The sequence below is a fragment of the Glycine soja genome, chromosome 11 (genome assembly GCF_004193775.1).
Source record: "Glycine soja cultivar W05 chromosome 11, ASM419377v2, whole genome shotgun sequence".
NCBI classification, from domain to species: domain Eukaryota; kingdom Viridiplantae; phylum Streptophyta; class Magnoliopsida; order Fabales; family Fabaceae; genus Glycine; species Glycine soja.
Window position 1 is genome coordinate 6,243,145 of NC_041012.1, and position 539,359 is coordinate 6,782,503.

Below are 539,359 nucleotides of genomic sequence, written 5' to 3' on the forward strand. Positions count from 1 at the left end.
ATTATTCTTCAAATATTATTATGTAAAATACGTCACCTGAAACAGAAGCAGACATTTTAAAAAAAAACTCAAAACCACAAATTACTTGCTTTTTTAGTAGAGACCGTCCACTTTTTTTTTTATAAATAGTTCTATTTGAATTAGATAGAATAATGATAAAAAAAATTATCCGAATATTTAACAAATTGAAACTTGAAATTACTAATTAGCAGTAAGTTTCAACAATCCTATGCTAATTTATTCACATGATGATACAAATTACTAATTTATTCGTTAACATTTTTTTCTTCAGTCCTCACATGGATGCTTATTTACGGACGGTGAAAATAAAAATAAAAAACAAACCATTACTCATAGTCCTTGGGATCAGATCCTAGGCATATTATTGAAGAATGGTTTGGATCCAGATTAACTCGTTTCAATTAATAACAAAAAAAAAAAAAAACCCCCACTGTTAACAAATTATTCAATATTTTGGTTAGGTGTTTACTAACAGCTAACAGTCTCACCAGATTTGCAAATTGCAATCTTTGCTTGGCCCTTGAGAACGCGCTAACTGCTAAGTTACGCGAGGGATGCGCAGTGCGCACCCTCTATCGTCTCTTCTTTTTTCTTCTTCTTCTTCTTCTTCTTCAGAGTTTAGCCAGTTGAATTGAACTAGTAGCTTTCTTTTAAAATTAAAATTAGAATCATTATCGTTTATCACACTCCAACAACGCCTTTCGCTCTTACCACCCTCGCGGGTCATTTTCTTGGGAAAACTCGTTTCCACCAAGAAAATCGATTTCCCTGGAAACAAACACTCGCGAATCTCCGATGCGACTCGTTTCACTTTAATTCGATGATGATCGCCACTATATGCCGCCCTGTGCGTTCCCCGTGGGAGGAACCAATGGATCGCTGCTTCCGATTTTTTCCATGCCTCGCCGATCCTGGTACGGAATTCTTCTTTCTTTTTTCTTTGATTTTTTTTTTTTGCTTAATATGTGCTTTATCCGAATTTAATTTCCTTTTTCTGATTTTTTTTTACCTCGTTGTAAATGTTGTTACCTGAATTTCAGGTCGAAGGTCTTCGTTGTGCTTGAAGTTGTGCTTAGTGACGATTCACCTGATTTATGCTGGCGTGCTCTTCTTGTTCGATGGGGATTTGATAGAAAGGACTAAGAAGGAGCCGTGGCGAGTGTTCCTTACCTTTATTATATCTTCTGTGACTTTAAATAAAGCTGCATTTTCTGCATTGTGTAATGTGTATTATACTATTATGCATGTCATGTATGTACAAGTTAGTGCTTCAAAGCAGTTTTGGATTATTGCTATAATTTTTCTGATTTTCTATTTTTTTCGCTTGCTTTTGTGTCAGGTACACTGCTTTATACTTGCTGCTGTTCGTTGTTACTTTGATACAATACTTTGCTACCTCTCTTTCTTCTCCAGGGTAATAAACCATTTGCTTACTTGTGATGAAATTAATACTGAATGTGACGAGGGACCGAGATATTTTTGCTTGTGTATCTACCTGATGTGGTTTATTTTTTGTTGCTGATTTTTTTTGTTTGCAGCTATGTACTTGAAGCCATGCTGACTGTTAACGAGAGAAGTGCAGCGAACAGAAAGGCACCAGAAACATCGAAGTAGGCAACCCTACTTTTCCTGTATAAATTTTGTTATTAGGAAAATGGATTTAGTAACATGTGAAGTAACCTTATGTTTCTGGCCTCAATCGGCTTTGAGCAGAAATGGGAGCTACGTAATTTCCACAGAGGGAAATCTGATTGCAAGAAATGGTTCAGGAAGCTATTCATCATCTTGGTCGAAGTTGGTGGCTGACTTGTATCCTTTCTCGATCAGGTAGATAGGACTGTCCCGTGGCTTCTCCAATTTCATGCCCTACTGGTTAAATTTTCAGAAGTTATTTATGGCTTTCTTCTCCTTGCAGAACATGGACATGCACCTACTGCAATATGGAGCAGGTACTATGAATGACATTCTACACTATGTATAAATGTTATGGCTATTGTATATGTCTTTTCATATTTTTTTGCTTCTTCAATGCATCTTTGGGTGATGATGTTGCATTCATTTGATGGTTTTAGGCCGATCAAAAAAAAAAAAATTGATGGTTTTAGTAGTCAACATTTCATTTTGTACAGCATCATAATAATTCACTGTAAGGATGTAAGAAACTATGTGTTAATGCTGCCATGTCTTGAAGTATCATCATTGAATAATTAAATACAATCATTATAATATTGTTAGCCTTTCACACATGCCACTCTACATCTTGTATCTGTAAAAGTATTGTTGGGTTTTGGTTTTAACATTTGTGATCTGAATTCTTGAATCAGCAAAAATACCTGAATCAATTTTTTCATTCTGGATTGGATGCTTGTATAAGATGCACGAGAAAGCAATATTTCCATGGATAATGAAAATATGGATTGAGCTACACTTCATAAACAGCCTTTTACCTGTGTTATATACATGACTGTTAGGTTTAAAGCACATTATGAAAACCAGAGACCTCTCTTTTGGTTTATAATAATTTAACTTCTTGATTTTGATGATAAATTATTTTGTTGGATGCCATTATGCAGCCTCCACGAGCAAAACATTGTCATGATTGTGACAAGTGTGTTCTTCAGTTTGATCATCATTGTGTTTGGCTTGGTAACTGCATTGGCCAGGGTAATCACTGTAAATTTTGGTGAGTTAATGTTGAGATGTGAAACTAAAAATTTGCATTTTGGCATCAAGATTTTCTATTGTAGACTTTATCTAAGCTATCTTTTTTTTAGATAAGAAATTTCACTTTGACCAATAATAAAATTTTTGCTCGATGATATTATTATTTCATTTGTAATTAGTCTTGATACTTAGATGAAGGATCAGTGGCCTGGAAATGCAATCACTGCTAATTAGCCGTAGAATGTCTTTTGTTTGTTTCATTATCTTGACATTTGTTCAAACACTTTTAGTTTCAATGTGCACTTAGTCTTCTTTTTTCAAATTTCAATATTAATTATAGGCCTGCAAGAAATGAGTGGATGGACTCAGAAACATATTTAGAAACTTAATTATGTTATCCTTACATTATTTATTTTTACTGCTCATGCACTTTTATTTTCCCATTGAGTTATATGTCCTACTAAGTACTGGATGTATTTAATGATTATAGATAATCTTAAGCAAATTGTTGATATAAACTCTTTTTCTCTCTATATATATGTAGATAAGGGGGGAGGGGGGCATTTCAAGAGAGAATTGTTCTCACTCAAGACAACAACAAATCTTGATCATACAATTGTACACAGATGGCTAAGACTAAGATTGGTTTTATTCAATTTTAATATTGACCATCTATATATAGTTGCATAACCAAGATTAGTTGTTCTCATGAGAACAATTCTCACTTGATATGCTTCCTCTATGTATGTGAAAGCATTGTAGTTTACTATGCTTGAACACTTGTGAAATTTATGAATGGGATTATTTTTATGGCTTATTAAGGAAATGCTATTTACCTTGTGAAGACTTTGGCTATGCTCTCCTTGTAATCAATAATATGTCAGCATTATACAAGGAAATAAGTTACTTATTTTATTAATTTCGTATATATCTTTGTCTAAATATATTTCTCTCACTATGATTTTTTCTTCCTTCCTGTCAAAATGCTTAGGTGGTACCTTTTTGAAGAGACAGCATTGTGCCTTTGGACTGGTGTCTTGTATATTTCATACCTGAAGGCTCACATTACAAGGGTTTGGTATGATATCTTCATTCTTTAGGATAAATATTTAAACTCCTAGTATTATTATTATTAATTTTTTTGGGGGGGCGGCTGTTACTGGCTTGTGTATGCAGCCAGATCCTCACAAGTAGGGGTGTCAATTTGGACCTGCAAACGGGGATCCCTGCGGGGATTCACCAGGAAAAGGAAAATAAGCCCATCCAAATTTATACGTTCAAAAGGGGCAACAACACACAGACTTGGAGTGATAACCCTAAACACCCTTTCTCTGATATGCGCGGCTAGATCTTGGAGAGGAGCTACGCTGTCGTTGTGTGTTTCTTTTTTTAAAAAAAAAATTTGGGGTCCCATAGGGACGAGGATGGGAAAAAAATCCCCTACAGCGGGGATCGGGGACGGAGGGTTAGTTGGGGGTGGGGAATGGGAGTTGGGGAGTACTCCCCGCCCCCGCCTTGCCCTGTTGACATCCCTACTCACAAGTGGAGAGAATATTTCTCTGATTAGATTACAGCCTTTCAAAGCCAATAACCTTACCTTTGTGCCAAGGCTCACCCTCTTTAGGTTAGGTGAGGCTTGACATAATGGCCCAGTTTTACATTTAAAATTTATCATGAGGTCTTCCGTAATCAGAAAGGAAGAAAGTCCTATTCTCCTTCTTTCTGTAATCTGAAATTGGATCATTACCTTTTTATGCTCTCAGGTGGCAGGATGCGATCATGATAATTCTCTTGATCACTCTGTTAGTTTGTCTCGTCTTTCTTCTCCTCCTACTGCTATTCCATAGGTAATTTTCGTAATACTATGTCCTGATTTTTGTATCTAGCGTAAGATTGCTTTTTATATAGGTCTTTCCTCTGTTCTTTGCTGTATTTTTTTTTATTTAGAAAACTGGGGGGGTGGGGTTCTATGCCAGAATTCTAACTTTGCCACTTATTTAATTTAATGTGTGTGAACTGTGAAATATTATTGTCCTATGTGCTGTACATACATTTTGGTTTTATAGCTTTGAATGTTTTCATTCCATCACCTTGATGCTCCAAAAAGTTGGAGTCAAGAAGCCATATATTTCGTCTATCTAAGGAAGACTAAATGGAGATATCTGGATGACAAAATATTTGCTTTAAGGAAGAGTAAAACTTAAATCTGACACTCCTGACCTCAGAACCCAATTTATGATATTTAGGAGGTTTTGAAAGACAGTCTACCCAGCTTGGCCTTTCACCGATTCAAAATAATACAAGTTAAGAATAAATGGCTACAAATAATGTGTGAAGTGCTTGAATAAAGAATGCATAGTGGAATGACTCATTGGTTTTTGAGTTGTTCAATGAGTTTGCTACTATTTTCATTTTCCATCTAATCTAATCTTAGCAGTTCTGTGTGACTGTTTTGCCAATATAACCATATGGATAATAAAATATTGAACTTGTTCTTTCTCTTTTACACTCTGGCCCTTTTTCTCCTTTATGTTGAATGTATGGTTGAGCATCCAGGTTTAACACAGAATATATGACAGCTGTTTTGTCTTTTCTGCAGTTATCTTATTTTAACAAATCAGACTACCTTTGAACTTGTAAGGAGAAGACGGATTCATTATCTAAGGTTAGATAAATTAGTCTCCTGATGTTTTTGTATTATTTCATATTTTTACCATAAATCATTAGATAAAACATTTTGCTAGAATGTGATTCTTTTTTTGGGTGTTGCATGGCTTTTAATTTATTAGCAAGATCTATGTTGATGTTAAATGGTTGATGTCTGGGTTTGGTATTTTTTTTTATCTGCCAACTATGTTTTTGGGTATCTATGATAAACGCATCTAACTAATCTGCAGGGGAATTCCGGAAAGAGTGCATCCATTCAGTAGAGGAGTTCGTAGAAATTTATACAATTTCTGCTGTACAAGGAGCACCATATACGGAGTCGAACCATTGCCTACCCCTGAAGAGATAGAGGAAAAATCAAGGCCGTACACATGCTTGGATGCTGTAACTTGTCGATGTTGTTGATGGTTTTTGTACAAGTAGAAGTCTTTCCGTCTAGTAGTTTAATCGTGAAAACTCAGAAGTATGTCGATGTACCCTTTTGCTTTAGATGGGTAGGTGTTATCTTTAGGCAATTTGCTTCATGACATCTTCTGTTCTTCATTTTTTCCCTAAATTTTGGAGGTAGAGTTCCAAGTTAGATGTACAGTTGCAGTGCTATTGTGTTGTTTTGTTTTTACTGTTTAGTCTGTAGACCTGGATATCCAGCTATTATCAAACCGACTACTGCCTGGAACGCTAGAGACAGAGAATTTATTTTAGTTAGTTGCATGCCATGGTGGGCGTTGGCCCCCCTCAACACTTATTACAGTCTCATGAATTCACTGTTATTTTACCCCCAGAACTTATCTAGCTCCACTCCTGGTGCTTGCAGTTGAAGTGGCAGCTTTGCACTCTTGCTTATATTATATTTGTAGGCATTTAAGTACTCGTGAGATTAAAATGGACCGTGACAAAAGAAAGACTTGACACTCTTGTGAATTAGCATTTCTTGAAATATTTCCGGTTGCTATTTCCGTTTCCAATTTTCCATACCTTGTAGCATGTTTGGGTACAATTTTTAGCTAGACATGTGAATTTTGTGAAGCAACTAGTATTGGCTTCTGCATCAAAATGAAAATTTGACGAGGAAATCAAACAATACGTGAGTCTACAACTCCATTCCGAGCACGCATTAAAGAGATGGCGATCAAATTGCGTTGGGCTTGCTACTATTTGATTGTAGAGTGATACAGCTCATCATAATGTCAATTTTGCCTTGAAAGAAAGGAAAAAGCCAAAATAGAGAAAATAGTTACCTATCTCGTATGTGTGTTAAGTTGTTTTTTAGCCTGTTTGCCTCAGTAAGGAGTTACACACTTACACGATTATCAAAGTGACGCGAGTAAATGTATTTTGTTTTTTCAATTTTACTGAAATTCCATTTGATACAAACAGGTCTTTGTTAAATGTCACTTATATAACAGCGTTATTTTAAGTTCTTCCGGTTATTGTGAAATCTAATTGAATAGTGATAGCTCGTCATTGATACAAACAGGTCTTCGGCCAGCTTGTGTAGTTGTGTATAGTGATAGCTCGTCATTGAATATTTGATACATCATGATAGCTCGTGTGGTATTCTTAAATGCATCAGTTTGTTAGGTTTCAAAGATATTTGAATGATATTAAATTATTTAACGGTTTAATAGTATATATTTTCACGTCTGAACACGTTGTCTGTGATACTAGTAGCCATCACCATCGCACTAGAAGTTAGAACATGGACCAACTGTGATGTTGCCCCTTTGAAGTACCCTCTTTTCAAATGTTGTATGGCATGTTTCAAAATTTGCTAATAACCCTTCATCGCCTTTGACAATGCCACTGTATTATTGGGGCTGCTTGAGCATGACATAAGGATAAGTATACAAGTACACATTAAGCCGCTGTATTTGGATTGACAGAATAAGTTAGCGAATACATTATGATTCTATTAATACAAGTTTATTTATCAAACTATTTTTTTGTATAAAAAAAGTAATAAATGAATTATTCCCGCCTTGGTGGTGTGTGATTAGTATAAGAGCAATGATTTTTTTTTCCCAGAAGAGCATTGATTTTTTAACATCCTAATTTTTTAAATACTTAATTAACATTTTTTTAATTTTTTTTTCTATCACGTCAAATCATCTTTCATATTTTTATGTCCATATTTTTTCTCTCCCTCTCACTAGGTGTTAAAAATGATAGAGTGTCCAAAAATATTTTTTGTTAGTATTAAGACTTTTGAGTGTGTCAATTATATAAATAATAATAGAGTAAATGGTAGAGAATCAATAACTATTGGGAGATAAATATTTATCTTATGTGTGTTTAAGATTTTCAACAAAGATTTGTTGCTGCTTTCGATGAAGATAACTTCATATCAATATTAAGATTATAAAAAAAATTCATGATTACCAAAAAAAGAGTGAGGTGTATAGAATATTATTTTGTTCTCAAGGTAATTTAGACATTAAATTTACTCAATTAAAAACTACAAATTATTTATTGAACTCTTATAGTTTTGAATTGCATAATCTCTAATTATTTTACGCAGCTTTCATTTGTTTTTTTAATATTAAACATAATGTATATAGTGGTTGAGTTTTTCTTCTCTTATGCCTTGTGAGCTTTTATTTTTCCTAATTTTAGTATAACATAACAGCTTCAAATGAATTATATTTTCAATTACGTGCTTTTGTTAATAAAAAACAATATTATCATATTCAATATTAACAGTGGATTGACAGGCGCAGGATAATATCATATTATATAATACATAGTATAGTATTTTATATTATGCAACAGAAAACATTGACTAAATATTATTAAATTTTATGCTTTCAATTTTTATACTATATCCGACTTCATCATATCATATATGGCAAATAAACTCTTTAAGTATTTTTCAATTTCCAGAACAAGAAAATTTATACAATCTTGATTTACCTTCCCCTCCCCTTATGTAGTTAGTGATATTTATAAAAATGTCACTAAGGGAAAATCAACCTAGAACTACAAAGTGAGGTTACGAATTAGAATTTCTCAACAAAAAAAAAAGAAAAAAAAAAGAAAGACAACCCTTAGTAAATCTCTTACTAATTAATTACCTCCCAACATCATTTTCCTAGTACTTCTTTTCACTCTGTATGTGAGACTACTGAGGATTGAAGAAGCTCACATTAACACCAGTATCAACGATAACATATAAACTAGCCGCAACCAATATGGCACTCAAAGCCACACCCAATGTCCCCAAGAACCAATTGAGCCACCACATGAGACTAAGCTTCTTTGGCTTCTTTGTCTTGAGCCACATGAAACATGGGTACGCGAATGTCACTGGCAAAGCCACTCCTCCAATCAAACCAGCCAATTGAGACAAAAACGGAACAGCCACTCCTATGAAGAAGCACAAGAACCCAAAGAACACCCGAATAAACGCGCGAAGCCACCAGGGGCATGGCTTCTTCATCCTTGCAGTGTAACCTGATTCCATGTCATCGAATGCTGGCATGCCATAGATTTGAAACGAGCACAAACCATTCACCACTACAAAAAAACTTGTTAATCCAAGCACGAATCTTGACACATCACGAGAATGGTATTGGTATAGGGCCGTGAGCATTCCTCCGTTTGCAGGAATCTGTAAATTTTGAATCATATAATAAATTAAATATATTATACCATATGGTATTTTTCCATAAGATAATTAAGGTCCTAATGTTAGGTTCATTTTTCAACTTTTAGAGTCATAAGATGCATACCAATTGGCCATAAGCCCAATAGCCTCCAATGGCCATGGGAAATAAGCATGCGGCAATGATTGTGTAAGAAACCTTGACCCCTTTCCACATGGGCACGTGTGATGGATGCTTCTCGCTTGAAGGCATAGTAGACTGCAAGGAAAGTATAAAAAGAAGACTAATTAATACAAACTACTTAAATTTTTCACCACTAAGCTTACTATAGTAGATTTGAAGTATTTTTTACATTGATCACATAACAAGAAATATTTTTTTACTTAGTTAATTTAATGTTTTCAATAAAGAAAGAGCCCTTCAAGAGATAGAGGAACAACTATAGCGACCGCGACTTGCTAACGCTCAAGTTAAACCCAATTAAATATCTAAAGCTCAGCTCAATCCATTGAAAAATTTGAGATTTGGATGGTAGTAATAACTCTGAAGTCACAACTCAACTAACCATTTGTCTTTATATTTAATGAAATTGATTATTACTCAGCACTTATCCTGAATTCATGATTTTTTTTCCTATGTTCCAAACGTCAATGTCGACTAATTAATTTAAAAAGGAAAGTCATCCGCTAACTTCAATACTGTATGCTTGACCCGGTCTCTCTCTATTTGAGTTTTTCAACAACTTTAATGTCAACTTAGAAACTTTGAAAGCAGTACTATATTAAACTAAGCAATGCACATATATTTCATCCCTACCAAGTCAAAAGATAAGGCAAAGAAACTTCAAATTCTTGCTGCTTATGTAACTCAGCCTGACTCTGATTAGTGACAAGTAACCAACAGTTGAATCGACCACAATTTATTATGTTCTTTGTTCTTATTATTCAACATTCAAATTTTCACTAATTTCATAAAATTCAACTGGGTAATAGGAAAATAAACACATAATATTATGTTCCCATACCTGAATTTCAAGGATGAGATTGTGGCCCCTGAAAGCAAAGGCAATGATACCCAATGCATTAAGCACTCCAAAGGCATTTTCAATACTGCTTCCAGTCCTTACAGGGTTATAGCTCACATCCTTTAGGGCACCCCGTGCCACAGAGGTTACCCAAATGGCAGTACAATACCCTACAGCTGTGACAGCTCCAATGAGTGACACCCCAGCAATGGAATTCAAGTTTGGCAACTGTGATAGCACCACAGCTACACAGGTGAACACCAAGTACCATTCCACAGTGGTCATGGGTTTGGCAGTGCATGTTTCACCACACACCACTTGGTAAAATGTCCTTGCTGTGGATCCTCCTATGATGATCAATGTGGTGCATGTCCCTGCTGATAGGTACAATATTGGGAACAAGGCTAGGATTTTCCCAAGTTTCTCCCCTGCAACACATCATGCCAACACTTTATTAGTTGGGAAATGATTTTGGCATTTCATTTTTTATTTTTCATCTTTGATTTAAACTTTTAAAAATTAATTTGCTGGATCAGAGATTTCGAATAACTCTCAATTTACTGCATGAGAGACTAATCTAATCATTCCATTCGCTGTACATGACTGCGTTGGTCTAAATTTTTTTGCACACAGGGAAAATCAAATTAAGATTTTTTCTCTAAACAGATCGTTCTTGCACATGCATATTAAGTAAATGTATTTTTATTTTATTTTACAATAAAAAGTTAGTTAAGAAAATTATTCAAATTTAGAATAATAGGATTAAATAATTGAAAAGAAAATATAGTGGGGAAACGTGGAGAAATTATACCAAAGGTAGCACCGCAGAGTTGAAGGTATCGACAGTAGCGTACACCTTGTTCTACCGACTCATGAAGGTTGACCAGCAGCCATAAGGTATAGAGTTGCCATATGAACGCCAGAGTCATACTTATGATTCCCCACGTCCTGCAATCCGCCAAAATATTGTTAGTTCAAAATTCAACAATTCCGTGTAAAGAAATCAGAACGTGGCCATATAATACAATACATGGGTTTTAATTTGTTATTTTATTTGAAATCAAATAATCGAGCTTAGAACATAAACATTCAATAATGACCCAAAAAGTAAAGAAAAGAAACGTCCAATTATAAGAGCCTATCATCACTTACTATTATAATTAAGTTTTATCATTTTATATTATACAAGTTGTTATTATGGTCGTTTTTAGTAATGATCACTACTTACTGTTAAAATAAAATTTTATCATTTTTATATCATACAAGTTGTTGTTATGGTTGTTTTTAATAATAATTCCAACCATCATTCTACCTGTTCAGTTGTAACCTGCAAGTATCCTAGCTGTAATTTTATAGTAAATTACAAATAGGCATACTTACAACAAGTCAACAACTATCAGAATTAGTAAGACTATATTTAGATTAAAGTTTAGAAAATAATTTAACGAATTCTAATACACAGTTGTAAATCCCAAACAATAAAAATGAAGGAGACAAAATTAATTTACTGCTGTAATTTAGATGTAAAACTATTTGAGCTTTCCCATTGAAATTCAATTATGAACTAAGTATGTGTTTGAATAGACGCTTACAAAATTAATTTTGGTAATTAAAAGTGATTTCGAAAAAAAGTTATTTATATTTGGATGTTTTTACCTTGAAAACAAGTTTAATGTAAAACTTGGAGTAAACTCTTCAACTCAACACAAAAGTTGTTGGGTTTTTTTTTTATCTATCATTTTTAGTTAAATTGAGTTTTGGAGACAGAATCAATTTACTCAGCAATAACCAAACATTCCTATTTTTACTAAGATCACGTTTGATGAAAAGCAAAATTGATTTTGATACTTTTTACCATGAAAACAAACACACTAATTGAGAAGCAATAAAGAGATAAAATTGACTAATATATACAAACACAGAAAGTGAATAAAAGAGATTGATGGGGAGGGTATACACACATAAAAAGATAACATAAGTAACATAGATGCATGTAATATTAATTTGAATATTTGAAGACTTACCAACCAAGAAAAGTGAAGGCCACAGGGAGAACAAGGGCCTGAATTCCAATCCCAGAACAAAGGGTATGAAAAGCAGCATAGTACTTGTTACCATTCCTTGACTCAGTGATTGGAAGCCAAGCATCCTGAGGATCAAGCTTGGTGAACCTCAGAGCTTTCCTCACAGGGCTCCCCAAAGGTGTGAGGAACTTTGGAGTCAAATTAGAGATTCTAAGTGGTGTTCTTGGGGTTCTTGGTGTTCTTGGTGTCTTTGGAGTCTTAGAAGTTTTATTAGGACGTGGTGCATCTCCATCCTCAGGGTGAAGGAGGGGTGACCTTGTTAGAGATGGAGAGTGAAGCTGAGAGGGTGGACATGACACAGGTGGAGATGCCACAACAGGTGTTCCAACCACTGAAGCTGTTCTAGGGGTTATTGGTGCAGACCATATTTCCTTAGCTTCACCCATTTTCTCACCCTATACTTGTAGTGTTTAATTTCTGTTTTTTTGCACCTTGTGTTGTGTTGTCTCCTCCTTGTGTGTGCTGTTCTTTCTCTCAAGCATTTGGATGTATATATATATAGTGGGTGTGGTACAACACAAAATTATGAAAAGATGGGGCACCATCAATAATTCAGCATTACTTTTTTTTGACTAATTTTCAACATATAAATTTGTCGTGTGTACAGTCTTGTGCATGTATATAAAACTAGTCCTTGTCTAGGATTTTAATTTAATTAATAATGACATGGTGGAAATAAAATCACTTTCGAGACATACATGGTCAATCTAATAAGCATGCCAATTATGGCTCAAATTAACCTTGTAGAAACGTGTGTGGAAAAGTGCATGATAGCATGCATTATTTTAGAAGGCTTTGTGTGACCGGCTTAAATTATATCAAAGTAGCCACCTAGGTTGGTGGGGGGAATTTTCAGTATTAATTAAGCAGCAAGCTAGTTGCTGGTGAGCTCAACTCTATTTTTCAACGCCGAGTTTGACCAATAAAAATTGGCTGCCAATTAATCTGTAATCAGTTGTGAAATACCATCTAATATAATATGAAATGATTATACAACTAGTTTAACGTGTGATGTTTATGTTATATAATTAAAATTTATAATGAATAAATAATTTTAGATATATATATTAGTTATATCATAATTAATATCATAATAAATAAATATTTTAAATATATAAATTATATTTTAAATGTATGATAAAGAAATTGTATTGTAGTTGTTTTCAATTATTTATAGTTTTTTAAATATTAAAATTTAATTTAAAAATAAAAATGAGAATGATAGATTGAAACAAATTAAACATTAAGAAGATTCTTTAAAAATGTTTTCGTTAAAGAAAAGAATTCTAAAAATACTATCATTAAAGAACAACTCTTAAAAATGTTCTCACACAAAATAGGTATTTCAATTTGAACTCTTTTTTTTTTTTTTGAGAGAAATCAATTTGAATTCTAATATTTGTTGCATACAATTTTAAAATTGATACTTTTCAAGCTATTGGTTTGAGAATTTTGGTAACGCATTGACATTAACATTACTAGCTACATGTTATTTTCTTTATCATAGCAAATGGCCCCGCCGTGCCTTATCCCACGTTTAGCACTAAAATATTCATTTTATGTAACAAATGAGTACTTGGTCAACAAATGCATCTGAAATATGACTTTCAACTCTCAACTACCGTGTGGTGGTGTGCTACCTTGTAAAACTGTTAGTACCTATATGTTCTTGTAGTGAATAACACGTCAGCATTATATAAGGAAGTTACAGTACTAAGATATATAATAATAATAATAATAATAATAATAATAATAATAATAATAATATATCTAGCACCAATAGATGAGCTGGCCACTTGTTTAATTTGGACAAACACTGGTATAAAAAACAACTGAGAAGTAGGAAAAGACTAGGAAATATATTTGTCAAACCGTTTTCGTTAAATTTTATTGGTGCTAGCTATTAATCAATTTCCGAACATATCTTAGTATAAACACATTTATCTTGCTATGGATTTTTCTTCGATTCCTTCTCGTCAAAATACTTCATATTTTTTATTTTTTATTTTTGGGAAAAAGACAAACATTGTGCCTAGACTGGCGTCATGTATAGTTCACATTGCAAAAAAGTTGGGTACGATATCTTGATTATTTAGGAGGAATTGAATGTCGAAACTCCCAAGCTTTTTAAAATGAAAATGATGTAAAATCTTCATTTGTCAAATCCTTTATGGAAAGTTGTACCATGTTTGGGATCATGTTTCTGCAATTACATGAGAGGATATGTAGTGGTATAACTTTTCAATAGCGTAGATAAGAGAATTTGTATAATAAGGTGGTCTGTGTCCTCTGTTGATATTTTGGAAATATATAAATTGAAAGTATTCTTTAATTAACTGTCGAAAGTTATTTTTTTTAATGCATGTATTGTAGTAGGCTTGTCTCTCCTATATAATAAAATCTTTTTCATACGTCTAGTTAGAATTTAAAGGCCTTTATCAACATACTTAATAAAGAGATTATGTTCCAACAAAAATACTTAATTAAGAGATTCAGTTCTCTATCAACTATTGATAGGACGACTTAATATTTTAAAAGCGTACCCAACGATTATAAATACAAGAATTTTTTGATTCAAATTAAGACCACTCTTTTATACAAATCTTAAATATAGGTTAGTCTTGGGACGAAGGTAAAAGTTATTGGCTTGACTTTGGTGGTCAATGTACACACATACGAGGACAGAAATATTGGCAGTTTTTAATTAACTTCTGATATGTTAGGGCTTCCATAAACAAAACGAAAATAGTCATTTTTTCTTCTTATTTGTATTTTTGTAACATGAAATTATATAGTAATTTTAACTTAGCGGTATACGTATGAGATTATGCTACTACCCTTGATCACTCTGTCTCTGTCAGATTCTCTCATCTTTCTACTCCTCTTAATTCTAATAATTCATAGGTAATATATAAGTAATTCTCACAATTATTTTTCTCTAGCTCTGCATCTTGCATATAATATAGCTAATATAATCTAAAGTTAATACCTACCCCTCTAAGCAAACGAATGCATCAAGCCATCAACATACTACTATGTTCTCACAATTAAATGATATCTTGACTTACAGCACTTGAGCACATGCATGGCCTTGACTTTTCCTATATATTCTCTTCAGAGGTAGGTTGTGGTTCCAAACTATATGTGCTACTCCAAACACAGCAGAATTTGTATACAATTCTACCAAATCCTTTGCTGAATGGATGCACGCTTTCTAGAATCGCCATGTACATTAAAGATATGTGCTTACTATAATACATATCCCAAAAACATTGTTGGCAAAAACAACACAGACATGCAGTTCAACAACAAAAAAGAAAAAGAATCAAATTCCGTAAAAAAATTCTTAAATGATTTAATGTAAAGTATGGAATATATAATAAAAATTTGCCTGAAATATCATACTACTACTATTAATTATTGTATGTGGTTCCGGTGTTCAACATATTATGTTCCATACAATATACATTTTTTGTTTGGTATTATACCTTTGAACATTTTCATTCCATCACATTGATGCTCCGACATATTGGAATCAAGGAAACCAGATATTTTGTCTTATAAAGACTGATGGGATCTATCTAGCCCATAAAATATGGGTGTTATTAGGTGCACCCAGCATTTTTAAAAAATACCAAAATTGTCTCTGTATTTTTTTCGTATTTGTGATGAGTGTGTGTGATGATGATTCATAAATCGTACGGATCAAGTTGATCCGTAAGCCTTTTACAGAACAATACGGATCAACTTGATCCATAAAAGTCTTACGGATCAACTTGATTCGTAAAAAACTTACGGATCAACTTGATCTGTAAGGCTTCTACGGATCAAGTTGATCCGTAAGACTTTTACGATCAACTTATATGACTTACGGATCAAGGATATTTTCGTTATTTCACCTTAAGTACTGGGTGCACCAACAATAATGCTGGGTGCACCTAGCAACACCTTAAAATATTTGCTTGAAGGAGATAAATTTAAATCCAATACCCCTGAAGAGACATTCTAGCCCAGGCTACCCTTTTACCTAGTTTAAAATTTCGAAGTCAAGAATAAATGGGTACAAATAATGTGCAGAGGGATTTAAAAATAAATGCCTAGTGGAATGACTTGTGAGATGCCTAATATGCTTCTGCCATTTCCATCTTGATTCTAATATAAGTCTTAGAAGTTCTGTTATGCTAAATTAACCATGTGTAAAATAAATGCCTACTCTCTGGTCCTCTGTCTCCATGACGTTGTTTGTATAGTCTGGTTCTACATAGCTAGATAGAACTGTTGTTTTGTCTTTTCTGTAGTTATCTTATTCTGGCAAACTAGAATACCTATGAACTTGTATGGAGAAGACGGATTCCTTATCAAGGTCAGATAAATTAGTCTCCTGATGTTTTTTATTATATATTTCATATTCTCACCTTAAATAATTAAAGATAAATTTGTGAAAGAATTTGATTCTCTTTTTTGGTTGTTGAAATACATATCTGTGTTTTTGTTGTATTTGTCAACTATGTTTTTGGGATATCTAACAATCATATTGTAAGCACATTTCGTTAGTCTACAGGGCGAATATTCAAGAAAGAGTGCATCCATTCAGTGAAGGAATTGGTAGAATTTTATACAACTTCTTTTGTGTATGGACTATGGTACGACGCATATAGTTTGGAACCATTACCTACCTCTGAAGAGATACAAGGAAAAGTAAAGGTCATACACGTGCTCAAATGCTGTAACTTGTCGACATGTTGCTGATGGTTTCTGGAGAAGTAAAGTTCTTTTCCTCATTCATCCCACAGTTTAGGTTATATTTGAATACAAAGTAATACACGTTTGAGAATTCTTATACAAGTTTGTGAAATCTAAGATATAAAATGAAGAAAGAAGAACTTGTTATTTTGAAAAAATAAAAATATTTTTAAGTTCCCCAATTGACATCCAAACATAGACTTAATTGTGGGAAAATAGAAGTATGTCGACGAATTTGTTTCCTTAGACTGCTAGATATTAACTTTAGCCTGTATTCTTGTATTTGCTATATGATTTTTCTTCCTCTGTTATTCATTTATTGCCTAATGTTTGGAGGTTGATGTTCTTTTGGTTGCTTTTACACTTGTTAGTTTGTAGAGCTAGATATTTAGGTATTATCAAACCGAGTGTCGATTTGGCAAACTTCTGAGATTAGTTCCTCCCATATTATAAGTACCCGTGCAAGACAGGTTTTTTATCTTTTAAGTAAACATGGATATATCATTAAAAAAATTAAAATATAATTTTTGTCTCTTTACTTTCAATATGTGAGTTTAATTTATTTATTTTTTAATTGAGACATTTTATTGTTTATTTTTTAAAAATTCATGATTTGTCTTTCTATTTTTAAATTGAGAAATTTCACCCCTCAATTATAAAAAAATTGTGATTTTAATGTTGATAATCAGTTTGAAACATTGATTGCTTACTTTTTTAATTTTTTATATAAATTAAACTTATCAGAAATTAAATAATATAAAAAAATCTATCACATGACTAATAAACAGATGTATGACCTTAACCAAGTATACATATTGACATTTGAAATGAGTTTAATCATGAATTTTTTAAAAGTGATATCTCAATTGAAAAATGAGAAATTAAAATTGTGAATTTTTTTAAAAATGAAGAAAGAAATGTCTTAATTAAAAAATATAAAGATTAAAATTTTGAATTTTGAAAAATAAGAGGATGGAAATTACATTTTAACTTAAAAAATAGTGAACGATTGAATGTAAAAATAGAAACCACATTTATTAGTTATAATAATTATTTTTGACAAATGAAAATGTAAAAGAAATAAAAGAAAGAATATAGATTAAATAGAAGAAAATCAGTGGCCAACACTCTCTGGACCACTAAAACATGTGGTCTTAAATAGATAACTTGATTTTATTTACTATCAAGGGTTGTTTTCTGGTTTTTTTTTATATATAAAAAGACAATGACTTTATTATATTAAGGAATTGAAAACCTAAATCAAGGTTGTCACCCGCTGTTGAAAAGGGTAGCAACCGCACACGGTGACAATCCTCTTTCCCTCCACTTTCATCTCTTAGCATTCCTCAAAGCAAGCTTTCCGTTTGTCCTCTGTCATCAGCAGTGGCTACCACCCATGGCTGACACAACGGTGGTGCACCACTTCTCATCACACCATCATGGTGGTGCGCTGCAATGATTATGCCACTACATGTTTTCCTTTCACCGTTGTGTAACTCTTGCTGCTTCTCTCATTCACCCATTCCACCCAATCTCCAAGTCTCCTTCCTTCTTAGGCAATAATTCATGCTCAGGTAGACTCAACAAAATACCCTTTCACTTTCCTTAAACGGATCTTGCATCAACATCCTCACAGATTACTCCACTATCAACCGATGCTGGCCTCTATTCAACGACATCATTTATGAGACACTGTATATAAACATATTTTTAGGTAGTGTAATTAATTAATTGATACGTAATAATTAAAAATATTTTAATTGCTAAAATTACAAAAGGGCAAATGAGTAAATTAATCTATCCCAATAAAAGTTTAATTATTTAATAATATTAAAAAAAACTATCTTAGTCGTCCAATATTATACTAATATATCCAGTGGAAAGTAATACGTAGTGTAAAATGGGCCAGATTTTTCACTGGTCCACCTTAGAATTGTTATTGTTATAAAATCTGGAGAGGTTGAGGAAGTAATTGTCAAAAGGAGGCTGTTGGGGCCCAACCCAAGTTATTCTTTGGCAGTCCCCCAAGGCCCAAACCCCAAGTTTCTTTGCTTGAGTAGAGGACGCTAATCTAAAGAAAAAGCGCAACGAAGACGAAATAATTAACCCATCAGAGAGAGAGAGGTAATAATGGGAGTGATAAAGGATGGCACAATCTCAGGGGTTCTACCGGAACCTCAAGGATTTATGGTGCACTATCCTGCTTATCCATCATCCATCTCTCGAGCTGTTGATACTCTTGGGGGAATTCAAGCCATCCAGAAGGTAAAGCCTAGCCAAATTTCATTTTATTCATTCATCTCATTGCCAATTATTACTTTTACAATGATTACAATTTCTGTTCATTTTTAGGTTCGCAGTTCCAAATCCAACAAATTAGAGCTTCGTTTCCGTCCTGAAGACCCCTATTCTCACCCTGCATTTGGGGAGCTTCGTCCCACCAACTCTCTGCTTCTCAAAATATCCAAGACAAAACCACCACCACCTGTTCATGATGCCGAAGCTTCTAGCAGCTCTACAAATGGGGAGCAAGACCAAGAGGGAAGTCTTTGTGCTGATATCGTCGCTCGTTTTCCCGAGGCTTATTTTTTTGATGGTTTGACACTTTAAATGAGTTTTTTTCTTTTGGTGTTTTGTGTATAAATTAATTAGCTTTATGCGGTTTCTTAAGCAAGTTACGTGGTTGCGTTTGTTTTGTGTTTCTAAATGATGAAGGGATGGCGGACTACCAACATGTGATTCCAGTTCATGCTGATGTTGCCCGGAGGAAGAAGCGGAACTGGTCAGAGCTAGAAGAACTGCATTTTGGTGAATATTTTGTTTCAATGTTTCTGTTACTTTAACTCCATGTTTCAGATGTGTTTAATGTCTGTTTTTTACAAAATTAGTGGCTTGTGTTGTGCTCTGTCATAGATAAAGGTGGTTTCATGGATCTGGATCACGAGGATGTTATGATTATAGTGCCTCCAATTTTCGCTCCAAAAGATGTGCCAGAAAATTTAGTGTAAGTTTCTGACATTTCTTGTTCAGTGATCATATACTCGTTTTTAAGAGAGAAGTCTGGAATCAGCAGACAATACCATATTTGTTCCACATTTGAAGAAAATTATGGCAGGGTCCTATATGACTGGCAATTGTTAACTCTACATTGAAGTGACTTGGTCATTTTCTTATTTCAGCTTAAGACCAGCTACCATGTCGAGTTCGAAAAAGAAACCAGAGGAAGTTGTACAACCCCATTTTGAGGTAAGGATAATTCAGATAAATTTTCTTAATAGGATATAATTTAATCCTTTTGGTATATTAAAACATATTAATAATCATTGATAAGTGTTGATGACTGATCCGCATCTCTTTGACTCTCAATCACAACACTTGTTTGCAGAATCATTAATATGAGTCTCTTCATTCAAGGTTTTTATTAATTTGTCTTACCCCATTTGTTGAATATACAATCTTCTATCATCCTGGAATTCCATACATCATAAACATGTAAATACCTTTTTGTGTAGGGTAGGAAAATAAACTACATTAATGAGAAAAGAGGCAAGATACAGCTAGAGAGAGGAGAATGAAATACCCTCCAAACTAAATATAACATTGGACAGGAAAAAATAAAAATAAAAACTCAAGAACACAACAAAGTTTAGTAGGTATAGAATGCTAGTGTGGGGTTTATAGGGAATGTTCTTGAGACTTGAGTCCAGTTTGTTTACTTCTAAATCCTTCTTTTAGGTTCTAATGCACTCTCTCAAGTCCTAGAAATTGAAGGTCTCTATTTCATTAACCCACTCCCTATAAACCCCACCCTAGCATTCTATACTTCCAATGTGGGACTCAAGTCTCATACCTTGTCAAGCTTCAAACAAAGGAATGACACAACATTGGTTAAAAAATTTGACATTTTTTTTCTATTTCTAGTTAAACATTGTTACTTAAATTGAATGACAGTTTATTTTTGAAGTTGATAAAAGTTAATTTGACATTTATTTTCAGCCAGTGATGAAAAATATCACATTCTGAAAATCTGTAGATACTAGGTGACATATACCTTAATAAGAATTAGAAGAATTCTTATTTTTTGTCTGGATGCCATTAGTCATGCAATATTTTTAGCAAAACTTTTCATGTGATGTGTGCAGATGGACATGGAGCCAGTTCTTGCAATTGATTTTGACATTAAAGATATCCTTTTCTCAAGTGGTAGAACCATCATATTTCAAGCGTATTTAAGTTGAAAGTTCTATGTGATTATATCATGCCTATTTTTATTGTTTTTGCTCCTGTGAATGTAATTCCCCCCCCCCCCCCCCCCCCCCTTAAATTTACTCTCAAAGTATACATCTAATTCCATACTTAAATATGTGGAGTTTTTTAAATTTAATTATAGCTTCGCCATTGATTTGCTGATTTCCTGGCAACATTATTTGAATTACTTGTATACAAAATAGATGTGCTCAAATATCATTTTTTGGCCAGCCTTAGTGATTATGCATGGGGATCACAGTTTCCCGTCAACCCTCTCCCAGGAGTCAGAAAATTTGTAGCTTTTGTCAGTGAAAAACTTATATTTAATGGGATGATTTATACATATTAATTTGTAATTAAATATAATATAGTAAATTAGTTGCATTCCTTCCTTAATTTGCTCTTTAATGTTCTATTTTCTTCTTCCTAAACAAGAGATAAAGAGATGGAATAAAACTGAAAGTTCTCTTCATGACTTCTAAGTTTTAATCTATTTTTATACAAGCTGTTTATTGCTACATTTGAATCATTACTATGATTACTTGATTAATTTTAACACATTGCTGACATATCAACACAGAGTTTGCAAATTAGTACTATTTTTTAGTAATTAGTATCACACTATGAATACCTGCTCATTCTATTTTTCCGTCGGGACCTATTAATTTTTTTTTTCACTTTGTATAAACATTATAGGTTTTCTTTGTGTTTACAATTTTTTCACTTTTTGAACATAGTCAAAGGTTTTGCAACGAAAAAAAAATCTTAAAACACATTGCAACCAAATTGCACTTTGTGGTTCTAGTATTACTTAGCTGTCCTACAGATTCCTAAGAAAGTGAATTGGGAGGAATACATACCCCAAGGCTCAGATCAGTGGGAGTTACAGATGGTTGTATCTAGAATGTTTGATGAGCGGCCTATATGGTCCAAAAATTCGCTTACCGAACTCTTGCTTGATAAGGGCTTAAGCTTTTCGCACAGCATGCTCAGAAGGTGACTGAAGTAAATTCTGCTGATTAGCTTTTTTAACTTGCAACAATTGAATTGCTAATGGTGCAGTGACCATCATTCTCTCTTGCAGGCTTCTATCTAGAATTTCTTACTACTTTTCTAGTGGACCATTTCTGAGGTTTTGGATCAAGAAAGGATATGATCCACGCAAAGATCCTAATTCTCGAATGTAAGTCATCTCCTAATTTCTAAATAATCTCGTGGATTTTTTAGTCATACATTTGCACTAAAAAAAGTGTTTGGTTCCTGTGATAATATATTTCTAATGTATTGTTCGGTTTGGAAATATTATTTAACTACCAGTATGTCATGGTATCATGTAATTCCTTTGTACCTTTCAATTTACAGTTAACACTGTAACAATAAAAGAGGTAGATCTAGAATGGGGATCATGATGATTTTAGAAGCCTGTCTAATTTTTTATCATTATCAACCATGAATCAGGGAGTTGATGACATATTTTGAACTTTGGAAACATCTGGCTTAAGTTTATCTGGGGTGAGGGATAGTTAGTTGTCTGCTGAAATTTCAGACTAGTTTATAAGATGGGGAATCAGTTTATTGAATCTTGATTAGAATATAGTTAGTGCAAATGGGTTCGCTGGACACTGGCTTAGAAAGAAATGGCTATTTTTTCTCACTGGTGGTCCATGCTTCTATGCAATTTGGTCAGCTATTTCATACAACATTCAATTTGTTCTCTAAGTAGCTTGAATCCATTGGTTGTTTTCATCCTAAACTAATGTCATTAAAAGAATGGGGCTCTTTAAATACTATTTTCATGTTTTTGTTTGTGAGGATGAGAATGCATCCCTGACTGTTATATGAATGCTATTGTTACTCCTCCCACGTTGATTGTGGTTCCTTGTGTTTCTATTTGGCATTTTCTATGAACTATAGTATTAGACACAACTGATTTGACCAACCAGTCAACCACCCATGAGCCTCCTACGATATTTGCATATAAAAATATTGAATCTTCACTCACCTGTAAATACAAAATAAACATGAACGATTTATACATTTTTACCGGGGTTCTAATAACCCAATCTTCATTCTGTCAATTATTTTAGTGAATTTTTATTGTTTGAAAAAACTGAATCTTCAATCTTGACTAAGCTTATATTTTTGGTTTAGCAGTTATCAAAGAATTGATTATCGAGTACCTGTTCCATTACGAAGTTACTGTGATGCTCATTCAGCCAATAAGTAAGTCTTTTTCTTCATTTTATCTCTTAACTGTGTTTAGAAAGCTGTTCGCTGTAATTTGGAAGCAGTTCCATTCAAGTGCATGCACAAGAAAGGGGAAATAGAAAATAACAATGCAGATTAATATATATATAGACAATCAAAAGTGAAGAGAAAAAAGAGATCACTGGAACTTATTACAATCTCAATTAAATTTATTTGCTGACCTCTAGCTTATATAACATATCTGGTTATTGTCACTATATATGATTATTATCTTGCCATTTTAGTTGTTTTCTCATTTGTTTTGGCTGTTGTTTCATGCAGATCAAAACATAGATGGAAGGATATATGTGCCTTTCGTGTTTTCCCTTACAAGTTCCAGACTTCTTTACAGTTTTTCGACCTTGTTGATGATTATATTCAATCAGAAATAAATAAGCCTCCTTTCCGACCAACTTGCACTGTACTTCTTTTATATGAATTTTTATTTAATATCTCATTTATTATGTTGACACACTTGATATTGCCCACACATTTAAAAGACAAACATGCTTTACTGTTTACTCTGCGTTTAACATATTTCATAGTTTTCCTATTCCCTAGCATTAAGGTCCCTTAATGGTTATCTAAGGGTGATGCAAAAATGCTCTTTTTTCCTTTTTGCTTGAACAATCAAGGATTAGCTGATTTATTCTATATAATCTTGTTTTATTCTGAAGTTTGTGCAGGTTAAAATTGTTGTGCAATTTTTGCCACAAAAGATAAAATATCAGAAAAATTGCTTGATTTTATCTTTCATGCTTGAACTTATAAGAAATTCCATTATCTAAGTTGCATCCAAAATGCTACTTTTGCAGTCTGGAACTGGGTGGTTCTCACAACACATGATCAATTGTATTAGACAACGTCTTATGGTGCGATATCTATCAGTATTCCCCAAGCCTGGTGCTGAGAATTTACTCAGAGCTGCCACTTTAAAGTTTGAAAAATTGAAGAGGGAGTGCTATAGGCATGCCATGAAGCTCGATGGAGAAGAATGCCAACAAGCTAATTTAGGTTGTCTCCCTTTTATTTTTTCCTTATCTTCCCGATTCTATATATTGATATTGTTTTAGTATAGTGATAGAGCCAACAAATTATTGCCAATGATATAAGAAGAATCATTAATTTCAAACCACTTTCAAACTTCTGTCTAGTTACTAGTCCCTTATTAGTTATTACTTATTACACTTCTATTTCTCAAGAGGTCCCTACATAATTTATTTCGAGTATTTTATTATTGAAACTTGTAAGGAAGAATTCTATTCAGATTACTTCCAAGTTCCGAGGCAAAGTTTTTTGTTTCCTCAAAAGGCTATTAGTAGCAGAATTCATTAACGAAGTTAGAATTAGAACACATTTTATTCAATTAATTTGTTATCTAATATGATTGCGAACCAATTGGAAGATTTGTTGTTGTTCTTGTTGTAAAATAAATTTAATATCTTTTCCAAGTAAAATTTACTATTTTCTGATCTGTTAAATAATATTTTAATCGAGTAATTATTGATAATTTTTTTTTATCTGGAACACAGGTTTGGAAGAGAATGAAGAACTTGATAATGGTGAAGATGAAGAGGAGGCAGCTGAGGGTAATGATAGTGATGAAGAATGGGAAGAAGAGCATGATTTGGTAATTCTTGCCTATACTTTCTGCTTTTATGTTTTTCTGTTTAGATTGTGTTAATAATGGCTTTTAAATTGGATATTTTTTAACTTATGTTGTTGACACATGCAGGCTGGAGATAATGAAATGCCTCTGCCATCTGATTCCTGTATCCTTTTCTATTCCAACTCTAAATTTAGTCATGTACTCTTTAAGTTTATAGAGATTGAAACATCATTATTTCATCACACAAATTTTTCTGACGAGACGATGGAACTAGGAAATTCATAACATAATTCACGTTTCCTCATTGCTGCTTTTTTATTATATTGTATGTAGTAGTTAAAAATGTTTCACATTGTTAAGCTATTAGATTAGACATACATTGAACTTATTTACTGGTCACATGGCAATGCATGGTTGAGTAGGTGTTAAGAGAACAAAGATGGATTTTTATCCTAAAAGTCAGGTTTCATCATTCATCAAGGCTTTTCAACTGGCACTTTTGAATTCCTTTATAATATTCAGACATCAACTTTGAGAATCTTTCAAGGACTCATTTACAGGATCTTTTTGTTAACTTCCCTCCTAATGAAATTGATTGTGACAATGTGCAAGCAAATGGCAGCGAAGAAGAATATCAAATATACGGGGAAGATAGTGAGGACAATTACTCTGATGAATGATTTCTGGCATTTGGAGTCATCAAATACACAGGAATGTCAATATTTGTAGAAGTTACATAGGAGGGTAGATATCATCTTTTAGATTTGCTGATTAAATATCATCATAGATCCTAGTATTCACTGTTACGTATAAGAACAAGTATCTCTAATTACATTAGAGAAACACGGGAGAAAAAAATAGTAGAAGTAGATGATGGAAAATAGAAGAGAAATGGACATGGTTGATTGAAGAAAACCGTTTTTCATTTTATTTTCTATTTTTAATTTTTATTTTGTTTTTCAAGATGTCTGCCCAGAAGGATGAAAATAATTATTAGTAAATATGAGAAAAAAAATTTAAAATGTATTTTGGTGTTGGAAACATGATTTGTGAAGGATTAGATTGAACATTGAACAATCCAAAGACTTGGCGCAAAGGGTTGACATAATAGTGTAAAATTTTGTTATGTTCATATGAGTGGAAATAATTTATTTAGTGGGATAATCTATGTTTGATTTCTTCCGTGTGTAAAATTTTCTGGGACTAACAATAATTATACACCATGAGTGAAGTGAAATTAGTCTCTAATCCAATGTGTTGGAGGATACTTATGGTCTTTGACTTGGAAAAAAAATGAATGTTGAACATTGTATTAAATTGAAATAAATTAGTATTCGGGTGATCAAAGTTTTATGATACTTGTGACAATTAAAAATAAAAGTGAGTCACATCTCACTAATGTTTGACAAAAAATTGTCGATATTTTTTTTATAAGATTAAATATATTTTTAGTTTTTAATGGTTTTTATAGAGTTATTTTAAATATAGTTTCTGTAAAATAAATTATTTTATTATGTTTTTTTTGTTTTAATCATTATAATATACTTTTTTTTTGTTTTTTCTTGTAACATGTGAATAATTTTTCTTTTAATCTCTACTACTTTTTTTTTTAAGGGTTAACTCAAAATGAACTAAATATTTTTTTATGAAATAAATAAAAAATATTATAAGGAATAAAATGAAAAACATATTAGAACTAAAAAAAGGAATAAAATAAAAAATACTTTAAAATAATTACAAGGACCAAAACTAAAAAGTGATATATCGTAAGAATTAAAAAATATTTAAATTTTGTTTTGTAATATTTAATGAATATTAATAATAGTTGTTTGAAGCTACATCAATTTGAATATGTAAAGTTCATTTTATTTTGTCATGCTCATCAATAGAAATTAGAGATTCAGGTAATGCATGATAGTTTTTAATACAAATATTTATTAGACAAATTATCAAGTAGAACTTGAATTTTAATCGAAGAAGGATATAAACAATATCTACAGAATTATATACTAGTTTTTGAATGGGTATTGTACAAATTGAGGCCCAATTGGGTCTTTTTGGATCAGTAACCATTAAAGAAACCCCCTCCTACCGAATTAAGCCTAGCGGTTGTAGAGATTAATCAGATGAAGTCTATCATAATAAAAATAACAGGGTATTCATTTACTTCTCTCTTCAGTTTATAAATATGATATAACGACGATATTCACCATTGACACGAGTATATCGTCTTAGTCATGCTTTGATATTAAATAAAAGCTGATTAATTGCGAGCAGATATTTGTGTGAAAATTTGTAATAAATGAGTATCAATGATTCAACGGAGATGTTTTTCTTCTTCTTTCTCACTAGTGATTACACGTAAAAAGATATTCTATACTCCTTATTTATTAAATGCACACAATTCCTTTCCCAACCCCTCCCCAACTTCACTATAATTTTCTAGTCACGCTCTTTCTAGTTGGTAGTTGAAGATACTGATTGTAGTTAACTGATGAGATGCATATTGGTATAGTCTTGTCACATTCATCCCTGCTAGTGCTTTTGCAGTTATTTGACACATGTTGATGTTGCTAAAACCATCATACTTTTCTGAGTGTGTGGTCAGGTAATTACTTTGTCACACTCTGATTTTATTCTTTAGTGCTTCTGTTCTAATAATTTTAGTTGCATAATGAGAAATCAGATAATATTTGGAATAATATTTGGAATAATATTAATTCAGTTCAATTTAATTATTCGTTCTAAGCCAAAAAACGACAATTAACTTTTTAATTTACATGCAAGTCTCCTTTTTAAGTGCTCAACTTATCCTTAATTATTCCAGTTAAAAAAATAGATTCAATGATTTACCATGCAGTTGTGCACAATTATAACTGCAATAATTATGTAGTTGATGGGACCAAGGGGTGATGGATGGATGATAGTCCATAAGTTGAATAATGACACTCTGAAAGTGACTGGAAAATGAAGTTTCCGGGGTTTGAGAGAAAGGAAATGGATGAGAGTATGAGAAGGAAGATTTTATTATAATGGATATGAAGTTTAGCTTGAAAGGTCCATATTCTTGCAAACACTAAGGGTGCATAAAAGCAGATACTACGGTGGCTTATCAAGTTATTTGTAGAAATTAAGAACTAGAGTAATATAATTAAGTCCTATTAGATAAAACTTCTCAGTAAGCTGAGGAAAAAAAAGAAAAAAAAATTAAGCATTTTTATAAACTAAAATTTTAGAAAAGTAAATAAGAGAATATCTTTAGCATAAAAACAGATACTACTGTGGATGATAGTCCTACTGTGTTTATTAATTAATGATTTGTATTCTTAGGTTTTTTCTTTTTCTCAATCTTTCCTTTTCTTTTTAATACCCTATTTGAAAATTTAATCTCATACAAATTTTCCAATTTTTTTTCACCACTTACCCAATCTCAGTGATTTCTTAAGTGTTTTTTGGGACTTGTTACAATGATTTCAATATATCATTTCTATATTAATTTCCATTCACTCTAACCATGTGGTATGTTAGTACCATGCTGATACGCTCTTCAGTTTATACATTCCACTTAATTCTGCAAAAAAAGTAATACCCACCAGTTACATTAATAGTTCCTGTTTCCTTGATTGCAAGCAAATGTGTTTGTTTTTTTCTTTTAAAACGGAAGATGATGAATATGCTGAAGAAAAATAAAGTAGGAAAGATAAAACAAAAATTCAATAAACAAAACCAAGTCCAAAGAAAAATGACCAATGTGTGCAGAGCTAATAAACAAGGAATAAGAAAGAAAAGAAAATGTACAATTGCATCAATTACAACTTTCTTTGGTTACTAGTACAAAATGTCAATAAGGTTAATTTGTTTGTATAGATCCTCTGACATTGTGACATCTACTTGTGTATCATCATATTCTACCTGAGGGAGAAACTATATTCAGAAAGGACACACGAGTATTAATAAGGTGCTTAAACAAGCAATCCAATCCATTTTCAAGCCCTTCAATGACTACCACCACAGCCTCAAGCTCTTTGTGTGCAAATTGAATATTCTCAGCCTCAAAATCCTTGGTTGCATTATCCATGACCATTCTACAAAGTGCTAGGTCCACCTTTTCAAGTTCATTCACATTCTCCTCTTGATTGTTGCATTGAAGCTGAAGCACCCCTTTCCGCATCACTTTTGACACAAATGTCCACTTATTATTAATCTTTGACCTCAAGATTGGTGAAGAAAGAAACGCCACTAGTGACTGAAAGATGGAGCTAGTGATCAAACTAGCTTCTCTTAGAACCCGCACAACTGCTGATAGGTGGTGATTAAGATCCAAAGGAGAAGAGGCCCCAAATGATGACCCTTCAGTACTGTGCTTCAACAAAACAAGAGATTTTGTGCATTGTTTCCTTGTGTTTCTTCTGAGACTCCAATATGAAGAAACATGGCTTTCAATCACCAAGTCTCCAACTTTTCTCCTTCTAAGTGCTGATTGAAGGTCTCTAACATTTCCCTTCATTAGCATGATTGCATCCCTTGTTTCTCCCAATATGTCCAAGAATCTCACTGGACAGTCTAGCAACTCATCGACCCATTTTTGGTTGTGGTGATGAGATAGTGCTTGTTGGGTGAGTGGCAACTTCAAAAGATCCTCCATGCACTCGTACAAGTTTGCAAGGCCTGAAAGACCAAAGAAAATTCTCTCCACCTCAGAGGAAGATGATGTTTCCCATGATTTGAGCTTGTTCAGCTCCTCTTCAATTGGAACTGTGCTTGGATGTGATCTAGTTGGCAAGCTTATGGATCGAATGGCATAGCCACGAGAATGTTTTGGAGAAAAGGTAGAAGCCATAGTTGCTCTTTTCATATCTTATAAGAGAAAGGGTGTTTAATTATAAGTTATATGGCACTGGTGAGTGCTTATATATATTCTCCTATTACCAATACCAAGGCATGTACGTGTGGTTTTCCCATATTGTGGGTTTTTAAAGTTATAATAATAATATTTTTGTGGTTTTTGGATGTTGTTGTCACGTCTTCTCATGTGTTTACATAAGGGTGTAAGGTGGACCTCCCAAATTGGCTCTGATGTCTTTTTGATCTCACCGTCCCTCATGCAGAGTCACTCAACTTCCATACAAAATCATGCACATGAAGGGCCCATGCTGGGGCGCAACACAGTTTAGTAATCCTCTAGTTAGGTGAGATTTCTGTGGGGAATGACTCAACATTATCTTGTCTTAAACTTTAATTTTTTTATTTTTAAGATGCATGAGAATTTGTGGCATTATATTACATGTTTGGTTTATTATCCAACTTGTGGATTAATTTTCTTATAATATTAGAATGTGAATTTATGCTTAATTAAACTCTAAGAATTAGATTAAGAGGTGAGAATTATCATTCACTTATATATTTTAACTTGACTTTATGTTTAGTCAATATAAAATTTAAATTTTTTCTAATAAATGAATGATGATAGATGTCTTTGCTAATCTCCTTTTACAGCCAACTTAAGTTTACAACGGTTATACAAACATATCTTAATTTTAGTGAAATTTAACTGATTATTTTTAATTAGATTTCATATTCTAATTATTATGTTTGTTTTTTTTTTTATTTACACTATTCAAATTTGAGAATTTGAAATATTCAAATGTAATCTCACTTATACTAATGACATATTCAATAAATAAAAATGTAAATAAAAAGAATTAAAAAATAAAACTAATTTAGCAACAAACAAAATCAGTTGCTAATTCAGTCAATCATTATTCACATCTTAATAAATAATCTGATTAGCATTTGATTTAATGACTGGTTAAATTTTAGTTAACAAATACTATAATGGTGGCTAAATTAGTAACCAAGAATCACTTGCAACCAATTATAACGACTAATATTTTTTGTTATGAACAACCAACTATTATCTGAAGCTAAATTACAATTTTTGCAACTGACAATCAAATCGATCGCTACAGTCATTAGCGATGGAGGATTGGGCAACGGCATCTAATTGGTCACCAATTTAATCACGAACTACTTGTGGCTGAAATTGTTTATATATTTAGCAACAAATTCATTCTATTGCTCTTTTACCTTTTCCTAGTAGCGGTAGTATTATAGTTAAAATACAAAAACAATAGCATAAAAGAGATATTTTTAAATAAAAAGATTTCACGTTTAATATACTTTAAGGTCCGCCTTGATTTCTGTTTTTACTAATGTTAGAATGATTAGATGTATAGTTTTTGCAACTTCGTCACAAACTTCCATGCCTATAATTATTTATAGTAATTAACTGTATTTATCAATTTAATAAACTCTTTTTTCTCAAAGAAAATGATTTAGATCACTTTCTTTCTCGTTTTCTCTAATTAATCTATCCCTCTCTTTTCTTTTTTTCTCTTCTCGTTGCGAGAAATTTTTTTATTTAAAGCTATTTGAAAGATCTCCAAGTTTTTATCGTCAATGTACTCATCAATCCCTGTTCATGATGCATGATACCTATGAATTGTCTTCGAAAGTTTATGGACTTGTATTGAGCTATATGATTGAAGATATATATGACAAATTCAGATTCAATATATTTCAGTACCTTTTTTTTTTTTCTGTCTTTCATGTTATTGAGTGGTGGCTATAAAGATTGACAAAAAAAATTAGTATACTTTTGTATTGCACGAGCGACGCTTCCATGCCGTTCCCTTTTAAGGATTGCAATAATCATCATTAGTTGTTACACCTAAAACGTGTTCACGTGTATATGTATCATTCGGAAGAGACATTGTTTTCGAAACGGTGACGGACACTAATGTGGATGTGTCTTCTAATGAAATTGGAACCTTAACTCATCACTTTATAAAGGGCCAATATCTTTTATTAAACATAGTTTTTGGTTCATTGCAATAAAATGATAAAATTAATGTATGTAAAGATTGGCGTGAGGACTGTTAACTTGCCAAAGCATAACCCTGGTTTAATACTGAAATATGCTACGTAACTAGAGCTGTATTATTCTCCAATGGTTCATATCTGCCTGCAACAAAATATTACTTCTCTTTCACTTGACCTTGAAATCTTTCTTAGACCACATATGGGGAATAATTAGGGAGTTTAGACATAACATCACCTTCGCATCAGTGTAGAAGCTCCGAAAAGCCAGCATGAATTGCTAATTATCACATCTATGCTTGTCACCTCGTAAGAAATTGTCCTTCGATGACATGCACAACTAGCAATCTATCCACACTTTACAAAACAGCAAAATAATTTGATTTTCTTTTGCCTAAATTACTAATTTAGTCTCTCTATTTATTTACTGTACTTAATTTGGTTCTTCTTTTAATGAAAAGTTTAATTTAATTCTTAATTTTTTAAATATGTTTGAATGTAACTTTTTCGTCCAATTGAGACTATATAATGTTGTGTTGAAGCATTTTTAAAAAAATAAAGAATTAAATTGAGTAAGGAAAGGATTATATTGAAACATTTTAAAAAATAAGATATTAAATTGAATCTTTTATTAAAAGATGAATCAAATTGAATAAAAATATATGGTCAAGGGACCAAAGTAATAATTTATTCTTCTTTTTTTTACCTTACAAGAAAAAATAATACAATTGATAATATTGAAAGAAATTGTCTTTGTACAGTATATTTGTATACAACAAAGAGAAAGACAATAAAAAGGAGATAAAATAGACGATGTGTGATACGTAAGAATAAAATAATATTCATAAAAATATTGTGTTTTGTGTTAATAATATAATTTTAATGTAAGTTATTGCTTCTTTTGATCGTTGTTCGAAATATTTATATTATTTTGGTATATTGCAGGGATCAATAGGGACTTGGTGTGTCAATCTAGTTTGATGCCATTTTTTTTTATTGGGATGCAATTATACCTTTGCTTGTGGAATTCTTTTTCTATTATGTCACTTTTCAATTTATAGGATGCATCAATAATGTGAAAACTATAGCCATAAGATCAATACAGGGCCTTTGTGATACACAAGTCCAATCCATAGATCATAGACTGAGTCACGATAATGGGCCGAAGGAGTTGGGGTTTATGTGAGGAGAAAAAGAATATGGGAACTACTATTCCCACTATTAACCCTTGCTATTCGCATTATTAACCTCGAGAAATTTCTCTTTTGCTAGCTCACTAAATTCCTACACTTCTTTCCTTCTTTTCGTAAATATTAGTTATTAGTTATTAATTTTTTTATTAGCAGGAAGGAAAAATCAAATCCATGACCATTCGTGTTAGAAGTTGATGCTATGTGACTTTTCTTTTTCTTTATTTTTCTAACTAGAAAAATGTCTTTTCAGACATATTTTAAACACTTTTTCATGAATTTCGGACATGAAAACTAAATTTAGAAGGAATTTTTTACCAAATATATTTTGTTTGAAAAAGCTTTGTCGCAAATTATATTTTAGACAGACAGATATTAAAGATTTGTGTTTAGTTCTGAACATATCTTTCAAGAAATAAAAAAATAATGTTTTTTTTTGGTAAAACTATCTATTTTGGGACAAATGTTAATCTAATTTATCAATATAAAATTTTCATTTTATGAAACTGATATGAATGATTAGAACAATGAAGTAACAACTCCTTTAAAAATAGGCAAAACATTGAAGAAATCAATTCCATTGCTAATTTCATCGTAATACACTTGCTAAATGGTCCAAAACAATTTTTCAATATAAGAAATTGATACCAAGACAGAGGTAAACAAAGTCAATTTAAAAAATCACACAAAAAATCATCTCACAACACACAGAAGCAATCCTTCTACAAAAGTTGCTCATAAGTGTTCAGCAGCCCTTAGGCTGCTCAGCAACCTGTTGCAGTGTCTTCCCTGCTTTGAAATTGTGTCCTCTTTCATTGGTATCCTTCTTTAATGTTTTTGGACTTCTATTAGTTTGAAAATCCCTCACATAATTATGGTGCTTGACTACTTTCTTCCCTTCAAACTCTTGCCTAAAGTATTAGTGAATTGATCGTTTTTCTAAGTTTCTCTTTATAATGCTGAAGACATTAATTATTCCACTTGCTTATTAGACATTATTCTTTAGCCAATATTAGTAACTATAGTGTCTAGGTAGAGAACATGATATAAGTAAATGTAAGGTCTTAAAAAGAAAAAAGGTGACTTAAAACGGAAGAAATCAAAATATAGTCTATGAACTCTTCGTTGTATTTGATTGTGTAACTATTGAATTGTATATATATACATGTACAAATTGATGAGTCAATTTTTGCATCCTCAGCAGAACCCTACAATTTGGATGCTTTGCAGGATTTGGAGACTAAATTAAAATTTAGCACTCTCTATTGAGTCATTATGTTCAAAAGGTTGGCTCTTGTTCTGACCAACCGCTTAAACATTCTCTCCAAACCATTTTCTAGGCTTTCAATGGCGTTTTCCAAAGCCTCCAATCTGTCACGCACACCCTGCAACTTGGAAACATTAGTACCTTCACTTAGAAGGGTGCTTAAAGATGCTTCAACACACTGCAACTCATTGACATTCTGAGATTCTTCATCACATGATATTACCCTCTTCTTATGCATCAATCTTGCCACCATCAACCATTTAGTTGCCTTTGACTTTGAAGCTGGCCAAGCCAAGTAAGACAAAAGGGATTGGAAGATGAGCATGTTCATTGTGATGACCTCCCTAAGAACTTTTATCACAGAAGCAAGGTCTTGATCTTGATTCAAAATTGGGGATACTCCAAATTTGCTTTCCATCTGTTTTAAAGATGCCATCAACTTCTTGGCATTCTTCTTCATCTTTTTTGTGAGGAAGTTATATTCGGCTACACTTTTTTCAATACTCGAATCACCCTTTCTCCTTCTAAGAGAAGAATGAAGGGCTTGAACATTTTCCTTAACTTGTGACATGGTGTTCCTTGTGATGCCACAGATATCCAAAATTCCCACAGAACCATCAAACAATTCTTCCATGCATTTCTCACCTTTATGGTTAGAAATCACTTTTTGCGTTGATGCCACGTTGAGAAGATCTTCCAAGCAAATATACAAATCTTCAAGTAAGGATAGGCCAGTGCCAATTGACTCAGATGTGGAAGTGGATGTGGCTTCCCATGTCTTCATTTTGCTTAGCTCCTCCTCTATTCTAATGGAGCAAGGATGAGATCCAGAAGGAAAACTATTTGAGCGAACATGGTACATGTTTGCCATGGTTACTTTCTCTTTTCTTGTTTGTTCTTTTTTTCTGAGAAAGTTCAATGTTTTTGTGCTCTTACCTAGCTAGGTCCTTCATCTCTTTATATATAGTGGCCAACTGGCCATTGATAATTCATTAATCATTCTAATATGCCAAAAAAAGGACAAGCTCATTAATCAATATGCAAAGAAAGCATGTGGTGCCCGCATGGATTCCCTTTGAATTAGGTAAGATTGTCACACCTCTGCCTAACATTGTGATATTACATGTGATATTCTGCAGGACATAATGATAGTAAAATGGGTTTTTGGTATATAACTGTGTCTTTCGAGTGTTGGTAATCAGAAAACCTTATTATTCATCAACAAGTTTGTTGTTTGCCTCCTCTGCTGCCACCTTACCCTCTTGATTTCAAAATATAAAATTGTTGCTGCTTGTTGGTTCAGAGATGTCCACTGAGTTGTCTCAATATGAAGGAGCTCGAACAGTAACATGAATTGAGTTGTTTTTGCAAGGTTGAGATCTTGATCTCATGAGATATACTAGTAAATGTGCAATAATTCAAGTGACAGATAAGTTGATTACAATTCAAAGGACAAAATGATGCACAAATTATAGCATTAGATTAGTTAGGTGTGTGCACGAGTGACATTTGCTCAAAACTTCAATAATTACATAATTAAAATTAATATCTTAAAAATATAAGTATCATTTTAAAATAACTAACAATTATATTTATCAAATAATTTTTTATTTAATAAAAATCACACTACTTCAACAAATTTATTAACTATAAACATGCAAAAATCAACTACATGTTAACATAAAAAATCCATAATAATAAAAAATAAAACTCAAATTTAAATAATTATATATTTATATTATTTTTAAACTTATATATTTTATATTGGTATTACATCACTATTATTACTTAAAGAAAAATATCATAAATTTGAGTAGGCATAACATCTCCATCAAGAGCAAGGATGAAAGTCAGCCTCAGTGATCCAACGGCCCCGAGTGAAAGGTTAAAACTATTCAAATATAAATATTATTAATCATTTTCTTCAACTTTAATGTAATTAATAATTATAATTAATATACTATTAAATATTTTATAAATTGATAATTTTATTCATATACATATATTTTAAAGATATAACCAAATATAAGTATATTTTTAAATAAATGTGAGAGATGATGCTGCTGGTTTGGAGCTATGTTATTGGCTGCTGCAGTCTTGGATGACATACTGTTGCTAGTATGCCTATTGTTTGGCATAGGCAACTAGTGTACATGAAAATTATGTAGTGTTCTTTACTTGGTGTTAACTTTTTGATAAGTATATCAATTCGCTCAAGTAATATTTTAAAACAGTAAGATTGAGTGTCGAGTCCACATGTACTTTGTCTACTCAGAGTTTGTATATGTTCAATTTTAAGCAATTAATGAATTAAATTCGATATTGGTCGAATAATGATACAAAATGTAAAATTCAACATAAATAAAGATAATTAAGTAGAGTACATTAAAGAGATAGAATATAAACACTTGAGGGGTGAGTTGTCGGTTGAAGCAGACTTACGGAACGTGTTGGGATTCAGCCTACTAAAACTACTCTTGACGCAACATTAAAGATTTTTTACTATTTAACTTATTCCGATAATTACCTTCATCCGCTAACCTACCCTAATCATGATCTCTCATGTGAAATAGCCTAAATTACCTAATTTCACTCATAATTCCTAGAATCATTACATTAAGAGTGATTGGTTGCTGAGCTCCCAACAATGGGTGATTTAGTCTCTCATTGTCATGAGAGACTTACTAATACAAAAAGGAAACAAGAGGTACGGAAGAGAACGAAAGAAAATGGAGGAAAGGATTCACAAGTGAGTGAGTTCTCCCTCTTCTCTCATGTCCTAGCTCCTTATTTGGTCTCAAAAAAACTTCCTTTTGATTTCTCCCCTTTTTAATGTAACACAGTTATATTTTTTGACATTGACGGTATGCTAAGCCTATGGGCACTGAGCGCACATGCAAAGTTCAATTGGCATAAGTGAGTGCGCGCTGAGCCGACAGATGTGGGCTAAGCTACCAGATGCGCACTAAGCCGTCATATGTATCCTAAGCCTAACCTCCCAGTTGGCTCTTCGTGTTGAGCGATTGTTGACGCGCTGAGCGTGCTGCTCCAATTCTTCAATCCTCTTGAGGCCTCCTACCATGTTATTCTGCAAAAATATACGATAAAAAACACTATAAATTAACTAACTTTAGCATCTATTAGATAAAAACTCAGAAGAAGCTAAATTCCTAATGTTTTAACACAAGAACAATAAAAGAGAGGAAAATTAGATAATTACTATATGATTTAAATATTCGAATTACGTATGCATAACAATTATCGCTTGGGAGACTGTCCTAAGGAAGAGATAGGCTATATCTGATGAATGGTTTTTCTGTTACAAAGTGTTGAGTAGAAGAAGTGTAGATGCAGGGGTTTTGCAAGTTAGAATTGCTCGAATGTTATCAATTATTGCTTTTTTCTTCTTCTGTAATCCTCTATATGGGAGTATTTATCAGATTCTGTAGTGTGTTTTGGAGGGTTTGTCAAGGGGCATTGCTTTTTTATTCCGCTTTTGAGGAAGATTTTGTAAAGAGGTTAGCTAGTTAGACACTATTCTCCAGCCAATTTTAGTAAATAGTAACTATAATGTTTGGCTGGAGAAACACGATAAATGCAAAGGAATATTCTAAAGGGCAAAGGTGACTTAAAAACAAAAATATATCTAAATATAGAGTATAAACATTTAATTGTATTTGATTGTATAACTATTGAATTGTATACATGTACAAATTGATAAGGAAATTTTTTTCAAACCTCAGCAGATCCCTAAAATTTGGATGCTTTGAAGGATTTGGAGAGAAAATCATGACTCTCTAATCTTATTGAGTCATGATGTTCAAAAGGGAGGCTCTTGTTTTAACCATGCGCCTAAAGACGATCTCCAAAGCATTTTCTATGCTTTCAATGGCATTCTCCAATTTTTCCAATCTTTCACGTGCAGCCTGCATCTTTTCAACATTAGTACCATCACTTAGAAGGGTGCTTAAAGATGCTTCCACACATTGCAACTCATTGGAATTCTCTTGTTTCTCTTCACATGCTATCACTCCCTTATGCATTAATTTTGCTACGAATAACCATTTGGTTGCCTTTGACTTTGAAGCAGGCGCGGCCAAGAAAGTTAACAAGGATTGGAAGATAGACATGTTCATTACAATGACTTCCCTAAGCACTCTAACCAAAGCAACAAGTTGTTGGTCTTGATTCAAGAGTGGGGATGCTACAAATTTGCTCTCCGTTTGCTTCAAAGTTGAGATCATTTTCTTGGCATTCTTCTTCATCTTCTTTGAGAAGAAATTGTATTCGGCTACAATTTTTTCAATGCTTGAATCCCCCTTTCTCCTTCTAAGAGCAGAATGAAGGGATTGGACATTTTCCTTAGTTTGTAAAATGGTGTCCCTTGTGATGCCACAGATATCCAAAATTCTCACTGATCCATCAAGTAGTTCTTCCATGCATTTCTCACCTTGATGGTTGGAAATCAGCTTTTGGGTTGATGCCATGTTGAGAAGATCTTCCAAGTCAATATGCAAGTCTTGAAGCAAGGACAAGCCAGTGCCAATTGACTTTGATGTGGATGTGGAAGTGGCTTCCCATGTTTTGAGCTTGCTCAGCTCTTCCTCTACTGTAATGGTGCTAGGATGAGATCCAGTGGGAAAACTATTTGAGCGAACATGGAACTTGTTTGCCATGGTTACTCTTTGTATTTTGTTCTTTTTCAAAGGAAGCTCAATGTTTTTGTTCTCTCATCAAGTCCTTAACTCTCTTTATATATAAGTGCAAACAACGGCATGTCATGATTCATTCTAATTGGTCAAGAAAATAGACAGCACAGCTATCCTTTCATAATGAACGTGGGCATGTGGTACCAGCATGTGTTTCCTATTAATTTGGTGAACTTGTCACATCTCTGCCAAACATTGTTAACTTTTAGTTGTGATATAATACATGCCAAAATGAATTTGAAATGGGTTTGATGTGTATTGCTGGCATGTCCTCCGAGTGTTGGCAATCAGAAACCCCTCATTAGTCATCAGCTAGTTTGCCTCCTTTGCTGCCACATTGCCTCTTGATTTCAAAATATAAAAATGCTGTTGTTTGAGCTTCAAGGCTATCCATTACCTGGCTTGTCTCAATGGTAAGGAGCTAGAACTGCAAATGGTGTAATAAATGGCCTTTTGGATTGCTGAGATCCGGATCTTGTGGGATGTGACAAATGGACAGCAATTTGAGTTTATACAATTTTGAGACCAAAATGATGAGTTATTTTGCGTGTGCACGAGTGGCATGCAACCCTTATGTCTCTGTTGATTTTCCCAACTCTCTCATTACTTCATTGTGTTTTAAACGGAAGACTCTCATTCCTATATATTCTTTTCTTTAGTAATCTCGTGGTACATATAAAGGACTAGTATTCTACGGTTCTACTGTCAAGGAACAAAAAACATCACAGATTTCCAATTCTCAAAATCAAACGTTAATAATGGTTTTGTCAGTTGATGCTATTTAGCAATTGACATCCACTTCCAGAACGTAGGTCTGATCCACACACGCATGAGTTATTAGGTTGCTGTTTATTTTTAACTTTTTACAGAATTAATTTTAATAAAATTATTTTTGAATTATTGTATGTAATTGAGAATTTGTACAAATTATTTTTTTCTGAAAACAAGAGTCGTTGAAAAGGTTGACTATTGTAATTGTAATTATTAGTGAAAATAGAAAATTGAAACAGAAAGGGAACATTTCCTTAGACCAAACAGGGCCTAAACATCTATATTCAAGCATCAACAAACACACAGATTAAGACCAAAGCACCATTACCTATAATATTTATTCTCATTGAATATGAACCATAGACAGAAACAAGGATTAACACCAAAATCAGACAGTTCTTTCACCAAAACTGCCCTTCTTTATATTTAATTACTGAAATAATGATAGACAGATTAAATATAAATTCATGCATAGTGTGTTCAAAATCTATAATATTGTATAAGGTTTATCAGCGTTCACCTACTAAAACTCTTTCACTGATACCCACAGATGACTAATTAGCATGTGGTCAACACTTCTATATTTTTAATTACTTGTCAAGGTATGATAAGAGTTTGGTAGTTTTGTAGCTTTTAACAAACTACTATAAATATGAATTTTTAAATGATAAGGATACTGACTTTACCCTATTGGATTCAACATTTTTTCTTTTCATGTATCTTATCCCCGGCCTTTTCTTTGTAGGGCACATTATTTCTTAATTTTGGGGTGTTAGCTCAGTTGTAGGATCATTATTTCTTATGATTCTGATGTGAAACATTTTTCCTAAGAACAAAGTCTGTAAAATCTAGTAGTATTAAAACAGGAGACAGAGAAAAAAGTAAAAGAATCTATTATCAGTAACATGTCTTTACTGTGTTCTGGACTAATTGAGGCTAATTCTGCACAATGGAAATTCTTCTCAAATCCATCATTAAAGGAAAAGGTCAACAATTAGAGCAGTCAGCTTTTCCATTATCTGTTGTTATTCTTTAGGTTATTAAGTAATTGAACATGTATTCCTCAATTTTTCTTTCTTGATTTTTGAGCATTTTTGTGTGGACTTTTACCAACATAATCTTCGACAACAATCTGTTTATTTGAAGAGAGACGTAGATAAATCACTTAGCTGGTGATTTATTAGTATTTAAACATCTCTTAAAAATATTCTGTACTGTAGACCTGAGAATTTTAAAAATGCTTTTTCATCCTATGGAGATGGTATAAAATGATGCGAATGCCATTTATTTGCTTAAAATAGGTGGCACCATAAAAATGTACAGAAACTCCCACAAGCTCGGTAGACTTGAAAGGTAGCTCAATCTGGCAGTGATCTAATAGAGAGAAATTCAATTGTTGACAAGTTAGGTTATGATATTGAAACATTTCTTCTTACTCTTCCCCAAAGGAAATTCTATTCAATTTTACAACAAGAATTGCATCTGATCTGATCATGAAAGCAAATCTTACTAAACTAAAAATTAGAGAATAATCTGGATTTTTATAAAATGGAGGAAAGTCCTGGCATCAAAGAATGCCTTGACCTGATCAGAGGAACATGCTAATTGCAATATCCTCACAAAATGCATTTGGCACGAGAATTTGTTGTTCTATGCACAACCATACTATTATCATTGATTCTAATATATTAAGAGCATTGATTACTTGATTAGAGGCTCTGTCACAGACTCGGACCTCAAGTCTATCAAATACATTACACACACAGGCAATTGTTCTCTCTGCTTTGATTGGTAATACTGTACCAAAAGGGCCAAAGTGAGACTAAAGAACTTCAAATTCAACCAGAGACACATCCTAACAAAGTTGAATGGTTAAGAGACACCCTTACTCCATTTGCTTCAACTGTTAAGGTGCGCAAACACACTAGCAGAATTACCATTTGCACCCTAAGATAGTTGGTATACAAACTATTAGTAATGTTGGAGTGGCAAGTGTAACTGAAGTGGTCTCACATTGAAAGAAATGGACAAGTTGGATTAACATACACATAAGAGAGACCCATAAACCTTGTGTAATTGGCTCGTGGACCGTTAACAGAGATCTCTTTTGAATTTACCAGGTATTCCCTAACAGGTAAGCTATAATGTTTACCAAATAGAAACTCGATAAATGTAAAGGAATATTCTCTCTAGTAAAAAGGTGACTTAAAACAATAATATATTGAAATATAGAGTATAAATATTTTGTTGTATTTGATTGTATAACTATTTGAATTGTATACATGTACAAATTGACGAGGCAAAATTTTTCAATCCTCAGCGGATCCCTAAAATTTGGATGCTCTGCAGGATTTGGATAGAAAATCATGACTCTCTAATCTTATTGAGTCATAATGTTCAAAAGGCAGGCTCTTGTTTTAACCATGCGCCTAAATACTCCCTCCAAACCATTTTCTATGCTTTCAATGGCATTCTCCAAAGCTTCCAATCTTTCATGTGCAGCCTGCATCTTTGCAACATTAGTACCTGCACTTACAAGGCTGCTTAAAGATGCCTCCACACACTGCAACTCGTTGATGTTCTTTTGGTTCTCTGCGCATGCTATTACTCCCTTGTGCATTAATTTTGCTACCATTAACCATTTGGTTGCCTTTGACTTTGAAGTGGGAAAGGCCAAGAAAGCTAGCAGGGATTGGAAGATAGACATGTTCATTACAATGACTTCTCTAAGCACTTTAATTAAAGAAGCGAGTTGTTGGTCTTGATTCAAGAGTGGGGATACTCCAAATTTACTCTCCACCATCTGCTTCAAAGATGTCATCAACTTCTTGACATTCTTCTTCATCTTCTTTGAGAAACAATTATATTCGGCTACAATTTTTTCAATGTTTGAATCCCCCTTTCTCCTTCTAAGAGCAGAATGAAGGGCTTGAACATTTTCCTTAGTTTGTAGCATGGTGTCCCTTGTGATGCCACAGATATCCAAAATTCTCACTGAACCATCAAGAAGCTCTTCTATGCATTCCTCGCCTTGATGGTTGGAAATCATCTTTTGGGTTGATGCCATGTTTAGAAGATCTTCTAAGCGAATATGCAAATCTTGAAGCAAGGACAAGCCAGTGAAAATTGACTTTGATGTGGATGTGGAAGTGGTTTCCCAAGTTTTGAGCTTGTTCAGCTGTTCTTCAACTGTAATGGTGCTAGGATGAGATCCAGTGGGAAAACTATTTGAGCGAACATGGAACTTGTTTGCCATGGTTACTCTTTGTATTCTGTTTTTGTTTTTTTATCAAGGGAAACTCAATGTTTTTGTGCACTCACCAAGTCCTTAACTCTCTATATATAGGTGCAAACAACTGCGAGTCATGATTCATTCCTATTGGTTAAGATTCAAGAAAGTAGACAGTACAGCTAACCTCTCATAATGAACGTGAGCATGTGGTACCAGCATGTGTTTCCTATTAATTTGGTGAACTTGTTACGTCTCTGCCAAACATTGTGCACTCTTATTTGTGATATAATACAGACCACGATGATGTTGAAATGGGTTTGATGTGTTTACTTGGCATGTCCTCCGAGTGTTGGCAATCAGAAAACCTCATTAGTCATCAGCAAGTTTGCCTCTTTTGCTGCCACATTGCCTCTTGAATTCAGAATATAAAAATGCTGTTGTTTGAGCTTCAAGGATATCCATTACCTGGCTTGTTTCAATGGTAAGTAGCCAGAACTGCAAAATGCTTTAATATATGGTTTTTTGGATTGATGAGATCCGGATCTGGTGGGATATGACAAATGGACAACAACTTGAGTTATATATAATTTTGATTACAATTTCGAGAACAAAATGATGGGTTATTTTACGAGTGCACGAGTAGCTTGTAAGCCTTTATGTCTCCCTTGTTGATTTTACCAACTCTTTCATTATTTCATTGTGTTATAAACCAACCAATGAAGAATCTCATTCCTTTATATGCTTTTCTTGAGAAATCTTGTGGTGCATATAAAGATTATCCTACGGTCCCATTGTTATTGTTAAGATCTTGGGAGAAACAAAAAACAATTACACAAACATCACACATTTTCAATCCTCAAAATCAAACGGTAATAAAGGTTTTGTGTGCACAAGGGATTTTGTGCATGCACACATCATTTCTGTCTGAATTGCAATGTTATTGCTGCGTACTCATAGACCTTAATTCAATGGCTGCTTGTTATCTTTTTCACTCGTTACTTTCTATAAAGACTAGCTAGTTCAGTAGACTTCCAACCACAAAAGTATACTTCATTCTTCCCAACCATATTCTTGATAGTTATACCCACGTAGGCAATGAATCTCTTCGTCAGTTCGCAGCTATTTGATCATTTTTACAAGACTTGAGAGAAGAATTCAACCAGAATACATCTCGGATTGCGTAACAATGAATAAGAAAAAGAATATACGATTTCTTTATGTGTTAGTACTATTTTTTATAGGTTGATTGCAAATAATCGTGATTTAAAGTACAACTTTATCAATTCATGCTATTTAGCATTCTCTTCTGGAACAGAGGTCTGAATATGATCTACACAACCTATTCATGCTATTAAGTGAAATTATTTTACATTATTGAATGTGATTATAATAAGTTTATACTTAATTTTTCTGAAATCAATAATGGCTAAAAAGGTGGAATATTTCAATTAGTTTCTCATATATAAGAGTTAATTACATAATTTATTCGGATTCAAAAAATTATTAATTTAATTTATAGAAATAAATTTATCTTAAATTTATACTTTTTTTTTACCACGTAGCCATTGTTATTAATACTTTTTTCTTCTAATTATTTGTTAAGAAGAAATATTAGTTGTGTAAAATTAATACTTTTTTACATTTAATTTTAATTTAAAAATAAATTTCTATTATTTTTTACTTAAATTTATTTTTAGTTGTTTGAATATAGTCGTATTTTACTTTTTATCTTAAAAAAATGTTTAACTTTTTTTTATCCTAAAATATTTTTCTTTTATTTTTCGTTCTCGTCATTGCAAGAATAAAGATAGGTAAAATTATTCTCCCACTTAATGAGAAACCTTCTAATACCGTCTCCGTGGTACACAGTAAACCATTGAATGTAGAAATTAAGATTTAAGATTTAAATCAGTTAATACTATATTTATGGACCAATACTTTAATAGTAAATACTTGAACTTAAACTAAATAAAATATATGTAACAAAAAAATGTTAAGTGTACCCAAAATAATATAGAAATTAATATCTGAAGAAAAAAAATAAGGACCAAAAGTCTAAAACCTAACATGGTTAAAATTAAATATATAAACTAACATTTTTTCAACTTGATAAAAATGTAGAACTTGGATTTAATGAAGGTCGGCAATGAGTTGACATTACGGATATTCAGCTTATTCCATTAACTCAATAGTTAAAAATTTGCTATACAAGTTAGTTGAAATGTTCTGTTTATTAAATTGTGAGCCAAACCTATATATAACAGATTGGTTTTGTGCCTAGTAACTAGTACTACTAACTTGAGTATATTTGAGAGCTATTTTGAGTTCGTTTTGAGCTATTTTTATTAGTTCAAAAACTTATTTAATTATGTTCGTAATATTTGATAGATAAATAAATTTAGTCATAATTTCTAGTATTTTTTAGACGCTATTTAACTAATATTTTAACTTCTTATTTTTATCTTCTTATTATATACTATTTCTTTTTTATCTCGAAGATATTTGTTAAATTTACTTTTTTACCATAATATTAATTTTTTATTGTTTTATTATAAAAATCAAAGATAAATACAAGACGATTTATAATAATTCATGTAATTTTGTTCAATTGATTGAATTAAACCTTTCAATTTTATTTTTTCTTTATATCCAGTCAGTTGGGATTATCTTTTGGATATTATCTAATTACATTATTTTTTAGAAGAATTTTTAATTACATTATTTATTTTATTTTTTTAATATTATATTTTAAGATATTAACAATGGGTTAGTATGACAATATATACTAATACGCAATAGTAAGTGTATACTACTTTTATTTTATTTTAAACATAGTTAATAATATTTTAAGATACAACATAAGATTAATAATAATATGCACAACATAAAAAACTAAATAATTGAAATTAAAAACATAATTAAAAAATTGATGTTTAAATAAAGATAGTAATTAAAAAAAAATTATAATTACCAAAATATATTTTTATTCGTAAAATAAAATAAAAGTTATATAAAATATCATATAATTATAGTATAGGTTTATATAAATTTTTTTAATATAAAAATATCATTAAACATACCCATTAACAGATCTTAATTTGTTAACAGATCTTAATTTTCAGCTAATAACTTTCAACTTCTAAATAATTATTTATTTTAATTTTTGCACGTTTAGTTAGAATTTTTTATTTTATTAATAATTATTAAAATAGAATTTTATTCACGTTTTATTTTTATTCCATGCATTAATTTGTACACAAAATAATAAACAGATAATAAAAATGAAAAAAAAACATTTTACAAGTTTTAATAAAAATAAATATTAAAAGCTAAATATATTTTTTTTAAAAATACCCTAGTAAATTACTATTTTTATTTATTGGGCCTTGGCTAAAGGAACTGGCATTTAAGTTTAATTAACTTACATTTCAAATTGTGAATGCTCTCTTGTGCTCAAACTTAATTGTTTTATTAATAAATAAAAAGTTAATTATTTTAGACTTAATTATTATTTTAATCCCTGAATTTGGGTTATGCGTTTTTTTATCTCTTGAAATTTAAAAATATTTTTTAGTTGAGTTTTTCAAACTGTTTATTTTAGTCCCTAACATAATAAATTAACATTTTATGAAAAAAATTTAGCACTTTTCGATAAAATTTTTTTAACAATTTATGAAAATTTTAAAACACAAATTCAAGAGGTTAAAAATAATTAATTTATGCCAACTAAAAATAATCACAAAGTGTTAATTTATTATACGAGAGAATAAAAAGAATAATTTATCAAAATTCATAGAAAAAAATACTTTTAAATTTTAGGGACTAAAAAAGTATATACCCTAAATTCAAAAACTAAAAAAGTAATTAATGTTTATTTAAAATTAGTTTTGATACTCAACACTAATTTTATACTTATTGTAAAAGTTGTTGAGACCAATTTGACAAGAAAATGGATTGATTTTTCAAATTAAATCATAAAACAACTTCATTTTGAATTTAGATTTTAAAACTATCACAAAATATTAAAAAAACGTCACAAAATATTAAAAACTGATAAAAAATGTCAATTTGTTATGTCAAGAGACTAAAAAATAATTTATCAAAATTCAGAACTAAAAAAATATTTTTAAATTTCAAGAATAAAAAAAAACATACCCCTAAATTCAGGGACTAAAACAGTAATTAAATCATTGTTTTATAATTTATATTTTTATACTAGCATTTAAGTTTCATTAACTTACATTTTAAATTTTATAGTTTATAATTTATATATATGCCTGTACGGTTGCTAGCATAATTAGGGATCACAAAAAAACTCATCATAAAATTTGCTACGATTTATAAATGAATAGCTAAATCCTTGTGAGTAATTTAAATAGGTTTTATTTTCTCTGTGTTTGTTATGAGACCAGTGTGGATATCACATTACCCGTGCCTTGCTCAATGTCTTTACATTTATAAATCATGAATATAAATGACCTAGAGAATGAAAGAATCAATATAGAAAACAAAATAACATAGAAACTTGAATATCTGAACAAATTGGTAGTTTTCCTCTATTGATGGTTTCTTGTTTATTACTAACAAATTTTCTCTATTGGTAGCCTTTAAAAACAAAAATTGGAAACTCAACAGATTAAATATAGTTTAATTAGTCAGATAAAATTTTGGCCAGCTGTTTTGCTTTCGACTTTGCTTCGAGGAAATATAGATGAATATCTCTTCTAAATTTTTTGCAGCCACACAGTGCTAAGGAAAATTTGTCTTTCTTCTATTAATTTCATTTGTTGAAACATTGTTATCTTTTTTTTCGATAAAGTGGAATATGGTTATCTTTGCTTTCAGACTACCTTTCTAAAAAAACAAAAAAAAAAACTCAAATTGTTGATATCAGTATTTCCTCTAGATCACCTGAAGAAAATCAATATCCCATACCTATCCTGATGGAAATACACCTTTAGATCATTGTTTCCTTAATTGGCAGAATAATTTTTTAGAAAAAATATGGTTAAAGTGATAATTTTTTATTTTTTAGGAAGCATTCATGAAAACTTGTAGATATAAAAAAAAAATCATAAGTAATTATATAAAAAAATTCATGAGTAACAAGACAAATACAAGTGAATTTTTTATTCGGCTATGCGGACAGCCGGTAGCTACTACTTATGTATCCACCTCACCCTATTATCATTCCTAAGCATAACCTACAAACCTTTACACCCTGAAGAGAACGGGCTTAATAAGATTTTTTTTTTATAATTTAAATAACGGAGTTAACTTAATAGGAATTATAAAATAAAAAAAAATAGCTCAACTAATTAATCATGATATATGATGTGTGAGTTATAAATTCTAAATTGCATATCTTCAATTCCTAAGATAATTTTTTTAATGGAAATTAAAATGTTGAGTTTTATTTCAATATAAAGTGGCACACTTGGATATAAAAAAAAGTTAATGTGTTTATTTGGATGAGATAAAAGTGGTGTGAAAGTATAAAAAAATATACGAGCCCCACACGACGTGACACACTTGTTGCAAAGATGGGAAAAAGAAGGAGAATGTTATTGACGGGGCAAAATAAGGGGTTGTAGTTTGATTTTTACAAAACCAAACTTTGTCTCGTGATACTCGTAAGAGTGGTCATGTGTCCCTTTATCTCACATTTTACTTTGTTGTTTGTAATAAGGGGTAAACTGTATATTTCCTCTGTTCATTTTTATAAGATTTTTTTAATTGATTTATATTTTTTTTAAAAAAAATAATTAATTTAATTAATCACGTTAAATTCATTAATAATTTGTAATGTTTTTCTCTCTCTAAATCACCCCTTTATTTCTTTAAAATTAATCATCTCTCTCTTTTCACCTGATTGTTTATCACTTAATTGTTATTTATCTTTCCCATCCTAATAAGAGAGAGAAAAAATTTCTCCCAGTAATTTCTATAATTTACTATTTCTTGGCTGATTTTTTAATTAATTAAGTGTACTTTAAGAAAATAAAATTAATGCAACAGACCATTAGAAATGTGTCTTATAAGAGACAAATAATTTTTTGGATAGAGTTTTATACAAATAATTTTCTTTTTTAATCAACCATTTTTTCATCTTTATATTTAAATTAAATTTCAATAATTTTGTTAAGAAAATCATCAATAATTAAAAATAATATTATATTAAAATATATATTGTTTATCACGAATTCAAGATATTATCTATATATTTTAAAAAAAATATTTATTATAAATTTTAATTATATAAAAATATTTATCCTATGCATTCTATATATCAAAATACTAGTTAAATTTACAATCACTTACTCACACTTATCATTGACACAGTCGTGATTAAACTCAAAGTGCAGGAAGTAGAAGAAAATAATTTGACACATTGGAAAGTTTCAAAGATGTGAATGTCACGGCCCCTTTTGTTAAACCAACTTAAGTATAACACGAGTGTATTGTTAATATTATTTTAAACTAATTATTATAAAAATTAATAAATTTATTATATTGCGCATTATAATTAGATGACGTTATAATTTTTTTTACCTTGTTGGTATATAACTTTTTTTTTCTCTTATAAAATTACCTGCAAATAATTTTAGAAAAAAAGAAAAAGGCAATGACATTAATATAAATGAAACAAATGCAGGAGTTCAATGGAATGCCAGAAATGTGTATTCAATAAATGCAGTTGATTCCAGAGATCGACATAAAAATATTTGTCACTTCCAGAAAATGGAAAGAAAATAATAAGACAAGAGAGCAAAGCAACTTAAGCAATGACAGGTCCATTTATAGGCAAAGTTCTTAAAAATAAATAATTTCCGAAAGAGAAATTGAAGTGTGATCAAAATTTGCAACCTATTGCTTTTCGTGTGGAATGCACACTCCCTTCAATTTATAATAAATGACACGCTTTTAAGTGTAGGATGCCATTAAGTTTGTTTCATTATTTTTCTAATACCACTAACCCGTGGAGTGCACACTCCATATTATACATATCTCTCTCTCAATTTTTCTCTTATTAATATTCTAAATCTGAGAGTCCTTCATTACTTAGACCAGCTAGGAGCTATACTGATAACACTTGTTGCATAATGTACCGTGATTTTTTGGCTTATATAAATCACTTCTATTGCTTATATGTTGAAATTTTGTGGAAATGACTCAAAATTAGAAAAGCAAAAGCAAAATCTACACTTTCAGGAAGTCTTCCTCTATATAATATATATACACTAAGTCCCATCCATTAAAATGAGTTAATCTAATGGTTAAAATCATTTCATTAAAAATTAAAATGAATCGGTCACGTGCTCTCTTGTTTCTTGTTTTACGGTGGCTGTTAACCTTCGAAACCGCTGTTCAATTGGAGTTTCATTTCGCTTTTCTGGATGTGTTTTTTCTACAATTTGACCAAGTGGTGAGCGTTCAAGGAGGGATAATTTTTTCAATTGGATCAGAGGGAGCAACAGGAACAAGAATAACTATAATTACTATGATTTTTGTGGTGGGTATATGGGAATTGGGAAAAGAAACATTTTCAATTGGCCGCAAATGCTGTGGAAAATGGGAGGTCTCGATTTGCTTTCTACAAGAGTTAGACACCATCTCCTTCGAAGAGATCGACACAATTAGGAGTATACGTTGCACTGTGAGAGGAATTCTTATCGATGTCAGAACGAAAACACTTCTATGAATGATGCTTTAGGGTATTGTGCGTTCCCACAAGAGGCTTATTTTGGGATAACGATTATGTATTCTCGTGGGGATGAGTATGAAATGTTGGAAATTGGGAAGAGTGGCAAATATGAGAAGACCAAGCTTTTGATTCAAGGTAACTGCGTAGGGTGTGATACGATGTTTCGGTGTTGCCAATGTCAAGAACTAACGGCGGGGGTGAGGATGAGAGATGAGCACGTGACCCACAAATTTTAATTTTAATGAAATTACTTTAGCCGTTACATTAACTCATTTTAATGGATGAAATTTGGTGTATATATATATATACCTGAAAGAATTCGGTAATGCACAAGCATATACCCACTCGTTAGTTATCAAAATATTATTTTCTTTTTTCAATCCCACATACATGGATAAAACTAAACTAAAAATTAGACTAGTTAATTCAACCATGTATATAATTAAAAATAAGATTAATCTAACCACATGAATGATATATTGATTAGATGATGAAAAATATGTGTAATGAATTCATGTATCTTATCCAAGAATTAAATTTAATTGATTAAAACAAGATACATAAATTATTATAAATTTTTTAACATAGTCTTTAATTTTTATCAATAAAAAAATTGAATCCATGTAATTTTTTTTTCTTGAGAATTTCTTAAATGCGAACCAAATTCATTAATAGTCCCACTTATAGCTAGTGCCATCCACACTACCTTCCTTTTTTTTTTTGTCATTTTCCAAGTCCATTTACACCGCATTACATTTGGTGATAACTCTATAAATACCCTTCATTTGAACATGTCTAAATCCACAAGCTCTAAGAATTTGTATTCTCTTTTTCTTCTTTTCCATCTTCTTGTATTTTCTACTTTATTTTACCAATATATTTAATTCATCCATTATGGCTTCCCTTGATGATGATTATAAAACTAATGAAATTTCCCTCAACCATGTTGAGATTCCTATCCATGCAATTGGTGAAGAGCCCAAACCATACCAAGAGGTTGAAGAGAGAAACAACATTGACTATTCTCAGAGAGCACAATGGCTTCGTGCAGCCGTATTAGGAGCCAACGATGGATTAGTCTCAGTTGCATCATTGATGATAGGTATTGGAGCAGTTAAGGAAAACATCACAGCCATGCTTCTTGCTGGCTTTGCAGGGCTAATTGCTGGAGCATGTAGCATGGCAATTGGAGAATTTGTTTCTGTGTACACTCAATATGACATAGAAATTGCTCAAATTAAAAGAGATAAAGAAAACAATAATATCGGTGGAGTAGGTGAAGAATTAGCTCAAAGGGAGAAGTTGCCAAATCCGTTTCAGGCTGCTCTAGCATCAGCACTAGCATTTTCTGTGGGTGCAGTGATACCACTACTAGCAGCTGCATTCATAAGGAACTATAAAATTAGGCTTGTTGTTGTTGCTGTTGTGGCTACCCTGACATTGTTGCTATTTGGTGGTGTTGGAGCAGTGCTTGGAAAAACTCTAGTGAGGAAGTCCTGTATCAGAGTGCTCATTGGAGGTTGGATGGCTATGAGTATAACTTTTGGCCTCACCAAGTTATTTGGCATTGCCGGGCTTTCAATGTGATTTACTTTGGTCGTTTTTCTTTTTTCTTTTTTTTTCCCCGATAATAGTCGTTATTCTTAATATATACTAAACTTTTTTTTCAACAATAATATTCATGTATTAAACTTTATTATAGAAAATGGTTCATCTTCTCCCATATGCCAATAGGCACTCCCTAGAGAGAAAGAGATTCAAGAAAGAAAGAAAAATATAAATATAAGAAAAAGTGATAAAGAGAAATAAAATGGTGTTAATTGGGTGTATGCATTGTACAAGTATTTAGCCGATAAAAAAAATTGTACAACTATTCATATATTATTTTTTTTATTAAGGAGAAATGTGTTTTTGGTTTATGTATTTTAGATCAAATTTAGCGTTAGTCCATTTACTTTCAAATTGAAAAAAATTAGTTTCTCAACTTTTAAAAATGCATGACTTTTCACTTTCTCCGTTAACTTTTAAAATTAGTGACAATGCTAACGGGTAATGACGGATTTATTAAGGTGTCTAGAGGGGATTCCCCCACCCCTCCCTCCTCTACTATTTTTTTTAAGAAAAATTAAAGGTGTTTGAGTGTAAAAATATCAATACGTAGATATTTTATTTCTTTTTTATGTTCTTTATTGTAAAGATAATTATCAATGACAATTTTTTTTTATATTTTAGACATATTTTATATCAACATCTTGATCGTGAATTTTAAATTTTAAGACACCCTAAAATATGCTCTAATTTTATTACTATTTTTAAAAATATTTTTATCATTTTTTGGTCTTACACAAATAACATAACACTCTTTTTTTCCCTATATCTTTTGGCAATTTAAAAGCAATTTTTTTCAATAGTAATTAGCTACTATTGTTATAAAAGATATCTCAATGACTAAAATAATTCATTCCAATTTAATAGATTCCTATAACATATAGTTAATAGGATTTTTTATTTTTTTGTAAAAATATGTGGTTAATCCGTATACAAATTTTAATTATATATTCATGAAAGTTTTTAAAGACACGTGAGATTGATGACTTGAATTTGTTGTCAACATAAAATATATTTTTGGATTATTTTATAAAAAAAATGTTATTATAAATATTTTATATAAAATTTAATTTGTACATGTTTGATGAATAAAGTTTTATTTTTATTGTTGTCCCCTTCTGAATTTGTAGTCTTTTTCATTTTATACAATTTCTTGCAGATTAAAATCACCAAAATTAGTTGTTTATACCCAACATTTCCTTACAGTTTTTTAGCATCACAAACTGTGCATAGTAAAACTTGGGTACCGCCCCCTTGCAACCAAATTAAACACCCAACCATCGCCCATAAAATTAAAAACCACCATAACTGAACCTCCACACCACCTATATATAGAGGACTTCCAAAACCCATACCACAAGCTATTATGCAACAAACATTTCACATCCACAAATTCATACACAGGAACATCTAGATTCTAGAATAAGAAAAGTACACTCTAATTCTTAGGGTATAGACTTTTGTAGAGTAGAAAGATAAATATAGATAAAGAGGTGCCAAAATGTAAGACTCATTTTAATTGAAAAAACTATAAAATCCAATTTCTGAAACTGCGAAAGAAGTTGCCTGGAAAATATTCAAAAATTAGTAAAATTAGTTCAAGTAAGTTTTATACTGAGCCGTCTAATCTTAAGATACTTTCCTAATGTTCTGCGTCATTTTCAGGTCTCGCACCAAGGAATATTTCCAATTGTTGGGCTCGCTGATTTTAACAAATTGAGTGCTAAGCTTATTTTTGGGGATGACGGTTAATAATAGAAACATATTCAGTGGTTACTTGTATGTAAAGATTTTTCCTTATCTGTACCTAATTGTTTATGATTGCATTTTGGTTACAAGAGAACAGGGTTACCACTGTGACATTTACTTCGGACTGGTTTATGCCACCTTTATAACCATGGTTAAAAAAACCTTGAATTGATCATTGTTCTGTTAAGTTTCTCTTCAAAGCCTAAAGATGAATTAATAACTCCACTTGTTAATTAGACATTATTCTCCAGCCAATTTTAGTAACTATAATGTTTAGCCAGTATAGCACGATAAATGTAAAGGAATGTTCTCTAGGAAGAAGGTGACTTAAAAACAAAAATATAATTTATCGAAATATAGAGTATAAACATTTCGTTGTATTTGATTGTATAACTATATACATGTACAAATTAATGAGGCAAAATTTTTCAATCCTCAGCAAATCCCTAAAATTTGGATGCTTTGAAGATTTGGAGAGAAAACCGTGACTCTCTAATCTCAAATCTTATTGAGTCATGATGCTCAAAAGGGAGGCTCTTGTTTTAAGCATGCGCCTAAATACGATCTCCAAAGCATTTTTATGCTTTCAATGGCATTCTCCAATGTTTCCAATCTTTCACGTGCAGCCTGCATCTTTGCAACATTAGTACCTTCACTTAGAAGGGTGCTTAAAGATGCTTCCACACATTGCAACTCATTGGAATTCTCTTGTTTCTCTTCACATGCTATCACTCCCTTGTGCATTAATTTTGCTACGAATAACCATTTGGTTGGCTTTGACTTTGAAGCTGGCACGGCCAAGAAAGTTAACAAGGATTGGAAGATAGACATGTTCATTACAATGACTTCCCTAAGCACTCTAACCAAAGGAACAAGTTGTTGGTCTTGATTTAAGAGTGGGGATACTCCAAATTTGCTCTCCATCTTCTTCAAAGATGTCATCATTTTTTTGGCATTCTTCTTCATCTTCTTTGAGAAGAAATTATATTCGGCAATAATTTTTTCAATGCTTGAATCCCCCTTTCTCCTTCTAAGAGTAGAATGAAGGGATTGGACATTTTCCTTAATTTGTAACATGGTGTCCCTTGTGATGCCACAGACATCCAAAATTCTCACTGAACCATCAAGAAGCTCTTCAATGCATTTCTCACCTTGATAGTTGGAAATCAGCTTTTGGGTTGATGCCACGATGAGAAGATCTTCCAAGCCAATATGCAAATCTTGAAGCAAGGACAAGCCAGTGAAAATTGACTTTGATGTGGATGTGGAAGTGGCTTCCCAAGTTTTGAGCTTGCTCAGCTCTTCCTCCACTCAAATGGTGCTAGGATGAGATCCAGTAGGAAAACTATTTGAGCGAACATGGAACTTGTTTGCCATAGTTACTCTTTTTGTATTCTGTTCTTTTACAAATGAAGCTCAATGTTTTTGTGCTCTCACCAAGTCTTTAACTCTCTCTCTCTCTATATATATATATATATGTGTGTGTGTGTGTGTGTGTATAGGCGCAAATCATGATTCATTGCTATTGGTGAAAAAAATAGGCAGCACAGCTAACCTCTCATAATGAACGTGAGCATGTGGTACCAGCATGTGCTTCCTATTAATTTGGTGAACTTGTTACATCTCTACCAAACAATGTGCACTATTATTTGTGATATAATATATGCCTCTATGAATTTGAAATGGATTTGAGATGCATAACTGGCATGTCCTGCGTGTGTTGGCAATCAGAAAACCTCATTAGTAATAAGCAAGTTTGCCTCCTTTGCTGCCACATTGCCTCTTGATTTCAGAATATAGAAATAGTGTTGTTTAAGCTATATTCACTCCCTGGCTTGTCTCTCAACGCCAAGGAGCTATAGAACTGCAAATAATGGTGTAATAAATGGCTCCTCCATCGATGAGATCCAGATCTTGTTGGATGTGACAAATGGACAACCATTTGAGTTATATATAACTTTGATTACAATTTCGAGAACAAAATGATGGGTTATTTGGTGGGTGCATGAATGGCTTGTAACCCTTATGTCTCCCTTGTTGATTTTACCAACTCACTCATTATTTCATTCTGTTTTAAACCGAACAAGAATCTCATTCCTATATTTGCTTTTGTTGAGAAATCTTGTGGTACATGTAATGGACGAGTATCCTACGGTCCCATTTAACGTTATGGCTTATAACGTTAAATGCTTGGGAGAAACCAAAAAAATACCAGACCAGTAGACCTCCTGTCACATAATTATACTCCTTTTTTCCAAACTTTTTTTTCGTTTTTCTTGATACCCATATAGACAATAATGTGGCCTCTCAGATATTTGAGCATTTTTAACCCCCAAGACTTGACAGAGGAATTCAATCATAGTACATATCGGACTCAACAATGAATAAGGAAAAAAAGATACAGAATGAATTTTCTTGAGTTAATACGATATAGAAAAGGATGAAACAGTTTAATTACAGAAAAATTCTCATGATTTAAAAGACAACTTTATCAAATCATGCTATTTACTATTTAGGATTCATTTCTGCAACCAAGGTCTTCAACTGTGTGCACGCGGATGAGTTATTAAGTTTCTGTTTATTTTATTTTTTTTATAATTAATTTTAATAAATTATTGAATCTAACTGCATTTGATAGTATTTAAAATTCTGTAGAATTTGGATAAAATTTTTGAATTGATGTCACAAATATTATCAATGACTAGGAAATTTGTGAGCAGTTTCGGATTAGGCTTTCCAAAAAGTTAAAAGGTATCGGAGGCAATTGGAGGTGCAGGAAGCAATTGATCTATGAATGTCATATAAGATGAAGGCTTAGTGGAATTCTCATGTACCAAAATCCCTTGTTGTCTTTGGATTTTGGGTTCTGATCCTCTTAAGGCCCACTCCAGACAGAAGTTCATCAAGGCCTCTTAATGCTTTTGGTTAAAATAGCATCAAGGCCAATGGATATGCTAATATGCTATAGTGGGATAGTGGGTTTAGGGAAACTGTACAATTTTTTTGCATAATTAATTTTTTTTATTTTGTGAACTCAGTATATTTTCTCAAAACTGAACACTCCTAAGAAACGTTTTTCCGTGCACACAAACTTGAAGCACCATATCAGTTTTGCATAATTAAAGGGGCAGGTAACAGGTATTTTCAAGATTACTTATTAATAACAGTAAAAAAAAAAAAACTTATTAATACACCAATGACATGCTTTAAATCAGTAAGAATCTAACACTCAAACAGAGGTCCATCTAGGGAATCATCTTCGGCTACACTATTCAACCGATTGAATCAATTTAAATTAGAAAAAAATTAAGAAGTATTATTGCACTTCAAAGTTTAATTAAAAATTAATTAACAAAAAAATAACTTAGAAATAAATATCATGTTACAATTATTATTGAACTTTCTTTTTATAAAAAAAACGTTTCATTTTACGAATTCACACTACGAAAACAGTAATACAGAGACACTGTCCGTCAAACAAGATATTTCTATGTAATTGTGTAATGTTATATTTTCTTACAATTTTTCCTATTATTTTATGAGGAAAATACTAGATAAAAAAAAAATATACTCCTATTAATATCTTCGAAAGTTTAAATACATACAATGCTTTCTTTATGGAGGATCAGCAAGAAGATTTTGTACAAAGATTTCAGTTAAATCTTGTCCTAAATAGAAGGCCACATTTTTTAGTAAGTTATATATTGAATCAGTTACTTATGTTTTACTGATATTTGTAAGCCATAGCTATTATTGATAGATTCCACCTTTGTGGAAGATGGCTGATTAACTGTTAAGTAGGTATAATGTTAGCCAAATTACTAAAATAAATAAATCTTGAGCACCAACGATAGTTCCGGTAGAAGGCCTTTCAATTATCAGTTTTAAAAATAATAATAATAAACTGGAATAGGGAAATGTTGAGAAGATATAGAATTCTGAACTAATCTTGATGCTGTTGTTCAAACATGTACTGATTTATGGAGATTTTACATTTACAGAGGATATGTATTTTTGCTCCATTCATTTAATGAGCCAGCATATTCAAAAACGACACTCTATTTTTGACTAAACATCTAAATATGCAATCTAATCCACCCTCAAGACCACCAATATTAACATTCAATGTCTCTAACACTGTTAGTGCCCTTTGAAATTCACCACTGGAATCACCGTTTTTCTCTCTTCTAAGGAGAGAGCACAGAACATTGTTGAGATCTGCAACCCCATTTGTGTTCTTCTGTTCTTTCAGGGAAGAAAACAAAACCGTTGGCTTCAACTTTGAGATCAGGGAAGACCCTTTTGTTCCAAATGTTGGCATGGACATAAATACTAATAGAGAATGTAATATAGAGATGGTGATGGTGCTTGCTTCTTTTATAACTCTAGCCAAAAACACTAGCTGTTGATCTTGATCCAATAAAGAAAAGGAATTAGCCTTATTCTTCATTCTCTTTAATTGTCCAAGTTGTTTAGCAATTGTCTTCTTTGCCTTCTTCTTGAAGCTTTCATAAGCAGAAATGATGCTTTCAATGTTTGAATCTCCCTTTCTTCTACGCACGGCTGAATGAAGGGTTTGCATGTGTTCCTTAAGAACCAATAACAAATCCCTTGCAGACTCACATGCGTCTAGCAATGTGACTGAGCCACGTAATGCTTCTTCTACTAGTTTTCCATCTTGGTAGCGTAGAAGAGTTTGTTTGGTTTGTGGAGAATGGAAAAGTTCTTCCATGCAGTTGTACAACTCAGCAAGCACAACTAAGTCGCTCTGAATTGTCTCAGCTTCTAAACAAGTAGTGATTGAGATAGGCTGAGAATGATGAGGTTTTAGGTGGTTTAGAAGTGCTTCAACTCTTTGAGAAACGGGGTGTACCCTAGGAGGGAAACTAATGGATCTTACAGGTTGATGTGAACAGGGAAATTTGGAAATGGTTTCCATCTTTTCTTTGTTGATTGCTTGACTCACAACTAGTCTTTGTTGAATCTATTTATAGGAACATGGTTTTGGAGAACCTAAACATGGTACCATGTTAGTGAACGTGGACTATTAGGGTGTGTGATGTGTACATGTGATGGCAATGTGGGTCATCCTGAGTTTCATATGACTTTTCTGACACTTTGGGTCAGCAATTCGGCAGCTATAGAGATTTTTTTAATCTCGTGGTCATGAGATGAGCAACGTAGTACTTTGTTTGAGAGAACTGTGGTAAACAAAATGAGAACCTAAAACAAAGGATACAGAAAATGAGAAAATTGCTGGTGTGTGCTCCCGTTAGGCATCAATAATTCAATCTCCAACAATTATTCAAATAATATAAGATATTTCCAAATTATCATGTGTATTATTGAACTTGTATTCTACTATCAGCTCATCTTGTCAATTCATGTCCTAATTCAAAAGATAAGTAATGGATAGATTTAAATAATCCTGCCTAGTGGCTAGCTCAAACAATGAAGTGGTTTGTAGCCTAATTAAAGTTTCCACCACAAGCCTGGAATCTAGGTTTTTTGGGGGGACATAGAGCAATGTTTTGTGCAAATTGCCATAATATTTTTTTTTCATGGCTATTAGGTGTTGTGATATGCAAGTGCATTTACTGTTACTACTGGGAGACAAAAGAGGGCAATCAACAAAGACAACTCTTCTACCTTGGAAATTGATGTGTTAGCATAATGAAAACATGACAGCATATACTATATAATTTCGGGTAGTTTGGTTTGGTGGATGGTTATATCAAGAATAGCCCAGAGAGAGGGGCACGTATAGGAATCACTAACCACACGTTGATTGGATGAAAGAGAAGGCGATTCTCTTTGTTGGGTTCTTCTGCTAGTATTTGCAGCTTAAACAACATTATGTTTCAAGAGCAATGTATCTAAGAATCATATTCTCTGGCAGATCGTTAAACTAGTTTAGGATTAAGGAACTTACTGATAGTTAAACTTACACCTCTTTTTCATCAAAATGTTGAATTAAATATTCATTTGCTCGTGTCACGTACATACAATACAACTGTAGTGAAAGTATCGTTTTAGTCTTTGAAATAAATATTTCTTTAGATTTTTAGACTTAATTTAATAAAACTTAACATATCTTTGAGTATTAAGTACAGCTATTCTTAAACCTTAGTACCAAAAATGCACTTAATGTTATTCCTTGTATATATTTCACATAACATTTTAATTAAAATTTTGCTTTTCACATATCTTGAATGTGTGTGCAGAACTACACTAGATAAGTAAAAGTAAACCAAGTGATCGATAAAACTTGCTTTAAAACTATAAAAAAATATATACATCATTCAAGGAAGGAAGGAAGAAGGGGTTAGAATGATATATTTTTAATTTGATCTTGTAAGTTAGTATTTTTTATTTTTGATACTTCTAAGTTTATTTTTTTAATTTTAATTTATAAAAGTTTGTATTTTTTTTAATTTTGATCTCTGCAAGATATTTTATTTATTTATAGTCTTTTTAAGTTTTAATTTTTTTTAATTTTGATTTATGTAAACATAAACTTATGAGAATTATAAATAAAAAAATTAAAATTTTAAAGAAATTAAAATTAAAAAATAAAAACTTACAAAGATTAAAGATAAACAAAAATTGAAAAAGTCCACTTATAATAACTAAAATTTTAAAAAAAATAAACTTAAAGACCAAAAATAATATAAAAAATGTTAATTTACCATGGAAAAAAAACATATATAAGCTTTTTTTTAATCAAGGGTGCACGTTATGGTTGTCAGCATTGAGTGAATACCATCTTCACTGATCAACATGTCAGAACTGATGGGCTTGGCTTTCTTTGTTAGCCAATAAAAAGATGTCGTATTCTATGTCTATAGTACTTCGTTCGTGAGCAATAATAGTTTGTTTTTTTTTTTGACAAAAAATATTATTTTGTTATTGCTCTATAATGCGTGCTGTTTTTCTGAAGGCTTGACGTTGTTCGATTCAAAAGGGTTAAAATGGAAACACAAGTGTGTCATTTCAAAATGAATATCAAGTTAATGCTTGCTACTTCATATCGATACAAAGTCTGACATTGGAGTGAATTAATGGCTTAGCTAGTTGGCCATGTAATGCATCCTAAGAGGCTTTTGAATATGTTTCCTGTTCTTCCTCTATCTATTGCACTGCATGTGTCTATTATATAATCTATATCTTTGGAAGAAAAAAAATTATGCTTGTATAATCCAACACATATCTCGAGTGATAAAAAGAAAAAAAATTATATAATAAGAGAGAGAGAAATATAAAAAAAAAATAAGTATAGAGAAATAGATATAATTTTGAAATATATAAGTGTTACTGTTCATTTTCTAAAGGTACCTTCTATTTTCAATTACTGATCTTGTAAAAATGGATAAAAATAAAATTTTACAGAACGAAAATTGTGTTAATTTTTTTTTTGGTACATAAAATTGTATTAATGTGAGTGTGACATAAATAATAGTAAATTATTTCCGTTAAAATATCTAAGCAGTCCAAAAGAATTTTGACATTTGAAGAATATTTAATAATAAGAAGAAGAATACAGCATAAGTTTTATTGCTTTCATGGTTGCACTTGCAACCATGAAAGCAATTTAGAGAGAGAGAGAGACTATACACATGGTGGAATCGGTGTCAACTTTCTGAACTAGCCAAGCAATCAAAATAAAAACAGCTGAGCTAGCTTTAGTTCATCAATCATTAATGATTTTAGTTAAAAATAAATAAAAGGAAAACAAAAAGACTCGAGCTCGCGTGACGTCGAGACAAATTTTCAACCGGCCTAGCCTTTTTTATTTCATAAGAAATTAAAATATTTTTTTTATGAAAAATATAGTTTAACATTTTTTTATTGCTGTAAAAATAATTTTTTGTGAATAAAATTGGAAATTACAGTATGATATTCTTGCAAATAATTAGTTGAAAATAATTTTTTTATGAATAAGATAAATATTAACTAATTACTTAAAGACACATCACAGTTAATTTTCCCACTTTTTATTTTTGATTTATTTTTAACCGAACAATAATTCATTCTTGCAAACGGAGTCAACCCTATACAAAATAAGACTATATGTAGACCCAAAATACAGACAAAAATGCAATAAACAAAGATATTGATAAATTTATCCCCCAAAATTAACGTAGACATAAAAATTTCTTTTATTCATATTTATCCTTCCCATCTATTTTCCTGAGATTAGCATAATCATAAAATAACTAAACTATGAATAACAAGAATTGTTATTGCAATTACAATGAGGCTTCAAGAATGACTATTGACTTTGACTAAAAAAATGAATGACTATTGACTGGTTCTTCGACTCAATTCTGGTGTTCAAAGCACACCACTATCCCCATGTGGATGGGGTCGCTTTCCATATGTTCTTATGTAAAACCATTGAGTCGCGCTGAGTGGTGAAGAACTCCATTTTGATGTGCATACTCGATATGACAATAAATCTGCACGCTTTCAGGTTTGCATGTGATGTAACCACCCCTCATTGATCAACAATCATCCAATGTATGCCCCCGTGGCCCGTGACTCACATGTGACTTGATTTGTATGAATGAATCATATCTTAATCAATCAAACCTATAACTTTAAACATCATTATCATTTTATATTCAAATATAGTAGCTAGTCACTTCTGCCGTCCTTATTTTATATTAGTTTATACTATGATGCACATTTGGTCAGCCGCCCCTTCAGTAAGACTCATGTGATTTGATGAATTAGGATATAAAAATTTAAATCTTAGTATTTCTTATCAGTCTTAGGAGAAAATATAACTGTTTACGTCCATTGACCAAAAATTTATAACAAGAACTGTGATTAAATGTTCCCAAGTTTCATTAATTCTTAACTACAACTTAAATTTCACAAAACCATTACCAAAGTGAATCTTATATCATTATGAACAATGTCATTAGTGTACATACAATCATTATTGATACAAAATTTCGGCCTTTTAGTGTACACTCACTCTTGCATTAAAATGGAAAGTTGGAAATATGGACAAGTTTAACATGGCAATGACAGAGAACGGGATTGTGTGGGAACAATCTCAACTTGATTCGTTATCATTCTCAGTTTCTGCAAGAGATGAAAGGGCAAGACAACTTGGATACTTGAAGGGGAGGGTTGTCAAGGGATTATCATCCGACAATAATCCCTGGCAGGCCAAACCAAATGTGTATCCCAATGCTAGAGCAACAGGAACAGCAACAGCATTTCCAACTTGTATGTACCTATATTATGGATAAAAGTATAGAATCATTGAGGGCCAAAAAGGGAAAATAATTTAGTATAGGACTGGAGTTATAACTTGTGGTAAGGAAGGTGACAGTAAAAGGGAGATAACGAGTATTAAATGATTTCACTGATAAACTAAAACAAAATAACTTGTGGGTTCACATACCTCTCTTTGACAGGCCCACAAAGTTTATAGCAATCAGGAAACCCTTGTAGTCTCGCATTCTCTCTAATGGTAAGTACTCGGTTTTGTGTAGGGTGGAGAATGGCCTGACAATAAAATAACATTTTGATTGAGACAATGCATTATAATACATGCAGAAAAACATGAGTTTAATAGAAAAATGCATGCATCAAAATCATTTTGTAGATAACAATATAACATTACTTGAAATGCAACATTAATTAAAAGAGTTTGTACTGAGATATTTGCATAAGTGCCATTTGTTTACCAAATCAAATAATGTACAAAGTGAAAATAATAACCTGGTTGTGAGGCTCGGCCCTTGTCACCACTGTTGACACAATTTCATCCCACCACAAACGACCAAATGGCCTGTGTTTTCCCCCCAGTAAGTTACATTAGGAATTTTGATAACAAACGACCAAAAACATAACGGAAATCACGTGATATGCATATACTTACTTGCTAGATGTCCCACGGACAAATGTCATAGCATAATCAGGAACCTATGCATGACCACAAAATAAAATAAATTAGAGATAAATTATGGCACTCAACAAAGGGGTTGTGTCAAAATAATGTCCCTAAGAAAAGGTGACAAAAGACTAGTACCAAAGGCTTCCCAGAGTCTAGCATCACTCTTTGAACCGATGGATCCCATTGAACTTTGTTGCCATTCACAAGTACACCAGGTAGATCTCTGAAGTTTGCACCCTAGAAAAGTAAGCAAGCACCATCTAAATTTAGAATAGAGTAAAATAAATTTCTGACAGCACATACGGTCAAGTTATGGAACCTACCTTCTTCTGGGGAATCTGGCAAACTCTTTCATAATCATCTTTGTTCAACTGCAGAGGACGATGATCATATAGTATTCTATCTGGTGCGCTTTGAGCACTAGCCATACTACCCACCATCTCTTCAAAACAGAGAACGTATAATGTCAATATCCATTCTGTACGGTAGTACTATGCACTTGTTGCATGAGAAGAAAGCGATGTGACAAATATTATTACCACATTAAACAACAGTCAACCACCAAAACAAAATTCTAGACATAGCAAAAGCAACGTAGAGCATGACAAAATATTCAACTACTACTATGTCTTAAAGAAGCTCAGAGAATTTAGTTTACCACACTGGCAAAGGCAAAGACCTTGATGCAAAGTATAAACAACATAAGCATGCTTTAAAACGCAAAATGGCAAAAGCAAATACAAAAGCTAACCGTTTTTCTTCAATCTAATATATTTTTGAAATTCAGTTTCAGAAGGAGCTTCATAGTTCCTTTCATCTTGGTTCTCATCATTTGTAACCTCATTAAGGGAAAATTGAAAAAGAGGTAAGAAATGGGATCAAAATCAAAATTTCATATCAAGCCAACAAACTTAATAAACAAATGCAGAGCAAAATAAACATACATGTGGTAGATCTGATATTGCATCCTCAAGTAAAAGAGCGCCAGCCAGATGACAGGTATCCTTTTTATCATAAGCTACTGTAATTTCCTGCATTATGACAACAACAATCAGATACCGGTGATTAAAATCAAAGACAATGCTTTTCGAGGAAAATGGAGAAAAATTGTCTTAGTCTATTAGTCCTTACTTCAAATTCAGTGGGAACGGAACCTCTTGACACCACCTCATGTGTTGGTAACGGATATGGAGGCAATTTCTATCCAACAAAGAAAAAAAATAGTTAAGTCATTTACCTTCCCATTTACAACATTAACGTTATCCCGCCAGTTGAAGATTTGAATAAGTGAGGAAATTTTCTCTCACTCTCTCTCATCTCATTAATTGCTTTTGAATGGCATATATATAGGGTACAAAGAGAAGAGAGAGACAGCTTACACATACTGACCTGACCTAACCCTGCTGTCTCCTCTGACAAGTAAGCTAGCTAAGTAACCATACATAGAATAAAACAAATATTCAACACTCTCCCTCAAGCTGGAACATATAAATCATATGCACCAAGCTTGGAACATATAGACAGAATCCTAGGTCCTCTTAAGGACTTAGTCAAAATATCTATTGGCTGATCATTAGAATTAATGAACTCAATGACAATCTCCTTGGACAATAGTTTCTCCCGAATGAAATGACAATCAATCTCGATGTGCTTAGTCCTCTCATGAAAGATTGGATTTGAAGCAATGTGGAGAGCAGTCTGATTATCACAGTATAACCTCATTTGCACAACTTCACAAAATCTCAATTCTTGGAGAAATTGTTTAATCCACATAAGCTCACATGTAACTATAGCTATAGATCGATATTCAGCTTCTGCACTGGACCGAGCAACAACAGTTTGCTTCTTGCTCTTCCAAGAGATAATATTCCCTCCAATGAAGACACAATAACCTAATGTGAATCTCCTATCCATAGGACAACCAGCCCAGTCTGCATCACAATACCCCGATAGTTGTGTATTACCCTTGTCCTCATACAACAATCCTTGTCCAGGAACTCTCTTAGCATATCTAAGAATACGCATGGCAGCATTCCAATGATCAACATGAGAATTTTGCATGAATTGGCTAATTAATCCAATAGCAAAGGAGATATTAGGTCTTGTAATGGTGAGATAAATGAGTTTTTTCACAAGTCTCTTATACCTCTCGAGGTCAAGATAGACATCTCTGATCTGCCATGAGCTTCAGATTTGGGTCCATAGGACTATCAATAAGTCTATAATTTTGCATGCCTGTTTCTTCCAGAATATCCAAAACATACTTCCTTTGAGAAATCACAACACCATCTCCTGATTGAGACACCTCAATACCAAGGAAATACTTCAGATATCCCAAGTCTTTGGTCTGGAAATGACTGAATAAGTGCTCTTTTAACTGGACAATCTTAGTAGCATCATTTCCTGTGATCACTATATCATCAACATAGACCATTAGATAAACACACTTTCTAGGGGATGTATGACAATAAAAAATAGAATGATCAGCTTCACTTTATTTCAACCCAAAAAGTTGAACAACATGACTAAATTTACCAAATCAAGCTCGAGGAGATTGCTTCAACCCATAGAGAGGAGCCTGGAAGAGGTTAATAGGAAACTGGACAAGTTTTATATGTTTCTCATCTTGAGGAGCCTACACTCAGACTTTGATCATGTGTGTGATCAAGTCCTTGCTGGAGATCAAGTTCCATCAATGGATTCCCTCATCACTAGATTTCTTCGCGTGCCTCATGTATTAAAGGATGAAACTCTTACTGATGCTGCAGAAACTTTAACTATGGTGGCACCTTGTGGGAGAGGAAGAGGCCGCAATAACAGAGGAGGCCGCAGTGGAAGAGATGGACGTCCTCATTGCACCTATTGCAAGAGGTCACACTAAGGAAAACTGTTATTCATTGCATGACTTTCCTGACAAAGTAGCACAGGTGTCTAAGTCAGAGAAATCGGAGTCTAGGTTCTCTGATGAAGAGTATCAGGAGTATTTAAAGCTCAAATCTGAGAAGCCCAACAACCAAGCACAATCTTCATCTGTACCAGGTTTTTCAACAACATGTATTTCTCAATCCATTGAAAATCCTAGTTCTTGGATACTTGACTCAGGTGCCTCTGATAATATCTCTGATAATAAGTCTTCATTTTCATCCATTTCTTTTCCAAAAATTCTGCACCTTGTTACTGTAGCTAATGGCTCCAAAGTTGCGTCTCAAGGAAGTGCTCAAGTTTCATTATCTCCCTCATTGAAATTGAATTATGTTTTATTTGTTCCTCAATGTCCATACAATCTAATCTCATTAAGTCAGTTGACTCGCTCATTAAATTACAACCTTTTGATAACGGCTAAATATGAGTTATTTTGATAATAAAAATATATTAAAAATATCTTTAAAAATGTTTATTTAGCAGTTATCTTTGGCTTAAATATTAAGATTTGATAATTTTCTTACTTATGACTTGCAAATATGAAAATGAGAGATTAAAAGAGAAAAAGATCAAGAAAATATCCAAAATATCAAGAAGTCTCAGGAAGATATGATTAAAAGCAAAATAAATCCAAAAAATATCAAAAAAAATATCACTGAGCAAGATTTTTAACATTGGGCCCAAGTCCATTCCATTCCAACAGTGAAACCAAGGAGGAGAAAGAGACCACAACACCCCCTCTCCTAGGGGTTTCATTTACTCTCTTTCTTTCACCCCTCTTATCTCATCTCAATTCTTATACCTCATTCATTGTAAAGCCTCCCTCAATGATCATGAATAGCTAAACGCCTAGTTAAGGCCTGGCAGGCCTAAAAGCCAAGCGATGTATGATGTACTCACTATTTATCAATGCAAAGGTGTTTTCTATTCTATTATCTTTTTGGTTTTTATCTTGCATTATTTATCTTTATATTCTATTAGGGATTAGACGCTCAAGAGCAACATAACTTCTAAATAAGATTTAAAGAAGATATGCATGCATTGGTTTTATAGATTAGACGCTCGAAAGAGTAACTACTAAAACAAAAACAAAGGATTTCATAGGAAAGTCATTCCTAGGAATGATAATTTTATGTCCATGCATTCTTGCAAACATCTAAAATTCATACATCATGCATTTTATTTGTTGGATCTTTGCAAAAGAATTTGAAAAATAGATAAATAAAATAGGCTTGTCATCGTGAGGAATCAAGGCAAGTAAACTCATACATCCTAGGCAAACAAGACAGGTCAAGTCCCAATTCTGATTTTATTTTATTTTTATCTTTTATTTTTATCTTTTACTTATCTTATCTTTTATCTCCTATTTTCTTTTATCTTTATCATATCTTAATTTAATTATTTTATTTTCGCTATCTTCTATTTTTATCTTTAAATCTTTTATCCTTTCTTTTAAATCTTTATCTTATCTCTTATATTTTCTTATCTTTATTTTAAATTATTTATCTATTGTTTTTAAATTGGATTTGCATTAATCTAAGTACAAACAAAATCCCTTTGAATTCGACACTCGGACTTCCGAGTACTTTACTACTTGTGACAAATTTGATACACTTGCCAACAAGTTAACACCTTTACTACTAAATCATTTATTATTCAAGAACATGGGATGGGTCGATTAATTGGAGAAGGACGTGAATCACGAAGATTTTACTACTTAGAATCCAGTTTTCCTGTGTCCTATTTTGCAACTTCAAAACCCAAACTTGTGCATGATTGTCTGGGTCATCCAAGTCTACCAAAACTGAAAATGACGGTTCCTAGTCTTAAGAATCTTAGAGTCTTAGAATGTAAGTCTTGTCAATTAGGAAAACGTGTTAGGTCATTATTTCCTCAAACTGTAAAAAGATGTAACTCGACTTTCTCTACCATTCATTTTGATTTTTGGGGACCAAGTCGTGTTACATCTTTTGATTTTCGATATTTTGTAACCTTTATTGATGAATTCTCCAGATGTACTTGAGTTTATTTAATGAAAGACAGATCTAAACTTTTGCCTATACTCATGTCATTCTATAATGAGATTGAGAATCAATTTGGCAAAACAATTAAGATTTTCAGAAGTGATAATGCTAAAGAGTATTTCTCTCATGATATCTCTTCCTTCTTATCTTCAAAAGGTATTCTGCATCAGTCCATGTGTCCTCAAACACCATAACAAAATGGTATAGCAAAAAGGAAGAATCATCATCTTCTTGAAATTGCACGTTTCCTAATGTTAAATTAAATTCCAATGTTCCTACACACCATTAGGGAGATGCAGTGCTTACTGTTTATTTCTTAATTAACAAAATGCCTTCTTCTCTTAAAAATCAAATTCCTCATTCAATTATTTTTCCTCATGACCCATTATTTCATATTTCTCCTAAAGTATTTGATTGTACTTGTTTTGTCCATGATCTTTCTCCTGGTTTAGACAAACTTTTTGCTAGATCAATCAAATGTGTCTTTTTGGGTTATTCTCATTTTCAAAAAGGTTACAAGTGCTACTCTCCAACCACAAAACAATATTACATATCTACGGATGTAACCTTCTTTAAAGACACACCCTTCTTCTCACCCTTCCATGGATCATTCCTCTTCTCTCCAGGTTGTACTTCGAATTCCTTCTCCTTGTCCTCTAGGTAACTCAGACCAAAATGTCAGGGTTGTTCCATCTTCTCCACCAAATTCACCTAAAGTTGTTCCTCCACCTCTCATTACATATCAACACAGGACAAGGCAAGTTGGATCTATAATGCCTGAAGCTTCTTCTCGTGATCCTCATCCGTCTTCAACCAATCCTCAACCTATAGATCCTTCTTCTCCTTCCACTTCTTCTCATCATTCTGACTCAGATTGGTCCATTGTCATCAAGAAAGATACTTGTTCTACTCGTAATCCTTATCTTATTTATAATTTCTTAAGCTATCATCATTTGTCTCCTTCATATGTTTCTTTTGTTTTCTCATTATCTTCCCTTACTATTCCTTCCAATGTCCATGAGGCACTTGATCATCTTGGCTGACAACAAGCTATGATTGATGAAATGCAGGCTCTTGAAAATAATGATACTTGGAAACTTGTTCCTCTTCCTCCTGGCAAAACACTTGTGGGTTATAGATGGGTCTATACTGTTAAAGTTGGGCCCAATGGTGAGGTTGATCGACTTAAGGATCGCTCGGTAGCTAAAGGCTACAAACAAATATATGGTCTTGATTATTGTGATACTTTTTCTCCTGTAGCTAAAATCACTATTGTTCGTCTGTTTCTTGCTATGATTGTCATGCATCATTGGTCTCTTCATCAGCTTTATATTAAAAATGTCTTCCTCCATAGTGATCTTGAGGAGGATATTTATATGAAGCAACCTCCTGGGTTTGTTGCTCAGGGGGAGTATGGTCTTGTGTGCAAGCTTCATCAATAAATGGGAGTAATGGTGAGATAAATGAATTACCCACAAGGAACCTTTTCAACTCTTTCACTGGAGCCCGAGCCTTACCTACATGTGCAATCATGTCATGGCTGGTTTGTTTAAGGGCTGAAACCTTCATGGTTGCATCAAACAAGCTTTGAATATCATTGGCAAAGATCTCTTGGGTCTTCTTCCAAAAAGAGCGACATGTTTTAAACGATCTAAGGATCCAAAATATCTGGCTCAACTGATTGCCATAACACAGCACACAATTGATACTCAAGCTTTTCTCATTCAGGTCGTTTATCATTTAGGACAACATCAACACCTTTCTCCAAGTGGTCATGGTACCCTTGGCCTAGAAACCAAAGCTCCACTGAAACAGACCAAAATAAATAATTCTTCCAGTTGAGCTTTGCAATTGTGATGGTTGGTGTTCCAGAGAAAGAGAAAACAAGTCCAAAGGAGGCTATTTCTGATCAAAAAACGAAAACCCTAACGAAAAAGAAGAGAAAAACACAAGGGCTAACACAAGGACTCACCAAAAACGAAAGACAAGGCCTGAAACTTGCTCAGGAGAGGACGGCGAGGCTGCCAGGACAAGTCCAGTAAGCTCCCGACGACTGGACAATGGCGCGTGGACTTCACACGCCAGAATTAGCGCGAGACGGTGGCGGCGCGACTTCCAGGAGAAAGTCGCGCTCTTCAAGGCACACCCAACCCTGGGTTCGCCGGAAGAAACAGTAGCCGAAGACGGTGGCGACCGGCGATGGAGGCAACGAACGTTAGCGGTAGCGAACGATGTCGGAGAACTCAGCTCTGATGCCAAGTTGAAGATTTGAATAAGTGAGGAAATTTTCTCACTCTCTCTCATCTCATTAATTGCTTTTGAATGGCATATATAAAGGGTACAAAGAGAAGTGAGAGACAACTTACACATACTGACCTAACTTAACCTTGCTGTCTCCTCTGAAAAGTAAGCTAGCTAAGTAACCATACATAGAATAAAACAAATATTCAACACCGCCAAAAGAATAGAATCTACATGCATAAATAAGCTTACCTCAGTAGGACGAGCTCCCCAAAGGAAAACACGCATACGAAATTGTGGAAGGCCATAAGACCCTGCTGCCATCATGCCCATTCTTGCTTGATAATTCATAGCTACAAGACGGCATATGGCATAACGCCCCAGATAACCACCGGAAAACCTCAAAATATCAACAACATTCTCCATGAGGACATATTTTGGCTTCAAAAAATCAATAATATCCATGTAAACAAGCAACTGCTTATTCTTTGTGTCCTCTAATGGAGCTGCTGCATTCCTGAAGCGGTTGAAACCGCTTACTCCTTGGCATGGGGGTCCACCGCAAATAAAGTTAGCATCACCCTACACAAGGGCTAAGTGTTACAAAATCAATTGACAAACCGCTCCAAGTGTAACCAGTACTAGCGTGTAAACCAGGACTTTAAGTTTATCCTAGAATGGAGAGACTCACAGGAAGAGGCAATAATCTTTTCTTGTAGCCTTTTGTCACAAAATCTTTCATAGCTTCCTTGCAATCACTGGCACAAAATAATAAGAGTCAGAATTTTGCACTTGGCCTAAAGTGCATAACAAACAAAAATTTCACAAAGCAAAGCTGGAGAGAATAATAATTTTGATGACAAGGGGTTTACCTCAATCCTTCTATTGGCTCCCACGTGTCATAGCTGGAAGCATAACCCAGCCAACGAACCTGAGTGATTTAATGGCAAAAATCAGAATGGATCAATAACTGGAATTTCATTGCACAGGAAGAAAAAAATGAGAGGCTAAATTAACACTTGGAAATCGAATAAGATCAAATCCAATTAAGTTGGGACATGCTGACAAAACCTAAAGTTACCTTCTTTGACAAACATTTGTTTTGAGTTTACTACTAAAGGTGTTCTTGGTACCTCAGCACAAAAGATAAGGAAGCCAATTAAAGTATCAAAGTTCAAGCACTTCATAGTTTAAAGTATCAAAATAGTTATTGCAAATTGTATTTCGTTAATTATGACTTCAAAAATGAGTACAAGACTACAAGCTATTGAGCGTTTTTAACATTAACACCAAACTATATTTTATTTTCTTTAAACATTTCGTCATATCCATGTAATTATGTACATATCTTATCACATCAAATACATTAAATTATAGTCATATATATATGCAGCAAATGTTGCACCATTTTAAGAACTGCTATCTACATTAATAATCCTCTTTGCCTGCCTTGATGAAATTAATAATTTAAATCACCAAATTCAAGATATGAAAAAACCAAAGCCATAAATATTAAGATGATTGCATTGGATGATGGTACGTGCGTGTTGTGTCATAACCTAAATTGATACTCACTCATACATGCATTTTTCCCCCAAAAATTAGACTCCTATTAAAACATAGGGCACGCAAAGAACTATAACGTAAATAAGTCAATCCTAATAACATTAACAACATTAAACTAAATATGCAAACCAATTAATGTATTATGAAGCTTGAAGGAAACATGCTTTAAAATATAGTCCTGGTTTTTTGACGTCGTTTGGATCACCATAGCACACAGCAAGTAATTTTTCTACTTCAAATTCCTCTGAATCAGATTGATTTCCTGACTCTTCTTTTCTCACAGCTTCATTCTCATCTTCATCCATGTCTGGATCAGAATCTAACCGTTCTGATCCTAATAATGCAAACTCTTCACAAAGCTTGGCCCAAGATTTTATTAGGTTTAAGAAGTCTTCAGCTGGTTCATTTCTAACCTGATTGTTATTTTGGGGAAGCAATATCAGTAGAAGATACAATAACAAGTGTCAATATCAATTACATGTTAACAAAACCTTACTTGAGTCTCAGGGTGGTTCAGCTTCAAACTTTCGCATGCATGTGCATTAATGTCCACAGCCCACCTCTTTGAAATAATAAAAAAAAAAATCATTATAAATTGTTCAAAATAACAGCTAAAAACTAAAATGCTCAAAAGAACAGCTCTACATACAGTGACAAGTTTTATTCCAGCCAAGGATGCACCAAAACAAAGCCCTGTGGACATGGCTCCACAACCAGAATACAAGTCTAGCAAAGTCCACTCCGAGGAACCAGAACTATTATTTTGAGTAGTCTTTCCATTAGCTAGATTAGCATTACTAACGCAACCATTGGATCCAGATTCACTAGAAATTGTGGAAGATGCATCACTCTCTGTTTTAACTGTTTCTGGATTGTGAGAGAAAAACACATAAAATGACAAAATTCAGCAAAGTGTCGTGCAAAAACAAAATAGACCATTCATTAGTCATCTATAAAAACCACATCATTCTTACCGTTGACGATGTTGGAAAAGGTTAGATACGGCACAGTGTACTTCATGTCATAATAGTAATCACAAGAAGGGAGTTTTCCCTTCTTTGAAGTCAAATCTACCTGTAGTATACAAATTTCAAACACTATTAACCACATAATAAAGTTACAGGACGTAAACAGCATAATTCTTATTTTATTTAATTCTTTTGAAAGGCAAGAGGAAAATAAATTCTTTAATAAAAAGTGACTATCCTTCAACACAAGATGAGTTAAAAGAAGCCACCTGCATGAGTACAAAACCATAGCATTGGTGTAATGAGCTCAAGAGAGTTTATCTTGACTAGATTATCCAAGAAATTTATAAGCAAGATCTAAAACTTATATAAAAGGATTCCAAGAGGGTTACAAGCATGGCTTGGTGGTTGAGAGGGGGGTCTAAGGGTTGAAAGGAGAAAGGAGGGAAACCTCGTGGGTTCAAATCTTCCACTAACATTCTAACAAGAAACTAACAACTAGCATTGGCTGATAAAAGATAGATATATATAAAAGGATTCCAAAAGCTTAAATAATCCTTAAATAAAATGATAAACTATCAAGCATTTGCACAAAACAAAGTGACTATGAAGCACTTACACTTGGACTTTTTTTGTAAATTTTGACTTTGGAAACAATACAGTCAAGGGGATTTACATCTTTCACATCAGATATAAAAATTCGCTTCTTGTCAACAAGGTCACCGTGATTTTTTATCACCTGCACTCATTCAAAACCCCAAAGCAAAATAAGCCATAAAACAGTTAAAAGATAATGAAAAATTATTAAAAAGACAAGTCAGTGAAAAAGTGAGACTCACAGTGTCCTCAGCCCTGTAGAACCACTGAGCCGTAAAACATTGTTCCTTATCAACAGTTTCAAACATCTCAACGATTCGTGCAATATAATCTGGTTTTCCATCTTCGGCCTAAAATAGTTCAACAAGAATGTTAATTTTTTTTTTTTCAACATGTTCTGTTTTTACCAAAGTGTAAAATTCCAAAGCAAGATCCAATACCTTGACATAAGCATCGTCATAGAGGTTATAAACAACCCCATCCACTTTAGCTTGACGATAATGACACCGTGCCGGCATAACTTCACTGTTTTCACTCGTAGCCCTACACAGTCACGTACATGTAAGTTGTAGCTGTCGAACAAGAAATGAAATAGACAAATATAAAATATGAAAGAAAATAAAAAGACTCACTCTTTTGAGTTTCTAGCTGAACCCTTCTTTTTCCCCTGATTATTTATATACAAGAAAAACAAAATGAGCAAAAATGGAGAGAACAATATAAAAAAAAAGATTTTGAACGGAGGAAGGTTGAGAAGAAAAAAAGAAGACCTCGGAGGGATATCGGTGGGGCCATTTGGCGAGGGCCTCGGCGGGCGGAATGGGCTTTCCGGCGAAGCAGGCGTTGGAGTTAGAGTTAGGATGCTTGGCCTTATTGCGTTGGGAAGGAAGCAGCGATACAGTGTCGTCTTGTGCATCGGAGGCGTCGGATGTTTTGCGTTTAGCCATGGTAGCGTATCGCTGAGCGAATGAAAAGAGATTGGGACAAAAAAGTGTCTGAGCGAATGAAAAGCAGATTTTTTTCAAAATGGCCACACGCGCGGGAACATTAGTTTCCAGTGAGAGGGAAGGGTCAACTTTTTTAGTAACAGTTGTGACTCTACCGTCTACACGCGTACGCTCCTTTCCTTCTTTTGGGGATTAAAAATTGAATATAAAGAACAGAGAAACAAATTTATGTAAAAATAAAGAGTCACATACAACTGCTGATGTTTCATTGTCAGATTAAATCTTTTTTTATTTGTTGAGTTTAATTTTATTTTCTAAATTTTAAAAAATATTTTAATTTATTCTCAAGTTTTTATTAAATTAGTTATTATATGATATTATCAAATTCATATTTCAAATTAATCTTATTTTTTAATATATTTATCATGTATTTTAATATGTTAATAATTTTAAATATTTATTTTATTTTTAACAACAATAACTTTAATAAAATTAAATATGTATTTTATTTTTTATCGAATTTTAAACCATAAATATCATAAAGCTAGTGTTATTTTATAAAATATATTATATATTTCAATCATAGTATTATTACAATTAAATATATATAATTATATTATATATTTAATTTTATAGCTTAATTACCTCTACGTCTGCGTGGATGAATAAAAAACAAAACAGAGAGAAACAAATTTAAGCAAGGTAAAAAATTATATATACTTATTTGATTTTTTTAAAATTTATATTTCTTTTATGTCCATACCAATGAATGAGTAAATGGATAAAAAGAAACACAGATCAATAAAGAAATAAAATATTTGTCTTGGGTAAACCAAAAAATACTATCTAGTGTGTTTCTACAATGAAATTTCACTCTTTTATTTGTTTTGGTAACGTGAGGTTGGGAAGAAAGAAAATAAATAAAAAATGAAACACTAGTATGCATGTACTTTTATCAGATTACTAGGTAAGAAAGTGTAATAAAAAGAGAAAGAAAATTTGAACTTAATAAACAAAAATATTAAGAAGATGATTACAGGATAAAAAATTTTGTTTCACATGTAAAAAAATCATCAGGAGAAAACACAAATTAAATAGGTTAGGATAAATCTCTAATTTTTATTATTAAAAAAATCATGGGACAATTTTGTTTCATACACAAAATATTAAAAATACATATTTATCCTCACTTTTATTTATTTAACAACTGAAAAAATAATAATTAACTTACATAATTATTTTTTTAAAAAAAATACTAGATTTTTATTTAAATTTTTCTCTCACTTTTATTTCGATGAACACATTAAATTTAATATAAATTATATTAAAAATAATGTCCAAGATAAAAAAAAAAAGTTTTTATAACTTGTGTCTTTGTAGAATATTAATTGTTTTTCATATCCTGTTGAGTACCATAATTTTAACTAGTCAAACTGACATTTAGAGATATTAACGAGTCAATTTGGATCAAATTAAAAGAAAAAAAATGAAACTCAAATTAATCAATTTTTACTAATTCAGATGTTTAAAAAAATTGCACAACTCGAAATTGAACCATTGATGTACAACATTAATGAAAGGCTAGAAAGTTGTAAAAAGAAAATAGAAGAAATAAAAATTAAATTAAAGAACTAAAAAATTAATTAATCCAAATTCATTATACCAAATAGTAAATAAATCATTTACACACCTACAAAAATTCAAAATCTTCAATAAAACTTTCTCACCCTTATATAAAACATTTCAAAGTTGCAAAAAGTACACCATTCACGGAGTCACATTTAGATACCTACAAAAATTCAAAATCTTCAAGAGGTGAAAAGATTAAGAAGTGACACTCTTTGCTGTATCAAACACCTAAAGAGACAATCTAATCCCGCCTCCAATTCTCTAACGCTTCCCTCTAGTTCCCCCAATTTCCTTTTCATAATTTGTAAATCAGTCTTTGTATCAATTTTCTTAAAACACCTGTGGAAGGTGCAAAGAACATTATCAATGTCCCCCATTTCACTTATGATCCTCTTTTGTTTGTCTGATCCAGTGGACACTATTCTAGTAAACAATGACCACCCACCAGTGTTTTTCTTCAACACTTGTGCACATATATAAAGTAGGAATTTCCTAAAAAATGAGATGGTGATTTTGCTTATTTCTCTTAGCACATTGATCACCATTAATAGATGGTGATCTAAATCTAAGAGAGGAAATGATGAATATGATTTAAAGCCATTTTCCATTGTCTTGAGTGCTTTGAGCTTTTTTGTGATGTCTTTTTTAGCCTTCTTCCGGAAACAAATGTAAGCACAAATCTGGCTATTAACACTTGAATCCACACCCTTTCTGCGCAATGCTGATTGAAGATCTAGCACATGTTCCTTCACCAATGACAACAATTCTCTTGCTGATCCACACATGTCAAGCAAACAAACTGACATGTCAAGTGGCTTCTCTACGTGTTTTCCTTCATGGCGTAGAAGAGCTTGTTGAGTAAGTGGACAACCAACAAGTTCCTCCACACAATTATACAACTCTGCGAGCCATGTTAACCCTGCTTTGATGTCCTCAGATTGTGAATGTGATGAGGCTAATTCCCATGTCTTCAGCCTCTTCAGCTCTTTTTCAATCTTGGGTAATGAAGGATGTAGCCTACAAGGCAAGCTAATGGATCTAACATGGTAGTGAAATTCCTTGGCTGTATGTGAGCCAGCCATTTTTTTTCTATGTTGCTAATTGTTCTGAATACTGAAATGGATAATTACTTAGGCTTGGAATAAGACATATATAGAGAGTATAAACATAGGATGAGACCACTATGGACCCTCTATATATGCTAAGTATTATGTTGTGTTCTTGTAGTACAAGTAAGTATCCCCTTACCAATATTGAAGACATTATTATCATTTCAGCCAACAATTTTCGGTTCCAAATGTTTTCTTTAGTCTCTTGGTCATTCCAGTGGCAACATATAGTGTATAACAAATTGTTAAGGCGCCTATAAGTGCAGACAGGTAGTAATTGGAAAAATAGCATTCCTTCTTGTCTCCCCAATAATTAGCAGTGGGATCTCCTCGAAAGATTCAATTGAACAATAGTGGCGTTTGTTCATGAAATCCACAAGCTGGCACTGCATGATTGTCTTATTTTTAATGAAGATAAAATATAACAGTGTACATGAAAGAGGAATAGAAAAGGTAAAACAAAAATGACAAAGAAAGCAGGATCTAACACGAAATATATAGACTGAGAATCTAGGTTTTGGTATGAGGAGGGATAGGGTTATAGCGTCAAACTTCAATAATGCAAATACATTTTTCGTGTTTTAAGTATTTAATTCTAAACTTGTATTGCATGTGCTGGAAGATTCCAGACAAATTATGTCCGTATCCCTATAGAATTAGAAGGTACGTACAACAAAATACTATGGTCAAACAAAATAGAGTAGCATTGTCATCACTTCAAATTCTTACAATAATTTTTTAAATAAGAGGTATCAAACATAGGTGGAAATTGTGAGATAAAATATTTTAAAATATATGGTGTGATAAAGGAAGATGAAAAAAATATATTACAAAAAGTATATTAAAACTTTTTAGAGAATAATATTACTCATAAAAATATATGTACTATTCATGGCAGGATAGATGGTTTAGATTATTGCCAGTACCGAATAAACCATGCATCTATATATTAGTATACAGGACTGTATTACAGCGGTTATTAGAAACTCAAAATGAATCTTATTTATTTTCTTCCTTTAATTAGAGAGAAACTCAATTTAAATATTTTATTCTTAGTCATTTGGGTTCCATTGTTTTTTCTTTGGATGGTGGTAAAAAAAATTAAAAAAAAAAACTTGTTTCCAGTATAAAAAAATACCATTATTTAATTATATATGCTGATGTATGAATATTGGAATTTGACTATAATAATAGAAGTGACAGAGTTTAAACAAACATTAAGCACTACTAAATTTTTCAGCGTCGAACACCAATAAATGATTCATAAGAAAACGTTTAAAATATTCACTTTAGAGCAAATTGCAAAGACTAGAGCATTTTTATTGCAATACTCTTACACGAGCTTAATTACATAGGCAAGTTTATTGAAGTCACACAGGGCAACAACATTCTTATTCTTATTACTAGGGAAAAGAGATAAGCAAAAAAAAATAAAAATATAGAAGTCAAATACTGTTAATGAAAAATGATAAAAAAAACTAATAATATAAAAGTAGTAAAAAAATAACGTAAATTAAAATAAAATTTTAAAATTTAAGAAATGATTTAAAAGTAAAATTGTCCAATGAAAATGAAGAATATATAATTAATGGGTATTTATCTAATTTTGATTAATTGGTCAGTTTTAATCTGTATAATTAAAAATGATTAATTATTATTACTATTTTAATATTACTAAGAATAAAAATGAAATAATTGAAAAAATGGGAAAACCAAAAATAATTACACAAAATTATATCTTTTTATTTATTGGTAAAGATATAGATTATTACTTGTTACTGTGGCAGTTACAACCAAAGTGCCCAACGTATTAACCAAATGGGCGCTGGTTTCTGCAATTCAAGTTGGGCCCAAAAATGTTACAGTACGTTTTATAAAAGTTGATCCTGGAGTTGGACCATTCCCACATTCAATCCCACCATTGATGATGTTGGTGATCACGTCGTGGCTTGAGGGCTTATTGTTACCTTGTGGTGTCATCCAAAACCATATAGCTGTTTTGAATGATATCACTGCATCCCACCCTACTAAGTCTGGATTGTTTACCAAGTCCACTCCTAAGGCTCTTCCAGCTTCATCATAGTTCTAGTTGCTATTCAAAAAATTCATCAATAACATTGTAGAGTCTCTAACTAATAGTATGACAAATAATTTCAATTAGAATATTGTTATGCATTCTCATAAATAAAATGTTCAATAAAAATAAGTGTATTTAATATTTTGAAAAATAAAACATTTAATATTTTTCATTTAATAATAGATTAAAAGTAATAATAAAAGGATGATAAAAAAAATTAAAAATTATTCCAATAAACATATAAAAAAAATTTAATTTTTTTATTCATAAAAATAAAAAATAAATTTATAATAACTCACACATATAAATCCTTTATTTAGAAAAGTTAGTTAAGTGTCCATATGCTGATTTATGGAGCAGAAAATGAGAACAGTAGTTACTGGGTCAACTGAATGGGTCCTCCTGGACCATAATATGATTTGCCTGGGGAACAGTAGTTACTGGATTTATGTTTTTCCTTGACAAAGCAATAACCCCAAGCATATGGCCCGTCTGGGGCATCATCGTTTCTTATAACTTATCCTACACAACACGGTAGTCACATTGGCAGTGTTCAGTGTTCACACTGCAAGCAATATTAAGGACGAATACTGAGCACTAACTGTCGTTGCATTATGATTCTACGGCTTATAGCGTGTATGGTACTGTGGTGGAGTCGTGATTTTTTACGTCAAGCAAAGAAGCAAATACATTAAGCTTTTATGTTTTGGAGGCCAAACGCACATTTAATAGCTTAGGTAGCCCACATGACACTCCCACTTTGTCACAAATTAAATATGCTACATCTGATCTAGCCATACATTTGCACACCACCCTTCACCAACTACAACCTTTTTTTCACTCTCTCTCTCTCTGTTTTCTGTATAAATCTTTGAAAACAAATAATAGATAGAAAATAAAGTGACAATTTTGTAATAAAAAGCAAAAACAAAAAAAATAAAAACTGCAAATAAACGACCCCTTAGTTACTTAAACATTGACTTTGTGTTGTAGTGTCCGACCGAACAAGTGAATAAATTCATGTTCATTGTTCAATTTTTACACTTTTTATTGTTTAATTACAATTTTGACATTAACTTTGTGTAACTTTTAGTTTCTTTAAAAATTTAATCAATTAATTTTTTTAAATAGTCCCTCCATTAATGTTTTGTGTAAATTCCTCATTTTTCATTTTCTATTCAAACATTTTTGGGATTTATGGTGAATTTGGAACACGAAACAATTTTAAGTTTAGAGAAATTCAGAATTTGTTTTTAAAAAGTTGAAGGATTTAATAATATGTGAGATTGGGTTTAAAGATATTTTTTTACTTTAAATTTGATGTTTTAATTAATAAGTTTTGAGTAAAAGATGTAAACTTTTATATTTGATCATCAAATAAGAACCTTGATAATTCATACTTTTCACAATAAAATGAATAGAAACTCTATTATTTCTCCATAATAAAGTTTGCTTCTTCAATTTTTTATTTTCTTTTCCAATGACAACAAAAAAAAATTCTATCCCTTTCCTTTCTCTTTCAATACTCTTCTTTCATGGTGGAAAATAGGCAGACGTAACTTTAATATAGCCAGAAATATATTTCTATAAAAAACAATACGTCCTTTAAGACTTTTTACCAAAATCATGTAGTCTCTTAATTTAAGTATTATATATATATATATAATATTCATTTGATTACCAACCCACATATATTTATCACACGCAGGATCAGATTAATGTAAAGTAGATATTATAGGTCCCATGTAATTCAATATATATGCTCTTCCATGTACTACTATATTAGGCTTCTTCCTAAGATGCATGACAGTGTGACACTTTGTCATTTTTAAAGAAATTTTATTTCTAGCTAACAATATCATTCGTACATGTGCACATGAGTTTGAAAGCAATAAATATTCAGAAACCTATTCATTGATGTATTAAGTTTTGTATTGTGTCAAATGATTTTATAATTATAAAGTTAAAATGAATTTTAAAAGTCATATATATGAATAAATTTAGAAAATTCAATAATTAATCTAAATCTAATCACAAAATTAATTGAATTAACTTTAAATTAAAATCAAATCCAAAACAAATCCAATACTTGTTTATATTTAATTCAAATCACTTTTGATGAACTGGGATTACCTCTAATTAATATATGCCTTTCGAGAGGGAGCTGGTATACGTCAGATGCCAATGATGAGACAAAATTAATTAAAATTAAAATTAGGAACATAATACGGATGAATTAAGTTAGTTAATGGAGCAGATGAATTTGCAGGCGACGAGTAATATTTGTGATATCAGAAGTGCTGATGCATGAATTCTCCATTAATAAAACTTTAATTTGCGTCTTTATCTGGAATTGTCTCACGCTTTCGACACGTTAGATTTAATTGCTTTAATTAATTAATAACAAAAGGCTTCTTTAGTGAACAGGGCAAAAAAAGTAATAATAAATATTAAATATCATTCTTGCAAAAACACTCTGACCTGGAATTCACGAAAACCCAATATATTTAGATCCATTGACGAAACGCGTTAACGTTACGATGAGTGAAGACTTGGTACCATTGTCACCGATCAGTTTCCTAGAAGGGGCAGCCACTAACTACGGTGATAAGATCTCCATCATCTACCATCATAATGTGAGATTTTCATGGAGACAAACCCATGAAAGATGCGTAAAGCTTGCTTCGGCTTTGGTTAACTTAGGGATTTCTCACAACGATATGGTAAGTTTATTTATTTACCTTTGAATTAATCTCCTTGCATATATTGCATGTTATTTAATATATATACATATATATATTGCATGTTTTGCTCTGGCTCTGCACTAAAATATCATGAAAACCATGAACAAATTAAAAAAATAATAATAATCATGAAACCCTTGTCCCTGAGTTTATGCGTTACAATGTTTACCTCACACACATATATATACATAACGAATTGCACGTATGGAATATAAATTTGAAAATACGATCGCAGCCTTGCTAGTTTCATAGAGTTTTCTTTATGCATAGTATTAGACTACTAGGGCTTGGGATAGAAATTGGTAATATATAGAATATCAAGTTCCATCTTGCAGAAATGTTTTCTGCAATTTTTATTCACGAACCATGGCATAACTTCCAAGTTTTTTCCCCATTATATATATATATATATATATATATATATATATATATATATTAAAACAATGATTTCATCTTTATAATTTTATCCATTTTCTTAGTTTTCTAGAATAGTCTATTATATACCTATATGATAGAATATATCATAAGATATTTTATCAGTATTGTTAGTCTAACTAATCAGTTTGTATTGATAGAATATATTATCAAAATATATGATAAGATATTTTATCGGTATTCTTAGTCTAGCTAATCAGTTTGTATTTGATAGAATATATTATCATAATATGAGATAAGATATTCTATCATTATCCTTAGTTTATCTTTAAGCTTGTAATCATTTATATAAGCTAATGATGCTTAACAAAAGGGGAGAGAAAAATATTATTTTCCTCATCCCTTGAGCTAACTTTTGGGATTGAGTTAGGCCCAAAATTCACATTCTGAGATGGTATCAGAGCCCTAGCGCCTTCCTTTGACTTTCGCACACAGACCCTAGCGTCGTTCAACCCTTTTCTTTTTCTTCTCCATCACCATGTCTCACTCAAACTCTATCTTTCACATTGCTCTTGTTGTCTCCAACATCAAGAATTATGTCCTAATCATTCTTAAGATGGAAAATGTCCAATACGTGACATAGGCTGAACTTTTCAAACCCCGGTGAGCATTTTTTCTCGTTGTCTCTCTCAAATCTCTTCTTTTACCTTATCTCTCTCAAATCACTTCCCTTACCTTACCTTCCCTTCATCTCTTATTTCTTCTTCTTATCACCGCCATGACGAACAATAAGAGTTCTTTCCATTCGTCTCTTGTGGTTTCCAATATAAGGAACCATATCTCCATCACTCTTGAAATGGAGAATGTCTGTCGAAGAGCTGTCTCGTCGTTCAACTTGTTTTGGGTCTCACAAGTGCATATCGAGGTGTAGGGACGTTAATTCAGCAGAGTGATCATCAACCTCCGTTTTATCAAGCTCAGTCGATGCTCACACTTGAGGAAGCCGGATCGACAATGGTGGCTGTCTCACAACCATTTATGACTCAAATTTCTCTCATTCAGACCAACAACAACGTGGGAAGCCGTTTGGATATCACAAGAATTATGAAGAAAAAAAATTAGTGTCGGTGGTCCTGGGTCCAGTTCGAGACAGTCTTAGTGTTCGTGTTCATCGACCTCTCGCTTCGAGTGTGGGGGTGTGATAGAATATATGATAAGATATTCTATTAGTATTGTTAGCCTAACTAATTAGTTTGTATTTGATAGAATATATTATCAAAATACATGATAAGATATTCTATCGGTATTCTTAGCTTAGCTAATCAGTTTGTATTTGATATAATATATTATCAGAATATAAGATAAGATATTTTATCATTATTCTTAGTTTATCTTTAAGCTTGTAATCCTTTATATAAGCTAATGATGCTTAACGAAAGGGGAGAGAAAAATATTCTTTCTATCATCCCTTGAGCTAACTTTTGGGGTTGAGTTAGGTTTCTCACATTATGCATTCTAAGATGGTATCAGAGCCCCCAAATCCACATTGACTAGAGATAGTGTCAAGATAGAATTTATAAGGTGAAGGCAACCCTCACCCTATGAGCTAGCTTTTGGGGTTGAGTTAGGCCCAAAAACTCACTTCCTAAGATGGTATCAGACCCAGTTTTGATCCTGGGACCACGCTTCCGTTAGTCATTGCTTTGTAGTGACAAACACATACCATTTGTTGTTCACGCCCCGAGCCCAGGAAGTGCTTGGCGTGAGGGGGTGTGTTGGAAATAATCCAAGTCTCACATCGACTAAAAGTAATCTCACATTATAATATATAAGTGAGGGATAACCCTCACCCCTTGAGCTAACTTTTGGGGTTGAGTTAGGCCTCTCACATTATTCATTCTAAGATGGTGTCAGAGCCTTAGCACCTTCCTTTGGCTTTCGCACACAAGCCCTAACACCGTTCAACCCCTTTCTTTTTCTTCTCCATCACCATGTCTCACTCAAACTCTATCTTTCACACTGCTGTTGCTGTCTCCAACATCTAGAATCATATCACAATCATTCTTGAGATGGAAAATGTCCAATACGTGACATGGGTTGAACTTTTCAAACCCCGGTGAGCATTTTCGCTCGCTGTCTCTCTCAAATCTCTTCTTTTACCTTATCTCTCTCAAATCACTTCCTTTACCTTACCTTCACTCCATCTCTTATTTCTTCTTCTTCTCACCGCCATGACGGAAAATAAGAGTTCTTTTCATTCGTCTCTTGCGATTTCCAATATAAGGAACCATATCTCCATCACTCTTGAAATGGAGAATGTCTGTCGAAGAGCTACCTCGTCATTCAACTTGTTTCAGGTCTCACAAGTGCATATCGAGGTGTAGCGACGTTAATTCAACAGAGTGATCATCAACCTCCATTTTATCAGGTTCAGTCGATGCTCACACCTGAGGAAGCCAGATCAGCAATGTTGGCTGCCTCACAATCCATTTATGGCTCAAATTTCTCTCATTCAGACCAACAACAACGTGGGAAGCCGTCTGGATATCACAAGAATTATGAGAAAAAAAAATTAGTGGCGATGGTCCTGGGTCCAATTCGAGACAATCTCAGTGTTCGTGTTTGTTGACCTCTCACTTCAACTGCGGGAGTGTGATAAAATATATGATAAGATATTCTATTAGTATTATGATAATATATTTTATCAAATACAAACTGATTAGTTAGGCTAACAATACTAATAAAATATCTTATCATATATTCTATCACTATATTAGGGAAATATTACTTTTTCAAAAAATGTTAGCGAAGTGAGGAGGACTCTTCCCGTCCTCCTCCCATTTTATTTTTTCAGATACATGGATGTTTAGATCGAATTTTAGACCACGAGCTTGCTTAAGAATTTTAATCTAACTTCTACAATTTAAAATCAGTTTAAAAAGTTGTTACGATTTTCCTATATTGTCAAATAATTTTACTGATTAAGTTTATTATTTAGAATAAAGTTATTGAACTTAATAAAAATCGTTTTGAGTTTTTTGAAATTAGTGTAAAAAAACTAATTTAAATTGAAAATTCTAAGGTAACTTTTAAATAATTTTAATGGGCATAGTATGGAATGTATTCGGATTTCGGCCATTTTCTTCAAAAAGGAAATTATTCTGTAGAAGGAATTGGGACTGCATGAATTTATTTAAACGCGTTTTCATGGAAAACTCGACCATATATACACGCTATGTTCATGTCTGTACTCTGTATATAATTTTGTAATTAATGTTTCGCTGTCCTTATTCTAAGACTTAATTAGCTTCATTGTCATTTTTTTCCATACCCAAATTTACGCCAATGAGCTAGGCACATTGTCAACGTGGACAGTCAATGGTCTTCTCCTATATATAGTCTTTGAAATACCCTATTTTTCAAAGGCATTTGAGTGTTGCTAGGCAATTATCTGAAATGTTTTCTTATACAGTAAGTGTGATGCAATTATTCCAACAAATAAAAATAAAACTAAAATTTGTTACACCAGAATTCCATAAAGTATTATATATAATGCATGTATTCATTATAATGTTTACTGTCTCATTTAAACACATTCTAAAATATGAATGTTTTACTTCAAGATAAATGAGTCATTATTTAAATAAACTAAATGCTAATAATAATACACCTGTTTAAAGGCGAGGTTAATTATTTGTACTTCTATTTATATTCATAAGAATTAATTAAAAAACATAATTATCAAAATTTAAATTATAAATATCAAAGCATAAAAACAAAATTTTGACTTATTAAAAACGCAATGAAATAATTAAATTTTCAATAATTTTAAAATATAATTAAATAAAAAAACCAATAAGCCTATCCTTTGCTTAATTCTTAAGAATAAAATTGTTCGATAACCTCGTGATCATACATACACTCATTTCCCAGTTTTCTTTTGCCCTCTGCACTGTACATGTAATGGTTTTTATTTAATTTTTTTATAAAACATTTATTTGCATTATATAAAATAATATTGGGTCAATAAAATAACTCTAAGTACACTTTATCCTTAGCCTCATGTCATTACATTACATAAGTTTATTAAGTTATAAAAGTTTTCTTAGAATTTTAGAATTTTTATTTTATATATATATATATATATATATATGGGACATATCAGATGTGACATGAGTGTTTTATTATGAGAGATAAAAAGATTAAATAAGAATCCTTATATCAAAATAAAAAGTTAAGATTTAATTGGTAATATTAAATGGACGTGTTATTCTACATGATAAAACTTTATTAAACTTTATAAAATGTTATTACATTTTTATACAAAACTGTATTTGTTCATTTTTAAAAAAGTCAAGTATACTTACTCTTTACTCATGAGTCATGTCATTAGAATACATTTCAACGAATGAGTTTAGGCCGATGTGATCCATTTTGTTATCACTAAACAATGTCATTACATTACATAAGTTTATTTTATTTAATAAATATTAAATTATAAAACATAAGTTTTGTTTTATATGTAAAAAATATTATATAAGTAGTGTTTTACAAAAAAAAAATGGTATTCTGTTCAATTTTAAAAAAGACGTTATGTACACTTTACTCTTTACACATGCCATCATATCACATAAGGTTGTATTGGAAGAAAATTTCACTAAACTTATATAGAATTATTGTTTTTTTTTTGTATAAAATGGTATTTGTTTAATTAAAAAAAGTCCATATTTTCTTCTGTACGCATCATCGCCATAAATGAGGTTGTTTTTTGCAATTAAAAATTATTAGACTTTACAAAACATTTATCGTGTTTTATATTACAGCATAGTATCTATTTAATCTAAAAAGTCAGGTATCTCTATATATAGTATTAAACTCTTCACATGTCATCATATAATGCATATATGCATAAGTTTTTCCTATGTCATAAAAATTTATAAATCATTTTAAAACATTTATTTCGTTTATTTTTAAATTATAATGTTCAGTTTAAAAAATTGAATTATAAGGTATTTATATTATTGACTTCTATATATACAAAAATAGTAATTATTTAATCCAAAACGTCAAATACACTTTAGTCTGTGCACATCTCGTCATATTACATTAGTTTGTCTTGTATAATAAAATTTTAGTAACCTTATTAAACATGTATTGCAATGATATAAAAAAAAATAGTAAAGATAGAATATGAAATGATTATACATGAGAAGATATTGGTGTAATATTAATTGAAAAAAATGAGAGAATATTGGTTAATGTGATTTGAACACATAATTAAATTAAAGAAGGTACAATGAAAATACTAGTAAAGATGGTAGATAATACGACTTTTAGTCCTGTAAATAAGGAGACAGAGAGAGAGAAACTAGTGAAGAAGAAAATTGAGAAGTTTTTATCAATTTCTTTTTTTTTTTTTTGAGAAAAGTTGTTACTTGTTAAGAAGAATCTTATGATAAATAATATATAAAAATTTAATTTTAAACCAAATTGAATGGTGTTGTATAATTTATTTAACCGGTCTCATCTAATAAATTAAATATAACTTTCGTCCTTGTGTTGTCCCATTAGTACTTGTTCATACCAAAAAACTATGTATGTTTTATATGTTATCCCATTACATAAGTTTGACGTGTATAATAGTTTTGAATAAATTTTAAAATATTTAATTGCGTTCCTGATAAAATAAAATAAAAAAGTATTCATTGAATTCAAAACAGGTACACTTTACCTTCTACATACAGTTATATTACAAAAATTTACTCTATTTAATAATTTTATTTTTTAAAAAAAAATTCAATAATCTTTTTAGTGAATGCATGTTATAAAACATTGGAAAAATATAACTGTGCAAGACAAACTCACCACCCGCTCGTATTACGGATTATTTATTTTAAAATTATTTTTTCAAAGAAATTTAAAAATTGTTGATTTTTATGTATTTTGAAAAGCAAAAAATAAATATTGTTGAAAAAAATGTTATTTTATAAATATACATTTTGAAATATACAGTAAAAAATGAAGATACACTTGTTCTCCCCGCATCTAAAGCAAATAAGTAATGGAGTAATATTTTATTTACATCCTAATCGTATAAATACCCCCATCGACATTCATGAAACTAGCTATTTAGTACGTGACAACTCACGAAAATGAAATAATTATTTGTTAAATCATGACCACATAATTAATCAAAGTGAAAATGCGATAAAAAAATGTTTCCAATAAAATATCTATTCGACAGAATTGTCATATTTTGTGTATAATATATTTTTTTACTATTTGTTTTTTATCATCTAATTAATTTATCACATTTATATATTTTTCTTTTTCTTTCTGATCATCTACTAATATGCGATGCCCATACATTATCTCCTTAAATAATGTAATCATGTAAAGCATGCACTTTGCACTGAGTCAATGAGGGGAAAAATAAATTAAAATGACAAACTAACCTTAGTTAGTAAGTGGACGTGCTATATGCGTACTTTCATTTTTGTCTTTTACATGTCATTGTGTTGTAATAAAAAAACATATACAGTAACATGACAGGTAAGATTGCACATGACAATTTCCTGTCGATCTAGTCAGGATTCACAATGATATTAACCTGTTCACACGGATTTATTCCTTCTTTGATAGATAACAAGAAATTAGTACAAAGAATGTATGAAAATAATTGAGTAAATTGCACGTAATCTTAGATTTATCTTTATTACATCTGATATATTTTTCGGTTGTTGAATCGTACAGAAAACTTGTTAATTTTTAAGAATTTTCTTGCCATCCTATTCTTAGGCGTAAATCCCTTATATCAACTCTCCTCTTTGATGTACAAAGAGTTACAACAACTCCCTTAGAAAATCTCAAAGTAATATATAAAAAAAAAATAGAAGGACATCATATGTAATAATAGCGAACCTATAGGGGAGTCTAGACAAAAATAATTTACTCAATTTTTTTTTCATAATTTACTTAAAATAATTTGGTGTAGTTAAAAGATGAAAAAAAGATCAAATATTTTTTAAAATGATGGGATTTATTGCATTATTTTTTTAATCTATTTTTATTCTTTTTAATCTCTCTTCAATTTTTTTTATTTTTTATTTATTTTTCACCTATTTGCATTCGTTTTTTAAATTATTATATCTCTCTATTTGTAGAAAAAGACTACCTACTAGGGTAGGGTTGGAAGAATAATAAGAGGTTTAAATGATTTTTTATGTTTTATAATCATTTTTATTACAGTACTTATTCTATCTTAATTATATTCCTTTCTCTTTTCTCTATATATACATTCTTACATCGTAAGAATTTATTAAAACGTATGCAAACTACCATTCTTCTTCAATGTGAATTGCCTGAAATTGGAGATAAAAGACAGCTAATTAAATCTCCACCTATAATTTTATTTTTCAACTTTTTACAAAATTAATAAAATATAAGAAAAAAAATTACAACCCTTAGAGGCTGCATGATGGCTGATTCCTTATGGACTGAGTGTAATGACATCAGTAACACGTTTCCAATTTTTAATCTCTATAATGCCAATTTTTTTAATTGTCTCTATATTATAACTGGTTTCCCATCCCTTATGACAGCACCACCTTATGTACCCCGTCCCTCCCCACTTTGAATATTACTAACATATTCTTTTGTCGGTACAAAATATTATAAACATAAACATTTGATAACAACATGTATTTTTAAAATTCATTTTGTCTAATGAATTGATATTTAAGTCTGGAGTCTCATCATCACATGAAATAATTTATCCTTGAAATTTAAAGAATTTTGACTTTATTCGGTCAAATACTTTTGCAGTTTAACATTAGCTTACAAATTTATTGGTTTATTTTCGACTTGAACTCGTACTTATTTTAGTTTAGAAGCAGATTAAACATGAAATTAACCATTTATACAAACAAAAAAAAATGTTATGCTCATCAGACTTCGATTTTCTTTGATAAATACAAACAGGTTACAGCATTGGCACCAAATATTCCAGCACTGTACGAGCTTCATTTTGGTGTTCCTATGGCAGGGGGTGTTCTTTCTGCTCTCAATACCCAATTGGATGTAACAACATTGGCTCTACTTTTGGAACAACTAGAGCCATGCAAAATCATGTTTGTGGATTACCAATTAATTGATTCTGCTCTCAAAGCATGTGAAATTCTCTCCCACAGAAAATGCAAGCCACCCATCATTGTCCTAATACCAAATTATGACCAAGAACAATCTTTCTTAGCGAAGAATATCCCACCAGGTACCTTAAACTACAATGAACTAATTGCAATTGGAAAAAAAGATTTTGAGGCTTTAAAACCAAACAATGAATGCAATCCCATATCAGTGAACTACACATCAGGCTCCACGGGGATTCTTCCAAAAGGGGTTGTTTATAGTCATAGAAGTGCTTATCTCAATTCACTAGCAGCAATTGCTCGTTTTGAGATGAAACAATTGCCAGTGTTCCTATGGACAGTTGACATGTTTCGTTGCAATGGATGGTGCTTCCCTTGGGCAATGTCTGCTATTGGTGGCACCAACATTTGCCTAAGGAATGTCTCAGCAAAAGGCATATATGATGCAATTTATCTTTATAAGGTGACACAGTTTTGTGGTGCACCTACCCTTCTGGACATGATTGCAAATGCATCACCTAGTGACCAGAGGCCTCTGCCTCATAGGGTGAATGTCACAGTTGCTGGTGTGTTACCACCTTTTCATGTTCTTAACAAGGTGTCACAACTTGGATTTGATGTGAACATTGGATATGGCATGACAGAGACTTTAGGTCCTGTGATTGTAAGACCATGGAACCCCAATTCGGATGGCGAACACACAAAGCTGAATTATGGTGTTTCGGAGTTTAGGCAAGATGTTGATGTGAAGGATCCTGAAACTGGTGAAAGTACTCCTCATGATGGGAAAACCATAGGTGAAATCATGTTCAAAGGGAATGCTTTGATGCTGGGGTACCTTAAGAATTCACAAGCAAATGATAAGGCTTTTAGGGGTGGATGGTATAGGACTGGAGACCTTGCTGTTAGAGAACCAAATGGTTCTATAACTATGAAGGATAGAGCAAAGGATGTTATATATTCTAAGGGAGAGGTTGTGAGTTCACTAGAGGTGGAAGCAGTGTTGTTGAATCATCCAAAGGTTTTGAAAGCTGCTGTTGTTGGGAGATGTGATGAATGCTTGGTGGAATCTCTATGTGCAATTGTCAAATTGAAAGATGGATGTAGTGCCACTGTTGAAGAAATTATCAAGTTCTGTGAAGATCATTTGGCTACTCACATGATTCCTAGTACCGTGGTATTTGGAGATTTACCTGTTAATTCAACTGGGAAGGTTCAGAAATTTCGCATCAGGGAGAAGATCAAAGGCAGTGAGTGGTATGACTCAAAGAATTAGGTTGTGCTTTGTAGGATTTTATAAATAAAGATGTGAATGAAAATTTGCAAATGTAATCATCTATTAATCTTGAACTCATTTGTTACTTTATTCTAAACGCATGACTTTCCCGAAGACATCTACCGTCAGTGTGTTTTGAACGTTGCATTTTCTTTTTAATAAGCGTTTAGGAGTGCAAAAATTGAGTGTTTCAAACGTAAGGAAAAGGGTTACAAAGTTTCATCCAGATCGTATACTCTAATTATAACTTTGAAGTGTGGCGATTTTAGCATGGTGGATCTGAATTTGTAGCAGGACAACAGATTTTTTCACTAGGTCTGTTAGATCTTACCCAAAAGGCATAACATCTAATTGGTCCTTCAATGTGACATTTTTACCATCAAAGTAATCCTTTTAAAGACATCAATTTTATCTTTAAAATACAAAACTGATGATATTCATTATCATTGAAGAACCAACTTCGTAGGACTCACGTGTTCAAGTATTGGTAGTAATACCTTAATATGGGAACAGACATTTGATTTTTATCATTATAATAAACACAAAGTGTGGTTATATCATTATGGACTAATCTTCTTCAAAAATCAAAACACGGAGATACAAATGCATTTGTCCTTAACTTGTATCTTGCTGCTCCCAGTCTTATTTTCTACGTTATCCTCCTCTGTCTCTCTCTCTCTGGGATAGAAGAATGTGATTTGTTTATTTTCTTTAATTCTTTCTCTCTTGAACAGAAATTATTTTCAAGTAAAAAGGAAGATTCTCTTCTAGTAATAACAATTCAGAGTATATTTTGCAACAGGTTAATCAGTTAACAAAGATATAATGCAGCAGGTTATCAAATACAATTTTTGCATAGAAAACACACAACATTAAGCCGAAACACATCTATTCCAAAGTTGTAACATCCGTTAAGATTTCTATTTTTTTAAATGAAGTTGTAAATTTTTTACTACTTTAGTTGATTTTTTTTTAATTTATGATTTCTAAGTTGTCATATTTTTTTTTACTTTATAGTTATAAAGGATTTTTTTTTTGTTTTTATGACTTTAAAGTTAGTTTTTTATTCTTTTTATTTAGAAGTCATATTTAGTTACGACTTCTAATTTTTTTTGTTTTACATAATTTTTTTAAAAAAATTGTAAATAATTTTTTAATTTAATTATTTAATAAATATATATATATATATATATATTTACTTTTTTAGTTTATTTAATATTTTATATATTTTGATAATATTATTGTCCATCATTACATATTCAAATCCATAACATGAGTCATGAGAATGAGAAAAAAGATGATGACAACAACAATACCAACAATAATCATATTCTTTAACAACAATAAACAATTATACGTGATCATTCTAGAAAAAAAGAAAAAGAAAGAAATCTTAAAACAAGAGAACAACAATCACTCACAAATAATAAGATGAGAGACATGTGACATATATTTAGAAGAATTTATTGTAGGATATCATCCCACTATTAATATTTTTGTTAAAAGAAGATGTAATTTTCATTTAAATTTAAGAATTTTGCATAATTTTTTTCATTTATAAAACAAATAAAATTCCTTAACATTACTAAAAAAAATATACAATATTAAATATACAAAATACAGTAAATAAAACAATATTAAAAATATATAAAATATTAAATAAAACCATATAAAAAGTATATACATAACTAAAAAATTAAAATATATATATTAAATAATTATATTTAAAAAAATTATTTACAAATTTTTAAAAAAATGAGGTAAAAAAAATTAGAAGGTATAAATAAATATACGACTTCTAAATGAAAAAAATAAAAAACTAACGACCTTAAAGTCGTAAAAAAAGACTTTTATGACTTAGAAGTCTTAATTAAAAATATTAACTGAGGTGATAATAAAAATTTACTACTTTAATTAAAAAAAGTAAAAATCATAATAAATATTATGACTTTTAACTCAAAAGTTGTAACCCTTATAATAAATACAATCTACTTCAACAGGAGTAATAATTCAAGAACAACCCCAATGCATAATTCCAAACAAAAATTGGCCCACACCTCTTATGTTACTTTGTGTAAACTTTATGGTACACCTTATTTTCAACATAATTTTCAATTTTTATGATTATTTTTAGTTCGATCAATAGTTAAATTTTATAATTTTGATGTAAGTCAATCTAATAAAATAAATTTCACATATCAAATCAGTGAAACAAGTTTCAAAATCATCCATAAAATAAAAAAAATATTTACCATTTTGAAAGGAAAACATATTATCGCAAATTTTAAAGATAAACGGCCAAATCTTTTAAACGATAAATGATTAAAACGGATTTTAACAGAAATATAAAGGAGAAAAGTGTATATATATATATATTAGTTAAAAATAAATAAAGAAGTGTGTACCCAAAAAAAATAAAGAAGTCGAGATTCATTTTTGTTATGTTACTACACAACATAACTCTCATTTCCAATGTTTTCAATAGCAAAAACACCATCTGAGGAAGAGAATGTAACAATGAAGGTAGTGAGTGGTAAGTGCTCAGGTTCAAGAACAGCCTCATCGTCGTCTAGTCACAGTTTTTGTCGGGCCAAAGAATGTGGGGAGGGACTTGAGCATGGCCAAGAGTTACAACCGCCGTCAGAAGGTTTGTGAGAGACATGCTAAGGCTCGTGTCGTTTTAGTTTCTAGCATTCGTCAGAGGTTCTGCCAACAATGTAGCTAGTATTTATCCTACTATACATTTTGTTTAATAATTACAGAGTCCAAGATTTTCATGTTTACTTCATTTTTTTTGTGTGAGATTGTAATTTATGGTGAGTTTTTCTTTGTTGCTGATGAATATTGGATTGGCTATTATAATGTTTTCCATGTTAGTGTCTAGTTCTCTGCAGGGGCTTAATGTTAATTAAAGCTGGGATAAAATCTTATTTTTTTTGGATTAAATGGCACGCAGGTTCCATGAACTTGTTGAGTTTGAAGACACCAAAAGAAGTTGCAGGAAAACATTGGCTGAGCATAATGAACGTAGAAGAAAAGCTCGTAGAAACATATCAGCATCAGTCACACCCATCTCAAGTGACTAACAGCTCGTTACCACTTCTAGAGTTGTTCTGATCGATACGAAGGGCTAATTTGACTATGGATACTAAAAAAGGTTGTTTAATTTGAAAGGATGCTGACTGACTGTGTATGAAGAAAAGCAAAAAAATGAATTTGTCTTCGTACTTCTCTAGAATTCTATAGCTCTTTGATTATATCCAACCACCATATGTGAGCTAGCTCCTCTAAAATTACATTTTACAATGTTTTGAGGCTTTAATTTCTTGGAAAACGTTTATGTTGTACTACTAATTTTAAACATTTATGTGTAATTGAATTAGAATATGCAAAACTTTAACTTCTGCATGCATGGGAGTTTATTAGGCTATGTTTGACACTCAAAAGGAAAAAGATAAAGATTCTAATAAATTTTTCAAGAACTTTATAAGAAAAAATATTATTTTTTCTATAAATTAAAATTGTTTATACACAAGTTAATTTATAGAAGATTTTTTCGTTTAGTTTTTTTTCAATAAATTATTTTAACTTGTGAGAAAAGGTTAATTTAATTATTTTATTATTTTTTCTATAAGTATTTATTGAGAACTTTTATCTAAATACGACCAAAATAGATTGTGATACTAGCTTCTATTGTTGATACCTCACTCTATTTGGTCCTAAAGTTGACCCCTGAAAAGGCTCATTCCTATATATGTGCATGTCTCTTTAATGTCATGACGAGGTTATGTTCCATCATACACGTGTTCAACTTTGTAATAAGACCATTATTCTAAAACATCGTTGAAGTCTTTAGAGGCATGCCTATTCGGCTAATAACCTCAAGTCACTTAATAGTTTTGCTACTACAAAATATATATATATATATATATATATATATATATATATATATATATATATATATTATCAGCATTGTCCGAAAATTGACACTGACTGATGAAAGTGATCGCTAAATAAGGTTTTAGTGTCAGCTATGACTAATGCAATTTACATAGAAGCAAAACTTTGCGTCAATCACCTTGTGGTAGACACTAAAATTAGTGGTTCTAAAGTTTACGTTCAATCATTTAAAAATATACGTGTATATAATATAACTAGCAGCAGCTGATTAAGTAATAGTCTTGTATCATTTAATTAAATAATATAGGATTTGAATCTTAATCTTCAATATGAAATAAATCATATTGAATCCAAAGATATATTTAAAGACCATGATTGCTGGAAAGAAAACTTTCTCTGTTTGATTTGCTAGTTTGGGTATTCTTGAATCTTGGTTGATTATAGATATATTGGTGCGAAAATGATTGGGTTGTGTTATAAATTTTTTGAATGAAATGGAAATTAATGGAATGTTGGTGAGTTTAATTCACGTGCGATTGTGAAATTTTTGTTTCTTTTCCTGTATTGGTCAGAGAGAGATGGAATTGGTTATGTTTTGTGCTTCAATTTGTGGTTGTTTTGTTGAAAAACTTCAAGGTAGGATTATGGGAACAATACGTGAATAGCCATGTTAATATTTTGAGTGAGAACGTGAAGCAAGCAAGGGACATCTCAGTGGGAAGAAGACAATGGATGAAGTTACTGTGCAATTTGAGGGTTGGGCCTTATTGGGCTAGCGAGTGAGAAAAAACAAACTGCAGTGAACCAAGCGTTTGGGCTGAAAATAAGAGAAAAAATCCACTAACTCAATTAACTGAAAAATAAAAATGAAGGCAAGAGCCTTCTTTTATATTTGGATTGTATCAAACTCAAATAATCTATAATTATTAATATTTTCTAAACAGTTTTATTTTCCATCAGTTTATTCTTTTTTTCAATAACTGTCTCACTAATTTTTAGTTAGTTATTTCCTTTCCTTACTTTTTTTTTTAACTTTTAAACCTTTTTCTTTATTTTATTTAAAATATATAGAGAGGCACGGATCCCCTAGAAATAATAATAATAATAATAATAAAAACAACAATTAATAATAATAATAACTACATTAATAAGCAACACAGATGAAGTCAACAGTTCAATCATACGTTAAAGATATTCAATATCCTTGAAGAGCCAATTTGATAGGACTCACATGTTCAAATCTTGGTAGAAATACCTTAATATAGCAACAGATATCAGATTTTTATCATTGCAAGAAAAACAAAAGGTGAGGGTATCTCAATATGGACCAAGCTTCTTCAAAAAATGGACATACAAAAGCATTTGCCCTTAGCTTTTATGTTGCTGCTCCTAGTCTTATTTTCTACATCGCCCTCCTCTGTTAGTGTCTCACTCTCCTCCCTCGGTATGGGATACTGGGATTAAAGAATGTGATTTGTTTATTTTCTTCACTTCCTTCTTTCTCTGTTGAACAATAATCATTTTCGAGTCCTGTTTGTATGCATGAACACATGAATTTGAACATCCTAGTTAAAAGGAATTTTCTCTTCTAGTAAAAACAATTCAGAGTATATATTTTGTAACAGATTAATCATGGTATGCTTGGAAAAAAGTTAGAAAATGCTAAACGTGGATCCCCTACGCTATTAAATAGTTGCTTTTGCATCACTTTTGATGTGATTTTGCTCTAAACATGGATCTCAGATGTGGAACCAAACACGCATTCAGTTAATTCCATATCCGAAAAAGAAGATATAATGCAGCTATCGTGTTATTTTTTTAATTGCATTTATATGGATGGTTGAACTCTTCACACAGGGAGGAAATTTTTTGTTTAAACGGGTAGTGGAAAGTATAATGCAGCAGGTTTATCACCTAGAATTTTTTGTTGAGAAAAGTATAACACGCATCACAACATCAAACAGAAACACACGTTTGGAACCATTTCTTGTCTAGGCTACTTGTTTGAATTACAAGCTGGAATATAAGACCCCAGAGTTGCATCCTGTATATTGAAATAAAGAATAGAATAAGGATAAAGGATTTTATAAAATAAGGATCAATTGAAACCACGTTTGGAACTTAAGAATGCATAGAAAAAAAAAATTGAAAACTATACACTGTCGTTGCAAATCAAGAGTGAACTAACCCAGGAACCATTGATCCATGCTAATTGATCTGCTCGCTCAATGATCACACTCCACATATATGTTTAAACATACATCACCTTGAAATTGTGATTAATATCATTTAAAAAATCATATTATGAAAAAAAAATTAAATTTGATTATATTTATAAAAGTTAACACATCATTAGTTGACATAAGATTATTTCAACTAGTGATATTGAGTTTGAATTTTAAATATATAATAGAAAAAGTTTTGAGTCAAGTAGGATTACATATTATTGAAGATACACATAGTTTCATAAAAAAAAATATAAAAAACTTAACCTTTCATAATGATAAAGATTTAAAATGTTTATTTTTTAAACATTAGTCTTGCAGGGCCCCAACAATTAAAAAAAAGTTATACGGTAAATTTAGTGGACCTTGAGGGTAAAAGGAAATAACCATGGGTAAACCGTATAGAAAGGAAATTGATCATATCTTTAGAATTAGGATGGCTCTGCTATATGCAAATGCAAGGTAGTATACAGTAATAGCATATATGGCTTGATGGCCTGGGCCATTTGTTGTGTGTATTGTTGGAGAAGGAGTAGTAGGTATAATCAGATAATGTGCCTCTTTAATGTCACTGTGTATTGTACTACACAATCTTTATCACACATTTCATTGGCCTCTGCCACTGATAAATCGAGGGAGAGGACATGCGTGTGTGCATGTGTGTATATATATATATATATAAAATTGAGTTATACTGTACGGGTGAGGCGATTTCAATTCTTCGCCCCCCCACAGCCATAATTGCTGAAAATCAAATAATATAATCTAGCTGATCAAATAATATAATCTGGCTATCAATATAGTTAAAATTGAATGTACTTCTTATATTTGTTGAAAGTGGATAAGCACATACTAATTGGAATGGTTGTATTGTATCATTTGTATGTATTGAATATCAGATATAAATAAATCTACTGCAGCCTCGTACGTAGTAACGTGATAGCCAGTTGATACGCTTAGAAAGCATGCGCAATATATATGGCACACAGATCAATTTATTTATGACAAATGCTAGCTAATAATCTTTGAAATATTGATCATGAAATTAAAAGAAAAAAATTTATTGAGATGTGTCAATATTTATTTTCATTTTAATTCTTTCATAAACATTCTAAGAATATTGAGAAGCAAGACTTTTATTTATATATGTACACAATACGTAGCTCAATTCCCTACTGATTCATTTTAATTCTCTAATAAACATTCTCGCGTAAGCATTTGAGATGAAACTATAGGTCTATTTCATTTGGTAAAAAGTATGGTATTGACTGTATAAATATATAACTGTTTCATGTTTAATTTAAAAATAAAAATAATCATAAATAATGCAGTACAAATCAAATAAAAGATGGACAGGACAATCTACCTGTGTCTACACTTTATATGCTTACATACAACTCAAAGTCAAACATTTTCACGTACCTATATTCAGAAACTCTAACTTGGAATCAAATAATTCAGTCATACCAACCTCCCATCAACTAATCTTAGTGAAGGAACTGTCTAATCTCATTGACGGTATTGCAATATGCAAACTGTTGGATCAGGTTGAAAACAGACACTAATCTAAGTGACTCCTTAAAATTAATTTAGCAAAGAAAGAAAATAAGAAAGAATCAAACTTTTCAACTAAAGAAAAGAGATCAGTTAGTAGTCCTTCAAAATTATAGATGAGATATTATTATTTATATTATTGATATGATCATTTGGGCATAACTGTATTTAAATTCATTAACTAAAGTCTTTTATTCAAGTCTTGTAGTGGATAAAAGAAATTTAATCAAGAAAAAAAAATCTATTGAAACTAGTCAATTAGATTTCTGGATAAATATGAGTTATTAATTAAGTTGATAAATATTTTATATTTATAACATAATAGAAAAAAAATGCGACCTTTACAAAAATTCATACATATATATAAGTCCTTCCATCTAATTTCTACTCACATTTTCTTTCTATTTAATTTTATTTTTCTTTCTTATTATCACATTTATCATTTAACTCAAGTCTTTGTTCCTTCACTCTCATCAACCACCAAATGGAGTGGACCTTTACATTTAACCTTATAAATAAATAAGGATCCACAGGAAGACAAGTGTGAGCTTTCAGCCAATATTTATGGAAGTTCAACAAACCAAATGCTCTAAACTACTAATATTTATTATTTATACCCAAGTGTAACTGATTTGGGTCGGGTAACATGCATGAATTAATTATAGATGTTTGTCCACCAGATTGCAGATCGATGGATCACTGTAGGTTGCTCTGAAGATTAGATCCAATGGTCACGCTTCAAACAGAAAAGATTCAGGACCCGAAAATGACAATTGCATCTTTAGAGCATGTTTGAATAAGTTTATCCAAAAATACTTTTAGGATAAAAACAAAATAAAATGAGTTTTTTTTGTTGTAAATTCAAATTAACTTTTCTATAATTTGTTTAATTTCTCTGCTGTTTTAAAGAAATTATGAGTGAACTCTATAAATTAACTTATGCATAAGTTAATTTCAACTCAAAAAAAATTAATTTCATTTTTTTCTTACTTGATTTTTTAAAAGTATTTTTGGACAAATTTATCCAAACACTCCTAGAGTCCTGTGGTGGTCCTCCAAGGTTCTTTGTCCGGTATTTTGGATTTAATCGAAATTTTATCCAATGATTGATTGACTGGTTTCACGACAATATTTTATCCAAACATTTTTGATTAATTCCTCTAGAAGTACTATTTCATTAGCAACATTTGGCGCTGAAGGCCACCCTTGTTGAAACACAGCGTGATCAGCCCCAACATTACCTGCAAGACATGACATTCATTTTTAGCAGGCATTCGTTAGATGCTTAACAACTGCCGTAAAAGCTGCCATTGATCGTGCAATACAAGTTCATTGGAGGAGTATCAGTCACTTGTTTCTAGCTAAGAATAGTGTGCGTCTCCTTATTACCGAATCCAGTAGCATTAATTCTCCAATATGATTGGTCAAATTTACTTAATTTAGTAGTTGGAATACATAATACTCGTCATTAAATAAAATTGGCAAGAAGACAAATGATAACTTTAGCGCTTTAGTGATGGAAGTTCAACAACCCAATTGTTTAGAATCTTCAGATTCAAGTTTTGCATTGCAAGTTGCAAATGTTGCTGCACCTCAGATTCAGAGTACGTTGAGCAGAAATGGAGATCCAACGGCCATTCATCACACAGCGCATAGAGAGTGAACGGTGGAGATCTAATCCGCAAGTAGATGGTACGGCATCCAACATTTCATTTCATGCATGCCCAATTAAGAACCGTACTGTCTCTGCTCGTCACCTTATTTTATGTTCCATGAGGAAAATGTTGATCACCTTATTTGAATGCATGGTACGGGTGAGAACAGAGATAGATGAAAAATAATAGAAGAGAGAGAATATAATATTCGATGTGACATATAACATGATAAAAAAAATTAAGAAAAAATATGAGATAAATAAATAAAAGATAGAGTAAATATTTAATTATAAGAACAAAAACACAATAAAACTTTTTATTCATATATTATTTTGTGACTAGATAATAATGTAAGATAATTTTGACTTGTTTATGTGTTTATGTAGTATGTAATTTTCATTAATAATGATAATCCTTTTGTAATAAATAATCCTTTGCATTAATTTTATATGAATTTAAATAAAGAAGTCTGAGATCATTTTATAAGTTACCGTTACTGGCTACACATACAACATAACTCTAATCTCCAATGGCAAAAACACCATCTGAAGAAGAGAGAGAAATGGATAATGGAAACGATGAGGAGGGTGGTGAAGGAGAAGTGGGAGCTAAAATGGTACAGAATATAAAAATAAAGTTAGTGTGTGGTAAGGATTCAGGTTCAAGAACAGCCTCGTCGTCTAGCCACAGTTTTTGTCAGGCCGATGAATGTGGTGTGAACTTGAGCATGGCCAAGAGTTACAACCGCCGTCACAAGGTTTGTGAGAGACATGCTAAGGCTCCTGTTGTTTTAGTTTCTAGCATTCGTCAGAGGTTCTGCCAGCAATGTAGTAAGTATGTATTTTGTTCGATCCATTTATAGATTAATTTTCATGTTCGATCGTTTCATTTTGTTTTTGTTAGATTGTAATTTATGGTGAGTGTTTATCTTTGTTGCTGATGAATTTGATTGGCTATTGATTAGTTGTTTGTGACTGAACATTTTTTAGTACATTGTGACCAGAAATTTTACTGGTACCTGACAATTAATTATGCCTAGCAAGATGTTGTTTTCCATGTTAGTGTGTGGTGTATGTCTCATTAACTCAATAATGTGAGATTTGGGGCCTGATGTTAAGCTGGGAATAAAGTTATTCTTGTTTTGGATTAAATGGCACGCAGGTTCCATGAACTTGCAGAGTTTGATGACACCAAAAGAAGTTGCAGGAAAACATTGGCAGGGCATAATGAGCGTAGAAGAAAAGCTCGCATAGACGTATCCTTAGGAGGTGGTGAACAGCATCAGTCACATTTCTAATTTCCTAGAGTTGTTCTGCTATGAAAAGATTGTTCAGTTTGAAGGATGCAAACTGTGTATGACAAAAAAGGAAAAGATTGAATTTTTCTCGGTACTTCTCTAGAATTCTCTAGCTCTTGGATTTAGACCAGACACCAGTGTTGCGCTAGCTCCTCTAAAATTACATTTACTAAGGTTTGGGGACTTCAATTTATCGGAAAGCGTTTACGTTGTAAATTTAAACATTTATGTGTGATTCAATTAGATCGTGCAAACTTTATTTTCTGCTGTCAAGTTCATTATAAGTTTGACATTCAAAGGGAAAACGATGAAGATTCTGTTAGGATAAATTTATTAATAAATAAGTTTTCTCATAAGTTAAAGTAGTATAAGCATAAATTAATTTATAAAAGTTTTTTTTTTATCTTTTTTCAAAAACTCATTTAAACTTTTTCATAAACGAATTGTAATTTATGAAGTTATTCAAAAAAAATGTTTTCTTTTTTATAAATACTTATTTTTTTTTATCAAAATAGGACCAAAATATATTGTGATACTAGCTTCTATTGTTTAGATTTTTAAAATGTGATGGAATGGAATTGAACGTGATTTTGTTTCAAACCATCTTAAACTCCTCATCCTTTCACTCTAATTTCACGCTAAAGTCAATGTCGACTAAAATTATATCAATTTATTCATAAAATTATATTGATTTCATTAGAATTGACTTTATTAAGATAAATGAATTAATACTTAATATTGTTAAATTTCATCAATAATTGCTTGAGTAACTACTCTATAGATGGATATATAATGGAGTTCAATAAAAACTTTTAATTTTTTAAAACATTTAATTTATAATGCACATTATTAAGATAGGTCTAAAGTATTCATATCTTATAAACTCGTGCATTGCACTTGCACATGTAAAAAGTAAAATTTTAGAACTTACAAAATTAAATTAAATTTAAAAAAAATGGTAAAACTACGAGGACCTATAATATATTTAGCATGTAATTTGCTCTAAATAATAAATAGCTTTGACAATTCGTAATAATAATACAAGAAACTTTGAAACTTAAAAGCATACATAAAATTCATGCTTAAAAAAGAATAGTAACAAACACCAGCTATCAAACTCTATAAATTCTTATCATATCGGTTTTTGTGTTGAATATTTAACATTATTATGGACCAAAAAAATGGCAATTTCGCAGATAAAGGGTGCAAAAATAATGTTGATAAAATTAGTTAGCCAAAAATACACGAGGCTGATTTCGTTTGGAAGATGAGAAAATAAATGAATCAGTCTAAAGCATCTATCACTGCATCAACAACCTCTTGGGTGGTGCTTGTCCCTCCAAGGTCCTTTGTCCGATATTTGCCTTCCAGAATCACTTTTTTAACGGCAGTTTCCAATCGGTCAGCAAATGCAGGAAACTGGAGATGTCTAAGCATCATGGCCGACGAGAGAAGGAGTGCCACTGGGTTCGCTTTCTGTTGTTCTACTACTTTATCATTGCCAACATTTCCTGCTGAAGCACCTTGTTCAAACACAGCGTGATCAGCCCCAACATTACCTGCAAAGGCATGGCATTCAGTTTTTTATATATTCAATCTTAACGTACGCAAGAATTAGAGTATGATTTTCTCAATAATAGGGAGGGCAAGGAAAGGGTGGGAGCTCTATCTGCTATTTTTGTTAAGAGTTAAGACTTCTCCATCCTTCAGCATCACTGCCACCACCATAGCCCTAATAGACTTTGCTAATGTTATTTTGGTTGTCACTACTCACTTACCATTTGACAACTCCATTGCCGTTGCCTCCATTACTGCAACCGGATGTTGTGGTAGACAAATAAATTTCCAGTTTGAATTTCTTATGACCTCTAAATGTTTCGTTTCAGTGAATATACAATTTCTAATTTAATTGTCATATTTTACTTGCAGAGTTTTCATCACCTAAAAATGTTTCCCAGAATGATCATCTGAAAGAACTAGACACTAGCTTTAAACCTAGACTCGACAGTTCTGAACATTAGTCACACACTTTTCATAATAGCAATGACGACATGGAGTAATTAGACAGTAGTTGTAAGAAAAATAGCAATGTAATCAAATTAAAATTCTAGAGCTTCAATATATTAGAAATAAGAACTATACCTCCCGGCATGACTCCAGTGCCTCCAGCAATACCTGCCGCTGTATTTGCAACAAGATTTCCATAAAGATTGGGGGTTACCTAGCAAATAGAAACAGTCCTCATGAACTTTTTTGGATTAAAAAAACAAAGGCAGTGCTTCCCACTAGAACAGTTGCACCAAACACAATAGGCAAAAATTACAGTACATCTACATACCCTTCAACTTCAAGGTCTAGTGCTACTCCATTCATTATTATTACAAATCCATTATTACTTCTTTTGAATGAGTAAATATTTCCAATTGCCAGAATATGGCTGTTTCAAAACCTCCAATTACATTTCAGTATTTCACCCAACAATACATAACTAATTTATCATAATAATCCTATAGTATAATTAGATTAAATGAGGGAACAATGTTAACAATTTAGGATAGGCTTAAAAATGAATTTAGTCCCAATAAGTTCACGCTTTTTCAGATTTAATCACTGGAAGTTTTTTCATTCATTTTCAGTCCTTTAAGTTTGTGCTTTTTAATTTTGGTTCCTGTAAATTTTTCTATTCATTTTTAGTCCCCATAAAGCGCAAACTTACAGGACTAAAAATGAAAAAAAAAAAAATTGGAATCTTAAAGGGCTAAAATTAAAAAAGCACAAACTTACATAAACTAAAAATGAACAAAAAAAATCTTACCGGAGACCAAAATTGAAAAAATGTGAACTTAAAAGGACTAAATTCACATTTAAGCCTTTAGGATATTATCATTGTGTCCAAGGCAATGTCCAAACAAATTGTTGTTTCTTCCCCTTTTTTCAATGCTTTTTTATGTGCCTTAAAAGATCCTTCGATTAACAGTGAAAAACCCTTGGCATTTTTGCAGTCATCATTTCTCAACTAATTTCTCTTGCACAAGTTAACAAAAAAAAGAAATGAAAACCCATAGCACTAATTCTCCAAAGAAATGAAAAGCAAATTTGAAAACACAAATGGGTCACAATTTAATAAAAGAGTACCTAATCTCTCACCAAGTGATAGTACTAAGTTAAAAAAATTGGAAGCAAACAAGCATTGATCCCCCATAATTACACCATGAATGTATTAATCAAAGCAGATAAATAATTGAGAATCGGGATCAAATAGTAAATTTACATACCATGACATCAAACTGCTCCGGTTTTGAAACAAGCTGCATGCAGCAGTTGTCTACAATAATTTCATTGTACTTGATTCCAGGATACCTTGTGGCAACCTCTCGACAAGATTCCAAGAATAAACCATCTGCAAGTTTCATAATGTTTGCTTTGTGCACAGCAGTCACCTTCTTTCTGTTATTTAGGTAAGCATACTCAAAAGCATATTTAGCAATGCGCTCTGAGCAGAACTTTGTTATTACCTAGCAAAAGATTAGTATGAGGTGCAAACATAAAACTCACAGTTCACAATGTCAAGGCGCTAACTTCATGAGATATATAATTGAAGATTAGATGAAAAAGTCTAGAGAAAGATTACAAGGAAAAATGACTCATCTATTAAAAGAACAGTCCCCTAGAAATCAGGAAATATCTAGATCGCATTATTAAGAAACAATCTTTAGGCTAAGAACTTGAAAGAACATTATCAGTGAGGTATCATGTACATAACTCATACCAATAACTAAAACAAATACACAAAATTAACAATTAATTCAATTACTGCACTATTTTTTCCTCTTTCTTAGCATTTTGTCAGGTGCTCTGTAGACGATTGGCAATTTCCATTAATATTAACTCATGATATATAAAAACTGTCATTGGAATGATTTTGTGCAACACAAATTTATTATTGAAGGAGCTATGCTAACATGTTCCATAGAAAAAGAAACTAAATAAACCTGTCTCAATCCACATCCCCAAATAGTATTCTCTAATATAGTTTTTGAGGTAATAATCATCGCTAAACTTGGCACCCAAAAACTTTTCAACCAATCCCAAAACATCTTAATTAATTTATAGACAAAAATTTCTCTATGAACTCTCACAAAACAAGTCAAAAAATTCCTCGCTCTCAAGCATATGCTGGGTTCTCGACCATCCACAAACCACAATTAAATCCCTAAGAACCTTCCCAACAAACTGCAAGCACCCTTATCAGTTCTTCCCATTTCACTCATTTAAAACCAAACAAATTACAAATAGTGACAAAATCCAAAAAGAAGCTGCAATTCCAAGAAAACCAGCAATAAAAAACAAAACGAAGCTGTAATTACAAGAAAACCAGCAATCCAACTATTTCAACACTCACAAGTCATAAATCACTCGCTACTCGATTCATTCAGCCATTCACAAATAGAAACTCCTCAGGTTTTCAATTTCTCACAATTCAACGCTCCAAACCACAAGCAGGCAAAAACCTCAATTCCATTTGTTTCATTCTCTTAATTTCATTTTATTAAGATCATAAAACCTAATTATTCAGCTGCTATTATTTAGCTTGAGCAGAAAGAAACCGTGAACGTGAGTGAGTACCTTGAGGCTTTCGACCACGCCGGGGACGACCTCGTGTTCGAGGCCGGAGTACTCGCCCTCGGTGTTCTCCCTGATGACGACGATGTCAACGTTGTCGTGGCGCGTGGGGAGGCCAGGGAGGTTGAAGCAGTTCACGAGCGAGGCGTAGAGATCGAGCTCCTTCCTCAGCTGCACGTTCAGCGAGTTCACTCCACCGCCCATGGGAGTGGCCAGTCCTCCCTTCAGACATACCTTGTTCTTCCTGATCGATTCCAGCACCTCCGCCGGCACCGCCTTCATGTCGCCGTGCACCTCGTACTTCTCGAAGTACAGCGGCGCGTGCATCGCCTCCATCACCTGCTCCACCGCGCCGGTTACTAGAGGCCCGATTCCGTCGCCCGGGATCAGCGTCACGCCGCGAGGGGTGCCGTCGCCGGGACGGGGCATGTACGTGACGGAGCGAGAAGGGTTGAGACGGGTGAGGAGGTGCTTGAGGAGCGGCGCGGATCGTGTCGTCGCCATGGACGGTGGCGTGCTAGGGTTTTGGAGGTTTCGGTGTGGTTTGGTTTGGCTGCTGCGAATGTGATGTGACTATGCGATTCCAGAAGCCATGGAAAAAAGCTAAAAAGCGCTGAAAAAAAACGCAGGAATAACGGAGCGAAATTGTAGTCAGATTATTATTTTATTTTTAAATTGTTAAATTGTTTTTTATTTTCAAGTTTTTGTCTTTTAATTTGGGGTTTTGTCAAAGTTTAACAGTTTTCAGAGAACTGTAAAAATCGCTTTAAAAAAAGAGAGAGCGGTGAAAATCGCTTCAAAAAAAAAAAGAGAGAGAGAGAACTCGGAAAATTAAATTATTTTAAAATTAATTATAATTGAAATCGATTTTTTTAGATAAATGTGTTTAAAAATTAATTTTAAGATTATTAATTTCATTTGTATAAAAAAATCACAAAGTCTTGAAACAAAATAAGACTATGATAATGGTCGCTGGAATACAAGTAACTGGATTTTTTTAATATTTTTCTCTATATTAAATTATTTTCACTTTTATCTTGTGGCATATGGCAAATATTAAAGTAATCCTAAATAAATAAATCATAACCTTAGAAAATAAAATAGGATTCTTTAAGGCCCAAAAACTTAAAGCAGTCATGAATTAAAGATCCTTTAAGACCCTGTGCAGAAAGTCGTGAATTAAAGTTTTTATTAATGAAATACTATTGAAATTTTGAAATGCATTAGATTATCACGTAATTCAACTCATCTCAAAAAAGAATTACATCTTGTGACTTTCATGTCATGGATACGAAATGGTGGTAAAATAAAAGGACAAGAGAGTCCTTGACCTTTGATTGGAACATTTACAATATAATTGATTATTCATTTTATGGAAAACATGGAAATTAGAAGAAAAAACAGGGTAACTTAATGTTATGACAGAAAAATAAAAGAAAAAAAAACAAACAACATGTCAACTATTTATTCTATTTCGGAATTTTGGTTGTTTAAGATTTTTGTGCAGAAATTAAGATATATTTAATTTATAGAAATTTAGACTAAATTATTCTTATTTATTATTTTTGTAATTTTTTATATTATTTTCAACTACTTCATTTTATATTCTTTTGAAACCGTTTTCTATTCCATTTTCATCAACAAGAAATAACATTTTTTCTTGCCCACATATATTTTCTATTAGAGGCAATTCAACTTAAATTAGATAAAATTATTATAAACCATAAAATTTTCTTACTAATTACTTAATACAAGACATATCCAATACTAGAATATGGTACTAATGTTTAAATTGGAACAACTTCATATTGGTTAATCCACGTATAGGTGTTTAAAATTGAACCAAAACAAGCCTAAAACCAAAAATCATAAAAAAATGATGATCATTGATTTGACTTTTTCTCGTATTGTAAATCACACAGTTTACTTTATAAATCATGAGATTCATATTACAAACACTCTTAGAAACTATTGTTAAAAAGATATTTACTTTCTAAGTTTTCATAATTGGAAACAAATATTATGAATGTTAAAAACTAAGCAATGCGTATTATTTTTACTTTTCAGCTGAATGATTTTTTATTATTTAAGTTGAATAGTTATTATTCAAGTACTATTTAAATTTAAAATAATTATCGTTTTACTTTAAGTTTAATGGTTGAAACTTTTTATTGTCTATTTATATTGTTGATTGTTGAACTAGTTATTATTCAAGTACTATTTAAATTTAAAATAATTATCGTTTTATTTTAAGTTTAATGGTTGAAACTTTTTATTGTCTATTTATATTGTTGATTGTTGAACTAGTTATTATTCAAGTTTTATTCAATTAATAATAAACTTTTAAGCAATTTTTTAATACTTATTAATAGAGTTTTTAAACTATAAAAACAAAATCAAAATTAAAAGATTAATTTAGTTTGGTTCAAATTTCATAAATAATTAATTTAAATCAAACCAGACTATAATATACTTAATTTTTTTTGTTTAATTTAAATTAATTTTAAGTCAAAACTGTATCACAAACACCCCTAAATCCCCGTGCATACTTGTGGAAGAAATATCATTTGTGTTCCATACTCTATAATAATCAAAGTTAATAATATTCCACGGAAAAAAAGTAGTAATTCCTCAATACATATGAGGGTATAATTGGAAAAGTTGCAGAAATATTCTTTCTCCATCTTAAATATAATAAAAAATTGCTTGTATATTTTTTAGAGGAAATAAAATTCATTGTATGTTAGTCTCAAATATAAGTGAATTTTAACTAAATTTATATCTTTTATAATAAAATTATTTTTAAAATACTCTTCTTTTAATTGAAATTCTATTTTTAATAAAAAATTATATCAAGCTCCATGGAACCATGAAGATAATTTAGGAGAAAAGATAATTTTTTAATGAAATTAGTATAATTAAATAATACACATTGCTTACTAATTTCTTAGTTAGGGTGAGCGAGTTTTTTATTATATATTGGAAACTTAAGGAAGTTAGTAATAACAATGGATTTTTTTTAACCTATAAAAAAAACATTGGATTGTGAACTCAAATCATGCTAATTACATTGTTACTATCGATGATCAAGTACATTATTAATTGAACCGTAAGATTGGTCTAAAAAGTTTAAATTAATATATCTTTTTAGTTTGCATTAATATGTACAAAGTAATTTTTGGTGTAGTGGTATAATTTGTCATTGTTTGATCCTTAATATGGCAATTTTTTGAGTTATTTTATAATTTCTTATGCCCTTTGAATTAATATAAGTAATTAAAAATAAATAATATACATATATACAAGGACAAACCTGAGGTGAGAAGGGAGTCAATCACAAAATAAAAACTTATCTAACAACTATATATCATTAATTTTATATAAAATATTATTTGATGTTTCAATACGTTAAATTATTACATTAATCATACAACAAAATGCATAATATCTTATCACAAAAAAAATTGCCTTTCTTATATGTCATGAAAATGACCAATAATTACTAATTTTTCAACAATTTTCTTTTATGTACGCTAACAAATATTCAATAAAAAATCATCTTTCATCTTATTACAAAGTGTAGTCTTTTTACTTATTAAATATAAAATATGAAAATTAAAAATATCTTTATTTCATGCTATGTGATGTCTTTCAGCTTTTGCTGATCTTGTCAATGTCAAAGTTCATTACTACAATAACTATTATTATGCATCTTAATTATAAAGTTATAATAATCTTTAATCAATCTAATAACACTTGTTTATATGAGATTTGAAGAACAAAGAACCCTTTCAATTGAGAGAAAATATAATTTAACCATTTGATATATTAACAAAGCCAAAAAAATTGATTATATAATAATTAAAATTTAATGAAATATAATATTTAGATAAAATTATTATTAATTTTATAATTTTAAAAAGTTAGACGATAAAAATTGATTACTAAAAACTAAATTTAACAATTAGATATTAACTTAGCAAAAATTTTAAAAATTATTATATAATAACTAAATTTTAATAAAATTTAGTATTGAGATATAATTTCTCAAAAAAAAAATTACCTGATAAAAACTAATTGCATAACAATTTAAATTAAAAAATATAATATTCAGTTTCAAATAAAAAAATGTTGAAGCAAAACATCTTTATAAAAGTCATGATATTAACCTGAAGTCATAGAGATCATCGAAATGAGTTATGGCTCTCCCAACGACTAAGAAATTAAACTCCAATCACATATTTAAGAAACTCAATTATCTATCAATTGTATTGGATCTTATTAATTTTTCAATTCAGATTTATTTACCTAATAAAAATCATATTTAAATAATATAAAATGAGAAAAAAAGTCATGGAACCAACCCGTCCTCTTAACCTTGGTCCGCAAGTATATATATATATATATTTGTATATTAGCATGCAAGTTTCACAACACATTTGCTAATGTATATATTTTATTTTAATACAAGTGTGTGTTAACAAGTTATACCATTATGTAATTTAAAACAATATCTAGTTATATAACTTTGTTAATTAATGCACTCATACTATAAGTGCCTATCCATTAACACCCCTATGTTATCATCCATATTATAACTTTTTTATTGCAAAACTAATTACCAAAATATATATTTTCCAAGCCAAATTATTTATCTCCATGGGTTTTGTCATTTAGGATATAAGACACATCACTCTTATATATTCCATTAATTAGGTATTTAGCATTGATTTGAGTGACACTAAATACATGTGAGAACAAACAAAAAATATAAGATGTTTCACTCAGAATTACGCCTTCTGCATCTTAGGTGATAAAAAAAATCACTCATAACATATAAATAATTTTGTAAAACATCCGGTTTAGAGGAATTAGCTTTGCTGAAATAACCTATTTTGGTAGTGAAAAAGACAGGATCTAGATCATATTATCATGGTTTCATATGTGGTGTAATGGTTCGGGGCATTGTTATTATAAGCTTGGATGTGCTTGGTTCAATTTCTAGAGCTAGCAACAATGCGGGATTTCGAGAGCGTAAGATAGAGAAAATGGAACAGGATGCAGGCATGAACCAAGCTCTAGATTTGTTACTGCCTTACTGGTACAGTGGTACTGCTCTCTTCACAAAAAATTCACCCACTGTGTTCAACAACGATGGAACCAGCAAGGCATAACCAAGCTCTGTAGCCTGTACTCCCTTTGGCTCTTGTTGTTTTTGTTGTATTTAGGTGAAGGAAGGGATAAATAATACATTTACAATATAATAAAGAAAGAAAAGTTCACGTTCCATCGGATACACTCCGATTCTGGTACGCAGTAAGAAAAAAAATACTCAAAATGATCGAATGGCATTCCTTTCCAATATTGTATTCCACGTACTCTTTAATTTTTAATCCAAATAATATACCTTAAATTCATTTTACTCCATCTTTTCATCAATCCAACCATACCCTTAATTAGTTCTTTAACTGTTAAGAGTGTCATGGAAGCTTTATGTTTTTGAACACACAGGGAGTGGTTTCCACATGTTTAACACGCCATTCTTCCAAAAAGAGAGAAAAAGAACCCTAGGGGATAGATAGAAGTACTATACTACAGACACGCACAAAGTTAATGCTACATATAATTGAGCTAGGCAAACTTTTTTATAGATATATGATCATAATGTAAGTGAGTGATGATGCATAAAAAGTCTTTCATTTTAATTAACCAAAAATAAATAAAAAAAATTCATTGGATGAACATCTCTCGCATGGGTGAAGACTCCGATCCTCACGTTCGTGATCCTATATATTTCGGTTTGTAACTATATACATGGTATCTGAAATTTTACTTGACATCTAAATAATATTTCTCTCATCAGATCAACTTTATTTTAAAGTAAAATTGTATTTTGCTATATGATTGAACACAAATTTTAAGTAAAAGGAGTAAGTATCGAATCACTTGTATGAATCTTTTTTAGTATTTTAGTGATCCTATAATGAATATTGTCAAAATCCCATTTTTAGTGATATAACTGATTATTCGATTCATAGTGGTAATCATGTTAGCTGCAAAGCTGGAACCTTGGCTTTAGTAGGGAATGTCTCTGGACGCGTACAAGACCACATACAACTAGTCATATTCATCTTTTTACTATATAATAAAGGGACAAAAGAACATAAGGTATCAAAAAGATCCAAAAGTTTTCATGGTTCATAGTCAACAAGATTTGCTTCAAATACATTATCAAATAAAAGTTGTAGAGGTGTGGAGAATTGGCGGTGGCTAGGCCACTACTTGAGGACAAGACAAGTTCATGTTGTTTAGATCTTATTAATTATTGGTTTGTCGAATATTAGTTTATTGTCCTCAATCATTCTGTGTTTTTGGCAAAGTCAGGTTGAACTGACTTTGTGCTTTTCTTGTCGTTTTTTTTAGGGTGAAGTATGAACCACATATTTGCTCTCTTTTTACATTTTGTTGGGTGCTCCAAGTATTTTCAACCGTAGATATTACTAAAAAAGCATAAACACCTTCTAAAACAAATTTGATAAATTAATATTTATTTAATTTTTTTTATCATTAATAGGTAAGTGCTTTTTATCACTTTAATAATTAGACTTTCAGTATTGAAACACATTATTTAAATTTTTAGGCATTCTGAAAGTGAAACGCCAATAGTCAGTTCATTGTTCATACAAAGCTTGAATTCGATACTTTTTACTGTGGCATGACGAAAAAAGTACGTAACATAATTATTTTTTTATATTTTGGAAATATATTCAATATTTCCTCAAAATATATTTGTTATTTAATAAAACTTTGTGTTAACTCCACTAATAAAAAGAGATTTTGAGACATTCGACAGAATCGGCACAAAATTTTACTAAGAATTTAAAATATTAAAAAATAAAAAAAATATATTTCTTACGTTATTTTTTATGATCAATAAAATCCCCTCATAATTTTTTTATATTATTTCTTATCACTTTTATTATCAAACTTTTTAATGCCATATTCATTCCGATTTGTTCTCACCTCTAATAATTAAAAGATAATCATATAAACTTTCTTCTTATTCTGCGATTGCAATCAAAGTACTAATAGTACACATGATCAAACCTTCTGTTAATCTGCTTCATATGTATGATCTATAACCTAACACTTATGATAATTAAATGTTTTTTAGTAACATTCAATAAATTATGTATTGTCAATTTCCTCTAGTTTGTTAGTTTTAAATCAATCTTATTAATATTTGGTTATATAAATTACATGTGTCTTTTATAAGAGACAATCCTAAACTCTAATATGAACACCAACATTATTTCTTCATATATTTAACAAAGTTATGACTCAAATTTGAGTCCATATCTTACTAACCATACATATTGCCTGTCTTTCTCACACGCGTTTATGAGAAAAGGGGGGAAAAGTCTTGAAGGATCAATCACTTTAACTGTAAAGTTTTGCTATTTCAATTCATCAGCATGTCTTATACTGTGGCAATTTACCCTTTTAATTATACATTGTACATATGGTTGTTCCCACCCAAAGTTAATATTCTTGTTTATGTCCCACTTGGGAAAAATCGCTGTTGGAAAATCAGCTAAAAGGGTAAGCTATGTTGAACCCTATCATACGCATGTTGTAGATCGATCGAGGCTATGCTTGGCTAGGAGATTCGCCACTTGGTTAGAAAATCAACACCCACTTGGTTCGTTATTTAGAATATATAAAAAAAAAAGTATGAAAGATATATAAAATGTAAGACTTAATTTAATGAAAGTTTTTTTTTCCTAAAGATTATACTCCCGTATGGGATGGAATGTTTAATCATCTCATCCCTAATTGACCTAATTAAGACAGTGCTTCGTGATATTTTGGGTTATTTTAATAAACAAAATATTAATAAGTATATTTGAAAATAATTTATTAGTATGAGATTCTTTTTACGGTATCATTAACCATTTAAAATTAATAGTTTAACTAATAGGCTTATAAAGAAACATAATATGTGATATGCTCTTTGACACATGTTATATTCTCTTTAAACTTATTAATCAAATATGTAATCTTGATCGAAGAACGGTTAAAAATAACTCATGCGATAAATTGTTTTGAAAAAAAACTTATGTTAAATATTTTATTTATAAAAATAAACCAAAATAATTGGTTCTTTGCACAAAATGCGCGTTGTCATTTGTCATTAATATCTCTCATCTTTGTGTTGTCAGCAGCCCTGTTGACATGATTTTTCCACTAGCCTTACTTGGTGCTTACCGGTTTCCACTAGACAAAGTTAGTCCTCTTTTCTAGTTGTGACAGACCTATTGCAACTTGCAAGCCCCCCTAATTTGCTAATTGATTTATAATTTTTTTTATCCATCAATATTAATTATTAATTTATCAATTTTTACTAATACAAATCATTTAAACCCATAATTTATCATTTTAATCATTAAATTAATCTTATAATTTGAATTCGTATTCATTTGGTGTTTGCTTTAGCATTTTAGTTTGAAAATTATGTGTTATTCTCCAAATACTACTAAATAGTAGTACATGATATATCAATATTCAACAGATCCCTGCTCCACATAATACTTTGAGTAATTTATTTGATAAATGGTGTTTAATAAATTTATTTTTGAACAAATTTAATTTAATTTGCATACATAAATTTTAATTTGTCATCATCATTTTTGTTAGAGTTACAATATTATTTATTGAAGTTAAAATACAGTAAAAATAAAAGAATTGAATTTGCCATAAATATTACAAAAAAAGTACAAATAATATTAGTGTTATTAAAAGTAAGAGTAGTAATGCAAAAAAGTTATATTTTATTTACTTATATTTATCAGCAAAATGATTAGATGAGAATTTTAATTTATTTTATTTTAAAATATTTAACTAATAGAATCAAAATTTATGTGTCATTCGAGTGTATTGTCAAATTTTAAGTAAAAGTGAGAGGAATGAAAGTGAAAAGCAACGAAAGAAGAAAGCATGTGTTTGTTATGAGTGAACCACGACTGAATTGTGATGATTTGTGATGGATCCTATAGGTACTTGTTTTCATTTCAAATTGAGATGAAACAAGCTGGAAAAAAAACAAAAGTGAGTCTCAATTATTCTAGAATAAGATTGTCATGAGACTTATTGTTTCTTTTAAGTGACTAAATGTGATTTTGATTTTTACAAAGATAATCGATAAGGTTGATTTGATAAGAGATCATTTTAGGACAACTTTATATAAATTAAATATTGATTGATCAAGTTAAACTTGAATCTATCAAAATAACCATTTGAATCGATTTAAGAAAACATAATTCTTTAGTCTTGAGTGGATAAGAATGAAGAATTTTAAAACCAATAAATTAATATAAGTGGGTCAATTTATATAAATAATTAGAAATAATAAAACCCTTTAGATTCGAGTGAATAAATACAAATAATCTTAAAACTAATAAATGGACCTATGATGGGTTAATCTATGAATGATTTGATGAGACAATTTTATACTTTTTTTCATATTAACCAATCAACCTTAGTTCTTATTCTTTTTTCATTGCTTATTTTCTCTTCTCTCTAATAAGCATAATGTTAATTACATTTTTAGAGAGCAAAGTGACTCCTTGATTCTTTTTGCACACAATGAGGCCTACAACCACAAGTGTAGGGACAGGGCGTAAGGCTACCTTAGCTTTTTCATTGATCGGTGGGAATTGTAAAGGTTACTCGGCATGTTGCAGAGGCACATTCTGAACCATTCATAATGCCACATTTATTTCAGGGTGTAGTCGCATTTTTGTCATCTCTCACCTCACCTCCCTTATCTTTCTCCGACTTCTTTAATCCATCTCAAAATGAATAAATACTCATACTATCCATTATTGTAAAATTTGTACAAAAAAAGCTCTTAACTCTTTTCTTAACAATAATAAATAGGAGTATCATAATTTAAATAAACAGATAAATGATTAGTTTAGAAACCTGGTAGGAGGTGCGAAACGCAGCTGCGCAATCCAAAGCACGAGGACCACTCTCTACTCAAACTCCACCATCTGTCATCTACGCCTTCGCCCCTCTCGTGTTTCCCACAACGGTTACTCCTTCTCCCTCTCCTATTTCAACCCATGCCATGGCTTGTCTGAGCCGCTACCACCACCACCACCACCCCCGCGGCGCCACCTGGCTCTCTTCCCCTGACGAAATGCTCCAACACTGCCCCCTCTCCGCCCACCACCGCCGTCTCCGCGATGACGACGCCGAACCTATCTACCTTCCCTCTCTCTCCTCCGCCTACCGCATCTTCCCCGTCTACGCCATGGGCGCCCCCGACCCGACACCAGAACCCGAATTAGACGGACCCGACCCGATTTGGAACGCTGTCAGGGACGAAGCCAAGCTCGAGGCACATCCCTCTTTCTTTCTTTTTTAATTGAGAATTGTTAATTGTTATTACTTTTTTTTTTTTAGGTACAATAGTTACTAAATGTGAACACCTCTTCTAACGGGAATTTGAACCTTGTTCACCACGTTGTAGTAGACTAGGCCCTTCTGTTAGACCCAATTCTCAATTGTTATTACTGATTGATGGTGTTATGTGCAGGCGGAGAAGGAGCCGATTCTGAGTAGCTTCTTGTACGCTAGCATTTTGGCGCATGATTGCTTGGAGCAAGCATTGGCGTTTGTCGCCGCTAATCGTCTCCAAAACCCTACTCTCTTGGCCACTCAGCTTATGGATATCTTCTGCAATGTCATTTTGCATGACAAAGCTATCCAGCGATCCATTCGCCTTGATGTTCAGGTCATTCTTATTTAAGCTTAATTCTGTTCTTACTTTGTCTGATTTCACAATTTTGATCTCAATACTAATTAGGTCATTTTTACTGCAATTTATTTAAGCTTAATTACATTTTTACCTCTTACTAAGCCTACTTGTAAATTATGGCCAATACCGGATATATAAACAGTAATTTCAAATCCTGAGGTTAAGCCTACTCTGTCAACTTTACTTAAAGCAAGAGTTTGGTTTTTTCTAGTGGAAAAGTTGACAGATAAGTCACCCTTACTGTCATTCTACAGAATCGTACACGAGATTTTCACTTCATATGACTCTTTATTCAATATTTTTTTGAAGTCATTGGATTTATTTCCCAGTGAGTTAGACAAAAAGAGAAAAAATACTTGGACAAAAAGAAACAAAGTGACTTGGACAAATCTTTTTTTGTCGATAACTTAAGACCAATCAATCTAATATTGATTAATATGGAATTGGTCTTGAAATTCAGGCAATTGCCAATGATATAACCAGTAAATATGTTCCGTCTCATGTGAATATATTTTATTGTTTAGGAGGAATTACACTTACTTGTTTTTCTCAATATCGTACTTGGTAATTTTGATCCCTTTACTAATTGGACTAAGTTTTCTTTTCTTTCACTTTAAATCATGTCTTTCCATCCTGCTTTCATCACATATTTGACTAAATTAGCAACAATCTGGACATGGTGTAACATTGAATTAATAATGTAATTTTGTTATTCAGTGTCATGTCATGTCCAGTTTTTATTATGAGAAAAATGTTATATATTGACAGGATAAAAAGGATTTCACATTCTTCCGGTCACAATCCACCATAGTTCATATATATTAAGTTTGTTGATCTTTAAAATAATTATTTTAAAGTAATTTTGGATAAAATTATCTGTACATAGACGTTAAATTCTTTTATTATTGTGGTTTAAATATTTTTTTTTAGTTAATTCATTGAAACTATTCAATGTCATGATATGCTCAATTTTTTTGTTAAATATTGAATGGAATCAACATGGATGGACCCAAGTGTAAATGGGCCATTGAGAAACTCAATTAGTACAGTCTTTAATTTTTTACGGTGGTGTCAGGTGTGTGTTCTGATGTTTGATTTTTTACGTTGGTGCCGTTTTCTGAATAGGCATTTAAAGATCGTGACCCTGCTTGTTTGTCGTATTGCTCCGCGCTTTTGTATATGAAGGTAAGTCTCTGTTTCTCTTCCAGTTTTCACTCCTTATACATTGCTGCATTCATAATGCACTATTTCTGTGACTGAGAGTTAATTCACGTAGTTAAACGTTAGAAGATGGGGTTTAATTGATATATCAGTCTCCTCGAAAATCATTATTATGAATGCATACTTTTTTGTGGTAGTAAGGTTTGACTGACTTCAAAAAATGTTTTCTGTTTTTTCTTCATAATTACAAAAATGCCAATTTGTTTTTAATTAATTTCCCGCCTTAATGTGTGTCACTTTTGTTATAGGACTCTTTTTGACGTTTAATGATGCTGTGCTATGTTCCACAGGGTTATCATGCTCTGCAAGTACATCGGGTAGCCCATGCATTATGGCACCAGGGGCGCAAAGTCTTGGCCCTAGCTTTGCAAAGTCGTGTTAGTGAGGTACTGTAGTTTTCTAGTTGGTTAACCTTGATAAGAATAAAAAATATAAGGGAGCTTCATTTTTTTGTTCCTGATAATCCAAGCCCTTATCTTTTACCACACAGGTTTTTGGTGTGGACATTCATCCAGGTATGCCGGTTTCATCTTTGCTTGCAATTGTATAATAAATTAAGAGGTGGACATAAGTTACATGTATGGGATAGTTTTGTTTTAGGAAAGCAAACTGAGATGCAATATATTGTGGCAATAGATTCATGTTGTTCCAGCCGACTTTTTTTTTTTGAATATGGAAAAATAGATTAATAAAGCAAAAGGTATTCTTGAGACTTCAGTCTTCAATTCTTGATGGCACTTAGACAATTGATTTCCTTACTTTTTATTTATAGTAAGACAACTGATAACTTGAGTTTTGTCTTGAAGGATGTTTGCCTCTCTGTTGAAGATATTGAAAGCTCTTTGGTCTTTGATTATTATTGAACTTTATGGTTTTATGGTTTTTTCATATAGCTGCGAAAATTGGGGAGGGGATTTTATTAGATCATGGGACAGGTGTGGTTATTGGTGAAACTGCTATTGTTGGAAACAGAGTTTCACTGATGCATGTGAGTTGTGATTCTTCATTAATTTCTTCTATGATTATTTTTGCTAGTTCTTTTACAAACTTTAATCATCTCAAATAAATTAGCTATTTATTATTTCCTATATGATTTCATTTTAACAAATTGGCTCTTGCATAAGAGAAAAATATTTATGAATTACTACTAATATATATCTTCTCAACAGCTTTGTATTTTTCTACACAATAAACTGACAACAAATTTTTTATGTTCTCATCTCTGTACAACCTTCCACTGATACAACAATCCTTGAGACAGTTTTTGAAAGCTAATTTGATTCTCTCTTTCAAATCTGCTTCTATTTTCTTTATTTCTAAGAGGGGAAAATATTTAAGAAATTGTTTTATAATACTTATTATTAATATTTCGGATTAAAACTATTTTTTAAACAGTGCTATTTTAATACAGACATTCATTATGCTCTTTGCATGATACATTTGATTTTTGACAGGGTGTAACATTAGGAGGCACGGGGAAGGAAATAGGTGATCGCCATCCCAAAGTAGGTGAAGGGGCACTAATTGGAGCTAGTGCAACTATACTTGGAAATATAAAGATTGGTGAAGGTGCCATGATTGCTGCGGGTTCCCTGGTGTTAAAAGATGTCCCTCCTCACTGGTACTAATGAATATATCTTTTACACAATACTTGCAGCTTCTACCTGGATTCCTTTCTGTAATAAAATGTGATGTTTCTTTTATTGTTTTATTTGCTCTGTTATCAAGCATTGCGGCAGGAATACCAGCTAAAGTCATTAGTGGTCTACAGGAGCATGACCCATCTTTAACCATGAAGCATGGTAAGCAACACTTGGAGCATGACTTATCGTTGAGAATTACTTGTTTCTCTTTCTCTTGTTAAAGATAAGGGGCCGAGGCCCCAAAATCTTCCATCTCTTTTGTCCTGTGATTCATTGGACCAGTATATTATGCCTATAACATTCCTATGTTACCTATGAAAATATATTTGAAATTATTTTTTAATTCATTTTATAAGAAATCCACCGATACAGAAACTTCTCTGAAACTTTAGTAGATATTGCATATCCTGCTCTGGTTTCCATGACACTCTTAACTTGTCTTCTATGCTCTAGTCTCTAACCAATGTTACCACAAAATTTCAGTGTACATGCTATCCTTATATCTCGAATTTTGTTCTTGGGATTCTGCAGATGCTACTAAAGATTTTTTCACACATGTAGCTACTAACTTCAGAGATGAAAAGCCCAATGGTTAGCTTTCTTCCTGTCTTTTTTTTTTTTAATCCTGTTTGAATATGAGGAAAAAAAATTCAGTAGGACTAAAGTTTCAATGCTTAAAATGATAAGTCCTCGCCTATACCCTTGGCATACTTGTTACGTTGTTCAAGTTGTTAACTACCAAGCTTTTTTCCCTCCTCTGTCTAAATATCTTAAAATGTTTCAGGAGCGCAGCATCCAGATAGAAATGAAGTGAACATTTGAGAGGTTCGGCAGCGTAGTCTCATTTGGCATGCATTGTCTTCAAAGGAGGCATGATGTTATAATTAATATTAGAATCAGGATCAGTTCCAAACGATAACGTGGATTTCGTATATCAATGGTATTTTATGGTTTACATAATAACAATTTATGCTGCTGAGTGCCTGCGGTTTTTGCACCAGTATAGCAAATTTCTGTAGACAAACTTAGAAGCAGATGCTACTTTATCTAAGCTTCTGCTTTTCAACTTCCCTTTTTGTCCTAGTAAAACAATGTGGGAGGAGGGAGGATATTCGATCTAGTATTTAGCTCTTCAAATATATAGTTAATTTTTCCTTCTGCCGTGTAGTTGAAAATTAATATGTTGAAAATTAATATATTTTTTTATCTGAATTTTCTGGTTCATCATAGAAAGATAGAGTTTTTCAAGACAGAGTTTAGTCGAAAAGTATGAAAAATTTGATTAAGAATTAATTTCGTCAATGATTGAATTTAGACAATATATAAACGATTTCACCTTAATTTGAATACATTAATTACTTTTGTCTTATCAACATTTTATCTATTAATTAATACAAAATATATTTATGTTTAATTTGTATTTTTCTCAGACAAACAAAGAAAAAAAAAACTCCTTTTTCGTGTAATACATGATGCGGCAATGAATTTGAATTATTTATTTTAATTTCAGTTAAAATTAATTTCATAAAAGGAATATAAATTATAAACTAAAATTATTTAAAATTAAGTTTCTAAATGTTTGTCCAAACAAAGGTAAAATAGTATAATTTTGATTGGAAACGACAAGCTTTGCCAGGTTTCCCCAAAATGGATTTTTTTTTTTACCGAAATTATATATCATGCTTTTAAAATTACTAAAGTATTGAAAAAAAAATCCGTGGTGTAAGTCAAATGCTAAAAAATTGAACATGAGGTCTAGTTTAGAAATGACAAATAATTCATAAGAGAAAGACAGAGTTTAGTCGAAAAGTATAAAAAATTTGACAAAGAATTATTTTCGTTAATGATTAAATTCAGATAATATATAAATGATTCCATCTCAACTTCAATACATTAATTACTTACGTTTTATTAATATTTTATCTATTAATTAATACAATATATTTATGTTTAATTTGTATTTTTCTCCGACAAACAAAGAAAGAAAACTCCTTTTTCGTGTAGTATATGATGCAGCAATGAATTTGAATTATTTATTTTAATTTCAGTTAAAATTAATTTCATAAAAGAAATATAAATTAAATTTATAAACTAAAATTAAGTTTCTAAATGTTTGTCCAAACAAAGGTAAAATAGTACAATTTTGATTGGAGACGACAAGCTTTGCCAGGTTTCCCCAAAATGGATTTTTTTTTTACCAAAATTATATATCATGCTTTTAAATTTACTAAAGTAGTATATATATATATATATATATATATATATATATATATATATATATATATATATATATATATATATATATATATATATATTGAAAAAAAACATCCGTGGTGTAAGTAAAATGCTAAAAAATTGATCATGAGGTCTAGTTTAGGAATGACAAATAACCCTTTACTCGCTAGCATCATCCCAACCCACTCACTTTTGACAAAGAATATATGGAATAAAAGTATTACTTGAATTTATAAAATGAAAATGAGAATGAATATCAAACTATAGTTGTATTCATACTGTCATCATTATATTTTTTTAATAATTTTTTTGTCACAATATACAGAGATTCACGCACACAAAAGTAATTGGGTTTTTTTTCTAAATAATTTGGTGTAGGTAGCTAAAATACCTACTATATATATATATATATATATATATATATATATATATATATTAAATATTTTATTGTTATAATTTAAAAAATATAAAATAATTAGTTTACCCGTAAGTATCTTCGAATTAGATAAAATTTGACGGAAATGGAGATGAATATTAAAATTTTAATCCTACCTCTTTTATATTTGAATTCTATCCATTTTCACCTTTGTGTAGATGACAATCAGGAGAGCCAAACTCATCCTCAACCCATCTAGTTCAATTGGTTCATCAAATATATAAGGGTTATTGTAAATTTGAGTTCGATTAATGTAAATAAAAAAATGCTACAAAGTTTACCAATAACAAAAAATGACAATTTTTTGTTAAAATAAAAGTTGCCTTCCAGAAGACTATTAAAAAAATTAACTTAGATCATATAGATTAGAAAGGTAAAAATTAATATCATTTTAGTAATTTAAAAAGTAAAATATAACATTTTGATAAAAACTTGTTTAATTACACTTTTGATTTCTCAAATATAAAGAATAATCTATTTTGAATATTTATTTAGTATTTTCTATTTTTAGGGATTATCACGACAATACCTCATAAATTCAAAGACGAAATAAGAATTTATTCATTTATTTTACAATAGCAAAAAAATTATATTATCAAAAAGTATTTTATTTTTGTCATTCAATAGCATAGGTGTTAAGGAAGAGCTACCGCAACTTTTTAGTAAAATTTTAGTCTCTCACAAACCTTTGTGTTATAGGGATGAAAATAGGTTAAATTATTTAAATAGAATTGATCCGTTTTAAAAATTTGAGAACAAAGTTTGACCTATTATTTATCAATTCTCATATTTTTATTTTAAGCTATTTAAAAATTTGACCAAACTTGTACATATATTTAAACGTATCTTTACAGTCGAAAGTGATAAAACTAATTTCAACATGTAGAGATGACTGAGTTTTATCTTTTTTTCAATAAAATATTTTTTATACATACTACTAGAGAATCAAATCTCTGTCATTTTCACTATTTAACGTTCTTTTTCCAAATATGTTTGATTTTCTCTTTAAATTTTTTCAGAAAAGTTGGAGCACGATTACTGAAATACCATCGTCAAATCAAAATATTACATCAGTAGTTCTGGATCCAAATCCTCTTTCGTAGTTCGTATTAGACAGTGTCTGGCACATTCGGAAACGGCAGCGTTTTCTACTCTCCTTCCGTGCACGCTGGCGTGAGATCCATTCTGCCACCGGCGATCTCACCTCCACCGGCGCTTCCCGCATTTAAATTGATTAACCGCCGTTTATTTGCTGAAATCTCTTCCACTTTCATTCTGCAGAACTGGTTCCCCACAATCAGGTACTTCCAATTATGGAACCATTGTTCTTGAATGTTTCTACCTATTCAATGATGCTACTGGGTTCGCGTTGAATTCAAATTCCATTAAATGTATCACAATGTTTTTGAGGAATAGAATCAAATGCCACCAAAATTGAGCTCTGTTTTGGATTCTCCCTAGCTGATTAAGTAACCTGTTTATTGCTTCTCGTGAAAAATCATTAGATTGATTCGGTTTTATGGATTCTCATGTGTGTAGCATTTTGAAGTTGAATTGAAAAATTTTAATGCTCGATTTGCCTTTGGAGTTGTTTGTGATTGATGTTTTTTACAAAAATATGTGTTGATGTTATCCACTTTAACATTTTAATCTTTAAGTTAAGATGCTAAGTAGCTTTATCGTAAATCAATGCCTGCTTGAAAATTTCTCTCTGTATCTCATATAACATAGTGGGCTCATGGCTATTGACTGTCCAATTGCAGCTTATGCTGGTAAGATTTGTGTTGCAAGAGGTTGATTGCATCAGGTGAAGGGGATACTGGTGGAATGATGGATACTCACGCAGAAGATTCTGCTAGACCTGAGGAGAATTTGCCTGATGTGACTCATCATAATGAAGATGGAAGCAACAGAAATCTTATATTGGAAAATGGTTTGTCTGATAGCGATCAAGGTCCTGCTGATACTCACGATCAGCTTTTACAAATGGTTATGGACCTCAGGTTTCAGAATGACTTCTTGAAGTCCCAGTTTGAGGGATTTAAAAATGTAGACAGTGTACCTAGTGACTCTAGTATACAGAAAGGAGTTGGTGGCTCTGAAGATGGGGAATCTGATATTGTGAAAGAATTAAAGGAAAAGATACAATTGTTAAATAAAGAATTTCTGGAAGAAAAACAAACAAGAATTGCATCAGAAGAGGCCTTGAAGCATCTTCAAACGGCTTACTCGGAGGCAGAAGCAAAGGCCCAAGAGCTCTCTGAAAAGCTTGCAGAAGGTTTGATTATGATTCTGTTGCCTATATGAAACAGTGAAAGTGATTCATCAATCATAAATGAACAAATTTGAGTTACATTAAATATTACCATTTGTATTATTACTTATTTACTTGTTTGGAAGCCAGCTCATCTCTAAAACCAATTCCTTCATCTACAGGTTGGATTATTTTTCCTCTTGGAGTTTAAGAATGATATAAATATAAACAGTATATTTAGTGGCTCCTGAAATCATACAGGCAAAAGATAATTAATATTGGTCTAAATGGCTTTATCTTCCTTAGAATGAATGCATTGGATTACTTTTTTGTGTGTAGCTCGAACGAAGTTAGACCAAGAAGTAAAAGAGCGTGAAGAGAAGTACTCTGAACTTGACTCCAAGTTTAATAGGCTTCACAAACGAGCAAAACAGCGCATTCAAGAAGTTCAAAAGGTGAATTTTTGCTATATCCTTTTCTTCTTTTTATTCTTTTATGCTGTTAAAGTCTCTCTGCCCCCCCGAAAAAAAAAAAAATTGTCCAGTGTAGCCACATTAGTAGTTTGTGTTATTCCTATCTCTTAGTGCTTCAACCCATTGAAACAATTTACTCTCTAGAGGCTCTTCACTGGATTATTTTATATGTTTTTATGTTGACATGAGTCTAATTTTTTGTTTGAGAAATTTCATTTGTAGGAAAAAGATGATCTTGAGGCCCGCTTCTCTGAGGTAAATGAAATTGCAGAGCGAGCATCATCCCAACAGTCAGCATTGCAACAAGAATTAGAGCGCACTAGGAAGCAAGCAAATGAGGCATTGAAAGCCATGGATAGTGATAGACAACAACTAAGAAGTGCAAACAACAAGTAAGCCCACTAATTTACTTTTCATCATGATGATTGATGGGTACATCCATTAATTGGAAGCTTGTGTATCTGTAGTTGTATGTCAGGAGAAGCTATGTTATCAATTATCTTGTATTGTAGGACTGATATGTATAATATTAATTTGTGATTGCAACGATCAAATCACAACAGCTTATACCACCCTTTATTTCTCCCCTTTCTTCTTTATCCATGCATGACTAGTTTACTTTTTATTTTAAATTTTAATTAAGAAATATGGAGAAACACATCTGCATGCATGGGAGGTAGTGCTTTTTGTCTTCTTATAGGTTGGCTTCAGTGTGCCTTATTGATTAGTTATTCACTAGGAATGTTTGTTATACATATACTATAATACTCCCTCTGGTCTCGAATATACACAAAAAAAAACCTGTCTTGGTCTCAAATATAAGCAAATTTTAACTAACTTTACCTAATTTAACAAGACCATTCCTAAAATACCCTTCATTTAATTGGGGCTTTGTTTTCAACCACACTATTTTATTCTTGACATCAAGTTCCAAGGAAGGGTAATTTAGGAAAAAAGGTTTATCTTTTAAATGAAATTGGTACAATTAAATGATTCTAACCAACTTTCTTAATAAGCGTAATTTAGTTTTTTTTTTGGCTTATATTCAAGACTGGAGGGAGTAGGTCATAACTATGGTAGCTGGCTGAGATTAGCCACTACTGTAGCCTATGTATATACTATAACCCCCGTTTGTTACTATTGATGTAAAAATCTATGTTTCCCAGTCTTCGAGATACCATTGAAGATTTAAGGCGTTCATTGCAACCTAAAGAGAATGCTATTGAGGCATTGCAACAGTCAATTGCAGAAAAGGAACAGGTACAAATGATTTGTTCATTTTTATTGTTGAAGTGTTTATTTGATTTGGATCTCTTATATGTTTATTTAATGTTTTTTCTTGCTGATGTCTAATTATAACTTTGCCTGGTGCAGATATTTGCATATACAACTTAACTACATACTCTATTTATGGCTGTAAACTAAATAATTGATGCTTTGCATTTGACTAGTTAATACATAGCAAAGTAGATTTTATACCCAACTTGTTTCTCAAACGCAGATTTACATTTAGGCCAAAATATATTAATATGTCTACTCCATTCCTTTAAATGGTGTTCTGCACTGAGTCCATTGGAATCCTCTAATGTGACAAGACAACATTTTAGAAATGAAATCTTTCTTTGTCAGACTTTAAGTGTTTGCTTTATGTGTTTTTGTCCTCTCTGATTCAAAACACCTTTTATTACTTCTCAGATATTTTAATGACTTTTTATGATATTTTAAAGGCCTATTGTTGTAACTTTTGTCTGCAGTAATATCTGTGTCATGAAACTTGTGTATTTCTGTTATTTGGAAGCACATCATTTAAAAGTTGTTATATATAACTATGTCCCTTGAACAAAATTTATAACTCAGATGTTGGAAGATATGAGAGGGTTGCTTCAGGCTGCTGAAGAAAAAAGGCAAGCTGCTCTAGCTGAGCTCTCAGCTAAACATCAAAAGGTACATGTGCTCTAGCATTTTTGGTTGACTTTTTCATAGTTTATCTTTTAGGAGGACACTATATCCTTGCTTATTTAATCCCTCTTCAAATTTCTTTTATTGAAATTGAATAAAAGGTTATGTTCTATAATCTGTACTGTGTATTTAGAATCTACTTGTGCTTTGGCTTCAACTCAATGTTTGTTTCTGCAGAATATCGAGAGTTTGGAGGCTCAAATTAATGATGCATTGTCCGACAGAAGTAAGGCAACTGAATCCATTTCTTCACTGCAGGTGAGTTCAATGATCGTGGGCTTTTTCCATACTTGATGTGGTTCAAGACGGGGGGAAAAGATGCTGCTGAGTTGGAAATTGTGTTCCATTAGGTTGTTAAAGGGGCATTGATAACCAGATCTTAATGATTATTATATATGGCTGTCTTTTTTAGTTTATGGTTAGCTCTTTTAGTGAGCAGCTCCACTTTTAAATAGAGGTCTGCCATGGCTAAGGTAACCAGACTATTTATAAATAGATTTGGGATCAGAAACCACCAACCAATCCAATGTTGAAAAGGTTCAGGCTTTACTTTCAAACTGTTATTTGGCCTTGAATTAATCTAATTGGAGACATTTGAGGATGAACTGCATCAGGTGATGAGTTTCTTATTCTTAGACATTTCATATAAATTTGTATTTTTGTGTACTGTGCAGCATGTTTTTGTCTTGAATAGTTGACTTAAATTTAAATTGAACATTTCATATAAAATTGTATGTGCATGTGTAGCACATATATAACTTAAATTTAATTATTTAAATTCTCTCTGAATATTAAGTTTGCAGTCAACGGACTAATTTTATGGGTAATAATTGAATGAACTGTTATAGAAGAATAAAAGTTTTTTTCAGGATATGTCAGACGTTTCCACTTTCCAGTCAGTTCATATATAATATAAGTAAATGTGGTCCTGAAATTGTCTGAAGTTTCCTGATGATGACCTGACCTTGCTTAATCCACTAATGCCTCCAGGTTCTAGTTGCAGAAAAAGAATCCAGAATTGCAGAGATGGAAGCAGCATCAACAGGAGAAGCCGCACGACTCAGAGCAGCTGTGGAAAGTGTGAAAGGGGAGCTTTCTCACATAAAAGAGGAGCATGTATGGTCCTGACTTCAGAATGTGTAAATTAGTGTTCCACTATGTGTTGGGTTTCTCTTCCTTTCTCCCTTTTCCTTAACCAAGAATGTTTGTTGTGATATTATGCGTACATCTGACCGTTCAACCGTTCAGAAAATCAGTTCAGTAATGCATAAATTCAATTTTAAAATCAATATAAAATAAAACAGGTAGAAAGTACATGATATGTGACTTGTTTTAGACAATGACACTATCTTGTTATGTGTAACGTCTTGTTAGGCAACTATTATGTCTGTGTCCCAAATCCCAATAGACAATTTGAATCTGCTCAATAACTGACTACAGAACTATTTGGGAATTTTTGTCACTTATTCTACTAATCAATTTTCGTGTCTTGTAAATGTGGAAGCATCTCGAATTGCAAATGATCCTGTTTATGCAAATTTAAATGATGCATTGACTTCTGCATTACATTTGTTGACATGGAAGAATGATTTCCTTAATAATTATTTGGGTTGAGTTTTCCCCTAAAATTATGCTTGTACAATCAAGAATGAAGTTGCCTATAATGCATTGGCTTCTCTGTAGTTAACAGAAACACTTGTTTTACATGTTGAAATCACTTAATAAAATTCCTCTATTATTTATCTTGCTGAGAATGGTTTTCAATTTTTTCATATGTTAATTTAATGTAATAATTGTCATCAATATTCTTTCCCTTTATACATGGAAGAAAATTGTGGTTTTAGCCCTTTGGGTGTCTTTTGCTGGAATTGGTTTTGGCATAGGCAACGAGGATATGAGTATTTAAAGAGAATTTGGAATGTATAGAAATTTTGAGATCTTATTGTTACTGAACTTAATACTGGATTGTTTTGTTATATGGTTACTTTAATCTTGAGCTGTGGTGTGTTTAGGAAAACGAAAGGGAAAGCTGGGAGACTGCAACTCAGGCACTTAAAGCAAAACTTGAAATTGCAGAGAGCAACTGCATACGTGCAGAAGTTGAAGTAGCAAAAATAAGAAGTACATATTAATCCTTTTGTAAGCTTTCTCATATTCATTTTAATATGCATATTTATGCTTTTGACAATGCTCAGGTCAGCTGGAATCAGAGGTATCCACACAAACAAGAATCCTCAATATGAGAGATGCTGAATTGTTGGCTGCCAAAGAAGAGGTTCTAATCAAACTTCCGTTACTAAATAGCTTGTAGAAAATTAAACTAATTAAATTGTGTTGATCTATAGCTTGTTCTCGTAGCTTAAAGAGTGCCAAACAGTTCTTGTGGAGCATCAGCATATTTTATTTAAATTAGAAAGTATGCTGTGTGATAATGTAATATCATATAGAATCCCTGTTCTAGGAGAGGACCCTGTTTCTGAGCTGTATCTGTTATTGTAATAGTAACTTGATACAGTTTAAAGTTTTTGTTGGTATGCTTTGACATAGTATAGGCACTACTAGGTTGACAAGATGGTTAGTACTTTAAAGAATCTGATATTTTTATCTCTTTATATTTCATAACAATACAGCCTATAATTAAAAAGTGTTTATGGAAATATAGCTTGTATTCAATCCCACATCCTTGAATGGTTGTTGATTAGTCTCTTGGCAACAAAACATTCAAAGACTAGACACATCATTTACAACACTACATGTCTGCTGTTTGACATTGGTTGTTGTACCACTGCAGATCAGCTCTCTTGAGAAGGAATTTTCTTCATACAAAGTTCGTGCACATGCACTTCTTCAAAAGAAGGATGCTGAACTGGCTGCTGCTAAAGATTCTGAACAACTCAAAGATCTAGAGGAAACTCTGAAAGTACATTTTATCAGTTTTTTGTAGAAGATGTTGTTTGAGTAGTGTATATAAATTAATCACCAATCGCATTCTTAATTTTCTTCAGGAGGTGGAAAATGAAGTATTATCAATAACAGAAGAAAGGGATAGAGTTCTTCAAGATCTTCAATCTGCTATGGCTAATCATGAGAAAGAGCTTGCAGAAAGGTGTCATATTTATTGACAAATCTATATGGGCTTGTCTGCCTGATTTTGAATACTAGATAATTATGAACATATGGAAGGAAAGATGAATCACAAGTAACTGATTTTGTGTTATGTTTGGGTAAAAAATTGGATACACTACAGTAATTGCATTTCTTGCTTTTGAGTGTGGAGCAGTCACAGCCTCTCATTCTATTAATTTCAGAGACACAGCCCTTGAAAATGTCAAGCAACAGATAAGGAGCTTAGAAATAAAGCTTGACTCAGCTAATGCTAAACACCTAAAAGAGAAAGAGGAATGGGGACTAAGTCTTCAAAATGTACAAGAAACATGGAGAAGTAATGCACTCTGCTACTTGGTTAAATAATTGCTTATATCTTATACTTCTTTGATTCTCCTATCTGTCTGAATTTGGTATAGATTTTAACTTCAATCAAACTTTGCAGTCAGATGCGAGGCAATGAAGGCTGAAAATGAAGCAACTGCTACAAAAGATATGCAAAAGGAATTGGAAGAGCTCAAACAGCGATGTAAAAAACTGAAGGTATTCTTCAAATCCTTAAACCTGTGCTTGGACTCCCTATTCCCCCCCACCCACCCACCTCAAATAGTGTTTTTCCCCGTCTCTTCTTGTGCTAATTGAATCTATAACTTCTAGGAAGAGCATGCTTCATTTCATGATCTTGCGGATAGAATGATTGAGGAGAAAGACTATGAAATATCCAGACTTTTAGATGAAAATAAGAATCTTCGTCAGTCTCTTCAATCAAGACCATCAGTATGTTTTTATCTGCTTTTTCAATATCACGAGAGTTAAGAGATTGGTCATATACTTATCATTTCCTTGGTCTGGCATATTTATCTGCTGGTTTCACAATGCTGTCAGGTCGATCAGAATGATAATTATACAACAGGTATTCATTTATTTATAGTATGACAGTTAGTTGTTCCACTTGTAAAGTTTCTTTTTAGTATCTCTTATCATATTGTTGCTAAATGCTTTCACAAGTAAAACATTTAGAGGTGGTAAGTGACATTTCTTTCTTCAACTGTTATGTAAAGCCTTGCATAAATTGGATGCAACAAATTTAAGCCCCTCCGAAGCAGAGCAGCAAATTCTGGTATAGCACTTTTTCATTTTCAATTTTCAGTTTAAATCATTTATCTCTGTATGTATTGTAGACATTTTTTTTTTCCTATTTTGAAAGTAGTGCATAGCAATACAATCAAGTTGTACAACTGTTTTAGTTGTGTCATCTCGATCTCACCATCTCGTTTTTTTTGGGAGGGGGGGGGGGGATGCTGTGGAAGTTGAGAGATTTTTTATTCAAAATATACAAAACTATTTCTTTCAGACTCCTGCATCTATTTAGTATCTTTTTGAGATTCCACCATTTATTTTATTTTTTATATTTTGTCATAATTTCAGATTTTGGCTAGACAACAAGCCCAAAGAGAGGAAGAGCTAGCACAGTCACAGCGCCATATTTTAGCTCTTCAAGTATGTCTTATATTTTTAGAATCTCTCTTATATACCCCATCAGGCCATCTCCCTTTCTTTTGTAATACTACATGATATAATCTAATATAATGTTGCTATTTTAGGAAGAAATTGAGGAGCTTGAACGTGAGAATCGTCTCCACAGCCAACAGGTACATACGTGTTAAAATTTTGTAATTGTATTTCTATCTGATAAAAAATGTCACAAGTGACTCACTCTGCAAGGTCAATGATTGTTTATTTAATTGCAGGACTAATTTTCTAGGTTTATTTAAAACTGAAATTTCTAATATGATTTTACGTTTGTATATAGATTCCCTTGACACAAAGGAAAAAGTTAAGACTTTTATTGTTGTTGTTGTTGTGTTTTTTTTTTTTTTTTGGCAAACCTAGGCTTATGAATTTCAAATATTCTAACTGTAGGAGGCAATGTTAAAGGATGAGCTTCGCAATATGGAAAGATCAAAGAAAAGGGAAGGTGTTGATATGACATATTTGAAAAATGTTATCTTAAAGCTGCTTGAGACTGGTATGAATTTTGAAAACAAAATGAAGAGGTTCTCTTTTGTTTATCTCCTTACATTTATTAGCTAGATTGAGAAGCTAGTTAATGTAAATATTTTCTTTGACCAGGTGAAGTTGAGGTATTGCTACCAGTTATTGGAATGCTGCTTCAGTTTAGTCCAGAAGAGGTAATTTTGTCATCTTCTACTTTGCATCCTCAAGACTTTATGGGGGAGGAATGAACTTGTGCAAAGTAAAGAGGTGCACTCTATACAATGCTATTACATCTCAAAAATTAAAATTAAGGGTTTTCATTAGAAATCACTTTGAAGTAATTTTGACTTCCAATAAAAGATTTGGCTAAGACTGAATATGCTCCACTGAGAGGCTCATCCATGAGTACAACTCTGAAGCAACCTTTGAAATTTTAAACATATTCTTCTTTTAAGAAAATTTCAAATATATGTTCAAGCATTTAATTAGATGGTCACTAAAGTAATTGCTCAAATCAGGATGTTTCATGCTCAAAAAGTTTTCGTGCTATGTAATTCTTTTGTTTCCCCATAATTTCCCTGATATAATCTTAAAAGGACATCTCTTAGAAAAGTCAAAAGCTATTTCCTAATTGTTTGTATGATACAGAAAATTCTTTTAGTGGCTAACAGAATATAAGTAAATTATTTTTAAACCAAAATGTTCTGTTTTTTTATGACTGAAAAGGAAATAATTCTCTGCAATTTAATCGTGAGTGCAGATACAGAAGTGTCAACAGGCATATCACAACTCAACAGATGTTCCACCAAATCCTGCAAGCGATACTTCAGGATCTGGCCTATCGCTTTTCTCAAGATTCACATTTTCTTAGTGGCATAAATGGGAGTGCTGGCGAATTTTGTTGTTTCTGTTAGAATGTCTGCTTCTGCCATCCAGCTCAAGGAGTATGTTTATTTAGTCACTGTTACTGAGAAAGCAGGTTTGTATCTGTAAATTAAAAAGGGGGGAGGGCGGGGGTGGGTCTTGGTTACAACAGTTATTGTTCCATGCAAGCGTTTGTAAGCTGACGAGCTGTAAAGAAACATCAAGGGTAATATACAACAAATATCACCACAGGGAGGGAGAATTCACGGGATATTCTGCCTGTATTTAGCCAACGATATAGTTCATTTTTTACCATTGAATATGTCGAGTCACAAAATATTGCTGGAAAATTGTATCACATCTTTATATGATTTTTCAATTTGCAATGCCAAAGGAATAAGAAGTGTCCTTTTGAGTTCATGCTTGCTAATAATCATAAGGCATTTTTGGTATCACTGAGTTTTCATGAAGATTCGCTTTTGCACTGAGTTTAAGAGTTTTCATAAAACTGTCAGAGACTAAAGCTGAATTTAGTTATAATTAAATGAAATTATACAAAGTATATAAGCATTGACTCAGGTAAAACTGTGTCACACACAAACTGAATGCTACCTGACAATAAGGACAAAAATGCTCAATCAAATAAAGGTATTTGTTTGTCCTTGGACATATCCCTGTGTGCAGGATTCGAATCCTCTGTTTTACAAAAATTCACAACCTTATGACCCAAATAAATAAAGGATTGAGTGGCCTCTTCAGAAAGAAAAGAAGAGGCATTTGCAACTAAAATGGGATCTCAGGGAGTTGAAGACGTGGAAAAGCTTACAAAGGAAAGGGAATTCAAACACTAGAGCGTAAATCTAGATTCTCATATTGTGACGACCTTTTGCCCATAAATTTTGTTCATCAATGACTTTACTGTATTTGATTTCATTGTGAATTCTATTTCTCCTATAAGTATATTTAGCATTGAATTTTATAATATTTAAATATAAGGTAAATCGTGAAACCAAATTTATAATAACATCACTCTAGATCCACTTAGATATAAACAATTATTAAGAGTAAACATCTAAATTGAAATGGTAAAAATCATACAGCCATCCGCATAATACCTAGGAATTTGGTATCCTGAGATAAAGTGAATTTTCCCTCTGTAATGCTAAGATTCTTAGCCTCAAATCTTGTATACTAATGCTCTTTACTAGGAGGGTTAATAGTGTTGTTTGATTAGACTTTTAGACACAAAATTTAACCGATCATAAAAATAAAGTAATTTAGTTTAGATCGATTTAAATATAGTATTAAATCCAATTAAATCGAATGCATTATAATATAAGAAAAAAAACTTATCTAAAATATTTAAAACATCTCATCATAAGTTATAATTAATATGGTCAAAATTATAGATTGTTGATTAAAATAATCTCACGTTTTCTAAAATTACAAATCCATATTCATAATTTATACACAGTAAAGTATCAGTTCTCTTACAGGCATAATTTTTCTTTTGGTGTACAATCACAACATACAACTAAAACCTAAGACGCCGCGCAATCTAACCCCCCCTCTACAAGGCCAAATGGCAAAGAAACTGGGAGACCAAACTTGACAGACAGTTAGCAGCAAAGCAAGTGAAGCAGCCCTGTCATTTTCTTATTTAATGAACAACTAGATTACTCACTACCTCATTTAATATTGCATGTGTCCTATCAAAATATCAGACAAGTAAATTTATTGAACACATCCTTGGCAGTTCTGCTGTATATTCACACATGATATGATAATAATGATAAGGCCATAGAAATCTCTGGTTAAGCTATTTTACCTGTTCCTTGGTTAAAAAGTGGTGTGTTGTTTTTCTTCTAAGGATCATGTGTGTGACTTATATAAAAATGATATCGTGTATTATCATTTTGTATTGTAATCTCAGAAGTAATGGTTGTTCTTTTCGAGAATACCATGTTAATAAACTTTAGATTGCAATGAAATATTACAATCTTTTCATATATCTAATCTGTTTTTGCACAAATCTAAGCAGATTCACCATGCCGATGAGTAAAAGTGCAAATTAAAAATAAGGCCAAGCTAATTGAGGCTAGCTTTACTTTGTGCTGCTAAAGTTTCATCAGATTTACTTATAACTACTGAAGGTGCACACGTTTTTTTTTTTTTTTACTAATACTTGAGTGGTTAAGTAAAACTATAACTGCCCAAAAAATGGAGAATCAAATATAATTGAATTTCATTATATTTTTATTAGATTTGTTGTTATGACTTCCATGTGTATGGATTGTGGCCTGCGGGGGGACTCAAGTTTGGAATTTGGGTACACCTAACAGAAAATATTGTGGTCATGCTCATTCATAATGGCTTTAATTATGCCACTCAAACAAAAAAGTAGGCGTTAAAAATTTCAGAAACTTCTGCACATTAAGTGCAGCCCTTCGAAATTCATGACACTAATATAAATCAAAATAATATTCATTGAATAAACAATATCAAGAACGCATTGTATAATTTTGATAACATAGTAATCAAACAAATGAACCAATATATTACAAAACAATTATTATTCAACCGAAAAATAAATTTCTATCATATAATATAATATATGTCTTTGCTTGTGTTTGTGGGTTTTTTTACAATAACTGCAACGAGGTTTGAAACTAAAATTTCATACAAACATGCCAAACTCTTCATCGACGATCCAAATGAGTTTTAGTTTTCAAGGGTTGGCAAAGGATTAAAACACATGGGACACACATGATTAATTTACAGCAACCGCACAAAACAAGGTTGAAGAAAGACATGATCACATGTCATTTAGGAGCATTCACAATTGATCAGATCCAATTCCTCCATGCATATAGGACACCACTCACTTTCTTCAATATCCGTACATTCCTCCATTGACGTATGGATGGCTTCCTCAGACGCCGGAATCGTTCCAAAACACGGCTTGGACTCTTCAATGACCGCAAGCAAGGCAGCATCAAAGATTGTCATTTCAAACCATAAAGGGATCTCTCCGTGTTGAAATTCCAAAGGAAGAGTAGAAGCAACATCATCAACTTGGAACAGTTCTTGAACACAAGAAATGACCCCTTCTGTTACTTCTTCAATAGAATCAATGAAGAAGTGTATGCGAGATAACATTGCCTTCAATAATTGACCCTCTTGCAAGAAGCTATGACAAGGTACGGTTTGAGAGGGAGAGTATAACAAGAGTGTTGGATCAGGTGTAGTGTTGAGACGAACCCTAATGGAAAATTTGAAAACATCACCAGGCAACAACGTGGTGCGTTGATTCATCTTAAGCCTCGACACGCGGAAGGAGTGGCGCGGTGGTTTGCTTCGTTCTGCGTATGCCATGCAAAAGAATACCGTAAATATGATTAATCAAATTATTTAACCTCAAAATAATACTCAACTTGTAAAGCTTATACCTGCATGCACGAAAACTGAAGCCATGACTAATACTTTGTGTTTGTGAGAAAGAAAGAGTAGAATGATCTCCTTTGAACACTCGTGCAAACATTGCATACCGATCAAACCTTTATATAGGAAAATAGATTAATTTTCGGATTGAAGATAGAGTGATGATTAATTTGATTATATCTATATCTTTTTTATTTTTGGAATGATGAATGAATATATGTTTTTGTTAAAAGATAACATTGATTTAATATTTGATCAATCAAGCGGGTTTATATTTATCTTTTTAGAAAGATTGATATAAATTACTTATCTTTTAAAGAAGATATGAAAGAGAATGAACCTCGGGAAGAGGGAGTTAAAAAGATACTACACCAAAATTAAAAAAAAAAAAACAATTAGGTCAAGTCATTCATAAATTTATGGATTTTATTAAATATTTTGTCTCCCCATAATTCTCCTGCTATATACTAATTCTTTTATTTAAGGGTCAATTTTTGAATATTAATTATAGCTTGTAAATTAGTATTTTTGCATCTGGTCAGAACTTTTTAGGTCAAGTCATTTATAATTTTAAATGTTTTATTAAATATTTTGTCTTCCATAATTCTTCTGATATAATCTTCTTACAAAGTTAATTGAAATTTAATTTATAGATAAAGATAAAAAAACTTCCATAAAAAAATAAAGATAAAAGATTTTGAATTAAAAGGAATAAACTTTTAAAAAGAGAACAAAGAAAACATAATGATGGTGCAGAGAAATCAAATTTGCATCTGTGAAACTATAACTGCACAAAAAATCAAGAATGTAAATTATGAGTTTCATTCTAATTATATTAGATTTGTTGATATATTATCATAATCTCGTCAGAATTGGTAATTCCGGAGGTTTTTTTTGCATATTAATGATAACCTTTTATAAAATTCATGACACGTACAGATACGAACCATAAACCCATTTTTATGAAAGAGATCGCTTTTCATGCATGATACATGTACCTTTTCATGAATAAACACACATTTTTCATTAAACAATACAATCTGTCATTCATTTTATTTGATAACAACTAGATTACCCCTTAAATTTCACACGTGTTCCCTCATAAAATATCAGACAATTTCTTATGTATTTTTTTAATTTACATTAATCCTCTACTTACCACGTTTCATTTATATTTATTAGATTTGTTGTTATGGTTTCCATGTGTATCATTCCATCATAATTAGTAATTGATTGTGGCCTGCGGGGCTCAAGTTTGGATACACCTACCAGAGAAAATATTGGTACAACCTTATGGAAAAATGTCTTCAGTCATCAAATTAGGCGAATTAATTTATAAGTGAGCAATTGTTTTGAACGTGTTTATATTTCAGAATGGCCTTAAAAGCTTAAACAACTGAAATAAAGTACGCATTAAAAGGAATAAGAATCATGACTTAATAACTGAAAATAAGAATTTAAGGATGGAAGAAAAAAGAAAAAAAAATCGGGAGTTCGAATATCCTATTATCATTCTAATAATAGCTAACAATTATTAATCGTGGTCCACCGCAGACCACTTGAAGCACTTACCCACGAAGGTGGCTTTTCTGCTATCTATCTTCAAGTTGTTTCTGTGTTATCCTTTGAAACTATGATTTTTAAAATTAAATTATAATTAAATATTAACACAACCACTATGCGTCATCATTTTTTTTTAATGAATAACACATGGATAGCTAAAAAAGGATGACAGAAAAATTAGATCCCTTACCCACGATAGCACTCATCATGTTTGTGTATACTTTTTAAAAAACTAAGGAGGATTAGTGTAGGGAATGCTAAAAAAGTAAGAAAATTATTGTAATTTTACAAAATTTTAAGAATAATTAGTGTAATTTAGTCTAAAATTTTAAATAAATTCAACACTTTAATTACAGCCTAACGAAATTCAAGTACACTAATGCAACCAAAATAATCCATTCAATGATTCAACCGAACAATCAACAATACATTGCGTAATTTTGATAACATAGTCACCAAACAAATGAACCATCTTGTTACAATGCAACATCAAATTCAATGCCCAAAGAACACCACAGATACATACATACACACATACAATAACTTTTCCTTCCCTCAACCTTGGTAGTGTTAAATCAGGTCCACAGCAGCTCAATATGTTTCATCCTCATTCAATTTATTGAGATTGAGAATATACTACATGTTACATCCAGTAAAATATCACATGAGACTCAATTCATACAAACTTATAGACTTGTAGTAGTAATAGTAGAGGGTATATCAAGAAATCAAAACTAAACTACTTCACTTGCGATCGACAAAGGTAAAGCGCAATGAAAACACTACCTGCCGACCCAAATTTGAATATCAAACATGGAACAAGAAAGTAAACAAAAAGAGACAGCAAAGATACCTAACTAAAGAAAGCAAAAAACTGACAAGAGATTGTGACCCTTTCTGAATACCAGACAAACACTTTATTAGCATAAAATCCTTTAGGCATTAGGTTTATGCAATGCAAGTATTTGTTTCAGATTGAGGTTACTCCTTTAGGCATGCCTTGCCTGAAAATCCTTCATGAAAGCCACCAACTTCTCAACCCCAGCCAAGGGCATGGCATTGTAAATAGAAGCCCTCATACCTCCCACTGATCTATGTCCCTTGAGCTGCACCATCTTCTCTTTAGCAGCCTCCTTGATAAACTCACCCTCCAGCTCTGATTTCTCCAAAGTGAAAGGCACATTCATCAAAGATCTCACAGACTTCTCAACAGGGCATTTATAGAACCCTTTGCTGCCATCAATTGCACTGTAGAGAATCTCAGCTTTCTTCTGATTCTTCCTCTCAACCTCCCCCAACCCACCTTGCTCCAACAAGTCCTCAAACACCAACCCACACATGTAAATCCCATAACAAGGAGGGGTATTGTAGAGTGAATTGTTTTCATCATGGATCTTGTAATCAAACATCACAGGCGTGAAACCCTGTGCATTCCCAATAAGGTCCTTTCTGATGATCACAATGGTGACACCAGAGGGCCCCACATTCTTCTGGGCCCCAGCATAGATAACCCCAAACCTTGACACATCCACAGGCTTGGAGCAGAAATTAGAGGACATATCAGCAACCAAGACACCACTCTTGGGAACAGGGTAGTCTTTATACTCCACCCCATGAATAGTCTCATTGGCACAGATATGAAGATACCCAGAATTCTCATTCTGCTCCAAATCGTGAAAAGATGGGATCTTTGTGTACTTTTCGGATTTCCCAGACCAGATCACGGTGGGCTTGGAGTACTTCTGCGCCTCCTTGGCGGCCTTGTCGCTCCAGGAGCCGGTGACGACGTAGTCGACGGCGGAGTCGGGGGAGGAGCAGAGGTTGAGGGGGACGGCGGCGAACTGGGAGGTGGCGCCGCCCTGGAGGAAGAGGACGGAGTATTCAGGGGGGATCTGGAGGAGGGCGCGGAGATCCGATTCGGCTTTTTGGATTATGGAGAGAAACTCCTTGCCGCGGTGGCTCATTTCCATGACGCTCATGCCGGATCCGCGCCAGTTGTAGAGCTCGGATTGGGCACGTAGGAGGACGTTTTCCGGGAGGGTGGCGGGGCCGGCGGCGAAGTTGAAGACGCGATCTTGGGAGTGGGTGAGGGGCGGGGCTTGGGTATGGAGTTGGGTGGCGCATTTGATGGATGTGGGTTTGAAGGAGGAGAGAGTGAAAGGGTTGGTGCGGTTTTGGAAGAGGGCGGTGTGAGGGGATGTTGTTGCCATTGACATGGTTATGGTGATCAAGAGTTTCGTTGAGTTTCTGGCAAAGATCTGAGGCCGAAGGAGGGAGTATTTATGTTGAGGCACATATGGGGAATAGGGATGTGTTCATGGAGTATTTCAGGGTTTTTTTATTTATTTATTAGAATTCTTTTAAATATTTAATAAAGTTATATATTCAATATTACTAATTAATTTGAAATAATACCATCTTAATTAATTCACATGTTTGACCGTTAATAATTTAGTAATATGGTATATTGAAAACTTTTTTTATTCTTTTTTATTTAATAATTAGAAAATTCAATTTCTAATCACTAATAATAAATATTAAAAATTATTGCAAACTAAAATTTTTAATATAATAATAAATCAGAAATATATTTTTTTAAGATAAATATTTACTATTTGAAAATAATTTAATATTTAATACATTATATTAAATACTTTGACCTGTATGTTTAAACACTAATTGAAAGGCTTAATAAAAGAATAACTTTTTTTTTGCAAAAATATTAGTGTTTCTTTTTCTTTTTCTTATGTAGTGAGAATTAAAAAAATTCTGAAAATAAAATTTATGGGTTACTATCTTTTTTAGTTTTAATTTTTTAAAAATTTTATTTATAGTCTTTTGAACTTCTTTTTATTAACTTTACTTCCTTGATTTTTTTTTACTTTAATTCTAGTCCATTGAAGGAAAAAAGGGACTAAAAAGTTAAAAAAAAATGTTACGGGACGTTGACCAGTAAAAAATCAGAGATTAGAAACACAAATCAATTTTAGAAACTAAAAACATAAAGTCTGATAAAAAAAAATCGTCATGCAAGACAAGTCATTTTATAATTGAAATAGTATTGAGCTTTTATTGATGCGTGAACATAGAACATAAACTACATTTTTTTTAATCTAATCAGTAAATTTTCAAAAAATATATAGTATCAAGCTTGTTAGGAAATAAAAAAAAAAGCATTACTTTTTATCTTAACTACTTAAAAATACCCTAAAAGCTAATTAAAATAATAAATTTTAAAACAGAAAATACTTATACTTTAGTTCAATAAGTAATTACATTTTTTTCTCATTGTGTGGTTTTAATTGTTATTTTCAAAACTAATGTTTTTTAGTTGGTGTACACGATAATATAACGTTTATCTAATGGAGAATTAATTTGAATTTATGAAAAAAAAATCATTTTTTCTTCGTAATTTTTCCCTATAAATACTTTTAGAAAAACTTATCAAAAGAGTAAAATACCCTAAGCTATGCATGATAGTTACCATAAAAATGTTACTCTGAGAGTGATATTTGATAAGGTTACTTTTTCCTTCAATAACTATTTACACATATTTCATTTTATCAATCGAATCGTTAAATTAAAAATTCTTATTGAATATATTAAACTTATAATTTTTTATAAAATCTTAAGACTATTTGATATTTAATTAAATAAAGTTAATTGAACGTATAATATATTTTAAAAATATAATTAAATATTAATTAGTTACATATTATATAACTATAAATGTCAAATTTATTTACATTTAATGTCCATAGGAATTAATATCAAAATATTTCATGATTAAATTTATAATATATGCAAAGAATTATTAGAGGAAAAATAACTTTGTTAACTTTATCACTTCTGCTATATATTTTTGTTTATGTAATTTAACATTTTTTTTATTGTTTTCATGAAAAACAATCGTTTTAATATTGGCAAAATATAATTGTTTTATTTTTATCTTTAAAGTGTTTTAAATATTATTTTGAATAATTAAAAAAATATTTTGAATAATAAAAAAATATTATCTAAAACACTTTAAGGATAAAAAGTAAAGTAATATTTTATAATGACTAAAATGAAAAAAATAAAGAAAAAAAATACAAAATTGTAGGAATACAAAATATTTAAGCTTAGATTCTTTTGTGAACTTACTTGGTGGCATTCAATTTCAATGTATGCGGTTTTCTGAATGCAACTTGTATGAACAAGGCTTGGGTGGGTAACATGAACCTTTATTTTCCTGCTCTAGTGCTCTAAATTTTAAATTTGTTTTTTAAGCATGGTTGATGTTGTGTTGGGTTGGACAATGTGGATGGGTTGTTCGTTCTTCTTACGTGGAGCACAAGGGTCAAGGAGACATTAAACAAAGCTTTTATTTTCAGGGCCACTTTGCACAGAGCACGATAATGAACGTTGGACTCCAGTGTCCAAGTGTGGTAAAAAAAATCACACTAAATATTGATTAAAAAAAATTGTATGTATTTAAATTTCACAATAAAATTTTCCAAATGAAAGAAGACGTGTCTTTTATTATGCTAAATTTCTATAGTAATGGAGAAGTTTAAATTAATGAAAGACATATCTTCTTGCAAAATTAAGAAAATTAATAATGGAACTTGTATATTGTCTATCCAGAAAAAAATATAATTAAACTCAAATTATAGTTATAGTAAATAGAAGACTCGGTTAGATGATATATGAACACCAATTAAAACTTTTCCAACGGGAAAACTCTATTAGAGTTAATTACACTTATTTGAAATTTGGTGGCCATATTGTCACGTCTGCTTACAAGAATTTCAGTTAAATTTTTCTTTAACGTTTACTTAAAAGAATTTCAGTCAAATTTTCTTTCAACGGTACATTAATTAAAATATGTCTTACTTGTGCACGGAAGAGTCATTTTCTTTTTCACCAACTTCTTTCATACTTTTCCATTTTTTTCTTTTTAATACAATGGAAAAGTAGATTGATTTGTATCATAACTCTTTAATTACTCTAAAAAAAATATTTTAATTTTTACTTTTTTTTTATGTCTCTATCACTCTCTTTGTAATCTATCTCCGCCTTGTATTTATTATTAGATTTGTTATATATTTTTTATCACAAATAGATTGAATATCATCTTTCCGTCAAAGGATTACTTATTATGTGAAATGGTCATACTATTGGTAACTTGTCCATATCTTCGATGTGTATGAGTCAAGAAAGAGGAGGAATACCTATACATTTTGATGCTCAAATAAGTCCAAAGTCACAAATGATGTGAGAGAAATATTCAAATAAATAGTGATTTTTACATGAGGGTTTTTCCCTTTATATGCTTACCTTATTGAGCCTTGGGTCTCTAGGCCTGCATGTACTGATTACCAATTAGGTAATATACTTCTTAACCTCATTTAGATGCCTCTAACCGGACAATTACCTTTAAGCGAATTTTTTAACTATAACCGACGTCAAATGATACTTGACACTCATACATGTTGAAGATTAAAACGTATTATAGAGAATATGTAAGCACATGGCCGAAAGGGTATTCGACTTTATAGGGTATGTTGCGTGCTAGGTATCCATATAAGCTTCTTATCATCCTATCCAAATACTTATCCGGTATATGATGCTTTCTCTCCACCAACCATTTCTTTCCGTCTAAACAATCTTAAAATCTCATGCTTGCAATGATCTCATTTTTTCTTTTTAATATAGTGGAAAAACATATCGATATGTACTATGACTCTTCGATTGCTCTAAAAAATTATTTTGATTTTCACTTTTTTCTATGTAGATCGCTCTCATTCTCTGCCTTGTGCTCGCTCAAATTCATGATGCTTTATCTCCACCAACCATTTCTTTTCGCCTAGACGATCTTAAGATCTTATGTCCGCAATGATCTCTAGCACAAATCAGGTTTGATCATCTGCATTTGAATCTTTTGGCATATCTATGACGAAAATCAGATCCAAGTCTTGACATTTGTATCTTCGGTGTAGATCGGATTCGAGCCTCAATCATCATCAAGCATGGAAGTAGTTAGCACTATGATTTATTTTAATTTCTTTTTTGGTAAGTTTAAAAAAATTGTGTTTGAGTTTGATTTTTGTTACGAAAGTTTGATTTAAATTGAGTTCTTAGACAATGATTTTGGGATAAGAATTACTAATTTCTCTCCTCGTTATCTAAGTTGGAAAAAAAATTCTTGAGAAATTGTTAAACAACGTGAACAATTATTATTGGAAAAGCGACATAGTGTCATTTGCTCCAACAAGACTCTCTTTCAAGCAACATACCTTAGAGTTAAGCAACACAATTAAGATACTTCTATAACCCGAATCACTTTCAAGAGTCAACACAAAACTTTTCAGTATGTTTTTCTTTTCATTTAGAGGCTTCCTTAAAAACTTTTCAAGAAGTCATTCCAAAATTGCTCTATTAGAGCATGTTTAATCATAAAGTTTTCAAGCGATGAGTTATCGAAAAGTAAATACATGTATAAATAACTCTAATTAATTCCTATAAGTTATAATCAAATGTGTCTCATTCTGGTGTTAATTCAATTCTTTCATGTGTTTCTAGGGCGAGTGATCACTCCTCACTCATTAGCACACAAGATGTTACAAGTGCATTAGAGATGCACTTAGCACATGCACTATCATACCTATTATTTCTAAAGTTTAATGGATACACAGTATATTTTTACAATGCACGCTATTAACTAATTAAAAATCATTTTTGGTGTGACGTTACACTGTGAGTGATATCGTATAACTCGTTAGGGTCAGCCTAGTGGTGAAAAATCGCATGGGAAACATGAGTTTTATTATCCATCCAGAACATTATATCTTGCATTTGTGGCATGTTCAAAACACTCTCCGAACAATTTTTTCAGCACGAAGGTCGGTTCTTCATGTGGTAAACATAAAAGCAAAAATCAAATCAAATCAAAACACTCTCCGAACAATTTTTTCAGCACGAAGGTCGGTTCTTCATGTGGTAAACATAAAAGCAAAAATCAAATCAAATCAAATACTTATTGAATGAATGAAATTGTTTCTATGCCATCGTTTCCAATGGGAACAAGAGAAATACAGACTCGAATGGACGAAGTATGTTCCTGTTCAGTTAGAACATAACAGAAAAGAAAAAGAAAGGGTGGAAAAAATAACAAAAGTAGAACAATAAATATTTAAGAAAAAAACCAACACAGCAGAGGATTTTCATAATCCTCTCTGAACAATATAAGTGCAACCCAAGTTGCTCAAATGTGCATGGAAAGTCATATTCATGATCATGATGTTGTTAGTGGCTGTACATGGCCCTGCTACAATGGGTTCTCCAGAAGAAAACGTGCTGGTTCACATTTTGCAGTATAGCTAAATTTAGATGAGCAGTACTTCCTATGTACCCCAGTTAGTTTTCCATTTCCAGCCTTCTGATGAAAAGCGGCCATTAATGTTGAGCACTCTCTGTAAGTCACAATATTAAACACACGTTATTATTTTAGCATAGCATGTCAAACTGGAACATGAAAAGCAGTGAACTCTATTCCCTTACAATAGCTGATCTTCTGAGTAATTTGAGTGCCATTCACATGTTTTGCTCCATTGTTTGAAACCATAAATTGTGCATTGGGCTGTGTAGACAGCAGCTGCTGCTAGCAAAGATGGAGGGAACTTCAGCATCTCATATTCCACAAGAGATAGCTCTACCAGGAAGAAAGCCAATAACTCAAGCTGGAACCATTTTGAGGAATAGAGCAAACAAGTTAGTACTTATGACATAGATGGTTTTGATTAAAAAAAAAAGGACTGAAATATTTGGCAGAAAAATTATTACTGACCTTTCTGTCTGCTTGAGCTGCCTTTAGGAACCTTTTCATAAAAACGTATGCTGTTGGCACAGACATGTTGAACTGCAATGTGTTCACCATCAACTTCTCCTGCAGGGTGGTTTACAATGAATCTCAGTTAGTTTAAGTTTTACAAACGCAAAAGTTAATGGTGTCACACAATGAGGCAAACCAAATGATACCATTTCCAGAACTTCCTTCCTTGTGTATGCTTTGTCTGATATGAGAATTAGATCCCCCACCACAGGTACAGAAACTTCTTCATACTTGCATGCCAAAAGCATGGCAACTAGACCAACCAACTGAAGCTTCTTTCTTGCCACTGTCTGCTTTGCCAAAAATCGATCTATAAGATTGACTGTGAGAAACAATGTCTCGTGCAAGAGGTCAAATTTGTCGTGCACCTGAAGGATCAAAACAAACATATGAATACTTAGGATTTTAAGATTGATTATATTTGATCCATAAGGACAACTATTAGCATTTTTTAAGCATAGTGACTCAAGAAGGATCATTTAATATACCTCAATAAGCCAGTCAATCATTTTTTAAGCATAGTGACTCAAGAAGGATCATTTAATATACCTCAATAAGCCAGTCAATCAGTATAGCCCTCATCCTTTCATTAATGTCAGATTGTTGTGCCATATAATCCGACGAGACACAGCTAGTACCCTGCAATGTAGCAAGCCCCATTAGTCATCAAAATTTCATAGCTTCCCATATAATTTTGATTCCCAAAATTAATAATGTGGAATGTGCCTTACAGGGTAAGAATTAACAAGAAATTGCAAATTCAATATAGCATTGCAAATTCAAACTGTCTGAATGAGAGATGCTTTACTAGAACTAGAAAATGCAACTTTTGAGAATAAGATGAGCATTGCCATCGATCTATATATAAAATTAGGACCAATGGGGCTGGGACTTCAGATGCAGTACTCTCACAACTTCAATTGACAAATTAGAATTCAGCCAGTATATCCCATTTAAAGTTAAAATGATTCCTTCCAGACAATCAGAAAAAAATGTACCAAATCCAACCTATTCTTTCAAAATGTACCTCCAATTTTCTGTAGTGGGCATAAAGATCTTCAATATAGTCCACGACTGCAAGAGGGTTGTTTGCATCACAGGTATCAATGTCCAAAACAGTCTCTTCTTCGATTATATCCTCCATCTCAACTTCCTCCTACCAGGCCAATTATTGCACCATCACCAACTAGATTTCCAAATGTATTTGCGGGACAAATAATAAACAAAATCAACATTAAAGAAATACCATCTGATCTGATTCACTATGCATTGGCTCTGTCTTCTCTAAAGACATTGGCACTGGCTGGTCATCCGTTGTTGACTTGTGTTCTTCATCGACAAATATGTGCTCTCCAAATCCATTCGAATTTGAATTCCCCAAGTTTGACTTCTTGGTTCCCTGTTTCAAATTGACCCCACCACTCAAAAATCTCAGTTTCATCTTTCAAATAGTCAAAGGATCTATGCAAAGCATCAAATTTCATCATAAAAGAGTCTACCTCCGCACGATTTTTCTGTGTGCTAGCAATTTGTGCAGCAAACCTCCTAAAAGCAAATCAACAAGATGAACAATCCGTTACATTGAAACTTGTAAAATAAAATTTCATTTTTCCATTTCCTCCATTCTAAGAAAAACAGTGGGCAATACAAAGTGAAATGCACTTTCACAATTTTAAAATTCAAATACTTAGTTTCACTTTTTTCACCAAATCAAACAAAAAGGGTGGCATCCTCTCACCTTGTGATGGGTCGATGCCCCGGATCCGCCTGCTTCTTCTCACAAACATTGTGTTTTCTGCACGCCCCCGAAAATCGAAAAACCACACCATCAACAACACAATCCACAAAATACTAGAAATTTCACAAGAAGAAAAAGAAGGGCATTTATGATCCAAGAGAAAAGAAAATTACTCTGCCAATGCCCTCTTGTTAACAACACAAGGGTAAGGTCTCCCTTCCGCCACCAGATCCTGATTGATCACGCTTAAAGCCCTTCTGTTCTGCCCCATCTTTCTGTTCCCCACGCATTCTATCCCTCCTATTACCAACAACCCATAAAAAAACAAAATAAAAATTAAATCTTGTTGTTATTATTATTAATAAATCTCGAATCTTGCTTCCCTAACATTGAAACCGAAACCGAAACCAAAACCTTCACACTTAATAATACCTTGAAAACTTGTAGGGTTGATTGGTTTAGAACTGTTCTCATCAGATATCTTCATTGTGTTGATGAAGGAACAAACAAACAATCAATCAATCAACCTCACACACACGCACACCCCAAAAGATCAGAACAAGAAGAAGGGCATGCAATGAAATGCAAGGTTATGTAATATAGGAAGGGGGTGGGAGAAGATAGGGTCCTCTAGGATACAATAACTAACAGTGACGCTGCAATCACTGCACTGAAGGACTGAAGGATGGGGTATTTGTCTGGTGAGACAACTTTTCAAAAACTTAACGGTTACTGATTAGTGACCGTTGGATCTTTGATCCGCTGGCAAAGATCATTATTTTATTTTTATTATTATTTTTTTTCTTCTACATTTGTTCCTATATCTATCCGAGGCATAATAACGGTAATAAGATGCATCCCATGTGAAGAGGCGTGTCGCCTTAGACAACTACTTAAACTCTTTTTTTTTTTTTTTTTTCAAACCACAACTACCATCTTTGGTTTAAGGTAAATAAGATAATATTATTCACATTAGAATTAACATTGATGATATAAAATAATACTTTCTTTGTAATATTTGATAGAATTAATCAACACCATTTGTGTTTATTCATTGCAAAATCTGCAAGGGAGTGTGTCAGGTGGGTCAAATATAATAGGACAGAATTTATGTACACAAATTGTATAAGGATACATGGATATTTTTAATAATTTTTTTCTCATTTTGAATTGTTTCTCATTTGAGAGAGGACATTGAATAACTTTCATTCGGAGAATATAGCTGGATTAGAAAAAATATTTTACTAATATTTGACTTATAAGGTTATTGATTAAAGAATATTCAATGTATTTTGATAAATGTTTTAATTATTTTGAAAAATATTAAATGTTTCTTATTGTTTTAATGTAATAAATTTTTGGATAAAAATATATTTTAAATCTCTTGAGATTTAATCAAAATTAATTTTAGTCCCTATATTTATAAAAATGATAATTTTGATGGATTTCATTCCTCTTTAAATCAAATTCAAAGTATTAAAGATGATATCAAATACATTCTAAAAATACTAAGATGAAAACTATCTAAAAATACTAAGATGAAAACTATCATTTTTAAAATGTAGAGATTAAAATTAATTTTGACTAAATTTTGAGAAACTTAAAACACATTAATAATTTTTGTTTTTGGCACAGAAACACATTGATAATTTTTAAAAAGATGATTTTGGTATGTATGATTTTATTTCTTCTATTTTTTTGAAATGTCATGAATTTCATATTTTATATTTGGTTAAGTCAAATTGAAGAGTAGGATTTAGAGATAAAATCTAATCCATTTTAAAAATACGAGGAACGAAATTATCATTTTTTAAAAGTAAGAATTGAAATTAAGTTTGAACTTTGCGTAACTTAAAACATATTTTATAGCATTTTTAGAGAAATGACCTTTGAGGTAGCACATAGGGATAATTTTTATTTTTTTATACATTAATATGTTATGTAAATTTATTAAAATAAAATTTATATATAAAATATAATACATTTGGATGCACACTTTTTATTTATGAAAGTAAGCAGAAAAGTTTACACATGATTCATTGGAATGGATTTTTTTACTAAGACTTTTGTCAAATCAAAATTAAAATTCTTCTTATCTAATTAATATGTATTTAATAACATAACAATAAATCAAATTAAATCACGATTTTGTGTCATACACAATGTCAAGGTTTTCAATTTGACATCAAAATATTTTTAATAGTAGTTTCAATTTATTCTTTTATTGATATTAATAAAGTTATATTCTTTTTTGGAATAGATCACAACTCACACGTGTATATTTCCATTTGAGACAAATTTTAAGTTGAATAGAATTATAGACAAAATAAAATATATTGTTAACACAATATCTATTTGTATTATATTTTTTTTAATTATATATAGTTACGTTACATTCTTAAGTTTTAGTCATATTTGAACGATCATGTTGACATGTTGCACAAATATTTTTCATATTAAATAATAATTTTGATGTTTTTATCAATATTATTTTTTTATATCTATAACTATTAATAATAAAAATGATCTCATTTCAGGATAATTTTACCCTTAAATCATTTCTTAAATTTCAAAATTTTCTTTTAACTTTCTATAATTATTGATAATGGAAATTATCTTATTTGGTGTACATATTTGAATGAATAATTTTATCGTTAAATTACTTATTTTTTTTTTTAACTTACATTAATTTTCCACTACTTTTATATTATTAATTTTTTTTATTCTGTCATTTTTTATTAATTGTATTTAACTTTTATTTTTTATTTTTTAAAAAATTTAGTTTTCCTAGTATATCCCAAAGACAATAGTTAATATATATATCATTACTGTTAATAACATTTTTTAATGTATTATTTTATTGCAAGTGTTACTCTATTACAATTTATTTGGGCATATTACTCCATTAGAGTCTCAGCACGTGATATCATTACTGTACCTTTTCGTTGAAATTTGTTCTTGATATTCACAACCGACTTCAGCGCTTGTAAATAAGTGAATCTGCTGAATAGTTGGTATATTTTTTTTCTTTCAAAAACTACTCGTTTTTCTGTGTGGAATACTAATACTTACTTTAAAAGAGAATGACTTATTTATGAAATAACGAACTATTTTTTATAAAAAAAAACAATGATAAAAAACACATTACTAACATTAATTTAATTTGATATGATATAAATGGTAAAATTACTTTAGAAGAAAGGAAGACAAAACTGAGTCTGAACCCAATGATTGGTTGTTGAAATTGGCATTTTTTGCTGCGGTTTTCCTTTTCTGAGTTTCTCAACGGTCACTCAAGTGCGCTCCTATCTGCGCTCTACCGCACTTGGTTACTCGAGTTTTTCTCTTGTTTTTATTTTATACTACTACTTGTAGCTTTTTTTTTCTTTCATTTTCGGAAGAAGATTCCCATGTGAACAAAAAATGCATTTATTAGCAATATCAGCTCAAACTAACTAAATCCACCATAGAAGTTAAATATGTTGTCTGTAGTAATAAATTAGAAATAACCTTAAGACATTGCAATGTCTGTACAAACAATAAAAAGATATTTCAACGTTTGAGTTTATTCAAATCTCGAAGCACACATTGGAATTGCCAAAATAGTTTGAACTTTCAACAACGTTAATGGCATTGTCGGCTCTCAAGATAAAATGTGTATTTGGATTTTTCGATTGCAGGAAGCCGTAATTGGATTACATTTTCTCTATATGCAGGAAAAAGTTAATGTCATTTTATTTTATTTTCTGAAATTACTTTTATTTTTTATTTTTTATATGATAACTAATATGCACGGTATTATTATATTCAATAAAACTAATTAAAAATTTACTCGTAATTAAAAGTTAAAAAATTAATTTATTAAATTATAAATATTCGATAAAATTAATTATTAAAATAACTTCAAATATAAAATGACAAAAAATAATATATTTATAATTTATTTTAAAAGAGTAATCAAGAAAGTAAATAAATATACAGAAGATAAAAAAAGAAAATATAAAAATTATAAACTAAAAATTAATGTTTTAAAAAAATGTTATATTATAACATTTTAAAAAATACATAATCTAGTCAAAATATCTTATCAAACATAATTTATATCTTAATAATAATTAAAATGACATTTGTTTCTCATAGTAATATTTTTTTATTAAATTATGTGAGTTTATTTTTTATTGATTTCACATTAAACTGACTAGATTATTGATGTGTATATTCAACTAAGCTAAATTAATATTATTTTATACCACCAAACACTTAATTCAAATGGATAGTTTGAATAGAGTAAGATAAAGTCTCATATAGTCATATCTAATATGTTATATGTTCGAGTTTTTCTTAAATTAATTGCTGTTAAATTATTTTAATTTAATTATTAATCTAGAGTTAGAGTTTTAATTTTGAATATACAACTGAAAAAACAAACAAGCTAATGTCAAACAATTTGGCTATCAAGAAATTAATTTTTTTATTAAGTATTAAATTTAAAAAAAAATCTGAAATTTAAGTTATGTAAATAAGATCTTAAATTTTAGATATTTGTGAATCTAAATGATGTAATACTCGGTTGAGTTCTTGTGTATTTTTAAATTTAATATCCGCACTTAGATTTGATCATAGTAACAACCATTTAATTATCCAAATCCAACGTTGAGTTAGTTATTTCTTGTCGTTTGAATTAAAAATGCATGTATTCAGAACCAGACTACCAAGGAGTAAAAGTCTATATAAATTATGCAATATACTAATTATAATTTATAAAATAAATGCATAATATTCAAAATAAAATAAAAATATTGTTATTTTGATAAGTCAACAAAATTGGTATCATAATTTGTCAGCAGTGCATTTAGGATTCATCAACGTCTTATCTTTCTCCGCTACAATGATGAGTAAGTTTTATTTCTTAATCACTTGGTAACCAATTCTCTTGTAAAATACAGGAAAGTGAATTGAATGCCATTGGTATCAGTAAGCAATTTTCAAGTAGCAATGATTACATGGAAAGAGGTAAAAAAAGGAAAATTTGATAAACCTGTTACCTTGACTCCCCAATTTGTGTTGCTCTTAAGGATGATTTTATGGACAATGACGCGAGAAATTTGGATAGTTTACAAGTTTTATTCCAAAAAAAGAGACGCAGACATAGAGGTCGTGTGGTTTAAAAGGATAGTATTATTCAAATCAGTAATAGTTCAAAAAGGATATTGTTACTCTTTACTAACTCAAATTAATTGAGATATTCACCAAAAGAAAACTCAAATTAATTGAGATCCTAAATGAATCCCAACACCTTACACGTACCAAAAAAAAAGCATAAGAATAAAAATGAAGTTGAAGGTTAAAAGCACTAAGGGATGGTTTGGTTGGGGTGAAATAAAGGAGAGGAGGAAAAAAAAGCAAAAAAGAGAGGAGAAATATACATGAAGTGGTGACTTAATTGGGAAGGGATGTGAAGAAATTTGTAAAAAAAGTGCTATAGGTTCCACGCTTAAAATCTTCCTCACAGAGGAGATTTGAGTGAAAATGAATCGAGGCTACCGTCCTTTATAGAAGTAGTATATTCACTTTCTCTAAATAATATCACATCCATGAAAATAATAATAATAAAATATTTCTTTCTTCTTTTTTTGTTTATTTATATAATAACTTTAATTCAAATATTTTTATCTTATTTCTCATCTATTTTTCTTCAATCAAATCATCTTTATTTCTATTATATTTTCTTCTTTTCTCTTCTCTCATATTCTCTTTCACTCCCTCCATTTTCTTTTTTTTACAATCAAGCACACCCTAAAAGCAGAAACAAAAGGATCTAACATAGAAATATAACTGTTATAATTGCAAATGACATATCTCGATATGAAACAAAAATAGAAAAAGATTAAAAAATAAAATAGAAACAAATCTTAAATACAATACCATAAATATTATTGAATTGTTCTTTAATCAAAATCAGTATTTCGTCTTGATAATGACTATTAAAACAAAATGTTGATTTTAATTAAAAGAACAGCACTAATAAAGATGGTCTCTAAAGCTCCCCAAAAAGTAAAGCTCATTGCGTTAACAAATAAGAGGGCATTTTACATTCATTAATATTTGTTTGCGCCAAAAAATTTTATCTTCAAAGTTAAATAGTTTATACCTAAATGCAAGTGCAAGTTTTCTCACTATTCAAGCCACCAAACTACATACCCAATGTGATATTCATTCGTCCTTGCAACGACTGATGATAGATTAATGCTCGTTGCGTTAACAAATAAGAGGGCATTTTACATTCACTAATATTTGTTTGCGCCAGAAATTTCTATAGGTTTATATCGTTTGGAATTAATTTACGTAATGAATCATGTGACCAACCATATAGCAGTTGTATTTCATACAATCATACAGATACCCAACAAAAAGCTCCCCTCGGTTCTTGTCAAAATAAATGATGGAGGGAAGGGAAATCTCCAAATGGAGACAATAATGACGTAGACCCAAGAGAGCCTTAAAAAATATAAGCATAAGATCAATCTGGAGGAACTGAATGCAATTTTAAACTGCTAAGTTTCAAGGGAAAAAGGGAAGTAGGAAGCTAAACTCTGTTTCTAGTGCTTCTTGTTTTGTCTCTGAACTATGATGGAGGAAATAAAACATCTGCTGCTACAAAAAATTGTTATCCGTCACTTGAATAGACTGGGAGTGAAGACTTACTTTGCTTGTTTTTTTTTTTCTTTTTGTGGTTGCTGTCTTTATTTCCCTTTAAACATTTCAACTAGTGATAAACCCTTTTTTTTCTTCATTAAGACTGACTCATTTGTTGTTTATGCATCCACGTCTATGTTGTTGTTAGCTACCACTTGATGACTCTCGGATACTGTAGATTGTGATCGCATGCAGGTGCTGTGTTCATCCGTTTTCATATGCCTAGCTTGGTGTAGAGAACTTTTATTGGCACTGGTGATTTTCTTCCTATCACTTATCAACCATTTTCTGTAATCATTTTTCATTTTGGGCAAAGAATCCTCTGTAGACAGATCAACCTTCTTGCTTAACTTAACTAGCTTCTGGTGCTCCTCTTTATTTTCCTTGTATTCAAATTTCTCATACAATTCTTGGTTCCCTGAGCTCATTTTCTTCTTTCATCTATTCTCAACCAATTTCCGTTTCTTGTTTTTTCCTTGCTGGTATTGATAAAAGTTGTCCTTCACCATTCATTGCCGCCACTTCATGGTTTACTACATCAGGAAGTTGCGATTGAGCAGTTTCTTTGGTGCCCTCAGTCTTAAGGTGACATTGTCCAGCTTCAGAATCCTCCCCATCCCCAACAGTTCCACTACTCATAGTTTCAAGAACAATTTTGCCCAAAACAAATGCAGAAAGGTGTCCCTTCCCAAGCATGTCATAATTTATTTTTGAATTTTTTCTTTTTTCAGTCTTGTAAAATTCAACATCACTGGCCAGCATTTTGAAAATCGCATAAGCAAGTTTCCCTGCTTTCTTGGGTACAAATACCTGAAATCCACAAAGATTCATTTGGATTGGAGCCTTGTGAATTACAACAGAATAAAGTCTTCAAATGGACATAATGATCGATTTAAAGAGAGGTAAAAGATGGCTCGATCAAACCTATGGAGACAACTTTATAATCAGGTTCTATACCAGTTTGGTAATAGGGCAGAAAATGATAATATCCCAGTAGAAATACAAAATTATCAACTACCATGTTCCAATTTCCAATAAGCTACATGATGTCCATTGACTGATGGCTGCTTACATTCAAATCTTGATTTCTTCATCAAAAGAAAAATGCATAGTGCTTTTTCTTTTCCCAAGCTACATTATTCATTAACAAGTCACTTAAGGAAATGCAAATAGAGTATAAATGTCATACACCATGAAACAAAGCTTTATTGGATAAAGTTTTCCCATTTTCTTACTTTACAATATCATTTGGAGATGAAACAGTGAAAAGATAAGGTACCAAATGAGTTTTCAATATGCAGGGGAAAATTTTTCTTCAAAGCTGAAATCCAGAGATCATCAGAAACACTACTGTATGAAACCAATTTCATTCCAAAGTTTCCATTCTTGGAGATATTATCAGAATTTTGTTTAGCCCATTCCTATCCCAGGGAAAGGGAACACTAACTCTATCCTTTTATGCCCAAAATAAAAATTCAATAATAAAAAAAAGAACACATGATTTTGATGCATGAGATGACAATTTGAGCAAAGAATGACCTAAAGGATTGACACATCTCAGCCTCTGATTAAAAATTATGATAGAATTACAATGCATATGGTACTTCATGCACTTCACCAGATTATCTGCGATTAAAAACAAGGCAACTGCCTAAAAATAAAACCTTTGAACTGAGGTCAGTATAAGTAGTGTGCTTTGGAGCACATAAGCTATCATATTTATGAATTATGTTCAGTCAATTATACCTCTCCATGTAATATTCATTTATTTAGTGACGTATGTAGTCATGTTTTATGATTAGCCACATAGGAATTGAATTTTCTATTATTGTTTCTTTACATGATATCAGAGCCACTTCAATTTCAGAGCCCAAAATAATTAACAGTGAACAAGGTATAACTAGAAACAAGGAAGTATCATAAACCCTAACTATGAAATGGTTGAATAAGACAATCAATTAGAACAGAACCTGATCCTGTTGCAACTTACCAAAATAGATTGACTTACCATGGCAGATTGTGGAAAAGATGGGTATCTAGACATGGATTGAAGAAGACTATTGTTCTCAATCTAGACATGATTTGTATATACTGGACATCCTTATTTCCGGTGCAAAATTAACAAACATTTTTGCATGTTCTTTGGCAAATTTAATACCCTTTTCCCACTCCCCATGATATAGAACAGAAGCAAATGCCCACACCACTAGAGCATCTTGAGGATTATTTACTAATGCCAGGTGAAATGCTTCCAGTCCTGTAACATATACAAATATACAATGGTATCACAAACACCTTTCACTTAGAGATTATAAATTCACAAACAACATCCATCCAAGCCAAGTTAAATCCAGCTACAAGAAAATAAGTTTCAATAAACCACTTATTCTCCCTCTCCACCTCCACCCACAAAAATCTGATTTAAAAAAGTCCGTCGTTATGCTGACTCCTTTCTTGGCTTACCTTGTTGGTTGTTTCTATTTGCCAGAGTTGATGGCACTTCTTAAAAGTACTTCTTGAAATGGGTCTGGTCAGGTGCCAAGTCAGCTCACGGATGACTAAAAATTGCATTAATTGTCTGTTACAGACAATTTCAAGAAACCTAAAACTGTCTAAAATATATGGTGTTAAACACCCAAAACTCAGTTACACAGCAAGAGCATCTGATGTTAGAAAATTAGATTAAATACTAATTCCTCAATTCTCTAAAGACTAGCGAGGAGAAAAAACATCATACAAGCTGCAAGCAAAGTTTCAGAATTTAGCTCTGCTTCTTTATACGTTCCATCTCCATCAGATATTTGTTCCCACTCAGACCTACATCCTAAAATTGTCCCTACAACCCTAGTTGAAGGAAAATTAATCCTAAAATCTTAGGATTAATTAGATTTCTTTTCTTTTTTCTTTTTATTTGCAGTTGGAAAGGGGATTCTTGTAACAAACAGAACTGACAATCACTCACCATAGAGTGCAATCACAAGGTCGATCGCATGCAACCAAATTATCAAGATGGAAGAATAATTTCTGCAAAAGTAACATAACAAAATAATAAGTGAAAGCAAAGAAGTTTGATACCAAATGTAAACTTGTAACTTGTTATGATATGGACCAAGGCCACACTTGTTTGAGTAGGTGGAAATGAGGAAGAAAAAAATTAAGTATTTGAGCACAATAAAAACCTCATATGTTGCCATTTTTTATATACTACTTTAATCTAAGACCTTATTGTGCCCATACATACCCAATTTTTTGCCCATTCACATAAGCATACCTAAGAATATGTGAGAATCTCTTCATAGTCATACTACATTTCTTAAGGTTAGATTAACATCATGTAACCTACTATCCAATTTATCTTTAGTTTTACAAAGAAAATTCTTCTCCAACGATCAGGAAAGTAGTAAGAATAATTAGAATATTCTTCTATGTCCTTAGGGTTCAAAGTTTTCAAGTGGCATTTCAGTTAGTTGTGTGCAAATAATTACAGGATTACTCAATCAAGTTCACTGATCAATTTTGAATGACAACAAATCTTTCATTGTTAATACCAATATTTGTCTATAAACATCAAAGCATACAAATGCTGATCCAGTTTACAGTGAGCCATCAACTTACTGTAACATATTCATTCAGCTTGTAATAACTTTAGCATTTGTATTCATACAATAAAAATAACATCATCAAAAGCTTGTTGAACAATTCTTTTGCAAATCTACTTACCATCAACATATTGGAAGCCAGAGCACATCTTCTTTGATCGCTTGTTCATCAAGATATGCTGCCTATAACCAATTAATGAGTACCAATTGTATTTGGCTGATAGGCATATTATTAAAAGACTAAAATCAGAAACTCAAATCCACTTACATGCACGGGAAGTAAAAATTCAAGCAATTTGAGTTTCCAAAGTAGACGCAGAGATGGTTCAGAAGCTCCATAAGACAGCATGTAGTTCAATTCAATCATAATTTTATTCTGAAATATATAAAGAACAGCAGCAAGATGAGTGATGAGACTAAAACTGCAATAAATTTGACATCCAAAAATAAAACCTCATGAGTATGTTGTGTAATGGACTGATTTACTTTTCCGATTGTCAATGACAAGAATACAAATGAAGTACAATAAAAAGGGAAGCATTGCTACACAACTCAAGGACAACAGATACGATAAGAAATACCATTAAAACTAAAAAATAGAAAATTTCTTATGCCAAAATCAGGCCGGTACACCAACATCATAAAATTCCAATTGAGGTACCTTGTCCAAGCTCTTAACAAGTGAAGAATATTTCCACATTGCAGCCTCAGTCTCCCTTGATAAATGATAAACCAAGCCGAGCTGCAATTTGGAAGCCACACAAAATTCTCCCTACATACAGATTTTACATGTGACTTCATTTTCATAGTGCATGCTAATCAATGTGGTTCAGAAAGCCTAATTTCAAAGATACGCTGAGAGTATGATGCTACCTACCAGGATCCTCTTTAAAGGACATCTGAGCAGGGATAACAGTTTCTAGCTGAATCCATATTAGCAACATAATTACATATTAGCATACTTACAAGTTACATTCATGCTTAGGGCTATAAAAATTCATTAACAAGTCATATAAAGAGTTACCTTTAATGACCTCAAATCAGCCATTCCATCAGTATAATGGTAGATTTTATTGGCAAAGGGGTCATAAAATAAACTGCTTCCATAATCAGAATTGGATTAATAAAGCAGAGCTACAAATTAAATATCAAGGGTAAAAACATTTACTTGCTACTGCAACTTCCTACCTTTGCAACATAATCCAAAACCCCATTTTAAAGAGAAAGTAAACGTTTAAAACAGAAACTACACACACACACACACACACAAAAAATACATTGCCTACAAGCTATAAAAAAAAATTAAAAAAACCTCAAACAATACCTATTAATTGTGAAGTCCCTGCGCAAGGAGTTTTTGCAGCGAAATAAGTCCTTTTTATTACTGCATTTGGGCAACAGAGAGTGTAAAAATTGTTCCTTCCTATTGGAAGTTCGTGCCACTGTCTCAAAACTGGTTACCTGATACGATATAAAATAAATAGGTTGATTATTGAAATAACATTAATCAAAGAAGAATCTCCAAAATGAAGTGCACATTGAATCATACATGCAATTTGTAGATTAAAAAAAACGCAATGGTAATCTTGTTTAACTACTCAATAGACAAACCTCAACTACAGAGCCTTTTATATGAACCAAGCATATTGGAAAACAACGTCCAACAACTTCGGCGCGGCTGAACCACAAAACCGCTTTCTCACCTGTTAGAAATCATTGGAGAGAAAAAAGTGTCTTAAAACTCAATACAAAAAGTATATAGTGCTTCTAATATAGTTGATAAATTGAATCATGGTCATAAAACCTCCATCAGCTTTGCTGTCGTGATAACATCAAAATCTTTTGGAGTTTTATTCAATAGTAGATCTCTCACACACCCACCTACTAAGTAGGACCAAATCCTGCAATTCATAAAAGATGAAAGAATGTAGATATTAAAGAAAATAGGGGTATAACAAAACAGAGAAAAGTTTAAAGAAAATAGGGGTATAACAAAACAGAGAAAAGTTTAAGGTAAATGAAATTTTGTACCAGAATATTTGTGTGTGTGTGTGTGTGTGTGTGTGTGTGTGTGTGATATCTTAGAATGCCTTTAGAATATATTATGGGATCAATTAGTTATCTAATTGAGGAAGCAATCTTAAGAGTTGTTTCCTATTTATTATGAGTCATGCTTTGTTCTCTTAAATAGGGTTAGTCTTCTTATTGCACTGATGGTTTGAGCTTTTACTAGCAGTACTATTATAGTAACTAATTACTAGCATAAATGAGACCATTAGGTCAGTATTTTCACTATTTTGTATATTGTTATTACATACCATGTCAATATAACTTGCTCATATTGATTATTTCATTTCTCTCTCGTCCTTTTTCTCTTCCAGTGCACTACATTTCAACAGAATTATCCTTTAACCTCGTTGACTAGCAATTCAACTGGCTCAAAGCTGAAACAATGGTTCATGACTCCAGGGTGTCTACATCGTTAGGAGTAACTACTGAGGGTACTCAGTTTCTAAGATTAAATATGTACCAAAAAAAAGTGCTAAAATCAGACTTTCAAAATCAAGGACAAAGAAAATAAACAGGCAAGAAAGGCAATGCTCATCTTGTATCATTATTCAGGAATAAGAGGAGGAGGAGGAAAACATTTTAAAGGCCTGTATACAATCTCACCTTTTCTCCGAAGAAGTTTCAGGACAAACTGAGATGGGTATGAAATCATAGAACTAGTTATACCAAGTTCCTTTGCATCCAAAGTCTTCCATTTTGAGACATCAATGCGGCCTGAATAACAGCTCAAAGTTGTAACCATTTCTCAAATGCACATGACCAAAGCCTTACTATAGGTTTCACATATGGGTCTGTTAAGATAAACTTCTCCATAAGCACTTATAGGAGAGGAAAAATTAAACAAGCTCCACCAGAAGCTAAAAGTAGCTTATGCATAGGCTAATTTGTAAAAACTCTCATAATAATGGGCAGGTTTAGATAAATTTTTCCATAAGCACTTATAGGAGAAGAAAAAATGAAATAAGTTTTTTCGTAAGCTAAAATTAGCTTGTGTATCAGTTACACTCAGAATCAGTTACAAACGTGTTTATGTGCATTCTGCCTGACAACATCAGTGGCTCGATAAGAAAAACAAATTCAGACAACATGAAAACGCAGGCAGAAGCAGAGTAAAACTCTTCCATCAGTGGTGAAGAGCTAAGCAAAATAAAAAATGCAGAAGCAGTAATTTTACCCCGGCAAATAGAGTAATCCAAGTCATTTTCTGTTGATGATTGATCTTGCTTTGGTCGTTTGGGCGCAGGGGAGTGGAAGCTCTGCATAAAAAAATTCACGGAAGAAAGAGTGGGTTTAGAAGAGATGTGAGAGGTCACAGTGTGTTTGAGAAATTGTATCAATCAAAGTAAAAGGGTGGTGTGGTGTTGGTGCACCTGAGAGTGAGAGTTGACGAGAATCTTCAAGCGAGCAAGCATGCCGCCTCGTTTGTTGTGGTTCATTCTGAGTGGAACCGCCATTGAAGAGCATGAAATGAAACAACCTCAACCTCTTCACCCCTTACTGAATCCTACCTTCCTTCCTTCATCTAATTGAGTTATAACTTATATATATATATATATATATATATATATATATATATATATATATATATATATATATATATATATAATCATAATTAAATTTTGTTATAAACAAATACTTTTAAATATATAATTTATATTTTATATTGTGATGTTATGATATTTTTAGTTGTCAATAATTTATTTTAAAATAAATATGAAAAACTAGTTTAAAAATAAATATGAAAACAATAGATTAAAAAATTACAGGAGCTTAACAAAAATTAAACTCACTCTCGTTGAAGAAAATCCATAAAAACCCTCTTGTTATAATTTTCTGGTCTTGGGTGCCAAACTACCAGTTCCTTCATGCATAATTTTGGACTCTGTCTTGTTGTTTTAATGCTTCTTTCATATCCTTGCAATTAAAAAAACATAACTATTTTTGCATCCAAATGTTGTCAAATTTTCCTACTCATGTCTATTACATTGTTAAACCCAAATAACTAAGACAAATCATGCAAATTTCAATTAAAGCCTCAAGAGTATGAATCACATGATTTTTCTATTGTTGGGTTGTTTTCTCATAATTTTTTCATGAACTAATTCAACAATCATGCAAAAAGACTTTATAAATCGGACATGTAGATTTATTAGTGCTCATTTAAACAATTTGTTTTGGATTCTTAAATGCGCTCAAAGTGACTCAGCCACCTTGAATTAATTTAGGTGATATTTGATTTAAGTATTTATTTTTTATTTTCATTTTACGAAAATCATTTTTATTTTCCAAATTCAAAAATTTATAAAACATATATAAAGAAGAAGAGAGTACTTTAAAATGTTAAGGTATGATGTTATTTTTATTTATAAATGGAAATAATTGAGTGTTGTCATACTTATGTTATGACTATTAGATGAAAAATTTAAATACATGCTTAATTATATTTTTAAGACTTTAGATTATGATTTTTTTAGTCTCAGTAAAAATTTATATTTTATATTCTCTTAAATTTGAAAAATGTACTTTTAGTCGTCTTGCCATAACTTGAAAGACTAAAAAAAAATATTTTTGTTGGAGTAAAAATACTAAAAATGACTAAAAAGCACAAAAATTTAGTTGATGGCTAAAAGTAACATATATCCTGTATACAAAAAATTTACCTAATCATTTAATCACATAATCAATCATATATGATAAATTTATTGATTTTTAAAATAATTATTTTGAAGTATTATCTTGAAGTGATTTAGACGGTAAGATGTGATTGATTGAATAATGATGTAAATTTATTGTACACATAAGTGTATAAACATTAAACTCAAAAATATAATAGAGCCTAAAATAAATACAAATAATAGTCATCGGAGAATAAGTAAGAATTGAGAGCCGCTACAACTACATTTCTTAACCCACTTAAGTAAGAAAATAAAAAAAATCTAAATATAAATATTTCAATCATAATAATATTATATTACGGAATTGTGTTGTAACACAGTTCCTTTTTAAACGTTACAGTGGTAGTTAAATAAATTAAGAGAAAAAATTATATATGGATAGTGTAAAAAATTTGAGATAACATAGAGGGTAAACTCATAAATAAATAAGAGCGCAAAGAGACGGTTGCCATCTTTGGTCACGCTCAGGTTGAGCACTTGCATCCAACTTTCTTGAAAAAGACCAACATCAATTCTTTTTTGGGCCTAGGTGGGTTTAAGAAGCGTGGCTCCTTCTCTCTTTCTCTCAGTTCTCTCATTTCTTGCCTTCTCTATTTATTTTAATTTTTAATTGTCCGATTTCACAGCCATAGCATAAGCCTAGCAACACAGTATTTTTTTTTTATTTTCTTAATTAATTTTCCGTCCGGATTCCTGTGTGTCATCTCTCAATTTTCCAGTTTTCAATTTCTCCCAAATTCTTTCAATTCTTCCTCAATCTTTCTAGGGTTAGGGTTTCAATTCCTTTCTCCCTCAATTTCAATTATCAAGGAGTGGTGAACATCAATCTCCTCCCCCGCCGTGCTTTGGACGGACAACATGGGAGGTGATGACGCTGCCGCTGAGAGTGCCACCACAGAGCGGAACGCCGCAAACGAAGTCAACATCAACATCCGCTGTTCCAATGGTTCCAAGTTTTCCGTTCAGATTGGCCTCGATTCCACCGTCAGATCCTTCAAGGAGGCGGTTGCTCACAATTGTGATATATCCTCTGATCAACAGCGCCTGATTTACAAGGGTCGGATCCTCAAGGATGATCAACCCCTCCAAAGCTACGGTATCCACCCATCTTATTTCTCTTTTGTATTGACTTTGATTTGATTTGTTCGCATCGATTTAACGATTTTGGCTCATGTTTAATATATAAATTAATTGAAAAATTATATATGATGTGTTTTTCCTATTGGTCTGCTGATTTTTTTTTTAATTTGTTATGGTTTTATAACTTTCATACTCTTCGGTCTCTTGTAATTTGTTTATTTTTCTTGGAGATTTTTGCGAGCGTGGAATTAAGTAATGAACCTCTTCTTTGCATTTGTATGGCTTAAAGATAACAATAATGTAGGATTAATTTGCTGAGGAATTTGTGGTATTTTCGACGAGTACTGCTTGTGTTAGGTGTTATAGGAAGATTAAATGTTGTGTGGCTTGTATTCCTCTTGGGTGAGAAGTGAGAACATAACATGAGAATTGGGAAATCGTTTCACTAGAAAACTGGTGTTTTGGAGTAGTTCTTTAATGAACGAATATGACTAACTTTTCAATTTGTATTTGTAGGTTTGGAGGCTGATCACACTGTCCATTTGGTTCGTGGTTTTTCTCCTTCTAACACCACTGGTGGGACTAATAGTGGTGGTGGCGGTGGTGGAAATACCACAACTGCCAACACGAGAGGTGCTGGTGCTAATGAGGGTGGGGGTTTAGGAGGGCCAGGATTTGGAGCTTCACCGTTTCCTGGACTTGGTGGTAACAACGGGATGGGGGGCGGTGGCCTCAATGGCTTATTTGGAGCGGGCTTTCCGGATCTTGAACAAATGCAGCAACCATTTTTGTCAAATCCCAATTTAATGAGAGATATAATGAACACACCTGCTATGCAGAATTTAATAAATAATCCAGACATAGTGCGGAATCTTATAATGAATAACCCGCAGATGCAAGAGCTAATGGATAGGAACCCTGAGCTGGCACACATACTTAATGATCCCAGCACTCTTCGTCAGACACTCGAAGCTACAAGGAACCCTGAGATCATGCGCGAAATGATGAGGAATACAGACAGAGCAATGAGCAACATTGAATCTTCTCCTGAGGGATTTAACATGCTGAGACGCATGTATGAAAATGTTCAAGAACCATTTTTGAATGCCACTACAATGGCTGGTAACACTGGAAATGATGCTGCAGCAGTCAGGAACCAATCCACTAATCCCTCAACTACTAATTCTGAAGCAACTTCCCCTGTACCCAATACGAACCCACTTCCTAATCCGTGGTCCTCAACTGGAAGTAAGTTTTCCTACCATAATTTTCTCCTCAAATACAGTGACTGAATGGCTCTTTTTCATCAGATGTTTTAAATTGTTTTTACTTCTGATTTTTTGGTCTATTCTCAAGCTGGTAGCTACATTGTCGACTGGCTTGCGATTAATACTGGGTTGATTGATGTTGAATATTGCAGCTGGAGGAGGAGGCCAAACTAACACCAGAAGGTCAACTACTACTGGTGGGGACGCCCGACAGCCGGCACCCACTGGCCTAGGAGGGCTTGGACTGCCAGATCTTGAAGGCATGATGGGTGGGATGCCAGATACTGCTATGTTGACCCAGTTAATGCAAAACCCAGCCATTTCACAAATGATGCAAAGTATCCTTTCCAATCCACAGACCATGAATCAGGTATTTACCTACTGTCTACCTATGATTTCATGTTTTGAACTGATGTCTCTAACATTTTTATTCACTTTTAGATTCTTGGGGTCAATAATGAGCAGCGTGGCATGCCTGATTTAAATTCTCTAAGGGAGGTGATGCAAAACCCAGAGTTTCTACGCCTGTTTTCCTCACCTGAGACACTGCAGGTAGACAGATTCAGAGTTCTGGATCTCTTAATATTCTCAATCATAGGGTTGCATACTCATCTTTGTGTGCATTAATAAGTACGTGGTCCAAATGTCCAATATTAAATCTTTTAGTCATGTTTATATACAGTGTATGAAGAATGGCAATAGTGAATGTTTCCACTTTTCTTTTTTGTTTTTTCTGTGATAAATTCTAATAACAAGCATCAGGTCTAACTGGAATGAGTGTTGCATAGATAAAGTGGTTGGATAATGGCCTCCTAGCTAAAGTTTTGGGGAAAAACTTTGACATTCCATGATCAAAGTGTTTTTTTATTTGTTGTGCATTGACAAATTAGTTTCTCTAAGATGTGATCTAATGAGGACGATGCTGTATTATTTTATTCTCTAAAATGGTAATGTGATCTAATTTGACACTTGTTTTTAAGTAATTTTCTCACAACTATGTGGTCCTATTTGCAATGGCAGCAACTCTTGTCTTTCCAGCAAACACTTCTGTCTCAGCTTGGTCAGCAACAATCAGCACAGTAAGAAATGGAACAATCTTTGCATTTCTATTTTCACATGCTTTTTCTTTTTTACTCCCCAAAAAGAAACAATAACATCGTTTTATTATGGCTAACTGGATTTGTACTATAATGTAGTTATTTGTTTGTTCCTAGTACTTCTGTTGCAACTAGGATTAGGCCTAGACATAATCTGACTTCCCTATATTTAGTTGGATGAACTTTTCTGTCAGACAGAGTTACACACACAATCTAGGTAATGTTATTTATAATTTTTCTGAATTAAACCAAATTATCAAAAAAGGTTTTAACAGATACCAGACAGCAAAAGAAGAACACAGGATAAGGTCCCCTCACAGAGAGTAACATTAGGGATAGTTTTTTGTGTTAAGGGGGGATAGTTTATATAATACAAGTTAGGCTGGTTGGGTACCTAGCAGATAGCCAGATCTTTGGCTTCCTAATTCAAGTTGGTTAGCATGTATTAGGTCACCGCAGTTATGCACCTTGCAAATGCTAGGATGTATATACAACAGTACTGCTTGTACTATTTTTAATGTTCTATATATATATATATATATATGCTTTTGCTGATAAAAAAAATAATACACAGGTTTCTCAATCACACCCAAAATACAATACTCAATGCAGAAACTGACACACCATATGCATAAGAGAGAGACATGCATAACTGTAGAAAAGTTACCAAACACAGCTGCCCTATAAATTACTAAACGCACTGATAACTGCCATACTGTTCACACAAGTGTCCTAACATTCAGGTGACAACCAGTCATTGTTGTTGCCTATTACAGTTATGGTACCAAAAGCAACAACAATGACTATGATGTGTTAGGAATCAGGAATTGGTAGGAAAGAAAGGGCCATGCAGGGCTTTGTGTTAGGAATCTGGAATTGGTTAATGAGTTTTCAGGGAAGTTGAGAAAAATAGTGAAACAATGGAAAATACTTTGATAATGTTTATTGAATTACAAAGAATCTAAGGAGAGAATTCTCCTTCCAAGTATTTCCTCTTTATAGAGTTTTCCTTTTCTTACAACAGACCTAATACTCAGTTCTCATATCATGAAACAGAATGAATCATCTTCTACTCTCCTATCTAAGCTTACCACCCCACTAATTATTCAACTATTCATCCCCTATCTTAACCAATTGCTTTATTTCCTTTAGATGCAACTATTCATACTAAGCCATCATTCATTTTTGCACTATAAATAATCTGCATACAACACAGCCAATGGGGGTTTGGCCCATCTGGTTGACCTTTTGTTCATAACAATTGCAAGACTTGGGTTTGAGTCTGGGGTTCCTCCATATGAAATTGGAATCCCACTGAAAATCATTGCTGAGGTTGCTGATTTGAATTGCAGAGAGCCTTCCTTCACCCTAAACTTTCTTCACTAATAACAAAAACAAAATCTGTGTACAACACAAGCCCCCTGAATGGGAATTTTTCCTGGTGGCAAAATAAGTAGTTATTGCTTGAATTTTACTTTGTTGTTTAATGTTTGTTGCTAGCTTAATCTTCTGTTTATCTGGATGCTTTTGCAGGGAACCAGGTCAAACAGGTGGAGGCACTGGTATGCAAGAGAACTCTGCTTTCTTTTTTTTCGTTTCTGTTTAGTACTAGAAACCATACTCAGTTAGTCTTGTTTGGAATATTTTTTGTGTCTATGGTTTTGCATTGGCAATTCAAATTGCTTTACTATCATGTAAGATCATCTGCTGGTACTTGATTTAATTTGAATTATAATTTTTGAATCTGTTGAACATTATAATGTGATTAGATTTCCCCTTGTACTTGTTCTTTGCATTTGTTTGGTGAAATCTGGATCAGCAGGGACTTTGTTTTTTCTCAGACTAAAAATGAAAATTTGTCTATTTTGTGGTGCGCTCTGAGATCTTTGTTCTGACTTTATATGTGGATCATGATTCATAAATCAGAGTGATATGGGTGTTTAAAAAATGTGACCTATGAGTAAAGGCTTTGCCTTAAATCCTTATAAACAAATTTAAAGCCCTTCTAGCTAAATCCATACAACTGATTTATACATGTGCAACCTCTTGGAGGGGCCCATGCATCTTTAGAGTAACAATGAACGGTCAAATATGAGGTTCTAAGGTGGCTGCTGCATGATGCAATTGCCATTTGATTGCATGCAGAACTTGTGCTCATTTTTGGTAATTGCTATTGAATGGTTTTATTGGTAGGACCATTGAACAACATGGGGCTGGAGATGTTATCAAGCATGTTTGGTGGACTTGGAGCTGGTAGCCTGGCTGTTCCTAACAGATCAAATGGTTAGCATAGTTTTGTAATTATCTAAATAGATTTTATACTACGATGTTGTCTTCTGTCCAAATAGTTTTTATACTGCCCTCCCTGACTGGCGTGACTTCATTGTTTTAATCAGAGCCACCGGAGCAATTGTATGCCACCCAACTTTCTCAGCTTCAAGAGATGGGGTTCTTTGACACGCAAGAGAACATAAGGGCTCTTATTGCTACATCAGGGAACGTACATGCAGCAGTTGAGCGGCTTTTGGGGAACCCCGGACAGTAGCAGGTAATGTTGGTTGATTTCCTTTCATGAAGGTCCTTCTGTGGATATTCTGAGTTTGGTCCCTTCAAACTCTGTTGTTTTCAAGCGCCTTTGGGTGTTTAAATAAAATCGGAAATCCGTCCAAATTATAATGGTCAGAACTCTGAACTTACATGGTGGCATGGTTATCAAACTCTCGAGTTAACTCGCTAACTTTTACGAGTTTACAAATTCACTTGTCCTCTGCGAGTCGACTCTTGAGTAAACTCGTAGACTCTAGGCAAATTCTATAAACTCTGAATAAACTCGGTAAACTCTCGAGTTTACCACCAAGTCAATGAATTAGCAAGTTAAAAAAATTAGACCAAAATGTAAGTCATTTTTTATTGTTTTCTTTTTGTATAGTATTCAACATACTTTCATTTAGTGTATTATTCTCAAATACAAAATTCTCACCTTTAATAATATCAAACCTTTATTCTCTAATAACAACAAACTCTCGATGAGAATGATCTACCACTACTATAACCTCTCCAAGTTATTATCTAATAGTGATGTATTATTACTAGGCTTGGTTAAATAAATATTTTGAACTTTATAATTTACTATTTTGCTTTATTATATTGTTGAAATGTTTAATTAATATATTATTTATAGATATTATCTTTATACGAAATAGACTCTTACGAGTTTACGAGTTGAGTCACGAGTCGAGTCTATGGAACTCTCATGAGTCTACATAAACTCTCAAGTTTGATAACTTTGCATGGTGGTGTAGGTTATACGTTGGACCAACTCTCTGATCAACCATTCTATCCTTGAGTTCTGATAGCATAGTTATTTTCTTAATGTACATATATCAAAACTAGCGTCAGACACGTGGCAGCACTTAAATTTCAACTTAATTTATTTCAATACTGTTAATGTACTAATATTCTTTTGGTTCTTATGTGTATCAATACTTTAATAACTTATAACTACTGATTTGGCAGGTGGTAGGGACACAAGACTAGCAATTAAATCCCAAACACTAGAATCTGGTGTGAGATATTTGTCCATTTAGCTTTGATTTTCGTCATGGAGTTATGTTCAAACAAATCTATTGATTTTTTTTTTCATTTTACATGATATCCAGAGTTTAGTATTATATCCAATGCTCAAATATGCAATGATTAATTATACCTTCAGCTACAAGAAAGTACAAAGCCTTTTGTACCATATACATGTAATTCTAACTTGCCTGTTTGCAAGGATTGGGTTCATAGATACATTCAAAAGAAGGGGTTATATTGGAACATGAATTTAGATATATAATTATGAACTTTTTGTTTGTCACTGTAGTTGTTAATCTTGTTGTAAATTCCGTAACAATATTAATGACTCGTGGCAAACAAATCTTTATAAATAAACTTTGGGTTAAACATATAATTTAGTCCAGCAGATTCTTAATAATTTGTTTACCCAATTAGCGGATTCCCAAACAATCATAATATTTTGCATGAGCAACTCTTTTCAAAAGGTGTCTCCATATATGCCCTTGGAGTTTTATAATTTATAGTTGTAATTTCTTCCTCTCTATTATGATAAAATTTGAAACGTCTTTCACTATCTGAACTTAACAGTAAATTGACGAGTTTTCGTTTAGGCCGAACTGTTCATCACTTATATTTGATGTTAGCTTTGTCTCTTGGACAGTATGGTTAGTTTGATACAAGGTTTTATACGTCAATAGTTATCTCTTTACTAAAATTAATTTGGTACGATCATAAACACTTATAATCATACCAATTAAAATGTGTTAATTTGATACATGGTGTTATAAGTCAAATATTAAATGATTCGAAATTATCTTTTCTAATTTTTAAACACTTAATTGATATATAATAAGTCTTTAAAGGATAAAATTTATATCAAGTATAAATGTTTAAGAAATCAATAATTGATCTGATATTTTAAAATAAAAAAACAATATTTTATTTTTGAAGAATGTAAAATTTAAATAATATTAACTTAATTCATACTGTAATGAATAAGACTTAGACAATAAAATCATAACAATCCCCATACGCCATTTGAATGCCTAATGGGAATTAATTAGTCAGTTTCTCACTCAGCTTTATCCTCCCCAACACCGCATGTCATCCCTCGACTCACACCTCGTCGACAGAGTGACCTACACCCACCTACGCCGCAATCCACCGTGATTTTGTCTGCCGCAACCCCGCCCACCCACTGTTCATCAGCGTTGTAGCCACTGGCGGCATCAAGCTGACTCTGACGACGGTCATGAATCGACTCAGGCGAAGGAGTGGAGAGCGTGCTTCTTCGATCTTCACCGCAGGAACCTAACTCCCAGATCTATTGCCAGGCGTCGCTGGTGGAGGAACGATGGTCGGCGCTGTGTCGTCTCCGGCAAAAACGTAAATCTTAATTTTTTTTAAAAAACAAATATGGATTTCCCATGTGCATTTTCGTTGTTGAAAGGTTGGTTTAAGTTTGATTTTGTTAGTGCCTCATTTGGGCGAGTATAAGAAATTGGAGTTTAAGTTTGCCTTGTGTTGCAGCAGAGGAGAGAATGGGGGTGCACTGATCTCCAGAAAATGAAAAAGAAAGGATATATATGGAAAAATAATTAGAAAGTTAGTGAAGGGGGTTTAAAAGAAAAATGGAACGTGCATTTAGTAAGATCCTTATTTGTAATTAAGAGTCAGACTATGAAAATAAGATTAAGATGGGTCATAATTAGGGGTGGAAATAGTTGGGCCTGATATAGTTTTCTTTAAATAGGTTTAGTCTTTTTAAAAAATTTAAGGTCTAAGTTTTGCATATTATATGTTATTTTTAAGCCTATAGTTTGTCTTTCTTGAAATTTTTTTTTTAAGCTTATTTTATTTTATATTAAATTTTTTATGTAGGTATGACACATCCTAAATAAGGATTGTTAATGATTAGAGATGATCACAAGTCTCAATTATTAGAATACTGATTTTTTTTATGTAGTTATGATACATCCCTAAATAATAACTTATGAATCCGAACTGAAAAATTCGGATTGACTCGATTCATTGGTTTGGATTAAAAAACTGAAAATCTGATAAATTTGGTTTGAGTATCTGATTTTGATTTAAAGGATTCAGACCGAACCAATCCATCGTATTAAATGATTTTTTTTATATTTTTGTTAACCTTTTAATTGTTTGTATTAAGAAATGACAATGTCTTAGCAATTTTAGTTTTGTTTTAGGCTTTTGATTGTCATTACTTATGACTGATTTGGTAATTAACAGTAATTTAGCATCAATTCTTTTATATATATAATTTATTATTTTAATAATAAATTTGATCACTTGATCTAAATCAAAATGAATATGATTGGATTGTAGGTTTCATTCGAAATGGAGACCCAAATAAAAAATTTAAACTAATTAAAATTGATCCATTCATATTAAAATGTCTCAATCCTATCTAGACTGACCTATGTCCAATTCTATTAGTAATATATTTTCTAACACACTCTTTTAAAGCATATATTATTGTGGTTAAAATTTATTTAAAGATAAGGATCAGGTTTCATTAAATGAAAAGTAAGATCACCCAAAATTGTTATTTTCAGTAAATTTTAGTCAATGGTAATTAAAGTGTTCAAAAAAATGTGCTACAAAGTATACTTCTATTATTTCTCATCCCTAAATAAATTAATTAGCCAATGAAAAAAATATTAGTCTAAACAAACTATAAATTATGAAAAATAAAATCACTAGTACTCAAGGGATAAGACAAGAATCAAGATACGCAAGTTAGACTCTATAAAAGTTTATTCTAATTTGTTTATATGATATAAAATTATTTTTAATGTGTAATATGACATTCTGATAATTTACTTACAAGATTATATTGCATAACAAGGCTTCTAAATAGGATAAAGTTTATCATTTAATAAACTTATAGACTTAATTTTTTTATGTATGTTAACATGTTTAATATTTAAAAAGATAAATAAATATAACTTGAACACATTATAAAATTAATATAATAATAAGACTAAAAAAATATTTATATTTACTAAATATGTCAATTTGTTAAATCTAAAAAGACTTTTTGAATGATTCAAAGTCTATCCTTTTTAACTAAAACTTTAGATCATATGTTTAGTAAAAAATGTAGGTGCACAAAGAGACACATGGACACACAAAGACAAACACACGTATAAAAATATATTAAAAATCTTAATAAATTGTAAAATATAATCTTAAGACTGGTACAAAACATGAGTTATTACACTACTCTCTATATCTATGGATTGGGCGGAACCATGTAGGAAGGAGGAGGGTTTGGCCTCCCTTATTTTTTTTTATAATTTTTTAAAAAACAGATTAGTATTTCATTTATATTTATTTATTTTAAAGAAATTTGATTTTTTATTAAGTAAATAAATATAATTTAAAACTGAATTTATATTTTTTAAATTTAAAAATTATTATGTAATTAGTTTTTATCTCTTAACATTATTATTTTTATAATATTGAAATCAATAGTAAACTCAATCAAAAAAGAAATCAATAGTAAACTTTTTTATGAAATCTTATCTTAATATATTTTATCAAATTTAGTTATTATATAATTAATTTTTGTCTCTTAACGTTTTCAAATTATAAAATTGTTGGTAATGTTATCTTTTTCAACAAACCTGGATTTAAATATTATATTTCATTAAATTTTAGTTATTATATAATTAATATTTAATTGTTTAACTTTATTTTAATTTTTTACAACTCGAGGAGTTCTTGTTTTTCAAATCTTAAATAAATAAGAAGTGATAAAAAAAATCTCATATAAACAAGTTGCATTAGATTGATGAAATATTGTTATAACTTCCAAACTATGTAAGCAAATAATGGTAATTGTTGTAGTTATGAGTTGTAACATTGATAATATCGACAAAGATCGAAAGGTGCACTGTATCAAAGAAAAATGTTTTTAATTTTTTCATATTTTATGTTTAATATTTTAGTAACAAGACTACGTAATAATAGAATGAAAGATAATTTTTTTTATCAATTGTTTGATAGTATAAATTGAAAAAAATTGTTGAAAAACTAATAATCATTTATTATTTTTGTGACATCGATCAGAAATATATTGTATGTTTTTTTATAAGACTTTTGTATTTTGATGGATTATTAATGTAATTTAATTTATTGGAACATCTATGAATATTTTTTTTATATAAGTAATGATATAATTTTTGGATGAATTTTAATTTTTTAATTGATCCCTTGTCTCAGGATCCGCTCCTATATATATATATATATAAATATATTATAATTATTTTGATATAAATATAAGTATAGTACAAAGTAACGCAGCATAAAGTTAAAGGAAGAAGTAACGCAGCATCATTTATATTTTTATTAAATATCCGTTTGGCTTGGAAAAATACAATATTTTCAGCCAGATGTCTTTGAGCGCGCATTTGAAATATGAATTTCACCAAAAAGAAATTTGAATATCACCAATGGTAAATACAAAACAAGTAAAACACATAGAAACAAATAATCTCTTAATTATTTAAAAGGGAAGAATAAATAATATTTAATTATGTCATTTAATACATATTTTTTATATATATAATATATTTATTGGCTAGCCATAAATAAGCATAGACAAGGAGGCCAAAACGATCTTCGTTTCATCTAAAAGGTAGAAATATAATTTAGTTTCTCGTTAAGAAAAAGCAAAATTTGGATTTCACAATCCGAATACTATTATCTCCCTCATATATTTGACTTGAGAGCGTATATATAGAAATTCATTTTAAGTAAATTTAACAAGCATTTTCCATTTTTATTTTGTGTCCCCCCGCCTAAAGAAAAAAAATGAAACGTGAAATGTTTTTCGTTCATACAAGCTTTGCCACCTAAACATTTGCCAACTTTCTACGTAGCCTATATAATGAACCTTGTCATGTGTCCGAAACCCTACCCTTAACATTCAGCTATCCATTCCTTTTGTTTCTCTGTGTTTTCCTTAGTCTAAAAGATCGGTTTCATTTTCAGTTCATTAACCATGAAGAACTCTGAGTCAGTGAAGATGGACGCCGCCGCCACCACCATGACCACTGCTTCTTCTCCCATTCAAGGGGGTGAAGGGTCCCATGGAGATGGAGAGAAGGCACTTAGCCTCTCACCACAGTTGGAAATTAAGAGTGGTGGTGATGATGCAGTGGCTCCTAAAGGGAATGACGAAGTGGGTCAGAAACCCACCTTGGTTGGGGTTAGTCACAAGAGAAAGGCTTCAACGGAAACCAATCCGTTTTGCGAATCCGATCCAAATAGCAGCAACGATTCTAAGCGTTTCAAATCGTCTTCCGTTTCAACCCCAAATGTTGAACAACAAAAAGTTGATGAGGAAATGCGGCCTCAAGGTAAATTAAAATTAACCCAACTATATATATATTTATACGAATTTCTAGATTGTCAACCATTTTTCATGACTGGGTTGGTTTGCCGAGAATCGCCAGTAATAACACACTCTTTGACATGCAACTTTGAACACTAGTTATTTTTTGCTGAAATTTATTAAAAAATATGATTTTTTTGGATCCCACTTGTTAATTATTTAATGAGACGCACTTGTGTTAGAAGTAGATGTTACAGATGTGGTGTGTTGTTAGCACCGTGCTAGTTTAATTTTATGTTTTTTAATTTGTTCACAAAGAAAACTTAGGGATGGATGGGAATTTATATATATACTTATGTGTTGTTGTTGTATATGCTGGGTGTTTAGAAGGTGGAGATGTTGAGAGTGAGAAAGTGGAAGGAGACAAGGGCGTGCCTGATGGAGGACTTGTGGAGATGGACTCGGACCAAAACAAAGGAGAAGGGTTAACAGTGAAATCACCCAACGACAATGTGGAGACTGAAGCAACTGAGAGCATGAATATGGAGCCTGAAGGTGACAATAAGGGCATAAACAAAGAAGGAACAGTGAACTCGCCCAGTAACGTCGAAGAAGAAAAAGTGGAGACTGAAGCCATTGAGAGCATGAATGTGGAGCCTGAAGGTGATGACAAGGGCATGCCTCATGGAGGAGTTTCGGAGTTGGACTCAAACCTCATCAAAGGAGAAGGAATAGTGATCTTGGACAACAATGTTGAAGAAGAAAAAGTGGAGATTGATGGTGCGGTAGAGAGCATGAATGTGGAGCCTGAAGGTGACAAGGGCACTTCTCATGGAGGACGTTTTGAATTGGACCTAAATCGAAGAGTTGACGAAATAGTGGACTCTCCCAGCAATGTTGAAACAGAAATGAAAGTGGAGAGTGACACTATAAAGAACATGGGTGTGGAATCTCAAGGAAACAATGACATGCCTCGTGCGGTGAGACTTTTGGGGATTGACCTAAATCTAGAAGCTGATCAAGAAATGGTGCTGCACTCCCCCAGTGATGCTGAAAGAGAAACTACAAGAGTGAAGCCTGTCGTTGGAGACAAGGGCATGCCTCATGAAGGATTTTCTTTGTTCGACCTTAACAAAGAAGTAGAAGAGATGGTGGAGCATGATGATTCTGTCGATCAGAACATTAAAGTTGTGCCTTATATTGCAGAAGAAAACACTGAAATGAATTGTGCAATAGACAAAATGGTCCAAATTGGAGGGGAGCTTCTTTGCGAGTTGAACAAAGAAGCAGAGCTTTCTTCTGATGAAAAGGAAGTTGAAGCCGAGCCTGCAGCAGCTAATGCGGAAGAGAAGAAGAAGAAGACTGAAGTGGAGTCTTCTGCTGCTGATAAAAAAGTTGAAGTTGAGCAATGTGCTGAAGAGAACAATGAAGAGGACGATGATGATGATGTTGTAGAGGTGGAGAAGAGAGAAGTGGTGCTTGCACTTCCTGCAATTGCTGAAAATTTAGAGGAGGATGATGATGTTGTAGAGGTGGAGAGCAGCCAAGTGGTGCTTGCACTTCCTGCTGTTGTTGAAATTGAAGAGGATGATGATGATGATGTTGTTGAGGTGGAGAAGAGAGAAGTGATGCTTGCACTTCCTGCTATTGTTGAGAATGATGAAGTGGAGACATCTCCTCCTCCAGGGAACTTTGTTATTGACCTCAACAAACCTCCTCCTGGATACAATAATGATGGAAACTAGTCCTGAGAAGCTATTAGCTATTATATTGCTGCTGGTGTACGTGATGATCGATCGGTTTTTGTATTTTAGTTCTTAAAAATTATTTTATAGAATAATTTTTAAAAACTAGTTCCTAGAGAGTGTGGGAGTGGGAGAAGAATATGAGACTTTAATTATATATAAGGAACAATAACTTAGAGATGCTTTTGTATTTTCATCAATTTTAAGAACTGAAGAGATAAATCTTGTTTTTAAAAGTGCTTCTTGTTTTGCTGATAGAATTACATAAATGAACCCTTTGTGTTTGTATTTGTGTTTTTTCTTTCGTTTTTATTTGTTTGGGAGATACAATGTTGCTTGGCGCAAGTTGTAATAATTCTTTTGGGTATTAATTAGTTGTAAATATCAATAGTTATCGGGATATGAATTATAAAATATGTCTTATTGAGATATTGAGATTGTTCTTGTAAACTCAAGCACAATTTAGTTAGTAATTTTTTCTAGTTTATTTTTAAATTAAAATATGTTTGAGAGGATGATGGAATCTCAAAATTCATAAAGGGTTGTTTTGGGAAGTTATTTTTAAAAAATGAATATGGAGTGATAGTAGAAGAAAAATGACGACCATAATACAAACTAATAGATATAAAATAGCATTATTGTGAGTAGTGATAGATCTAAAAATTTGATGTTTGCACAATTTAAATTTTGTAATGTATATAAGAGAGTCTCTACAAAAAATTAAGATGAGTGTTAAAATCTAGAAATAATAGATCTTGGTGCTGAGTGTGCTAAATTTGATATAGATATATTGCGTATAGTGTAGTAATATGAAAGATATAAATTTCTGTCCTCTCTATCTGTTTAGTCCAGCTATAAAGGAGAATGAATGTGGAATCAATTACACATATACGAAATGTAGATGTGAATTCTTTATCATTATTAAACTAGATATATTTACATCCTATCGAGGGATATAGGATTTTTACATCAGGTACAAACTGAAGTTTTATTAATTTGTGATTTTTTTAAAGGAGTTAATGTTTGATATATATTGCTCTCAAGTCTTAACTTCTTGATCATTTGATATTTACTCAACTAAATAAGAAAAATAATTGGGTGTGCATGCTATTTAAGTAAATGCTGCCTTTTTAAACAAAGAGCCTATGATTAGTTATTGAATCAAAGATATTTTTTTATGTAAATGACTTGTGATTAATTCTTGGATAAATTTTGGTGGGAATGACTATATTTATAGATCACTTTAATTAGGCTTAAATTAATTGAGATTTTAATTTACCAACGAATTCAAGACTCTAAGTTAATGGATGGAAATAATTAATTTGAAATAATAATAATAATAATAATTATTATTATTATTATTATTATTGTTAAGATAAAAACATAAACACTAAAATTATATTATAAAATTTTAATACATCTAATAAAATAAATTACATATCTTATAATTAAAAATACAAAAGTTGAAAAGCAGCGTGTGTTCCAGCGTATAAAAACAGACCAGGGGCATAATATAAACACACTTAATATTTACTTATAATTATAATTTGTCAAAGTGAGAGGGTGCATTTTGCACTCACTTACATATAGGTCCGCCAATAAATTTATGATTATTTTCACCCATAAAACAAGTTCAATGCCATTAAATTATTATTTTGTAGGAGTAAAGGGAAAGGCTGGAAACATTGTAGATTGTCCTAATTAATGTGTAATTGAAAAATGTTATTACTTTTGCAGTTTTTTTTATAAGCAAAATATATATTAAAAGGAGTATAAGAAGCACTCTATAATCTATTTACACATCAAGAGACTTGTCTTGCCCACTTCTAATTAGTACATTATATATACGTACAGATAACTAAAGCACCAGTCCACAAAAGAAAAAAGAGGCTTTCTGTAACTTAAGCTAATAACTATGACTAAGACTTGAATTAATCGATTCTAAAAGGTATAGTGTTTACGATCGAGCTAGCTGATATTTTAACATAATACTTTTCCTGAATAACATTAATCATAGAGACCAAAATAGAGTCACAAGACTTTCCAGACATATTTTAACTTCCCTTTACCAGTCCTAGCATGAACGTGATGTTTCACATTCAAGGGAAGCATAAACCAAGCCATGTGTAGAAATCTTTCAAAACCTAATATATATGACACTCTGCAAATTATAAGAGTACATGATTAGTATTAATTTCTTAATGGTTGTAATAGAAATCACACAAATTAACTTTTTTATTTTTTTGAGGAAGAGAAAAGATTTGTATTATTCTTTTGAATACAAAGGGTACTCAAAAGTATATATTGAACAAGAGAGAAATCTTTTTACATCTCCAAAACTCAACCCTTGTTTAAAATTCCTCACACCTTAACCATCAAAATAACTCAGTCTAAAACACATAATACATCCTCATTATTTATAAGTTACATGATATATGCTATTCCCCCAAAAAGAACAGAAACCAAACCAATTATTGCAGGCTAGTATTCTTCTATGTTTGTTGTCAAATGTCAAACGTGAAGTTCTTGGTGAAGCCATCTTAAAACCTGTAAAACATCAAGTCACTTGTTCAGGATGTGCAGCCTCCAAGTTTTTTATTTTCTGCTGTCCAGATAAGGCCTAAGGTTATCCCACAAATGTACTGCTCGATATGCTGCCTTGAAGCTGCTATGATTTGATGTTGTTAATTATGGTCATCATTTTATCTATATGGTTGTCATACGCAGGAAATTGCTTGATATAGGGTCTTGATATTGTGGTTTTAGAAGTAGTGATACTGGTTTAACTATGGTTGTACCACTTTCTTTTGTAATCCTTGATTATATTGCTCCTAAACTTTGGTATTCCTTGTGCTGAGTTTGGTGACAGGTTACTAATAATTTTATTTTTCATATAAAAAGACAAAGTGAACAACTAATTTGGTTCTTGAAAGTAGAAAACCCTCACACGTTGACCACTGAAATTAAGAAAATGTCAAATAAATTCTTGAAATATCAAATAAACCCCTAAACTTAATTACTGTTATTTATCCCTAAATATATATTCATATTATCATTTAAGTAACGTTTTTCTTAATTAATGTGATTCTCGATTTGCATTTTCAAGATTTTTTTTGATATTTTTTCATTTAGGGTCTAACATGACAACATCTTCCAATTCCAATTTTAGGAACTAAAATGATTGAATACTTAAAAAAAGCTTTATTGAAAATTTAAGAAAATTGTTGGATTTAATTAATGCTAGATATAGAAAGAATATATATTTAGACATTGATACTTCGGCTTTTATCCACGACCACTTGTCTAAATTTGATTAAATATAATATTTCCTTTAAAATCCACAAGCATCTAATTCTATTGTCTGATTCCTAGCAGACTAAATAGCTAAACTAGATTTTGGTATACCATATGATTTGCCACATGTCCCTTGTTTCTGAATCGCAGCATAGAAGTCCCAAGAATAGCAAGTAATCAGCAATACATTCATCAAATGTATATGTTATATTTGAGCATGATTGTTTAACTTAATTAATAATTTTAAATTTGAGTTCCAAATGTATTAAATAATTAAAGAAAGAACTTTAAGGTTGATAATAATTTTATCGATTCGAGCATGTATCTTATGAAAAATACCTATATATGATCTGTCTTTAAAAAAAATGTTGCACTTGAAAAATAGGTGAGATCTATATTTTTCTTGTCTTTGAACAACCTAACCATGGAGCATCTCACCTATTAGAAAAATGAGGCATCACTAGAATGTATGATCACTCTCCTATTGCCAAACTTAACTTTGAAGTTCAATTATATTGAGTACAACCACGAGATCAATGCATGCATGAGCCTTGAATGACGTGAGCTTATCTTCCAAATAGTATAAATGAAGGTTTCCTAACTGATGATGAGTTAATTACTTTGTATGCTAAATTCATCATATCACGTGCAGAATTGTTTGGATAAATGGCCGATGGTAAAATACAAAAATCATTATATGCTAACTGTTTTTGTATTTCATCACCCATCATTTGTCCAAACAATTCTTATGCGTGTGACCTCTAGTATATATGCTAACTGTTTTAATTTTGGTTATATATCACATATTATTGATGGTGAATAGTTTGGTTTGGTTCTTTCATCCTCTCACAATCCCAATGATCTAGTTTGGTTCTTTCAAATATTTTCCCAATTTCAGCTAACTTTTAAGCCTTTGGAGGAGTTGTGGCACCGAACAAACATGGACCAACTTTCTTGGCACCTGTTGTTGCACCAACTTCCAACTGGATTCAACGTTTTTCTTAGAAAGGTGATTATATTAACCTTCAATATGCTACTTGCAACATTGAATCGGAGTGCTCACAACATGTTTAGATTTCATAATTTGTAAAAATGCTGGTCAGATGTTGTTGTTGTTTGTTTTAATCGTCAAAAACAGATATATCAATAAAACGGCACAAGAAGTGCTTTAGAGTAACAAATTACATCAGAAAATCTGTATACAGAAAATGCAACATATTCAGCAATTAACACTCAAAGGTTGCAGCATATTCAGCGATTAACACTCAAATCAGAAATAATACAAGCTCTTAAATTAAAAGACCATTGCTGAAAAGAATAACAAAAATCACGCTCCAATCCTTTTAGCCACGACCAAGAATGTAACACCGAATCGTTGATGATGGCTGCTGTATCAAACACCGCTCCCTGGAAGATACATTTATTCCGGTGTTTCCAAATATTCCAGGTCCCCATATGTGTATCTGTAGAAATAGACGTGTGAGAAAAAAATATATAATAAGTTTCAAAAAATTAAACACAAATAGTTTATAGGTCAACAATGTAAAGTTGTTCTCAAATTAAAAAAGTACTTAAATTATTTTGTGTCCTAGATAGTATAAAAGATAAAGAAAACTTTAACTTTAAAAGCAATAAAATTTACACTATTAAAAAAACAAAATATTCAAAAGTGTTATACACGTAGAAAATATTAACTTCTTTAAGAATTTAATTAGATTGTACTGAACAAAATATTCAAAAGTTTTATATATACACGCACGGGCAGATCCCGGACCTAAGATAAGTGGGGACGGGAAAACTATTTTTTTTTTAAATATTAATATTATTTATTATTATACATATAATAATTTTAATAGTTGGATTAAAGCTTGTAAACTTAAGTTTGAGTTGTTAAATTTAATTTTTTAGGGATTTTTCGTATGATAAAGTGAAACCAAATTTTGAAGTAATATTTAGGGCTTACATTCAAGTGGTCTTTCAAAGGAATAGTGATTATTTAGACAATTTTGAATAAAAGATTAAGGTTTTGTAAAAATATTTTTTAATGGTTTGTGTTTGGATAATAAAAGAACAATGTAAAAATAAAAACATGTAATTAAAAAGAATAAATGAAGAAAAAATCAGTGTTTTTGTGAGAATGAGTGATTTGACTAGTCATGGTTGAACTTAGTTTTCCCCTTTTTAATGCGATAACCTCAATTAATCTAGTTATTTATGTAATTTTTTTTAATTCATAATTATATTCTAATTCTAATGTCTTAGGCGAAAGAATCTAAGTCATTTAGATTAATTTTCAATGTCTTGACAAACTAACCTAAATGACTAGCATTAACATTCAAGAATTAATAGAGTCTAATTGGTATTGACCTATGTCTAGCATTAATCCCAATCAGTAACTATTCTTAGTTTGAAAATTAAAAGAATGTTTATCGACTAAATTAAGATTAAGTAATAGGCAATCAAGTTAGAACAAGCATTAAGAGAAAAGGAAGAATAATAAACTGAATAACTATATTGAAAGAAGAGTATTACATGAAATTGAATTCAACCTTTCTAACCTTGATAGATAAGGAGATTAGCTGCTCATGCCTTGATTATAAATCCCAAAATCAAACATACAAAAACATAATGAAATCAAGCTAAAAGCCCTAAGAATGATGTTCTATCTCTCACAAAATGTGGTCTCAAAAGTGTTAGAATGTCCCCTTAATTAAACATTAGGTCTTTTATATTATGATATGAGCTTGGACTTGTGTGACTACCTCACTTAGTAATGTCTCCTTAAGTGAGACTTTCTAATTCCTTTCAAGACATCTTTTGACTCTCCTCACTTAAGCTTGAGTAACTTAAGTGATGCCTTATGACATTAAAAAAATTCAGCTTCTTCCTCTCCCTCCTTGCTTAAGCATACAACAAGTCACACTTAAGTGAGGGATTCCCAACTTCATTTCCTATAAAAAAAAAAAAAAGCTCCACAAAAACATTAAGAAATCCTAAAAACTAACAAAACAAAGATCCTAAATGATAATTTCTAATCTATCTTAATTTTGAGTCAAAACAAGGCTCAATGTATCAAAGTGCTAGGTAATCACCTCAAATTATATGTGAAATTAAAACATATTTAACGATTATCATTTGTAAAAGCATTTCAAGTCTTTTACAAAAGTGAATTTTGAAATAATATTTTCATATAAAAATGTATTTTTGGGGTAACCCAACATGTAACCAAAATCAATTTAAACTTATGTCTTACTACAACCAAATTGAGTTTTCCAACAAAATGTACTCTCTAAAATGAGTTTGGAGCACCCAATGCAAAATCAAACATAGCCTGTTATCTTCATCAATGATTTTGTTTATTTTAATGATATATAATAAATAATCTATTACTCTTAAAAGTGTGTAAGATAAATTAATATTAATTTTTGAAATACATAACTACAACACATGTAATCATTAATAGCCTGTTATTAAAAATGTTATTAAAAACTTTTGGAAACATTTAAAAAATGTTATCAAATATGAATAAATGTTACTACCATGTTTTGGTGTCATTTTATCGAATATTGTGTATTGTTCATGCCTCTAAAACATATTGTAACCTTTATTTATATTTGACAACATATTTTAAATGTTGCCAAAAGCTTTTAACAAAATTTTAATAAGTGTAGACAAAAAAGTATTACTAAAAATCACTTATGTAAAAATGCGTAAAGACACACTTTTAATAAAATTACTTTTCTGATAAAATTATTTTTATGCAATACGAATGAATATGTAACTGTAAATTATATTTATTAAAACTTATTTTAGTTTTGATTTAATATATTTTTTTATGTAATCATGTTAGTTTCTTAACATAGAAAACAAATAATTGCAATGAAAAAGAGAAAGAAATAGTAAAGAATGTTATACAGCTCACCTTAATTAGATGCACTGTAATGTAAATGGGTGGGCAGAATATTTTTTCCCAAAGGGAAGACTTTTATTAAGAGCAGTAGCTTGATTAATTTGTGTCTTGTGTGGCCATTGTTTTTCTACATAATTGTGCCTTGGGTGACCTTTAAATTTGAGTGTATAATTGAAAGTCCTAATAAATTAATTCCATTTTGCCTATAAAAAAAATCTATTTCATGAGAACTTTAAGTTTAATAGTTGCATTGATAAAATTCATTTTTGACAAAGAAATTATTGAAATGACTATATTACTTAGTTTTGCACTTGATATTTTTTTAATCACACCCTTATATGTGTGTTATAACCAAATAATAAAATGTGTCTAAATAAGTAAATACTGTAACATTTTTTTAAAATATTCATAATAGAACGTAAATGTTGAAGCATGAAAATAGTGTGCATGAATTTTTAAAATAACAATGAGAAAAGGATTAGTTGGGTCCTTATTGGATATCTATAAATTCATTTTCTGTAGAATGATAAAAAAAAGTGCTATAGATTAAAATGATAAAAAAAAAACTCATTTTCTATAGAATTATCTAAGTTTTTTTTTACTTATCATAAGTATCTTTTATGGGAGATAACCGTGTTCCAATCAAATAAGATGACAATGGATAATAAACTATTTTTTTTAATATTAAACATAATTGCATATCTAATACTTAAATTTGACGTTATTAATTAAATTACTCCCCATTGTTCTACATGCTTACTGATTTTCTAAATTAGTTTGAAGGAGAAGAATCTTACAAGCAGGACCACAAGCAGCGTTTCTTCAACATGTGATTATCAATGGATCCAAAAGACTTAATGAAGCTTGGAATGGTTTGATGGATATATTATTTTGTATACTGTTAGTATCAGGTTGAAGATATATATGGGTAGGATATACTTTTGATGGATGTAAGGAAGAGGATGGACATGTTACTGTTTCTCTTGGTCATTTTACTCATGTGCCTTTGCGGGAATGGTAACACTGGTACCTTCATCCTCTTTTTGCACTCTTTTAATATATATATATATATATATATATATATATATATATATATATATATATATATATATATATATATATATAATTGAATTAGTTGTTTCAAAATAAAAAACTTCCATTAAGTTAAAAAGATCAGTTTGTTTAAGTTTATTTTTAAAGATAAGTGTTTTTTTGAATAAATAAATAATTTTATGATTTTCTGATGTGTTTGTTTCAATTGATTTTACTTAAAATAAGCTTTTTTCAATAAGTAAATTTTATCTGTTTTTTTCTAAAAAAACATTGTTTTAGAAATTATTTTTTTAAGTTTCAATAAACAGGTCCAAAAGCTCTATTCAAGAATTAAGCATCTCGTACAAGTAATTTTAAGAGAATCTTTGATTATATCTTCTCCTTTTTTTCTCCAAATCATAGCAATTTTGATTAATAATACTTTTATGCGTACATGATTAATAATATTTTTAAAGCCTTTCAGTTTATTTTTTTTAAAATTAAACTTAACACCATTTAAAGGGAATTGTAATGTCAAGTATTAACACGCAATCATATATAAGAGGGAAATGTTTTTTTTATGAAATAATATTAATTAGTATTTTTTTTGACAAAATGTTAATTAGTTATGTTAATTAGTTTTATATATATATATATATATATATGAGCTTTAAATTTTTATAAAAAAAAGTTTAAATTTGATTAAAACATAATATGCTTGCATGCATCGTGGTAGTTTGCTAGTTTTGTATAAGTTAAGACTTGAACTTTTATACACTAATAGAGTAAATAACTTTTATACTATTAACTCATTAGAAAATTTTGCAAGTATAATGACTTTTAATGTAACTTTTATAAGAAAAATTAGTTTAGTATAAAATAATTTTTGATAATCATTTAATTATAATTCATCATATATGATAAATTTGTTTATTTTTATAATAAATAAATTTTACAATTAAATAATAATATAAAATGTATAACTATTAAACTATTTTTATAAAAATCAACAAGTTTTTTTTATGAAATAAAAATCAATAAGTTTATTATATATAAGAATTTAAAATTGAATAACAATATAAAAATTCTTTATACTTTCAATATATAAATTATTTTCTTATTATGTAATCAAACAATAATAGCTATCACTTATTGTTTAAAAATCATTTGCGTGAAATTTGAAAGCCTGAGACTCTGTCACTTTAGTTATTGAAAGTAATAGCTATAAGTTAACGTTGTATGATTCAATTTGAAATTGTGAGGCTCTGCCACTTATAGACTTTGAAAGTGTAATTGTCATTCACTATAGTCTAAAATGTAAAAAGTTATATGATTAATTAATTGATAATATTAACATATTTAATTTCAAATACTGAAATGACAGTATGTATTCATGTTTATGAACAAAAGTGAACAAAAAAACTTATTTTAAATTTTATTATTTTTACATATATAATAACGTGTGTCATACTTTCAAAGATCAATTTAGATATTCACCATCATACGTTAGGATAAAATGGGCCAATAAAGTATCATCAAATGACTTTTTTTATTATGAAATTTCGTAAACTTGATTAATCTATTTTATTGAGAAATTTAAAAGTGTGTATGGATTTTTAAAACAATGATAAATCAAGGATGAGTTGGGTGCTAATTGTGGTGTCCACCTCATTTTTCTTAGATTTTTCTAAGTTAGATTGTGTTTGGTTTGATGGTGGGAAACTCTAAACTCATTTTGCAAAATAAACTCATTTTAGTGACATGTTTGGTTATCGAGTCCCAAAAGTATGCATGCTTGCACATGAAAATTTTGTTTGTCTAAAAACTCAGTTTTATCAAAATAAGACTTGAATTATTTTTGCAAACTTAAGTTTATAAGCTTTAATTCAAAAATACATTAATTTGATGGAATCTGGAAGGGTAAACAAAAGTGTCAAGTAAATATTTACACTAATCTGCAGTTAAATGTGTAACTAAATTAAGCTTTAAATGATTCCATTAAAAATGGCATTGACTTTAGTTTTTTAAAATTTAATACAAAATAGTTATTAAATGTTATTTATTTAATTATTTAATTTAATTATTAAATAATTAAGGTCATTAAAAACGGTATTGACTGTAATATTTTGAAATTATATAGTTTAATCAATTAAATGTTTTTCATTTAATTTATTTATTAAATATTTAATGTCATTAATAATGATTTTGACTTGGATGTTTTAGAATTTAATATTATTGATTTATTTATTCATTATATTTATTTATTTAATGTAATTTTATTATTTAAACATTAAATAATTAATATCTATTATCAGTTACTTAAATGATTTTTTATCTCATACATTTATTGCATTTTCATTTATAAAATATAAAACCAAAGAATGTTGACTTACCCAATTATTTTTAATACCTAATATGACCTTCACGATAACTTGTTTAAAAACTTTTTTTTGTAAAAATGCCACTTAGCCAAGCATAAATTTATCTTTCAATAAGTTTATAGATTTGACTTTTTATGCATGTAAACATACGAAATATTTGAAAAAAAATAAAAATATGATTTTAAAGCATTATAACAAATTTAATATATATAATAACAATACCACACAAAATATCATTATTTATATTTACTTAAATAGTTCAGCTTGTTTGGTCTAAAAGAATTTTTAAATAGTCCAACCAAATAGGTTTTTATAAAAGTTTAGGACTAATTTATTTCTTAATAAATAAGCTTGACCAAGCCTGAGCTTAAGCTAGATTAGAAATCTTTCGCGGGCAATCTACTTTTATTTCTAATTTTAGGTTTGAATTAAGAACTATTCTATTTGCACCTTTTCTTCTCACCACACCCTCATTTTTTATCCACTAAAAATAACTGAAAGTATGAGAATAATGAGAGGCTAAAGGTGTGAGGGTGAGTCTCATCTAGAATTTACAAGCTAGGAGACGGGTGTGATTTTGTTTTACCATTTTGTCTTAACTTAATTAAGAAAAAAGTGGGGGCAAAAAGGTAAAAGACAAATAAATGAATGTATGATAATAACAAAAAGAGTTAAAAATAAGTATTTAATATTAATAGTTAATCGTATTTACTTTTTAGATTTCTTAGAGGGTATGTACTTTTAGTTAAAATTAATATTGTTAACTGAACTAATATAATAAAATTTTGGCGATTAATTAAAATTATTATTTATAGTACCCTTCATTGTTTAATTAATTTAAGAGTTAGTCGTATGATATTGTGACAGAAAAGGAAGAGAAGAATAAAGAAGAAAAAATAATGAGATAGAAGTGAGATGAAAGAAAAAAAAATAAATGTATGAATAATAGTATTTTCCTTAATTTAATGCCTTTTTAAGCAGACTGGCACATACAGACACATACATTCTCAGCAGCATCTTCCTTCCTCAAGAGTCATAAATTTGCACAGTCTCATCGTTTCGCAAGTGGGTGCGTTCTCAGCATCCAAAACATTGCATATATATGAACCATCATAAATACTCTTCTCATCGTCACAATCTCTTCAATTCCTTTCTCACACTTGCCATTTTCATCATTCTTGGGTTTTCATTTTCAGCCACAGGCATGCAGAACCAGAACCCTTCTGAGGATGATTCCACCAATAAGGCTCCCTCTGATGACACACCCCATCCAACCAACAATGACAATAACAATCCGCCGGGTGAAAGCCTTATCATGAAAACCGTTAGGCAAGTGTTGGAGGAACTTGGTGGCAGTCGTGATGACAGTGATGGTGGTGTTGGTGATGGGACCCCTGTGGCTGTGGCTCTGGAAGTAGGTGGTGGGGGTGATGGAAGTGGCGGTGACGGTGGCGGTGTTGGTGGTGGACCTCCCGTGGCTATGGAAGCGAGTGATGGTGGTGATGAGGACAATGATAATGAGCATAGTGATAGTATTGGTGATAGTGTCCCTGTGGCTGTGGCTGTTAAGGTGGGTGGCCGTGGGGGTGACAATAGTGGTGGTGGGGCCACTGTGACTGTGTCAGTGGCATTGAGTGATGGTGATTATGGTGGCAGTAACGGTAGCGGTGGTAGCCCTGTGGCTGTTGCTGTGGCTGTGGGTGGTGGTTCAACGGTGATGGAGAGTGTGGTTGTGGGTACTGAGGGAGTGCAGGGGAGAAAGAGAAAAACTCCTCTAGTGAGAGACCCTCCCACTGGGAGACCTACTTGTCCTCTTTGCCAAAAAGAGTTTCAAACCTGGAAGGGCGCGTTTGGCCACATGCGTGCACACCCTGACCGTGATTATCGCGGTTTCTTCAAGCCTCCTGTGTTTGGATCCCCATCCTCAACCCAAGATCAACCACCTAGTGATGGCAAGGGTAACAACTAACTGACCCAGGCCATGTTTGAATAAGATTCACCATAAGCACTCACAGTAGAAGAAAAAATTAAAAAAGATTTTTCCTGTGTTTCATTTGTTTCTTCTTATTATGTTTCTTCTATAAGTGTTTTTGGAGAAACTTATCCATACAGGCCCTAACAATGACTCTGTGTGCTTAAGTTTTTGATGGTTTTGATGTGTCTTGATTATGTGGTTATTAAGTGGCAGGTGATGATAGTGCAAAGAAGAGTACTGGTGAGGATAACACTGCAGAGAAAGGTTCAGCATCATTGCCTGTTCGAGTGCCGATGTTTGATCTGAATGAACTAATAGAGGAAGATGGATCCTCTCATGCTGCTGAGCCTGCTGAAGACATGAGTACCGGGGAGGGAAAGGGTTCGGGATTTGACTTGAATGAGATGCCCTCAGCTGAAGATTAATTATGAGGGATGAAGAAAGACAATGTTGGAAATATTTCAATAATATAATGATATTTGTTTTGGTTGATTAAGTAATGGATTAATGCTGCAGCAGGTTAATAATGTTTCATTCGTTGCTTTCATTATTGTTAATTTTATGGTTTTACATAATATTGCCGCTGAAAACAAGTATGCCCTAAGATGTTGTTGGGATATATATATTTACATGTATGTGGTTGCTGCTGGCTTCTTATATTTGCAAGCCCTGTATGTACTGTGTAGTATATATATATATATATATGAAATAATTGCTGGTTAATTAGTGCAGCTGTTTCATTTCTTTCTTTTGGGATCAATTAAAATATATTGATGTATATCACTGGAGTGCCAAATTTCATCAATGAAGAATCCAAATACATCTATCTGCAAACCCCAATTACATGAAGATAATTACGTGAGAGTATAAATTAAGATGATAAACATCAAATTGGTTTTGTCCACCAGCTTCCAACCTTTGCCATTTCCATCACCTCAATTGATCATTTGTGAAAAATCTGTTTCATTTGTTTCTTTCACTTATTATGTATGGGTTTTCTAATGAGTGAATATTTTTTTTATAGACTTAATTAAAACTTATTATAATATCTCTGACACTCCTCTTCACCCCTTTTTCGTCCATGTTTCTCGAATCTATTCCTGTGTTTTGTTGGGCACGAATGATGTGTATGTGTTCTTTTAAAGTTAAAATAACATTAATAATAAGAGTATAAAGGAGTGGTGAGTACTCTATAAAATTAACATAGAGGAAAAATTAGAAGAATAAATGCAAAAATAATAAAAAAAATCATTGCCCAATTATTACAACACATTTTCGGCGTGAAATGGATGAATTTGAGCACATCAACTCCACACTACCCTCTTTGCCCCTATGTTTTGAACGTTATATGTTATATACTTATATGTAAGAGAAAAAAAAAAAGCAAATGACAAAAGGTTCTTATTATTGTTGGACAACCGTACACACAAAACAAAAGCTTGAAGGAGTAACTAGTCCTATACCCTGAACCAGCCACTGAACGAAGGCAATATAAATTGAAAAAAAAAGGTCAGTACTGTTGAAAGTTTAAACTCAGCAATTTTACCTTGATTTTAAGGCTTCTGAAATGGTCCTACGTCTCATCAAGCAACAATACTGCTTATGGTTGATTGCATGCCTATTGCTAATTTTGTGGCATTTTTTATTTGTCACGGTAAGATACATTATCTCAACAGTTGGCAATTTGTATATTTTGTCATTCCAATTATGAATATTCTCAACGTGTATTTTCCACATGCAATTTTTCCTCACAAGTGTGGCCATCTATATCTACAAATGATTTGGTTTTCAAGTTGTCCTTCCTCCTTATTTGTTCTAAGCATTATTTCTTGCATCACAATGGATTAATAATAGAAAAACTTATAGCATTTTATGTGGTTTGTTGATTTATGATTTGTTTAGTTACCTCGTAAATAATATAAAGTAATTATATATAAACACTCATTTCTTTACCACCCAACATTAACAAACATCTATAATTTCTCTCTATATCTCTACTCTCTTCTAATTATATTATAATACTTATAATACCTATATTTTTTTTCTCTTCCTGCCTAGTTGTTTAATGGTACATTGAGGGTCTATGAATACTATTCCAAAATGATATACTAATATTCAAGCAGAAGAATTTTGGTTTGGGTATACGTTGTGTTATTGAGTACTTCATTAAAAGAAGATCTTGGTCTTGATTTTCTTCTCACTTAGATCGAGTTATATAATATAGAGCTGGGCTATATATGTTTTAATTGGTGTATCTGTCCATCAGAAATGTTTTATCAGTTTCAAGTAGTTTATAATGAATTCTAGTTAAGTAAAAAAGTTTATTATTCTTCTGTTGATATTCTAATAGATTTTCCTTTAATACAATTTATGTTTCGTACATGACCATGGTCATATATATAATGTGCTTGAGAAGGCTTAGGGCTACCTAACCGTGCTTGAGAACTTGCCAACAACTATTGATGAATGGCGTCTAACATTTTTTTCTCAGTCTAACCGATGATTTGCTAGCAAGAGTTGCCACTCTCAAGAGTCTGTTGCCTTGATTAATTGTTGAGTTGAGGCAGAGAGTGGCACATGCAAGAGATCGAGCATATGGTGAAGCTCATGTGAGTGATGATGACACAAAAATCAACGGATCTTGTAAAGTTTAGCATTACTATATAACCTCATTCTCACCAACACACCAGAGAGGAGAATGAATCTACGTATCATTTTTTGGATAAACGCAATGAGGATTATATATTTATCTTAGGATTTTTTTTATGCTTTTGGTATTGTATTTAACATTACTTATTTTCTTATTATTTAACAATTAATATAATTAAATTGATTATAATTAATATCGATATATTAATATAATTAGAATAATGAATTATGTAATATTAAAATAATATTCAAAAGTAATTTTCTTTCCCAATAGAATGATTTTTTTAATGAATTTCCATCGGAAACTATTAGCGAAATTACTTACAACTTAACCCTTGCTAACTAACTATGTATTTTAGCTATTGGTAACTAGATAATTAACATACTAATTACTGATAGATAATCCCTCGTTAATTACCGTTATTTATTTTTATTTCTTTTAACTGTCAAGAAACATTACTAACACGTTTCATTCTGAAACGATGGAACGAGAACGACCCACTAATATTGCTATAAGACCACTATAAAACATATCAAATGTTTTTGTTTTAATTTTAAAATCTTGACTAATTTGTTTTTTGAAAAAATGAGTATCTTAAAAAAAAAAATAGTTTGTAACACTTGAGGTGTACCCATAAACAAATACAAATAGATATGAAAGGAAAATAGAAAATACAGATACTCACTACTAGTCCCTGGGTTGATCATGTGATGATTAAACACCCAAAACATCTACTATGTAAAGATCCTCCGGGGATTCTCTGAGAGCTAGCTAGGGAACATATAAGGAGCGGGGCATAGTACGAATCGCTTCCTCAATATCTTTTTCTGTAATTTCTCTTCCACCTCTGTCTGGTGATGCCAACCCAAAGAAACTAAAAGGAAGTCTGAATTCTTGAATCATTTGTCCCTCCGGCGATGACGAGGTACCTGTAGCAGCTGATGCATAGGTGAAGACGATACCTCCCGTCTGTCTATTTCCTCTCACAGTGAGGTCCTCGAAACAATGTCCATTACGGACTGCGTGAACAGATTCTAGTCTAAAGAGGATTCCTCGCGGAATAAAACCTTCAGCCATTTGCTCCTGCGACAACAATCATTGCACACTCATTACAACAGCTAAAAATAACTTTTTAGATTGATTGTACGGACGTCACGTTCTGGTACTCTCGTACATAAAACAAACAATGTAAGGCTAAGTTATCAAAAATACAACATTCATAATTTAACAATTCGTGGTAATATTTTACTGCCATCACATATAGCATTAAAGAAAATAATATTCAATTAATACATAATGAATATCATTTGCTCATTAAAAAAAATTGATTTAGAAAATCCAACTGTAATTTCCAAAAGTATGCATTAATATATGAATGCAATCATCCTCTCTGGAGATAATCACCGAGGAACCAACCACACATATACTGATCCTGATCAGTGGATGAAACTAGTGGCATCGTTGGGATAAACATACGTGAGTAATGACTCACCGCAGCTTAAGATTTGCGTTAATCTTGGTTTTGTGTGGAATACCTGTGTGTACGTACATATCCCTAAGGTCGAAGGTTCTCCTCAAAGTAACAGTTATCGACTTATAATGGTTGCTCAGATGCATGTATGTGTATGTGCCATTATCACCATATCAAATACGAATGTCAATCACCTCAATTTCAATAACAATTTCCCCATATAACAAATTTTTCACATGGTCAGTTCACCAATAAATTCACCATCTTGAAGCTTTTGAAGAAATCTAAACAAATCTTATTTTCTTGCAATAATTCATTTAATTTAAAGTTATAATTTTTTTTCAATTGATTAAATACCCTTAATTTCAATTAGTTTAAAAACCTTTAACATTTTAAATAAAATCATTACTTACAGGTAACTTGTTGAAGTTAAGGTTATTAAAATTTTAAAGAGTTAATTAAAAATCTTAGGTTCTCTAGAAAATTTCTTAATTCTTTTAGTTTTAGTTTGTAAAATTTATATTAAACAAAAATACTAATTTAATTATAGAGATTCAGAAAATCCATTTATTTTATTATAATACATGTACTACAGTATTATATGTAATATAGATTTTTTTTTAAAGTAAACAAGTTCTTAAAACATGAAAAATATAAAAGAAAAAAAACTATAAAAAAAGTATTTGAAAACATCACAGTAAGTTATCCTATTTAAGATAAGTTTTCTCATAAAAGTTTCGATAGTAAACGATTTTTACAAATCACAAACAACCACTTATTTAATTTAAAGCATAGGATGTATATTTTTCAAATCATCTTTTAAATTTACTTTATTCATTTAAAAATTAATCCGTAGAAAATCATATCTAAACAAAATAAGACTTTTTTTTTTTACCACAATGGAGTACTACACTAAATGTATTTTCTTGTTTGCCAAAGTACACTTCAAAACTTGAAGTATTAAAACTATGGCAATTTTTCTCCCAAGACAGATTCATAGGCAACATTCTATAACTCAGGCAGTGAGTGTACTCCAGTTTTGAGAAAATATTTAAAATAGTAAATGATATCACAAAATAAAATTGGTATGCCATATTAAATCTTGAAATGCCAATTTTATGACCGTTCAAAAAGTTTCATAAAAACTCAAACCCAAAATTCCATAAACACAAAAACATCAACACTGTACAATTACCTTTTCAAACAAAGCAGTTTCAACTATGTATAACTTTCTCGTTTCTTAACCTTTCAGGATGATTCTTGAGACAAAATTCAAAAACCCTTAGTGTCTAGTTTCATTGAAAGAAAAAAAATAAAAAAAATATTATGTGTAGCTTTAGATATTGTAAAAACATCAATTACGTGTTCTAAGCAAAAACTCAAAATATATACCAAAACAATATACAATACCAAGCTTAAATTTTGATAAATTATTTTTTTAGTTTCTGACATAATAAATTGATATTTTATGATCATTTTTAATATTTTATAGTAATTTTAAAATATAAATTTTAGCGATTTAAAGAAAAAATTAATTTATGAATATAAAAAATTATCACAAAATATTAATTTATTATGCTAAAGACTAAAAAGATTTATCAAAAATCAAGAAAAAACAATTTTAAATTTTGGAGACTAAAAAAAACAAACATCCCAAATTCAAAGACTAAAACATTAATTAAGTCAATGAATTTAATATCAAAATCACTCATAAACAAAAACATATATACAACATGCAAAAGAATAGATTTTCTTACCGTTCAATCCAAATCAACAGCAAGTGAGAAAGCCTTGATCTTTGCACTCCTTTGTGAACTCCTTTGTAGATTCAAGCCAAGACCAACATGACCAACATTTTTTCAACCAAAACATAGGTTAAGGTCAGATTCAAGAACAAGAGATGAAGAAGAATAAAAGAGTGTAAGGAATAATGATAAGAAAATGGAAAAAGACAGAGAATACTGGAATAAGAAGAAAAAAACTCACCTAGAGGATTTCACCTCTAAACTTCTAATACCACCACACTTAACCAGAAAAATGAGAAATTGAGAGGCTAAAGGTGTGAGGGAGAGTCTCATATATATAGAATTTACAAGGAGAGGGGTGTGATTTTGTTTTACCATTTTGTCCTAACGTTATTAAAAAAAGTGGGGGCAAAGAGGTAAAAGACAAAACGGTCAACTTAGCCATTAATGTGTTTATAAAAAAGAAATATTGGAACGGTTTCTCCTAGAAGCCTATTATGGTCTGTCCAGAGAGAGAGAGAGAGAAAACAAGGGGAAAAGAAAATAAATATAGGTGATTATGGTGAAATGTAAGAAAAATAATTATGGCAAAATACCACAATTATTAGAATAACATTTTAAATGAAATGAGCTGATTTTCAAAACAAACTTGGTCTCATAATCTTGTAGGACTTGGGCGTGTCATATAGAGAGCAGAGAAATCCTCAGATTTGTATCTAGACACAATTAAATGACATTGGTAGATTTTGGGATTTTCCTATAATTTTTTTTAAAAAAAATTCAACAAAATTTGAATCAAATAAATTTTATCATAAAAAAAATTAGTCTTGAATGTGAGGGTGAGGATATTAGAGATAATTGTAGATGTGAGGGTGAGGATTTATCCTAATTTGATTGGATGGGATAAAAAATAATTTTTTTATTAAAGTAGTATATATACACGTGTAAAATCAAGAAAAAGAATAATTTATAAATTATAATTCCATACATTACTTTGAAAAATCACTATATATGATTTATTGGGATAAACTTAAAATTTTTTATTAAATATTTCCTTTTCGATTAAGCAAGCTAGCTTGTAAACTAGTAAAACAAACTGTAAGCTAATTAATTAGATAACTTGCAAAATATACTCAAACAACTTATTTATATAAAGTAAAATTCTTTTTTTAGTTATAAACAAAAGGAATTTCTTTTAAAATGTAGTTCCAATATATTATAATTACAATTTTCTTTAAAGCTATTCAAAATAATTTCACAAATCAATGATTTTTTTTAAGTTCAAATACTAGTCATTAATTTACTAATCTCTTTCTCTTATCCTTTTATTTTAACCATGACGTGGATTTTATAACTTTTTCAAATCAATGGAGGTTGGATATGATTGAAGAGATTAGTTCTTTATCACATGATAAACTAAAGATTGAATTTCTAATGAGAAATAGTGTCCGATTGTATGTCGTACATATATAGCTATCTTCGAGATACTCGAAAAAAAAGTAACTTCTCAAACTAATTAATAATTTAATTTTATTAAATTTAATAAAAATATAATAAATATTACATTTAATAAATATAGCATTTAACTATATTATTTAATTTAATTTATATCATATTTAATGAATGCAATATAAATTTAATGATTTTATGTAATTAATTTTATTATTTAATGCTACTAATAATAAATGTTTTATTTAATGTTTTTATAGGATTTTAGTATTCTTTAATATTTTAAGTGTCAAATCTCCTGTATTTACAAACATATTATCATTGGTCCATGATATACTAGATCAAAATTTCTTAATTAAAGTCTTAAATTCAAGTTGTGTGATAATAAAAAAAGTACTTAAGAAGGGAAATCCATTATAAATTGTTAGTTCAATTCTTCTATGAATATTAATTAATGGTTAATCCTATGGATACTATGCACATGTTAGTCACGCTGAAAAAAAAAACTTTTGTATTTAATTTTTATTATTAATTTAATGCTTTTATGTAATTAATTTTATTATTTAATGCTACTAATAATAAATGTTTTATTTAATGCTTTTAGATTTCAGTAATCGCTAATATTTTAAGTGTCACAAATATATTATCATTGATCCATGATACACTAGACCAAAATTTCTTAATTAAAGTTTAGAATTCAAGTCGTGTGAGAATAAAAAATATACTTTAAGAAAATAAATTCATTATAAATTGTTTGTCAAATTCTTCTATGAATATTAATTAATGCTTAATCCTATGGATATTACGCACATGTTAGTCACACTGAAAAAAATCTTTTGCATTTAATTTTTATTATTAATGTATTTTTAAAATTTTACTATACATTATGTTTTACATTTTACATGTATCCACTAAACTAATAAGCATAATTTTAAATTCCCATTCTTAAAAATAAAATCCTTATGGATACTTTATTTTTCTTCATATAATTATGTAATTTTTTTAATCCGCTAACATGTATTTTATGTGTTTATATGTGACATCAAATTAATATTTTTAAATTAACTATTTAATAAAATATTTTTAAAATTATTTTCATTATTATAATTCATATCAAATACTATCAAACATGTTAATCAGTAGGAGATTTTTTAATTTTAATCACTTGAAGGGTGGTCTGTATTCGAAAAGTAGACTCTTTTGTTAATCAATTTTATAAATATAACGAGTCATTTCTAAATTATTATTAAAATAATATTTAATTATTAACTAATGAAAAAATTAGTAACTAAATAATTCCACACTTTATTAATAAGTTGTTGGTTAAAATAATACTATTTAAGTAAACTATTTAATTTCTTTTTTAAGATAAAATAAAGTATTTAGTTCGACCCTTGACCATTAATATAACCAATAAATACTCAATGTCAATAATGTGGTACATTATAATTTATTCATATTTATATAACTAATTAAAAATAAATTAAATTATTCACTTGATTCTTATAATTTCATAATTTTTATCTTTTTAATTTTTATAATTTGAAAGTGGTCTTTTTATTTTTTATAATTTACATTTTAATTTTATTTTAGTTCATGTAATTTAAAAGTATTTTTTTAGTTTTTATAGTTTACATTTTAATTTTCTTTTAATCCTTATAATTTAAAAATTATAAAAATTACAAAAAGTAAAAATGAGAATTAAAATGTAAATTATAAGGATTAAAAAGATTTTAAAAACTAAAAAAGTAAGAATTATGAAACTCAAAGCAAATGAATAATTTAACCTAAAAGTAAATTTTACTAATGATTTTTTTTTAAATAAAATAATTAAAGCCCCAGTATTTCTGAACTCATTAGAAAAAAGAATGCCATATTTGTTAACTGTTTCATAGCTTTCATTTGACTGTTTGAGAGTCAAGTAATAAGTATTGAGATCGAACGGCGCTGATGATCTCATAGCCGTACATGCATTGCTCGTCCATTGATCTCGTCATAGGGTTATCCATGGTAGTAGGCTACGGTCTCACAGACCTCTAATCAACCTCCACGTGTACGGAGAACACACTTCCCTCGGCACCATTTCCGCGGAACCGGTCCAAGTTTCAGTCCTAAAGCCGCATTTGGACACACGAACCCAAGCACGGATTTTGCCCATCGCAATCCTCCCCCTTTCCGAAGCTTCCAAACACGCCGTTAGCTTTAAAAAGGCAAAAAAGGAATATAGCACGTTGGAGCATCATTCCTTTTTCGTTGCAGTCCCTCGCTTCACGTATTAAGAAGAGCCCAAAGCGAATTCGAAGTTGGATCTTAATCTTCACGTCGTTCTTCGATCTCGCGAACCAGGTACACTTATTCCTCATTCCCTTCTTCGTTTTTTTCGCCGAGAAAGCGCGAGAAGAATTCCTCAAAGCAAATTCACCTTTTATAACTCTTTTAGCGGGAAGTTGTTTTTTCGATTTAGTTTAGATCAAACTCAACTAGTTCTCAGTTCTGAGTGATTTGAGCGTAGTTTTCTTGCTTCTATTGATCGTGAAGCCGTAAGAATATCAAATGAGAAATAAATTGAGATTTGAATCGTTGATAATTGATGATTCCTCGTGAATGTAGTAGTTAATTGCTTATTCGAATGATTTGAGCATAACTTTCTCCTTCGGATTGATCCGTGAAACCGTAGGAAGCTCAAATGATAAATTCAGATTTGAATTGTTGTTGATTTGTTAATGTAGTAGTTTATTGCTTATTTGAATGATGAGTATGTGTTGTTTTCAGTGAGCTGGAGTTTCAACAATGATGGAGAAGGAAGACTCTGTGCAGAAGCTGTACACGCGTATGCGACTCTGGGAATTTCCGGATCAGTATGTGATTGAGCCAACGGATGGATCTTCTGGTTCTTCTTTGTCTGTTAGTCGTGTCGATGGATCCATGAAGCTCATTGGTTAGTTCTTTTCATCACTTCTCTTCATATATGTAGTGCTCTTTGGTATTGTTTTTGTGATATTCAGTAATTCATTTCCTGATCAATGCTTATTATTTTCTTTTATGTGTTCTGCTTTTCTGTTGTGTTGCTTTGACAGATAAGGTTCCAGAATGCAGCACGCTTCGAGTTCCTAAGATTTATACGATTTTCGGTGTTGTTGGGATGTTGAAGCTCTTGGCTGGTCAGCAATCACTTTGCCATCGTGATTTGATGATTGATATTGTAGATTTAAGTGATTATTGTATATTGCCTTAAGTTTTTTATTTTCTGTGTGTGGGAAGGATTTTTTGTTGTTGGTGGTGTTAATCCTTTTTTATTTGATTGTGCAATAATATGAAGTAATTAGCTAAGGGGGTGTTTTTTTGGGGAGATTGATTATACCTGGGAATTGGGATATTCAACTAATGGATTTATGATGATTGGTTTTAGAACATAAGTGAAAACAAAATTTGAATAAAATACCAATGGTTTATGCATTTTTTTTCATTTATTTCTTGTTTTAACAAAAAGCGGTGGGTTTAAGGATCATGGTATCTTTACAGTTTTCCACTTGTGTAAATTCCTTTTAGTTCATTTAGCATTGTGGCTTATGCAACAAACAATTCCCTACTCCCTGCTACCCTTTTTTTTTAATTACTTGTACTTGTGAGTTGTGACTTTAATTACTTGTTCAATGGTAGATTTCAATTTGAGCAATCATTTTGTTGCTAAAATTCACTACTCCCCTAGGATCATATCTGCTGGTTATAACTGAGCGTGAATCTGTTGGATCTTACTCGGGGCATCCAATTTTCAAAATTTCTAAATTGAAGGTTTTTCCATGCGACAATTCTCTTAAAAATACCCCTCCTGAAAAGGTGTGTTTGCTACAGCTCCACTTATTTCCTATATCATTCTATGTCTACTACCAGTTTAGAACTCATAATTTCTGTACCATATTTGGCAGAAGAAAATAGAGATGGAATTTTCAGGTCTGCTTAATGTTGCTGAGAAAACTTCTGGCCTGTTCTTCTCATATGAAACTAATTTAACTCTGAGGTGAACTTCTTTGAACATTTTTAGCAGTCTTATGTTCATATTTATGACTGAAATATGATATGGTTTATGTTGATTCTAATATTTGCTGCCTTACATGTGTGCATATATAATACCAACAGAGAGGAAACTACCCATACATTCTTCCTTTGATTAGTAACTGCCACCATGCAACCTGCAAACCTATAGAAAATGCAGTCTACCCCACCCCTTTTTCATATGAAGTATGTAAAACTTTTCGCATGGCATTTAGAATGGCATTGTATCATTCTTACAATTAGTGACCAAAATATTAGTTTGCACATGTTCAAGAGCTTCTGCTTGCATAATGGCATTCATACTGCAATTTGAAAGGTATCATGACACCGGAAGCGTGGATATAAAATGTTTTAATAAACATATCCTAGTAAAAAAAATTGGACTACATTATTCTATCTATATATATAGTCAAAATAAATTGTGAAACTCTATTATATTATGTTCTGCAGTGCACAACGGTTGAATGACCTGGGTGATGAGTCTAGATTGCTTCCTCTTTGGAGACAGGTACTTATTTCCTTTTGTTTTGCCACAAGCCTGCTAGTATTAGAGATATTTTATTTTATTTTTAGAAAATGGTGCTGATGCCATGGTAGAATCCCCCTACTTACTTTATTCTCAATACTATTCCTAATCCTAAGTGATACTCCTGATGGCTATGCAAATGTCATCTCCGAATTGATTTTTTCTGCAGTTTTTGGTTTGCCCTACTGTTCTGCTTATGCTACTAAATTATTGATCACAGGCAGAGCCTCGATTCCTATGGAACAATTATATGTTAGAAGTGCTTATAGATAACAAGGTAGGTTTGTGGCAATTTTATTTTTACCTGTTCAATATCTTTAGTTCTTATGCATTTTTATATTACTAACCAATAAGTACGGAATCCTGTGCTTTCCAGCTTGAACCATACTTGCTCCCTGTAGTTCAAGGCAGTATCCTTATCTGAATAACTATGTGCAATGTTATTGTGCAATCACATAACTGTTTCTTTTCAAGGTTATCCTTGACAAGTAAATAGGCTTTCATCACTTTCAAGCAGCCATTGGGAAAGATATTATTGATGTCAGTTTGATTGCCAGGAGATGCACAAGAAGAAATGGTATTTAAAGCTTTCGGATAAATTTCTATTTATTTCCATTCACCAAAAAAGAAAAATCTATTGTTTCCAGCTTGACTGCACTTATAAATATCGTATGTATTTATGTTCCTTACCATTTATAGAATCAAAATTTCTGATGCTGTGAAATTAGTTAATGGTTAATTTGGTGGTGATAGTGAAGAAATCATGAGAATTGTTTGCAGTTGCACTAAAAATGTAGATCTAGGTTGCACCAAAAATGTAAAAATGGATGTTAGAGGTTAGAGAATATGTTTTAGTTACTAACAGTTTAGGCTAGGGAACTTGTGAATGAGGACCATTCCCAATAACATGACATCTATTTTGATATTTGACCATAGAGATAGATACAACGGAAAGATGCCCCTACATAAGCAAACTAGATTAACTTGAGCTGTGAAAGCAATGTTTTAGCGGGTACCAGTTAGAAACAATGGAGATCAAATAGCATATTTATCAATTAGTTAAAATTACTATCAATGAAACAACAGGTCTCATGCTTTGGATGAACCAATAAAAAGATTATAAATTACAATTATTGAGGAGAGAAATAAAAACATTTCATTCTAGATGAAGATCCTTATGAATATTATTTGTTAAACATGTTAATACTTTTGATTTATTATGAGATTTAAAATTATCTGTACCATCTTGACATCTACAATTTGAAAAGTTTTTGTATGAGAAAACATAGGATTGTCATTGGTGGTTGCTTTAACTCTTTAAGAAGGCCGTCATCATCTTTTATTGGGTGGTTGACTGATGGTACAAATATGGTTTCATTTCTTGAAAGGAACTCGGATGTGGAGAAGAGGAGCTGATCCTGATGGCTATGTTGCCAATTTTGTGGAAACAGAACAAATTATGCAGTTTAATGGGTATACTGCTTCATTTGTTCAGGTATTGCTTTCTATGAGTATGACGTGAACCAGTTATATATGGTTGTGATAGTTGGAATGTTGGATGTAAACTAGTATTAGCAGGTTTTTCATCGAGATCACTGCAACTATCTTAGATTATAGAATGGGTGACTTGTGCCATTGTATGATCCAGAAGTACATGACTGTTTGATAAAAGCTAAGCCAAAGGAGCTAGGATGCTTGCTTTAGTTTTGTCTGATAAATGCTAGCTGTATATGTACCACCCAATATTGTGTTAATTAAACATGTATTTCATTTCATATCACAGTCATCTTGGTTGAGCTTTTGCAGGTCCGTGGTTCTATCCCACTCCTCTGGCAGCAAATTGTTGACTTAACTTATAAACCAAAGTTTGAGTTATTGAAACTTGAGGAAGCTGTAAGTGGTTGTTGATGGTTGTAATTTTTAGATCTATGTATAATGTTCTATGTGTATTTCACTTACATTTCTTTGCTTGAGATGCAGCCACGAGTCCTAGAGAGGCATTTCTTAGATTTAAGGAAAAAATATGGGGCAGTATTGGCTGTTGATCTTGTTAACAAGGTAAATATTCTTCAATGCAGAATGAGTTGAGAATACTCATACGATGGTTGATGGTTTTACCTGATGGTGTATGTAATTGCATTGTAATTTTGTATACAACCATAAAGAATGTGTGCAACCTATGTGCACCAACCAAAATGCTATAAATATATGTTGTATACATGTCCCTGAGAGTGTGATAACGTGCATGGAACTGTTATGTATCGGCGTGCATACATTTGAGTCCTCTTCATTTTCCTTGGTATTTTTCAGCATGGCGGAGAAGGGCGACTGTGTGAAAAATTTGGTGATGCATCGCAGCATGTGGCTGGTAATGATGTAAGGTAGAAGTCTCTTTCAGTTAATTTTTAGGTTGATATACATACATTCTTTTGGCTTTTTGGGTCACCCATGCGTATTTGACTTTTTTTGTAGATATCTGCACTTTGATTTTCACCATGTCTGTGGGCATGTTCATTTTGATCGTCTCTCAATCCTGTATGATCAAATTTCAGATTTCCTTGAGAGAAATGGGTATGGAATTTTTTATTAGTTTAGCTATTAGATATTTCCTTTCTTTAGGATTAGTTAATAATTTGATTCATGCTTACGTTTATTGGTTTCACGCAGGGAGCTTTTTATGAACTGCTAATCTTTGAACAAATACCAATAATTTATATTACTATGTTTGTAATGTTGCTTGATTTGGAACCATCTGCTATAATAACTTGGACACTTTTCAAGCATAATGTTATGAGATGTCTAAAAAATATATGAAGTTCTTTTTCCCTGGAAAATTACCTTAACCCATTAAATCTATTTTATAATAAATTTTTGTATTTAAATCTAATTGAGACATTTAAAAATAAAAATCTGACCCCTGGGTTGCATTTCTGTTTTGGAATTATAGATATCTTCTGTTGAATGAAAAAGGAGAGAAAATGAAGGAGCAACTTGGAGTTGTTAGGACCAATTGTATTGATTGTTTAGACCGTACAAATGTAACTCAGGTTGGTTGATTCACTTAGCTATGTGTGTGTTACTGTTTGTGACGTCATTTTCCTGCTACTTATGTTGAAATATTTATGCAGAGCATGATAGGCCGAAATATGTTGGAATATCAGCTTAGAAGGCTTGGTGTCTTTGGTGCTGAAGAAACCATTAGTTCACATCCAAATCTGGATGAAAACTTTAAGATCTGTAAGTGATAATTAATTTCATGATTATGTGCTTTGAAATATAGATATATTTTTTAGTTATCTTCATTTAATATATTCAATTTTCATAGTTACATAGCACTTGAAACAGAGATTTCTGACTGATTCTCTGTGGTCAGTGTGGGCTAATCATGGGGATGATATAAGTATTCAATACTCAGGAACTCCTGCTCTTAAAGGAGACTTTGTCAGGTATTTGTTGATAAATCTTTCCAAAGCTTTTAGTGTACCTCACATATAAAGAAGATCGAGAAATTATGAGCCCATAAAGGTTCTTCTATGTTGAAATTACATTGGCAGGGAATAATTTTAAACCATCATTTCTAATGTCTTGTATTATATACTGCTGCCTATTATTGTATTGTCTAAAGCAGTAGTAGTGTATAAGTATGACTCTTGTAACTAATAATAGGGTAGGAATTTTAATTATGGCTTCATGGTTTTATCATTTTACCATTTTGGGAATTGTGCATAATGTTTTTTCCATGTTAGTCTGTGCTCTTTTTCTATTCCTGTTTAATTTCATCAACTGTTATATTCAACTAGAATCACAAAAACTTACCAATAACAACAAACATTATTATCAAATTGTTTTATACTGAGGTTTAATAAATGTCTGATAAGAGTCATCATTGTCTAGTGGTTTAAATATGTTGCTGTTATGATTTTGAATTTACCTCTTTGTCTTCCCAAATTACTTTTTTTTGGGTGGGATTCAGATTTGGGCACCGCACAATTCAAGGGATACTACAAGATGGTGTCAATGCTCTTCTACGATATTATTTCAATAATTTTGTTGATGGAACGAAGCAGGTTTGTGTAGCTCATTTATCATTATGTATGGGTACTCTAGCAGTCTAGCTATTGTGTTGAATCTTTAGGCGTCCAGTGTCCACTAGGGGATCATAACTCATTATCTTATCTAGGTTTTGTCCTTATATATTTGATTTCTACCTTCTGCATCCTAATTCAGAGTTGTTTTTAGATTTGTTGTTGCTGTGTAACTGTCAGTAATTATGCTTTAGGAGATACTGAGTTTTCATGTACATATTTTACCGTGGATCATAATCTTAAGATAGTTTGTGCAATATATCCTTTACCGCCAGCTGAATAGATCTCGAGTAAACTAATATTTTTAAAGGTTAATTTAAAAAATTTATTAGTAATTGATATATGCTGTTCATGTTTTTTATCATGTGAAGGATGCAATTGATCTCTTGCAAGGACATTATATAGTTTCTGTTGGCCGAGATACAGCTGCCACTTCTCAGAAAGGAGGCCTTGAAGCTATAGCTGTGAGTACAATTTAGATGGAAGTGTGCTCCTGAATGAAGCTTGAGGCTTCTATTTTAGTTTAAGATCAGCTTTTCGAAAGTTCACTATTTATAAATATATTTTAACTTGTATGATGTCTGGTTAAATGCATGTACTTAATTAAAATCTAATTTATGTGGATATGACCTATGTCTCATAAGGAAAAAAAATAATTAAATGAGTACTTAATTTTTTTCTCTTTTTTATTTTATTTTATTGAATGTTTGGTGAGACATGTTTTCCTTTCAAGGCTTACAGAACACTGGTCCTAACCCTACAGAAAAGTGGTGGGTTGCAATGGGCCATAGGTTTTAAATACAGGAAACCTAATCATTTGCGCTTTATTTATTAACTCAAAAACTGCCTTTGATATTCAAATAAGCAACCAGACTACTCAGTCAAGGAAATGTTTAAGTGATTATGTTGCTGGATTTGAAATATTAATATGATTTTTTAATTTTTTTTTGCATTGCTTATTTTGCTGGTATGCAGTTCATCAATATAAAATGCTTTGAGGAAGTCATTCAATTGATATTAATATTACTCCATTTATTTTTGCAGTCATTTCCTCTGGCTTTGGGTCTGGTTTTGACTGGTTTCCTCTTTGCAACCATGTCACTGAGGCAAGGTGAGTTGACTTTTGTTTGTATAACTTCGGATACAAATTTACATGAAGGCTAAACTAAGAATTTGGGGGTGGGGGGTAGAGAGAAATAGAATACAGGAGAGAGAAGAGAGCGAAAATAGGAGGAATAACCACTCAATTGAAGCAGAGAACTGAGGTACACAGGAATCTTTAAACAGGCTAATAACTTATTGGTTAGTACGACGAGAATCCTCGAATAGGCTAATAACTTTATTAGTTAATACAATGAAAATGGGAAAGCGTTACCTGACACCCATTGTCCTGTTTTAATTAGAAACAATAATCCCATCAACCTCATTGCTGACATGCATGTACTGTAAAAAGAATGACATATGCCTGTACTTATTACATTATTTTTAAGGTGTTCTGAAATTTGATCCGCATCTAAGCAAGTTTTGTCTGTTGTCTTGGTTAATTGGATACCTAATGCTCTACGCAGAGTTTGCTAGCCTAGGTTTAGGGCAACGAATGAGTCTCTAAATTGCTGGATTGATAAAACTATGTATTCATATGGTGTGAAATCTTTTGTTCATTGTTCCAACAGTTCAATATGATTTCCGGCACATCTTCTTTTCGCTAATGTGGGCGGGCATTAGCATCGGCATAGCAGCATTTGTGAGGGCCAATGGCCGTGTTTTCTGCAACAGGCCTCGCCTACACAACCCCCGGTGATAACTTCTATTCAGACCAGTTTGGGCAATTTATGTGAAGTGTCCAGCTTCTGCAGCAGCAGTCACCGGCAGAGGCCTTAGTTCTACATCTAGATCACTTTAACGATCAATATTTACATGAGGCTCCTTCTTGAAGCTTATTATATTTATTCTTTCTTACTAATTTGTAATCACTGTAGCTTCCAGATTTATATTCATATCATCATAGTCCTACCGAATCCCATTTGAGTGATTGCTACTTTACTGGTGTTTCTGACACACCGTATCCTCCCTGTATATCTGAGTTTTTATTTGTGGCGTCTTTAAAAGATTATGGAAAAATTTGAAGGTTCTTAGGAAACACATTGATTTGATTATCTTCTATTCTTTTAAGTAAAAAATTTCTTGATTCAGAAATCAAGGTTATTGCATGATTCTCGTAGTCAATTTATGCAACTCGACTTCGCTTTTTATTAATGAAGTTTTTTTTTTACGTAGTTATTAATGTAGTTATAATTTATAAATTGACAAAAAAGATGTATCGTTAAATTTCATGCATTGTTAGTGTAAAGATTTTCATACAGTTAATCAACTAAAAATAAACTATAAATATCATTTTAAAAGAAATATTATAGAAATTAATAATCCTATCATACATAATAACCTATTATTAGATGGCAGTGTATTTTTTTTTATACATTATCAGTATATTTTAATTAAATTTTTATATTACTATTATTAGTATAATATATAAATAAAATGAAAACGAATGAAATTGGCGGCATTTTATTCCATTATATAATAACCATTTGTTTTCTTTCTTTTTTCCTTCCAAAATTGGAGATATAGGTAATATGTAAATAACAAATTTATAATATTCTTGACATTTCATTCATTCTCACTAGAAAATTTACATTCTTGAATGGAAACTTTCTTCAATATTATCATTAAATGTTAAAACATTCCCGTGAGAATTTTATTTCGATCAGAAAAAAGCTGCATAATTATGCTAATGTTTATTCTATACATCATGGGAAAAAAAAGTGCAGACTGCATAAGGTCAACTTTGATCTCTTAGATTGTGATATGAAGTAGTTTTCAAAATTTGTGTATTATAACTAGTTTGTGATATTGATAGGTTGAACATCGTCAACATAAAGGGTATTGCGTTTGAATTTTGATTTTCCTGTTTATTTGTAGGTATATCTCGGTCCGCATCACCTAATTAAACTTTTCTTTATACAATGAATCTTGTAACATGTCTTCTTGACTCTTGGCCATAAAATAAGGTAATCTTTCTATCACTCTTGGTCTCTCTTTTGGGAGACACTTGTAGTATTTTGGATTACCCCGTGCATTTATAAAAGGAATAAAAAATTATTTTAGAAAAAAGGCTTACGTAAATTTGTCAAACTATAGAAGTGTAAATTAATAGTAGACGTCTATTTATATTTTAAATAACATATCAAATGTTAAAATAAGATTGTACCGTATTTCAATTAATTTTTAAATTATATGAAATATTAAGAAATTTACTATTTATAATTAAAATCTTTCTGAAGATATAATTTTATAAAGTTTAGCACTTGTGAAATTCGTGGTTTTTTTTGTGATTAAATTCGCGGTGATCAAGTATGATTATAGACGGGAATTATGATCACAATAAAATATATTACCTCGATTTTATATGATCAAATATGCTGAGATTTATTTTTGCATAAAAACAATTTTTTTCACCCAATAGAACAATGCTGTGAAGTCTAAAAACATTGCAAGTTTAAGCGCTGGTCAATTAATGTTAATAAATTGATTGCTCTCAATTTGAACCTAATAGTCTGCTTTCCTGTCTCATTCACAATTTTATGAAGGATCACATTTATCTCTGCTTTTGCCCACATGGCTACATTAATTGTAGTTCTATATATCCTTGTTTCTATTGTCATTATTACTAGGATAATCAATACTATCGTTGATAGGTGTATACTTTTTATTGTTCAGTGATATATACCAATGGGAGCACCCGATCATATATATCTTAATTCTCACAAATGGTAATTCAAACGCCATGGTACATAAAGTTACCGGTAACTATAATCAAGGCTAACAAGTCACAATTAAAACATGAACCATAAAGTATGGATATTGATATTAACTCGTTGTTTCAGAAACTGCACCAAGGCACAGCCTTGTAATACATGATTATCCAACTAAGAACATATAGAGTTCTAATATATTAATACTACAAAATAAAGGAAGGAACAGACAAGCAATGCAAATCAATCCTTTCCCACGTGAATCTACAGCACACAAAGGAACACATTACATGCATGTTATGACGTGCAAGAAAGTCACACCGAAAAAAGAAAGAAAAAAATACAACAACAAACCTTAACTCATTAATAAGGCTGGTTACGTAAATCACAAGACATCATTCAGCACCAGTTAAAAAAAATTAAGAAAGAAAAAAAAAAAAGATGATCCATTGCAATTAGGGTACGGTGTTTGTTTTTCTTTAAGAGGCTTGGGGTGGATATGGAGGCCAGTAAAGATGAAATCCAATCTTGTAGACAACTGAAGGACCCTTTAGATCTATAGGGAAAGAGGTAATGTAGCCATGCACAAACAAGAAATCTTCAGTCCCTCCAACAACTGGATGATCCGAACGCTTCATGTTATTAGTGCCTCCAACAATGGAAATAGAGCCCTTGTGATCCTTCAGACGCAGAGTTAGCTTTGCGACCGAAATGCTGCTAAGCCCGTCAAGTCCAGAGGTGATGGAGGTTCCTTCTGCGGTCCCAAGTTGTTTTGAGGATCTGTTTGCTTTGGCAGTCAAAGGATCCTGAAACACAAAAAGGGTTCCAAAAGGGCTTGTGCTTTCACTGATTCCTCCCCCTCCTTCTATACCACTCACTATGGCATATCCCGTTTTGTTTATGGTTTCATGTTGGAACAGTGTGAAGTGAAGGGATTTGTGGCGGTGACGGAGACGGTTGCGGTTGTGGTGGTGGTGGTGATGGGAGGCACAAGTGCCCTCAAATGGGAGTATGGCCAAAATTAAAAGCAAAGTAGCAAGAGCATAGTTGTGCAAAGCAAAGGCCATTGTTAGCTGTTTTGCTCACAAAAGAGGGTTATGTTATGTCTCAGTATATGCTTGACACAAGTGTACTAGGTTTATACTATATATAGTGTGAAAATTTAGTTTGTACTAATGGCATCAATATGAAAACGATGCTCAAGTCATTGGTGGTGGTTTTGGTCTTTTATATTTCGTTTTCCTTCATCAGATGTATACACGGTAAAAAGTTGTGTGAATTTATCCAAGACCTTTTTAGTTGTAGCTTGAGTTTATATGACTAGAAACAATGTAGAAAGAGTCAAATTACTTGATCGGCTTCATTTTGATGTTCCCTTTGTTTGCGCAATTAAGAGCATATGATCGATTATCTGTCTAACTGTCTTTATTTGCCTTTTTATTAAGTGAACTTAGGTAGGATGCGTCTTTCAAAATAGAGCAGCCACGTAATTAGTTGAGTGGTGAGTGCAACACGCCACTCTATTTTAATTGTGTAATTCAAATTTCATTATCAACAAAACACGGAAAATTCAGTTCAATATATTTTAATAATTCTCTTGTCATAGAATAGGACAAATTGATTCTACGTACTGAGTTGTAAATTCCTTTGGAACCGAAATTGAATTCTCGAAAAGTATTTTGCATTTCAACATTGAAGTTTTAAAGATTACACGAAAAAATCTTATATAACTAATTCCAAATTATATAAAAAGTGACATTGACTAGGAAAAAAAGAGATAATACAAAAAACATTCCGAACAATAATTTTGTTTTTTTTAAGTCAGTGGTTCTAGAAAGCCCAAGGGCCAAGTGTCTGTCGAGGATTGAGAAATTACTAAAGTTGGACCTGTATATGGACTATAGTGTACTTATATTTCCAACAATAATAAAATTTATAAATTATATAATTAGAGAACATAAAATTTAAAACTTTTATAAAATAGTATATGTTTGGGTTAGTCCAGATTTCATGTTCCCAAATTTAATATCCAAATTGATATAATCGAATTTACAATTTGATTTGAGTTCAAATAAATTAAAATTGATGGTCTAAACCATCCCAAATTTTCTCCTTCAATTTAGTTTAGATTTATTTTCATAAGCCAATTTAGTTCATATTGATTGGGTCTATACTCACCCCTAGTCTTACCCTTACTTTTGCAAAATGCTATATATAATTTCGGTTAACTCTTTCTGCAAATATCTAATTTACAATACAGAATGTTTTCCCACTTCTCAAATTTTCCCGACTAACCAAATAACTTTGGAAAAATACAAGTGACCACAAAGACCATATATCTCAAAGAACAAGAGAGGAATTCAAGTAACTCATTTTATTGAATTAAATGAAAAGATGATGATACAAGTAGGAGCTACACATTTTTATTGACAAGGGAACAAAGCTAGAATGAGAGAGGTACGACTACTCAAATACAGCCACAAACACACTCATGCAGTAACAGGTCTAACTACCTATAATAACTGTAAGCCAAGTTAGTTAGTAGTTACACTGAACTTGAACTGTGACTAGTATGCTAGCTACAGCCTACACATGTTGGAGCTCCTTGTCATATTCAACACATAAGGATGATAAATTGGCTATTGGAAATTGCACATAGTTGCAAACTTAGTACAATGTTTCTTGGATTACTTCGTTCTGTCCTTGATAGCTTCGATGTGTTCCAATGTGTCAAGAACATCTTTCATGTGAGGACGTTTCTTACGGTCACATTGAAGGCATTTTAGAATAAGATGTGCTGATTTTAATGCTGCCTTGGTTGAATACTGACCCTCTATCCTCTCATCCATGATGCTTTTCAACTTTCTTTTATCAGAGAGAGAAGGCTTAGCCCATTCAATCAGATTCTGCTGCTCTATGGGGCGGTTTTTGTCAAGTGCCCTTAACCCTGTCAGCATTTCAAGCAGCACTACACCAAAACCATAAACATCACTCTTTACATAAAGGTGACCTGTTGAATCATGACACAATCCACAGCCATGTTAGAAACAATAAGATCAAACTGTTTCTTGTGTTCCAAGTTTCAATGAGTAGTATCTTTGAAAAGCATCCATTTATATGCATGTGAAGATAAGATTATCACCTGTTGCAATGTATTCTGGAGCAGCATAGCCATATGTTCCCATGATCCTGGTACTCACGTGTGAATCTTCCCCAGAAGGGCCTAATTTTGCCAAGCCAAAATCTGAAATTTTTGCATTATAATCCTGCAAAAGATAAACAATTAATTGGTTACCAGTGAGATTTGTGGAGTTACTGTTAGTATATAATTACTCTAATTTGCATTTTTCAGCTAACACTCTAGCAAAAGTTTGGGAAGATATAAAGTGCGTTAGATGGTTAAGAAAGAACCAAAAAGGAAAGAGGTCACAGGATCGATTCCTGTGGCAACAAAACTAAAATTCAAACAAACTCTTTGTCGATAAAAAAAAAATCTAGCAAAAGTTTGGTTTATAATTAAACACAAATGGGGGGTCCAAATTCATAAACTCATCAAATATAACAGAGAGGAAGTAAGGAAAATAACAGACCTCATCAAGTAGTATATTGGAGGCTTTGAAATCTCTGTATATGATTTGCTTTTCTGAGGTGTGTAAGAAAGCCAAGCCCCGTGCAGCACCAATAGCTATTTTGATTCGGGTGTCCCAAGAGAGTGGTTCACTGTTAGTATTTCCTAATTGGAAGCAAAAACAAAGAACATGAGCAAAACTCAAATCAAATAAAGGGCCAACATTTTTTTATTCATATATATATATATATATATATATATATTAATCGTCTTAATTAAATTCGTACTTCTAAAGAGATGATTCTCCAAGCTTCCCTTTGGCATGAACTCGTACACAAGGAGAAATTCGATATCGTCACAACAGTAACCCAATAGCTTGACCAGGTTTGGGTGAGAAATCCTTCCTAAGAAATTGATTTCTGACTGCATTATCATATTAAACATAGCAAGATATTACTAAGTCAGATAGCTAGCTGGGTTGGAATTTGTTCTAACTCAACTTTTTTTAAAAAAAAAATAATTAGTTACTTTTGTCAAGTACTTTAGAATTCTTTCGAAAATAAGAGATTATTAATTTAATCAAACATACATGGCATCTCTCATATTATTTTCTTGTATTTTTCTTATTTACTTAATTAAAAATTTAAAATAAGATCGAAAATGTTATTATTTTTTAAAAGATTATAGAGGTATTAATTTTTAATTAAGGAACATATATGAACCTTGGATAAAGATTATTAACAATTTTGCTAAGAGAAATGTTACTTACCCAATAATGAACTTCTATAATAATTTTTACGCACTCACATTTTTTTTTCTTTGTATATGTATACATTATTTATCTAAGGAGGTTAATTTTTATGAAAGAGAAAAAGGGAAAGTAGTTTACAAAAACTAACTGAAGTAACTTTGAAAATATAAGGCACAAACTATATATAACCTTCTTTCTCTCATCCTAAATAACTTCAATTTTATTTTTAAAACTCTGATTTTTGACCTTTTAATTTTAAAGTAGTTTTTAATTCAAAGAAAAGTTATCTGTATGAAATTCTAAAATTCTTTACACAAAATTATAAATAAAAAATAAGAACAATAATACGAATCATATGAAGAAGTTCAAAATAATTTTAAAATAAATAAATGTTGTAATGTCATCATTTAATATGTATTATCTTTCTAATTAAGTATACAGACTAAAAAAAAAGAGAAAAAATTATTTTGTATTCTTTAACCATTATCCGACAAAAAGTAAAAAAAAAAATTGTTTTCAATAATTAAAAAGCATTTAGTATGATATGCATGTTTAATGTTTATTAATCAATACCTCGAGAATATTAAGAGCAACTCCATACAAGATTCTTATCTTGCTTTTTCTTATTAAACGTACACTGTGTCTCAATAAGAACTCAAAATTGGATGTGGTTCTTGGAAAGCAGCGAATGTTTTATGTTTATATAAGCACTAGTAGCTTACCCCAATTTTTGGACCATGTTTCAGCTTTTATATGTGTTTAAAAAAAGTTGTTGATGTTTATCCCAACAGTAAGGGTATTATAAGATCATTTATAGGGTCACTTTAGTAAAGTTTTTAAGGTTGTTGGATTAAAGATGTAAGATTATTAAATTAGAAATTAAAAAATAGATACGGATGGTCGATATATATGTGTAGTGTTGGGAATAATTTAAAGTTTTGCTGTCAAGCATTACTGATATCAACCCTATATAATTTGTTACTAATAAATTACTATTTTTTGCTGTCAAACATTACTGATCAGGTGTGGCTCCATTATATATCCATAATCCCAATTATACTATTAATTAACACTTAATATATACTTGAGGCTAGCTGTATATATATTAATTAATAATAGTTGTAACTTTGTTTATGAAACACAGTCTGCAACTAATAACAAATTAAAAAAAGCAATGAGAACGCAGCACCACGTGGGAAATTATCAGAGTGGAAATTAAACAAACCTGCCACTCACGAAAGCCCTGCAAACTTTCTGAGTTCAACTTCTTAACAGCAACCACCATTCCAGATCCAGCTTTGGTGGGTGTCAGTGTCTTCTCATGCAACCATCCTTTGTAAACTTTGCCAAAACCTCCTTCACCAAGCAATGCATCCGACTTGAAACTCTTGGTTGCTGCTTTCAGATCCGCGAAATTGAACTGCTTCAAGTTCCGCGTTTCCACACTCGGAAACACCATGTTATTGCTATTAATGCTACTGCTTCCTCCATTAACACTAGTGCTTTCAGTAATTCCCATCTCACGCGCTGAACCTGCATGCCAACAAATTACATTAAGATTATTGATTCTCCCCACTCTTGTTCTAGCATAGACACGATTCAATGTAAAAAACAAAAACTCCATTAGAATCGATAGCCAATAAATACTTTGCAGCAATAACATAATATAAAAAAAAAATGATCCTTTTTATGACTTGCCTGAATAGTGAGGGGAATTATTGGAGGGTGTTTGGTGGGTAGCGAGGGAAGCAAAGCAAAGACCCATGTTTAGTGTTTAGTGTTAATTAACTTAATTAACCAATTTCGAGAAAATGAATTCTACAAGAATGGCTGCTGCGTAAGGTTGAGGATGAGGAATGAGAAAAGACACAACACAAGTGCTAGCTACATAACATGGGTCGTTTTCGGAGTGTTAATATGTTTGACTGCTGGTATTTATAATGACGTTTGCCGTGTTCTCCTCGCGTTTCACTTGTCTTGTACAGTGTAATCCATTTTTTTAAACACACAAACTTTTTCAACCACGTTGTTTGGAAAGTCTGCGCGTTCAAAAGCAATAGGGAAACAAAATTATAATATATAATAAATGTACAGCTTTTTAAATTAGTCCCAACAAATTAATTAAATGTACTGACAAATTGTTTGGTTTTTGCAATATGATCGAATGAATGTCCTGTTTGATTCGGTCCTTGTATAATAACTATCATATTAGTTTTGTCCCCTATATCTCATGAGCACGGACGAGTTCAGTGAGTTCTTGACTTGGAGTATTCAGAATGGAACTAATTAGAGAGTGTGGTTAGCTGCAAGTAACAAGAGGAGGTAGGTATCACATGGCAGCGTAAAGATATAGGGCTTAGGAAAAAAAGGGAGAAGATCATTGAAAAAAAGGTTGAGACAACAAGATATATGGAAAAAACGAAAAGGCTAAAGATAGAAACAAACAATGATAAAAAATTATTAATTTTTTTAGAATGTGAGTATAAATTTAACTTAATTTTAAAAGTTAACTCAAGAGGTAAATATTATTTCTCATTTATATATTATAATTTAATTTTATCTTTAATCGATATGAAACTTAAATTTTTTTAATATTTCTTGAACTTTGTGCTTGAATAATATAATGGATGACTCTTTTAAATTAATCTTAAATATGTTCTAATACATCTTAGATTTTTTAACATATAAATTTAAGTCTAACTTAACCCATAAACTAGTTCAAATGATGAGAATTATTTTATCTTTAATCGATGTAACATTTGAATTTTTTCCAATAAAAATACAATTCCTAAAATGGAGATCCGTCTTAGCTTAGCTTGTTTGGATGCAGATCGATCTTCCTCTAATTTCATGCTGAAAAAAAATAGCGTTAACTTTTTAGGATTATGCTTGATAAATAGTATATAACAATCAGTATTCTAAAAACATTGGTTAAATAAATAAAAGTATAAAATTTTTATTAAAAAATAAAATATTTATCGTATAAAAATAATTTAACTTTTTTTAGAGACTACATATATTATGTATTGGAGGGCAAAAGTTTTATATTTAAGTATTCAATGTAACAGCATGAAATGATGAAACTTTTTTTGGAAAGAAAATGATACTTTTCAGTAGTGCAAAATGTATTTTAGCATCCATAATTAATACTTTTAAACCACATTCTATGTATTTCTATCTTTCATACGTACAAGGTGACGTTAATATCTATAAATTATTAAGGACTTTGCACGTATATATTTTCGGTTATATGTACATTATACGAAACAGCGATCGTGTTTTTTTTAACCAAAATTGTATAGAACCTACAAAAAAATTATTGTATAGAAAACAACTACAATTGACGCGTATACCTGTGTCAGAGTACCATTTGTATTCTTATTAAGAAATAATGCTATACAATTAATTATAATAGAGAAGAAGGTTCGACGTTAGGTCGGGAGTTTCACCCACTCTTTAGTCTAGATTAACTTTGCATGCTTGCTTCCAACGAGGGAAATTGAAAAACAATAACTTTTTATCAAGGAACTAATTATCTTATTGCAGGCTGATCAATAGTTAGTGGTACCCAAAAAGAACAAAATAATCACAAATTTTTAGAATGAATTCTTTATCTGGTCTCATTTTTAAATGTTTCATGTGTCTGGTCTTTTATTGTTCTTAATGCAGGTATTCACTGTAAGATCCACACAAAAAAGATCAATTGAGTTATGCATTTTTTTTCCCCTTAAGGGACAACATTTTGGAGGAAAAGAGGAGGCAGAGAAATGAGAAAGAAATAAATGTATATTACGACAAACTAAATAAGTTTTTTTAATTCTTTCTAGTGAGACTAAAGCAAGGGTTTAGGTTACTTCAAGTTTGAGTTAACCTTGTACGAGATTAAAAATTAGTTAACAATTACATAATTAGTTAAAAAAAGTCATTAATTATATACTTATCTTTTAATTTTTAATCATTTAAATATGATCTAACATTCATATTATTTTTGTTTTTTACGCTAACAAGAATTCTCATTTGATATGTTGTGCCTACATCTCTCTCTATATATATAAAAGCATGTCAAATAAGAATTTTTCTAAATGTCATAAATGAAAACTATACATTTCGATCATATAACCATATATGAATTGTCAATATTAAAAGTTAACTAGTTCTTACATTATCACTTAAAAAAAGTTATGTACATTTTTTTAATCTTATCATTTAAGTATAATTTAATTATCTATAATTATATAGTTATTATTTCTCGATCACAATAATATATATATATATATATATATATATATATATATATATATATATAACTTTTTAAGTGAAAAATGGATGAAAATAGGTTGGACTAGATTTTATGCTGTGAGTTGTCCTTGATTAAAAGAATAACACTTGAGTTTGATCTCTTTTTATCTGTCATAATTTTTTTTAAAGATATAACTTAGTCTACATAGACGACTAATCTAACTTACAGATTTATTTTAAGACTTAATTTTTTGTTAATCAGTAAAAATTAAACTCATATAAAAAGATTTTAAAATAATTCATGCATACTATTTCATTGAAGACTCCTTTAGTATGTAAGAACTTTTGTGATAATTTAAAACCAACTATTTAAACGAGTTGTTGGATAATACACAGAAAATATAAAAATATCAAAAAAGTCGTTCAAGCACAAAGATTAGGATGATTTTTAATCTTATATTTAAGTAATATTGACAAGTCAACTAAGATTGCGTATCATTTTTTACTAGGCATATATTAAAGCATATTTAATAAATATAAAATATTATTTATTTAAATTAAAATACTCTTACTTAATGTATCATTAATTATAATAAATTGTTATAATAATAATAGTTAAATAGGAATATAGATAATAAAAAAACTAATAATATTTTAGATTTACAAAAAAATCAATAAATTAACACCGACAAATATAAACTGGGAAAAAACAATTCCCTACGAGAAGAGTTTTGAATAGTTTGCATAATATTTTACATGCTAACTTTATTCATTGTAAAAAAAAATTGGAGAATAACAATATAATGATCTTACCAAACTTTCCCTAAATATATGGTCGGGAGGAGTTTGGATAACTTTGTGTACAAGCATCTAACCTCATTACCCTTGCACAACCCCCCCAATAATGTGACTATATTCAACCAAAGTAGGAAAAAAGAATTACAGAGCTGTATCAAAATTTCCCCTGCAACTAACAAAATAACTTTGAAAAAAAATGATATATTATCTGGTGCCTCGTGTTACAATAATGCAAAGTAATTTACCAAGCATTAGGTGCTGAACATAAGGATGATAAATTTGGCTATTGTACATTGTTGGTAGTTGCAAACTTAGAACAACGTTTTTTGCCTTCCTTCCTCGTAACCTTGATAGCTTTTATGCATTCCAATGTCTCGAGAACATCTTTCATATGAGGACGTTTTTTAAGGTCACGTTCAAGGCATTTTAGAGTAAGCTGTGTTGCTTTCAATGCTGCCTTGGTTGAATACTGACCCTCTATCCTTTCATCCATAATGCTTTTAAACTTGCTTTTATCAGAGAGAGAAGGCTTGGCCCATTCAACTAGATTCTGCTGCTCTATGGGGCGGTTTCTATCAATTGCCCTCATCCCTGTCAGCATTTCAAGCAGCACCACACCAAAACCATAAACATCACTCTTCACGTAAAGGTGTCCTGTTGAATCATAAAACAATTAGTTTCAACTTCAACTAGCATATTCACAAACCATCTCTCTATTTATGTGTTTAGATAAGATGAGATGATCACCTGTTGCAACGTATTCTGGAGCAGCATAGCCATATGTTCCCATGATCCTCGTACTCACGTGTGAATCTCCACCCGAAGGCCCTAATTTCGCCAAGCCAAAATCTGAAATTTTTGCGTTGTAATCCTGCAAAACATTAGTTTGATTTGTGGGTTTAGTATTAGTATATAATCTCTGTAGTTCTTTTTCGAGTAAGTAGTAACTCTAATTTGGGTGAAATTTCTGTGGTTGGAAGCTTTAGCTTGTGAAATAATCTTTTAAATGAGTCTTTGTTAGCAGTCTCAACAATAACATGTTTGGACCTTACCTACTATTATTGGAGATGCCTCCTTATTCTACCACTTTTTTAAACTAGTGTATGTTTAGTTTATTGTTCACACAAATTACTTGAGTCATTAAGTTCAAATAGCATTTAAAAATTTTCATGTTAAACCAATTACACCCCTAGTCAGGGGAACCTAGTATTATTCAGCAAGAAATTATTAGGTAATCACCTAGTCTAGTTCTGATCAATCTCAACATGATACTTAAGTATTATTAATTATTTTCTTAAATTAAAAAAAATTTAAATATGTGTCACATAAAGATTAATTGAGGTCATAAACAAATGATGGTCTAAAACTACTTAATTTTTCCGAGGGTTTAGTTGGGTCCGAATACTCTAGGCTCTAGCAAAAGTTTGCTTAATGAAACAAATATGGGTACACAATTTATTTTGGCCTCCATTTCTCATGATAAGGGAAAAGGTAGAATATATAAGACAAACATAAAGAGAAGAAGTAGGCAAAAATAATAGACCTCATCAAGTAGTATGTTGGAGGCTTTGAAATCTCTGTATATGATTTGCTTTTCTGAGGTGTGCAAGTAAGCCAAGCCCCGAGCAGCACCAATAGCTATTTTGATTCGAGTGTCCCAAGAGAGCGGTTCTGTGTTTGTATTTCCTAATTGGAAACAAAAAACAAAGAAAATGAACTAAAGCCACCAACAAATTTCTATTATTAATATATTTTAATTGTCTCAAGTTCATACTCCAAAATAGATGATTCTCCAAGCTTCCCTTTGGCATGAATTCGTACACAAGAAGAAATTCGACATCGTCACAACAGTAACCCAAAAGCTTGACCAGGTTTGGGTGCGAAATCATTCCTAGAAAGTCGATTTCTGACTGCATTGTCATATAAACGGAGCAAGATATTACAAGTTAAAGTCAGATGCCTGGGTTGGAAAATAATCACTTATTTTTCTTCATTGAAAATAATCAAACATTACAAAAGTTTGACTCAACTTATTATTAAGACTTTGACTCAACTTATTTTTGTCAATTATTTTAGAAAGCTTTTAAAAAAGGAGTGATCATTTCATTGAAAAAAATAATTCCAAAGTTCCTATCAAGCATATATACATTAAATCTCTCAAACCATTTTCTTGTATTTTTCTTATTTACGTAATTAAAAATAGAAAATGTTATCATTTTTTAAAATATTATATATGTAATAGTTTTTAATTATATATGTATATGTGTGTGTGTGTGTGAATTTTGGATAAAAACTATTAACAATTTTGTTAAGAGAAAATTCACTGATGAATAAACTTGTATAATTATTTATATACGCTCAATTTTTTTATATCTCTCTATCACAGTATCCGTATTGCACACTTCTTTCTGGTCAATCTATCCCTCTCGATAAAGTCGTTGGAATAGAAGGAGGTGACTTTTGGCTATGATATGAGTATCATCAGGACAATAAGAGTGAAGGGAGAGCAACGTCGGTTGCATTATGTCTACACTCACTCCAAAAATCAACCTCATCCACAGCTCCAGTGGTCCAGAGGAATTAATTTCCCCTTTTCTCACGCCAAGACAAGACCAGTTTTTTCTTCTTCTTCGCTAGGAAACTAGATTTGGCCTCACAATTTCCTTTCGCTTTTTTTTTATTATTATTATTATTCAGTCAAGGATTTTTTTCCCCTCTTCTATGATATATTTGGATAAGATCATGAAAAAATTAGATTGTTGAGAAACCACCACCTCATGTAGATCATATGCTATCTAATGGAAGTCTCTACCCTCGATCCCCATTTACGAATAATTTGTTTTCATAGGACTTTCTCCCTTCTCTTTCCCAAAAAAAAAAAACAGAAAGAAAAAGACAAAGAAACTAATAATAACAATATATTTTATTTAATTAAAGAGAAAATAAAAATAAAACTTTGAATTTTTCTCTCATTCTAATTTTTCTCTCCTTTCCGTTACCAGAGTTAATTAATAGCACAAAGCGTGAGTCAATACCCCCAACTCCACTCTTTTGAATAAGCATAAGCATTTTCCACTGTGCCTATGATCGGGAGCAATTTAGTTTTGGAAATCTTACGATTATAATATTCTTTCCTTTTTTCTGTATGAGTATTTTTTATTTCTGTTTACCTATCTATTTAAAAGTCAAACAAATTATTATCCATCTAGTCTTATAAATTAGACCATTCAAACCAATTTATAAGTATTTATTTAATTTGGTTGATAATATTAAATTTTTCAATAATTTATATAATCTGTTTGTCAAAATTACTTTTATAATTATTGACAATCCATTCTTTTAATCTGTTTCTATCTAATTAATTATATATGTCTCTTATAAAAAAATTAATATAACTCCACTTAAATAATGATTTTCTTTTTGCATTCTATAAGAAGAGGCAAAGTGAATGATAGTTTGATATATCTAATGATCTTTTCCAATCTTCACAATAAAAAGTCTAAAAGAAATAAATTATTGCGTTTATTGACAAAAAAAAAATGATGAGAAATTAAGGTCATTTTATGATAATAAAAAAAAAAGCACCACGAAGTCACAAACTTCTCAAAAGATTTCTATAAGAAAGGACGACCAAAATGAGTAATTACTATCTTTCACACACCAATCATGAATGTAGGAGAAATAAGAATAGAAATGATATAAAAAGAAAAAAATAATTTAAACAAAGATGTCAATTGCATTCCCTAATATGTGATATTCGTTAATCATTATGCAAAAATAATTAAAAATATTTACTCAAGAGTATTGTTTCTAAGACTTTGTATTTTTTGGTGTCAAAGTATACTGCAACCATGGAAGAAGAAGAGGTGTGTCTCCATAATGTTAACTACTAAGGTTCTATATATTCAAAATATATACATACACGAGGGCTGTATATAGTAATAAATAATGGTTAAGTGTAAGTTTGTTTACGAATCTTAGTCTAAAATTAAATAATGAAAAAACAATAAGCAGTTGGAAGTGAGTGAATGAAGAAATCAGTAATTACTAACCTGCCACTCTCGAAGGCCCTGCATACTTTCGGGATTCAATTTCTTAATAGCAACCATGATTCCAGAACCAGCTTTGGTCGGTGCCAGTGTCTTCTCATCCAACCATCCTTTGTATACTTTTCCGAAACCTCCTTCTCCAAGCAATGCATCCGATTTGAAACTCTTGGTGGCTGCTTTCAGATTCGCAAAACTGAACTCCTTCAGGTTCCGCACTTCCACGCTAGGAAACACAATGTTCTTGCTGCTATGACTACTACAGCTTCCTCCATTAACACTACTAGTGCTTTCAGTAATCCCCATATTCTCATCCTTGCTCCCCAAGGACTCACGCCCTGAACCTGCTGCATACCAATAAATTAATTACATCAAATTATTAATCCCCTCACTCTCCTAGCATGCATAAACATGATTTCATATAAATAAAAAAAAACAGTTAGGTCGTGTTTTTTCAAATAAAACTTTAACTAATTTATTATGACTTGCCTGCGTAGGGAATGGATTTAGAGGGTGTTTGGTGGCGAGCGAGCGAAGCAAAGCAGACACCCATGTTTAGTACTGTTTAGTATTGACCAACAAGAATTAATGGGTGTTAATTAGCAGCTAGCAAACTAGCGATGATGTTGTTTTAATTTGAGTTGAGGTGCTAATTACTTAGAGACTTGAGGTTGAGGATGAGGATGAGTACTAGTGGCAGCTACATAGCAATAACATGAACATGGGATTGTTTTTGTTATGTGTGTGACTACCTTTTATGATGTCGTTCGCCGTGTTCGATGGCATCGCGTTCTCATTTTTTGACGTGGGTCATTTTGTACACACGACAGCTGTGGACAGAAAAGTCTGCGTGTTGAAAAGCAAGTACAGCCCCAGTAGGGAACATGACAAACGTACACACTATTTTTTAAGGGACGGAACCCTCTTACATGACTTTTTATTATTATTATATTCTGATAATAAAAAATTTCAAACCTTTCATCAACAACTTTCTTTTTTTTTTTTTAATCTCTTTTTTCTTGTAACATTATATTATCAATCAAATTAATCATTTACTTTTTTTATCAAGTTATAAACAATTCAAGATTGTTAAAAAATATTTTTCTTTTTAAATGATTTGACTTTTTAAAATGAGAACATATATATTATTATGATTATTCAATAATATTGTTATTTATTACATTTTTTAAACAAGGAAATTTTAGTTGAGTTAGATATCATATTATTTATCAACAAAATTTTCATATTAGATATCATATGAGTTTATTTTTTTATCAACTAAATCATTTGTTGTCTATTATATATATTGTTGAATATTTATTGTACAACTTAAATATTAATAACCTATAAAATTATACATTTAATTTTAATGTAATAATGTTTTAATACTAGTATTATGCATGTGTGATGCAGGTGATTCTACAATTGTATATAAGTGTTACCTTCGTCTCTATATATATACTACACTTTTATTTTATTGCCAAGTGCATGAATTGATTGTCATTGGATTTAAAAGAAGATTGTTGTTGTCCATATAAGTCTTACTTAGTTCAAACACGATTTTGTCACGTGTGATTTCTAGAAAGAAATATCATTTACTATTATTATTATTATATGATATTGTATAAAGGATTTGCCTGTTTGTATATTTAAATTAAATTGTATTTTAATTTCTTCTTATCTCTTCTCAAATATGTGTAGGCGTTGGTGTTAATTAAAAAAGTCTTTGAAAAGAAGGTGCCAACGTTAAAAGTGTGGATTCATAGAGCCACACTCATAGTTAGTTTCTTCCTCTACTTTAAGTTCCACACTTCCACTTCTCTTAGACTTGTTTTCTTTAATTTCTTGGTTTTTTCCTTTAATTTCCCTCGGTTTCAATTTGTACACACAAAAAAAAAAAAAACTAAAAAGATACATATCATATTCTATTTCTATATATTATCTGTTTGAAAAATACTAACCAGTTTTCTGAAAACATTGATTAAAAAACAAAAAGCAAAAAAATATTAATTTTTTTACTGTATAAAAACATAAAAATGACATTTAAATAATTAGATTTTCAATAAAATATATTTATCCTCCTATTATCTTTAATGATATGTACACATTGAGGTGGGTTAATATTTTACATGTATATAGATGATATAAGTATAATTTAAGGACTCTGTACATATATAATTTCGTATTATTATGTACATTCTAGGAAAGAACCATCTTTATTTTTTTTAACAGACTTGCACCATTCACGTGTCTCCCAGTGTCTGATTACAACTTGTATTCTTAATGCTACAAATAATTAATTGTACTGTAACTAATAGAGATTAGAAAAGGTTCGTGGTTCATGCACGCTGCAAAGTCAGCGACGTACCGTGGTCCAGGTTCCAACCCTTATTTCCTTAATTATATATGCAAGTTGCATCAGCATTGCATATGCATGCATGCTTCCAACGAGGGAAATAGTCACTGGGGCCAAAAAACAACACAACCACATCTTTTTAAGACGAGACAACTTCATTATCCCATTATCTGGTTTCATTTTTACCGTTCTTATAGTCTAGGTATTTGACAGTGGAATCCACTAAGATCAACTGGTCGAGTAATGCTTCTTTTATTTTATTTTCTTGAGGCAGACTCATTTGGGGAGGAAAAAAGGAGATAGAGAATTACGACAAGTTAAACGGAATGCATACTCTATATCTAACTGAACGGGTTGAAAAAGACTAATTAAATTGTGCTCTGTTTTTCATCTTGTTTAGAATATGTTTCTTCCCAATTAGTGAATTCCCTGTATATATGACTCCTAATTATCTAGAAGTTTATCAAAAGAGTTTATATTAAAAAAAACTCGTTCATTGTTAATTTCAATTATTAAATAATAAATGGATGATTTTATATTAAAATTTATTTTTATATTACCATACAATAGATTATTATTATTATTAATTTCTAATCAACAATATTAACGTAATAATTGCCTAGATCCATCATAACTATATGTGGTATTAATTTCATTCGTTAGGAATGTTAGCAAAACGTATTGTCTAATACATCTTTTAATATACGACTTTTTATTAATAACCGAAATTTATAGAAAAATTATAAGATTTCGTGAGTCGCATTTTTATTTAATACAATTTAGTAATTTCTATAAAAAAATAGTAATAAAAAGTTTTTTAGATTAGAATGAGTATATTAGAGAGTGAAAATTAACTGATCCTCTCTAGTGAAAAAAAAAAAACATTTTCAAGGGTTATGATATTTTTTTAGCATGTTATAGTTACAAGTATTTACCAACTTAATTTGTCAATGAGTCAACCTATTTTTACTCCTAATTATACTAGTCAAATTGTATAACAATGAACAATAGATTTTATACTAGCGTACGTGTTAAGATGTTTTATTAATAATTATAAAATATCACTTTATTTTCATCTTAATATTTATTTTAAAAAAATTGTGTCAAAATAGTAACAGCATTATATAAATCCCTAAAAATGAGAAATATAGTAAAATTAAAATGGTCTTTTCTAGCTACCAATAAAAATAAAGAATAAAAATATCTTTATATAAAAAAACATATTTTTTGCCTTTTCATAGGAGGCGACAGTTACATGCTGAATGATAAAATGAAGGTGGGTCTCCTAGCAGGAATCAAAGTTCAAACTGTGCAAAAAGAAAAGATCGAATAAAAAACATTGAGCCGCAATTCCACACTAGAAGCAGAACAAACAATGAACACCGCAAAACGTTTGCATGACATCAGTAGATTTTTTATTTTATTTTTCTAAAGTAGGAAGGAAATTTACTAGCAACGTGTTGTGTTGCTCTATATTTCTTTATACGACGAACCAAGTCACCGCCAAGGAAACAAGTGCTGCATTTCAACCCAAAACACATCAAATATAAGTTAGTGGACAAAGACACGTCAGTGTCATAATCCATAACTTTGAATTTAACCAATAAAAGTGACCATCATTTTTTGACTTTCTTGGAAAAAAAGGTGAAATGGCATTTAAGCGCACGTACATATGACAAAGCTTTGAGGAAAGAGTATCTTTATTTTTATTTTTTTTGTAAACCATATATATATATATATATATATATATATATATATATATATATATATTCCTTTAACACAATCTTATCTTACGAATAAAATCACCATCATAAATGATAAAATTCTCCCTACATAACCAAAATTTAAACTGAAACCTTTGGTTAAATTGGTCCGAATCATTTGTTATTCATGTATTAGACCCGACTCAATGGAATATTCTAAAAGCCTTTTTCTCTTGCAGGGAAGGATTGGTCATTTGGAAGTCCTTCCAACCCAAAACTACCCTTTATTAGTTGCTTGTTTTCCCAAACCGCTTAATTGTGATTCACGTTGTATCAACATGAAATCGTTTCGGGGTCAATATTTAGAGTCGTAAATCTCCACATGGTACAATTTAGAACTCTAGAAGCTATGATTAGGAGAACAATAACAAGAACAAAAATAAAAAAGAACAAGAACAAAATTGAGCATTTTAGACGCTATAATTAAGTTGCCTTTAGATATTGCAATCCATATATAAGTCAAAAGTAAATCTATGAAGATCAAGATGACCAATCAAAAGAGGTGTGTATAGGTTTTTTCATTCCATGTCCATTCTACAACTTGCAAACTATTTTTTTTTTGTTGCTCTTTAAAAAAAGGTGCTATGTGCTGGATACTGTAGAATTGTGTTTTTCAACAGCTCTAGCTCTGTGTCTTCTCTTGAAAACATCTTGCCTGAATCTCTTGGTCTCAATTTTTATGTCCATGAAGGGTTTCTTCTCTATGTTTTCCTTTTCACTCTCCAACATCCTTTGCCTCTTTGCCACGGCCATAGCTGCTTCCCTGTCCTCCAATTCTTGGTTCTTTGCCTCTTCCTGCATGTGTCCCACTTCTTGTAAATTAGTCAACGTTGGCCAAACAGATACTATTTTTTTTGTGCGTGTACGAGGATTTCAAGTTTGAAAATGACAGATTATAAGGTTGTCAAAAAATATAATTTTTTTACTCAGAATCCACTTTAAGCTTGGTAAAAGGGAAACATAGAAGTAAATACAGCAAGTGGCAAAGATTTTATAGATCATATTGGAAAAACTTATGAATAAACATCCGAATTTAAAATTAAGCATTGATGTCAAATTTCACCTATCTACGGAATTTTAACTGAATTTTAAAAAGAGAGAACTCAAGACATTGAATCTATCATGTTTGACCAAAACATTAACAAGATAATGCAGAATAATGCTTCAAAGTGCACTTCATGCTTTCCGTTTCACCCACTCCATGCTTCAAAGAACTTTTAAATTATCATGGACTGTACCTTAAGTATTCAATCATGTCGGCTACAAATAAGCCACCACGCATTCCCTCGTTATATTTCAAATAATAATATTTGTTCAAAAGGTAGGTTGCATGCACTTCAACACAATTACGCTGATGTTCAAATAAATAAATTTTAGTTGAAGTAGCTGTAAATGGATAGCAAACTTCTTGAAATTTGTACACATAAATCTCAATACAGAGAGTGTTAAAGTCATCATAATAAAAAATGTGAAGTGAGAAGGACCTGAAGATCATGAATGAGACTGTCAAGTGATTTGATCTTCCTATGAGGCCAGCGGGGAATACCAAATTCTCTGCACTTTCTCTTTAGAACAGTAAGCCCAACATTTAGATTTCTTGATGCTTCTACAATTGGCATACCAAAGTACTTCACCAAATCTGATAAAGAAATTTTTGCTACAAGATCACTGGGTGCCCTCTTTTTCTTCACTAGAAAACCTGCAAATCCTCACCTCATCTGTTAGATTAAGATATGAATATTTATGCATATGACACACAACATTAGTAAGCTTCACACATGGGGTTTGAGAATTTATGTACAGGATCACAAAAAAAATTTAATAAATAAATTGTATACTGCTAAGACTGAACTGCTGGGATAAAAAGGATAATAATTGACAACATTCAAAATTGAGAGCAACATGGTATACAGGATTGAAGTTAATAACAACAATCCTTTAAAAAAGAGGGAATCGTCAGAAGTTTTAAAACGTAAAAAAGAAGTTCCATTTTTATGTCAGTCATAAAGAGGATTCCTGTATTTGATTAGCATTTGAGAACTTTTCTACATTCAGAACCGTAGAATTAAGTTACAACAAATATGGTCATGACAGTCAAAACTTGGAGATATTGTAACAGATAGGTTTCACCAAAAGATTGAATATGTCCATGTAGTAACAAAGCTGCAGAACAAACTTGCTAAATAGGTTATGTCTGTTAGATAACTGAGAGCATTGACTCTGAACCTGGTGAGCTTTCAACATCTGTCTCATTGTCCGGTGACTCAGACTCATAGTCTTCATAAGGAAGAAAATTGAGATCCTGATCAAGAACGGGAAAGACTTTTCGTGATGGTTGGAAATTGTTGCTGTGTCCTTGCCTTTCTTCTCCTGTAGAGTCTTGGGCTATATCTCTGTCTTCCTCCTTCCGGTTCAACTTGTATATCATGTGGAGATCATCAAGCAAGTTTGGAATCATCTTAAGCTTTGGGTTTCTGAAAATTAAAAAAGAATAATAAGAGGGAGTTAGATCTATGATAAGTTACTTTGTAGAAGTAATCGGAAACAAAATGGAGAAGCTCAGAAGATTTAAAACTTGTAGAAGTGGTGGAGCAGTCTTGTAGCGAGATATTTTTGAGTCAAACAGTAGTAATGGTTTTATGAAACAGTGAAATAGTGATATCAAGACAAGGCTATTAAGAATATAGGCATGTCATATCAAACATAATGATGTTCAAATACATAATTATGCAATTTGGAGATAATGTCATTCCTGCCAAAAGAGAGTAGGACTGGAAATTCAATGAAATCCAGAACTACCCACAAGCTTTCACTCCACTATGGACAGGAAGAAAGTGAAAAAAATGAGGTTTAAAACCCTGAAAGGACAAAAATAATGAACAGGATAAAATATAAATATTTGAAAATTCATAGAAAAAAAATAGGGGATGAGTTTTAGGGAATTTTAGGGAGAAAGAGAGAAGGTAGGGAAAGTTAAAATAAGAAGTTATATGCTTTCCAAGCCTTTCCAGAAATTAAAGGCACTAAGGTAGGCATGCCTTCCCCTTAAATGGATATTAATAAGAAAATTATGCAGAATACCTTCTGTTTGTTGAAGAAACATATAGTATATGTTTTAATATCACCTTGTTCCCCTTTAATTAGGAAGGGGGGGAAAATCAACTTTTTATGAGGGGAATGGAGATTGGAGAAGAATTGGTCTACTCTATTCCGTTCCTTTTCTTTAAAATTTAAATAAAATGCAAAGCATATATTCAAGTATTTCAGCTTCATACATGAAGAATCAACTTTATTCTTGATTCCCTCTCCTCCTCAAAGTGTAAACAAGGTAGTATCAATTGTTCCTTTTTGTCTTGGTAAACCAGTCATATAAATATAAGACTATTACATGAAAGATAAATCTGAATGCCATATTAGAAAATGGTTAAGTGAACATATTGCATTGTCTCTGCACTGGAAGACAACAAAATGTTACTGATTGAGGGGATAAAATTCTACATGAATATCTCTGAATACATCTCCCAATTTTTGGGTGTTTTGGGGAAGGGTCATCCATAGTTTTCACCTTAAGAAACATCTGATATATTTTTTTCAGTAAAACCAAACATAAATTGCTTCAACCATTGATGCTATCACTTACTAACCTTTGCTTATATCCCAGGACTAACGGGAAGACCAAAAACATATTCTGGTCAGACAGCTTAGCTTTGTTCTGTTATGAATCCTACTAGTAAAATAGCACTAATGCTATTCCCACTTAAAATTTCCACTACACTTTTTTCCTATATATCTCTCTCTACCACATCACTGGTTAAGTCTCACTTTTCTCTCTTGTTTTCTTATATCACTCTTTGCTGTGAGAATTTTAAGTGAGAATAATATTACTCTTAAAATAGGGACTATAAAAAATTATAGAGGGATATATTTTCTAAATTTAATTTAATATCATTCCATGGTCACTCCACTTCCTGCTATTTCAACTTTTCTGTACAAAGAACTCATAACCATAAGTATGCTCTGGAGACTGGAGTCATAAGTGACTAATCGCCATATACATAAAGATTTTTTGGGACACCAGTAAAGTCCTCTACTCCAATAAACATGACGAATTGTGATCTTTCTATTAGAGGGTTATGTCATGAGATGGAAAGAAACTGTTTATTACTTGTGCAGAGGTCTGCCAGTTCTATGCCAAAGCGTTTAACACTTCAATATCTTTCATTCCCACAAGAGAAGAGAACTCTCTCATGTTCTCCAGGGAAAAAAGAGAATCCACATCCCTTATCTGTTATAAACTATAAATTTACAACTCAAATTTAGCTTTTGGTTAAAATGTACACATATCAACCCAATTTGCACACATTACAAAATTTTGCTTCTCTATTTTTAAATGCGATTCATTCAAGGTGGGGAAATCTTGGTGGGAACAAAGAGCTAACTACATAATCATATAACGAAAAGGGATCGATTCCAATTCAGTATATGTTATGGACTAATGTGAAAGGCAAATGTAGGGCTAAGCAGATATACCTTGTAACCAACAAAAGCCGTGGAATGCGGCAAAATTGAGGAGTGTGATCGGCATGAAACGCAAAGACACAAAGCCACACTCCATTCCGGTGCCCTTCACACACTTCAGAAACACGAGATTTCACCAATCCAGGAATTGGGGTAGCCTGCATTTCCACATAGGAGCCACTCTCTGAAAACACAAACTCTCTCTCAACTTCCCTTTTCTCTCCACCCCCTCGGCGGTACACATGCACGCTCCTCATCAACTCTGTAATCCACAAACCCACAAAGGAAATAAACAAACAAAAAACGAAATTCCACCACCCCACAAAAAAAAAAAATCACATTTTTCAACGAAAAACGAAACTTGGAATGAAAATGACAAGGGAAACAGAATCTGGGTCAAGAGAGAGATGCATGGTGACATACATACCTGGTTGGAGGGTGTTGTTGAAGACTAGTAGGTTGGTGAGCAAAGTGGTGTTGGTGTGCGAGGAATCCATGAAGGGGTCATGAGAAAGAGAAAGAGACAGGAAGCAATAGCATGAAGCGTGGACTTAATAGAAGGAAGAGAATGAGGCAAAAACCAGCTTTTAAGTGCAAGTTTGCATGATCTTCCGCTTTTTTTTGTTGGCTTCGGATCAGTTTAGAATCATTCCCAGCTAAAATAAGGTACTTTTGCTCCTTAGTCTTTTTCTTTTGTCACCTCCTTACTCTCCTTTTACCTTCATTTATTTTTCTTCACCTTTTTTGGTTCGATGTAAATTTATTGTGCAGCCGTTTAATTACTCCATATCGATACGTTTCCTTGTGAATCGAAGTGATTTTCTTATAACAAGCTGGTGCAGCTTACATGAATAGACTATCTGAATGTTATAAATTGTTAATATCAGTGTTTAATTTTTACAAATAAAAAATGATTTTTTATGTGGTTGTTGAATTAGAGGAATCTAAGCGAATAGCTTGCTTTTTCAAGTACATCATATATCAAGATTTAACTTTTAAAATTAAAATATTTGGGATAAAATTGTGTTTTAAATCTTTCGATTCTCACTTAAAATTAATCTTAATCTTTATGTGTGTGTTTTGGGTTCTGACAAAAAAAAAATAGAAGAAAAAGTGTGTGTTTCGGGTGATGATACATTTTTATGGTGTGAATGAAGCTATGGTTATATTGCTTCTAGATTTTTATTTTTACGTGATTAAGGACAATCACCATCAAACTAAACATAACGTAAAAAAATGATTTTGTTTCTTGTATTTTTTTCCTATAATTAGTGAATTTCATTCTTTTTATAGAACTTAAGAAATTATGATATAAGAGACCAAATTCTATTTAAAAAAATTATAAGAGACTAATTTTATTAATTATTAAAATTAAGAGGACCAAAATTATCATTTTTAGAGTATATAAATTGACATAAATTTTGAACGAAAATTGATTGACTACATATTTTACGTTTGTTTTAATGATAGTATTATTTTAAAAGGAAATAACACACCGAAAATTAATAAATATAATGACATAAAATAACGTAGAAAGAGTTGTCTCGATTGAAAGCATCAAACCGGGTTTTCGCGGAGGCATTTACTAACCGCTTGTTTGTTTTCAGGTTTTTTTTTTATGTCTGCAAATGCTTCTTTCACGTGTCTTGAAATACATTTTACGATTTTATTTTTTTTGTGGTGAAACGACCAATTATAAATGCCTTAAACGTAAAAGAGATGATGAACTGCTATGATGCGTTTGATTATTATGAAACATTTCATTTACTACTTAAAATTATTATTGATAAAAAATTCATTTTGATTTTAAATCTTATAATTAAAATTTTTCTTTTATTACAGCAAATAAAAATAAAAAATATTAAAATTTTAGTCTTAGATATTTTTTCTATAATTACTAAATTAATCCCTACTATTTTTGTTTTTTTCCTGAAGTAAAGATTATTTCTTAGTAATTTTAAAATTATAAGAATGAAAAATCAAATTTATAAAGTATAAGGATTAAGACAAAGAAAAACATGTTGTGAAAAAAATTAAAAACATATTTATTTTAATTAAGACAGTGCAATTATTATATTATAAGTTTCTTATTCATAATTAAAATCATCGGTTGTCCATAATTTATTATCCAAATCAAGGTTGGCTACACGGCTAAAGATAAAGTCTAATAAAGTTAGTTTGTTTTTCTAAACAAAGTTTTTTTATACACAAAGTCAAAATTTGAAATAAATAATGTTTTAAAAAAATTGTTATTATTGATATATTTTATCTTAGGTTTAATTGCTTTTGGGGGTTCTTTAGTTTCAATTATATGCAATTTCCGTCCTTCTAAATTTTTTTAAGCCAATTAAGTCAATTTATTTTTAAAATTAAATAAAATTAGTCCATATTTTTTTATAAATCCTTCAAATTCTCATTTTCTACTAAATTTTTTACAACTAAAATGATTATATTGCTTTCTCTAGTTTCAACTTACTAACTAAAACATCAAATCTCACCTAGAATTAATAAATAAAAAATATTATTTTATACATATAATAATAATAATAATGTGAGAGTTTTAAATTTAAAAATTTAAGCAGTAAAAAAATAGAAAAATTTAACTGTGAGATCAATATTATCTTTTGAAAGTAAAAAGACCTAATTTATTTAAAAATTTAAAAATAATTAAAATTAAGGAAACCAAAATTAGAATTAAACATTTATCTTATATGACAACTTGCATTTATAAAAACATATTGTTATACATTTTTTTTTACATACTATATATCACTGTCACATTTTTTTTATTTAGATTATATTAAAAATAAATGTAACCTAAAAGAATACTAATAAGTTCAATAGTTATATCAAATAAATGAGTCTAATAAAAGCCATTAACTAGAGTAAAAAAAAAATACAAGAAAGACTAATTAATTGATTAAGGCATGTTATAAAATCACATCAGTTACCTGAACAACTACTAATACATAAATAAGAATCAATTCAGTTCCTTTGAAAATAAAATAAAAAATAAAAAAGAATCAATTTAGTTTCATGTCAGAATTGAGACATATCTTTCCGCTTACTTGTATAGTTGCACATTCGTGGTTGAAATATTTATTTGCATTAATTACTTTTCTGAGTCATCGTTAATATAATATTTTTTTTTCACCGAACAGTAAAAAAATTATTATATAGAAAATTTGCTAATATATATATATATATATATATATAACAATTGTTAAAGTGTTGAAATGTAAATTATTATTTTTTATTTTATTAATATATTAAAATTATTTATTTTATTTTTATTCACTTTAAAAGATAAAATATTATATAATTATAGGCAACATAATTGAATATTTTAATTTAAACTAAATTATAATTTTATTTGTCTTTTAATTTTAAATTTATAATTTTAATCTATTTTTTATGTGATTTTGGTCTATCTAATTTTTTTTAAAAAAAGCATACCTTTGGTCTCATCTTTAATTTTTATATGTTTTATTTCTTTTATTTTTGACCAATTAAACTCAAGACCTACCATGTTAATTTAACGTAACATAAAAAATTAATTAAAATAAAAAATAACTTATGAAAAATTGAATATTTAACGAAAAATATGGATTTAAAAAAATGGAAAACCAAAAAACAAAGATCAAAACAACGAATCAGAAATTAAAAAGAGACATAAATTATAATTTAACCTTCAAGAGTAACATGTTTTTTTAAGAACAAATCTCATTGATAAGCCATCAAGCAGTGATCAAACTAAAAGCAAAAACAATAATTTATGAGTAATATGTAATAATTCATTTTATTAATTGGCCGGTCACGGTGGTGCTTTGATTATGTGTTTATCAGCTCTAAAATTCAACACAAACTTTCTTTTTTTTTTTCTATCAATAGTTTAAATCTTCTTGATGAAATCTTCTAAGTGAATATCTATTAAATATTATTAATAATATCATGATATCTTTGACGTTGTCATGTAGTATTTGGTTGGGAATGTTTATTCATTTTACTATTTCACTAAAAAAATGTTGCAAATTCACTTATTCTTATTCAATAAGCATGCCATTACTCATAAAAAAATAAGCATGTCATATTGAATATTTATTACTTAGGAATTGAAATCAGGATTTTTTATTGATAAAGATAATAAACCACTAATACATTCATTTCATTTACTTAACTATGTTAAAATCATATTTTTTTATATATCATTAGTTAAAAGTTATTATTTTTTTTCAAATTATCAAAATTTATAAATTAAAAAATAACTCTTGATTAATGATATATAAAAACAAGTGTCTTAATGATTTATTATTTTTTTCTATAAATATCTTCAAAATATCTCCATTTTAATAGGAACAATGATAGTATTTCAATGATTAAAAAAATAGTATTTCAAATATCTTCTCATTTTATAAGTAATAATAAAATAATTTCAGAAACAAGAAGACTCTAATTTAGAGACACAACTTCGAAGAGATTTTTTTTTTTTGAATGGGAGTATTTTTTTAATGTACATGAATCTCACTTTAATGCGAAAGAATCATAATGTTTTTTAATAGTAATTTTTTCATACATGAATTTTCCATTATGACAATTAGATTAGATTAAAGGACTTAACTACAAATAAATATAAGTTCAAATATTTAATTAAAAATCAGAAATCTAATTAAAAATTATCAAAATAATTTAAAAACCTACGAATTTAACCTAATTAATATGAGTTCTTAACTATGTTGGTAAAAATAATTAAGCTCAACAAAAAAAATTACTAAAACACACACGCGTACACAACCAAATCACGCATTCAAACTTGATGACGGTGTAATTGGAATGATCCGGCGGCACGCAGCGTTTGACCCAGAAGTGGCAAGCAAAGTGTGCGGTACTGTGATTGAACCATTTTTGCTGTCACTGGCAAAGACTTCAAACCTCGTAACTCTGAGACACTGCAACCAAATCCACGCTAAGCTCATAGCCTCCCAATGCATTTCACAAACCCACTTAACCAACAACCTCTTGAGCCTGTACGCCAAATTTGGCCACTTTCGCCATGCCCACCTCCTGTTCGACCAAATGCCTCAGAGGAACGTTTTCACCTGGACAACCTTAATTTCCTCGCATTTCCGAACCGGGTCACTTCCAAAAGCCTTTGAGATGTTTAATCACATTTGTGCATTGAATGAGAGACCCAATGAGTACACCTTCTCTGTTCTGCTTCGAGCTTGTGCCACTCCTTCATTGTGGAATGTGGGTTTGCAGATTCATGGCCTGCTGGTTCGGTCTGGGCTTGAGAGGAACAAGTTTTCTGGGAGCTCTATTGTGTATATGTACTTTAACAGTGGTAGTAATCTTGGGGATGCATGTTGCGCCTTTCATGACTTGTTGGAGAGAGACCTTGTTGCATGGAATGTTATGATTTCTGGGTTTGCTCGTGTTGGTGACTTTAGCATGGTTCATAGGTTGTTTTCTGAAATGTGGGGAGTGGAAGGCTTGAAACCTGATGATTGTACCTTTGTTAGCTTACTCAAGTGCTGTTCTTCATTGAAAGAGTTAAAGCAAATTCATGGGCTTGCATCTAAGTTTGGTGCTGAAGTTGATGTTGTGGTGGGCAATGCTCTGGTTGACTTGTATGGCAAACATGGGGATGTCAGTTCTTGCAGGAAAGTCTTTGACTCCAAGAAGGAGAAGTATAATTTTGTTTGGAGTTTAATCATTTCAGGCTATTCCATGAACAAAGGGTGAGGAAGCTGTGCATTTCTTCAAGGACATGTGTAGACAAAGGGTGAGACCGGATACTTTGAAAGCCTGTGTTGAATTAGAGGACTTGAACACAGGAGTTCAAGTGCATGGCCAAATGATAAAATATGGGCATCAAAGCCATTTTTTGTAGCAAGTGTGTTGTTCACTCTCTGTGCCAGTGTTGGAGAACTTGTGGATGTGGAAAAGTTGTTCAGAAGAATTGATGATAAAGATATTGTAACATGGAATTCAATGATCTTGGCTCATGCTCGGTTGACGCAGGGATCTGGTTCCTCTATGAAACTATTACAAGAACTTCATGGAACAACCTCTTTGCAAATTCAAGGTGCCTCCTTGGTTGCTGTTTTAAAGTTTTGTGAGAATAAGTCAGATTTACCAGGTAGGCAAATTCATTCACTTGTAGTGAAATCAAGTGTAAGTCATCATACTTTTGTTGGCAATGCATTAGTCCACATGTACTCTGAGTGTGGACAAATTGGTGATGCATTTAAAGCTTTTGTTGACATTGGAAAGATGATGGTTCTTGGAGTTCTATTATTGGAAATTATAGACAAAATGGGATGGAACCAAAAGCTTTAGAGCTATGTAAAAACATGTTCGCTGATGGAATTACTTTTACGGGTTATAGCCTTCCCCTGTCTATTTCAGCTTGCTCACAACTTTCAGCTATACATGTGGGTAAACAGCTCCATGTTTTTGCTATCAAGTCTGGTTACAACCATGATGTGTATGTTGGAAGTTCCATTATAGCTATGTACGCTAAATGTGGAATCATGGAGGAGTCAGAGAGCTGTCCAAAAAAAAATGGAGGAGTCAGAGAAAGTTTTTGATGAACAAGTAGAGCCAAATGAAGTAATTTATAATGCCATGATCTGTGGATATGCTCACATGGAAAAGCACAAGCCATAGAAGTATTCAGTAAGTTAGAGAAGAATGGTTTGACCCCCAATTATGTAACTTTCTTATCTGTACTATCAGCTTGTAGCCATTCGGGTTATGTAGAAGATACGATGCATTTCTTTACATTGATTCTTAACAAATACAAGATTAAGCCAGAATCTGAGCATTATTCGTGCTTAGTTGATGCCTATGGTCGGGCAGGAAGGCTAGAGGAAGCTTACCAAACAGTGCAAAAAGATGGAAATGAATCAGCATGGAGAACATTACTAAGTGCTTGTAGGAATCATAATAACAAAGAAATTGGAGAAAAATGTGCAATGAAGATGATAGAATTGAATTCTAGTGATCATGCTGGGTATATTCTTCTTTCCGGCATTTACATTGGAGAGGGAAAATGGGAAGAAGCTCTTAAATGTAGGGAGAGAATGGCTAAGATTCATGTGAAGAAAGATCCAGGTAGTAGTTGGTTGATCTGAGGATCAGAGACCGAGATGGGCATGTGTTTTATACTAATGATGACTCGCCATTATTGGAGTGCAATTTTCAAAAAAATACAAAATAAAATTCTGATATTTCCTTCTATGTTTATACGTTTCGGCTGGTATGGCTAGTGTTTTGCACTACTGTAAAGTCTGATTGATCGACGCATTCTGGCCATACAACTTACTGAGTAGCTGAGAAGAAATGCCCTGGGATACACTAACCATAAACCTTCATTTTCCACTATATTGGAATGAGTAATGACTCACCCACCCACCCATTGTCGTATTTATCTGTAGCTTGAGCAAGCACCACAAGGACAGATACAACATCAGATGTGTACAATAACCATAATTTTATTTCCATATAGATGCAGACACTGCTGCATGCTATTTTCTGACCCCTTGGGCCTTTAGAAAGAAAGATAGAAAAAAAAAAACTAAATAGATAGGTGATATAGTGTTATTAGAAAGAGAGAAAAAAAAAAGTGTCAAAATGGAATATTTGGTCCTTTTTATAAGTTATCAACTAATCTATTAATAATGATTTTCCAATTCTATCCTTTATACTATTATTAGGGAAGAGAAATATTGAAATTGAAGGTTGAATATTAATAATAACATGAAAGAGAAAGAATATGAGATGATAATTTAGGTTAAATATTTATTTAATTATTAATAAAATTAGTTGGATGTGTAATTATGTTAGAGTATAATTAAAAATTTATTTTATTTTTAAACATATTTAATGACTTAACTTTCCTTGATCATGATGATTAAGTTTAAAGTGAGGGGAGGGAGTATTTTTTTTTGGTTGGAAAGCACAACCATGATATTATTTGCTCTAAACGGGCCACACCTTTTTCCGACGGTAGAACTACTTGTCCCCTTCCCCTATCTTTTGATTCATTCTGTACTAAGACGAAGTCAAGTTTTTCCAAAATTAAATGCGCTCGAACAACCAACAATGTTTATGTGTTTGTTAATGTTGCAACAAATCCAAACAAATACGTCCTAAATTCATACAATATTATACAATCAAATCGTTTTCAAAATACAAATCGCAGATGAAGAAGATACAAGAACTAAGTGTTGTACTTCGGCCCCGTGAAACTTCCACTATTCGCCAATCTTAAAACAAGTCGCAACTTTGTCCAACAAACGCTCATAAGTGGATACACAGCACCAAATCCGTATGTGTATGCTTGACAAAAAAAATCAGAATCAGTAACTTCTACTTCCCTGCCTTGAGGACCTTTTTTCGCTTCTGTTCACCTATAAATTAGGAACTGTAACGTTTTACCTCCATAATTAACAATTTTAACCCACATCTTCGACTCTTCCGGGTGCAAACATATCTTTCACAACTTCCTTTCTCCTGCAGTTCTGACATGAAATGCTCAGCCAGTTTGGCCTTGTTTAGCTATCCAGAGTTAACCCATTATCATCCTCATCTGTTGGATCTTCAGGTGATGTTGACTTTGGAAAGAATTCTTCATCGGGGTACATCTGATTAAATAGCTGCGATAGTACCACCACCAAACTAGTAAGCATCAGTTACAGGGCTAATAATTATTAGTCAAGGATTGTAATTTTTTTCTTCTTTATACAGTCATCCTGCCAAAGCAAATACACAAGTGCACAAATATTTTCCCAGTTTGTTTCCTTACTTTTCATTAACAAAAATGATAAGTCCAGAAATAAGGTTTCTAGCTATTTCGGTAACAAGAAGACAGAAATACTGAGAAAATTTATATTTCAAAATGAAGAATAATAAAGACAAACCTTCCTGGTGGCATCTAAAAGGTCATCGTAGTTCAGATTTCCATCAGGTGTAGGAGTGGAGCTGATAAATTCAAGTTTACACTGAAAAGGAGATCAAAGTATATCCATAGTCAAAAAATGATGACCATGTCAACGCTATACAGGTTTGAATTTTGAATCACATTTATCATGACAAAACAGTGGTTGTGTTCTTTGAAAAATGTAAGATATGTAGTCCTTAGGGGCCCTAATACTTTCTTAATCTAAAAAATATTTAACCAAAAATAGAGAGGAATCATGAGTGATGAAGTAAAGGAAAAAAGTTCGCATGCAATATGCAGGTAAAAATAAACATAGTGAAAGGAATAAATCTGTGAACAAGTCCAGGATTAGAAACACACCATAATTAATTTCTGAATATAAAATGCACTCCAGAGCACAATGGGTTTTATATCTTCACTATCACTTTGAACACTTGGAATACTTTCAGAGTTTCCAGATACAGGCAGTGTAAGAAGAGCATTCATGGCTGCTTTTAGTAGCTTCTTTCCTTCATCGGCATCATTGCACATAGTGGAAAAGTATAAAATAAAGCTGAGAAAGAAGAGGCAAATATGGTCAGTTTAAGTTCACATAGGGGAAATATAAATGTTAACAACTAGGAGTTGAATATGAATATACATGAAACAGAACTCTAAAGGTAAATCATGGGAGTAATTGTCACTATCCTGAAGCCTGCAATCAATATAGAAGACATATAACAATGAAAAGAATCCTACGAATTAGCGGCAAAATCCCAAACACAAATTTCTGAATGGTAGCAATTAAATTACAAAAATATTTTTAGATACAATAGTAACTTCTCACTCCCAACCAAAAACAAAATAAAATGATTCTCTTTTTCTTTATATTTTAATGTTCCTAAGCTCCATCAATATGAAGAATAGGCACAATCGGAAAACCCAGCCAGTAGAAATGAGAAGCCTGCTGCTAGTTTCTTGGGTCCTTCATTTTATTTTTTTTGCAAAATGCATTATCCTCTTTCAAGTCTTGGATGCATCCTTTTGATAAAATAAAATGCAAGTTGCTTGCAAAGGAATTTTTCAAAAATTACAACAGAAATTTTGTTATAGAGTTTCACAGCAATATTGCGTTTACCTCCTTTGTTTAAGCAGAGCTTTGGAGGCTCATTCACGGATGTAAAATATTTTGAGTGAATATATAAATCAGAGGCATTATATTATGCTAAATATGCTGTTTGAGCCACTACATAATACTTTATGCTTAATTAGTTTCAAACTACACAACGTGATAGAACAAAGAAACGGAAGATCAAGACAAGCAGAGAAAATAAATTTAAAGGAAAAATGAGCATTCCAATGTTTATTTAGTAAAAAACTTACGTTCCTGCAGGACAAACAGCAAGATTTGATCCTATCTGAAGAGCTTTGATTGATGTCAACTGTTCAGGATACAAAGCTAGAGGGAACAGAGAAAAAGTTAATTTCTTTCCCATGTTTTAATATGCCTCTAATTACAAATGCAGTGTTTAAATCTCTCTTACATCTAGGAGGATACACCACCGAGCAATTTGATACATCTGGCTTTATTGAGCTCCTTGTGATGCATATTCCCCTAGCCACCATTCCTTTAATATCTCTCTGACCCAACATTTGGAGCTTTTCACTGGGAAAATCTCTTGGAGACGAAGACAATGGTGATGGAATCATGAAGGATGGGTCCAGGATTAGTTGGTGGCTATATAAATCCTGACCTGAAGCTAATCTAACACCTTTATAAGACCCCGTAACCTGGAATGTTGGTTTAAAAATGACAAAGATGAAATTCCTTTTGCACTTGACTTCAACCTCGTCTCTTCTCACAAAAAAAGTACTAGAAAACACAGATCAAAGATATATATATATCAGCACCTTATCCATAAGCAGAGAAACAACCGACATTCTTAGAACCTGAATCACAAAAGTATAAGATGTAAATAAGCATATATGGTTAACAAAATAAACAAAAATATTTTGAAGAACATATAAGCAGAAAAATAGTTAACGTCATTTAGTTTATCAACAAAATATCAAGGAAATGCCAAGCATTAAGCACCAGTGTAAAATTGGAAGAAAGAGATACAAACAATAAGCATTTAATATATAGAATTGATGTATAAAACAATGTTCTTATTTTCTGTTTTGATAGAAAGGCATTGAAAGTTTTTAAACAAAAATATGCCAGCTTTAAAGAAGGCACGGAAACTAGAAAATTTCCCTAAGAGTATCATATATCCATTGAAACTTACATAAATGCAACCTTTGACAGCAGCACGGCGACAAAAGGCTTGTGGTAGTTCTCCCTCACCATAAATAGGATAAAGCAAAGCCCCAGGAGCATTGGGAAACCTGAGTAAAACAAGATAAGTATCTAGTAAAGAAAATTAACGGGATCCCTTAAATTAAAAATTAAAAATAAAAAATCAAGGCAAATGTAATACATGGAACAATAAGAATAGGAAAATACCTTCCGACAGATGAGCTGTATAGAGCTAAAGAATCGATTCCGTCTTTTGTTTTAAGTAACTCTATACAAACCTCGTTATTGTCTTGGTCATAATCTAGCATGGCTATAGCATACAAAAGAATCCTGGAGAAGACAAAAAGGCATTACCTTAGTGTACTGAATCATGTCAACAGGTTATGCTTCAATTATATATGGTTTGAGTTTACATTATGCAAAAAAGTGCCAATGAAATATGAAAGAAACAGTTCTCTTCATCACACAAGAAGATGATCAACTTCACTTCTTCAAAAAAAAAACTACAATGCCCCGTCAGACTGTTTAAGCATCCAAATCCAAATCAAGCAAACTAAGCCACTATCAAGCACTTCAAAACACTAATCAAACATCACTGCACCAATTGCTGGGGGGAAATATCAAAAGTGTATAAGTGAAACTCTCACATTACTCTGTCAGTGTGTAAGCCTCCCCCGTTTTGTGATTTGATTTTGATTTTAAAAGCACAACACATAAAATTCTAGCATTCTACTAATATGAAGACCTTTCATTTTGGCATAAACATGTTTACATTATCTTTAACAAAAAACAAAATTAATGATTACAACATAACTTGAAAGTGTTCAGAATCAGACAGGGCAAATGAAACCCTAAGTAAATCCCCTATGCTGAAGTAAGATTATGCTGTGCAGTAAGGAAACTTAAAATAAATCAATTCTCACTAGGAAATGGAAATGGTGAATACGATTTTATCTTAGGCGGCAACTTCATCTTCTCCAAGAAACTAACAAACGCAATCTCCAAATCCTCCTCGGGAATCTTCTCCTCCTGAGTATCATCCAGGTGCTGCTGAACCAGCTTGAAGAACCTCATCAATTGGTTCTTCTCTTTCAGTGAAAGCTTCTTGTCTCTGAAAATCGATCCTCGAGAATCCGGCACGTTCGCCAAACCCGCGTTAGCTTCGTAGACGAAGCTCTCGTCGATTCCTTTGAACTCCAAATACTGCGCCGCGCCTGATTTCATCAACAGATCGATCGTCTTGTCCGCGCAGAACAGCGCCTTTGGACCTCCCAAATCGATGCTGAATTTTCGCGAATTTTCGCTGAGAAACGCGGATTCATCGTAGGTCGCGATTTCTGCGTCGGAGCAGAGGGGTTGTTGGACGAAGTCGATGACAACGACGTCGTCGGAGTCAGTGGTTGTGGCGGCGGCGGAGGGGAGGGAGTGCGGGGAAGAGAGGTAGGAAGTGAGGTCGTGGAGGGAGAGAGAAGCGAAGTGGCTGCCGTAGAAGGAGTTGGGGTCGAGGTGGAGGATGGTTTTGCCGACGGCGGAGGCGGCAGCGGCGATGACGGATTCCGATAGGGCGGTGCCGACGATGATGAGATCGAAGTTGACTGGGTCAATGGGAGGGTAAGAGAAGGGATCTTGGGGTTGGGTCATAGCGACGACGACGGCGCGTGCAGGTTAGTTGCCGTCTGTGTCGTGCAGGTTTGTCCTAGTATTGGATTGGGTTACCTAAGGCTAAGGAACAATATTTTTATTTGGTTTAATTAGGAGTTGATCCTATAGTTTTATCATTTATAATTTTAAAGTTTTATATTTTACATTTTAATTTTTTTCCTGTAATTTAAAGGTGATTTTTTTTGGTTTTTGATTTATATTTTAATTTTTTTTAATTTCTATCATTTATAAGTAATATTTTTAGTACATGTATCTTATATTTTAATTTTTTTTAGTTATGATTATTAAAATATGAGTAATATTATCGATTACAAATATTTCGTAACTAATTTATTACAAGATAATTTATAATAAAAAATAATTAATAATTTATAATTAATTTGTAACTAATTATTTTTATATATTTTTTTAATAAAAACTAAAAGGTTATTACAATATAAATTATATAGACTAGAAAAGATCTTTTTAAAATTAAGAGAGAATTAAAATATAACTAAAAAATTATTTTTAAATATAAAAATTAAAAAATAATTAAAATATAAATAATAAAGACTAAAAGAATCATTAATTTATAAATAATAAAAAATATGAATCTTGAGATTAAATAGATCTTTTTATTTTAATTTCTGATTTTTTTAAATATCTTTTTAATCCATCCCGTTCTTAAAGATGTATAGTACGGTCACATTAATCATGGAAAATAAGAAAATTAAGAAGAAGAAAAAAGTTTACTTTTAATGTAATATGTGAATATATTAGTTCCAAATGACCAAAAATTCGCATGAGTTGAATAATAATATTAACAAATATTTAAGGAGTAAGCAGATAAGTTTAAGAATCAATTTTGAATTTTCTTAGTTTAAAGACACTTTAAAACTTTCAACAACCAAAATGATATTTTATCCTTTTAATTTCTACAAATTACAGATATTCAGTTTTAATTTCATGAAACAATTTCAATTACTCTTCGTCTTCCATTATCATTTTTCATACTTATACGGTTTTACCATATGGAATGACATAGTAGTCTACTTATGTGACATGACAACTACATAGCTGTCACATAGCAGTAACATGGTAATTAAGTGTTGTTTGTGCTGTTTTAAAAAAATATTATTGTCTCAAGAAAATTATTAAATTTCGATTTTAATCCTCATTAAATATAAGAGATTCTAATCAGTTACACACTCGGTGTTGGTTACCTTTTACCATCCTCCAACTTGTTGAAGGTAACAAAACATGAAATACAGTCGTATTGTATTGCCTGCAATTTGATTACGGGAAAATAAGGAATTGATGCATTGAAGATTGGGTTTAAACTTTGTCTATATTTATATTACAAAACAAATTGAAATACTTACAAGCTAGTTACAACTGAATCAATGATCAACCAGATTGAGAAGAAAAAAAAATACAAGAACAAATTTCTTACAATTCTAACAGATGTATTAAGCACAAACACCTCCATTCTACTTCAAAACCAAGATTTGAAGCATATTAATTTTCACGATGAAAATCGTTATCATTTATTTATTATTTGCTATAAGCTCGACGGACAAATCTGCAAACCCTAGCAGATACTAGTAACCAAGATATTATCCCAATCTGCAATGATAAAAAGACAATGAAAAACAATTATAAATTCAAAAAAAATAAAATGGAATGCTACAGACAATTCCAAGAATTTACCAACTTATTCCTCAAGATTATTTATTTAGAACATCCACGATGAAAGTTGTTTAATTGATTACTTATAAAATAAATATTACTAATAAATTGTTTAATTCACAGATATTTTCTTTCTCTCTTCTATATCAAATGACAAACGAATTCAGCCAAAAGTATTTAACTTTTAAGTCAATTCTTATGTTACTTTCGTACAATACTCTCCCAGACGTTTAAATAAGTATTTATGTGATATGATAAACTCAAATAAGTAATTCTTAATAGGTCTTTCTAAATGTAATTCGAGTAATAATGAAGACAAAAGGTATATCATTTTAACCATCAAACTAATTTCTTTCAATTGTAATGGTAGCCAGACAAGGCCTCAAAAATGATGGCAACAATACGCAATAAGAGACCTAATTACCAAGGTAATGTACGAGCAATTACTTACCGCGATACTGTTATTTTGAACTCCTCTGGTCTTCCAAGATAACAAGCAACCTGCAAAGAGTATAAAATATGTTCAGAAGTCAAAGCAAAAGCTTATAATTTCTTATTTCTCTAATAACAAGGGGCAATTAGACATGCAATTTATCTGTTAGGCCTTCATTTGGAAAGAATAGAAATCCAAAAAATAAAAACAAATGGCTGGTTTTTGTAATGCATGATAAAAAATTTTGGCAAGTCTTGGTCAGACAAGTCACAGGGTTTTTTATGCATCCTAGTAAATTTAAAGTATATTATATATTCTTAATTGCATTACCAAATGGTTGCACAAGTTGCAGAGATATGCTAGCCACAGGAACACGCCAAAACCAGATAAGCAGCACTCCATATGTTAAATACTACATGGCACAACAAAAAAGAAAAAGTATCTTAATTATAAACCTCTACAAAGAAATTCTGTTAAAAGAAAAATAAAAGAAGTATGCCTGAAGATACCTTTAAGATGAGAAGCACTTTTGTATATGAAGCATTATCATCTTTGTGAGATGAATTTTGGTCTGCATAATAATTTAAACTATACTTTTAACAAACACGAGGGTAAGAAAAATAATTTTAATTAAACAACCAATAGAAAATAAAGGACATGAAAATGAAGATAAAAACTATATTCATGAAGGGGAAAATGTCATGGAGAAATATTGTTTGAATAATATTTTTAGCACAAACAATGTATAATTAAGAATGAGAATCAGGTTGCCTGAAACAGAGAAACTTATGCCACAACTTGTAAAAAACTTGCAACAAAAATGAAACTCACACTTTGAAAGTTCCCTCTCCTTGGCAACTGCCAGCCTTTTGAGTTTTGCTGCCTGTGCAAAGGTTGATGGCCTGAGAAGATAAAGACAGACACGCAGGCATAAATTTTGCAATCATATCTTACAGTCATGTTAGTTCTTTTTCTTCCTCCTGTCCACCTGGGTTTACCATTTGAATTCCTTTGCAGTTTTATATACCTGGCAAGGCCTTTGCTTCTTTGTTCTACTAGTCTAAACATTACCAAATATTTCTTATTAATTTCTTTTGTTTAAAACTGAAATTAACTTTGATGTTCTAGTGAATACTGATATGTCTCTTTGCAGATCACTTCAAATTTTCTCATTCCTGATACCCTTTTGTTAGCATGTAGTTTTACTGCCAAAAAACTGTATCACTTGTCATGTGGACTTAAGACAAAATTGTGGACTTACCCTTTAATTTCCAATTATCAACCACACACACACACGTAACATAGCAAAATGCCTTGACCAATGAAAAGGGGTTCCAAAAGAGGACCCCCTTTTCTTTTACCAGAGGGATTATTGGCTAAAGCATTACTTACTGCGACATTGAACTTGCCTCCTTCAAAAGTTGTTTTATTTCTGCACGCAACTGAATTTCTTTTTCACTATCGGATCCACTCTGTAGAAAAATCATACGGGTAAATGTTAACGTTACATGGTTTTCTTTTTCTTTTTTTCATTAATAAATATATGTTGAAAATTTCTTATTTGATAAAGGAATGAATTTAATTTCATTATCAATCCTTTGATTAGTTTGTCAAGAGAATTTTAGATTATCTCACATTTGAATCTATAAGCTTTATCGTGACAATATCGTGACAATGGGTAACATTCATTAATTTTGTTTCAATTAATTAATAATTAGAATGGAGAAAAAATGACGATACCTTCTTCTTAGCGTGATCTAGACAATAGTATGCAAATTTAAAAACAGCAACAATCAGAAATATGAGAGGAGCTGCTAACGACCTTTCACGTTCTTGGCTTATTTCGTCTTCCATAATTCACTTTCCTCCCCTCCCTGATTCAATGCACGTGTTTTGTGTTAGTTTCTTTTTTCTAATATCTGATTTACTTTACCGGGGGAAAAAATAGAAAATTTCTCCAACTTAGAATTAGAATTGTTATTTAAAACGAGTTTTAAAATAATTAGCTAATGAATATTAGTATCAGTAAAATTGATAAAATATCTTGAGTAAGAAAAAAAAATAGATATGAATCAACAAAAAAAGTTATACAGTTAATTGATTATAATTTTAAAAATAATTATTACAAAATTAATAATATTTTCATTCATGAAGTTGCATTTTAATTAGAATAGACGCAGAAACAGGAATGGCTTCCGGTGAGTAAACCCTAATCATACCAAAGCATTCTGTGGGAAAAACTAGTCTTATTATGAGAGTGTTGGAGTCCCTCAAACTCAATGCCTCTCTCAAGCTTCCTCTTCCTTTCTCACATATAAAAAGCATTCATTACTGCAAAATGGTTGGTTGGTTTTGAGGGTCGACGGTGGCACTGCCCCACTTGCTTCCCTCGACATTTCAACGTACATTTTCTTTAGCCCCACGCCATAAACATCCCATTTTTTAGTACTCAGGACCCATTATTTGGTAACTTTTATTTCTTAGTAAGAGTTTTTCGTGTAATAGTAAATTCTGTCCAGTATTTGTTACTACTCTGCCTGTTTGATTAAATGGTGTCTCATCTGATGGCATTGGCTTTGACTATGGCTGCCCTGAGTCTCTCAGATGGCCTAACGTTGGCAAGTATAAAGTCGATGTTGCTTCCTTCGAGTCACTAGCACTGCTCGAGTTACAGGTCTGCTCACGTTCTTTAATATGTTTTCTCTATGCGTTTTTTTTCTAAATTGAGTTGGAGTTTGGAATTGGATTATTACATTTCCAACTATATCACGATCCTTGCATGCATTTCAATTCATCTTCCAAATGTGGTATGAATATGATACTCTGCAACTGTTCCCCTGCATTTTATAGCTGCAATTTATTTTCTGAATGTAGATTTGCCATTGAGGATGTTGAAAGTATTATTTGTCATAGTCCTTGAGCTTTTATGATACTTTCAATGAATAGGTTAGAGAAGACACCGATCTCTTCATCATTGACGAAGTTGGTAAGATGGAGTTATTCAGTTCCTCATTCTTCCCTGCAGTTCTAAGAGTTTTTGGAGTCAAATATCCCAGTTTTGGCTTCCATTCCAGTTCCAAAGTTTGGCAGAGACATACCAGAAGGTAAATTTTTTTTCCATAGTTTCACATCGTAGGAACACATTTCCTTTACTTGATTCTTTGTATAAACAAGATAGGACTAAATCCTTGAGGATTTTGGAGAAACTCTCTTGCTGATTGCTTTGCTGAACTTGTTGTGAATGGCTAATGACTAATGTTGTCAATTTCTGCAGTAGCAAGGTTGCGGAATCATGCAGGGGCAACTTGTTTTACATTGAGCGTTAGTAACAGAGATGCTGTTAGAGAAAAGATACGCTCACAATTGGAAGATCTGCTGACAAAACACTAGTCATGTTTGTGGTCTGAACTCATACCTTATATAATAAATTATGATGGGGTAATACTATTTAGTGGGAAAAGAAGTGCAAATCTTAATTGAGCTTGAATAACCAAGGAATGGGAGACGGATTTTGTGTTGAGCTTGCTAGTAGTATACATGACTTATCTTCATGCATGATAGTCCTTTTGTAATGACATATCTGTATGTATCTGTATTATGGGCAATATCTTCCACTGGTATAAAGATTTCATTTAAACACAGTATCAATTCCAAAACTAAAATATTCAGACAGCATAGTCTATGCCGCTGTCAGTGTAAAACGAAGTGTGAGTTCAACATAATTGTGAACAAACTGACGTATAAAAATATTAAAAAGAATATATGTGCAATTTAAAAATAAAATAATCGTGACCTAAGTATAATAAATTAACTAATTGGGTTTTATCAACTTCGTCTATCCTGCTCAGTAGTTCGCAGCACTTGTTTGGCCAATGATGAAAATGATTTTGCTATATCTTGCATCTCTGTGGCACGAAGGTTGGTACCCTGCTAAGTTAAAAGATATGTAAACAAATAAGTTCTCTATTTATTTTTTCAATTCTTCTTGTGTACATTGGCATAGGATAGTGAAATTTGAACTGTTTTTTGTCAAGATACCTGCAATTTCCTTATGTTTTCATGCAGTTTGACTTGTGCCCGATTTGCCACGGCTGATTCCTGTAGCACCAGATTCATGATTGATTAATGTTTGCACTCATATTTCAGCATAAAAAAATGAAGGTTCCAATATACTGAATCTGTCTAATTATACAATGATCAAAATTACATCATTTACATGTATCGTGGTATCTTTTTTTTTGGTTAAATTAGTTTTTTCATCCTTTAATTTATATTTTAGATTCAATTTGGTCCTCTTGTTTCTTTTTTGTTCAATTTAATCCTTTAATTTTTTAAATCAATTCAATTTAGTCCTTTAATCTAAGTTGTAAGAAATCATATTTTGTAACGATTCAAAATTTAGTCCTTTAATCACAAAGTGTAAATTTCCTAAAAAAAATGAATTGGTTTAAAAAATTAGATGACCAAATTGAACCAAAAAAAAATTAAAGGACCAAATTGAATTTATTTTAAAAATTAAAGAACTAAATTGAAAAAAAAATAGAGGATCAAATTAAACTAAAAAAAATTAGAGGATCCAATTGAACCTAAATAATAAATTAGAGAACAAAAGAACTAATTCAAACAAAGGTATGATAGAAGAATTGTTTGAAAAGTTATCTCTTTTTGTACTGCCTCATTCAAAATTAACTAAAGACTATTTTGAAATTTGTACAACGTTTAGCATGCTAGAGTATAAAAGTGAAAGGAACGAATTAAATCAAGTGCTACTTTCTTCGCAGAAGAATAAAAAGAACACTGGCACAAAGTACAACCGATTAAAACCTCTAATGGGTAGGTAATAAATCGTAGATTAGAGATACTTGGTAATGATCAATCTCGATTGTCAAACTATGTTTGCATTAACAAATACACTTGACAACTCCAAAATAGAAATTAGCACTATGGCCTAGGCAACACCTTTCGCTTGTAAATAAGCACATAAAATGCCATGCTTGTGAATTGTTATGTGGTAGAAAAGTCAAGCATGATGAGAATGCATGTGATAGATATATTCATACATTGGAGGAAGAAGAAAACCCATATTTCTTCTTAATTTGATCAAGCGCACCATCTTTTTGATCCTGTTGCCCTTCCTTAACTGATGTTTTTTGGTTGTTTCCCTTCATCTCTTTCAATCTTCCTGTATATTGGATGCTCAATTAAATTAGATAGCAATTAGGAAAAGCTGTAATTATAATGCACCTGTAAATTCAACAGATCCAATTTTAGTTGACAGTTTCTTAGTTATAGAAAGGTAGTGTTCATAAAGAAAAATGGGAATACAAATTAGTATAGTAGAAAAGTAGCAAGATGGGAGACTACTACTCTATGAATAGTGTTTCCCTGAGACGAAGTCTTGCATTTTATGCTCCTCCCCTCAGTTTATCTTCTACTTTTGGTTAAAATATCCTCTACTTAAATTGGTATTCTTCCAAAAAAAGTATAAAACATATGCTAGAACTATATTAGCATATCTTACTTGACAGATTATAGCATATTGAGGTATTAATTTTTCACCTTTTCATTATGGATATAGGCCAAAGCATCGATATCTCATTAAGCATTATCTCTGTACTTTACGCAACAAAGTTTGTTCTAGCATGACCTATTTATTTTGCAACGAACCAAATGACAAGCGATCATGAGATTCTGACTTCTATAAATCCCCTAGAGTAGCTCATGTTTCATCCCATTCACAGTAGTTTAAGTGCTTATTTCTTAGGTCAAATGATGAAACATAAGGAAAATCAATTTGCATAAAATTTAACTCATTGTCACAACAAACCTTTCAGAGATTGAAATGTGCCAGCCAATTTCTTCTTATTAAGAGCTCCCAATATGCTTTGTTCTTTGCGTTTTTCTACATGATCCTCTAGGTCAATATCATCTATATGGGAGGAAAAGAGAACACCTCAAATTGGTTACCTCAAATTCAAGAATCCGTATGTTAGAAAATATACTATAGAAATCTCCTTAGGAAGCAAATTAATCTATCACTGTAATTTAGTCCTGTTTATATAACATATGTGCTTTCTGACTAGCAGAGTCAAGGTCACCAATAAAAACAGACAAAATGAATTCATTGACACAAATGACAAATTTCATCTTTCTTGGCCAAAAGTTTTAAGCAAATGTTCAGTTGGCAGTAGCAGTGTAGCACATGTCTGAGGCATTGTTTTACCTATGTTTAATTCAAGCTGATTTTCATCCATTGTTGGCTTATCAACATTATCATTACATGCAAAGTTTGCATTTGAGAATATTGCTGAGAGTTCCCGTATACTTTCTTTGGGATCTTTCTTTTCCAAGAGGGGTGCATGCTTTTCTTTACTGCTAGTAAAATCTTTGATAACAGAGCTGAATATACCCTGGAATGCCAGAACACAGTACCGAATACCTTCAGTCATAAGCATAGTGGATATAGTTGTATAAGTTATTAAAATGTTACTGTTTACCCTTTTCTTTTCCTTATGGATGACAGGGCCAGGAACAAGCTCTTCTTGTGATGGCATCCTTTCCTTCCTGTAGATGCAGCTAACAGAGTCCAAAAGCCTAAAACAAAATCAAGTATTATGTACAATGAGACTAACATTTTACCAGTTTTAAACAAAAATAGTATAGAAGATAAAAGGTTGTAAATTGTAAATATCTCTCCCTGTGGGAAATATTTTCCTACAGCCAGGCAGAAATTTTTTATGTGGTAAAGATTGATACAAGATTCCCTATACCATTCTCTAGGCTTATATACCTGAAAATATTCCTCTGGGCCAACAATGAGACCACAAAAATTTCCTGGTCACCATTCACCTGTACACCGACATTGAGTTAATTTGATGTCATAAATTTATTTCAAACATTGTACAAGTGAAAGATGCAGTCATACCAAAACAAGATCTCCTTTGGATGAACAACATATCTGGCTATCAGAAAATGACTTCAATTTTGGAGGTGAATAAGTGAAACCTCTAACTGAAGTCTCCACTATTAGAGTTAACTCTGGGAAAGACCTAACATTGTTACATATGTATTGTTAAATCATTAAATGAAAAAAAGAATGTTTCATAAAGTTGACACGATGGGACACTAGTAAGAAGGCTCAAGAATACTTGATTCAAGATTCAGCATAAAACGTGCTGAAATCCATAAAGCCAAAAGCACTAAGTGGGGGAATAAGGATTGGCTATAGCATTTTTCTTATCAAAAAAGTAAACCTCAAAATGGGGATTGAATTGTAACACCGGTTGGTAAATCTTTTCCCATGTTATATACTCATTAATTCTTCTTCTAAAAAGCATGTACGGACTTAAGAAAAAATCACCACCTTAATTCTACTTTTCCACTGGCGAAAAGGAGTATAAGACGAATATCAGAGAGGCTGTTAATTGTTGATGCCCAGCAACAGGAAGAGGAATGAAACTTCTTTTTGTAAAGCACCTTTTTAACACCCTGAAACATATGAGAATGAGTAACCGCGAGCATCAGCTAATATTCTAGTCATTCATGACTCACGAGTAAGGACAGAAGTAAAGAACACATTACCTGTACAGCATGTGCAAAAGAATAGACATACAAAGCCTTCTCAGAACACAGCAGAATGTACAACTGCTTTGCTGTTGCATCTTCAATATGAATCCCTTCTTTCAACTCTAAGCCATCTTTTGTAACTGATCCTGCGGTTTGTTCTCCTTGTCCATCTGTATAACATAATATAAAGTCTAACACTTTTCAATCAGATCCTTCACTGCTATAAAAAAATAGCATTGGAATTTGAATTCTAAACATAATAAGCATTTAGATCATTGCTAGCTTAATGTATTTCGGAAACTGGCTATTGTTTCTACTATGCAAACTCTTACCCAACACCTGCATAAATATAGCTTTAGAGGGCTTCTTAGGATGAATAGTTCCAATGCTCAATGTGTTTCCAGTTTCACCATCTAGTGTTAGAACAGACGAGTCCTTTGTTCCAACTGCTAAAATGTTTTTCTCAAAACCATGCAAACTGCAGGTTTTGAACTGCAGGGAGATGATACCGGTGGAAATTTCACTTGCAATATGTTTCCGATATAACAAAGATGGTCCATCTATGTTGATAACTGAAACCTGTAACAAAATGGTACATTATCAAATTAGCACCAACTATGCACTCAAATCAAAAGGGCCTAAAAAAAAGAAATTATCTGATAATATTCAAGCAACAATATGATTAGTAATTATCACCCAAATATATGATCAGCATCAGAGATAGAATGGAAATCCTGGGCTTCCCAAGTATTAAATAAATCCACCAGCTAGTTGCTTAAATCTGTTAATGTGTTCAATGGATCCTTGGTGACTCGATGGATATTAAAGTTATAAGTTAGTTTAGTCACACATTAATCGATGCATCCCAAATAATTAAAGGTGTGCTTGAATCACTGTTTCGTCGTGTTGAACATCAATCCATTGTGAGAGGAGGATTGACATTGAACATGCATTGAAAAGTGGGATTTGGCTAAAACAAGCTCTAAACTTGCACATTAAACTTTTTCTGTGCAACAGTGTGCTAACAACACATTTCCAAATTTAAAAACAAAGAAAAAGCTAGAAAAAATATCTCACATTTCCTTGGTCAGAACCAACAGCAAGATGCCTTGAGCTGTGATCTATGTTCATACAAATTACAGTACCACTAGTCTTTATAAGTTTCATACTGTGGATTACGTGATCGGTCCCTTTCTTTGTACCTCCTGCAAAAGAGGAATGAAAATATGAAAATCACTACCAACTAAAATGTGAAGTCTGATGCTTGTTTAATAACTAAGGAACTAGCAGTAAACACAGTAACACGCTACACAATACCTGTAAGGGACATGAAGCTATTCGAGGCATATGGTTCAGGTTTGAATCTATAGATACGAACCTGCAGATCATGTTTATATCATACATACTATAAAATAAGCATGGGTGATTAGAATAGAAAAAGGAAAATATCACATTTCACAAAATTCATAATTGAATGGAACTCACCATTCCACTTTGGTCACCAGAAAAAAGGAGTGGAGAGTTGCTATCAAAATATAATTCCGTCAAGGGTATACCACTTAAAGAAAAATCATTTTCACTCTGCATTAAGATGAAGGAAAGAAATAAATATGTTTCCTACAGTTGTTAAATACATAAGAAAGAAAATAACTGCCTTCAATGCTCCTAGAAATGAACTTAAAAACTGATAATGGCTTAAGACTACAACATATTGGAGTATTCAAAAAGTCGAATACTATCTTGCTTTATGTAGGTACTTCTAAGCATATTTATAAATATTCTTATCAATCTATTACTATTTTCAATACGACTTCAATAAATCAGATTGCTTTGGTTAGCTAGTACAATCAAGATTATTTCATCATCTAGGCATATGAGTTGACTAGTATGCTTACACGTGAAAGCAGATTCCTTTCTGAAACTGAAAATATACTCTTACTGGAATATAATATTGTTAATGTTTGGGCACAAAGCAATATTGTCTTACCGCTCGAAGTAATAAAGCTAATATTTGACACAAGCTAATAGCTTCGGATAAAATTATTACCTGTTGCTTTAATTGCAAAATTGGGGTGAAAAAGGGACATGTTGCATCCCAAAAATTTATGGCTCCATTGCTGTGTCCAGTTATGTACATGTTTCTAATGTTTGAAAATCCAGTGAAATTGGAAGAACTGAAGTTAATCCCATCTTTGAGATTTGTTTCAATGGGAACAAGTGGTGGATAATTCTTTACCAGCTGATTGTAATACTGTAACCAAAAAGGGAAAAAATATAAATTCAATAGAATTATATAGAAGAATTAGATTGTCAAAATAATAAAAGTGGTACAGTAAAAGAACAGTTTCACAATTCCATCACCTCATCTTCAGAACTAAAAAAATTGGAATTGTTGGAGATGAATTTTGCTGTTGTGATGTTTGAATCTGCCAGTGGTAACTTCACAACCACTTCCTTTGGCAGTGAAGGACTGGACTTAGACTGGCTTTGCAGTAGATACCTTTCAATCAAATTATCATCATATAGATATACGTGGCCTGATTTCCCAAGCAAAATGAAATAATTTTGTCTATGCTTGCTTGAGGTTGATATGATCTCCATGTCAATACAACCTTCTGGCAAATGAAGCCCCATCTTAATTGTGCGAGATTCTGTATGCTCATTCAACAACACTACCTGCTTCATATAATACAAATTGGTAGTAGTTATTTAAATTTCCAAATTAAACCTAGTTCAAGTTCATTGAACCAATTCAGTACAAAGTAAACCATCCAAAAATCTCAAATTCATTTAAGTTGTAAATTTGCAATAGGTCATAGGTGAACTTGAATTCAGGCTTTCTTTCCCCGAAAAAGAAAAACTATCAAAGAAAAATATAGATACAGAAATATTCAACCAAGAACAAGTCAGCATATATCTTTTTTAATGATTTAAGCAAAGTATTCAAATACCTGCAACAAGTTTGAAGGGGCATAATCAGAACCTCCCATAACATATAGTCGACTAGCCTTTCCTTCAGCATAAATCCATTTTACTGATCCTATAGAAGTTTTGTCTGATTTATATCCTAAATTAAATTTGAACATAGGAGTGTTTTGACTATTATAATCAGTTGCTAAACTATTTCCTGTGTTTAGAGAAGGGATGCTCCAAATGAAGAGCTCTCCATTGTTGTACCCTACAACCACCTTACTTCCAAAAGGACACACCCAACAAGCAGAAGACACCTTCCTTGTTTCATTATATCTTGTCTGCAATATTTTCCCACCAGTTCTGAAAATTGATCTGATTTCTCGAATATCCCATAATATTATTTGGCCATTTCTAAAGATTATGAGAACTCTGCATTGAACACATAAGAAAACATAAGTTTGAAATTTTTCACATAAAAAAATTGATCAAGTAAAAGGAAATTAATTATATAGAAATGTGCTAATGGAAGGCTGGTTTTGTGCATATCACCTCTGACTCTCGGCTGCTGGTTGAGGCAGTACGTGTGTCACCACTGTATCGTCAGATTCTTCAGTTGAATTTCCTGAAGAAATTGATAAGATACTTATAATGACAAGAAGCTATATCTTGTAAGGTGTAGTCATTTAATTATTGTTCTAATCAAACTGCTGGTTTAGAAAATCTCACCATAAGAAGCTGAAAGGGGTATGGTGTATTTCATACGTACCACATGCCATGGTTCTTGATCAAGCATCAAAACTGAAATATTGCCATTAGAAAATCCAATATACCTGCCAATGCACATACATGCTCATAACTTTAGGTGTTTCTTCAAAATTTCTTGATAGCTTATTTCGAAGCAAACTGAAAAACTTACATAAAGAGGCTATGTTTAATGACTGAGAAACAAGTGATTTCTTCCTTAACAATGTACACATCAGACAACAGTTTCTTGTCTATGTCCCAAACCTAAAAGTGAAATATCTTTAAGGTAATGAATTTTCTGAATAACCTGTGCTTGAACATGATTTGAATAAAATATTGACATGGTGAATCTTAATAGTGGAACACTACCTATACTACCTAGTAATGAAATGCAGAGGCAACCTGAAATATAAAAAATATAAGCAAGTCCATAGACACACTTGCCTCAATATGGTTATTGAAAGTGACATTTATAAGGATGCCTTGGTTCTGAATGAACTGCATACATATATTAAGCACATAGTATTGTTAATTTAATAGAAAACTAACATCTTTCACGACATCAAGGATGAGCAAAATTGGTTAGGAAAAAAGAAAGAAAATATAACCAGTAAAAACTTGCTAGGCACAGGCTCTTTAGATTCAAGTAGGACTTGGGCATTATCCTCTCCAAATAGTTTAATCCGTCCATCCCTTAAAAAAAATCTCAACAAAATCAGTTTCAAGCATAAATTCAAGAAAATACTTAAGTTGTAACATTTTTTTTCTGTGAATTAGATGTCAGAAAGGATAGTGTACATCGCAAAATTGACAAAGGATGAACATACTTGGTAGATAGGGCCAGTATCTTCTGAATATTGTCATAGGCAAACTTGGCACCACCAGATGGTACCCCTTGATGAAATACCAAACGTGGATCTACATCACTACCTTTTAACCCATCCAATGAATTTCCAAGAGGCTGCAACGCAAATTTACAACTGGGATTTTTAGTTTTCTAGTTGCAAGTCATACTCATAGATGAAGTTCACCGATTTTTCTTTCTGCATGTCTTTGTTGGTACAAATTTGTTTGACTAATATTTATATTAACATCTATGATAGTTTGGGCTTAGAAATGTAAAATTAAAATTAATCACGTAAGTGAATTTTATGTGAACGCGCAAGAAAAAAAAATGGTGCGTCTTTGGTTCTTAGATAAGTTTGAACTTTATGAAAATTTTATTTAGATTAGAGAAATTTTTTTATTCGTTTTACCAAAGAGCTTTGCAGAGGGATCTTACAACTGTTGTAAGAATTATTGTATAAATAACATTTCCCATAAAGTAATATGAAAGATTCAAAATGAAATTATTTCGTAAAAATCAATGAGCAAGCATTAAATTAGCTCAGGCAAAACTTGCTTTGCATGTTCCCACATGCGCAGTGCCACACTGCCACGATTGTTCTGAGGTTCCCTCTACCCTCGGGCCATGGATTCTTGCAGGCTACCCTAAACGAGCATAACGGTCTGCAACATTGTATCATTTGTATGGGTTCACAGAAACACCTTTGTCATTAAAATTGAACCAATTAAAAAGCTAATTATTATTTAGAACGAACTTATGATTATTTATTGAAATTATTATCCCTTTCATGGTTTGGCCTACGCTAAAGTGATACTTTTTCCTTAAAACCATTAAGTGTCTGAATCACATTATTACCTACAGACATACCCTTAAACTGCCTATCGATGAAAAAGAAATTGACTTCGCTATAATTGAAATTGGTAAAATTCTTTGTTTGAAAAAAAAAAAGAATATTCCATTTCAAGCAACATTTTGTCTTGGGTTGGTAAACAGGACAATATCGTAAACTATCTATACTTGCAAAATTGTATTAATGAAAAGATTCGATGAATGATGCGCAATAAAAAGATACAGATTATTATTGAAAACCAGAAGTGTAATAGCATTCGGAATTAAAAGGAAAATATCAACAAGACAAAAAGAAAACTTAAAAATGATAACCATATATATACGTTATAACATGAATACATGTATGAAATTAGCAAAAGGAATTTGAGTCACAATAAGATATAAAAAAATATGCACTATTAACGTAAAGTGTTCTTACAGTGCCATCTAATTATAAATGAATTGTGGTGTGATAAATTTGCTGATATTAATTATAGTTATCTTAAAAATCGTATAAAATGTGATTTCTAATTTCTAATTACAGTATAAAAACTTTTATACTAATAGTGCATGTTAACTCAAAAAATAATCCAAATACGTTCATGATATCCATTTATTTCCATTTCTGTCATATTCTTTCCCTTAAAAAAAAAAAAGCATAGCAACTATGAAGTAAAACATACCGATTGTGAATTTCAATCATTCTCGAAATGTAAAATCAAATGTATCTAAAATCATGTTTGGTTCCTCATTTGAAATCTTAATCTGTACAATTGGACAAAACTTTGATTCTTATCATCATTTTGTTCAAGCGACTGTTCCGATCATTTTAAATGAGAAACCAATCCATAAGAAAAGTAGGAAAACAAAGGTCTCATCGGAAACTAAAAAAATAAAAGTGATGATCGCATGGGAGGATGCAAAGTAGTATATAGAAATAGAGTTACCATCTTTATGGATGCTTTCTCCACGAGCTTCTTTATGAACATGATTAATTGAAGGATCGGAAGTGAGAGTAGAACGGATGAAGAAAAGAGAAGAGAGAAAGTGAGTGAGTGATGTCAAATGTGCTTTGTGATAACCGAAAACAGAGAGAGTTGTTGTTGTTGTTGTTGTTCAGTGCTTGAGCAGTTTGTTTATTCCACTTTCTCTTTCTCTTATAGGATATTGGACGAAACCAAAAAAACTTACCACAAGACAATAAATTCTCGTACGACAGAATAACCAACGGTTAGGATCTTACTGTGATTGATATAGGAAAATATTTGACTTGGTCCCTCTAACCCTTTCCATCAAACAAAAGCCAAAGAGACTCCAAATAAACAAATGTTTGCGAGCAGCACGGTTAAAACTAGGGAACAAAGAATAATGTTGTTCGGAAAGGTTACCGTTTTCCTCAGACATGTTTTCCTAACACGTGGCAGAAGATGATTTCTATGTGGGTCCTGGGTATTATTTAAAAGGTACGTGGCACCACTCAAACGAGTTTGCTTCTTCTCTTTTGCATTTTCATTTTTTCTATGTTTGAAAGGAAATGAATAATTCGTCCTATTACACGACGGGCCACGTCACATGCCTAATTCTAACTTACTGAAATGCCAACAAATAAAAACCTTTTTGTCTATTCTTATCTATTATTTATTATTATTGCTAAACTATTACGATGTTAGTTTTGTTGCTGAATATAAAAGCATATTAGATATGTTATATCCTTAATCACACGTCACGTATTGAAATTTAAGTTATTCCACTTTAAGTGAAACACTTTTGCAAGAAATCTCAATTACTTTATTAGTAGTAATTAGTAAAAAAATTGAAAGAAATATTATCGGTGGGCAACAGTCAATACCACGATGACGTCATGGCCAAAAAGAAAATCCTATTGAAATGTCTTCTGCTTACAGTTTGTGGATAATGAATACATTAGGATTTCCTTAATCGATGTTTTTAGAACATTAGTTAAAAAATTAAAAAAATAAAATATTTATTCTGAAAATGATAAGAGAACATAATTATAAATAAAATAAGTTTGTGCTTTCTAATAAAAAAAATCTTTTAATTTCTTAATTAATATCTTCAAACACTAATTAACATTTATTAATGGATTATTATACATATTAGAAGCAGTGCACCTTCCCACCAACCCTGCTGAGATAGGAAGGGGATTTTGATATTAAATAGAAATTAAAACATGTCCATAATAAGGTGGCAGCAGATCATATCTGCCATCTAATAAAAACAAGACAAACGTTTCCTCCCCTCAAAAAAAATAAAAGAAAAGATAAACGGTTTCGGCTATGTGCATAGGTGTCATATCACATTTGTACACACCAATTAAGTCCTATGATTTAGTGTAATTGATCTCATCCAATGGAATATAGCTTTTGTTATTTGTTGTATACATAGTGAATTAGCGATAGGATATTAGGATGTACTCACTGAGTGTGTAAGAATTAAAAAAATACATCGGGCATAGGCGATTATTTTTTTAATAAAAAAAGTTATATGTGAATATGATATAATTGATGGATAATTGTTTTTTAAGTATATAGTCAATGATTTGATCTCTAGGCTTATATATATGAAAAAATATATTTAAATTGAGAGAGATTAATTTCTTAAATTAATCTCTCTAACTCGAAGAATTAGTCTCCAACTATGGATTAGAGAATATTTTTTTAAAAAGAAACTAGAGAATACCTGACACTTAAAAATAAATGGGGGTGTATGGTTCTAGTATCATCCTTGGGCTCCAATTCCAACAACAAAGAATGATCAAACTCTATTTTGGTGTAAAAAGAATGGGCTTGGTAACAAAAAGCTGAAACCGGCAAAAAGCCCAATTAATTATACTTATAGTAGTTGGGCATAGAGGCCAAGTTTATACAAGTCAAATTGGACAAAATTTGGCAAAGTGAAATTAGAAGCAAGCAGCATAATAATGAAGGAATATTGATGGACCTACAAATGGGCCAGGGGAAGCACCCAAAGCAGCACTGATAACAATTAGCAACTGCAGGTATGTTCATTGGAAAGACCCCAAAACATAAGAAAAAGGGTATGCCCCAGTTAAGAGGAAAAAGTAGAGTGGAGCTGTTATGGAACCACGTGGGAGTGGTTAAAGTTGGCTATATAGAATAAATCCTATGGTCCCCAATTGAAAGCCAAATAATGATTCATGGTGATGGACTCATCACAACTTTATTTAGGGTTCTCACTCTCATGCACATGAGCGACGCTCTCAACATAATTACGATAAAAAGAGACCCTTTACAACCTAGGTCCTATTGGCGCCATTATCCTCTCTGAGTTGTAACAAATTGGGCTCCCTTTTCTTTTGCCTTTTTCATGGGGAATCCCTCCCATGGAACCATGTTCCTCCCTTTAGCATCTAAGCTTTATTTTAACATAGAATTTACCCATTTTTTTGCCACATGTGGCCCTTGCCCATCGAGCTTTTTTCCTTGAAAATATTTTTGCTTTCGCAATTAAACTATTTTTTTAGGAAAATAAAATAAAATTAAAAATTGTTAACTTAACTTCCTCTTCCTCTATTTCTAATTATCCAAAGTCTTTTGCTTATCCATGCAAACTTGTAGTGGGACATTATCTCTCGTGCAATAGTTTTTTTTGGGGGAATAAAACTGAAGTTCGGTATTGTAAGTATTTTTAGAACTTTTTTTAATTAAACTTAGAGTTTAACTTTGATAAAGTGTTCAATTTTTAATGTTGGCCTTTATTGTGAGTTACTAAAGTGAAACTCTAGTTTGAGTTTAAAAACACTAAAAAAAACATTTAAGGTGCTACTCTTAAGTTTTATACAAAAAAAAAAAAGAATAGATTTTGGCATAAATACAAAACAATACTAAGTTTATAAATTTTAAATAGACAAAAAGTAGTTAATCCATCTAACTGTGAAACCATAAGTATATATTAATAAAACATAGGTAGATAGAAAAATGGATAATTCATTTACTATTAAATAAGTGTAGTAAATTTCATAACGTGTACGTCTTCTGTAAGCTTCCATCTGAATAGAGTGTATTAAATACAAATGTTTAATTCCTTATCATGCGCCGCTTGTTAATGAAGTTGCAGAAGTAATAATTGAGATACCTCCTCTTGATTTCTTCATCTGTCATATTCAAGTGATATATATAAGCATATTTTGACTCTAGGATATTATATCTAATATTGATAGTGTTTGTACACATTTTTATTACATTATTTTATATATTATTTCTTTTTAATAATGAAATTTAAAAATATGGCTTAGCACTTTTATTCTTAAAAAAATGTAAAAAATAAAATAAAGTGTTGTTTTTTGCTGAGTAATAGACTAATACTATTATTCTAATATATACAATGATAGCCTAACCTAATGAAATTCTAATACTTTATATTCCATACAACAAAAAAAGGCTTTGTATATGGCCCCCCTTGTGACTTGGGAGAACAAGGAGTGGTAGCCAACTTTTTAGGCTTCGACTTTGTCTGAAAAGATCTCTTAGCACGTTAAAAACGACATAAAGTTGTCTTTCTATTATTTATTAATAATTAGCAAAATAAAATAATACTATCATTTAAAAATATTTATTCATTACAATTTATATATTTTAAAAGGTACATAAATCAATTCATGCATCACACTCCAAAAAAAAATCTAAACCGTTGAAATTCGGGAAAGTATATAAACCCTCATTTACGTAATGTATATTCAACTTCTAAAAACGTGTATGCATTTTCTTTAATTATTTTTTTGCTGATTATTTTCTTTAATTATTAAGCGTGTATATCTGCATGTGGAGGGATTTTTCTTTTTTTAATTTGAACAATGCATGTGGAGGGATTATGCACATAATTTACGCGGAAGGTATTAGGTGATTTTTTTTTTTTGGTAACAAATTTGTGTGTAATTTTCATTTTATTCTTTTCAATTAACTATAAGCCATGTTTACTTTTATCTCAAAGATTTCGAGCAAATCCATCCTTCTACTTCCAAAAAGCATGTGGTTTGTTCCTTTTCCTTTTATTTCTAAATTAAATAAAATAGCAAGTTTAGTCATTTCAGTTTATTTCTATGTTGAGAAAATGACAAGTAATATGAGTAATCACATCAGAGAAGGAATTAATTTTTTATACCTTTTGATGGAATTTCCGTTTGCCATGAACTGCAACTTAAACAAATAGAAGTTGAAACTGAGAAGAAACAAATGCAGAGGAAAAACATTGCTGTAAATTTTTAGTGAACAATTATATTATTTGGATTAATAAAATTACGCAGATGATTAAGGAAGTAAAAAAGAAACAAAAATTATTGACATGCAAAAAAATACATTCTCCAATGATTTTAAAATGCATTTTGATATGATTTCTTGTAAAAAGATTTTTTTTTTTTTAATTTCTTAATCAATAGTGCCCTTGGCCATACCCATAAAATTTAAGCAAAATTGGAGGGTACATGTTTAAGTTAAAGTAGTTTTGACTCTTTACTTTAGGTAAATCCATAAACGAACAGTAAGATGAGTTAAGATCCAAAAATAGTAATATGGTTAATAAGTGACTTTCATTCCAGATGGGATATAAGAGTTGTTTAAGGGAAAACAACTAAACTTTGAGTTTTAGCCTTACTATCAATTATTATTAGCTTTTTAAAAGTAAAAAAGATCACAAATATTTACTAAAAGATTTCACATATCATTTCAGTTTAAAAAAAAAAAATCTCAATCTTTAATTTAGGTCTCACTTTTTCAACCTTAATGGGATAGTGAGGGATTAGAGACGGAAGGGGATAAGAAAAAATGAAGGGGAAAATAGTGTTCCTAAAATGTTACTACTACTTCAAATTTAACTTGTTCACCATTAATGTCCATGTCAATGGATAGATATAGTAAAAAGAATGTTTTAGTTAGCGTGATGATGCATATTCCAGTATTAATTGAAATCTCAAATTTACTAAAGACTTACTGTATATTGATAATTTTGATGATGCATTTATGATATCGTTGTTGTTATTAATGCCTTAAATTTATCGACTACTAGTATTGGAGTATCTCAGAGTCAAAGCAATGCAAAGATCTAATTCATGGCATAGTCAATTGATCAATGTATTTGTGATATTTCTAGGTTTTTTGACGCTTAATTAAATCATTGGAAGCTGTATCAAAGTTATTACCAATAAATTACCAAAAAAAAAAGTTACTATTACAAATAACTAAATCATCCATTAAATAACCTAAACACTACGCATGTTACTAGTACACCTCTGTGAAACAGATAGTACTATATTTTGAATATTTATTTTTTCAAATTATAATGGATAGATTGAAAACAATCCATTAACTCAATTATGGTGCTTTAAAACTTCATTAAAAAATTTAATGCCCATTACTCAATTAATGAAATCCAGAAAATCTATTAACATTCTTTTACGGATAAATATTCAATCCGTCCATAAAAGTATTTTTAAAAAAAAAATTAAAATAATTTCTCTCATTTATTCACATAAATATTTTTTAAAAATAATTATTTATAAATTTTTAAAATTCACTTTAAAGAAATGATTATTTGTTTTATTGATATTTTAAGATAATTTCAAAAGTCTTTACAAAAAAAGATAGTTCAAAAAACAAATAGTTATTTTCAAATTTTAAACTATTTAATTTAAGTAAGTCATAAAATTAATATATAAGAACCTACCTAATAAATTAAAAAAATGTTCAATTGATTTTGATCCATAAAATGTTAATTAGATGATGCATTGGATTTGAGAATTAAATAGATGGATTATCTTTCATCTATTTGATTATATAATTCATTCAATCTAATTTAAGTGTCTTTTTTTTAAAACAACTTAATGAATTGGATTGAGTGTTACATAAAATGGTCTAAATGAATCAAGGGAGCATTACATATATGAAGTAATTAACAAATTATTATTCCTTAATTAACAATTCTTCAGTTTCAGTCCATTGCAAGTTGTGGCGGAGCTATTCAGGAGCGGGGGAGTCACAGTCCCCCAATTTTATTTAATTTTTTCCAAACTTGTATAGGTATAGGTAATTGGCCCCTCATGAATGATATATTTTAACATGTGGTTTTAAAAAAACGAATGGGACTTTCTTAAGGATTGGTATTGTTTTTGAGAGACAACAACTTAAACTTGAAAGGCAAAACACAGTAAAAATAGTTTTATATAATTTATAAAGACAAATCCTCATTCTTAATCAATTATGGAAATTAAAATAAATAATGTGGAGAATCTTTGAGGTTATTATGTCACCCATTTTAAAGGGTTTTAAATAGAAAAGGATTGGATTTAACTTTAATAAATTTTTCTTTTGGTTTTATTTATCATACTTGTGCAGAAGTAACAGAACTTCTCATATCATATTATTATTTTAGGATTTAGTTACTCATTTAATCATTGTAACTACACAAATTTTACTTTAACTTATATACTTAAAGATTATGTATTTTGAAGTTGTAATTGTTACACATTATTATTTTATATCATTGTTTAATTGTCTCTTATTTTAATTAGTTGAAATAACTTTTATCTATTGAATTAATTTAATATGTGTTGATTTTTTTTATCACTTTCTTATTTTTTTATTAACAAGTATTAATTATTAATTGTTAGTTTTTTTATGAGTGAGGGAATTGAACCCAATCTTTTTGTCTCTTCCTTATTCTTTTATTACCCATCAACCTTATAACTTCTAAATCACTTTCTTATTGTTTTGTATTTTGAGTTATAGAATTACGTTTTCACCCAATTTTTTATATACAATTATGTTATTTTAATTTTTTTAATATATGAATATTTTTTATTATTTTGTCCTCCCAAAAATTATGTTCAAGCTCCGCTAGTGATTGCAAAAATGTACTTTTCATTTATGTTTAAAGCAAAAGTTTCAGTCCATGTGATTGAAGTATGGCTCGAACAATTGAACAAATGATGCCAAAACTTTTTTACAACAATAATAACATAATGCGTGTTACCTTCTGACCATCTCAAGATTCAATAGTTTGAAACCTATTGACAGCATTAACAGTATTATTAACGCAATCATGTCATTTTCGTAGTAAAAAAAGTAAGAAAGAAAAGTCTCAACTTGAGATTCGTCATACAAATTTCCCAAGGAAATGAAGCATGCAGAAGAAAAGGGTCACACTTGCACATGCAGGACGGAGGTTCGAAGAAAATGATGGAAATATTGAAACAAACAAAAAATCATAGGTAAAAATTATACAATACTATTATTCTATTAATTTAAGGTGTAAAATCATTGTTATAATTTATGTGCGGAGAATTCGGAGTAGAGTGGAGATGAGAAAATGCGCGTGATAGTGAGAAAAGAAAAGGACAAATAAATGAATCCTAAATACAGAGAGAATGAAATTGGTAAAGTGGTTTGGTTTGGTTTTCTCTGCAAAAAGCCTCTCTATCTCTGTCATCTCTGAGCTGTTCTGTTACTTGCGTTGCGTGCACTAACTAATCGCATCAATAATTAATTTGTACTATGTCAGTTAATCTATTGTTGTTTAATGTCAATATTCATTCTGTCCTTTCACGTACTAATGCAACTCTTTTTTCTTTCTTTCTTTTTCTTACGTGCATGCGTCTTATAAATACGTTAAAAATAAAACAAATATATTTCATTAATTGTTTTTATTGAAAAAAATCATATTTCATGTAGTTATTTACATAAATATATACTACATTATTCAAAATAAAAATTATTATAAAATTTATAATTTGGTCCGGTAAGGTGTCACAAGTAAAATTTGGTCCTAACATTTAAATGAATAGTCTTTAACTAATTTCTCAAGCATATATTTTTTTGTACTTATTTCTCAAGCATTTTTTTTATCAATATTTCTCAAGCATATATATTTATTATAAACTTTGTGTTTCCGACATGACAAGATGTGACATCTTATTAATGGAGAAACTATGAGAATTATTTTCTTGCTATCTTTCAACTTCTAAATGGTAATAGTAAAAAGTTAAAAATTGAAAATAAAAGGAAAGACTCTTATAAGTTACAACCTTTTTTGTCCGTGAAAATTAACAATTTGGTATTCGTTTGTCAATAATATGAAATTGCTTCTTTTTTTTTTATTGTGACACATATTTCAATATAAAATGTGTGTTTGAAATTAATTTAAATATCCATTTTTGACTACCCTCAATATTTTAAATATTTTTTAAAATTATTTCTATTTAATTTTGAAATATAAACGGATCCTTTATTTATCTGGTGAATCTTAATTTAATGTGCTAGTGTGTTAGTGCAATAGAGTATGAAATTAACATTCTTGTTAAACACTAAATATCATTTAAAGTAAGAAATAAACTAAAATTAAATAATAATAAGAAAATCAAAAGTACAAATAAGCCTATTTTTTTAAAAAAACATTATGTAGTTACTATCTAATTTTTAATGCTTTTAGGAAATCTAAATTTTAATCTTAAATCATATATAATTGAAAAAATGTACCTCATTTTTTTAAATGAAAACCATCCTCATAATATGCCTCCCTTTAACTGTATTAATGGGGCACCTCTATCTCAAAGATAATATATATATATATATATATATATATATATATATATATATATATATATATATATATATATATATATAAACAAAGCCTATGCCCTATGGGGCTATGTGTAGTACACTTATACTAGTAGCTATGATTCTTATGAAGAAGAATTATCAATTAAGAAAAACAAATAAAAGAATAACATGATTAGCGAGTCAAAAAAAAAAAAAAAAGCAGAGAGAGAAACTGTGGTTTGGCTCACTTATTATTGAATTTCCGGCAATGAACCTCGGAGCCTTTTCCTTCTGTCATAATCATTCTTCTTATTATTCACTAAACTTTTAATCTCTCGCTCTCTTCTTCACTCACTACACACCATTCATCTCTCGCTTTCAATTTTTCTACCTTTTTCCTTCCACCCATTTCAATCTTTTCACCAAGTTTGAAACTTTCATGCTTTTCAACCACACTCATCTTCTCCTTTTCATTGATTCACACTTGATGCTTTGCCTCTTCATACCTTCTTTGCTCTGAATCTTCTCACCATTCACCGGTATATTGATTTGTTCTGTGTTTTTCTCATCTGTGCGTTGATGTGTTTGTGTTACTTGGAAAAGGTTGGAAATTGAGGCAGTGAATCATTTGTTTAGCACAGCAATGTTTATTGATCAGAGTGGTGGGACTTGTTGGGTTCATGCATTTTCTCAAAACCTTCTATTGGGTTTCTCTGATTGGCTTTTTATGAGTGAATTGTGAAGATGAGACTGTTTTGAGTTATTGGGGATGTTTGTACCACCTGAATGTTTCTCTCTCTTTTGGTACCAAAAAAAAACAGTTTGCTGACTTGACCTTTTCATACGAATCTTCGAACAATTCATTGTTTTCTGCAACGCTGGAAGATATTGGTCTTCATGCTTTCCCCAATACTAAATTGTTTTTATTGATTGGTTTTCACTTTTCATGCTAATTTTGCTCTACATAGGATACAATTACTATCTAATAGGCATGAAGGTAGCCGATTAGTCATCCATCATTCTAAATGCAAAAGTGCAGACGTTGAATGTGTGTGCTCATAGCATCTGAATTGGCATGGAGGCTTACATATTCTGATGTGAATCAAGATTGGTTGTTTGGTTTTCAACATTCTGAATCCTCATTAGTATACATCTGCCTTTTTCTTTTCCATATATAGATTTGTTTCTATTTCATATGTCTTTTTCCTTTTTTGGCTTAAAACACAATTCATACCAGGCTTAAGTTTATTTTTTGTTAAATTTTAAGATTCTGTGATCTTTGATGTTTGTGCTGTAGACTTCTGAATTTTCCTTAACTGATACCTGATGATGACGTGGCATTGTAGGGAGCAAACTACACAGGGATATTATCATACCAAACGAAAGACAAAACCAGTGGAAGTTTAATGGAATGAGACATCGAAGATGAAATTGAGGACATGAGAGTCTTTTAGTAGACCTTCTGTCTGTATGGGAGGCTTATTACACTTTTTTGAATTCAATCAAGGGAGGATGGCCAAGAAAGTCCTTGCTCGTAAGAGACATCATGGTGGTGGGTGTTGTTTTATATATTTAAGAAAAACTTCACTTATGCTACAAAAAACCTTCTTAGGTATATGTCCCGGCATATTCTGCCGAGGGAAGACACATTATTTGGAAGATTAATTGTTCACTAATTTCTTATGGTTCATTCCTGCAAGTGGAAGACTGCCAATAGCTAATTTGCCTGCCAAATTTGTATTTTTCAATATTAGAAAGGTTATTGATATGATGAAATCTAGAAAGTTCCATATCGCTTGCCTCAATTCCTAACATACAGGTTATATGTCTGTTGGGTGATTTCGCTTGATGCCAATTGGTTTTTAGATGGAATCTAACATGATATCAAAGCTTGAAGCCTATCTTGTATATCGCCTATTTTGATAGGCATTGTATGTTCTTGGCAGTCTTGGGGTGCATCTTAAGATGAAATCTAAAAGAAACAATCTAATTGAATAGGCTGATTACTTAGTTATAAATTTGGAGATATCTTGCTGAAATTCAGGGGTTTCCCCCCATTTTTCTCACTATTCATGAAGTCTTTAATGTTCTGTCTTTATTTTAGAATGTTGTGGCTGATTTTGTTATTAAATTGTGTCATGTAGGCCTGGAAGCTCCTCGTAATAGTCTAGATCTGCAAGTACAAACACCTCAGAACTACTGTCCAGAAGGAGAATTACCAGTATGTTTCTCTTTTCATTTCTTGTTAAGGGTCTAAAACACCATCATATTTTCTGCCTCTATTCCTGTGTTCTTGTTAACAATGACCTTTACAATTTTGAATTTTGAGAATGACCCCCGAAAGTTGTGGGAGAGTGAAGCTCATGCATAGTGTTCAGTCATGGCTGGAGTTTTGGTTTAAAGTTAAAACTGCTTTAATTGTAGTTTAGTGGATAACTATCAAGCCTTTGTGAGTTGTGTCATTCATCTCTTCAAATAAGCATAAACATTTTGTCATTTCCACAATTGATATTTTCATGGATTTGATTGATTTTCCCTTTGTTTAAATTCACTGATTGCAAAATGTCGAGCACAGTTCTGATTTTGTTATACTACTCTTCTCATGTTTTCATCATACTTTTTAATCAAATGTGTTGACAGTAAACTCATAATGTTGCTTTTTCCACTCCTATCTATAGCTGCAAAATTGGCTTTATTTATTTAATATCTCACAATCTCTCTTCTCATTCTTGACTTGTACTCTGGTTTGAATTTTCAGTACAATTATCAAGTAAAAGAAGAGGGAAGGTCTGAGAAAAACCGCTATTCAAATGTGGGTTCAATGAAAAAACTGATCAATGAGGAACTATCCAAACAATCAAGCACCAGACAAAATGCGCCAAGCCTTGTAGCAAGGTTGATGGGGATAGATACGATGCCATTAGACACTAAATATGTTGTTCCATCAGACAGAAAAATAAGTGAAAACATGGGGAAGAGGTCTTCAGTCAAAGGAGTGAATCGAAGGGGTTCAGTTAGTTGGGGTTCTTCCAACTTTAATTCTTCTAGTCAGATGGATTTTGATTCATTATATAAAGACATAGGTGATGATGATGATGGATGGAACCAGAGTTTTGGAGAACTAAGGCCACGGGAACATCCTCAGGAAGAGGAACTCCAAAAATTCAAGAAAGAGTTTGAAGCATACCAAGCAGCAAGGTTTCTGGAGTGTTCAAAGGTTGCTGAAATTGGCAGTGCTCCTAGACAATTGCTTGCTCAAGAAAACCTGAACAAGGAAAAGATGATGCATAACGATTCAGTTTTACACAGAGCGGCAGCAGGGAAGCTTGCAGATCTTGACAGGCATGCATTCAAAACGCCACCTGAAAGTTATGGTTCAGAATATCATGGTAAAGTGATGGAGTTAATCCCAGCTATGCAAAGGAAAACCATTCCTCCAAGGAGCAGAACACTAAGTAGAGACTTTGAGGAGTCCTTAATGATGAAATCTTGCAACAAATTAGACACGTCTTCTTCTCCCACTAGGATAGTTATCTTGAAGCCTGGTCCTGATAGCATTTGCAACCATGAAGAAAATTTGACCATATCATCAGGAACTATACAAGGGAGAAATAGTATAGAAGATTTTCTTGAAGAGGTGAAAGAGCGTTTGAAATGTGAACTGCAAGGGAAAATTGTCAAAAAAGGTTCTGTGGTTCGAGGGAATGGAATTGAGACACCTTACAATGAAAAGCCATCTGATCCTAAACTAATAGCCCGTCACATAGTAAAGCAAGTCAGAGAAAGTGTGAGTAGAGATACTGGCACAAATTTACTCCACTCAGAATCAATAGGATCATACAAAAGTGAAATGGAGTTCAATGGACCAAGCTCCCCAGAATTTATCAGCAGAGATACCAGGAGGTTCTTGTCAGAGAGGCTAAGAAATGTTGGGAGAAGTGAAGCACATGCTGACATTCCTGAGGGAAAATCAAGTTCACTTTCACTAGACAACCATAAAGCTAGACTAAAGCAAGTGGGGGATGCAAATAACTGGGAAATTTCCAAAGAGGACACAGCAATACAAACAGGATCTTTCAGGCATGAACTCGATGAGAATATATTTCTCCACAAGGAGTTATCACCAAGAAACCTTGTAAGATCCTTGTCTGCTCCTGTATCACGTTCAGGAACATCATTTGGTAAGCTTCTTCTAGAGGACCGCCACATTTTAACTGGTGCTCAGATTCGGAGGAAGCTTGAAGCTGTTGAAACTATGTCTGTTGATGTCAAGAAACGGAAAAAGGATAGATTTAATATTAAAGAAAGAGTCTCCAATTTTAGATATAACCTTGCTTTAAGAGGGAGGCTTTTTGGCAGAAGGGTTCAATCAATGGTAGAATCACATGGCAATGAATTTGGTCCCTTTGTGAGAGATGTCACAAGTGGACCAACAGTTCTCATGAACTGTGGTGTGAGGCATGTAAGTTTGTCATATATTTTTTTACCGTTCTCAATGATGACCTTTGTTTTTTATTATATTTCATATATAGTTGTTATCTAATCACCAGATTTCTGTCATGTGCTCTTTAGGAGAACTCCACTGAGGTACCTCCTAGTCCTGCTTCTGTGTGCAGCAGTGTTCACGAAGACTTTTGGAGGCAAACTGAATATTTAAGTCCAATATCAACTCCTGATGTGTCTTCAAGAGACGATAATGTTGTGCCCCAGGTTTTCAGGGATATCAGCTCTGGTTTGAGTGGTATGTTATAATTCTAACTTCCATGCATTGAGCAATGATATCATAGACTTGATTCATGAAAAGGTAGTTTCTTATGGTTTTACTGCATGTGCAATATGAAGTTATATCAATGAACAACCTTTTTATTCTTTTCTTCAAATGGATAGTGTACTAGCTTGCAAGATCAGAGGTTGGCTTTTAAGTTAAATTCACTTCAGAATTCCATACTGGGATAAATGGCTTCAAGGGCGATGTAATTTCTGTTATTGCAACCATGTATATCTAACTTGGCTTCTTTTTATTTCCGAATTTTTCTTTCATTCTCCACCTTTTACATGAGTTGCTATATCTACATCCTTTTGATACATCTTATAATACTCAAATTTTTGAAAAGTGGGTATGTGTTAAGTTGGTAACTTGGTATAATTACAAAAAGATATGCCATCAATTAGCTCAGTCAAAGACTTAGTTAATGTTATGGGATTTGATTTGAATATTGTGGATATTATAGACAAATTCAAATTTCAGAGGGATCAACCGCTGTTTTGATTTTATTTGATTTTGTGTTGCTGTTTAGAATGTATGAGAGGTCAGAAAAGTGTTCCATGCATGAAATGATGGTGACAAAAAAAGGATAATTTTGCTAATAGATCTCTTTGATTGTTGATGTGACAGAGCTAAGGAGACAACTCAATCAACTTGAATCTGATGGTCCTGAGGATTTGACTATGAAACAGGAGCCTGCTGAGTCTGAATTAGACCAATTAGAGGATCCAGCAGAATCTTACGTAAGAGATCTACTTGTTTCTTCTGGTCTGTACTTTGGTTCATGGGATAAATCTTTATTAAGAGGGGACACATTTGCAAAACCTATTGGCAACTCTGTTTATGAAGAAGTGGAAGAATCTCACAAGAAATTGGTCAAGGAAAATGATGAAATCTGTATCAAGGATCAGAATGAGAGTAAGCTAGACCACAAAGTTTTGCTTGATTTGTTAAATGAGGCACTTTCAGTTGTTCTTGGACCTCCTTTGACATTGTCTAGGTTCAGGAGGAAATTACGCAACTCTTCCATTTTGCCACCTTCTGGAAAGGAACTGTTGAGCTTAGTGTGGGACGTTATCCGTGTTTCTTTATATCCTCCATCTGACATATCTACTTATTCACTTGATACTTTGGTGGCTCAACACCTAGGATCCATCCCTTGGTCTGGATTAATAAATGATGAGATCAATATTTTGGAAAGAGATATAGAATGTCTAATAACTGATGATCTGGTTGAAGAACTCACAAAGGATATGTTCTAAGAAGTACCATTTTACACGATCATTGTGACAATAAAGAACTCTGCACATGGAGCAAGGCTTATACATGATTACTGAAATTGGAAGATAACCACCTAATTGATATTGCTGTGTATATATATATATATAGTAGTTAGTGTGAGTGTTTGCTATATAGGGGGTATTGAGTTGCGGTAATACATACTGTACATGAGTGGCATGAGTTTCTAGGTTTATTTTTTTGCAAACCAGAAAATTGATTGATGATTGTAGTTATAAAGTTGCGGTAATATTTTTTTGTAACTTTGGGAAATGTGTTAAAGTTGTTATTCGTACGAAAGTCAAATAAAGAAATTATGTGAGAGGCATCTACCTCTACCATGTATCATGAGTGAAAGTCAAATTTGATTCAGTTTTTGATAAAAGATGGTAACAATTCTTTGACTTTGCTAAAAAAATGTAATGATCCCATATTTGTGTGCTGGATAATAACGTGCTGCATTGAAATGGACTTATCTGGATATTCAGATTTGAAAATGTATAACACGCCACTTTGTATGTTCATGTGGCAGGCCTTCCATATGTGGAAATCCATGGAGTGGATTTGCATAATGGACCGAAAATTCCCTATTTTGCGGATGATTTCATGTTCTAGTGCACGTGACATAATCGTCAAGATATCTTATAGAATAAGGCTAGTGTGAGACCAAACAGACACAAATGAGAAGGGGTAATATACTAACAGACAACAGTTTAATGGCTATACACCTTGATTATAAAAACTCTTACAATATTAAATAATTAAAAATTATATTAATATGAGTATATGACTTTTAAGATAATTATTATAAAAAATCATTAAGTTTTTCATACATGATATTATCATAGTATATAATATATGATTGAATGATCGTTCAAAACTTTTATATATTTTTTATACACAATCTATTAATCTATTTTCCCATATACTAATATTTGGTTTTTCATATAATAATTTAATAATGGGTGTGTCAAGCATAACATTAACTCTCAAACACAACTCTGCATTAACATCAGTGCAGATTCCATCATAGAAGGTTCAATCAGCCTCGTTAGAATTCTTAGTTTATACTAGTAATTGAACTTCATAATTATAAAATTATGTATTTAGAACAGAGAAGTTAGACTCCTTTTGAACCAAGTAAGGCTAATAATGAAAAGTATGAGACAAATGAGTTAAAATTGTCTTTTATTCTGTATTTTCCAAAACTAAAATGAAATGATGTCTCTATTGATTCTCTAGCTGTCTTACAATATGAGGGAGACAAATGAAGTGTCGCGGGGCCTTACATTTTTGGCCGTTGGGAAAGGCGGCGCACATGTCCAGTACAATCAATTGAGAGGTTGGCTGATGGATACCCTTCGCTGCACAGCACAAGCACATGTAAGCTTTTCTAAATGGATTTGGTTACTTTAAATACTTTCAATGGTTAATGAGGATATAAATGATTAATTTTCTACTAATATTATTCATAATTTATCATACATTTGCATGTTTTTTTTTGTTTTTACATTTATTCTCTTTTTAAGATAATTCTTTTTGAGATAAATTTCTCATTAAATTCAAAGTTCTGAACATCTTTTTTAAAGAAATTCAAACCTTGATTTATTGAGGGATTAGTCCCTTTTATTAGATTAAGTATATCAAATATTTTATATAAGACAAGCTACATGAGGTAGAAAGCAACTTTTAATATTGTTTTTATTCAAGATTAAAGACTCAAATTTATAAAGTTTAATTTTAATATAAGAAACATTTATATTATTATTACATTAAAACTCTTTTTAACATAGGATATATTGGTGATATTACTTTTTTATTAAATCATTTTTTAATTTATATATTTCATATTTTTTATATTTAAAAACACTGGTGTAATAATACTTACAAGTATTTTAAAAAAACATTGGTAACTTAATCTTCATTTAGTAATTTTTATTAATTAATAAATATGATAACTGCAAGACAGAAAAAAATATATTATTAAACATATGGGCCGTGTTTCTCGCTACAGCCACATCGAAATACTGTTGTAGAAAGCTTTGTGTTGTATTGTGGCTGAGCCACCACAATTCTGATTCCTTTCTCTTCTCGGCAGTTTGCTTCCTCCGTAGCAGATCGTAAGGTAAGTCTCGCGCTTTGTCCTCAGCCTGTGTTCTTCTCAACTTGTTTACTATTTTTGTTCTCTGAATATTTTCGGTTGTGTTTCAAGTATGGAATAGCAATAGGGTGTTTATATTAAATTCTTTCAATTTCACTTCTTCTCTGTTCTGTTTTTAATTGAGGATTTGGGTAAATTTTATTAAGTATTATATCCTTGTTTGCTATTTTAATTGAGGACATTGTCAATGTGTTAAACTCAGCACTGCTAATAGGAGGTGGCAATGAAGATTGATTTGCCACACATAATTTGATATATTTTTTTTGAGCTTGAATTGTCTTTGATGGTTTTTAGAGTTAGTGTTACTCATAGGGAAATGAGTTATCTGACCCATGCTATTTTTCACCATTATATTGCAGGAACTTTTGCCTTGTAAGTGTAACTATTGGTACCATGGTGTAAACCTAAAGCATTGGAAGAACTGAAACATTGCCTTATGAAGACTGTGGGAGTAGGCTCTAGTAAAGTGACATTGTCTCTAAGATAAAATTCTCAACTCAGAAAGTAAGAGTGCATCCTCTCTGTTCTCTGTCTAATTGACCCACAGATCTTTTTTTATTTTTGTCTTCTAAGTTTTAATGAGTTTTGATCTCTTCACCGTTCTTTATGTTTTTGATTCCTTGACTTTTGTTCTTGTCCACTTGTGTGCGCTTAGCTTGAAACTATGACTTTTGACTATTAATCATAAATATGTCGCTGATAAAAAAATAATCATAAATATGTCTTTAATTTTGGATTTTTTTTAATTTATATTTTTACCGTTTATATGTGTGTAGTATTAATTATTTACCTTGCACTTATAATCTTCAATGTAGTTTTTGCCAACTGTTATAGGCAACACAGATTTTTTGTATCAAGGGTCTCAATGTTGTTAAATGGTGGCAACACGGATTTTTTGCCAACTGTTATAGGCAATTTATGAAGGGAGGCCTGCTATGGCGGTACCACAGGCCGCAATGGCATGTCTATATGATAGAAGTTTGGGCTTCTGCCGTTGATAACACTGTTTGGGGCTGGCTGTTCCTCGTGGCTGTTTGGAATTAATAACTATGGGTGCAAGTATAAGAAAAATGTTGGTTTTTTTCTCTTTCTTTTCAGGATGGTCATATTCTCAATAAGTAATGCCAGATATACTTATGTGCATGATCAGAAATATCCCTCTAAAGATGTTGACATACACCATATAGTTTCAAGGAGGAGTAATGCTAAATATCTCGTGTATGCCACAGCACTTCTTGTATTAGCATGTGCCTTGTATCTGTATGTTCTTAAGGTATGTCTTCCAACTTTTTTATTTTCCAATGACTCAAGGATTTTGAAGATTTTGTGGCTTTTACCTTCTTCCTATTTTACTGATTATATCTCTTCTATTAACAGGGAAAATCAATTAGTTTTGTGTATTACAGCTTGCTTTTTGACATATTTCTTGTCAAGTTGTTACTTGGGAAGCCTGTTAAGAAAGGTGAGGACCTGCCTAGCAGGGTTTGGTGTTCTGAAATATTAACTGTTGCTTTTATTGTAACCAGGAACGGGAAATATATTCATTTGATGCATGTTTTAATTTTAAAACCTCATTTTGTCATTTTCACAATGTAGTTTTGCTTGCAGAGTCTGTTGTGATTATGCCAGCTTTTGGAGTACAGCTTGAGACTCATTATGTGAGGTAATGCTTTTTGTTGATTGATTATTCTGTCAACATTCAACATTTGTTAAGAGCTCGTGTAAAGCCTAATGTGGGAATATACATTTTGATTTGTAAAGGATTGTGTGCTCTGTAATTATTTTCTTTTGAAGAAAAGATTGGGAAATTGGAATGCATGTGCTAGTTTAGGGCTCTTTTGGCTGTTTTTACTTGAGAAACAAATTATTATGTACTCTCTTTGCTTGTTTCATACCTGTCATTGATATTTGAACTACATAAATGGGTTTGTGATGAAAATATCTTACTTCAAAGTCTTGTTTTTGGCTGCCAGGTTATATCTAACTTGTTTTCAGCTCATTTAACTAGTAACTTGCTTGTCCTTCATACTGACACTCATAACTCAGCATGGTTTTTCCATATTTGATACTATTAAATACTTATTTTGTCTTTGGATACTTTGCTGCAGTGGAAAAGTCATCCGATACTTTGTTCCCATTGACAATATTCTGAAACCTGTTCTAATAGAATGTGTGACTCCAGTGACTTGCTATTGGACTCTATCGTTGATTATTCGTGGTGAATCAGAAATGGTGTTAGTTTTCAAGGTAAAGTTACTTTACATCTAATTAGTTTTCAGTTTCCCCATTTTTTCACTATTAAAGATGGAAACACTGTTTGCCAGATTTTTGAAAGCTAAAAATGTGAGAAGAATTAATAGCCTAAGAAGGCATTTATTTAACATCCTGGCTGGTTGTTTAAGGTCTTTTAGTCACTAAAGTAGAATCTCTAAATCTGTTTTGCTAGAACTTACGCCCACCAGTGAAAATGTTGGTCCATGTCTGGAAGGCCCTGTGTGCTGCAACTGATAGTAAAGAAGAGACCTGTACTCATGCAGAATGAATAATTGACAGTTATGGCTTATGTACTGTTTCTGTACTGGTGTGTACTCCCCATCATTTTACGCTGTTCTGTCACATTGAACACCAATCCTATGTAAGAGTAGGATTGGATTTCAACATACATTGGAAAGTGAATTTTTTGATAAACCACACTCTTCTCCAGTTGATAGTTTGGGACGTGCGTTCACTATCAGCACTCCAAGGCATTGAATTTAGAGGCCAATTGGCTCTACCTTTTGAAACTGCATACTAAGTAGCTTATTTATAACTAGGTAGAAATTTTGTATCATGACCTAGGACTGATAGAACTAGTATGTTTCCGTGAGTCTTTTGTAACTAAAATAGAGCACAGGTTCATAATTTTTTGCTCCCTCAATGCTGCTGATAGAACTAGTATGTATCATGACATAGGACCTAAAAAAGGTATTTCTGATCAATTAAACTCTATAATTTAATCAAAATATCAATTATAAACTTGTTTTTGTGCCAATTTAACAATGGAGTAAAACAACTTGTTTTTGTTGGGTTTCTTGGTTTTTATGTAAAGTATTATCTCATTACGATGTATAGAATGTCTCCGCAACAAATAATTGTGAAAGTCTCCTTCACAATTGATGTCGATGATAGTAATTTATGGTTAATAGATAATATTTTTTTAGAAGAGATAATATAATTTTTTTATATAACATAAAGCATTATATATATATATATATATATATATATATATATATATATATATATATATTATTTTATATAAAATCAAGTAAAAATAATTAGTGAAACTATCAAATTTTCTTTTTCCAATGTTTTTTACTCATTTTATAAAACATGGGGAAACGCCATCCTCAAAATTAAAATGAATCTTTTGAAAAATAAAGAAATAAATGACTAATCGTATATTTTGATTGCAGTAAAGAAAAATAGTTTTTAGCCAAAAAAAGTAAAATATTGTTGCTGATTCTAGCCACGCTCATAACATAGTCTATGACTAATTGACTATGGGTCTACAATTACTTAATTACCCTCCTCAAACTCAAAAGTCAGAACCTCCAAAGTTAAGTTAGGGTTTTTGGGGGTGAAGTTGCGCTTCCGGCACTTCCACTTCCACTTCTTCATCACCATGAGCAGGTCAGGCCAACCACCGGATTTGAAGAAGTAAGTCTTTCTCTTCATTTCTTTTTCTTTTCTTAAAAAAATTCCAAGTTTTGATACACTCCGTCGGTATTAATATGCAATTGTCTGTTCTTTTTGGGAATGCGGCAGGTACATGGACAAGAAGCTTCAGAGTAAGTCTGCTTTGCATTTTTTTTTTTTTTTTGCTTCTCTTATTCTCTATTTTTACATGTTCGTTCGTGTCTTCCTTTTGTTTTTGTTTTTGTTTTTGTTTTTTTTTACATCATACGAGTTTTTTCAAGCTGGAGTTTGTTTGTTTATAATTTTTTTTGGATCTAGGGATGCATTAAGTCTTTTTTTTTTTAATTTGGTTTTTGTCTTGTATCTCGTTCTTATCTTTGCACAATGTTTATTCATTATTTACGAATTCTGCTTGTGTTTTGATTGCTCATTATGTTTATACATGAACATATGGGTTAAACAGAAAAACTTGAACCTATAGATTCGTAGATCTTTATATTTGAAAAAATGTCTTGCAATCAGGGGCGAGAAACTATACTATACTGAAATGATTGGTATTTATGTCCCCTTGCAGTTAAACTGAATGGAAATCGCATGATTGTTGGCACTCTCCGTGGCTTTGACCAGTTTATGAATTTAGTTGTTGACAACACTGTGGAAGTGAATGGCAATGAGAAAAATGACATAGGGATGGTGGTGAGTCCTCTTCTCATTTTCTTTGTGGTCAAGGTATAGCAGTGAGCATGGATTTTAAATTGATAATTTTACCCTTTTACTGCAGGTAATCAGAGGAAATAGTGTGGTCACTGTTGAGGCGCTTGAACCCGTGAACAGGGCCTGATTACTATTTCTTGTAAACATTTATAAGTAGATTTTCTGGTTTCTGTGTTTGAACAACGTAGCTATTGAGAGTAACATGTAATTGTGAATCTTAAGAGTGTCATGTTGGCTGCTAATTTGGGGTTCTTTTTCAGGCTAAATTGTCAAGGCGGGATGCCTTCTATTGTTTTAGTGTGTTGCCTGTGTGACTTGACTCAATTGAATATATCCCTTTTAGCTGATTTCTCCTTATTGCATCTAACGTGAAAATTTCTCTGTGCTCTTAAGTATAAACCAGGGTTTTTTTTTGGTGAATCAACCTAGGGTTGTTGATGGAGCTGTTGGAGTTTATACAGTATATGTGTTTGTCTAAGGAATCTTTATTTGCTGTTTATTTGCTGTTACCAGCATAATTTTGGTTAATTTTAATTTATAAAAAAGTTTTTTTTTCATTTTTTTCTTCTACAAGTGTTTATTTAGAAGTTAATCTAAATGGGAACTTAGGTTATGTTTGGATTGTCATTTGAGGCAACTGAAACGGACCTTCTGCATTCCGAGTGAGAGCATAGAAGCAAAACTACCGTGTCATTGGGTATAATGTACAAAAAAACTGGTTTCTGAATACACTTGGTGCATGATTGATTTGTAGTTGAAATTATTGTGACATACCTTTCAATGCAGATCTAACTGATGAAAGCAAAAACAAGGGTCTTGATCCTTTGGTAGAATTCCTTTCGCATCAAAAGTAATTTTGCATCAAATTTCCAAACATGTATTTAATCTCTCAAGTTTGGGATGGACGTCCACTATTAGAAGTTAGCACCGCAAGGTGGGGTGGGCATGGTCGGTTCGGATCATATTCATGGCATATTTTTATCCGCACTGATTAATTTCAATTGATTTGATTTGGATTTTTTCTAGGTCGAAGTGTGGACTAAGTGCGTGACTATGAAAGATGGAAAAAATTAAAGGGGCTTGGCTAAAACCCTAAACTCTAGAGGTTAATAAAAATATTAAAAAAAAGATTATGCAATTGGGTAGATCGGTTTGAGTCCCCAAAATCAAAATCCAATACCCGCATCGAATTATGTGAAGATAATTTACTTGAACTGATTTTTATAGTGTTACGCATACTCAGTGCATTTAATGGGAAGAAGAAAAAAAAGTCAAGTAATTCACTTTTCCTCTGCGCTCAAATTCAATCTATTATCTATTATTATTGTAAAACTTTATCAAATTCAAACAGAAACATAAGATTCGCTGGAAATGGTGTTATCCAGTATTTCTCCATATAAGCACTGAAGCACAGTTGCTTCATTATTTTTTACTCCCTCAATGTTTTCTGTACACTCAGTTACAAAAGAATGATTTTGCAGTGAACTATGAATTCTGTCAAACTAATCTCCCCACTGGTAGTAACAACTAACTTCGTCCAAAGACTCAAATTCCTCTAGCAGAATTTAAACGCTGTGCTGCACGTTCAACGCGTACTGTATGTCTACGTAATCCATGGCACTCGTCACTTGAACACTCATTCATCAGTCGAAGCTTGGCTATCTGATTATGCAGTGCCTCCAAGTTGACTAGAGGAACAGTTGCTGGTCGCCCATGAGCACACTGCACAGAAAATTCCCATTTTGTGAAAAAATGCTTCCTTTCCTCTCAATAGATCCACAAACATGAAAACGTATATCTTACTTGGAAACAAAGCGATGTATGTTTTAGCTCTTCAACTATAAAGGAGCATTCTGATGGTAGCAATGAGTCCCCAAACATAATTGCACCTTCAGTAAAAGAGCATTATGATCAAATTAAAGGAATATTACCGATGACTGCAATATGCCCTCCCAAAATAAGGAAATCTGACAGGATCGGATTGCCAACAGATAGGGGTTTCATACGTAGTATTGAGGTAAAACAAAGGTAATATCATACGTTTCTGAAAATAAGGAGACATTTCCCACGAATAATTCAAGTCCATGGGATTGTTATCAATACAGCTTTGCACACAATTATGTATCTTGTTGAGGTTAATACAATTAGGCACATACCTCTGCATGCTTTCAAATTTAGCACTCGTAAGACAGATGGTGGCATTGTTGATGATCCATCAGTGTCAGCAACCTGGAAGGTAATGATAAATTGGAAGTTAAAAAGACATAAAACATCCAATTTCTAAAGGGAGATAACTTAGAAAGGGATCTTATTATGATGTTTATAACCTGCTGAAGAAATTCTAAAAGATCAACATCATTTAATTTGACCCCTAAAATACACGGTACGTATAAGTAGTTGTAATTAAAATCAGTAATATGGAAAACATGCAAGGCACGTGGCACGGATTTAAAGTTAAGTTGACAAAAATAAATCCAAAAAATTAATGTTTTCAGCTACTGAAGAAAAATTGAAGGGCGGAAAAAGAAAGTAGTGTTGACTGCAATAAGTGTGACGACCATTTGTGGTCTGTTGAGGATATCCAAATTCCTGCAAAGGCAAACAAAATTATAAATTAAAAGAATTCAGAATAACAAATTGATAGAGTTTTGACATAGTGAATTATTCTATTATTTAATTTGAGCCCAAATATATGGTTTAATTGGAAGATAGAAATTTTTAGGTAGAAATCTTACGTGATCTGAGATGCATGCCAGGAACAAATAAATAACAGATATCACATAACTATGTAATGCTTAACATAAATTATCTTCTGACAACCTTGGTCAAGGTAAATATGCAAACTCTGCAAGGAAGCCAGAGAGGTATACCTTCCAAAGGATTCAGAATTTTGAGCATGAATGGTGCAGATTCAGCCCCAGTCTTTAATCTTTTCACTATAACTATGAAGTAGTTGATAACCAATCTCCGGCAATACCTGTATCATCACTATTATGCATCTTACAAGCAGCGTAAGAATTTTAAGACTCAGAAAACATGTCATAATCGGCATTCACATTAAATTCTCTAATTCATAGATGCATACCAGTTCCTGTTCAGCACCTAGATAGGTTATTGCTTTTGCTTCTCCTGACAATACCTAAGTATTTGACTAGTTTCATAAGTAATACTGGAAAATATTTCTCACATAATCAATATGAAGAAGTTTACCTTTTGACACAATTCTTCCAGTCTGATTCTTTCATCTGCAGCATGCTGTAAAAAGAGTACTACTATCATTGTTAACCAACTTTCCAGCAGCGCGTTTATCATATCTGTTAGCAGTTAGAAGGCATTTCTGGAGCTTTATTTATTTATTATTTACTGTAATGCAATTGAGAAAGGCGGAGAAATGGGTATGTATGGAAGAGGTAAAGGATGTGTAAGGACTGAGGAAAGATGCTGTTTGAAAGGATAGAGTTTTGATAAATAGTTGTGGTTTACAAGCTTTGAGCGACGCGAGGGAGTTGACTAGTAATAGACTGGTCTGACATAAAGGTTTAACCAGAGGGGACTTAGCTCAATGTGTTACTCGAATCAATTTATATGCAAATAACTGTTATGCTTTGTAGTTTATGCAAAATTTATGTGTCATACATAATTGTTATTATTGAGGGTATAAGGTCCTCCAATCTTTGGGCTTAAAAATGATGAAATTGTCTATAATGGTGGCACGTAGAGGCACAATTTCTATCCCTACCCTCCCTTAAGTTGGGTCTTCCTCGTGGCTCACCAAACCATCACCCTTCTTTACACCCCCAAGGCAAAATGCAGATAAAACAAACATGCAGGATGTGCTGCAAATAAAATACAGGAACACTGATTTTTTCCATGTGTAAAGATGCAATTGCATGCATCTAGGGCAATATAATTAAAGTGTTCCTGAGTAAAAGTATATATGCAAGCAGATTGATAGGCAGTCAAACATTAAGATACAAGGAATTGTATAATTTCTAAGAGTTTCTGGTCATGGACATTTCCATTCAGCAAGAGTTTCTGCTATAATGTACAATAGACAGACCTGATCAATAACAGCAAGGGTTCTGCCAGCCACAACTAGAATGAACTTTTTATCCACCTGATGCAGAACTTTAGCATCCTCAAGGCATTTCTTACTGATAGTTTCAGGAATCAATGAGTCTCCAGCAAGATGCAAGAATCCAGAAGAAATGTCAAGAATATTGTTTTGACTTTGAATGTTAGCCAGTTTATCATTCTTCTGTGCAAAGGTCATACTAATTGTCAGATCAAACAGTCATCCTCCATACTAATGAATGTCTTCTATGAAAACATAATAGGCCACTAAATATTGACAACGTAACTGTAATTTTGGGTGAGCAGTTCCTCCATTTAGTCCCATAATCTAGGGAATCTTGCACACCCCTAGAGATCAATTCTGAAATACCAGATAGTATGGGTTTAATAGCAAATTAACAGTTGAAAGATAAGATGAACCTTTTAAAAATATTCTACTATTGATCATATAAACATGAAATAAATTGTATTCATAACCCAAAATAGAATAACAACTAACTTTTTCAATGTACAAGATGGTGTAAATTACAAAACTTCCACATTTGTTGGTCTTCATTTTTGGCAGAAAATGCTAAACAACAAAGAAACACCCAGCTTTACACAGCATAAAGAAATTAATTGTAAAGAAACTTATTATTTTAGAAATAAATTAGTAGCCCAAAATTATCTGTAAAGATAAGCCAGCTACTAAGCAATAGATTTTCCCCTCACTGCAAATTCTAGGCTGGGCAATTTGATCATGGCTCTGAGCAAAGACTAATGTATTTTAAATGAGCTCATCTTGTCGGACCAGACTACAGTTTTACCCACACGTTGAACTTACCCCCAAATGGAGCACTGTTTTGAATGTTGAAACTTTCAAATCCATCAATATCTGTAATGTCGTTAACCTGCATATCTCCCAGAACCTCTGAAGTTCGTTTCACATTAATTCTATGATCAGGGCAAAACCACAAGGGTCAGTAAGAATTTATTGCCAACATTTAAGCAGCTCTTATGGGTCAATAAGATTATCCTACTTGAATTCTTGCAATAAGAATTCTTCAGTGCTATGGTGAAGACCAACCGGAGACTGTTGAGGATATTTAAAATTACTAGCTTCTGCAGATTCAAAAGCATCAATTCAATTTGTGCTATTTGGAAATGTTACTACATAACGAAAAGGGAGCAAAGGAGAAAAAACAAAGGAAGAAAATGAAAAACCTTGATGATTGAAAGCAGGGTTGGACACTCGGCCAATCTGTCTGTTGCCTATCATTTCTGAAGGATGATTTAAAGAGAAAAACTTCCTTTTGTATGATGGATCCTTTTATAGTATCTAGATATTTCTCCTAGGTCATCTTCAATATCAGTTGTATGACAAACACCCAATGCAGATGCTTGAGATGAGGGTTTTTGGTAGTCAGGATGCCATTCAAAATTTAACAACTGATCATCTGACCCAGAGCTTCCTATTTGTAATGCTGAATAGCATAAATCTGGAGGGAGACAATTTTCTTCAGACAATGCTCTAACGAGGAAATCAGAATCTTTAGACATCTTTAACTTTTTTGTGACTTCTGGACAGGGATGGGCATATAAATCCTTACCACTTCTATAATCCTCCTCTGCATTCTGCTTGCTCCAAAAGCTATCAGTTTGGAGTTCATATTCATCATTTACAAACAAAGCCTTCTCATGCAGGATACTTCCTAGCGTAGAGCATCTCTTTAGAAAAGGTTGTTGCAAATCCTCATTAATCTTTACATCATAACCATACCCACTGCAGCTATTATAAAGCAAATCATCTTCAAATGATTCATTGATCACATCAGCTTCTACTTTATGGAATCTTCTTCCATGTGAAGAACTCGGTGCATCAAAAGGTACATCAATGTTGAAACTTTCTACAGCAGGAATTTCACCATCAAAAAAGTTATCACCTTCCAATAAGCTATTGCTATTATGCATCAACAAACTATTATGCTTTCTCATCACAGTGGACGTGCACTTGGCATAAGAACCATCCAATAAGTTGCCAGAATAACCAGTCTGAAGAAGAAAGTCTCCCTTACTTTGTTTCTCTTTGAAAATTGTGACCCCTAAGTAATCAACATCTTCCCTGTTGGATTGATGACAGTCACCTTCAATTAGATTGTCTTAAGTAGAAAAAAAGAGATCTAGGCAATCCTTACGATTGTGGTTTCTAAACTTTGACATATCTGCATCAAAGATATGACAACAATCTACAAATGTTTAAAAGAGAAAGCAAACCACTGTAGCCTATAAATCATTTAAGCAATTTTTTTCTGTAAAATAAGGACCACATTTTAATCTTAAATATATGCAATGAAGAAAGGCGAAACCGCAAAAGTAAATGGTCAAAATTAATCAGACAAATTTATTGCAACTGCAAAGGAAACTATTTGATAAACAAAGGTATAAACTTCACCTGATACTGCTAAAATGATGTTGATCTTCTACCATGTATGTGGCTCCATTGGAGGGATCTACGGTAAGAATAGATAATAGAAGCATAAAAACCAGTAATTCATTGTACTATATATCAATATGATGCAGTGGGAGGATATACCACAAGCTACGTTTTCCTCCCAGAATTGTTTGATGGCCTTCACAATGAAGTTTAGTATAGGAGCCCAATCCTTAAAATGTGAGGGAAAAACAGACAATCAGATTTATGTAGTGTGCATGGTTATGATAAAATAATTCATAGTGAAATTCCAATATGGGAAACAAAATCTCTGATCATTATTGCTTCTTGGAGTTAATTTACACCACCCAGAGTACATGAAGTATAACATAAAAGCCTGAATCTAGACCAAAACCCTACAAGAATTGTTTGATGGCCTTCTCAATGAAGTTTAGTATAGGAGTCCAATCCTTAAAATGTGAGGGAAAAACAGACAATCAGATTTATGTTGTGTGCATGGTTATGATAATATAATCCATAGTGAAATTCCAATATGGGAAACAAAATCTCTGATCATTATTGCTTCTTGGAGTTAATTTAAATTTACACCACCCAGAGTACGTGATGTATAACATAAAAGCCTGAATCTAGACCAAAACCCTACAAAAATCATTTATGGAAACAAGAATGCAGTCTCGCCTCATTGATGTACTGAAAAGATAAAATAAGTCATGAAAAGGGAAGCCAAGAAAAGCTATACCTTAAATTTAACAGTTTTTGATGGCTCAAAGGCCAAATCATACAAAGATCGGGGGCAACTCAAATTCAAGAGATAAGCTGGACATGGTTGACACCTGGTTCTCTTCTTGTTTTGGAACTCTTCATCAGTATTCCATGAGTTCAGATGCTCAAACCTATTAGCCAGTTGACGCATAAGCTTGTGAACTGGGCCCTTGCAAACAAATTGTGAGTTGGCATCTAACCATGTTAAGGTCAACAGTACACATGTTTAAGGTTTTTTATTCTTTTCAAACATCAACATGTCTATTGTCCACTCTACAAATAATACACTATTTAAAGTAGTAGTCACATGGATACAGACATACTGCAAGGCCTGCAAAAATGCACCAAAAGTTAGGGGAGGGCACCCAGAAAGAATCTACATGTAAGCAAGGGTAAGATGAGATAAACAACTGACTTTTTAAATTAGAAATATGAGTCACCTTCGTATCCACAGTATTGCAAGGACCAGATATATATCCAGAAAGCTTTATGATATCATTCTCAACTTCTAAATTGTGAAGAGAGCTTGTGACTTCTACTCCAAAGCCACTGGTTACAAGTGACAGAGGAGAAGAAGCAGAATGGGTGCAAAAGAGCTCATCCTCTCTATATATGTAAGGTATAAAAGAATGTTAATAAACCAAGAAAAAGAAGATTCAACTTGCTTTGAAGTGATGCAATATACCTTTCAATATCAACAACTTTGAAGGAAATATTTGGGCACACGAGTGCAAGCCACACTACACAGTTCTTGATTGATTGCAGTACCTTATTGGGACTTCCAATTCAGAGATGGAACTCACTAGTCAATCCAAAAAGTTGAAACATAGCCATAGTTTTCATACAAGGTAACTATGACTTCAGAATACATATGACTTGTATGGTGGAACAAGAGAAAAAGAACCTGGATTGCATGTATTTTCTCTGAACTGGTTGGTTGTAAAATAAATCACGGATAACAACTGACAGAAACAAGGTCTTAATTAGCAATCAAGCCATCATGCTAAAAGAATGAGAAAAAAATGTCATCATCTAGAAAGGAATTTCTATCCGGACAAATGTAATGAATATGGGCAGATATTGAAGATTGCTCAGTGAGGAAGAGAAATTATAAGAGCAAATAATTTAATTGCAACCAAAAGGAAAGATTTATTTTCAAATGGGGGAAGGAAGCCAAATTAAAAATGGTCTAATCTAGCTATAAATCAAGTAAAAGATTGCCCTATAATGGCAATCAATGGTCCCAATTAAACAGCCATTCCATTTACTAGATGAGATTTAACAAATAAAACTGCAATTCATAGCGAAAATTAAGTTGCTCTAAGAATCTAGCATTATAAATAAATAGTAATATTTAAGGAAGGAATGCTATCAGGAAATATTATTTCCACAAAATCAGCTTCCAAAATTTTCCCTCTGGTTCCTTGAAAAAAAAATGAAAATAGTAAAATTACAAATCGCTTATTTTTCTAAAGCTCTCTTAGATAACTCAGAAAATAAGTTATTATTTCTTTCTCAAAACAACTTGAACCAAACATGCATTACTAATTTTGATCATTAATTTAGACCATTTGTTATGTACTTATGTTGTCCACATTAACTTCATTTGAGTTTCTCGTGTGTGCATGTTTGTATATGTAGTGTCCTGGTGTCCCATATTTTGGACATTAACCATGTTGGAGTGTCTGTGTCCCGGTTGTATCTAGAGTCCATGTCAGAGTCTATATATACTTCATAATTAGTACCAATACCAACATGTCAAAATATGTGTTATGATACCAACCAGCTACAAAATACGTGATAAACAATTGATTATAAAATTTAGCAGCTCAGAATTCAGATGGCAACTATCTTTTGTGAAAGAAAAGAGGAAGAGAAGGAAGATTGAAGAATCCCATAAACCCTAGCTAAATAAAAACCAGATAATTAGTAGAAATGTAGAGCTAAAGGAAGAATAACAAATTCAATCCACAAATAAAATTAAGTAAAACTAATATTCCTCTACTAATTAACCAAGAAAAGCAGCAGATTTATGGAAATATGAATGGCATCTAAGCATTATTAAGTGTCATTTTCAGCATACAGGGAAAAAAAAGTAACTGTCAGATTCACCTAAAGTATTACCTGTGGTGCCCATTTCCTTTCTATCATCATCAATACCAAGATATAAGCACTTGCACCCCTGCAGACAATATAGAAACACAAACCTTGCATCAATAGCAACAATGATACGAATAATGTCTCCCTGAATAAAGCATAGGAAGTTATCCCCACCTTCAATACTTTTCGATATCCATTTGGCCTTCCATATGTTTTCGTCACAATTTCCAGCAAAGAGACTTCAGATATGGAAGCTAAAACTTCCCCGCGAAAACCGAAGTTCTCACTCGAGGCATTCAGGTCAACCAAATTAAGAAATTTTGATGTTGCTGCTTGTTCAATATACATACATAATAACATTATCAAAGGCGGCAAGGAAACTGAAATTCATGGAAGAACTAATTAAAAAAAAAAAAAAAAAGGCTCCCTTCTTTTCTTACATTTTATGCAATATAGGCTAATAAAAAGCCACTCATGTAGCTTCTTGGATGTTGAGTTTGAAACATTGCAACAGACTGCAATGGTCTGATCACTTTAGTTACCTTTATTAACTAACTTTTAGAATCAAGGAACGACAAACTCCTTTTAATACAATTTTCCAAACACTGACCCCAAGGACAGCTGCATATACGAACTAAAAGTATTGTAACTGAGAAATTTAACAAACTATAATCACCTCCACAAAAGAAATTTGAGAATACAATAGGCAAGGTCACTCAGTCATCTGGCTTACTACATAAAGATAATTTTATCGCGTAACAAAGGACTGTTACAAAGTAGGAAAACCTTAAAACAATAAAAAAAAATCTATTTTAGGCGCTCTAATCACAACATACCTTTCGTTTCTTTTAATGAACATAGCTTGAACACTGCTGTGTTCAGGAAACGACCACCAAAAAAATGGAGCATGCAGGCACAACAAATGCACCAACTAGTCGCAAGTTAACATGGTAGAAAAAAGAAAGAAACAACAACAATGAAATGCACACCATATCTTTCTCCCACCATTTCCATCCCATCTCGAGGGATTCCACTTCCTACAAACACATATATTGATCAAAATCATAAAGAGGCCAAAACCTAAATGTGCCATGTAGCTCCAAATTTTGAGCACAAAAAGATAAACAGAGATCCATTTCTACAAAAAGAACTATTAAAATTTTACCATCATCAACAACTTTCAAATAGCAGCTCCCAGTACTAACAAACACCGATACCTGAAACAGAAATAATAGACAGACAGCTCAATTGGTATAACCCAAATTCTCAAAGCTAATGAACTTTTAACTTCTCTGTCTCTCCCTTTGTGGCACGAGCATCGAGGCTATTGAAAACTAGTTCCTCGACGACACGCGTGAAGTCGACGAGGAAAATGCCCGAACGCAGTGAGCTACGCACAGCCTCCGACAATAACTTTATGCTCGCCATTAAGCCCCCGCCGCCGCTGCGATTAGGATGAACATGCCCGATAGGTTCCTCGCCTCGCCGGCTCCTAGGGTTTCTGATCGGACGGTATCATTTGATCGGAGAAAACCTCGCGGAGAGAGCTCAGCGTGTTGCTATTTTCGAATTCTGCACAGAAATGGCGGTTTCTGCATGCGAAACTGAAACAATTGTATGGTATTTCAGTGATATATTTATTGGATGAAATCTTAATTATTAAAACTATTTAACTTATTTTATTAAAAATACTATAAAATTAATATTTTAAAAAAATAGACACTTTTATGTTGAAATTCAATAGAAAGAATATCTTTTCTATGGCTAGAGTTCTCTGCATCATTGTAATCCTAGGTAGTGCAAATTGTGATTATTATTTATTAATTGGTCCCTATTTTGACTTTTACATAAATACAAAAAGGTTTTGTAAGTAATAAAAATTATTATCTTTGTCCGCTTCTATTTCTTAGAGAAAGAAGATATCATAATTGTTTCCTTCATATTTCTAAACTAGAAAGTTGAAAACAGAAATTAGCTACTTAATTATTTATCTATATAAAATATAAATATACTCACTTTCACATCCGTCTTTTAGATATAATGTTTTTATTTTTTTGTGAACTATAAATAATATTTTATGTTTTCATTAAGTTAATTTATTTATACTGCAGAAAAAAAATATTTATTTCGTACTCATTTGAAATATTTTAGGTATAACTTTTATCTTTAGTTTATTTTAGGATAATATTTTGTTGACTCCTCACAATCTTTGAGTTATGAGAAATTCTCATTATGATGTTGCCTTAGTCAATGTTAATACTAATTTTTGGAGGCTACTTCAACTAAAGTACTCCTATATGGTCAATATGATATATTGACTTTATTATGTCTAGAATTGATTTAATTTTTTTAAAATCGTGCTATTTTCTATTAAAAGTAAAAAACTTATGTTGTTAACTTTTAATTTTTACATTGATTACACACATTTTTGTCATATAAATGCAAAACCAAACACATCCATGTCATTGCACCAAAATCTTGAAGCATGACACATGAAATGCTTAATACATGTCAATAAATTTCCAAAAATTAGAGAACCCACAATTTGTTGGTACTAGTTGCGACGATTTTAACTTTCTTAAGCTGTCTACTATTTTGTAATCAAAGCACATTCATCATCCCATATTATATCTATATTTATGCAACTTATATTGACCTCCAACTATACAAAAAGACGATTGGTTTTATTCACAAACACACAAAAAATATAAACTTTTCAACCAAACTACCACGTACATAATAGTAAAATGAAGACCTAATATAAACGACATTCCAATAAGTAGTTAACATTGGTTTGTCAATGTGAGTCAGTAACTAAGTTGAGTTTTATGGTTACCTAAATTTTAATGTGATTAACAATTCTGTTTCCTTCATATTAATTTGTCACTCCTTAACTATCTAACATTGTTTATTTTGGGTATCATCATCTGAGATAATGTAGACATGTTTGCATAAGATATTTTTTTATCCTTATTAAATTTCATTTCATCCTAGATCCGTACATATAAGAAAGTGTGTGCTTAATGAGCGTTAAAAAATTTGATTATGAATAAAATTGATTTTGGTTTATAATTTATTTTGAAGTTATGTGATTTATGCATGTTTGGGTGATTTTGGTTATAATTTATTTTGAAGTAAAATTTAATATATTTTTTTTATCTAATGTAGAAGTTACATAAAATTACTTCAATTCAAAATTAATTCCAAACTCATAATCAATTATGAAATCATCTCCAATATAAACCCAAATGTATAAAAAATTATCTAAAACCAATTATGACTCCAAATCAGTTTTGCAATATGAACATACACTCGAAGTATATTAAGTATATTTCAGCATGAAGTAAATTGGTAGCATGCGTATTACTCTTAAACAAACATAAACTCTCTCGCAGGGGTAATGTGCCTTGTGACATCAACCTCAAATTATAATAATAATAATAATAATAATAATAAAACCATCGTTAATAGTGTGATACACACATTTATTACATTTAACTTTATTTGTAAATCTTTTTGCTGAGCGCTAGAATGTCATTACATATGACCTAAACCATCACCACCAAGCCCAGTTGTGTTTTGAGGAGGAAACCACTGTAAGAATATCTCAGATCTTAGTCAAAATCAAAGTCAAACATCTCGTACCAATTTATAAAACAAGCTTGTGCCTATGTGGTTTTTCATCATTTTCCTTACTTTTAATTAAAAACTGTTCTACAAAAATAAATTCAAGATATATAAATTATACTTTTTAATATCCAACTAAACACACGCTGTTACAATAATTAATTTTTGTCTTGTATGATATTTAGGTTGTGCAGTTTAAAATATTAACTCTTCTTCCTCTATGTCAACTTTTATATAAACTATATATACTCCCTAGCTAATTAGAATAGAATAGAATAGAGTATGAGTGAATCGCACATTCTGTTGTTAAAAAATAAAATAGAATAGAATAGAACCTAAAATTTAAAGAATATTTTAATTTCATAAATATTAAAATAAAACAGATTAATTTCATAAATTTAAAGTGTTGCAGTAAACATTACTGTTGAGTTTGTACAAAATTTTATTTCTGTTGAGTGGTGTTGACAGAAATATCTCAAATATGTAATTATTATTCTTTTTGAATTCGAATGATCACATCATGACATCATCCTAAAGTTTGGTCAAAATGAATATCAAAACAACAGCAGTTAAAATAAATGATAAAAATACTAAATAGTAAACATTATAAAATAAATTTTGTTAATAACTACCAATTTATAAAAGTAATTTCAGAATAATTTACAAAACATGATTTTTCTTCTAACAAATGTATTCAAAGTTCAAACAATTCTGACAGTAAAAAAGCAGAATTATGGTGCTTTGAAATTTGTAAGAAGGTTGAAAAAATTACTACAGTAGTTGAAAAATGGAGGCAACGGCACAACACAAGAACGTTACAATGGCCGATCTGACCTAGTTTGACAGAAATCAGAAAAGTGAGTGATTGGCGTGTGTTCAGTTGCGTGCGTGTTTGCGGAAACAGAACTAATCCAAATTCCTTTCACTTTCTGACATCTCTCGTAAAACATAAAATAAAATATAAAAAAAATACAAAACTAAAAGTAGAAATAAAATAAAAAGAGAAAATTCTTTGATTTTATATTTTTCCTCACTCACGCACGCCCTGGATTTTCTTCCCCTACGCCTTCACCTTCACCTTCACCACCACCACCTATTTCTTATTTTCTCTCTTCTCGAAAACCCTAATTCATACGTCGCCGTTTTGTCTTTCTCTCTGAGTTCTCCACAGGATCAGGTACTCGTGGACCTCCTTCTCTGTCCATGCTTCCAAATTCGATCCTCAATTTCGTTCAATTCTGATTGATTCTCCTTAATTCCGTTGAATCCAGATTCAATTCCTGATCCATTCCCTTTCTGAATTTAATTGAAAACGTATCGAAATAAGAGTGTGTTTTTTTTTTTAACGAACACGAAGCTCTGTTATGCATGACTTTGCTGCTTTGGATACATAATAACTCTCTGAATTCAAAATTGCTCGTGTTGTTTGCTGAATTATGCATCCACGTGCACGCTCTTTTTTGGTTTCCTGAAGATTAGTGCTTTCTGTTTTGTTGTTCTGTTTTTTGTTTTCGTAATTGAGATAAATTGAATTGATTGTGCTAGATTTTGATTTTGCTTTGGCTCCTCTTTTTTTTTTTTTTTTTTCTGGTTAGGAACCGAAGCGTTGGAATGGGAGAATATGATGATAATGGCGATGAATCGAATTTCCATTTCCTGATGTGAGGAACAAAGCATCAACACCTTGGCTAGGTTCTTGTAGGGTTTGTTGAGAATCTTATAGTTTTTTTTTTTCTTTCTCGAATTCTTCTTCGCTTGATCGGGAATTGGAATTGTGAGTTAGATCAGGAAATAAGAGAGAGACATTTGATTGTGAATGGATTAGGAATTTAAATTGTCTGAAGATTTATTAATTGTTTTGTGAGAAGCAAGCATTGAATTGGATTTTACTTGAGGAGTAGTAGTATTATGGAGAACGTGTGTGATGTTAATCACTTGGATGCTGATGTTCTTTTGCCTCCTCGGAAGCGTCTTCTTGCTGGATTGAAAAAACAGAGTTCAGACGGTGATGCTGCTGCATCCCCACCTATGGTTGTTGCTTCTTGTGTTACAACAGTTTCTGAGGTTGCTTCCTCTTCCTATTCCAGTGAGTTTGAAGCCAGGCTTAAGAATTTGTTGGGTTCTCATTCTGATAACCCTAACCTTACCCCTGAGGAGGTTGTGGAGGCTTCAAAAGCTGCAGCAGTGGCTGCATCTAAAGCTGCAAAGGCTGCAAGAGCTGCGGCCAAGGAGAAGGCCGAGACTGCAGCAAAGGCAGTTGCAGCTGCCAAGAGGGCTTTGGATTTAGTTTCCTCCTTCTCTGAAGAGGCAGTGAGCAGCAAGGAGAGGAACCTAAAGAAGAACAAGCTCAAGAAGCACCTCCCAGTTCATCTCTTGTACAAAAAATACCAGCCCATTGAAAATTGTGGGACTGATGAAGAATTGGCCAGGAAGTTACATCGCGCCATGAACAGTTCTCCTAGGATCTCAAAGAATTCTCCCAATTCAGACTCAAAAGGGAGTAAACACAAGAAGCCCAAGAACTCTTCGAGTTTTGAAATGACTGAGGTTTCTGATGCCCGCATGGCACTTGGGCAGGATTGCTTATCTTTGAACAATGGGCATGCAGTGATGAGTAAGGTTGATTCTGAAGGCTCCATTCAAGAAGTGTGCTCAAACAAGGAAGATAAGAAGAGTCAAATGGAGATAACAGATAATGGGGAAGCAGAGTCAAGCCAGTCAAAGGAGAAAAACACAGAAGATTTGTCTTCTGTAGGTAGGAAGAGAGGGAGGGTGAAGCTAAAGAAGTTGCCCTTAAGCATTTGCACCTCCAAAGATAGGGCACAGCCAAAGGAAGGTGTGAGAGCTAGAAGTGCTCCATTGACTGAGATGAACACTGGTGGCAATCATCATCCTGTTGGTAACATCCCTTTGTTTCCAATGGAACCATCGACTGAAAGAGTGATTCCAATTGAGGCTACAACAACATGCAAATGCCAGGAGTTCAAGGCACCGGCTTGTATCAAACAGAATAAAGCTGTGCAATCATAATATTCAGATTCAGATTTAAATTGAGATGACTGGGGGCTAGAGAACTACCATTACAGAAGTTGATAGCTGAGGTAGAAATCATCAAGTTTTTTTTTTTTTTACATATATGGTCTTCTTTTTTTGCTATCATCTTTGGTTCTGTAATGAATTTGAACTGACTAAATGTAAATTTAGATTTTTAGTTGCTTGCATTACTTCTTTCGGTTCAAAAGTTGTGCTTCAGGTTAATTGATGGCCAAGCTTGAGTTTAGATAGGAAGATGCCATGAATTGAACAGCTTTTCCATTTGTGCTGCTTATAAGCTTTTTATTCCATCTCGCATTTGTATTGAGAATAAAATGAGAAAACTTGTTAGTCTTCTATTCATGCTTTTACCTTATTGTTGATTTTTCCTTATGCTCAAATGTCAGCTGCTGGTGTTTTTCATTTGTTGAGTTATTAATATATTTATATATTTATCCCTGTACATTTTAAAAAGTTCATTTTTTTAAAATATTTTTGATTTATTTGTCAATTTATAAGTTTAAGATGATATAGCATTTGCTATTTTATTAACTTTACTTTTATCGTTATTTTTAAATTATTTTACTCATTTATAAAGGAAATTAAAGAGAAAAAAAATGAAAATAATAGAAAAATAAATAATTTTTAAAAACATTGATTATATTTCTTAATTCTCACACAATAATTAATAATTTATGAAACGGATTCATTGATCAGAGATTTAGAAGTTGCTCAAAATATTCTAGTTGATAAATAAAGTGTTCTATGATTATCCAATGAAAAGAAACGTAACTACTTTCCGGCATTAAATAGGTGAGTTATGAAACCTTTATTGTGACAACTTTTGGAGAGATTTGTTCAGTAGTAGTACATTTTTTTACGCGGTCAGTCACTTGTAGTAAGTGTTACTCACTTGATTGTAGTACTAGTATTTAATAAAATTTTAAATATATTTGGGGCGAATACAAAGCAGCACCCTTAGAACATAAATTAATTGAAATGAGAATTTTTTATTAAAATGTGTAAAAACTCATATTTTTTTATGTTCTCACATGAACTTTACACTAAATAATTTTTCATTTTAATTTCTTAATCAATATCCTTAAAACATTCTTAGAAAAACTATTTTATTAAAATCAACCAACAACTGATATTGACTATTGCATGAGGGTATCGCAATACAACCTCCATTCTTCTGACAGCTATTAATAGAGTAGTTAGTGGCATTGATGATAAAGCCTTGGTATTTTGATTACTTGATTCGAAGGGATGTTTATATTATATGCTTGTCTAAAAGTAAAGAATGGGTTCATTTTCACTGTTTTGCTTTTAGCACAGTAGTATTTTTTTTTTTTTCTGGTACCAATCTTTTGCTTTTTGAGATGACTATTCCCTGGAGATGCTGAAATTAGTATCGCTAATATAAACTAGGCCTAACATTTGGATTTGCCCTTTTTTTTTTCAAAAAATGACTTGATGTTTTTTTTTAGATAGACTTGAAATTGAGGATATAAAACTTTGATTTTAGTATTTAAGGCTGAGATCGACGGAAAATGATTTTCTTTGGAACATGAGAGAAAATTACTTTATTTTCCATACTTTCGTATATTTTTAACCTCGTTTTATAAGAAGTATTTGAAAAATTCAGATATAGCTTCATGGCGTTTTTGTCACATGAATGAATAGATAAATGCATTCATTTATTATAAAATGCTGACACAATAAAGATGTGGCTTGACACTTCTTTGCAGAGCATTAAATCCATGTATACTAATAAGCTTACAAGCAAGTATTTAATATTACTATTAAATGCAAAGAATTTATGATAACATATTTATTTACATTGTTGTAAAAATATCAAAAGAAATACTTAATGATAAAATATATATAAGGTAAAAATATTAATTAAAAATAATAATGTATGAGAAAATTGAAATTATTTTTTTAATAAAATATGTATTCCATGTGTTTGATTTATTTCAAAATAATAAATAACTATAGAATATTTCTAGTATAAAATATAAATAACTTCCCCTTATTTATTGACCATAAATTATTACAAACACATAGAAGAGAATAATTTTTTTTTTATAATTTTCATTAAACAAAAATTATACGACTAGTTAATACTAGTAGTTATGATTTGTGAACGTGGGAAAGCCCTAAACACATAAAGACTAGAAAGTAGAAACTGTTTGTCACTTTCCTGCAGGCACTGCACAGGTAAAGAAAGAACTAGCTAGATTCATGTCAAAAGTAAAATGGCAATGAGTAAGAGTAACAAGTTGGTTGCAGTGACTTGAGTAAATAAAACAAGTGTCTAACCATTGCTGAAATTTACTGACGTGGAAAGAGGTGCTGCGTTTCTTACTACTTCTTCCGTCGAGTCACTGAATCTTTGGATAAGCACATACACCAACCCCAACCATAGACAGTGATATCAGAATTATCCTCCAACAATCAATATATACGTATTTTTTTATTTTATAAAAAGCTTGAAAAATTAACATTTTCCTTTTCCTTTATATATCATAATGAAGCTTATGATTGAAGTAGTAGTATTTTTACCGTTTGAATGATATTGTTAAAACAACATACATAAAACCTCTATTGTTTTATAAGTTATTAGTATTCGAAGGTTATGAATTGAGTTTTCATGATAGTTGTTAAAAACTTGAAGCTGAGCTTTCGAAATGGTTAGACATGTTCTTATTTTCTGTAATGAGGTCCATGGTAACGGGTAAGTACCAAGCAGAGGTGTAAACGCTACAAAAAAAAAATCATAAAGAGTACACAATTTTCAAACGTTAGGACTATTTCCATATAGTTATTGTTAAATAAAATTTAAAATATTTTATTCAGATATTGTGATTTTACACTAATACTATGATATATTATATTAATCAACATTAGATATGCATGTATTGTGTTAATCATTTACTGGAGACTCAAAACATGTATAATGATGAAATAAAATTACATCATTTTTGTTAAATATAAGAATTAAAAATGAATAACATTGTTATAGGAACTCAAACAAAAAACCTTGAGCTTATCATGAACTAAAAATTTATCTTTCAAACATTTTTTTTTATGATTGACTAAATTTATTGGGAAATCCAAAATCCTATCCAAACACATTGAATCATTGTGCAACTTAATTATTTTAAATCTATACTACTTAAATAGTTTATTAATCACTCCAATGCTTAATGGAAGTATTTTATATCTTTGTAAAGAAATATAAAAATATTTAATAATACTAAAATAAATAGCTATTATTATGATATAATATAATTTTATTACTTACCTAGCCACTTTAATTTAATTGTTTATGTTATGTTCAGATAACTTTAATTTTCTTTATTAACTCAAAAGTTTATTGACTATTTGTTTGATAAGTTTTTTTAAATAGTTTTTAATATTCTTTCAAACATTATTTGAAGTAATATTTTTTAAAATGCTAGTTTCTATTTTTCTATATTTTATTCTCTTTTTATTCATAAAATATTTATTCAATTTTTTTATTATCCTTTTTAAATATATCATTTATATCATTTTATATTTTTTAGTTACTTTAATAATTATTTTTATCAAACACTTATAATTTAATAAATTAACTTACAAACTTTCTACTTAACTTTTCAGTTAGTCTTATCAAACATATCTTAATCTCTTTTTAACTCTCTTTCATCTATATCAAACAATCCCACTTTTCAATCTCTTTCATCTCTTTTCACCCCTCACAGTTGGATTCCTTTTCATCCATCTCTCCCAAACATAATCTCTCTCAAAACAGCTAGAATGAAAAAAATTGGAAAATGGCCGTTGGATTTTCTTGGGCCCATTCCATCACTGTTCTTAGGCTCCTAGCTGTGCTAGCATCATTTCAATCCAGCTCCATTTAAGCTTTAAAGCTTAAACCGACAAAAAAAAAAACAGAAAGAGTAAAAAAGGGTTGAATGTAGCTTTTATCCAAACGAAAGACAGTTACGTTGAATGTAGCTTTTATCCAAACACACCCTAGTAACCATCTTCAAAAGTGTTGAGTCTTGCTTAACACTGACACATATAACATGGTTGTTGACAAGATGCTAAAACTAAAAAATTAAAAGGATAGAAAGTCCTCACATTAGAATCAACAAATTCATTTCTCCTATCCTGTGTTTTATACTATGAGTCCTGACTTCAATGGTGAAAAAGGGAAACACAAGAATGAACGTCATGCCATGACTTACAAGTTACAACATGTGAACAATATACACGCAAATTCTGCTGTCAGATATCTCTGAAGGAACAAAATTCTTTACTGATTTACATCTTTGTAGTTAATAATCCAATAGAAAGAATCTTATTAAAGTTTAACATAAAAAGGAAAAAAAAATCACAATCAATAGTGGTTCATGTGGAAGGAGGGGCGTAAAGATGTGACTTAGATTTTGACTCTGTCAAAACACAGTTCACCCCTTCACTTTCCCACCCTGATTTTAAGTTTGCTCATCACAACATCTACCTTTTCCACAGCAGATTCATTTCTCATTTCATTTGGAGGAGATTCCATGCAGTTCAGCCATGGGTGTTGCAGGCACTGTCGCGCGGTTGGTCGCTTCTCTGGCGCAAAATCAAAGAGTGGTAGAAGAAATTCTGAAAACTCTTGAGCATCATTCACTGAAAATTTATATTTATCAGTCAACAATTTGTCAAGTGGACAAAATTTTAGCCTTCGAATCCTTTTTAGATCCCCATGCCTGTCAAAGAAATCCTTGGATTGAGCTCCAGCAGTAGCGATCTGCAACCGACAAGAATTAGATATGTCTAGAATAGGAATAGATCTTCAAGAAATAATATAAGCATACAGTGGGAGTGTACTCTCACCTTCCGCGGCATCTTTCCAAGGAGTTCCATCATTAGGGCAAGGTGATCCTGAAAAATCAACACAATGCAGAGTTTATTATTCTGGTATAAAACAATCTGAAGGGTAGAAACTTGTGTTCAACAACTTTAGACAATCACAAGTCTACTACATTAATGATCATTAGTGATATTTTTTGGAATAAATCAAAGCGTAGTTCTGACTCCAGCAATTGCAGTTAAAATTTTATGTTAATAGCATGGAACTCATGATGCAAACAACTAATCTAGACCCTTTTCTTTTCAACAAGATCACCCAAGAATAAAAAAGCTTTAATGGTGGAAACCACAATTTGATAGTTTTCTTACTTTGGCTATTTCAAGAGTTATTAATCACAGATCACTCCGGTGAAACTTTGAATTTCATCCTTTGATTATACAAACTCGTTTTCAGAAATATAAACACAACCAGAAATGGTTCAGAACCAGAAAACATATTTTTAGTTCCACTCACAACAGGGCTGCAGCCTGTAAAAGGATCATAAGTAGATAGAAACAATGAAGACTTTTAGATAAATTGTCACATTAGATCGTTTCCAATAAAACATATGATCTGGCAAAAGAAGAAAATAAAAAAAATATAATCCAGGCACTTGAGACCGTATTATACAGTTACTATCAAAACTATTTTATCACGACAAATGCAAAAAATGCTCAAGTGGTGTAGAAAATTTGTCAACCTGACATCTGATGTACTGGTTTAACAAGGTGATTCACTGAATTTTGTTCTTCTTATATATCTTGTTATCTTTAACATATCCCACAATAAAAGCAATATAAGTGTATTTATATGTATTAATGACAAAAGATAGCATGATTCTACCATTTTTTCATATCGTTTCAGAAATCAGATAGTCATGCCACACTAAACAGATCACGTGCTTTGCACCAAATTGAAGCCAAAGGAACCACCATAAAAAAGAGTTATGTTCCAACCAAATGCGCCAGCATAAGTTGCATGTTGCCAAAACTAATAATCAAGAATTAGTTATAGCACCTATTCCACACCCAAACCTCCTCTCGAAAACTTATTCATCAAATTATCGAATGAAGTATAAATATTTTTATCTTTCAATAATGGCAAAGAAATCTAAGCTAGACAGTCTGTGCTAGAACATTTATCATAAATACAAGCATAAGATGAAGAAAGCAATTAAACCATTATAGTTTATTAGTGAAATTATCATACCTCATCCTCACTAAAACCTTGTCCGCCCTTGGGTGTAAACAACATATCTCCAGTGGCAAGTTCAAAAGCAATGCAAGCTAAAGACCACATGTCAACGGAGAAGGAATAGCCAGCCTTTAGTATAACTTCAGGTGCTCTATACTGCCTTGTCTGTATTTCTTCTGCAAACTGCTTATCAGCCCAACAAGCATTTCCAAAATCTACTATCTTGCATCTCACATCAATCCCATCGATATTTCTACCAGTCTTTGCAACATCTCCTGTTCCTCCCATTGATGCTCTTCTTCCAGATATCTTAGCAATTGCTGTCCTTGCTCTCCTTTTCAACCTTTTCTCAATAAGACTTGTAACTCCACCATTCGTGTTTCCCTCAAGCCGCTCTAGAATTGGGGAGAGTCCAGATCTTGAAGGGTCTTTGGCAGGATCAATGGTTGAACATAGAAGAATGTTTTCAGGTTTTAGATCAGTGTGGATCATACCAAGATCAGTATGTAAGTAATCCAAACCAATCAACACACACTTGCAAATCTCTCTAACTTTATTCAATGGAAGACCTTTATAACGGTTATATCTGATCAGGCGAAGCAAGCTATCGCCAAGAAACTCAAGAACCATGCAAAGATGCTGTCCATTTGGACCAGTGTGCTTAAAGTGGTCAATCAATTGAATAACAAATTTGGAATTTGACGGATCACGGTCAGCAATGGATGAAAGAAGATTGATCTCATGAAGGGCAGCCTGAGCAAACTGGGCCGAACTTTTCTGGATCTTGAGAGCAACATATGACTGAAAACGACAATCTTAAAATTAGATAAGATATGAAGAAAAAAAATACACTGGTGCACAAAAATAATAACAAGAAATTATCATTGGATGGGGCAAAAGGTAAACTCTGAGAAAACATGCACACCCATACATACATGCTTCACCTTCATAGAAGGTTTTTGAATTAAACATAAATACATGAACAAAGGATGAACTTGGGCATGGTTCTTGTAATCAATGCCAGGAAGACTATCGTTTCTATGTGGAACCACCCCACATGTATCAATGGAGAGTGTCATTGTGCATATGCTGTAAAACTTAATCATAATTTATTCTTTCTTTTGGTTTGCCCCCTTTTTGCTTTCTAAATTCAAGCTATAGCAAGATCCTACAAGTTAAGTGACTTACGGTAGCACAAGCCTTGGATCCATAAAGATGGCAGTTATACACATAAAAGACTCGTCAGTTTTAACACTCACCGAATCAAAATCTAACTTCAAAACGACAATCAGTTATTACCATTCCATATACACGTTCAACTAAGTTAAATACATATCTATTTTTTTTAGAAGAAATACATATCTATTAAACACAGAAAACAATTTAATATCACGGTTACCAAGGTGCTTAATCCACAAAAAGCACCAAACAGAATCAACGGCTCAAACAAGTGCAGCAGGGGCACATTTATTGCACCTTTGCATACAGACAAATCTATCAGCCATGTAAAACCATTCGCCATTTTCCGCTACTCCAGCATGCATAGATTTCATTTTGTGACACATGTTGAGCAAAATAAGGAATCATAGATTCATAGAGCCATAGTGGCAATCAATATCAAGAAGCCAAATAATCTCAAAACAGAAAACGACATCATAAATATGTCAGGAGGAAGTAAACAAAAACCGAAGATCTCGGAACCTCCGCAACATAAGCAAATTCCAACCAACAAAACACGCACAACAAGTAACACACACCGAAATCTTCAAACCCAGAATCCAAAACAAAAATGGGTGGTCTCAAAACGACACCTTTTGAAGAAAACAATTTAAAAAAAAAAAAGACAAAACAAAAAGAAAAAAAGAGAAGGGTATGAAACATACCTCAGTTTTAGTATCGTAAGCGAGCCACACGGTGGAAAACTGACCCCAACCCAACTTTCTCTGCGCTATGTACCTGCCGGCGGCGAACTGATCGGCGACTCTGACGGCGTGGTAGCCTCCTTTCCGGTAAGAGTCGAATCCCTCATCGTCTTCCTCCGACCCAGATGACGACGAACACGACATCACCTTCTGATCTATTCAGATTCAGCAAAAAAATAAAAAATAAAATCTGATTTTGGTTTCAAAGTTTGCCCCTTTTGATAATATTTGTTTTGTTTTGTTATCACTCAGAAATTGCTTGGACGCGAAGTCTTTGTTTTGGAAGATGGAGTGTTATTGTATTTGCGGTGTGTGTGGCCTTTGCGAGATGCAAGCAATTCCACTTTTTTCTCAGTGTTTTCTTTCTTCAAGTGATCATATTCATGTGTTAGCTGTGAAATGTGGGTCTTGTATTTTTCGCACTCTCCGTCTAAATTTTCATAGCCCACCCTCTTTTATTACGCTTATGCCCTTCGTTTTCCGCGGTTGGTTTACCTCTGACACTGACTATTTTCGGGATTCAATAAAATTGCAACTGTTTCCAAGTGAGGTGGAGTAATCATCCTTTTCCAACAGGTTTGTGGGTTCCTGTCATTTCCAACATCATGCACCTCTTTTTTCTTTTTTCTTTTTTCTTTTTTTTTTATGTGTGGCTTTTTTGTTTTTTTAGCGTTCACAGGTAGTAATTAGCTAGATAATTATCGATAATTTGAAGAGTTAAAACTAGGAAGTTTTAGTTAATTTATTTGGTTTGAAATCTTGTGGATTTGATTTGACTGATTGGTCTAGTGTGCCATCAATAATGTTGAACTAAAATTTCACGTATTTAATCACTTGATTTTTTAGTGGTAGTAATTAGGAAGTATCTCGTGCGTATTATTCTTTTCATAATTGAATGCCTGGTTGATCATTTTCAAGGTCAGTCTCTTTCTAACCACTCACTTGATGAATACAAACATCTTTCGAACTACTTAATTTATTTAATGTCTAACTACAACTAATATATAACCGATAAACTACCATTACTCTGTAATTTATAAAGTACATCATCAAAAAGGAAAAAAATATCAGGTGGATCCCATTAACAGTAGTTTCTCCCTCTGGCACATGGCATGACAGTCACAAAAAAATGATTTATAAGTGTTTCATTAATTTATCCATTTTAATCGTTGTTGTATTTGTTACTGGAATTATTAATGAATATGTTATATGGTAAGCTTTTAAATTTTACTATCAATCATTCCTTTTCCTTTAAAAGATTTTTAATACACCGTATGAAGCTAACAATTAATAAGACTGTAAAAAGTAGTGGAGTAAATTGGAATAGGGATTCTATTCTAATTGCATAGATTTGTATAATTAGAAATAAAATCACGTGGAAAGTGATTTTTAATTTTGGAAATAGAATGGACGCCAGAAGTTGGAAAATGGTATGAAAGCCTACGTAATAATATTATGATCAACGAAAATTTTACTAAAAATTTCAATCAGATTTTATGACGGATCATGTTGTAAAAAATATATATTATGATGAGGGAAGAGAAACATAATATTTTATAAATTATCAAAGGACAACTTGTATAAAAAATATATTTTATAATGATGACGGATCCTACGTAATTTAGTTAATAATATACTATGAAGGAAAAAATTAATAAGAAATCCTATTCCTCAAAAATATCATTCAAACTCATTTCTTTTACAAATAAAATTGCATGACTTGTGAAATGAAATTCAAAATAGGTGGATGGATGAAAACACATAAGACTTTTCTAGTCTAAAAATTAACTTATATTTATAAAATAAGATATAATGTTGATGTAATAGTTAAAGGATGATGAAAGAAGAAAACACCAAAGAGATCGCGAGTTTAAATTTTTTTAACTAATATTTTTAATAAAATTAATATTTGTTGATAAAAGAAAATATATATATGTCTGAAATAAAATAAGTTTATTTCCATAAAAAAAAGATATAACATATATAAACAGTTACTATACATGTTATATTTTACTGATTTTTTTTACGAAAGTTATATTTTTATTGATGAATTAATTGTTGCATTTGTATTTCCATTAGAAAATAGGTAGAAAAAAAAAACTATGATCGGTAAAAATAATAAATCTATAGACCAACACCTAAATCTAGTCTTATGCAATAATTTTTCCTTCCCAGTAAGTCAACTTAAATGGGGGTATGGTATTAATTTTTTTCCGTCTTTTAATCCTGTTGTTAATCAGAGGAGAAAAACTTTGAGTGATTCAGAGTTTAATTGAAAGATAAGTAATTTAATAAGAAATTATTTTTATCAATGATCGTATTAACTATTTGATGATGAATAAATTGAGATTTCTGTGAAGGTTAGTATTCCTTCTAAAACATTTTTTTGCCGTTTATAAAATATTTGGATTTGCTTGGTAAAAAAGAAAAAAAAAATTAAACTTTTTTTTGTTTAATTATTTAAAAAGCAATTAATATTATATATATATATATATATATATATATATATATATATATATATATATATATATATATATATATATATATATATATATATATATCTTTTTACGCAATTAAGTAAGACAAAAGAAAAGTTTTAACTCTTTCTTTTTTCTTACCAAACAACATATGAAATTTATTTTGTTTTTCAATTTCCACTCTTTTTTTTCTTAATACTTTTATTTTCTGAAACCAAACATACCATTAGACATTGCAATTTGCACTTTAATAACTCCATGTATAATGGTCCGCTGCCTCTAACCCACACACTTAAGTGTTATTTACTTGATTAAATTATTGAATATAAGTTCTGTTTAAATAATTTTAAAAAAAAAGTATTTAATCGTTAAGAACAAAAAAAACCTAAAACATCCCTTGTCTAATAACTAATGCGATGAGGACACGCGGTAGTGATGAACTATTAGTGTAGTTATAAAAATCATATTAGGTCGTGAGTTTTTTTTTTATATTGATGGAAAAAGAAAGAGACAGAAAGAGACCAAGGTCTCAGATTGTGAGTTAACTACTCATATTATTTGTTGAGTGTGACATGTTAAAATTATCTTATTATAAATTTTTGATAAATGATTTTACTACTTAAAAAGTTGAAAAAGTAAAATAACAATTAACGAATTAATTTAAATTGGATGTCAAACATAAAAAACTGTTCAAATGTAATTTTTTCTTTCTTTTTTCTCCAACGCCTTTTGATTGCTTTGACATGAAATAGGAAAACTTGGTGGGAGCAGTAAAATGATAAACTTGGTGACTTTATACACTAAAATAGAGAGGTTACTAACTCCAAGATAGAGCTAAGCTAGGAATTTAACTTGGGTGAATTGACAACGGCTAACTAGAGGTTATTTTTTAAAAAAAATAATACTATAGTATACATAAACCAAAATTAATGAAGCAATCAGTTAATAAAAAATAGAGTCTTGTTATGATAAAATTGAGAGAGTTTCACCAAATATATATATTTTTAATTTTTTCATATGAAATTTATTCTCAAATTATTTCTAAAAATGAGATAAGTTATAACATCTGTTAGGACTCATAAGTTACAAGAATCTTTTAAGACTTATTATTATTATTATAACTGAAGTTGTAAAATTATTTATGATTTTAATTTAATTTTTTTTATTTATGATTTTAAAGTTGTTAGTATTTTTTTTTTATTTTACGACTTTGAAGTCATAATTTTTTTACATGTTTTAGGCTTTATTAATTACTTGTATTTTATTTTATTTTGTTTTAAATTTTATAAAAATTATAAATAACTTTATTTATTTAATTATTAAATAAATATTTTTAATTTTACTTGTTATTAGCTTTATTTAATATCTTGTATATTTTTATTTAATATGTTATATATTTTTTAATATGATTTTATTTAATATGTTATATATTTGTTAATATTGTTTTATTTAAAATATTTTACATTTTTTAATATTTTTTATTTGACATATTTTGTATATTTAAAATTTAGATAATCTTTTAATAATGTTATTGAATTTGATTTATTTTGTAAATGAAATAAAAAAGTAACTTAATGATATTTAATATATTTTTTTAATATCTGATTTATTTTAAATATTAAAATTTTAATGCAAATACTAAAATGAACAATTGGATGTGATTTGATGCATGGTGGAATGAAAGGTGTTTTTGGTCCCACGACTTCATGAAGTTGTGAAGAATGGCATGACTTCACTATTTGGTTTTTAAATATTATATTGTATTTTTTTTAAAAAAATATATGTTATAATATTATAAGTGTTAAGTATTTTAATAAATTATAAGTGTTAAGTTAATATTAATTTAGGGCTTTAAAAATTTAAATAAATTATTAGATAATAATATTTTAAAGTTTAGTCTTTAAATAAGCTATAAGTTTTAAGTTATTATTATTTTAGGGTTTAGTCTTTTAATAAATTATAAGTTTTAAGTTATTATTATTTTAGCGTTTTAGAAATTTAAATAAGTTATTAGGTAATAATATTTTAGGGTTGTTGACCAAGTATACAAGTTGGAAAACATTTTTAAAGTTTATCAACATCACTTTCGTTTTCTTAGAAGTGAAGACAAATGAGTTCAAAATTTAGGTTTATATTTTATGTTTGATCATTCGAAACGACGACAAACATTGAAAAAAGATCAACCACTACTCATATATATAATGAGATAAACGAATTAATTCCAAATAGACATAAGAAATGCTCATTGTATAGAAGTGAATGACATAGTCGTAATAACTGCTCATTCAAACAAATAGATGACTGATATAATTTTTATTTTTTATGTTTCTCTTTAATTTGTATTGTTCATTTTATATTAATGTATTATGTTATTTTTAACTTAACAACTACTTTTATTACTAAATTATTAAATATTGTTAATAGTAAATTCCTTTACAAAAAATAATTAATATTATTTCATAAATTATAAGTTAATATTAGTAACAAAATATTTTAATATTTGGTTTAAAATTTTAGTTTTTAAAATAAAATAAATATTAAAAAAATATATTAAATATCATTAAGTTACTTTTTTTATTTCATTTACAAAACAAATCAAATTCAATAACATTATTACAAGATTATCTAAATTTTAAATATACAAAATATTTAAATAAAAAAATATATAAAATACTTTAAATAAAATAATATAAAAAGTATATAACATATTAAATAAAATCATAAAAATTATACAAGATATTAAATAAAACTAACAAAAATTAAAATAAAAAATATTTATTTAATAATTAAATAAATAAAATTATTTATAATTTTTTAAAAATTAAAGACAAAAGAAAATAAAATACAAGTAATTAATAAAGCCTAAAATACGTAAAAAAAAAATTATGACTTTAAAGTCATAAAATATAAACAAAAACTTACAACTTGAAAGTCATAAAATAAAAAAAATACTAACAATTTTAAAGTCATAAATAAAAAAATTGAAATTAAAATTATAAATAATTTTATCAATAATAATAATTCATAACAAATGTTATTAAGACTTGTGACTTAAAAATCGTAACACATGTTATTTTATGACTTGTTTTATTTTTTTAAAAATAATTTAAAATTAATGACCTATAGGAAAAAATACCCCTATTTAATAAAACTCCCAAACATTAACTGGCACAAAAATTACGGAAGATTGAAATTTCAAATATGAAAAACACAAATTCAACAATAGAATATTTACAATAGTGGAATTGTCTTTTTCTTTCATTGCTCAATAAAGCCGAGTTTCTTTTTTGACAGAACTTTAGAGGGAGGAAACAGTGTTTCAATTGAAGACTGAAAAAGTTTTCAGACTTAAAAAAAAAAAAACCTGCAAGGCTGCAACCTATTAGTATATGTTTGAGTTGCCGTTGTGAGTCTTTAGAACGGCGTTTATAAAAAGATTAGAAGTGCGTCTTTTGCATTCGTTCATTGGATCAATCTGGAGACACGTCACTGCACAAATGAGTCACAACTCAAACATACCCTTAGATGTTAGAGTATCTTACTCTATTCACCAACTTGTTGATATTCAACTAAACCAAATTTAAGAATATATAAGGAACAAATTGTTATTTTTAAATTGTCTTGAATAACAAGGATTCTGTTGAAATTATGAAATGGTTCATGAGTTGTTGTGTTTCATTTTTTGCCCACGTTACATATTGGGCCAAGTTTCTTTCTCTCCAATGGCTGGCATCATGTTTAAAAATAAAACAATAATTACGTGATTTAGAAGGTATACTGTAAAAATGTAACAAACATAGTTGATAGTTGTTTCTCCAACCAGCAAAATCATCTTAATATAAAATTAATTATGCAAAATCTAGTTCAAACATAATTATTTTTATTGGAAAATATTTTCTTATAATTTAAAATAAATACATTTTCCTTTTTTTCAATCAGATTTTCTTAAAGATAAAAAATTATCCCCTATCTCTTTATTCCATTTTTTCAGAAATTATGTTTGAAAGTCTTTAGTCTGTATATCCGTTGAAAGATTTTTGTACCGATAAAATTTGTTATTATGTCTGTATATTTGATGGTTATTTGTTGCTTATAAATAGTTTCCTCTTGCAGAAAAATCAGAACTAGAGGCACACATTTATAGTAAAATGCTTATTTTTTCTTTTTATAAAATTATATTATATTATTATAATTATATGTTTTGAAACATGATGTTATTTGGTTTGAGATTCTTTTGCTGTAGTTGATTGGATCAACGGATTAACATATCTTGAAAGAATACATGCATGTTAATTCATTTTCCACATTTCTATTATTAAATTTTATGCTTCGTATTAATTTATTATTATAATTATAAACATTATTTGTGTTTTGATTCTATGTGAAATTATAGCACTGCCATGTCTGCTATTTTAGGGCTTCCTAATATTTTTTCAAACAATTTTGGATCTCAAATTCGGGTTTTGCAAGAAACCAGCCTAAATTTAGGCCAACCATGAATCAGAAACAATAAATGAAATATGCTTTCAAAACAAAGCATGAAACCAATTAAAAGTTCTGAGAGTCTCTCGTTGGTCCATAGAAGCAAAAGTATTGAAGCAGAAAATTTCAAACAGCTAACCAATGGAATAATTCTCAAACTTTATCATAATAGGTCCATATGTTACATTTTTTGACAAAAAAGAAAGAACAGCATACAACAGCAAAAAAGAATAATAGGCAGAGCTTTATTCTAGACGAATTCAGCAAACTGAACACTTGATTCAGGTAAGCATCAAATCCAACAAAAAGAATTCCTCCCAGCTCAATCAGCATCTGGAAGCAAGAATCTCCATCAAGGACAAACCAAGCTTACACCAAAAACATGTAAAGCATGGTTGCTGCATCAATAAACCAGAGTTTCTCCAATTGTAACATGTTTGGATTACCATTACACTCTATTCCAAAGTACCTACAGAATAACAGATACAAAGGTTATGTTTGTTTTACCGTTTCATTCCGTGGACACACGTTTCCAAGCACCATTTTGTGAGAAGCAACAAATTGTTACTACTTCTCCTTGAAGGTCCGTTTGAGGGGGGTGTTGAACCGAAAAACAAACACACACAAAAGAGTATCTTTCTCCAAAAGTACATTCAGCATCCAAAATGGTTATCCAAACATGTATTAACAAGGTTTTTTTTTTTTTTTTTTTGTGCTGAATCATGCTGTAGGGGTAGGCCAAAGAATCTCCATCACAGAAGTGAAGGTCCCAGTAACAGCAATAACAAACCCAAAAACCACAATAGCCCCATCCCAGAGAACACACCTCCACCCCAACTCCTCCTTAAAAACCAAACAATGAAACATCGCAGGCAGCACAAAACTCAGAACAACACAAACACTGCTTCCCACAAGGGACAGAAAATCCGCAAAATTGGGAACCAAAAGCGCCACCAAGCTTATGATCAAGACCATCATCCACCTCAGCCACAAGCAGTACCTGGACCCGAAGAACCGTCTCTCCATCACCTCATTCACCGGGTTCATCATAATCGGAAAAGTGAAAAACAGATTAACACAAAGCCCCAACTGAACCAACACACTAATCACCCCAGGCCCCAAATTAGTGGTAATAATATCCTTAGTTTCTTCCCCAAAAGCCAAGTACCCTAAACCCCCAAATAAACCAAACAACACCGAAATCGAACCCATCCCCAAAGCCAAAACCCTACCGAACCTCTGCTTATCCTTCGCCTCAGTTTCCAAAGGCAAAACCATTCCAATTCCTTCGAAAGCATACACCGCCACACCTATGCCGTAGAAAAACACCGACAAACCCCCGAATACTTTCAAATCGGGCTTGTTCTTAACAAAAACAAAAACATCCTCGACCATCACGATACTCTTGGCGGCGAGATCGACGACGTCAGCGAAGATACTCAAGGGAGCCAAATGAGTCAAGGTGCGAACGGAAATTAACCCTAATTGAAAAGGGAAGCAAGCCCAGAGAAAGAGAACCTTGGGAGTGAAGCCTAGAAAAAGCGGAGTGGTATCGTTGTTGGTGAGGAAAGCGAGGGTGGTGGAAATGAAGATGAGGTAGCTGACGCAGAAGCCGGACTGGGAGAGGACGATCATGGAGTCGACGGCGAAGCGGCCAGAAGGGCCGCAGATGGAGAAGCCGAGGTCGCCGAAGGAGGAGATTTTGGAGAAGGGGGAAAGGGAATCGAGCTTGCGGCGGGTGAGGACGAGGAGCATCATGCAGTGGTAGGTGAGGAAGGCGACGGCGAAGAGCATGAGGAGGCCCATGAGCCAGCCCGTTCGCTTGAAGCTGTAGGGAAGGCCCAAGACGCCGGCCCCGACGATGGAGATGAAGATGTTGGCGAAGGTCTTTAGGTTCGAAGAGAGAGGCGGGGACTTGCCCAGGAAAGGAGTGTCCTCTCTTGGGTACGCTGTGAGTGAGTAGGATGAACACCCTGCTTCGCCTTCCTTTGCGAACACCATTGCTGATTGCTTCTTGCTTCTTTCTTTCTCTTTGTGTTTTGCGTTGACACTACTTGCTTTGCTAGATTGGGACGCCACTCCTCCTCCTAACTTATATAATTAATTAATGGACTTTTTCAATTTTTCATTCCTAATTTTTTAATTTTAATTTATTCAATATTTATCATTAGTGACATAAGTGTTAAAACTTAATCTATTAAGTAAAGTCATTTTAATTTAAAATATAATAATTTTAAGTTTTATTAAATATTTTTAAACATCAAAATATGCGAGGGAGGTGATAAGTATTAGTTGGAAGACACGTTTTTTTTTTTAATCGGTTTATATTTAATATTTAAGTAATTTTTTTTTCTCAATTGTCGGCTGCCTATTTTAAAATAAAATGATAGGTGAGGTGCGAACAACTTGTATCAATAATCTTTTGATAGATGGATGAAATATTGGGACTTTATAAATGAGAGAACCCGGTTAAGTAGCTAAATATGTGGCGGCTAAGGTTTGTATATTTGGTTTGGAGGACCAAATTTTAGTTTTGGTCTCATGTGTGTGTACGTGTCTTTCATTTATTTTTCCATTTATGAAAAGACAACTTTGTGGGCTCGATATAATCTTCTAATATTCTTAAAAAAAATGGTGATATGTCGTTATTTGTTTCAATTTTTTAATAAAATAAAAGCAATCTAATATCACCTATTGGATGGGTCAAATTAACCTTTTTTTAAAGGAAAAAAAAATTAACGTTTGTTATTCTATGTTTTCCACTTAATACATTGATAATGATAACGTGTATAGCCATTACATATATTTTTTCTGGCACGGCCATGAAATAATCTATTGTAACGTTTAAATATTTTTTTTGTATAAATAATTTTGTGTGAACGAAACATAACTTTATATCACTGTGTTAATATTATTGATTTTTTTTTTCATTAGTTTAATAAATGTGTATTTTAAATATATAGCATTTGTATTTTATAGTTAATCAAACTTTTTTATAATTTTAAATTTGTTTACTGCATAATTTTTAAATTAATTATTATAAATTAGTAAATTTATAACATATAACAATTTGTGATTTAATTATAATAAATACTTTATTATGTTAGCAATCCCGTGTTTTTTATTAAAAAAATACACGTGTTATATTTAATTAAAGTTAATATTATTAATTAATGTTATTATACGCGTCACATTTGTCATCTTGCCAATATAATGATCAACCTAACATCTTTAACAAAAAAAAATATATATTTTTAGTCCCTTACTTCAGCTTCAATTTCATATTTGGTTCATCAATAATTTACTTTACAAATTTGATCCTCTGTTTTATAAAATTATGTAATGTTGGTCTTGGATGCCTCAATTGAACATTGATCTTTAAGCAATGACATTGACGATTACGTGTCACATTTTTATTGGATAATAATTAATACATGTATTGAATGTTAATTCCATAAAAGATGACATGCTTGTTTTCATTGATTAATCAAAATATAACATGTGACAGTTATTATCCAATAAGAAGGTGACACGTGATAGTCAACGTCATTGTTTAAGCGTCAACGTCCTTGAGGGACCAACATTGCACGATTTGATTTTATAAGATAGGAGGATAAAATTCATGAATTAAATTATTGGGAGACTAAATATAAAATTAGAGATAAATTGAGAGACCAAAAATGTAATTTTGCTAAAAAAAAAAAAACATCAACCTAAGGGAGTTAGCGGCTGCTACTACAAAAATCGCAAGCTCCAACAAATAAATAGAAAGAGAGAAAATTAACAAAAATAGAAAAACAGGAAAGTTTACAATTAAAAAATGAAAAAGCTCTTACTTTGTTTATGATTAGGGAGCTATTTTAATTATTTTTTAGTTTTTTTATTAAGTTAAAAATCCACTTAACTTTTTGATAAATATTTTTTTAATAATTTTTAGTAATTTTTAATATTTTTAACATATTACTACTTGAAGTAATATTTTTAAAAATATTAATTTTTAATTTTTTTATATTTTCTTTTATTTATCTTTAATATATATATCAAATATTATTTTATCCTTTTAAGTAAATAATTATTTTATTATTTTTTAGTTATTTTATATTTTTTTAGTTATCTTAATAATTAATTTCATCAAATACTTATAATTTAATAAATTAATTTTTAACTTAATGGTTGAAGTAACTAAAAAATATAAATGACATATTTAAAAAATAATAAGAAAATTAAATAAATAAATTAAGGATAAAAATATAATAAAATATAAAGAATTAAAAATTAAAACCTAACATTAATAAAAAAATTATTTATCTAACCATCAAACAAACTTCAAGTCGTTCTTTTATTTATAATTATAATACATCTTAATGGATTTTTTCTCGGATGGGTACTCTGTTTTAAACTTTAAAGTTGATAAAATAAAAAATAAAAATATTATATTTATTAACAAAATAAAACTAAAAAATAATTTTATTTTAATTTAATTCAATTTTTATTATTTAAAAGTCACACTCTTGATATATTTATATTATTTTTCTTATTATTATTTTTATATAAAATCTAGTTCTTTCTTTGATTGGAACTACAACCTTAGGAAGTATAATTTTTTAAAGATTGATCGAAACTCAGGTAGTTATTAAATTTTGCATTATGTCAATTTATTTTGTTAGTGATTAAATTAAACATAATTTTAAGAGTCACATAAAAATAAATCAAACCAAATGGGTAACATCCTTAATTCGTAATGCGCGAAAGTCATTGTTAAAGTTTCACGTATCATATGCATCGGATTGAAAAATGAAGATCAAACTATTTATTTTGTTCTTAACGTTGTTTTTATTTAAAATTTTAGTCCTTGTCTACAAAAAATATAACGTTAAAAAATCATAAATTTGTTCGTATAATTAGCAGAAAAATTAGTTTAAAGTTAAAAAATTTATTGGAAGCTGAAAACTAAAAAGATAACAGATTAAATTATAAGTATTCACTAACGGTTAAAATATTTAAAAAATATAAAATAAAAACAATAAAATCATAATTTATTTAAAAATAAAAATAAAAAATTTAATAATTATATTGAAGATAAAAATGAAAAAAAATATAAAAAATGAGAAGTTAGTATTTTAAAAAAACGTTACTTTAAGAAATATTTTAAAAAATATTATGAACTATCAAAGAAAATTATTTAGTTACTTGTCAACCAAACTTTAAAAGTTAAAAATTAGTAAAAACACTTTTAAGGCATTATAAAGCCACTAAAATAAAGTATAGTGGTAGCAAACCGCTACAATTTTTTTTAGCAATGATAAATTGCTACAAAAATCCTATCATGAACTAAAACTTAAAATTTTATCATATATAAACTAAAACTCAAAATGAATACAATTATAGAAATCAAATAAACAATTTTAAAAAAAATCCTAAAAAAATACTTAGCAAGGAGAAAAAGAAGCTAATAAAACTATTAAAAAACAATTCGACTCGTATAATAAACTAGAGTTGTTAACTTCGAATTAATATATTTTAAAGAATTATCCTCATATTTGTTAAACTTATGTCACATTTGCTGTATTGTGTGTTTATTTATTTTTCATTTGTTTTAAATATTACTTTTTTAAATTTAATTTTAATTATTATTAAACATGTGGATGAACTGATACAATATTTTAATTTAATTATAGATTTTAAATTTAAATCTTAAATCTTATCTGACTCGAATATAATTATCTTTAGTGAAAAATATTTGTGGTCTAAAAAAAATAATTTTGATTTTAATTTCAAATTTACATATATAGTTTTTATTTTAAATAAAATAAGTCTTAAAATTATTATAATCATAGTAAATATTTATTTTAATATTTAAAATTTGTCATATCATATTAATAAATATGATGTGTTTTAAATTTAATATTTTTATATAATTTCATAATCAATTTTAAAAGTCTTATTTTTTTTAATTAATTTGTATTTAATGAAATAAAACGTTCATTATTAATAATAAAAAAATTTAGTATTATTTTTATTTATAATTTTATATAAATTTAAAAATATCCGTGTATACTATGCACTTGCTAGCTATATAAAATTTAATATCTTACCATAAACAGTAAATAAGGGAAATAATTTTTTAATTTGATAATAGTAGTAGTGTTTATTCATAAAAGACCAAGGCATTTCTGGTTACCCTAAAAAGAGAAAAACCACCACTTCTGTATTTCTCCTTTTAATTTAATCATCTTTGAACAGACGTCTGAAAGTTTTGTACAAAAAATCATTTACAGTGTGATAGGGAAGGGAGTGAAGATAATTTATTTGATCATTGTTTATCTGACAGTGACAAGCTAACCCATCTCCAACCAATTGGTCATGTGTCGGTGTACCCATTCATAAATTTGGTGCGTCCCAGCTGATTATTTCTTGTCGTTTAACAAAAAGAAAACGTGATGTACTTTGCAAGCCACACAGAAGGACTATTAAGCAACTTTAGTCTTCAGAAAAATATTTAATTTAATAAATAATTAAATAAAATATTTAAATATCAGATTTATGTGAGATTTTAAAAAAATTGTTTAAGATCCTGAAATGAAATTTACTATTAAAGAAAAAAATGGAATGGATAATTCACCAAATTATGAGATCACCAAAAAAAATCTAAAATCTTAATTTACAATCTACCACCAAAAAAACTCTTATTCAGCTAACATCTCTAAGTAAATTATGAGTTTCATCCGTAAATTGAGAACCAAGAGAAATTTACTCCACACTCCACACTTCAGTTAAGGTATATGGAGACCCATAACGATTGAGATGAGGTTTGTAGGAATCAACTAGGAGCAAACCACCAATTTCATTCTTGAACTATTATTTTCTCTCGAGTAGTTCTTAAAATAAAAATAAAATATATTAGTCAAGTAGTTTTAAAAGTATTAAAAAAATATATTAAATAGTCCCCCAATTATTAAAAAGACTATTTAATTAGTTCCTAAACTTTATTGAAATATATAAAAATATTCAATATTTAAAAAATTAGTTAAACAATATTATTACCTTACAAATAACTTAAGAGAGAAAGTGTTACTCGGAGACAAAATTACTTGGTGTTAGATTTAAAAACAATTGATTGAAGTCTACACCAATTTCCTTTTTCCTCCAAATAAACAATACCCGAAACCCTGAATACTTTTTAACAAGTGAGAGAGTATTAAGAGTGTGAAGCTAAGAAATTGATTATGGGGCAGAGTTTGCACAATCCACCCGAGGAGTACTAGAGTATGTCATCTATGTTGAGCATATTCTTACTGCAATGTCTTTCTTGGCTCAGACTAAGTAGCATTGAATTCCAAATAAATTGGTCAGGAAGGATGCCCTTGTCTACCATTTCCATAAAGACCTGCATGGCTTTCTGAAGGTCCCCATTCCTACATAGGACATCAATCAAGGGACTGTAAGTTTCTGTGTTGGGTACACGACCTCTTGCAGTGATGTCTCCCACCAACTTCAAGGCACTCTCAACTTTTCCTTGTCTGTAAAAACCACTGATGACACCATTGAATGTAGATGGAATGGGAAAACGGTTATTAGCAATCATTTCATTCATCAGCTCAACTGCCTCTCGGACGCTACCTTGTTGGGAAAATCCATGTACAAGGCAGTTATAAACTAGAATACTTGGAATTCCACCTTCATCAATCATCTGATCACACACCCTCTCTGCATCCTAAATAGGCCCCTTCTTGCAGTGCTCTAAAATCATCAAGCTTCTGTCAACAAGTTCCCCATCTTTGTTAGAAACTCAGCTGCCTCATCAAATCAATTTTGCTTTAACAGGCCGTATATTATGCTATTATAAGGACTGATGTGCCCTCTAGAGCCTTCTTTGCTTTCCTCCATTAACTCCAAAGTAGAAAAGCCATCTTCAATTCTTCCTTCTGAACACAAACCTATGATTATTGTGTAAAATGTAACAAAGTTCCATTTGATCCCATCTGTTTTCATATCATTAAAAAGATCAAGAACCAAATCCAACATCTTCGACTCACAAAAACCAGATATCAGTACATTATAGGTATCCACATTTGGAAGACAGCCTTTGCTCTCCATCTGCTTCAAAAAATGAAGCCCAACCATCACCTTCCCTGCTCCACAAAACCCCTTTATCAAGGTGTTGTAAGCCACAACATCTAGCAAACCTCCCATGCTCTCAACTCTCTCTAAAACCTCAGCAGCCTCCGTGGCGTGGCCAGCATTGCTCAGAATCTCCAGCACCTTAGTGACACTTACAACATCAGGCACAAACCCCATGCTAAAACTCTTCTCCAGAAGGACAAGAGCCTGAACTGAATTCCCTTCCTTATAATACCCAGATATCAAAATATTAAAGGTAACATCATTGGGATCCTTCATCTCATTCATCAAATTCCTAGCTCTCCCAAACTTCCCATTCCTACAAAGTGCATGAAGCAAAGTGTTGTAAACCACAGTGTTTGGGGCAACCCCTCTGGACTTAATAAGCTGCAAGAGCTTAAAACCTTAAGCTATCCTATTAGTGAGGGACAACCCTTTCATCAAAATTCCAAAAGTGTAATCATCCCCCTCAACCCCACTTGCCATCATGCTCTTCCTATGAAACTCCCTAGCCATGTCAATGTCCTCCTTCTCAAGAACATCCAAAATTGAGTTGACAATCTTGAGGGAGGGGCTGCCATGAAACTTGTACGCCAAGTCAAGCACTTTGATGACAGTTCAAGTCATCCGGGCATGGCCAAGGCCGCGGATGATGGTGATGAAGATGTCATCCACAGGTGGCACGCCGAGTGAGTGGGGCATTTCGTCGAGCAGTTGCTTGACCGTGTCGAAACGGCGGAAAGTGCAGACTTGTGGATCAAGGCGCGGTATGTGGATCGAGAATGGACGAAGTTGGGGTTGGTGGAGGCCCATCTGAAGCACTCCACCGCCTCGGAAGCAGATTTCTAGTCCAGTATCAGCTGCGAAACATGCTCCTGGCTTGGTGCAGAAGATGAATGCGTTTGGAATTGGAAACGACTCAGAAAAGGGATTGAAGAGGATGTAGGATATACCAATGCTTTCCAAAGTTTACGCATCTCATCAATCAAGTAGCAGCAGCTACTCTACTCTTTCCCTCGCCAAAATCGCCCTACTCAATTGACACAGTTGTTTTAGTTTACTCAATAATGTCGAACTTAAATATAAGGCACTATAACTGTATTAAATAGTCAGATTCAGAATTTTGCCATGGCACAATAACCTTTCTCTGCTTAAACAAGATCGTCTGAATAAAAATACCTGTGACCTTGGAACCTCGTAATACACACACCCCTGGCTGTAACACTAAATGTAAATGCTTTTCCCATTAAAAAATTTGAGTTATGATTTACTATTTTATTCAGCTAGATATCGTTTCCATTTATGTGAATGCAGTGAAATTTTATACCACTGCACTAACTCTTTGAGTTAAGAGATCTAACATATTGTAATTCTTAAGAATCTTATCAATTTTAAAGTATAAAGCATCTTAACAACTTTCCCAGCCCAAAGATTAAGAGATCTTACATATTGTAATTCTTAAGAATCACCTGTAGACTTTTACTGGTCCAATATGCGATTTACTTTTGAATGTTTATGGTTTTCTTGAATATGTTATTTATTTAACGCAATCAATCCTTCCTGATTTAATATGATTTGTCTTTTTAACATATTCATTTCAATTGTGAATTGTTGTACAACCGAGTGGATGTTATATTATAAGTGGTTATCTGTGCTTCCTTTCATTTCCGAAATGTGTAGAGGCAAAAAAAGGTCAACAACAACAATCAGAAAACAAAGTGAATGTTCCTAACAAATTTACAATGACTTGAGAGTGTTGTAAAAGATAAACTAAGGGAAAAAGAAAGAAAGAAAAAAAAACATTTTACTTCATAACTCTTTTCATTGGAAAATATAAATTTGCTGTTGTATTGTGTATTTGTATCACTTCCCGCCATTGAAAATGGGAAGACTAGCGCTGAAGGATTCTCAAAAATTGGACTTCAAGAAGCTTGTGACCAGAAGTATGTGTGAACCTTGCCGGGTGATCATAGTTCTTGTATAGTATAAGTAAAGAAGGCCTGAGTCTGATTGGTACAAGTTGTGTAACATTATTATTGGCATTGACATTTAAGCAAACAACAATGTTCAAGGGCAGCAGGGGTAGCAGTTAGTCAGAAAAATCCCCACTGAAGAACACCCTACTCAATAATCTGTACAAATCAATCAGTAACAAGTTTTATTTATTCATCTACCATTCAAGACACCCTTGAGAAGATCAAGGCCCTCAGCAGAAATACTCCTCCTCCTATATGATCTAGGAATTTCAATTTTAGAAGGTGGATCTTTGGAGAAACACACCACCACAACTGTCAGATTGTCGCAGGTGTTGCGTTGGAGGGCTTCAGCAACAAGTACTTTTGCACATGTGGTGGGATCATTGTGCTGCATGAGCTCCCTCCTCACCATTGTAACAGCACACTGGCTACTCATCACATCCCATAATCCATCGCATCCCATTATCAAAAACTCATCTTCTTCTGTCAGCACAATCTCCTCTAGTTCAGGTTCAGAACTTAAGGGGCTCTTGGAACCTTTAGAACCTTTGATGTGCCAATCTCCAAGAGCACGTGCCACCGATAGTTGGCCATAGAGGTATCCATCATAGATGACACCACCCAGTTTCTCAATTCTTAATCTTTCAGATGTGCAATTTGGTTTATGGTCTTTGGAAAGTTCAATGGCTCTGCCTCGTTTGCCCAATACAGCACGAGAATCTCCTGCATTGGCAATAAGCATGGAACTGCAAAATAGAGTAGTAGTAGTAGTAGTAGTACAACTATTAATGTACTAGCATACATGAAAATCTACGTGCAAGTACCAACAATGCTTAGATCTGAATTGATAATTATATGGTTCTCAGTCCTTACCTTCCCAACATAAGGGCTATTAGAGCAGTGGTGCCTGATGAACTATCAAGAGCACTAGCATCTCTAAATGCAAGATCAGCCTTCACAAATGCACACTTAACTGCTTTCTTAATTCCACATGGGAAGTGAGCATCTTCAACAATAAACTTGAGAATGTTCTTTCTGGCAAATGATGCTGCATCAACACCTCCATGTCCATCAAATACCTGTATATCAATCTCCATGAGTATTTAATCTAAAAGGCATTTAAATAAATGGCAACCAAATTGGAATATTAATCAATACATGCTTTCAACTAAGTAATTTATATCCTGTATATATCTTTGTAAATCTTTTAGGCCTTTGTGGTTAATCAGTGATGGGAAATTCATTCATGTCTCGGAGATTGCACCTCTTATAAAGAGATTTGGCCCATTTCATTAGGTAAATAATGGGATCGATCTAACTCAAAACGAAGAAACATACCCCATAAAATGCTGCAGGAGAAGGAAGGTCTTCCCCTAGATCGACACATTCACTAAGAATATCAGCACATATGAACTCATCCTCCATGTACTGCTTTGGTCCTTTATCAGAACAGCTTCCAGATCGCATTACAAGTGAAAAGTTCGATTTTTCTTCTGTGCTTGATTTAAGTCCAACAATATTCATATTTGATTCCTAGACAAAAGAAGAAAGGTCATAATTACTAGCTAAGGCTATATCAAAATACATGGGTTGCCCCAACTTGAACAAATAAGCAATCCATTTTTTTTCCATGGAACTCAAACTGCATTTCTCTTTCTATGCATTCATGGACAGAGACAGACACTCGAAACAAACTGGCTATAACAAGGACACAAACCAAGAAACGCAGGAAGTTACTCAAAAGTTTAATACTAAAATGTCATTTTACCAACTTTCAAGGAAAAGTATCCAAAGGTTGCAGCTTTTGTCTAAATCATCAATAAATAAATCACCAGAAAGTTTATTGACCATTTTACAATTAGCTGCAGATTCGGTAAGATCCAAGTGCATGTTTGAAAACTCGTTGGGAAATAAAAAAAAAATCAAGTTTAGGATGCGGAAGCTATAACTACTCTAGCTTCTCAATAAACAAGAAAAACCACATCTAGGACGTGGAACCAAACACGCTACAAGCCTCTTTTGTAATACAACAATTAATAAGAGTCCTAGGATAATATCAAAACAATAAATGAGGAAACAATATGTTCCAAGCTTTCCTAAATCCTAGAATTGTACCAAATTTTTTTTTCACAGCCATCAAAGAATGCAAAGCTATTATTGAATCTTGATGACATCCAATCCACATGAACAAAAACATAGGATTTCAATTTCATGATATATATACTAACCGTTTCAGCAGACCAAGAAGAGCTGATGCAATGGCGCATAACCGAATGGTCCCTTGGAGGTTTGGCAGCATTCTGATTCAAATTCCCCACTGTATCGCCATTCAGATCCTCTATGGAACACTCACTATTGCCCCTGGGGCAGGGGCACCCACCACCAACACCACTCATTGTAGCTGCCTCACACGTGAAACCTGTCCTTGTCCCATAACACCAACCACAACCAAAACCAAACAAAAAGCTTAAAGATTTATTTTATTTGTCCCTTATGCCAGAAGCTTCTATAAAACTGTTCAAACCACCCCAGAAGATCACTCAGCAAGAAACAGCTATTCGGCTATTCCAAATGTGGTTTACACTTGATCCAAGAAAAAAGAAAAAAAAAAAAAAAACTCTACTCAAGGAAACCGTGAGAAACACAACACAGATCAGAAAAAAGAGATGAAAAAAAAATAGGGTGGTGATATATCTGTTAGCTGGTAGGTAGCGTGCACAGAAAGAAACAAATGGTGTGAACAAATGGTGTGATGCCAAAGGGAGAAAGATTAAGAGCAGAAAAACGAAGACCAAAATAGAGATAGAGAGAAGGGGGAACCGTTGAGAAGAGTATGTATAAAGTGATTGGCAATTGCAAGTTTTGCGCTCGCCATTGTAGCGCTTCAAAGGAACTCACATGTGGCTTCTTATGCTGCCATTTGTGTTACTAGTTGACCACATGCCCTTGTGGTAACAAAACCTCTTCTATTAAAATCTATGTATGATCAATATTCTATTATAATATTAATGTAAATTATTCTGTATATGCATTTCATTTTTATTATTGCTTAATTTGTATGCCTTACCTGATGTTTGTTTTAATTCTTTTTGTCAGCCGAATAGCCCCTCGAATAGCTAATATTTCAGGTAACTTTTTTTTTATTATTATTATTTATCAAAATTCATACCTAGAAAAAACTTTTCTAGCCGCTGCCATAACTAGTTACCATGATCTTGCCAAATAATATCAACACTAACACATTGTCTTACTCTAACAAATCACATCAATATTTATTTTCATAACTCCTTAAACACTATATTACATGCATGTAGCGATGTATATTAAATAAATACAGATAGAATGTGTTAAAATATTAACCACTGAGATTACTTGCTTTATTCTCTAATAAAGTTAGATAGAAGAGCAAAATCTATATAACAAAAAATATGCGTTCTCAAGAATGAGCAACCCACTTTAAAAAGTAAAGTAAGCAATGTGTATCCTTGAGGAAAAAATTAACGATTAATATTACATGCATATCCAAAATAAAATGTGGATGTGTTTGAATGTAATTACTTATAAAGTGGGTGGCTCAATTTAAAGGAATCAAATCTTATATAAAATTACCTTGAGTTGTATTTATATCGTTATTAATTATTAATTATAAAATTATTTTAAGTGGAAAATAATCAATAAACTATTAACATTATATCGTAATCCTACAAAAACAACATAGTATCGTAATAGTAATTCTGTTTAAGACTTAATTAAAAAGAAAAAAATATAATTAATTTTGAGTTATAAATATTTGTAGATAAAAATAAAGAATAAAAAACATTTTCTATATATATATATATATATATATATATATATATATATAATTGCCTTGATTTTTTCCTTTAAATTATGTGTATAAAGTTAAGAAGAACATTTACATATTGTCTCAAATACTCAAACAAAGAAAACAAAAATTGAGTCCTTTAACATGCCAAACAAATAATATAAATTTACTATATTTTAATATGAGTATCATAAGTATGTGTTGGTTATTTATTTTTATATTATTTTTCTAAATAAAGAATTTCTTTCAAATATTTTAGGGTTGAAATAATTCTTAAGTTAATGTGTGTGTATAACAACTGAATTGCCACTAATATTATTTTGGTTTGGGTAAGAGATATAAAATTAGTTGGATAGTTAAAAATGAAAAAAAAGCCATGAATTTGATCTTTCTTGTTAATAAAAACTAACAAACTATCAATTAACATTTGTTAATAAAATAACATTATGTTGTTATGTGTGAATCTTTTAAACAACAACATGTTCATATAGGATAATAGGTTGCTATTTTTTCTTATAAAGTTTGAGTTGGATATATATAGAGCTGGTAAAACTTTTCATTTTGTTATTCTTTTTATTTCCTTGCCTTATTGATAGGTGGCTCTTAGACTTTATTTGGTTAGAGAAGAAAAAAAGGAAATGAAGGAAAAATTTTAAGAAATTATGTGAATCTCACTTTTTTTTTCTCTACTTCAATTTAATTTTTTTTGTTTCTCTTCTCTATCATTCTCTTCCACTCTATCAAACCAATCCTTATTGATTTTAGGCTCTCTGTGTCGTTGAACTTCGATTAATTCACCTAAAAAATTAAAAATCCCCTATCACATTTTTTTTTCTTTTTTCTTTTTCATTTGGGTTGACCTTCTGATCCAACTTCCAAGTGGCTCATCATTCTTCGGAACATGCTAGTCCAAGATTATCTGTTAGTTTTGTCGTCTTGTGAGTTCTCCTACCATTATGAAGATTGAAGTGGTTATACTCGATATAGGATAAATAAATTTCAATGAACGATTTTTTTTACGTATGTTGACTTTTGGTACTCCCTTTAAAATTGAGCAAGGTATTGGTATTGCTTTTTTACTTTTAATAAAAATAAAAATGATATTATGTTGACTTTTGTACGATCATGTAAAAAAAAAAATCAAACTTTACGCCTTTCTAATAGGAAATAAGAGCCACGAAAAAAAAGAGTAACGGGGAGACAAAAAGGTTGTAAAATTAAAAAAAAAAAAGTATGAAGTTAACTATTGTAAAATCTAACCTACCTATCCTTGTCTCAACTCCCAAGTAATATTGAGTAATAGTAGTTTTAGTTTTTTCATAAATATTATTTATTTTACATAAAGTTTTGTTATTTTCATGAGTCCGTTAGTCATTTAGCCTATTAGCTTTTATATATATGTGTAAAACTTTAACATGAAATATGTCTTTAAAGTTAACTAACGGATAAAACTAAACTTGCACATTAAACCTAAAAAAACCTATAAAAAGAAATGTTAAATGTTAAAGTGAAAAAATATTTATGTTTTAATACTCATAAGACGATCTGTTATAATATTTAAATAGTACATTTAAAACTTTTATTAATATTTTATATCTGAGATTTTTTTATGTAGAAAATATTCTCCTACAATCTATCTAAGTCTTATAAAAAATAAATAAAATCTATAATCTAGAAGGTATGAATTCTCATCAAAAAATGTACTTTATTGTTGTTGACTTACTATAATGAAAAAAGTGATTAAGTATAAGACAAGTTTTCCTATTAGCATAAACTTTACATAAAGAAGAGACGTGCATTTAATACAAGCATTATTCAATCGTTGTGAGATAATCAATACTTGAAGATAAAAGATTATATATAAAAGAAGTTTTGAAGAAACAAGATACAACGAATAATTCACGTGAATTATTCTTTCTTCTAAATTTTTTTGTATATTCTTGTAAAGATATTAAGCTATCAAAATACCTTGTATACCTTAAGAGAAAATGACTAAAAATGTTGAATGATATATTCGTTTGTTAAATCATACTTTAGTAAGTGAGCAAACTTCAACAAATTTTGTTGATTTATTTAGAATAAACAGTGATTTAGTAGGCTAAATAATACTAAATTTAAGTGAAGATGAGATAGAACTTGTCGGTGTAAGAATGAGAAGTGACATTAAATAATATTTGTAACTTTGATAAGTTAGTAGAAATTTAATGATTATCAAGAACTAAATATAATCTTGAGATTGAAATGAATCAATATAAATTATTTTTGTGTTTTTTTTGCTATTTAAGTGACAAAGAATTTTGAATTTATTTTTAAATTTTATCTTTTTTTTTGTTTTTCAAATAAAACTGTTTTTCTGTCTGATGCAATATGTATTAAAATCTTTTAAAGTGTTTTAGGTTTATATTCATTAGACGATAAATATATTTTTCACTCTTAATAAAGGTTTTATATGTCTAAAGACATAATTTAACCTTCCTTCTTGTATTATTTACTTTTACACCAAACTTGATTCTTAATTTTTATTTAAATATATCAAACCTTATTCAATTAATATTTCTACTCCTATTCAAATTTACGTGATCATGATTTCGGTAATACACAATTTGAAAATATAAGAACTAATGTAGAATAATTAAAAATTAAGATGATGAAAATCTTTAAACACTGTATTACAAAGTAAATAAAAAATGTAATTTTTTGGGTGATCCAATAAAAAAATGTAATTAAACGTATGTAAATGACACCGTTTCATTTTTTAAAAAAATGTATGATTATTTTTATTTAAAATCATTTGTATTTTTAAGATGGGGCATGATTTGATTGATTTTTTTATCAAATCAACTTGGTTAAGGTTTTCTGACAGTGAGCTGATTTCCCGACGGAAACACTTTGTCCGTACGTAGTTATAAGAAGTGTAATTTCATTTTTTTTCAATTAAAATTACTTTTCGAAGAACAATTAAAAGTATTTAGACATCTTTTTTTAAAAAAGCAAGTCTAGAATTGAAATCCTTATCCCATAACAATAAATTATTATTAATAAAAAAAACAAAATTAAGTGAGATCTTTATTCTTTAAGATGTGTCTGATTTAGAGGAAAATAATTTAATAAAAGAAAAATAAAATAAAATAATTTAAATTGAAATAAAGTATAAATTATCTGAATCCCGCAATAAATACAATATTTTTTTTTCTTCCTAATAGACACTAAATCCCTCTCCCTTTTTTCATTTAATTTTCCGTCCTGAACGTCACGTCGCACTGTATTTAGAATGATAATGAATTGATAATGCGCTTTGTAGTGCGTGGTGAGGTGAATACAACGCATGCATGAACTGTTGCTTTCCACCCAATACACTTTCATGTTTCAAGGGAAGCATATATACTTAGTTTATTATCTGAAAAGCTTTTACAGTAAATACTAAAGATATGTTTTTAAGCTCTGAGTTTGGTTTTATTGTGAAATCATGTCAGGAACATATCACTCATATTACAAATTTCTCTGAGTTTAGTCTAGAGACAAACTAATCAAATAGTTGGTTATCTCTTAAAGGTGTCTAAATGATTTGTTAGTCCGCATATTTGTCATGTCATACCTAAATATATTAATACTCTGATTATTAATGAAATGATATAAGCATATTTTATTAAAAAAACAGAGATAGAAAAAAATACAATGATATGTATTTTTTATTTTGTTGAGGACTTGAGGGAAAGTGAAAAAAGTATAAATATTGTTTTTTAATAATAATTATTTATTTTTATTTTAATTTATTTTTTCTCTTTTACTGTCTCTCTACTGTACAGCTTACAGTGAAGTTTAATAGGCATGTCCTGTTAATGCAAATATTTTTTCATCATTAGTTAATAAAAAAAAATTGTTAATATAATCTTTAAAACAATTATTAAAAAAGAAAAAAAAAAACTTACAACATGTAATACACCAATAATATAACACTTACAACCAATGATGTCGTCAATTATTTCTCATGAAAAGTCAAACATGTTGTTATTATTTTATGTCAAAATATACCAATTCACATCGTGTTAATTATTCTTTTGTTCTACACAACGCAAAGTCGTCTTCCTTCTTCATATATATAAATAGCAACTAAAGAAAAACGTGGAAATGTTATATTCCATCCATGAAATTTCCACGTCATTGACACCGATTTGAACACAACCAATCCAATGATGTGTGAATGTATGTCCTGTTCAAGAATCCGACCCACCACTCCTGTGTGAGAGGACAGTCCTCAGAGTTCACATGACGTTGTTGTTGCCTTGTGCTGTTGTGTACAACGACAATTATCTTGAAGGCAATTTCACACACACGGTTCAAGTCAATGCCCAAGCTATTGATGCCAAGGGTCACTATTTCCCATCATCTTACAAATACAAACAAAAAAACAAGGAGGACAACAATGATGTTTGCTCAGTGGCATTAATTTTTATGGACTATATCTCTCAGCACCAACCTTAGCATTAAGTATCCTTTTTGCCAATTTTCTCCACTTTTCTTCAGTGCCCAGATTCTCCATATTCCATTATTCTTTTGATGGTCTTGCTCCCTTACTTTTGGTTCCCTCTTCCTGTGCAGCTATTGGCCACTGGTTAAAGTTTGTCTTTTTGGTACTATGTATTTGATGCCACCTCCTTTTATCTGAATCTACCAGGCATGTATAACCCTTTTGAGTAAAGTTCTATTTTTTACATTTTGCTGTATGTCTTGCAATCATATACTTGTTTGCTTTAGTAGTATGCACTTAAGTGCTTTTTTCTTTCCCATCTTGATTGTGTGTTTAAGTTTTGCTTTTTATCTGTTTTGTGTTTAAGATTTGCCTTTTGAATTTTTGAGCTATAACATCCTTGGTTTTGGGGTTGTTACTACCTCTTTCTAAGATCTTAATTTAGTACTTGTACTTGTACTTTATTTTTTAGAAAGAAAAAAAAAAATTGGGGATATGAGGCTGATCATTAATTAGTGGCTATTGTTCTATAGGCACCTCGTCCAACGATGATTTTAGCTTGGCTCTTGGTTTTAATGGCTCTCTCCAATGGGTTCTTTTCAAATGGGGACGGCATGCATAATTCCACAATACCAGATTTTGTAAATATTGGGGCTCTCTTCTCTTTCAATACTAGTGTTGGCAGGAGTATAAAAATTGCTATAAAAGCTGCGATTGAAGATATAAACTCTGATCCTACTATTCTTGGTAAAACCAAGCTGAACCTCTCACTGCAAGAAGATTCTAAGTATAGAGGTTTCCTGAGCATTTCTGAGGGTATGTCTTTCATAGTATCACCCTTGTTATGTGTTAAAGCTTAAAAATAATCTTTCTCAGCCACAGATGAAGTTACTTCAACTCTGTCAGATTTTAGTTGTGTGTGATTACAGTTTTGCAGGTCATGGCAAGACGCACGGTGGCAATAATAGGCCCCCATAGTTCTGTAACAGCTCATGTCATAACTCACATTGCAAATGAGCTCCAAGTTCCTCTGCTGTCATTTTCAGCTTTGGACCCTACCCTTTCTTCACTTCAATTCCCATTCTTCATTAGAACCTGTCACAGTGATCTTTATCAAATGACTGCAATAGCAGACATTGTAAACTACCATGATTGGAAAGATGTTATTGCTGTCTACCTTGATGATGATAATGGGAGAAATGGAATTGGTGCATTAGGCGATAAGCTTGCTGAGAGGCGTTGCAGGATATCATATAAAGCACCTTTGAGCCCGGACGCATCTATGGAAGAGATTTCTAATGTGCTTGTTCAGGTGGCTCTGGCAGAATCACGGGTAATAGTTGTTCATGCAAATACTCAATTTGGCCCCAAGTTGTTTAGTGTTGCAAAGAATCTTGGGATGATGGGAACTGGGTATGTCTGGATAGCCACTGCTTTCCTCTCTGCTCTGCTTGATATCAACAGTCCCCTCTCTTCAGATTCATTGGATGACATTCAAGGAGTTCTTACACCGCGTATGTACACGCCGGATTCACAGCTCCAAAGGAGGTTTGCTTCTAGGTGGAAAAACTTGACTAGTGGGAATACTGCTAATGCCCACCTTGGATTGAGCTTTTTACCTATATACGCATATGACACTGTTTATGTGCTTGCTCATGCACTTGATGCATTTTTCAAACAAGGTAACCAAATTACATTCTCAACTGATTCAAAGCTATCTAGCATACATGGAGATAACTTGAATCTTGAAGCCTTGAAAATCTTCAATGAAGGAAATTTGTTACGCAGTAACATCTATGAGGTTAACATGACTGGTGTATCAGGTCCATTCAAGTACACATCTGATAGAAACCTTGTTAATCCTGCATATGAAATCATTAATGTCATTGGAACTGGAACTCGGAGGATCGGTTATTGGTCTAATTACTCTGGACTATCAGTTGTTCCTCCGGAAACTCTTTATTCCAAACCAGCCAATCTTTCCAGGGAAAATCAAAAGTTGTTCGCTCCAATTTGGCCTGGAAACACTGGTGAGAGACCTCGTGGTTGGGTTTTTCCAAACAATGGAAGGCTCTTAAAGATTGGCGTACCAAAAGGTGTTAGTTACAAAGAATTTGTCTCACAAATAGAAGGTACTGATACGTTTGAAGGATTCTGCATTGATGTATTTCTTGCTGCAGTGAGCCTGTTGTCTTATGCTGTCCCCTATAAGTTTGTCCCATACGGGGAAGGTAAGAACAATCCTAGTATGACTGAGCTTGTCCGTCTGATCACAACTGGTGTGAGTATCATGGATAACTTTTTTGTGGAGTTTGAAAGTTTTATGGTAATCTTCTGAGACCATTTTTTTGCTTCTCGTGCAGGAATTTGATGGTGCAGTAGGTGACATTGCAATTACTACAGAAAGAACAAGGATGGTGGATTTTACTCAGCCATATATTGAGTCTGGTCTAGTGGTAGTAGCACCGGTTAGGAAGGAAGAATCCAATGCTTTGGCCTTTTTGGCCCCTTTTACCCCAAAGATGTGGTGTGTCACAGCTATCTTTTTCATATTAGTGGGAGCTGTTGTTTGGATTTTGGAGCATAGGGTGAATGATGAATTTAGAGGACCACCCAAAAAACAAGTAGTTACTGTTTTATGGTAAGGAAATCTGGTATCTTTCCTCTTTTCCAAGGCTCATCACATTGAATCTTTTTACGACATGACCTATGTTTATGATACATGCAATAATTATAAAGAGGTTTTAATTTTCCTATTATATTTATTTGTATATATAGCTTTGGTTATTATGTTTGTAACTTGTTTGTGTTGCATCTGGCAGGTTTAGTTTTTCAACAATGTTCTTTTCCCACAGTAAGTACCAGTTCTTTGTCTTTTGTGCCATCTATGGTCAAAGTGGTAGCTTCCCTTCGATTAATCAAGTTGCTTTTGTTTATACCATGCAGGGGAAAATACAGTGAGCGCACTTGGTCGCTTTGTGTTGATTATATGGTTATTTGTAGTTCTTATAATTAACTCGAGTTACACGGCAAGTCTAACATCAATCCTCACAGTGCAACAGCTTTATTCGCCCATTAAAGGCATTGAAAGTTTAGTAATTGGCAAAGAGCCTATTGGGTACACACAGGGTTCTTTTGCTAGAAATTATTTAGTTCATGAAATTGGTATTAATGAGTCCAGGCTTGTTCCTCTAACAACAACAGAAGAAGCTGCTAAAGCACTGAGAAAGGGTCCCGAAAATGGGGGTGTTGCTGCTTACATTGATGAGCGTGCCTACACTGACATCTTCCTTTCCAGCCGTTGTGATTTAACTGTTGTAGGTCAAGAGTTCACCAGAAACGGTTGGGGATTTGTAAGTATCTCTAACATGTTCTTTACAATTTACATGGGTTTTTTTTCTATAAGTATGTGTAACTACATGTTTTCCTCTCAAATATTCTGGTCTGTGTGCATTGCTTTTCACCTCATGTTGATGGACTTTATTCTTGGGAAAACAGGGATAGGTGATTACAATCTCTAACATAAACATAACTTACCTGCCAAATTCAGACCAACTGTCTATATAATAAGGGTTTTGTTAACGTGTGGCTTAGGAGTTAGGACACATTAAAGAATGAAAATAGCATTATTACTCATTTTAAACAGGAAAATATGAAGTATTTTTTGAATGTTTGAGATATTAGATATTTATACTCTGCATCAAATAGTTTCTAAGGCAGAGGTTACCAAAACCCATAAAATATTTGCATGCAATAGAAATGTCACCATAGCTGTTTCAAATCTTGGAATTCTTCAATTCTTCCTGCCATACATGGTAATATGTCAACTTGTCCCTGGAATCTAGTTCAAGATTGCTGGTTACCATATTTGAAGTTTCCAGCTTATGGTAATGTCATGTTATCCTTGATTTTTTCTTCAGGCCTTTCCACGGGACTCGCCATTAGCAGTTGACCTGTCAACTGCCATATTGCAAATGATAGATAATGGAGATTTACAAAGGATCCATGACAAATGGCTTTTGAGTAGCGCTTGCTTATCACAAGGTGCAAAGCTTGAAGTGGAAAGACTCCAACTTAAAAGCTTTTGGGGCCTCTATGTGATCTGCGGGCTTGCCTGCTTGCTTGCACTCTTGGTATATCTTATACAGATTTGGAGGCAATACCACAAGCACTACGTCTCTGAAGAACTTGATTCTTCTGACGGCCAAAGCTTAGGATCAAAATCTTCACGTCTTAAGACTTTTCTTTCGTTTGCAGACGAAAAAGAAGAGACCGTTAAGAGCCGGTCCAAGAGAAGAAAAATGGAGAGGATCTCATACAGAAGCAGTGAAGGAAGCTCATCCATCAGCTCTAATAAGGGATATGCTCCACGCAGAAGTGAATGTGCTAGCGAAGTATGACCAATATTTCTACATGATTTTCTAGCTACTAGTACTTCCTTCTTTTCAAGTAAATATATATGTTGGATATGTTACAACTTTTGGTAGCTATATGTAACACTTATTTTTAACACAAACTCTTTATACAAAAAAGATAAAGTTTTTAATTCAGTTTATATATGTAAAATCATTTTTCATTTTCAATTCACTCTCTTGATAATTGCAATCACGATAACAGTGTCATTTGTTTGTCCCGTGTGGCCAATAGATGGATTGTAACATAACATCAGTTTATGTTTGACTAAGGGTTTGTAATTAATTTTTTAGTCTATTTTTAGTTACATAAAATTGTTTACTCCTTGTCATGAAAACGAAAATTTCTAAAGCTTTCTACTCATTTTGGTAGTTGAAAGATGAAAGTAAAAAAAAAAAATACATAAGCAATAAGTTAAATGAAAAAAACTCTAATAATAGCCTTAGCATAACAACGAGCTTTCACTGGAAACAAATTGAGATGACAAAGCCCTCCCACAATTTCCATGCGCTGTAATAACACTTTCCTGGTTGACACCATAGTTAGTTGCTAAAGCATGTTACTGCTATATCGTGTAGAAGAACACTATCTTCCTCCTAGTACGGCTCCTCCATCTTCTTAATTTTTACATACATCTAATGTTGCATTTCAAATTGTGGAGAGGTTTCTAACGATTGCAATTTTTCTCAAGCTACTTTGTTTCCTAGCCAGTGTGATCACATTGAGCATAGGGAAAACTACAGTCCCAAACAGTAAACCATGAATGATCCAAGTTGAGGCAAATTTTTTGCTTCTTTTTTATGGCGAAGAAGAGAAAAGGAGGAAAAGAATTGAACTAGTGTGCACTTCATCATTTATCACTACTTCAGACAACCAATTTACAATTTTTTGAGTAAGGACCCATTATAGATGAGGTCCTGCATAAAGCCAGAAACATATCTGATACAAACAAACACCATATATGATGTCACACAAGAGAATAAATGGAGTTATCATAAATGTAGAATGAGTTAACCGAACAATTTTCATAAAATATTTTATTTCCATATTTTGCAAGGAACTAAAATAAAAAATAAATAAATCCGAGACCAAAAATTAAATTTAACCTATATATGATGTCAATTTGGAACTGCACGTGATATAAGATTTTCAACTTCCACTTCTCCTATTAGATTTTAGTAGAATACACAATAATATAGAGCGAAATCAGATGAAAAATTCAAGCACGGGATCTTTGAGATGTCATAATAATCATTTATTTTGGTTCCATGAACTAACTGCCTGCTCCTAATTCCTGTCTGTATAGACTTTTGAAACATTTAAAGTTTTTACAATTCTTAATTTCTATATGACTTAAGTAAAAAGGTAATCATTCAAGAATCCCCTCCCACCCTCCTCAAAGCCATGTAAAATATATTAATGTACATTTAGCTGAATCCTCTGAACACTAGGGTCTAGGGACGATACAGATGGTGTCCCATTGTGTAACTTTGGGGTAGATTAATCAGTGGCGAATGGCAACATATGTACATTATATTACATTACAAGTCTACTGCTCCATTCTGTAAATGTAAACAGATTTTGCTCCATGCTGCAACCAACCATTCTTTTCCTACTGATAAACTGTCAAGCCATCCAAGCAAGACCAAGACACTAGTTAATGTTTCTAAAATATCTTTGAAAGCATTCATCGTCCTTGCAACTTTTGTATATAACTTTGTACACTTCAATCAAGAGTCTTGGAAATCGACTTGCAAAGTAGTCATTGAATCCTTCCGGAACAGGTCCTATCAGTTCCTGATAAGCAAAAAGAAATAAATTAGAAGCCACACACATGTAAAGATGACCAAATCATTCCTGGGTTATCAGCATTGATTAATATGCATTATGATGAATTTACCTCCACAGGTTACATTCCCTGAAGTTTAATGAAATTACACTCAAGAGCCTCTCATTTTTTAACATTACACTGGCCTCCCTCAATTCATAAAGAAATCAGAAAAGTTGATATCAAAGAATCATAAAAATAGGCAAAGAAAAAAATACATTATGCTGGAAATGGGTAGAAATACTCCATCCTTCCTGAAAATTGCATTTGTATATTTCAGCTTAAGAAAATGGAGGTTGGTTCATTCTCCTACTAATGATGACCTTCAACCCTACCCATGCAATCCATAAATGATAAATCCAATCCAGTAACTACCCAATCATGAAAAACAAGGGAGATATGAAATAAAAAGCAATAAAAGGAAATGCACTTGGAAATCGTCTCATGTGATAAAACATCAGAGTTCAGATATGGTTTTAGTTGAAAATAAATTTTGAAGGACGTGAGTTTAGATATTGGGGGAATGTTGCAAGAGATGATTGTGAAAAAGGAAAATATTGTGGATATTGCAAGGCAAAATTATTATTAAAGTGAACAATTACTAAAACACATCCATAAAATATTCAGAGTTCACTTGGTGTAACTGGTATTAGGGATGAATTTGAAAAATGAAGTTTACCACAACATTTAGAGCTAATTTTGATCAAGAGCTACATTTTTTTCACTAATGCTAATTGCAACATTTGTTAAAGCAACATTGGATTATTTAATACAATTCTAGATAATGAGACTTTGAAAGTGAAGTAGTTTCATGGGTTTCACCAAGAGAAAAATAATTATCATGGGAAAATGTTAGTCCAAGAAAAAACCTGAATTTCTTGAGGCAATTCCCTGTAATGATTTAGCTTATTTCTCATGACCCTCAACAAGTCTCGAACACTGTCATATTTATATCTTCGGTAACGACCAATGTTAGTTATGAAATCAGGATCTAGCTTCTCATCCCATTTTGCACCTAAAGCCAGTGGAGCAATGCTTTCTAGTGCCTTCAAAAGATCAGAATCAATTTCTCTATCTTCAAGTTCCACCCTGTCACTTACATCACGAAGAAATGAAAGTCTCATCTCAGAGCTCCAAAAAAGAGGATGGTGCAATACTTCAATCGCCGTTAGCCTGACAATAAATGAAATAACTTCTTCAATGAATCACTTACTTGTGACAAGACAAACACACAAAAATATATAATTCCAGTCTCTCTACTCATTGAAAGTTCTCAGACAATCCCTCTGAATCTTATCATAATTTATGCAATTATATCTCATGTTAATTTGGCAATTGCATGCAACATAATCCCTTTGAAAACCTCCTACGGATAATTATTTTGCTCCAACCATACATCTGCATGCATGTGCAAGGCAATCACCTTTCCTCACAATTTGCATTAATTATACAGTAAACAAGGATAAAGTGAATAAGGAAACAAAGAAATATAACTATAAAATCAAAATACAAATCAGAATAATGTAGATCCTAAATAGGTAATATTTTCACCAAATAAGAGATTCAATTTTCCAATAAGCTTCTTGCTCTGGAATTCATTCATGGCCCAAAAGCACCATAATGAGTATCCATACATTTAAAGCAATGTCCAAACTGCTATTGGAATTATTAAAAAGCCAGTTGAAGGTGCACCGGCAGCACCATTAAATACAGATGTTTCAATAACTTTCATTAGAGAACCATAACAAATGTGTCATTAGGTCCATAACAACCTGAATGACTGTTTTTTGCATTATATTCAAGATGAATACCTCCATGTGACCATGTTAAATCACATCATTTTCATTTAACCCATTCTGACCAATTTTTGGCTCAACTTAAAAGAAGTCTGATTAACATCAGCATATATTCAACAACTCATAATACTGATTATTACAGATTTATCAAAATAGAGTATCGCTCTTCCATTTTATTATTTATATTGGTCAATTAAACTTTGAATACTAGAGAAAAATCTCAATTGACATTTCATACATGGACAACATCTAGCAAAATCAAAAGCTGGATTTTCAGAGGTAATAACAAATAAACATTTCATAAGTAATTCATAACAAGATGCAAATTATTAATATATATGAGAAGGTATAACTATTATCCTAAAACTGACATTGAATGAGAATGATATACCTGAGATCAGGGTTAGGGTTTAACAAACAAGAAATAAGATCATCAGCTTCAGGAATAAACTCCACTAAGAAAAGATCCTTTTGATTTTTCACAATATTGACATCACGCTCAAGACGTTCTCCAAATGGATGTCTTCCTGCAGTCATGCAGAAAAAGAGAACACAACCTAAACTAAATAAATCCACAGCTCGTGTTTGACGTCCTTGAACAAGTTGTTCCGGTGCTTGCCACCCTGAACTTCCACAGCCTACATGCAATTAAGACATTGATTGAACCTTATTGTAAGATTAAGAATAAGAACAAAGAATTGATTAAGAGCTAAGACCTGTAAATCAATGCTTCTACTCACCAGTAACAGTGTGACCCAAAGAAGACATATCCTCAAGAAGGCGTTTACTAATTCCCATATCAGAAAGCTTTGCACATAATGATTTTTCTTTTATTATCAAAACATTTTGGGGTTTCAAATCTCGATGTATTATTCCTAGTTCATGCAAATGAACAAGTCCAGAAACTACATCCCTGTGTTTCAAAATAAAAGTGAAAGTCAAGACGCTGACAACAGAAAATAAACAAATAAGTTAAAACAATAATGTAATAATTGAACCCTCATGTTTGAGCTCTACTAAATAGAAACACCTAACAACCTCCAATGACAGAATGACTTGACTCAACAAGAGTCCTAAATGGAAATTAAACAACACCAACCTACATATTCTTAACTTTTTTTGGTCACTTCTACCCTTTCTACCAATCTTTTACTATTTTATCTTTTTACCTCCATATGCCGTACTTGTGTCTTTCACATCCTACTGGATTCTCCTATTACAAGGTAATGCCCAAATTATTACTATCTCACCTTTTCTTTATGGGAGCTGCCAACCTACCACCTTAGATCTAGCTCCACATTTATGATAGATCCTTTTCTTTTCTCTCCAATTATAGAAATGCTACTCCACATCACCTTAACTAGGTAGATTTTTTTAGCCTAAAACTCAACTACCATATGAAACTTTAGCTTCTATAGCTTATTAAAAAAATGGTTTCTATAGTTCTATTTCTAATAGAAAAACATTAGGTGCATGTCAATAACAGAAGTTGCTACCCAAGTTGGCTACTACAGCACTCATCCATGGATAAGGTATCTCCCTTGTCTGCAAATTCAGGTAGTTCTAACAACTTTCACTCACCATTTTTACTAATTAGATGAGTGAAATATTACAACCTTTTTTCCAGCCTAAAAATGTGATACATCACATCCAGTGATAGTTGACTGAATCAGCAAACAAAGTGTTCAATATTTTCACTAACCTCATCAATTTCAGTAACAGAGATGATGGAAATCCATTTGCTTTCCAAAGATATTGCATATCATTCCTCAACTCCATTCGAGCATTTTTTAAAAAATTAGAATATTGATCCTCGCTAATTGTTGGGTTCTCTGATGTATCAGAGTACATATGAATCAAATCATCCAAGTTGCATGTACAATGTTCTAGAGCAAGATAAACAAAATCATGATCACATTCCACCCCATACCATCGAACAATGTTTGGATGTCTGTCAGATGCAATGAGATTTTGGATTTCTTTATGGGCTACATCATGATGAGCTTGGACAAGACGTTTGACAGCAACAACTCGGCCTTCATATGTCCCCTCAAAAACAATGGTACCATTGCTTCCCTTAGCAATTTCTTTGTTTGATACAAACAGTTTACCAATTCTGCGTCCATCAACTTGCATCTGTGTATATGTATCAGTGTTTGTCTCCATATGTGTTAGTATATCCTCCTCAGCCGATGACATAGGTTTATCCTGTCTGTTGTCAACGGTGATATTGTTCTTTACTGACTTGCGTGCTTTCTTCTTCTTAGGAGGAAAACTTTTTGAATTTAACTCCCTGTTTTGGTCTTTATTTGTAACCACCAAATAGTGGTAGAAAATAAAAAAGCCAAGAAAGATGGTAAATAACACAAGGGGTAATGTTGTTGACCATTCAATCACCTTTTTTGGATCAACTTCCTCTTGTGTAGTAATCTCCATAAGAGGCCGAGGAAGCATAGCTACATTATCATTGCTCTCATAGAAGTCGATTTTTTGTTGCAAAGAGGGCAAAGAATTTGATACGGGCAAAGGCAGCATCATATTACCACCCTGGCCAAGGATAAATCCATCAATTTCAGGTTGTGATGGAAGCATCAGCTCTGAAGTATGGAATGGGAGCATACCATTCTCTTGATAAATACCAGCAGCCGGATGTAACAGAAAATTCTTGCGTTGGCGGTAGACTTCATTTAGTTTCATGTCCCAACATGCATACGGCATAGCAAAATCTAAGCCACGGTCTACAACATACCCATCCTCTGGATAAAATGAATCCCTTCCAGAAGGATATTCATTATGTTGGCAAATTAATCTAGCCTTAAATTCAGCCACGTTCATAGTCCACAAAACTATTCCTGCTTTACCAAGAGATTTCAAAACATAATCGGTCCTAGTTATCTTGAGCAAGAACTCAGGTGGGTCCAGCTGTGCAGGATCAACAAGCTCATTATTCTTTGTAGCTGTAGCACGCTGCCGCCGATCATCATCACTCAACACCACATTAGAAGCATGATCAAGATCATAGTGCGTTCGAACAAGCACTCCAGTTTTCGCATCCACTTCAAACATAGTGTTTTTTTTGGATCCAAATATGGATGCTCCCTCCTTTGTTTCGGTAGGGGTTAAAGCAACATAATTTGCAATTGATTCAGAGAGTCTCTGCAGGCATGAAAAAAGTTTTAAACGCAACTTCTAGTTGAATAAACGGTGCATAATCAATCAAGAGTCATCAATTCCAATTACATAAAGGAGATAATAAATCAGAAACCTAATGTTTCTTAGTAACATCACAGGACCATAGAATATAAAAAAGCATTGACATATGACATATTTGATGTGTTATACACTACCGTTTTACCAAAGTGAGCGTCATGGAGGATTAATTCCCAGTCATCTCCGCATTCAATGAGACCGGTAACGTTGGGATCATTGATGGAAACACGATAGGAGTGGTGGTAGATTGGAGATCCAGTTGAAAAAGACCAAATGACCCTCGCAGAAACACTGTCCACCAAATACATAGTGCCATCGAGGGCAGCAACAAGTGCCGTGGCCGGTTTAACCGAGGAGGGGGGTAGAGAGGGAAGAGAGAGTTGTTGGGATTCTGAGGCGAAAAAAAAGAGACGAATTAGGGATAAGAGAAAGATTGAAACACGACAACACTTCATTTGCCTTGTTTGGTAACATCAAAACACTTCCATTCGCTGTGTTTTATGCAATGCCATGTTCTGTTGGGATCGCCCACCCCTCGTTTTCCGTCAAACTCTATACAGTTCCATTTATTTCAAGGTCCAATATATAATAATGTCAGTGTGATCATTTTAAATTAGAAAATGATCACAAACCTAAGAATAAAGGGCATGAAGCCCTTATTTCACAAGACTGAAAATAATGCAACGAAATAACCAAATACTTATACAACACATAGAACTAGAGAATGACAATTCCGTTCCTTATCATTTAATAATTTATCTTCCTTTTCAATTTCTCATAAAAAAATAGTGAAAGTTAAAAACATTATGAATAGCTAGCACAAACGAATAGAGAAAACAATGATACTAATAAAGGAAAACCGTTAATAAAAAACGTGTTAAAAATTGAAAAAGTAAGCAAGAAATTATCTTAAACAACGGTTTAGAATTTTTCTGTTTTTGGGTGAGCTTGGTCTTGATTGAATAATTTGAGATAAATATGTGGGATTCCACCATCCAAGGGTGCCCTATATACAATCTTGTCATCGATTCAGATCGTCTTCAATAAAAAATAACCGGAGAATTTTTAATTAATAAATTTTTAATCATTAGATTAAATTAGGGACTGAGATTTAATCACGTTTTTAACTTAATTTTTTTTAAAACATTAGAAATATCTTCAATTCTACCTAAGACAACATTAAAAAAAATTTGGAAACAATTTTTTTCACTAAAACAGTAAATTTTGAAGAAGGTCTTATATGACGAGATCCACTTTAAGTCGTCGAGTTAACTCGTTATCCAAAAAGAAAAACAGGAGAAAAAGCTAAAAACACAATATGATTGGATTAACACATTAGAAAAATCATGAGCCATTTTCATAATTTTATGTAAATTCTATTGCATTTTCTTCTAAATATCTCCTTAAGAATGAAATTTTTTAATTTCATTCACTTTTTTTTTGTGCACAACCGTAGATTAAAAATTTCATTCTTTTTTTTTTGTGCACAATGGTAGATTCAAACCTAAAACTTCATGTATATTATCCATTTACCCCAAACCCCTTGACCTAGTGGTTCTCATTGAATATAAAATGTTATTAAACAATATAAATTCGGTAAGACTAGTTTCTGAAATACAAGAAGAATTGAACTAAAAAATGAATAAAAATACAAAGAATCAAAATGGGAAAATGGCTATAAGTAAACCCTTTTTGTTTTGTTTCCAATGGAGAACTACATAAAACACAAACTTTTTTCAGTACCTAAAATACAATTTGTCCCTGTAGAAGGTTGCCGAAAAGGAAGACATGGGTGGAATTGCTAGATACTTAATTTCTGAATGGCAGTGTCTTGTGTTGTAGGGGAAGAGAAAGCCAATCACTTCAGTCTCCTAACTTCTATGTTGTGTGGCATGGGTTATATGTGACCTTGACTAGAACAAAAGTGGTGAAAGAAAATTGTTGTATAACATTGTCAGTCACACAGCCATTATATGTGTTTCTGTATAAAAGTGTTTAGGCAGTGAAATCAGGAATGAAGACGCCTTAAGATAGTAGCCACAAGAGGAATGTTGACCAGGCAGTGAGTGCTATGGCTGCAGCACTATATGTCCACAAGAGGATAACTGAACACTCTTCATTTCCTACTTCAAACAGCTGAGCCATTGTACCTGCATAATAATTAATATCATTGAATTTTGACAATAAGGAATCTATGGCTAATGAAAGATCAAGTGAATGTACTTCAATTAAAAGCACACATGGAAATATGGAATGAACTGTATCACTTACTAATATTCATAGCTGGTGGCATCGCATACTGCATCACCAGCACATATTGAAATAAAGGATCAACAGGGAGTAAGTCAAAATTTGCGGCTGCTCTTACAATAAACAATCCAATAATAGGTAGTAACAAAAGTCGAGCTATGATGATGCTAATGAGGGTCAAAGGTTTGACACTTGATGATTTCAAGCCTGCAATTTCATGACAAAGTAAGCTAAGCCCATGAAATTGATATAAAATAAAATAAAATAAAAAGCCGCTAGGATTTTTGATACCTTGAGCGAGGTTACCACCAAGCAAAAGGGTAATGCAAGGAATGGTCCCATTCCTGCAAAGCAATGAATTCAATCAGATCGATAACTGTGGTTGGAAAAGAAATGACACTGGAGAACGAATTTGGTTTCATGAGCAAAGATGCATACCCAAGTAATTGAAGAGAGTCTTGGATGACACGAAGTGGAGCATCGTCTCCTATTATTATGTTCCTTAGCCATGCAACCGCACCAAAGAGGAAACCAAAAAACTGATCATGGAATATGAAAGTAGATGAATGTCAAATTGCATTGATGTAGTACAAACTAGAGACTGAAAACCAAGAAACAAATCTAGCAAAGCAAGCAGAAAAAAAAAAAGGGAACTCACTGTTGCAATTGCAGGTGGTGACATTAGTTCTGCCAGAAGATGGCTCATAACTTCTACCATTCTATGCCAAGATGATTCTCTCTTCTTTGATACATTGGACTGATCTTGGTCTACAATCTGAAAATTCACATCCTGTTTAGTAACTAGTTGTAGTTGAGAATGTTTGATATATTATGGTCTATATGCATGCTTAATGGGATAGGATTATACTAATTATTGTTAATTTGTTACTAGGTTAGCTGTGAATAATCACTTTCATATAGATAAAATTTGATGGGGTGAAGAGTAAATGAGCTGCATTCATTAGACTGACACACCAACACCGAGTAAATGCATACTGATTTTAATTTTGAAAACCTTCGTACAGAAACAAGTAATATCCGTAGTGTAGTGCATGGGTTGTTAAGGTCTTACAATTTGGTTTTCAGTGTCACCTATATAAGTCGATGTTGGCACTTGTATTGTTGTGTCTTCACTGTCATTATCCTTGAGAAGGTGAGTTTCTGCATTAGCATCAAAATCTTTGTTGGGAACCTTTACAATCTCAGCAGCTTCCAGTGCCTTAAATTTCAAAGATCTGCTTTTTACCGTCTGGTATGTGTAGGTCCAAATGAAGATGCCACCAAGCTACAATTAACAAAACAAGCGAGTTAATAAGATACTCTACACAATAGTATGCTATAAGCAAATATTTTAAATGTAAATAGGATGTCTTACCGCCATAGAGAAAGATGCATAAGAGAGTGCATTATTGCGGCAAATATCACGTGCACCAAATGGGCCTCCTTTCTCATCACAGATAGCAGGGATGATTACAATAGGAAGGTTACCCATATTTCCTGATCAAAGTAGCATTCATGAAATAAGTACATTTTAGATGAAGGTTTTCTAATAAAATTAAGACACAGCTAGGAAGGAGTGAAAAATGAAGAAGGATTGGATGGGGATGGTGGCATAAATTTTACAATGTATTAAGACATGCATGATGCATCCATTTCTTCAAATTTTACCCTTGCTCAGCATACTATAACTTTTTCTATATGATACCTGATGAACATGCAGCAATAATAAGACCTTCCACTTTCAAATTGGGCTTCAGTAATTTTACAAGTATCCATCCTATAATCCCTCCAATTAAGAAGGTAAGTCCAACATTAACGGGCATAAACCACCTGCATAGATGGGTCAACATGATATGGTTTAGCAAAATCCATTAATACAAAAGAACCTCCAACTTGCATTCATAATCCATCAGTACTAACAGTGACAAAATGTATCAAAGTCAAAGTCTGTGCATTGTGTGTGATAATTAATGACGCTTATAACTATGTATTCTGCAGTGCCCACGAGGGAGATTTCTTAATTCCTCTCCTGTCCCCTAATTAAAAAGCTTAAAGTTCATTCTTAATTCTTCCTCAATAAGAATGCTCTTGTACATGTATTGATTGACATTATAGTTGATCGGTAACCTTTTATTTTTTTCATTTAGTTTTTTAGGCTTTTTATGAAGAAAAACAGTTCAAGAAATACATATTAAAAACAAAGATGTTATACGTAAGAAACCTTCTTGCGCCTAGCGAATACGAAATCCACGTGTTTATGTGTTAGTGGACAATGGAAACAAAAGTGATTGGCTTTATATGCAAACTTCGTGGACATGATTTGGCACTATTAGCTCTACGTTTGACACGTATCCTTTGTGGATACTGGATAGATGCCGAATCGAACAAGTTATAAGTACTTTTCTATTCAATAAGACTAGCAGAGGCAAAATAAACGAATGCATCAACACAAACACGGCCACATAAAATGAGTGAGATGTTTAGGACAAAGTTGGTCATTATAGTTTATTGAAAATGAGATTCACTGTTACTTCAGTCCTTAGATTTAATGATTTTTTTATTTATAAAAAAAGTCTTTAAAACAGTAATTTGTTTCATCAAGTCCTTATATGTATCCCAAAAAAAGTCCTTAAATGTAATCATTTATTTTAGGACTAAAGCAAGTGACAAATTACAATTTCGAAAACTTTTTTAGGATTTTGTTAATTCTAAATATTAAAGTCACAACAAATCATAATTTTAGAGACTAAAACTAAATATTTAACATAAATAAGTTTTGATGGAAAACGTATAGTTCTTGCTTGTTTGGTGAAAATTATTTCGTCGTAATTAGCATTTTTATAAAAATGACACAAAATCATGCCAAAAAAATTTAGAGTGGAAAACAAATCCATGCGTACCATGATATCATATCATCAAGTGAAACACTCTTGGCGAAACTGGAAAACACAAGTGAAGGTGTGAATATAACGAAAACAATCTGCAAAACAGGCAAACGAAAACACAACAAAAAAATGTTAAAATATACATGTTTGATTAGAACCATGCAGAGCTTGTGCTGCATTTGTTGTCTATTCAAAGGAATAAATGGGGAAGCATTGAGCAGGTGTTTATTCATTAATTAATCATTATACATGTTTAATATAACATTCATCTCTTACCTTGTTCAAGGCTTTCCGAATGTCTGGTGAAAGAATATTATCGAAAAACTGAGTTGCCATCAAAGCTCCCAATGCACTGATAAGTAGGACTTGAATAACTGGCATAGAAGCCACCTCCAATAGTTCCAGAAAACCCATCTTCCTTTGCTTTTCTTGTGCTGATCTATGTCTTCTGTTTGCCGCTTATTATTACTTCTGGACTCTGATTTTTGCTTTTATATTTTTTTTTCCTATAGGATGAGTTAACATGAAAGAACAGAGATGAATCATTAGAATCCAAAACCAGAAAAAAAAAAAATGTGAAGTGGGACAGTGACCAATAACTAACAAGTGTTGTTAAGTAGGGACGGATAGTAAGTTCAAGTCCAATCACTGAGTGCCAATTCAGTATATAACTTGTTGATTAACAATTTAACATGGTATGTGTGTATTTTTCGGGCAAAGCCAAACACAGACCAACACATTGAACTCATCAGCATGCCTGCGTTACTATATGTAATGTCATTGCTTAGCTGCAACACTCCCTTTATGACTATGTAGATTGCAGAGTAGGTGCTGGTTGAAACTTTGATTCCTAATTCAGCAAGATCTCTGAAATCAAATGAATCTTGTACGTAGAGACAGAGACATGTGTCCGTCTCCAACTTGAATAATTATTTTCAATTCTTAATTAAGCTTCACAGAAAGAACTGCAAATTGCACTTCACCTGACAGTGACATTAAGAATTTCTATAAGTCGCAGATTCTTAATTACTGAAAGTATTAGCCTACGTCCGCTTGCACAAAATTGTTCAATTGACTGTTTGATAATCAAGTATGAGAGTTTTTTTTTTTATTTGTGATCATGGATGTATGCATTAGACGTTGGATCAAAGATTAATTTTATTTGTAATAGGTAATTATGTTAGTCCATAAAATTTTACACGTAATAAGAAATCAAACATAAATTTTTTTATTAAATAAATCATTTTCGCATACATGTGAAACGTATTATAATCTTATATTATTTTTCAACACTTTGATTAATCAATTAAGAGATATTATTCCTTCATATCTATTCTCAAGGAACTAGAGAAATTTTAAATTTTCAAATTAATATAAATCAATATGATAATTTTAGCAAGTAAATATACTTTTAAAAAAAAATGTTTATGATTAACGGAAACTGTTTTTTTTTTGCGCTTCAATTATTGACAACCGAACAAACATATATATCGTTTAGATTTGTCATCAAAGCTGGAAAAGATGATAAGCGTTATGCAAGAGACAACTGTTGTCTAGCGTGATTCATTGCTTGAAAGTAGAAACTGAAGATAATTCTAGAGTTTCAACCGAGTTCAACGTTTTGTGTACTTGCACCTTAATAATTTCGAAACTTTTCCCCACGTTAATTGTAACGTCCGTCTCAGATCCCGCCTCCCCCGAGTAAGGTTTATTCCATGTTTATGCCTTCAACACCCACTGTCGGTTGACTGTTGTGTCGTTTTGTTAGAATTTTGTTCCAATAAGTGAATGATTGATGGCAACACAAGAAAGAACCAAGCACGAAGCCAGGAATTTATTTGCAAATAATTTTTTGCGAAGTTAATCTAAATTGTTGTTTTAAATGGTTTCATCGGATTTATAATTCATTTGTTTTTAATTGTTTTTTTAATCAATTGGTACAATAAACTTATGTACTTAATTTTTGGAATATATAGATGAAAGAAAAAGAGAAATAGAGAAAAAAAAAAGTAAACGATAAATATAATAAATGATACGGAGTATAATGAAAAATAAAAATAAAGTAAAATAAATAAATGAATAAATATAATAATAACTATTCCCGAAAAAGGCCAAAATAGTAGATACCACCCGGCCCTCCACCCCAAAAAAGGCAAGCAGTACATTGATTATGAACAATGCTAGCTGTGCATTATTAAAGTGATGAGTTTTTATTTTATTTTGATTTTGTGTAAGAGACTCACACATTTATGTTTCTAGCTAGTGTGGTATAAAACCTAATTTGGATAAAATAATAACATTACCGTATATTTAGGATGATGGCACTACGCTAATTAATACCCAAAATGATATGAAAGGGGTGACAAAACTGCAAAGTCATTAATTAAATGGATTATTTATGAAGTAAATCTTGTCGCCCCCCCCCCCCCCCCCAAAAAAAATATATATATGTGTGGTGCAAAATACATCTAAAAACAACAAATTCAATAATTTAGAAACAACGGACGAAACTTGTTTGAACGAACATTTTTATTTATTTTTAAGAAGCTCATGACTATTCACGTATCTGCAAAGTTGTCGTTGTAAAGTTGTACTATAATTGTATTATTATAAGAGGAGGTTTCGTAAATATTCTGACTTTTTGGCTGCTATGAATCAGAATAAAAAAATATATATTTAACTGCTAGCATGTTGTATTATCGTATTCATATTGACAATCTCCTTTCCATAATCAGATTCAAAATTCAAATCTTAATTAACTTTTAGATATAAAATAAATCATGCTAAAAAAATATTTGTTCTGTGTGTATTCATATTCATGATCCCTAACAAATATTAGTTAAAAAAAAAACCTCCATTCCATATCAATTTGTGGCCTCCAAGCTCCAGGTTTTTAAGTAAAATTTCGATTTCGATTAGTGGAGTATTAATTCAGACCGTGAATTATTTGGAGTAATAATGTGCATATCCTTTTCACTTATATAATTAAAATTTAATTTTTCAAATTTATTTAATTAAATTATATTTTGAATATATATAATAATATTTTATTGAAAATTAATTATTATTTAAACTAAACTAGCATTTTATTTTAAAATAATATTTTATTAAATAGAAAACATTAATAATTGTTTTTCTTAATTATGAAAGTTATATATTTATAGACTAACCCAAATGGAATAATTTAATTTTTATCATTTCAATTCTAACATCATGTCAATAGTTATATATACCTATTAAAGAAAAGTCTAACCCAATTGATTATGCATGGTGTAGATGTTATAAACCTCTTCATCATTAATGTCATTCATAAATCAGCCTCCTAAAGACTAGTAAAGATTTTAAGATATAATTAATTTTTTTATCTCCTTTTTTTATTTTACTCCCTAGTAAATATAACTCATGATAAGACAGGGATACAAAAAAATATAGAGTAAACATATATAAGATAAAATAAAAATTAAATATATAGATACAAATTTTAATAGATATTTTTTCTTTTTATTTATGAATCAAGTTCAACGAATCGAAATTATGTTTAAGTTGGTCTAGTTTATTTTCGGTCCTACTTTTTTTTCATTTGTATGTAGATATGTAATTGACATAGGTATATCCGTATATGGGTAACAAGCATGCCCCCAGTGAAAATGCTTGCCCCATAAAATTGACAAAATGCAAACACGAAAGCTAGCTGAAGCACATTCTAAGTGGATCGAAATTAAGAATATCTCAGCAGCCGACATATATATAAATGAAACGAATCATCTTTTATATATGATCATATAAATTATCTGGAAAGAAAAAACGTAGAAGCTAGCCTCGCCGGTGGGCAGCCAATCAATCAGAAATTGAAAAAGTAATTGATTACTGATTAGGCCACCAATAACTAATAACTAATACCAATACGTGCATTTGAAATGAAAATGATAGCTTTCTGAATCGAAGATGCACTATATATAAATGAAAGATGAGAGGGAAGAGATATAGTATATATAATGGTAGTGCTCATGTATATATGTGAAAGAGAGGGCGACGTATAAAACCTGGGAATCAGAGGCTGAGTTCAGAAATCTTGAGCAAAAGAACCACTGAGTTTGTAAGGAGAGAATTAAGGGACGAAACAAGATATATATTCGCCTCAGAGGATTGAGTTTATACGTGGCTTGTCTTCCATATATATATATATTGACAGAGAGATTGTTCTTTCTCTCCTTCAACTTTGACCAAAGCCAACTAGTCAATTGGTAAGCACAATAAGCAAATAGGACCAAGTTCAATTTCATACTACTATGTATGTTCATGCTCTCCCGTTAATTATTTTGGAGGATATGTATACATCATCTTCTCATCTACACGATGGTTCCTGGCTATATACACGATGGTTTCTATGATACATGCCAAGTAATAATTAATATTTTAATTTTAATTAAATGTTGGTATGAGTAATTAATATTTTTAATTAAATAATTTTTTTTATAGAGTTTAATATTTATACATTGACTGAGTATAACAATTTTACATTATTATTTTATCATAAATTATCCAAAAATTATTAAACTTAACATATAAATAAGTTGTGATTAAATGATTATATCTTTTACGTCATAAATATGTATAACTGTTTGCACTGTATAATTAATATTTTAGTTAAATGGTTTTATGAGTAATACTTATGAACTTAATTGAAGGTTACCTCAAATTTAACTCGGTCAAATATGTTTAAGATGGTCATGTACGCATAACTAATTATTAAGTTCAATAGGCTCAAAAATACTTGCTAAAGAATAATTAACACATGGGAAAGAAAAGGAAGAAGGTCCTATAATAACCTAGAGATAATTTAAATATCTCCAAACGTTCTCACCTATCATAATAACCACTATATCTCATAGAAGTTTATGATTATATTTTACAAGGCATTTTAGTCAACTTTTAAGGATATATTTCACAAAACTAACTTAAAAAAATTAGCTTAAAATTGAAAAAAATTAAATGGAAATTGAAAAACTAACCTATTAAATTAAAAGTGTTTGATAAAATTAGTTGTTGAAATAACTGAAAAGTATAAAATGACTAAAAAAATAATAAAACTATGATTTATTTAAAAATGGTAAGCAAAAAATTTGATAAACATATTAAGATTAAATAGGAAAGAAAATATAAAAAAAAAAACTAGTGACTAAAAGTTAGCGTTTTAAAAAATATTACTTTAAATAACGTTTCAAAAAAATGCTAGAAGCTATTAAGAAGTCATTAAAAAAAACTTGTTTATCAAACAATCAAATGAGTTTTTAAGTTAGTAAAAAAAAGTCATAAACTAATTAAAATATCTTATCGAACATAATTTAACTATTTTTACTAGTTGAAAAACTTATTTGATTGTTTAATAAATAATTTTTTGAAGAAGTTTCTAGCATTTTTTAAAATACTATTTGAAATAGTATTTTTTAAAATCCTAACTTCCAGCTTCTAACTTTTTATATTTGATTCCTTTTTTATCTTTAAAATATTTATTTAATTTTCCTATTATCCTTTTTAAATATGTCATTTATGTTATTTTATATTGTATCACTACTTTAACAACTAATTTTATCGAATACTTATAATTTAATAAATCAATTTTTCATTTAGCAACTAATTTTCTCAAAAATAACCTATATACTATCTTATCAAATCAACCCATTAATTAGAAAGTAACTTATAAAGGCTTGTGAAAGAAGTAACTTATAAAGGCTTGTGAAAGAAGTAACTTATAAAGGCTTGTGAAAGACACTTACTATTGCTACATACCTAACTTGAAAAAAAGGAACAAAGTATAAATTTATTAATTATATTCATGTAAATGACAATGCCATTTCATTTATAATTCATAATTTATGTATTTTATGATTTGATATTGTTCTTATTAAGTTTAGTATCTCCTAACTTGATTTGATCTCTCTCCTCCTCCTTTCTAATTAAATATATGAGCTCCTTTCCTGATGGTGGGGTGAGTGTTTGAAAAGGGAAACTCAAGTTAATTCGTGAGTTAAGAGCATAATAGAGATAAAATGTTATTTACTTGCTTCCTCTGATGTCTCCTCCTGCATAAGTACTTTAGTCAATCTCAAAAGTGATAACCATCAACGATGTCCACTAAGAACAATATCAGGTCATGAAGATCACTTACTACCATGACCGAACTCTCGTGGGCCCGGTGGGATACAGACATGATTTCTTTTTTCTGACAGAAATCATCATCAAAATAAAACAGTTATATAAATTCCTTAAACATTGTCCTCTTTTTTTTTTTTCTTACAGTCGCTTTAACATTGTCCTGGAGACAAATGATATTGAATATATTATCAGACCTTTTCCAGCAATTTGACAGCAGGATATACTTTGAACAGCGAATCTTATGTTGCATTAATTTCCCTTGTAGATAAACTTGCACAAATGACTCTGATCGGAGCTGTTTGGGTGGAATACCACTCACTAGCTTCCCTACTTGACGTAACGTAACTGTTTAAGAAATACAGTACAACTTCTTAACCAAAAAAAATAATACAACTGGGAAGCGCAACTTCAGGTGAGAATCACAAGTCACAACATTAATCAGCTGGCATTATATTAAATCTCTGTCAGCCACCAAACTTAATCAAGCTCATCATCACATTAATCACGACACCTAGGACTACTTGTACATTGGAGGGGATAGATAGATTGAATTTATTTTGAGGAGAATAGTTATTTAATCTAAATTTATCTTTTTTCTTATTTTATTATCTAATCGATATTTATTTATTTTTAATTCAAAGTCGCCAATTCAATTAAGATCTAAAAAAATGGCCAATCCAATTCAGTTTTCAGTTTTTTATTTAATCTTTTAAGAATCACCAAATAAGCCTTGTAATACATATATAATAAGTATTAAATATCTCGCCTGATTAGTAAATTGTTGCAACTTGCAAGCCTAAAAGTAATATATACCCAGTGCATGACTTTAATTAATATATATTAATGTCAAGCAATTGCTTTCAATTAGTACTATTAATTTGAAATTTAATTTTTAAGGAAACCTTTTCTAGAATGGTAAAATTTATTTTAATTTGTTGCAAATGACAAATATTTTGTCCGTATATTTCTAATTCAAAATCTAATTGGAAAATTCAACAAAATCAAACAAGATAAATAAACCATTTTTAGATTATTTTTTTTAGTCCTTTTTTATTTTAATTTCTTTGTTAATTAATTCTCTTAATATTAAAATAAAAAAAATAGTTTTACTGTTAATTTATTTCTACTCAAAAATCTCAAATTTTCAATTTTATATTTATGTTCACAGGTCTTGGTTAAATTATTTTAAACCATATTCTATTTAAACATCAACAACTAAAACATCAAATTTCACTTTTAAAAAAACTTATTCAAACTTTAATATCACTATTTCGCATATTACGAAATCTTTTATCTCAAAATTCATTATAAAATCTCAAATATTTTTATTGAAACTAATAAATTTAAAATATTAGGTAGAAGAAAGTTGAGTTTATTAGTACTTGATATTAAAAATAAAAGAATTTAATTTACTAAAAAAAGTAGAAAGCGACAATTAAGAGTATAGGCACACCGACGAAAAGTATAATTAAACTTTTGCATTATAGAATTCCAACTCAAATTGACAAGTAACAACGTATGCGAACAAGAAAGAATTCATGAGTTCTGCATTCAATGAATTAGAGTGTATATTAACTAACGCGTACTTAATGAAAAATTGAAAAAAGACAACTGCTGGGAAGTTTTTCTAGTCAAAACATTTTATTTGAGAAATTAATCTTACAATAATAATATCCCAAGAAATGCTCTGGTCAAAGATAACAATAATAAATATTTTGTTATCAATAAATGTTAATTTCTTTTTAACCGATAAATATTAATTATTCGTTTGTTGTCATATTTAATAATGATTAAAGAAATTTAAGCATTGAGTAAATATAGTTTAAATAGTTGGTTTATTAGAAGAAAATTGATATTGATTTCATTTTATTCAATCATGTTAATTTGTAAATAAACGAGTTGGGTAGAATTAGTCTTCGAAGTAAATAGACATAGACTTATGAAATACTAATTCTTACAATGACATGCGGTTGATAGGTCATAGGTTAGCCCTTTTTTCTAAATTAAATAGATTATTATTTAATTATTTTAAAGAAATCTGATTTTTTAATGAATAAATTTTTTTAATTGAAACTGAATAATATATTTATTTAAATTTAAATTAATGTATAATTATTTTTATCCCATAACTTTTTTAATTATAAAATCAATAGTAATATATTTTTTTAAAATTTCAATGTTACATTTTATCAAATTTTAGTTATTATATAATAATTTTTATCTACTAACTTTTTAAAATTATAAAATAAATACTAATTTTATTTAAATATTATATTTCATTAAAATTTAGTTATTATATAATTTTTATTTTTAATTAATAGTAATTTAAGAAAAAAATTTATTCAGCTTTGTTAGTATATAATTATTAAACTCTATTTTCTTGTACGAAAAGAGTTTTTATTTTTCAAATCTCATATAAATAAGTGTTGTCATTGAATTTATTATTATGAAAAAACTCAAGTCTTACATCAACTAAAGATAAAATATATAAATGAGACAACTCTCATCCTACAAGTTAACTTTTAGAATTAAGTTAGGTCAAAATTTATATTTTAAGATGATATCATAGACTATCGTAAATATCTATTAAACAGATCATCTATCATGTCATTCACGTCTCGAGTCCAAAAGTGTTAGATATAAGAATGTGTATTGAAAAAAATCTAAATCCTACATTGACTAGAAATAAGATCAAGATTAAGTTAGGTTACAATAATAATATTTATAATGACAAGGTGTAAGACAAATATATTTATTTAATGTTTTAGTGACATGATTACACTTCAACATTTCATAATCAGATGAAAAATATTTTTTTATTGACAATTTGTTGGTATACATTGAAATTAATTTTGTTAAAAAATAATATAAATTCAATTATTAATTATTTTTGTGACATATAAGAAAAACTTTGTATGTTTTGATAGATTATTAATGTAATTTAACATATTAAAATATCTAATTATAAATATTTTGTACAAAATTGATGATATAAAGTCGTATAGATAATTTTATTTTGTGTGGTTAGTTCCCTGATATTTTAGTTTAGGTTCGTCCCTGCTGCTCATGGGCCTAAATAAAAAATATTCAAAATCTTAAAAAGCTACAAATATAATATTCAAAAAAATATTAAAATCTTAAAAGATTAATATATATATATATATATATATATATATATATATATATTAAACAGTAGTAAATAAATTTTACAACAATAAAAGAGAAAAGAAAGTGAAATATGAGATGGTGATTAATATTGCAATAATAATTCCTAAAAAACCATAATAATAATAATAAAACATAAGTTCTTTAATATTAATCTTTAATTAAATAAGAAAATAAATGTATTAAAATACGTCTAAATTGGTAGCGATGTCACGTCACCTTGATAATCAAAAGGGAGTAAAATCATGAAGCAATGTCAACGGCCACCAATATTTACCCAAAATAATTATAGAAAAGAAAGGCCAATCGCAAAACATCCTCATTTCTTGAGTCTTGTTGTCTATTGGTTTGGAGATGGTGACAACAAGATCATGGATGTCTTATGTTTCTCATTCCTGACTTGATTGTAATCTTAAATCGTGGCAAAATTTCCTTCCTATATGCTTGCTTTGCACGTGCTGCTAACATGTCTATTTATATTCTTTATTTTAAGTGTTTCCAAAAATAAAAGGGAAAATCGTTTTAAGTTTTTATTTATACACCTTGTCTAATATTTTAATAATAATAATAACAACAATAATAAAACATATTAACCATTATAGTAACATAATCAGATTGACAAAATATATTTATAATATGTCAAAGAAACAAACACTATATTTAACATATCTATTACAAAAATCAAATTTAACATGAATTAATTACTGAAAGTAACTTAAGTAATAAAACAAAGCAAAATGCAAACATAAGAAAAAGTGAAGATCATTATTTTTTTTTTCCGAAGAGAAGTGAAGATCATTAAAATATATATATATATATATATATATATATATATATATATATAATTTGTTTTACGTATTTTATTTATTATAAAATAATAATAATTTTTTAATTATATCTCTCAGTTTTAGTATTTTGCGTATAACATATGAAGTATGACAAGTAAAATTAAATAATTATATTACTTTGGATTAAGGTCAAAAATGGAAAGTTGAGTAAAAAAATAATATGCATTATACATGCTAAAATACTAGTTTTGATTATAAAATAACACTAAAAAGCATTATTTTTTAAGGGAAATATTTTTTTAGGGTTCATTCATTATTTTTCATTGCAGCATAAATTTCCCATATATAATAATTTCACATAAATATTTTTTTTAGTTACCATGTTATTGATATAAAGTTATCATTAATTTTTATCAACGATTAATCTTTATCATAAAACTTGACTAATATTTTTAATAAAGTGTATTTAACTAACTACAACTACATTCTTTTTTTATTCACGTGACTCTAAGTATACCTAAACCAATAACATACTGGTACAATTTGATTCACCTTGTTACCTCTATTTACAGGATCCCGTTGAATTATTTAATTTATTTTTTTATAAAAAAAGCTATAAAATCATGTTTACAAGTTTTGAATCGATATGATAAATTCACATCTCTCATGTTAAATTTTACTGAAGATCATTCTCCCTATTTATGATAATTAGTAGGCAAGATGTATACAAATTTAAATAATTGGGGTTGCATATAAATATTAAAAAAATTAGCATGTATCTGCCCTCAATATTACTAATTATATGAGATAAAGATGGACTGTAAATTAAATGAATTATCGGTATAACTTGTCAGTGTCACATTGTCTATTTAATGGAGACTTATTCAGGAACAGAACATAAAATGTAAATTTCAGATCTAGCTTATGCCCCCATTCATTATATATGTTTGCTGGAACCAACGTGTGACAAGTACATACATTAATAGATTAGATGATGCAAAAGCAATTTGTGACATCAACTTGGAGTAAATGACAAACAGTTTTTTATTTGTCGACTTTGATTTCAATTTCATGGCTGATTGGCGCTGTCATTATTTGAGAAGCAAAAACAAGTGAGAACTCTTGTTTATTGTAATAAATGGGAATTGTAAATTAAGACCATATAATTCTACATAAATCGATAAAGATTAAAAGGGATGATAATTTTGTGAGAAAAAGAAAACTTATTTAAGTGATCAAGATTCATGTGATTACTAACTTACTTTTAATCTTGATCAAAATTCAAATTTATAGTTCTTATTTCTCACAATAAACCAGTATTCTCACTAGATATACCATATGTAAACAACGAACCATTATAAAAAGAAATAGTTAAATGTCATAAGCAAACTTAACTCCTAAAACTTTAATCCAATAACCAAAGTTAGTATTTTCTTAACTACGAAAAAAAGATGATAATCTGTGCTTAGACATCGTAAATTGCTTTAATTATATGGAAGCTTCAATTTCCTCTGAGTTCAGGGCAATTTCATTTGAGTCTTCATCTGGCCGCAACTGTGCAGAAACACCATCTATGGCAGAGTTCAACTGTGCTATTTTCTCAGTTAGCACCTTGCGAGTCCTCTGTTTTCATCACAGCAGAAGATAACATGAATTTCATCAAATTAATTTGTATGACAAGCTCATATCCACAGTGAATAAAAAAACTACACTTACTCATGGCTAGTGAAAAAAACATAAATTCCAAATTCAAAACAAAAATCCCTCAAAATCAAATGCAACATTTTACTTCCTGCATAATACAGTTTTCTCTGTGTACAATGACGGCAATGAGAACCAAATCTAAGTCCTCATGCATCTACTCCAACTCCCCACCACTAGGCTGACCCTAGTGAATTAGATTTTACTTAACAATCTAGTTACATTAACAATGAATTTAGCTTCTTATATTGTACTTTTTATATGTAATTGTGATCGTTTTGCAAATATTTACTTATGTGTAAGTAATGTAAATTTTCTGAATTCACTACTCATATTTTGGGTCATTGACTTCAATTGTTGGACAAACTCATTAAGTTATACCAGGCACCAATTTTTGGTTATGTTTTCTTTTGTCTTTTTCTATGAGGAAGGAGGGGGGAGGGGGTGAATTTCACATACTAAACATAAGCAGAAGTTCTTCCTCTTTCACAAACATTCAGACACACTCCATGAGCATGGTTTCAACTTTCAAGTAAATAGTAACTGTGGGAAAATTTCCTGACCTCTAGAGCTTTTTCTTCATCATACATGAATTTTGGAAGTTTCCTCATTAAGTCTTTACTGTCAGCTCCAGCTAGTGCCCTGCTTATCTGCAAAGTAATAACATAGAAGTCAAAGATAATCTATTTTCTGACCTTTAAACTCATTAAACAATCTTTCAAGTCAAAACAACATATAAAAAACAGTTCCATCTTCAAAAAATTGTCGTTCATAAACTTGAAAGAAAAAGGTTTAAAAACTAGTAAATCCATCCATGCATTCTTTCTTTTCAAGCATGTGAAAACAAACCTAACACAACAATTGTTGAAAAACAACATAGATGCATGATTCCAAAGAGAGCCAACTTAAATAGAACCAAATCAGTGCAGATGTGCCAATAAAAATGAAGAAATCATATTGAAATTTGATGCATATGTACATAATGAGGGGAATTATCTCTCAACTTTATAAGAGTAAGGTGATGGAAACGAATTAAGATTAGATTCACATCAGATTTAAGCAAAACTAAAGTTGGACCAAAGTGAAGTAAAGTATATTCTTCACAAGTAGAGACAATATTCCACAATATGGGTAATGAGACACCTGTAAATGATAATAAATTGAAGAAACAAGACACCTTCTGCCCAGCCACAAGAAAAGGAAAATGTTGACATACCTGAGGTGCATATAGACAACCCAATGCTCCAACAATTAGTCCTCCCAATACAAAACCACCAACAAAACCACTTCCACTACTTGGTCTTCCACCATCACCACTGTTCTAGCAGAAAGATTAGAAACACTATAAAGTTAACATAATCCCAAAAGGTATACTAACCTGTTAAAATTATGGTCGTGCCAATATTTTAGACAAGCAAAAGAGTTAAATGTAAGATACAATCGACAATCACAACAATATTTAATTAGAAACACAAAATGAAACAAGAACAAGAATAGCTGGAGGGTTATAATATATGTTGTAGCCAAACCATATTCTAGGCTTATATACTAAACAGTCATGTACCCCCCCCCCCCCCCCAAAAAAAAAAGAAAAACAAGATGCACCAGAAAGTTCTGTCCTCCTACCCTGCTCGAATAACAAGTGGCTGGTTACGTGTTGCTTTAGTCTTTAAAGAGGAACCTGGAAAGTGTTCACTGGAGCTGATTTTCAAGAAGCATTTGTCCATCGTCAATGAGGAACCTGACAATAATTTGAATATAAGAATTGCAGGAAAATCACTAGATAGGAGGTGTTTGATATGTATAGCTTTAGTAAGATACCATTCACAATTACAGTAGCAAGGATCAAACACCATGCTTTATTCCCATGAATTTAGCACAAAGATGTAAGTTATTTGCCACTTGCCAGTAGTACAGATATAAAAATCCCAAATACCTGGAAAGAGAAAAAGGCCCACTCAAATACCTTGCCCAAGACTACATCTCCTGGCATCAGGATTGTGTGGCTCCAAAATTAGATTTACATGCATACTAACTTCAACTCATATCCACAAAAACCTAAATAAACCAGAGCAAATATATAATTTAATTCTTCAAAGATGTTACATTACTCGTATTTTTTTTGTCTTTGAAGATTTTCGTCTATCCAAATAGGTCATAAAAGTGTTAGCTTGCTAACAAGTTCACTCTACCAATGTAAAATAAACTTGCTAACAAGTTCATCTCTTTGGGAATCAATTTGCATAGACAGAAACTTTTGGAGACAAAAAAAAAAAAAAAAAACAACTACGGGAAACGTAACATCTTTTGGGGCCCAAATTCTATACTTTTCTCTAAATCAAAACACAGAAAAAGACGGCAGCAAGTATGTATGAAGAATCAAGTATCACATCCTCCTCAAAATGAAACAAAGAGAAATATATGTTGGGTATGATATAGTTGGTTGGAGTAAAAATGGCAATGCATATAGGCATACACGACAATCAAGTTTAGCTCAAATTCTCATCTTCCACCAGTTCATTTCCACCCCAACCAAACATAGCCTAAGGGAAGTGGCTTATTCTCTTAACGCAATTCAACCACATGTCAGTCTAATCAAGCTTCCGCATTATCTAGGAACCAAACACCAAAGAGACACACAACTAAAACAATTCCATATTTTTTCAATTTTCATTTGGCCCCCCAAAAAAGGGATTTTTAGAATATCCGAGAATTACAAATACACAAGCACGAAAAAAAAAATGATGCAAACTTGATATACGGAACGACAACAGAACGGAAAATACAGTGTAAGGAACAGCAATGAATGGTGCAAAAAAATTGAAAGAAAAAAGGGAACAGTTATTCACTTTAGAGTGGTGCCCTTTCGGGAAATGACAATGATGATAGTGATGGAAGTAATCACCTGAGAGAAAGTGGGTATTGGGATTCTTCGGCGTAGCGATGAAGCTTGATAGAGTAGCCATTTCTAAAAAGTGTAGCTGATACTGAAATTGAAACTGTGTAATTTTCTTTCTTCCTCTGTTATTGTTATTTTCCTTCCTCGTAGAAAACGAAAAAGAACAAAAACAACAGATCCTGCTACTCGTTTTGCGCTTCGATAATATCGCTAGATCTCGTTTTAGTTTCGTTATTAACAAGACCAGTATGGTGCATTCACTTGAAGTTGGGCTCGTTTCTTTTTGCCACGGCCCATTAACTTATGGGCTACAACATATACAAAGCATTTATCACGAAAATACTTATATTATCAAATAAGAAAATACTCAAACAATATACAAAGCATTTATCAAGTTATTATCAAATATGTTGTATATTCTTTAAAAAAAAGATGTTTTATATTAATCGCTATTAGGAATTGAATGCAAATGCAGAAAGTCCTCTGTTTCTTTTTAGTTGTCATAATAATCTAACATTGATAACTCACAAAATAAAAAAACAGAAGTAATTGCCAGTTGAAAAAATATTTGATTTTATCGTTATTTAAAAAAAAAGGGGGGGGGGGGGGGGGGGGGAAATATTTCAATATGCTACAAACCAAATGTACGTTCTTGATTGCATTAACGTTGGCATTAGTTATTAAAAAAACGTTGGTATTAGTTTTGAAAATACCATTCAGACCTGATTATGTATTCGTTTTGTTTACAGGGTGATGTAACACAATCAAAAGAAGAGGAAAAAAATGCTTGCCATACATCTTGTCATATTTGTTGATTGGTGTCATTAAAACTGTACCAAGTGGTGTTGAAAGTGACATCAAGCATTTTTTTTTTTCAATTTATACTATGCTAAATATGACAGAAAGGGCAAAATACTACCCAATGTCATTGACAAGATGATTTAATAATAATTGAACTCAATTAGGTCCGTCAAATACTAATCTTAATCATCCCCTTACCATCTTGCTTTCTCGTACACTTGGTGCTCCAAAATGATTCTCGAAGTTTTAATAACACAATTGATTCTTCTTTTTGGTTTAATTCTCATAGTTTCTATATAGATTGCTTTGACGAATCTAAACATGTAATATTTTAAGTAATCAGCGAGAGTTAGTTTAATTCTCATCATTTTCAAGTGTTATGATAATCACGTTTTCCTTGTCTTTGTCCAGATCATTAGATTATAGTCTCATTTGGAATCCCGAGGATCCGACATCACATTTATGGCAGCACTTGGGCTTAACTAATTTCAGGGAAAAGGAGGAATGGTGCATGTTGTATCATTTGGCTTGCGGTGGGTTGGTCACAATGGCTATACCGAAATGATATTGTTTTTAACCAAGCAAATGTGGTGGACCTAATTAATAAAGGTGAAAAGGAAAAGTGATAGCTTCAATTCTTCATTTTATAATTGGCTTTGTTGGGTAAAAGGGGTGGGGGACAAAACGTGGTATAAACGGCAAAACTTTATAGGGTATTAGAGGTCTGATAGCTGTAATATTCTCAGATTGTCTGCTTGTGTTTTCTTCTTTCGAATTCTACTGCTACTTTTTTTCTTGGGTATTTCTGGTACCCTTTTATAAAATCTTTTTCTTAGCTCATAAAAAAATTAATTCGAATCCTGTTGTAGAATCTATTCATCGCACGAAATGTAAAATTTGACAGAGAGTGGCTCTATCAATTTTTTATTTACAACAGATGTGAAATTTTGTCCATTTTAATTTATTATCAATTAAAAAATTATGATTTCAAGATACACTTTAATAACTATGTATTTTCTTGTAATATATATAATCAATTTTCTATCTTAATTTTTCTTTTTAAATTTTATTTTAAGAGAATAAATTTCATACTACAAACTTTTATGTAAATTTATGTTATGGAATACTAATTATAAAGTAATCGATAATTATACACTGTATCCGCTAATAATCTTTTTTTTTTCTGAATGCCAACAATATTCCTTCATTTCAATTTTAAAATATGTTGTATGTTATCTGTAAACTTATTTTTGAGATAAAAAATTTCAAATACGAATGATTTCATTTTAACTTAATTTTACAAAATCAAAATCACCCCATGTCAAAATATACAAATGCTTACCCGAGTATACACTGTATGTGTTTCCCTTCTGGACATTCACGCTGACAGCAACGTGGGAGAAGAAGCATATGCTACGAGCAACTTTAATCCCAGCAACAATGGTTAATGGTTATTGATAATGATGGTTGTTGATTTATATATATTAACACCCATGGTTGTCAGAATATGTAATAGATATACATTTTTTAATTTATTTTTCTACAAAATAGGAAAAATATTTATTTTTAATACTATAAAATTTCAAATCTAATGTGCGTGCTAAATAATTAAATCTGCAAATTTCAATATAAATCTGACTTTCTAATTAAGATCGATTCTGGCTGTGGCAAAGAGTTAGTATTTTGAAACTAGTTTTTTTTTTTTTATCAAAGTGCATATTCTCTCTCTTGATTTTTTCCATAATACACATATTAAAAAATTATTTCCCAAATTACACTACTTGCACACACTACTGGTAGGAAGTTAGGTTTGGCCACCCTGCTTCAGATTTTTTTTAATTTAAAGTATTCAAAAAATATAAATATTATATTATATAAATATATTTTTAATTGGTTTTAAAAATATTTTTTTATTAAATTAATTTTTTTTGAATTTTTTAAGGAGAAAATACAGATAAAGAAAAATAAAAAATTTAGATAAAATCATAATATAATTTTTTAATTACGTTGTATGTAATTTTTTAGTTAAATTTATGTGTCGTTGATGGTTTTTTTGTTATGTTTGTTAATTAAAAAATAAGAAAATTAATTAGTAGTATTAAAATAAATTAAAAAACACTGAAAAAATAATGGATACATTTGTCTTATATAACAGACATAAAATTTAAAAGTGTGGTAACTGAGATTATGGCCGAGAATAATAAAACAAATTAAAAATATACAATTGTAACGCAAATATGAAAAAACTAATTGATAATTTGAAATATGTTGTGCAGGATACATGTTTTCTTCTATTTCGGTTACTGGTTTGTTAGAAATAGCCAAAATTTCTATTAGACAGAATCGTTTGCAATCGTTGAATTGTGCGTCTTCATTTTTTCAATTCTGTTATTTCATATTCAATTAAATTTTCTGAATACTTAGCATGACTTGGTTGTCGAAAGAACAATCGTCTGACCACCAATTGTGATTCGTGAATTCCATAAGGGGGAACTCACATAGGTGCAACTTGCATGATTAAATTCTTGAGTTTGTCCATGTTGCATCCGGAAGGAATACGAAATCTTATTGAATTAGTTCCAATGAAGGAGTAACCCAAAAACCCACCTTGGCATGGTATGTTTCACTTCCTATTGTAATACATAATGACATCAAGAGTATGAGTGACAGTGGATTGAAGCAGGTTGAGTATAGCATCCAATGTTCTATTGATGGTATATAATAATTCTATAGGGTCAACACACGAGTATTGTTCATTGCACATTAACATTGTGTAAACATCATCATCATTTTTCAATTGTAGAGATTGAAAAAAATATTGTTGACCTGTATCTATGAATGGTTGTCGGTAGTAGATTTCATCCACTAATTGATCGTTGGTGAGTTGAATGGTGTTGTGCATTCTATGTGTATCAAAAGAACAATCATTAGGAACTCGTATTGGTGTTAGAGTGGGACTTTGAAAATAAACACCACTTTGACGAGTGATTGATCCATTTGGAAAAATGAAAATTAATCTCGAGTTAGCAATGGTCTGGCTGCTTATTCCTCCCAAAAATGACATAGTAATAAGATTAAATTTGGTTTATGAAGGTATGTTGTGTGAAATCTCATAAGGTTAGAGTTGTGGTCCTCCTAAAGGGTTTTCTAAAATCCAATGTTTTTTTTTCCTTTGTAACTGATATAGCAGACGTCCATTATAATTTTAGAGTGAAAGAAGAGATTCTGAATTATCCATTTCATGTTAATTTTGCTGGTGAGACATTTAATTTTCAGATACTAGTGCAAATTGCAGAGTGTTGTCAATTTGAACTGTGATTTTTCTCGTGTAATTAATCCAGCAGACGTCCATGGTAATTTACAGAGTGAAAAAAGAGATTATGAATTGTCCATTTCATGTCAGTTTTGTTGGCAAGACATTTAATTTTTTAAAGACGTGTGCACATTGTAGAATGATGTCAATTCAGACTGTGTTTTTTTTTTTTTCTTATAATAAAGACTCAATCCCCACTTCAAACACCTAGACCACCTAGAATGTTTAGAGTAATGTTACAATCCCAAAAAATGTGATTGTGGTGAATATCAGACTAAACACTTGTGTATTCTCACGTCATGGCTGCCTAATCAAATGCGATGGAACGGAAAAGTAGAACAAAATATGGGATTTAGCGACAACATGACCATAACAAAAACAATTGTCTTAACATATTTTCATCTTAAGATTTTCCTAATCAAATGTGATTGTTTAAGTATTTTATTGATAATGTAGTATAATGTTATTCTATGAACAAATTGTTAAACAAAAAGTATTATCATTTTTAATTAAATATAATGACATAAACAAACAAATTATATTTAGTAAAATAATAATATTAAAAATTTTAATTTTTTTAATAAAATAAATATATTATTAAACAAAATTCAGATTTTTAAAAAATATTCACCTAAGAAATATTTTAAGTAAATTAAATAATATAACAAAAATAATTATATTTAATAATATCATTTTCTTATTAAAAAAGTAATTTAATTAGCTATTAAAAAAATTAATTTAATAAAAATTATTTTTAAAATCAATTAAAAATATATTTATATAATATAATATTTATATTTTTTAATCATTTAAATTTAAAAAAAAACCTCAACGGAAGTCGTGATGGTCAAACCCGAGTTCCTCCTTGTAGTGTACAAGTGTAATTTGGGAAATAATTTTTGAATAGATATATTGTGGGAAAAATCAAGAAGGTGCACTTTGGTAAAAAAAACATTTGAAAATGCATGTAGACATCACTTGATGGTTGTTTACTTTAGACTTAAATATGTTAAAAATTTCCGAAATATTAAAATATATTCAAATTTCGTAATGAATTCCTAAAAAAATTTATTTTTGGTTGAGTCTCTAAAATTTCAAAAGTTCCATGAGAGATGCATGTAATTGGTTGAATCTCTAAAATTTCAAAAGTTTCGTAATGGATTTTTTTTTAATATTTAATTTAATTTAGTAAAACATTTTATTAAAAATTAAAATAAAGTCCTTCGTCCCTCATCCGTGCTCTGCTCGCTCCAGTCTCCACTCGTCTTAGTAGATGGAAGAAAAAAAACACAACCACATCTTTGGTAGATAGAAGAAAAAAAGAATTTCAAGGCACAACCTGTATACTAATTAGAATATTAAAGTCATGGTCAATCCAAAAAAACAAGTCAATTTACTCTTAAACAGATGACTGACTAATTGACTATATCTCGGGGATGAGGAGTAAGGAAAATGAATGGATGATTGCATTTGCATGATAAGGACCTATTGTCTTCTACAACTACATTCAAGCTCAATAGATCAAATTTCCATAAATATCAAGACCAGTTGATGATCACGGTTAATTGCAGCTAATCAAATCCTGGAAATATATTGTTCCCATGCCAAGATGGGTGGAAGTACGTCAAAGCTTTATGATTCAGTTTATTTAACATCTAATCTGGTCTAATTTATTCAGTAAATAGATCAAATTTAATTTTTTTTAAAAATATATTTGATTAAATAAGTCAGGTGATAAACCTTAAAAAAAAGTTTTTTAATCATGATGAACTGGTCCGATTAATAATAATATGTTATAATAAAAATATTATTATTAATATGATATATTATAATTATTTTATAAAATTATTTTAGTAGTTTGACAATTTGATTCATTTTAGTTAATATTTAAAATTTATTAATTCGTATAAGTATACACGGATGATAAAAATATAAATCATTTTCTTTTTATGAGATTTAAAAAACTCTGATAATATGTCATATATAATATTTGTAAATAAATTTTATTCATATTTTATCATTTAGTATTTTTTAATATGAAACATACTTTTCAATAAACGGACAATCTGATAGACTTTCTATTCTATTTCTATGCGTCAAAAGCAGGAATTAAAGGACCCCTACTTTTGGACTATAGGAACTTAATTGTCTTTTCTTTATTACGGGTTTGAAATGTGGAACATATGCGTGAAATCACTAATATCAGATAAGTTTAACACCCTAGATGTTTAGGGTCTCTTTCCTTATAAATAGTTAAATACACACTGATATACATTTTATTTATTTATTTTGTCTCTTAAAGTAGTATTTTTCTTTGTCTCTTCTTTAATGAAATTTATTATTTCATACTAGTTGACAGAGACACTTCATACTTCTATCCCCTATTTTTAAAATAAAAAATAAAAAACAGTTGAGGAAAATAGTAACATTAATTATATTTAAAGGTTCATAAAGAAAATAAAAATAGTTATATATATTGAAGGATAATTTAAGAATAAGAAATATATATACAAAAGAAATAATTTTTTATTATTAATATTTATAGACAAGTAAGCTTTAGAAGAAAAGTTGTTAACAAAAAGTAATTGTTTTCTTTGATAAAAGGTCATTAAACATAAATTAATGAAATTTGAGACGTGTTATTAAATTTTCATTTCTTTGTTGTTGACTGTAAATTTTACATTTATTTAAAAAGGAAAAATTCTTTCTTTAGAAGTCATGTATCTTCTTGATAAATCATTTATTATTGGTCAATATTTATTCAATCCAAAATATATGATAGTAAGTATAATCGAACAAATTAATAATATGTATTAAATAAAAAAAAAGTCATAGAAAAGAGAAAGAGACGTCAAAATGAAAAGGTGTTATGGGAAGAAAAAAAATATCATTAAAAAAAAGAAATCGAAACAATTTACTTTACTAAAGAAAAAAAATGCAGGTTAATTAAAATTTCATACCTAATCTTAATTACATTTTTTTTTAATAGCAATAGGTATATTATTAAGATATATAAGGGGTATTCAGATCCAACTACGATAAATGCAGTTTCAACAGTGTTAACAACTTCGATTGATGCAAGATATTGGATCCATACACCGACAAGAATATAGTATAAATTCAAAAGCATTCGATTTCAAAGACAACCAATTCCATGAGTGAGTCTTTGAATATAAGTTCCATAAATTTATCCATATATACGCAACCAACTAAGATATCATTGAGTTCTTCATGACTTAACATGTTTGAAACAGCTTTGTCAACGTACATATCAATGTTTTTCAAGTCAAAATGAAAAATAAGGAAAATGTTACTCCTAATACTAATTGTGTGTCGAACTTGAATTACATCCCATCGATGGATAATGTAATTCCAAACACACACAAGATAAACCAAGTAACAAATATGATGAATTGATGGAAAAAGAATAAATCACCAATTTGGCAATTTGGTCTTTGAAGTATTATATTTTTTTCCCTAAATAGTCTTTAAAGTATTAAAATTATATAAGTATTCTTAAAATATTAACAATTATGTTACATAATCCCTCAACTTCAAGTATTGAAAAATTCTTTAAATTAATCTCTCAATGTCAATAAAATATATCAACTCAAGAATTAAGTTGATGGATATTGAATACTGTAGGTACTTATATAATTTTGTTAATTTAAGAACTATTTAAGAGAGAGGGTGACACTTCACAAAGTAAATTGATACTTTATCTGATGAAATAATATCTATTAAATTTGATTCCTAACTGAATTTAGGCTTAACATAAAAATTGACCATGAAGTATCAATTTAGTTTGTTAAGTATCACCTTAGGTTAGCTAGAAAATTTTTGGCCTGCGATTACATTGTTCCAATTTAACCTAAGCTGATATTTTGTTTATTAACAATCGGTTGCCTTGAGCGCCCCAACTTGAATTGACACCACTGCCATTAGATATTTTTTTTTTTGGTATGACCCACCACTACCATTAGATTTTTATTTTTTTTTTGGTATGACCATTAGATTTTTTTTTTGGTATGACCACCATTAACGATTAATTAAGTCAACCATTTACAACTTCTAATAAGTAATAACGGTAAGATTCTTGATGAATTTTTGTTAATAAATAATAATATCAGCAACAACCAATGGGCTATAGTGTCTAAGCAATTCACAACTTCCTTCCTTCGTTCTAAGCAACACTCTCAATTCGTATATAATAAAACCTCTTTCTTTATATTCTCTTCACGAGGAACACCGACACATAATTCCTACATAAAACTAAAACCTGTTTCTAAGTTCTAGTCTTTTTTTTTCCATGTATAGCTCAAAGTTCAGAAACCTGTTTTGTTCCGTGTTGTTTTCATGGCTCTGTTTTGGAGGTTTGGCCATGGCAGCTGGTGGGAGTAGAAGCGGTTCCAGAGACCTCGACCAGACACCAACATGGGCCGTTGCTGCTGTCTGCACTGTTTTCATCTTGATATCCATAGCACTCGAAAAGAGCCTCCACAAAGTTGGGACGGTGTGTATGCAATTAATGAAACTCTGAACCTCTGTTTCTGTAGTTATTATTGTTTTCATTAACTCTCTGTTTGTGCGTTTCCCATTTAATTCAACTGTCTTTTCTACATCTCTTCCATTCATTTCAGAAAAATACGTTAGTTGCTGCTCTCAATTTATGTCCCCTTTAATTTAATTTGGAATATCTTATTTTTATTTTTTTTCCTTGCTGAATTTTGGTCATTGGACCTACAGAGATGACTAATTTACTGTTAGCTGTGACATTACGTGCCTTATCTTGTGTTTGTGGTTCTATTAAATTGCCTTTGTGAGAATTTTTTAAAGCACCAATTTAAATTGAAAATTTGTTTTCTTCCTTAAAGTTGAATTGATTCATTCAATTTAAAGAATAGTTTTTTCTTTCGTTCAAATTAAGAGTTGTATTATTCAATTATAATAATTCATGCAAGTTAGTCATAACAATTTAAAATTGAAGTTTTTATTGCTGTTTTTTTTCTTCCATAAGAGTGAGTTTTTTCCTTACCATTTTTCCGTTTTCCCTTGTTTAGAACTCCCGAGGAAGATTTGGAGAGTCAGTAGTATTTTATTAGAGTATCCTTTTGTTTTTTATTGAAATTCAGGCACAGAATTTGAAGTGTTAGTGTTAGAAATATAGGAGTATAAAGTTGAGGGATTGTTGTGATCATGATGGGTGTTTATTGGAATTCTCTTGTGCATGTACTCTTTCCCTCACCCGTTGAAATTTTCTTCAGTGGCTTGTACAAAAGCACAAGACGGCTTTGCTCGAAGCTCTGGAAAAGGTCAAGGCTGGTAAGAATTTTAATAAGTCAAAGGCTCTTTTGGATCTTTATTTGCAATAAATAACCATTTCATTTGTCATATTTTAGTACTAGTATATTTTATTCATTCATTTTTTTTTCTTGCAGAGTTGATGATTTTAGGTTTCATTTCACTGCTTTTAACTTTCGGGCAGAGTTACATTGTCAGAATATGTATTCCTGAAAAGCTCGCAGACATTATGTTACCATGTCCGTATAAGGAAGCCAAAAAGGCATCAGATAGTGAAGAGGAACATCGTAGGAAACTTTTGTCCTATGAGCGTAGATATTTAGCTGCTGATACTGCCTCGTTCAAATGCAGCAGGGAGGTATAATATAACTGTGTTGACCTTTATTCAGTTGTTCTTTTTCATCTATTCTATATTCTTTTTTGGAAACAGAATAGTTCCTTGAAGAATTTTTCTCACAGCTAAACTTATAAGTATAGGTAGTTGGTGTACTTTAATAGATTAGCAAATTGAAAACAGTTGCTTATCAGGTTAGTTCTTTTATCAATTGCTGTAGAGAATAATAATCATTTTCATTTTTACAGAGATTTACAATCTTTATTCACAGTTTTTTCTTATGCAGATCCTTTATAGTTACCACCTCTTCTGTATATTAATAATGATATTTTGATTTATTCTATTTATTTATATAAGCACAATATAAACGATTTCTTTTCCACTGCCTGACTTTATTAACAATTTTATCTCCTAAGAATAGTTGCTTATATAATTGTTGGCGGTTACAGGGACATGAGCCACTTTTATCTGTCAATGGATTGCACCAGTTACACATCCTCATATTCTTCTTAGCAGTCATTCATGTGTTTTACAGTGCTATCACAATGATGCTTGGAAGACTAAAGGTCTGTTTTTTCTTCTATATTTTTGTAGACTAGATCATAGTGCTAGCAACACACACTTTACTATTAGTCAAATTTTATTAAAAATTACAAAATTTGGACAGAGATTCATTAAATGAGATGTGAATTTCAGTGAATAATAAAGAGTGTGCTGAAAAGAGTATGTTAGAAAGCGTGCTACTAACATTTATTAACCTGTTTTTCATATCTGTGCAACTGCATATTAAGGATACACAACCTTATGCCTTTTTTTTTGTCTTGCTCTGGAAACGTTAGTCTAGAAGTACATTTTTGGTTGTGGTTAGATCTTTAGGCAATGTGTCTTAAATTGATTTAATTTTGATGAAACTAAATTCCGTTATAGTTCCAAACCTCAGAGTTTTACTTTTTCTGCAGATACGTGGATGGAAGGCATGGGAGGCGGAGACTTCAACTCATAATTATGAGTTCGCCAATGGTATGGGTTCAAACAATGTATATTTTCTTCTTCTAGCGTAAAATTGCTATTTCTTCGGTTTTACTTGCAAGTTTAATCTTGGAAATACTATTAGTATTACATGAAACCTCATGCGTATATTTGTCACTTACTATTTATGTGTGCATGCAGCTGCTTCAAGATTTAGGTTTACTCACGAAACATCATTCGTGAGAGCCCATACCAGCTTTTTGACAAGGATTCCCATCTTCTTCTACATTGTAAGACCCACCTCGCTAATATCTAGTCTAATTTTGCTAACAAGATAGAGGCACCATGGTAGTCGGTAGACATGTAATGTTTAGTAAAAAGAAACAAAAAGATGGTACTTTACTGGCATTAATTTGAGTTATAAATTAAACACTGATTAAAAAAATCAAATTGGCCAACTTAAGCAAATTTTTTATGTCAAAACTCAAATGTTCCATACCTTCTATTTCTCATGCTTATTTTTAAAAGTGATGATGTAACAACTTTTTTTTTTCAATTTCAGCGCTGCTTCTTTAGGCAGTTTTATAGGTCTGTAAATAAGACTGACTACTTGACTTTGCGCAATGGGTTTATCACTGTGAGTCAACACTTCTTATAGAACAATATGTTCTTTTCTTAGTGGATTTACCTTTCTTCTATATTGACTGTGAATTATGTGTATATATAGGTCCACCTGGCTCCTGGAAGTAAATATAATTTCCAAAAGTTTATCAAAAGATCATTAGAAGATGACTTCAAGGTGGTTGTGGGAGTCAGGTAACACTAGTAACAACAGTAAAATGTATACGCAACATTATATTTGTATTATGTAAGGTTTTTCCTTCTATATTTGAAATGTGTGCTAACTATGTTATTGACAGTCCTATCCTCTGGGCATCAGTTGTAGTTTACCTTCTCATCAATATTAATGGTAAGAGGCAACTATGTTGTCTGGGGTGTCCTATGGAATTTGTTAATTTTGTAGTTGAAAATTCAACTAAATTCAATAAATATAATTTTGCAGGATGGCGTACCACAATTTGGGCAGCCTTAATTCCTGTTGTCGTAAGCATTCTGTTCTCTGTATATATGAAATTCTCAAATTGGATCTCGAATTGTAAGCCATTTGATTGGTTGCAGTTAATTTTGGCTGTTGGAACAAAACTTCAAGCTATATTGGCAAAGATGGCTCTTGAAATCACCGAAAGACATGCAGTTGTCCAAGGAATGCCTCTTGTCCAGGGCTCAGACAAATACTTTTGGTTTGGTCAACCACAGTTAGTTCTTCATGTTATTCATTTTGCTTTGTTCCAGGTATTCAGTGGGTTTTCTTTTAGTAAAAACTAGTCAAATTACAAATGTTTTTGATACGGAATAGACAATTTATTAGTTATTACATCTGAGATTTGTAGTTGAATGCAGCTTTACCATGTCGCAAATGAACTTTTCTGATGCATAACACTAATTATCTATAATGCTGAAAATAACTTGTCTGTCTGTTCAGGCAAATCATATTCTTTTTTGATAAACATTAAACAGCTTAAAAGCAATGATCTTTTCATGTGGTTTGGATTTGCAAAATTTATATCATTATGCAATTTGAGATAGTTTGGTGGATCTTCTACAAAAATATCTGAAGGATTTTTTTATTTTTATTTAAGGTTAGCAACTAACTGATTTTCTTACACTCGCAGAACGCATTCCAAATAACATATATCTTGTGGATATGGGTAATGAAGTTTATAACACTATCTTTCTTGGCTATAGGCCAATGTGTTTTTATTGTCTATATTCCTGAATAATAAAAGAACAATTTCTTATTTGCAGTATTCTTTTGGGGTGAGAAACTGTTTCCGTACTGACTACAAGCTTGCAGCATTAAAAGTAGCTATAGGGTAAACCTTCCTTCTGAAATTCCCTTGCTTGCCTAAGAATACATTTGGCATTTTAATAGGTGTCTTATGTTGTTTGTTGAGTCTATCCCCTTTGCTTTTGAAAACAATAGTTAAAACTTAAGAGGGAGTCTTATAGACGCATCCAACATTAGAATGATCGACGTCTCTGATAATATCATAAATTAATTTGATTAATTCTCACGGGGCTTTGCAGGATTTCGATGCTATGCCTCTGCAGCTATATCACCCTTCCATTATATGCTCTTGTAACTCAGGTATACCTTCACGTTTTTCTTTCCCTAGCTTTCTGCTGAGACATTCTTGCAAGGTTTGATGATTTCATCAAATCATATATAATATCTTGGGCTGGCATGAACTTAACCGAGACATATCACACACGAGTGTAGAGTGTTGTTTACCCGAAACAGAGGGGTACACAGAAGAAATGACAGAACTCCAATATAATTACCAATGCCACTAACCCTCCTTATGTTTTTTAAGCTATTTTAACCAAACCATTCAAATGAAATCTTGGTAAAAATTTAATTGTGATGTTATTTCCAATATGTGATATGTCTTTAGTCTTTACTACCCCTTTTTTTTCCTGTCTATTTTGAAAGATAACATATAAATCAGAAAATGTATTTTATTAAATGTTTTTAATATATAGCAAAGGGTGATATATGATTATATGTTAGAGTAAAGTTTGTGGAACTGTAGAGATCAAATGACTAGAAGTTTGGACCAAATAATAGTCAATCTGTCAATGTTCTATTAAATGTTTTTGATATATAGTAGCTTATTTTTTAAACATAATGTTATACGATTTATATTTGCAAGTTATAAACGTTTGAATTGGTCTAATTGGCGACTATGTATCACTGCAAACACACACATACACGCAGATGGGTTCAAGGATGAAAACAGCAGTATTTGAAGAGCAAACAAACAAGGCTCTGAAGAAATGGCACATGGATGCGAAGAAGAAGAAGAAGAAGCATGTAGGAACAGTGACACTAGGAAAGTCGAGTGCACGAATCATGGATGGAAGCCCCATTGGTAATTCTTCAACAGTGCACTCCTCCTCTGTTCCCACACTACACCGTTTCAAAACTACCGGCCACTCAACAACGTACGAGGATCAAGATCATGATCATGATCATGAATATGAATCCGATGATGTTGAGTTGTTTCCTGTGTCGTCGCAAACAACTAGCTTCATTGTAAGAGTGGACCGTGGCGACCAACAACAACAAGCAGAAGAAGAACATAGACAACATAGTGAGGGAGAAACCAACAGTAGCAGTGAAGGTGAATTCTCATTTGCAAAACCTGACCCCGTAGAAATTAGAACCACCACATAGCAGCATATATTCACCTCTATTCTTTTGCAATATCTTCACATAAAAAAGAAGAAAAAAACATTTTCTAGATCATGGGGTATCTTGAAACTTAGAGATGAATTTTTACATTCTTGATCAGCATAATTCACTTGCTCCTAATGGAAGCATTGCCCTCACATTATATCCATGCTTTTAACGTCGATACTTTTCATCCATGCTTGAGAATTAAAAGGCTCCGACGGTGCAAAATCAGGAATCAATTTTTAAATACAGGTGAATTATTAAAAAATTACAAGAGTAAATTATGTTTTTTTGTCTCCTAGCAAATACTTAAATTGCACTCTATTTGTCTCTTGTTTTAATATATATACTTTCCTTTCTTGAAAGATGAATATAAGTTGCATTTGACTCCATCTTAATATAAATAAGTTTTTAGTGATTGTTTTCTCTTGAAGTGATTCTTGGCATGATTGACAACTAGTATTGAATATCTATTATCAATTTTTTTATCTTTAAAAAAAGAAAATGAAATATTTTAGATGTTTTAAAGCTGTTGTCCAAAATTATTGCTATTGTGACTATTTGCTATTAGACAAAGGCATATACTTAAAAAATTTAAAATATCATCTCAAAAGAATTGTTGGCAACATTAAAGATTGTGGATGATTAAAATAAAATGTAAGTCAAGAAAATATAAAGAAAGGAAAAAAGAAAGAAAGAAGATTCTACAGGAATGAAAATAAACCAAAGCAATTCAATTATGAATGTCTTAGGTATTTGGTTTCACTTATGCGATCAGTTACGTGTAACACTATAACTCATATTTTCTTAATTGTTAACCCTTTGTTTTAAATTTATTAATACCCAATAATCATCCAATGTCAATATTCTTTTTATTTTTTCCAAATTATTGTTCTCAATGTCAAAAGCATGAAATCTCGATAGATTTGTTATTTTATTAACTGACATGATCATGAATGTAGAAGATTGTAATTGATTCTCCATCCTCCAACCAATTTATTTTGTAGTCCCATTAATTAACTGCAGTTCAGTCGTAGATCAAGAAATTAAGTAAGATTGTATCAAGAGTGATCAATTTCCAACTCATTGTTCAAAGAACAATTTTCTTTTTAAGAAACACAAGTTTATGGCTTTTCATTACTAATGTATGAGCTGCATGATTGAGTTGCCGCCTTACAAAACTTACCTTAAGTTTGGAATGAAATTTAAAAGCAAATGTAGACATTTTTTAATGATAGTTTGGAAGACAGTCTTCGGTCTTGGCCTCTTGTTGAATTTGTCTGCTAGGATCTTAGAGTCCACTTCAAAAATAACATTGGAGAGGTGCGTTGAGAAGATAACTGGACAGCTTGGAAGAGGCCCCAAGCTTCAGCAAGAACAAATCTAATAAGAAAAGTAAACACAAGTTATATTTAAACTGGCAATCAAATAGTTTAACACGTAAAAAAGGAAGGTTCAGACTTTACTGATGATTCGTAAACACAATTTTTTTTATATAATGATTGCACTAAGATTAAAATTTATTATTTCATGGATATTATCCAAATCTACACATTCCATTATATTTGACATTATTTTAAAAAATTGAACTTTGATTAAAAATAAAGGGAAGTATTTTTATTAAACAAAACAAGAAAAAGGAAAGGAAAATTGATTTGATATGAATCTCAAATGATGACATACATGACAAACACGAGAAAAATCACATAGTTAGGTGAGGAGAGTACACAGATATTCTTATTCCATGTAAATAAAGTCCGATACGGCTAATAAATAGCAAGGTCTTTTAAACAAGTTGAAAGTTCAATTTCTAATTTTGTATATAAAAATTATTGTTGGAAGAAATATAATCCACTTCGATGATATTTATACTTTAAAAATAATTAGATTTTAAATGTTAGTTGAAAAGTTAAAATATCTTTAATATGCACACTCAAGTAAAATAAACATTCAAATTGAGTGGAAGTAGGTATATATGTATAATGAAGATATACGCAACTTAATTTCATAAACTATTAATGTAATTATCCAATTTTATGTTCACAACTAACTGATTTAATAGATTTGGTTGTATTTATAGTTATATAAAAGGACAAATATATTGAATATAATATGGTAGTTCATTAAGTACTAACATAAAAAATTTCTATGCTAGCACTGAATCAAAATTAAATGTATAAAAAATAGTCCGACCCTTAATTAATTCATTCATATATACTAATGTTTTATGTGAGGTTTCGGTTAATAAACAGTGCAGTAAATCATATATATAGGGCGACTTACAAACGGTCTGTATATACAACATGAGATAGCTAGCACATCAAAATGCTTATAATGTTGTTAGATTTTATTTTAAAATTAATTGACGCTAAATGAAATTGTTTAACAAATATATAAGTTAGACATCAAAAGTACATTTAATGTTGAACTCGACAGTAAGTGGAGCACTGGACAACAATATTTGATAAACTGATGTGTAATGGACCTGTAATAATCACTTAAATATCTTCTGCATTTGTGCGATCGATGGCAGTGCAGTGATTGTTATCGCTACACAAAAATCAGTGAGTGAACTGAGAATGAAATACGTCATGAAAATGACCATCTCAGCGTGCGTTGAATTTCAAAACAAAATCCAGTGAACAATCACATTAGATGTTTCTATATATACCAAGAAATAAGAATATATACCACGATGCTACGGGTTGTTAGTTCTGGTAAGTAAATGTCTGATTCTCTTCTACAAATATCCTAGATATAAATCTTTTCTATACATGTATAATTCTGTTTAAAAAAATCAAGTTGTGATATTAAAAATTATTATTATTATTATTAGACAAAGTTATCTATTAATATATATGATCTTTACAAAATATCAAGTGACCTTACCTAATGGTAAATCTTTTCTAGCCATATGCTATAAAGCCACCTAATAAGGCATGTGCAACTTTTGGTTGATATGCACTTGGTGTAAATGCTAAGGAAAACGTTATTCCTATGATATCATGATATATTTATTACCTTCACGAATCACGATCACGTGGTTACCCTTCAGGTTCGTGTGATTATCACTACCCCATGGATAAATCATCATCATCATAAAGTTACATCTACATCCACACTGTTATATATATGCACCTCGTAAAGGTTCCAAGTTGCAAATTTTAGTCAAAGAAACACAGCGCGCGGGAGGTGTAATGTACAGTCAGGGCAATGCATTTTGATGTGAGGTTTCTTTATATAAAATTTTTTAAAAATATCTATAGTGATAATCCCCTATATCCCTTCCAGATTTTTTTATATTAATCATTAGTAATACTTCTTGAGCGAAGTAGAATCATAATAAAATTCTTATTTCAAATATTTAATGTGTTAAAAGATTTAAACATAAAAAATTTAAGTAAATTAAAACAATTTCATATTAATTGATTGGTACTTTCAATGATTTATCTTAGAAAATGTTTGAGTCATGATGCATTTGTAATCTTTAACTTGTCATAATTATAAATTCTAGTTAAAATCATTTTGGACATAGTACTTGTTTGTTCATTGTGGGAATTACGCACCTTTATTTTTTTCATTTGAGAATACATACGAGGATATGGAAGTGAAACACTCTTAAGCTTAAAAAAATCAATATATTTTTTTTATTCATTTATTTCATAATTCAAATTCTGAATCACTCGATTAAAGATGCAGGCCACTATCACTCGGTTCGTGAAAAAAGATAACTTTGCTTATTGTTGAATATATTTCCCTTTTATTATCAGTTGTATATTGGTTGCTTTTTTTTTTTTTACACGAATAAGTTTAGCAGGGAAAGTTCATTAATTATATTAAATATTTTACCCAAAACTTACTATTCATGCATTAATTTAAGTGTTGTTTTATTATCTGTAAGGACTTTTTCCAAGAGTTGATTTTTTTTTAATTGTTTTTTGGTTTCAAGAGTTGAATTTCGGTATTTACCAAATCGGTATCAATTTAAATTTTTATCCGAAACCTAATCATCCATTAATGGAGTGTTATTTTATTCTTTTTGGAAGAATTGTCTATTTGTCTTCTATATTAGTTTTAGTATCGTCTGTATGGACTTTTTCCTAGAGTTGAATTTAGATATTTCGCAAAGTGGTGTCAACTTTTAATTAGATTCTAACTGTCATCACTATTCAGTACTTTTGTTATTTTAAAAACAATAAATAATATTTTTAATTATAAAGGTTCTCTTATGATAAATAAAGATTGTAGAAGTAGTGTATATAAAGAATTTTTTTTCTTTCTAAAAGATTACTTCTTCTTGACTTAATTATGATTGATGATGACTAAATATGAGTTATTTTTTATAACAAAAATATAATAAAAATAACTTTAAAAATATTTATTTAGCAATTATTTTACTTAATTGTTAAGAATTAATATTTTTCTTATTTATGACTTGCAGATATAAAAAAGGAGGGATTAAAAGTAAAAAAGATGTAAAAAATAGCAAAAATATGAAATAAGAAGATTTCGGCATCTGGCCTAGCCCAAGACGCGCTCAACACGAAAATATGCATTAACGCGCTAAGCGAGAAGAGGCGTGCTAAGCACGAATAGAGACACACACGCTAAGCGAGCATCACAAGCTTAATGCGAATACAGACACCTGTGCTAAGTGAATCGCGCAGGCCCAAGTCCACTCCAACAATTATAAAAAGATGGTCAAGCCGCCAAAGAGAAAAAAAGACACACTGAGTACTCTAATACACACCTAAAGCCTGAGATCTCTCCCTTAGGAAATTATTTCTTCTCTTTCATTATTTTCTATTTCCTTTTTTCACCCCTTCTCCTCCATCAGTTTCTATACCCCTTTTCAAGTGTAAGACCTTTTATGGCTATGAGAGGCTAAACCTTTAGTTACGATTTGACAGGTCTAAAAGTCAAAAGATGTATTGTATGCTTCATATTTATCAATGCAAATAGATGTTTTCTTTCCTATTATCCTTTCTTATTTTAATTTCATGTATCATTCATCCTTGTATCATCTTTAGGGGTTAGGTACTCGACATATATTTTTTAATAGAAATACAAGAAAGGTCTTATATGCATCAGTTTTAGGGATTAGTCGCTCGACAAAGGATAATTTCTAATAGAATTAAAAGGAAGGGGTATCATAATAAAATCATTGCTAGACATAGAGTGATTGCATTATGCTCATGCTTCAAAATAAATATCTAGAATTAAAATTTGATGCATTTTATCTATTGAATCTTAGTAAAGACATTTGAGAAATAAATATGTAAGATATGTTTGTCAGAATGAGACATGAGGGGCAAGTATTCTAATTGATGTGGATAAATTTTTTTTACCTAATTGATAGAGAAAAATCTAAAATAATACATCTTAGACAAATAAGACATGCTAGGTCATAGCATTCTCATCTCATTGAATTTCCTATTATATCTTTTGTCTCTTATTTATATCTATTATTTTAGTTATTGTTTCTTTTAGTTCATCTTTTACCTCATTTCATTTTTTCCTCTTATAAAAAAGAAATTATCCAACGCAAGTACAAAATAAAGTCTTGTAGAAATTGACACTCGGACTTTCGAATATTACTATTTGAATATTTTGGTACACTTACACTTGTCAAACATTCAACAATGATCAACAATTTTTTTGGTAGAGTACTTGTTCTCTCATGATAAATATAGATTATTAAAGTAGTGTATATAAAAAAATATTTTCTAAAAGGGTACTCCTTCTCGAATTAATTATAAGCAACAAAAAAATGTTTGATGAACTCAACAAGATTTAACTACTTTCAGATTATTTAATGATATTATTTCAAAAAGATCTTTCAATTAATTGGAATTTTATTTTATATAATGAATTTTTATATTAAATTTCAATTAAGAACATTTTAGGAAAAATATTTTTAAATGTAATTAATAAAATTAAATGATATTAAATAATTTTTTTAACTATTGCAATAATTAGTTAATTTTTTTTTATATTTGAGGGAGGAAGTATTTTTTCGAATATCACAAATAAATTAGTGTATATTTGGATTTCAGTTATGAGAGCTCAAAAACTTTTTTACTTTCCGAACGATAATTTTTCTTCTTCTTTTATGTTATGCATTGAAATTCGCTATAATGCATTAAAATTTAGGTAAGTATTCTTCTAATTTCAATTCAAACATAGCTTCAATGAATTAGAATAGACACCCCTGCTTGGGAATGTGGCGTTGTTTCTCGTTAAAGGATAAGCCTTTGTGGCCTCCTTAAAGGATAAGCCATTATCACACCTGGTTAAGGATTTTGATCACCTCCTTTATTGTCTGTCCTTCCTGACCATAATACTCTTGCGTGTTCGTTTATGCATGTTTGTTATCTGTGACTATTCGACAGAAAGTGTGTAGCCTTTTCCTACAAATTAGTTGGCTCCATAATGCAAACGAACTAATCACCCCAACAAACAAAAAATTATAAATAGACACTACATATCTAGTTAGCTACATGCATGGTCTTTTGGGATATAGCAATAGCAATAATAAACAAATAAATGTTGTGATCTTTTTTCTTCTTATTGTTGTATTTTGCTGCCAAGGACACATGCTGAAAGGGGAAGAGACGATGCTTCTTCTTCTTTTTTCGGCAATGTCACGCATCCACTGCCGAATTGAGAATGAAATGGGTGTCACGTTGGCTTTAATCTCCGTCAATCATTGATTTGGAAATTGCAACATTATATATACAACAAATGTTATGTTATAAATTGAACTGAAAAGTAGCTCAGACTTTACCCCACGGTGCCAGACACTAGCACATGTTTAACGAGCCTTAGTGGCTCACTCATCAAAGTAGCTAGGAGGAAAAAAAAAAGCCTATAAAATTCAAAAGACGACGCATTCTCTTCTTTGGGTGCCTTCAATCCTCTCCCTCTTGCCCACTTTCTTTCTGTCACTGCTCATAGATTTTGTTAGTATTTTGTAGGGTATTATGATATATGATATATAATCATACGTCTCATAACTTGCTAAACATATAGAACCCATTATGGGGACATTTTTATGTGCAATCAATTCCCAGCCATCGCTAAAGTTTTTTTTTTTCTTTTTTTCCTTTTTTTCTCCTAACAAAAGGGAAAAAAAATAAAATTCCTTGTATGAGAAACCGAATTTAGCTGAAGAGATGGGCTGGATTAATCTTTAGATTAGACATATCTCTCTACTACTTGCAAAAAAAAAAAAAAAACCTGTAGTTTGAGGTGAGATTTACATCAACTTTTCATAAAGGCCAATACTTTCCACCTGTAATCAAGAATCTCTGATTTCGAATGACGGCAACTTATATCTCACATTTAAAAAACAAATCACGAAAGGGAGCTTTATTTCGTGCTATCAATTTAGAGAATTTAAAGACAGCATTATATTTTTCAGTACGTATCATATTTGTTCTTAATAATATATATATATATATATATATATATATATATATATATATATATATATATATGTCCCGCCTTTACTATCATCTTTCTGCAAATTTAATTCTCTTATTGTTTTAGTTCATATATTAATTTGACATCCGATAATTAACAAAAGGATACTTATGTAAAAGTGTAATAGAGTGTCAATAAAGTGTTGCGTTGATAATGTTGTTAAATATTGAATGTAAGTTAATGAATAAACTAAAATCATATAAAAATAAAATAACAAGATCCTTGAAAACACATGGAGTCCCATATTCGAAAAATTAGAATCTCGAAAATAAATAAAGTCACGACACAAAGACCAAAGCTTAAGGAATAAGGAATACGTACGTAAATATGTCTTTCCGTTCTTCGTATGTACATGCAGCGTAAATGTGCAGTATCATGTGGCCAAAAACCATAGATGCTGGACAATAGTACTCAGTTGCTCATGTTTTCTTCCAAGAAACACGAAAAAAGAGTGAGAGGGCCACTTGCTACTATTTTATTTTTGGTTATTTTAAATTATCAGCCTTTCTTTTAAAAACTGTAAACAAATGTAAACTTGGGGTTGTGGTTTTGAAGGCACGCCCAAAAGTTGATGACACAATCAGGCTAGCAAGATACAGCAGAAAATTAACATGAAACTTTAAATTTAGTGCCACAATTGGCTGCAAATATTTCGTATTTCTTCTCGATAATTGGTACACTTTCCCAGTTAGAATTTAAAACGCCCCAATTCCAGATTCACATTTATTTCATGGACGGTTTTAAAATTGAGTTCTTGGTTCAGTTTTGTTTTTTTGTCATTAAATGTATTTTTAATTCTTCACGTCTTTTAGCTCAAAATATTAAACATGTCATCATCTAGTAGTATCCTCTAGAAATTACGGTTTTTTCATTTGCTTTGATAAGGGATGGATTCACAATTATCTGCTACAGTTCATAAAATCAAACCAATGGATAAGAAAAAGGAATAGAAACATAGTATTATACATGGAAAATCAACAAAAGCATTATTCATTATTATTGTTGGTAATTAATATCTAAGAACATAGTAGTAAGGCTCAAGAGATAAGGTAAGAAGCATAACAAGTTTGGGCAAGGGTGGAGTTATGTCCACTTTTGTCCCTTACCTCCCCACCCACTTGGCGTAGCAAGGGTCCACTTTATTGTACCTACCAAACAACACAAACAAAGAACTCTCTCTTGTTTCTAGTCATGATCTTGACTCAAGTCTTCTCGCAACCCTTAATCCCTTATCTTCAACCGCACTAACCTCTCTGTCAACTCAAACTATTAATACCTACCCCAATTATTTAAGCCCTCAATTCCACTCCAAAACCCAAACACACCATACACCAAACCAAAACCCTCTCTCTCACTTTCTTTTCAGTTTTCACCTTCTCCTTTCCAACCACACTTTCTTCGTTTCTTACTCGCTTCCGTCTTCATTATAACAAATAACAATATATATTTCTCAGACAGATGACGCGCGCGTTCAGAATTCTAAACTCCGCGGACAACGCCACCGCGGTAGCCGCGGCGGCGCCTCCGCCGGAGGCGGTAGCGCTGGAGTCCGACTTCGTGGTGATTCTCGCGGCGCTCCTCTGCGCGCTCATCTGCGTGGTGGGGCTGGTGGCGGTGGCGCGGTGCGCGTGGCTCCGGCGAGGCTCGGGTGCCGGAAACTCTCCTCGGCAAGCCTTGGCGAACAAGGGCCTGAAGAAGAAGGTGCTGCAGTCGCTTCCGAAGTTCGCGTACGTGGACAGCAACCCGAGCAAGTGGTTAGCGACGTCGGAATGCGCGATCTGCCTCGCCGAGTTCGCCGCCGGCGACGAGATCCGCGTGCTGCCGCAGTGCGGCCACGGCTTCCACGTGCCCTGCATCGACACGTGGCTTGGGTCCCACTCCTCTTGCCCTTCTTGTCGACAGGTTTTGGCGGTGGCCAGGTGTCAGAAGTGTGGGCGATTTCCGGCCACCGGTGCCGGAGCTTCCAGAACGCCGGCGACCGAACCCGAATTGAAGTCCAGAGAAGACAACAATGCCGCGAGTTACAGCAATAATAATATTAATAACAACAGCGACAGGGGTGGCAGTAACAGTAATAGTAATTGTAACATGGAACATCATCATCACAGCCACCATGTGAATAGTGGGTTCTTGCCCTGAAAATAGTAGTTATTGTATTTATTTATTATAGCTTTTTTCTTTTCTTTTTTTTAACTTTGTACCTTTTTATCTCTTCAAGTTGATCAAGGAGATCGGAAATTGGGCAATTTTTTTCTCTCTTTCTAGATTTTTGTTTATCCTGCAAAGATTACTGAGTGCGTATCATATAATGATGTATAAAAGTTGTAACTAATCGAAATGTATAAAGTTTAAAAGTGTAAAAAGACTGTTTTCTAAAACTTATTTTAAAGGAGGTACTTTTATTTTACCACAAAAATGATTGTGTAAGAATGAAAAGTGAAAACCTCAAGCTTTTTTATATTGTTGAAATGATTAGAGTTTTCCTTTTTAATAATTTCAGAGGAACAGGATTTTAAAAATATGTAGGGAAAAAGACAGCTTTGCTTGTTGTCGAGTAGTTTTTTCTTTTATTGATTAGTGTTTTTGTTACTTTCTTTTTGACGCGGATAAGTTTAGTAGGGAAAAGTTCGTTTTATTAAAGATTTTATCCAAAACTTACTTTTGATGCATTAATTTAGTGTTGTTTTATTCTTTTAGGGAGAATTATCTTCTATAAAATTTATGAAAGTTATAATTATCGTTTGTAAGGACATTTTCGAAGAGTTTAGTTTAGATATTTAGTCAATTGGTATCAATTTAGATTTTTATCAAAAACTTACTATTAGTGTTGTTTTATTCTCTTTGGGAGAAATACCTTCTATGAATAATTTAAGTTATAATATTCATTTGTAAGCACTTTTTTTTTCTAAAAGTTGAGTTTAGATATTTACCAAACTTGTATCAATGTACATTCTATCCAAAACTTACTATTCATGCATTAATTCAGTGTTGTTTTATTCTTTTGGAAGAATTATCGTCTATAAAATCATTTAAGTTTAATTACCATTTGTAGGGACTTTTCAGCAAGAGTGGACTTAAGATATTTACCTAATTGGTCATGCATTATTTTAGTGTTACTTTATTCTTTCTGGAATACTTAACTTCTATAAATGCATTATAAATTATCATCCATAAGGACCTTTTCCAAGAGTTGAATTTAGACATTTAGCAAAGTTGTAAAATCTTTTAATTAAAATTGTTACAGCCATGACTACTGTGTTGCAATGGTGCGCACGGTAACGCGGAGTCGGAGCATTGATTTTTGTCGTTTTGTCCTCAGATCATTTTTAACTATTTTTGAATTATTTTAAAGTTGTTGTATTAAGGATCAGGTAGATGTCATATCAATTAAATAAATAATATATTTTTATTAATGTACAATGAAAAATAATGAAACTAAAACTTTAGATTTTATACAAATAAATTATTTAAAATTTTACATATTACACTGGTTTTAAAAGTTAATTAAAATTCTTAAAAAAAGTTGTTAAGTAAATAATGTTGTATTTTATTAATAATAATTCTTATAAATTTATGAAAATTGGCATTATAATTGCAGCTTAAAATATAATGAAGTTTGATTGTAGGTCTTAATTCTGAATTTATATTTCTTAGAAATAAAAGGAAAAATAATTGTGTTAGTAGTTAAGAAAAAAATGTCATTAAAAAGAGTGCCACATATTAGCACAATCATAATTCTAATACTTTGAATAGGTTAAAAAAATAGAAATAAACTTTCAAAAACCTCTGAAAAAAATCATTTTCATCTAAAAAAACTAATTATTTCTGATGTTATAGAAAAATATGTTTCTATTATGATGTTTAAGATTGATATTTTTCATACTTGAATTTACAATAAAGTTTAAGTAAAATAAATACAAAATATGGAATAAATTATTTATAATTAAGTAATATAAAAAATATAGTTACTTAATTGTGATTAACTTTATTCATACATGTGATATGTGCATATATGTATCCTTGTTTTCATTGTCAAACTTTCAACATGATTATTTATTAAAATGAAATATGATATAATCACAAAAAAAATCAAGAAGTTTGATATTTCTGGTCGAATTTTCGATCTTCTTATTTGTAATTTAGGTTTGATTCTAAAATTATTTTTGTTTTTAAAAAAATACGGGTTTTTTTTTCTTTATTCAAACTTTATTGTAACAAAATAATATAGTAAAAAAATGAAAAATGATATTTTGGCTGTTGATAAGTCACGTCAATGTCATTTGAAGCAATCACGTCTTTAAGAGTAATTACAATGCTTAGTCACGAACTTGACAAACAAAGTTATGAAAAGGAAAGCATACATGTTTTGTCAGCCAACCAACCTTAACCAGCAGCATTTCCACACCGCAGTGGTTTTTCCAACTTCCTCTCTTCGATGATCCCATTGTTTGTGTTGTGTCAATGTGTCCTCCCTCTGTTTTGTTACATACACACACACACACTTTCCCCTTTTTGTTGGTACCAACCATTACTACCTAGTAAGTAGTAATCAAAGTACTCGTAGCATTTATGCCCATCGGTCATAAAACAAGAATTGCATTAATCAATTTTTTCGTTAGTCAAAGGGAATCAAATAGTAACATGCATTATTCACCCCAAGTGAGCCAACACTGGCACGCAACCATCTCTACTTGTACATCAAGCTTGATTATTTTCACTATCCCTAGATCCTCTTCATTTTCCATACCAAAAGGAAATGCATACTTTGATGGAGGCAAAATCAAATCAAATATATATAAAGTGAAGATAAGACAAAAGAGTGACATAAAGTTAGCACAAGTATGTGTGTGAGTGTGTGTTGTTTTTTTTTCTATGGGGTTGAAAAAAAATAAAGTTTGAGATGCCCTTTGGCAACATGGTCCTCTTCCGCATCTATCCCAATTCGCATGTATTGAAAGGTCCCTCTAATGAGGGACTATAAGAGTCCGGACACACCATTGATGCCTATAGAAAGATGATAATTGACGGCATCTTCTACTTTTCTTTTCTTTTTTATTTTTTATTTTTGGTGGGACTTGTGTGACTCGTTATTAGGCCCCACACACCATTTAATCTTTCCTAGGTTATCTTCTGTTCTCTTCTCCTGCACTGGCCCATTGTTAAGTGCGAACAACTCAGCCCAAAAATTGAAAGCTAATAAAACTCGCAAAAAGCAATATCTCCCCTTAATCCTTAGGATATATACGTGATTTGAGAGCACGCACAAAGGTTTGCAAGATATTAAATTGTTCCCACTTGTCACTCTTAATTACTACTACCCCCCACTCTCTAGTACATTGTTTTCAATTTTCAATTTAGTAGTGATGAGGACTCGTTAACTTGCTACAATTTGCCTTTGTCTACTTTATGCAAAACTTTAATTTTTGTATTTGAATGTGACTTATCAGAACGTGACATCTCCGCGGGCAACTTGTTCGCTTTGCATTGCATGCTACCTACCTTTTCTTTCTCCTGCGGCTGCCTAAACAAATGGGTCAAAATTTCAAACTGCCTTATCCGTTTTGAAGTATCTAACGTGACTGGTACCTAAATTGGCGATGGCAGAGTAGTGGCAGTGCCATTGTATCACGCCTTCCTCGATCTTAATTAAGAAACACACATCCAAGCATGATGCATATAGAAAAAGGTTGATTTTATCACTACCCAGCTAGCTACAAGAAATTAAAACTTTAAGAGATACTCAGAGCACTTCATTTAATTAAGGGAAAACCGGAAATTAAAACAACTTATCAATAAGGACTAATTTACATGAATCAGCGGAACTAGATGATAAAACTTCATAGTCCAAATCATATATACTAAGATTCTTCTAGAGACAACTCCGAAAGAAAAAGAAAAAAACTAGCGCTTTCCACATCATTGAGAAAAGCGTGGTCCAAAGAAGAAGAAAAAACAAATGGAAGAAAATGACCTTTCTCGGGTAACTTCGGTTCACTAATTATTCTATCATTAGATTTTAATATCATTCCAGGTCACACATGAGCGGAAAGTGCACCGTATATAGAGCCATCAACTCCTTGTGAATCATCATCTGCACAAAAGGCTTCCAGCAGTAGTTTTTTTCACTCGGTGATGCAATCGAATAAAAAGTTATGTATCATGACTACGACTCATTATTAATATAAAACAACGTTTGTCAAACAAAAAATCTGATCGCAATGTGCAGTAGGAGCCTAAGCTAATATGTAAACATTATTTTGCATAGCAGTATAGCTAGCTATTTTAAAAATATTATGTTTAATTTGTGGAAAATTTTATTTATTTCTTTAAAATATTGCTGCATAAGCTTATCCAAAGAGGTTTTAACCGGTGGACAGCTCATTGCAACTGCTATGGAAGGTTTACATTTTTAAAAATTGACATTGGAAGCACAAGTCTCCATGAACTCGATGTTGTGCTTAGTGCACCATTATAGGTGTGTTTTATTTTCAATAGGATTACTCTCCAAAAGTATATTTGAGGGTAAAAATAGTTTGGAATTATATTTGATTACTCTCTAAAAATATGCTTGAGAGTAAAATTTTCTTAGAAACTGAGTTTTGGATAAGTAAAACTTGTGATACTTTCCAAACATGCACTATATTCCAAGCAGGACCTTAATTATTCTGATGTTCCGTGATGGTTCTTCATCCCTCAATAAACTAGTTCCTTCAGATTCGGATATTCCATACTCAGTGAACGACTCTGAATAAGAATTGACAGCAGAATCGTTTTCTGTGTTTATATTAATATGAAGTGGATAACCTGGAATCAGGTCCACTTTGTTTAGGATACATATCATGGAATTGAGTCCACTTTGTTTCCGATGCAAAATAATATAAGTCTCGAATATCAGTGTATGATACGCAATCTTGAACTGCAGTTAGGGAAGACAGGTGCACATATGTAATAAGAAAAAATAAAGTCATTTCATGAAAAATGTCACTTCAAAATTCAAATGCATAATTCTGCACATAATTATCTTTCCTCATGATGGATTAAATCGTTAACACTTAACTGTTGAAGAATCCTGGAATAGAGAGCAATCCTGGAATCAAATAATATATACTGGAAGATAACACCCAAAGTGAATTAACATGAGCATCGATCAACGCATTACGCTTGCTTAAAATCCAAAATAGAAGGCTAAAATACTCACATCATCTCTTAACTTTTAGGTTAGTAATTTGATTCTTTATTTATTCAAAGTTATACAATTATCCCTTAAATAATTATTTTATAACACGCTTGAACCATTATTAGAGATATAACTATTTAAAAATTACTGAAAAAATTGAAAAATCTTTTAAAATCAACCAAAATATTACTCTTTATAACTTATAGCTAGGCTGTTAATTTTTCTATTCCTTTTTATTTTTACTAATTTACTTGAAATTTCTTTGCCAGTTTATATTTATTAACTAACTTACTAAGTTTGGTAAAAAAAAAAAACTAACTTACTAATTAAATTACTAATTTATTGAACATCACATTTATACATTGTGTTGGTGAGAAGGCAATTCTTCTTCAAAGGTAACCGTATAATACCATCCAAACCAATTGGTAGCTCCGAAAATATGAGAAAGAAACAGAAATACCTTGCTTGTGGTAGTTTTCAACGTCAATGGTAATTGCGTGAGGTGCGTGTAATCTGGAACGAGAAATATGGCAAGGGAAGACACGTGCGAGCCTACGGAGAAAGCGCGTTGCGGGATTGCCACAATCGCGTTTCCACCACTAGGCTCAAAAACAGGTCAGGGCCCAAAACTTCCTCAAACTAGGCCCAGCTTTTTCAGATCAGGCCAAGACTTTTGTAAAATTTATTTAGTTTTAAAAGGTAACCTGGGAACACAAGTTATTAATTTTAATTTATTTTTACATGCACGTGTCTTCCTGATCAATATTAAATAATTGCCTTGCTTTCAGGTTCTTGTTGTGTTTGTATTTTTTGTATGCACTGCTTAATTTGTTATGAAAAAATTTGCAGTAACTGATTAACATTTACACTGTTTGGAGTCAGGAACAAAAGATTTCATGAGAATTATGGATAAACAAAGTGAGATTGGGTGTAGGAGACGAACTGCTGCGTTCGGTGATCACAACCCAGTGACAATGTGATAGGATTGACTGTAGGTCCAAAATAAAATGGTTAAATGATTATATAAGATGGAGTTATGTCAGCTACATCAGTGTGTTTCACTTCACTAAATCAATTATAATCAATAGCTGGACTAATTCAAACCAAATTGGTTTGATTTGAATTATCAAGTTTTATCAAATAAATTCATGAACATCCTATTAAAATTTATAAATAACTTATATTCATATTAATAAAAACATATTCAATAAGCTCATCCTTCATTGTAGATTGTTAAGAGCTACACTTTTTCTTTTGTCTTATTTAATTTATTTTTAAATGAATATGCAATAAAATTTTAATATTCAGTAAAAATTTATTTAGTTTAACAGGTTAGATTTTAGACAAAAGAAGATTTGGGGGAACATGTTATGTCTTCCTACAACATTTCCTAAAAAAAAACTCTTGTTATTTTTTAAAGTAAATACTAAAGGAAAAATAAATATATTAATATCTAAAATATATATAAAAAGTATTTTGGTAAAAAAAAAAGAGTCAAATTTCAAAGAAAAATCATTTCCGGCCCATTTCTGTCTTGTGGTGTGTGTAATTTGAACTTAACATTTCTGTTGGTTTATTTATGCCCTTTTCTACTAAGTAAATACTAATTGTCTCTATTAAAAATGAATTTGACCTACCATTTTCATGTCATCTAATCTTTTTTATTAATTTTTATGCATTGTTAGCGAAAAAACTGTTATAGAATCAATTAATTAAAAATTATTATTAAAATAATTTTTAAAGTGATTACTATAAAATTCAAGAAACTTATCAAAAGATAGGTTGTGATTAAATTAAAGTATAAAACTAGTTTACATTATTAATAGATAACCTATTTTCTCTTAAACTAATTCGGTTCAATATTACATGCTATTATATTAATAATTTATTATTATATTCAATCAATTATGAATAGGCTAAAACTTTATATTCTCCTCTTAAGTTTCACTAAATTTTTAATTTAGTCTCCGAATGTATTTTTTTATTCAATTTCATCATAAATTTTTTTATTACTCTTTTTTTCCTTCAATATTATTCATATTTTTAACATCAATTTTTACAAATGGCAATTGATGAGAATCTTATGCTACACTTACATTGATAATCTCTATTATTCAAGAAACACGTTACATTTTGTGTTTTTGTAAGAAAATATAGCAAAGATATCATATAAATAAATAAAAAATCACAGATAGGGGTATCAATGTAATTGCTTAGTATTATATATTCTATTTTTGTCCCTAGAACTTGAGCAAAGTTTCAAATTATCTCAAGTAATTTTATGTTCCGGTCCACTTGGCTTTCAACATTATGATGAATGCACTTTAAGTGCCCGACTGACTTTGATTGTAACTTATTTGAATTACGGATAATGTAGAGACACGCATAAGGGAAAGGGACATCAGAACTAACTCATGTGATCAACAGCTTACAAGATGATAAAAAAGAGTCAATGATGTTGTCTGTCTCAATGAAAGGTTCAATAATTTACAAACTACAACCATGGATGCATGCCTCTTTGTGAGATGGTGTCTCGTGGAGATTTTGGTGATGAATACTTAGATTTAAAGAGTTTGTGCTGGTTAAGTTCGTGGGTTGCCAACAATGATATTTTAATGGGATAATGACTTTACTTTGCTTGACCTACTGGATGCAATGCTTAAGGGTTGGTGTATTTGATATCTGATTTAGTTGATCTTGGAGTCCGGAATAGAGGTTGATAATAGAGGATGTGTTTTTCTTTTCATTTGTCTCTTAAGTGACTCTTGAGGTAGGTGAGGAAATTTACGATGGTAGTTGTGATTTGTCAGGATTTCATATATGATTCCTGTTTGTACACGATAGTGATAGTGATGCATACAATTTTAAATAGGCTACAAACTCCATTTTTCTTCCCTAAAGTTGGTCCTAAGTTTCAATTTTATACATGTTCGGTATTACATAACATTAAAATTGCAACTTTTGCAAGCTTAAGTGTAGATATATCATATATATGGATCTTTTTTTAATCTTAGGTATGATCAGACCGATACTATAGAAAGCACAACCAGCATAGTGATGACCATTTCAGACCTCAAATATCACTAGGGCACATCACCTGTTTCAAAGCATGGTGAAAAATCAAACGGCAAATGCTAAGGAATGAAAATATAAAAGAATACAAGGAATATCCTAAACATTAGTCATAATGAGTATAAATAAATTACTAGATTATACTCATTTTCTCCTAAAAGCACAAAAGGGGAAGTCGCTGCATGCTGACATATGTCCCAAGGCCAAATAGTTTCAATTTTCCATACTTCTCAACTCATTTTAGGAGGAATCAGAACCTACTGAATTTATAAACTTATCAGTATTCACTAAGGTATCAACCTTTGATTCCCAATGCGGCAGGATCAGTACCAGGCTTTGCACCAATAGCAAAGAATTCAATAATAACTTCTAAAGGCATGCCTTTTGTTTCAGGAACTTTCAAGTAGACAAATATCCATGAAATGATGCAGCCAACAACAAATAATCCAAAGACACCAGTGAGACCGAGAAGCTGGAGCAAGTAGGGGAATATCAAAGTGACAATCAAGGTGCAACCCCAATATGTAAGAGAAGTCAGAGAAATGCAGATTCCACGAACACTTGTTGGGAAGATTTCAGCACATATGATGTTGGGAATAACGCCTAAGCCCATGCAGAAGACGCTTTCATAAACCACAACACTAATAGCAGTGATTGCTGCATCGACGACAGAATTGATTTGAAAGAACTGCTTGATCACTAGTATCAGGAGACAAACTATCAAAATGGGTACAGTGTACAGCATGATTGACCTGCCATTAGAAAATACATAATGTCATTGTCACTAATTGCTGCATTTTTTATTTGAAGTTTTGCCTTTTAAAAAAAAAAACTAATTGCTGCATTTCAATCCAATTTTTTTTTTATGAGATAGCTAGCTATGCATAGACCAGCAATTAAGAAAATCTTGCACTAATAGGGCACTATCTATATTACAAAAAGCGATCCTACCAAATGTCAATGACAATAATATCACAATGTAGCAAAAGACAAGGATGAAACAATTGTGGCTGTAGAAATTGAACAATGTTGTTGTAAATATAATGCTGTAATATGGCTACGGTTCCATACGTGAAACAGAAACAAGGGCAATATGAAATTTAGGCCAAGTCATAGTTTAAACATACCTCCTGCCAGAAATATCCATGAGTCTTACTGCGAGAGCTATACAAGGAAGCATACAGAATGTTGTAATGATATTTACAAGAAAAGAGGCAGATGCTGAACTAAGGCCCAAATTTGATAAAAGAGCCCCTACTCCTGCCTGCTCAAGAATCTGGGGAGCATAGTATAGAAACCCATTTATGCCAGCAGCCTGCAATACATATTACATTTTCAGACTCACAGAAGAAGAAGCGAGAGTGTATGTGCAAGTCTCCATCGTGAATATCCTTAGCTTCAGCTAATTTTAAATTGCGAGGAATATAACACCTAGAAGCATATGTACTTAGCATATGTCCAATAATTTTGTCAAAATTGTTAGAAAGATGAGATGAAGAAAAGGAAAGGAGAGATTACTAACAGTGCAAACAACCAAAGGCTTGTTTTGTTTGAGAAAACATTTTCTATTTCTATTTCCTGCTTTCAATAATAATTAACAAAAATTCTATGGCAATTTCATTTTGTTATATGTTTTCAAAAGATTTGCACAGCAAATGATTGTAATCATTAGTAACAACAGAAAATGAAAACTGGAAACTTTTTCTTAAACCAAAGAACTCCTAAAATCATCTAAGGCATCATTTTGTACAGTACTAAAGCAACTGCAAGGTAAGTGTATATGTATATAAACGGATAGGATAAGATACACCGCACAACCTAGTAATTTTGAAGAAGACTTGTAATTGTGGAATGATCAAATCAACACCCTAATACTAAACTGGTCATTAATTATCTTCATGATTATTAATCCTCTACCTCTATGAATTTGAGACTGATAAAATCTATGACAAAGTACAACAGAGAGAAAAGAACAACTTCCTCATAGGTTACTGGTCTTCATGACATAATTCTAAAACCTCAATAACCATTCAATTTTAAGATGAATGCATGGGATATCAATCATAGCAGAACACAATATAATCTAATACTACTAAAATGCCAACTAATAGTACCTGTTGAAGTATTTGAAGTCCTACTCCAACAATTAATGCGCGCTTGACTCCTGGCTCTAGCAGAGCTCTCCATTTTGGTCCTTGTGCAGCAACTTCTGGCAGATGCAACATATCATGAGTACCTAGAACTGACTGGCTGACAAGAGCAGCAGCTTGATACGCTTCACCACCATCTATCGGTATGTCATAGCCAGAAGTTGAAACAAATGAAACATGTTGAGAGTGAGACACTGCCGCAGTTTCTGCGTGCAAATAAACCCTTTGGAGTCCTTCTCTTTTCCCACCACCAGCACCATCAGCTGATTTATAAACCAACTGCCAACCTCCACCAATGTTGGTATTTTTAGGAGCGTCAACAGCATTCCCATGAACCAAACTACTATTACTTCTCAGGCTGCTATTGCTCCTCATACCTAACATGTCCTTGGACCCATAAGCCCTATCCTTCTCCCCAGCACCCCCTTGAAGTGGCATTAGTAGCGCGTGCAGGTTGTCGTTGGTACCAAAGGGACTGGCCGTCTCTCCAATGCTAAAGATACTGTTGGCATTATGAAGTAGCATACTGTGTGAACCTCCACTCTCCGGGAGAGTATTCTCATGCAAACTTCCAAAGAGAGTGACAATAGGATCCTTAAGACCACCACCAGTCAGAGTTCCAAAGCTTCCTTGCTGAGACAACATACTACGGGATATCATGCTACCCTGTCCATTCACTGGTTGAGCAACCATTGTAACTCCCTCATCATTGGGACCATACAACTTTATATAATCTTTCCCTGCTTCCTGGTTAACAAGAAGCTCACTAGCTGGGGCAACCACATACTCTTCTATGGAAGTGGCTTCACCCCCAGGGCTGAGACCCTCCACCAGCAACGCCAATTCCCCTACTCATCAAAGTTATAACTTCTAATCAATACAAAAGGATGATTCAACTCAACAAATTTAAAACCAACAATAATTGCAAATCCAGTGTCACCTGAAACATCTTCAGTGCCGCGAAGCCTTTTCAGAACTATTTCAGCCTCAAGTAACCGGCCTTTGCTCACAAGCCACCTAGGAGACTCAGGCAGGTAAAACACAGCCAGTAAAAAATAAGCAATGGCAGGAATAAAAATAACCCCAAGCATGAGTCTCCAACTTGGCGAATCTGACAAGGACATTGAGAACACCAGGATGTAAGCAAAGAACATTCCACCAGAACAAGCAAACTGAGTAAGAGTGTTCAATTGGCCCCTGATATCGGCCGGCGCTACCTCGGATATGTAGAGAGGAGTAAGAGTAACAGCAAGAGCAATGGCAACCCCATCAATTATCCTCGCTAACAGAACAATAACAACATTAGGTGCCCACAACATTACCAAACCGCTAAGGAAGAACATAATAGAAGATGTTATCAGCATAGGGCGTCTTCCAACCAAATCAGAAACTGTCCCTGAGAATAATGTCACAATGGTGCCGGTTATAAACGACATGGACACGATTAGCCCTTCAAGTGTGGCATCCAAGACAAATTCCTTCTTGATGTAGGTCATACCCGCTGCAAGAGTGTACAAACATGTTTGTTCAATTTCATCTAACACACCCCTTTTTGCAATTCCTATTCTAACTATTTGAGAATTGGGGTAATAATCATTTTAGCTTCAAGTTCCCAAATCATAAAACAGTATATGAGAGAACAAATGATTGCATAGAAATAGAATTATGATCATACATGACATTGAGATTTTCAAAACACACACACACATAACTGAAAAAGCACTAGCACAGCATAATTAGATGAGAAAATACCAACCTGCAATAGTTGAACTATCCCATCCCATCAGAAGATTCCCAAGTGTAGCAGCAATTGCAACAATCACAACCTCCATCATTTTTTTTCTCTCTCTCTTTAATATCCTTGTCTGAGAAAGAAAAAAAAAAAGAAGCAAAATCCAAACTCAAACACTTGAACTCAATTTGAAAGCTTTATAAGTAACTCTTCTCAGATCTTCATAAGCAGCAATGTGAAAATTCATAGCATATCTAACTCAGACTTAGCTGTACGAGGTAATTGTTGTTTTTATTATCATTATTATTATTTCTTTATCTTGTCATGATAAACCAACTATTAATTAATTAAAAAGTCAAAATAATGCTGCCACCCCAAATCTTATTATACTATTGTTGCGTTTCGTGACAGGCACGTGGAAATTGAATTGTCTCTGCGATTTCTTTCTGCCATTGTGGAGTCGCCACGATTGCACCTTACACGACAGTCATTACCGTTTTAATTGATAAATAAATATGGTATGCGGCCAAAATTGATAAATATGGTATGTGGCAGAATACATTAAGTTATTAGCACTTTTTTTTTTTTTGAAGAAGTTATTAACACTTCCTAATGCACTTCAGCACTTTGTTTGTCACATAAATATATTTATGTTTTTTAAGCAAAAATATATTTATGTTATATCATCAGAAGAATATATTTATGTTGGTCTATTAAAATTTGAACATAATATTATTTTATTTTTTACTATCTAATAAAAAAACTTGATTTTTCCTATTTTTTAAGAAACAAAATTTGATTTATTTCTATTTAATAAAAGATTTGAATACCAGACAGTCATATGCGTTAAACACTGTTTCACTCCCACGTCTTTGTATAGACAGATCAATTGATGATTTGATGTGTTTTGTTTAAATTATTAGGTGACCATCAAATGAAAGGATTTGATTTGGATTTTTTTAAAGAAAAAGACAACTCCAAAATGGAAGATATTTTATTACTTGTTATTATCACATAAATAATTGTCGAGGAGAGTAATTCGGTTGAAGATCGATGTTGTTATAAATCTTCCGACGATATCTTTAATTTTCACATATAAAAAAAATGGCATCAGTTCAAATTTAAAGGATCAGTTGAGATAGTTATCTTATCCGGTCACGTGTTTCACAATAAAAAAATCAGTTAAGTGCATTTCTTACAGAAATTTCAAAGTTGTCAAATTCAAGAAGAAAAGAAAAATAAAACAATGTCCATTTTGTTTTATTTTCCTATTCAAGCATTGTTTTGATGTAATGATATGCACGTTTGAGATTATGTTTTATACGGGTGTGGATTTTCACTTCCCATTTGGCATTTAAGTATTTGGTGCATTGATATTCTAAAAAAATATTTTCAAATCTTTTAAATTTTTAGGATATAAATTTATTAAAATTCAAATTATAAAATCTCAATCAGAATTTTTTTTTGGAAAAAAATATAATAAATCATAACCCTCCTACACAATCTTTTAAAATTTCTAAGATTTTTTTATACTAAAATATTCTTTCAAAATCTTAATCAATACTTTCTCCCCTCCTTAGTATATTATATTTTCATCAAATTTCATATCTATTGTAATTTAGTTGGAAATTCAATAATAATAAGGTTAAATATTATTTGGTCCTCCAAAAATATATACCCTTAAATAAGATCTTGAAGTTTTTTTTATATATATAAACAAAATATTTCATTCAAGAAAAAGAGTTTGGATTTAATAAGATTTACCAAACTCAAAATAGGTAAGATGTTAAATTTAATTCTTATGAATAAAAAAAATTATAATTGGGAGGAATAATTTCACTAACACAAAGATATGCTCTTTTTTTTTTTATCACAAAGATATGATTGCTTCAATCAACTTAAAAGTTATTTTTAAGTTAAAAAACCTTTTACAAAAATTGAAGTTGTTTGTCGATTTTTTAAAATTTTAGTTTCATTACACCTTTTAAATTAAAAGTTATTAGTTATCTTGTCCGATAAAAAAAAATATTGAAATAAGCCTCTCCCTCCCTCCCCAGACCAATTTGAACATATAGATGAGATTCTTTCGGATATTACAAATTTACAATGATTCTTATCTTCAAAACAAATTAAATATAAATTCTAAGTTTATGTTTAATAAAATTAATTGAAAAGTTAATTGATGGTCGAAAATTAAAAGGTGATAGCTAAAAATTGTTAAGTTGATTTATCAAATCATAAATATTCAATAAAATTATATGTTAAAGTTGAAAAAAATGTAAAATGATAAAAATGAATATATTTATATGATATTTTTATATAAACTTCAATTTTAGTTTATGAATAAAAATATATTTTGAGGTATTATAATTTTATTTTTTAATAAATTTTAAACTCTTATATTTTTTATTTATAGATAAATTATTTTCATTACAATAGTTAAAATAAATTGTCTAATATAAAATTATTCAAATAAAAAAAATAACATTTATCATAGTCAATTTCATGAACTATATTGTTAAAATGATAAATTAGATTTTATAAATAGTACAATGATTCAAATAAATAATAAGTTTTTTATTTATTTAAAATAGATAATAAAAAAACCTAATAAATATTGTAAGGATAAAAATGAAATAAAATATTAAAAAATATAAGTTAAAAATTAATATTTTAAAAAATATTGCAATTTAAAATCCACTGAAATCTACTCGAAAACGTTTTGGATCTTTGTAAACGACAACTCACACTTCTGTTAGAAACTCGTCATTGAATTTAGTTGGGAGACAATACAATCAAATTGCTCACATCTTAGCTAGGACATCCTGATCTTTTTCTTGTCCTCGTGTTTTTAAGCTTATTTCGACATATATTAATTATGTTATTGATGATAAAATGAGATAAGTGTTTGAAGTAAAAAAAGAAAAAAAAATATTTATCAAAGTTAAACAAGTTTTTTGACTAATAAAAAAATAAAAAAATAACTAAAATGATTTTCTAAAGGTAACCTTATTACGAAATATGTTCTCAAAGAATTTACGCCATAAAAATACATAATCTTGATCTTCCTGTCCATTCAAAACTGATTTCCACAGGGAAAGGTAAATGTTGTCCACTAATCCATACATAATCAGAGACTACCCAATAATGAATAACCCATGCAACAATGTTTCAACTCTGCTTGGCAGGAATAATACCCGAGATCCAGTTACTCTTTGGTATATACTGACTGAAGGCGTAAAATTGAATGCGGAAAATACAAAGCAAAATCTTTAGTTCTTGCCCTTTGACGACGACAATCTCATCTAAGATGATTATTGTTTTATGATACGGTATCAATAATCAATAATCATCTTAGAATAAGAAAGAATAATTTTAACCGTTATATTAAAATAAAAGATCAAAATTAAAATATTTTAAATTTAAATTTAAATTTTATTTAATTATAAGATTTTTAAAAAATTTATCAAACAAAAAATCAAATATTTTAAAATTTTAATTTATGTCATTTTAAAATATCTTAAGCTTATCATCACTATAATCATTATTATTATTATAACTATTTTCGTTATCATAATCACCATCATCATGATTATTGTTATAATCAATGATGGCAAGGACAATAATAAAAATCATATTAATGGCGACAAGGATAGTCATGACGATAACCTAAATTAAAAAAAATCAATAAATGACATAAATTAAATTTTAAAAATATTTATATTTAGTAAATTTTGTAGAAATTTTATAATTAAATGAAACTTTAATTTAAATTTAAAATATTTATATATATACACACACGCCCTTGAAACACAAACCGCAATCACCAATTCTTGCAGTCTGATGACATTGAAAATTTATATAGGATTTAAAGTCACCCCAAAAAATTATAACAAGAAATAGAAAAATAATATAAATAAGACAAATATTAGACAAAGAGTGAATGTTGTCATAAGGCTTTGACCAATCCAAAGCATAAATTTATACGAAAGGTCAGGGAGCAAAACAGAGGTTGCACATATGCATTTAGGGAAGAAAAAAAAACGTGAGATAGGATACTATGGGAATATTTAGAATTATTTATATTTATAGACATAAACAGAAGACATGGCCACATTCAAAATTATTGTATAATAACCATAACCATTATCCAATGCAAGAGTGAAAACACTCTTCTTCTTCAATGGACCCTGGAAGGCGCTCAATATATACTGCGATAGGAGTTCCATCAACGTTATTTTCACTTGACCATTCTAAACGTCCAAAACCAAAACCAGTCGAGGGTGGTGGACCTGATAGTGTAAATGTGACGGTATATGACTTGCTCTCATTTTGGTTGAAGCTCAACTATGATTTTGACAGCAGATGGAACATCCAAAGTAACTGATACCTTGTATGTTCCTGCGGCCCCAACATTAGTAAGAGTCCGAGTGTGTTTAACAACAAGCGTTGCATTGTTGTTTGTTGTTTTATACACCAGTCTAATACACTGTGTGCAGCAGCATCACCGCACTTGTACTTTCTCCTGTCCACGCCGTCAAATCATAGACAAGTCCTGGATTAAGCGCGGAAACAGGCTTGGCATGTCCAGCACCAATATCAAACGGTGTTGCTGATTTAGCAATTTTTTACCATTAGTGCAGATCGAATTGCGATGCAATAAGAAGAAACTTGCACCTCTTGTTATTTATTAAGGGCTGAAGAGATAAATTATTAAATAACAAGACCTGCAAGTTTCTTCTTATTTTCTTTTTCTTTTTAAGTTAATCTATAACTCTATTGCAATTTAAATTAAACAAGTTAGTAAATAAAGAAGTATGTAATAAGTTTCAATTGAGAAGAAATAATTTCACGAACACAAATATATGCTTTTTTTTCTTTCTTTTATCACGAAGATATGCTTGTTTTAATCTATTCAAAGGTTATTTTTAAGTTAAAAAACCTTTACTGTAAAAAAAAGGGTTAAAAACCTTTAACAAAAACCGAAGTTGTTTGTCGATTTTTTAAAATTTTAGTTTGACAACACCTTTTTTTTATTAAAGGTTACTAGTTATATTGTCCAAAAAAAAATTAAAAAATTATAATTTTGCTATAAAATTAATTTAATTTACATAATATTATTCTAATGATAATAAAAATAGATAAAAATATTAAAATATAATTTTTAAGAAAATAATTTTAATGAATCAATACAATTTCATTTTGATAATAATTTACAAATTACATATGTATATGCGGTATACTACTGAGGGGATGACACTGAAGGATAATTTTGTAATAATCTTTTTTTTAATGAAAACTAACGAAATTTTAAAATAAGTAAAGTGACATATAATTTGTCAAGAGTGAGGAGTGTAAATATATTAAATTTTTCAAAACATGATTTTTATGCCATCCAAAAAAATATTCTTCTAAATTTACTTATATATCACGCGAGCATTAAATTAAATTTATATATATATATATATATATATATATATATATATATATATATATATATATAAAAATAAATAAGAATACTTAATTCTTTAGATTATGTCACATGACAATTCCAAAATCATTCACTCATATATTATTTATTATATTATAAAAAATATTAGTATATAAAAATTAGAATAAGACTATTGTTAAAAATACCTCGATTGAATATTAAAGAGTAAATCAATAAATCTTCTTAGTTTTATATATTTCAATCATGTATCCTTAATTTTTTTTTTACGATTCTCCTCTAACTTAGGGTTTTTTTGTCACTGCTCAAATGTCTTTCCCACCACGTGTGTGAGTACACACTGGCATCTCTGAAGGCTGCTCCCGCCATATGAAGAACAATGGAAGAGAAGGGTTTGAGGAAGAAAGAGAGAGGGAAGCCATCAAAATTTGATCTCATCATCATAGTCGAAAACAAAGACGCAAGGGTCCGTTTTAACGAATCACCAATATTTCCTTTTGTTTCTTTCGCTTGTTTGCTCGCAACTATTCTTTTCAATTTCAAATTCCCACGTCCTTTGGTTGCGAGTTAGTAAAAAACTACCAACCTTCATCAAATTTCACTCATTGTTAAGATAATTGCTGTGCAATAGGTTTGCAGTGAAGTTGGCCAAAGTTAAACGATGAAGATGAGGGTATTTTGGGTAAAAAATTTCAATAAAAATCATGTGTTGATCACATGACAGGTCCCATGCATATCCTCAGCCCCTTCCTCTTTCCCCTTATGCGGGGTCCTTGGTGTGTGTTTGTTTGGCTGTCTTATGAAGAGGCTATTGTGTTTGGCTTAATTAATGGCCTTTAAAAGTTGTCAGCACACGAAGAACGCGCTTAATTAATAAGGATTGCAATAGACCTTAGAACTCGTGGATGTGTCATTTTCTGATAATAATTGTAGTAGTATTTATAATGACAAGGAATATTGCTTCATCCTGTGGTTTCCTTGCAGAAATCATTAGACCACATTGGGAAGCCACCGATTTTTGTAGTGTATGTGTATCCAATATAGACACTGCCTCCCTTAATTCCTACACTTCCCCTGTCTTCTCTACGTCATTCTCGATCCTTTCAGACTATCTTAATTTAGGACTGGAAAAAATCAACTCAAAAATCTTTTATAGAAAAGTTAGTTTATTACACTTTTTTTTAAATAAAATTAAAAAAAAAAATACTCTAACTGCGACCTGTCTGCAGTATTCAATTTTAATGTTTGAAAAAAAAATTAAATAATCTATTGTAAAATGATTTTATACTATTATTTAATTATAAACTATTATATATGTTAAATTTATTAATTTTTATAATAATTATACTAAAAAGGTTATGTCTGTCATTATTTCTAAAAAGTTATACTGTATATAGTAAGATTTAAGCTCTATTTTTCTGTCATAACATTTTATTTTCATAACATACTATCTTACTCTATTTGAGTAAATTGCCTAATATCGTTTTCCTTCATGGGTTTCAAGGTATATTCATAATTAATTTCATCTATTATACATCTTAATTATAAAACAAACTTTTGAGAATGATTTTTCTCCTTTAAGTGCATTTAAACAAGAATTTATTTTCTAATCTAAGTTTACAAAGTCAACAATTCCAGACTATAATGTTTGAGTAGCTTAAGGTATTTTTTTAACTCCAAAAATATCTTTTCAGAATAGGTAGGTATATATTATTATAGGGCATTTCCAGAAGAGAAAAGTGGTTCTAAGGTACAGTGTACTTCTATAACGAACCTGGGTATAATGGGTAATTAAAATATAACAAGGGGAGATGGGAGTGTACTTAGAAAAATTGGAGTTGTAAATAACAGCTTCCTAAATATTATCTGTATTTAAATACTCTTCGGCCTTTTTAGTTGGGCCTTAGCCCTATTTCTTGCCGCAAATAACGTTTCATGGGCTTTAAAAGTTCCGGGAGTAGTTGTAAACAAACTGAAGCCAGAATGTGAATGATTACGGAAGTAGACGGTAGCCATCATCGTGGAAGTAATTATACCTTTGGCACGTTCAAGTTATAACTTAGTCTTATATATGTAATAGTGTAATACTATTTTTTTTTTTGTTTTTGGAAGGATAGTGTAATAATACTTAATTCTTCTAAGTTGTTTTTTTTTATATTTAAAATTATTAAATTTGATTTCATCATCGATTTTTATTTTACTTAAACACATTGCAATAATATTTTTCTATTATAAGATCCAGAGGTTTATGATGATATTGAGATGTGAAATAGTTTTTAAAATAATCTATTTAATTTATAAAAAAAATAAAAAAATACTTATAATTTTAAAAGTTTCAATAGAGTGAAATGAAAAAGAGGATCAAGTTTGACCAAAATTTAAAATTTAAAATTATAAAACTAAACATACAATCATAATTAAAATGAAAAAAATATTGTTGCAAGTGAAACTAAACATACAATGGCAATTAGACAGAGTCTCAAGTTTAAATATTGTAATATCATTAGTAATTAATTATAAATAAAATTAATAAATATTTCACACTAATAATATAATTAAAAAATGACAGGACCAGAAAAACCAAAGCTGTGGGGAGGTGTCTCAAACATTTTTTTTTCTAAAAATGTTTCTGGTCTATGGATGGTAAAAAATATATTCCATGTTTTCTCTTATATTTATGCATTCGTAAAAAAAATGTATTTATGAAAAAAAAGCAACTTTCATACTCTCCATATCATATATTTCTTAGAAAAAAATTTCTTAAAAAAAGAATTTAAATTTTTCCATGTTTATATTATTATTATATTGTAATTAAGGATTAAATATGATTTTAATTATGGGACGGAGGGAGTAAGAATTTTAATCATAATTATTAATTACTCAATAACCAAGTTTACTAAGAATTTATATTTATTTTTTCTTAAAAAAATAATTTAAATTTGTTCATGTTTATATTATGAAACTATAATTACGGATAAATATGATTTTTTTTTTTTTTTTGTAAAATCCCTATTTTGCGGGTAATTGCCTAACTAGAGTAGCTTCTTCGCAAAGGCCGAGAAAAAGTTCCAACAATACAGGGTGTGAGGTTTATATTGGGTTTTGCATTTCAATAGAATCAGATTCAAACTGCTGCGTGTCGCTCTGACAACCTTAAATTTTGCTTCTTTCTCTGCCAGAAACGCATGAAGGATCAAAATGGCTGCCGTTTTTCGCTTTATTGGTTGGTAAACAAAAACATGTGAGAGTGGAAGAATATATGGAGTTGGGGTGTGGGTTTTACACTAAAGTTAACAACTTTCGTCGTTTTGGGGGGCTTTGAGAGAGTGCCATGGTCATGGAGGGAAGAATCTGCGAGGAATTAACGCCCAGGTATTATGCTCTTTGTGCCATTGGAGGAATGCTCAGTGCTGGCACCACCCATCTTGCCATCACTCCCTTTGATGTCTTGAAAGTTAACATGCAGGTGCTTCTCAATTCATTGTGTCAATTTAACTCGCTTGCTCCACAAATCATATTTTACTATGTTTTATCACGAGGAGTTACAATATAAGGTGGGCTGGATGGTTAAGGGAGAAGGGAAGGGGAAAGGTCGCAGATTCGATTTCCTCTGCCAACAAAACTAAGATTCTAACAACTAACATTTGCCTATAAAAAAAAACTGTTTTATCAGGGGATGGAAATTAGGGAAGTGATTAGTCCCTTATGTTTTACTATGGTTTATGTTGGGATAGTTCAGCTCCCTTAAATCGATCTTTGTGTCTTGAGAAATTAGTTTCTGACTCTAGGCTAGATACTTCAGGCACACAAAAGAAATGGGGGAAGTGAAAAAAAAACTTGAAGTGGGAATCACTTTACCCTTTTGCAAGTTAACAAATTGTAACACTTTTGTTATGTCATAGCAAAAATATTGAAAGATTAAATTTTCCTAATTAGTAGAAATAATAGTTGTTGATCTGATCCTATTTGTTGATGGGGGAGTGATGTTGTTACATGTAGGTGCACCCAATTAAGTATTACAGTATTTCCTCTTGCTTTACTACCTTACTAAGGGAACAAGGGCCATCTGTTCTTTGGAAAGGTTGGACCGGCAAGTTCTTTGGCTATGGTGCTCAAGGAGGATGCAGATTTGGTCTCTACGAGTATTTTAAAGAGGTTTATTCCAACGTGTTGGTAGACCAGAACAGGAGTTTTGTTTTCTTTCTTAGTAGTGCGTCTGCTGAAGTGTTTGCCAATGTAGCTCTATGTCCATTTGAAGCTGTTAAAGTGAGGGTTCAAGCACAAACCTGTTTTGCTAAGGGATTGTATGATGGCTTTCCAAAGTTATATGCATCAGAAGGCACACGAGGGTAAAGAAAAATTCAATACTTCGTTTTTACTTGGTGTGGATCCGTATTTAGGAGATGATTATGATTATTTATCTTCTATTCCATCTACTACTTGCAGATTCTACCGTGGACTAATTCCACTTTTGGGTCGAAACATTCCATGTAATCTTCATAATCTCTTGAAGCTTTGTTTAGTTTTATGCCAGTTAGGGTAATATAACAATAATTAGAAATTAAAGAGACATAAGTAGTATTTCCACATTGATATTCTGGATGTCATCCTGTCTTGTGTAGTCTTCTAGCGAATAGCTATCCGCCATAAAATTACTGAAATTTTAACATGCTTTTCTCTGTGCCTGTGGTGGTATATGTTCCTCTTATCGTTCCTGCTCTAGTCCCAGAAAATTGTAAAATCATTATTATATTATGTACTTTGAGGTTCAAGTAACTATTTGATTGATCTGGTTAGAGTCATTATGATGGGTAACCCCCATAGTTAGTTAAATAATTAGAGAGTTAGGTCGTTAGTTGGGGGCTAGGTTACTTAGAGAAATCAGGCATGTTACCTATAAATAAGAGGGTAGGGAAGAGAGAGATCATCTTGCCATCTGTGAGAGAATTGAGGCCTTTGGGCATTGGGAGGTGCAAACCCTCAAAGTTTTGCAAGTTAGGCACTGTATCAAGGGGAGAAATCCCTTATCTTTCTGATAAGATACCAGGTTTCAATCACATTAGTTGCCTGTTGATTAATAATATACGAGATGTTGAGTAATAAAATAACAATTGACTTCTTTCAAGCTAACCATGCTGAGTATTCAAATATACAATTATACATTGGGCCATTCTGAGTAGCATGACATTGAAATATTTGGTTTCAGTGACTGAGCTTTAACTCTTCACAAACGAAGTGAATATTAAGTATTGTCCTTATTTTTTTAGCAGTTTCCATGGTTATGTTCTCAACATTTGAGCATTCCGTTGATTTTTTGTATCGGAATGTGGTCAAAAGAAAAAAGGAGGACTGTTCAATAGGTCAACAACTTGGTGTAACATGTTTAGCTGGATATGCAGCTGGATCTGTTGGTAGCTTCATTTCTAATCCGGCTGACAATATTGTATCTTCTCTTTATAACAGAAAGGCTGATAGTCTTGCACTGGTATTTGTTTCTTTACAATTTTGTTTATGATACTTCCTTGAGAGATAGGAGAGATCACACTAAATGTGCTCCACTTATTCTGTGTGCAGGCTATCAGAAATATTGGGCTAGCCAATCTATTTACCAGGAGCCTTCCTATTAGAATGTTGCTAGTTGGTCCTTCTATAACTTTGCAATGGTTTTTTTATGACACCATCAAAATTTTAGGTGGAATGTAAGTGTATTACTCCCTAAACTTTTAAGCGATATTCAATAGTCTGCTCTGTAGTTTCTTCTGTTTTATAATATTATTATCTAGTATCTACTAATTTTGAATCTTCCATTTTATATTTTAAGTCATGATTATATGTTATGATGTACTTTCTCACTCTCTTTAGTCAAAAAGCAAAGGAAGAGAGCAAAACTGGAGAAAGATACAGATAATTAATAATTTAGTGAATGCAATTTTTTTTACTAAAAAAATTAATGTATTACGATTACTCAATGAAGCAGAATTTGGTCTTAAATATCTATCAATGTTTTCTGTTCACAAAGTTCAAATTTCAGATGTCAATTCTTTTGTTCAAGATAATCACAATATAAGAAAGCCTTAATAAATTTGGATCTTGATATGGTTATACAATCATTTGCTTTTCTTGCACCTGGTATATGAGGCTGCTTTGGTAGGAGGGGAGGCTGGGAGTTGGTCATATGTGAATATTTAGTTGTCAATATGGAAAATGTTCTCGTTTGATGTTGTGTGAGGAATCATATTAATGCTTATGCATGCATTATGTATTGCATGATCTACATCTATATTTGTATCACCTATGTTAAAGGTCTTCTGTGCTTTTGTGTCTTGACTTAACCTCATGGTCGTGCTATTTTTAAAGAGTGATCGAGTCATTGCATAATGCTTTGCTTCGGAGAGAAGTTAACATTATCTTTTGACACCCGTTGATAAATGGGGAGAAATGCCTAAATGTAGTGCAAAAAACACAAAAAGAAAAAATTATAAAAGCAATACCATCAAGAGATAACGTTATTTGCTTGGGGGCTGAGTAAACTGTAAAGAAATGAGCATGCCAGGTCATGAAAGTGGTTTTTGTTGGTTAAGAATACAAAATATGATACTATCTGATGACAAATTTATAAGAATACAAAAGAAGATTGTAACCACTGGCTATGGTCTTTGGCTTTAATGGAACATTGAACTGCCTTTACTACAAAGTAGGGAGTGAATGAGTGTGTTTGGCTCACCTGATCTGTTTATGACTTATGTTGTTAAATGGAAGTGCCATGGCTGATTTTTTGCCAATTGGCATAAGCAATTTGTGAAGGGAGGCCCACCATGGTAGCGTTGTAGGCCGCAACGGCATGTTTATATGGTGGAATTTTGGCCTTCCACCATCCGCCATTGATAATAACATTGGTATGACTTACCATTTAGCATGCCAAAAAATGTATAAAGGCTCTATTGTAGTTAAGCAGGTGTTGATGTGCTAGAGTTGCTGTAGTAGCAATGTTTATGGAATGGAATACCATGGCTTGCAAACTTCTGTGCTGGCCACTGGCTGGTACTGCTTTTGATCACAGAGTATGCTATATGATGATAAATTTGCGAAATCTTCAACTGCTATGCTTTAATATAATAGAGATTATCTATGTTAATCTATCTATTTTTATGCCATCTAACATTGGTTTTTCTATTGTTCTATTTCATAAGCTCAGAACCAACCCTAACATTTAGGCCTTTTGTGGCCTACATTTATGTTATTGCATCTCAAGTCTGAAAGTAAATGATGTGGTAAACTAACATAAGCTTTAATTCTCTATTTTCTGAAATTTGTTTTTGTTTTGAAACTTTGCAGGTCAACTAGTGGTGGAGTTAGAACTGACATGAGAGGAAATGGGGCAGGCTAGATTCAGAAAAATGGAAATCTGCAGTTACATTTTTCAGGCTGACTTGTGTATTGCAAGTCATTTTATACTATATACAGGGTTAGTTTTGTGGTGGCTTTTGCTTTCTGCTACCATTTAGTCCTTTTGAATTTGTCATTATAGGCTTTCATTGATGCCTTTGAAATTTGCTTTCCAAAAAGAACGAGGAGCCCATTTATATTCTCACGTGTACTAGCATATTAGGTGTTGCACATAACAAAAGAAAATACAAATTTACTTGCAATGCTTGTGCTGGCAATTTACCAGTTAAGGTTTTATCCATGCCTCATGGCGCGCCACACTCGATTTTACATGACCTTGATTTCTTCTAATCCTACTTCTATTATCTACTTGTCAACATTTTTTTGTTAGCAGTTTTCAAACTTTTCATATATTATTCGGTGTACTTCGAGGAGAATATTATCTTATGTGAGAACATAAAATAACTAATAATAACTATCAAATTAAAATTAAAAATAATAAACGATTGAGATTAAAATATTTAAAATTTTAAATTAAAATTTAATATTTCATCAAATTGTTAAATGATTAACCAAACAATAACAAATAAATTTATAAAAATCTTAATTATTACTACTTAAAATATCTCAAGTAATTAATCACCATGATCATTATAACTGTCGTTGTCATCACCATCATTATCAATCGCCGTCACTATTGTCATCAATTGTCACCATTTCTGTTGTTATGACCTTCACCTTCGTTGCTGCCATGATTGTTGTCGTCATCATCATTGTCATCAACTGTCATCGTTAACGGTGGCGACAACGATGGTAATAGTAATGGTGGTGATAACAACGACAGTGATAATGATTATGTTAGTGAAGGTGTTGACAGTTATAGTGATGACGATGAATTAATGATAATTGAGATATTTTAGGATGTGATTTGTTTGATGAATCTTTTAAAAATTTAAAGGTTATATTACCTTTTAATTTTAATTTTTAAATATTTTAATTCCAACTGTCTATTATTTTTAATCATAATCTAATGATTCTTAGTTGTTCTCATATTTTTTTGTAAGAAAGTATTCTCAAAGAAGTCATATTTTATAACTAAAATAGTATATATAAATGAGATGCAACTTTCATTTGATGTGTTAACTTTTAAGATTGAGTTATGTCAAAAACCTAAATTATAAGATAGTATCGTAGTTTATCCTAATCATTGTTGTTAGCTTATTGAATCACACATTATTTCATGCGTAGATGTCTAAACTTCACACTCGATCCGTCTAGTCGTTAACATGAAGCGGGTACGTTACAAATCCACATTGATTATCTAGTCGTTAACATGAAGCGGGTATGTTAGAAATCCACATTGATTAATAATATGACTAAAATAGCAAACATAAATAGAAGACAACACTTGTTCCATGAGCCAAGTTTCCAGGTCAAATCAGAGCCAAAACTCAAATTATAAGATTTTGGGAAGGTCTTTTCAAGTTTTAACGTACATCGAAGGAAAGGAGCCTTTCATCGCTTAAACTGTTACTGAGAGCAGCAGAATCATCCATCACAGCAGTCTTTTAATACAACTGTCGTTTTTGTCTGTCAACTATAAGCAAATGAATCACAAAGGACACTATTATTGAATTGAAGGAAACTGCAAGCTCACGAGCAGAATAAGCAGTGGCATGGAAACTGCAATCACACATTGTACTGTCACCATTCACCAGATGTCCTTAAAATCTCAGCGTGACATGGTTTGTTATTGAAGGGGCAGTGGCACTATCTTAGCTATGTGAAAATGTACTCTCACCATTATGTCACTATCAGATACACTTTCAAGAACACGTTGTGTTGGCCCCTCTTATCTACCGTCCTATTTAACTGAAGATTCATGATCATGTCCTGCCATGTTGTGGCCAGAAAATCGGGTGATGGGTCCAACACTATCGCTTTCAAAACCCTTATAGACAATGACAAATAACTGAATGATGAATACCAAATTGGGAAGTCCACTGCACAAACTTTATGTTTATATCCCACTGAAGAAAAAAACAGTAGTAGCATACAAGATTCCGAAGTTAAACTGTTAAAGTAAAATCGTTAGTGTTGCATGAATGAACAAGTAGATGATTTCGTGCTAGCTTGATTTACCATTAAGAGACCTCCAAATAACCGTTGAATTTAAAATTCTGAATTCTTACTTCTCACAAAAACGTGTATGAAGATGTATGCACGTTCAACCTAACCTTAAACCAAACACAAACTTAGTGATGATAACAACAAACAAAAATTTGAGGATAGTTCAAATAACAAGCAAGATAGTAGCATCCTGTGAGCTTCAACGTGTGCACTTACAAAAATATCCATTTTTTCTACTTTGGTTTTCAGTTAAATTCGTGAGTTTTTTTCTTTTCAAGGTAAAGAAGTGATTTAGGTGTGCACTCAAGGAAGCATTCACGGGATTCATGGTGAAGTTGTTTCTGTTTACTTTGTTTTAATATCTATTTTCCTGAAACTTCTACGATAGAATAGTTATGAATATGAATAAAGGTGTGGTTCTTGAACCACGGTGACGAAAGTAGACAGCCGCACATATTAGTGTAAATCATAATATTTTTATATGGAGTCTTATTTTTTTGTTACATTATGTGGAGTCTTATTAACAAGTGTTCCAAAAGGATTGGTTAAAAATTTATTAAGCAGATAATTTTGGAATTAAACATGTCTTTAGTTCTCTAAAAATAGAATAATATTCATTTTTAGTCTCTAATATATAAATTATATAATTTATTTAATCTCATTTATTAAAAAAAGTGTCATATATATGCGGTTTTTTTTTGGTGAATTTGGAATTTTTCTTGATTGAGAATTAATGATTAATCTCTTGAATGTGATTTTTATTTCCATAAATGAGAGATCATGGGCAATTTTTTTATGAAAGACAAAACTACATTTGATATTTTTGTTGATGAGGGATAAAAAAGAAACAATTTATTTGAGAAACCAAAAACAAATTGTCTTAATTTTAAAGAGTAAAATCATATTTAACTCTAAATTTCATTAAAAAAAATATAATAGAACTATATTGGAAATCACGATACAAGTGTATCAATAATATTTTCCCCATAATTCTTTTTTAATTTGTTAATTAATGTCAGAAAAGTGCTCGTTAGTTATAGAAAAAAAAAGTACTAGTTAGTATTCTCCTTTTATACACTAAATTAGCATATTGTACAAAGTTCTTTCAAGAAAAAAAAAAAAAAAGAAGCATATTGTGCAAAGTGATTCAGTGACAGGGAATAAAAAAGTCATTAACAGTTAAACATTTGCATATACTCTACTGGCAACCAACTGGGCAGATATATCTTCTAGAGGTGCACAAGAATCCACCTGGAACTTAATTAATTAAGACATAAGCAGACCTAATGTTCCAAGTTCAAACTAATTTTATCCGCAAGCTTTTAGATCTCAGTGTTTCCTATTAGACATAAAAAAAAAAGTATTTTCTCTTGACGATCTTTTTTTTCGGTCTTCATCATCTTCTTTTTTTTTACCATTAAAAAAATGTTGACTTGGTACTGCACATATTAAATTAGTGTGATGTATAAAAAAAAAATAGTGTGGGGATCGAATCCCCACCTAAGTTATTATTTTTATAAAAAATAATGTTTTTGGTATGAACCATTTCATTAAACTCATTAAAATGATCATTGACTAGAGGAAGGGTTGTTAGAAGTCTGTTCTCTATTTCATGCCCATCAGTAAAGCAATAATGCTAATGCCCCTTGCTTCAAATAAATACTGCATTAATAAAAAAAAGAATCTAATCCCCGCAGAAATGTATGGATAAGCGCTAAACAGATCTGGTTCAAAAGATTATTTCTCTCTCTCTCTCTCTGTGGAACAAAGGAAAAGTTAATCCGTCATTAACAGCAATAATATTTTAACCGGCCAGTTAACATTTGCATGCGTCATTGTTAGGCATCTTCAATGAAGATTTTACTTGAACAGTCTTAGCAACTCAAGTTAGAAACTTGCACAGTGCAGAGAAATGAAAAACTTACGTATTGAGAGAACAGAGAAATAAATATATAAATAGATTCTCTATCAACACTTTTCATCTGTCTAAAAGTACTAAAGTTGAGTATTTAAAATCCTAAAATATGACTTAGCGTGGATTTTTATTAGATATTAACCTTAATCAAATTCTTGATTACTTAAACAAATGATAATAAGAACGTAGTGAATTAAAATATACCTTTAGTCCTTTATCTTTTTCACTTTAAGATTTATTTTAATTTTTTATCTCTTAAAGATTTGTTTTAGTTCTTTAACTTCTTTTTTTTCAAAGAAAGTTCTTTAACTTTTAAATATTATATATATATATATATATATATATATATATATATATATATATATATATATATATATATATATATATAATTTGACAATTATGCTCCCATGTAGTGTAGTTATTTATTTTATAACTTGAAGAACCTTGATGTCTTTTTTGTAAAATTGTTCTCTTCGTGTGATATATATCCACGTTATTTCATATTATCTCTTTTAAGTAAACATTATTCTAAAATGAAATTATTTTTAACGTAATAGAATTTTAATGATGAAATTCAATATGTTTTTTCACATATTTGACATTGCTTTTCAGTTTATTTTGCTGGCTATGATTTTTTTTTAAGTGAAAGTTATCTCATGATGGTCGAGTGGTCTACATTAATTGCAGAGGAGACTTTCACAGTTAATTGTGGAAGAAATTCTTATACCATCATAATGGGATTAAATTTTAGACTGAAATTTAGGGGTGCTTGATTTGGTTGCTTTTTATTTTTATTTTTATTAAAAATAGAAAATGGTGATGAAAATGTGTTTGATTAGATTTCTGTTTTCATTTTCAGTTAAAATATTTTTCCAAACGAACTAAAAACTGAAAATAATAGAATCTTGTTTTCAATTGAAAACCAGAAACCTCGTTTTGGATCAAATGAAAATGCGGTGACAAGAAATATAATTTTAAACAAATCTAAGAATACATTTTCAAAAAGAAATGTATTTTCATTGTTTTTATTCTTTAAAAACAGAAAACAAGTAGTCAAATTAAACATGTTTTCAGAACTCAAATCTTTTGAAAATGAAAATAGTTTTAAAACAAAAAATAAAAATGCAAACCAAACACACCCTTATTATTTTCATTTTCATCTTTTAACTTTAAAATTTGTTCTATTTCAATCATAAGTGTGTTTTATAACTTGTCATGAAGTTATTTTTTGAAAGAATCAAAATGAGTCATATTTAAAAGTCCGAGGACCAAAAAAGATCTTAAAAAATAAAATAAAATATCAAAATATATTTTAGCCATTGAAATATAAGTCAAGAAAAAGAAAAAAAATAGAAAACATGTAGAAAGATAGAGTAAAAATAGAATCCAAGAGTGCAAGTAAAGAAGCATGAAGCTCCAAATAACTTGTTAATTCAACAATTGATTAAAAATAATGCCAAAACGTTTGATTTATCTTAGTTTCATTTTTTTATTATCAAATATTAGTTGTTAGTTTTTAGAAGAAATGTGAACTCACAACCTCTTCTTTCTTTTTCTTTATCTAATTACATATCAATCTTATAACTCCTTTAATTAATCATAGTACTTGTTGTTCTTTCAATTAATTATATAGTTATATGGAGAGTGACCAATTCCAAGCATATCATGCAAAGTAACAAGATAAATCCAATAACAAGAAAACACAAAATTACTGTAAAATTCGGAAACAAACAGTTCAACATATAATTTAGTTACAATAATAAAAAAGATTTTCAGAACAAAACTAATATCCCGAAAGAATCCATAATGAATGAAAGAAATTAAAGAAAAAGAAAGCTACTCCTTTCACAAGATAAATTTGGCAATAAGCACTCAAATGTGCACGTTTAAATTTATTAGTGTTGCATGACCCTACTTTTGCTTGTGCTTGTTTTCACATTGAATCTCACATCTTTTTATTAGATTGGGTTGCTAAGAATGGTTGTGTACTTGTGTGCAAGTTTTCACAATCATACATATTGTCCAATATATCAAATTTAATTTTTTTATTTTCCCATAATTTTATTGACTTCTTTTTATTAAGTGTTAACATTAACACTCAATCTCATCAAATCCACAATAATGAAAGAAAAAAATGATGAAATTTTCAATTCAAGCTCAAGAATATGAACTGAATTTTTCGTAACTAAACAGATAGAATGTTAGCTTATCAATTCGCTTATCTAAACTGTGGGTGATTTACACTTTAAATGTTTTATCTTTCCTCTTGTTTTTCTTGCCCACTAAGCATATTTCTCAGCAAATAACTGAAGAAGGTGGAACCTCTCCTAAAAAAGCCTCCCCTGGAAAAGCTTTTTATTCCAAAAATAATTGAGCAAACTTTTGGATGCATAATATTACATTATTCAGCACTGGGGAACTATAAAATTTTGTCCATAATTTACTTTTAGTGCTTAAATACGTCAACTTCTATAATTTTGGCATCTAGGGTCCATAGAGAACCCGTACTAGCTAGCATGTATGATCCTGGATTTACATGTAACTTCACTCATTATCACGTAATTAAACATGTTTGACAACAACACTTGAATATCTAATTGTGCCACGCCATTGCAAGCAATGTTTTAACACTTAATTTTGACATTTTAGTAAAAAAACCCAAGTTGAATCTAATGGTCTACCCCACCAGTGTTTGGCATATTTCGGGTTGAAAGAAAGAATTAGGGGCTGCCATCCCCATCCCATATGCTAGGGTTGAAAAAGCTGTCTTGAATCTTTAATATACTTTCCTAGGGAGAGGGATCGATTACATTAACTTGTGAATGTGGACCCTTTTAATAAACTCAGAGGTAGACGAAACTTTGAGACTAAGATATTATGTTTAAGATTTATGTGATGATGTGAATACATACTAACGAAACTTGACACAATTCACAAATAGTCGCTTCTCTTAAATATGTTAATTAGGTGATCTCTAAATATGTGTACTATATGAAAAGGATTTTGTTAAAAGACATACAGTTTATTTTGATGATTTTTAATACTTAAAAGAGATTAATATCTTTAATTATTGGTTGAGAAATATTCTTGGTAAAAAAAGAAAAATATGTAAATATTAAATACAATTTCTTATTGTTATTAAAAGGTTAAATTAATTTTTTAATCCTCTAATTTATTTTTTAGATTCAATTTAATTCTCTAGTTTTTTTTTTCAATTTAATCCTCTAATTCTTAAAATCAATTCAATTTAATTATTCACTCTAAATTATAATAAATCACACTTTCTATCGATTTAAAATTAGAACTAAGTGGTGTTATATTGTCACAAATGCATATTTTTTTAAAAAAAAAAATAAATCGATTTTAAAAGTCAAAAGATCAAATTGAACAAAAAAAAAATTAGAAGATTAAATTGAATCGATTTTATAAGTTAGAGAATCAAATTGAAAAAAAAATTTAGAAGAACAAATTGAACCTAAATAATAAATTAGAGAAAAAAAATTAATTTATCCTTATTAAAATTGTGATTAATGGCATGACAAGTGATCAACCTTTCAGCAAGTAACAACGATCAAGCATAGGAGGCTATTAAAAATAAAAGCATAGGAGGCCATTACAGGCAGTCTGTATTTGCCAAACTATATTCCATAAAGCCAAAATTTCAAATAGGCCATTCTAAGAGATTGGATGGCAATCAAGGTGGCAAAATTATTAAGAAAAAAAATATTTTTCTTTATATTATCTTCTTATGATTACTTCAATTTTTCTTTAACATATATGTTCCCTTTTCAGGTTATATGAGTATGTATTCTTTTAAGCAAATGTTAAGGATCTGAAAAAAAAAGTATGATTTTTTTTAAAAAAATATTATACTAAAATATTATACTCTGTTCCTAAAAAAACTCATTAGTATGACCGATTCTTGTTATTCAGAATTTTGCTTCTAATTTTTCCATTCACGAATATCTAGAAGCCGAGGTGTCATGCTGTCTACTGTCTACGGAATCCATCCAAAATAATACATTCCAGAACAAAAGTCTAGTTAGCATTAGCCTACTACAACTGGCCAAAGATCTAAAACTTTGCCCATTTCATTCTTTATTATTGACTTGATTCTCTCATTTTTTTCCCCTCATTAAGTTATCTCTTTGAAAGGCTATTTACGAAACATGTATCAGCAGTCTCCAGCTGCCCACGTGATTAAATGAACCATGATGGCTGCTACGTGATTAACTAATAGAAGATGAAGATAATGGTTAATGTATTTACCTCATTTTCATTGTTATTATTAGTCCTTCCATTATTTCCAATTTATTCTCGTTAAAAAGTTCTAGCAAAGTAAATTTCATTTAACAAAGCTAATGAAATGACAAAATCCACACAAAGAGGACATTCTCTGGAAGTGGTACAAAGGGTAAACTGTAATTCGTTTAACAATAGAGTGAAGTTACAATTGTACATACATAATAACCATAGTACATTAATCATCTTCGGTTTCTCCCCCACTGTCCGTCGTCTCTGTTTGCCTGTTGGATTGTGTACACTTCTTTCTACTTTCAAAGCAACAGAAATACAAATGAAATAAATAGAAAATTCAAATTATACAGGGAAAAAAAATCAGAAAATACTGAACAAGAAATCTACAATTTGTGCCGCCAAGTCAAAGCAAATTATAACAGCCTACAAAGGCTGTCAAATCATTCTTGCACGATCCATATCTCTGCATATTATTGACCGCACACTAAGAGATGTATTTGTCTCTATTTTTAAATGCATATCCCTGTCACATAGGAAAATAGTAAACATCAGCAGCCATTTCCTTCCCTCTTTGCTATCATTCTATCTATAGAAATCCAACCGTGCAACAAGTAGTGAGCACTGAGCAGGGTGTTTGGAAGACCCTCCGTGAATCTAATTCGATCTTTATGAAAATAAGTTTATATCACTCTCTCTATAAGCTCTTTTTAGCTTATTTTAATTAACTTCTTGGTTAAACTTACTAAAATAAGTTATTTTCAGTTTATTTCAATAAGTTTCATGGTTAAATTTTTTACTTGAGCTCTCACACGATGTGAACAGATTGAATAAATGCTTAATTAAGTTGTTTTTACCCAAATGCACCCTAAAATAATCCTCTGGGATAAACACTTATAAGTTAAGCCTAGAACAACTATTTCATGATTAATACCCAAATACCAATTTTGCAGTAGATGTATAGACCTAGAAAACTTACACACGGAATCTGTTGCTTGCCAATAATGGTGTCAATGAATGAAATCAGGTTTTCACATAATCAACCCCGTCACGCTTTCTTTTGTTAGACTTTGAAAAGAAGCAGATCTGAGCCCAACTCTTTTTCTGCTTTAGTGGCTGTGCTTTAACATCCTTCTTTTCCCTCTTCTCAACAAGCTCAGCCATGTACTGGACAACAGCCTAGGATGCACCAACACACGAAAATTGAGATTAAGGAAACAGAAAGGTCTTCATTAAAATATCAAAGGAACAAGATTAAACAAGAAAACTAAAAAAGGAAAAAGTTACCTGAGCTCCCTTATCAGCTATTTCTCTTGGTGGGACTTCAAGAGGATTCTCTTCTGCTCGCAGGATGCGTAGTTGAGTGAGCATCCTAAACGATTCAGGAAGCACACGTATCTGATTATTGCTGATATCCAATTCCTCAAGCAATTCAAGGTTCCCAATGGATCTCGGTAAGGATCTCATGTCAGCAAAATTGTTTCCTATGTTCATCTTGACAAGAGAGGTGGCAAAACACAAGCTCTCAGGCACCGACTCAAGCTCATTGAAACTCACATTAAGTTCCTTGAGGTTTGTTAGGGATGACATTGTTGTAGGTAGTTGTTTGATGTTATTGTACCGCACAGACAAAATCTCCAGGCTCTGAATCTTTCCAACAGCTTCGGGAAGGGCCTTAAGCCGGTTATAGTCAATGCGAAGCTCCCTAAGGGAAGAACAACTACCAACAGAATGTGGAAGTTCCTCTATATCATTTGTTTCCACATTCAATATTTTAAGCCTAACAAGCGACCCTATAGTATCAGGAAGTGCTGAAAGCTGATTTGAACTCAAATCAAGCTCCTCTAGACGCACCAACCTGCTAAAAGAAGCAGGCAATAGTGTTAACTGATTTCCCCTCAGATCAAGATAAACCAGACTAAGGAGATTTCCAACAGAATCAGGAAGCTCCGTGATTCTATTGGAATGCAAGTCCAATCTGGTCAACGACGAAAGCCCTCCAATGGTAGCAGGTAGGGCCACAATCCGATTCTCAGACAAATCGAGAGTCACCAAGCTGGACAACTTCCCTATTGAGTCAGGTAGCCAATCAACCTGATCCATCAACTTGTTCTGCAGTTTGAGATCACGAGTCCCTTTCTTCGCAGACACTTCAATTAAGCTAGCAAGCTTGATCAAACTCAACTTATCCCCATCTTGACCTGGCAACAAAACAACATTCACAAGATTTCTTAACACTTAAAGTTCCAATACAAGTAACTAAATAACTAACAACAACGACAAAGCCTCGTTCTACAAGGTAAGGTCGGCTACATGGATAACAAAGTATCAGACTCGGTAACTAAATAACAAAACCAACAAAGAAACAAATAAATAAATAAACTGAATTGAATGTTGAGTGGCATGTTATATATGGATACCTGCAGTGGTTGTAGGTTTTAATGACGAATCCAAAATACTTGATTTTGATGGGATAGTGGGTTCAATTCCATATCCATTAGAGTAAAACGAGGACTTGGACTTCTTCACATAACTGTCATCTCGAGTGACCAACTCAGAACGTTCTTTCTCTGCGTGGAACTTTCTAGAAGTAGTAGCAGCAGGGGCAAGTGGCGGCTTATCAAAACCGCCCACAGAAACCGAATTCTTGGACAAGCTGGTAGAAACCGAGGAAGCAGAGCCGTTAGCGTTAGAGTAACTTGTTTTGGAAGAGGGAGAAGCAACACACTTGGAAGCTCTCTGAATCAATTCATCGAACAGGGAATGGACGTTATCGAGATCGAGGAGTTTGACGGCCTCTCTTATCTGGTCCTTGCTCTGGTGATAAAGGAAGTTCCTCTGCATCTCCTGGAGCACCATGAAGAGCTCTTGGGGCACATGAACGCCCTTGCTCTGCCGCGCTATGGCTTGGAGCCTCGCCTGGTCTTCTTTTTCAACATTCCCGATCAAACCTCTAGCCACTTCGACTTCGTCTATCCCTGGCCGGGCTGGAAGGGATCTGTGAATCCTCATTATCTCCTCCACCACCTCCTCCACCGAATTCAAACACTCCATATTTTTACAAACCTGAATCACATCACATATCACACCTCTGAGAGATCTGAAACTGAAAGAAGAGGAAGAGTGGAGAATTTATTTATTTATTTATTCTTTTGTTATTCTGTTAGAGGGCGCGAGAATGGATTGTGACAGATGAGTTGTATCGACAATAACATCTGCTATTGCTCACTTCCTTCCTCTACTTCTTCTTCTTCTTCTACTACTCCTTCTTTGTTTTGTCTTTTGCGCCACTTTTCTTGTTTCCTTATTTGCCCTTCTCCCTTTCCTTAAATAACAGCACGCCTCTCGTTAACTTTGGTTTCCCCCCGCCCGCGGTTTTATTAATTAACGGCTTCATCAAACCACTCCCAACTCTCCCACTCCATTATTATTTTTCTTTTTCATGCATATGCATGTTTATAGGCAACAAAAAATATCATCTTCAAATTAATAACATCATCATCCCAAAATCATTTACAAACACGTCACACATGGATCAATTGACTTAAAATTATTTCAATTCCATAAGTTTTAAGTTCAAGTTTTAATGTTTAGAAAAAACACTTTTTTTTTATCATGATTTCACTCCATTCTTGTAGAAACATCCCCATTCATGAAAAATGTGCGTAATATTTTCTAATAAGAATCTTAACTTTGTAAAGAAATTTATTTTAATTGATTCATTACATAATTTTGGAAAGATGTGTATATTATTATTGAACATGTGGATTAACTAACACTGGTTTGTTTGATCGTATTTCAATAATTTGAAGTTATAATGGAAGCAAAGATGTCTTCCATAATGAACAAGTAGGGAAAAAGAGAGGAGGAAAGATGTGTATATTAATATTGATTGTCCTAAACATAAGTGTGTAGTTTCTAGAAAAATATTGGGGGGAAGATTAATAAATGCGAATGAAACGGGGGACACGTCCAAAGGTGTATCCAGCTGGCATTGTCACAACTCAGGCCAATGTCATAACCCTTTTCTGCGACGGAAACGGTAGATACAACAGTGGATTTATGGACTGGGTTACTTTTTTCCCCTCTTATAGTTTTTTGTTAGCAAACTCAATAATAATAATTTAGTGTGAATGATCGCATTCAGGGTCACGTGCTGTGGCACTAGCTGTCCCCTGAAGCCCATGTACATGTTACCCTCCTGCTCCTACACCTATTTAGTATGTATATAACCAACCAACCACCATCATGCATCATCCTCTAGCTCCTCTTTGTGTGTTGTCTCTTGCCTTGCGTAATATTATCTTTGGGATGGAAATTTAGAAACTTCATTCAAGAATGAGACTTGTTAGGCAACCCGAGCAAAACTAGGGTGCACCTTTCAACTCTCTTCCTTGCCCCCTCATCATTCATGCAATCATATGCATATGTTTATTTTTAATTTCACTATAATATATTTTTAAATTATTGAGGGACGAGAATCGATAAGCGGTTCACCATTAAAACACCTTCCTATTAATTAATGTTTGTATGTTGATTAGAAATGTATAATTCTTTTTTATTATTAAATTTCGTACTCATGCTTTATTCTCAGGAAAGACATAGCTAATTAATTAAGATTTTTGCTCCATTTCTTTGATAAACATAAATAAATTTTTCGACTTGTTGAAGACCATGAAAAGTATTTTTCTTTTCTTAAACATCAGTCACAATTTCTTGAAAATTAAACGGCGGGTTTCCTATTCTTGAGACTGATGCATGAAGTTTTTTTTTTTTTTTAAGGGATGCATGAAGTTTAAGATATGAATTGAATTTTTAGGATTAATTAACCTGTAAATAAAATAAACTGGTGAGATTATGCGATTAATAATTTCTCGCTCTTTGAGACACTTAAAACTAGTAACTCTAGGCCTCTGGGATGTCACGTGCACGAATAATGGAATACATTCATTAAAAACATATATATTATTATTTATAACACTCAAATTTAAAATGGTATTTATTCTTTTTATAAGACTTAATTTATAATATTTATTTATTAATTATTTTTAGATTAAAAACATTTCTTATTAAAAGAAAAAATAAAATATATTGACAAACCAAAATCATTAAAAAAGTAAGAAATATTAATAGCAAAGATAATTTTAAAAAATATAAATTTAAAACAAATTTATTATTATCAATTAAATTAATTTTTTTAATTTTAATAAATTAGATAATTAAATCTTATATATAAGAATAGAGGAAGTATTGTTAAGAGAAAGACACGAATTGTGATAATTACCTTTTCTTTAAAATAAAAAAAAGTGTGCTATATTGTCGTAATTAATTAGCTAAACAGTATTAAACTTCTAGTAAATTATTTGTAAGCGTGTTCCTGTGGCCTAATCTCGATTAGATGTATTAAACGCGCATTACATTGTTGGTGAAAGGGACATGCTTTAATAAGTTCAATTTATTCTGAGTAAACATGGAATCTTCAACGAACACACGCACACTTTATAGTCAAGCTTAAGCATTGTTAGCATATTTTTAGATATGTGAAAGTGAACCATTGATTCATTATGGGTTCATCCAATTTACTCATTTTTTTTAATAACTAAAAAATACACAGTTAGACTCAATCTGGTAGGGATTAACGGGTTAAATACTACAAACTGATATACCTAATTATAAAAAATTAAAAAATGTAAAAACTACAATAAGAACATAGGAAAAAAATCATAAATAAAAAATCCAACAACATAATATCAAACTAAAACAATAAGCAAATGAAATAAAAAAAAAAGTCTGAAGGAAATTTATAACAAAAGAAAAATAAACATTTTTTAAAAGAAAAAAATGATCCAGTCGTTCTATCTCATTCCATAGGTGAATAAGATATATTAAATTAACCAACCAAAAAGTAAGCAAATATTTTTATAACTTTTTTAATTAGTGAGTTGAGTTGAGTCGAGTTAACTCGTAATTTAATACTTTTTTTGATATTTCTAATTTGATAATTTTTAAATGCCCTTCCTTTTCCATTTATAAGTCTTTAAAAAAATCTCCAAAAATGTCATTTTTTTGAAAATGAGTTTTTCTAATACTCTTTTCATTAAGAAAAATATGTTATTACTAGCATTGACAATCAAATTAAAACTTTCTTTTTTTTTTTATCAAAAGATCATTAATTGAAAATGCCAAACGACACTTACAAAATGAAAAGATGCTAAAGAAAAAGAGCACTATTGCAGTGCACAACACATAAACAACAATCAAATAAGCACATGTCCTCGAAGCCTTTTAGCTAAACTTATTAGCAATTGTGACCCAAACCAACACATCCTCCTATAACAAGGAGACGTTGATAGAGTCTTGAGCTTTTTCTTCCTTTTCTTTTGTAGTTTCTTCAGGATAAACACTAGTCAAACAACTCAAACCAGAAAGATACCAAGCAATCCACAACAAATTTGAGTATAACAGCGTTGTGTAAAGGAACTCACATAAAGCAACAAAACTAAGACAAAGCTTCCTAAAGACACATGTTGGTTTGCGTATAATTGCTAATGATGACTCTAACAAGTTTGGTTGGAAGAAAAAAAGGGAGAAATAGAGAAGAAAGTGGTATAAGCAAAGCACAAAAGCTTTTTATGTCAACCAGTTTGTAATTTTAAATTTGTGGATGGACCAAATTAAAAAGATGCCAACTTCCATCTGAATTTGCAGCACATGAACAAGCCACAAGAAAAAGTACATGGAGGGCCAAAATAACGGGTATTTACACTTCCTTTTCTCTTCACACCCCTAGTTTTCATTGGACATTTTGAAATACTCAAAATGCCCTCCCATCACCACCCCTCTTGGGTTTTTTCACCTCCTTCTTTTTTTTATTAACAAATGTTATTTGTTAGTTTATTAGTTTTTTGTTAGTTAAACTTTGACATATTTGCTACAATAAGCCTTAAAGTTTGAAATTGACACAAAGTACAACACCTTTGTCTTCCCTTCCACCACACCACCACCCTCCATCTCATGACCTGCCACCTCCACGAAGCTCAAGCTTGCCTAACGTTTATAGAAAAAGTAAAACTACAAAAACTAGTTTCTGGTTGTCCTTCCCCCGCATCTTCTTCCCTTTTCTCTTCTTTTCTCACATTTTTATTTCTCTTCTATATCTTTCCCCACTACATACCACAATCCCTTTGCTTTTCTCATTCTCGTTTTTCTCTTTCTCCCTCTCAATCATTCTCTCCTAGTCACTCTTCCTCCATCACCAGTGCAATCATAGATGGCCTTTTGTGGTGGTTGCACCCCAAACAAAAATTAGTTTCCGTGATGTAATTTCTTTTTAGGCAACAAGAAAATTTTGTAATGGAAATTTTTACGTTAAGGAACTAATTTTTGTAATGTATTAGAACATAACTATATTATGGAAACTAGTTTCTATAAAATCTGCTGAAAAAGTGGGGATGTGAAGGTGAAAGAAAATAAGAGTATTTTAGGAATTTTTTGTTCGCTGCAAGTGTATTTTAGGAATATAATTTTTTTTAGGTATTTTAGTAATATAAAAACAAGTGGAGTATGTGAATAGAAAAGAAAGAAAAAAGGAGGTGCAAAATTGCAAATAAAATGGGCCAAATTAAAACGATGATCAGAAGGCCCATTCGCCGTGCCAGATTGTGCAGGTGTTTATTAGCAGAATTCCGTAAACATTCTTTGAAATATCTCAAACTCATCGAGATTGACATCATAACTACTAACTACATGGAATTCTTCCTCCACATCGATCATCCACATGTTGAAGAACTTAAATCCAATCATATTATGAGGCAACGATGAAACAAAACAACCTTAACATTACCAGGCAACAATGAAAAACCTATTATACTATGAAGATATTTGTCCTTTTTATTTATTATGAAATGGAAGTCTAAATGTCATATAGCGTAACATTTTTGGGCAATAATGAAATAAGCCATAAACATATGATATGAATTAATATATGATTCCCCTTCAATTCTTGATCTGGTGACATCGATCACCAGAAGGCGTTACATATATATATATATATATATATATATATATATATATATTTGTTTGATTATTGAGCTCCTTCAACGTAGCCTTATAGATCTGATCCACTACGTCTGCCATACGTTCAGCCTGGTCCTCGAATAGGAACAATGGAACCTCCTCATCATTTTCCGTCGGGTACTCTTCACTTGCCATGTTGTGTGTATCATGCTTACTCGTTGTGCTAACAAACACCTGCATTAAGGTTTCATATAACCCATACAAATTTAAATTTCTATGAAATTAATGTGATTAATTTGTTACAACATGGGCTTTCAAACAAAACAATGTTCTTCATGTCAGATTGACAGATGTCTATGTTCATTTCTTCAGTTAAATAAAAAGTAAAATCCAAATAAAAACACTCAAACGTACATGACCCGTGCATAGTAAAAAAACTAGTAGTCTTAATTAATCATTAGCATATTAACCTTTTTTAGACGTTCTCCTTAGCTCTTCAACAGTAACCATAGAAGAAAATATGTTTGTAAAAACTATAAGGAGGATTAAGAGCTAAATAAAACCCTAATAGATGATTTAGCAATTAAGCTTCTCACAGGTCCTCCTCGAATCAGACCATCAGATCCAGCCACCAAAACAGTCACCTGGCTCATACTGTTATCGTGATAGTTTCATGGCCAAACAATATTACCCTCGATCGCTGAAATCTCGAAATTTCCCTGCATTAGTCAAACCCAACGTGCATGCTGTTATAGAAAGAAAGATAGAATGACTTCTTTTTACAACCAGATATAAAATTAAAATTACCTCTGAACATTGGACAAGAGGCTATTTTTTTAAATTAAAATTGAACAAGAAACTATTTTTTAATTAAAAACTCATATATTTTTTTATGAGTGTTTATATTATTATTTTAATATAAAATCTACTTTTACTTGGAGTTGGATGCCATGCCACTTACCTTATGTACGATAACGAGAAAGAATTTTAAAATTTAAATTCAATGGAAAAAAACACATCAATTTCTGTTTCTAATCAACAATTATTTTTCCTTTTCTTTTTAATTTAGTTCAATTAAATAAAAATAATAATTCTTGGTAAATAAAATATTCATTTTCATAAAATATAATATAGAAAGCTAAGAATAAGAATAGTTATATCTAAGACTAGATGAAAACAAAAAATAATGTAAAGGTGAAGACAAACTTGTAAAACAATGTTTGCTACAGAAGCTTCTTGTGGATTGACAAGTTCAACTTATGATACTTCACCATTAACTCCCAAGATGAAAATCTCACTCTTTGCAGCATATGATATTAATTTCTCTAAAATATCCTGAAATAAATAAAGACATTATATAATTGGTGGTGAGATTTTGAAGTTTTGTCCTTCTACATTCACACGAGTGTGAAATTTCCAAGTTAGGGGTTTGACCAAAAAATTGTAAACATCATCATGTTATAGAGATGGTGGATGGATTGATACTAAAATGTGAACTTTTACGCTTACATGATTTAGTGACTTGTGTATAATATGAAACTAATTAATCTAGCCGTTGAATTAAAAGTTTTTATAAAATAGATTAGCTTGTTTGAATTAAAAAGTAGTTGAGAAAATAAATATTACATGCGAGAATATGATAGAATTGGAAAATATTGTTGTTGAGTAAAAAAAATAGTTATTCATCCATCTTATAAAATAATTTTTTAAGAGAAACACTAATAGAGTTGCTCATGAATTAGGAAAAATGATTTTATTATTCCTTAACTTTTTCTCTATTCATCATGTAGTTTTTTTTATTGAAATTTTAATTTATAATGAAATGAGATAAATACTATTTAATAAAAATGATTTTTTATCATCAAAGTGGGCGATCTAACCTGATCTAACAACCCAAAGTTTTAAAATGTGCTGAGTTAGTTAGGGTTGATTTTTATATGGATCATTGATTTGCTAGTTCGATCAGCTTAGTTTCTCTGGTTAGGTGAAATTATTCTTTTTTTCTTGTTCTCTTTTTTCATTAATATATATATATATATATATATATATATATATATATATATATATATATAAGTAAAAAATATTAGAACAAATAAGTTTGAGTTTTTGGATCCACACTTTACCGGTCTGATGGTCCAAACTAAATTTGCTCGATTTTTTTCCAAAGCCTCAAATTAAAGAGCACAGGTCACAATTATCATATGGGTTAATAAGGATATGTAGCAAGGCTATAGTAAAAAATTGAAGATTCATGATCATTAAAAGAAGTAATATATATATATATATATATATATATATATATATATATATATATATATTAACACTCTTTGAGCATTTTAACATAAAGAAATATAGAAGAAATGAAAACATACATACATATTGGATGTCAAATAATTAACAAAGTGACATATAAGTATATAACTGATATAAGGTTCAAGACAAATTAAACAAGGATAGAAAGGAAAACAGGCAGGCACAGGGCCAAAAAGAGTGGCTGTCTACTGTACAATTTCAGCAAAACAAAAATTTAATTGCTGAGAAGGAAAGAAGAACATGAATGAAGAACGAGCTGCTGAAAAGGATAGAAATTAGGTTATGGGTCATTGAGGGTTCAATCCCATTTAAGTAGTCTCTGAAATCGAATCGTCAGATACTAACCACCCATTGTACGTAGTAAAAACAAGGAAAAGTAATCACCTCTACTAGGACCACTAATGCCCCATAGGAATTCTCTGATCCTTCAAAAGTAACATTAATTTTTCATCATCCAACGATAATTAAATGCAGTCAACATGCATTGTAGGTACTTCTTTTCATTTATTAAATTAACGAACGATTTTCTTTTTGTTCACATATAAGTCAGCCCGATGGAATATTTTTATGAGTTTAAAAAAGTGATTTGTTAAAAAATATTATTATTTTCCAACTCACTTCCGCTAAAAAAAGTCAACTAGGCTTGTTGCGCTTAAAACAGGTTAAAAATGAAACAAGTTGGTCGATCCTTACATTTGATAGAAGAAATTTATGGAATTGAACAAGTACAAAATAATTAATAGGAAAAATATTTTTCAATAAACCGATAAGTAATAAAAATTAATACATTTATTTGTTTTATTTTTCTCATTTATTATTTTTTTTGTGTTTTAAACTATACTAACAAAACATACACTTATTGGAATAATATAAATATTTAACATTTACATGTTTAAAAGATGAGGTTCAACTTCAAGTAGTAAAAAATTTGGACAAGTTAATAATAAGTACGTTTTAATATCTCTCTATATATTTTAATAAAATATGAAACTTCTATCAAATGAACACTTTCAAAATTATAAAAGAAAAATGAGAAGCAAGAAAACAACATGCATGAATGCACGCCACTTACTCTCTTCCAAATCCTTCGTCTGCAAATCATCATTGATTCCCATAGCTGCCGGAATGAGTGAATTGCTGCCCTTGGCGGTTGAAGTGAACGGCGGAGGAACCTCATCACTCGGCTGTCTCATGTTACCATTCATTCTTTCTCTATGAAACCTGAATCTATACTTTCACTGCCTGTGAGTTTATGAGAAGGACTCTACGGTTGCTCTTTTTTTTTTTTTTTTTTTATAGAAACAGCAAATCAACCTCCTTTTCTGTTATTATTTTATGTTTTATCTCTTTGATTAAAAATATATATCTCAAAAAGGGAAAATTATTATTCAAAGATATATTACTATTTAGAAGGAATATTTTTCTTTTTAAAAAATTTCATTAAATCAATTAAAGGTGTAATAATTAAATGAATAAAAGTAATTAATTTAAATTTTTCTTAATTTAATTATGTATCAGGTAAAGAAAATATTAAATATTTTCACATTTCAAGAAGTTAAATGTATTCATTTTTCTATTTTATACTATTTTATAAAACATTAAAATTAATAAAATATTTTTTTCTAAAATAATAATGTAATATTTAACATTTTTTGTAATATTTATTATTGCTTTTAATAAAAACCCATACATAGTTAATTTTATAAAATTAACTAATGCAAATAAAAAAAATTGAAAATTAAAAGAGAGACAGAGAGATAATTTTTTTAAAAAGGTCTACTTATAAAATTAAAATACATTGTTAAAACATGTTTAGATAAAATATTAAAAGATGGTGATAATTGTTTAACATTTTGTAATATATATAATTTTCTAAAAGCAGCTAAATTTAATTATTGGTTACAAATGTAAAGATTCCTAAATCTATATGTTAAGAGGCTAATCGTTTTGGTTATTTGGTACATACATTAAAAGCTTTAATTCAATACTCAAGGTCAAAATTTGTATTCAACTTATCAAATTAAAAAAATTATAAATATAATGTAAATATAGAAAAATTATAAATATAAGAAATGTTTAGGATTTTGTAATATTAATCATTAAAGGCTAGTTTTTTTTTGGCACATATTTCACTGAATCTGAAATTTGGAGGAGTCGGAATGAAGAAAAACTATTCAGACATTCATATTTAAACAATAATAAAATTTAAATTTAATGGCAAAAGAGAAACTGTACACTGCTATCAAATTAAAAATACATTATCAACATGTCATTATCAGAAGACTTGGAAGCACCACATTTAGAAGATTAATCGCAATCAACATCATATATTGCATTACAATGCCTAAAAGCTTAATCGAATATATACGCGTTATTTGTTCGATTACCAAGTTTTTTTTTACTGCATTCGATTACCAAGTAAGTTATTACTAAAGGTTAATTCGGAAGAAATATAGTCATGAATTTCTTAATTTCATTTGAGGAAACCAAAGAAAATATCTGTCGAGGGGAGCGAACTTACTGTTTTTTTTTTGGTTTTTTTATAAGAGGGAGGGATTTACATGCATCATTTACATGTTGGTAACCTTTCTTACATAACACATTTAGCAGAAACTCAAAAGCTTTGAGAAGATACCACCAGGAGGAAATTACTGCAACCTTGGGCTCCAAAAGATTTCAGACGTCGAAACTTGAACTTGGGCAGCATGGAGAATATTGTAAAACCTTCTGTCAATACCTGACTAAATTTTAGCCCTAGCAAAAAATTTGAAAATCCACATGATCAACCTGTAAGGCTGCGTACAACATCCCTCCCCCATACCTTCGCATAGCTAAGAGTCTCTGGACAATGGGGTACGAAGTTTTTTTTTTCTATAGATCCACATGATCAACCTGAACAAAATTTTGCATTAAGTATCCCAGCCCCTCAAAAAAAAAAACAAAAAGGATTGCTGTGTGCTTATCCCCATCCAAGGTTACGTTGGAGATCTAACATCCTAATATCTTCGTTCGTAGCCTCTTTCTCAACCGCTTTAACGCTGGAAATTCGATATCCTTGGTATTCAGTAATTTCTCATCTGTAAGTAGAAGGTATAGCAAGAATTAGAAATGAAAACAAAGCTGTGTTACTCTCTGAAATCAGACAGAAGATCATACAGTGCAACTTATCATAAAGATTGCAAAAAGAAGGTTGTAAAAGTATCAAACTAAATATGTAGCTTGTCATCATAGTATAAATAGTCTAATACATATCCTTATACAGCCAATTAAGTAGATGTTAATGACAAAGTGATGTCACTTTATAGTTTACACTGTGCCGATCGTCAATTGAAGGAACGTGAAGACGGCAACAAAAAGCTCATGAAAAATACGATTGCTCACATAAACTGCCGTAGATTAACATAGAGCATTAAGTTTAACAAAATATATTATCTTTATTAAATTTGTTTCATTTCATTTGTTGAATGAATTTAATTAGCTTAAATAACCTTTTGGTCTCTATAAATATTTTTTTTTTGTTTAGTCCTCTATAAATATGTCCCTAAACCCTATTCGATTCCATCTTCAATTGGGGGAAATAACCATCAACATTGAAAATGTGTCATCTCTTCCCCACCTACCAATAACTGGGAGTCCATGTTTCGACCAACTGTTGTTTGTCAATATGAGCTTTTTGTTTGTATTTTTGGATGAGTGGGTCAGCTTGCAACCCATATCGGACTACTATAAGAAAATAAACTAAGTTTTTTTGTCATTTCGGACGAGTGGGTGTTGCTTGCACCCAAATTTGGCCATTCTCAATCCCAAATAATCCTAAAGGTATGAAAAATATTCATGCATAATTAATTACACTAAATTATAGTTTTAGTCTCCATTTAATTTCTTTTTTTTTTTTTCGATCAAAGGGAAACGAAACAAAAACTACACCACTGCACTCCGGGGTAAGGGCAAGGCTAACCAGAGAAATCATACCACAGCAACGAAATGCAAGGATAGGAGGTTGAGCTCCAAGCTTCCTTTAATTTCTATTCCACAATTTAAGCCTCTCCTCATTTTAAAAGATTAGTTTACATAGTCTTTGCAATTTAGCATTTCTTTCTTTCCGTCCTTAAAAAAAATATTTTAGTTTGTTTTTTTACCTTAAAGCAGAGAGTAGTTTCTTTATTGTTCAAACCCTTATTTAAACCGTTTTAAGGACAAAATACTTAACAAAATTTACAAGAACTAAAATAAATAAAAAATATAAGGACAAAAAATAAAAAATGTAAAATTACAAGGACTAATAAAATATTTAAGCCTAAAAAACTTACAAAATTCTCAATTTTGCATACATATTCATTTAAGGTACCATAAAAAACAAATAAATTTAATCATATCCATTATTTAACCCATTATTATATAAAATAATATTATTATAAAACTATAAATACTCTAATTTTAAAAAATATTTTTTTATTTATTATTATAATTATATAATATACAATTAATATAGCATAGGTTTATTAGTTATCAATTATCACCATACTAAGTTGAATATATATAAAAGACATATCATATGAGAAGTTATTTTATATGAGAGTAAGAAGATTAAATTTAAACTGTATAACTAAACATTGACAAATGGAAAAGGTGTTGGGTTCACTTCTTTTCTGTTAACAAAAAAATTAACAATTAGTAATTAACATTTTCTGATTAAAAAAAAGATATAATTGGTAACAAAAATAAAAACGAATGGAGGTGTAAATAGAAAGGGCCGTGAAATTTTAAGGTTTCTCTTGTTATAGGCCCAATACTATCACAGTGTTATACCCACGTACTGATGTTAAATTGAATTGCTCAATTTGCAATTCACTGATTTAGTTAACGTCAAATGTCATGCTTAATTGCAAGAAACTTTAAAATGAAACCCCGTATTGCAAGTATTAAAATCTTAACCTACGTCTGCACTTGCGAATTGCAATTACTTCAGATATAAATGTCGTATGACACACAATCCATTGTTACAGCAGAGACGCTTGCCCTTTGATCGTCCTCATATAGGACAAAGAGGTATTTGCAATCTTTGCTGCAAGTGGTTCTGCAGTTATATATGCATTATTTTGAGCAATAACCCTGAAGGTTTTATTCTGAATTCCCATATTGAAAAAATGGAAGATTCTGTCTCTGTGGAATGTTGTTAATTACCTGTTGGTGTACTTGGAGGCAACGAAACAACTGTACGTGTGTTATTCTCCTTTATTTATTTATTTATTTTTTAAGTTAGCTACCAATCAAGAGAGATACGATTCATTCCTACGAAGTGCTACTACTGAGGGAAATTAATATTTCAATGTACGTTCATAGGGTGTGAGGGGGGTTAACTTATTAAGATAGAATGCTTAACACAACTAATTTAGTTTTGTTTGAATGTATGAAGTCTTAGAAATGGTAGAAAGTTGTATCCCATAGTCAACGTACGCATTGAGAACCACACGCCACAACATCGTTTTTTCTTCTATATTCCTTTGGGACAGATAATTGCCTAACCAGTCACCCTACCTACTTTTAATTGTTGTTATATTATATGCTCGTCCCTCACTTCTTAGCTAAACAAAATACGATATATATATAAAAACTAGTATCTGTTCATGAAGCCATGCCTTACGTTATGTTGATTAATTAGTAATTTCGAAGTCACATTTCCAAAATTGATCCACACACCAATCACCGACGTGTAATATTTAATAGGATTAAATATATTTCTAGTCCATAATTTAATTTTAATATCCAAACTTTAACTTTAATCCCTCAACTTTATAAAATAATAATTTTTGTCCCTCTTTGCAAACAATTTTTGTCCTTGTATAATATGGTTGCTAGCATTAAAGAATATATATATATATATATATAGTCATCTGGATTAAATTTCAACTTATCTCCCTAGTATACTAGTGTCACCCAACTTAATAGGATTAGGAGCAGCATATATATCGTGTCATTTCTTCCATCTTGGTAACACTATATATGATGTGTTAGGAGTAAATTAATGTTGACTCACCGGTGATGTTTATCAAAAACCAGAAGACAGCAATATGATCGATGACATTAAATGTGTCTAGCTCAGAATTATGAATATACACCCAGAACCAAAATAAGCTGGCACTTGCTGTTAGCTATTAGGATCGTATACATTGATGAGCTAGCTAGCTAGAGAGCATGGAAAAACCGTTTAGAAGAAAACGAGTACAGAAGTGCTGAGCCAATCAATCTTCTTTCGTGTTTCTGCTGGAAGAATCTATTAGATTTGTAACTACGTAAGAGAATTGGAAGTACACTAATTAATTTGAGAAATCTTTGACAAATATTAATTAATAAGAACTGGGAAGGAACTCAATCGCAAACGTTCATGAGGAAAATCAATTTCAAGCAAAAGTAAATTCCGCTGTCCATAGTATTCAGATCCATAAGCATATACATCACGTTGTTTAAGACCAACAACACCTTTTACTTACCTTGATTTTTTAAAAGAGTAACGTCCACGTGTAGATATCATTACTTAATAATGATTAAAGAAGCAACGTTGCATAGTTAAAAATTTGGTTTTCACTATTCCTTTTTACAGGGTCTATACTGAAAGAGAAAAGTTATGGTTCCACAGTTAAACATGCGTGCTGTAAATCTTGGAAGTTCATTCTCACAATCATTTAGGGCTTAGGCTATGTTTAGATGAAACTTAGAAAAGTATTTTTGTGAATTCTAATGTATAATTTCAACTTGTAATGCTCAAAATGAAAAAGGAATAAATTGTTGTTTGGGGAGTAAAAAAGTTCTGCTAACTTAAATACAAACATATGCACTTAGTATTCTTATTCTTAAAACATCATTTTTTTTTCTTGAGAATGTGAATTGTAATTTTCAAAAATACAATCTCAACTAATTTTATTCAAACATATTCTAAATTGGAATGAAAATTTATGAGTACGTGTATGATTTTTTTTTTATGCTTTTATATATTGTTCATTTTATTATTTCACTCTTGTTTCATAGAAATTACATATCTTTCATTATTGTTAATTCTATTGAGTTAGATAAAATTATTATAATTAACAAAAAATTTCTTTTAAATATTTAATATAATTACACGTTCAAGACTTCAACTCAAAACAATTTATTAAATTAGAACAACTTGATATCAATTAATTCACCGATTAATTTTGCTGCCTAAATATTTCATTTTGTTTTCAAAAGGTCACTACAGTTAAACCATATTTAGAGTACAAAAAATGCGTCGAGCCAGCATCACTCAATATTAGTCTCCCAACTATAGCGAAGTTACTTTCACTAGTAAGACTTAAATTGGAATTATAACAGAATTACAGACTAGCCATTTATTTCTGATTGGATTGGTAGAAATTCACCATACATCGACTTGACATGGAGCAAGTCAACAGAAAAAGCAAAGAGGATTTAGGATATTTGATTGAGCATAGTTTGTTATAAATTCTTTACCATTTGTGTTTAGTTTATAAGGATAAAAAAAATTATAATTTTTTCAAAAGAATTTTTTATTCAAGTAAAATGAAGCAATTACAAATTTTGAAATAAAGGTGTGAGCCTAAAGCTACACATCAGATGTGAATGAGAAAAAATTAAGTATCATATAAATAAGAAGAAAATTCATAATTTTAAGGTTTTGAGTTAAAGTGTAATGTTATGTTCACTTGTATGATTTCTCATAACCCATGGTATTTACCTTCTTTACTTTCCCAACAATTGATATTAGAGTTGATGATCACTTATGTTCTTAAGGCCAAACAATGGTAGATGAATTAGGGTTTGGTTTAACTTGTGTTATAAAGGTAGTAAATTGATACTTGTTAGTTATGAATATATTTTGGGCTTAAATTATAGAGGAATTTGTATTTTTTTCTTCTAATTTTTCTTTTTTGAGCAAATAATTATTAAATTAATATTATTTAAGTTTTTTTGCCAAGAATATTAAAAGTGATGGATTTATAAAGTTTAGTGAGTAAAATAAAATCCAAAAAAGAAGTGCTAATTAAGGAAAAGAGACTAATTAAGGAAAATATGAAAGCAGAATAATTAAGGAAATAATGACTAATTAAAAAAATCAAACTAATTCAAAAACTTAAAAGAAGAAGAGAGAAAAAGGAGAAGACACAAAGAACTTCCAACCTAATACAATTTTTTATAGAAGACAAAAGCTAGAAGAAGAAGCAAGCAATAATAGTCTTTCCTTTGCTTTATTCCCTTTCTTATCTTTTCCTCATTTACTAAATATTTTCCTCTTGCAATTAATCTACAATTATTTTTAAGAAAACACTTTACTTTTAAATGTTGATATCAATGATAGTTAAACAAGTTCAATGACTTTCTTTATCAAATTAGAAATAATTTATTTATTGATTATGTTCATTTCTAAATTAATTTATATTAAAAAATAATTCATAATATTAGTAATTAAGTGTCTATAGTATTACATTAAATAATAATATTAATATAAATATATTTACACATGATAACAGTGTTTTCATATCATTCTTTTATTTATTTCATAATTTCAACAAAATTTCTAAATTATGATGATATATGATCTAACTACAAAATATTTAATTTTTCACAAAATTAAATAGGGGCTGAATGGTGAGGAAAAGCAAGCGGTCTATATATCTCAAAATTTAAAAATCTATTTTAACATTTGCGACAGATTTACAGGGGGAAATAATCTTCACAACAGGACAAGGAATTTGCGAGGAAATATTTCCTTTTTATTCCCTTATTATGTTAAATCCTCTTTTCTCATTGTATTTAGTAACGGATTGGAGACAAATATTTCATTTGCAACGCAATGAGGGAAATATGTCCTGACTAAGTATAAATTTTGTGTTTATTATTTTAAAACGACTTTAGCGAGGGTCTATTTCCTTCTCGCTATATTATACGAGGCAAGGGATCGAATTAGATATCTATATAAAAATGCACTTGGAATCCATATTTTTAATTTTAGATGGATATCGGAGCATTATAAAAACTTTGTAGCATAACTAGCACACAAGCAATTCAACATCAGAATTTTGTAGATTCTTGATTTTCAACTTTCTCCATAGCTATTTAAAGAACTCAATGCCCTCACTCTAAGGTAAAATGATGTTGACATCATATCGTCATGACTAATTGTTCTTTTTTCACATTAAAAATTTGCAAATCGTTTCTTTGAGTTGTCCTAACTCTAAATTAACTACTGCATACAACTAATAAAATATTAAATAAAATAACGACATGTTCCAAGATCGGCATAGGTTAAGTGCGATTGATGAAATATGGTAAGCCTGTCTTTAGTTAATTTCTTTAGTTTGAGTGGAACCTAATCGATGTTTAATATGTATTTTTTATATAAAAAAAATATTACCGCAAAAGCTAAGATTTGTAATTCATAGAAATCGTGATTTTTATCTATTGAAAAAAAAAATCCCTTACCAAATGCACGTTTTCTTAAAGCTTAAGTTTGACTCGTGTAAAAAGATGGGTTTTTTAAACTTGCGTCATTTCTTTAAGTGATTTTTTTTTTTTTTACATGGGAGAAAACAAAAACAAAAAGTGAAATGAAATAAGATTAATATACAGGAAAAAAGAGACCCCTGCACATGAGCCAAAAAGAGATCCCTTATAGCAGCAGGAGGATCATGCATGCAAGACCACAAGCTCAATTTCGCAATAAAGTCCGCATAGTAGTTTACTTCTCTCAGAATATGGTAGATGCAGGACAAATCTAGAAATCTATTAAAGGAAAGAATAAATTTTCTTCCTTTGAAATTGTTTAAATGTTTAACTTTTATTATAATAATTTTTGAAAATATTTATTATTTTTACACATAAAACTGAAATTAATTTTATATAATTTTATTTTAGTTATCACCTTAACTATTACAATAATAATAATAATAAATACAACAAATTTTACAATAATTAATCTTAATGATTGTTATAATTATTATAATAACAACAATAATAATATAATTTACATGAATTAATTTAAAAATATACATGAAAAATGCTAAGAAAAACGGGAGACTCGAGTCTCTTCATTCGTGTCTGGCCGGATGGTAAAACGTCGACATACTACTACTACTGCTCGGATTTGTCAATAACTCTTAGAATAGTAAAAACAAAAACAATAATTTTTTTCTAATTACTGTGTGAACTTTTAAAATAAGTAATAACATGAAAATAGAAAATATTTTCTAAAATCTATTGAGTATATGCACCGTTGAATCCGAAAATTTCCAATTCTAGACTAGGTGGATTTGCCATCTGATCAATTATCATATCTGATATGAGTTATGAGTCTATGCATGCATGGCCCAGGCAATATTAGGCTGGACAAATACGTCACAGCATTTTGGATTTCCAAGTTACTTTTTTTTTTTTTGGATACTTGGTTTTATAAGGCTGTTCAAAAGAAAGAACTTGATTTTGTAAGACACTTCAAATTTTAAAAGATACTTCAATTATTTCTTCTAAAAAGCACTGAAGGTAATAATTAATATTAAGTAAATAAACCCGATGCTTGTGCTCAAATTGCCATGGCCATGCTTTGAAGCAATCAGACCAAATCTCATGTAAGTCTTTTGCATCCAAATCACATGTTTTTGTTTTTTTATTATTTAATTGGTTCTCTCTCTCTTTCTTTTAATTAAAGCCAAGATTTTTATATCTAAATCTCATATTTTTCTTTTTTATTATTTAATTTTTCTTTCTTACTTTTAATTAAAACTACTTAAGATTTACATCCAAATTTAATGTTTTTATTTTTTCTCTATCTTACTTTTAATTAAAAGCAAGGATTTCACGTGACAAAAATGTTAACAAGAGAATCCAAATCCGACAATAAGATTATATTTTTACTATTATTTCACTTTTATTTTTCTTATTATATTTATTACTTATTTTTTTCATTTTTTTTCTCTGTCTACCTTAATGCATTCCAAAATACGGCAAACGTTTATCACAACTTGGATAAACATCCCTTTCCTTTCGGGCGATTCAAAGAATATGTTACATCACATTCACACTAGAGAAGTAACATGTACATGAGTACAAGTGATTGGTAGTTGGTTGCTTTTAGACAAGATGTGGGTTTTACTTAAAATTTATATAATGATAAGAAGTATATAAAAAAAGATAAAATATAAAATAACGTAAATAATGTAACATATATACAGAAATAAGAAAAAAATATTATAATAAAATATATATATAAATTTTGAGCGAAAATACTATTATTATTTTTTCTCTTCACAGAAAAACAATTATTAATTTTTATTATTAAAGCGGTAACAATAATAGGAAATTGATTATATATATATATATATAGGAAGGATAGGAAAGTGTTTTTCATCACGATTCGGTGGATATATATGAAATCCAACATAAATGCAACCGTTTTGATTTCTGTTAAATCTTCCATTTTTTTATCTTTTAATTGAATACTTCTTTTAATGTAATTTAATACTATTTGTCTAATATCGTATAAATGTATGATCTTATACACTTTCGTAAAAAAAAAAAAAAGAAGATATTGTAGTCCTAATAAATTTATTAAATATGTTAAAAAAATAAATACTACTAGGAAGGAAAACAATTTTGGCAGCATAAAAAGAGAAGCAGAGGGAGGTAGAAGCGCGGCAAGCTGAGTCTCCCTTTCTATAAAAAGGCTTCCAAGACTCGGCATTTTGTTTTAACCATTCAGTCCCATCCAACACTTGTCTGTTTTCCCTTCTTTCCGTTTCCGGGATTTCGGTTTCTCTCCCTATTTTATCCCCAGAAAATGGAAGTTCGCCGGCGAGTCCTCCGTCCCGCTCCCGCCGGCGAACCTTTGAAGCCCAAACAGGACCCTAACTCCCAACAGCAGCAGCAGCCACAGCAATCGTACCTCACCAACGCCGTGTTCTTCGGGCTGTTCTTCTCGGTGGCGTACTTCCTCCTCCACCGATGGCGCGAGAAGATCCGCACCTCCACTCCCCTTCACGTCGTCACGCTCTCCGAGATGGCCGCCATCGTCTCCCTCATCGCCTCCGTCGTCTACCTCATGGCCTTCTTCGGCATTACCTTCATCCTCCACCCATTCCTTAATTCCCGTTCTTCTCCTGACGATGACATCGACCTCGACATTCCCAAATTACCTGTCCCCACTCCCTGCCCCGCTGCCCTTCCTCCAAAACTCCCTCCTCCCCCACTCCCTCACCACGACGAGGACATCGTCCTCGCCGTCGTGTCCGGCTCCATCCCCTCCTACTCGCTGGAATCGCGGCTCGGCGATTCCCACCGAGCCGCGTCAATTCGGCGCGAGGCGGTGGAGCGTATCACCGGGAGGTCTATCCAAGGCCTCCCCGTGGAAGGCTTTGATTATGACTCCATTCTAGGGCAGTGCTGTGAGATGCCGATTGGGTTCGTGCAGATCCCGGTCGGCGTCGCGGGTCCCTTGCTTCTCGACGGAAAGGAGTACACTGTTCCAATGGCCACCACGGAAGGTTGCTTGGTCGCTAGCACCAACAGAGGCTGCAAGGCCATTCATGTTTCTGGCGGAGCTTCCTCCATGCTCCTCCGTGATGCCATGACCAGAGCCCCCGTGGTTAGGTTCAACTCTGCAAAACGTGCTTCTCAGCTTAAGTTCTACCTCGAAGACCCTCTTAATTTCGATTCCCTTGCCGTCGTTTTCAACAAGTAAGTTTGTTTTCACTTTAAGAAAGTATGTTCTTTTTTTAAGGAAAAAAATATGATCAAAGTTTTTTTTTTTTTTATATATATATTGATAGATTTAGTTTTCGTCTACTTTAAAATATATGCCGAATTTTTAGGGACAAAAAAACTAAATTTATATATTTTTCAAAATTTTAAAAACCAAATTTGTTGATAAAAAAAATAAAGAAATTAAAGACTTTTTCTTTTCTTTTCTTAACTGCATAATAACTTGAACATTTGTTGGTTTTATTATTGTGCAGGTCAAGCAGGTTTGCGAGATTGCAAGATATTAAGGCTGCAATAGCAGGGAAGAATTTGTACATTAGATTCAGTTGCACTACCGGGGATGCCATGGGGATGAACATGGTCTCCAAAGGAGTCCAAAACGTGCTTACTTTTCTCCAGAGTGATTTTCCAGATATGGATGTTATTGGGATATCTGGTAATTAATTAAATTAAATTAAACATGGCATGACATCACCCTTCTTTGCTTTATTCATTAAGGTCAAAGTTGATGTCACGATGAATTAAGAATTGGAACATATTTATGTAACAGGGAATTTCTGTTCGGATAAGAAGGCTGCGGCGGTGAACTGGATTGAGGGGAGAGGGAAATCGGTGGTGTGCGAGGCTGTAATTAAGGAGGAGGTGGTTAAGAAAGTGTTGAAGACCAGCGTGGAGGCTTTGGTTGAGCTTAACATGTTGAAAAACCTTACTGGGTCTGCTATGGCTGGTGCTCTTGGTGGCTTCAATGCTCATGCTAGTAACATTGTTTCTGCTGTTTACTTGGCCACTGGACAGGACCCTGCTCAGAATGTGGAGAGTTCTCACTGCATAACTATGATGGAAGCTGTGAATGATGGCAAGGACCTTCACATCTCTGTTACTATGCCTTCCATTGAGGTATGCCCAATTAACTAATTACTTATTTTGGTCTTAAATTCTTGTTATGTTTTAATGCTCTTTAATATGTTAGGGGTGACTTTTTAGTATAGTAAATAGAGTAGACGCCACTTGTAGCAAGTAGCAACCTTGAGATGGGTTTGGTTGGTTGGTTGGTTGGTACTGATAAAATGAAGAAAGACGTAAAAAGTTTAAATTAAAAATGGAAAGAAAAATAATTAAATTTCTGGCTTAAGAAATTCGGTAAGGTAAATACATCCATGAATAAGAATTCAGTAATTACCACTTACGATTTTTTATAATATTTTTTGGTAGTTTTTAAAATTCTTTTACCGTATTATTTATCTTATTATTTTATATTGAGAATTGTAATAAAAAATACTAAAAAAAGCAGTCCGTACTTTGAATGAGAATGAGAAAAATAAGGATGCCCAATCACATCAATGCAGAAAAAAATAATGAAAAAATCAATTTTAAATGCAAATGAAAAATAACGAAAAAAAATTCATCAAAGAACTAACACCTCGTGTATATAATGAATAAGACTTATTTGCGGATAGATGAAAAAAAAAAGAAAAAAGAAAACAGATACTCCTAATAAGATATTTTTCCTTTATTCCATTTTAGAACAACTAAAAAAATCATATCATAATTTTCAATATAAATCTTAAATTTTTCTCTCCTGTGCTGGTATTTTTTCTTCTCCACTTTTCGAAACTAAACCAAACACACCATTATTATTTGGCACTTTACCTCCGTATCGTGTATGAATCCGTCCATCCTATAGTAAAAAAGATGATATCATCAAAATCCGTGTCTACAAGACAATCTAAGATTTAGTGCCCCAAGTGTTTGTTTATCCCATATTTCTTTTTATATCTGAATTTACCCTGCAATTTTAATTTCAGTCGGACGCTGTTTCTTTTTTCTTTGTCGGCAATTGCATTCGCCAGGTGTAGAGAGAGGCATATATCGTGGGCAATCTCAGTGCATGTTTGATGACAATTGCTTTCAGAAAATAACAATTTTTTGAAGTATCTTACCTAAATTGATAAAAACTAAGTAATACTTTTACTAATCATATCTTGACAACGGCAACAATTTAGTGTATGCTAGGTTTTCCATTGTAAAATTACATTTGACTCAAAAGTCTTTTGCCAACATATCATAATCTTTATTTTTGTGTTTATTTTACTTTTATTCGTTAGATTTTTATTGGAACACATATTACAATAATTTAAATTACAAATCAAACATGGATGCACTTATTAATTATGATTTATATGTAGTGTTAGCAACTTAATAGTAACATGCTAAATTTAACGATGAAAAGAACTCCTAGTCATTCCTTCTTGACTTAATTAATTAGGATTTAGAAGTCTCGTCCACTGACTCGTCCATGTTAATGTTAGTTTATTAATTTGTTTTAGTAGTCAAGAACTGGTCGTGTACTAGGTTATGATCCCTGAGAATAATAATGCCAATGCATGCCACCTTTCAATGTGATATACGTCATGGTTTAATGGTGCAGGTGGGTACAGTTGGAGGGGGCACACAACTTGCGTCTCAGTCAGCATGCCTTAATTTATTAGGAGTAAAGGGTGCGAGCAAAGAGTCCCCAGGTGCAAATTCTAGGTTACTAGCAACCATAGTAGCAGGTTCAGTCCTAGCAGGGGAACTCTCACTCATGTCTGCAATTGCAGCAGGCCAACTTGTTAATAGCCACATGAAATACAACAGATCTAGCAAGGATATCACCAAAATTGCCTCCTAGCTGGACAAGAACTTCAAATTTGTATCGTCAATAGTAAAAGCAAAGGATGCAATGCAATTGTATAATTATTAGCTTCAGAAGGACAATTAATTCGTGTTGGTGGGAGATAAACCTGCATTTACAGTACTTCATTAATAATGTCTGTTTCTGATGTGTACAGAACATGAATAAGACTTAGTTTTGTTACTCTTTTTTTTTTTTTTTGGTCTTTTGTTGAAAAACTTGTTTTCATCACATGTATGTGATGTGTGTCGGTCTCATCATCTAAAGCAAATGTATCAAGGATGTGATATTTTAGTCTCTTGTCTGTTTTCTTTGTAATTAGTTATGTTCTATTCTCCATTATTTTGTTGTCATTATTAATTTGTCATTTTAAGAAGAAGCCAGACGTGTCACTTGATGGGTGATTTCGAAAACAAAGGAATTATATTAAAGTGAAACAGTACGAACCTTAATTTTGCTGCTTGCACGTGTTGAAGGAAAAAAAGAAGTGTATATACATGAGAAAGAGAGTGAGTTTGGTTCAATTCATTTATAATAACATGGTGTTAAAACGATTTATAGAACCTATGGGAAATTTCATCTATGTATTATAATATAAGGCAAATGCTAAAGTAGAAAAAGTTTTTTTAGGACCCATAAAATAATACTCAGTGTGGCTGTGTAATTTTCCACCGGCGCTCCCAAATAATGCATCAACAGTTTCGTTGTTTTTAACCTTTTGCGGTTATTTCCTGACAGCATCTTGCAGCAATCTCGTCTCCTATCTCAGGAACCGAATTGGCACATGGATCGCCATCTGATCATGTGAATCTCTGGCATTTGTGTTTCTTTTTTACATTATAAAACTTTCCATAAAAAAAAATTCTGAAAAGAAATACTACGAGACATAGTATATATTCATTCCATTTACCGGTAGGATAAAAATATAGAATTCAATTATAAAAAGAAAATATAGAATTCACATTTTAGAAATAACTTCCCTTCGTAAATATTTTTTGTGTGCAACTTCAAACTTGCATGCATATTATAGAAGTTGATTGATCAATTGAGCTTCTGACATCATATCGTAATCACGTGTATTTTGTAGTTGAGGTTTAATTTATCAAATTTTAGAGTAGATCTAAAATTTAATATATAAAAAAATGCATCGAAGAAAACGGTTTAGATCATAACATTAAATAAATGGAGGGAAGTTTTTGACTTTGTTGTTTCTGCTAAAATCCAAAAAAGAAAGTGGGACATGTGGAACTATGGATGTATTGGACAAATTCAGGAGTCCACTCGAGAAAAAAACGTCCATAGGTTAATGCACCATCCTAATGATAATTAAAAATCAATCAATACTGTGTGATCTAATTGACATATAACTATGTTATGGGACCAAAAATTTAATTCCAAACTTATTAAATAAAAAATACCTTAAAATATCAATAGAGAGAAATCAACTTATTAAATAAATTTTCATACTTCAAAAATTAATCTTTAGTTCTCGACTAAAAATACCTAAAAATCAACCCAAAAAATATGAAAGATGAGCTGAAGATGATGTGTGTCGATTTATTGACTTCTTACAATATAATAAATACTTTCTACATTAGCATATAAATTCTGTAAATGAAAGGATGAATAGGTTTTCCTTTAGCTTTCGAATTCAAGAGATTGGGTAAACCGAGCTTTGGGATAATTTTGCTAGAAGACCTTCAGTTGCAAAACAAAGTTTGACTTTCTTAATGGAATAACATACATCTATTTCAGTTTAATGATGATATACTATTAATGTAAAAAGATTCATAGTATTAATTAATCAAAAGTCATTATTAATTCCTCTTAAAAAAGTAAATTATTAATATAATTTTTAAAATAATTATTATAAGATTCAATAAATTTATCATATGTAGAAATTTTTAATTAGATGTTAATTTAAAATTATTTTATATTATCAATACCTATTTTTACTAACTGTTTACTTATAACATGTCTTGTATTTTGGAAGGCTTTACAAACACGTACACTTAATTAAGATCATGTTTTTGCATTCAATCAAAATAATACATAAAAACTATAGAGGGAAGTATTGGGTTGAAAATGGATCAAATTTTGTGGAACGTATAACCAAAAACATATGCTTTGTGATGACATGTTTTTTGTGTCCAATTGAAAGATTTAAAGAGTATTTTTTTAGGGACTACAATTATTTTTTATAGGAAACAATTCTTGCTCGAGTTATGGATAGAATTATATTGCTATAGTCTATAGAGGATAATGTTCTCTTTTTAGAATTTAACATAATTGTATTCAAACTTAAAATTATTAGTAAAATTAGAACAGCTTCAATTTATCTGCGTGCTCTGTATATTCGCATCTCTACACTATGGTTGGATATTATGCATGCATGGCACTGTCAACATTCATACCTTTGAATGTTAACTTTTTTATTCAACAGTTGTTCTAATAATGGATGAGTGTAAGAAGATAGAGATATTGCTGTGCACATGGAACGAGCCATTTACATAATACACAATATCAATCATTCAGGGGAAAAAAATCAACTGCAATAGAGTTTAACTTGTATTGAAAAAATTGTTACTTACGAAGGAAAGGGAGCTACTCCACTAAAATTGAACCCATCTTTTTTATTCTTTTGGGTAAAAAAATTATACCGATCTTTAACTCAACTGTGAGGGTGCTTAATTACCAGCATAAATGAAGCATACAGTCGCCATTATCAGAATTCAGAAGCCAACATCACCTCTGTTAATGAATTCGGTTTTGGCTTGCTTTGTGTTCTTTGTTTCTCTATTTGTAGATGTGAATATATATAACCATAGCATTCGCAATGTGGTACAATTACTTTGTTTATTTCAAGATTAACAGGATTGTTCCTAACATTTTTCTTTTCTTTTCATATAATTATCAATCAGAAATCTGTTGGGATCGAAGGAAGTTTATCATACGATCTCAATCTATCGATATTCGATAACATAATAGAATTTATAAGTTTCCTTACTAATTTAACATGAGTACTAAATACTGAAAAAACAAGAAAAAAAAAGGAGATAACAACAAAATAAAAAACCTTTCATGTAAGAAATAAAAAACATGGGACTTAATTTAGAAAATTAATCTCTATTATAAAATAAAGATAATAATATATACAAATTTCTCTTTCAAATCATACTTACTGTGTGATGTATTTTCGTTTTTCTTCTTTCTCTTTAAAAAATTACAACCATTTCTCCCTTTTTAATTTTAAATGACTTGTCGATCGCTTTTCTCAAACTTTTGATCCTTTTATTCATAAAAGTGACGAGTGATCAGATTTACATATTCTGATACCCTTGCTCTAAGGTAAAATATCTTTTCTTGAATATTTTTAAAGCCACCCCTGGTTACTAGAAGAGTTATTATTATCCTATATTTTTTATAATCTTATTTTTCTCATTTTTATTATATCATTGATATATATTTTCTATCTCTCGTTTTTTCTATACATACACCCTAAAAAACGAGGTGTACGTCCATATTTTTCCTAACAGTATTTGTCGATGATATTCAATTCAAGACTTTCAGCTGTTTCTTTCCAGCAACACTAGCTAGTTAGCAACGACGAAAAAACAGGTCAATATAGCAATAACAATTCATTAATTGTTTTCTAGCTAAACCATATATGTCTAAATTCCAAGATGAGGGGGCAATATAGCAATAACAATTCATTACTAAATCAGAGTCACATCAACGAAGTTTGGTGAGAATATCTGATATCTAGTTAGAAATTAATGAATGGATAGATAATCTATAGGCTTAATATAGACGCATAAGGAAAAAAAGAGGAAGAGAAAGGATAAAAATATTGATATAGTAGATCATATAATATTATAACGTGATGGAAAAAGGAAAATCAATAAATATTAACAAAGTACTTGAAGTTATAAAGTATTCATCTATTCTTATTCTATCTAGTTTGTAAGAAGTGGGAAAATTCCTCCCTGGTTGTTGTCCAACAAATCATACAAAAATAAATGCATTTGGTTTCAAGAAAATTGCACATATAATTTTTTTTTTCTTTCTTATCTTACACTTGATCTGAGTTCTGAACAAAGCACTGAAAGGTGAGTTTTGGCATGGTCTGTGGCAGGCAATAAGAGTTATTTACCGAATTTTACTTCAATACTACTGAACAACGACGAAAACCACCCGACAGCTGGTAGCACTTTATGAATGCACCTCAGTAAGCCAAGTTTACCAAAATGCAAGCAAATAAAATAATATTGCATTAATTATCATATCCATTGGCCAATTACATGCAAATAAATCATAGGAATACCCAATACGATCACCAGAAGTTGAAATTGAAAAACCAACTGCACCACGAATACAAGAATTGGGGAGAAATTAGTACTACAAACAGAAAGAAAAAAAACCAAATTTGCACTGATTTCTTGAAAACTTAAGGATAAAATTGAATCTTTTAAAATAATTTATGGATCAAATTTGATAGTTTAATTTATTAATTTTTGTTAATGAAAGGAATTCCAACCCACAATTTATTCCTCTTTTTTTTTTCTTCAACCACCAAGCCAACATTATAACTACTTTAACTCTATATGCAAGCCTAACTTCATAATCAAATTATGAATAACAACTCACAAATACATATTACAGCAGGTTCAGAGAAAGAATTTTTTCGATTCTTCTATACAAGTTAACCATTGCTTCTTATAGTTATAACTATCGCACTGATGGAAGAATTGGTCTTAATTTCTGAACTCCACACACTCCTTAATAAGTCAATACTTAAAGCTATAACTACTAGTTGTTATAGAGCGTTTGATTTCACATCCTTGGCCAGTTGACGTGAAAGCTTATAAAGGGAGTGTTGAAATTCAATTCCCAACCTTTGAAGTTCAATAACATATAAAAAAGAATAATATTATACTCTTCTATTCTTCTCCTACAAATTATATACTATCTTATAAAGCTAATATTAAATATAGAACACATGCAATACTTGCATACCAAGAGAGAATGCTACAAGAAGATTTAAAATTATTTTAAAAATAAACACGCAGATTTTTTATTTATTTATTTTGTGTTGGGCAAACAGACGTGCAGATAAACTGAAAAATCAGGTCCCAAATAAAGTTGGACCAAATTAATACGCACTAACTCTAGTGTAAATCAATCCTTTCTGGTAGCCATTTGCACCCGAGTAAAGGGAATATACTTAAAGCCACTCGTTGACCATATCAAGATGCTCCATTTACAGTACTTTATTGCTAGTAGGACTAGCTAACAATATTTGTAGTTTTTTTTATGCTTTAACATTTTGTTGGTTTAACAAGTATTTCATGGTATGTTTTCTTTCGGAAAGAAAAGAAAAGGAAGAAAAAAGAGAGTAGGAAATTAAATAGTATTTTAGGTTGTTTGGTAAAAGAAAAAAAAATCACTTGTTTGCTTGTGTAAAAAATGAAAAGAAAATAGATATATAAATAAAATGACATAAATGCCTTAAATAAATAATAAAGAGATATGTAAATAAGGATATTTTTTGTCATTCTATAAAAGAAGACACCCTTTTTTCTTCATATGCTATCCACAAATAAACAGAACTTAAAATTATAATGGATCGCACTTGCAAAATCCTTTCTTTCCTCTTTCCCCTCCACATAACAAAGAAATAACTCATTTTTTAAACTTTTTCTTCCCTCCTAAATCTACCCCCATAATGAAGTGTTAATGTGTGTTGTAATATAAATGCTTATTTTTATATAACCAGACTTTATGATAAACAAATATTTTTAAATATGTAGATTACATTTTGAACTTATGATAAATAATTTATATTGTGATACAAATTACAAGGTTATTTTAAATTATTGATAATTTATTTTAAGAAATTGTTGAAATTCAATAGAAATAAAGATAATCAAAATAATAAATTGAAAGAGAAAAGTTGGTTAGAAAATAAAGTATATGGATAGAGAAAATAGAAGAAAAGTGGTTGATCAATTGTTGGAAAACAAAAATGCTATGCAGATTATTTGAAACAAAATTTGTATCGAGCTCAAAAAAGAATGAAAGAACAAGGTGATGAGCAGCATCATAGGGAACTTGAATTTATAGGTCTACTTAAAAGGCTCCCTATCATGTGAAATCCTTTGGATGACAACACAAGGCAAATCAGAAATTATTTCCACGTTTCTATGGACCTTTCAAGGTGATTGGCATAGTCGAAGTTGAGACCTACATGTTGGTTCTACCAGCTTATTCCTAGATTTACCCATTGTCCATGTATCTCAGCTGAAAAATGCTATCAATCCTAATGTTATCAGAGGAGACTGAGCCGCAGGTTCAGCCAGCAGTAGTTCTAGCAATAACAGATAACACGGATGTTGGATCATGGATGGCACTAGAGAGGTTCTCATATGCTGTGAAAATTTCTATCCTCTGGTTTTCTTCCTTATTTTGTTTACTATCCTACAATTTTCCTACTGTTTCTCAACAGTTAATTCTAAGTTGGGAAGGAGTTTAACTTCTCTAATTCTAACCTCAATGCTACCATTCTACAACAAAGAAAAAGTGTCTTCAGTGTCCTTCTTTAAATGTGTCCTAACCATCATAACTGATTTTCTATCTTGTCAATATGTGTCACGCTAATGTCTCCTCAGTCCTCATATACAATCATCCCATGTCCAGCAAAGAAAAAGGCCAAAAAAAAAACTTTGTTAACATTAATTATCCTTCAATCAGGCCATCTCCAGGTAGAAATGGAATAGAAAGGGCCATCCAAACCATTACATTTCAACATCCAACATCATATACAACAACAAGTGGACCTTATAGATGAATCAATAATCATTTTAATACCTCATAGGTTTCACTTCACTGTAGTACATTTACACTCTCCCTAAAACCGATCCTGCCTCATTTAAGAAAGAAACTCGGCAAACTTGGTCTGCCAGTCAGTCAAATAACTTGGTTTAATAAGGTGACTTAGTACTTGTTTGGCAAACTATCAAAATCAAATTTTCTAACTGTGACACAATCTAATATAAAATCTATGACCGATATTAGTTTAGGCACATCCCAATTACATTATTCAATGGCTCAAATCAGTCTTACCGAACTTTAAAAGAAACAGGAGCAGGCTCTCAGTTAAATATCTGATTGAGTAAAAGATTAGGATAATAAGCATCCAAATTCATACCTTTGTGAGCAGGATTAGGCCTCAGCAACATGAACCCACAAAATTGACATCATTTTGCGTGAATGATCAGAAACATTTTCCACAAACCAAAAACCAATGACCTAATTTGGTTATGCCAGAACGAAACAACGGTACAGGGAATGAAAATGGTTCAGATCATTGCACGCAAAATGATGAACATTTAATGGGTCGCAGAAAGGAGGAAGCCTTTGTGCTCCGATTTCAGAGTAATTAAGGCAAATAAAATTGAATTTTGGGCAAAATCAACGCGGAAGAAGGATATATAGGTCTCAAATTGAGAGAAACCCTAAACGCAGGCCGAATAAGTTCTTTTGGTGGGTTAATGGGTTATTCAGATACCAAGTGTAAGTTTTGGGTTTCTCTTCAGATAGGCCCAATACTATCACAATTTTAGACCCAAGTTAACAGGGTTGATTTGTTGATTGAATTGATTGGTGAATCACCGGTTTAGTTAACTTAACGTCAAGTGTCATGCTTAATTTGCAAGAAACTTTAATATCAAACCCCTTATTACAAGTATAAATATCTTAACTTAACCTATGTCTGCACTTATTAGTTATTACACAACTCGTGGTGAAGATTCAAAACTCGTATGCAAACAATCCATTGTCAAATTCTTTTTTTTTTTCTATTTTATTTTTTAATTAAGGTACCAGTGTTACTGATGTTACTGAAGGAAATTAATCTGGATGTACACTCCAAAAGACCAATCGTGATCCTGATCGTGATTGTGATATATATATATATATAGAGAGAGAGAGAGAGAGATTTGAAATGGTATAAAGTCGTATCCCATAATCAACATTCAGAACCACACGACACAACATCGTTTTCTTATTTTCTTTTGGGACAGATTTTTTCTATTTAATTTGTTTATTGACCATTTGATTAGCCACTTCCCCCCTATATACCTACTTTATATGCTCATCCCTAACTTCTTGGCTAATTAAACCAAAATTTTGTTCATGAAAGCATACGTTACGTCAATGGTTGTTTAAGTGCTATGCTTGCATCTTTGGTGGCGTGGAGTAATTATTCTCTGCAATTTGATTGTTATGGATGCAATGTAATGCAGATTTGAAGGTACTTTTTTGTAGTTTTGATCACATCTTGCGGTTAAACTACTTAATAATAAATTTTTGTGCCGTTTAAAAAATATCCAGAATTGATCCAGACATGAGACATGAAGATGTAAGCGATCACCCACTATGTGGGTTGATGGACGCATTAATTAATGCATTTTTATCTAATTAAATATCCAACCTTGACGAAAGCTACGCTTATTTGAACATTCAAAGGATGGTTATATCTTGACAAAAGTTAACCAAGGGGTATTGTAGTTTTTTTTTTTAATCTGTTTCTTTTTCATAATTTTGGGTGTTATGAGTATTTTATTGTAAGAAAATTTAATACCATGCAATTTTGGGCAGGAGCGGACATGGAAGCCATGAGAGAGAAAGGAACAAACGAATACATTCCAGAGAATTTAGTTCCGGAAAATAATTTTCGATAACGGGGTATTCTTGGAATAAAAGAGGTATGTTAGTAGTTAAGAAAGGAGAATTTACCAATTGCCAAATAAAGTTTGAAAGAAAAAAAAAACTATATAAATTGAGTTGATGGACTTTTAAAATTTTCCAATCTAAAAACAGTAGTTTCAGTTACCCTACCTGAAGAGCAAATCGTTTTTTTTTTAAAAAAAAAATGGACTGGATTGGATAGCCCATAGCAGTGTGACGTAGCAACTAGCAATTCCCGTCTATGAATGCATGAGTTACACCGTGCGAGCAAATATCTCTGCATTGTCACAATAATGCACGTAAAATGCGGCCAATAAATAATATTCTTAATACATGTACTGGTGCACGTGAGCATCACTGCTTAAAAAATAATGCAAATCTGTGTCTGCAATAAAAATATGAATGTAGCAACCCACAAATGGAGATTCTAGTAGGATGCAGACTGATTTCTCTATTCTTCTATAGGAATTAAACATTGCTTCTGATTAAGCATTTTCTGATCTCCGGACACACCCAAGCTAGTCAATCACTCTTATCTTGTTGTAAACCAACATTTTGCAGGTAATGTTCTGCATCCAAAGCAGCCATGCATCCTGCACCAATAACACGACTTGCATTATCCTTTGAAGAAAAAAATGTTTATGAAGCATACACTTACAATTGTGGAAATTATAAATACAATGGCTAATAATAACTAACAAGGCCAAAGACAGCACAGTGCATACCTTATTTACATTGGTCTAAATTACTTGCCGTTTAAATATAATTAACAAGTATGACAACAAAGTAGCGATTCCCGATTCTTACAGTTTAAACTCTTACAACAACGAACATATATTCTCATTGATATCACTCCAATAACAAAAACAAATCAGCTTGAAAATGTCTAACACTCTACATACACAGTTAAACAAGGATTTGATGATTTGAAACACGTAATATCTTCTATATCAATATTTCTAAAGGAAGAAGTTCCATCAAAGTAACTAAAGGTCATTGGCAGATCAGGAACAATCACGTATTTAGTATCTTTCTATACAATTCACACTATAAAATAGTGTAAATTTAAGCCCTATGTTCAGACTTCTAGAACAGATGAAATAAGAGAAACTTGCCTGAAACAATAATCAAACAAGGTCATAAGGCTGCTATTGCAAACATAAATAACAGCATACCAGAGGCATTATATGCACAACATACACACAACCAAAAAAAAAAAAAAAAGAAATCCCAATACAAGACACAGATAATATAGTTCATGATGAATATTGATATGAATATGATATAAGCCCAAAAATCAGGTTTACTCCAGTGGAATCAAGGGGAGGAGGGTTGGGCTGAAGGGTGATGAGTAGATCATACTCAGGAGTCTGGACACACATGGGGAATTATTAGGTGTGAATGAGGAGGGAATTAAAAAGAATTAGGAGAGGAAAAGGGTTTTGTCAGGGAGTCTGTGCTGGAAGATTTCTGGGTGGAAGAGAAGTGTCTTCACTTTGTATACTATCCTACTATTTTCTTATTGTATCTAAGAGTTAATTAACAGCTAGTAAGCTGTTTAACTTCTCTGTTCATAAATAAAGTTCAGTGTTCCTTTCATCTATCTCCCCATGTTCTGCTGCTCTTCTGAATTTTAAGTTGCCTCTGGAGCTCCCAAATCACATTAGTACTGGTAATAGGGACATGTTTGGGGATCTAGGTACCTAGAGGGTATGGAGATGGGGATTAAAGTTGTCATCCATATGGGTATAGAGATCGGTACGAGTAATTTTTAAAAATATGGAAAAGATAATGGGTACCAGAGTGCCTTACTCAAGACAATACCCATTGCTGTCTCTAATTCCATGAGAAGAATTTTGGTTTAACACCTCCCACAAATCAGTGTCAGCATTGGGATGATCCCTTTTAAGGCTTTGTAAGGGAGAGGTCCTCCAGTATAATTCATTTCAAAAGGGGCCCAGAACTTAGAAAGGATGGCGGGAGAGAGGAAGGGGGCTTTTGGCAGGAGTCTGACTTGTTGCAGGATTGCAGGTTGAAGAAGGTCTCTGACTCTCCACTCTCCAGAGTATCCTCCAGTTGTCTTCTTCATTTTGTCTAACTATATAACTATTATCCTACTGTTTCTCAGAGTTAATTCTCTGCTTGGAAGGAGTTTAACTGCTTTGATCAAATTATATAGAGTTCAGTGTTCCTTTCACCTCCCCATTTTCTGCTCTTCAGTGCTCTGGATTTTATCAGATATAATGCAACAAGTCAAACAAATCACAAGTCCAAAAAATAACATGTGAAACTTGCTCGGTTCTGGTATGAACTAACAGACTTCAGTATGAAAATGGGACATGCTTAATTCCCCACCTTTGACCAAGGTTTGAAGTATTGATTAAGTAGCAGGAAATAATCAATCAAGTTTGCAGCTAAACATGTGAGAGAATAATCCAATTTGAGCTTCAAATGTTAGAAGCTGATACCTTAGGACATTAACTCTTTCTCTTATTTATTTTATCTCTGTAATCCATCCAATTGAAGGACTAATTCTGTGTTTGGTACTGGATATTCAACACATGTTTAGGTTAAAAAAAAAAAGCACGTCCAAATTCAAAAAGGACACAGAAGCAAGAGTAAAATGCTTCAGAGGGACGTGTGTCAAGTGTTGATGATGCCCAACCAAACATGCAGTAACTCCCAAATCAGGAACAACAAACAGGAGAACAAATTAATATGCTCTAAGAGTTCTGAAAGAACCTATACTAGATAGAAAATTTGTTGTACACCAACACTATTTTACAAACCTATACTACATTGAAGGTGAGTTCACTTCACTGTTGTACACCTAAAGTGTCTCTTGAACCGACCTTACCTCACTTAAGTAGAAAATCTGCAAACTTAGTTTACCAGTCAGTCAAATAACGGGCACTCAGCAACTTAGTACATGTTTGGCAAGCTACCAAAATCAAGTCCTCTCACTGTGATACACATTCTAAGAGTATAAAATCTATGACCGAGATTAACTTAGGCACATATCCCAATTACATTATTCAAGTGCTCAAAATCAGTTCTACCCTACTTTAAAACAAACAGGCTCTTAGTTAAATTAAATGATAATCTATGAAGCACGGACACCCCAGCCCCTTGTCGTGTTCGGTGTCCGACAAGCGTCTGTGTTAGTGTCCGACACCGACACGACACCCGTACTACGTTCTATATTTTGGACATTACAGGTGTCCACATGTCCGTGTCGTGTCCGGTGTCCGTGTCGGTGCTTCATAGATGATAATCAATCAACAATAGGAACCCTGCCAAACAACAGCAAAATACACTACCAAAATGGACAAAACATAACTACGCTTCAAAACCAGGGATCATATACACACATACAGCAATGTCCAATAAAAACTCTACGCATCTTAGATAAATCTACAACGTACCAGTGCCAGCAGCAGTAATAGCTTGCCTATACTTCTTGTCCTGAACATCCCCAGCAGCAAACACTCCCTCCACACTGGTCTTCGTCGTCCCCGGCTTCGTCACAATATATCCATCAGAATCCAATTCAAGCTGCCCGTCCAAGAACTTGGTCGCGGGCTCGTGCCCAATTGCGAAAAACAACCCAGAAACCTTCAATTCAGACACCTCTTGAGTCACCACATTCTTCACCTTCAATCCCCCAAGCACCCTCTTGTTATCTCCGCCCCCAAAAGCCTCAACCACCACCGAATTCCAAATCACCTTAATCTTACTATTATTCATCACCTTGCTCTGCATAATCTTCGAAGCCCTGAACGTATCCCTACGGTGAATTATGTAAACTTCGGAACCGTACTTGGTGAGGAAGGTGGCTTCCTCCATGGCGGAGTCTCCGCCGCCGATCACTGCCAGCGGCTTGTTCCGGAAGATCGGGGCGGCGCCGTCGCAGACGGCGCACGCGGAGATTCCACGGTTCCAGTAGCCTTCGGGGCCGTCGCCGGAGCCGGGGAAGGGGAGGCGCTTGGCGACGGCACCGGTGGCGACGATGACGGATTCGGCCTCGACGGTTCGGGAATCGGTGAAAACCCTGAAAGGACGGTTCGAGAAATCGACCTTGGAGACGGTCTCGGTGTGGATCTCGGTGCCGAAGCGGAGCGACTGGCTCCGGCAGCGTTCCATGAGCTCGCCGCCGAGGATGCCGTCGGGGAACCCGGGGAAGTTCTCGACGTCGGTGGTGGTGGTGAGCTGGCCGCCGGGGGCGATGTCGTTGGCCATCCAGCCCTCGAAGAGGATCGGCTTCAGCTCGGCTCGAGCGGCGTAGACGGCGGCTGTGTGGGCGGAGGGACCGCTTCCGATGATGCAGAGTTTGGTCTTGTGGATCTGAACGTCACCCATGGCGTTGGCGGCGGCGGAGGAGGAGGAGGAAGCGCGTCCAACACTGATCAAGTTTCGCACTTTCGTGAAGAGGTTCTTCCAGTTATGATGATTAGGGCAGATTCTAAATTTCATTTCCCTCCTTGCTCTTCGTCCTTTTTAATCTTAAATTATTTTTAAACTGTTCTGCTTTTTTTAAAAAAAAAATACGTGTAAAAATTCAAATTGGCTTTGTGAAATGAGAGATCCATGCTTCGATCCATAACTACTATCATGATTTATCTCTCTCTATAAAACCTTTTAGGCTTTTTCTAAGAGTTAGTTAATATTTTAACTTTAATTAAAAATAACGCTAAAAATACTAACAAGAGAAAATTCATGTTTCTACCCAAATCATCAAGTGAAAAGCTATATGCAATATCTTTCCCTTTTTCTTGTTTTTTATTCACGTTATTGGATTTTAACATAAAACCAAGCATACATTTTTTTAAAAAAAATTAACACTTATTTTATTAAAATTCAAAAGAAATTACAAATTTTAATGAGTCTTATTTTTTTATTCAAGGACTCTCTTTTAATTTTGTAAACAATAATAGTATAAAAACTGATAAACCGTTGTCACGTATTAACTTGTTAGTTTTTTAAAGTTTTTTTTATTTACTTTTACTCTTATTTTTAGTTTTATTTTTTACCATACAATTTTTATGAGTCTTAATGAAATTCTCTTCTAATTTTATAATTTCTAAGAAAATTTAGCCTATAATAATGCGTATCAAAAGATATATTAAATAGTGCGTTATTAATACTTTTCTTCATTTTATTGGGTAAATATTAAAATATTTTGCAGTTATATTTTTCCTGCATTAAATCCTAACCCTTCAAAAGATTTACTTATATAAATAAAGGTTAGTTTAGTTCAACTAACAAACACTATACCCACATTTGACAAGTATATATGTGTGACTTCAAGTAGTAATTTGTCCATCAGCTTTGAGGCCTCCCTCAACACTAGTAAACTCGCAGAGATTCAATCCATCTATATTTTTATACATAGAACAATAATTAGTATTAAATTTGATATTCTTGTAGCTGTAGAGCTTTCATCACCGTCAGATATAGAATTACACCTCATGCAGTTGAATTATCAGCTGCAGGAATCTAAATACTATAATATATTCTTTGTATGTAGATGGGAACATTAGAATGAAAGCACATTCATGGAACGAATCAACGTGGAAGTGGGATTTTTAAGAGGGTGATGTCGTTTATGGGGTTCTTGAGGAAGACAACAGGAGGAACAAACAATGTGGGTTGTTACTTGTTGGTTTTGTTTAGCTGGCCGATAGAATCTAACCAGAGCAATCTGTCGTTGGTTATCGGGTATTCCTAATTGTTCTATGTTTTCGGTTTTTTTTTTTTGTCTTTCTACGTAGGTTGTTGGGTGTTCCATGTTCATTGTTCGTGTACACAAAGGAAAGGATAACACTAACTGAGTGCTTAATTATAACTTATTGATATGCCAATAGGAATAAACTTTGTGCATCTCCTATTGTGCTAGCGTCTTTTCGAATGTGAAAGGGATCAATTGCGTGTCACACTTGCCAATGGAAATAACCTTCTAGACCTTATAGTTTGGAGGGAAATGATTAATATAACTGTTAATTTACATGACTTGCGTGTGAAACTAAACAATAAGTGGGAAAGGAAAAGTAAAGTCAATTGATTAACTCTAGTTCTCTGTTTATATTATTTTTGTCCGTTCATGCCTCTGTTTATATTATTAATAATTAATAAACCAAAACTCAGTCTTTCCCCCCTTTTTGGAAAAATAAAATAAAATAAAAACAACTTAGTCTTCTCTTTTGTTAATTAAACATACCATTCCCCCTTCTTCAGTCAATCCAGTCAAAGTATTTCCTTCATAAATTGGACCAACAAAGTGAGTTTTGTAACATCCAAAAAATAATGATAATATTGATTATAATATATATATATATATATATATATATATATATATATATATATGATAGAAGATGTATGTATAATTTAGATAAGATAAAACTAAAATATTTATTTTATTTTTTAATTTTTGAACATATTAGATTTATTTTATATTTATATATAAGATAAGATGCAATCAATAATAGATAATTAAATTGTTAAAAATTAATATAAATAAATATTAGAAGAATCAAGGGACATCAACTAGAAAGAGACATAGAAATAAAGGAGAAAGTGAGGTAAAAATAATTGAAAAGGCAGGAACGCATAGAAAGGGGACGTCTTATGACTATAGGATACATTGCATAAATAAGAATATCTAGTCAAGACCTTCAAGAGGTGAGAAAAATATACTCTTAAAACTTCCATGGTATAATTGTTTTGAGAATGTATATTTATGTTTGCACTTTTGATATAAAGGGATTGGAATTTATCAATATTCTTAAGAATATGGTTGGATTGTATTTGAAACCTTAAATATATCGAGTATGATGTTAAAATGAGTTTTTATGATGGTAATTATGTTCTAATATCGTGACAATCCCTTCTATTTGTCTTTGGCATGAAATTATTGTTCTGGTGGAAATTTGATGTTTTGATTGCCTTTGGTGGTGTAAGCATAAGTCAAGAATTTTCGCGTGATTACAATACTCTTAAATTGGCAAACAGCTTTGCAATTATATAAAATCCTTGTGTATTAGAGTTTGCTTTTAATTAGAACCATGAGGTGACAGGATCCTTGTAGAATAATAATACACGAGTGATATGCACATTTGGCTTCATTGAAGTTTCCCAAAGCATATGATTATGGCTTAATTAATAATAATAAATTTAAAAGTAGTTTGAGTGGTTATAGTTATAGTTTAGTTGATTTCGAACAAAAAGCTTTGTAATGATTATATATATATATATATTAATCTATTAATTGATGTTTATAATTTATAATTATAAAATTAATTGAGATGAACCGTGGTTGTGTGGTGTGTGTATTTATAATCGACTGAATTATGATAGGTTTTTGGTTGATTTAATTAATCAGGATATGTTTGACACCATGTTTCGATTACATGATTGTTTGGTAGTAGGAGATTGAGCTAGTGCTCTACATTACAAGAAATTGAGGTAACTTCTGTGAGAAAGAAGTATATCTCCACATGAAATTGAGTTAGTGTTTCACATTATAAGAGATTGAGGTAACTTAGTTGAGAGAAAAAGTATATATATACATGAGATTGAGTTGGTGCTCCATATTATTGAAATTGAGGTAACTTCTTTGAAAAAGGAGTATATATATCTTCACATGAGATTGAACTATTATTTTACATTATTATTATTGAGGTAACTCCTTTAAGGAAGAAGTATATCTCCACATAGTACTTGGATGTCATATAATTTGATTAATTCAATGTGTGCAAATTGATTGTGATATTTTTAATGATTGATTGTTGTTATGCGAAAGACATGTGTGATGCTGTTATAATATCTTTGAGAAAACTACTATTTTTAGATATTTATTACTAGTATTATTTTAAAAGAATGTAGATATTATGGTTAATTTTTCTAGTTGCGATGTCGGCCGAGAACAAGTACTATTTGCAAAATATTATATATTGTGTATTTTATTCACTGAAATTATATATCTCATTAGTTAATGTTGTTTTCAGAGCATGAAGACAAGATCAGTGAGACTAAAGAGACTTGAATAATTACTCTTTGATTTATTTAATTTGATTTTAGACTTATTAGTATTCATTAGAATAAAGGATCATTTGTGACTAAATAGATTTTATTGTTTCTTATTTAGGATTGTCAGTAGTTGTTTGAGTATTGGATTTCATAATTCAATTTATACACAAACGGATTATATTGGATATTTTCTTGAAGTGTGATTTAAGACCTTTTTGGTTTTAGAAATTTAATCTTTAACAAATTTATATATGATTTATTATTATAGCGAAGCACATTACAACTTTCACATCTGAAGCCTAACAACTAATTTTTGCAGCCAAATGAAAGGTTATGAAAGAAGTTAGGGTTTACTTATGATGCATTCTATGGTGGACAAGCTATTAAGTTGTCCAACAGCGGACAACCTTTTTTAATTGTTAGATATAATATAAAAAAATCAATTTACCAAATTTATTTATAAACACTATAATAATTAATCCTGGTCAAATATTGCATTTAATAAATTGACCGTGTACAAAATTCTCTGGACGTGATTAATATTTGACCCGAGGTGAGGGATACTCGTAGCCTGAGTCAGAACCAAAAACTTGTTGTCCTGTAACATTACATGTTATATTTATTAAATATAATATTTTTTTAATATTTCATTATAATTTTAAATATTTATTAAAGTATATAATTAAAATAAATAATTTTAATATTCATAAAAAATTTTAAACATTATATTTATTAAATACAATATATAATCAAATCAAACAATATGATTAGACATTATACTATTCTTTAAATATAATATATTTATCCTGTCAAAAAATATATTCATTACTTTTTTATGTAACAATTAAATAGAGAAGTTGAATAGAGATAATAATAATAATTAATACGAATATAAACTAAAATTAAGATTAAATTTCACATTTAGTATATGTGGATAATGAATTATCACCTCATTGTCGGTCACATGTCATTTTCATCTAGTGTGGCCAAATATTGTCACTTATATGTTTCAAATGGACTAAGTTGAACTTTTATATATTTAGAGAAACTAGAGCATTACAATTTATCTTTCTTTTTTTTTTTAATCAAAGAATAGGAGATAAGGTAGTTGAAACTTGCCTCTAGTATCTAAGATATCTATAAAAGAAAGATGAAAAAAGGTTTATTTTAAGATTAAAAAGAATTTGAAATTCTTTTTATCAAGGAGTGAAGAAATTTCAATGAATCAGTGTTTCGTCTAAAATAATGGTCAATTGAGAAAAATAATATGTGGACTAAGACATGGATCCAAAAGCGAACACTTCTTCGTTTAATTTAATTAAGAGATTAAAATATATTTTACTCGTAAAAGAATTTAAAGTTGTTAATACGAAAAATAATTTGAAAAAACATTATTACAATAAGTTATAAATAACTTTTATGAGTGTACTGCAGAAAAAAGATTTTTTTTAAAAAAAATTAAACATCAATAATTAGCCAGTTGAATCATTTTATTTTCTCTTTTAACAAACATTTTATATATGGATGGCAATATAACATACAATTACCGTGGAAAACTACGAAGATAACAAATGCTCTATGAAACTTTTAATCCAATCATAATTGAAAGAACTTGATAATGACCATAATTAGTTGAATTTTTTTATAATATTATTATAAGAATCCATAATACATATTTTACTGCTACACCAACAACAAAACAAAAAAGAATCTGTCGTCATAGCATCTAAATCAAACGATATTGTGGAAGAATGGTCGGTATTAGAATTTGAAATCCCATATTATTTTGGACAGGGTCGGTAAGTAGAGCCAACCTGTAAGCCAATTTAGATACAACATGGCCTTGTCATAGCAGCCACGGTATGGCCCACAAACAAAACCCTAGTTTATTAGCTCAAAAGCTAAACATTAGTGGATATCTAATCAACATCAATCGTAATATGGAAACAAAGTTTCCTCATTTTATTATGGGTAAGAAAGGAACTCATGTCTATTAAATTATAAACAACAAATTAAATTACTTTAAAATTCAGGGATATGATTGCAACCCTTTTTTCTAATGTCAACAATAACCTTCTCTTTAGACTTACTGTAGGTTTAGATTAGTCAAAAACACGATTTTAGTGTTCGGTGGTAATACGGTAATAACAGTTTGAGAATCTTCAAATGAACCAAGAAGAACGAACCATTCAGCCACCGCAACGTGCCATCCACAAGGAAAAATCTATGAACATTAGACTATAATTTTTTATACAAAATTTAGAATTTGGTCCTATACCAAGAAGTAGTTAAAAGAAGAAACTCTATTGAAAAAAAGGAAAAATCTACACTTCTCCATAATGTTGAATGAAATTTCTCACTAGAAGGAAGAATATTTTACAAGTTTTATGACAATTTTCACACTTGTTTACAGAAAATAACTCAACCGATGCAAAACTTGAGAGGAAATTAATATATACACAGATTAAGGAGTAACTATATCATATCTTCTCAATGCTTCCTAAAAAGTAAAAGAAAAAAGAAAACCAGATAAATTCAGAATAATCAAGAGGAAACCAAAAAAACAAGCTAGTATTCATGATTTCCTCTACCAAAAAGAAAACAAAAGGAGTCACGAGTTTCTATCTTGAATATGACCAACTGGGTCTTGAATTTGGTCCATGGAAGAAATAGATGTTCGTTTGATGAACTCCAAGCAATCGGCAATGGCTTCTGCATAGAAAGAATTATTCCTTCCATAAGATGATGCCCTACAATCAGTATGACCCTTGATTCCTTCATCCCTCACTAAACCACTTCTGCTGCTGTTGCTGTAGTTTCTTTTGAAGCCACTTTTTCTTCTGAACACGTTCTTCAGAAGCTGAAGAGCCTGAGAATAAGACAGTTTCCAGCTATCAAAGATACTTAGTATGAAAGTGAACCTCTTCCTTAGGCGCAGAAAGTAAAGCCTTCTGAGGTTTAACCTAAACCCTCTGCATTTTCCATGGCAAGATGATGATGATGCTCTCCCACTGCTAACTCTATTGTAACTCATATGACCCATGTTTTGGTTTTGGTTTTGGTTTTGGTTTTGGTTAATGCTAATAATTAGCACCCTGAGTTGTGTACAAATATATAAGGTTGGAGGGTGACTTTTTGGATGGTGTGGTAATAATGAATATGATGTGTCTGTGGTATGAAAAAGAATGAAGGGAAGAAGCTTGGAAATTTGTGGATTTGGACTGTTTTGAAAACTTTGGATGGTCTAATATGCTGCAAAGACAATGGAGTTTGAGGCGTAATATATGTGACCGGGATATACTAAACTTGAAAAACTTGTGTGTGATTAAATATTGGAAGGGACCATATATAAACAATTTAAAAAATCAAGGTGTTTTGAATCATTGATTGGTGGGGTAGGGCCAAGGGTAAAAAAACAAGAAAAAGAGAAAAATGCCATCTATTCTTTTTCAAAGTAGGTGACTAATTAAAGCGTAATGAGAATATGATAATGAGTAACAAATTGGTGAGATTACGGAAAAATGAGTTGCATAGCCTATATTATAATATGGCTATTATTCAAGCTTCGTTAGTCTAACAACGTTTGACTTTTGAATTGGCTTTGTGTGGTAGAGTGACTGGCTTTTCTTATTCGGAATGTGATGAATTACCTCTGTGTTCCATTAAAAATTTGTTTGATTGCTGCTTAGCTTTAATGATAATAACGAACTTTGAGGGCTAATGGCTCCCTAGGATTTACGGGGCCTTTAATTACTACAGGATTTTGTCAAAAGATCCAATAATCTTCCAAAAGAGTAGCTGATCCACAGTTTTCATTGAAAATTTTATGCTATCTTTAACACCTACTCGTAAACTATTATTATTGTTCATGATTGTTATTAATTTGTTAATTTTGAACTTTAAGATAGGGAGGGGGAGTGGTCTATACTTTCCATCAGATAAGCTCATCAAGTCTCTCCAGTAAAGAAATTTCATTATGGTTCTAGTCTTCTAGATGAAACTAGTTGTTGGTCCTAGAAAGTGGGATTGGTAAGCTCAGCATTGTCTTCTTGTTCTCTAATATATGAACCAACATTATTGGTAAATGAACTTGCGTAGGGAAACAAAATTTAAATTTGTAGAAGTAACTAGTTCATGAAACAGAAAATAAATGAACATACTTAGGGAGGTAGACTAAGAAAGTCATCTGAACATTGGCCATCAACTTTGCAACGAGTAAACTTTTTCTTTTATAATTTTTTATCAAAAAAATATTATTTGTTAATTTTTTTTTCAACAAAAGGGATCCAACTTTACAACACTTAAACTTTTTTTTCTCTCATTCTTTTCTTTTTAACCACTAAGCCAACCAAACTTATATTATATATATAGTACAAAAACAGATTTTGTCAATGACTAATTTGTGAGAAAATGTAATTTATTACCTTTAATTGAACATTTTCTTTTAAATTTCATTTTTTTATGATTCAAAAATAATTTTTTTATCGATAAATATTAATGGTTAGTTTTTGTTAATGAGAGAATTTGAACCTGTAATCTCTCTTCTTCCCTTTATTTTTCTTTCACGGCTAAATCAATGTTATATCTCCCCCAACATATAATTTAAAAGATGAAATTGGTTCCATTTAGGATAGTGTAATATTGGTTTCTCTCATCCCATCCCATGCATAACTAGTGCCTTATATTTAGGACAATCTATGTATTTGTCAGTTGGTTTGATGAGTGCCGGTTATGAGGATATTGCTATTCATTCACCAGTCTAAACAACCTTTGTGTGTAGTACGTACTTGTTAAAAGAAGAGCGTAGCTTTGACATACGAAACCAAAAGAACTTCACTTTCAGCAACCATACATAATAAAACGTTTTGTACGTAACCGGTTATCCATTAACTTTCACATATTTAATTCCAAACTACTAACGTGCAAATATTCAAAAGAGTGCCGACTTCTGAACTACTTATTTGTAAGTTGGAAGGATTAATCAAAAGAAACAACAAAAGATTACCAAAGTAGAATGTGTTCAAAATGGATTTTTTTTTAATTTTATTAGGCGCACAAGTTTTAAAACGCTTTTGGTACAATGCTGTTTTCGTACGTGAGTGCTTTTTGTATAACTTTAATTTAATTGTTTTAGTTCAATGTGAAAGACTATAAATAAACTACATTATGTCAGTGTTTTGACAATTTTAAATTCTGGAAGTCGAGAACCTCAATATTTTTTTTCTGACATAATATTAGAAATAAGCGCACATAAAATAAATATTTTTCTTTTAATAAGATTTATTCTATACGCAAGGTGGATAAGAATTCAAGTCTTAAAAAATATAAGTTACTACCGCTTGTATATATGATTGTTGGTAAATATGTCTACTACTATAGTGGATATCCATTGAATTGGCTTTGCTGTTTTTCCAAAGTAACGTTTTTGCGAGAAGCAAGATTTGGTTTGCTTTCGGTTAAAAGTAACATTTAGCTAAAAGAAAGTAATAATAGTTTTAAAAACTGAAATACAAGAGTATTTTATCGTATAATCTAATGCAACCCCCGCTGATTTATGAAAGAAGAAATTTATCACTAATAAAAAGTTTAAACTATCCTTCAAAAAGAAAAAAAGTTTAAACTAATTTATTATTAATATAAATTAATTTTCATTTTGAATGGATGACATCAACATCGTGATTTTGAATGTAGTTTAGAACGTTAAGTCTACGAGAAAATGTATCAAAGAAAACCATTATTGACCACAAAGAAAGTCAAGTTTAAATTTGTTAGAGATATCAAAAGTCAATATATAATAATTAAACAAATACTTGTACCTCCTAAAAAAACTGAAATTTCACATTCAAATATTTTTTCCGTTTTTCTTCCTTTTCTTCCCATGAGCACGGGACTTGAGTAATAAATAACAAAATAGTATTACTTCTCAGTTGCCAAAGATAAATAGAAAAAGATAAATATCAACTAATTTTTTAGAATATTGGTTAAAAGAGTAAATAAGGAAAGAGTTTTATTAGAATGCAAAAAATGTGCCTCCTATAATTCTAAAAGGTACTCCCATTAGATTTTTAATAATTTTTTTTTATTTCTTTAACCATATCATACCAGGACCCATAAAAAAGAAGAAGAAAAGGACAAAAAAGACAGATATCCGTATACATACTCTGTAATTGTAGCTGTCCATGTGTTAAATGATAATACTATTTGCACGCATTTCATTGTTGACCATTATCATCTATTTATTTACTATATGTTTGTACGAGGATTTTTAAATTTTAAGACTTTTAAATATTTTAATTGAATTTTTTTACTTTTAAAATTTTGTGTTTCAATAAAAAAAATAAAAATTATGAGAATGAAAGAAAATGAATGCAAAGAAAAGAAAATATATAATTGATGTGCTTCCAAAGAGAATAAAACTAATGTGGCATGAGGAGTCGTACTAAGACACGTTAACTCATACCACCACCACATTCGACCACAGTCAACGATGCAAGGCATGGCCTAGGCTCTCCGTACCGACGAACACCTTCGTCGCGTGATAGGCGACGAACTGCTCCCCTTACTGACGGGTGCAGTTCCTCGTGTCTCCCTATGGCCGCACCCGATCGTCAATCAACGAGCTCGAACAGAGCTTGTCGAAGAAGAAGATCATCGATGTGAGCGAAGAGTCACGAGTTCAAGAACAAGATTTCGAGAAAACTTGAAGAGAAGATGAAGGTGATAAAGGAAACATGCGAACATTTTGAAAGGTTCTTCTATTAAGAAGAGAATTTCAATTTCTCACCTTTTAGAAAGAAATTAAAATTTCACATTTTTAATTGTTTATAATTTTATTTTAAAATTTCAAAAAATTTAAATTTCATAAAAAAAGCAATCTGCACAATGAATTTTAAATTAAAGAAATTTAAATTCTCTAATAAATTATTTTCCTCAGTTAAAATTCTCTATCCAAACACACACTTAAGGTTTTTCTTTGAAATTGACAAAATTGTTTGTTTTTTACTCTTTTTACATGGTTTAAAAATAATGCATGTCTCTCTCGAAAAAGAAAAAAAGCATGTCTAACCTCAAAAAAAGAAAAAAAAAATACGGCATCTCGTAGCGCTTATCTAAGCCATCACAAAGACTTGTATATTTTATTTCATAGTCATTAAACTACAAATATTTCAGTGAACAGAATTTACTTTTAATAGAACCAATCCATATAGGCATTATACTGCTTACTCTTGATGAGACAAAAATCTTTGAAATTTTGAAATCTCTTATGCAAACACTGCCTGAAAGAAATTATGAAAAATCTAGGTGAACATTCCTTAGAATTTGGTCTTTATCCATGTCCAATGACATCGTAAGATCTATATAGCCAATCTTATATAATGGGGTACAACTTCGGTTGTTGTAATTAGTCAATTAGAAAAATTACACTAATGAAAAACCTACCAGATAATTACTGTAGAGGAACAAATGGAACAGATTAAATACAATAGTAGCAACATATAAAAGGTCAAAAGTTTAATGTAATCTCACTAACCAAGTTGCAATATTACAACATTGATCCTCAGCAATTACAGAATCCTACCTAGCTCATATTAACAAGGTTAAAATATTCTTTGAGAAAATCATGTACGAGAATTTATAAGTGAACTAAAACATTAAAATAAATGCTACGCTAAGCTAGAAATTGGCATGTTTTGCAGGCAGAAATAATTTTTCTACATGATTTCCGGGTCAACTATCCTACATATATATCATGATCAAAGAGAGAGGCATTGAAAGCATAAGCGACCACTATTCTGCATGTTCAAATGGGACACGAACAAACAACTGCCCATGCAGTGTCACCACCGCAGACGTCTGATGAGGATCAATTCTTGAGGGCAAGCTGACAACCTGAATTCATAAAATTGTGTTGAAGGGACGAATAACAACATAGTATTCCAGATGAATCATGTACAAACCAAAGAGTTTAAATATGGAATGCATTAGTAAGTACTGTATCAATTACTTACAACCCGGAATATCAAAAAAATAAAATTGTGACTCTAGTGAAGCAGGGTAATATTTTGATACAGACACGGGGTGATAGTTTCATTTTAAATTCAGCGGTGTTTTTTGGTACCAAGACTAAAATTGCAGGAAATTAACACAGACCACGGATTGTTATAACATGTAAACAATACATATCTGCAAGTTGAAAGTTTAAACAATAGCAGTTGTGTTGAAAAATTTCAAAGAAAGACGCATTTTTTTCATTGTTGAAGAAAATGAAAACATACCTTTTTGAAAGGTGTCACACCCCAAGGATTGTTGGGATGCTCAGGCTCCCCACTTATGACTAGGCGTCCTGCAGGGTCTGACTGTACACGGACCTGGTTTTAGAAAAGCATACATATTATACATCATCATCCACAATTCCACTTCAGACATTCAGTAGTGTAAGTTATACATTTAAGATTATAGCTTATTGAATTAAAAGCTAACAAACTTCAATAAAGGAAAATTTTCAACAGACTTTACAAGTGATAAAATAAAGGCCAGAAAACGAAAATTTAGAATCAGTCTAACACTTTTACTTTAGAAGTTAATTCTGATTCATCATCTTCCAAAATGAAAATCTTCAAATAGAAGTTAAATCATTTTTCTTTTCATTTTTTTGAAAAAAAGAAAACAGCGTTAATGAAATAGCTAGTTCAAGATATCACAACTTACACCAATAATTTTTCAAGGGTCCTATGTAGCTCATAAACTATAAATAGCATTGTTATGGAACATTTTGCTGTATGAACACTATCATCGTTGTATATATTTATTATACAAAGGGGTTGTCACTAGCAGTACACAAATTTATCATGGACCTACACACAATTTTGCAATTCAATACAAAATTAGGTAATCAACTTCTTTTGTTTACAGCTCAATGTTGAAGGGTCCAGAATCTTCTATAAACAGGTAAACTTGTCCTCATATACACTGAATTTCCCACTCACTACCATGACTTTTGCCTCTCCCATATTGCAACTTCCTCTCAAAGGAAGGAGAGAAATAGCAAAAATGATATGCTTAATTTTCATCACAACACAGATTAATACAGATAAAAGAAATATATAACAACCAGAATGCATACCTCTTCCCGCAGTAGGCCAGGAACTAAAGCATATACCTCAAAACAATCTTTCTGCACAGAAGAGTTTTCATTGAAATAAGGAATTACATATATGACTCATTTATTTGAACAAGATAGAGAACTTACAGTTTTTTGTACATTCACTTTTACCCAATCAGCAGGAGGCCCAATATCAATCACAGTTGTGTCCAATCTAGCACCCACACAAATCAATAAAGGCAAGCAAGTCAGCGGATAAACCAAAGTCCCAAAGTAAACACTTTCTAGTTTCAACCAAAGCAACAGGTTGGCAACACATTTCACTTATTAACTAGACAAAGCTACAAGTATTAAGTAAGCACAACACACAAGAAAAAGCGAGATAGAAAATGAAGCAATCCGATCTTAACTGTGGTTTAGATGGTTTACTGCGTGCAGCTTTGACTGCATTATCCATGTAAGGTGAAGATGGCTTCTTTCGTTTGTGTATATCTGAGTCAATAAGGGAGATAATCCAAAGGTAAGAATCATTTAACACCTGCTATACTGTTAAAAATGAAAGCAATAGGATGAAGGACATACTGATGCTTTTAAGCTGCTTTTCACGCTTTTGCACAGACACAGAATTCCTATCCTAAGAAAAACAAAAGTATTAAACAATTATATGGAGGCCAAAACAGAGTAACAGACAATGAAAAATAATTCAGGAGAACAAAAATGAATAATTCAAAATTCTCCGGACCTTAATAATAGGGTCACTAACTTCACCATTGCCTAGGAGACGTTGTGAGTGCCAACCCTGCATAGCCCGTGCTGCAGCATCTCTCCGGGCTCTACCTGATGCTGAGGCCTGAATTTTCCCATAATTTAAAAATGATTATAAGACATAAATTAATAATGGTCACAGGAAAAATGACAGAGAGCCATAGTACAATTCCCCTTGCAGAGCTTACCACAACTAAAGGAGGAATTTACTTGATTGAAAAAACAGTAGAAATTCAAACCAATTTCAGATACTGTTAAATCAAATTAGACATGAAATTTATCTCAGTTAATGACACCTTAAACTCGTGCAGTCATTACTTGTCTATGGATAGAGAGGGGGAGAAAATTTGTATACATGACTAGAGGCATACAAATGAAACCTATTTTCGTGGTGGAAACAAAAATTTACATTGGCCTTCTTAAATTGTGAGGCAAGAAATTACCCTGCATAAAATTTAATATCTAGAAAGAAGTAACTGCAAAATAATGATGCTACTTGACTTCAAAACAATCTTCTAATTATTAAATATAAGAAGCAACATATGCCAGCAACTGAAATTATAAGAGATAAAACATATCAGGGGCAATTTGAAATGATAAATAGATGCTAAAAATTTTATCAAACCAGAACAAATAAATTTGACAGACAAAAAATGTTTATTGCAGTATTGTACCCAGATAAATTTATAGTACATGCATATTTGATTTTCATTTATTTTGGGAGAAACAACACTTTTCATTCTCCCAAAAGCTCTTGAAGAAAGTTCTTGATTACAAGTTGTTTCAAATACAAAATAAGCTAAATCCAAACACAGGAAATTAATGAAATTATGGTGTTACCAAATGTGATTTTCCAATAATTCCCCATCTCATATCAGGGGATTTGATGAGAATGGGCCTTATATATATTTTCTCATGCTATGAAAAGCAAAAATAAAAATTACATATCACCTGATTTTCAATATTTATAGGCTCTGGATGAGAAGCAACAGGCACATTCAGCTCACCACCTTGTATTTTATGTCTTTCATAATCAAGAAGTGCCTGGTGTAGGATATCACAAACAGCAAGAATGAAGTAAGGGTTAAGACATGGATAACAAACTGCATAGTACTAAAGGCACAATATCTGATACAATTTTCTGACATTTTGCAAATAGGAAAAATACTAATGAAATAAACCTATATGTCATACTAACCTCTAAATCAAGCATAGCTAGATATTTATATCCAACTGTCAGAAAGCAAACAAATAGGAAATGTATCCCATGTCACAGTTAAGTATTAAATAAATCAAGAGAAAATTTAGGGGCACAAGGAAACTATGCAAATGGTATGAAATCTTATCCAATAGGGTCATAGCATGAATGACATTATCTTAACAGACAGAACAAGAATGGTAACAATGTAACAGACACTGTCCAAGAAATTCAGGTAAATGTTGATTATCTACATCAAAAGTCAATATTCAAGCACAAACAAAAGACCTACTTGTAAGCTTTAAAGGAACATCAACCAAGCACATATATAAACTATATGTGTAATTAGTGAAAGCGATTAATAAAAAAAAAACTAGAGTATAACTTATTAATGTAGAATCACCTTCTCATAAAATCCCCGAAAAGTCCATGAGACAGTGGTGCATGTCCTGCATCGGTTGAAAACAGAGAACTGTATTAATATATTATATATTATATTATAGTATATTATATTATGTATCAATTCCATTCAAACAGCTCACAGTATTCCAACAACCTCCCCAACTCCCCACCCACCCAATAAAAAGGAAAAGAAAAGGTAAACAATGTGCAGTTGGATAAGATCTGGGAAAAAGCCAAAACCGTTGAAGAAATATTGGAAGGACACAAGCAATCCATGTCTTAAATAATGAAAACAGCTGCTTTAAAGCTAAAAGCTACTATGCTTTCTTAAATCAACCATTCATAGCTTAAAATAAGCATCTAACACTTTCCATCGATACTTAGAACGTTGAAAAACCCTTCAATTTCTCTCAGCACCCTTTCCAATGCATACTACCATAGCACAGTGGCTATAATTAGCAAAATCAACAGAAAACATATCAAAACTTTACAGTCAATAACACTTAAAAGAGACACAAGGCATAGATTTTTTTTTATTGGCTACACAAGGCATAGATACAAAACTGCATATATAAAAAAGACTTTTATTTCAGAGCCATAAACAAGATCAGAACATGAAAGAGCAAGTTGGTTCTTACTTCGGAGGTTTGAAAGACTCTCCCACTTGCCGCCATAATTTACATGAAGTCACCTATTTATAATTACAAGACAATTAGGTGTACATCTCGGAAACAATCAAAACAAGGGATCTGATATAAACAAACTAATAGCTGAGAGTGTAATCAAAGTTAATTTGGCTCAAATAACAACCCCTTAAAATTTTGCTCATCAAGTGTAAAATTACTTGAATACCTTGTCATAGCCGCCCAATCTCGTTACAGCTCTCCACAGCCTTATATTCATCAATAATTAAGCATTAGACCAGAGTGATAACATTTTAGAATTGTGTATTTATGTCATATTTAAAGATAAGAGAAAGTTTAAATGATCATGCATAACTCACTTAAGGCAATTTAGTCCTTCTCCGTAGAATTTGGGAGGTTTGAATTCCATGCTCCTCTCCCTAAAGAAGTTTTCAAGCTCCTTCATAAATGCTGACTGTTCTTCCTCTGTTCCTGACTCATTACCATCATAGGAATGGTCGGCATCCAAGAAAAGCATGTGCTTTGAGTTTGAATTCCCGTTATCTGCAGGTTCAGCCACTTGCTTTTCATCAACCTTATTCTCAACTTCTAATACATTCATAATTTCAGTGTTTGTATCTGCAGGAGCAGGCTGTGGCGTAGCAGGCTCATTATGACTTGCAAGCACAGGGTCACCATTATCACATGCTTTACTATCAGCCATTCCACAGTCTTCAGGCTTAACCTCCACAGCCATCTCAACATCGCCATTACTTTTTTGATGAATATCATCATTATTCTCAGCCTCCTTATTATTCTGTGGTAATTCATCAGCCTCCACCTTCGCACCAGAAGCTTCAGCTTCTTCAGACTCAGTCCTATCCAAAATTTGAGCATCAGCCTCTACTGGGACAGAGAGAAGAGTATTTTGAACATCTTGTGGAATTCCCTCTGAAACAACCTCTAATTCTACATTTTTATCCTCAGCAGGTGGCTCTTCCTTCGTATTTTCAACATGATCTGACCCAATTTCAACATGATTTGAAGTTTCCTCTACTGGAACAGGAGCAGAGGCAGCTTCAGGTTGATCTTGAACCTCTGCATCAACCAACTGCTGGTTTTCTTCCACGACCGAGGGCACCCCCTGGCCAGCTTCCTCGTTTTCTTTTGCATCACTCATTTGCCAGTTTCAATTGTGCATGAGAATACAACAACCTCCTACACCAACCCATTACAGGAATTTAAGAAAAAAGAGAGACCAGAAATTCCTACCACATATTAACAGAAGGGAAAATTTAAACCCTAAGAACTAAACCCTAGACAGTCAACCATCACTCTAGTAGACAATCACGGTTAATTGTGCAATTAAAAAATGAAAAAGGCGCCACAGAACTATGTGCTTATGAAATTCAAAAAGCTGAAAAGTGTGCTTGTGAAATTATTTGCAGGCATTCAAGAGAACAGAATAAATCAATTCGAAGTTTAGGGGGAAAAATAAAGAAAAATGAAAAAAATAAAAATAAAAATAAACAACGCAATGTAGTATTACCTGTACGAATTGCAATTGAAAGGTAAGGCAACAGAGTGAGGAGAGAAAAAAACCTAAAATTGGTAAACGAAGAAATGTTGAATTTGAAAAACCCTAATTGTTTGCCCTCTTCTCTGCAGTTTGACAGGAATTTCCCAGCACAAATTGTTGGTTGAAGCGGCAGATTTTGATGCGCGCTTGGTGACACGCGCCACGCGCCGGGCAATGCCGGGGTCGACGATACGACGTCGTTGCTGCCTGGACTCAAAGCGGTGTGGAGATTTTGGACCTAAAATGGGGTCGTGTTATTTTTATGGCAGCCCAAATAGCATAAAGCAAAGGGCTAAGGGCTTTTGCTAAATCCACTCACTTTTTACTAAGTACACTCCCTTCTTTACTCTAATTTTTATTATCATTTATACCTTTAACGTTGATACATAACCATTATTTTAGAATTTACTTTACCTAAAAATGTTTTTTCATTAGTATTTTAGAAATTAATTTTTGAAACACAACTTATTTTTAATATTCTCAAAAGTACTATGTATTTTTGTGTTCCACAAAGTACTTTCCAAAATGTTTAAAAATAAAACTGTTTAGAAAAGTACTTCCCATAATGTTAAAAAAAAACTTTCAAAAAAATTCAAGTAGAACACTAAGACCATCAAAAAAACATATATAATAAAAATAGTATACGATGGTGGAGTAATTGAAGTGGATAAAACATAGAATTAATATTTTTCATTCATCTGAACAACTCTAAGGGGTGCTCAACTGCATCAACTTGGACAAATAAGACATTAATGGTGTATTTAAGAGGACAAAAACAAAACAATGAAGAAAAGTAGTGGGAGTGTAAACATACTGCAATGGAATTTTGAAGATAGAAAAATCCTAACATACATTAGATTAAGAAACTAAGCAAGAGAGGAAAAAAAAAATAAAGGGAGACCGAAGCAAGAGATCGAAGGGGAATGAAGGGGTGAAAGAGAGGAGGGAGTGTCATGAAAGAGAGGAAAAATGTTGTTGCTATAAAAAAGGAAGTGTGCAATGGAGAGAAAAAAGTTTGAAAAGAAAAGACTATTTAAGTAATTTGAATTTTTTTAAAGAAAAAGGGATGTACTTAAAAAAAATGAGAATAAATATAATAATATCCAATGGGTCCTAGACATTTGTTTACTTATACTCAATATTGATGGTGAAATAGTAATTAGTAATTACAACATGCATGCTTTAATAGTTGTTGACCTACAGAAGAAAGCATGCTTTTAATCGTCTTAGGAGTTGTATTCAATTAGGTTTTGAAAGGATTTTAAAAGACTTCTTTTTTGTAAAAAAGTCTTAAGGTATTTAATCAAGATTTTTAAATAATAGAAATAAGTCTTGTGATATTCAATTAAGACTATTAAGATTTTTTAAGAAATTCAATAAAATTTATTGGTATTCAATTAAGATTTTTTACAACTTAAAAGAAATCTTATGGTATTAAAAAAATATATAAATCTTGATGGATTCTTTCTTATGATGGATTTCAATGGATTTCATGAGACTTTTTATGAAAAAATTACACATTAAACAATTTCACTAAAACCCTTAAAATTTCATAAGACTTTCTTTCTTTTCTTGTAAATTGACATATTTTTCTTTTCCCATCACATACAATCCTTTATTGAAAGCGATAGATATTTATAATTTATTTTACTCTTTCTACCAATGGTCAATATGTCTTGAAACGTAAGATATGAGAGATTTTCCTAACTTTTTGAATTTGGAGGGCATCTTGACCAAGTGTTTATGCATATAAATGAACGTAAATATATATGAACATGATAAATATATAATTTTGAAATAAATATATAAATGAGATTTAAAATAATTGTTGGATATATTTTTTGTTTGGTGAGATCGTTATTATGAAAATGACTACAAATATTCATACTATTGACAGATATCGTGATATATAATTTTTATACAATTATCAGGATTAATGATTGAAGAGAAATGAACCTAGTGTACTTGTAAATATGTTAGGATAAATTAATTTGTTATGCAACAAGTTTATGATTTTTTTTGTATAAGATGAGTTTTATTTAAAGTGGTAGATGAATAAAATTTATGGATCTTTATTAATAATTTTGAATATTTTTTAAAAATTTATAGAATCCTTTAAAATCTTAAAAGTTGGTAATGTCCTTCAAATCTTATGAATTCATATTTTGTAAATTTATTAAAATATGAACTACAAAATCCTAATGTTAAAAGTTTAAAAAAAAAATATTAAAAATCATTACGTTCTTACAAAATCTTTTAAAATTCACAGGATTTTTTTATACTAAAATAGTCTTTTAAAATCATAATCTCATATATCCTCTATAGTGTGCTTGAATTAAATTCATGGTAAAAAATAATTAATTTTTTTATGGTGAAGGTAAGGTTGGCAACTTTCGGAGTAGTTTTCATTTTGCAAACCGAGTTTACAAAAGAAAGCTTGGTCTTGCTTGAATGGAAACTTGGTTTCAGGCAAAATATAAGTGTGCAAACATACATTTCAGGGGTAACAAAAAATGTTACAAAATTGAGTTTGAAACACTGCAAACAAGAATCTAAACTGAGTCATCAATTCTATCGATTCTTGGTAGGTCTCATTTAATTTTGAGAGTTACTTGAACTAATTAATATTCAATTCATTTATTGAAACAAATGATCTAACTTTTCGAATTGTGTTTATGCTATTATGGAAATATTATTGAATAAAAATTCAACTATGTAGAAAATTTACAATTTTGGCAAAAAAATATTTAAAAAAGTCTTACTGAAAAATTATAAATATTATTCTAAGAGGAAATATGTTTGCATTTATATAAACAATATCCACCACTTATTCTACATTTATTTGTGAATCTCAATCCATTGTAGACAAATCTTCTTAAAATATGTAGTGTTATGTAACAATCACTCATATATACTTGTTAAATCAATGAACCACAAGTCCCATGGAAAATTCATAAAATCATGTTTATAAATGACCTATCAATGAAAAACTACAAGCATGTGTACTAGATCCTGCTCTAATTGAGGCATCAAAATCTTCTGCAATCAAAAATTGAAGTGCACATATCTTTACCTTTATTTTTATTTTGTATTAACTGAGGCCCAAAACCCCCCTTTAAAACTTAACCACGATCAATGTCTTTTTCGCATGCTTTCTTTATACAATTGTTATGATGATGGATAAAAAACTGATGCATGATCAAGAAATAGATAAAGCTTGGAATGTGTGGTTGCTAAAAAAAAGAGTTGGTTTTAAAAATTTTGATATTAAATATTTCATTGTGGCAATGAGTTGAGTAGTGCTGAAACATAAATATAGAGGACTAGAATTTTTAAGAAAAAAAAAATATACAAGGCCAGCCTTGTTAGCCCCTAATTCTGATGCTGAATTCAAAGGAAACTAACTTCACATAGTGGTTGTAATTAAATTGGTTCGTACATGTGTCAAAAATATGTGAAAAAAATTGACAGTTGTTGGGCACCATGGTTGTAGGTTAATTTCATAGAGTCATACTCATGGTGCCAATTAGTACATGGCAACAAAGCAACAATGCATCAGCATCACCATATATTGATAATGATAATACATATATACAATGTCATGTCATATTAGGGACTGGGGCTCAATATAGGGGGTGACAGTGTTCCACTTGCGGATAGTATTGTTCAGTCAAGCTATAATTAATTATTTACACCAATTACACATAATTATTTTTTAGATAAAATAAAACTTTCAATTACGTATATATCTGAATTGTCTTACAGTTTTATTTATGATCAAGAAAAATTTATAAATATTTTTAAGAAGGTACCTATATTTAAAAAATATAGGTATCAATATATATTTGTTCGTTTTGTCTCAATCATGAACACCGGTGTAGCAAAGATTGTTCTGTCTCAAGTTTGATCAATTGTCTGGATTGTTCTACAGTCACATAAATTCTATCAATAATTGTAGTGCGATGGGATCTACTTCTGCATTCGGTACATTTTTTTTAGTAAATTATATTTGTATTTCTTATATATATATATATATATATATTTTAAATTGTATCTTATATTTTTTTATCCTATAATTTTTTTAATTATTTAACTCACATTACATCTAGACTTTTCTTTTCTAAACATCATTTAATAATTTAACAGAAACTAGACACATGTTAATTAGATGATTTTTAATGAAAATTTATGTTTAAAATATTCTTATCTTTTTTCTCTTAACTCCATAAAAGACATGATACCATTTTTAACCTGAAAATATTTTAACACTTTATTTTTTTTTCTCTAATTGGACATGAATTCAACTTTTTGTTGGAAGTGAATTCATCTTATTGGTATGCATGTGTTAATATCCTTCGATTTTTTAGTTCAATTTTTGTATGCGTGTTGGATCGTTTGGTTGCTGTGTTTTGTTGGACGTGTTTCCAACAATGCCTATTGATTGAATATGATCATTTGCTTCAAAGTTTAGTGTTTTGCTCTTTCATTTGTGTTTTTAACTCCTTTCTTTGGAATATTTATTTTTGACGACTAAGTATTTGATATAATGTCTCAATCAAGAGTGGTATCTTCTTTAAGTGTTAGCAATGATGAAATAAAAGTCAAATATTAAAAAAAAAATATTATTGTCTTAAGAAATGTCCATTCACAAGATCAATTAAGTATTTAACAAAGATGTTAGAGTAATTTCGTCTACTTACATATTTCAATTTACGTTACTTAACGACCAAAGGGGGTAAAAATAATGTAAAAAAAGAAAGTGATATCGAATGTAATTTGAGGGAAAAAAACACAGAAGGTGCGAATATAACAAAAATGTTAGAACAATCTCATTTGCTCATATATTTCAAATGTTAACATAAGAGGATTAAAATAATATAAAAAAGAAAAAAAATATCAGCTTGAGAAAAAATACGAATATAATTTACTTTGTTTTTTCCTTCTTCTTTATTATCCTAGGATTAAGTGCGTGCTTATATAGACATTAAATCGAAAGTAACAAAAGCAACTACGTAGTTAGGTATTTTGATGTTTTTGTATTAATATGTGTGTTTTTTCCATTCAATGTGATGGAAATATTTTTCCAAACACAACCTAAATTGTCTTTAATTGTTTTACCTTCACTATCCTTCTTGGATTGGAAATGGACTTAGTATACAAAAATCCGTAAAAATTTAAATTATTTATTTTTTGTTCTCCCTTTTGGTCCTCTACCTCACAGTCTCATATGGATAGTATTGTATATCTTTTTAGTCAATCTTTTAAAGAAAGATTCTAAAATAATTAACAAATTGGAAAAATTTGAAAATAAAAAGAAAATCCTTAATGGGCGTTCCATTATTTGCTAGCCAGTTAACAGTAACAGGCATGTTTCCCTCTCGATAAGTATGCTGAATCTTTAACAACCAAGAGAAGGAAAGGAAGTGTTGTTGAATTAATCTTGTGAATTAAGATCCATATTAGGAATAAAATAATTGTTGCTGTTAAAGATGAGGGTAATAGCTAACTGGGAATCAGACTCGCGTATCAGATTCCTAATTCCTTTTGCCCAAGCATGCAACAGATAAGGCATGGTACGTAGAAGCCACGTACAAACCTTGATATCCAACGATCCATTAACCCTGAACATCACGTATCAGAATCCTAATTAATTCCCAATTGAATCACTTTTAAGGAAAAATTTCATAATTATATATATATATATATATATATATATATATATATATATATATATATGTATATTATTTTACTACCCAATTGATTTGGTTTTGAAGAGGGCAAAACATTACTCAAGAACCTAAAAATATAACGCTGTCACATTAGTATTTGAAAGTAAGAATATTGTTTTAAAAAAAATTTATATGAAAGTGCAATTTGCCAATCACTAGGGTTAGACGACTAAAAGTGATTGTTCACTCAATTTTTAAATTTACTTATATATGTACAATGAATTCAATTTATGTTATATTGAATCAATTTTTAAACAATCTAATTTCATATAAATAAAAATCTTATAATTAGTTTGTTCAATTATTTTTGGCCTTGAATTAGATTTGCTCATGAATATCCCTAGTCAAATCCGAATAGCTCCTCCCCTCCAATATGGGAACCCCTGCCTATGTGACTCACTGAAGCCATTTTTTTTTTGTCCATGCAATTTTTGTTTTGTTTTGTTTTGATTCTTTATTCTTTCTTTTTTTTTTTTGAAAAATTCATCTGCCAGCAAATAATGTGGTATTTTATTTGTTAGATAGTTAATTAATAAAAATAGAGAACAAAAAACCACCAAAACAAAAATTAACGAGGGACAAACTAAAATTAACTCAACTTAACCTTCAAATGCAAAAATAGTTGTTATAAAACACTTTAAACATAAAATAATTTAAATTAATTATGATAACTTGTTTATGTCATGCACTTGGATTTGGATTGTCAATGATTTTTGCAAAATTATATCTATATATAATTTCTGCCATAAAAAAGTTATTCTACACTAAAAAATATTATAAATATATAGTGAATGGGAATTAATTAAGAAACTACGCCTAATGCATGTAGCAGATGCAGTTCATTTTATTGGTTGTCTACAGATCTTATTTGGTGATTCCTTTCTGTTTTATTTTTGTTTTCTGCTCTCAGAAGTCAAAATATGGTTCTCAATTTCTCATGCATATCCCCTAACGTGTCAGGTGCAATAATGCTGTTACTTATTAGATTCGACGAGGGTAAGTATTCTATTATTATTGGAGAACGTGCGTACGCTGTTCTTACATTATTAATAAAGTTTCAAGTTGGTATCCTTCACCAATCACGTGGTTGCGCATCTTCTTGACTAACGATTTGTTGGAAGGGTGAAGAAGTGCCAATAAGCAGAAAAGAGAATCTTAGGAAAAAATGGAGGAAGAGAAGGGAACATACATAGGTGTCAGTTTCAGCCCATACATTACTTTTTATGGGTAGTAAAGTCAAACAATAGATTAAAAAAATGAGTGAATGACTAATTTAATTGAGAACACATTCTTTCTAAACACATTTATTACTCACCAGCAAAAATGCAAGCACGATACCTTATGTATGTCCACATTTCTATTGCATTAAGATTAAGGTTAATATTAATCAAAGCAATTTAAAAAATAAGTAATGATTGAATTCATTAAAGCATTTTAAAAAATTATTAGATAAGTAATTTAAGAGAAAAAGATTAATTTAACTTAATAAAACTTGATAAAAATCGATTTGACATATGGTTCTATCTGTACATGAAGGTGCTATTGGTTCCATTTCTCCTTGATGAAATCCTCTTTTGACTTATAAAAAAAACTACCACTTTTTTGTGATGAGAGATGTGTTCCATAATATAGAGCATGCTTATATTTCCATGAAAAAACAAAGACACTATTAGACTTGAAAAAACCTTGTCCTAGTTTCTGGCATTGATTGAATCAAGTAAGTAAATGTTCTTTAGATTTTGTATTCTTTTTACTCTTTTTTTTTTCGGATTTTGTAGATTCAAATTTTGTATGCACCGCTCATTATATATGTTAATTTCTGGTTATAGATGGATTCTAAACTACAAATTGACATTTTGGAAAACATTGAGAAACTGGAAATTGAAGGGTGCAAGGCAATATTGTATTAAAGTACACATGCACCTGTTCTAGTTAAAAAAGAGGTCCATCAAAATTAGTTAGTTGTGTTTGGTTGAAAGCAACAAAAATAAGAGGAGATAGATTTTTTTTAAAACTTAAATTATGAGATAGATTATATATATATATATATATATAAGAGTTAACGCGATAGAGGCAGAGTGGTTTCAACCCAATACCATGTGGATCAAATTACGACTATGGCTCAAAGTCTTTTAATCCTTTATGATGGTTTCTATCAAAGGGAACATAATTGACGCCTAACTGAACCTTTCTCTAGTATCACGTGGCAAAATCCTCCCAATATTTGCTCCAATTAAATTCTGATGTTCTTTTATCAGTATAAAACAAATGAAATTAAAATCACAAATCAAATAATTATATAAAAATAAAAAATAAATACAGATTGATGAAACAACAATAATTTTACCATTTAAATTACCAATTTCAAATTTCCATTTTGGAACCATTTCCATAAACACAGTATGCATAAAGGGCACTGACTTTGAAGTTTGGAAAAACTCTAAGATCCCTGAATCTATATTTTCAAATTAGCTTTGTAGCTTGGCCCCAAGACTCGTTCTCACAACTCCATGTCTAACAACATCAATCAGAAGCTGCCTTTCGTAGGGTACCTTTATTTGTTGAAGTTTCATCTCATCCGTCAAAGCCTCATTTGTATCACATTTAGACAGACAAAGATTGAATTTCAGTAAATATTAATAAACAATAAATGTAGATGGTAGAGAAATAAAAAAATGGAAAATTGAAATAAAAATGAGCAAGAAGAAAAAGATTTGAAAGTAGCTTGCAATTGCAATGACAGGTTCATATTTATATTTCCTAGGTGATAACAAACTGCAAGTAGAAATGGAATGATTTTGCCAAAAAAATTTGACAATAATTCAGTGAGGATATGTTTTCTACCATCTGTGAATCTGTAATCATTGAAAATTTTTGTTGATATTTCAAATTTATAAATTATTAATGAAATGTTTGTTTAAATTTAACATGTACATGAGATTAAATAATTAAAAAAAAGAAAGAAATAATTCACTTAAAATAAGAGTGAACAAATTTACCATGTTCGAGAAGTTCATATTATTTCTTCATGTGAAAGCAAGAACCCTATAATGGAATGAACTTTAAATAAAAAATCTAGAAGAGGAGAGGTGAGACAAAGAACCCAAACTATGACCAATTATGATCAAAGAGTTTGGCAATAGTCGTGATTCTCGATTCTGCAATTTATTTCTATACTCTTTCTCTTTCTTAGTTTGTCCCCTTAAAAATGGCATGGCATGAATTACCTGCTGCATATTAGATCTGATTGATGACTTTTTTAAAGAAAATAAAAAATTGAGAGAAGAATCAATCAATTGTAAAAGTCACTAATAAACAATTTGTAAATAGGAAAGACCATATGTAACGCTGGTAGAGAGGTTTTTTTAATAGAAGATATAGTGCAGTTACTCTATAGAAAAATGGGATAAAAAATAAAGCATGCAGTTTGTCTTGCAATTTAGTTCAAGAGAAACTTACATCTATAAAATCACACTTGACTGCATGTCCATGCAAATAGAAGGCATGGAAATGACGTTTCACTTTTTTCTCTCTTCTCTTACGTACGTGACAAAATAACCCAAGACACCTACAGAAAAACACAACTAACAAAAGATACCGGGATTTCTTCTTATTCATTGTCCATAAAGTTTCCATTGTTGAATGTAATGTTCTCCATTTTCTGAAAAAATATCCACAAATGTAGAGAGAAATTGTGGTATCAAAACGACCTCGAGAACAATTTCAAGCCAAAACGGAAACAAAAAAAAGGCTTGAAATTGAAAAGATGAAAGAAAAAAAAATTAAGTGGAAAAATTTCAAATGAAAATTAACTTACCTTGAGTTAGGCAAATTATGATAACATAAAATAAAACTTACCTTGGGTTAGGAAATTAATTGGTATACACCTAAGTCAAGAATTCCAACACAAATAACATAAACAACTCATACAAATTAACAAATAAGATAAAGAAAAAAGATAGGAGTGAAACTTAAGCCTTTGTGCAAAGAGTCCACCGATATTCTCCCACAACTTGCCTCCCATTCATTGACCCATTGCTTAATTTTCTCCCTGTAATACCCAACTAAAAATTGTTAAGTAGTAAATCCATAAAATTAAACATTATATTGACAACAAAAAATAGGTGTAATACCCGTGTCCCGTGGTCATCTGACAATGAAAGTCTCCAAATCCATATGCCATGAATATCTTTTGCTAGGCCTGTTGAATTAAAACAATGCTTGGTAATAAACAAAGGAAACTGAAATTTGAGAGGTGTCTAAGAGTGAGTTGGGATGAAGATATGCAAAAATTGCAAATACATGGATAGAGTGAGAAAGACCCGTGGAAAAGAAGAGGATTTAAGCGTGAGAGAAAAAAAGACAACTTTAATTTAGTATCCGTTTTTTTATTTTAGCATCAAGAACCTGAATCCCCACGTAGCAGGGTGGGTAGTTACATTTGAAGTGGTCAATGGATAAAAAATAAAAATTTTGTAAACCACAATAAAAAATTGAAGGGTACTATAGTTGCCTTTGTTTTCCGTAACCTTCGAATATATCGTGTGCAGATATAAAGACAACTAAATGGTAAAAATGTCTTTAACAAAATATACACCAAATGAGGGTATTTCCATTATATATTGTTGTAGATTAATTGAGTGATATTTATCAAAATTTGTAATTTTTATAAATTTTAATTAATAGTAAAAAGTATGTTAGAAAAAACGTGTTAGAATGTGGGTTGTTGCATTTCTAAATTTAGTTTCGGAGTTGTACTAGTAAGTTAAATTATTCTCCATAATTAATAAATGAAAAAATAGTCTTTATATAGAATTGTAAATTTTTAATCAATTAAGTCTTAAAATTGTAATGATTATTTAAATAGGTCCCAAAAAAATGTATAGCAAAATTATCACTACAATTATAAATCATCAATTAGTTTAATCCTTTTATTATTAGTTAGATAGTGTTAGAAATGTTGAATTGACCCAGTGACAACTAACTAGGTACATATACACATTTGTGATGTCACAAGAATAAAAATGACCAGAACATTAATGGAATAATAATAAGTTTTTTTTCTTACCTATAATGACTATAAATAGGTATACATACATGTTTGTCATGTCAGGTAACAAAGATGAAAATAACCAAAATGTTGATAGAATAATAATAAGTTTTTGCCTAGCTAGGTTATATTTTTTTCTTTTCTTTTGCCGATTAGTTTCGCATTAATTTTTTTATTTATCTATTTAATATGTATGTTTCACGCAATTTAATTTAATTTAGATTTCTGGGATTATTGTGGTGGCTATTATTTAATATGCATATATTAGAAGACTAATGCAAATTAAACTAAATGGCCGTGGAAACAAAATCAAAACTAAATGATTGAAGGAAAGTATATATAGAAAATTATAAAATGCGACCAAAAAGCCAAGACATCATTGAGGTGGACAATCATTATGCATCCTTTGTCATCACTAATGTGACATATCATCATTCGATATATTATAAATTATTATTGTGAAGGTTTTTTTTTTTTTAAAAAAAAAACTTATACAAAATTGTTAGTTTTTACTTTTTAGTAAGCACTGATAAAAAAAAAAAAAACTTACTAAGCTCTTTTCATGTGATTTAGTATGATCATTCGGGTTACATGTATTTATTGATTTTTTTTGGACAACAAATAAATACAATTATATTAATAAGTAAGGGATCAACACAAACTATGTTGTTTCCCACTGCATGGCGAGTTTAAAATTAGAAAGAACCAACTGAATTAAATATACACCCCGACAAGAACGGGTTCAGCACACTAGTTATAATTTAAAAGCAAGATATGATGGCAGAGTAGTGTTCTGCCCCACTGACACTATGCCATAAGTGTCCCACAATTCCAATTAAATTATTTGCGCCAAGCATAGAAGGATGAACTTGATTGATTTAACCTAATGGTGAAAGACCTATTTGTCGTTAAGAAAAATGGTTGGTGGTTGGTTGTTGAGTCTTAGGACATGACATGATAGGCATCAATTCGGGCTTTAGTACCTTTGCAAATACAAAAGGGTCACTCCAATCTAATCACGTCGTGAAAGGTTACAACTTACATGAAACATTTTGGAGGGAGGGGCATGCGATTCTTCTCTTGAGCTTTCCAGATTTCTAGGACTAGGGTCCACCGTGTTTACTTTTCTAAACGAAAATTAAAATCAAGTTTGTGGCTTTTAAATTTCATTAATTTTACACATCAATACGACGATCCATGAGAACTGACAATTATACACACATATATATACTCCATATGTGTACTATACAAATACAAATATTAAATAAAAAAAATTGTGGCCTTTGGGCCTCCAGTTAAGCAAAAAAAAAAATGCAATTAATTTAAAATTAAAAACAACAACCTGTATTACTTTGAGAAAAAATATATCAAATGATTTAATTACTTATAAAATATACATTCTAATTTAATATATAAGAATGTAACAAATGAATGACGGGTCTTGTATATACACACACCCACACAAGAGAGAGAGGATTTTAATTTTTTGAAAGTAAGAGCAAGGAATTTTAATTATTTATTTTATTAAAATTTTCAAAATTAGAATGTAAAAGTCGTGTGATATTTTTAAGTGATTATATAATTTAAAAAACACGGTATTTTTTTTTAAATAACAGCTTATCTTGATCCTTCGTGTATATAAATGACAAACCTTAAAAAAATGTATGTGAATGACAAGATTTTTCTCATTTTTTTTATAGAAACTCTCTTTACTAGTATGTTTTTTTTATCCAATAAAAAAATCTTATATATCTGTATAAAAATGTGCATTATGTGTTTCACAATTATCTGTAAAAAAAAAAGTGTTTCACAATTAAAAGAAAGGTAGAGGCCCATAAAACAAAGGTATGGGAAAAAATGAATGATCACATTATGCCTTAAAAAATTCCTTTTTATTGAATATTATAAATACTTTGAACATGCATAACATTTTTGGAATGCGGGAAAGAAATATAGTCAAAAAATCATTTTTTTTTTAATTTTTATGTAATTAATGAGAAACAAACTGATGATCTTTTTAACTATTTTAACTGTAAACATAAATATTAATATAAAACAATTACTCATGTTATACTATGATATATATTACTACTATCTGTCTCTCTTTATGATAAATAAATATAATAAAATATATTATTATGATTTTCTCTGAATAAATTATATTTTCTTTAGAAATTTAGAAAAAATGTTGTATAAATTAAAAACAGTAATATGACAATAATTGTATAATCATTTATATATTAATAATTAAATATTTAGATTTTATTAAAATATAAAAACTGACTCTATAATCACTTATATAGTCAAAAGTCAAAACTGTAGAATCATTAAAATATGTTATTAATTAAGTATTTAAAAAATAATATTCAAATATTCCTACCATTAAAAACTATGAAAATATGATTAAAACATAAAAATATTTATAAATAACTTAAAGCAGTAATTACTTATGTTGCCAATAATTGTATAATCATTTCTATATTGTTAATTAAATATTTAAATTTTATTAAAATATAAAAATTGACTCTATAATCACTTATATAGTAAAAAGTCAAAACTGTAGAATTATTCAAATATGTTATTAATTTAAAAAATAATATAAAAATATTCCTACCATTAAAAACTATGAAAATATGATTAAAACATAACAATATTTATAAATAATTAAAATAGTAATTACTTATGTTGCATTAATATAGATTTTTGATTAAATAATTAAAATGAATTATCTTAACAACAATTTTGTCAAAATGATTGAAGAGAAGAAACATTGTTGGGCGCCAGCTATGGATTACGTTGCAGCTTATCCTGGAGCATATATACATGATACATGCATGCATAAGTAACCATCACCATCAATGAATCTTACAAAATTGTATTTCATACGTCTTCCCTTCCGTGGTGCCTTGGCCACTCCTGTTGCTGTTACATTCTTACTCATTCTCATAGATAACCAAGCGGTAACCCTAACGTTCTCTCCTTCTTTTGTCACATCTTTAGTCTCTACCTTCTACACACTTCTAGTTTTGTTTTGGTAGACCATGTGAACCATGTGTCTGTGATCAACTGGACCCTCTTTCAAGGATAAAATAAAATAAAAATGTTTAATTATTTATTTTATTTTTTTAATTTTCAAATGAATTTTTTAATTCGTCTATTTCATATTTTAATTCCTAAAAGATATTTGTCGTTAAGTTTTATTAACTCAATTAATTAAAAAATTTTAACTTTAAAAACTTTTGAGAATTAAAATATAAAATTTATAAATTAAAAAATTTATTTATTAATTATAGAAACTAAAAATAAATAAATTTATAAACTATAAATACTAAAGAAATAATTAAACCAAATAAAAATAATGCAGCATCAAATATTATGCTTCACGGGGCTTTATAGCATAATGCTATATGGCTGAAAATGAGAAAAGGTTTGGTTGATTGTTTGGGTAATATAAATATCCTAGCGTAAAAGTCATCAATTCTAAACAAACCAATCATTGATGAAAATTTTCTTCACATTTTTTATTCTTCATGTTTCAAAATAGCATAGCAAAAACTATTTTAGCTATTAATAATTTCTTTATAAAATATTAAAATTTAATTTTAAAAAATTGCGGTTAATGTTAAGTATATAAATAGAAATGAAAAGAACGATTTTTTTTTTGTTAGAAAAATGAAAAGAATGATTTGAGATGGTTGATATAATTTTTTTAGTCTCTGAATATATGAAATATATACATATTAAAAGAGAGAAGGATTTTAATTTCTATTAAGTGTTTATTCCCCTCGTCTTCACGGGGCTGATAAAAAAAGTCTAATTGAAATTTGAAAGAGTAGAAAAATGAAAAAAAAAAGTTATGTATTTTAATTTCTAGCATAGAAGGAGATAATTGTCTCAATTCCATTTTTACTGTCAGATCAGATGACTCAGATATTGTATAGTTTTTGTGATATTTTTTTGTGTGGCTGGGCCTTGAGCCACACTATTTTATCACTGTACCGTATCATATCATGTCTTTCTCATCTTATTCATCATCCCAAGTAACAAATGGTTTGACAAACAAACAACACAAATCATTGCTACTTGCTCTCTTCTTGTTTACCCTTGCTTCACTTTATGATTAAAGGTTACAAGACACCAAGATTTGTTTGAGTATTTTTTAATGGTTAAGGAAGCTAGCTAGCTTATACTGCATCTGCATTAATAATGGGTTATTATTTTCAAATATTAAGTTTCTCTTTCATTTTTACTTTTCTTTTTTGTTTTTATTTGTTTTCACTCATATACTTCTGTATGTTTAACTTTTGAATCTTAAAATATTTTAATCTTTTTTCTTTAAATCTCAACAAAAATTGGTGGTTTAGAATTTTAATGTGTGTGTGCTCGCGGTCAAACTTCAGGGGACCAGCAAGCATCAACAAAAGTAGGAAAGACGTGTTGTTTATTTTAATTCTGATTAGCTTAACCAGAAACAAAACGAAATTATTACCATTTGCAATTATTAATTACATCGGTTCCCTTCCAATTAATCATCTAAAATCCGCGTGTCTTTGTCATCTCGCTGGCATTATTACCACGCCATATTTTGTTTTTTCCTATTCAGTGTTTATTCCCATCGTCTTCTTCCCATTAAATCCGATAGAATGAAGTAGCATCTCGTTCATATATATAAGATTATGGCCATTGGTCAATATATGCTTATACATGTTAGTCGAATTTTATCACTGGTACTTTTTATTTCTTTGGTTTTATCTGTTCTATAGTTATGTTTCTTTTGTCTACATGATATATATAATCATTGTATTCATATAGTTCTGTCTCAATAGTTATCATATACTATTAAATATAATAAGTGGTTTTGTTCTTCTTCACTTCCACGTTCCATGAAATGAATATGCTCTTCTTATAGTACTAGGATGGATCTGCAGTTTGTGTTGTTCAAGATCTGTGTGGTTTATTTCATTGTTGTTTGCTTAAGATATATTTATTTACTTTACTAAAGTAAAATTTCTCTTTGTGCGTAGGATTAATAATTAGCACATAGTTTTTTGGAAGAGTTGTGAAAATGGGACTTGTGGAGCTTTTTGGAGTGGCATCTATGCCCGTGATCAAAGTACTAATAATCACTGCAGTTGGCTTGCTTCTTGCACTGGATAACGTAAATTTGTTGGGAAAAGATGCAAGGATACAAGTGAATCATGTAACTCCATTAACACTTAATGACGTCTTTTTTCCTCTTTTTCCTTATTTTTTCATTTGTTTGTTATATATCTTATTGACAACAGTGTTTCATCTATATGACAGCTTGTGCATTATGTGTTCAATCCTGCACTGGTGGGTGGCAATTTGGCGGACACGATTACTTTTGAGAATGTTGTTTTATTGTGAGTATTGATTTTTTTTCTGAATTTTGGTCATAATATGTGGATTTGCTTTCTTCCTTTGAATTATGGTTTCTAACATTTTTTTGTTGTGATTTAGGTGGTTCATGCCCGTCAATATCCTCCTTACGTTTATAATAGGTTCTGCCTTAGGATGGATCCTTATCAAATTAACAAGGGCTCCCAAACACTTGGAAGGGCTAATATTGGGTGTCTGTTCTGCAGGTAGAATTTTCTCTTCAAAATTAATGAATCCTGGAAGGCAAACATGTTATCTGTGTTATGTTTTCACTGTTTATTTCCCCTGAATTTTATTGTTGAATTTTTAATATCAAAGACTGTATAGACCTTCTTGGCTACATGGGTTACTGGCAATGAAAAGTTTATCTGAGCAATCTTAAGGAACAAAACTCATGGACACTTCTCTTGGTGTCTACATCAAGAAAGAGACGGAAATAAAGGAGATATAAGTGAGTGATATGATCGGTGATGTGATTTATATAATTGGTGATGAATATGATAGAAGAAAGAGAGAGAAAAATTGAGAGTGTCAATTAGCTGTTTTGACTGTTTAAGTGTTCATAAATCAGCATCCCAAGAAAAAAGATCTTTGGACACCTCTACTGGAGTCTACACCAAGAAAGAGATGAGAGATATGATTGGTAATGTGATGTAATTGAAGAGAGATAGAGGGAAATTAGGAGTATCAATCAGGTTTTAGACTGTTTAGGTGTTTATAAATTAACACTCCTTAAGGAAAAAAAAAGCATGGACACCAAGAGAGAAATAGGAAGAGAGGAGATACAATGATTTATGATGTAATGTGATAGAAGAGAGACATGGAGAGAAATTGAAATTGGGAGTGTCAATTAGGCATTTGGATTGTTTAGGTGTTCATAAATCAGCACTCCAATCTTGTATGGTCTGTACATTTACTAATTTTGCTAACAAACAAATAATTGGAAGTCCTAATATTCTCCAGTTCCTGAATGAAATGAAGGCCTTTAGTTAACTGTAGACATGAAAGTTGCACAAAAACTTCTTGCATCTTGTTGTCCTGTTGCTGCATGCCATAATGTTTGAAATGTTTCATATTTTATCTAAAGCTCAAGCTGTAGCATCGGTTCTTGCCGGATACATCTTGCAGTTAAGCTTATTTTCAGACTTACATGAACAGGAAATTTAGGAAACTTGCCTATAATCATTATCCCGGCTATATGTAAAGACAAAGGTAGTCCTTTTGGAGACTCCAATGTCTGCTATCAATATGGAATGGCTTATGCTTCACTTTCTATGGCGGTTTGTAACTTCATCAGCTACTTTCATATTAATTCTTAACTTACAATAATGGGTATAAATGTGAAGTTTTCCAACCAAAAACTAAAAATAATGGAAACGTTTTTCTTTTTTGCAATATTTGTTTCCCTTTTGTTTTCTGAAGTGGTATCCATTGGTAAATTGTAGGTTGGAGCTGTTTATACATGGACTTATGTCTACAACATAATGAGAGTTTCCGCAAGTGTAGTCCCAAAAGATGATTATAGAACTAGCTCCTTCAGACTGGAGGCTTCAGGAGAGTTCCTAGAATTCATACCAGAGGAAGAATCCTCAGAACCTGAAAATCCACCAAAGGACAACATGGATGATTACACTCTTCTGCTTTCTTCAATTGAATCTGAGGAGAATGTGAAGGTTGCTACCAATAACCCTTTCAAAAGATATTTTATACTAATCATAGGGAAATCATGATCTTAGAAATTAGTATGGTTTTATATACTAGCATTGTATATTAGAAAATTCAAATACAAAAGACCAACTTTTTTATAATGCTCATCTCAGAAATCTCATTTTACTAGGTTCCAATTCTTATATCACAATCTATACTTATAAAGAGAGTAAACAATAAAGCGAGACACCCAAGTTCTTGCTTCCTAACTTTTCCTTTTCTCTTTAGCCAGTGTGTGTGACAATTGACATAAAATGAATTCAAATTGAATGTAGTAACACACAAAATTATAAATTGAGTCCCTATTCCTCAATGAGTTGTCTACAAATTGCAAAATCCTTATAAGTATCACCTAGCATATTTACATTGATTAATCCTAAATTTATCTGTTTTTGTAGAACTCATGATTCTAAAATTCATCTGAGCTTCTATCTCACGCAGGAGAATTACCTATCTAATGTTCAATAAATTAAATTTCATACGCTGATGCATCTGAGTTTCGGGTGTTTTATTGCAGTTACCAATCTCAGCTAAAATCAAACAACAATTTGGAAACCTTTTAGTCAACTCCAATTTCAGAGCCATATTTTCACCAGCAACTCTTGGAGCGGTATGATACAATGAACTGAACGTATGTTAGTGAAATATACTGCCATGCAGATTAGTAACATAAAATGCACCATGATAACTTTTTAAGTATAAGGCCATTTATTGATTAAAGTGGCCGCAATAGTTTCTTATGTTATTTTAAAAATATTCACCCATCAGATGAACTTTTATTTTTGGTAATGCATGCATGCAGATTGTTGGCTTTATTGTAGGAGTGGTTCCCCAGATACGTAAATTGATGATTGGCGGCGATGCTTCACTTCATGTGATTCAAGACTCTGTTACCATGGTTGGGTATGCATCGATTCCAAAACTTTCTTTTTACTCCCTCCGTCCCATTATATTTTAATCTTCAAAAAAGAAAAAAGTATCATATATTTTGATATTGCATGCAAGAATTACATCATATATTCAATATATGTAATATTACAAATTAAAACATCTCAAAAGATCATAAACAATATCTAAGACAAGAAATAGTTAACTTCAAGAATCACAAAAGATGGGAATGAAAGAGTACAATTAATAGGAAGTGCTAGAAGCAGTGAGGAGATCTTAATAATAACACTAATAATCTGATATTTTACGCATTAAAAGTCATTGTTACCATCCCATATGATTATATAAAAATTTTAAAGAAAAAAAATACTACATTCACCTAGTTTTATAAATTTAAATACACCAATCAATAAAAAGTGTATATTTTAGAAAATACTACATACGACTGATTTCTTGTTTTTCATTGCTGACCACTGAATTCACCTTTGAACTTTTAATTTCCTGAGAGATTGTATTTCCTTACAGTATCTTATTAATTGCATGCAGTGAAGCCGCCGTTCCAATTATAACCCTTATAATGGGAGCAAACCTCCTTAAAGGCAATAACTAATTCTTATATAGCCATGCTTTTCTTTTTTTTTTTTAAACTCCTCTTTGGCACCTTATGAATAATTTCTTTCTTGGATTAATGGACTACAGGCTTGAAGGGAGCAAATACTTCTATTTGGACAGTTATAGGAATTATAGTAGTTCGATATATTTTCCTGCCAATTTTGGGTATTCTAGTTATTAAAGGAGCAACACAATTGGGTTTGGTGCAACCAGATCCCTTGTATCAGTTTGTGCTTCTCCTTCAATATGCACTTCCACCTGCAATGGCTATAGGTATAATAATATCAAAGCTCTGAGATCTACTTTTATAATTGTTCAAGTGGGCACAGAGGTAGAATTGCAACACACGCACACGCAATACATCTTTTAATTTTCTCACTACATGATAATCATAGTTAAGAATTTTTTTTAAGCAGAAAATGTTAGTTTGTTAGAACGTTAATTTTTTATAAAAGAAATATTAATAAAATTCTTTTGAATACTATTTATTGTTTACTGAAATTTATTGAAAATTATAAAAATGGATGAATCTCACTTCTTATTTAATATTAATGAATTTTATTTGCAATTTTATAATTTTTAATAAATTATAATAATGAATGGCAGAAAGTGAATTAAAAGGGGTGTGTCAGAATATACATGTTCTTCATATCTATATGTATGTATCATTTCATGCATGGATTCCTGATAGTTTAGTTTACATATAACGTAGACTTTGGGGAGCGAATAATTTCTTCTGTATCTACTGTTTTTCATGCACCTTAATAATAAAGTTATTTGATATATATAACTGCATATTCAAACTTCCCTCTGTCAGGCACCATCGCGCAGTTGTTTGGAGCTGGTGAAGGTGAATGTTCTGTTATCATGCTATGGACATATGTTTTGGCCTCAGTTGCAGTCACTTTTTGGACAACCTACTTCATGTGGCTTGTGGCTTAATTTTGTATCCATTGCTATGGTTATTATTTATTTATTTATTTTTAGTTTTTGCCTTATAAGTTATCTCTTTTCAGCCAGGAGTATAGGAACTGCATACACTATCTTTGGTTTTATACAAGCTTCCTCAAAAGGATGAATTATAGAATATATGTGGTTTGGTAAACATTAATTACTTTTTCTGTGGATGATATAAACGTACGGTTCCATGTGTATGAATAGAAGATGCTTTGCAACTTCACCATTAGTTTATTTAAACAAATCAAATTAAATCTTGAGCTTATAACTTGATTAAAAATTTTGAAACTTAATTTTCACTCATTAGTTTATTTATCTTGATTTATTTTATTGAAATTCTCTTTAAATAAAACTTTGTTTGCTAATTTACTATTTAACATAAATTAAAATAATAATAAATTATATTTCTTAAGATGATTTAATTAAATTGAAGATAAAATCTTTGATGATAAAATGTTGATCTTTGAAGAAAATTTATAGTTATCTATTGAAAATATGACTCTTGAAATTCATATTATATATGTAAGTGTATTTATATAAGATGATAATAAAAAAATGATTTTAAAGACGCTCTCATTGAAAAATGGCGAGTAAAAATCATCGCATTCTAATTTATATGTAAAGAAGATTAAATTTCAATATCTTTTAAAAGAAAATTTCTATAATTAAAGTTAATATTATATCATAATATAAATTATTTATCATAAATCTAAAAATCTAATTTTAATGTTAAAATTATTTATTTATTTATTAAAAATTATAATTTAAATATAAGTTATAAATTTAAATAGATTTTTATTATAAATTTCAATTATATAAAATAAGTATTTATCCAATACATTACAGGGTAATCCATGGAAGATATTGTATTTTCCATTTTCTTTTTCTGAATTGCCTTGCCTAGGCAAGAAACATGAAAAGTTTTTTATTTGTGTTTTTTTAATTAAAGTATATGTAAATTTTTTAAGATAATTAAATAGTATTTAAAACAGATAAAATCTAAAAATACAAATCTAATTTATTATAAATAAAAAGTATATTTTACAAATGATTGAATACAGATGATTAAGATTGAATCGCAGTATTATTCGAATTCGATCTCAAATAATTCTTGACATTGCATAATAGTTAAACTCATCTCTCGTACCTAAAAACGCAAAATTAATTGCTTTGAGGAACCCAAACCAGTCGGAAGAAATGTTGCTTATCCGAGCACTTGCATGTTAACTTCTTCAAATCTCTCTCTTCACCTTTTGAATTGTAACATTGAACACAATAAATTTCGTTTCTCATTGTCTTTCAGTCCCTCAACGAAAACCCAACTTTGCTTCCACCCACTACTAAGCACTCTCCAACACAATCTTGCTTGCTTTTCTCTTTTTCACTTTCATTCATCTTCAACAACATCTACTTCCTTTCCTTTCCAAGATCCCGGTTTGTCCTTTTTCCTTTTCCATTTTTTTAATTTTCAAATCGTTAATTTCCCCTCTCAATAATTTGTCTCCGGCATGCTCATGTCGATTTCACTCGGGCACTCTTCTTTGCGCTACTCTAATCAGGCATTCATCTCCATTTGTGATGATTTCATAGAGATCAAACTGTATCGTTCATGCACATAAAAGATGATGAAGGATTGTATTTTTTTTTTTGTTTATCGTTTCAGTTGTGTTTAATCATGAGTCCTTTGACCCCTTTTGTATTATGCACCTTTACTCTCTATTTCTTCAACAAAGATAGTGGCTTGATGCTATTTTGATTATTGGGTTTTCTGGAAAATGGAGTTTGAGCCTTTGAGTCTAAGCGACGAGGTTATTGAATTTGATATGATTGGTTTGGGGGATGATGCTGCCATTGACACGGAGCACCCTGTCGAGGATGATGAGGACCTTGTTAATATTGATAATAGTCCTGCTACTGCTTTTACTGTTCTAGCTGCTGGTTTGGGACCTCACATTGCTGGAGGGGACACTAATCTTGAACCTTGTCAAGGTATGGAATTTGAATCCGAAGAGGCTGCAAAGGCCTTTTATAACTCCTATGCTCGCCGTGTTGGCTTTAGTACGCGGGTGAGCATGTCACGACGCTCCAGGCGTGATGGTTCTATAATTCAGAGGTCTTTTGTGTGTGCCAAGGAAGGTTTTCGTGTGGAGAGGGAGAAGCATTTGGTTGATGGCAGAGTCAAGCGACCTCGTGCTGAAACCCGTGTTGGTTGCAAGGCCATGTTGGTTGTGAAAATCCAAGATTCTGGTAGATGGGTTGTTTCTTCTTTTCTCAAGGAACATAACCATGAATTGGTTCCGCCTGACAAGGTGCATTGCCTTCGTTCGCACCGCCATGTTTCAGGTCCAGCTAAGTCGTTGATTGATACTTTACAGGGTGCCGGAATAGGCCCTAGTGGAATAATGTCTGCACTAATAAAAGAATATGGAGCTATTAGCAATATCGGTTTCACTGAGCGTGACTGTAGGAATTATATGAGAAGCAGTAGGCAAAGGACCCTTGGAGGTGACACTCAAATCCTTTTGGATTACTTGAAGAGCAAACAAGCAGAGAATCCTTCATTTTTCTATGCTGTACAACTACAAGGTGATGAAGATCATTGCATGAGTAATATCTTCTGGGTTGATTCCAAGGCCAGGACTAACTACACTTACTTTGGTGACACTGTCACCTTTGACACAGCATATAGGTCAAACCGCTATAGATTGCCTTTCGCACCTTTCACTGGTGTAAATCATCATGGACAGCCTGTACTATTTGGTTGTGCTCTCCTGATAAATGAATCTGAGGCCTCTTTTGTTTGGTTGTTCAAAACCTGGCTTGAAGCAATGACAGGCCAACCTCCAGTTTCAATTACTACTGATCATGATAGGGTGATTCGTGCAGCCATCAACAATGTCTTTCCTGGTACCCGTCACCGATTTTGTAAGTGGCACGTTTTTAAAGAGTGCCAAGAGATGTTATCACATGTGCTTTCTGAACATCTTAATTTTGAAGCTGACCTCCACAAATGTGTTAATCTGACGGAGTCCATTGAGGAGTTTGAGTCTTGTTGGTCCTCCCTAATTGATAGGTATGATCTCAAAGAACACGAATGGCTAAAAGCAATTTATGGTGATAGGCGGCAGTGGGTACCAGTGTACTTGAGGGACACATTTTTTGCTGAAATGTCAATAACACAGCGAAGTGATAGCATAAACTCTTATTTCGATGGATATATCAATGCATCAACAACACTTCAGCTTTTTGTCAAGCAGTATGAGAAAGCTCTGGAGAGCCGTTATGAAAAAGAAGTCAAAGCTGATTATGACACAATTAACACTACTCCAGTTCTGAAGACTCCATCACCTCTAGAGAAACAGGCAGCTGAAGTTTACACAAGAAGATTGTTTATCAAATTTCAAGAAGAGTTGGTTGAGACATTAACATTCTTGGCAAACAAAGTAGATGAGAAAGAAATAATTACTGTGTATAGAGTAGCCAAATATGGGGAAATGCACAGGGCCTACTTTGTCAGATTTAACTCTTTTGAGATGAAAGCTACTTGTACCTGCCAGATGTTTGAGTTTTCTGGTCTAGTTTGTAGACATATATTGACTGTCTTTAGGGTTATAAATCTTCTTACTTTACCATCTCATTATATTTTAAAAAGATGGAGCAGGATAGCTAAAAGTGGGGCCATATTGGATGAACGTACTACTAATTTGTCAACTCGTGCCCAAGAATCCCTAACTATCCGATACAATAACCTTCGTCACAAGGCCCTTAAGTATGCTGATGAGGGAATAAACTCTCCAAAAGTTTATGATGTGGCATTGAGTGCACTTCTGGAAGCTGCGAGTAAAGTGGCACTTGCAACAAAAAATGGTGGAAGGCAGACTATTTTAAATGGAACATGTGAAGAAGACCTTCATCAGAGCAATGAAGTAACTACAAGTTGCAGCGATTCTCCTATTGGTTCACAACAATCTTCATACAAGGTCTGTTGTTTTTGGTAATTTATGATAGCATATTTTCCTGCAGGAACATTTATATACTTTTGTTGTTCATAAAGTTTCCAATGTTCTAATTGTATTTTTAGATAGTGCTAATTTTATATTGTTATTTTCTTTTCAAGTTTAAAGGAAAATGGTTTATGAGAATTGGACCATAACTCTTACCATTTTATTTAAAAGGAAGAAAAAAAATCCCACCTTCCTTCTTCCTTGAGAAGTTGCAAAGATGGTTTCTTAAAGGTAGTTCGTGAATCAGTAAATTTGATATGATAAAATGGTGTAATACTATCATCAACTCTCTCAAATAGTGTGATATGATTTTCACTTTTAAGATATTTTATGTTATGAGATGAGAATAGATATTTTTAAATTTTCTATTCTACTAATCATAGTGATGTTCCAAATCTTTTATGGAGAACATTGTTGGTTGTGATTTTTTTTTTAAAAAATGATAAGCAGTTTAATTGTTAACTGCATTTTGATCTAGGCTTCCACTCTATATTTTTAAATTTTGGAGAATTTCTATCTCAAAACTATCCTTAAGTAAATTGGAGAACAAACCTATTATGTGATTGACTTCAAAAGCCCTCAAGTTGTTTCTTGCATTCAATAGTCTCTATGATCTTGTTCCTGAATTTCATTGTTTGCACATTTGCTATATCTTGTGCTACTTTCTGCTAGTTAGAATTGCTAAAGCTATTCAGCCAATTTATTGTTCAATGAAAAATGCTAGCGACACTTGCTCTGACACTTTCTTCCTTACACTCTCTCTTTGTCCACCTCTGCCACCATTAGTGTATCATGTAGATAAGTCTATATTGTTGATAAAAGTTCTGAAAAATTAGAAAAGTGTAAAAACTGTCAAGAAAATCTTGGTCCCTTATCACAGTGAATCTTATTTAATTTGCTATGTGATATTTAGAGGCATTACACATGTATTTGGATCTTTGAAAAAAAAGCTTTTGTTCCCTTTGTTTGTAGGAGGATTCCTGATTCTCCTTTATAAAATTATTCTCATATCAAATTTGAGTTTAGGCTAGGGGTGGGAACCTCGCACTTTGGGATTATTCAAACTAAATGGAACCAACAGAATTGCTTTAATTCATGCAGTGAAACCATTTATGAACTGTTTATTTAGCTTCTGTTATCCCTATCCCAACTTATTTTCTTTCGTTCTGTTTCTAAAGAACAATACAATTTTGTTGTAGGATGACCAAGATAGAACAATTGAGAAGTTGACACGGCAACTTGACCGAGCTCGAAGGAAGTGTGAAGTCTATAGGTCCAACTTGCTGTCGGTTTTAAAAGATATTGAAGAGCAGAAGCTACAATTATCAGTTAAAGTCCAAAATATTAAGTTAGAAATGAAAGATTGAATTGTGATTGCCATTAATGGAGTTGATGCATGTATTTCTTTCATGTAGGTTGAACCTCTTGCGAAGCATTTTAGTAGGGTGCCTGTGTAGTGAAGTTAAGAAGCTGCTAAGAGGGAATTTCTAACCAGTTTTTTTTCTCTCATTTTTTTGGATAGCAATGTCTAACCAGTTTTAGTGAGGGATGGGTTCACTGGTTTTCAAATCTTCAGACTCGAGACCCAATCTGATGGTAATCGGTTTGTGTTTTTCAGTTCAAATTAAGTAACCAACCCATTACCAACAAGGTCCAATATTAATATTTAGTAGATAGTTAGATTCTTTAAACATGCTAGGGTTTGATTTATGACTATGTATAAAGAAATTAGTTTTTGTTAAAAAGAAAGTTTACTTTAGTAATCTCTACACTCAAAGAAATTAGTTTTTGACTATGGATTGAAGAACATTCTTGTTTGAAAATTCACTGTCAAAAAAAACAAAAATTCTTGTTTGAAAATCGAAAGAAAATCAACTTGTTTGAAAAATCAGTACTACTTTATTGCTATTTTTATTTCCAATTAATTGAAGTTTATTAATGATATCCACTTATTTTTTCATGAAAATAATTTTTTAACCAATAAATAATAAGGTACACTAATTGGTTAAAAAATTATCTTTTAAAAAATAATCACCTCTTTAATCATTTAATTTAATGCCAAAAATAATCTTGAAATAAAATTAAAATTTATGATAATTTAATCAATCTTATCACTTTTATTGATGTTAATAAATTAGATAATAATTTTTTTATATATAAGACGAAAGATAATATTATTCTACTAAACATTCATTAGATCACATTATTTTTTTTATATATTTTAATACTGAATCCTATAAAAAAAAGTTACGTGTGTATGTGCACGTGCCCGCGCCTTGATCACCACTACTTAGTAGAAAGATTTGCTTGTTGTATTCTTATTATTCTGCTAGCTGTGGCAAAGGTTCCCAGACTGTCAAATACTTGACAACATCCAGCATATAAAGGCTAGGCATAAACGTGTCCATGAACTGAAATAGATAACCTAACGAAAGATAGCCACTGCCTTATTTCTCATTATTATTCTATTTCATTCCCAAGATGATAGTTGGTCATATTTCATTCACCAACCCCAATCCCCATCCCCAAAAGGAATAAAATAAATAAATAAATAGAACAAACCAATGAAAATATGGTAGAATATTACGGCCTTGTCAAACAATTCTTAACTCAAGGTTTGGATAGCCAGCCCGAGCTTTGTGCCTCTCGAAGAGATCTTGAAGTGCTTCCACAAACTGACTATGTATCTTGGCAACCTAAAAGAAGGTTTAAATAATGAAAGAGGTTAGAAATTCAGGCAGCTGAACCCCAACATCTGCAGATATCTAGAAAAAATTCATCATATTATGCTAATCTCAAGACATCATTTTATGTATTGGTAATCAAGTCTTCAATTATTAAAGTATACAAACAGGCATTTCATGGATTGAACGAACACTTTTAAATTTTAAGTATTAGAGATATATAAAAAAATGAAAATTAAAAAAACATCCAAGAGAAAGTTAGTTAGATGGATAAAAGCTAGTTTTACTGATTAAAATATAAAATTCAAACATATAAAATTTTTAGTTTTTTAAAAATACAAAAAAAATAGCTTAGTTAATAAAAGATTATTTAACTAGTGATTTGCAAATTCTCGTTATGCCTAATGTTAAATTGTCAACTGAATAAATTTATTCATTGATTAAATAAAACAAGGAAAATAAAGTCTTATTTGAATGAGTAATTAACCGACAAGAAAATAATATTGGTTGTGTTTGATATATAAACCCAGAAACCTTGTAACACAAAATGAGGGTTGTTATCCTACTCTCAAGGAAGATTATAGTTTGTCATATAGGGGTGATTACATGTTACTCAAACACTTCGGCCAAAGATAAGACAAGATAACGATCAAACCAGATGTAAGTTTCTTGTGTAATTACTCCAAATTCTCTCCACTGTCATATTAGCAACAAGAAAACAAGTAATAAAAGTTTATGAGGCATTTTAACTTAGGAGAGGTTCTAAATTACTGGATCCTTGTGAATCCTATTTAACATAAAGGCTGTCCAATAGCACATACCTCCTCGGTGGTTGGTTCTGGTTTTTTGTCAAGCTCAATTGGTCTACCCACAACCACATGCATAGGATGTCTGAACGGTAATGGAGACCTGAAAAGGATATAAGAAAATGTATTTAAAAAAAATAAAAAAGATACTCCCTCCATTGGATGACTGTAGTTTTAGCCTTTGAAAAAAATCTAAATTAACTGATGTTCTCTCACTTTTCGATGAGATATTCAAACATATATTCTAATTTTGCCCTCTAATAAATACTATTGTCTTGAAAGACTTAATAATACATTTATTGAAAGTAAGAAAGAGAATAAGGATATTTTAGTAAAATTATCTCCTAATAAATACTAATTCTCCTGGAATACTTGCTTTCTTAATCTGCGTGAAAAAATCTTAAACATGAGTCATTTTGAGATGAGTGGTAGTGATTTCAGAGAACAGAAAATTTCATGCTCGCTAGTTTAGACTCTATAATTCTATATCAATAAAAGGGTATTCTCCTAGATCAATTACTCAATGCTGCATAAGTGCCTTCAATATAGAATAAATATTTCCCCACCCACACACAAAACGCTTGCAAGTTATTAAAAAAGCTGATCGAAAAAAGGCATGCATCCTACACAACATCATTTGAATCCACCTTTTCGAATCCCATTTAGCAAATATTTTGAGCTTATTCCCTACAAAAATTGAACTATTCACTTTACTACTGCTCCTATACATATTAGGTGCCAATTCCTTTTGTTGTTAACTTAAATATATAGGAAGCATATTAGTTGAGCATGAAATAAATTAATCTTGATCATGCAACCAAAATTAATGGTTAAGATTAAATTAAAGTGGAAAAATTTAGCCATCCTTCTATAGTTGTATAGCCAAAAATTAACTTCTCTCACGATCTCACCTCATACCCTTATTAGATAAGCCCTACACAACATTTTGAATATGGATGGCATGGTTTCACATTTTAAAATTGAATATTATTATATTGTTTGTTTCATCCTCTCCAATTTAATCATTTTTACAGCGTCAACTTCCAGCTCAAAATATTAGTTAGACTCATTCCTTTTTGAAGAAACCTTAGCAACTTTGCTAGTGAAAACAGCTGAAATGAGAAAAAGCTGCAGGTTGACAAAAGAAAGACGCACCAAAAAACATATTGGGGTGAACTTGATAGCCCTTGCAAATTTCAGAAAGAACTTCCCACCTGGTTTCCACCACTTATAGACATTTGACTGCAAAAAAGTAATACCAAAAAGGATAATTATCTTCAACTTGTAAAGTATGTGCAAAGAAAAGATCACAACAAATAAAGTATCTATAGTGGTGAGAAAACACCCATAGCCACAAGAAGAATCTACTGCTACATGTCCCCAAATGTCACTGCTACATTTTGAATATGGGTTGGTAATGGGCCTTTCCCAGACAACAAGAGGCGCAAAACCATTGGCACTTTTATTAGGCCCAGATGTATTACAAAGTTGTATAACTTTTTCCAATGTTTCATGATGAGGATGCCCAAGTTACATGCCAATTCACATATGAACTAAGTGCAGTGGGTGAATTAACATGTGTAGCAGGAATTACAGGAGCTAAACATAGGAGATACAGACAGTAAAGTATTCTGCCAAAAAGGTAGAGGATATTAAATTGAGGAATCATGCACACTAGCACTAGCACGATCATCTCTTGGAATGACAAGATTTGTGAACCTGTAGAGTTCATCATGTCCCATAGTGCCCTCCAGCAGCACTTTACAGGAGTCCTAGGATTTAAAAAAACAATGGAAGGGAAGAAATTCAATGGAATTATCATCTTGAGCAAATTTATTAACACTAACCAAGTTCTTAGTGATCATGTCAGGAACAAGGAGTAAATTGTTGAGGACCAAATAAGTGTGGAATGAACAGGGGAAGAAAAATACGAAGAATCAATTGATTTATGAACAGACCTAGTCCATTCAGACCATTCCCCATGACGACTTGATCATATCTGCAAAAGGGAGTGCTTTGAATTGGGTTGCATGGGTCAGATGTGACATGATGGGTGGTGCAAGAATCCAGAATCCAGATACCAAGTCTGAGCCTCGAAGCCAGTAAGTAAGGCCTGGAACGATTGTGGAGATGCAGCAGTTGATTGCATGTGACTTTGGTCAGCATTTCTACAATACTGGTGTGAAGGAACAGCTTCAAACTATGGAAAGGGGCATTGGGCATGGAATGTCCCACTCAATATAAGCTGGACTTCCAGTTTCACAATCTTCTTTTGTGTTAAAGTGGGATGAAATGAAAGGATTCACCATGACGCACCAAGGCCACTAATCACAGCTTCAACTTGCTATTTCCATTGAAGGAAATTGTTATAATCAAAGCTTGATTGAAATCAAAGAGGAAAACACCACAGGAATCACAGAGTAAAGATTCACGAAACTATCATGAATGAATCCATGAATAAAAAAAGGAGCTCTATGATACCATATTCGAAACTATCTTTTCTGATACCAGAGTATGAGAGGAAGAAATGCAGAGAGAGAGAGAAACAAATTACAAATGACTGTTGAATTGAAAACTGAAATCAGATTCCATCAGAAATAAATACCTGGCCAAAGCAGAAAACTGGAACCAAAGGTCGGCCTTTCACCATTGTTATGCGGACAAATCCTCTTCTTGCCTTAAGGAAAGCAATCTACAAAGTAAAGATTCACGTTGTGTTGTTACATCTATGAAATAAATATACATTGAATAGAGCAAAGTCATTCTTAAAAGACCCATTTTATGTATAGATCATTTCTACCTATATTTACAAACTATAAAAGAGAGGCTTAAATACATTTTTGGTCCTTGCAATTTAGCATTTTTTTTCATTTTCATCCCTGCAATTTTTTTTGTTTTAGTCCTTTCAAAATGTGTTTGTTTTATTTTTTGTCTTTTAAAGTGCTTGAGATAATGTTTTTTTCACTATTCAAAGCGTTATCTAAAGCACTTTAAGGATGAAAAACAAAATAAACACATTTTGTAAGGACTAAAATATTTTTTTCCAGGGACGAAAATGATAAAAGCGCTAAATTGCAGGGACCAAAAAATGTATTTAAGCCTAAAAAAATTCAGCATGACCCATAACCAAAGCTTCTTGAACAGTATCCATTTAGTAGAAGAAACATAATTGGAGGCTAGAAGACAAATTTATACATATACTTTGTGTATTCATATTTGTTCATTAGCCATAGCTTTTCTCACCAATTCAACAAGACTTTACTTATCACAACTCAAGGTGATTCACATGTCAGTGTGCAGGAAATACAATATTTCTGGTTATTGATCCTAAAACTCAGACCACAAATGAAGTAAATGAACTGCATTTCTCTTTCCTCCTTCAAGACTATATTGAAATTAGATGCAGAAGATAATAGGAAACAATAACTAATATACTATTGAAAAATTGAAACACACACAGTTCTTAGTTGAGCCCCATTGATACAATAGCTGGGAAAACTCTGCACCAAATGTTTTATTATTAAATTTGGCATCAATCACAATTCTATACGTAGAGGAAAATAATAATAAAAAATCATTTAGTCAAAAGAAAAAATATATCACATATGCATTGAGTAAGAGGAGTGAAAAGCAATACACCTCAGTGCCACGCTGCATGAGAAATGCTTCTTGCACTCCACCAGGTATTAAAATGCAACTATGACCAGATGCTAACAGGGAGATAAAAATTTTCTTTGTTGCCGGTGTAAGACCCAACCATGTCCATGTGTGTCTCAAAAACGGTGTGTAGAACACCTATCAATTAATGTGAAGAAAAACTTGAAATGAAATCCTCAATTACCATAATTCATCTTTACAGAGTCCCAAGTACAAGCTTTACCGTGCTGCTAGCAAGACTTTAACTTTTGGAAGAGGCATGAAACCTGTGTGTTCAGCCAGTGCAACAATGCCAATTGGCAAAACTGAATGTGGTTCATACCCAAAAACTGCATGTTGGGCAAACTGTTGTTACAATGAAAGAGCTACGACCAAGAAGATACAAGTAAACAGTATTCCAATGACTTATTAGGCTAAATTCTGCAGACAAATTAACTCCAAGACTCCATTCAAAATAGGAAACACAATTTATGTTTCCATTTCAAGAGAATATTCATCTTAGGCAGGGAAAGGGGAGCTCAAACAAACCATAAGCACGATTAGGATCAAAGGCTTTCATATCCTCTACGTGAAGTGTGATGGGAAAGTAATTGCAGGCGTGCTTGCATATGAACCTGAAAGGTACCAAAAATCCAAAAGAGAGATTTATGACACACAGTAGAAAAAGAAAATGCTCGAATCGTGGGCAGAAAGGTACAACTAACTACCTCGACAAATTTCGGCCGAATCTACTTTTTTGGTTGATAGGAAGCACCATAAAGACAAAGAGAAAACCGAAAACCCTGCCACGCAAAACGCCGAAACTCAATTAAATTGAACCGAGAAATGAAGAGCTCGAGAGAGGTGGAAAACGAACAAGATCGATTTGGAGAGAGGAAGGAAAAACACGGCGAAGAGGACCAGGGCGATGTTGAAGTGAATACAGCCACAGCGCCATTGCTAGAATCGCGCTGAACAAGTTGGACGAATCGACGAATTCTTCTCTCCTGCTGACCAATTTCTCCGCCTCGGCTCCGCCGTCACTCGCCGGTTCCGCCGCCATGCTCTGAACGCTGACTGAGTGTGTGATGGAACGGCGTCGTCTCAAGTAACAAATAGGAGCGTTATGCAAATTGTGGAAAGTGAGGGGGTGTAAAGCGTAAATTAGGCTTCGTCAAGGGTTTCGCTTAATCGAATAGGGAAAATTTGCAGAAAAGGGTGTAAAAGGTTCAGTTATGTTGGCGCCGTGATAGTGTTGATCGAGTGCGGTAGGGAGTAGGTTCCCCAAATGGCACTCGTTATAAATGTAAATAACACAGTTTTTTTTTTAATAGACGTAACAACAACCTGAAATATTCTTATAAATTTTGGTCATGTCTATCTTTTGTTTGATGAAATTAATTTTTAATATACACTTAAAATTCTTTACTCTTCTTTAATAATATATTCGGTGGAATTGAATTATATTTAGGTTTTTTTCCACAAACGATTCTTGTTGTCTAAAATCATCTATCTTAATTATATTTAGGTTTTTTTTAAATTGTTACAGAGATAATTAAAACTGGAGGTGAAAAATTGCTAAATTGTGATTTTTAACCACCATATATTATAAATCAAAGCTCGATCTAATGTGTGATTTGTCCACCATGATTGGGGCATACCTATGCGTGACTGCTTTCATGAATGAATTGAGTGTTTTATTGGATCTCAGACGAACATGTAACAATTATGCTTTTATTTTATTTTATTTATTTATTGTGATTTTACATTGTCAATTCAGTTTTGTAGTGATTTAAAAGAATATGTACGTTAAATGACTTTAAGCATAAAAGATCGACCGTCATAATAGGACTAAAAGGAAAAGTTATTAAAACAAAAGAATAATTAAACTAACATAAACTATATAAAAATTATAAACAACTTTTACAAAAACTAAAAAAATACTCATTTTACAAGGATAAAAACATACTTATATTATTTCACATTTATTAACTAGTTTGACATTTATTTTTTTCAAATACATTCAGTTAAATAAGTAAAGTTATTAACTTTCAACTTGTAACTTTTTTGTTAAGGGTGTGTTTGAATCTCAAATCAGTATAAAGTTAATTATATAACAATTTATAATTGAATGATGATAAAAAAAATTATCAATCAACATACTTTTAACTAATTTTTCCCAATGCATTACTTCAATGAATGTTTGAAACATAAATCCAACCGTTTTTAAATGTAAAATTCCTACAAGACCCATTATAGACGTTTAGGAGGGGAGAAATAATCGATAGAGTTATACTACAATAAGCTCAGAGGGCCAATCTCATGCATGTGAACCTCACACATGTACTAGTCACTTTGAGAGCCTTAGATACAGGTTTAAGCATCCTTTACAACTATACCATCCTCTTAAATAAATGATATGATTGAGCTCCACCTTTCTAAGAAAACTAGTGGATGGAAACTATAGGAGCTTTATTTTTTAAGAAATTAAGTGCAAAAGACTGCCAAACTTCATAAAAATGAATTCCAGGATCCATATGAGTCCTAATTAAGCCATTCAACCTTCAAAAAGTCGATGCTTTCAAAAGTTACTTCTACCAGGAGTCAGGACCATATCTCTCTCCTTTTCCTCCTAAATTCGTGCACCATTATCTAAAAGGTGAGAGATAAGGAGAATGAATAACATTATTTTGACCATGGTTAGTATATTCCCGAAATTAGAAAAGAGACAGAGAGTGAACAAAAATAAGTTTGAGAATGAAAATATAATGAGCATGTATTCCACAGATTAACCTATTTTAATTAAGCATGCATTTTGATTGGAAACTGAGGTAGTATTATTTAACAAACTTTTTTAAAAAAAGTATTCAATAAAACCGTTTTTATGAATTTTTCATAACATCTTAATGATTAAAAAATATATTCGTTGGAATATTAAAAAATCATAGTAGCAAAGGTTGGATAAAATAAAGGATATACACAAGAAGAGAACCTCGCTGCATGTGGTCGATCTAGGGCCTGATATACTTTATGTTTGCATGAGAATATATGGTGGGCAAAACACCAACATGCCTTTGGACTATTTAAATACATAAACTATGGATGATATCTCTATAAATTGTGCTTTGACAAAGGCAAAGTTTCTCAAAGCTTAATTAACAGATATAAGCTAGTTGTAAGTGTATAGCACATATATCCATGGAACCAGCAAAAAAGGTTACAATCCAAAATGCTCTTTGTCCTACAAACCCTCCACCTCCAATCGGGGGAAGTGCTTCAAGCTCTGAGCCTGCTAAACCACCACCCACCATACAACAAATCTTTCCCAAAAACACCAGCAAGAAATGAATGACTCATTAGTCATCAACTACGTACAAATGCATCAGCACTACCTTCCACAAACTTGCTGTAGCTTCATTAATTCCAATTATCTGCAAAATGGTCGTCACGTCCATGAGGATCATCGACCTGTTATATAGTATATATTCTTGCAAAATTTATATGATGTGTATTGTTAAAATATTAGCTTTCGATGTGTAACAGCAATCACGTTATAGTTTTATTTGTGATTGCCTAGTTTGCTATGCTTATATAAGTAATATGTAATATACTTATTTACCTTCTTCCAAAATTAATTTATAGCGACTTTTTTTAGGGAAATTAAGTAGGTCCTTATATTTTAAAACTTTTGTGACTGATCAGTTCTTGTGGTTTTTAAAAATCGTAGTTAATTTTTTAATTAACTTTTTTATTATAATTTAAAACTTTCTAATTAGGTTCTTATGTTTAGATCATTAACATATAGTGCTTTTAATGGTAAATTAAATTTTAAAAAATTACGTCCTGTTCAGGTGGATTTTAGTTTTAAATTTTTAAAATAAAACTAGTATTTTAATTTTTTGTTTGTTGTTTCATTTTTTTCTATTTTTAATTTGAAAAATTTGTTGTCAATTTTATAATTTTTCTCTAAAAAATTCACTAAAAAGACATAAAGCTCTTTACATGATATTATGATAAGAGGAGGATCTCAACTCTCAAGTGAACAAATCAGTCCATGATTGGATGATCAGGATTAGTTCGTATTAAAAATATAAAACTTAAACCCTATATTTCATTAATTGACTCTCATTTAGAAATTGATCATTAATCCAAAGCTTACAAATGAAAAATTAAGGTTTAGACTATTTCTTTCATAAAGACTCACTTAAAAATTAGGAGATATATGTTAATACTCAACAGCTTTTTTCGGTTAGACAAAAAAAAGTCAGTTTTTATTTAGATTTAAATAAATTAAAGGATTATTATGTAATTTTAATTTCTTTATTTTTAAAAATAAACATAAAAAACTTTTTTTTTCTCTTTCCCAATTGTCTTTTGCGGACCCCACGTCTGCCTCAACATGTCAACCCTTCGTTAAATTTGAATTACTTGCATTGTATTCTCTTTCTTTTTGTTAAAAAAAACACTCTTTTTTTTCAAACAGTTACCTTTATTCTTTCATTTTTAAAATAGAAAAAGCGTTTGGAAACAAATGTCAAATAGGTTTATATATGAATAGAAAAAAAGAGTCAAGTTATAGAGCGAGATAGTGCAAGCTGGGGGAATGTCTACTGTCCAGTAAGCCAATTAATATTCCATCAAATAAACTATAGATATCGAGTGAACAAAAATTTACATGAATTTCGTTTCTAGAAACTAAGAGATATAAAATATAAAGCGAACAACAAGATTTTCGCCTTCGAAGGATGAGAACTAAAGATTTCTTTTCTTCACAAGAATTAGAATTAAACTCGGTAATTTTACACACAAAAAAAAATTGATAAATCTAACACTCTTCCATACGCAATTTATTATTCGTATTGCTAACATAAGAAGGAGTTCTTAGTGCTCTTAATTGTTTCTGTTTTCTTTTGCTTCTTGTTATTTTAGTTTCTGGTGTATAAAAAAACATACACAGTTTATTATTTAATGTTGCTCGTTATTTTTTAATTTACAATTGAGTCTCGTTATTTAATTATTTCAAATAAGTTTTAGTCAATAATAAAGAATAGATTTGAAAACATACATTAAAGATATATTAATATTTTGATTTTTCTTGATTTTATTATGTCGCAATAGGTTAAAATGAACTAAATTAAGTTAGGTTCAACTCGTAAAACTTGGCATAATTTTTAAATCTACTAAGACTTGGATTTAACCTATTACATTGTTCTTTATGTTAACCTGACTCATCCTAACTTAACCTAAATGATGTAGAACTTTATTTTAATTACTTAATTCAATTAATTTCCGGGTTTTAAAATATACAAAAAAAAATATTTTATTGAAAGTAATTACCTGTGGTAGAATTTTTTTTCCCAAAATTCAAATAATTAATCGCTTATCATCAACGAGCAATGACTGCTACACTTTTAGACACCACGATCTATGTCGTTCCCCATCCACCTACAGATGTTGGTCATTGCTGCTCCCCTCTAGCCGTGTCTGAAGAATTTTGAATCGTGATAAAACCCAGCATTAATCCACTTTTTTTAGTCAAATTAATAAAGCCAAGGTTCCCTCTGAAAGCAAGATTACGATAGAATAATAGAATTTACATATTTCGTGTTTTCTTCCTGTTAAAAGTTCTCTGTTACTTTATTAGCATATATACTTCCGGTACATGTTATTATTGTTTGATTACTTTAATATATGAATGTGCCGGTGTTTTGATAATATATCTAAAGTTTAGTATTTTACCGTACTATATCTCTTCTTTTTTTTAGGTTAATTTCCGTACTATCTCTAAAATACATATACGTGTGTTTTAATCTGTGTTTGTATTTGTAATATACACGTTTTAAAAAACACGACGGTATTAAAAGATGCTTAAATTAAATGAATTTTTTAAAAAAATTGTTAATTTCTTTCCTAAACGGCTAAACGTACCAAGTTTAGTTTTTGTTTGCTTAAATTTTTCTATTCGTCTTGGTTATTATAAATTTAAAAACCTTTATAAATAGCTTTTATTACTACTTAATAATGATAATATGACATACATCTAAACATATAACATCATATATCATTTTAAAATAATCATTGACGTGACATATTTGAATACATGACATTTTATTTAAAATTAATGATAATAATTAATTTAAAATATATATGTTTATGAAAACTAAAACTAATAAAATTTTGTTTGCAAGAACTAATAGAAACTAATAAACATATTTAGTACGAAGGATTACTTGCATGAATCATACGAAAGTATAGGTGTAATTATTTTTTAAAAAAAAAAAACAAGCAGGTAATTACTTATATTTAGACCAAAATCAAAAGATAGCTAAATATAGAAAGATTATCTATAAAAGGTATTCGTCTCTTTTCATGCATTCAACATTTCATAAGGTTAAGCATTTTCCTAAATAAATATAAAAGAGAATAATCTCTTTATAACTATTTACTCAGAACTCACTTAGTGTATTGAATTACACATAAAATATTGAAATTTGAAATTAAACTAGAAAAGTTTCTATGTATACCACAAGCACACCAGTCCTCCATATTTTTCTCTCGGCTCTTTTCCCTCCCTTAATTTCCTAATGAGGAAAAACCTAACATATACTCATATATAGGTCCTTTTCTTAAAATAAAACACAAATAAATAGAAGACGACAAAGAGACATGGTGAAAATATAGAGTTGACATCTAAGAAATTGTAAGTTTGAGTCAAAAGAATATGAAAAGACGTAGTGATCGATAATTAAGCTGTTATATATATCCTAATGTGCATGCATCAGAATATAAGAATATAAGGTGGAGAAACAGGACCACATGCCTTTGGCTAGCTAGCTACTTTCACTCATGGAAATCCCTATAAATTGTGGCTTATCGAGGCCTGGGTTTTTCAAAACATAACTTACAACTATAACACACAACTAGAGCTTACAGGTTTAAGACTTTAAGTGTAGTGTCCATGGAAGGCGAAGCATCCAAAAAAGTTACTATCCAAACTACTCTTTGGCCTTCAAAACCATCACCACCAAGCAAGGGAAATGCTTCAACCTCCCAGCCAGCTGCTGCAAAACGCCCACTCAATATACAAGATATTTTTCCTCGTCCAAAAGCACCACCAAAAAATGATTAATAGCTTCATCAATGTTATCTCCAGTAAACATGCATGCATGGTCTTCGTGGATCGACCATGCATGTCATATATCATCAACCTGTATAAGGGTTGAAATCTTAGGCTTCAAAACAGTCACTTCTGTGTGTGCGTGATTCAGTGATTGCTAGCTAGTTTTCTACGTTTCTAATAAGTAATTATCTTATATGCAGTAAGGTGGAGATAGTTCTACATAAATAATAAGAATGTGTTTTATATATTTCCTTCTTTTCCTCTCCGCCCATTTATGTCGTTTCTCGATTTTATGGCAGTTTTTTGGTATATATATTTTTCAAAAGGAAAGAGATATATTTATTATGAATACAAAAGAGTGCTCAAACCCAAATAAATGATCATGAAAGTTCAACATAATATTAACATAGTCTGGTACACAAAAAAAATGTATAAAATAGATCGCCTAATAATATTTAGTGTTGGTTCAAACACCAATATTACTAATAAAGTCAACCTAACCATCACAAAGTAAAAATTATTTCAGTATAGATTTTTTTCTAGGGTTTGTGGTGATCTAGTTAGATCATTCAAGTTTGTGTTTTATACGTCTATCTATCTAATATCGTTAGGTATTGTTCCTCGATATTTGAAATTGGGAGTTAGTTTTTACAATCATGGGCCAAACCCCTAACCCCCAAGCCTTTTGGGATGTTGTTAGGTAGGATTTTACAATGACTCTATATGGGTCGGGTTGACATAATCGATTTAAATCTATATACCATTTTAAGGGTGCACAAGTCATCGGTCTCAAGCCATCGAGGAGAAGAGGTTAAGTTAAGATAGGTATTAGATTTGATATATAAGCTAAGAATATGATGCAATCCTCCTGCCTTAAATTAAATAGCAAAGAGAAGAATATGATGCAATCCTCCTGCCTTAAATTAAATAGCAAAGAGACTGAGTTAAAATGGGTATTAGATCATATTGACTAGGAATCAATCGGGAGGATACAAAAATAATCCTTTATTATTTATTTCAATTTTTTAATGTTAAAATAAAAGGCATTAGTCAAAACAAACACTAAAGAAGAGTTTATTAGTGCAGCATCGATTTAGACGAGAATAAATTTAAATACATAATTAATGAACATTAAATGCATATAGTAACCGTCGTAATTAGCGAGTGGGACTTTTGCCGCATGGTAACCATGCATCGACTTAGAAGGCTTTTTCCCCCCTGTATTATTGTCCAATCCCTGAATCAACTAATCCAAAAACTCAAGTTATCCTTTCATTGAAGCTTACTTTTTATTTAAAACAATAAAGATATATATAATAACTAAGGATTAAATGTATATCATGTGATGAATCAATTATCTTAAAATTTAGGGGTTGGAATTCAAAAAACTACTATATTAGTAAGAACACAAAGAATGCTCAAACCCAAATAAATGAGATCGATGAAATATTTCAACACAATATTAAGGTACTACAGAAAATGTGTGAAATAGGTCTAACAAAATTTAGAGTTGGTTGAACACCGACACTACTAACGTCAACCTAGCCAATATAAATTAGAAATAATCCTTCATTATTGATTTAACTTTTTTAATGGTAAAATAAAAAGCGTTAGTCAAAACAAACACTAAAGAAGAGTTTAGTGCAGCGAGGACTCAGACGAGATAAGTTTAAATATATAATTAACGATAATTAAATGTGTAGTATAACCATGCATTTAGCGAGTGGGCCGGGGTTGATGCGTAGTAACCATAGCATCGACTTAAAGGCTTTTTTTCCTATATATTACCTATGATTTTACATATAAAAAGTAAATATATAATTCATCAATATTAATAAAAGTTGTTAAATTGATTATTTTTAATTAATAATATCATAAATTTTAATTTTATTTTAAAGATTTATCTAATTGATCTCAACAAAAAATAGGATTAAATAATCTTATCGTGAATAACCAATAGGATTTAGACAATTGTCTTATTCTAAAATTCTATCATTAAAGTTACGGCTATCACATTAAATATATTATTTTAATTTTTCTTTTATATCATTTATGTATAAAATTAAAATTTTATATTTGTTAATCAAAAGTTAATAATTAAAATTATAAATTATAAAATATTAATAATTATTTTTTAATTCACTTTAGGTAAATATTTATTATAAAAAAACAAACTTTAGGAAAATATATTTCATTTATTTTACAACTTCTGAGTATAATACATACTGTAAAAAAAGTATAATATATACCTTAAATATTTTTCCAGCATTTTCATTATAGTTTTTAATTAAAATTATAGATAAAGAATTTGACTTTTAATTAAAAGTTATAGATAAACATTATAAAAATTAAAATTTCAGCCATATATATTTTTCCTAAGGTCAATAAAGAATATAATGATTAAAAAAATAATTATTAAAATTTGAATATTTTATAATTTAATTACATATATATTTATGTGTTTTAATATAATTTTAATTGTTAACGTTATTAAAAAAATAACAATGAGAGAGAAATTAAAGATGATATATTAAATATGATAGTGATAATATTAATGATAAAATTTTAGAATAAGATAGTTATTTAAATTTTATTGATTATTTAAGATGAGATTGTTTAATCCAATTTTTGCTTGAAGTCAATTAGACAGTATATTTTTTTGTTAATAGTTCAATGCATTTACTCTCGTGAAAAATGAGTATATATTAGACCTCATAATTAATTAAGTGTAAATCTTTAGTAATTAATACACTTAAAAATGGTCATGTGTTTTTTATAATTTGGACAAAAAAGGTTTTATTTGTTTTTATATAAATTATAGGAAATAGTGTTGTTCAAGATTATTTATCATATTTCTAAAATATAATTTATGTGTTTAGAATTATTTATTTATCACAAATTTTAACATAATATAATTTTTATTTATTATAAATTTTAATTATATAAAATAAATATTTTTACTGTGTATTGCAGAAAATAAAAATACTAGTTTAAACAAATCACAGACAAGATGAATTAATGTAATTTACTCTGAAAATAGCATTTTTGGACCATTCATTGATATATATATATATATATATATATAAGACTTCAAAACCGAAAACAAATTTTGCATACAAAATAAGAAAAAGAAAGGACTTATATAATGATACAATATTTTAAATTGATTGAAGTAGTAGCAAACCCCGAATAAAATGAAAAAAGAACAAAATAATATATGCATCTTCTCTGTATAATCATGCATTATCCAATCCTCCGTGTATGGAAACTCCTGTTTGAATATATTCAAATTTATTATATGCTTAGGTAGAAAAAGAGAGAGGCACACGAAAGATTCGTTTCTGAGGATAATTTTGTAGAAATGTAGAACTAGAAAACCAAAGCAAAACATTAAGGATGAGTATATGCTTCTTCTCAGCACCTTTGAATTCAAAAACAGGACAAGATTTCTGATGCGAAGTGCAAGTTCGCAAAATTATGCACCTATGTATGCAGCTATATATAGCATTCGGTCCTTTTTCTTGCGTTTTTTCGCGCAACAGTCAAACAACACGCTCGTGGGTTTGTGCCTTCTTTGTTCGCTTGCTCCTTTTCAAGCTTTATTAGTTTTTGTGACACCCATGCATGATCATGTATCTTTTAATTTAGGGAAACAATTTGTGGATAATTCTTAAGAGATATCAAGAGAAAATGGTGGTCCTAGGGAAATTGAGGGCTTGGCAAAAATCCACATCCACCACTTGTTTTGTTCCCATGCTCCTCAATTTTAGAGAAAAGTTTGAATGGAATTGAATATATATGTTCATTTGGTGTTTTATATCATAGCATTTGAGACTTAAAATTTAAGCTTCAAGCACATTCAACTAAGGACTGCAAGAGAGTTTTAACGCAAAATTTTTGTAGGAAGTAGTGTCGGCTAAGCTAATGTCAATGTATGATTTCTTAATTAGTGTCTTAAAGACATTTCTTAGCAATTTTTTTAATTAAAAAAAATGCTAATAACAAGTTTTTTAAATAAATTTTTTCAAAACACCTTTTATTATTACTTTTTTTACTGCACCCTTTATGATTACTAAAATTTATCAAGATTTATGAAATATATAGCATAATTTTATTTTTATTTAATGAATTTTACTTATAAATTTATAAATGTGACCTTTTATAATTTTTTAATAATAAAAAAGAATTTAATAGAAATACATTATCAGTATAATTTTTATATATTAACAACAATAAAAAATCATTTTTGTGGCATATTTGTTATTGTAATAAAAATGCGTTTAAAAGTATATTTCTAACCTTTATATGTTTTTCCTCAGAAAAAGGCAATAATAAATTCGACGCATAACTAGCTGGAATCGAAAATATTAAAATTATGTACCTAAGTTAAACAATTCCCATGGTTTAATTTTGTTGCCACATGACTTTTAATAAGGCTTTGATGACAAACTTCCAGCAAAAGACACAGATATAATGGAGCTTTGTTGGCAACAAAGGCTAGTCACTTTCTAGTTGCTCTTGTATATCCAGACCATCACAGAATCAAATTTATACGCAAATAACAGGTTTTATCTATTTGCTTAAAAGCACAGCTCCTTGCTTGTCTCTATATACACATCTAAAAAGCTTGTTTGAAAGAATCTTCCTAATTATCAGTTAATAAAACATGGGGAATTATATTCTCTACCAAAAAAATAACATGAGCAATTATATTTGCATAATTTTTTTTGGTGACGATATATTTGCTTTTTTTTATTCAATATTTTACCACAAAAAAATAAATAAATAATTGAAAGATAAAATTATTATTATGATGGGAATAAATAAAAAAATATTATATCAATTATATATTCATTGGATTGATGAATTTCCATTTAACTAGATTATTACCCCGCTGTGTGTTTATTTGTTTATACAAGGATTATATGCTGATTTTGTTCAAGGATTAGGATTATATGCTGATTTGTTTTCCATCGAAATCAATATTTTGAAGACTTAGAAACTCAATTCAATTGTTTGGGACGAGTACACTCTACAGAGGAAGTGAATTCGTAATCATCTCTATGTCACAATGTGACTTTTTGTTAACGTCATGCTGATGCATAACGCATCACAGACGTATCAATCTCTGCAAATCTAAAATACCATAATTTCGTTTTGATGCTAAAATGTTGTTTACAACACACACGTGTATATCGTTTATATAGAGACAGTTTATATTAGTGTTTTGAAAATCGGATCGAATAATCTGTCGGACCACTAAGTGATTATCGATTCAAATAAGCTATGAAAATTGATATTGATATAGGAAAAGTTCGGTTAAATAATTAGAAAATTAATAATAAAAAAGGGGTAAAAATCAGCAAAAAATTGATCCACAGCAAGACAATTAATGATAAATATTGAATACGGTGTTATTTTTTTCTTAAACAAATGAAAAGTTAACCTAAAGTATTTGCCATTTTATCATTTATTCAACATTGTTAATTTGTTGTAGTTAATAAATATTATTTGGTATTTTTAAAAAAAATTTATTGTGTGTTGTTGAAACTAAAACTTAAATATTATGTTATATTTGATTTAAATTTTTGTATATACTTTCAAACGCTAAAAATCTATAAAATAAATTTATTTTAGGTGTTATAAAATTATGATATTATATTTTTTATTTTATTTTATTTTATTTATTATTATTATTATTATTATTATTATTTAACTATTGAGTTTCAAACAATCTTATATTGACCTGTTCAATGACCAATTGGTTTATATATGCGCATGCTAAGAGTGAAATCCAAGAATCCTACGATAAAAGTGAAGTTAGTAAATAAACGTTATCAAATATCATAGATGCAAGTATCCATCGAGCCAATAAATCAATTCCATCATTTTTATTCGGTATTTGTCGGAATATTTTTAATCTTTATTCTTTATATAAAAACTAAAAATTCATGTGTTCATAATTTTAAAACAAATCACTAAAGATTTTAGAATCTATAATATATTTAATTATGCAATTGTTTCTTGATTAAAGTATTCTTTAATAATTGTTTAATTACAAATAACTGATTATCTTTATGTCTCTTTAGACTTGGGAATTGGTTCTCATTATCTATTCTCCAATAAATTAACATTAATGTATCCTTATTTAAGTTTATATCATCTTATTTAATTATATAAGAGATCCACTTAATTTAATTACATAAAATAAACTCACTAATAATAAATAATTAACTTGTTTTATAATATTAACCAATAAGTTTCTCATCGCAACATAAGACATGCATGTTTTCTCCTGTTGACACATTTAAGACTTAGAACTAATTAATGATAGTATGTATAGCTGATAAGGATGAATATACGATTAATTACGTGCGATGATAGATAAAAACTGTGAAAAAGAAGATGAGAAAGTAATGATTAAATTAAGTAGAAGACATAGAAAAAACACAATCGATATTATATTTGTAAAAAAGGTTGGATTAATTTCGATGTATGTAGTATATGCCTAATTTAATTTGCTTTCCGTAATGGCAACCTATTCTAACATAATTTGCACTTTCTAATTATTAATTATTAGTTGGATGGAATGGCTTCTAAGAGTTTTTTGCGTGAGGGAAATATAAAACACAGACACGCAATGCTTTCCTTTTTCAAGCATGAAATCAAATTATGTTTGACAAAAAGAAAGTATACATGAATCATCTGATCCCATTTTATTTGAGAAGTCTATTAAGAGAAGTTTAGACCAAACTGTAGCTTAGGGGTAGGACGGTTGCCATGCATTTATGCAACGATGTGATTTAAGATTCCATAAATTAATTATATGGTAGTATTATAGTAGAATTGCAGTATTTAATAACATCCATCATTATGCTAATTTCCCACTAATGAATGCAACTATTTTGTTTCCTGACACAAAAGAACTTGATCGTAAATTCAGAATATGATGGTAATTAATTATATGTCTTTCTGTAAACTGGTCATATTAATTTGATTTTTTTTATTGGCATTTTTCTCACAAAAGTTGGGCCAGAACACTGAGATCCCATGAGAATGCCACGGCCTACGGGGTAAAAGGTAACGACTCTGCCCCTCCCATGTTTTCAAATATACTATCAGAGAATGCAGAGCAGTTGAAATTTCGCATGGGTTTACATTCCATACCAATGTAAGTTTGATTCTCATTCATCAATACAATTTTTATTGATGAATAATATGTAAATATTTTTATAAGTATTTTTTGAATCTCAAAGTAATTTATCTTGATTTTAGTAAATCTTTGAAATTTAATTCACTTAAACTTCTCATGAATTTTTTTTTTTACTACACTAAAAATATCCCTCAATTGGACACTAAAGTGGATATTGTTCTTCCCCATGTCAGAGTTTTTCTATGCTCATGGTTAGGAATCAATATCCTAACAATATGCTTAAGTAGCGAAACTAACTATCAATCATGGTAAACCCTCTTTTTTCTACAAAAGAAAGAAGAAATTGGCATAATCACTTTTTTCTAAACTCAAAATATCTCCTAACAGAAAATTAAAGACTAATTTTAAAAAATATTAAGATTTATTTAAGAGGTGAACACCTCTTAATGAATGTTTCTTCGGATCAAATCACATGCTTAAAAGAAATGATTATTTGCCAACCATACAACATTAAGTTGGAATTGCTACAATCAATTTTTTTTAGATTTTTGTTGTTGTCCTAGTATATTTATACCTCTTGTTGTATTGAAGGAAAAAAAATAAAATAAAGACTTCATGAATACCTCCGAGAATGTCGTAAATCGATGAATTCATTTTTTGTTACAAAATCGATGAATTCCTTTGCAATATTGGTTTAATAAATTGTAGACTTCTGATTTTTTTAACAAAAAACTGTCATTGTTTATGGATAAAATGTAGCCTTTCTTTTTACGTAAAAAGATTTTTTTTTTAATATACAGTGATTATAAACTATTACACACAAATATTAATGGAAGAAACATTCTTTTTTCAAATTCATCGCCAAATATCAGAAGCGATATGTATACAGTATATTTATATATTGACTATTGTTGACTATCAAGTTATGGTGTATTCACCTCTTCTTCTGACTTGACTCTTTGAACAGTTTGTTTATTTGTTCTTCACATGTACAGCATCTAAATCTTCATAAACCCAATGGAAAAGTCAACAATTCAGATACAAGCCTTTGAGTAATCTTCCCCTAACCTTTGGGATGTGGACATAGACAACCCATTGATTGAAGTCACAGCAATCAGCAACCCACAAATTCAGAACATCTAACCATTAATTACATATTATCTCATCTGGCAGCAAAAAAATATTATCTCCTTTCTGCTGGAAATAATGAATGAATCTCAAAACATAAGGGCAGTTGTTCCAACTTAACCATAGTTGTCAAATTCAAGTCCGGAGTACGTAACTGTGTTGAATAATTAAAGGGAGAATTTTGTTGTCGTACATAGTAGTCTTATCCAGGTTCAAACAGGATTGTCTCCAATAGAGGATACTTGTGATTTAGATAGACAATCCTGTTCAAGTTGGGTATGATCACTATGGATGACAAAACTCTCCCTCCAATAATTTAATCAAGACTATGACACATTGTCCGCATTAACTAAGGGTTTTTTTTCTTCAATTTTTTTTATGGGTGAATAATGAATACCTCCATCCACTAAGGTTGATTGAGTGTGTTATATATAATACATTGCTTTTAACGGCCTCACAGAAATATGAGAGATTTTGCGGTTGCTTTGTCATGCTACAAAAGCAACTGTCCCTTTTTTCTCTATCTGTCATCATCTCAAGTCTCAACCTTTGCCCACTACTATTAACCTTTGTATCCACTACTACTCCACGTTCACATTTGCTTCCTCGTTTCATTTTGCTGTTATATAAATACCCTCATTAAGTTTACATGGCATCACAAACACCTACGTTACGTAACAAACACCAAAGTTACAATTGCAACCATGCTCTGCTTTAACTCTATCTAACTCCAATCTGCGTTTTCTTTTCTGATATATTCATATTTTTAATCTTGACTCTGAATTGATTAGCCATTTTTCTGTGTCCCTTTGCCTTTATAGAACTCGATTCGGGTTCTCATTTCATCCTTTTGCCTATCACTATATGTTAATGATATAGAACTTTTAGCCAAAGGTTGGGAATTCACAATGTCTTGTTCTAATTATGCTAGAAGCTGTACCTTCTTTTATCTGTTTCTTGCAGTGCTTCTTGCAAAAACTAGCTCTTGCTTCTCTGCCAAGGTACGGTTTATTTCAAATATTCTCCTTTTGAGTGTCATGAGGGAAAATTATAGAATTTAGATTGGGTGGCAATGTCAGGTGTATGTAGTGTACATGGGAAGCAAAACTGGGGAGGACCCAGATGATATTCTGAAGCACAATCATCAAATGCTTGCATCTGTTCACAGTGGAAGGTCAGAACTCAGTTAATGCAATCTTTCTTTTGGAAAACTCAGCAAGTGTTTTGCTGCTGCTTCTTTTTTCTTTTCTTTTCTTTTCTTTTCTTTTTTCATATTACTTCTTATATCTGATTTTCATTTTTCCTTGTTGGGAACATTTTTAACAGTATTGAGCAAGCCCAAGCTTCCCATGTTTATAGCTACAAACATGCTTTTAGAGGTTTTGCAGCCAAGTTGACTAATGAACAGGCTTACCAAATTTCCAGTCAGTGAAATTTCACCCCATTTCTTTTCTCTTTTTTTTTGCAAATAATAAACACAATGATTTCATTCACTCCTTAAACTTTAATATTTATAGGCTCTTGTAATTTCTTTTTTCATGTTCAAATTTGATCAGAAATGCCAGGGGTGGTATCTGTTTTTCCCAATGCTAAAAGAAAGCTTCACACCACTCATTCATGGGATTTCATAGGACTTTTGGGCAATGAATCAATGGAGATTCATGGGCACTCCACCAAAAACCAAGAAAATATAATCATTGGTTTCATTGATACGGGTGAGCAGTCTTACTCTTACACTAAGCTAAAGCCTTTACGATAGCTTTTTTGTAGCAATTTCTTCACCCATACGTACAACATGCACCTTTTCTTCAAAGTCCCGTGAAGACATTTATTATTCGGTTCAAAAGGATTTCCACTTTATTTTATTTCTCTTGTAGCAGAAAGACTGTATCTTTATCCCTCTAAAACACTGGATTTCACATGACATCATTGTGGTAGTAGTCACATTCTTGCTTATGAAAACTCCTTTAATTAAATAAACCATCATCACTAAAAAGTTAAAATTAAACCTGAATATGTTTTTAATTCATTTCATGTTTCACGACTGATACAAATTTCAATTTACGACTACTCTCCAAGAGATCAAATTAAGAATGAAAATATTACACTGAAAAAAGGGTTAGGTACTTAATAATACTGGAATTTTGTTAATAGTGAGAATCATGGTGAGTTTTATTCATAATCATTGCCACGATTCATACAGGAATTTGGCCTGAATCCTCAAGTTTTAGTGACACCGACATGCCCCCGGTGCCCCGGGGATGGAAAGGCCATTGTCAATTAGGAGAAGCATTCAATGCTTCATCATGCAACAGGTTTCTGGTTGAATCATATCCTCATTATTTTTAAGTTTGACTACATAGGCATTAGCTTCTAGCTGTGTCATATTCATTGGTTAATCATTTATGGTATAGGAAAGTGATAGGAGCAAGATACTACATCAGTGGACATGAAGCAGAAGAAGAGTCAGACAGAGAAGTCTCTTTCATATCTGCCAGAGATAGCTCAGGTCATGGTAGCCACACAGCTTCCACGGCCGCAGGACGCTACGTGGCAAACATGAATTACAAGGGTCTAGCAGCTGGAGGAGCAAGGGGAGGTGCACCAAAGGCTAGAATTGCGGTGTACAAAGTATGCTGGGACTCAGGTTGCTATGATGTGGACTTGTTAGCTGCATTTGATGATGCCATAAGAGATGGTGTTCACATTATATCTTTGTCTCTTGGTCCTGAATCTCCCCAAGGTGACTATTTCAGTGATGCCGTATCTGTGGCATCATTCCATGCTGCTAAACATAGAGTGCTGGTGGTAGCATCAGTTGGAAATCAAGGAAATCCTGGTTCTGCGACGAACGTTGCACCGTGGATTATCACAGTTGCTGCTAGCTCAATAGATAGGAACTTCACCTCTGATATCACACTAGGGAATGGTGTTAACATCACGGTAAAGCTTTATCACTTTGTGTTGGTATATTTTTTGTACACTTGGGTAGACACTATTTAATTCTCTATAATGAAACAGGGTGAGAGTCTCAGCCTCTTAGGAATGGATGCATCTAGAAGATTGATTGATGCATCTGAAGCCTTTTCTGGATATTTCACTCCTTATCAATCCAGGTGAAGCACAAGGTACTTAAAAGTAAGAACAGCCTAAAAATCAATGTAAAGGGATGGGTTTTAAGTTAAATGTTGTCCTCTTTTCTACATTTCTGCAGTTACTGTGTGGATAGTTCCCTGAATAAGACCAAGGCCAAAGGGAAGGTTCTTGTGTGTCGACATGCAGAGTATTCAGGGGAGTCAAAGTTGGAAAAGAGTAAGATAGTGAAGAAGGCAGGTGGTGTTGGGATGATACTCATTGATGAAGCAAATCAAGGTGTTTCCACCCCATTTGTGATACCTTCAGCTGTTGTTGGAACAAAAACAGGAGAACGAATTCTATCCTATATCAATAGCACACGGTTAGTTTTTATGTATTTGATAGAATAGACATTTTTGTTAAGTTCGTCTGCTATGCTGTCATTCTCTCTAACTCAACATCATATTATGCTGAACAGTATGCCTATGTCAAGGATTTCCAAAGCCAAGACAGTGCTAGGAGTCCAGCCGGCACCCCGTGTAGCAGCATTTTCTTCGAAAGGACCCAATGCATTAACCCCAGAAATTTTGAAGGTAATATTTGTTTGAATACACTTCTCCACAAGCACATATAGGAGAAAATAAATAGGGAAGCAAAATGAATCAAACTTTTTCTACAAGTTAAAATCAAGTTATGTACTTCAGCTTTTAGAAAAGTTAAATCGGAGAGCTTTTAAAAAATCTAAGGCGTGTATGTTGATTGACTTGAACGAAGTTTGATTCATTTTACTTTCTTTTCTCATTCTTCAAGTATTTGTTGAAAGTCTGCCCAAACTGCACTATTGTGGTATATCCGTCACTGAGTTCATAAAATGCCTTTATATTTTAACTTAATCCTGAACGATTTCTGGCTGTACTGTAGCCTGATGTTACAGCTCCCGGATTAAACATCCTTGCAGCATGGTCTCCAGCCTCAGCTGGAATGAAGTTCAATATTATATCAGGAACTTCTATGTCTTGTCCTCACATAACTGGAATTGCAACCTTGGTCAAAGCTGTGCATCCTTCATGGTCTCCGTCTGCTATCAAATCTGCCATCATGACAACTGGTATTACATGAGTGTTTGGTTTCACATCTTGCTCTGAATGTATTACATGAGAAATTAATAACTATAGCTTCTACATCCAAACATGATTTCTTATTTTTTGACAAATTTCCAAACATGTTTTACATATATATAGAGGCATATATTACCCAATGCAGTTTGTCTGAGATTCTTCTTAACAAACATTAAATTTTATGTCACTTATTGCCTAAATATAGATACTGAGCACCACCACAAAAAAAACTAATAGTAAATTCAATGTGCAGCAACAATTTTGGATAAGCACCACCAACCCATTAGAGCGGATCCTGATAGAAGACGGGCTAATGCTTTTGATTATGGATCAGGGTTTGTGAACCCTTCAAGAGTTCTGGATCCTGGTCTCGTCTACGATTCACATCCAGAAGATTTTGTTGCATTCTTATGTTCACTTGGTTATGACGAGAGGTCACTCCACCTTGTCACAGGAGACAACAGCACATGTGATAGGGCATTCAAAACACCATCTGACCTCAACTATCCATCTATTGCAGTGCCAAATCTTGAAGACAACTTTTCAGTAACTCGAGTTGTGACTAATGTCGGAAAAGCAAGAAGTATATATAAAGCTGTAGTGGTGTCTCCTGCTGGAGTTAATGTTACTGTTGTGCCAAATCGGTTAGTTTTCACAAGAATAGGAGAGAAGATCAAGTTCACTGTGAATTTCAAAGTTGTTGCTCCCTCAAAGGATTATGCATTTGGGTTCTTGTCATGGAAGAATGGAAGAACACAGGTCACGAGTCCTTTAGTGATCAAGGTTGCACCAGCAAGTCATGGGTTGGTGAGATAGCAATGCTTGTAATTATGTATATAGCTTAGGAGATGTGAGATCCCTGTAGTCACTAAGACTAGAACAACCCTGTCTTAGTTCAAATCCGAATGCACATCAACTTCCAAACTTACGTTTTAGTTATATGCTTGAGACACCCGGGGATATCAAACACAGAATTGAATAAATGATATCTTGATGCCCTGAACAGGCTGAACGCATTCATAGATTCATTATCACTATTTGTCAGTTATCACTTATCATTACAGAATTTTCTTATGTAGGTTAGTCAGCACTTGCCATGCATAAGTTTAGTGTTGTCTTTTTCCACAGAAATAGGATGTTAAGAAAGTATGGTCATCGTGTTAATATTTTACTTCTTTACAAAAAGAAATGCAAGTGAACCATTAAATAGTTAATACTTATTTGAAATGAAATATTGAAAAGGCAAATTCATTCTACTCACTGAAACGCTAGTTTAATTGTGGTATTATTAACATGATAACATCTCTCATTTCTCTGAACAATATTTAAAAAGAAAAGGAATCCCTCATTTTCTTGATCTTTTTCAATATATTAATTAACGCAAGTCAGACCCTTACTTTTGAAGGAACTTTTTCAAATGAATATTTTATAATTAAATGATGTTAAACGATCTTCGCATATTCATTATTGATAGCATAAACTCTTTTGAGTAGTTTGGCGGCCCATATTTTCTTCCATGCATCAGTAAGATACTTTGAATGCATGCTGTGAAATGGAGTTGCCTTATTTTCCAAGTTAATGAAGTTACCTTCACCAACAAGCAAAAAGGAAACTAGGCAGTAAAAGGGTAAACTCAATCCCCAGTTCCGTTGTTATGCAATCTCTTGCGACTTGCATAATCTATCATGCAATGACACAATAAGCATTCAGTTAGATTTGAACGGGCAACCCTACACTACTTGGTCAAGAAACTACAAAGCTAATCATGCTCAGTCGTGTTTCGGAATCATTAGCATGAAATGCATGCACTTTGTTACCGTTCATTCGCAACTAAACTCTCAGCTACTTCACACAAGCACGGCAAAACCATCCCTGATTACTTGTTAGAAATCATATTTTATCTCCTCTTCACTGGTGTATACTTCAATTCATTAGCTTCAGAATATTCAAATGGTAAAATTCTGTACATATCAGAAACGAAAACATGCCCTTGACAGTAAACTTGGATGTCTACTTGAACCAGAAGTTCATTGCCCAATGACAGAATCTTGCTGCCGTATAAAACAATACAATGCACATCACAATTCATAGGAAACTATAACATAGTGAACAAGAAATATGAACATTTACCATGATTAAAGACATAATTATTAAAGTATTCTGCCTAAAACCTAAACAACGATGGAATTTCAACTTAATATCTCTACAAATGATTTTTATCATCCAATTTCTAGAGCTAGACAAAAGGAGCCAACACTGACACTTCTATTTTAGACATTATATAGTACATATAGGTGTCATGATCAGGAGATGAAATGACATACAGAGTGTTAGCATAGTTGCAAACACTATGAGTGCTTCTCCGCTGGATTAACAAGGCCTTCCATTACAACAAGCTGATCCAACAGTGCAATCTTTTCATCTTCAAGGGTTTTTACCTCATCTTCGACCTCTCTAACCTCTTTCCCTAATGCAAAGCTCTCATCCTCCAGCAGCATATACTTCCTCCTCAATGCGCGGTACTCATTTCCAGCAGCAGAGGAGTCAGGCAACGAATCTGAATTGGAACCTTCTTGTTTCTGAAAAGGTGGTGAGACTTCAGTCATCAAGTGTCTCTTGGAACCCTTCTGTCCTGATTTTAAAGACAGAGATGCCTGTCCATCTTCCTTGACACCATTCGCTTGCAAAAGAAATAAAGATGCCTTCTGGGTTGAGTTTTTCTTCTTCCTTGGTTTATTATTCAAGATCTCCTCTGACAAAGGAATCCTTGGATCTTGCATTGCCAACCAACAATAACTGCAGAATAAGAAGGAAAACAAAAAAGATATCAACACATACATCTTGAAGGCTGTTGAAGTGAACAACTATATACAAGTAGTGAAGTTGAAACTAGGTTATGAACATCAAAAAATATATATAACAGCATTGCATGACCCATATGACCTCAGAAAGATTTTTAAAGTAAATTTAATCCACCGTGAATGTAAATACTAAAAAATCCAATTACACATCAATGCAAAAACTTTCACTTCTAATAAAACTTATTCATTCGCTTTTTCAAATGGTTGCCTCAATTAAACTTCTATGTGTTAGCATAATTATTAGTTGGAATGAAACAAACAACAAACACATGTTCATCACTTGTTCCTCCATGACCTAGTTTGTTTGCAAATTATATAACGCATAAAAAGAGTAAACCATCAATTTAGTCCCCAAAGTATTACCCTCTCTCCTATAGAGTCTTTAAAGTAATGAAAATACACAAGTAGTCCCTAAAGTATAGAAAATTCATCAGTATAGTCTCTACGTTGATATAATTTTGCTAACATTGAGGACTAATTTGAAAGATTGTTCGATACCCCTGAAGGACTATGTAGTATGATTTGTAATACTTTAAGGATTACATGAATCATAAGGTTGGCTTGTGAGAAGAAAGGAGGCTCTCCCACTAACAAATTAATAACTAACATTTGCCGATATATATATATATATATATATAAACACTTTAAGAACTACTTGTATAATTTCCTTACTTTAAGGACTACTTAGGAGAGGGGTAATACTTTAGCGACCGATTTGATGGTTTATTCGCACAAAAAAAACATTCTGAGATTCCTCGCCCCCATCCAATCTCGAGGATATAGACGATCTTCTGAAAGCTACAAATACTCATTTTGAAGAAACAAAGAGACAAATCGATCAAGACAAAATCAAAATGCCTTCTCTCAGAATGCAAATTTGAAACCCTCAAATCCAGTAGAGACTAGAAGAACAAAAAAAAAAAATTGAATTGAAATTCAGAGGAAGTAGGGTTGAATATGGACGAAGGAGGGGAACAGAAGGGCAAACCTTGAGAAGGGAATTGAGCAAGTGTGATCTTCTATCTACAATTTCGGAACGTGAAGATGGAGGAGATAATGGAAACCAGATCTTCCAAGTTCAGAGACAGAGGAAATTAGGGTTCATCTTTTCTTTTTGAATAAATTAGGGCTCATCTGTAGACGAAGAAAATTGGTGGTAAACTTGTTTGCATTCGGTTCCCGGTAATTATTTGTTCGTGCATCCATATTCATGGGCTTCCATGCATTTCAGAATTTTTTTATTTGATTTTTTGTAAAATTCTTTTAGAATAAATCTATTTTTATATAAAATTAAGTAAAATCAACAAAACATTCAAGTACTAAAAAAAAAAAAGAAGGAAGGAACAAAAATCCAAGGTAAGGATTAAAACGTTTAAAGAGTGCAAAATAAGTACTAAAAAATTTTAGACTTGATTTAGAATCTACTACAAAAATTTTGGTAGATTAGCAAATTATAACTTCCAGAACAGCCTCAGGAAAAAAATAACTATAAATATATTAGTTAAAAAAGGTATAGTCTCGAAATATGTTTTTGAGAAGGTAAGATATCAAGTTATATTATATAGTATAAATAATAGATTTAAAAAAAATTCTCCTATTTTTTAAATATGTAATTTTGATTTATTTATTTTAAAATAAAGAAATTTATTCCTTTTATTTTTTAAATTTCATAATTTTAATTATCTTATTTTAAAATAAAAACAATTAGTCGTCAATCCTCAAAAATAATTAATATTTTTTATCTATAAAAATTAAAGATAATATCAAAATATTTATAATTTATCTACTCTTGTGCTTAACTAATTAAATTAGATTTTTTTAATAAAATAATTAGTATCTGATTATCATTTGAGTGATATCCTTGGTGAAAACAAAAAAAAACTAATATTAATTATGACATTATTTCATAATTTTAATAAATAACTTTATTTTGAATGAAAGTGAAATTAAATAATTTTTATTTCAATCCCAAAAGTCTACTTGATCACATTCTAGTTGAAGGGGTTGATGACGAGATTGTTAGTTCCACAAACAAATAAAAGCGAAAGTAGTAAAAAAACACTATAATGTCGAAGTTAATTTTTGTTAACGAATAGTCAATAGAGTAATAACATTTGAGATTTAAAAAAAACCTTCAAATTCTATGAATAGGTCTGTTTGGTACCGGAGGAAATCTCTTCTTTATAAGGCTTAAATTTGAGTAAGTCACAACCTTGACACAAGAGCACACCCTTAAAGTAAATTTATCATAACATGGTCCTTTAAACATTCCATATTTTAAAACATGTTGATATGAAAGTGTGAATTATTAACTTATATTCTTTGAATTGGAGTGTATGAAGTACCATCAAATGTAAGTTAGGGGCGAAACCAGGGAAAGTATATTTTTTTTCTTCAAAATTATTAAATAGAAATAAAATTTAACTAATATTCAAGAAGGACTAAGCCGTAGGAATTGAAAATTATGAATTGTGATGACTTTTTCTTTTTGAAATCGTAAAAACTTTATGACTTCAATTTTTATTTTTCTTGTTTAACACGATTTTAAAGTTATAACAGAGTTTATTTTCCACTAAAGTCATAAAATACTTTGTGACTTTGATTTTTTTTTTAATATAACTTTAAAGTTTTGAGAGTATTTTTTTTAGACTTTATTTTTTTAAAGTCATGAACTATTTATGACTTTAAAGTCATAAATAAATTTTTATTTTAATTATTTAACAAATTAATTATGTTTTCTTTTTTAATGCTATTTAATATTTTTTATATTATGTTATTTAACATTTTCTATATTTTTGTATATTATTGTATTTAATATATTTTTTATATTTAATATTTTTATATTTTTACTAATGTTAAGGATTATTATTTGTATTGTAAATTAAAATAATAATTAAAAGACTTAAATTTAAATAAAAATATTCAAATGTACTTTGTTTAACAAAAATATCAAAATCTTTTGTTACTAATATTAACAAGTAATATAATTTATAATTTATCAAATAATAGTAATTTAAAAAAATAATTTATACCATTATTATTAAGTAAATTAATAATTTTGTATAGTAGTATTAATTAATTTTATTTTATAAACTATTTTAATATTAACAATATAAAATAATTCAGTAATAAAATAATTTGTTAAGATAAAAATAACATAATACATTAATATAAAATAAAAATATAAATTAAATACAAACATAAAATTAAAAAGTATAAACAATGCTAGTGGTCAACTTGTTTGTGTGAATATTTAAATTTTTTTATTTTATTTTTAGTCTTTTGTATTATTTTTTTAACTTATAAAACAAATAATAATCTTTAACATTAAGACAAAAATATAAAAATATATTAAATAAAAAATATACAAAAATATTAAATAAAAAATATAAAAAAATATTAAATAAAGCTAAAAAAGAAAACATACATTAATTCATTAAATACTTAAAATAAAAAACTGTTTATGACTTTAAAAAAATACTCCCACGACTTTAAAGTCATATTCAAAAAATAAATAAATAAATTAAAGTCATAAAATATTTTATGACTTCAATGAAAGAAGGAAAAAAAACTCCCTCAAAACTTTAAAGTTGTGTTAAAAAAAAAAAAATCAAAGTCGTAAAGCATTTTACGAATTTAATGAAAAAAAAGAAAAAAAATCATAACAAAGTTTATGACATTCAAAAATCATAAAATAAACTATGACTTATTCCCCAGTATTAATTTAAATTTTACTTCATTTGTTAATTTTGAAAAAAAAAAATCTTCTTTTCATCATTACCCCAATTAAGTTAGGTAATTTAGTAACCCTTTGATTTGTCCTTTAATTATGAAAGATTTGGATGATAAAGTCAAACTGAGTTGAATTTTGCTAGAATAGATCTAGCCAAATAACCCACGACTTTATCATACACAAATCAATTAATATTATTTATTCATATGATCAAAGTAAAAGAATCTCTCAAAATCATTGTTGGAGATCAGTTATGATAAATGGGTGATGGTGGTGGTGCTTATATGTAAACAATATTAGAGAGAGGGAAATGTATTTTAGTATATCTAGGAATTAGGTGAGAAAGATTCAAGAATGTTCGCCTATCCCTAAAACTTGCATGCTTGTCTCTGTTGGTGTTAAATGGTGTTTCAATGTAGAAAAGAGTGGTTCCTAAAAATGCAATGTAGACGGTGTTTCAATGTAGAAAAAGTTTTCCCCTCACTGTACCTTGGTCAACAACTTATAATTAACATGTTGCCCCTGAAGTCCTCAACTTGTGACTAACTCTTCTAACCTCAACTAATAAGTCTCATTCAAGTTATAGTGTCTAATCTTATTGGATCTAATAAGACCTAAAATTGTTTGAAACACTTCTAAAATTATTTACACTACTAGAAATTCTTCATGTATGTTTGTTTATGCATTATATATTAATATACATGCGTCTAGATTAAGGCTACCAAGAGTAACTTTTACGTTTTTTTTGTAAATTTGATTTGAATTTGAGATGGTTAACTACAAATTCAAACACACCATCAATGCATGATTTTCATTCACTTTCTCTCATTGGCATCCTTAGTCAAATTATAACCCTTGATTCCTAGAATTTTTCCCTCGACAATAATATCAACTTTGATTCTTAGTTACATTGTATCCTTTGGATGAGAAGAAATGGGTTTTTTTTTATAAATAACTATTTATTTTATATTTTTGTTTGGTTAAAAAAAAGTGAAAAAATATTTTTTTAAAAATTATTTATTTTTCTTCCATTCATATTTTAAAATTTTCTTTCCTCTCTCACTTCTTCACCATAGCAAACATATTTTGTTACACCGATGTTTTCAATGTTATTCACTATGATATTGGAGGCTCTTTAACCATTTGTTACGATAACAATCTATAATAAAATACACTTTAAAAATTAATAATATGATTTTTCTTTAGAAACTCTAATGATTTAAAATACTTCAAATATTATAAATAATACTGAATCTTTACAAAGTAAAAACATTCTCAAATATGGACTTCTAAAACAAATATTAAAAGAAAATTAAGTCTTCAAGTCTCCTTAGTTTCAACAATCTCTTTCTCGTTCTCTGACAACAATATTTTTAGTGAGATAATAATTTCATTGAATAAAACAAGTTCTATAAGGTTTCATAAAGTGTTGTTCTTGGTCAGCATGATAATTTGGAAAATTCAATGATGGTACCCGCATTCTTCTAAAGTAACACTAGTGATAAATATTTTAAAATAATAATTTTTTTAATAGATATTATAGTATTATCACACATACCTTTCACAAACAACAATTAACCATTGATAATATCATAATAAATGTACACATCACTAAATCAATCAATTTCTATGACATCCAAGTGTAGTGTGGAAATATACACATTTCTCGAATAAGTTGTCTCAATCTCAATAATGTGAAACACTAGTTTAATCTCATGTGACGATATACTTATTTCTCGAAGAAGTCACCTCATTCTAAATAATGTGGAGCACCAGTTGAATCTCATAGGAAGGTATATTCTTTCATCGAAAAAATTAACTCAATCTCAATCAATAATGTGGAGATATACTCCTTCCTTAAAGAAGTTATCTTAATCTCTTGTAATCCGGAACATCAAGTCAATCTCATACTATTAAACAATTATATGTAAAAAAACATGATATCAAACATATTCCAATTAATTAAATCAACCAAAAACTTGTCACAATTCAATCGATTATAAACACATATCACACAATCATGGTCCATCTCAAATACTTAGAATATTCCAAATTTTTTATGCAAAAATAATCTTTAAAGAATATACGATGCTTAAAGGGAAAAAAATATTTTACTCACCTCTTAAAGACCTTCTTAAATCTCTAGATTAGATGTTTCCATAACATATCCTATAATTAGAGGACACTCCCTTCTTATGCGTTCTCGTTTTTTTTATTGTTTTTATCTCACTTTCTTTTTCTTTATTTATATGTCGCTCTCATTGATTTTTCTTAATTCTTTTAATCTCTTTTTATACTAATTTCTAACAATTTAAATATCTATTATTAATCGTATCTTATCTTATCTTATTTTATTTATCTTAATTATAAATATAAGATAAAAAGTAACATATTTAAAAATAGAAGATAAAATAAATATCTTTTTCTTATGTTATCTTATCTCTATATATATATATATATATTGGGATGTTACCAACTTGGCCTTGTAATTAAAAAAACCACTTGATCTCTACCTTCGACTTGATCAACAAGCCTATCGCCATCTTCAAGTTGAAGCTTGCAAGTCTCATGCAAGAACATTCTTCCACACGGGTATTAATAACTCCAACTATACATTATGATGATCGCTAATGTTACTCTCGTGATTATTAGCGGGACTAGATCATTTTCTTGACGACAATGAGAACTCAATCTTCTATGAATAAAAGATGGAATAAGACGTGATATCGAGGATTGAAAACAACTATATATTTAGTAAATAAATTATTTCTTAAGAACTATATAACACAAGTAATAGCAAAAATATTCCTTGCGCTGGTATTCCTCAGCATCTCCCCACCGCTATATAAGGTATTATAATTTTTAAGCTTATTGTTTTTTGACACGAAACCATCGACTTCAGCAAAGTTCATAATATTACGAACAAAAATATGATATATTTTTTCATTAAATTATGGAAAACGATATTTTTATTTTAAATAATAAAAAATAGAGATAATGGAAGGTTTTACCCACTCTAATTGATAGGAAGAAAAATGATTTTTTTTTAGTATTTTTTTATATTATCAAACTTAGGTGTGTAAAAAGAGAACCAAACATAAAAAATAAATAAATAAGCAGGTCTATCAAAAGGTTTTATTGTAACTAAAGTTTAATTTTTATATATTATGAGTATAAAAAACATATATTGTGAATCAATTAAAAATATTATTTTTATCATTTTAAAAATAATTATGGTTAAAATTAATAAACTTACATTATAAGACAATTTATAATTTAATAATAATATAAAAAAATATTAATTTATCTTGTAGCTATATTATATCATACAATGATATCCAACTACAATAAAAAATTACAAGACTTTGTAATAATTTTCCATCACCTTGTCATGTCGCGTAAAATAATCTATTTCTGGCTAGATTGAACACCTCGTGTGAACGAGAATTATGAATTATAAGGAGTTGACGGGGACAAAAAGGATACACCATCTCCATCCAACTTTTCTCTTTTTTTTTGTTTTTATACATTTTAATTATATTATACATAATTTATTCTTACTTTTTACAATACAAGTAACTTTTATCTTCAATAACTTTTTTTACTAATTAAATAAGTCTCACAAATAATTTTATATCTTTATCAATATTAATTACTATTTTATTATTATTATTACCTTGTTAATAAATATTCTTAAGACATTAGTTAATGAATTAAAAAATAATTTGTTTTATTAAAAATAATGTGAGAGTGCATTTTAAAATCATAGGAGAACATATCTTTTTATAGGAGACATGTTGCAAGGTGTCTAACAAATTCTTTGAATTAAAAAATAATTTCTTTTATTAGAAATAATGTGAGAGTGCATTTTAAAATCATAGGAGAACATATTTTTTTTTATTGGAGATATGTTGCAAGGTGTCTAACAAGTTCTTTGAATATGTCTTGCTAAATCGATCCCTAATCTCCATTAAAGTATATTGATCAACTAATCTAATAAGAATTTTCACAAGATTTACATATGTTTCATGTTTCCCTTGATGGGATAAGGTGGCACTGGCACGGGTGCTTGCCTTCATTTCCTGCCATGTAGTGAGACAACCTACGAATGTCCTTGCAAGGGACATCCAAACGGGTAAGTATTTCACAACATACTATTGTTGACTCATTGTCTGTGCCAAAAATAAACACAAGATCAAACGTCATATTTGAAGCCAATTTCATAGAGAAGTTTTGTTCATGAAAAGTATGAAACGCTCGAAAATTATTGAATGAAAAATGAGGGGGGGGGGGGGGGGGGGAAGTCAAATTTTAGAGAATATTTGCATGGGAAGTTAACGAGGGCGAGAATGCATGGGGATATAATACGAAAAAAAGAGATACATTTTAAGATTTGCAAGAAGAGAAAGAAGAATAATGATAAGGAAGACACTCACAATAGGCTTTTTTTAAAGGGCGTGGGTGCATAGAAAGGAGGAATGAGAATGAAGGGGGCAAATTTAACACGACCATTGAAGTATCTATTTTATCTTTTATTTATTTTAATCGTATCTATTTTATCTATACAATATCGTGTTTAATTATAGTAGTCTAGTTAGGCCTTTGCCTTAGACTCATTAATAAAAATGTGTGTATGTGTGTGTATGTGTGCATGCATATGTGTGTGATCTTATGATTTAAGCTATAAATAGTAGTTTTAACGCTCCCCTCATTTCATTTCATTCTTATTGTGCTAATACTTTGCTCTTATGTCCTTCTTCATTATTGATTATTGGTTCATTCATTTTGTTTTCATTCTCCATTCATTTTCGTTATTCCATCATTCACCTTTCATCAAATAAAAAGCAAAGTGAGCGATGATGATGACAGTAGTAAACCAAAAGTCTCGTTTCATGCGACAAACATCAAGAGCCACAATATACAAAGGTGGCCCCTTCGTTGCTGCCTCCTAAGGAGAGTGATGGCCTGTACTCCTAAACCTAAAGGCGATCCCTCTGTTGCTGCCTCCATCGCCGCCGCCTTCTTCAAACTTGTCATTGTCATCGAAGTCAGTTATGAGGATGATAGCTTTCGCGAATCATTCACCAACACCGACATCCACCGCCTTGCCTCCAAGAGGTTCATAGTCAAATACGACAACCTCATGGCAGACGAGAAAATCATGAAGAAGTTGAGAGAAGTCATTGGTCTCCACCACCTCTGCCTTTTCCC

At 31.3% G+C, this 539,359-nt stretch overlaps 51 protein-coding genes, 2 long non-coding RNA genes and 8 pseudogenes across 75 annotated transcripts; 25 read left to right on the forward strand and 36 right to left on the reverse strand.

The window, feature by feature from the left end:
- Positions 1–490: 490 nt before the first annotated feature.
- LOC114376803 (protein S-acyltransferase 10) lies at positions 491–6,133 on the forward strand. Its single transcript, XM_028335082.1, has 11 exons — positions 491–935; positions 1,062–1,176; positions 1,361–1,435; positions 1,560–1,631; positions 1,735–1,848; positions 1,937–1,970; positions 2,595–2,704; positions 3,677–3,763; positions 4,449–4,532; positions 5,285–5,350; positions 5,583–6,133. The coding sequence occupies exons 1-11, from the start codon at positions 842–844 to the stop codon at positions 5,755–5,757; spliced, it is 1,026 nt and encodes a 341-aa protein (XP_028190883.1). The 5' UTR covers positions 491–841; the 3' UTR covers positions 5,758–6,133.
- Positions 6,134–8,193: 2,060 nt separating this feature from the next.
- On the reverse strand, positions 8,194–12,634 carry LOC114376983 (lysine histidine transporter-like 8). The gene is made up of 5 exons (XM_028335335.1): positions 12,003–12,634; positions 10,790–10,926; positions 9,979–10,406; positions 9,081–9,212; positions 8,194–8,959 (listed from the first exon to the last, which is right to left on the reverse strand). Exons 1-5 carry the CDS (start codon positions 12,446–12,448, stop codon positions 8,471–8,473), a joined length of 1,632 nt encoding a protein of 543 aa, XP_028191136.1. The 5' UTR covers positions 12,449–12,634; the 3' UTR covers positions 8,194–8,470.
- A 5,468-nt stretch (positions 12,635–18,102) lies between these two features.
- Positions 18,103–25,986, forward strand: LOC114376377 (general transcription factor 3C polypeptide 5-like). The gene is made up of 14 exons (XM_028334472.1): positions 18,103–19,070; positions 19,158–19,401; positions 19,521–19,613; positions 19,719–19,809; positions 19,985–20,051; positions 20,948–20,990; positions 21,878–22,049; positions 22,138–22,236; positions 23,208–23,276; positions 23,583–23,721; positions 24,116–24,314; positions 24,833–24,930; positions 25,036–25,072; positions 25,432–25,986. The coding sequence occupies exons 1-14, from the start codon at positions 18,936–18,938 to the stop codon at positions 25,587–25,589; spliced, it is 1,644 nt and encodes a 547-aa protein (XP_028190273.1). The 5' UTR covers positions 18,103–18,935; the 3' UTR covers positions 25,590–25,986.
- A 2,699-nt stretch (positions 25,987–28,685) lies between these two features.
- LOC114373651 lies at positions 28,686–29,789 on the reverse strand. Its single transcript, XM_028331160.1, has one exon. It carries the CDS (start codon positions 29,762–29,764, stop codon positions 28,811–28,813), a length of 954 nt encoding a protein of 317 aa, XP_028186961.1. The 5' UTR covers positions 29,765–29,789; the 3' UTR covers positions 28,686–28,810.
- Positions 29,790–34,097: 4,308 nt separating this feature from the next.
- LOC114373605 lies at positions 34,098–35,167 on the reverse strand. Its single transcript, XM_028331103.1, has one exon. The coding sequence runs from the start codon at positions 35,114–35,116 to the stop codon at positions 34,241–34,243; it is 876 nt and encodes a 291-aa protein (XP_028186904.1). The 5' UTR covers positions 35,117–35,167; the 3' UTR covers positions 34,098–34,240.
- Positions 35,168–37,945: 2,778 nt separating this feature from the next.
- On the reverse strand, positions 37,946–38,954 carry LOC114373766. Its single transcript, XM_028331302.1, has one exon. The coding sequence runs from the start codon at positions 38,919–38,921 to the stop codon at positions 38,049–38,051; it is 873 nt and encodes a 290-aa protein (XP_028187103.1). The 5' UTR covers positions 38,922–38,954; the 3' UTR covers positions 37,946–38,048.
- Positions 38,955–41,973: 3,019 nt separating this feature from the next.
- LOC114373616 lies at positions 41,974–43,021 on the reverse strand. Its single transcript, XM_028331116.1, has one exon. The coding sequence runs from the start codon at positions 42,979–42,981 to the stop codon at positions 42,106–42,108; it is 876 nt and encodes a 291-aa protein (XP_028186917.1). The 5' UTR covers positions 42,982–43,021; the 3' UTR covers positions 41,974–42,105.
- An 8,459-nt stretch (positions 43,022–51,480) lies between these two features.
- On the forward strand, positions 51,481–52,335 carry LOC114375817 (vacuolar iron transporter homolog 4-like). The gene has a single exon (XM_028333680.1). The coding sequence runs from the start codon at positions 51,557–51,559 to the stop codon at positions 52,247–52,249; it is 693 nt and encodes a 230-aa protein (XP_028189481.1). The 5' UTR covers positions 51,481–51,556; the 3' UTR covers positions 52,250–52,335.
- Positions 52,336–54,394: 2,059 nt separating this feature from the next.
- LOC114373702 lies at positions 54,395–55,460 on the reverse strand (annotated as a pseudogene).
- Positions 55,461–57,939: 2,479 nt separating this feature from the next.
- LOC114375403 lies at positions 57,940–58,975 on the reverse strand. The gene has a single exon (XM_028333175.1). The coding sequence runs from the start codon at positions 58,956–58,958 to the stop codon at positions 58,047–58,049; it is 912 nt and encodes a 303-aa protein (XP_028188976.1). The 5' UTR covers positions 58,959–58,975; the 3' UTR covers positions 57,940–58,046.
- A 3,932-nt stretch (positions 58,976–62,907) lies between these two features.
- Positions 62,908–75,328, reverse strand: LOC114374246 (putative DNA (cytosine-5)-methyltransferase CMT1). Its single transcript, XM_028331868.1, has 21 exons — positions 75,021–75,328; positions 74,883–74,917; positions 74,691–74,793; positions 74,493–74,600; positions 74,273–74,392; positions 73,660–73,759; positions 73,335–73,552; positions 73,182–73,247; positions 72,850–73,098; positions 71,992–72,050; positions 71,811–71,877; positions 71,372–71,701; positions 65,064–65,132; positions 64,877–64,963; positions 64,684–64,771; positions 64,256–64,374; positions 64,068–64,169; positions 63,918–63,961; positions 63,758–63,827; positions 63,438–63,541; positions 62,908–63,267 (listed from the first exon to the last, which is right to left on the reverse strand). Exons 1-21 carry the CDS (start codon positions 75,195–75,197, stop codon positions 63,084–63,086), a joined length of 2,499 nt encoding a protein of 832 aa, XP_028187669.1. The 5' UTR covers positions 75,198–75,328; the 3' UTR covers positions 62,908–63,083.
- A 1,677-nt stretch (positions 75,329–77,005) lies between these two features.
- LOC114376809 lies at positions 77,006–77,908 on the reverse strand. The gene has a single exon (XM_028335090.1). It carries the CDS (start codon positions 77,906–77,908, stop codon positions 77,006–77,008), a length of 903 nt encoding a protein of 300 aa, XP_028190891.1.
- Positions 77,909–82,498: 4,590 nt separating this feature from the next.
- Positions 82,499–92,672, forward strand: LOC114374308 (probable acyl-activating enzyme 1, peroxisomal). Its single transcript, XM_028331939.1, has 2 exons — positions 82,499–82,735; positions 91,112–92,672. Exons 1-2 carry the CDS (start codon positions 82,553–82,555, stop codon positions 92,552–92,554), a joined length of 1,626 nt encoding a protein of 541 aa, XP_028187740.1. The 5' UTR covers positions 82,499–82,552; the 3' UTR covers positions 92,555–92,672.
- Positions 92,673–102,402: 9,730 nt separating this feature from the next.
- On the forward strand, positions 102,403–103,444 carry LOC114374136 (squamosa promoter-binding-like protein 3). The gene is made up of 2 exons (XM_028331739.1): positions 102,403–102,722; positions 103,050–103,444. Exons 1-2 carry the CDS (start codon positions 102,418–102,420, stop codon positions 103,183–103,185), a joined length of 441 nt encoding a protein of 146 aa, XP_028187540.1. The 5' UTR covers positions 102,403–102,417; the 3' UTR covers positions 103,186–103,444.
- Positions 103,445–104,278: 834 nt separating this feature from the next.
- LOC114377004 (isocitrate dehydrogenase [NAD] regulatory subunit 1, mitochondrial-like) lies at positions 104,279–108,446 on the reverse strand. 2 transcript variants are annotated; one of them, XM_028335368.1, is made up of 4 exons: positions 107,812–108,446; positions 106,461–106,688; positions 105,328–105,406; positions 104,279–104,744 (listed from the first exon to the last, which is right to left on the reverse strand). In XM_028335368.1, exons 1-4 carry the CDS (start codon positions 108,310–108,312, stop codon positions 104,470–104,472), a joined length of 1,083 nt encoding a protein of 360 aa, XP_028191169.1. In that variant the 5' UTR covers positions 108,313–108,446; the 3' UTR covers positions 104,279–104,469. The 2 variants fall into 2 exon arrangements, with proteins under 2 accessions (XP_028191169.1, XP_028191168.1); XM_028335367.1 differs by having other exon boundaries at positions 106,461–106,700; positions 107,812–108,445.
- A 9,192-nt stretch (positions 108,447–117,638) lies between these two features.
- On the forward strand, positions 117,639–122,656 carry LOC114373705 (serine acetyltransferase 2-like). Of its 2 annotated transcripts, none has more exons than XM_028331222.1 (10): positions 117,639–118,213; positions 118,412–118,609; positions 119,759–119,818; positions 120,145–120,240; positions 120,345–120,369; positions 120,748–120,842; positions 121,309–121,475; positions 121,583–121,656; positions 121,981–122,088; positions 122,282–122,656. In XM_028331222.1, exons 1-10 carry the CDS (start codon positions 117,941–117,943, stop codon positions 122,317–122,319), a joined length of 1,134 nt encoding a protein of 377 aa, XP_028187023.1. In that variant the 5' UTR covers positions 117,639–117,940; the 3' UTR covers positions 122,320–122,656. The 2 variants fall into 2 exon arrangements, with proteins under 2 accessions (XP_028187023.1, XP_028187024.1); XM_028331223.1 differs by having other exon boundaries at positions 117,648–118,213; positions 122,029–122,088.
- A 2,529-nt stretch (positions 122,657–125,185) lies between these two features.
- Positions 125,186–135,254, forward strand: LOC114373704 (protein GRIP-like). The gene is made up of 22 exons (XM_028331221.1): positions 125,186–125,469; positions 125,932–126,446; positions 126,762–126,877; positions 127,118–127,287; positions 128,062–128,155; positions 128,753–128,839; positions 129,032–129,112; positions 129,845–129,970; positions 130,867–130,975; positions 131,050–131,129; positions 131,646–131,774; positions 131,860–131,960; positions 132,163–132,296; positions 132,405–132,502; positions 132,617–132,736; positions 132,845–132,872; positions 133,021–133,079; positions 133,388–133,459; positions 133,564–133,611; positions 133,883–133,988; positions 134,093–134,151; positions 134,718–135,254. The coding sequence occupies exons 2-22, from the start codon at positions 125,996–125,998 to the stop codon at positions 134,826–134,828; spliced, it is 2,379 nt and encodes a 792-aa protein (XP_028187022.1). The 5' UTR covers positions 125,186–125,469; positions 125,932–125,995; the 3' UTR covers positions 134,829–135,254.
- Positions 135,255–140,242: 4,988 nt separating this feature from the next.
- LOC114376268 (phosphoserine aminotransferase 1, chloroplastic-like) lies at positions 140,243–142,132 on the reverse strand. The gene has a single exon (XM_028334291.1). The coding sequence runs from the start codon at positions 142,039–142,041 to the stop codon at positions 140,815–140,817; it is 1,227 nt and encodes a 408-aa protein (XP_028190092.1). The 5' UTR covers positions 142,042–142,132; the 3' UTR covers positions 140,243–140,814.
- Positions 142,133–146,815: 4,683 nt separating this feature from the next.
- On the reverse strand, positions 146,816–150,118 carry LOC114374227 (annotated as a pseudogene). The gene is made up of 11 exons (XR_003658532.1): positions 149,869–150,118; positions 149,610–149,736; positions 149,437–149,493; positions 149,198–149,243; positions 148,945–149,097; positions 148,726–148,854; positions 148,248–148,337; positions 147,845–148,066; positions 147,654–147,752; positions 147,368–147,546; positions 146,816–147,279 (listed from the first exon to the last, which is right to left on the reverse strand). The product of XR_003658532.1 is annotated as a G2/mitotic-specific cyclin-1-like (transcript).
- Positions 150,119–155,746: 5,628 nt separating this feature from the next.
- LOC114376823 lies at positions 155,747–163,255 on the reverse strand (annotated as a pseudogene). The gene is made up of 13 exons (XR_003659017.1): positions 163,172–163,255; positions 162,805–163,057; positions 162,405–162,432; positions 161,613–161,632; positions 161,343–161,434; positions 161,056–161,192; positions 160,756–160,828; positions 160,609–160,654; positions 160,393–160,503; positions 160,000–160,107; positions 159,853–159,914; positions 159,095–159,156; positions 155,747–158,389 (listed from the first exon to the last, which is right to left on the reverse strand). The product of XR_003659017.1 is annotated as a poly(A) polymerase I-like (transcript).
- Positions 163,256–164,911: 1,656 nt separating this feature from the next.
- LOC114374892 (ubiquitin domain-containing protein DSK2a-like) lies at positions 164,912–171,854 on the forward strand. Its single transcript, XM_028332613.1, has 10 exons — positions 164,912–165,005; positions 165,243–165,572; positions 166,073–166,804; positions 166,977–167,194; positions 167,266–167,376; positions 167,845–167,903; positions 169,455–169,483; positions 170,115–170,204; positions 170,318–170,469; positions 171,438–171,854. Exons 2-9 carry the CDS (start codon positions 165,335–165,337, stop codon positions 170,464–170,466), a joined length of 1,626 nt encoding a protein of 541 aa, XP_028188414.1. The 5' UTR covers positions 164,912–165,005; positions 165,243–165,334; the 3' UTR covers positions 170,467–170,469; positions 171,438–171,854.
- A 4,598-nt stretch (positions 171,855–176,452) lies between these two features.
- On the forward strand, positions 176,453–178,798 carry LOC114373888 (myb-like protein X). The gene is made up of 2 exons (XM_028331458.1): positions 176,453–176,869; positions 177,232–178,798. The coding sequence occupies exons 1-2, from the start codon at positions 176,512–176,514 to the stop codon at positions 178,587–178,589; spliced, it is 1,716 nt and encodes a 571-aa protein (XP_028187259.1). The 5' UTR covers positions 176,453–176,511; the 3' UTR covers positions 178,590–178,798.
- Positions 178,799–190,180: 11,382 nt separating this feature from the next.
- Positions 190,181–191,715, forward strand: LOC114373909 (AT-rich interactive domain-containing protein 1B-like). 2 transcript variants are annotated; one of them, XM_028331482.1, is made up of 2 exons: positions 190,181–191,164; positions 191,389–191,715. In XM_028331482.1, exons 1-2 carry the CDS (start codon positions 190,309–190,311, stop codon positions 191,604–191,606), a joined length of 1,074 nt encoding a protein of 357 aa, XP_028187283.1. In that variant the 5' UTR covers positions 190,181–190,308; the 3' UTR covers positions 191,607–191,715. The 2 variants fall into 2 exon arrangements, with proteins under 2 accessions (XP_028187283.1, XP_028187284.1); XM_028331483.1 differs by having other exon boundaries at positions 190,183–191,164; positions 191,395–191,715.
- Positions 191,716–194,316: 2,601 nt separating this feature from the next.
- On the reverse strand, positions 194,317–197,342 carry LOC114374449. Its single transcript, XR_003658567.1, has 3 exons — positions 197,289–197,342; positions 197,060–197,120; positions 194,317–194,914 (listed from the first exon to the last, which is right to left on the reverse strand). It is a non-coding gene; the product is annotated as an uncharacterized LOC114374449 (long non-coding RNA).
- Positions 197,343–200,612: 3,270 nt separating this feature from the next.
- Positions 200,613–209,360, forward strand: LOC114377305 (phosphoinositide phosphatase SAC7-like). The gene is made up of 21 exons (XM_028335754.1): positions 200,613–200,842; positions 201,269–201,434; positions 201,574–201,657; positions 202,206–202,333; positions 202,423–202,514; positions 203,000–203,057; positions 203,296–203,352; positions 203,452–203,485; positions 203,572–203,652; positions 204,464–204,570; positions 204,882–204,968; positions 205,056–205,133; positions 205,386–205,456; positions 205,548–205,646; positions 206,023–206,122; positions 206,204–206,312; positions 206,449–206,521; positions 207,049–207,142; positions 207,532–207,624; positions 208,205–208,271; positions 208,834–209,360. Exons 2-21 carry the CDS (start codon positions 201,287–201,289, stop codon positions 208,959–208,961), a joined length of 1,788 nt encoding a protein of 595 aa, XP_028191555.1. The 5' UTR covers positions 200,613–200,842; positions 201,269–201,286; the 3' UTR covers positions 208,962–209,360.
- Positions 209,361–211,053: 1,693 nt separating this feature from the next.
- Positions 211,054–212,142, reverse strand: LOC114375776 (disease resistance response protein 206-like). The gene has a single exon (XM_028333631.1). It carries the CDS (start codon positions 212,037–212,039, stop codon positions 211,452–211,454), a length of 588 nt encoding a protein of 195 aa, XP_028189432.1. The 5' UTR covers positions 212,040–212,142; the 3' UTR covers positions 211,054–211,451.
- Positions 212,143–213,325: 1,183 nt separating this feature from the next.
- On the reverse strand, positions 213,326–217,210 carry LOC114374731 (probable serine/threonine-protein kinase PIX13). The gene is made up of 6 exons (XM_028332402.1): positions 216,990–217,210; positions 216,517–216,824; positions 214,828–214,963; positions 214,563–214,705; positions 214,115–214,238; positions 213,326–213,982 (listed from the first exon to the last, which is right to left on the reverse strand). Exons 1-6 carry the CDS (start codon positions 217,054–217,056, stop codon positions 213,660–213,662), a joined length of 1,101 nt encoding a protein of 366 aa, XP_028188203.1. The 5' UTR covers positions 217,057–217,210; the 3' UTR covers positions 213,326–213,659.
- A 3,058-nt stretch (positions 217,211–220,268) lies between these two features.
- Positions 220,269–225,140, reverse strand: LOC114377538 (probable serine/threonine-protein kinase PIX13). 2 transcript variants are annotated; one of them, XM_028336091.1, is made up of 6 exons: positions 224,864–225,140; positions 224,381–224,721; positions 222,103–222,238; positions 221,872–222,014; positions 221,076–221,199; positions 220,269–220,982 (listed from the first exon to the last, which is right to left on the reverse strand). In XM_028336091.1, exons 1-6 carry the CDS (start codon positions 224,925–224,927, stop codon positions 220,612–220,614), a joined length of 1,179 nt encoding a protein of 392 aa, XP_028191892.1. In that variant the 5' UTR covers positions 224,928–225,140; the 3' UTR covers positions 220,269–220,611. The 2 variants fall into 2 exon arrangements, with proteins under 2 accessions (XP_028191892.1, XP_028191893.1); XM_028336092.1 differs by having other exon boundaries at positions 224,381–224,718; positions 224,864–225,138.
- Positions 225,141–228,894: 3,754 nt separating this feature from the next.
- On the reverse strand, positions 228,895–233,857 carry LOC114374639 (protein RKD5-like). Its single transcript, XM_028332305.1, has 5 exons — positions 233,439–233,857; positions 233,024–233,273; positions 230,720–230,967; positions 229,978–230,192; positions 228,895–229,288 (listed from the first exon to the last, which is right to left on the reverse strand). Exons 1-5 carry the CDS (start codon positions 233,506–233,508, stop codon positions 229,076–229,078), a joined length of 996 nt encoding a protein of 331 aa, XP_028188106.1. The 5' UTR covers positions 233,509–233,857; the 3' UTR covers positions 228,895–229,075.
- A 3,905-nt stretch (positions 233,858–237,762) lies between these two features.
- LOC114375202 lies at positions 237,763–240,253 on the forward strand (annotated as a pseudogene).
- An 840-nt stretch (positions 240,254–241,093) lies between these two features.
- On the reverse strand, positions 241,094–245,973 carry LOC114376971 (rab escort protein 1-like). The gene is made up of 9 exons (XM_028335317.1): positions 245,180–245,973; positions 244,441–244,563; positions 244,223–244,322; positions 243,846–243,884; positions 243,479–243,725; positions 243,318–243,393; positions 242,316–242,508; positions 241,936–242,016; positions 241,094–241,671 (listed from the first exon to the last, which is right to left on the reverse strand). Exons 1-9 carry the CDS (start codon positions 245,872–245,874, stop codon positions 241,570–241,572), a joined length of 1,656 nt encoding a protein of 551 aa, XP_028191118.1. The 5' UTR covers positions 245,875–245,973; the 3' UTR covers positions 241,094–241,569.
- Positions 245,974–247,305: 1,332 nt separating this feature from the next.
- Positions 247,306–249,874, reverse strand: LOC114376826. Its single transcript, XM_028335120.1, has 7 exons — positions 249,737–249,874; positions 249,389–249,468; positions 248,828–248,898; positions 248,506–248,567; positions 248,327–248,408; positions 248,015–248,064; positions 247,306–247,500 (listed from the first exon to the last, which is right to left on the reverse strand). The coding sequence occupies exons 1-7, from the start codon at positions 249,848–249,850 to the stop codon at positions 247,429–247,431; spliced, it is 531 nt and encodes a 176-aa protein (XP_028190921.1). The 5' UTR covers positions 249,851–249,874; the 3' UTR covers positions 247,306–247,428.
- Positions 249,875–249,878: 4 nt separating this feature from the next.
- On the forward strand, positions 249,879–251,635 carry LOC114376831 (annotated as a pseudogene).
- Positions 251,606–262,101, reverse strand: LOC114376765. Of its 3 annotated transcripts, none has more exons than XM_028335028.1 (24): positions 261,842–262,101; positions 260,047–260,180; positions 259,828–259,912; positions 259,664–259,717; positions 259,392–259,483; positions 259,202–259,305; positions 259,025–259,097; positions 258,514–258,904; positions 257,924–258,238; positions 257,610–257,813; positions 257,048–257,143; positions 256,880–256,940; positions 256,640–256,767; positions 255,895–256,141; positions 255,578–255,732; positions 255,360–255,484; positions 254,922–255,045; positions 254,787–254,845; positions 254,494–254,590; positions 254,220–254,406; positions 253,824–253,925; positions 253,057–253,178; positions 252,035–252,094; positions 251,606–251,926 (listed from the first exon to the last, which is right to left on the reverse strand). In XM_028335028.1, the coding sequence occupies exons 1-24, from the start codon at positions 261,881–261,883 to the stop codon at positions 251,822–251,824; spliced, it is 3,162 nt and encodes a 1,053-aa protein (XP_028190829.1). In that variant the 5' UTR covers positions 261,884–262,101; the 3' UTR covers positions 251,606–251,821. The 3 variants fall into 3 exon arrangements, with proteins under 3 accessions (XP_028190829.1, XP_028190830.1, XP_028190831.1); XM_028335029.1 differs by having other exon boundaries at positions 251,606–251,923; positions 261,842–262,100; XM_028335030.1 differs by lacking the exons at positions 259,392–259,483; positions 259,664–259,717; positions 259,828–259,912; positions 260,047–260,180; positions 261,842–262,101 and having other exon boundaries at positions 259,242–259,305.
- An 8,595-nt stretch (positions 262,102–270,696) lies between these two features.
- Positions 270,697–276,869, forward strand: LOC114376818. Of its 2 annotated transcripts, none has more exons than XM_028335112.1 (6): positions 270,697–271,002; positions 271,810–272,015; positions 272,608–272,684; positions 273,222–274,925; positions 275,036–275,204; positions 275,859–276,869. In XM_028335112.1, the coding sequence occupies exons 2-6, from the start codon at positions 271,934–271,936 to the stop codon at positions 276,488–276,490; spliced, it is 2,664 nt and encodes an 887-aa protein (XP_028190913.1). In that variant the 5' UTR covers positions 270,697–271,002; positions 271,810–271,933; the 3' UTR covers positions 276,491–276,869. The 2 variants fall into 2 exon arrangements, with proteins under 2 accessions (XP_028190913.1, XP_028190914.1); XM_028335113.1 differs by lacking the exon at positions 270,697–271,002 and adding an exon at positions 271,009–271,608.
- A 1,639-nt stretch (positions 276,870–278,508) lies between these two features.
- On the forward strand, positions 278,509–281,698 carry LOC114374349. Of its 5 annotated transcripts, none has more exons than XM_028331989.1 (7): positions 278,509–278,631; positions 279,027–279,171; positions 279,483–279,940; positions 280,045–280,129; positions 280,276–280,330; positions 280,776–280,914; positions 281,114–281,698. In XM_028331989.1, exons 3-7 carry the CDS (start codon positions 279,767–279,769, stop codon positions 281,207–281,209), a joined length of 549 nt encoding a protein of 182 aa, XP_028187790.1. In that variant the 5' UTR covers positions 278,509–278,631; positions 279,027–279,171; positions 279,483–279,766; the 3' UTR covers positions 281,210–281,698. The 5 variants fall into 5 exon arrangements, with proteins under 5 accessions (XP_028187790.1, XP_028187789.1, XP_028187788.1 ...); XM_028331988.1 differs by having other exon boundaries at positions 279,502–279,940; XM_028331987.1 differs by having other exon boundaries at positions 279,766–279,940.
- A 314-nt stretch (positions 281,699–282,012) lies between these two features.
- On the forward strand, positions 282,013–283,418 carry LOC114374829 (probable small nuclear ribonucleoprotein G). Its single transcript, XM_028332530.1, has 4 exons — positions 282,013–282,363; positions 282,472–282,494; positions 282,917–283,038; positions 283,124–283,418. Exons 1-4 carry the CDS (start codon positions 282,329–282,331, stop codon positions 283,181–283,183), a joined length of 240 nt encoding a protein of 79 aa, XP_028188331.1. The 5' UTR covers positions 282,013–282,328; the 3' UTR covers positions 283,184–283,418.
- Positions 283,419–284,348: 930 nt separating this feature from the next.
- On the reverse strand, positions 284,349–294,032 carry LOC114376836 (annotated as a pseudogene).
- A 3,030-nt stretch (positions 294,033–297,062) lies between these two features.
- Positions 297,063–299,442, forward strand: LOC114374128. The gene is made up of 2 exons (XM_028331729.1): positions 297,063–297,227; positions 297,646–299,442. Exon 2 carries the CDS (start codon positions 297,959–297,961, stop codon positions 299,078–299,080), a length of 1,122 nt encoding a protein of 373 aa, XP_028187530.1. The 5' UTR covers positions 297,063–297,227; positions 297,646–297,958; the 3' UTR covers positions 299,081–299,442.
- A 3,773-nt stretch (positions 299,443–303,215) lies between these two features.
- LOC114374127 (SRSF protein kinase 2-like) lies at positions 303,216–307,519 on the reverse strand. Its single transcript, XM_028331728.1, has 4 exons — positions 307,052–307,519; positions 305,184–305,969; positions 303,959–304,006; positions 303,216–303,872 (listed from the first exon to the last, which is right to left on the reverse strand). The coding sequence occupies exons 1-4, from the start codon at positions 307,232–307,234 to the stop codon at positions 303,552–303,554; spliced, it is 1,338 nt and encodes a 445-aa protein (XP_028187529.1). The 5' UTR covers positions 307,235–307,519; the 3' UTR covers positions 303,216–303,551.
- A 6,654-nt stretch (positions 307,520–314,173) lies between these two features.
- LOC114376022 (amino acid transporter AVT3A-like) lies at positions 314,174–316,128 on the reverse strand. The gene has a single exon (XM_028333920.1). The coding sequence runs from the start codon at positions 316,048–316,050 to the stop codon at positions 314,770–314,772; it is 1,281 nt and encodes a 426-aa protein (XP_028189721.1). The 5' UTR covers positions 316,051–316,128; the 3' UTR covers positions 314,174–314,769.
- Positions 316,129–321,105: 4,977 nt separating this feature from the next.
- Positions 321,106–323,530, reverse strand: LOC114376021 (annotated as a pseudogene).
- A 291-nt stretch (positions 323,531–323,821) lies between these two features.
- Positions 323,822–327,024, reverse strand: LOC114375630 (probable protein phosphatase 2C 47). The gene is made up of 4 exons (XM_028333464.1): positions 326,375–327,024; positions 325,485–325,679; positions 325,020–325,225; positions 323,822–324,892 (listed from the first exon to the last, which is right to left on the reverse strand). Exons 1-4 carry the CDS (start codon positions 326,540–326,542, stop codon positions 324,337–324,339), a joined length of 1,125 nt encoding a protein of 374 aa, XP_028189265.1. The 5' UTR covers positions 326,543–327,024; the 3' UTR covers positions 323,822–324,336.
- A 5,099-nt stretch (positions 327,025–332,123) lies between these two features.
- LOC114376420 (glutamate receptor 3.6-like) lies at positions 332,124–337,020 on the forward strand. Of its 2 annotated transcripts, none has more exons than XM_028334528.1 (8): positions 332,124–332,644; positions 332,971–333,253; positions 333,367–334,718; positions 334,801–335,078; positions 335,260–335,291; positions 335,384–335,790; positions 336,358–336,570; positions 336,695–337,020. In XM_028334528.1, the coding sequence occupies exons 2-8, from the start codon at positions 332,986–332,988 to the stop codon at positions 336,860–336,862; spliced, it is 2,718 nt and encodes a 905-aa protein (XP_028190329.1). In that variant the 5' UTR covers positions 332,124–332,644; positions 332,971–332,985; the 3' UTR covers positions 336,863–337,020. The 2 variants fall into 2 exon arrangements, with proteins under 2 accessions (XP_028190329.1, XP_028190328.1); XM_028334527.1 differs by having other exon boundaries at positions 332,126–332,457; positions 332,569–332,644; positions 336,358–337,020.
- Positions 337,021–338,061: 1,041 nt separating this feature from the next.
- On the reverse strand, positions 338,062–344,318 carry LOC114376379 (serine/threonine-protein kinase/endoribonuclease IRE1a-like). 2 transcript variants are annotated; one of them, XM_028334474.1, is made up of 6 exons: positions 343,822–344,318; positions 342,177–343,630; positions 341,215–341,387; positions 340,866–341,112; positions 339,548–339,851; positions 338,062–338,647 (listed from the first exon to the last, which is right to left on the reverse strand). In XM_028334474.1, the coding sequence occupies exons 1-6, from the start codon at positions 344,137–344,139 to the stop codon at positions 338,504–338,506; spliced, it is 2,640 nt and encodes an 879-aa protein (XP_028190275.1). In that variant the 5' UTR covers positions 344,140–344,318; the 3' UTR covers positions 338,062–338,503. The 2 variants fall into 2 exon arrangements, with proteins under 2 accessions (XP_028190275.1, XP_028190276.1); XM_028334475.1 differs by having other exon boundaries at positions 343,830–343,964.
- A 921-nt stretch (positions 344,319–345,239) lies between these two features.
- LOC114373805 (protein PIN-LIKES 7-like) lies at positions 345,240–353,124 on the reverse strand. 3 transcript variants are annotated; one of them, XM_028331351.1, is made up of 12 exons: positions 352,863–353,124; positions 349,552–349,802; positions 349,096–349,325; positions 348,835–348,914; positions 347,640–347,764; positions 347,310–347,431; positions 347,007–347,219; positions 346,593–346,709; positions 346,373–346,473; positions 346,226–346,278; positions 345,956–346,141; positions 345,240–345,834 (listed from the first exon to the last, which is right to left on the reverse strand). In XM_028331351.1, exons 3-12 carry the CDS (start codon positions 349,231–349,233, stop codon positions 345,710–345,712), a joined length of 1,260 nt encoding a protein of 419 aa, XP_028187152.1. In that variant the 5' UTR covers positions 349,234–349,325; positions 349,552–349,802; positions 352,863–353,124; the 3' UTR covers positions 345,240–345,709. The 3 variants fall into 3 exon arrangements, with proteins under 3 accessions (XP_028187152.1, XP_028187151.1, XP_028187153.1); XM_028331350.1 differs by lacking the exon at positions 349,552–349,802; XM_028331352.1 differs by lacking the exons at positions 349,552–349,802; positions 352,863–353,124 and adding an exon at positions 349,424–349,545.
- Positions 353,125–360,175: 7,051 nt separating this feature from the next.
- LOC114374158 lies at positions 360,176–363,743 on the reverse strand. The gene is made up of 5 exons (XM_028331765.1): positions 363,535–363,743; positions 362,256–362,370; positions 361,846–361,945; positions 361,193–361,279; positions 360,176–360,551 (listed from the first exon to the last, which is right to left on the reverse strand). The coding sequence occupies exons 1-5, from the start codon at positions 363,593–363,595 to the stop codon at positions 360,417–360,419; spliced, it is 498 nt and encodes a 165-aa protein (XP_028187566.1). The 5' UTR covers positions 363,596–363,743; the 3' UTR covers positions 360,176–360,416.
- An 8,036-nt stretch (positions 363,744–371,779) lies between these two features.
- LOC114377081 (MLO-like protein 10) lies at positions 371,780–377,725 on the forward strand. Its single transcript, XM_028335473.1, has 15 exons — positions 371,780–372,155; positions 372,907–372,964; positions 373,081–373,301; positions 373,727–373,843; positions 374,237–374,297; positions 374,448–374,536; positions 374,809–374,883; positions 374,974–375,062; positions 375,167–375,216; positions 375,310–375,350; positions 375,426–375,599; positions 375,980–376,015; positions 376,113–376,180; positions 376,395–376,455; positions 377,086–377,725. Exons 1-15 carry the CDS (start codon positions 371,952–371,954, stop codon positions 377,542–377,544), a joined length of 1,803 nt encoding a protein of 600 aa, XP_028191274.1. The 5' UTR covers positions 371,780–371,951; the 3' UTR covers positions 377,545–377,725.
- Positions 377,726–386,010: 8,285 nt separating this feature from the next.
- Positions 386,011–387,290, forward strand: LOC114374072 (RING-H2 finger protein ATL8-like). Its single transcript, XM_028331666.1, has one exon. The coding sequence runs from the start codon at positions 386,488–386,490 to the stop codon at positions 387,166–387,168; it is 681 nt and encodes a 226-aa protein (XP_028187467.1). The 5' UTR covers positions 386,011–386,487; the 3' UTR covers positions 387,169–387,290.
- Positions 387,291–395,240: 7,950 nt separating this feature from the next.
- LOC114377449 (monosaccharide-sensing protein 2-like) lies at positions 395,241–399,443 on the reverse strand. Its single transcript, XM_028335958.1, has 5 exons — positions 399,185–399,443; positions 398,369–398,929; positions 397,393–398,276; positions 396,406–396,593; positions 395,241–396,030 (listed from the first exon to the last, which is right to left on the reverse strand). Exons 1-5 carry the CDS (start codon positions 399,261–399,263, stop codon positions 395,574–395,576), a joined length of 2,169 nt encoding a protein of 722 aa, XP_028191759.1. The 5' UTR covers positions 399,264–399,443; the 3' UTR covers positions 395,241–395,573.
- An 8,238-nt stretch (positions 399,444–407,681) lies between these two features.
- On the forward strand, positions 407,682–412,325 carry LOC114374835 (mitochondrial phosphate carrier protein 1, mitochondrial-like). 2 transcript variants are annotated; one of them, XM_028332539.1, is made up of 6 exons: positions 407,682–408,075; positions 408,609–408,958; positions 409,056–409,099; positions 409,877–410,094; positions 410,184–410,308; positions 411,945–412,325. In XM_028332539.1, the coding sequence occupies exons 1-6, from the start codon at positions 407,941–407,943 to the stop codon at positions 411,994–411,996; spliced, it is 924 nt and encodes a 307-aa protein (XP_028188340.1). In that variant the 5' UTR covers positions 407,682–407,940; the 3' UTR covers positions 411,997–412,325. The 2 variants fall into 2 exon arrangements, with proteins under 2 accessions (XP_028188340.1, XP_028188341.1); XM_028332540.1 differs by having other exon boundaries at positions 407,684–408,075; positions 409,880–410,094.
- Positions 412,326–420,432: 8,107 nt separating this feature from the next.
- Positions 420,433–423,565, reverse strand: LOC114376378 (plant intracellular Ras-group-related LRR protein 4-like). The gene is made up of 4 exons (XM_028334473.1): positions 422,715–423,565; positions 421,582–422,495; positions 421,274–421,473; positions 420,433–420,820 (listed from the first exon to the last, which is right to left on the reverse strand). The coding sequence occupies exons 1-3, from the start codon at positions 423,346–423,348 to the stop codon at positions 421,318–421,320; spliced, it is 1,704 nt and encodes a 567-aa protein (XP_028190274.1). The 5' UTR covers positions 423,349–423,565; the 3' UTR covers positions 420,433–420,820; positions 421,274–421,317.
- An 18,730-nt stretch (positions 423,566–442,295) lies between these two features.
- Positions 442,296–446,383, forward strand: LOC114372874 (3-hydroxy-3-methylglutaryl-coenzyme A reductase-like). The gene is made up of 4 exons (XM_028330429.1): positions 442,296–443,346; positions 443,625–443,806; positions 443,921–444,267; positions 445,799–446,383. Exons 1-4 carry the CDS (start codon positions 442,451–442,453, stop codon positions 446,039–446,041), a joined length of 1,668 nt encoding a protein of 555 aa, XP_028186230.1. The 5' UTR covers positions 442,296–442,450; the 3' UTR covers positions 446,042–446,383.
- Positions 446,384–450,294: 3,911 nt separating this feature from the next.
- LOC114375674 lies at positions 450,295–453,555 on the reverse strand. The gene is made up of 2 exons (XR_003658816.1): positions 453,252–453,555; positions 450,295–450,405 (listed from the first exon to the last, which is right to left on the reverse strand). It is a non-coding gene; the product is annotated as an uncharacterized LOC114375674 (long non-coding RNA).
- A 1,451-nt stretch (positions 453,556–455,006) lies between these two features.
- Positions 455,007–459,318, reverse strand: LOC114376106 (thioredoxin reductase NTRB-like). The gene is made up of 2 exons (XM_028334028.1): positions 458,218–459,318; positions 455,007–455,385 (listed from the first exon to the last, which is right to left on the reverse strand). Exons 1-2 carry the CDS (start codon positions 459,263–459,265, stop codon positions 455,315–455,317), a joined length of 1,119 nt encoding a protein of 372 aa, XP_028189829.1. The 5' UTR covers positions 459,266–459,318; the 3' UTR covers positions 455,007–455,314.
- A 10,988-nt stretch (positions 459,319–470,306) lies between these two features.
- LOC114377224 (AT-rich interactive domain-containing protein 6-like) lies at positions 470,307–476,674 on the reverse strand. 2 transcript variants are annotated; one of them, XM_028335652.1, is made up of 13 exons: positions 476,511–476,674; positions 475,289–476,126; positions 475,138–475,177; positions 474,924–474,976; positions 474,287–474,332; positions 473,637–473,729; positions 472,663–472,770; positions 472,503–472,554; positions 472,331–472,412; positions 472,068–472,134; positions 471,942–471,992; positions 471,094–471,186; positions 470,307–470,707 (listed from the first exon to the last, which is right to left on the reverse strand). In XM_028335652.1, the coding sequence occupies exons 2-13, from the start codon at positions 476,086–476,088 to the stop codon at positions 470,606–470,608; spliced, it is 1,587 nt and encodes a 528-aa protein (XP_028191453.1). In that variant the 5' UTR covers positions 476,089–476,126; positions 476,511–476,674; the 3' UTR covers positions 470,307–470,605. The 2 variants fall into 2 exon arrangements, with proteins under 2 accessions (XP_028191453.1, XP_028191452.1); XM_028335651.1 differs by having other exon boundaries at positions 476,458–476,672.
- A 15,154-nt stretch (positions 476,675–491,828) lies between these two features.
- On the forward strand, positions 491,829–497,053 carry LOC114376871 (protein PIN-LIKES 3-like). 3 transcript variants are annotated; one of them, XM_028335180.1, is made up of 11 exons: positions 491,829–491,972; positions 492,291–492,466; positions 492,571–492,650; positions 492,748–492,872; positions 493,825–493,946; positions 494,112–494,339; positions 494,891–494,983; positions 495,176–495,276; positions 495,808–495,860; positions 495,961–496,146; positions 496,691–497,003. In XM_028335180.1, exons 2-11 carry the CDS (start codon positions 492,332–492,334, stop codon positions 496,813–496,815), a joined length of 1,248 nt encoding a protein of 415 aa, XP_028190981.1. In that variant the 5' UTR covers positions 491,829–491,972; positions 492,291–492,331; the 3' UTR covers positions 496,816–497,003. The 3 variants fall into 3 exon arrangements, with proteins under 3 accessions (XP_028190981.1, XP_028190980.1, XP_028190982.1); XM_028335179.1 differs by having other exon boundaries at positions 491,858–491,993; positions 496,691–497,053; XM_028335181.1 differs by lacking the exon at positions 491,829–491,972 and having other exon boundaries at positions 492,115–492,466.
- Positions 497,054–497,856: 803 nt separating this feature from the next.
- On the forward strand, positions 497,857–502,403 carry LOC114373657 (protein FAR1-RELATED SEQUENCE 5-like). The gene is made up of 2 exons (XM_028331165.1): positions 497,857–500,810; positions 502,034–502,403. Exons 1-2 carry the CDS (start codon positions 498,606–498,608, stop codon positions 502,199–502,201), a joined length of 2,373 nt encoding a protein of 790 aa, XP_028186966.1. The 5' UTR covers positions 497,857–498,605; the 3' UTR covers positions 502,202–502,403.
- A 670-nt stretch (positions 502,404–503,073) lies between these two features.
- On the reverse strand, positions 503,074–509,262 carry LOC114375096 (annotated as a pseudogene).
- Positions 509,263–523,825: 14,563 nt separating this feature from the next.
- LOC114374656 (subtilisin-like protease SBT5.3) lies at positions 523,826–528,722 on the forward strand. The gene is made up of 11 exons (XM_028332323.1): positions 523,826–524,362; positions 524,441–524,535; positions 524,688–524,785; positions 524,918–525,076; positions 525,565–525,676; positions 525,776–526,304; positions 526,383–526,477; positions 526,576–526,818; positions 526,915–527,029; positions 527,358–527,544; positions 527,808–528,722. Exons 1-11 carry the CDS (start codon positions 524,270–524,272, stop codon positions 528,368–528,370), a joined length of 2,289 nt encoding a protein of 762 aa, XP_028188124.1. The 5' UTR covers positions 523,826–524,269; the 3' UTR covers positions 528,371–528,722.
- An 822-nt stretch (positions 528,723–529,544) lies between these two features.
- Positions 529,545–531,599, reverse strand: LOC114374302. Of its 2 annotated transcripts, XM_028331933.1 has the most exons (3): positions 531,404–531,599; positions 531,088–531,213; positions 529,545–530,350 (listed from the first exon to the last, which is right to left on the reverse strand). In XM_028331933.1, exon 3 carries the CDS (start codon positions 530,332–530,334, stop codon positions 529,903–529,905), a length of 432 nt encoding a protein of 143 aa, XP_028187734.1. In that variant the 5' UTR covers positions 530,335–530,350; positions 531,088–531,213; positions 531,404–531,599; the 3' UTR covers positions 529,545–529,902. The 2 variants fall into 2 exon arrangements, with proteins under 2 accessions (XP_028187734.1, XP_028187733.1); XM_028331932.1 differs by lacking the exon at positions 531,088–531,213 and having other exon boundaries at positions 531,404–531,597.
- Between the last annotated feature and the right edge of the window lie 7,760 nt (positions 531,600–539,359).

What these genes read in the sequence shown, in the direction of transcription:
- LOC114376803 (XM_028335082.1), top strand. Translation starts at nt 842, where the DNA reads ATGATGATCGCCACTATATGCCGCCCTGTGCGTTCCCCGTGGGAGGAA. An exon ending in CTCCTACTGCTATTCCATAG is followed by an intron (nt 4,533 to 5,284) that starts GTAATTTTCGTA and finishes TCTTTTCTGCAG; the next exon opens with TTATCTTATTTTAACAAATC. An exon ending in AGACGGATTCATTATCTAAG is followed by an intron (nt 5,351 to 5,582) that starts GTTAGATAAATT and finishes ACTAATCTGCAG; the next exon opens with GGGAATTCCGGAAAGAGTGC.
- LOC114376983 (XM_028335335.1), bottom strand. Translation starts at nt 12,448, where the DNA reads ATGGGTGAAGCTAAGGAAATATGGTCTGCACCAATAACCCCTAGAACA. An exon ending in GCCTTCACTTTTCTTGGTTG is followed by an intron (nt 10,927 to 12,002) that starts GTAAGTCTTCAA and finishes GGCGGATTGCAG; the next exon opens with GACGTGGGGAATCATAAGTA. An exon ending in ATTGGGCTTATGGCCAATTG is followed by an intron (nt 8,960 to 9,080) that starts GTATGCATCTTA and finishes CAAAATTTACAG; the next exon opens with ATTCCTGCAAACGGAGGAAT.
- LOC114376377 (XM_028334472.1), top strand. Translation starts at nt 18,936, where the DNA reads ATGGGAGTGATAAAGGATGGCACAATCTCAGGGGTTCTACCGGAACCT. An exon ending in AATTGATTTTGACATTAAAG is followed by an intron (nt 20,991 to 21,877) that starts ATATCCTTTTCT and finishes TAGCTGTCCTAC; the next exon opens with AGATTCCTAAGAAAGTGAAT. An exon ending in GCCTCTGCCATCTGATTCCT is followed by an intron (nt 25,073 to 25,431) that starts GTATCCTTTTCT and finishes TATAATATTCAG; the next exon opens with ACATCAACTTTGAGAATCTT.
- LOC114373651 (XM_028331160.1), bottom strand. Translation starts at nt 29,764, where the DNA reads ATGAAAAGAGCAACTATGGCTTCTACCTTTTCTCCAAAACATTCTCGT.
- LOC114373605 (XM_028331103.1), bottom strand. Translation starts at nt 35,116, where the DNA reads ATGGCAAACATGTACCATGTTCGCTCAAATAGTTTTCCTTCTGGATCT.
- LOC114373766 (XM_028331302.1), bottom strand. Translation starts at nt 38,921, where the DNA reads ATGGCAAACAAGTTCCATGTTCGCTCAAATAGTTTTCCCACTGGATCT.
- LOC114373616 (XM_028331116.1), bottom strand. Translation starts at nt 42,981, where the DNA reads ATGGCAAACAAGTTCCATGTTCGCTCAAATAGTTTTCCCACTGGATCT.
- LOC114375817 (XM_028333680.1), top strand. Translation starts at nt 51,557, where the DNA reads ATGGCTTCCCTTGATGATGATTATAAAACTAATGAAATTTCCCTCAAC.
- LOC114375403 (XM_028333175.1), bottom strand. Translation starts at nt 58,958, where the DNA reads ATGGAAACCATTTCCAAATTTCCCTGTTCACATCAACCTGTAAGATCC.
- LOC114374246 (XM_028331868.1), bottom strand. Translation starts at nt 75,197, where the DNA reads ATGGCTAAACGCAAAACATCCGACGCCTCCGATGCACAAGACGACACT. An exon ending in AACCAGGACTATATTTTAAA is followed by an intron (nt 72,051 to 72,849) that starts GCATGTTTCCTT and finishes TAAATCACTCAG; the next exon opens with GTTCGTTGGCTGGGTTATGC. An exon ending in CAATATCAGATCTACCACAT is followed by an intron (nt 64,772 to 64,876) that starts GTATGTTTATTT and finishes TCCCTTAATGAG; the next exon opens with GTTACAAATGATGAGAACCA.
- LOC114376809 (XM_028335090.1), bottom strand. Translation starts at nt 77,908, where the DNA reads ATGGCTGGCTCACATACAGCCAAGGAATTTCACTACCATGTTAGATCC.
- LOC114374308 (XM_028331939.1), top strand. Translation starts at nt 82,553, where the DNA reads ATGAGTGAAGACTTGGTACCATTGTCACCGATCAGTTTCCTAGAAGGG. An exon ending in GGATTTCTCACAACGATATG is followed by an intron (nt 82,736 to 91,111) that starts GTAAGTTTATTT and finishes AAATACAAACAG; the next exon opens with GTTACAGCATTGGCACCAAA.
- LOC114374136 (XM_028331739.1), top strand. Translation starts at nt 102,418, where the DNA reads ATGGCAAAAACACCATCTGAAGAAGAGAGAGAAATGGATAATGGAAAC. An exon ending in TTCTGCCAGCAATGTAGTAA is followed by an intron (nt 102,723 to 103,049) that starts GTATGTATTTTG and finishes AATGGCACGCAG; the next exon opens with GTTCCATGAACTTGCAGAGT.
- LOC114377004 (XM_028335367.1), bottom strand. Translation starts at nt 108,312, where the DNA reads ATGGCGACGACACGATCCGCGCCGCTCCTCAAGCACCTCCTCACCCGT. An exon ending in GCGTGGTCGAAAGCCTCAAG is followed by an intron (nt 106,701 to 107,811) that starts GTACTCACTCAC and finishes ATCTTTTGCTAG; the next exon opens with GTAATAACAAAGTTCTGCTC. An exon ending in CACTGGAGTCATGCCGGGAG is followed by an intron (nt 104,745 to 105,327) that starts GTATAGTTCTTA and finishes ATGCCTTTGCAG; the next exon opens with GTAATGTTGGGGCTGATCAC.
- LOC114373705 (XM_028331222.1), top strand. Translation starts at nt 117,941, where the DNA reads ATGGCTTGTCTGAGCCGCTACCACCACCACCACCACCCCCGCGGCGCC. An exon ending in CCATTCGCCTTGATGTTCAG is followed by an intron (nt 118,610 to 119,758) that starts GTCATTCTTATT and finishes TTTTCTGAATAG; the next exon opens with GCATTTAAAGATCGTGACCC. An exon ending in CCGCGCTTTTGTATATGAAG is followed by an intron (nt 119,819 to 120,144) that starts GTAAGTCTCTGT and finishes TATGTTCCACAG; the next exon opens with GGTTATCATGCTCTGCAAGT.
- LOC114373704 (XM_028331221.1), top strand. Translation starts at nt 125,996, where the DNA reads ATGATGGATACTCACGCAGAAGATTCTGCTAGACCTGAGGAGAATTTG. An exon ending in CTCACATAAAAGAGGAGCAT is followed by an intron (nt 129,971 to 130,866) that starts GTATGGTCCTGA and finishes TGGTGTGTTTAG; the next exon opens with GAAAACGAAAGGGAAAGCTG. An exon ending in ATCGTCTCCACAGCCAACAG is followed by an intron (nt 133,612 to 133,882) that starts GTACATACGTGT and finishes TTCTAACTGTAG; the next exon opens with GAGGCAATGTTAAAGGATGA.
- LOC114376268 (XM_028334291.1), bottom strand. Translation starts at nt 142,041, where the DNA reads ATGTCAATGGCAACAACATCCCCTCACACCGCCCTCTTCCAAAACCGC.
- LOC114374892 (XM_028332613.1), top strand. Translation starts at nt 165,335, where the DNA reads ATGGGAGGTGATGACGCTGCCGCTGAGAGTGCCACCACAGAGCGGAAC. An exon ending in ATCCACAGACCATGAATCAG is followed by an intron (nt 167,195 to 167,265) that starts GTATTTACCTAC and finishes ATTCACTTTTAG; the next exon opens with ATTCTTGGGGTCAATAATGA. An exon ending in TGTTCCTAACAGATCAAATG is followed by an intron (nt 170,205 to 170,317) that starts GTTAGCATAGTT and finishes TGTTTTAATCAG; the next exon opens with AGCCACCGGAGCAATTGTAT.
- LOC114373888 (XM_028331458.1), top strand. Translation starts at nt 176,512, where the DNA reads ATGAAGAACTCTGAGTCAGTGAAGATGGACGCCGCCGCCACCACCATG. An exon ending in TGAGGAAATGCGGCCTCAAG is followed by an intron (nt 176,870 to 177,231) that starts GTAAATTAAAAT and finishes CTGGGTGTTTAG; the next exon opens with AAGGTGGAGATGTTGAGAGT.
- LOC114373909 (XM_028331482.1), top strand. Translation starts at nt 190,309, where the DNA reads ATGAACCATCATAAATACTCTTCTCATCGTCACAATCTCTTCAATTCC. An exon ending in ACCACCTAGTGATGGCAAGG is followed by an intron (nt 191,165 to 191,388) that starts GTAACAACTAAC and finishes GTGGTTATTAAG; the next exon opens with TGGCAGGTGATGATAGTGCA.
- LOC114377305 (XM_028335754.1), top strand. Translation starts at nt 201,287, where the DNA reads ATGATGGAGAAGGAAGACTCTGTGCAGAAGCTGTACACGCGTATGCGA. An exon ending in TTGTTGATGGAACGAAGCAG is followed by an intron (nt 207,143 to 207,531) that starts GTTTGTGTAGCT and finishes TATCATGTGAAG; the next exon opens with GATGCAATTGATCTCTTGCA. An exon ending in AACCATGTCACTGAGGCAAG is followed by an intron (nt 208,272 to 208,833) that starts GTGAGTTGACTT and finishes TTGTTCCAACAG; the next exon opens with TTCAATATGATTTCCGGCAC.
- LOC114375776 (XM_028333631.1), bottom strand. Translation starts at nt 212,039, where the DNA reads ATGGCCTTTGCTTTGCACAACTATGCTCTTGCTACTTTGCTTTTAATT.
- LOC114374731 (XM_028332402.1), bottom strand. Translation starts at nt 217,056, where the DNA reads ATGGGTCTTTGCTTTGCTTCCCTCGCTACCCACCAAACACCCTCCAAT. An exon ending in CCAATATACTACTTGATGAG is followed by an intron (nt 214,239 to 214,562) that starts GTCTGTTATTTT and finishes TATCTTTTGCAG; the next exon opens with GATTATAATGCAAAAATTTC. An exon ending in TCCAGAATACATTGCAACAG is followed by an intron (nt 213,983 to 214,114) that starts GTGATAATCTTA and finishes ATGATTCAACAG; the next exon opens with GTCACCTTTATGTAAAGAGT.
- LOC114377538 (XM_028336091.1), bottom strand. Translation starts at nt 224,927, where the DNA reads ATGGGTGTCTGCTTTGCTTCGCTCGCTCGCCACCAAACACCCTCTAAA. An exon ending in AGGGCCTTCGAGAGTGGCAG is followed by an intron (nt 222,239 to 224,380) that starts GTTAGTAATTAC and finishes ATGACAATGCAG; the next exon opens with TCAGAAATCGACTTTCTAGG. An exon ending in GGAGAATCATCTATTTTGGA is followed by an intron (nt 222,015 to 222,102) that starts GTATGAACTTGA and finishes GTTTCCAATTAG; the next exon opens with GAAATACAAACACAGAACCG.
- LOC114374639 (XM_028332305.1), bottom strand. Translation starts at nt 233,508, where the DNA reads ATGGATTCCTCGCACACCAACACCACTTTGCTCACCAACCTACTAGTC. An exon ending in CAACAACACCCTCCAACCAG is followed by an intron (nt 233,274 to 233,438) that starts GTATGTATGTCA and finishes TGTGGATTACAG; the next exon opens with AGTTGATGAGGAGCGTGCAT. An exon ending in AGATGTTGAAAGCTCACCAG is followed by an intron (nt 230,193 to 230,719) that starts GTTCAGAGTCAA and finishes GAGGATTTGCAG; the next exon opens with GTTTTCTAGTGAAGAAAAAG.
- LOC114376971 (XM_028335317.1), bottom strand. Translation starts at nt 245,874, where the DNA reads ATGACCCAACCCCAAGATCCCTTCTCTTACCCTCCCATTGACCCAGTC. An exon ending in TACAGCTCATCTGTCGGAAG is followed by an intron (nt 244,323 to 244,440) that starts GTATTTTCCTAT and finishes TGTTTTACTCAG; the next exon opens with GTTTCCCAATGCTCCTGGGG. An exon ending in GGTGGTGTATCCTCCTAGAT is followed by an intron (nt 243,394 to 243,478) that starts GTAAGAGAGATT and finishes TGTTCCCTCTAG; the next exon opens with CTTTGTATCCTGAACAGTTG.
- LOC114376826 (XM_028335120.1), bottom strand. Translation starts at nt 249,850, where the DNA reads ATGGAAGACGAAATAAGCCAAGAACGTGAAAGGTCGTTAGCAGCTCCT. An exon ending in TAGATCACGCTAAGAAGAAG is followed by an intron (nt 249,469 to 249,736) that starts GTATCGTCATTT and finishes ATTTTTCTACAG; the next exon opens with AGTGGATCCGATAGTGAAAA. An exon ending in AAGTGCTTCTCATCTTAAAG is followed by an intron (nt 248,409 to 248,505) that starts GTATCTTCAGGC and finishes TGTGCCATGTAG; the next exon opens with TATTTAACATATGGAGTGCT.
- LOC114376765 (XM_028335028.1), bottom strand. Translation starts at nt 261,883, where the DNA reads ATGTTCATAAAGAAGCTCGTGGAGAAAGCATCCATAAAGATG. An exon ending in CTGGTGACCAAAGTGGAATG is followed by an intron (nt 256,941 to 257,047) that starts GTGAGTTCCATT and finishes CATGATCTGCAG; the next exon opens with GTTCGTATCTATAGATTCAA. An exon ending in GCCCAGAGGAATATTTTCAG is followed by an intron (nt 254,591 to 254,786) that starts GTATATAAGCCT and finishes ATTTTGTTTTAG; the next exon opens with GCTTTTGGACTCTGTTAGCT.
- LOC114376818 (XM_028335112.1), top strand. Translation starts at nt 271,934, where the DNA reads ATGGGAGGCTTATTACACTTTTTTGAATTCAATCAAGGGAGGATGGCC. An exon ending in GTCCAGAAGGAGAATTACCA is followed by an intron (nt 272,685 to 273,221) that starts GTATGTTTCTCT and finishes TTGAATTTTCAG; the next exon opens with TACAATTATCAAGTAAAAGA. An exon ending in TGAACTGTGGTGTGAGGCAT is followed by an intron (nt 274,926 to 275,035) that starts GTAAGTTTGTCA and finishes TGTGCTCTTTAG; the next exon opens with GAGAACTCCACTGAGGTACC.
- LOC114374349 (XM_028331989.1), top strand. Translation starts at nt 279,767, where the DNA reads ATGGTCATATTCTCAATAAGTAATGCCAGATATACTTATGTGCATGAT. An exon ending in TGTATCTGTATGTTCTTAAG is followed by an intron (nt 279,941 to 280,044) that starts GTATGTCTTCCA and finishes TTCTATTAACAG; the next exon opens with GGAAAATCAATTAGTTTTGT. An exon ending in TGGGAAGCCTGTTAAGAAAG is followed by an intron (nt 280,130 to 280,275) that starts GTGAGGACCTGC and finishes TTTTGCTTGCAG; the next exon opens with AGTCTGTTGTGATTATGCCA.
- LOC114374829 (XM_028332530.1), top strand. Translation starts at nt 282,329, where the DNA reads ATGAGCAGGTCAGGCCAACCACCGGATTTGAAGAA. An exon ending in CAACCACCGGATTTGAAGAA is followed by an intron (nt 282,364 to 282,471) that starts GTAAGTCTTTCT and finishes GGAATGCGGCAG; the next exon opens with GTACATGGACAAGAAGCTTC. An exon ending in CATGGACAAGAAGCTTCAGA is followed by an intron (nt 282,495 to 282,916) that starts GTAAGTCTGCTT and finishes GTCCCCTTGCAG; the next exon opens with TTAAACTGAATGGAAATCGC.
- LOC114374128 (XM_028331729.1), top strand. Translation starts at nt 297,959, where the DNA reads ATGGAGAACGTGTGTGATGTTAATCACTTGGATGCTGATGTTCTTTTG.
- LOC114374127 (XM_028331728.1), bottom strand. Translation starts at nt 307,234, where the DNA reads ATGTCGTGTTCGTCGTCATCTGGGTCGGAGGAAGACGATGAGGGATTC. An exon ending in AAGGTTTTAGTGAGGATGAG is followed by an intron (nt 304,007 to 305,183) that starts GTATGATAATTT and finishes TTGATTTTTCAG; the next exon opens with GATCACCTTGCCCTAATGAT. An exon ending in TTGGAAAGATGCCGCGGAAG is followed by an intron (nt 303,873 to 303,958) that starts GTGAGAGTACAC and finishes TGTCGGTTGCAG; the next exon opens with ATCGCTACTGCTGGAGCTCA.
- LOC114376022 (XM_028333920.1), bottom strand. Translation starts at nt 316,050, where the DNA reads ATGGTGTTCGCAAAGGAAGGCGAAGCAGGGTGTTCATCCTACTCACTC.
- LOC114375630 (XM_028333464.1), bottom strand. Translation starts at nt 326,542, where the DNA reads ATGAGTGGTGTTGGTGGTGGGTGCCCCTGCCCCAGGGGCAATAGTGAG. An exon ending in CTTCTTGGTCTGCTGAAACG is followed by an intron (nt 325,680 to 326,374) that starts GTTAGTATATAT and finishes TCTTTTGTCTAG; the next exon opens with GAATCAAATATGAATATTGT. An exon ending in ATAGCCCTTATGTTGGGAAG is followed by an intron (nt 324,893 to 325,019) that starts GTAAGGACTGAG and finishes TCTATTTTGCAG; the next exon opens with TTCCATGCTTATTGCCAATG.
- LOC114376420 (XM_028334527.1), top strand. Translation starts at nt 332,986, where the DNA reads ATGATTTTAGCTTGGCTCTTGGTTTTAATGGCTCTCTCCAATGGGTTC. An exon ending in TCCGTCTGATCACAACTGGT is followed by an intron (nt 334,719 to 334,800) that starts GTGAGTATCATG and finishes CTTCTCGTGCAG; the next exon opens with GAATTTGATGGTGCAGTAGG. An exon ending in CAAGTAGTTACTGTTTTATG is followed by an intron (nt 335,079 to 335,259) that starts GTAAGGAAATCT and finishes TGCATCTGGCAG; the next exon opens with GTTTAGTTTTTCAACAATGT.
- LOC114376379 (XM_028334474.1), bottom strand. Translation starts at nt 344,139, where the DNA reads ATGAAGTGTTGTCGTGTTTCAATCTTTCTCTTATCCCTAATTCGTCTC. An exon ending in AACCCTAACCCTGATCTCAG is followed by an intron (nt 339,852 to 340,865) that starts GTATATCATTCT and finishes ATTTATTGTCAG; the next exon opens with GCTAACGGCGATTGAAGTAT. An exon ending in AATTGCCTCAAGAAATTCAG is followed by an intron (nt 338,648 to 339,547) that starts GTTTTTTCTTGG and finishes TTTGCTTATCAG; the next exon opens with GAACTGATAGGACCTGTTCC.
- LOC114373805 (XM_028331350.1), bottom strand. Translation starts at nt 349,233, where the DNA reads ATGGGTTTTCTGGAACTATTGGAGGTGGCTTCTATGCCAGTTATTCAA. An exon ending in TGGTGGTAACCTCGCTCAAG is followed by an intron (nt 346,142 to 346,225) that starts GTATCAAAAATC and finishes ATGAAATTGCAG; the next exon opens with GCTTGAAATCATCAAGTGTC. An exon ending in GCCACCAGCTATGAATATTA is followed by an intron (nt 345,835 to 345,955) that starts GTAAGTGATACA and finishes ATTATTATGCAG; the next exon opens with GTACAATGGCTCAGCTGTTT.
- LOC114374158 (XM_028331765.1), bottom strand. Translation starts at nt 363,595, where the DNA reads ATGGCTACTCTATCAAGCTTCATCGCTACGCCGAAGAATCCCAATACC. An exon ending in GTTGTCTATATGCACCTCAG is followed by an intron (nt 361,280 to 361,845) that starts GTATGTCAACAT and finishes ATTACTTTGCAG; the next exon opens with ATAAGCAGGGCACTAGCTGG. An exon ending in ATGAAGAAAAAGCTCTAGAG is followed by an intron (nt 360,552 to 361,192) that starts GTCAGGAAATTT and finishes TGATGAAAACAG; the next exon opens with AGGACTCGCAAGGTGCTAAC.
- LOC114377081 (XM_028335473.1), top strand. Translation starts at nt 371,952, where the DNA reads ATGTATAGCTCAAAGTTCAGAAACCTGTTTTGTTCCGTGTTGTTTTCA. An exon ending in TTCCCATCTTCTTCTACATT is followed by an intron (nt 374,537 to 374,808) that starts GTAAGACCCACC and finishes TTTCAATTTCAG; the next exon opens with CGCTGCTTCTTTAGGCAGTT. An exon ending in AAGGTGGTTGTGGGAGTCAG is followed by an intron (nt 375,063 to 375,166) that starts GTAACACTAGTA and finishes TGTTATTGACAG; the next exon opens with TCCTATCCTCTGGGCATCAG.
- LOC114374072 (XM_028331666.1), top strand. Translation starts at nt 386,488, where the DNA reads ATGACGCGCGCGTTCAGAATTCTAAACTCCGCGGACAACGCCACCGCG.
- LOC114377449 (XM_028335958.1), bottom strand. Translation starts at nt 399,263, where the DNA reads ATGATGGAGGTTGTGATTGTTGCAATTGCTGCTACACTTGGGAATCTT. An exon ending in CGGCACTGAAGATGTTTCAG is followed by an intron (nt 398,277 to 398,368) that starts GTGACACTGGAT and finishes TTTGATGAGTAG; the next exon opens with GGGAATTGGCGTTGCTGGTG. An exon ending in GACTTCAAATACTTCAACAG is followed by an intron (nt 396,594 to 397,392) that starts GTACTATTAGTT and finishes TATGTATTGCAG; the next exon opens with GCTGCTGGCATAAATGGGTT.
- LOC114374835 (XM_028332539.1), top strand. Translation starts at nt 407,941, where the DNA reads ATGGTCATGGAGGGAAGAATCTGCGAGGAATTAACGCCCAGGTATTAT. An exon ending in GCATCAGAAGGCACACGAGG is followed by an intron (nt 408,959 to 409,055) that starts GTAAAGAAAAAT and finishes TACTACTTGCAG; the next exon opens with ATTCTACCGTGGACTAATTC. An exon ending in AGGCTGATAGTCTTGCACTG is followed by an intron (nt 410,095 to 410,183) that starts GTATTTGTTTCT and finishes TTCTGTGTGCAG; the next exon opens with GCTATCAGAAATATTGGGCT.
- LOC114376378 (XM_028334473.1), bottom strand. Translation starts at nt 423,348, where the DNA reads ATGGAGTGTTTGAATTCGGTGGAGGAGGTGGTGGAGGAGATAATGAGG. An exon ending in AAAACCTACAACCACTGCAG is followed by an intron (nt 422,496 to 422,714) that starts GTATCCATATAT and finishes TTTTGTTGCCAG; the next exon opens with GTCAAGATGGGGATAAGTTG. An exon ending in TAGCTGATAAGGGAGCTCAG is followed by an intron (nt 421,474 to 421,581) that starts GTAACTTTTTCC and finishes GGTGCATCCTAG; the next exon opens with GCTGTTGTCCAGTACATGGC.
- LOC114372874 (XM_028330429.1), top strand. Translation starts at nt 442,451, where the DNA reads ATGGAAGTTCGCCGGCGAGTCCTCCGTCCCGCTCCCGCCGGCGAACCT. An exon ending in CTTGCCGTCGTTTTCAACAA is followed by an intron (nt 443,347 to 443,624) that starts GTAAGTTTGTTT and finishes ATTATTGTGCAG; the next exon opens with GTCAAGCAGGTTTGCGAGAT. An exon ending in GGATGTTATTGGGATATCTG is followed by an intron (nt 443,807 to 443,920) that starts GTAATTAATTAA and finishes TTTATGTAACAG; the next exon opens with GGAATTTCTGTTCGGATAAG.
- LOC114376106 (XM_028334028.1), bottom strand. Translation starts at nt 459,265, where the DNA reads ATGAAATTTAGAATCTGCCCTAATCATCATAACTGGAAGAACCTCTTC. An exon ending in TATTACTGCTGCTGGCACTG is followed by an intron (nt 455,386 to 458,217) that starts GTACGTTGTAGA and finishes TTATTGGTGCAG; the next exon opens with GATGCATGGCTGCTTTGGAT.
- LOC114377224 (XM_028335652.1), bottom strand. Translation starts at nt 476,088, where the DNA reads ATGAGTGATGCAAAAGAAAACGAGGAAGCTGGCCAGGGGGTGCCCTCG. An exon ending in TTAGTGACCCTATTATTAAG is followed by an intron (nt 472,555 to 472,662) that starts GTCCGGAGAATT and finishes TGTTTTTCTTAG; the next exon opens with GATAGGAATTCTGTGTCTGT. An exon ending in GTGTGACACCTTTCAAAAAG is followed by an intron (nt 470,708 to 471,093) that starts GTATGTTTTCAT and finishes TTATGAATTCAG; the next exon opens with GTTGTCAGCTTGCCCTCAAG.
- LOC114376871 (XM_028335180.1), top strand. Translation starts at nt 492,332, where the DNA reads ATGGGACTTGTGGAGCTTTTTGGAGTGGCATCTATGCCCGTGATCAAA. An exon ending in TTTGAGAATGTTGTTTTATT is followed by an intron (nt 492,651 to 492,747) that starts GTGAGTATTGAT and finishes GTTGTGATTTAG; the next exon opens with GTGGTTCATGCCCGTCAATA. An exon ending in GGGAGCAAACCTCCTTAAAG is followed by an intron (nt 495,861 to 495,960) that starts GCAATAACTAAT and finishes AATGGACTACAG; the next exon opens with GCTTGAAGGGAGCAAATACT.
- LOC114373657 (XM_028331165.1), top strand. Translation starts at nt 498,606, where the DNA reads ATGGAGTTTGAGCCTTTGAGTCTAAGCGACGAGGTTATTGAATTTGAT. An exon ending in CACAACAATCTTCATACAAG is followed by an intron (nt 500,811 to 502,033) that starts GTCTGTTGTTTT and finishes ATTTTGTTGTAG; the next exon opens with GATGACCAAGATAGAACAAT.
- LOC114374656 (XM_028332323.1), top strand. Translation starts at nt 524,270, where the DNA reads ATGTCTTGTTCTAATTATGCTAGAAGCTGTACCTTCTTTTATCTGTTT. An exon ending in GCATCTGTTCACAGTGGAAG is followed by an intron (nt 524,536 to 524,687) that starts GTCAGAACTCAG and finishes CATTTTTAACAG; the next exon opens with TATTGAGCAAGCCCAAGCTT. An exon ending in TAACCCCAGAAATTTTGAAG is followed by an intron (nt 527,030 to 527,357) that starts GTAATATTTGTT and finishes GCTGTACTGTAG; the next exon opens with CCTGATGTTACAGCTCCCGG.
- LOC114374302 (XM_028331933.1), bottom strand. Translation starts at nt 530,334, where the DNA reads ATGCAAGATCCAAGGATTCCTTTGTCAGAGGAGATCTTGAATAATAAA.